This window comes from Macaca nemestrina, chromosome X (assembly GCF_043159975.1).
Source record: "Macaca nemestrina isolate mMacNem1 chromosome X, mMacNem.hap1, whole genome shotgun sequence".
In the NCBI taxonomy this organism is placed as follows: domain Eukaryota; kingdom Metazoa; phylum Chordata; class Mammalia; order Primates; family Cercopithecidae; genus Macaca; species Macaca nemestrina.
In genome coordinates this window covers 115,176,144-115,752,859 of record NC_092145.1, presented here as the reverse complement: position 1 = coordinate 115,752,859, position 576,716 = coordinate 115,176,144, and the positions used below count along the sequence as shown (strand labels likewise).

Sequence of the window (576,716 nt, the reverse complement as noted above, 5' to 3'; positions counted from 1 at the left end):
GGGCATGATGACTCACACCTGTAATCCCAGAACTTTGGGAGGCTGAGGCAGGAGGATCACTTGAGGCCAGGAGTTCAAGATCAGGCTGGGCAATACAGCAAAACCCCATCTCTATTTTTTTCACTTTTTTTTTTTTATCTTTTTTTTTTTTTTTTTTGAGACAGTCTCAGTCTATCCCCCAGGCTGGAGTGCAGTGATGCGGTTCAGCTCACTGCAACCTCCACCTCCCGGGTTCAAGTGATTCTCATGCCTCAGCCTCCCAAGTAGCTGGGATTACAGGTGCCTGCCACCATGCCCAGCTAACTTTTGTATTTTCGTAGACATGGGGTTTCACCATGTTAACCAGGCTGGTCTCAAACTCCTGACCTCAGGTGATCTGCCCGCCTCGGCCTCCCAAAGTGCTCGGATTACAGTCGTGAGCCACAGTGCCCAACTTAATCTTTTTCTTTTTTTTTTTTTTTGAGACAGGGTTTCACTCCTGTTATCCAAGCTGGAGTGCAATGGCACAATCTGGCTTACAGCAACCTCGGCCTCCCGGGCTCAAGCAGTTCTCCTGCCTCATCCTCCAGAGTAGCTGAGACCATAGGTGTATTCCACTGCACCCGGCTAATTTTTTGTTTTTGTTTTTGTTTTTAGAGAGACAGGGTTTTACCATGTTGGGCAGACTGGTCTCGAACTCCTGACCTCAAGTCATCCGCCCGTTTCAGCCTCCCAAAGTGCTGGAATTACAGGCCTGAACCACTGCGCCCAGCCAATTTTTTAAATCTTTTCTTTCTTATGACATACAATGTTGTCATTTTTTAACGTTCTCTATTTTTTAAAATAAAAATAAAATCTACCTACGTTGACGGAGGATTTGCTGTTGCTCTTTTGTTCTTGAACAAATCACTGAGGGACTCAAGAAGGTATGCCTATTCTTTCCAGAAAGTTTGCTACTCTGTAGAAGTCTAAGCCAAGCTCTAGGATTAGAACTCCACAAGTTTATCCCTATCTTCACCTTCAAGCCCCTGATTAACTGATCCATGTTAGAAGAATATCTGGGCTTCTCTGTTGTTTATCTCCAAGACTCCTAACTCCTGTATTCACCTGCTAAACAGGAAGAATCTATCACGTACCATGTTTTGTAGTAGGTGCTATGCATGAATTAGAGAAAGCTGCTGATGTCTGCGTTTGGAAATCCTCAGGTTCATGATAAACTTTGAGTATTTAATCTGTTGGTGTTTTTTTGTTATGTTTTGTTTTTTGTTGTTGCTGTTGTTTGTTTTTTTTTCTGGTCTGTGGTAAGCTGAATAATAACCTCCCAAAGACAGTCCATCCTAACCCCTGGAGCCTATAAATATGTCACGTTCCATGGTAAAAACGGACTTTGCAGGTGTGATTAAGGTTATGGACTTTAAGATAGGGAACTCATCCTGAATTATCTGAATGGGCCCAATCTAATCACATGAGCTCTTAAAAGCAGAGAGCTTTCTCTGGCTGGAAGCAGAAGAAAGACATGGGCAGAAGTCAGAGAGATTTGAAGCATAAGAGGGATTCGACCTACCATTGCTAGAGAGAGCCACATGGAAAGCATGAAAAGGAATGCAGGCAGCCTCTAGCAGCAAAGACCAGCTCCTGACTGACAGCAAGGAAATGGGGATCTTAGCCCTTACATCACAAGAAACTAAATTCAGTCAACAGTCCAAATGAGATTGAAAGTGGATTATGTCCCAGAACCTCCAGAAAGGCTCTGCCAAAACCTTGCTTTGGCATTGTGAGACCCTAAGCTGAAGACCCGGTTGAACCAAGCTATTCCCAGATTTTTGACCTACAGAGCTGTAATAAATGAACGTTGTTTTAAGCCACTAAATTTGTGGTATTCTGTTATGGCTGTCAAAACTAACATGTGGCCTGTAATTAAAATCTACCCTTTTCTCAAAATCTACCTTTGAGAAATAAGGTCCATTTTAAAAATTATTAGGTTAAAAAGAGAGTTCTTGGTCTGCACGGTGGCTCACGCCTGTAATCCCAGCACTTTGGGAGGCCGAGGCGGGTGGATTACCTGAGGTCAGGAGTTCGAGACCAGCCTGACCAACAAGGTGAAACCCCATCTCTACTAAAAATACAAAAGTTAGCTAGGCGTGGTGGCAGGAGCCTGTAGTCCCAGCTATTCGGGAGGCTGAGACAGGAGAATCGCTTGAACCCAGGAGGTGGAGGTTGCAGAAAGCCGAGATTGTGCCACTGCACTCCAGCCTGGGCGACAGAGCAAGACTCTGTCTCACAAAAAAAAAAAAAAAAAAAAAAGTGTGTATATATATATTTATTTATTTATTTTTATATATATTCCAATTCAAGGACTTTATATACTGTCTATTATTATCTTTGTGTGTGAAAGGGGATGAGAATATGTAAGGTTACTTCAAAATGATATTGATACGTCGTTCTGAAACACAGAGAAGCTTTAGATTCCAATCTCATTATGCAAGGTGGCAGTTTTCCTCTTCCTCATTCCAACAAAGTCAGAGCCTATTGAAATGCAATCTAAGCCAGATAGAAATTAAGAGACAGAGTTAAGAAGGATTCCCAGAAACAAGAAGCAGCCAGTTTGCAGGCAGCCAATTTCAGAGGTCAATACATCGACTGTGTGTATCTTTTTAGATCATCATATTCTGCTTCAGGCTTTGATGTGGTCAGAGAAAAGAAGCCACAAAGAAATACATCAGGGGCGCCCTAACGATGTGCAACGTGGGCTGTGGGTGGCCCAAACCCACAGCGATGCTTCCTTGTTATTACTACTAATTGCTTAGCATCATTGGATGGTCGCCTGATGTGTGTGAGATCATTTGGGGAATAAAAATGTTTTGAACACTGACATAGAAGCAAATTTTTCTGATCTGTGTTATTTTTATGATGTTCCTTGTATGCACAATTGTGACCAAACTCATGTTTGCTTTGGTTTTTGAGATTTCTCAGGTAGGCATTAAGGAAGATGCATTCAATTATTTGAAATGTTTATTGAAAAATACAAACGCCCTAATATGCCCTGTCCCAGGAGCCACATTGGAAAAATCCTATAAAATGTAATTAAAATTGATACAGAACTGTATTTATAATAGTCTGCAATTCCAGGTATTCCCAGTGAGGGTACGACTAGACACAAAGTTGGAACATATTAAATAGATTATTTATTTAAAGTGTTAGGATGGATGATCATATAACACAACTCCATGTGAGACAAACACAATCCTATTAAGATTATGCATGCAACAGCCAAATCTGAAATAATCAGATTTCTTAAATATATTTGAAATAGTAAAATTACCATTATTGTCTTTGTATCACATTTATAATTTTGCATTACTTTCAATCTCTACTATTGCCTTTAGCCATTGTAATATTAGTAAGTAGCAGCTTCAAAAAACATATCGCATTAAAAAGGAAAAATGGTAATTTTACTAAGGGGAAATATGGAGGTTAACTCCTTTTTTTTTTTTTTTTTGAGATAGAGTCTGGCTCTGTCGCCCAGGCTGGAGTGCAGTGGTGCAATCTTGGCTCACTGCAAGCTCCGCCTCCTGGGTTCACACCACTCTCCTGCCTCAGCCTCCGGAGTACTGGGGACTACAGGCGCCCGCCACCATGCCTGGCTAATTTTTTGTATTTTTAGTAGAGACAGGGTTTCACCATTTTAGCCAGGATGGTCTTGATCTCCTGACCTCAGGTAATCCACCCGCTTCGGCCTCCCAAAGTGCTGGGATTACAGGTGTGAGCCACCACACCCAGCAGTTACCTCCTTAACCAAGTAATTCAAGGTAGCATCATCAGTAATGGGACAAGCTGCCTCCTGATATGCACTGAGAATAACACAACATTGCTTCTCTGGTGTTCTCTGCCAAGTATACACAATATAAGCATGACTATAGTCCCAGCGACTTAGGAGGCTGAGATGGAAGAACGGCTTAAGTCCAGAAAATCAAGGCTGCAGTAAGCCACTGGACTCCATTCTTGGCAACATAGCAAGACTCCATCTCTAAAAGAAAAGAAATATACAAACCTAAATTGAGGGATATTCTACTAAACAACTATTATTATAGTACCACTTTTAAATGTCAATGTCATGATAGACAAAGAGAAAGTGAAAAAATTGTTCCAGATTTTAAAAGTTTAGAGAAGATCTGACTGCTGAATGTGGGATATGATCCTAGATTGGATTTTAGATCAAAGGAGAAAAAGTTGCTTATATAAGAACATTATTGAGGGCCGAGCACAGTGGCTCATGCCTGTAATCCCAGCACTTTGGGAAGCCGAGGTGGGCAGATCACCTAAGGTCAGGAGTTCGAGACCAGCCTGACCAACATGGAGAAACCCTGTCTCTACTAAAAATACAAAATTAGCTGGGTGTGGTGGCATGCGCCTGTAATTCCAGCTACTTGGGAGACTGAGGCAGGAGAATCACTTGAACCCTGGAGGCAGAGGTTGCCGTAAGCTGAGATAGCACCATTGCACGCCAGCCTAGGAAACAAGAGCGAAACTCCGTCTCAAAACAAAACAAAACAAAACAAGAACATTATCGGGATAACTGGCAAAATTTCAGTATGTACTTTGTAGCACATCACAGTATTATAGCAATATTACATTTTCTGAATTTGATTTTTTGCTATATTTATGAAAGATAATGTCCCTGTTCTTAAAAAAAGTACACTTTTAAGTTTTGAGAAGGAAAAGAGGCATAAACTCTGTAACTACTCTCAGATGGTTTACAAAACTAATAATAACAACAAAACAGTAATATGTATATGCGTATATACATATATAGAGAGAGAAAAAAGTTGTGCTGCAAAATGCTAACAACTGGTAAATCTAGGTGAAAGATATACGCAAGATCTTTGTATTAGTTTTTCTAAATGAAATCCATCCATAAATTTAAATTGTTTCCAAGTAAAAAGTTAAAATGAAATTAAAGATAAACCTAAGAAACATGGCAATTATGACAATTCTGAGACGCCAACTCTACACCTTGCTCAACAATAGGTAAATCTTAATTCAACTCAATTAAACTGTATAAGCTTTTTGGTTAAATTTGTGCGTAAATATTTTATCCCTAGTTAATACTGATTCCTTATCAATGTCCTCTTTGCTTTCTCACCAACAAATATTATTCAAGGGGATGTTGCTGGAAGGAAAGATCACATTGAGCTGAACTATTGATTTTCTGAGAGATTTGCACTTCCTCAAAGCAACACAGCAGGATTGAAACAAGCAGACAGGATTACAAGCGGTTTACACCCCAATTTCAGTGCCACTCTTAAGCGGCACTGACCTAGAAACAAGAGTATTCATGGAGACTTCTACCTACCAACTCCCCAGAAACTACCTCATGCCAAACTTTTCATTAAGAAACGGGTAACTCAGCTCTCTTTTTCCACTACTGTTATTGCTATTGCAGAAATATAACAATGTTAGCACTATAAAATTAAATTCTGCTTATTTAGATAAGGCAAAAGGTAGTGCCATTTCATTTTAAACAATTTTGCTTTTAATAGTACATTTTAAAATAGTTTCTTCCTTAAAAAGGAAAATACAATGTGTACCTTTATACAATTGCAAATAGAATTTTCTATTACAGAATTCATATCTCAATTATTGTCAATGAATGTGCACAGTCTAGATAGCATATTTTAAGTTGGCAAATAGAATGTGCCAGAGAAATATATTACATCTTAAGACTTTAATTTTCCCTGAACCTGTTTATGACACATACAGCTAGTCAATAAAAAGAAAAGGAATGAGAATACAGAAAAGAATCCTATCCCTTCTCACTGCCCAGTCCTCACGCTCATGATTCTCCCGGGGAAGAGTTGTAATTGCCTCCTGGGAGGGAGAAAAAAGAGACATGAAATCCAGCTCTGGTTGTGTAAGAGATTGCTAATCACCAAGACAACAATAATCACAGGACTAAACTACAAAATCCAGGGACCACAAGCAAATGAGTCAGCACCAATTATCTAACAGCTTAAAAATCAGCTTCATGGGGGAAAATGCGTTAGGGTCCCATGAGCCTAAAGGGAATGGGGCTTTCTTTAAAGCATTTTTTCAAATACTTTAAAAAGAAAGGAGGCACTCCTTTGCAAAGTCTTTACTGCTTTAGAAATCATGTTAAAGATCCAGCACCAACGTTATGTTTTGTATCAATTTTTTATTCTTCAGCATATTATTTTGTAGAATTTCCAACTTTCAGAATACCACAATGAATACCCGTATATCCTTTACCAAGATTCGCCAAATGCAGCATATCAACTCTCTCCCCTTTCCCCATATGTATCTCTTTTCATTTCTCTTTTTTTCTTGTTTCTCCTTTTCCCCCTTCTTTCTTTCTTTTTCCGAACCATCTGAGAATTCATTGTAGATATTTTGAGACTTCAATCCTAGTATTTCAATATGTTCCTTTAAGAATAAAGACATTTGGCCGGGCGCGGTGGCTCAAGCCTGTAATCCCAGCACTTTGGGAGGCCGAGACGGGCGGATCATGAGGTCAAGAGATCGAGACCATCCTGGCTAACATGGTGAAACACCGTCTCTACTAAAGAATACAAAAAGCCGGGCGTGGTGGCTCACGCCTGTAATCCCAGCACTTTGGGAGGCTGAGGCGGGCGGATCACAAGGTCAGGAGATCGAGACCTTCCTGGCTAACACGGTGAAACCTCGTCTCTACTAAAAATACAAAAAATTAGCCGGGTGTGGTGGCGGGCACCTGTGGTCCCAGCTACTCGGGAGGCTGAGGCAGGAGAATGGCGTGGGCCCGGGAGGCAGAGCTTGCAGTGAGCCAAGATCGCGCCACTGCACTCCAGCCTGGGCGACAGAGCGAGACTCCGTCTCCAAAAAAAAAAAAAAAAAAAAAGAATACAAAAAAACTAGCCGGGCGAGGTGGCGGGCGCCTGTAGTCCCAGCTACTCGGGAGGCTGAGGCAAGAGAATAGCGTAAACCCGGGAGGCGGAGCTTGCAGTAAGCTGAGATCCGGCCACTGCACTCCAGCCTGGGTGACAGAGCCAGACTCCGTCTCAAAAAACTAAATAAATAAATAAATAAATAAATAAATAAATAAATAAAGACATTTGACCAGGCGCGGTGGCTCACGCCTATAATCCCAGCACTTTGGGAGGCCGAGGCGGGCGGATCACGAGGTCAGGAGATCAAGACCATCCTGGCTAACACAGTGAAACCTCGTCTCTACAAAAATACAAAAACAAAATTAGCCAGGCGTGGTGGCAGGCGCCTGTAGTCCCAGCTACTCGGGAGGCTGAGTCAGGAGAATGGCGTCGAACCTGGGAGGCGGAGCTTGCAGTGAGCCGAGATTGCGCCACTGCACTCCCTCCGGCCTGGGCGACAGAGTGAGACTCCGTCTCAAAATAAATAAATAAATAAATAAATAAATAAATAAATAAGAATAAAGACATTACCCTACATTATCCTCCCATACATATTTCATTACTTCTCCTTTTCTTTCTTTTTCTGAACCATCTGAGAATTCATTGTAGATATTATGACATTTCTATCCTAATATTTCAATATGTACCTTTCTGTTTTGTTTTGTTTTGGTTTTGGTTTTTTTTGTTGTTGTTGTTTTGAGACAGAGTTTCGCTCTTGCTGCCTAGGCTGCAGTGCAGTGGCACAAACGCAACTCACCACAACCTCCTCCTCCCGGGTTCAAGAGATTCTCCTGCCTCAGCCTCCCAAGTAGCTGGGATTATAGGCATGCACCACCACACCCGGCTAATTTTGTACTTTTAGTAGAGACGGGGTTTCTCCATGTTGGTCAGGCTGGTCTTGAACTCCCAACCTCAGGTGATCCGCCTGCCTCAGCCTCCCAAAGTGCTAGGATTACAGGCGTGAGCCAACGCACCCAGCCAATATGTACCTTTTAAGAATGAAGACATTATCCTACGTAACCACAATATTGTTATCACATTTGCAAACTTTATTTTGTTTTGTTTTGTTTTGTTTTGAGACAGTCTTGCTCTGTTGCCCAGGCTGGAGTGCAGTGGTGCAATCTCAGCTCACTGCAACCTCCATCTCCCGGGTTTAAGTGATGCTCCTGCCTCAGCCTCCCGAGTAGCTGGGATTACAGGAGCTGCCACCATGCCAGGTTAATTTTTGTATTTTTAATAGAGATGGGGTTTCACCATGTTGGTCAGGCTGGTCTCGAACTCCTGACCTCGGGTGATTCACCCCCCTCGGCCTCCCAAAGTGCTGGAATTACAGGAGTGAGCCACTGCGCCCAGCCCACATTTGCAAACTTTAACATTAGTACAGTAATGTTTAATATACAGTCTATATTTAAATTTACTGAACTTTCTGCAAAATGCCCTTTGTAATAAGCTGGTTTTTCAAAATTCAGTTTCTAATGGAGGATAATGCACTACATGTCTCTTTAGTGTCCTTTAATCTAGAAAAGTCCCTAGCTGTTTTCCATATTTATTTATTCATATATATATATATATATATATATTTTTTTTTTTTTTTTTTTTTGAGACAGAGTCTCATTCTGTCACCCAGGCTGGACAGCAGTGGTGCAATTTTAGCCCACTGCAACCTCTGCCTCCCAGGTTCAAGCGATTCTCCTGTCTCAGACTCCCAAGCAGCTGGGATTACAGCTGTGTGCCGCCACCATGCCCGGCTAATTTTTGTATTTTTAGTAAAGACAGGGTTTCGTCATGTTGGCCAGGCTCATCTCAAACTCCTGACCTGAGGTAATCAGCCCACCTTGGCCTCCCAGAGTGCTGGGATTACAGGCGTGAGCCACCACGCTGGCCTCTAATTTATTTTTTGGACTTTCATAACATGGATTTTTTTTTTTTTTTTTTTGCATTGAGGACTTTCTTTTTTTTTAATAATCTTTTTATTCATTTACACCGAGGGAATATAGCACCTTTCATCCAAAGAACTGAAGGTGCTTTACAAACACGAGCATTTAAAAAACGATTATGTTTTAAAAACCTGGAGTCTTGCTGTTAAATCTCTTTGATTCCAGATACACAATTTTCTGGAAGTGATTATATTACAGACAACGAAAGAGGCTCGGAAAGAATTCTGATTTCCTTTCACAATACAGGCATTTCCCAAAACCTAGTGCTGGGCTTGCAAAGCAAAAATATACAAATCTTACAAAGCAAAAACACACAAATTTTCCTTGCAATGACCAATATTGCAAGAAAAATTAGTGTTCTGAAATGAATCCAATTATATGTGGAACTTAGTAAAGGCAAGGATGGCATTTTAATTCAATGGGAAGTGGTTTATGTGTTGCTAGTATAATTGACTATTCTTTTGGAAGATCTTATCATAGAGTTTCTCATTGTCTAATCTCCCCTTGGCCATGATGGTACTAGCCATCCAGAATAAGTATTATTATTTTTTTTTCCAGCTAATAGGGTTTGGCTCTGTGTCTCCAGCCAAATCTCATGTTGAACTGTAATCCTCAGTGTTGGGGGAGTAACCTGGTGGGAGGTGATTGGATCATGAGGCAAATTTCCCACTGCTGTTCTCATGATCATGAGTGAGTTCCCATGAAATCTGGTTGTTTAAAAGTGTGCAGCACTTCCCCCTTTGCTCTCTATCTCCTGCCACCATGTGAAGACATGCTCGTTTATCCTCTACCCTTCTGCCATCATCGTAAGCTTCCTGAGGCCTCCCCAACCATGCCTCCTCTACAGCCTGTGGAACTGTGAGTCTATTAAAACTCTTTTCTTTATAAATTGCCTAGTCTGAGGTAGTTCTGTTGTGTGTGTGTGTGTGTGTGTCTTAACTTTTCTTTTTTTTTTAATTATACTTTAAGTTCTAGGGTACATGTGCACAACATGCAGGTTTGTTACATATGTATATATGTGCCACGTTGGTGTGCTGCACCCATTAACTCGTCATTTACATTAGATATTTCTCCTAATGCTATCCCTCCCCCCTCCCCCAACTCCACAACAGGCCCCACTGTGTGATGTTCCCCTTCCTGTGTCCAAGTGTTCTCAAACATCATGCGATGTTTGGTTTTTTGTCCTTATGATAGTTTGCTGAGAATGATGGTTTCCAGCTTCATCCATGTCCCTACAAAGGACATGAACTCATCCTTTTTTATGGCTGCATAGTACATAGTATTCCATGGTGCATATGTGCCACATTTTCTTTTTTTTTTTTTTTTTTTTTTTTTTTTTTTTTTTTTGAGAGGGAGTCTGGCTCTGTCGCCCAGGCTGGAGTGCAGTGGCCAGATCTCAGCTCACTGCAAGCTCCACCTCCCGGGTTTACGCCATTCTCCTGCCTCAGCCTTCCGAGTAGCTGGGACTACAGGCGCCCGCCACCTCGCCCGGCTAGTTTTTTTTTTTTTTTTTTTTTTGTATTTTTTTAGTAGAGATGGGGTTTCACTGTGTTAGCCAGGATGGTCTTGATCTCCTGACCTCGTGATCCGCCCGTCTCGGCCTCCCAAAGTGCTGGGATTACAGGCTTGAGCCACCGCGCCCGGCCGCTATGTGCCACATTTTCTTAATCCAGTCTATCATTGATGGACATTTGGGTTGGTTCCAAGTCTTTGCTATTGTCCACAATAAACATACATGTGTATGTGGCTTTATAGCAGCATAATTTATAATCCTTTGGGTATATACCCAGTAATGGGATGGCTGGGTCATATGGTATTTCTAGTTCTAGATCCTTGAGGAATCGCCACACTGTCTTCCACAATGGTTGAACTAGTTTACAGTCCCACCAACAGTGTAAAAGTGTTCCTATTTCTCCACATCCTCTCCAGCACCTGTTGTTTCCTGACTTTTTAATGATTACCATTCTAACTGGTGTGAGATGGTATCTCATTGTGGTTTTGATTTGCATTTCTCTGATGGCCAGTGATGATGAGCATTTTTTCATGTGTCTGTTGGCTGTATAAATGTCTTCTTTTAAGAAGTGTCTGTTCATATCCTTTGTCCACTTTTTGATGAGGTTGTTTGTTTTTTCTTGTAAATTTATTTGAGTTCTTTGTAGATTCTGGATATTAGCCCTTTGTCAGATGAGTAGATTGCAAAAATTTTCTCCCGTTCTGTAGGTTGCCTGTTCACTCTGATGGTAGTTTGTTTTGCTGTGCAGAAGCTCTTTAGTTTAATCAGATCTCATTTGTCAATTTTGACTTTTGTTGCCATTGCTTTTGGTGTTTTAGACATGAAGTCCTTGCCCATGCCTATGTCCTGAATGGTATTGCCTAGGTTTTCTTCTAAGGTTTTTATGGTTTTAGGTCCAACATTTAAGTCTTTAATCCATCTTGAATTAATTTTTGTATAAGGTGTAAGGAAGGGATCCAGTTTCAGCTTTCTACTTATGGCTAGCCAATTTTCCCAGCACCATTTATTAAATAGGGAATCTTTTCCCCGTTTCTTGTTTTTGTTGTTTTGTCAAGATCAGATGGTTGTAGGTGTTTGGTATTATTTCTGAGGGCTCTGTTCTGTTCCATTGGTCTATATCTCTGTTTTGGTACCAGTATCATGCTGTTTTGGTTACTATAGCCTTGTAGTATAGCTTGAAGTCAGGTAGCATGATGCTTCCAGCTTTGCTCTTTTGGCTTAGGATTGTCTTGAAAATGCAGGCTCTTTTTTGGTTCCATAAGAACTTTAAAGTAGCTTTTTCCAATTCTGTGAAGAAAGTCATTGGTAGGTTGATGGGGATGGCATTGAATCTATAAATTACCTTGGGCAGTATGGCCATTTTCACGATATTGAGTCTTCCTATCTATGAGCATGGAATGTTCTTCTATTTGTTTGTGTCCTCTTTTATTTCGTTGAGCAGTGGTTTGCAGTTCTCCTTGAAGAGGTCCTTCATATTCCTTGTAAGTTGGATTCCTAGGTATTTTATTCTCTTTGAAGCAATTGTGAATGGGAGTTCACTCATGATTTGGCTCTCTGTTAGTCTGTTATTGGTGTATAGGAATGCTTGTGATTCTTGCATACTGATTTTCTATCCTGAGACTTTGCTGAAGTTGCTTATCAGCTTAAGGAGATTTTGGGCTGAGATGATGGGGTTTTCTTTTTCTTTTTTTTTTTTTTTTCTTTTTTGAGACAGAGTCTCACTCTGTCAGCCAGGCTGGAGTGCAGTGGCACGATCTCGGCTCACTGCAACCTCTGCCTCCTGGGCTCAAGCAATTCTTCTGCCTCAGCCTCCCAAGTAGTTGGGATTGCAGGTGTGTGCCACCACGCCCGGCTAATTTTTGTATTTTTAGTAGGGACGGGGTTTCACCATGTTGGCCAGGCTGGTCTTGAACTCCTGACCTCAGGTAATCCACCTGCCTCCGCCTCCCAAAGTGCCGGGATTACAGGTGTGAGCCACTGCGCCCAGCCAACGATGGGGTTTTCTAAATATACAATCACATCATCTGCAAACGGGGACAATTTGACTTCCTCTTTTCCTAATTGAATACCCTTGATTTCTTTCTCCTGCCTGATTGCCCTGGCCAGAACTTCCAACACTATGTTGAATAGGAGTGGTGAGACAGGGCATCCCTGTCTTGTGCCAGTTTTCAAAGGGAATGCTTCCAGTTTTTGCTCATTCAGTGTGATATTGGCTGTGGGTTTGTCATAAATAGCTCTTATTATTTTGAGATACGTCACATCAATACCTAATTTACTGAGAGTTTTTAGCATGAAGGGCTGTTGAATTTTGTCAAAGGTCTTTTCTGCATCTGTTGAGATAATCATGTGTTTTTTGTCGTTGGTTCTGTTTATATGCTGGATTACATTTATTGATGTGCGTATGTTGAACCAGCCTTGCATCCCTGGGATGAAGCCCACTTGATCATGGTGGATAAGCTTTTTGATGTGCTGCTGGATTCGGTTTGCCAGTATTTTATTGAGGATTTTTGCATTGATGTTTATCAGGGATATTGGTCTAAAATTCTTTTTTTTTCTTGTGTCTCTGCCAGCCTTTGGTATCAGGATGATGTTGGCCTCATAAAATGAATTAGGGAGGATTCCCTCTTTTTCTATTGATTGGAATAGTTTCAGAAGGAATGGTACCAGCTCCTCCTTGTACCTCTGGTAGAATTCAGCTGTGAATCCATCTGGTCCTGGACTTTTTTTGGTTGGTAGGCTATTAATTATTGCCTCAATTTCAGAGCCTGCTATTGATCTATTCAGGGATTCAACTTCTTCCTGGTTTAGTCTTGGGAGAGTGTAAGTGTCCAGGAAATTATCCATTTCTTCTAGGTTTTCTAGTTTATTTGCATAGAGGTGTTTATAGTATTCTCTGATGGTAGTTTGTATTTCTGTGGGGTTGGTAGTGATATCCCCTTTATCATTTTTTATTGCGTCTATTTGATTCTTCCCTCTTTTCTTCTTTATTAGTCTTGCTAGTGGTCTATCAATTTTGTTGATCTTTTCAAAAAACCAGCTCCTGTTTTCACTGATTTTTTTGGAGGGTTTTTTTGTGTCTCTATCTCCTTCAGTTCTGCTCTGATCTTAGTTATTTCTTGCCTTCTGCTAGGTTTTGAATGTGTTTGCTCTTGCTTCTCTAGTTCTTTTAATTGTGATGTTAGAGTGTCAATTTTAGATCTTTCCTGCTTTCTCTTGTGGGCATTTAGTGCTATAAATTTTCCTCTACACACTGCTTTAAATGTGTCCCAGAGATTCTGGTATGTTGTATCTTTGTTCTCATTGGTTTCAAAGAACATCTTTATTTCTGCCTTCATTTCATTATGTACCCAGTAGTCATTCAGGAGCAGGTTGTTCAGTTTCCATGTAGTTGAGCGGTTTTGAGTGAGTTTCTTAGTCCTGAGTTCTAGTTTGATTGCACTGTGGTCTGAGAGACAGTTTGTTATCATTTCTGTTCTTTTACATTTGCTGAAGAGTGCTTTACTTCCAATTATGTGGTCAATTTTGGAATAAGTGTGATGTGGTGCTGAGAAGAATGTATATTCTGTTGCTTTGGGGTGGAGAGTTCTGTGGATGTCTATTAGGTCCACTTGGTGCAGAGTTGAGTTCAATTCCTGGATATCCTTGTTAACTTTCTGTCTCATTGATCTGTCTAATGTTGACAGTGGGGTGTTGAAGTCTTCCATTATTATTGTGTGGGAGTCTAAGGCTCTTTGTAGGTCTCTAAGGACTTGCTTTATGAATATGGGTGCTCCTGCATTGGGTGCATATATATTTAGGATAGTTGGCTCTTCTTGTTGAATTGATCCCTTTACCATTATGTAATGGCCTTCTTTGTCTCTTTTGATCTTTGTTGGTTTAAAGTCTGTTTTATCAGAGACTAGGATTGCCAACCCCTGCCTTTTTTTGTTTTCCATTTGCTTGGTAGATCTTCCTCCATCCCTTTATTTTGAGTTTATGTGTGTCTCTGCAAGTGAGATGGGTCTCCTGAATACAGCACACTGATGGGTCTTGACTCTTTATCCAATTTGCCAGTCTGTGTCTTTTAATTGGAGCATTTAGCCCATTTACATTTAAGGTTAATACTGTTATGTGTGAATTTGATCCTGTCGTTATGATGTTAGCTGGTTATTTTGCTCATTAGTTGATGCAGTTTCTTCCTAGCATTGATGGTCTTTACAATTTGGCATGTTTTTGCAGTGGCTGGTACTGGTTGTTCCTTTCCATGTTTAGTGCTTCCTTCAAGAGTTCTTGTAGGGCAGGCCTGGTGGTGACAAAATCTCTAAGCATTTGCTTATCTGTAAAGGATTTTATCTCTCCTTCACTTATGAAGCTTAGTTTGGCTGGATGTGAAATTCTGGGTTGAAAATTCTTTTCTTTAAGAATGTTGAATATTGGCCCCCACTCTCTTCTGGCTTGTAGAGTTTCTGCCGAGAGATCTGCTGTTAGTCTAATGGGCTTCCCTTTGTGGGTAACCCGACCTTTCTCTCTGGCTGCCCTTAACATTTTTTCCTTCATTTCAACTTTGGTGAATCTGACAATTATGTGTCTTGGAGTTGCTCTTCTCGAGGAGTATCTTTGTGGCATTCTCTGTATTTCCTGAATTTGAATGTTGGCCTGCCTTGCTAGGTTGGGGAAGTTCTCCTGGATAATATCCTGTAGAGTGTTTTCCAACTTGGTTCCATTCTTCCCATCACTTTCAGGTACAGCAATCAGACGTAGATTTGGTCTTTTCACATAGTCCCGTATTTCTTGGAGGCTTTGTTCATTTCTTTTTACTCTTTTTTTCTCTAAACTTCTCTTCTTGCTTCATTTCATTCATTTGATTTTCAATCACTGATACCCTTTCTTCCAGTTGATCAAATTGGCTACTGAAGCTTGTGCATTCATCATGTAGTTCTCGTGTCATGGTTTTCAGCTCCATCAGGTCATTTAAGGACTTCTCCACACTGGTTATTCTAGTTAGCCAATCGTCCAATCTTTTTTCAAGGTTTTTAGCTTCTTTGCGATGAGTTCAAACTTCCTCCTTTAGCTCAGAGAAGTTTGATCATCTGAAGCCTTCTTCACTCAACTCGTCAAAGTCATTCTCTGTCCAGCTTTGTTCCATTGCTGGCAAGGGGCTGTGTTCCTTTGAAGGGGGAGGGGTGCTCTGATTTTTAGAATTTTCAGCTTTTCTGCTCTGTTTTTTTCCCCATCTTTGTAGTTTTTTCTACCTTTGGTCTTTGATGATGGTGACGTACAGATGGGGTTTTGGTGTGGATTTCCTTTCTGTTTGTAAGTTTTCCTTCTAACAATCAGGACCCTCACTCAGCTGTAGGTCTGTTGGAGTTTGCTGAAGGTCCACTCCAGACCCTGTTTCCCTGGGTATCAGCAGCAGAGGCTGCAGAATAGCAAATAGTGCTGAACAGCAAATGTTGCTGCCTGATCGTTCCTCTGGAAGCTTTGTCTCAGAGGGGTACCTGGTTGTGTGAGGTGTCAGTCTGCCCCTACTGGAAGGTGCCTCCCAGATAGGCCACTCGAGGGTCAGGGACCGACTTGAGGAGGCAGTCTGTCCGTTCTCAGATCTCAAACTCCGTGCTGGGAGAACCACTACTCTCTTCAAAGCTATCAGACAGGGACATTTAAGCCTGCAGAAGTTTCTGCTGCCTTTTGTTTGGCTATGCCCTGCCCCCAGAGGTGGAGTCTATAGAGGCAGGAGCTGTGGTGGGCTCCAACCAGTTCGAATTTCCTGGCTGCTATGTTTACCTACTCAAGCCTCGGCAATGGCAAGTGCCCCTCCCCCAGCCTCGCTGCCACCTTGCAGTTTGATCTCAGACTGCTGTGCTAGCAATGAACGAGGCTCTGTGGGCCTGGGACCCTCCCAGCCAGGCACGGGATATAATCTCCTGGTGTGCCTGTTGCTAAGACCATTGGAAAAGCGCAGTATTAGGGTGGGAGTGACCCGATTTTCCAGGTGCCGTCTGTCACAGCTTCCCTTGGCTAGGAACAGGAATTCCCTGACCCCATGCACATCCCAGGTGAGGCAATGCCTCACCCTGCTTCGATTCACGCTCGGTGGGCTGCACCCACTGTCCTGCCCCCACTGTCCGATAAGCCCCCATGAGATGAGCCTGGTACCTCAGTTGGAAATGCAGAAATCACCCGTCTTCTGCATCGCTCACACTGGGAGCTGTAGACTGGTGCTGTTCCTATTCCACCATCTTGGAACCGCCTTCCGCACTGAGCCTTTTTTTTTTTTTTTTCTTAGATGCAGTTTTTCTCTCTTGTCACCCTGACTGGAGTGCAATGGAACGATCTCAGCTCACTGCACCTCCACCTCCTGGGTTCAAGCAATTCTCCTGCCTCAGCCACCCATGTAGCTCGGATTACAGGTGTCTGCCTCCATGCCCAGCTAATTTTTGTATTTTTAGTAGAGACGGGGTTTTACCATGTTGGCCAGGCTGGTCTCAAACTCGTGACCTCAAGTGATCCACCTGCCTCAGCCTGCCAAAGTGCTGAGATTACAGTTGTGAGCCACTGTGCCTGTCCACATCGATGTTTTTGAAAGACTCCTGGCCCGTTGTTTGGTAGCTTTGGCATACATATTTTGGGGGAAAAACTAAGCCCCATAGTAAATTTAAAATGGAATGGAATGGTAACTTTTTAGTTGTATTCAATGCCCAGCTTTAGCTGTGACTTGGAACAAATTTCTTAATCTTCTCTGAGACTCAGTTATCTGATTTGTTAAATGGGAATAATGATTCCTATTTTACAAGGCAGATGCAAGGATTATAAATTGATGCAATCTTTCAGAAAGCAATTTGATAGCCTGCATCAAGAATCTTAAACATGCTTTTATTTATGGATCCAGTAATTCGGCTTCTAGCGATGCATCCTTAAGAAATGATCAGAGATACTGGCCAGGCACAATGGCTAACACCTGTAATCCTTGCACTTTGAGAGGCCAAGGCAGGAGGATCACCTGAAGTCAGTAGTTCGAGACCAGCCTGGCCAACATGGTGAAACGCCGTCTCTACCAAAAATACAAGAATTAGCCAGAAATAGCTTGAATCCAGGAGGTGGAGGTTGCAGTGAGTCAAGATCGTACCACTGCACTCCAGCCTGGGCAACAGAGCTAGACTCTGTCTCATAAAAAACAAAGATCAGAGATACAGACAAAACTGTTTAGGCAGTGACGGTCATTATCATGAGTGCCAGGATAGTAGTTGGGTGAACTGTGCTACATCTTCCATCTCCTCCCTTATCAGCCTTGGGCTCCTTGCCCTCAATACTCATTGCTAACACTTAAATGCTACCTTGTGTCCAGCACTGTGGGGAGTTACAGACTATTATGGCAAGCTTGAAAATCATGCCTTGAGCTGGGCGCAGTGGCTTACACTTGTAATCCCACCACTTTAGGAGGCCACGGCGGGTGGATCACCTGAGGTCAGGAGTTCGAGACCAGCCTGGCCAATATGGTAAAAACCCCGTCTCTACTAAAAATACAAAAAATTAGCTGGGCTGAGGCAGGAGAATTGCTTGAACCTGACAAGCTGAGGTTGCAGTGAGCTGAGATCGTGACACTGCACTCCAACCTGGGCAACAGAGCAAGACCCCCATCTCAAAAAAAAAAAAAAAAAGTCATGCCTTGGAGGAGCATTTGATAACAAGAAACAAAAGTAGGGTTTCATAAGGAGGTCTGTGTGTCTCATGAGAACCCTACTTTGCTTTATGTTACAGAATTATGTTTAGAGAAGAATCTAGAAAGAAACAGAATAAAGTTTTACCCTGGGTGGTGCAATATGGGGCAAATTTTGTTTAGAATGACAAAAACAGCAAACTCTGCATCCAAATTTTGTGCCAGTATGTGCCAAATCCTGTGCTTGCAACAAATGATTTGGAGCAAGTCAATTCCTTTTGACTTTCCAACCATATTCCACAGTCCATTCATTAATTGGATTCATGGTCCACTCAGTTCCACTCATGGTTAACTGGCAATGCCTGATAATATGGCCACTCATAGATAAAAGCAGAACTTGGAAACGTAATCCCTGATGGTCCAGTTACTTCCCATTTATAACTCTATAAAAAAAAAAAAAAGATTTAGACCAGGAGCAGTGGCTCACACCTGTAATCCCAGCACTGTGGGAGGCTGAAGGGGGCAGATTGCTTGAGCCCAGGAGTTCAAGACCAGCCTGGGCAACATGGTGAAACCCCATCTCTACTAAAACTACAAAAAAAAAAAAAAAAAAGCTGGGTGCGGGGGCTCACGCCTGTAATCCCAGCACTTTGAGAGCCCAAGGCGGGTGCATCACCTGAGGTCAGGAGTTTGAGACCAGCCTGACCAACATGGAGAAACCCTGTCTCTACCAAAAATTCAAAATTAGCTGGGTGTGGTGGCACATGCTTGTAATCCCAGCTACTCAGGGAAGCTGAGGCAGGAGAATTGCTTGAACCCAGGAGGTGGAGGTTGCAATGAGCCGAGATTGCGCCATTGCACTCCAGCCTGGCAACAGAGCGAGACTCCATCTCAAAAAAAAAAAAAAGAAAAGAAAAGAAAAAAAAATTAGCCAGACACATTGGCACACGCCTGTAGTCCCAACTACTAGGGAGGCTGAGGTGGAAGGATTGCTTGAGCCCAAGAGGTTGAGGCTGCACTGCACTCCAGACTGGGTGACAGAGTGAGAACTGATCTCAAAAAAACAAAATGAAGAGAGATAGAGAGGGATTTAATGGATAGCTAGCTATCTCTGTCACATCACAAAGTCTATTTTTGGGCCAGGCACAGTGACTCACACCTGTAATCCCAGCACGTTGGGATGCCGAGGTGGGCAGTTAGCTTGAGGTCAGGAGTTTGCAACCAGCCTGGCCAACGTGGTGGAATCACGTCCTTACAAAAAGTTAGCTGGGAGTGGTGGCACGCATCTGTTATCCCAGCTTCTCAGGAGGCCGAGGCAGGACAACTGCTTGAGCTTGGGTGACGGAGGTTACAGTGAGCCCAGATTGTGCCACTGCACTCCAGCCTGGGTGACAGAGTAAGGCTGTCTCAAAAAACAAAAAATATCTATTCATGTCTGGTTTTTTTTATTTGTTTGTTTTGTTTTGTTTTGTTTTTTGATATAGAGTTGCTCTCTGTCACCCAGGCTGGAGTGCAGTGGAGCAATCTCGGCTTATTACAACCTTCACCTCCTGGGTTCCAGCAATTCTCCTGCCTCGGACTTCCAAGTAGCTGGATTACAGGTGCCCACCACCATGCCTAGCTAATATTTGTATTTTAGCAGAGACGGCATTTCACCATGTTGTCCAGGTTGGTCTCGAACTCCTGACCTCAGTTGATCTGCTCGCCTCTGCCCCACAAAGTGCTGGAGTTACAAGCATTTGCCACCACGCCCCGCTAATTTTTTTTTTTTTTTTTTTTTTTTTTTGTATTTTTTGTAGAGAAAGGGCTTTGCCATGTTGTCCAGGTTAGTCTCAAACTCCTGACCTCAGGTGATCCATCTGACTCAGCATCCCAAAGTGTTGGGATTACAGGTGTGAGCCACCACACCTGGCCCTTGTCTGATATTTATACAACTACTCACATACATTTCTTTTGGTTATTGTATGGTACTAAAATATCCTGTCTTAGCCTTTTATTTTCAATCATTCTGAGGCATTGTACACACGGGTAAACAGCACAAACCTGGATTTTACTTTGTTTCTATTCTTTTTTTTTTTTTTTTTTTTGGAGACTGAGTCTTCGCTCTATCCCAGGCTGGAGTGCAGTGCAATCTCGGCTCGCTGCAACCTCGGCCTCCTGGGTTCAAGCGATTCTCATGCCTCGGCCTCCTGAGTAGCGGAGTAACCCGCCACCAAGCCCGGCTAATTTTTGTATTTTTTTTTTAATAGAAACAGCGGGTTTCACCATGTTGCCCAAGCTGGTCTCGAACTCCTGGCCTCAGGAGATCCACCCGCCTCAGCCTCCCAAAGTGCTGGGATTACAGGCGTGACCCATTGCACTTGGCCAAATTATCTTTTAAAAGTGAGGGAAAAATAAAGATATTTCCAGATAAGGAAAAATTGAGAATTTTCTATCATATTAGGAAGAATGATTCCATAATGAAGGTCTGAGATATAAGAATAACGGCAAACAAGTAAACTGGGAAAAACGGGGTAGGGGAATTTAAACACATATGAACTCTATCAATAAATAATAATAGTATTCAATTTGAGTCATAAAAATTAAGATAAGGCTAGGCACGGTGGCTCACGCCTGTAATCCCAGCACTTTGGGAGGCCGAGATGGGCAGATCACAAGGTCAGGAGTACGAGACCAGCCTGGCCAATATGGTGAAACCCCGCCTCAACTAAAGATACAAAAATTAGCCAGGCGTGGTGGCAGGCACCTGTAGTCCCAGTTACTCAGGAGGCTGAGGCAGGAGAATCCCTTGAACCCGAGAGGTGGAGGTTGCAGTGAGCAGAGATTGCTCCACTGCACTCCAGCCTGGGAGACACAGCAAGACTCCATCTCAAAAAAAAACAACAAAAAAAGGCCGGGCGCCGTGGCTCATGCCTGTAATCCCAACACTTTGAGAGGCTGACGGGGGTGGATCATGAGATCAGGCGTTCAAGATCAGCCTGGCCAACATAGTGAAACCCTGTCTCTACTAAAAATACAAAAATTAGCTGGGCATGGTGGTGAGCGCCTGTAATCCCAGCTACTCAGGAGGCTGAGGCAGGAGAATCACTTGAACCCGGGAGGCAGAGGTTGCAGTGAACCAAGATCAAACGAGCCACTGCACTCCAGCCTGGCGACAGTGCAAGACTCCATCTCAAAAAAAAAAAAAAAGAAAGAAAAAAAAAGAGAGAGAGAGAGAGCAAGTTCATCTTTCCTGCTCTGTGAGGAAGCATCATTCATCCCCTCCAGAGGATGCAGCAACAAAGCACCATCTTGGAAGCAGAGAGCAGCCCTCACCAGACACCAAACCTGCCAGCACCTTGGTCTTGGACTTCTCAGCCTCCAGAACTGTGAGAAATACGTTTCTATTGTTTATAAATTACACAGTCTTTGGTATTTTGTTATAGCAGCATGAATGAACTAAGACAATGGTAATATAAAATTTTTTGAGATGGAGCCTTGCTCTGTCACCCAGGCTGGAGTGCAGTGGCACGATCTCAGCTTACTGCAATGTTCACTTCCCGGGTTCAAGGGATTCTCGTGCCTCAGCCTTCCGAGTAGCTGGGATTACAGGCGCATGCCACCATGCCCAGCTAATTTTTGTATTTTTAGTAGGGATGGGGTTTCACCATGTTGGCCAGGCTGGTCTCGAACTCCTGACCTCAGGTGATCCACCTGCCTCAGCCTCCCAAGGTGCTGACATTACAGGCGTGAGCCACCGCGCCTGGCCAATAGGCGATATAAATTTAAATTCTAACCGCATATGAAGGCAGGCTAACAGCCAGCTCTAAATTTTCAGGCAAGACTTTTTCACCACTTAAAGGGGGAACTGAGACAAACAAGACTTGTTTTCTCCCCTTGCTGCAAGCAGACTGTTTTTCTGGCCTACTGTTTCACTAGGCCATATTTCTTAGACAGTACTGACTTCATATGAAGCTGCGGTTCCAACATCCCCCGCCCCCTTGTGTGGGCCCAGAGCCCTGTGTGCTGTGCTGGATCCCTGTACAGACACTGAAAAACAGAGTTCTGCATTTCTTACAGCAGCAACTACAAGTGGTTTTGGGGCTTAACTATCACTTTGGTTTCCATTTTATGTTCCTTTTTGTTTCCCCGAGATTTGCTTTCTTGGGATTGTATTTTATCCATGATTTCTAAGTGCCTTGTTATGGAAAGGTTTATTGTACTATTCAATCTTTCATATTATTTGAAGTAGAAAACCCAAGGTCTTTTCATCTTTACAACAACTCTACAAATTAAGTGCTATTATTTCCATTATATTATTGCAGAAATTGAGACTCAGGATAAAGGTCACATGGTTCCGTCAAGTAGTAGAGCCTGAATGTGAACCCAGTACTGTCTGGCACCAAAATTTATGGTTGTTTAAACACTAAGCTATATTGTCTCTTACTATACTCTGATTTTTTGGTGTGTATTTTTTTCTTTTAGAACATGTTAATTCTATCTATTATCAGAAAAAAATAAAACAGCTTTTAAAAGTACTATAAGTTGAAAAATATATCCCTTGGTTATAAAATGTATTTATTAAACCTAATAAGCTCTATTATCAAAGCCCTGTGGCTAGGCCAAAGTCATCCATTGTATCTGTCAGGTACCATATGGGATGAACAAAATATTTTCCTATACATAAATAATAAACAATACCTGAGCCAAGGTATTATATTTTCCCTTTTCCTCTACTTTGTTGTGTTTACCTTTTCCCTATGAGCCTGTCATTTTTCTCCACCACTCTCTCCCCAGGCTGCTACTAGCTCTAAATAGTAGTAATAATTATGATTGGGTTCCTGCTACACTTTTGGCAAGCAGAAAAGTCTTCTTGGATACAGTGGATATAGGCCTTATCTGTCTAGGTTGTTGATTAGAAAAACATGCTGGAGGACATGTAAACCTTAATGAAGTCTAAACAGATTACACCTATTGCTTCTCCAGGATCAGCATGACGTGGCACTCATAATAGAAAACAGAATAAGCCTGGCACACTGGCTCACTATGGGATCATAATGCCAGCCACACACTAATTTTTGCTTTATTAAGTGCTGGAAAATTTATTGGTTCATAATTTGTTCTCGTGCTTTCCCAAGTATCTAGATGTCTACAATTACTTGAATTATTCTTTTTTTCTTTTTTAATATGGGCACACAGACACACATGGGCACGTACAAGCAATTTGCCATTTCCCAGGCTGTAGGGTTCCTCCTGGGCTCTCAAAAATAAGCTCTGAAGTCTCTAATGAAATTCACCAAAGCCGCCGGGCACAGTGGCTCACGCCTGTAATCCCAACACTTTGGGAGGCCGAGGCAGGCGGATCACGAGGTCAGGAGTTCAAGACCAGCCTGGCCAATATGGTGAAACCCTGTCTCTACTAAAAATACAAAAAAAATTAGCCAAGCATGGTAGTGCACACCTGTAGTCCCAGCTACTCGGGAGGCTGAGGCAGAAGAATCGCTTGAACCCGGGAGGCAGAGGTTGCAGTGAGCCAAGATCGCACCACTGCACTCCAGCCTGGGCAACGGAGCAAGACGAGACTCTGTCTCAAAAAAAAAAAAAAAAGAAAAGAAAAAAGAAAAAAAGAAATTCACCAAAACCTTAAGTTCCCTGAGATGTATATAATGAAATCTTGCTAATTTTGTTTTGTGTTGACTCCTCACTATAAGTCAGATTATTTCTGTAAAGAATTTGTAAAAGTGAATTTATCTAAGAATCTGTCCAAGTACCTTTAGTCCAGAAGATACTCATTCTTTTTTTTTTTTTTTTTTTTTTTTTGAGACAGAGTCTCGCTCTGTCGCCCAGGCTGGAGTGCTGTGGCCGGATCTCAGCTCACTGCAAGCTCCGCCTCCTGGGTTCCCGCCATTCTCCTGCCTCAGCCTCCCGAGTAGCTGGGACTACAGGCGCCCGCCACCTCGCCCGGCTAGTTTTTTGTATTTTTTAGTAGAGACGGGGTTTCACCGTGTTAGCCAGGATGGTCTCGATCTCCTGACCTCCTGATCCGCCCGTCTCGGCCTCCCAAAGTGCTGGGATTACAGGCTTGAGCCACCGCGCCCGGCTACTCATTCTTTCATTTGTGTATACATGTTTGCATTCATTCATTTCACACGCATTTATTGAGTGCCTACTGTATGTAAGGCCCTGTTTTAATTGCTGGGGACGTAGCGGTAATTTTTTTAGATGTGGTCTCTGCACTCATGGAGTAAATGATCTAATGTAGCAGTTAAATAAGGAAATAAATGAACCATTTCAGATGGTTATAAATTATATGAAGTATTTAAAAGAGGTGATAAATAGAGTGATTGGGTTGGGGGTGGGGTGCTACCTTAGATAGAGTTTTTCAGGAAAGTTGGCTAAGAAAGATTTCAGAATCTGGGCTATCACTCTTTTTTTTTTTTTTTTTTTTTTTTTTGAGACGGAGTCTCGCTCTGTCCCCAGGCTGGAGTGCAGTGGCCGCATCTCAGCTCACTGCAAGCTCTGCCTCCCGGGTCTACGCCATTCTCCTGCCTCAGCCTCCCGAGTAGCTGGGACTACAGGCGCCCGCCACCTCACCCGGCTAGTTTTTTGTATTTTTTAGTAGAGACGGGGTTTCACCGTATTAGCCAGGCTGGTCTCGATCTCCTGACCTTGTGATCCGCCCGTCTCGGCCTCCCAAAGTGCTGGGATTACAGGCTTGAGCCACCGCGCCCGGCCTGGGCTATCACTCTTTTTGATTCCCTTTATATGTCACTAACTGCTTCTTCTCAATCTTCTATGATGATTTTTCTTTATCTTTTCAACATCCAAATATTGGAGTGCCTCAGGGCTCATCTCTGGACTTCTTTTTGATCTTCACTCACTCCCTAGATGATCTCATTAAGTCCCTTGATTTTAAATAACTTCTGTACTTTATCTTTAAATGGGCAAAGTATGTATAGAACAGTAACATTTGTCTAAGAAATGGATATGGTAGAATACAAATATATATAGTCAAGAACAGTGAAGGGTCTGAGATTTTATCCTACTTGCAGTCTAACAAGTTAGCCTGCCATGGTTTTATGGGATTCTGGCAGAAGACACAAGATTCTTGGGTTAGAGACAAAGGCATTTATTATTCACAGCAACAGCAGTAGTCAGAGTATTTGAGCTAGCTCTCCAAGCCCCAATTCCTAAAGGTTGACATGAAGAGGATCAGGCGAGGCCTGCATATGCAGTGGCTTGCATTACGGGAAAGAGACCCTGAGCTTAGAAACTCTGAATATATCTGTACCCCAATAACCTATGAAAAAAAAAGAAAATCTGAATTTTTTTTTTTTTTTTTTTTGAGATGGAGTCTCGCTCTGTCACCTGGGCTGGAGTGCAGTGGCGTGATCTCAGCTCACTGCAAGCTCCGCCTCCTGGGTTCACGCCATTCTCCTGCCTCAGCCTCCCAAGTAGCTGGGACTACAGGCACCCGCCACCCCGCCAGGCTAATTTTTTGGATTTTTAGGAAAGACGGGGTTTCACTGTGGTCTCGATCTCCTGACCTCGTGATCCACCTGCCTCAGCCTCCCAGAGTGCTGGGATTACAAGCGTGAGCCACCACGCCTGGCCTAAAAATCTGAATTTTTTATAATGAACAGTAAGCATGTCTGCCTTACATTGCAAAGGAAGACACTAACTCTATGTACCAGGGCTGTTAACTTACACAGACATCCCTAAAATGATAGTCCAAAACAAAAGCAGTCAGTGACTCTGTTCAAAATATATGAAGAAATGTGAGAGGACCACAGCAAATTGTCTCTCAACTTGTATTTGCTTATATTTTCTAAACAAGCAAAAACATTTTTAAGTTACCTATTTATAGAGAGAGGGAACAGGGTGGGAGGGACAAGGCTGGAAGTTAGACTTCTCCAAATATACTTTGAATATTTGATTTTGAAACCATCTATTTTACCTAATTAGAAAACAAAATTAAATTTTTTAAAGCAATCCCTAAAAACTGAAAACTGCATGAAACAAATGAAACCAATTATCTATCAAATTAGTAGAATAACTGCACAGAGAATAATTATTTCCATTTATGGTGACTTGGCCAGGCACAGTGGCTCATGCCTGTAATCTCGGCACTTTGGGTGGCTGAGGCAGGAGGACTGCTTGAGCCTAGGAGTTTGAGACCACCCTAGGCAAGATGGTGAAACCTTGTTTCTACCAAAAAAACAAAACAAAACAAAAATTAGCCAGGTGTCAGTCCCAGCTACTCAGGAAGCTGAGGTGGGATGATCGCTTGAGCCTGGGGGGTCCAGGCTGCAGTGAGCCATGATTGTGCCACTGCACTCCAGCCTGGGTGACAGAGTGAGACCTGTATCAAAAAATAAATAAAATACAGTGATCTGTCTATACGTTCTTAGTAGAATATATTCTAAATGCAAAAGGTTGTCCAAAAAGTCTTAAATTCTTTTCAGCAATCATGTTAGTGGTAGTGTTGGTGTGGATATTCTCAGAGAGTTTCATGTAACATGTTGATGAAATTGGAAATCGAAATTTTTGGTATGAGAGAATAAATAGAGATACAGATTTAATATCAAAGAGGTTAAGCAAAACTCTCTAGTCTCAAATTTTAGGAAGTATTATATATGAACTCATTATGCTTTTTATCTTTATAGAAAAAAAAATCTATTTCCAAGCTCTAACACTGAAAAAGCATAAAAGCAATGACTGATCCAGTAGCAAAGAATGCCCAGATTGTGGTATCCAAATACTATTTCACACTAGAAAAGACCAGAGCTCCTTGAAGAAATAGCTGATTCTGGGTCTAGGGTAGGAAATATACAAGACAGGCTTGAAATAACTCGTCATACTAGAAAGTAAGGAAGCTATCAAAGACTGCTGGGAAAGTGTCAAAAGAATTAATGTGCCAATTTACAGGAACTCCCACTGGCCAAAGATTTGAGCATCAATAGGAATTACAGTTGCATAGAATGGAAACATGTTGGTATATTCAAATTCATGAGTTCATGGTAAGATATATTTTTAAGAAACTACTCATTGGTCACCTGAAGATAATGCTAGGGAACTCATTATTTTGCATATTGGTCAATAAACAGAGAGAATCAAGATTGACCACCGTCCCAATGCCATCTATATGCTGAAGATTCCTAAATTTTCATCTGTAAACTTAACCTCTTTCATGAATTCCACACTTACATATCCACCTACCTATTCAAGCTCTCCAATTGAATATCTAATGGCAATGTCTAACTCAATATGTCCCAAACTAAAATCTTGATTCTCTTCCTGTCCCAGATCGGCTCCTTTCAGTATTTTCCTTCTCAATAGAATGAGCAATGTTACTTGTCCACACCAAAAATACTGAAGTCTTCCTTGACTCCTCTCTTCCTCTCATACTCCACATCTAATTTATAGCAAACATTATTGACTCTTCCTTTTAAGTATATCCAGAATCAGTCCTCTTCTCATTATTTCCTCTGTTCCCACACTGGTCCATGTTCCTGTGATTGGCTTAATGCATGTAAGGCCACGTCCCTGTAAGATTACGGCACTTATTTGCTCAAAACTCTCCAATTAGGCCAGACATAGTGACTCATGCCTGAAATCCCAGCACTTTGGGAGGCCAAAACGGGAGGATCACTTGAGGCTCAGAGGTCATGCCACTGCACTCCAGCCTGGGTGAAAAGAGCCCAGGTCACCAGAGCAAAACCCTGGCTCAAAACAAAAACAAAAACAGACCAAAAAAACTCTCCAATTACATCTCATGTCACTTAATATAATTGAGTAACATGCAAAGTCCTCCACATCTGTAAATAAAGAGGTAACCAGAAGGCTGAAAACTTAGAGGAAAAACAAAGGCCCAAGTTGATTTGGCCACATCCAATGACGGATTATTGGAGGCGTACAGAGACCTGGTCATCCCTTCTCAATTCAGGACAACTCCAAAGGGCCACTCTAGCAATAGAGAACCCCAGAGGGTTGCATGAGGTATTTGTTGTGCCCACATGGCAGCTCAGCTTCTCCCTCTGCCTGGCTGCTCCCCAACCTCCCACAGCTATTGATACCAAGGGCACTCCCTAACTAACACCCTGCATGCTAACCTCCATCTGAGAAACTGCCTGGCATGGTAGCCACACTCGCTTCCCCAACCCCTCCAGGGCAATTTTATTTTTTATTTTTTGTTTTTGTTTTTGTTTTTGTTTGAGACACAGTTTCACTCTTTCACCCAGGCTAGAGTGCAGTGGTGTGATCTCGGCTCACTGCAACCTCCACCTCTCGGGTTCAAGCGATTCTCCTGCCTCAGCCTCCCAAGTAGCTGGGATTACAGGCATGTACCACCACGCCCGGCTAATTTTTGTATTTTAGTAGAGACGACGGGGATTCGCCACATTGGCCAGGCTGGTCTCAAACTCCTGAGCTCACGTGGTTCACCTGCTTCAGCCTCCCAAAGTGCTGGGATTACAGGCATGAGCCACCGCACCCGGCCCCTTTATGACAATTTAATTGCAAAAAGCAGGCCATCGCTATCCACTTGTTCCAAGAAAACTTCCACTCCAGAAAACCCCCGACCTTAAGATTGAACAATCCTTCCTCTTTTGAAACGTCCCCAAGCTGTTCCAACCAAGGACTGCCAAATATACCTGAAGATTAATTAGGAAGTCTCCCCACTTCCAAAATTCCCAACCATAAGAGAACACTTGTCAATCAGAGACTATCTCAGTATTTCCTCTTCTTACTCTATAAAACATACTCTTTAAGACCCTTGAATCCCAGCTGAAGCACAAGTGATGGCAGATGGGTTCCCTTGAGGCAAGTTTATGAATAAAGAGCTTTTGTTAATTTTGTCTCAGACTTAGTTTTGTCTTTGACACATCTCAGAGTTGGCTTCCCAGCAAACCCAACAGGCAATAATTTATCTACTTACACGCTTATGGTCCGTGTCCCTCTCACTGTTTCCTGTGAGTAGAGGGTTTGTAGAGTCCCCTTCCGACTCTCCAGTTGCTAGACCAGTGCCTCACACCGGAAGCTGCTCAATAACTATTGGCTGGATGAATGAATGGAATGACACTTAAGCCGAGGCCTGAATGACAAGGAGCTAGCCAGCCAGTCAAAGATCTTGTGGAAGAACATTTTCAGTGTTGGGAACAGCAAACGGAATTCCGCAAAGAGCTCTTTCCTTTCTGTTTCCATTCCACTTCGTCGCCACTGTAATTTAGTCTTTGGGACAGTTAAAAGTTTTGAAGTGTTAGGCCGGGCGCGGTGGCTCAAGCCTGTAATCCCAGCACTTTGGGAGGCCGAGACGGGCGGATCACGAGGTCAGGAGATCGAGACCATCCTGGCTAACACGGTGAAACCCCGTCTCTACTAAAAATACAAGAAAATTCGCCGGGCGAGGTGGCGGGCGCCTGTAGTCCCAGCTACTCGGGAGGCTGAGGCAGGAGAATGGCGTAAACCCGGGAGGCGGAGCTTGCAGTGAGCTGAGATCCGGCCACTGCACTCCAGCCTGGGCGACAGAGCGAGACTCCGTCTCAAAAAAAAAAAAAAAAAAAAAAGGTTTTGAAGTGTTGTGTTTGTTTTCATTTGTTGTTTGTTTGTTTCCTATTTCATCCCACTCCCGTTCTAGGATCACTTAATTTTTACAAATTTAGCCAGGATCACACACCTCCCTCCAGACCAATGTATAATTCATCAATTTTGTGTTTTTACTGATGCGGACTTATCAGACCTAAGATGGCGCCCTTCCAGTATTTACTACTTGTCTTCCTCAAAATACTTATTTGCAGGAGGACATGGTAGTTGATACAGACTTGACCTTAAGGAGGTCACTATCGATCGGGAATTTGTTTCATAATTATCTCAGAGCAAGTCCAACATCTCTCTTGGTCTATAGGGTTGTGGGTGGAGGGAGACTCATCAGAATCACCTGGGGAGCCTCACCGCCCCTGCCGCCACCTCCTCTCCCCCCAACCCCACCACTCAGTCTCTCTCCTCTCCCCTTTACTCCTCATACACATTATAAGTAGAGCCTGGCTATGTGTATTTTGTTTTCTGGTTTTATTTTTAAAAATAATCTGTGTGTCAGCGGGCGCATTGGCTCATGTCTGTAATCCCAGCACTTTGGGAGGCTGAGGTGGCGGGATCACCTGAGGTCGGGAGTTCGAGACCAGCCTGACCAATATGATGAAACCCCGTCTCTACTAAAAATCCAAAAAAATTAGCCGGGCGTGATGGCGGGGGCCTGTAGTCCTAGCCACTTAGGAGGCTGAGGCAGGAGAATGGCATGAACCCAGGAGGTGGAGCTTGCAGTGAGCCGAGATCACGCCACTGCACTCCAGCCTGGGCGACAGAGGGAGACTCCATCTCAAAAAAATAAAAAATAAAAAAATAAAAAAATAAAAAAATTAGCCGGGCATGGTGGCGGGCGCTTGCAATCCCAGACACTCGGGAGGCTGAGACAGGAGAATCTCTTCAACCCAGGAGACAGCAGTTGCGGTGAGCTGAGATCACACCATTGCACTCCAGCCTGGGCAACAACAGCAAAACCCCATCTCAAATGATAATAATAATAATAATAATAATAATAATAATAATAATTAAGGTAAAATAATCTGTGTGTCTTTTATTAAAGTAGAATTTGCACATGGTTAAAATATCAAATACTATAGAATAGCTTCTATCCCCTTTCTCCTGGTGCTCTACTTTTATCGGTTCCTCCTTGGTTTCTTTGATTTTTCTGAGCTTTATCTCTGTATCTCTAAATAATCTGCTTCTCCTGCTATTTATTTATTTATTTATTTATTTATTTTGAGACAGAGTTTCGCTCCTGTTGCCCAGGCTGGAGTGCAATGGCGCGATCTCGGCTCACCGCAAACTCTGCCTCCCAGGTTCAAGTGATTCTCCTGCCTCAGCCTCCTGAGTAGCTAGGATTACAGGCATGTACCACCACGCCTGGTTAATTTTGTACTTTTAGTTGAGACAAAGTTTCTCCATGTTGGTCAGGCTGGTCTCAAACTCCTGACCTCAGGCGATTAGCCCGTCTCGGCCTCCCAAAGTGCTGGGATTACAGGTAGAAGCCACTGCGCCCGGCCTATCTCACTCTTTATTTATCTTTTGTTGTTGTTGTTGTTGCTGTTGTTGTGACGGAATTTCACTCTTGTCACCCAGGCTGGAGTGCAGTGGCGCGATCTCAGCTCCCTGCAACCTCCGCCTCCTTGCAACCTCCGCCTCCTGGGTTCAAGCGATTCCCCTGTCTCAGCCTCCCAAGTAGCTGGGATTACAGACTCCTGACACCATGCTGGGCTAATTTTTATATATTTAGTAGGGAGGGGGGGTTTCACCATGTTGGCCAGGCTGGTCTCGAACTCCTGACCTCAGGCAATCTGCCCGCACCAGCCTCCCAGGGTGCTGGGATTACAGGGGTGAGCAACAGCGCCAGGTCCATTTTTATATGTTATCTATCCCCTTACTGGCATGACAGATGAGAATTTAGCTCAGTTGCACAACCCCTCCCCCATCACTTCTTCTACAAATATGGTTAGAGCGTATTTTTAGTTCTTCCATTGATTTTCTTTGTATTTCTTTACTTTGAAAGTTGTAAGCTTTCTGGCTGGGCACGGTGGCTCACGTCTGTAATCCTAGCACTTTGGGAGGCTGAGGTGGGCAGATCACCTGAGGTCAGGAGTTCAAGACCAGCCTGGTCAACTTAGCAAAACCTCGTCTCTAGTAAAAATACAAAAATGAGTCAACATGGTGGCTTGTGCCTGTAATACCAGCTGCTTGGGAGACCGAGGCGGGAGAATCGCTTGAACCCGGGAGGTGGAGGTTTATTTAGTGAACAATCTGCCAATTTTTAATTTTGTGTTGTATTATTATTGCTAGTGTTGTTCATTTTTCTTTGATGTTAGATGCCTGGCTGCTAGACATCCTGCAGGAAGTGGCCAGGTGCGGTGGCTCATGCCTGTAATCCAAGCACTTTGGGAGGCCACAGCAGGTGGATCACCTGAGCTCAGGAATTCGAAACTACCCTGGGAAAACATGGCGAAACCCTGTCTCTACTAAAATACAAAAAATTAGCCAGGCGTGGTTGTGCACGCCTGTAGTCCCAGCTACTCGGGAGGCTGAAGCGTGAGAATCTCTTGAGTCCTGGAGGTGGAGGTTGCAGTGAGCCTAAATCATGCCACTGTATACTTTAGCTTGGGCTACAGAATGAGACTCTGTCTCAAATATATGTATTTTTTTAAATAAAAAAAAAATTTAAATCCTGCATGAAAGTATAAAAGAGGGATGAGAAAGCAACACTTCCCCCCCACAGCAACCTGGTAATGCCCCTATTTTCACCTCTTCTGACCCTGGTGTCTCCCAGCTGTGTCCCTGGCTATAACCCACACTGCACATATTCTAGGCCAGCAGGGCCTCTTCCCCACCATATTAGTCATCAGCCTTCTATTGGCTTTCCTCTCCCCAGAATTTTTGAAATCCCTCATGCATAGATATTCCCACCACCCCCACCACAGGTTCCTGACTGCCTATGAATGCCTATGATCTCTTCTTAGTTATTGGCTTATACTTTTTTTTCCCTGCTCCTTTATTATTTTAATGGGACCTCAGGAAGGATAGGAAATAAACAGAGGTGCTCAGTCCACTCTTCTGAGTCAAAAATTTGCAACGTATTTTAACTTCAGCATGTTCAGTTTGAAATGCACATTTTGAAAGCTCTCAGGAGGTGGTTCCAATAACCTCCATCCCTCGCACTCCCTTGGAGACTTCCTGTTGACTTGAACACAGTCTGGTCCACCCACTTTCCATCTCCACTGGCTCACTAAAAGGTACCAACATCCCCCTATCTGGCCATAAAGCTGAGCTGATTCCTTCTTTATCCTGAATCCCGACATCTAATCCACCAGCAAGCTCTGTCATTTCTATCATTGAAAGCATCTCGTGGGCAAAAAAGGAAAAATTACAAGCCAAACTGACTAACGCCAAAGATTTTTTTTAAATCCGAATTAAAATTTTAAAAGTGATAAAAAATAGCACACTGTGACCAAAATGGGTTGATTCCAGAAATGCCAGAATGATTCGATATTAGGAAATGTACCAAAGCAATTCATTGTATTAATAGATCAAGCAAGTAAAGCCATATAATTTTATTAATAAATGTTAAGAAGGCATTTAATAAAATTAAACATCCATTTTTGGCTTTAAAATCTCTTTATAAAACAGAAAGTAAATGTAAAACATAGCATAATAAAAACACGTTATAGGCCAGCTTAGGGGCTCATGTCTCTAATCCCAGCATTTTGAGAGGCTGAGGTGGGAAGATTGCTTGAATGCAGGAGTTCGAGACCAGCCTGGGCAACATAGCAAGACCCCCATCTCTACAAAAAAAAAAAAAAGAAAAAGAAAATAAAATTACCGTGGCTCAAGCCTGTAATCCCAGCACTTTGGGAGGCCAAGACGGGCGGATCACAAGGTCAGGAGATCGAGACCATCCTGGCTAACACGGCGAAACCCCGTCTCTACTAAAAACACAAAAAATTAGCCGGGCGAGGTGGCGGCGCCTGTGGTCCCAGCTACTCGGGAGGCTGAGGCAGGAGAATGGCGGGAACCCGGGAGGCGGAGCTTGCAGTGAGCTGAGATCTGGCCACTGCACTCCAGCCTGGGTGACAGAGCGAGACTCTGTCTCAAAAAAAAAAAAAAAAAAAAAAAATAAGAAAAGAAAATTAGCCAGGCATGGTGGTGCACACCTGTACTTCCAGCTACTCACGAGGCTGAGGTGGAAGGATCACTTGAGGCCCGGAGCTGGAGGCTGCAGCAAGCTATAATCATGCCACTGCACTCCAGCCTGGATGATGGAGTAAGACTCTGTCTTAAAAAAAAAAATGGCCTTGGACTAGAACTTAGCATTCACTACTGTCTCCTTCACTGGAGCCATGAGCACTTTGTAGATTTAAAAAAAAAAAAAAAAAAAACCTATTCTAAAATTCATATGGAACTGAAAAAGAGCCCAAATAACCAAAGAAATACTAAGCAAAAAGAACAAAGGCAGAGGCATCACACTACCCAACTTCAAATTATACTATAAAGCCCCAGTAACCAAAACAGCATGGTACTGGTACAAAAGCAGACACACAGACCAATGGAACAGAATAGAAAAGTGAGAAATAAAGCCACACACCTACAACCATCTGATCTTCAACAAAGCTGACAAAACAAGCAATAGAGAAAGGACTCACTATTCAATAAATAGTGCTGGGATAACTGGTTAGCTATATGCAGAAGATTGAAGCTGAACCCCTACCTTTCATCATATACAAAAATCAACTCAAAATGGATTAAAGATTTAAATGTAAGACTTCAAACTATAAAAATCCTGGAAGATGGCCAGGGGTGGTGACTCACACCTGTAATCCCAGCACTTTGGGAGGCCAAGGTGGGCGGATCACCTGAGGTCGGGAGTTTGAAACCAGCCTGATCAACATGGAGAAACCCCATCTCTACTACAACTACAAAATTTGTTGGGTGTGGTGGCCCATGCCTGTAATCTCAGCTATTCGGGAGGCTGAGGCATGAGAATCGCTTGAATCCAGGAGGCGGAGGTTGTGGTGAGCCGAGATCACTCCATTGCACACCATTCTGGGCAACAAGAGCGAAACTCCATCTCGAAAAAAAAAAAAATCCTGGAAGACAACCTCTTCTCGACACTGGCTTTGGCAAAGAATTTTTGGCTAAGTCCCCAAAAACAATTGTAACGAAAACAAAAATAGACAAGTGGGAACTAATTAAACTAAAGAGCTTCTGCACAGCAAAAGAAACCATCAACAGAGCAAACAGACAACCTACGGAGTAGGAGAGGATATTTGCAAACTATGCATCTGACAAAATCCTAATATCCATAATTTATAGGGTCTTAAATAAGCAAGCAAAAAACAAACAACCCCATTTAAAAATGGACAAAAGACATGAACAGACACTTCTCAAAAGAAGACATACGTGCAGCCAACAAACATATGAAAAAATGCTCCACATCACTAATCATCAGAGAAATGCAAATCAAAACCACAATGATATATCATCTTACAACCAGAATAGTTGTTATCAAAAAGTCAAAAAACAGTAGACATTGGTGAGGCTGTGGAGGAAAGGAAACATTTATACACTGTTGGTGGGAATGCAAACTAGTTCAGTCATTGTGGAAAGTAGTTTGGAGATTTCTCAAAGAACTTAAAATAGAACTACCATTCTACCCAGAAATCCTAGTACTGGGTATATAATCAAAGGAAAATCATTTATTCTATCAAAAAGATACATGCACACGTATGTTCATTACAGCACTGTTCACAATCGCAAACACATGGAATCAACCTAAATGCCCATCAAAGGTAGACTGAATTTTTTAAAAAGTGGTACATATATACCATGGAATACTATGCAGCCATGAAAAAGAACAAGATCATGTCATTTGCAGCAACATGGATGGAGCTGGAGGCCATTATCCTAGGCAACCCAATGCAAGAACAGAAAATCGCATAGTTCATATTCTCACCTATAAGTGGGAGTTAAACATTGAGTGCACTAGACATAAATATGCAGACAATAGACACTGTGGACTACTAGAGGGTGGAGGGAAGGAGGTATGGGTTAAAAAAAAAGACCTATGGGCTGGGTACAATGGCTCACGCCTGTAATCTCAGCACTTTGAGAGCCTGAGGTGGGTGGATCATCTGAGGTCAGGAGTTCGAGACCAGCCTGACAAACGTGGCAAAACCCCGACTCTACTAAAAATACCAAAATTAGCCGGGCGGGGTGGTGTGTGCCTATAGCCCCAGCTATTCGGGGGAGCTGAGGCAGGAGAATTGCTTGAATCCGGGAGACGGAGGTTGCAGTGAGCCGAGATCATGCCACTGCACTCCAGCCTGGCCAACAAGAGCAAAACTCTATCTAAAAAAAAAAGACCTATCGAGTACTATGCCCACTACCTGGGTAACAGGATCCATACTCCAAACCTCAACATCATGCAATTGTCTCATGTAACATACCTGCACATATACCTCCTGTATTTAAAATGAAAGTTGACTTTTTTTTTTTTTTTTTGAGACGGAGTCTCGCTCTGTCGCCCAGGCTGGAGTGCAGTGGCCGGATCTCAGCTCACTGCAAGCTCCGCCTCCCGGGTTTACGCCATTCTCCTGCCTCAGCCTCCCAAGTAGCTGGGACTACAGGCGCCCGCCACCTCTCCCGGCTAGTGTTTTGTTTTTTTTTAGTAGAGACGGGGTTTCACTGTGTTAGCCAGGATGGTCTCCATCTCCTGACCTCGTGATCCGCCCATCTCGGCCTCCCAAAGTGCTGGGATTACAGGCTTGAGCCACCGCGCCCGGCCAAGTTGACATTTTTTAATGCCTTGTTCCTCATTAGTGTAGTGATGAGACAAGAATAAAAGAAGGCCAAGGTGGGCAGATCATTTGAGGTCAGGAGTTTGAGACCAGCCTAGCCAACATGGTGAAACCCTGTCTCTAATAAAAATACAAAAATTAGCCGGGTGTGGTGACAGGAGCCTGTAATCTCAGCTACTCAGGAGGCTGAGACAGAAGAATCACTTGAACCCAGGAGGCAGAGGTTGCAGGGAGCCAAGATTACGCCATTGCACTCCAGCCTGGGTGACAAGAGCGAAACTACAGCTCAAAAAAAAAAAAAAAAAAAAAAAATATATATATATATATATATATAAAATAATACATTATGCCCAAGGATGAAAAATTTCTGGGGATACTTCTCTGCAGAATTCACAGATAAAAAAAAAAGTTCTGGAAATGGATGGTGGTGTTACCTGCACAACAATGTGAGTGTACTTTGTGCCACTGAACTATACACTAGGAAATTATTAAAATGGTAAATTTTATGTCATATATATTTGACTACTATATGTGTGTTTGTGTATATGATGCCCAAAGTCCCATAATGCTTATTGGGAAAACACTGGAAGCATTCTCATTGGAGACTGGAATTAAGACAAGGATTTTCACTATCATTGCTATTATTTAACCTTAATCTGGAGATACTGGCTAATGTAATTAGACAAAATAAATAAGTTAAAGGTATAAAATTGGATATTAGAAGGTTAAAATTTCACTACTGACATTTGATGCAATTGTATACCTAGAAAAATCAAAAGAATCAACTGTAAAGCTATTCTACAAAATAAGATAAATAAAATGTATAGATACAAAATTAATTAAAATAAATATATATGCATAATTTATATGTGGCCTTAAGATACACAAAAAGAAGACATATTGGAAGAAAAGACCTCATTTACGCAAGCCATGAAAAAGATAAAATACCAGAAATACACTTAAAAAAAATTTTTTTTTTGAGACCAAGTCTCACTCTGTTGCCCAGGCTAGAGTTCAGTGGTGCGATTTCAGCTCACTGCAACCTCCACTCTCAGGTTCAAGCAATTCTCATGCCTTAGCCTCCTGAATAGCTGGGACTACAGGCATGAGCCACCAAGCCTGGCTAATTTTTGTTTGTATTTTTAGTAGAGAGAGGGTTTCACCATGTTGGCCAGGCTGGTCTTGAACTCCTGACCTCAGGTGATCCACCCACCTCGGCCTCCTAAAGTGGTAGGATTACAAGCGTGAGCCACCACGCCCGGCCAAAATACACTGAAATATTTGCATGCTCTATACGAGGAAAACTTATACATATGCCAAGGACACAACAGACATTTAAAACAGGAATAGCATATTTTTGGATAAGAAAAAAAATTAACATCATAGAAATTGTTCGTTTTTCCCACACTAATCTGTAACTTGAATGTGAGCCCAATTTAAAAATGCCAACAGGATTTCCTCTGAATCTAGACAAACTATTTTCTAGAGTTCATGTGAGCGCAAAAGAACAATCAAGAATAGACAGTAGTTCAGGAGCAGTGACTCATGCCTGTAATCCCAGCACTCTGACTAAAAAAAAAAAAAAAAAAAAAAAAAAGAGTAGACAATAATTTTTTTTCAAAAGAAGATAAAAGGCAAGTAGATTTATAAAATATTAACAATTTGTATTTTAACATAAATATAAATTTAAATTGTTATTTAATAAAAAGCTATGGCAAAGTAACACCATGTGATAATGATGCATGAATAGACAGATCACTTCAGCAGAAAAGAAGGTCCAAAGATGGAGACAACTGCCCACAGAAATTTAGCATATGATAAAAGTGACATGTTAAAGTAGTATGGAAATGTTGGATTATCCAATAAGTTATATTAGAAGTACTGGTGAGGATGTGGTGGTTTCTAACCCCTTGCCTATTACAAATAGATCCAAGATTTTTTTTTTCGAGATAGAGTCTCGCTCTGTCAACCAGGCTGGAGTGCAGTGGCATGATCTTGGCTCACTGCAACCTGCGCCTCCCGGGTTCAAGCGATTCTCCTGCTTCAGCCTCCGGAGTAGCTGGGATTATAGGTGCCCGCCACCATGCCCAGCTAATTTTTGTATTTTTAGTAGAGACGGGGTTTCACCATGTTGGCCAGGATGGTCTCGAACTCCTGACCTCAGGTGATCCACCCGCCTCAGCTCCCAAAGGGCTGGGATTACAAGCATGATCCACCGTGCCCGGCCCACAAATGACTTTTAAATGCATGAAAAGATGTTCAACTGCCTCATAATAAGAGAAATAAATAGTATGACACTGAGAAACTGTTCACTTATCAAATTTGTTAGCTCCAAAAATTTGATAATCCAATAATTGGCAAAGATGTGTGGAAACAGGCTCGCAAGCATTGCTGATTGGGACTGTAAATTGGTATAACAGCTGGGAGGGACAAGTGAAAATGCCTGTCAAAATTATAAATGCACCCAGCAATTCCACTTCTGGAAATGTATTCCACAGATATTCTCATACATGTACAAAATGGCATATGCAGCATTGTTTGTAACAGCAAAAGCTAACAAGCTAAATATCCCTCTGTACAGAACAGGTTAAAAAAATTCATGGGACATGCTTATCATGGAACACTATACAACAACCCAAATGAAGGAGTTGTTTAGATACCAATATGGAGTGATCGCCAAGATCTATTGTCAAGAAAAAAGCGATGTACAGAATACTATATTTAATGTGCTACCATTTGTGGAAATGCGTTTGTTTGCATATGAAAAAAATCTCTACATAAGAAACTGATACAATGTGTTGCCTTTTTTTGTTTGACTTTTGACAGTCTCATTCCATCACCTAGACTGGAGTACAGTGGCACGATCTTGACTCACTGCAAACTCTGCTTCCCAGGTTCAAGTGATTCATGTGCCTTAGCCTTCCTGCTTAGCTGGAATTACAGGCGCCTGCCAACTGCACCTGGAAAAGTTTTCTAAGTTTTGTATTTTTGGTAGAGACAGAGTTTCACCATGTTGGCCAGGCTGGTCTCGAACTCCTGAACTCAGGTGATCCACCTGCCTCGGCCTCCCAAACTGCTGGAATTACAGGCATGAGCCACCTCGCCCGGCCAATTTGCTGCTTCTTGAAAAGAGAACTAGATGGCTGGGTAGAAGGGAGACTTTCACTCTATTTCTTTTGGTACCTTTTGAATTTTGAATCCTGTCAGTGTATTATCTATCCCAACAAGTAGACAGAATTGAATAAAATAAATCCCTAATTTGCCTTTCTCTCCATCACCACTATCACCTCTTCTTCTTTTTTTTTTTTTTTTTTTTTTTTGAGACGGAGTCTCGCGCTGTGTCACCTAGGCTGGAGTGCAGTGGAGCGATCTCGGCTCACTGCAAGCTCCGCCTCCCAGGTTCACGCCATTCTCCTGCCTCAGCCTCCGAGTAGCTGGGACTACAGGCGCCCGCCACCACGCCCGGCTAGTTTTTTGTATTTTTAGTAGAGACGGGGTTTCACCATGTTAGCCAGGATGGTCTCGATCTCCTGACCTCGTGATCCACCCGCCTCGGCCTCCCAAAGTGCTGGGATTACAGGCTTGAGCCACCGCGCCCGGCCTTTTTTTTTTTTTTTTTTGAAATGGAGTCCTGCTCTGTTGCTCAGGCTGGAGTGCAGTGGTGATCTCGGCTCACTGCAAGCTCCCCCTCCCGGGTTCACGTCATTCTCCTGCCTCAGCCTCCCGAGAAGCTGGGACTACAGGTGCCCGCCACCACGCCCAGCTAATTTTTTGTATTTTTAGTAGAGATGGGGTTTCACTGTGTTACCCAAGATGGTCTCAATCTCCTGACCTTGTGATCCACCCACCTCGGCCTCCCAAAGTGCTGGGATTACAGGCATGAGCCACCACGCCTGGCCCTTCTTCTTCTTTTTTGTTAAGAGACAGTGTCTCTCTATGTTGACCAGGATGGAGGGCAGTGGCTATTCACGGGGACAATCTCACTACTGATCAGCATGGGAGTTTTTGACCTGTTCCATTTCAACGTGGGCCAGTTCACCCAACCTTCTTAGGCAACCTGGTGGTCCCTCCTCCCAAGAGGTCACCATTATCAATGTCGAACTTAGTTCGGGCCAGCATAGTGCACTACAGCCTAGAACTCCTGGGCTCAAACCATCCTCCTGCCTCAGCTTCTGCATAGCTGGGACTTCAGGCTCACCCCACCATGCCTTGTGACTGCCACATCTGTTTTCCTAATGACTGAGTTACTTAAAGGGCTCTTTTTACAAGGAACTTCCCCTAACTCTACTTTCCCCTAACTGTTCTTTCCCATTGCTATACTTGATGCTACATCCAATAAGTTCTAGGAAAGTAATGAACTGTTTGTAATTATAGGAAAGTAATGAATTTTTTGTAATTATAGACATCATTTTGTTTCCTTCATTCATTCCTGGTCACCTGTTTCTTTTTCCCAAGAGGGCAGGAAATTCTTCTTGGTTTTGTTTTGGTTTTGAGACGGAGTCTTGCTCTGTCACCCAGGCTGCAGTACAGTGGCACAATCTCGGTTCACTGCAATCTTCGCCTCCTGGGTTCAAGTGATTCTCCTGTCTCAGCCTCTTGAGTAGCTGGGACTACAGGCACGCACCACCACGCCCAGCTAATTTTTGTATTTTTAGTAGAGACAGGGTTTCACCATATTGGCCAGGCTGGTCTGGAACTCCTTACCTCAGGTGATCCACCCACCTCAGCCTCCCAAAGTGCGGGAATTACAGGCGTGTGCCACTGTGCCCAGCCAGGAAATTCTTTTTCTTTTCTTTCTTTCTTTTTTTTTTTTTTTTTTTTTTTTTTTTTTTGAGATGGAGTCTCGCTCTTGTCACCCAGGCTGGAGTACAATGGCACGATCTCAGCTCACTGCAACCTCTGCCTCCCGGGTTCAAGCAATTCTCCTGGCTCAGCCTCCCGAGTAGCTGAGATTGCAGGCACCCGCCACCACGCCCGCCACCACGCTCGGCTAATTTTTTTGTATTTTTAGTAGAGATGGAGTTTCACCATGTTGGCCAAGCTGGTCTCGAACTCCTGACCTCAGGTGATCTGCCCACCTCAGCCTCCCAAAGTGCTGGGATTACAGGCATCAGCCACTGCACCCGGCTGGAAATTCTTTTTTTTTTTTTTTTTTTTTTTGAGACGGAGTCTCGCTCTGTCGCCCAGGTTGGAGTGCAGTGGCCGGATCTCAGCTCACTGAAAGCTCCGCCTCCCGGGTTTACATCATTCTCCTGCCTCAGCCTCCCAAGTAGCTGGGACTACAGGCGCCCGCCACCTGGCCCGGCTAGTTTTTTGTATTTTTTTTAGTAGAGATGGGGTTTCACCGGGTTAGCGAGGTCAGATCACTCCTGACCTCGTGATCTGCCCATCTCGGCCTCCCAAAGTGCTGGGATTACAGGCTTGAGCCACCGCGCCCGGCCTGGAAATTCTTAACGATTGATTAATCACTGTAAAGCCAGCATTTAGGCCAAGATTTGAAAATTTACAAAGAATAAGATTGTCTCACGTTGATATTCTTCAGAGTAAGGTGGATCAGGACAGACATTTTTGCCCTCTCTTTTTTTTTTTTTTTTTTTTTGAATTTCTGGAGTTTTACCATGTTAGGCTGATCTCGGACTCCTGACCTCAGGTGATCCACCCACCTCGGCCTCTCAAAGTGTTGGGATTACAGGTGTGAGCCACTGCACCCGGCCTAGGTCTTAAAAATCTTACAAGGAAGTTGACATGAAGAAGGAAAAGAAGACCGGTGCCACCTGTTGACTCACACTTGTAATCCCAGCATTTTGGGAGGCTGAGGTGGGCAGATCACTTGAGGTCAGGAGTTCGAGACCAGCCTGGCCAACATGGTGAGACCCTGTCTCTACTATCTACTAAAAATACAAAAATTAGCCGGGTGTGGTGGTGCACATCCCTGTAGTCCTGTGTCTGGAGTTGGTTCCTACTTGTGGGTTCATGGTCTCGCTGACTTCAAGAACGGAGCAGCAGACCTTAAGAGTATTACAGCTCTTAAAAATGGCACAGACCCAAAGAGTGAACAGTAGCAAGGTTTATTGTGAAGAGTGAAAGGACAAAGCTTCCACAGTGCCAAAGGGGACTGGAGTGGGTTGCCACTGCTGGCTGGGGTGGCCAGCTTTTACTCCCTTATTTGTCCCCTTCCATGTTGCATTTTGTCCTATCAGAGTGCCCTTTTTCAATCCTCCCTGTGATTGGCCACTTTTAGGATCCTGCTGATTGGTGCATTTTACAGAGCACTGATTGGTGCATTTTACAGAGCACTGGTTGGTGTATTTTGCAATCCTCTTGTAAGACAGAGAAGTTCTCTAAGTCCCTCCCCACTCCACCCAAGAAGTCCAGCTGGCTTGACCTCTCAGCACCAGCTAGCAAGAGACTGAGGCAAGAGAATTGCTTGATCCTGGGAGGTGAAAGTTGCAGTGAGCTGAGATAATGCCACTCCAGCCTGGGTAATAGAGTGAGACTGTCTAAAAAGAAAAAAAAAAAAAAAAAAAAAAAAAAAAGGCAGCGGCAAAGTGTTTTCTAGGTGATGGTTGGATTAGAACAACCCCTGCTCCTGACCGATGAGGCTGTGGAGTGACTGGAACTCTCATATATTGTTGGTAGGAGTATAAAATGGTGCACCCACTTTAGAAAAATATTTGACAGTTCCTTAAAAAGTTAAATATGCAGCTGGGCGCAGTGGCTCATGCCTGTAATCTCAGCACTTTGGGAGGCCAAGGCGGGCGATTGCCTGAGGTCAGGAGTTCGAGACCAGCCTGGCCTACATGGTGAAACTCCGTCTCTACTAAAAATACAAAAATTAGCCGGGCATGGTGGCAGACGCCTGTAATCGCAGCTACTTGGGAGGCTGAGGCAGGAGAATCGCTTGAACCCAGAAGGAGGAGGTTGCAGTGAGCCGAGATCGTGCCATTGCACTGCAGCTTGCAATCTGGGCGACAAGAGCTAAACGTTAAATATGCACCTTTCCTGTGACCTAGCAATTCCACTCCTAGACATATTTATCTGAGAGAAATGAAAGCATTCATACAAAAACTTGTACTGGAATATTCTTTTTTTTTTTTTTTCGAGACGGAGTCTTGCTCTGTCACCCAGGCTGGAGTACAGTGGCGTGATCTCGGCTCACTGCAACCTCTGCCTCCTGGGTTCAAGTGATTCTCCTGCCTCAGGCTCCCGAGTAGCTGGGATTACAGGCACCCGCCACCATGCCCAGCTAATGTTTTGTATTTTTAGTTGAGACGGGATTTCACCATGTTAGCCAGGATGGTCTCGATCTCCTGACCTCGTGATCCGCTCGCCTCAGCCCCCAAAAGTGCAGGGATTACAGGCATGAGCCACTGTGCCTGGCCCCTGTACTGGAATATTCTTAGTGGCTGTATTCATGATAGTCAAAAACTGGAAACAGCCTAGATGTCCATTAGCAGAATGGCTGAATGGACTGTGGTACATTCATACGCTGGAATATGCCCACTGCTGACACATCTAAGACATAGATGAATTATGCTCAAGGCCACCTGTGTGTTGGAGAAGGGTACTTGTGTGAGCTGCTGCCACTGAGGTTGGTAAGACTGTATGGGTCTGGAGTATGGAGGTCCTCGGTGGCCACCAGGACATCACCGTGCCTAAAGCATCAAAGGGAAAAAGTGTATGATGGCAAAATATTATGCTGAATGAAAGAAGCCTTACACAAAACAGTGCATACTATATACTTTTATTTACATGGTCCTAGGTCTGTTTCTTGCTCTTTTTGCAGACACAGTTCCAGGCTGCTCCATAGAAGAGAAGCTGGCCCAGGGCCTGGGCTGGAAATGGCACCTACTTATGGTAATAACACCATCGCTGAATGCTTAAGCGCCTGGCACCATCCTGAAAGTTGGGTATTACTCCTATTTTATGGAAGAGAAAACCGGGCCTCAGACAGAGCATATGACTTGCCCAAAGCTATGTAGAAATTAGTGGTCTAGTGGGGTGTATTTCTATCTTAAGACTATCTTCTTTCCAGAACAGCATATGGTGTTTCACCCTGAGGGTGCTTTTGTCAAGAAGTGGGTGCTGGCAATGCAGGGAGGTAGGAGAGAGAGGGAGAGAGAAGGAGGAAGGGAAATGGGGAGAGGGAGAGAGAAGGAAACAGAGAATGCTAAAGAAGTTAAACTGTTACCTTGTAGAGTTTTGTGCAAGGGTGGAAACTTCTCCACCCCTCTTGTAGCCATAATCTATTGAGCAACTGCTAATTTGTTCCTCACAAAAGACCTAAAGTAGACAAGGAAATTGCCCTAGAGAAGTAAATTCCAAGACTCAAGTTTTGTAACAGGATTTTGAATGCAGGTCTGCAGAGCCTGAGGTGAATTTCCTGGTAGACTAAGTTATTTTGTGGGACAAAGATGCAAAATGTTGGCCGGGCGCGGTGGCTCAAGCCTGTAATCCCAGCACTTTGGGAGGCCGAGACGGGTGGATCACGAGGTCAGGAGATCGAGACCATCCTGGCGAACACGGTGAAACCCCGTCTCTACTAAAAAATACAAAAAACTAGCCGGGCGAGATGGCGGGCGCCTGTAGTCCCAGTTACTTGGGAGGCTGAGGCAGGAGAATGGCGTAAACCCGGGAGGCGGAGCTTTCAGTGAGCTGAGATCCGGCCACTGCACTCCAGCCAGGGCGACAGAGCGAGACTCCGCCTCAAAAAAAAAAAAAAAAAAAAAAAGATGCAAAATGTTTTACAGATTATGTTTATGTTTGTGACTCCAGAGGGTTATAAAGATACATGTTGTCAGGCCGGGCGAGGTGGCTCGCCCCTGTAATGCCAGCACTTTTGGGAGGCCGACGGGGGTGGATCACCTGAGGTTGAGAGTTTGAGACCAGCCTGACCAACATGGAGAAACCCCATCTCTACTAAAAATACAAAATTAGCCGGGCGTGGTGGTGCATGCCTGTAAATCCCAGCTACTCAGGAGAATCGCTTGAACCCGGGAGGCGGAGGTTGCGGTGAACCGAGATTGCGCCATTGCACTCCACTCCAGCCTGGGCAACAGAGCGAGACTCAGTCTCAAAAAAAAAAAAAAAAAAAAAAAAAAAAAAAAAGATGCATGTTGTCTAGTCTAGCTTGGGGACATCTGGGAATAAGAGAGGTATGTTGATGTGATGGGAAAGGCAAAATGTTCAGATTATGTTTGTTTGTTTGTTTGCTTTGCCATCACCAAAGTATTTCTGTTGTTAAATAAAAATTAAGGGGGCCATTATTTTGGACTAAGCTTCTGCATTAGGCCCTAGCAGACCTGACTAAAAGTCAAAATGGAATTACCCATGCTAAGTTCCATGTCACCAAGTCGAAGCTGACATATTTGGGAAATAGGTTGTTATCCCTCTCCTGTCCCCTACTTTTTGTTCATTTCTGCTTTCTTCAGCCCCCTTTCTATCTATAAAGCCAACCTCCTGTGCTCGAGTCATTCTAACACTTATTCTGTTTTATGGAATACAATGTTGCCCGATTCTAGAATCGTGATAAAGCCAATTGAGATCTTTAAACTAAATTTGTTGTGATTTTGTCTTTTGACACCATGATGGCTTATGCTAGTGATTCCAAAACCAGTGCTTTAGATTTCTTGACAATTCTACTGTTTCCCAAGATAAATACCTTCTGAAGCCACAAGGGATGAATTTTTGAGATAGAAACTAATTTGGTGGAGGTCTATAACAGACGCCTTTGAGAATCTGATGAAAACTTGGGAGGCTTCCCCCACAGAAATGTCCCTACATGTAAAATTCTCAATACAATGTAAGTAAGTTGATAGATCTACTAAAGCCCACTAATTTCCTCATCTAGAAAATGAGGGCGCCAGGCGCGGTGGCTCATGCCTGTATTCCCAGCACTTTGGGAGGCTGAGGAGGGCAGATCACTTGAGGTCAGGAGTTCGAGACCAGCTTAGCCAATATGGTGAAACCCCATCTTCACTAAAAATACAAAAATTAATCGGTCGTGGTGGCACACACCTGTTATCCCTGCTACTCAGGAGGCTGAGGCAGGAGAATCGCTTGAACCTGGTGTAAGGTTAGCTGAGACAAAGGATGAGAGAGACAGAGACCCAAGTTTAGGCAAGCCTTTATTAACCTGCCGGCTGCTCCAGCACAGACAGAGGAGGCAGCCCTGAGCTTACAAAATGAAGGGTTTATATGGGGGAGAGAAACCCTGGGGTCGCTAGTTGGTTAACTTTGCCATATATCAGCTTGTGACGTTTATGGTAGCAGCTAGATGAAGGAACTTACTTACAGGAGAGTGTAGGTAAAGCTCGGTTATGCTTCCGGTGACCTCCCACTGTGTGGTCCGGATGGTTTGTAATTGGGGTTTGTTTATCCTAGCAAGGCCTGATAGGTAAAGTCTGCTGGCGGCGCCTAGATAAGGGCTTAGAAATGTTAAAAGGCTTGGGAAAGGGTGGGCAGCACGGAGAGGTGTGGGGGGAGTGTTGGCAGTACCAAGAAGCTTTTTGGGGCAGTTTGTCCCGAACACCCCGGGAGGCGGAGGTTGCAGTGAGCCGAGATCAAGCCACTGTGCTCCATCCTGGGCGACAGAGTAAAAATACTCTGAGTAAATACCCAGAGTAAAAATACCCAGAGTAAAAACACAAAATTGACCAGGTGTGGTGGCGCATGCCTGTAATCCCAGCTACTTGGGAGGCGGAGGCAGGAGGATCACTCAAACATGGGAGGTGGAAGTTGCAGTGAGCTGAGATTGTGCCATTGCACTCCAGCCTGGGCAACAAGAGCGAAACTTTGTCAAAGAAAAAACAAAACAAAAAAAGCCTCAGGCTGCTCTCTGTGAACTCTTTTTCAATTTCTGGTAGGTTTTAAAGACAAATAACCTCCACCCAGAGAGGAATGAACCTGAATTAATTTGGATTTGTTACTAGGTTTAAAATAGACGGATCTTTTCTTTTTCTTTTTTTTTTTTTTTTTTTTTTTTTTTTTTTGAGGCAGGGTCTTGCTTTGTTGCCCAGACTGGTGTATAGTAGCCTGATGATGTCTCACTGCAGCCTCGACCCCCAGGCTCAGGTGATCCTCCCACCTCAGCCTCCTGAGTAGCTGGGACCACAGATGCGTGCCACCATGCCCAGCTAATTTTTTTACGTTTTGGGATTTTTTTATTGTTGTTTGGTTGGTTGGTTGGGTTTTTTATTGTTTGTCTTGTTTTGTTTTGGTTTTTGAGACAGACTCTCACTCTGTTGCCCAGGCTGGAGTGTGCAGTGGCACGATCTCAGCTCACTGTAACCTCTACCTCCTGGGTTCAAGCAATTCTCATGCCTTAGCCTCCCAAGTAGCTGGAATTACAGGTACACACCACCATTCCTGGGGAATTTTTGTATTTTTAGTAGAGATGGAGTTTTGCCATGTTGACCAGGCTGGTCTTGAACTCTGACCTCAAGTGATCCACGTGCCTCAGCCTCCCAAAGTGCTGGGATTACAGACGTGAGCTACCCACCAGGCCTAACTTTTTGTAGAGGCGGGATATCACTACATTACCCAGGCTGGTCTCAAACTCCTGGACTCAAGCAATCCTCTGGCCTTGGCCTTCCAAAGTTTTGGGATTACAGGTGTGAGCCACTGTGCCAAGACCAACTGATCAATTTCATATCTAATGCCCTGAACAGATATTTAAGTGCTATCTGTTCACATAGTCCAAGATTGGCTAGGTCTCTATATACTACACCTCATCTGTTAACTAAATCCCATTTCAAGAAGCCTTTTTCAGGTTTATTAAATCTTTTGCAAGGGAGGAGTAGAAGTTTCTGCTACCAACATGCTTAACTTTGCAAAGACCCTCTATGTCTTGCAGAATTTTGTAGGACAAAGAGGCCCTCAATTTCACCTAGCTCAGTGGATCTCAAACTCTGATGTGGTAAGAAGCAGTTGCAATTGGCAGATTAGTCAGACTCGGAGACTCTGTAGGTCTGGGCCTAGGAATTTTCTTTTTTTTTTTTTTTTTTTTTGAGATGGAGCCTCACTCTGTCGCCCAGACTGGAGTACAGTGGTGAGATCTCAGCTCAATGCAACCTCCACCTCCCTGGTTCAATCAATTCCCCTGCCTCAACCTCGCGAGTAGGTGGGTTTACAGGTGCATGCCACCACGCTTGGCTAAATTTTTTTGTATTTTTAGTAGAGACGGGGTTTCACCATGTTGGCCAGGCTGGTCTCGAACTCCTGGCCTCAGACAGTCTGTCCACCTTGGCCTCCCAAAGTGCTGGGATTGCAGGCGTGAGTCACCACACCCTACGAATTTTCATTTTTAATAAGCCTTCTCATGTCAGTTGTCTGGAGATCTTAGACCACAATTTGGAAACAAACTGATTTATTCTAATCACTGGTCTCCAGTGAAAAACCAATTTATGACAGGACTGTTACAAATCACAACAAGCTGTGCATGGCAGCTCACGCTTGTAATCCCAGTACTCTGAGAGGGTGAGGCAGGGGAGGATTGCTTGAGCCCAGGAGTTCCAGATCAACCTGGGCAACAGGGCAAAACCCCGTGTCTACAAATGTCATTGAAAATTTAGCCAAGCATTGTGCATCCCTTTAGTTCTAGCTACTTGGGAGGCTGAGGCAGGAGAATCACTTGAGTTCAAGGCTGCAGTGAGCTATAATCGTACCACTGAACCCAAGCCTGGGTGAGAGAGCAAGACCCCATATCTAAAAATAATAAATAAAAATAAATAACTACAACAACAACAACAACAAATGTATTTCTTTATTTTACTATTCTTGAAATCTGCTGGACCCAGCTGCCTTGGGGGAAGGGAAAAAAAAAAAAACTTGTGGCACATTTAAAAATTTATTTACAAGGCTTCTCCCATTGTACAGGCTCTTATTCTCAAGTTGGTTAAATTCACTGTTTTCTAAATATTATACAAGGATTAATTTCCTAAAGATAGCTGTGTAGGTGCCAGAAATACACCTGGTGCTGAGGGCACAGTGGAAGAGAAGAGACTGGGGTTGTATAGAAACCTTCTGGAATCTGGTCCTGCCTCGAGACTGATGCCCATGCATGTACCCCAAGACACTGCTCTGTCAAGCTCTCCATCTCAACAATGAATTTTATATATATATACATTTAATAAATTATAAATATAAATATGTTTATATTTATAAAAATAAATTATAAATATACTTATATTTATAAAAATAAATATAAATATATTTGTATTTGTAAAAATAAATTATAAGTAAACAAATGTATATATATAATTTTTTTTTTTTTGAGATGGAGTTTTGCTCTTGCTGCCTAGGCTGGAGTGCAATGGCGTGATCTCAGTTCACTGCAACCTCCGCCTCCCGGGTTCACATGATCCTCCTGCCTCAGCCTCTTGAGTAGCTGGGATTGCAGGGGCCCACCATCACACCCAGCTAATTTTTGTATTTTTAGTAGAGACAGGGTTTCTCCGTGTTAGCCAGGCTGGTCTCAAACTCCTGACCTCAGGTGATCCACCTGCCTCGGCCTCCCAAAATGCTGGGATTATAGGCGTGAGCCACTGGGCCCGGCATGAATTATATCTTTAACTCTCCTCTAGAATTTCTTCTCCAGGAAATACAATGATTTTAAATGTGATATAAGGCAAAGGTAAATCAGATATCTATGGTAAATTTTTCCTAATGTATACTCTAATCCACTGACAGCTCCCCTCTGTAATCAGATGGCAATATGCAGAAAAGCTCTGCATGTGCCATCCTCATTTGCCTAAGGCATGTTCATGGCTCAGAGTTTTAAAAATTATAATTGTCGCCAGGCGTGGTGGCTCACACCTGTAATCTCAGCACTTTAGGAGGCCGAGGCAGGCAGATCACAAGGTCAGGAGATTAAGACCATCCTGGCCAACATGGTGAAACCCCGTCTCTACTAAAAATACAAAAATTAGTTGGGCGTGGTGGTGCATACTTGTAATCCCAGCTACTCAGGAGGCTGAGGCAGGAGAAGAGCTTGAACCCGGGAGTCGGAGGTTGCAGTGAACGGAGATCACGCCATTCCACTCCAGTATGGTGACAGAGCGAGACTCCGTCTCAAAAAAATATATACATATAATTGTTTATAAATTCATGAAATCATTTCTAAATATAAATAGATAAAAATTCCTTTAGTCTTTGAATGGAGTTTCTGTAGAAAGAGTTGAAGCATAATTGCTTTTTAATGGTGTTCAGTCATCACATTCGACTTAAAACATTTACCAGAAAGCAGAAAAAGGCGTGTAGGTAACAGCATGTATATGTGATGTGCTATTGTTTCCTTGTGGAAATTTGGAAGATTCATTCTTTTTTTTTTTTTTTTTTTTTTTTTTTTTGAGATGGAGTGTCTCTCTGTCGCCCAGGCTGGAGTGCAGTAGTGTGATCTCAGTTCACTGCAACCTCTGCCTGTCGGGTTCAAGCGATTCTCCTGCCTCAGCCTCCCGAGTAGCTGAGACTACAGGCGCGCGCCACTACACCCGGCTAATTTTTGTGTTTTTAGTAAAGACGGGGTTTCACCATGTTGACCAGGCTGCTCTCGAACTCCTGACCTCATGATCCACCCACCTCGGCCTCCCAAAGTGCTGGGATTACAGGCATGAGCCACCGCACCCGGCCGGAAGATTCATTTTTGATTGTACCAATGGCTAAGAGTCCCCAGGTGATGTATCCAGAGATCGCTGCAGTCACGATGCAGCTGCTCTATTGTTGTTAACAATGGAGTTGGCTCCATTTGCTTGTATTATTTTGTTGCAGAGCATAACATATATTACATGATTATGCAGGTATCCCTCAAATAAAAGAATGCGTGCATTCTAACCAAGTGTGCTGTAAATTTAGATTAAATGAATCTGACTTTCTCATTGACTTCTATTATAAAATCAGAAATTCATACTGCAGGGGTGGGAAAAATTGGTCCTTGGATGTATTACATTTGTACTTAATAATGTAGCAGCGCCTGTAATGAGACATATTCAAAGGGAAAACAATAACTCTCTGATAAAATATTAACAATAATGCATTTGGACTGAATATAAGTCACATTATTTTAAAACCACTGCAACTAGAACTATAAACCAGTGCCAAATTCTTGAAGCCTGATTGATTGTCTGCTTCACATGTGGTTTCCAAGAGGCAATCAACTATTAAACTTCCACTGTTTACCAGTCTTAAACAGAAAAATACTTCTAACTTTATGTCCAAAGGAATTGTTTTTTAACTTTTTTGCTCCATTCTGGGATGGGGAAAGGATATTAGTGTTCTGCCTTTGAAAATTTTATCTCTTGGCTGGGCGCGGTGGCTCATGCCTGTAATCCCAGCACTTTGGGAGGCTGAGACAGGCTGAAGTCAGGAGACCACCTGAAGTCGGGAGTTTGAGACCAGCCTGACCAACATGAAGAAACCCCATCTCTACTGAAAATACAAAAACTTAGCCGGGCGTGGTGACACGTGCCTGTAGTCCCAGCTACTCGGGAGGTTGAGGCAGGAGAATCACTTGAACCCGGGAGGAGGAGGTTGCGGTGAGCTGAGATCGCACCATTGCACTCCAGCCTGTGCAACAAGAGTGAAACTCCATCTCAAAAGGAAAGAAAGAAAAAGAAAATTTTATCTTGTCGCTGGAAAACAGGGGTGACCTAGATGCATTCACTTATTCATTCATTCGTGTGAACGTCTACTATGTCTCAGGCACTCTGCTAGTTGCTGAGGTTAAGAAAATGACATGCAAAGTTTCTGCTTTCAGGGAGAACAACAGGAAAGCAATTAAGCCATGGTGCTCAGAGTTAAGCACAAAATACTACTGCAGCCCATACATAGGAAGCGCACTTAATACAGACCTCTGAAAAGTGATGTCAGATTTGAACATGTAATAGAAGACCTCAATCTGGTGGCCCTACAGCTGAATCCAGCCACTCATTTTCACTGAGTGTTTTTTTGTTTTCTTTTGTTTTTGTTTTTTGAAATGGAGTCTCTACTCTGTCACCCAGGCTGGAGTGCAGTGGCACGATCTCAGCTCACTGCAACCTCCAGCTCCCGGGTTCAAGCAATTCTCCTGCCTCAGCCTCCCAAGTAGCTGGGATTACAGGCACCCACCAAGATGCCCGGCTAATTTTTGTATTTTTAGTAGGGACAGTTTAGCCACTTTGGCCAGGCTGGTCTTGAACTTCAGACCTCAGGTGATCCGCCTGCCTTGGCCTCCCAAAGTGCTGGGATTACAGGAATGAGCCACCACGCCTGGCCACCTTCAGTGAGTTTTATTTGACCTCCTTAGAGTAAAAGGAAAAAAAAAGACCTAACATTTGTAAATTGAAAGATTTCACAACACACAACACACACACACACACACACACACACACACACACACAAATCTGTGTTCTGGCTTTTCTTGAAAAACCAAATGATCTGACAATATTAGGCATGCATTCCCACATGGCAACATTTGGTAGAATTGAGTAGTGGTTGTCCCTTTTTAGAAGGGCTTCATGTTCACTAGCTCACAACGATCCCCACCACTACATTTGTTGCCCCAACACTGGGAAGGATAATCAGTTGCTATTTATTATCACATTTGAATTGTTGTTTTTCTTATAGTAGAGAACTCTTTCTCTGAACCTATGTCTCTATATGAAATAGGAAAATGAAAAATAGATCCAGATAGTCACCTATTTCAAGAAAATGGGAGTAAGCATATTACTTCTATTTGGCCTTTGCTCATTACATTAGAGTCTGAAACCTGAAACTCTTGTTCTTTTTTTTTTTTTTTTTTTTTTTTTGAAATGGAGTCTTGCTCTGTCGCCCAGGCTGGAGTGCAGTGGCACAGTCTCAGGTCACTGCAACCTCCACCTCCCAGGTTCAAGCGATTTCCTGCCTCAGCCTCCCAAGTAGCTAGGATTACAGGCGCGTACCACCACGCCCAGTTAATTTTTGTATTTTTAGTAGAGATGGGGTGTTGCCACATTGGCCGGGCTGGTCTCAAACTCCTGGCCTCAAGTGATCCTCCTGCCTTGGCCTCCCAAAGTGCTGGGATTACAGGCATCAGCCACTATGCCTGGCCTGAAACTCTTGTTGTAAGAACCAGTAGGAATTAGTCAAATGGAGAATGAGGGAAAGAGGTAGTAGCAGCATAGGGAATAGCATGTGCCAAATGATGACTGTGTGGCCAATGCATAAGACTGCAGATGATTCAGCATGACTAGGGGATGAGGGTGTCTCTGACGGAAAAGCAAGAGATGAGCCAGAAAAAAATGTCTAAGCCAGTCCTCTTCCAGCACAGAACTCTGTGACTAACAGCTTGGAGGGAGTGATTCCACACCAGCCCATGCCTACTTCTTCTTTCCAGACAGTGAACACAAAGGCAAGCCCATATTATCTACTTGATTTGGGTTCTAAACAAGATTGCCAGATAAAATACAGAATGCCTCATATTCTGAACCCGCCCCGCAGGTTCAAGCACTTCTGCCTCAGCCTCCCAAGTAGCTGGGATTACAGGTGCACAACACCTCGCCCGGCTAATTTTTGTATTTTTGGTAGAGACGGGGTTTCACCATGTTGGCCAGGCTTCAAAGCCCTTTTAAATGAGGATGAGCTTGGTATTCTACAATCGAGTGATCCATTCTGCAATGGAGTGAAAAAGCAAAGAGGCATGGGAAGAGAAGATTATTCATATGTAGCAATTGCTTCTATTTTTAAAAAGAAACAATGAGGAATCATCAAAAACTAATTTTAACGTAACTCATAGGGGAGGAAAGGGTAACGATGGCACTAGATCTTTCTAAATAGATCTTGTTTCATAGATTTGACTTTGGAAACATGCAAATGATTTGCATAATTTTTAAAAATTAAATCAAGAAGAAAAAAGGTACTCCCTAAATATAAAAAAAGAAATGAAACAAATGAATCTGATGAACCTGATTACCTCTGCCAGAATCACAGGTAATTATTTCAAGTGTCTTTAAAACAGTGTTTTGGAGGCGGTACTTCTGGAATGGCGGAGTGAGGACCTCCGCAAATCTGCATTTCCATAAAGGCCATGAAGGCAAAAGCAAAAATTGTCAAAATCAACTTTTTTTCAGAACGTTGGAAATCCATCAAAGGCTTACCACAATTTGAAGAGCATGCATTCAGGAAAACTACTAAACTCAGTAAGAATAATGAGTTTGTGAACATTTAACTTGTCATATTCCCATCTATCTCGCCTCAGCAGCTGCAGAACACCTCATCGAGCAACAGCAGAATACACGTTCTTCTCATGTGCACGTGGAACTTTCTATAAGGTAGACTATATGTTACGTAAGGTATATCATAATACAAATCTCAATGCATTCAAATGAAGTGAAATCATACAAAGCATGTTCTCTAACCACAAGGAAATGAAAAATATAAATCAACAGCCGAAGAAAATTGAGAAATTCGCAAGTATATGGAAATTAAACAACACACTCCTAAACAATCAATGAGCCAAAGAAGACATCAGAAGGGAGATTATGAAATACTTTTAGATTAATGAAGACTGGCCAGGCATGGTGGCTCACGCCTGTAATCCCAGCACTTTGGGAGGCTGAGGCAGGCAGATCACCTGAGGTCAGGAGTTCAGAACCAGCCTGATGAACATGGCGAAACCTCATCTCTACTAAAAATACAAAAATTAGCCAGGTGTGCTGGCACATGCCTGTAGTCCGAGCTACTTGGGAGGCTGAGGCAGGAGAATCACTTGAATCTGGGATGTGGAGGCTGCAGTAAGTACTCCAGCCTGGGCGATAAGAGCAAAACTCCATCTCAAAAAAAAAAAAAAAAAGAAAAGAAAAAGAAAAAAGAAAAGGAGAGAGATACAAATATAAAATTAAGAGCAACGTAAATTTTTTTTTTTTTTTTTTGAGACAGAATCTCTCTCTGTCGCTCAGACTGGAGTGCAGTGACACCATCTAGGCTCACTGAAACCTCTTACTGCCAGGTTCAAGCGATTCGCATACCTCAGCCTCTTGAGTAGGTGGGACTACAGGCACACACTACAATGCTCAGCTAATTTTTTGTAATTTTAGTAGAGACAGGGCTTCATCCTGTTGGCCTCAAACTCCTGACCTCAAGTGATCCGCCCACCTCGGCCTCCCAGAGTGCTGGGATTACAGGTGTGAGCCAGCATGCTTGGCTGTAATCTTAAACTTTTAATGGAAATATCAATGTTAATTTCTTTTTTTTTTTTTTTTTTTGAGACAGTCTCACTGTCACCCAGGCTGAAGTGCAGTGGCACGGTTTCCTCTCACTGTAACCTTCACTTCCTGGGCTCAAGCGATCCTCTTGACTCAGCCTCCTGAGTAGCTGGGACTACAGGCGCAAGCGACCATGTTCGGCTAATTTTATTTTTTGTACAGACAAGGTCTCACTATGCTGTTCTCACTATGCTGTCCAGGCTGATCTCTTGAAGTCCTGGCCTCAAGAGATCTTCCAACCTTAGCCTCCCAAAGTGTTGGGATTACAGGTGTGAACCACCATGCCTGGCCTAAATGTTTAATTTCTTTTTCTCTTTCTGAAAAATACACATTTCGCAGTTCTGTCCACTAAGAAAGGAGCAGAAATCTTGAAAACCCAGTACCCAGGCCGGGCGCAGTGTTTCAAGACCAGCCCGGTGAAACCCCGTTCTACTAAAAATACAAAAATTAGCTGCTTGTGGTGGCAGGTGCTTGTAATCCCAGCTACTCAGGAGGCTGAGGCAGATAATTGCTTGAACCCAGGGGGCGGAGGTTGCAGTGAGCCAAGATTGTGCCACTGCACTCCAGCCTGGGCAACAGAGCGAGACTCGTCTCAAAAAAAAAAAAAAAAAAAAAACAACCACCCAGTGCCCAGATTGTGATCTCTAAATCTGCTTTTCATTAAAAGGAGCCAGGGGCCGTGCGCAGTGGCTCACGCCTGTAATCTCAGCACTTTGGGAGGCCAAGGCAGGCAGATCACAAGGTCAAGAGATTAAGACCATCCTGGCCAACATGGTGAAACCCAGTCTCCACTAAAAATACAAAAAATTAGCCAGGCATGGTGGTGGGCGCCTGTAGTCCCAGCTACTCAGGAAGCGGAGGCAGGAGAATCGCGTGAACCTGGGAGGCAGAGGTTGCAGTAAGCCGAGATCACGCCACTGCACTCCAGCCTGGCAACAGAGTGAGACTCCGTCAGAAAACAAAACAAAACAAAAACGGAGCCAGGGCTCCTTGAAGAAAGAGCTGATTTCAGTACTAGGGTAGGAAATTTTCAAGGTCAACCTGAACACTTTGTGTTATAACAAAGGAAGCTATCAAAAACTGCTGAGATCTTGTCAAAATGACACAGGAACCAACTTGAAGGCATTTCTCTTGACCAAACATGGAACAGTTTGAGCATCAAAAGAATAGTGAATATAAAGGGTTAAAACATCAAATGTATAAAAATCCATGTGTCATATTTTATACCTCTAACTCTTTATTTTTGGCAAATTGTTATGGGATAATAACATCAATAAAATGTTAAACAGGTCAGGTGCGGTGGCTCATACTTGTAATCCCAGCACTTTGGGAGGCCTAGGCAGGTGGATCACCTGAGGTCAGGAGTTTGAGACCAGCCTGGCCAATATGGTGAAAACCCATCTCTACTAAAAATACAAAATTTAGCCGGGCGTGGTGGTGGGCGCCTGTAGTCCCAGCTACTCCGGAGGCTGAGGCAGGAGAATTGCTTGAACCCAGGAGGCGGAGGTTGCAGTGAGCTGAGATAGTGCCACTGCACTCCAACCTGGGTGACAGAGCGAGACTTTGTCTCAGAAGAAAAAAAAAATTAAACAATAGATGTATTAGTCAGCATAATTTCCTGTTCCTGACTTTTGTGAAAACGCCTCTAATGTTTCCTCATTAAAGGATGTGGTTGGCTTCAAGTTTTCACCTATAAATGAGAACTAAACATTGAGTACGCATGGGCATAAAGATGGTAACAATAGACACTGGGGACTACTACAACAAGAGGTGGGGAGGGGAGTAAATGTTGAAAAACTAACTATTGGGTACTGTACTCACTACCTGGGTGATGGGATCAATCATATCCCAAAACACAGCATCACGCAATACACCTGTGTAACAAACCTGCACAAGTACCGCCTGAATCTAAAATAAAAGGTGAAATTATATATAAAAAAAAGAAGCATGTGGTTGGCTTTAGGGCCATGTTAAGATGGTATTCATATTTTTCGATTTTACTGAGTGTTATTGTTTCAAGAATGGTTGTTGAATTTTTCTCATTTACATTTTCATAATAAATGTCACTTGATTGTGTTGTAAAAAATATTAAAATAGAGGCCGGGTGCGGTGGCTCACATCTGTAATCCCAGCGCTTTGGGAGGCCGAAGTGGGCAGATCACGAGGTCAGGAGATCGAGACCATCCTGGCTAACACGGTGAAACCCCATCTCTACTAAAAATACCAAAATTAGCTGGATGTGGTGGCGTGCGCCTGTAGTCCCAGCTACTTGGGAGGCTGAGGCAGGAGAATCTCTTGAATCCAGGAGGCAGAGGTTGCAGTGAACTGAGATTAAGCCACTGCACTCCGGCCTGGGAGACAGAGTGAGACTCCATCTCAAAAAAAAACAAAACAAAACAAAACAAAAAACAAAAAAAAAGAAAAGAAAGAAAAGCGTGAGAAGGAGTTGATGCCATTGCTGGTTGAAGATGGAGGGGCCACATGAGAAGGAATGTGCCCGTGGTCTCTAGGACCCACCCCAGCTGCCAACCAGCAAAGGGACCTCAGACCTATAATAGCAAGGAACTGGATTCTGCTGAAACCCCAATGAGCTTGCAAGCTGATTCTTCTCCAGTACCTCCAGATATGATTCAAGCCCAGCCAACACCTTCATCTTAGCTTTGGGAGACCCTAAGCAGAGCCTGACCTCCAGAACCATGAGCTAATAAATAAGCGTTGTTTTAAATTGCTACATTTGTGGTGGTTTGTTATGTAGCAATAGAAAACTAATATAAGCAGGAACAAATCAAGAATGTATGCTGTTTTTCCTGTACAAGCTGTACTTCAAGGTAACCAAATAATTTGTGGGAAAAGATTTTTTTTTGTTGTTGTTGTTGTACACACTCAGGGAAGTGAAAGCATACTCAAGAAAGTGAGTTGCTGAGAACATTTTTCTTTATAAAATAATTCTAGGCTGAGTGTGAGATTTGTGCCAAAATTAAAAAATAAAATAAAGGCCGGGCGCGGTGGCTCAAGCCTGTAATCCCAGCACTTTGGGAGGCCGAGACGGGCGGATCACGAGGTCAGGAGATCGAGACCATCCTGGCTGACACGGTGAAACCCCGTCTCTACTAAAAAATACAAAAAAAAAAAAACTTAGCCGGGCGCGGTGGCGGGCGCCTGTAGTCCCAGCTACTCGGGAGGCTGAGGCAGGAGAATGGCGGGAACCCGGGAGGTGGAGCTTGCAGTGAACTGAGATCCGGCCACTGCACTCCAGCCTGGGCGACATAGCGAGACTCCGTTTCAAAATAAAATAAAATAAAATAAAATAAAATAAAATAAAAATAATAATTCTAGGTAATAGATGTTAAAGGAATGCTAGAATTAGGATGTTATCATTCTGCAACCCCCAGTGAAGTCATGGGTCTAAACATTGATCATCAGTAACTGCTAAAGCCATTAGGTGAAAGGTTGTACCAAACTGACAGTACCTAAACTCTCTGGTCAATCTTAACATGACATAAAGTGAAGTCTCCTTCTATGACACAGTGGGAGGTACACAGGACCACCTATGTAGTATTTGTGCCAAAAGAATCAAGCCTGAATCTAACCAAGCTTCCATAGGAATATGTGAAAATATGGGGATAGGGCTAGAGAAACATGTTAAATGACACCACAGGATGGAATGAGCCAAATGTGGAACATAAGAAATATCTTAATGACCCAGAAAGAGACTTAACAGTTTTATCAACCAAATAAAATTGTGTAGACCGAGGTTGAATTCTGATTCAAACTGACCATAAAGATTTTTTGAGACATTTGGGGAAAGTTGAACACAGATGGGATATTAAGACATTCTAATTACTTTTTTTTTTTTTTTTTTGAGACAGTCTTGCTTTGTCACCCAGGCCAGAGTGCAGTGACTCAATCTCGGCTCACTGCAACCTCTGCCTCCCGGGTTCAAGGGATTCTCCTGCCTCAGCCTCCTGAGTAGCTGGGATTACAGGCACCTGCCACCATGCCTGGCTAACTTTTTTATTATTTATTATTGGCTAACTATTTTATTAAAAATTATGGCTAATTTTTTTTATTAACTTTTTTATTACAGGCGTGAGCCACTGCGCCTGGCCTATAATTACTTTTATTAGATTCGATAATGGTATGGCCGTGTTGATACTGGTAGGCTGGGGGAGGTCCCCAAACACTGGTGGGACCTCAACCCCAGCAGGTGTCCAGGCTCCTGACACTGTCACAAGAATGAATTCAAGGACAAGTCACAAAATAGTGAAAGTTTATTGCAAAGGGAAAACTACACACTGAAGAAAAGGGACTGCATGTGTACTTAAGAAAGAGTCACACCCAAAGGGGTTTGGGGCTGCTACCTTTATGGGTTTCTTTAACCAAGGAGGGCTATATTCATGAAAATTCCTGGAAAAGGGTGGACATTTCTCAGAATTGTGGTGCCACCCGTTTTTTGTTTGTTTGTTTTTTGTTTGTTTGCTTGTTTGTTCTTCGAGAGGGAGTGTTGCTCTTGTTGCCTAGGATGGAGTGCAGTGGCACGATCTTGGCTAACCGCAACCTCCGCCTCCCAGGTTCAAGCGATTCTCCAGTCTCAGCTTCTTGAGTAGCTGGGACTACAGCCATACACCGCCTCATCCGACTAATTTTTGTGCTTTTTTGGGTGTTTTTTCTTTTTATTTTTTGAGATGAAGTCTCGCTCTGTCACCCAGGCTGGAGTGCAGTGGTGCGATCTCGGCTCACTGCAAGCTCCGCCTCCTGGGTTCACGCCATTCTCCTGCCTCAACCTCCTGAATAGCTGGGACTACAGGCACCCGGCACCACACCCAGCTAATTTTTTGTATTTTTAGTAGTGATGAGGTTTCACCGTGTTAGCCAGGATGGTCTCAATCTCCTGACCTCGTGATCTGCCTGCCTCGGCCTCCCAAAGTGCTGGGATTATGGGTGTGAGCCACTGTACCCCGGCCTAATTTTTGTATTTTTAGTAGAGACAGGGTTTCACCATGTTGGCCAGGCTGGTTGCAAACTCCTGACCTCAAGCGATCCAACTGCCTCGGCCTCCCAAAGTGCTAGGATTACAGGCATGAACCACCGTGTCCAGCTGGTGCCACTCATTTTTACACCAAATATGGATGTTCTCAGAACTGTCATGGCCCTGGTGGGTGTGTGATTTAGCATATTAATGAGTGTATAATAAGGTCCTAGGAGGCTGGGTGCAGTGGCTCATGCCTGTAATCCCAGCACTTTGGGAGGCCAAGGTGGGCGGATTACCTGAGGTGGAAAGTTCAAGACCAGCCTGACCAACATGGAGAAACCCAGTCTCCACTAAAAATACAAAATTAGCCAGGCATGGTGGCACATGCCTGTAATCCCAGCTACTCGGGAGGCTGAGGTAGGAGAATCGCTTGAACCTGGGAGGCAGAGCTTGTGGTAAGCTGAGATCGGGCCATTGCATTTGTGAGGAATGGAGAAGTTCTTCTTCAAAGTTTCTTAAAACCATAAAGAGCTTGTCATTTCTTTGCTCTATGCCTATCTATATATGTTCCAGTGCAACTGCTCTGACTTTACCTGGCATGCCTGGACAGGGTTAAGCAAGTCCCGGGCCATAGTGCATGCCATTCCTTATTTGGAAACCCTCCTCACCCTCTCATGACTAGCTTCCTCTTTTCTTTGCCCTCTTTCCCTTTTGCCTATTTAGAAAAGTTTCAAGCTGTTAGCCAATCAGGTCAAGCTTAGAATGTGAGGTCCCGTTCTGGCCAATGGAAACGGGACACAGCCATAGGACGATTGCGTCAGGTTACAAGGATTGTAAATATCCCTGTCTGCTTTGTTTGGGTGTGCTCTCGTGGCAAGACTGCTAGCGAGCGGCACTCTTTCTGCAGAAAGTAAACTAGCCTTGCTAAGAGATCCTTTGTCTCAGTGTTGGTTTTGTGACACTGAGCACCCATTTCCAACAGCACTCCAGCCTGGGCAACAAGAGAGAAACTCTGTCTCAAATAATACTACGACTACTACTACTAATAATAATGAGGTCCTAGGAGAAACCTAGGTCTAATCCAGCGCCATGTTGGTTCCAGTCAGTCTTAGCCAGCTTGGTCCATATCCCTGTTTTTCAGGGTCTTATCAGTCCCTAACTTCTGCAGCTACTTCAGCAGTTTCCTTTCGGTAGTCATGTGAAACTGCAGCCTAGATTTCCTATTCTCCTATGACCATCCTGTATGATTCCTATCTCAGTATAGGAGACAAGATTGGCCCCCTCAAGGTTCACTGAAAATCACTGACATGAGGCAGATCGATTAATAAGAAAAAGACATACAAATTTATTTAATGTGTATACCCAGGAGCCTTCAGAATGAAGACCCAATTTCCCAATGAGGTACAGAAGCTTATATACCATCTCAAGTTTACAGAAGACTTGGATCCTAGTAAAACAGGTTATGAAGAAGGGAGAAGAAGAATTCTATTGAGGGATAAGAAATGATTACTGGGAAGAATGATTGTTTCAGGAACAAAAATTAACTTATAAATAGTTCTTTTTGGAATTTAAATGGTCCTTGGAGACAGTCATCTTGAAAAAGGCTCTGTTCAGATGTGGTTACTTTGTTGATCTTTTCTGCAACAGATAATGAGATAACAGAGAGAGGAATGGGAACAGTTGTCCTCCTTGGTGTGTCAGTTCTATCTTTATATAGATAGGAGTAAGTCTGTTCCAACACTTGTTGATCTCTAAGGGTTTTTATTTTAACTCATTATGCCAGAAAGCCATATTTTGGGGTGAAATACTTATTTCCTTCAGTGGTTATAACTTTTTTTTTTTTGCGACAGAGTTTCACTCTTGTTGCCCAGGCTGGAGTGCAGTGGCACAATCTCTGCTCACTGCACTGCACCTCCTTCAGCCTCCCGAGTAGCTGGGATTACAGGCATGAGCCACCACGCCCAGCTAATTTTGTATTTTTAGTAGAGATGGGGTTTCTCCATGTTGGTCAGGTTGGTCTTGAACTCCCGATCTCAGGTGATCCTCCCACCTCAGCCTCCCAAAATGCTGGGCATGGTGGTTCCCACCTGTAATCCCAGCACTTTGGGAGGCCAAGGCAGATGGATCATTTGAGGTCAGGAGTTTGAGATCAGCCTCATCAACATAGTGAAACCTCTTCTCTACAAACGTACAAAAAAAATTAGCCAGATGTGGTGGTGCACACCTGTAATCCCAGCTACTCAGAAAGCTGAGACAGGAGAATCGCTTGAACCCAGGAGGCAGAGGTTGTAGTGAGCTGAGATCATGCCATTGCACTCCAGCCTGGGAGACAGAGTGAGACTTCATCTCAAAAAAAAAAAAAAAAAGAAAGAAAGAAAGAAAAGGAAATGTCCCTAACTGTTACAAATACTTACTGAAGCTTTTATGGGTAAAATGATACGGTGTCTGGGATACATCTTAAAATGTCCAGAGGAAAAAAAGAAATGGGAGTGGGATAAACAAAAATGGTAAAATGTTGAGGATTGTTGAAACTGAATGATGAGTAGTAGTTTTGTGTATGGCTGAAAATTTTCATAATATAAAGTTTCTAAAACAAAAACAAAAAAAGTCTTTCAGTCATGTGTATTAGTGTAAACCAAAAAGTGTCTGGGACAGGTCTTAATCAGTTAAGAAGTTTATTTTGCCAAGGTTGAGAACACACCCAGGAAAAGCAAACACAAATTGCAGTAGGATCTGTGACTGTAGTTTTTTCCAAAGAGGGTTTTTTGTTTTGGTTTGGTGGTTTTTTGCTTGTTTGTTTGTTTTGAGACGGAGTCTTGCTCTGTGGCCCAGGCTGGAGTGCAGTGGTGTGATCTTAGCTGATTTATTTTTATTTATTTATTTATTTATTTTTTGAGACAGAGTTTTGCTCTTGTTGCCCAGGCTGGAGTGCAATATAGTACAATCTTGGCTCACTGCAACCTCTACCTCCCAGGTTCAAGAGATTCTCCTGCCTCAGCCTCCCAAGTAGCTGGGATAACAGGCATGTGCCAGCTAATTACAGGCATTAGCCCGGCTAATTTTTTCTATTTTTAGTAGATATGGGGTTTCACCATGTTGGCCAGGCTGGCCTGGAACTCCTGACCTCAGATGATCCACCCGCCTCGGCTTCCCAAAGTGCTGGGATTACAGGCATGAGCCACCGCGCCCAGCCTGCATTACACCCTTTCTTGACAAAACCTGATTTTCGCAGAAAGCAAGATGAGATTGGCATGGCTGTATTTGTTTTGTGTTTGTTTTGTTTTTGTTTTTGGCCTGACTCAGGATTTGAAAACTGGAATGGTGGAGGTGACAGCAGTCGGTTGGAGTGACCTTCCCCCAAAGTTCTACAATGTGGCCAAGGTCTTCGTTTGTATATTGCTCTTTTTTTTAATAGTCATTCCAAATATCGTGAGATGCATTACTACAGGAAGTCCCTTACCCTCCTAAAAGCCACCCCACTTCTCTCTCTTTTTTTTTTTTTTTTTTTAGACTAAGTCTCACTCTTGTCCCCCAGGCTGGAGTGCAATGGCACGATTTCGGTTCACTGCAACCTCTGCCCTCTGGGTTCAAGCGATTCTCCTGCCTCAGCTTCCCGAGTACCTGGGATTACAGGCGCTTGCCCCCACACCTGGATAATTTTTGTATTTTTAGTAGAGACAGGGTTTCACCATGTTGACCAGACTGGTCTCGAACTCCTGACCTCAGGTAATCCACCTGCCTCGGCCTCCCAAAGTGCTGGGATTACAGGCATGAGCCACCGCGCCTGGCCCAATCCCACTTCTCTCTAAGGAGAATGGCCCAGTCCTCTCCCAAGTCCACCCAGGGGAGGTGATAGCATTGCTTTCGTGTAAATTATGTAATGCAAACTTTTTTTAATCTTTGCCTTAATACTTTTAAACTTTATTTTATTTTATTTTGAATGATCTGCCTTCATGGCCCCCACGTTTTTATCCCCCAACTTCAGATGCACGAAGGCTTTTGGTCTCCCTGGGAGCGGTGTGGAGACAGCCAGAACTTACCCGTACACTGACTTGAGACCAGTTGAATAAAAGTGCACACCTTAAAAAAAAAAAAAAAAAAAAAAAAAAAGGCCTGGGCATGGTGGCTCACGCCTGTAATCCCAACACTTTGGGAGGCCGAGGCGGGTAGATCACAAGGTCAAAAGATCGAGACAATCCTGGCCAACGTGGTGAAACCCCGTCTCTACTAAAAGTACAAAAATTAGCTGGGCGTGGTGGTGCACGCCTGTAGTCCCAGTTACTCGAGAGGCTAAGGCAGAAGAATCGCTTGAACCCAGGAGGCAGAGGTTGCAGTGAGCCAAGAACGCCTCACTGCACTGCAGCCTGGTGACAGAGTGAGACTCTGCCTCAAAATAAATAAAGAATAAAGTAAATAAAACAAACAAAAAAATAGAATGGTGGTTGCTGGGGATAGGGGAGAATGGAGGGTTGTTGTTTAATGGGTAGAGTTTCAGCATTACAAGATGAAAAATTCTGGAGATCCATTGCACAACCATGTAAACATGTTTAACACTACTGTACACTTAATAGTTAAGATGGTAAGTTTTCTGTTATGTGTTTTTCTTTACCACAATCTTACATTTTAAAAGTAAATCTAAACATAATTTCAGGTAATCGAGATGTTTATAAAGGGAGAAAAGGAATAAGAGAAAACTTTAAAATGAGCATTTCCCAAAAGAAGATAATTCAATCAACCAGTAAACATTTGAAAAGATGCTGGCTGGGCACGGTGGCTCACACCTGTAATCCCAGCACTTTGGGAGGCCAAGGCGGGTGGATCACGAGGTCAAGAGATCAAGACCATCCCGGCTAACACGGTGAAACTCCGTCTCTACTAAAAGATACGAACAATTAGCCCGGCGTGCTGGCGGGCACCTGTAGTCCCAGCTACTCCCTAGGCTGAGGCAGGAGAATGGCGTGAACCTGGGAGGCGGAGCTTGCAATGAGCCAAAATCACGCCACTGCATTCCAGCCTGGGCAACAGAGCAAGACTCCGTCTCAAAAAAAAAAAAAGATGCTAAATCACATTTGTAATTTAAAAAGCAATCAAGTTAAAATGAAAATACGTTGACATTATCAAGTAAAGTTGAGATGTATATGCCCTATAAGTCCGCATTTCCACTCCTAGATACATGAAACTCAACACATGTACACCAGGAGACGCAAGCAAGGACATCAGAGGGGTGTGGTTTGTATTAGCAAAAACCTGAAAGTAATCTAAAAGCTCTTCAACTATGGAGTATGATATACATAAAATGGAATACTACTTATTAGTAAGAATGAATCAACTACAGCTAGACATGTCACATGAATGAATCTCACAAATATAATACTAAATATTAAAAAGTACATACGATATGAGTTAATTTACATAAAGTTAAATAAACAAAGCCAAAAAAAGGAAGAAATCAAGTATCCATTGACAAATGAATGGATAAAGAAAATATGCTATATGCATACAATGGAATGTTATTCAATCTTAAAAAGGAAGGCAATTCTGACACAGACCCAAACATGGACGAACCTTAAAGACATTATGCTAAGTGAAATAAGCCAGTCACATAAATACTGTGTGATTCCCCTTATATGAGATATCTAGAGTAGTCAAATTCTTAGAAACAGAAAATAGAATGGTAGTTAAACAGAAAATAGAATGGTACTTACCAGCTGCTGGGAGAGAAGGAAATTGGGAATTGTTTAATGGGTACACAGTTTCAGTTTTGCAAGATGAAAATGTTCCGGAGCTCTGTTGTGTAACAGTGTCAACATACTTAATACCACTGAACTATACACTTAAAGGATACGAAATTACAACTAGAGAAGAGGAATATATTCTTTCTTCTAGGGTAACTATAGCTAGCAGTAATTTATTATATAGTTTCAGATGGCTAGAAGGAGGATATTGAATGTTCCCAACACAAATAAATGGTGTTTGAGATGATGGATATGCTGATTGCCCTCATCTGATTACTGTACTTCAGATGTATGGAAACATCACTGCATACCCCACAAATATATACAATGATTATGTGTCAATTTAAAAAATAATAAATAAATGATTCTGATGCAGACAATCTATGAAACAAAAAAAGTACAAAATAAAAATTTAAAAATGAGATGAAATGAAATAAGAGTTATAAACGTTTGGAAAAGATAAAGCAAAATTATCATTATGTATCCACCTGGAAAATCCAAGCAAATCAACTAAAAGCAACTACTGACATTAAAAAAAAAAAAAAAAAAAAAAAAAAAAAAAAAAAACAAAAAAAAAAAACTATGGCAGATTGTTTTGTGGGTTTTGTTTTTTCTTTTTATTTTATTTTATTTCATTTATTTATTTTGAGAAGTAATCTTGCTCCGTCACCCAGGCTGGAGTCAAGTGGCATGATCTTGGCTCACTGCAGCCTCTGCCTCCCAGGCTCAAGTGGTTCTCCTGCTTCAGCCTCCCAAGTAGCTGGGATTACAGGTGCGCACCACCATGCCCAGCGAATTTTTGTATTTTTAGTACAGATGGGGTTTCACCCTGTTGGCCAGGCTGGTCTCGAACTCCTGACCTCAAGCAATTCGCCTGCCTCTGCCTCCCAAAGTGCTGGGATTACAGGCATGAGCCACTTCGCCCAGCCTCTTTTCTTTTTTCTTTCTTTCTTTTTTTTTTTCCCAAGGCAGAGTCCCTTTTTGTCACCCAGATTAAAATGCAGTGGCACTGCAGCCTCAACCTCTCAGGCTCAAACGATCCTCCCACCTCAGCTCTACCCTACTCCCCACCACCTCATCCAGTAGCCGGGACTGTAGGTGTGCACCACCATGCCCGGTTCATTTTTGTATTTTTTTGTAGAGATGGAGTTTCGCCATGTTGCCCAGCCTGGTTTTGAACTCCTGGGCTCAAGAGATCTGCCGGTCTCAGCCTCCCAAAGTGCTGGGGACTACAGGCATAAGCCACTGCACCTAGCCGGGTGTATTTTAAAATATTCAAAAATCAATGAATTTTCTATGTAGTATTAAATATAACGAAAAAAAAATCAAGGCCAGGCGTGGTGGCTCAAGCCTGTAACCCCAGCACTTTGGGAGGCCAAGGCAGGCGGGTCCCCTGAGGTCGGAAGTTTGCAATAGCCTGGACAACACTGTGAAACCCCATCTCTAGTAAAAATACAAAAATTAGCCAGGAGGCTGGGCGTGGTGCCTCATGTCTGTAATACCAGTACTTTGAGAGGCTGAGGTGGGCAGATCCTCTGAGGTCAGGAGTTCGAGACCAGCCTGGCCAACATGATGAAACCCCGTCTCTACCAAAAATACAAAAAATAGCTGAGAGTGGTGGCAGGTACCTGTAATCCCAGCTACTCGGGAGGCTGAGCAGGAGAATCATTTGAACCCAGGAAGCGGAGGTTGCAGTGAGCTGAGATTGCGCCACTGCACTCCAGCCTGGGTGACAGGGCAAGACTCTGTCTCAAAAAATATATATAAATAAAAAAAATTTTTTAAATTAGCCAAGCAAGGTGGTACGTGCCTGTAATCCTAGCTACGCTGGAGGTTGAGGCAGGAGATTTGATTGAACCTGGGAGTTGGAGATTGCAGTGAGCCGAGATCACACCACTGCACTCCACCCTGGGCAACAGAGTGAGATTCTGTCTCAAAAAAAAAAAAAATGCTTACGCAGAAGTAAAACTAGTTTTAAAAAAGCCAGGAGGAAGAGAGAGAGATGATTAGAGAGCCAAAAGGGGAATTTTAAAGATAGTTTCTTAACTTGGATTTTAGTTACAGAGGTGTTCCCTTTGTAATTATTCTTTTTTTTTTTTTTTTTTTTTTTTGAGATGGAGTTTTGCTCTTGTTGCCCAGGCTGGAGTGCAATGGCGCAATCTTGGCTTACCACAACCTCCACCTCCTAGGTTCAAGTGATTCTCCTGCCTCAGCCTCCCAAGTAGCTAGGATTATAGGTTTCTGACACCACGCCCAGCTAATTTTTATATTTTTAGTAGAAACGGAGTTTCTCCATGTTGGTCAGGCTGGTCTCAAATTCCCAACCTCAGGTGATCTGCCCACCTCGGCCTCCCAAAGTGTTTGGATTACAGGCATGAGCCACAGTGCCTGGCCTTTTTTTTTCTTTTTCTTTTTTGAGATGGAGTTTCACTGTCACCCAGGCTGGAGTGCAGTGGTGTGATCTCGGCTCACTGCAACCTCTGCCTCCCAAGTTCAAGCAATTCTCCCACCTCAACCTCCCACGTAGCTGGGATTACAGGTGCCCACCACCAGGCCTGGCTAATTTTTTTGTAGTTTTAGTAGAGACCATGTTTCACCATATTGGCCAGGCTGGTCTTGAACTCCCGACCTCAGGTGATCCGCCCACCTCAGTCTCTCGAAGTGCTGGGATTCCAGGCGTGAGCCACCATGCTCAGCCATAATTATTATTTAAAGTAAATATTTGTTTTTGTTGTTTTGAGACACGGTCTCACTCTGTCACCTAGGGTGGAGTGCAGTGATACAAACACAGCTGACTGCAGCCTCAACTTCCTCGGCTCAAGCAATCCTCCTACCTCAGCCTCCCAAGTAGCTGAGACCACAGGTGTGTGCCACCATGCCCTGTTAATTTTTAAATTCTTCATAGACACAGGACTCTCACTATGTTGCCCAGGCTGGTCTTGAACTCCTGGGCTAAAGGGGTCCTCCCACCTCAGCTTCCCAAAGTGCTGGGATTACAGGCATGAGCCACTGTCCCTGGCCAAAAATATAAAAGAATTTATATAAAAATTCACCTAAAGTGCTAGATATAACAGCAAGATGCAAAAATCAGCTGTATTTCTATATGTTAGCAATAGACATTTAGAAAATGAAACGTTTAAGATATATCATTTACAGTATCATCACAATACATGAAGTACTAAGGAATAAATCTAATAAAGTACGTGCAAAAGAGGCCAGTGGCAATTCATGGAAGACCTTGAATGCCAAGAATTGGATTTACAGAGACATTCCCTGTATAATTACACTTTAAATGGTATGTTTGTGTGGTTTAAACACACACCAAGGTGATGAGGGCCTAAATTAGGTCAACAGCAGTGGAGATGGAATTTCATTAACTGAGAGAGAATAAATCAGAAAAGGTCATTAGAGATTTGAGTAGGCAGAAAGCTGGTATGAATGAGTAGAAAAGCAAACTGATTAAATAGATGCAGTGGCACTGCAAGGCACTGCTGCCGAGGGACGCACCACCTAAACTTAGTGGTGACATATTTAAAGTGAGACCACTTGTCACAATTGTGCATTTTTCCCCAACCATGCTCAGCTTTGAAGGCAGGTGTAGGGTAGGCAGGTTTACCAAGAGTTGGGTTTTTGTCCCTCAAGTACCATAGAGGATCATCAGTCAGGGCTTCATGTTTTTATGCACGAGAAAGGGTGACTGTGGTGTAGTAGAGTTTAATTGCTCAGGTTGCAAAGATCTAGGGTTTTGAAGGCACAGGAGAAGTCAAATGCTCTGTAAGCAGCAAGAAAGGGTGAGGAGTCCATATAACCCATCATCAAACCCAGTGGTGAGAGGGGTGGGGAAGAGAAAGCGCTTGCACTCCTTTCTCTAAAGGGTTGCAGATGGCTCATGCCTGTAATCACAGCACTTTGGAAGCCTGAGGCAGGAGGATCTCGAGCCCAGGAGTTTGAGACCAGCATGGGCAACATGCAACATGGCAAAACCCCATCTCTACTGAAATTTTTTTTTTTTTTTTTGAGACGGAGTCTCCCTCTGTCTCAAGCTGGAGTGCAGTGGCATATTCTTGGCTCACTGCAACCTCCACCTCCTGGGTTCAAGCAATTCTCCTGCCTCAGCCTCCAGAGTAGCTGGGATTACAGGCGCATGCCACCTTGCCCGACTAATTTTTGTATTTTTAGTAGAGACAGGGTTTCACCATGTTGGTCAGGCTGGTCTCAAACTCCTGACCTCATGATCAGCTTGCCTCGGCCTCCCAATGTGCTGGGATTACAGGTGTGAGCCACTACACCCGGCCTCTAATGAAAATTTTAAAGTCATCCAGGCATGGTGGCTCACACCTGTAGTCCTAGCTATTCAGAAGGCTGAGGTGGGAGTATCACTTGAGCTCAGGAGTTACAGGCTGCAGTGAGCTATAGCGTCTACAGCAGAATCTCTGCTAGTGGCTGAGGTTCACAGAGATAAGATTCATCCTGACGATCTCTAAGGAGAAGGTAGGTCATCAAAAGGAGTTGCAACCTGCTTTTTGGGACTGGTATGATCTAACGTGATGAGGCCTCGAAGGAGGCCCATGGCAGTGGAGCAGGGATGCAGACATGGATGACAGAGTCATTGAAATGGTACAACCAGCATGATAACAAAACAGAGAAAAGTCAAATGGGGGCCTCCAACTCCTGGGCTCAAGTGATCCTCTTGCGTCGGTCTCCCAAAGTGCTGGGATTACAGGCGTGAGGAGACCGAGGTAGGCGGATCGCTTGAGCTCAGGATTTCGAGACCAGCCTGGCAACATGGTGAAACCCCATCTCTACAAAAAACACAAAAACATTAGCTGGGAGTGGTGGCACGCACCTGTAGTCCCAGCTGCCTGGGGGGCTGAGGTCGGAAGATCTCTTGAACCTGGGAGGTTGAAGCTGCAGTGAGCTGAGATCGTGCCACTGCATTCCAGACTGGGGGACAAAGTGAGAGAAACCCTGTCTCGAAAAAAAGAATGTCTAATTTTTATTCACTAATATTGTGTACATCATCGGGACCTCCTTGAGATAGGTTTCTGTGGACATGCTTGTAAGAATTGAAGTAGAGGTAAAATATTAATTCAGAAAATAAAGTGTCTGCCGGGCACGGTGGCTCACACCTGTAATCACAGCACTTTGGGAGGCCAAGGTGGGTGGATCACAAGGTCAGGAGATCGAGACCATCCTGGCTAACACAGTGAAACCCCGTCTCTACTAAAAATACAAAAAAAATTAGCTGGGCGTGGTGGCGGGCGCCTGTAGTCCCAGCTACTCGGGAGGCTGAGGCAGGAGAATGGCATGAACCCGGGAGGCAAAGCTTGCAGTGAGCTGAGATTGTGCCACTGCACTTCAGCCTGGGCGACAGAGCCGAGACTCTGTCTCAAAAAAAAAAAAAAAAAAGAAAGAAAGAATCAAAATAAAAAGTGTCTGTGTAAATTTTAGACTAAATTGAACTATGAATTTCATCTATGACAGTGAGTTATTGTTTTGATTGGTGGTTCTCAACCAAGAAAGATTTTGCTCCCCACTCCCACCCTCAGGGACATTTAGCAATGTCGGAAGACATTGGCTGTCACAAGTTGGGGTGGAAGGATGCTCCTGGTGTCTAGTGCGTAGAGGCCAGGGATGCTGCCCAACATCTTACAATGCACAGGACAGTCTTTCGCAATAAATAATTATCCAACCCAAAATATCAACAGTACTGAGGTTGCGAAACTCTATTTTGATTAATGCAAAAATATGTATATATTTAGGGCATCTAGAAGAAAAAAGTCTGATATAAAGAAATAATTGTAGGCCGGGCTCGATGGCTCACACCTGTACTAAAAATACAAAACATTAGTACTAAAAATACAAAAAATTAGCCGGGCATGGTGGCACGCACCTGTAATCCCAACTACTCAAGGAGACTGAGGCAGGAGAATTGCTTGAACCCGGGAGGTGGAGGTTGCAGTGAGCTGAGATCACACCACTGCACTCCAGCTAGATGACAGAGTAAGACTCCATCTCAAAAAAAAAAAAAGAAAGAAAGAAATAATTGTAATAATAAAACCAAAGCAGTACAGTCCAATAGCCATTAGCTATATGTGGGTATCAAGTACTTGAAATCTGGCTACTGCAACTTAGATACTGAATATTTCATATTATTTAACTTTAACAAATTTAAAATTTTTTAAATTTAATTAATTAATTTGAGACAAGGTCTTACTCTGTCACTCAGGCTGGAGTGCAGTGGCATGATCACAGCTCACTACAGCCTCAACTTCCTGGGGTTAAGCGATCCTCCCACCTCAGCCTCCCAAGTAGCTGAGACTACAGGTGTGCACCACCACACCCAGCTAATTTTATTTATTCATTTAGGTACAGGATCTCGCTTTGTTGTCCAGGCTGGAGTGCAGTGGCACAATCATAGCTCACTGCAGCCTCAACCTCCTGGGCTCAAGCAGTCCTCCCACCTCAGCCTCCCCAAGTAGCTAGCTGGGACTACAGGCTCCTGCCACCACACCCAGCTAGCATTTTTATTTTTTGTAGAGACAGCAGTCTCACTATGTTGCCCAGACTGGTCTTGAACTCCTGGGCTCAAGTGATCCTCCTGCCTCAACTTCCCAAAGTGCTGGGATTACAGGCATGAGACACCAGACCCAATAATAAATTTAAATAAGGCTAGTGACTACCATATTGGATAGCACAAGACTAGAGCATGGACTTAGAGACAAACTCCTTGTCTGCATCACTGTTTGAAGGTTGTTACCAGTTGTATGATTTTGGCAAGTTATTTAATCTCCCTGTGCCTTCATTTTCTCATCTGTAAAATGAGGCTTAGTGTAGAAGTAGATCAAAAGGTTGTTGTGAAGCTGGGCAGGGTGACTCATGCCTGTAATCCCAGCACTTTGGGAGGCCAAGGCAGGTGGATCACCTGAAGTTAGGAGTTCAAGACCAGCCTGGCCAACATAGTGAAACCCTGTCTCTACTAAAAATACAAAAATACATGGTGGTGTGTGCCTATAATCCCAGCTACTCAGGAGGCTGAGGCAGGAGAATCACCCGAACCCGGGAGGCAGAGGTTGCAATAAGCCGAGACTGTGCCACTGTACTCCAGCCTGGGCAACAGAGCAAGACTCTGTCTCAAAAAAGAAAAAGGTTGTTTTGAGTATTGAGTCAGTATGTGTAAAGTACCTATAACAAAAGCCTGCTACATAAGGTGCTACATAATTATGAAATATATATTGCTGTTTTTGTTTATTATTATTTTTACAATATACTACGTGTAGCTTCTTTTTCTCAATCCTTTGATCGTTCTCAATTTCCCACGGCAGGAAATCTAATTTTATTATCATGCTACAAAAAACCCTTAAAGATCTTCTCCCTTCCTACCTCTCCAGGATTATTTACCCTTGTTTTTTTGTTGTTGTTTTGTTTGTTTGTTTTGCTTGTTTTTGAGACGGTGTTTCGCTCTTGTTGCCCAAGTTGGAGTGCAATGGTGCAATCTCAACTCACCACCACAACCTCCACCTCCCAGGTTCAAGCGATTCTCCTGCCTCAGCCTCCCTAGTAGCTGGGATTACAGGCATGCACCACCACGCTCGGCTAATTTTGTATTTTCAGTAGAGACGAGGTTTGTCCATGTTGGTCAGGCTGGTCTCGAACTCCCAACCTCAGGTAATCCACCCTCCTCGGCCTCCCAAAGTGCTGGGATTACAGGCATGAGCCACCTCACCCAGCCTATTTACCCATTTTCTGACCCCAGACCAAATAATTTATAGACCCAAAGAAATCTTGTTTTGGGCTGGGCACGAAGGCTCACACCTGTAATCCTAGCATTTTGGGAGGTTGAGGTGGACAGACCACTTGAGGTCAGGAATTGGAGACCAGACTGGCCAATATGGTGAAACCTCATCTCTACCAAAAAATACAAAAATTAGCTGGGCATGGTAGTGCATGCCTGTAATCCCAGCTACTCAGGAGGCTGAGGCAGGAGAATCGTTTGAACCCAGGAGGCAGAGGTTGCAGTGAGCTGAGATCCTGCCACTGCACTCTAGCCTGGGCAGGCAGAGTGAGTCCGTGTCTCAAAAAAATAAAAAAGAAATCTTGTTTTGGAAGATTCTGTGACTTTTCTTTCGTGTTAATTGCTTTTAAATTGTGACATATTTCAAATATAAAAAGTACAAAGAATAATATCTCAGACATCCATATACCCACCTACCATTGTGCTTTCATTGCTTTAGATTATGTTTTAACTTCTGAGTATCTTTTTAACTTTTTATTATGGACAATTTTGAACATACACAAAAGTAGATAGAATACTGTAATGAATCTCCACCACCCAGTTTCAATAATTATCAACATTTTACCAGTATTGCTGTTCCAGATCGTTTAAGAAAATTAAACATGACAGATGCAGTTGAAACTAAATGAATTAATTTTGAAATTTTATTTTCTGCATCTACTGGACTGATACGTTTTTGAGGGCTTTTTGTTTGTTTGTTTTGTTTTGTTTTGTTTTCTGTTTGTTTTGGGGATTTTTTTTTTTTTTTTTTTGACAGAGTCTCTGTCACCCAGGCTGGAGTGCAGTGGCACAGTCATAGCTCACTGCAGCTTCAAACTCCTGGGCTCAAGCCATCCTCCCACCTCATCCTCCTGAATAGCTGGGACTACAGGTGCGCACTACCACGCCTGGCTAAATTTTTATATATTTTTTGTTGTAGAGATGGGGTTTCACTATGTTGCCCAGGCTGATTTTTTTTTAATCTGTTATTTTGCATTACATTATGTAATGTAATGCATTACGTTAATAGATTTTCTGATGTTTTCTTTGCATTCCTTTGGTAAACTTACTTGGTCACTAATTATTATTATTATTTCTATACATTGTTAGATTTGAGTTTACTTAGGATTTTTATATCACTGTTCATAAATAAAATTGGTTTATAATTTTATTTTTCCATATCATCCTTGTCTGGCTTTGGTATGTTATACTAGTCTCATACAATGGGCTTGGTATTAAAAATAATGTGTATTCTCCATTTCTTAGGCATAAAGTTTTACATTAAATATTTGCTCAAGTTTGTTGGTTGTGTTTTACAAAACTTCTAAATTCTATATTCAACCCGTATACCTTATGGATTGATTGATTGAGACGGAGTTTTGCTCTTGTTGCCCAGACTGGAGTGCAGTAACACAATCTTGGCTTACCATAACCTCCGCCTCCCGGGTTCAAGCTATTCTCCTGTCTCAGCTTCCCGAGTAGCTGGGATTACAGGCATGCGCCACCATGCCTGGCTAATTATGTATGTTTCTCCATGTTGATCAGGCTGGTCTCAAACTCCTGACCACAGGTGATCCACCCACCTCGGCCTTCCAAAGTGTTGGGATTACAGGAGTGAGCCACCGCGCCCAGCCTCTGTATATTTATTTTTTATATTCTTACTATTTTCTAGTTTGTGTAATCTCTCAATAAAAATAACCAATTTTGTTAAATTCTCACAATATAATTATGGATTATAAGTTTCTTCTTGTAATTCTGTCAGTTTGAACCTATGATGTTAGTTGAATAAGAGTTATTGAAGTAATGTCATCTCCTTATTTTTAAATTTTCTATGTTGCTTTGTTTAACTGTGACTTTTATAAGCTGTGTGTAGCTGGATTTTGTTTTATTTACTTGATCTGATAGTCTTCGCCATTTGTTGGGTTCATCTGTAAACATTTCTGATGATTACCAATTTTATCTTCTTACTATTGCGTTCTGTTCACAATCAATCCTTTTTCTCTTGTTTCTTCTTTCTCTGCTACTTTATATAGATTAAATTTCTATAATTTTTGTGATTATCCTTAATGTTTACATCTTTTTTGCTCTGTCTCCCAGGCTGGAGTGCAATGACGCTATCTCGGCTCACTGCAACCTCCTTCTTCCTCGTTCAAGCAATTCCCCCACCTCAGCCTCCCAAGTAGTTGGGACTACAGGCGCACGCCACAATGCCCGGCTACTTCTTGTATTTTTAGTAGAGACGGGGTTTCACCATATTGGCCAGGCTGGTCTCAAACTCCTGACCTTGTGATCTTCCCGCCTCAGCCTCCCAAAGTGCAGGGATTACAGGTGTGAGCCACCATGCTCATCCTATCCATATTTAACTAAATATTTTTGTAGCAACATTTAAACTTATTAGTATTTTTATAGCCTCCTGAACATAACACAGATCTTAGCTCTCCTTAACAATCTATTGAATAACTTCTTTCTCCCCAATATTTATTTATTTATTTATTTAGTTAGTTAGTTAGTTAGTTAGTTATTTTAGATGGAGTCTCCCTCTGCTGCCTAGGCTGGAGTGCAGTGATGGAATTTCATCTCACTGAAATGACTGCCTCCTGGGTTCAAGCAATTCTCCTGCCACGGTCTCCCGAGTAGCTGGGACTATAGGCATGAGCCACCACACCAGGCTAATTTTTTATGTTTTTACTTTTTAATTGTTTAAATTATTTATTAACCTATTTATTTTTTTGAGACAGAGTCTTGCTCTGTCACGCAGCCTGGAGTGCAGTGGCACCATCTTGGTTCACTGCAACCTCCACCTCCCGGGTTCAAGCGATTCTCCTGCCTCAGCCTCCCAAGTAGCTGGGATTACAGGCATGCACCACCACGTCCGGCTAATTTTTGTATTTTTAGTAGGGATGGGATTTCACTGTGTTCACCAGGTTGGTCTCGAACTCCTTACCTCAGGAGATCTGCCTGCCTCAGCCTCTCAAAGTGCTGGGATTGCAGGTGTGAGCCACCACACCTGGTCTAATTTTTGGTATTTTCAGTAGAGACAGAATTTCACCATGTTGACCAGGGTGGTCTTGAACTCCTGACCTCAAGTGATCCACCTGCCTTCACCTCCCAAAGTGCTGGGATTACAGGCATGAGCCACCACGCCCAGCCCCAATATTTACTTTTTTAAGTAAATATTTTTAGTAAATATTACTCATACTACTATTATTATTTTGCTTTTTAAAAAATATATTCTTTTTCTTTTTTTTCTTTTTTTTTTTTTTTTGAGACGGAGTCTCACGCTGTTGCCCAGGCTGGAGTGCAGTGGCGCGATCTCGGCTCACTGCAAGCTCCGCCTCCCGGGTTCCCGCCATTCTCCTGCCTCAGCCTCCTGAGTAGCTGGGACTACAGGCGCCCGCCACCGCGCCTGGCTAATTTTTTTTTTTTGTATTTTTAGTAGAGACGGGGTTTCACTGTGGTCTCGATCTCCTGACCTTGTGATCCGCCCGCCTCGGCCTCCCAAAGTGCTGGGATTACAGGCTTGAGCCACCGCGCCCGGCCAAAAAATATATTCTTTTTCATATATATATACTTTAAGTTCTAGGGTACATGTGCAAACCAACACTGCACATGTATACTCATACTATTATTTTTTAGTACAAGTTATTTTCTTTACAGGCATGAGCCACTGCGCCTGGCCCCAATATTTACTTTCTTAAGTAAATATTTATTTATTTTTGAGATGAAGTCTCGCTCTTGTTTCGCAGGCTAGAGGAGTGCAATGGCGAGATCTCGGCTCACTGCAACCTCTGCCTCCCAGGTTCAAGCAATTCTCCTCCCTCAGCCTCCCAAGTAGCTGGGATTACAGGCATCGCCGCCACACCTGGCTAATTTTGTATTTTTAGTAGAGACAGAGTTTCACTATGTTGGCCAGACTGGTCTTGAACTCCTGACCTCGTGATCCGCCCACCTTGGCCTCCCAAAGTGCTGAGATTATATGTGTGAGCCACCACGCCCAGCCCAATTTGTTTTCTTTTTAAGGTACTAGTCAACAGGTATTAAATTTTCTGACATATTTTGTCAATTTCTGTTCTCACTGCTGTTATATACCACACCTCGTCTCTGGGCTCACTTTTTTTTTTAATTGCTTTTTCTTTTTGAGCTCCCTTTTGTTCTTGCTGAAGTATATCCTTTAATAATTCTTTTTTGTTTGTTTGTTTTGAGAAGGAGTCTTGCTGTGTTGCCCAGGCTGGAGTGCAGTGGCACAATCTCTGCTCCCTGCAACCTCCACCTCCCAGGTTCAAGCTATTCTCCTGCCTCAACCTCCAGAGTAGCTGGGATTACAGGCGTCAGCCACCATGCACAGCTAATTTTTGTATTTTTAGTAGACACAAGGTTTTACCATATTGGCCAAGTTAATCTTAAACTCCTGACCTCGTGATCCAGCCGCCTCGGCCTCCCAAAGTGCTGGGATTACAGGCATGAGCCACCGCACACAGCCCCTTTAATAATTCTTTTAGGTCAGATGCAGTGGCTCATGCCTATAATCTTAGCACTTTGGGAGGCCGAAGCAGGAAGATCACTTGAGCCCAGGAGTTCGAGACCAGCCTGGGCAACATAATGAAACTCTATCTTTACAAATAATTTTTAAAAAGTAACTGGGCATGGAGGGGCGCACCTATATTCCCAGCCACGTGGGAGGATCACTTCAGCCTCCCACAGGAGGTGGAGGTTGCAGTGAGTCAAGATTGTTCCACTGCACTCCAGCCTAGACAACAAAGCAAGACTCTATCTCATTAAAAAAAAACAAAAAAATCTCTCCATGAAAGTCTATGGCTGACAAAGTCTCCAAGCATGTACATATGAAAAAGTCCTTATTTTGCCACCATTTAAAAAATGATATTTTAGCAGGGCATAAATGTCTAGGTTGCATTTTCCTCCAATATTACTCCATTGTCTATCGAGGTCATGAGGAATCTGCTATTAGATCAATTGTTGTACCTTCGAAAGCAATTTTTTGGCGGCTATGATAAACTTTTAGATTATTTATTCTTGGCAATTTCACTTTAATGTATCTAGCTCTGTGTGTGTGTGTGTGTGTGTGTGTGTGTGTGTGTGTGTGTGTGTGTATGTTTTTGGTGTTTTGTTTTGTTTTGTTTTTTGGTTTTTTTGAGATAGAGTCTCACTCTGTGGCCCAGGCTGGAGTGCCATGGCACAATCTCAGCTCACTTCAACCTCCATCTCCCGGGTTGAAGCAATTCTCCTGCCTCAGCCTCCTGAGTAGCTGGGATTACAGGCATCTGCCACCACACCTGGCTAATTTTTATTTTATTTTATTTTATTTTTTTTTTTTTTGAGATGGAGTCTGGCTCTGTCACCCAGGCTGGAGTGCAGTGGCACAATCTTGGCTCACTGCAAGCTCTGCCTCCCGGGTTCACACCATTCTCCTGACTCAGCCTCCTGAGTAGCTGGGACTACAGGCGCCCACCATCACACCCGGCTAATTTTTCTATTTTTAGTAGAGACAGGGTTTCACCATGTTAGCCAGGATGGTCTCGATCTCCTGACCTTGTGATCCTTCTGCCTCGGCCTCCCAAAGTGCTGGGATTACAGGCGTGAGCCACCACGCCCTGCCAAATTTTTCATATTTTTAGTAGAGACAGGGTTTCACCATGTTGACCAGGCTGGTCTCAAACTCCTGACCTCAGGTGATCTGCCCACCTCAGCCTCCCAATGTGCTGGGATTACAGGTGTGAGCCGCTGCACCTGGCCTGTAGATTCTTTTATGCTGTTTGATATTCATCTAAGGACTCATGTCTTTAATATTGAAAAATTATAAGTTATTACATCTTGAAATAGTGCTTCTCTTCTATTTATTTTATCTTTCTTTCTTTTTTTTTTTTGAGATGGAGTCTCGCTCTGTCACCCAGGCTAGAGTGCAGTGGTGTGATCTCAGCTCACTGCAACCTCTGCCTCCTGGGTTCAAGTGATTCTTCTGCCTCAGCTTCCCAAGTAGCTGTGCCTACAGGCACATGCCACCACACCCAGCTAATGCTTTGTATTTTTAGTAAAGACAGGGTTTCACCATGTTGGCCAGGCTGGTCTCAAACTCCTGACCTCATGATCTGCCCGCCTTGGCCTCCCAAAGTGCTGGAATTACAGGCGTGAGCCACGGCACCAGGCTTATTTATCTTTCATATCTCTTAACTACCCCTTTCATATTTGCTTGGTTATTTATTTATTTTTTATTATTTATCTATTTTTTTGAGTCGGAGTCTCACTCTGTCCCCCAGGCTGGAGTGCAATCTCAGCTCACTGCAACCTCTGCCTCCCAGGTTCAAGCGATTCTCCTGCCTCAGCCTCCCAAATAGCTGGGATTACAGGCGCCTACCACCACATCCAACAAATTTTTATATTTTTAGTAGAGACGGGATTTTACCATGTTGGTCAGGCTGGTCTCAAACTCTGGACCTCAGGTGATCCGCCCACCTCAGCTTCCCAAAGTGCTGGGATTACAGGCGTGTGAGCCACTGTGCCTGGCCAGTTTAAAAAATATATATATATATATATATATATATATATATATATATATATATATATATATATATTTTATAGAAACGGGATTTCGCCATGTTGCCCAGTCTGGTCTCGAACTCCTGAGCTCAGGCAATCCACCCTCCTTGGCCCCCCAAAATGCTGAGATTACAGTCATGAGACGCCATGCCTGGCCTCCTATTTGTTTCTAATCTTTTTTCGCTTTATGCTCTGTTTTAGGGGGATTGATTGGGACTATCTTTTTTTTTTTTTCCATCAGAGTGGTTGGCACTTATGGAGCTACCTTTTAATTCACAAAATTGTCCTTTGTGTGTTTTTCTTTTTTTTGAGATGGATTCTCGCTCTATCGCCCAGGCTGGAGTGCAGTGGCATGATCTCAGCTCACCACAACCTCCACTCCCGGGTTCAAGCAATTCTCCTGCCTCAACCTCCCAAGTAGCTGGGATTACAGGCGCCGGCCACCACACCCAGCTAATTTTTGTATTTTTAGTAGAGATGGGGTTTCACCATGTTGGCCAGGCTGGTCTCGAACTCCTGACCTCGTGATCCGGCCGCCTAGGCTTCCCAAAGGGCTGGAATTACAGGCGTGAGCCACTGCGCCCAGCCACAAAATTGTCCCTTTAACTCTGTCTGGTCTAGAGTTTATCTCATCTATTATTCTTTAAATTTTTCAATTATATTTTTTATTTATAAATGCATAATTTATTATTTTTCTTTTTTCCAATTTAATATTTACAAGTATAATTTTTACTGTTAATAGCAAAGCATATTTAGAATGCAGAACTTTTTACTACACTGTCTCTTCTTGCTTCTTTACCTCTGTTTTGGTAGCGTTATAGTTTCCATACAATTTTCTTTGAAATAGAATTGGCATCTACTTTTTCTTTTCTTTCTTTCTTTTTTTTTTTTTTTTGAGACAGGGTCTCACTTTGTCACCCAAACTGGAATGCAGTGGTGCAATCTTGGCTCACTGCAACCTTGACCTCCTAGGCTCAGGTGATTCTGCCACCTCAGCCCCCCAAGCAGCTGGGACTACAGCCGCGTACCTGTAATTTTTTGTATTTTTAGTATAGATGGCTTTTCGCCATGTTGCCTGGGCTGGTCTTGAACCCCTGGACTCAAGCAATCTGCCCACCTCAGCGTCCCAAAGTGTTAGGATTACAGGCATGAGCCACTGCATCCGGCTGGCATCTACTTTTTTAAAAAAACATGTTATTTTATATTTTATTCATTCATTTTATTATCATAGCCATACATAATCAAATAATTAGAAAGTATTGTCCGAAAGAAAATTTCCCACAATCTCATTAGTCAAAGATAACATCCTTTAAAATTGTGCTGTATATCCTTCCATACATTTTTTCAATGATTAGTATTCTTATTTTCTACAAAATGGAGTCCAGCTATCCAAATAACCACTTTTTCCTGATAACACTATTGCAGATATTTTTCTTTTTAACTTTTAAATATATTTTTTAATTGACGCATAATAATTGTACATATTTATGAAATACATAGTGATGTTTTGATACATATAATGAACAGACCATGGTAGTTAGCATATCCATCATCTCAAACATTTATCACTTCTTTTATTGAGAACATTCAGTATCCTCCTTCTAGCTATTTGAAACTATATATTATTGCTAACTAGAGTCACAGTACAGTGCTATGGAAAACTAGAACTAATTCCTCCTATCTAGCTGTAATTTTGTATCCTTTCACAAATCTCTCCCTATCCCCTCTTCCTTCTACTGTTCCCAACCTTTACTATCCTCTGTTCTACTTTTTACTTCTATGAGATCAACTTTTTTTTTTTTTAGCTTCCACATATGAATGAGACCACGCAGTGTTTAACTTTCTGTTCCTGGTTTATTTCACTTAACATAATGACCTCTAGTTCCATTCATGTTGCTGCAAACAACAGGATTTCATTCTTTTTTATGGCTGAGTAGTACTCCATCGTGTATATATATATAATATTTTAAGAAATTGATGCTTTTTCATATCCACCTATGCTTATTTCTTTTCTGTTAATTTTTTATTTATAATTCCACTCTCTTTTGAATAAAAATTATTCTATAATTCTTCTCTTTGAACATCCTAATATATGTATTTTTAAATCTTTGACATACTATTCCATAAGTTATTGCCAGCAGTGAATTTATTATTAGGTTATTGAATTATAGTTTATCTTTCTTGGCCTTAGATTTTTTTAATGTGTTTTTGGCATTTTGACTTGTAGGCTCTTTTGAATGATGCATGGGTGGGTCTGCATCTTCCTCTATCTTTTTCACATCCTCTCTAGCATTTTGACATTGCCTTCACCCCACCCCCAGGGACTCCAGTTCAAAATCAGGCTTTATGACAGCATATCTAGGGTTTTTCAGATGGTATCCAGCGGATGATTTGATTCACTTCTAAGTGCCAAGGCTGTATCTGTGTCCTCCCACCTTCCTACATGCATAGTTTACTAAAAGCCATAGATTGACAATAGCTTTTCTCCTCCTCAGCCTCTTTAATAGGTGAAGCGGTGCCATTCCAACCACTGACCTTAATCAGAGACCCCGATCACTGTCCTTGCATGGATTCTGTTTAACTCCCTTTATCCTGCCTAATCACCAGCAGCTTCCAGATCCAGGGCATCCCAAACTTGAGGCTTTAGGTCCCCATCCTTTCCTATCTCTGTTCCATTTCTATCTAAGCAGTTGCTTATCTTACTTTTTATTTTTTTATTTTTATTTTTATTTTTATTTTTTATTTTTTTTGAGACGGAGTCTCGCTGTGTCTCCCAGGCTGGAGTGCAGTGGCGTGATCTTGGCTCACTGCAAGCTCCGCCTCCCGGGTTCACGCCATTCTCCCGCCTCAGCCTCCCAAGTAGCTGAGACTACAGGCGCCCGCCACCACGCCCGGCTAGTTTTTTGTATTTTTAGTAGAGACGGGGTTTCACCATGTTAGCCAGGATAGTCTCGATCTCCTGACCTCGTGATCCACCCGCCTCGGCCTCCCAAAGTGCTGGGATTACAGGCTTGAGCCACCGCGCCCGGCCACTTTTTATTTTTATTTTTATTTTTTGAGATGGAGTTTCACTCTTGTCGCCCAGGCTGGAGTGCAATGGCGGGATCTCGGCTCACTGCAACCTCTGCCTCCGGGATTCAAGCGATTCTTCTGCTTCAGCCCCCCGAGTACCTGGAACTACAGGCATGCACCATCACGCCTGGCTAATTTTTGTATTTTTAGTAGAGACTGGGTTTCATCATATTGGTCATGCTGGTCTCGAACTCCTAACCTCATGATCCGCCTGCCTCGGCCTCCCAAAGTGCTGGGATTTTATTACAGGTGTGAGCCACCGCACCCAGCTAATTTTCGTATTTTTAGTAGAAATAGGGTTTCACCATGTTGACCAGGCTGGTCTCAAACTCCTGACCTCAGGTGATCTGCCCGCCTTGGCCTCCCAAAATGCTGGAATTACAGGCATGAGCCACCGCGCCCAGCCTGCTCATCCTACTTTTAAGTTTGTCTATAAGTTTCTCCTGTTTTGCTTTTATATTATATTTATAGATATTCTGAATTTAGACAGGAGAGGGTATATCATGCACTGTCTTACCAGGACGTCAATTCCATAACTTTTCGCAAGTTGTTCTTTTGTCTACAACAAACTTCCAGCACTGGTCTGCTTCCAAATCTTCAAAAATACTCTGAGGCCACCTCCTTGAAAACTCTTTCTCGATAAATTACATTTTCATCATGGACACTGTTCTATCCTGCCTTTCACTATATTGTAATTATTTTCTCAGTATCTGTCTCTTTAAGGGCCTGAACCTTGTTTCATAGTTATCTTGGTACCCTCCAGAACGTAGCAGATTATCTAGCATATAGTAGGTGCTCAGTAAGTTTTGGGGGTTTTTTGGGGTTTTTTTTGTTTTTTGTTTTTTTTGTTTTTTTTTGAGACGGAGTCTCGCTCTGTCGCCCAGGCTGGAGTGCAGTGGCGCGATCTCCGTTCACTGCAAGCTCCGCCTCCCAGGTTCCCGCCGTTCTCCTGCCTCAGCCTCCCGAGAAGCTGGGACTACAGGCGCCCGCCACCACGCCTGGCTAATTTTTTTTGTATTTTTAGTAGAGACGGGGTTTCACCGTGTTTGCCAGGATGGTCTGGATCTCCTGACCTCGTGACCCGCCCGCCTCGGCCTCCCAAAGTGCTGTGATTACAGGAGTGAGCCACCGCGCCCGGCCAGTTTTGTTTTATTAAACCGAATGGAATGGAGCAAAGACCCCACACAAATTCAAGAGCACTGTGTTTTAAGCACTTATATCCAACTTCTTATAACCATCATATTGCTTTACTGCTGCCTGAATATGAACTTATATTAGAATGGAAATGGTGAGGACAGATTCAGGGGCTATCTCACAGAGTCAATGGGACTTGGTGACATATTAGATATATGGTGGAGAATGAGGGTGCAAGGAAGAAGGAGATACTAAAATGAATTACAAAGTTTCTAATTCAGGTGAGTGGGCACCTAATGATAGTGTTATTCAACATGATGATCACTGAGGGGGAAGCAGATTTATAGGAAATATAATGAGTACAGTTTAAGAGACATTGAATTTGACAAACTTTTCATATTTCACATCTATGTCGAAGTTTGGCATAGGGGTTTCATATATACAACACATTTGAGAAAAATTTCTGATCTCAAAATTTCATCTGGAATGTAAATGGTGTAATATTTTGATAAAGTTATTGGAAATTATCCACAACAATTTAGGAAATGTAATAAATAAAAACATCTTGTGTAAAATTGTCATTCTCCCAGAGTTTGCATAATTTCTCTTGATGAGGCATATAACTGTTGAAGCATTTGCTTAATTGATAATTTGTGCATAATTTTCTAAACTTTGGAACATAATTATCATCACTTGTGTCTGAGTTAACACTGAAATGAAACACTTTGGTGGAATGTTTTAGACACTAACAAAGTTTTAAAGACAGGAAATAAGGAATAAGAAAGAGAGAATTTTTGATTAACATAAGAACAGCAGGCTTCTGTCAAGCACCATACAACTTAGCATGTCTCAGGGTGAATAAATTTGGACATAATCAGGGCATTAATCTAAAGCAAAATTGAATGAGATTCTAAAGAGTTAAGCCAAGATCAGAAGACTTTGTTTTTGTTTTTTTGTAGAGATGAAGTCTCATTATGTTGTGCAGGCTGGTCTTGAACTCCTGGGCTCAAGCGATCCTCCTGCCTCAGCCTCCTAAAGTGCTGGGATTGCAGGTGTGAGCCACCACGCCCATCCAAAAGACTTTAGTTTTCATTTCAATTTTTGATTACCTATTGAATGTGGTCAAGATGTTTAAAATCTCCATTTCTCAGTTTCCTTATCTTTCAAAAGGAATTACCATTGAGGATCCTTCCAATTCCCCTAGTCTGTAATTCAAGAATCTGGTCTACATGTAATCTTATTTTTCAATTTCTCATTCATTAATACCTACTCTGCTTACTTCATAGGTCTGTTGGGAAGATTAGATGAAATAATGAATATAAAGGAGTTTTGAAAAGTTAAAAATGCTTTGCAAATGTAAAGTATAATAATGATATAGGATTTTTAAATCATGTTGATAAAATTGTTTTGAAACTGAACAAGACTCAATTGGATGCTAGCAGAATCTTATTGCACAAGTGTTAAACTGAGGCATAAAGAGGATGTAATAAAAGAATGTTCGCTCTGCAGGGGACCTTAGACATCACTCAAATCAAGAAACTTGAGTTCCAGGCTGGGCGCAGTGACTCACACATGTAATCCCAGCACTTTGGGAGGCCAAGATGGGAGGATCATTTGAGCCCAGGAGTTCAAGGCCAGCCTGGACAACATAGTGAGACCCTGTCTCTACTAAAAATAAAAAAGTTAGCCGGGCATGGTGGTGCATGCATGTAATCCCAGCTATTCGGGAGGCTCAGGCAAGAGGATCGCTTGAGCCTACGAGTTCAAGGTTGCAGTGGACTGTGATCATACCACTGCACTACAGCCTGGGCGACAGAGCAGAAACTGAGTTCCAGAGAAGGGGTACCAAAATGTCACAGAGAAGCAAATAACACCTTGTGCTGTGGTTACTATTGTTGCATAACATATCACCCCAAACTTAGAGACTTAGAACAACAACAACCATTTTATTATCTCGCATAGTTTCTGTGGGTCAGGATTCTGGGAAGGGCTCATCTGGGAGTCCAGTTCGAGGTCTTTTATTGGGTTGCAGTCAGATGGTGGCAGGTGCTGGAATGGCAGGGAGCAGGGTGCTGGAGCAGCTGTGCTGCTCAGAGTCAGTCTCTTCCGGTAGGCTCAGCATCTTGCCCTATAGCCTCTCCAAGTGGACTGCTTTGGCTTCCTCACAGCATGGCAGCCTCAGGGCAGTCAGACTGTTTACTAGCTACGAACAGCTTCAAGAGAAGCTATTGCAACAAAACAGCTGGGAGCTGCATCACCTTTCATGACTCAGCCTTGGAAGTCTCACAGTGTCACTATTGCTCTAACTGGTCAAAACTGTCATAAAAGCCCACTTTTATGGTGGAATTGTTACCTCTGGACGATGTCCAGGTTTTTGGCATCTTGAACAAAGAATTGGACAAAACGCACAAACAAAGCAAGGAAAGAATGAAGCAACAAAAGCAGAGATTTTTTTTAAAACGAAAGCACACTTCACAGGGCAGGAGCAGGCCTGAGAAGGGGCTCAAGGGTGCGGTTACAGAATTTTCTGAAGTTTGAATGCCCTCTAGAGATTTCCACTGGTTACTTGGTATACAGCCTCTGTAGGTGAAGAGGCTAAGTGAAGTCACAAAGTTATTTACTTGGTGTACACCCTATGCAAATGAAGAGGATGTTTCCTGCCAAAGCTGAAGAAGAGTTGCAAAGTTGTTTACTTGGGATTAGAAGGTTGGGGCGTTTCCATTTAATTTAGTTCTAGTAAGTCCTTAGGATCCCTGTCTCCCGGCCCTCTTCTCCTGCCTCAGAATGTTTTAGACACTAACAAAGTTTTAAACACAGCAAATAAGGAACTCCAACTCCTACAGTTTCTAGGGGATGGGACATAGGCCACACCTCTTGACAGGAAGAGTGTCAAGATCATGTTCTGAGAAGAGTAGGTGGGACGGTAGATATTGTATGGCCTTCTTTGGAAAATACAATCTGCCATGCTTCGTTCCAAGCCCTTTTGCTTCTGCATACTTACATAGCATTTTGCATAAATTTGGTTATCAAATTAAGCTGAATATTAAAATATTTTCCAATGCTATTTTTTTGTTTGTTTGTTTCCTGAGATGGAGTTTCGCTCCTCTTGCCCAGGCTGGAGTGCAATGGCGCAATCTCAGCTCACTGCAACCTCCACCTGCCAGGTTCAAGTGATTCTCCTGTCTCAGCCTCTTGAGTAGCTGGAATTACAGGCATGTGCCACCACGCCCAACTAATTTTTGTATTTTTAGTAGAAATGGGATTTCGCCATGTTGGCCAGGCTGGTCTCAAACTTCTGATCTCAAGTGATCTGCCTGCCTCGGCCTCCCAAAGTGCTGGGATTACAGGTGTGAGTCATTGCACCCGGCCCCTATTTTCTTATAGAAAAAAAATATATTATTATCAAGTTATTTAAACATAATAATCTGATTATAGCACCAAGAGGGGGATCTAATCCCATGCATTTGATTCTCCCAGCTTCCTCATCTTTTTTTTTTTTTTTTTTTTTTTTTTTGAGACGAGTCTCGCTTTGTAGCCCAGGCTGGAGTGCAGTGGCTTGATCTTGGCTCACTGCAACCTCTGCCTCCCGGGTCCTGGTTCAAGCAATTCTGCCTCAGCCTCCCAAGTAGCTGGGATTACAGGCACGCACCACCATGCTCAACTAATTTTTGTATTTTTAGTACAGACGGGGTTTCACTGTGTTGGCCAGGCTGGTCTTAAACTCCTAACTTCGTGGTCCGAGTGCCTTAGCCTCCCAAAGTGCTGAGATTACAGGCGTGAGCCACCACGCCTGGCCCAGCTTCTTCATCTTACATAGTAGAAAGACAACTGTTAGGCCGAGTGCAGTGGCTCATACCTGTAATCCCAGCACTTTGGGAGGCCGAGGTGGGTGGATCACCTGATGCCAGGAGTTCAAGACCAGCCTGGCCAAAATGGTGAAACCCCTTCTCTACTAAAAATACAAAAATTAGCCGGGCGTGGTGGTGGGAGCCTGTAATCCCAGCTACTCAGGAGACTGAGGCAGAAGAATTGCTTGAACCTGGGAGGCGGAGGTTGCAGTGGGCTGAGATGGCACCACTGCACTCTAGCCTGAGCGACAGAGCAAGACTCCTTCTCAAAAAAACAAAAGAAAGACAATTGTCTATATTTCAATAAAAAGCAAAGAAATAGCGATGCAAACATGTTATCTAGAGCTGGTCTGTCCAACACAGTAGCCACTAACCATCTATGGTTATTGAGCACTTGAAATATGGGATGAAGAACTGAATTTTTTATTTAAATGTAATTTAGCTGAATTTAACTTAGCCTAATTTAAATTTAAAAATTGATATTCAATCCAGTTATTGGAAAAATTTAAGAATATTTGGAACAACTTGGGTATGTGAATCTACTTTTTCAATTGTAAATTTCATGAAATCTAAATATAGATCAAGTATTGCCAATGAAAATTTAACATCTAACTTGAAATGTGCTCTAAGTGTAAAATACACAGCAGATTTTAAAGACTTGGTACCAAAAAATGTAAAATATCTAAATGATTATATTGATTACATGCTAAAATGATAATGTTTTGGTAAATTGAGTTTTATAAAATGTATTGCTAAAATTTAGTTCATATTTTCTTTTACTTTTTAATGTGGCTATTACAAAGTTTTTAATTATATACGTGGCTTGCATTCTATTTGTATTAGACAGCTCTGATCTAGAGACAGAGAGATAAGCACCAAAATAACCATATAAAAGGTGAAGGTAGTTTTTCATAACAAAACTTCTAGTTTTGTAGTTTTATTATGAAGTAATTGACAGTTTAAACTACATGCACATATAACTTTGATAGAAAAATAGGGAAAAATGGAAGGAAAGCAGGCCCTCTGGTCCTAGATCTCACCACTTTGCTTAGGAAGTTACTTTGGTGGCTAACTTCCATCTGAACACGAAAATAGCATGTGCATATTTATTGATGTGTAAACTGTAAATACCTTTTCAACTCTGGAGACCTCATCTTCTCTATCAATATTTGATATCCGATTTTGCCATAAAACATTACTTTGGCTTTACTTGCAGCTGGATGAGACCATAGAAATACTCCCATTTTACAGATGAGGAAGCCAAGGCTAAGATACTTTAAGAGTCTGCTCAGCCAGGTGTGGTGGCACATGTCTGTAATCCTAGCACTTTGGGAGGCTGAGGCGAGTGGATCACAAGGTCAGGAGTTCGAGACCAGCCTGGCCAACATGGTGAAACCCCATCTCTACTAAAAATACAAAAATTAGCTGAGCATGGTGGCACATGCCTGTAATCCCAGCTACTTGGGAGGCTGAGGCAGGAGAATGGCTTGAATCTGGGAGGCAGAGGTTGCAGTGAGCCAAGATCACGCCACTGCACTCCATCCTGGGCAACAGAGCGAGACTCCATCTCAGGGAAAAAAAGAAAAAAAAAAAAGACTTTGCTCAAGGTCACATAGCTACCTAGTGACAGAACGGCGTCTTTCTCATGGTTTAGGTTAGCTAGGAAAATATGCCTATATATAAAAAACAGTGTGTGCATTATATTATTCTAAATCATTATAAATTTAATGATTATATGTTTTGGACAAAGAAGTAAAATGTTTTCCTTCAATGTTGTGAATCTCTAACTTCTATAGTCAAGAAAATACACATTTCAAATTTTTTTTTTTTATTTCCAAAATCTTTTCTTTTCCTCTTTTTTTTTTTTTTTTTTTTTTTTTGAGACTTAGTCTTACTCTGTGACTCAGGCTGGAGAGCAGTGGTGTGATCTTGGCTCATTGCAACCTCCACCTCCCGGATTCAAGCAATTCTCCTGCCTCAGCCTTCCGAGTAGCTGGGATTACAGGCACCTGCCACCACGCCTGGCTAATTTTTGTATTTTTAGTAGAGACGGGGTTTCACCATGTTGGCCAAGCTGGTCTTGAACTCCTGACCTCAGGTGATCCACCCACCTCAGCCTCCCAAAATGCTGGGATTACTGGGATTGCAGGAGTGAGCCACAATGCCCAGCCCCTTTTGCTTTTTTTTTTTAAACCTAAGTCACTTAAGTGGTAAGAAAAAGGATATTAATGACATGTTTATTTCACTCATATTCTATGAAAACTAGTTGGGAAAATAAGATCTCAACCAAACTCTAGATCAAAAAACCCTACAGAAAGCAGTCTACTTTAAAAAGCCATTTTCTTTGTGAAAATTGCCTTTATTTCATAAGCTAAGCACATATTTAAGAATACCTACCAAGTGCAAGGCACTGCATTGGATGTTACAGGAGATAAAGCGAGACTTGGTTCTCAGATCCCATTCGCTCAATGAGTTTGTAATGTAAGTACCACTAGAAGCAGAGCTATATCTTGCTATGCAGCAATTCCTGATTACATTATAAATAGCTTCACATAAAAACTTTGTCTTAGTCCATTGGGGCTGCTGTAACAAAATACCATAGACTGGGTAGCTTACAAATAACATAAATTTATTTCTTACAGTTCCAGATGCTGGGAAGTCCAAGATCAAGGTACCAGCAGATTTGGTGTCTAGTGGGAACATGCATCCTGATTTACAGATGACTGCCTTCCTGCTGTGTCTTCACATGGTGGAATGGGTGAGGGGTATCTCCCAGGTCTCTCTTATAAGTGCACTACCTCCTAATACCATCACCTTGGGGGTTAGGATTTCAACATACGAATTTTGGGGGGGACACAAACATTCAGCTCATAACAAATATTCCTATTAAATTGTATAAATAAATCATTTTGAGGATATAAAATTTAGATAGAAAATATATAAACACATACTGATATGATTTGGCTGTGTCCCCACCTAAATCTCAGCTTGAATTTCACTTCCCATAATCCCCACCTATCATGGGAGGGACCCAGTGGGAGGTAATTGAATCATGTGGGCAGTTACCCCCATGCTGCTATTCTCATGATAGTGAGTGAGTTCTCACAAGATTTGATGGTTTTATAAGGGGCTTTTCCCCCTGTTGCTCATTCTTCTCTCTCCTGCTGCCATGTGAAGAAGGACGTGTTTGCTTTCCCTTCCACCATGATTGTAAGTTTCTGAGGCCTCCCCAGCCCTGCAGTACTGTGAGTCAGTTAAACCTCTTTTCTTTATAAATTACCCAGTCTCAGGTATGTCTTTATTAGCAGTGTGAGAGCGGACTAATGCAGTAAATTGTTACTGGTAGACTGGGGTGCTGCTATAAGGATATCCGAAAATGTGCAAGTGACTTTGGAACTGGATAATGGGCAGAGGTTGGAACAGCTTGGAGGGCTCATAAGAAGAAAGGAAAATGTGGGAAATTTTGGAACTTCCTAAAGACTCGGAGGGCTCAGAAGACAGGAAGATGTGGGAAAGTTTGGAACTTCCTACAGACTTGTTGAATGGCTTTGACCAAAATGCTGATAGTGATAGGGACAATGAAGTCCAGGTTGAGGTGGTCTCAAATGGAGATGAGGAACTTGTTGGGAAAAAAGGTGACTTTTGTTATGCTTTAGCAAAGAGACTGGCAGTATTTTGCCCCTGCCCTAGAGATCTGTGGAACTTTGAACTTGAGAGAAATGGTTTGGAATTGGAACTTAGGTTTGAAAGGGAAGCAGAGCATAAAAGCTTGGAAAATTTGCAGCCTGATGATGTGATAGGAAAGAAAAACACATTTTCTGAGGAGAAATTCAAGCAGGCTGCAGAAATTTGCATAAGTAACGAGGAGCCAAATGTTAATTGCCAAGACAATGGGGAAAATGTCTCCAGGTCCTGTCAGAACTCTTCAAGACAGCCCCTCCCATCATAGGCCCAAGGCTTGGAAGGGAAAAATGGTTTCCTAGCCTGGGCCCAGGGTCGCCTGCTCTATGCAGCCTCAGGACACAGTGCCTTGCATCCCAGCTGCTTCAGCTCCAGCCAGGGCTAAAAGGGGCCAAGGTACAGCTCTGGTCATTGCTTCAGAGAGTGTAAGACCTAAGCCTTGGTAGCTTCCACATGGTGTTGGTCCTACAGGTGCGCAGAAAACAGGAACTGAGGTTTGGGAACCTTTGCCTATATTTCAGAGGATATATGGAAATGTCTGAATGTCCAGGCAGAAGTCTGCTGCAGGAGTGAAGTCCTCATGGAGAACCTATGTTAGGGCAGTACAGAAGGGAAAGGTGGGGTCAGAGCCCCTACACAGAGTCCCCACTGGGACACTGCCTGGTGGAGTTGTGAGATGAGGGCTACCATCCTCCATACCCCAGCATAGTAGGTCCACTGACAGCTTGCACTGTGCAACTCGAAAAGCTGCAGACACTCAATGGCAGCCTGTAAAAGCAGCCAGGAGGGGAGTTGTACCCAGCAAAGCTACAGGGGCAGAGCTGCCCAAGGCTATGGAGCCTGCCTCTTGCATCAGCATGACCTGGATGTGAGACATGGAGTCAAAGGACATCATTTCAGAGCTTTAAAATTTGACCACCCCACTGGATTTTGGACTTGCATGGGGTCTGTAGCCCCTTTGTTTTGGCCAATTTCTCCTATCTGGAATGGGTGTATTTACCCAATGCCTGCACCCCCATTGTATCTAGGAGGTAACTAACTTGCTTTTCATTTTACAGGCTCATAGGTGAAAGGGACTTGCCTTGTCTCAGATGAGACTTTGGACTTGGAGTTAATGCTGGAATGAGTTAAGACTTTGGGGGACTGTTGGAAGGGCATGATTGTGTTTTGGAATGTGAGGACATGAGATTTGGGAGGGGCCAGGGTGGAATGGTATGGTTTGGCTGTGTCCTGACCCAAATCTCATCTTGAATTATAGTTCCCATAATCCCCACATGTTGTGGGAGGGACCTGGTGGGAGGTAATTGAATCATGAGGGTGGTGGTTACCCGCATGCTGCTGTTCTCATGATAGTGAGTGAGGTCTCACAAGATCTGATGGTTTTATAAGGGACTTTTCCCCTTTTTGCTCATTCCTCTCTCTCATGCTGCCATGTGAAAAAGGACGTGTTTGCTTCCCCTTCTGCCATGATTGTAAATTTCCTGAGGCCTCCTGAGCCCTCTAGAACTGTAAGTCAATTAAACCTCTTTTATTTTCTTTTTTTTTTTTTTTAGACAGAGTCTTGCTCTGTCACCCAGTCAGTGGCACAATCTTAGCTCACTGCAACCTCCGCTTCCCGGGTTCAAGTGATTCTTCTGCCTCAGCCTCCCAAGTAGCTGGGACTACAGGTACACACGACCACGCCTGGCTAATTTTTGTATTTTTAGTAGAAACGGGGTTTCACCATATTGGCCAGGCTGGTCTCAAACTCCTGACCTCGTGATCCACCCACCTCAGCCTCCCAAAGTGCTGGGATTACAGGCGTGAGCCACCATGCCTGGCCAGGAGTCATTGTTTAATAGGGACAGAGTTTCAGTTTGGGATGGTGAAAAAGTTCTGGTAATAGATGGTGATAGTTGCATAACAATGTGAATGTACTTAATACCACTGAATTGTACACATGAAAATGATTGCAATGGTAAATTTTGTTATGTACATTTCATCATAGTAATAAATAAATAAATGAATTAGTAAAATTTAAAAAAATAAATAAATAGGCTGGGCACAGTGACTCATGCCTGCAATTTCAGCACTTTGGGAGGCCAAAGTGGGAGGATTCACTTGAAGTCAGAAGTTCGAAACCAGCCTGGCCAACATGGTGAAACCCCATCTCTACCAAAAATACAAAAAATTAGCATGGTGTGGTGGCGGGCACCTGTAATTCCAGCTACTTGGGAGGCTGAGACAGGAGAATCACTTGAACCCAGGAGGCGGAGGCTGCAGTGAGCCGAGCTCACCACTGCACTCCGGCCTGGGTGACAGAGTCAAACTCTGTCTCGAAAAATAAAATAAATAAATAAATAGCGAAAGAATAGGTTGCTTATGTGTGTGTGTAAACTACTAACTTTAAGATGGTGGTTTATGGTCTCTGTTTTACCAAAAACCATCTTAAACATTCCCTCCAATTTTGGCAAAAATATGTGTGTGTGTAAATGTTCAGTATAAAATCTGAAAGGAAACTTACATTATCAGTACTAATTTGCCTCTGAGAAAAGCAATGGATTGGTTAGGGGAGCCCTTCACTTTTTACTCCGTAAACTCATATCAAGGGAGAGGAGGAGCAGAGATGGAGTACTGTAGCTCCAACATTTTCTTTCCTTTTTAATTTTTGAGAAAAGAAACAAAATAGCAAAGAAACAAAATATAAAGTTAAAAAGTAGAATGACATAGATATGTGGATTTTGTATGTGACAAAAAGGCATTTTAGGCATTTTTAGGTACAGTAATGGTATATGGTTTTTATTCAAAGCATCTTTATCTTTTAGAGAAACATACTAAAACATTTACAAATGAAATAATATGCCTGGGATTTGCTTCAAATTAATATAGGAGTCGGGCAGGGAGGTACAGACGAAACGAGATTGGGAATGAGTTCATAGTTGTTGGTTAGGTAATGGATATATATGGCGATTAATTATACTGTTTTCTCTACTTTCGTATGTTTGAAATCTTCCACACAAAAAAAGTTTCTTTTTGAGGGAAAAAATTGTAAACATGGAAAACAAAACTGTAAAATACTGGAAGTAGGCTGGATGCGGTGGCTCACACCTGTAATCTCAGCACTTTGAGAGCCCGAGGGAGGTGGATCACTTGAGGTCAGGAGTTCAAGACCAGCCTGGGCAATATAGTGAAACCTCTTCTCTACTAAAAATACAAAAATTAGCTGGCCGTGATGGCGGGCGCCTGCAATCCTAGCTACTCCTGAGGCTGAGGCAGGCGAATCGCTTAAACCTGGGAGGCAGAGGTTGCAGTGAGCCAAGATTGCGCCACTGCATTTCAGCCTAGGTGACAGAGTAAAACTGTGTCTCAAAAAAAAAAAAAAAATAATAATAATAATAATAATAATGGAAGTAAATAAAAAGAATGCCTTTATTTAAATCTTGGTTTTGGAAATCAAAAATCCAGAAGCTGCAGAGAAAAAAAGATTTACAGATTAAGCAACATAATTTTACATTTATATATGGCAAAAGAGACTAAAAATAAAATTGAAAAACAAGAACAACAGATTAGGAAAAAATATGTTTAAAACATACAATACACAAAAGATTAAGATCTCACTGCTATAACAGTTCCTATAGGTTATTAATTTTAAAAATCTAGAGAAAAAATGAACAAGAGATATTAACCAGCAACTCAGAAGAGAGGATATATAAATGATGAATGCATATACGGTACAGCTGACCCTCTATATCCATGTCCATATCCATGGGTTTCACATCTGAGATTTCATCCATACATGGATTCAATCAACCGAGGTTTTAAAATATTCAGAAAAAAACCTAACACGGTGAAACCCCGTCTCTACTAAAAATACAAAAAAAAACGAACTAGCCAGGAGTGGTGGCGGGCACCTGTAGTCCCTGCTACTCAGGAGGCTGAGGCAGGAGAATGGCGTGAACCCGGGAGGCGGAGATTGCAGTGAGCTGAGATCGCACCACTGTACTCCAGCCTGGGCGACAGAGCGAGACTCCGTCTCTAAATAAATAAATAAATAAATAAAACAATAAAACAATACAATAAGAAAAACAATTTTTAACTAGTATATAAAAGCCATTTACATAGTATTTACATTTTATTATAAGTAATCTAAAGATGATTTGAAGGATTCAGGAGGATGTATGTAGGTTATATGCAACAAATACAGCATTTTATATATAAGGACTTACACATTCATAAATTTTGGTATCTGTGTGGGTCCTGGAACCAATTCTTTATGGATATTGAGGAATGAATTTATAAAAATAAGCTCTAGGCCAGGCGCAGTGGCTCACGCCTCTAATCCCAGCACTTTGGGAGGCTGAGGCGGGCAGATCACTTGAGGTCAGGAGTTTGAGACTATCCTGGCCAACATGATGAAACTCCGTCTCTACTAAAAATACAAAAAATTAGCCAGATGTAGTGGCACATGCCTGTAATCCCAGCTACTTAGGAGGCTGAGGATGAGGTAAGAGAATGGCTTGCACAGGAGGCAGAGGTTGCAGTGAGTCGAAATCGTGCTACTGCACTCCAGCCTGGGCGACAGAGCAAGACTCCATCTCAAAAAATAATAATAATAAAATAAAAATTAAAAAAAGCTCTAATTTAGTAATATATAATCAGCAAAATGAAAATTAAAAGAATGAGGTATCATTTTCGCCCACGAAATTGGTGAAAATGGGCTGGGCACGGTGGCTCACGCCTGTAATCCCAGGACTTGGGGAAGCTGAGGCAGGTGGATTGCCTGAGTTCAGAAGCGCGAGACCACCTTGGGCAACACGGTGTAACCCAGCCTAGGCAACATGGTGAAATCCCGTCTCTACTAAAATACAAAATATGAGCCTGGCGTGGCATCTTGTGGCTGTAATCCCAGCTAGTCAGGAGGCTGAGACAGGAGAATCGTTTGAACCCGTGAGGCGGAGTTGCAGTGAGCCGAAATTGTGCCACTGCACTCCAGCCTGGGCGACAGAGCGAGACTCCGTCTCAAAAAATAAGAAGAATAAAGTAAATTGGTGAAAATGAAAAGGATTGATAGTGTACAAGGTCAAGGAAGGTATGAAGATGTATGCTCTTACATACTTTTGGTAGAAATACCAATTGATACGGGCTTTTTGGTGAGCAATTCTAAATGATAATTAAAATATAAAGTGTACATACCCTTTGACCCAGAAATTTTACATCTAGGAATCTACCACACTGGAACAGTCACACATATGTACAAAAGTACATGTGCAAGGATGTTTATTACATCATTGTTGGTAATAATAAATAACTGAAAATATCTCAAATATCAATCGAAGTGGTAATGGTTAAACAATGTACAGTACATTCATACTATGAAATACCACACAGCCTGTGAAAAAAATGAGTTCAACATGAACAGATCTCCAAGATATATTGTTAAATTCAAATAATTTTAGACTAACCTATATAGTGTGATTTTATAGATATGATACTCCTTAATTTCCTCAGCATTTCCCATCCTTATACAATCCTTAAATGATTACTCATCCTTACACAAATGAATCCCTGCTACTGCTACACATCGTGGAGAATCTTGGCGCATGATCCAAAATGACTCATCCCAAAGCATGCTGCATTGAATTGCCCACACGAGAAGCTCTGTCATTAATCAATGCCTGAAAATTGAAGGGTCTATCTCTGAGACTTCTGACTTTAATATCTTTGTTCTCTCTGAACACACTCTGTTAATACATATGTATGTCTTTCTTGTCTAGCCCATTTCTCACAGGCCCACTGACATATTATTCTGGCTCTTCTGAAAGATGACTGCTTTAATTTTTTGAGGTACCAGTGCTCTCTACCATGAATTTCAAGTATGCTCCATGACCTATGTTGTACCTTAGACCATCTTTTTTTTCTTTTTCCTTCCACAGGACTGCCAAGTCCAAAACTTTAGACCATCTTAAATATTCTTTCCAATTTTAGTAAAAATGTGTGTGTGTGCAAAATGCTCAGTAAAACATCTGAAGGAAAACTCATCATATTATTATCAGCAGTTAATTGCTCCTGAGTAAAAAAATGGAATTAGTGGGAGAATGAAAGTGAGAATTTCACTTTTTACCCTATAAACTTACATATATATATAATTTTTTATTTTTTGAGATGAAGTCTTGCTCTGTTGCCCAGGCTAGAGTGCAGTGGCACGATCTCGGCTCACTTCAAACTCTGCTTCCTGGGTTCAAGTGATTCTCCTGCCTCAGCCTCCCAAGTAGCTGGGATTATAGGCACGCACCACCATGCTCGGCTAATTTTTGTATTTTCAGTAGAGAAGGGGTTTCACCATGTTGGCCAGGCAGGTCTTGAACTCCTGGCCTCCTGTGATCTGCCTGCCTCGGCCTCCCAGTGTGCTGGGATTACAGGCATGAGTCACTTCGACTGGCCTAAACTTCAGTATTATTAGATTAAAAATAAGCATACACTCATATAAATAAAATATACTTATAATAAAATAAGCAACCGGGCTCAGTGGCTCATGCCTGTAATCCCAGCACTTTGGGAGACCAAGGCAGATGGATCACCTGAGGTCAGGAGTTCGAGACCAGCCTGACCAACATGGTGAAACCCCGTCTCTACTAAAAATACAAAAGCAGCTGGACATGATGACGTGCACCTGTAATCCCAGCTACTTGGGAGGCTGAGGCAGGAGAATCACTTGAACCCAGGAGGTGGAGGTTGCAGTGAGCCGAGATCGCACCACTGTACTGCAGCCTGGGCAACAAGAGTGAAACTCTGTCTCAAAAAATAAAATAAAATAGGGCCAGGCGCGGTGGCTCAAGCCTGTAATCCCAGCACTTTGGGAGGCCGAGACGGGCGGATCACAAGGTCAGGAGATCGAGACCATCCTGGCTAACATGGTGAAACCCCGTCTCTACTAAAAAATACAAAAAAAAAATTAGCCAGGCGAGGTGGCGGGCGCCTGTAGTCCCAGCTCCTCGGGAGGCTGAGGCAGGAGAATGGCGTAAACCCGGGAGGTGGAGCTTGCAGTGAGCTGGGATCCGGCCACTGCACTCCAGCCTGGGCGACAGAGCGAGACTCCGTCTCAAAAAATAAATAAATAAATTAATTAATTAAATTAAATAAACATACACTTACACAAATAAAATATAACATATAATATTATAGAATTGCTTTAAATTTCCAATTTTAAGACAATTTAAAAACACCAAACAGGCCAGGGCAGTGGCTCATGCCTGTTACCCCAGCACTTTGGGAGGCTGGGACTGGAAGATCGCTTGAGCCCAGGAGTTCAAGACCAGCCTGGGCAGCACGGCAAAACCCCATCTCTACAAAATATACAAAAATTATCCGGGTGTGGTGGCATGTGCCTGTAGTCCCAGCTGCGAGGGAGGGTGAGGTGGATCGCTTGAGTCTGGGAGGTCGAGGCTGCAATGATCTGTGATTGCACCACTACACTCCAGCTTGGGTGATCCTGTCTCAAAATGAAGTAAAATAAAATCCACCAAACAACTTATCCCAGATTGTCAATAGGATTAAGACTTTGCTACTTTTGACTTCAGGCAAGTCTTCCTCTCAGAAGCCTTTGTTCTACCTCTGGACATCTCCACAGAATTGCCTATATTACTTCAGATAAATGTTGCAAGCAACAGAACATCCTGACTCAAAACGCATAAGCAATAAGGGTTTATTATCTCCCATAACAAGGAGTCTAGAGATAAGCAAGTTCTGGGGTTAGTTAATAAATAATTCCGTCAACACTGTCAAGGACACATGTTCTTCCCATCTCTCCCTTCTGCTGGCTTTGCCCTCAGGTTACCTCGCCACAGGGCTGCAGGATAGCTACCAAGATCTGGGTATCACACCCAGAAATGACATGTTCAGAGGAGGAAAGAGGGGCATCTAGTACTATTGTCTTTTTCTTAGGAACCAGGAAACCTTTCCCAGGAACTTCCAGTAGACTTCCTCTAGCATACCATTTGCCAGATGTTGGTTAGTTGCCCATTTCTAAACCAGTCGTTGGCAAGGGACTCCTGTTAAAAGTTAGACAGGAGGGAGTGAATACAGGATAGGAGCTCCACACTGTTTGCCACAATGTCCTAGGGCCTTTCAATTTCATTCTCTTCCAAATTGTACTCCTCGTTCATCTTTCATGCTGGATCTGATCTCCCTTGTGCATTTCTTATTTCAGGGAATGGTATCATTAGCTGCCCAGGCGCCCAAGTCAGAAACCAGCAAGTGATCATGATATTTCTACTTTCCCCTCCCTTCTTAATCTGTTAGAAATTTTTGTCGATTATACCTTCTTCAACACTCTTGATTTTGTCTCTTTTTTTTCTTCATCCTGCGGTTGCTGCTTTTTTGTCTAATTCCATATTATCTCCCACCAAAACCATCTTATTGGTATCTTTTTAAAGCATAGTTTTCTAATTGTAAACTGTTACATATCTATTACATATATGTGGGGAAAATCCAGAAACTATAAAACTTCTACAATAACACTGCTCAGAGACAATGATTGTGGACATTTTTGTGTATTTCCTTCTTTGCTTTCTTCTATTCATGAATCTACATATATAGATAGATATTACTTTATTTTGTAAATTGAGATTAAACTCTTTTATAGTATTTTTATTAACAAAATATTGTGAATTTTTCTTTGTATCCATAAACATTCTTCTGGGTTATCATTTTAAGATCTGCATTATATTTTACCATATGGAGGTGTTGTAATATAGTTAAACAAGCCCTTATTGCCGGATTAGGTTTTTTCCAATTTTTTATATCATAAATAATACTTACAATAAAGGTGTTGGTAGGTAAATCTCTTGTACACATTTGTAAGGATTTCCCTACAATAAATAAATTACCAGCAGAGAAATTGCTAGCTCAGAGCTTATGTACATTTTTCCCCATTCCTTTTTATTAAGAAATGTTTCAAGCAATCCTAACAGTCTACTGGATATTATAATAAATACCTATATACCCAACATGCAGTTTGTCAGGCCTTAACATTTTGCCATATTGCCATTTTGCTTTAGATCTATTTTCTTAATGAAATAAAGTATTAAGACATATTGAAACATCCTATCTAGCCCTCCCAGAGCCCATCTTTCCCTAGAGGAATCATATCTGCAATTTGGTATTTCTCAGACCTATGCAGGGTTTTTAACTTTTGCTATATATAATACATGTATATGCATATGCATGCATAAACAATATATAGTACTGTTCTTCTTGTCTTTAAACTTCTTACTGCACATATTCTCCTGTGATTTGCTCTTTTTCTACAGCATTACACTTTTGAGGCTTATAGGTTTACACATGTAGCTCTAGTTCATTTATTTTCATAGCTGTTTGTGTGATGTTCATTATATGACTATGCCATCAAATTTTAATTTTCTTCTTGGTGAACGTTTATATTGTTTCCATTTTTTCACTTTTTTTTTTTTTTTTTTTTGAAACGGAGCCTTGCTCTGTCACTCAGGCTGGAGTGCAGTGCACGATCTAGGCTCACTGCAACCTTCGCCTCCTGGTTCAAGCGATTCTCCTGCCTCACCCTCCCAAGTAGGTGAAATTACAGGCGCATGCCATTACAGGTGCGTGCCGCTACTCCCGGCTATTTTTTTTTTTTTTTTTTTTTTGTATTTTTAGTAGACGGGCTTTCACCGTGTTAGCCAGGATGGTCTCCATCTCCTGACCTTGTGATCCACCCTCCTCGGCCTCCCAAAGTGTTGGGATTACAGGTGTGAGCCACTGTGCCCGGCCCATTTTTTCACTATTATAGGCAACATTGCTATAAACATTCCTGTAAATGTCTTCTCGTGTATATGAGCAAGAGTTTCTACCTGGGGTGGAGCTGCTGGGGGATAGAGTATGTGCACTGTCAGTTTACTGGATATTGCAAATTGATAGTACCCTCCTTATTCTCCCACCAAGGCCATAAGAGTTTTTGTTGATTTATATGATCACCACATGGTTTGGCCAGTGTTGCTGTATCCCATCTCCAAATCTGACAGTGCATGAGAGTACCCATTTCTCTGAATTCTTGTCACCACCATGTATTATCAGTTTTTCAACTTTGCTAATTTTATTTTATTTTATTTGAGACAGAGTCTCACTCTGTTGCCCAGGCTGCAGTGCAGTGGTGTGATCTCAGCTCACTGCAACTGCCACCTCCTGAGTTCAAGCGTTTCTCCTGCCTCAGCCTGCAGAGTAGCTGGGATTATAGCACGGCGGGGGGGGGTGCCCATGCCCGACTAATTTTTGTATTTTTAGTAGAGATGGGGTTTTGCCATGTTGCCCAGGCTGGTCTCGAACTCCTGAACTTAGGTGATCAGCTTGCCTCGGCCTCCCAAGGTGATGGGATTACAGATGTGAGCCGCAGCACCCGGCCCAACTTTGTTAATTTTATTGGCAAAAAAGAAAAGGGTATTTGTTGATAACGTTTAAGAACACTTGGATTCTTTCTTTTTTCTCATTACAAAATGCACACATTATTTTAGAAAATTTGAAAATATAAGGGCTGCATGCGGTGGCTCACCCCTGTAATCCCAGCACTTTGGGAGGCCGAGGTGGGCGGATCATTTGAGGTCAGAAGTTTGAGACCAGCCTGACCAACACGGGAGAAACCCCGTCTCTACTAAAAATACAAAACTAGCAGGACGGTGATGGCGCCTGCCTGTAATCCCAGCTAGCCGGGAGGCTAAGGCAGGAGAATCGTTTGAACCTGGGAGGCGGAGGTTGCGGTGAGCCGAGATCGTGCCATTGCACTCCAGCCTGGGTAACAAAAGCGAAACTCCTCAAAAAAAAAAAAAAAAAAAAGAAGAAGAAGAAGAAGAAAGAAAAGAAAATTTGAAAATAGAGACAAGTGACAAAAAAGGAGGATTCCCTGAATCCTACCAGTCAAATATAACACTAAATAGTATCTAGCATTCACAAAAATATGTGAGGTGACAGATATGTTAATTAGCATGCTTTAATCATTCCACAGTGTTTATACATATCGCAACAATGTTATACAGCATAAATATATACAATTTGTCATTTGTTTTTTTTGTGGGTTTTGTTTTTGTTTTTTGGTTTGTTTGTTTGTTTGTTTTGAGATGGACTGTGTTGCCCAGGCTGGAGTGCAGTGGCGCTATCATGGCTCACTGCAACCTCCGCCTCCCGAGTTCAAGCAATTCTCCTGCCTCAGCCTCCCAAATAGCTGGGATTACAGGCGCCCACAACCACGCCCAGCTAATTTTTGTATTTTTAGTAGAGACGGGGTTTCACCATTTTGGCCAGGCTGGTCTGGAACTCCTGACCTCAAGTGATCCGCCCGTGTCTACCTCCCAAATTGCTGGGTGTGGGGTTTTTCTTGAGACAGTCTCGATCTTTCACCCAGGCTGGAGTGTGGTGGCATGATCATGGCTCATGGGAGCCTCGACCTCCTGGGCTCAAGCAATCCTCCCACCTGAGCCTCCCAAAGTAGCTGGGACCACAGGTGCATGCCACCACAGTCAGTTAATTTTTTAAATTATTTATTTATTTATTTATTTATTTATTTATTTATTTACTGAGACGGAGTTTCTCTCTTGTTGCCCAGACTGGAATGCAATGGCGAGATTTCGGCACACCGCAACATCCGCCTTCGGGGTTCAAGTGATTCTCCTGCCTCAGCCTCTCGAGTAGCTGGGATTACAGGCATGCACCACCACGCCCAGCTAATTTTTGTATTTTTAGTAGAGACAGGGTTTCTCCATGTTGGTCAGGCTGGTCTCCAACTCCCGACCTCAGGTGATCCACCTGCCTCGGCCTCCCAAAGTGCTGAAACTACAGGAGTGAGCCACCGCGCGCAGCCTTTTAAAAATGTTTTAAAAAGTCTTTTGTAGAGACGGGTCTCCCTGTGTTACCTACCATGCCCAGCTCAATTTGTCATTTGTCAATATAAATAAATAAAAGTCTCTCTTAATATGAATTATTCATACAGATTACAGTTAAAACCGACAATGAAAAAAACTTTAACAAATTGAATTCTTACTCCATAACTAGAGCTGCTTCAGATACCTAATATTTCCATAAATAGGATTCATAAATAGGTGTTTAATATATATGATATGTACATGTAATGACGAATACACACACATATATATTTTGCCTTTACAAAAATGTATCTAGTTTCTTATAAACTGTTTTTTTTTTTTCACCTAACAAATAAGCAACAATCATTTTCTCATGTTATTTGTATTCAGGACTAGAGGGTGTTATTTAAAGACTTTCATATTCATATCCATCTGTCTCCCCACTCACCGTCCATAAACCAAGGACCAGGCTGAGCCCAGCAACAAGTCCTAGAGGAGCTGGCTTCCTGCCGGCTGTATATTGTGTTGCAACTGACCCAGCCCCACATCTGAAATTCACACATAACTCTCCCTTGCTCATTATTACTAGGGGAGGCCAACTGCCACCTCTGCCTCAGGGCCTTCTGCTGGGAAACTCCCATCTTACTTGTCTGTTGCACAGCATAACATGCAACTCCCTTTAGTTACATGGCTCTCCTGTGCCCTCACCCTATACGCCTTCAGGTGTTCTCCCTACCGGCACCCTCCAATTTAAATATATTACCTGCAACCTCAACCTCTTGCCTTAACTCTCCTCCTTTCAGGACGTCAAACTCTCTAGAGCCTGATCCATAGGAAGTTTGGTATTCCATCCTCTTATGTGGCCTAGCCCATGTGTACATTTGATTAGATGAAATATATTTGGATTTGATCGAGCTTCCATGTCAGGAAAGAGTCTGTAATAGATGTATCTCATTGCTCACCTAGACTACTGCAATAGTTCTCACTCCCTCTAGTATTGCCATTCTTACCACTTCATCCCTTCTCTCTACAAATTCATCCATATAGCTGTCAGTGAGCTTCCTAAAATTCTATTCTGATGATGCTATTTCCCTGCATAAAATACTTGTGTGTCACCAGGTGAGGTGGCTCACACGTGTAATCCCAGCACTTTGGCAGGCCAAGGTGGGTGGATCACGAGGTCAGGAGTTCAAGATCAGCCTGGCCAAGATGGTGAAACCCCGTCTCTACTAAAAATGCAAACATTAGAGCTGGGCGCGGTGGCTCACGCTTGTAATCTCAGCACTTTGGGAGGCCGAGGTGGGCGGATCACAAGGTCAGGAGATCGAGACCATCCTGGCTAACATGGTGAAACCTCATCTCTACTAAAAATACAAAAAAAAAAAATTAGCTGGGTATGGTGGTGTGTGCCTGTAATCCCAGCTATTCAGGAGGCTGATGCAGAGAATTGCTTGAACCCGGGAGGCAGAGGTTGCAGTGAGCCAAGATCGTGTCACTGCACTCCAGGCTGGGTGACAGAGCAAGATTCCGTCTGAAAAACAAACAAGCAAGCAAACAAACAAACAAACAAAAAAACTTGTGTGTCACCTGACCTACAGGATCAAGCCTAAGTACCTGCTTAAAGGCCGTCTGGGATCTCTAGCCATCCTTCCCATGACTTCTACAGCTTCACTCTGTATACACTAGCAATTCTGAGTTGTTCTTTGTCCTTCTGACACTATTTCATACTGATATACCTTTGCATATGCTTCCCTTTCTGTCTAGAATATCCTTTCCTCTTTGTCTGACTGGAAAACTCCTTTTCATTCTTTAACGTTCTATTCCAAAGATAGTCCTACAAACTCAAAGCACCACCTCACATACTCCTTATTAATTATTGATACAAAGAGGTCCAGGTGCGGTGGCTCACGCCTGTAATCCCAGCACTTTGAGAGGCTGAGGTGGGCGCATCACTTGAGGTCAGGAGTTCAAAACCAGCCTGATCAACATGGCAAAATCCTGTCTCTACTAAAAGTTTAAAAATTAGCTGGGTGTGGTGACAGGCACCTGTAATCCCAGCTACTCAGGAGGCTGAGGTGGGGGAATTGCTTGAACCTGGGAGACAGAGTCCGCAGTGAACTGAGATCATGCCACTGCACTCCAGTCTGGGCCACAGAGTGAGACTCTGTCTCAATAAAAAATAATAATAATAATAATAAAATTATTGATACAAAGGGGAAAAATTGCATTCACATTGGAGAAGCTAATGCCACCGTAGCCAAGTGGTCAAAATGATCATCATTCACACAGATAGTTCAACATATGCAAGTCAATAAATGTGATTCATCACATAAACAGAATTAAAAACAAAATCCATATGATCATCTCAATAGATGCAAAAAAGCATTTGATAAAATCCAGCATCCCTTTATGACAAAAACCCTCAATAAACTAGGCATAGAAAGAACATACCTCAAAATAATAAAAGCCATATATGACAGACTGACAGCCAACATCATACTGAATGAGGAAAAGTTGAAAGCATTCCCTCTGAGAAAAGGAACAAGACAAGGATGTCCACTTTCACCACTGTTATTTGGCATAGTACTGGAAGTCCTAGCCAGAGCAATCAGGCAAGAGAAAGAAATAAAGGGCATCCAAATTGGAAAAGAGAGCTGGGCATGGTGGCTCATGCCTGTAATCCCAACAGTTTGGGAGGCCGAGGCAGGTGGATCACCTTAGGTCAGAAGTTTGACACCAGCCTGGCCAACACGGTGAAACCCTGTTTCTACTAAAAATACAAAAGGCGTGGTGGTACATGCCTGTAATCCCAAATACTCAGGAGGCAAGGCTAGAGAATTGCTTGAGCCCAGGAGGTGGAGGTTGCAGTGAGTTGAGATCGTGCCACTGCACTCCAGCCTGGGCAACAAAGTGCGATTCTGTCTAAAAAAACGAAAAGAAATTGGAAAAGAGGAAGTCAAACTCTCTGTTTGCCAATGATGTGGTAGGTAGTATATCTAGAAAATCCTAAAGACTCTTCCAAAACACTTGTAGATTTGATAAATGAATTCAGTAAAGTCTCAGGTTGCAAAATCAATGTATACAAATCAGTAACCACTGCTATACACCAACAATGACCAAGCTGAAAATCAAATCAAGAACTCAATTGCAACTGGGTGCAGTGGCTCACGCCTGTAATCCCAGCATTTGGGGAGGCCGAGGCAGGCGGAACATGAGGTCAGGAGTTGGAGACCAGCCTGGCCAACATAGTGAAACCCTGTCTCTACTAAAAATACAAAAAATTAGCAGGGCGTGGTGACAGGCACCTGTAATCTCAGCTACTCAGGAGGCTGAAGCAGGAGAATCACTTGAACCTGGGAGGCGGAGGTTGCAGTGAGCCGAGATCACGCCATTGCATTCCAGCCCAGGCGACAGAGCAAGACTCTGTCTTAAAAACAAAACAAAACAAAACACAAAAACCTCAATTGCTGTTACACTAGCTACAAAAAACCCAAACAACTTAGGAATATACTTACCCAAGGAGGTGAAATATCTCTACAAGACGAACTGCAAAATACTGCTGAAAGAAATTGTAGATAACACAAACAAATGCAAATATATCCCATGCTCATGAATCAGAAGAATCAATATCATGAAAATGACCATACTGCCCAAAGCAATCTATAAATTCAATGCAATTCCTATGAAAATGTTGACATCATTTTTTCACAGAATTAGAAAAAATGATCCTAAAATTCATATAGAACCAAAAAAAAGCCCAAATAGCCAAAGCAATCAGAAGCAAAAAGAAAAAAATCTAGAGGCATCACATTACCACACTTCAAATTATACTGCAAGGCTATGGTGGTACTGGTATGAAAGTAGATACATAGACCAATGGAACAGAATGGCGAATCCAGAAATAAAGCAAAATACTTACAACCAACTGATCTTTGACAAAGCATACAAAAACATAAACTGAGGAAAGGACACCCAATTCAATAAATGGTGTTGGGAAAACTGGATCCCACATGTAGAAGAATGAAACTGGATTCATTTCTCTCACCATGTACAAAAATCAACTCAAGATCGATTAAAGACTTAAATGTAAGACCTGAAGCCATAAAAATTCTAGAAGAAAACCTAGGAAAACTCTTCTGGACATTGGTGTAGGCAAAGAATTCATGACTAAGACCCCAAAAGCAAATGCAACAAAACAAAAATAAACAAATGGGACATAATTAAATGTAAAAGCTTCTGCACAGCAAAAGAAACAATCAGCAGAGTAAACAGACAACTCACAGAATGGGAGAAAATATTTGCAAACTATGCATTCAACAAAGGACTAATATCCAGAATCTACAAGGAACTCAAGCAAATCAGCAGGAAAAAAACAAATAATCTCATTAAAAAGTGGGCAAATGACATGAATAGATGTTTCTCAAAAGAAGATATACAAATGCTCAACAAACATGAAAAAAGGCTCAACATCACTAATCATCAGGGAAATGTAAATCAAAACCACAATACAATGCCATCTTACCCCAGGCAGAATGGCCAATATTAAAAAGTAAAGGCTGGGCACGGTTGCTCATGCTTGTAAGCCCAGCACTTTGGGAGGCCGAGGTGGGCGGATCACCTGAGGTTGGGAGCTCGAGACCAGCCTGGCCAACATAGTGAAACCCCATCTCTACTAGAAATACAAAAATTAGCCAGGCTTGGTGGTGCGCACCTGTAATCCCAGCTACATAGGAGGCTGAGGCATGAGAATCGCTTGAACCAAGGAGGTTGAGGTTACAGTGAGCTGAGATGGTGCCACTGCACTCCAGCCTGGGTGGCAAGAGCGAAACTCCATCTCAAAAGTAAATAAATAAATTAAATTAAGTAAATAAAATTTAATAGATGTTGGTGTGTATGTGGTAAAAAGGTAACACTGCTGGGGGAATGTAAATTAGTACAACCTTTACGGAAAACAGTATGGAGATTCCTTAAAGAACTAAAAGTAGATCTACCATTTGATCCAGCAATCCCACTTCTGTGTATCTACCCAAAGGAAAAGAAGTAATTATATCAAAAAGACATCTACACGCATATATTTATTACAGCACAATTCGCAAATGCAAAGACATGGAACAAAACTAAGTGCCCATCAACTGATACGTGGATAAAGAAAATGTGATATATATACACCATGGAATATTACTCAGCTATAAAAAAAGAACAAAATAATGTTTTTTGCAGCAACCTGGATGGAACTGGGGAACATTATTCTAAGTGAAGTAACTCAGGAATGGAAAACCAAATATCGCATGTTCTGACTTTTTTTTTTTTTTTTTTTTTGGAGACGGAGTCTCACTCTCTAGCCCAGGCATGATTGCAGTGGCACGATCTCGGCTTACTGCAACCTCTGCCTCCTGGGTTCAAGCGATCCTCCCAAGTTCAAGTGATCCTCCACCTCAGTCTCCCAAATAGCTGGGAGTACAAGCGCGCACCACCATGCCCAGCTAAGTTTTGTATTTTTAGTACAGACGGGGTTTCGCCATGTTGGCCAAGCTGGTCTCGAACTCCTGACCTCTGGTGATCCATCCGCCTTGGCCTCCCAAAATGCTGGGATTACAGGCATGAGCCACCATGCCTGGTCACATGTCCTCATAAGTGGGAGCTAACCTATGGGTACACAAAGGCATATAGACTGGTATAATGGACATTGGAGACTCAGAATGGGGGAGGATGGTGGGGAGATATTTAAAAACTACATATTGGGAAGAATGTACGCTACTCAGGTGATGGATGCACTAAAATTTCAGACTTGGCCATTATACAATTCATCCATGTAACCCGAAACCACTAGAACCCCTAAAGCTATTGAAAGAGAAATGAAAAAATTTCTCATCACCATTAATGGAACAAACAAATAACGTATGCCCCCTGGTACGATGTACTGAGAATCCAACACTCTGGTGGTGTTCTTGCAAAAAATATTTCACCTGAATCTAATCCTGAGGGAACAATCAAACAAATACACTTTGAAAGATGTTCTGCAAAACCGGCCTGAACTCTTAAAAGTGCCAATGTCCAGCAAGACCAAAACAAAAGACTCAGCAACAGCTCCAAATTTAAACATGCTAAAGAAGCGTGATGGCTAAATGCATTGTGTGATCCTTAATTCAATCCTGAATCAAAAGAAAAAAAAACAGCTATAAATAATATTAAGAGACTTGGTGAAATTTGAATATGGGCTACATGTTAGATAATAATATGGGGCCAATGCTAAATTTCCTAAGTATGGTCATTGTACTGTGGTTATGGAAGAGAATGTACTTGTTCTTTGGAGATATGTGCTGAAGGGCTAAATTGTTGCTATATCTACAAGAAACTCTCAATGTTTCAGCAAAAAGAAACAAGCAAATAAACTTGTGTGTTTGTATATCAAAATAGAGAGATAAAACAAAAGTGGTGAAATGTTAACAATAGAAGCACAGGTGAAGGGTAAACAGATGCTCATTGTTCTATTCTTGCAGCTTTTATGTAGGTTTGATATTTTTCAAAACACAAACTTGGACACTATAAATAATAAGTAATAAAAACAAAAAGACTTTTCCTAGTCACGTTTTCTGTTAAACCTTCCATGACATACACCTACTGCCCCTGGCCCCCCAACGCTCACCTAAAACAATGAATCATACCCTCTCTTCTAGACTCTTCCAAGGTTATCTATCTCTCTGACCAAAGTATAAGCTCTTGGGAATCAGGTCCTGTATTGTGATGGATCTACACTGCTAAGATCGTACCTGACACAGATTGGATGCTCAGTTGATCCTCTTGTTAAATTAATCAAGCTGAGTCTTGAAGCTTGGATAGAATTCAGGAAGCAGAGAGGAGTCAGGCTTCTCAAGAGAGAGAAATGGCATGAGCAAAGATAAGGAAACAGGAATGTACATTTTGTATTTGCCAAAAGCATTTGCTTTGTTTGGTCAGAACTGAGGGTTTATATAGGTGAAAATGCCTAACACAGTATATAGATTCTTAATAAAAATCTGATGAATAAATGAATGAGATTTGAAAGGCAGGCTTAGATCAGATTAGAAAGGACTTTGACTACTGAATTGAGAAATCTGAACATTAACTAATTCTTAACATCCAGGGTGTTTTCCCATCGGTGGAAAGAGAGTGTGTTCTTGGGCAAGTCCATTGCACATTTTCTTCACTAAATAACAAGGAAAATTGCCTCCATCAGTGTGCTTAAAAAAAAAGAGGAAAAGTAGAGACAAGTGGGATCTGAAAGTGACCTGCTTCCAAACTCAAGGGGAGAAAATGTTATCTATCCAGGAAAAGCTCCATAGTGGACTTTTAAAACATCCAACATCCCTCAGACTAATAGGTGTCACAGAATATGAAGAATAAATAAATGAATATATTTAATACGGGTCATGCTTGTCTTTGAAAATAGTGTCTGTGGCCGGGTGCGGTGGCTCATGCCTGTAATCCCTGCACTTTGGGAGGCTGAGGCAGGTGGATCACCTGAGGTCGGGAGTTTGAGACCAGCCTGGCCAACATGGTGAAACCCCGTCTCTACTAGAAATACAAAAAATTAGCTGGGCATGGTGGCGCGAGCCTGTAATCTCAGCTACTCATGAGACGGAGGCAGGAGAATGGCTTGAACCTGGGAGGCGGAGGTTGTGGTGAGCCGAGATTGCACCACTGCACTCCAGCCTGGGCAACAAGAGCAAAACCCTGTCTCAAAAAAAAAAAAAAGAAAAGAAAATAGTGTCTGAAATTATTTTGTTAATTTTTCTATAGTTTTAAAGTTTAAGAAGTGTATACTTATGAAATAACTAGACACCAATACTAGTTTAGGGCCTCCACATTACTACATAGATTACAAAGCTTCTCCCTTAGCCAGGTTGAGCTGTCCCCAACAGACAGTTTTCATATTTATTTAGTATTTGTGTTCTATTTTCTTCCAGATAGATTTGTGGGGACTGACAATTTAAGTAATGCAAATTAATTTTATTATGACAACCGAGAAAAAGAAATATGTGTTGTGTTTTGAGGTTATCGTTTCCTTGACCATCATAAGCAGCCTGATATCTACTTCATCTTTGTTCATAATCACAGCACACCTTTGAACACATACCAAAATGATGATGGAATGAGAGCAAAGTATGTGAGTCAATTGGCTGCTCTGCGAAACAGTTTGTTAGTCTTAGGCTATAGTTCTTTTCAATTTTCAGCCAAATTCTATAAAAATCTTAGCTGGAAGGAAATGCAAATGTCAGGTTGCATTTTAGAAATTAATTTTTGGGCTGGGTGCGGTGGCTCTTGCATGTAATCCCAGCACTTTGGGAGGCCGAGGTGAGAGGATCACCTGAGGTCAGGAGTTTGAGACCAGCCTGGCCAACATGGTGAAATCCTGTCTCTACTAAAAATACAAAAATTAGTCGGGTGTGGTGGCGCACTCTTGTAATCCCAGCTGCTTGGTCGGCTGAGGCACAAGAATCACTTGAACTCAGGAGGCAGAGGCCTGGGCCTCTCCAGCCTGGATGACAGAGCAAGCCTGTCTCAATTTTTGGCCCAATTACCATGTAGCATTAACTTGTTCCAGAATGTGTAATATTACTGGGAAGACAGCATCGGTAGTGGTCAAAGTGATTTGTAGTTCACAAAGCATGTGGGCATACTTTTTGAAGAAAGTAAACAAAATAATTTGAACTATTGTTTCAGTCATTTGAGCTGTATGTACAAACGGACTATGACACAGCTAAATTAGTCACAACTGTCCACCACAGGCCAACTTCAAGATAAAGGGTTATATATCAGTTAGCAATGCTCCCTTACAACCAGCCCTGATGTGTTTGTAAGCAGGAAAAAAATTTTATGGTTGCAATCAACAAAGAAATATCAGGCCAGTCCACCAAGCCCAGCCAAATCCCATATCTCGCTCCAGTTTTATAGAGATTAGCGTATCACATGAGCCAAATGCTGTTCCCCAACTTAGAATGTGATGTTGCTATTTTGCAGGGAAAGTGTAAGCCCTGTTCTGCAACACTGATGAAATAGAAGTATTCATAAATACTGTGTTTAATGTGGTCCAATAATTGAAACATAAAATAGATATCTTGTAACAGAACATTTTTAAAAGTCAAGAAAGATAAGAATTAGGCCTTGGAAAATAAATGACTATGAAGAAAGATAAAAATAAAACAGACTGGGGTGTCTCTGAAGACCCTGCTTAGAGGCCTTGTCCTCCTTGCGGCAAGCGGCCATTGCCATGGAAACCACAGCCGCAGGGCTATCTGTCCGAGATTGTGACGCCCAGATGGGAGTGGTGGGAGGAGACAGGAAGAGGGTGGTGACCGATGGCCGGTCCTCTTTCTCCAACACCTAGCCTGAGACTTCGCGGCGCGGCTGCAATCCTGAACTAGCTTGGTAAGGGTTGTGCCCTGAACCAGCATAGAGAGACCTCGGACCAGCAGCTTTGATGACAGCATCCGCGTCTTTTTCATCATCTCAGGGTCTCCAGCAGCCCTCCATCTACAGCTTCTCCCAAATAACCAGCAGCTTGTTTCTCAGCAATGGTGTGGCTGCCAACAACAAAATCCTTCTGTCCAGCAATCGCATCACCGCCATTGTCAATGCCTCGGTGGAAGTGGTCAACGTGTTCTTTGAGGGCATTCAGTACGTAAAGGTGCCTGTTACCGATGCTCGTGACTCTCGTCTCTGCGACTTTTTTGACCCCATTGCTGATCTTATCCACAGCGTGGATATGAGGCAGGGCCGCACGCTGCTGCACTGCGTGGCTGGAGTGAGCCGTTCCGCCTCACTGTGCCTTGCGTACCTCATGAAATACCACTCCATGTCGCTGCTGGACGCCCATGCATGGACCAAGTCGCGCCGCCCCATCATCCGGCCCAACAACGGCTTTTGGGAACAGCTCATCAATTACGAATTCAAGCTGTTTAGTAACAACACCGTGCGCATGATCAACTCGCCGGTAGGTGACATCCCTGACATCTATGAGAAGGACATACTTGCAGTGTTATCAATGTAAGCCATCCCGGCCAGCCCTTGACATCTGCCATCGATCTGGCACCAAGACTGAACTTGAACACTGACATTTTGTTAGTAAAGAAAACCGGTTGGTGCCTTGTTAAGGGGCAAGAAAAAAAGGGAGGGGGTTGGAGTTTTGAATGTAGTAAGCCTTACCTTAATAGAATTAAATTCACGAAATGTAAGATGGTGAAAATGTTTTTTATCTTGTGAGGTCAAGCTATTGGGGCCTGGCTGGAACCAGGGTGCGGCAAGTGATGCTCAGCTCACATAGACCTGCCAGCAGCACCCAATACATGTGGCAGGCCTGGAATTCTGAGCCCTGCCGGAGGCGGACTAACTCAGGAGTGAATCCCCTAGAATCTCACCTGGTTCTTTCCAAACCAAAGTCAAAGCCTTAGACATCTTGGCATCCCTTGCACTTCTCCCGGTAAGTGCCAACCTAGTGGATAAGTGACTTTCATTCAAGCTTTGCTCCAGGAGCTCTGGAGGAGGCTCAGGCTACCCTTGCCCGCCTTCAATCACAGTGGCCCATCTCTGGTTTTCTAGATTGAATTTATACATTAGTTTAAAAAAAAAAAAAACTAGTTTTTTAAAAGACCATTCCACTCCATAAAGTTTAAAAATACTGTACTTTTTGAGTGCTATACTTGATGGCAAGGTCTCAAGGTGTCTTTGGTGATCTCCCACCAGCCTTTGTGAAAAGGGACATTAGTCCTTTTCCCAGGGCATATACTGAGAGAGAACAGGCCTGACACCAGGTCTCAGGGGTTCCTCTCATGAACCTTGGCTTAAGAGGCTGGAGCTGCTGGCCATGACCCAACCCTGTCACCTCTAACATCTCCTTTCATTGTGACCTGGGTCCCCTCAAAGCTTCACTTTCCTCACCTGTCAAAGCAACTCTCTCCCATAGAGTTGTTGTGAGGACAGGGTTCCTTAGCACAGTACCTGGCACATGAATGGTTTCATGCTTGGAGTAAAGGGCAATGATACTCTTTGACCCTGGTTTGAGGTCAGCACACTCATCCTCATAATGGCATTTCCCCCTTCTGTGCACAGTCCTTTGTTGTTTACAAAATGCTCTTCCAAAAAATCATCAAGTGTCTAAAAACAAATGGCTGAAGGTCCTTTTGGACCTTACCTTAGAATGGGCCTAGATTCGGGCATGGTGGCTGGCACCTGTAGTCCCAGCTATTCGGGAGGCTGAGGTAAGAGAAGCACTCGAGCCCGGGAGGTGGAGGTTGCAGGGAGCCAAGATTGAACCATTGCACTCCAGCCTTGGGTGACAGAGTGAGACTCTGTCTCGAAAAAGAAAAAACAAAGGTGGGGGGGCGCCTAGATTTAGAGCTTTAACAGAGGTCCCATTGTGTTTAATCCATGTGCATCCAAGGGGTTGTGTAGAAGCACAAGTCCAGCTTCCCTGAAACACTTGTTTAGAGTCACTAACCGTTAGAGCCAGCACCCTGGTTTTGCTCATTACAAGGATGCATGAGGGCATTCGCTGAAGGGATGAACAAGTGACCCCCACATGTAGGCCCTGGAATCCAGGATCATTCTAATTCCCTGGATACCTGGACTCTGGCTTGTGTTCAGTTATTCTAATCCAGAGGTTTTTAGACCAAAAAAAAAAAAAAAAAAAAGAGAGAGAGAGACAAAAGTACAACTGCTCCATTTGGAGAAGACCTGTGTGTCCAGAGCCCAGTGACATCCCAGTGTTTTTTTCTCTCCAAATCCATCAAGACACCACCACTGCCACAAAGGGAGTGCCTAGGGTGCAGTATGGGGACGAGGGGAATAAAAAGTGGATCTGCTCCAGGCAGATCCACTACTTTTACAGATGGAAAAACAGGCTCACAGAATGCAAGAGTTGGTGTGGCAGAGCCCCCACGAAACAGCCTTTCTGGCAGAGGCCCAAATGGAAAATTTCTTTTAAAGTATTTCTTAGAAGAAAATTATTTGGGGATGTGTGTGTGTGTTCATTTTTTAAAATATCTAAATTAACATACCACGAAATTACTCTTTGTGGATAAACAGTTCCATGAGTTTTAACACATGCATAGATTTAGGTAACCATCACCACAGTCCCAAAATTTCCCTCATGCTTCCCCTTTCGAATTAAACCATCAACCCACCCCAACCTCTGGCAAACACTGATCTGTTTTTCTTCCCTGTAGGTTTGCCTTATTTATTTATTTATTTTTTTGAGACAGAGTCTTGCACTATTGCCTGGGCTGGAGTGCAGTGGCGCAGTCTCGGTTCACTGCAACCTCCGCCTCCCGGGTTCAAGTGATTCTCCTGCCTCAGTCTCCAGAGTAGCTGGAATTACAGGCACCCGCCACCACGCCCAGCTAACTTTTTGTATTTTTAGTAGAGACAGGGTTTCACCATGTTGGCCAGGCTGGTCTCGAACTTCTGACCTCGTGATTCGCCTGCCTCGGCCTCATAAAGTGCTGTGATTACAGGGGTGACCCACCACACCTGGCCAGATATGCCTTTAACTGAATGTCACATAAATGGAATCATACAGGATGTAACCTCTGGAGACTGGCTTCTTTCACTTAACATAGTGTCTTTGAGATTCACCCATGTTATACAGTTCATTGTATGCATGTACCACAGTTTGTTTTCCATTCACCTATTGAAGAATATTAGGGTTCCTAGGAACCTAATATTAGCTTCCTAGGAAATGCTGTAAGACATACCAAAAGCTGAGTGGTTTAAAACGATAGAAATGTATCTTCTCTTATGATACAGTTATGGAGGCCAGAAGTCCTAAATCGAGATGTCAGCAGGGTTGTGCTCCTCTGAAATGTGTAGAGGAGAATCCTCCTTGAGTCTTTTGGTTTTTGTTTGTTTGTTTGTGTGTGTGTGTGCTTTTTTTTTTTTTTTTTTTTTTTTGATACAGAGTCTTGCTCTGTCGCCCAGGCTGGAGTGCAGTGGCGTGATCTTGGTTCACTGCAACCTCTGCCTCCCAGGTTCAAGTGATTCTTCTGCCTCAGCCTCCCCAGTAGCTGGGATTACAGGCACGAACCATCATGCCCGGCTAATTTTTGTATTTTTAGTAGAGACGGGTTTTTACCATGTTGGCCAGGCTGGTCTCAAACTCCTGACCTCAGGTGATTCACCTGCCTCAGCCTCCCAAAATGCTGGGATTACAGGCGTGAGCCACCGCGCCTGGCCCTCCTTGACTCTTTCTAGTGTCTAGTGTTTGCTGACACTCCTTGGCATTCCTTAGTTTGTAGATGCATCACTCTAATCTCTGCCTCTGGAGTTACAGGGCTATCTCCCTTAGTGTGTCTTCATATCTGTCTTCCCTCTGTGCAAATCTATGTCCAAATCTTCTTTTTCTTATAAGGACACCAATCATATTAGATTAGGGACCCACTCTACTCCAGTATGAGTAATTATTAATACATCGAATGACCCTATGTCCAAATAAGGTTATATTCTGAGGTTGTGGGGGTTAGGACTTTCACATATTTTGAGGGGATACAACTCAACCCATAACAAGATTATTTCCAGTTTTGAGCAATTATGCATAAAGTACGATCACACACACACACACACACACACACACACACAGAAGAAAAGGATTATGTCACCTGAAAAAAACTACGGTAGCAGTTTAAAAGTGCGAAATGAGTTAGAGTGAAAAATAATAACCACTATTTATTAAGCTATTAAATGCCTAACACAGTACTGGACACTTTACAGTGTCTCTATTCCTTCAAACAAGCCCTTCAAGGTAGTTATTGTTCCCATTGTACTAATGCATTTAAGGAATTTGCCTAAGGCAGCACATAGGTCAGGAATGAAGAAGTGGCATACAGACTAGGCTCTATTTTCCTGCATTTCTTTTGAAACAAAAGTAAGTAGATTGAAAGAAGGAGTTTTTTTTTTTTTTTTGAGACAGAGTTTCGCTCTTGTTGCCCAGGCTGGAGTGCTGTAGCGTGATCTTGGCTTATTACAACCTCCGCCTTCCAGATTCAAATGATTCTTCTGCCTCAACCTCCAAGTAACTGGGATTACCACGCCCGGGTAATTTTTGTTTTGTTTTGGATGGAGTCTCGCTGTGTCACCCAGACTGGACTGCAGTGGTGCAATCTCGACCCACTGCAATCTCCGCCTCCCGGGTTCAAGCGATTCTCCTGCCTCAGCCTCCCGAGTAGCTGGGACTACAGGCGCGTGCCACCACGCCCGGCTAATTTTTTGTGTTTTTAGTAGAGACGGGGTTTCACCGTGTAAGCAAGGGTGATCTCGATCTCCTGACCTCGTGATCTGCCCGCCTTAGCCTCCCAAAGTGTTGGAATTACAGGCGTGAGCCACTGTGCCCGGGCTAATTTTTGTATTTTTAATAGAGACAGGGTGTTCACCATGTTGCCCAGGCTGGTCTCAAACTCCTGAGCTCAAACGATCTGCCTACCTTGGCCTCCCAAAGTAAGTATAGGGGAGTTTTTATTATACTGACACCTGGGTCTCAATTTAAATATGGTAGGTCCAGGAAGCCACATTTTTATTTTTATTTTATTTTATTATTTTTTTTTTTAGATGCAGATTTGCTCTTGTTGCCCAGACTGGAGTGCAATGGCACGATCTCCACTCACCGCAACGTCCGCCTCCTGGGTTGAAGCGATTCTCCTGCCTCAGACTCCAGAGTAGCTGGGATTACAGGCATGCAGCACCACACCTGGCTACTTTTGTATTTTTAGTAGAGACAGGGTTTCTCCATGTTGGTCAGGCTGGTCTCGAACTCCTGACCTCAGGTGTTCTGCCTGCCTCTGCCTCCCAAAGTGCTAGGATTACAGGCATGAGCCACCGCACCTGGATGAAGCTGCATTTTGCACAAGCATCTCAGATGATTCTGATGAAGGCTGAGAAACTTCGACCAAGCAGTTGTTAATACTAAAAGTATTTCATAACTTCTCACCTTTGCCCTTCTTTTTTGAATTATTTATTCATATCCTTAGACATTTTATTTCCACTGAGCTCATTCTTCTGCAGAACCTAGACATTTTCCTTTCAGAGTGTAAATCTTTTATTTCTTTTCAACTGTAAAAACTGAAATATAGAATAAGGATATTTAGTTTTTCTGGTCAAATATATTTCATTTATTTTTCCCAGTTTATTGTGTGTCATTTGTCCATGGTGTGTGTTTGTGATTCAAAAGTTTAAATTTGTATGTAGTTAAATCTATGAGTCTTAAACTGTGTTTATTTTAATCTAGAATAGTGCCTCTACTCTTACTTCCCGCGACATTGTCTTTTTGATGAGTCCAGAATAATTTTGTGGTATAACATCCAGTACGCTGGATTTGTCCAATTATTTCTTGATGCTATTGTTTATCTTCTTCCTGTATTCCCTGTATTTTCTTTAAACTGGAAGCTAGGTCTAGAGGTTTGATTAGATTTGGGTTAAAAAAATTTTTTTTTTTTGAGACAATCACCCAGCTCGAGTGCAGGGACATGATACCAGCTCACTGCAACCTCCACTTCCCGGGTTTGAGTGATTGTCATGTCTCAGCCTCCTGAGTAGCTGGAATTACAGGCATGCGCCACTACGCCTGGCTAATTTTTGTATTTTTAGTAGAGATGGGGTTTAACCATGCTGCTCAGGCTGGTCTTGAACTCCTGACCTCAGGTGATCCGCCTGACTCGGGCTCCCGAAGTGCTAGGTTTACAGGCGTGAGTCACTGTGCCCAGCCAGATATGGGTTAAGAATTTTTTGCTAGAATATTCCAGAAGTGTTGCCATGTTACATGTGTCAGGAGGCACAGATGTCTCTTTGTCCCATTAGCAGTGATGCTAAGTTTGATCATTTAGTTCAGGTGGTGACCACCTGTGGGGTGATACTTTAGCACAGTGTGAATATCCTGTTTCTTTCAGTCAATGTTATTAGCATCCATTAATGATCCTTGCCTCAATCAATTACTACATTAGGGGACATCTAACTCTTAAATCTATCTCAACTTAATTTGGGCATATTATATAAGTTGGAAGTTATTTAATTTTTTGAAATAATTTTGAGATGTCCAACGCCATCAGAAATATTTGTGTCTGCTTTTGTTCCTTCCAGTTTGCTACATTGTCAATCTTTTCCTGTGCCAGTATCACATTCCTTAAGATTGGTGCAGCTTCATAATAGACTATTATAATTGGTGGAGAAATGATGTTCCCCCGTTATGTTTCTTTTTCAGAGGATGGGGTGCGTCTTTTGTTTGTTTTTTCTTAGATTCTTTTATTTCTCTTCTAAAAGGATCTTCTTAATAGTTGTAGGTTTACAAAAAATTCCCATTAGGATTTTGATTGAAATTACTTTTTTTTGGTGTAGTGGTCAAGGTCAAATAAGGAAAACAGAAAACATGCTAGTCATTTAATCAGGAAATATTTACTATAAAGAACTGTTTACCAGGTATTGGCGAAGTGAAGAGGCAAAAATAGGACATACATTGTATATATTTATACATATATAAACACTTAAATAAAAGACCACCTACCCAGAATGCCTGAAACTTGATCAGTTAAGCATTAACTATATTTCTGGAGTGTGCATATCTTATTTCCAAAGGCTCATAACGTTAGAAAATTGTAAGTTAGTATACTAAAGCACAGACATGCTTATACACACATACACATACTCATTCACTTCCTTGCACTTCAATTTTTTTTTTTTTTTTTTTTCTGAGACAGAGTCTTGCTCTGTCACCCAGGCTGAAATGCAGTGACATGATCTCGGCTCACTGCAGCCTCCGCCACCTGGGTTCAAGTGATTCTCCTGCCCCAGCCTCCCGAGTAGCTGGGATTACAGGTGCCCACGACCATGACTGGCTATTTTTTTTTTTCTTTATTTTTTTTGTATTTTTAGTAGAGACAGGGTTTCACTGTGTTGGCCAGGCTGGTCCCAAACTCATGACCTCAGGTGATCTGCCTGCCTCAGCCTCCCAAAATGCTGGGATTACAGGCGTGAGTCACCGTGCCTGGCCTCACTTCAATTCTTAAAAACATTTTGTCTGCTAAAACGTTTACAACATATCTGTTATGTTACCAACGAGACACCTGCGACATCCATGACTACCCAGTCTTATCCAAGCTGTTAAGGTAAAGAGGTAAAGCTATCCAATATATCCAATAAGAGCGTTGCATTTACCTGTGGATGCTTGAAAGCCCATTTCCAGCTACCTTGGTGTCTCTTTCCCACACACTCACCATTCTCCAAATAATGAGATATAGGGAGGTGGGGAAGTGACCTTTTGATCACCTTTTGGGAACTACCTGATAAGCAGGGAGAAGGCAGTGAGAATGAATCTTGGGGCAATCTTTTGGTACTTGGGTTCCTTGCTGAATTCTCTCCATCTGGAAAGATGGATCAAGGCCTCAGTCACATAGTTGTGTTTGAAAAGTGTATTGCAATAAGATTTTCTGAATCAAGGCTCTTAAAATTATTGGAATCTGAACTTGGAATTAGCCTCTTGCCTCAACAGACTTTATAGTGAGGGAATAAAAAGAGCATGGGACCTGACCAAGTTAAGAAGGCCTCTGTGATCAATTTGGTTGAATTCTGGAGGCTGCAAGTTGAGGCAGGACTGGGGCCTGTGCTAGAGACAGGGAGAGGTTGCATTCATTTGTAGCTTTACTGCACAGTGGTCAAAGAATGTGGCCTGCATAAATTTTGCTTCACAGAATTGAGATTTTCTTGTTAAGTCTCTCGAGCAGTAAAACAGATGTATTACCTATTGGTGGGATTCTAAGTTTATATATAAGTCTTAAAAAATTTCTTTTTTTTTTTTTTTGAAACGGAGTTTTGCTCTTGTTGCCCAGATTGGAATGCAATGGCACCATCTTGGCTCACTGCAACCTCCACCTCCCAGGTTCAAGCGATTCTTCTGCCTCAGCCTCCTGAGTAGCTGGGATTACAGGCATGTACCACCACGCCTAGCTAACTTTTTGTATTTTTAGTAGAGATGGGCTTTCTCCATGTTGGTCAGGCTGGTCTCAAACTCCCGACTCCAGGTGACCCGCCCGCCTTGGCCTCCCAAAGTGCTGGGATTACAGGCTTGAGCCACCGCGCCCGGCCAAGTTTTACAATATTTTATTATCTAAAAAATGTAAACGTTGAATAAGTAACACAATCATGATGCAACATTCAAAGGGCACGTAAGTGTATATAGAGTGAAAGACTCCTCACATCTGTTCTCTACCCAACCAGTTCCCCTCCCCAAAGGCAGCCAATATTGTCAGTTCCTCCTGTATGTTTCCATGATATTATTTTATGCATATATACGAAATTACATTTGTATATATATCTTTTACATTTTCCTTTTTTCTTTTTTTTTTTTTGAGACGGAGTCTCGTTTTGTCACCCAGGCTGCAGTGCAGCCCAGCCCTTTTTCATTTTTCAACAAGTGGTGGCATACTTCACGCTGTTCTCTACCTTGTTTCTTCTTGTTTACTAATACATGTCACAGATCATGCTAAGCCAGTACAAGAGAACATCTTCATTTTTTTTTTTTACAACTGCATAGTATTCCATTGTATGGAAGTATTGTAATTCGTTTAATCTGTTCCTATTGGTGGACATTTAGGTTTGTTGCCAAAATTTTGCTACTACAAATAATACCCCAGTAAATAAACTTGTAGTTAAGTTTAGGTATATAAATTATTTTAGGCTGGATGCGGTGGCTCACGCCTGTAATCGCAGCACTTTGGGAGGCCGAGGCAGGCGGATCACGAGGTCAGGAGTTTGAGACCAGCCTGGCCAACATAGTGAAATCCCGTCTCTGCTAAAAACACAAAAAATTAGCTGGGCGTGGTGGCAGGCGCCTGTAATCCCAGCTACTTGGAGGCTGAGGCAGGAGAATCGCTTAAACCAGGGAGGTGGAGGTTGCAGTGAGCTGAGATTGCATCACTGCACTCTAGCCTGGATGACAGTGTGAGACTCAGTCTCAAAAAAAAAAATTATTTTGTACATGTGCAAATATATATTATTAGAAATAAAATTAGTGGATCTAATTTCATAAATTTAAATTTTCATAAACATTGGCAGATTAATTCCTATGGATGTCATGAAAACCTGTCAGCAATATGTTGAAGTGCCTGTCTCCCCACAGAATCAAAAACACTGTATAATATTGCACTTTTATATCTTTGCCATTCTGACCGGTGAAAAATGGTGTCTCAGTTTACTTTTAATTTGTGTGTCTTTTATTATTAGTAAGTTCTAGCTTCTTTTCATTCCTCTAAGAATAATTTATATTTTTCTCTCTATGAATTGGCTGCTTATATCAATATTTTATTAGGTTGTTAGTCTTTTTTAAAAAATTGATTTGTAGGAAGTCTATTAGGGAAATGAGGCATTCATTTGTGATAAAAATTTCAAATATTTTCACAAATTTTCATTTATCTTTTGACTTTGCTTAGAGTGGCTTTGTCAGGCAGATTATTTATTTTCATCTAGTCAAATTTATTGTTTATTTTTATGGCCTTAGGATTTTGTGTCATTCTCAGAAAGGCTTTCTGCACTCTAAAATTATACTTTAAAAGTATCCCACAGCTGTTCAAGTACTTTTCTTTCTTTTATTATTATTATTATTTTTGTAGAGACTGGGGTTTCACCGTGTTGCTCAGGCTGGTCTTGAACTCCCGGGATCAAGGGATCCGCCTACCTTGGCCTCCCAAAGTGCTGTAATTACAGGCGTGAGCCGCTGCACCCTGCCGCTTCAAGTACTTTTTTTTTTTTTTTTTTTTTTCTGAGAAGGAGTCTCCCTCTGTTGCCCAGACTGGAGTGCGGTGGTGCGATCTCGGCTCACTGCAACCTCTGCCTTCTTGTTTCAATCAATTATCCTGCCTCAGCCTCCAGAGTAGCTGGGATTACAGGCGCCCGCCACCACGCCCAGCTAATTTTTGTATTTTCAGTAGAGGTGGGGGTTTCACTATGTTGACCAGGCTAGTCTCAAACTCCTGACCTTGTGATCTCCCTGCCTCGGCCTCCCAAATTGCTGAGATTACAGGCGTGAGCCACTGCACCTGGTCTCATGTACATTTATATTTCAATTTTAACATTTAAATGTTTGATCCAGGGCTAGGTATGGTGGCTCACACCTGTAATCCCAGCACTTTGGGAGGCCAATGTCGGTGGATCATGAGGTCAGGAGTTCGAGACCAGCCTGGCCAACATGGTGAAACCCCATCTCTACTAAAACTACAAAAATTACCTGGGGGTGGTGGTGTGCGCCCGTAGTCCCAGCTACTCGGGAGGCTGAGGCAGGAGAATGGCTTGAACCCAGGAGGCAGAGGTTGCAGTGAGCTGAGATCACACCACTGCACTCCAGCCTGGGCAACAGAGCAATACTCTGTCTCAAAAGAACTAAATAACTGCATAAATAAATGTTTGATCCATTTGGAATATATTCTGGAGTTTCTCTTTCAGATTGCTACCATCATTCTCATCTATTTATGTAACTTATAATTTAAAATATGTTATGTTAATATGTAGTTTATATATAATCCATAATATATTGTATATAGTCTTAATAGTATTGAAATTCTTGGTATTCATATTTATTTTTTGATTGGCTTGGTATGTCCAAGACTAAAAGTTATGTTGCTCTTTTTTTCTATTCTTTTTTTTTTTATTTTATGAGACAGAGTTTTGCTCACTGCAGGTTTGTCTCGGCTCACTGCAACCTCCACTTCCCAGGTTCAAGCAATTCTCCTGCCTCAGCCTCCCAAGTAGCTGGGATTACAGGCGCCTGCCACCACACCCGGCTACTTTTTTGTATTTTTAGTAGAAACAGAGTTTCACCATGTTGACCAAGCTGATCTTGAACTCCTGACCTCAGGTGATCCGCCTGCCTCGGCCTCCCAAAGTGCTGGGATTACAGGCATGAGCCACCACATCCAGCCAACTTCTCCATCCTTGAGCTTTTATTTTTATTTTCTCTCATAGTTGGAATAGATTGTAAACCATTATTTTTTTTTCAGTAAGGTGATATCTTTTGTGATCCTTTAAATCGCAGTGTTTTCTGACATTTTTACACTTGAAAAAACAACTCAGATATATATTTTGGGGTCATATATTTTTCTCTCTAAAACTCTACATATGAGAAATTGGAAACACTGACTTTTTTTATCTGGGTAATCAGATTTATTTTTTTTTTTCCCTGAACAATCATAGAAACTTTAATATTGTAGCTTAAAACTTTTGCCATGATGTGTCCAGCTGTGTGTCCCTTTGTATTGACTTTGCCTAAAACATGGTGGGCTCTTTCAATCAATACATTATGTTCTTCAATAAAGGAAAACTTTTAGACTGGGTACGGTGGCTCACACCTGTAATCCCAACACTTAGGGAGGCCGAGGATGGCAGATCATGAGGTCAGGAGTTCGAGACCAGCCTGGCCAACATAGTGAAACCCCATCTTTACTAAAAATACAAAAAAAATTAGCCTAGTGTGGTGGCGGGCACCTGTAGTCCCAGCTACTCGGGAGGCTGAGGCAGGAGCATCGCTTGAACCCAGGAGGTGGAGGTTGCAGTGAGCCGAGATTGCGACACTGCACTCCATCCTGCAAAATAGAGTGAGACTCGTCTCATTTAAAAAAAAAAAAAGGAAAACTTTTCTGTTTCAATTTACTTTCATTACTTCTCTTCCATTTGCCTTTGTTCCTCTTTTAGGAACACAAATTATCCATATGTTGGTTCTCCAGATTCTCCATTCTTCTTTCTCCACAGCTATCATCTTCTCTCTCTGTTTCTCTTTGTCCCTCACATTCCATTCAATTTCCTAGCATCAGCTTTGCTCTTGACATCAAATTCAATTTTTTTTTGGCTATATGAATATTGCTGTTTACTATCTCCAATGTGTACTTTAATTTTATTCCTACTGTTGGGAGTACTTGCTAATTTTCCTTGCCCTGTCTATTTCTCATTTCATTCTGTTGAATTTTCATCTCAGTCCCCACTTCTTCCTTCCATTTACAGAAGGAAACCTTAGGACTACTAATGGGTTTCCAAAATTTTTTTCTGGGCCCTAGTGAAGAAGAGTTCTCATTTCCTCTAATGTTTCTGAATGCTATGTTCTTCCCCTAGCTCTGTATTGTTTATTCTGTTAACCCTCAAATAAAACAAGGTTTCTCTTTTCTCTGTCCACAGATAAGTGAGCTGGTTACCCTTGGATCCACCATCTGCCCATGGAACTCGAGGCAGAATCACCATCTCAAGTCTGTAGCTGGAGGGCACATTAATGTACATATAGTTTGATTTCACTTTTTCTACCTCTTATTTACTAATGTGATACACAACAAAATATAGTTATCAGCACAGACTTCTCTAAGACCTTCAAGTAGCTGACCTCTTCCTAAAGTTTTGGGTAGAACCCACTACATAATTTACAGGAAAATTACATGTAAAATGAGAATGTGGGGCCTCTTGTTAAAAAATTAAGAATTTCCAGACAGTGACAGCAAAGCATTAAACCAAGTATGGGGCCTTCTTTCATGGGGCCCTGGGTGACTGCACAGTGCAAACACTCGTGAAACCAGCCATGTATGGGGACTGTACCTCCCTAAATGTATCTCCTTCTTTTTTCTCCCAATTTCTCCCTTATTTCCTGCCCACTTATTTGATCTATCTGCCTAGATAAGCAATAGGAAATAGAGGGATTCAGGGGATGTGGAATGGAGGCAGAGGTGGGGCTCAGTATTCTGGTGAGAAGCTTTGAAGGGTAGAGAAACTGATGTTTCTTGTTGGTTTAGACACCAAGTCTTTGAGATGGGAGACAGATTGTAGGTCATTATGGAATGGAGGTATGAGATTTAAATAAGGGGCTTTCTACCTTTTTCAGTCAGTGTCTGTTTGAGGAAATAAAGCCAAACTAAAGCATGACTGGGGTTTTCTAAATCCAGCCCTTTAGGGCCATCCGCCTCTTAATTAACACCTATTTTACCCAGATCCAAGCCTTGGGTTACCTGTTAGTTTTAGTCCTTAATGTTGTGAAATCTTGTCCTTTTTTGTTGTTATTGTTGTTTCTGTATTTGAGGGAATTTTTGTGAGAAGTTAGGCCAGGATGCATTTGGGGGCAAATAGCAATACATTATTTTGAACTGGAAGCCCCCAGGGAACCAATTAGTCGGGTGAGGGATTGGCAAACTTTTTCTGTATAGGGCCAGATGGTAAATATTTCAAGTTTTGCTGGCAGGCCAAGAGGCAGAATCAAAGATATGATGTAAGTACTTATACAACAATAGAGAAAACAAATTTCCACAAATACTTTATTGATGAAATTCAAAATCTAATAGTAGTTAATTGGTTATGATTTTTGGTAATACAGGTCTACTAGTGAGAAGAATAAAATTCTATGCTTTTGGAATACATTTTACTTAATTGAGGTTCAAAGTTAATGTTTCCTATCATCAGATCACATTGCAAATGTTCATTTGTTAATGCTAATCTGTAATAAGATTTTATATATTTCACTTTTGAAAATGTCTTCTCATGCGGCTGGGCACAGTGGCTCATGCCTGTAATCCCAGCAGTTTGGGAGGCCGAGGTGGATGGATCACCTGAGGTCAGGGGTTTGAGACCAGCCTGGCCAACATGGTGAAACCCCATCTCTACTAAAAATACAAAAATTGAACCTGGGAGGTGGAGATTGCAGTGAGCCGAGATCGTGCCACTGCACTCCAGCCTGGGCGACAGAACAAGACTCCAGTTCAAAAAAAAAAAAAAGAATTAACCTCTGTGAATAGTCTGCATGGAACAACTAAGGGGGTGGATGCCTGTAATCCCAGCTACTCGGGAGGCTGAGGCAGGAGAATCGCTTGAACCCAGGAGGCAGAGATTGCAGTGAACTGAGATTGTACCACTGCACTCCAGCCTGGGAGACAGAGCAGAAAAAAAAAAAAAACCAAACAGAAAATGTCTTTTCACACAGAAAGACACTGCCAAACTTTGAATCGATCTATGTGCATGTGATTTTAACTGAGCATATTCATCACATGAAAGGCATTTATAGAATTCTAGTAGGTTCTTCTCTTGATATTTGCCTTTTAGTATATCATTACACTGCAGATTCATAATTTCCAATTGATGATTAGGCAGAAACTCCTCAACTGCACAGTTAAATGAATTTTGAAATATGGAAATTTCCTTTAGATTTACATTGAGGTCTGAAAAATGCTGCTTGGAACCATAGTTTGAGCTTGGAAAATATATCTGCTGCAAATTTATATAAGAATGAATAATTCACTTAAAAATTTTTTTGACAATTCACTTCTTGTTTTAAATTCTGACAGCATGAAAGTGTATAAAGTGGCTTGACATTACTTGTAATTCAAGCAATGTTAGTTGTCATCAAAATGATTTTACTATGGTATAAATTTCACACGTAAGTGTTATTTTGCCTTATAACTGGTAAAATTCATGAAGACACTTTATCAAGTCTGCAGCAAAAACTAATTTCCTTTTGATAATAGTTGTACAGAGCAGCTCTTATAATTAAAACATTTTCAATCTTGGTCTTAAGCTCAAAAGAATCACAATAGAAATTTGCCACTGCTAAGACATCAAACTGCTACGTGATAGGGCAAATCTGGATATTCATTTCCACTTCTGACAAAAATTCACCAAACTGAGACTAAAATCCATGAGACTCAATGAAGTTATCACTGACACTACTGGTTCAATAACACATGATAGACTCAAATATTACTGCAAAGTAACTACTGATGAATAATACTATGAATAGCCACAGGGTTTAAACACCTTACATTCTCACAACCTTTGTGAATTTGTTCAAGTAAGTGTTTTTCTTCTCCATATATATTTTTACTACTATCAGTTGTAACACATCTTAGAAGATTCCACTTCATGTTGTACTGAACCAGTGCATTCTCAGCTTTTTTGAAAATATTTTCCCCCTTAGTTGTTCCATGCAGACTATTCACAGAGGTTAATTTTCTTTTCTTTTCTTTTTTTTTTTTTGAGCTGGAGTCTTGCTCTGTAACCCAGGCTGGAGTGCAGCGGCACGATCTCGGCTCACTGCAACCTCCGCCTCCCAGGTTCAAGCAATTCTCTGCCTCAGCCTTCCAAGTAGCTGGGATTACAGGTGCCTGCCCCCATACCCAGCTAATTTTTGTATTTTTAGTGGAGATGGGGTTTCACCATCTTGGCCAGGCTGGTCTTGAACTCCTGACCTCGTGATCCACCTGCCTTGCCCTCCCAAACTGCTGGGATTATAGGTGTGGGCCACTGTGCATGGCTAACAGAGGCTAATTCTTGAGTTACTTCAAACACAGCATTGATTCCTCTAATGAACAACAACTGAAATGTATCAGTAATATCTGTTAACTCATAAAGAGCCAAGGAAAACCACTCAAAGTTAATTGTCTTGTTTTTGACTATTAATGTTGCTCCCAATGTCCTCACTCTTCAAGCAGTTGTTTTCCCTGAAAGGCTAATAGCCTTCAGCTATTAGCTAAAAGCCTTCCGTTTATTTTCTCTGGACATATTTCTTTGGCCATTGTAATCAAACACAATTCAATTGAACAGCTTTTCCTGTTTTGTTTTGTTTTTTTTTGAGGTGGAGTCTCGCTCTGTGGCCCAGGCTAGAGTGCAGTGGTGTGATCTCGGCTCACTGCAACCTCCGCCTCCCAGGTTAAAGCAATTCTCCTGCCTCAGTCTCCTGAGTAGCTGGGACTACAGGCACACACCACCATGCCCAGCTAATTTTTGTATTTTTAGTAGAGACGGGGTTTCACCATGTTGGCCAGGCTGGTCTCAATCTCTTGACCTCGTGATCCACCCTCCTTGACCTCCCAAAGTGCTGGTATTACAGGCATGAGCCACCGTGCCCAGCCCTCATTTTCATTTTTTATTTTTATGAAGAAATTCTGCTGTGATGAAATATTATGTTTTAAATTCTCTAATTGTTCTCTCTGTTGCTTTTCTGTCAGTTGGGAATACTGTGATGAGTGCTTAGTTTAATAATGTTGACATATAGGCCGGGCGCGGTGGCTCAAGCCTGTAATCCCAGCACTTTGGGAGGCCGAGACGGGCGGATCACGAGGTCAGGAGTTCGAGACCATCCTGGCTAACACGGTGAAACCCCGTCTCTACTAAAAAATACAAAAAACTAGCCGGGCGAGGTGGCGGGCGCCTGTAGTCCCGGCTACTCGGGAGGCTGAGGCAGGAGAATGGCGTAAAAACCCGGGAGGCGGAGCTTGCAGTGAGCTGAGATCCGGCCACTGCACTCCAGCCTGGGTGACACAGCGAGACTCCGTCTCAAAAATAAATAAATAAATAAATAAAATAATGTTGACATATATTGCATTCTTTTAGCAAAGCTATAGTGTTATGGCATAATAAATGCTTTGCCATGAAATTTAATAACAAAATAATCCTTAAAAGCATGACATCTGAAGTCCATATTTCTCTCTTGTTTTGACATGATAGGTATGCATCGGTTATTTATTTATTTATTTATTTATTTATTTATTGAGATGGAGTTTTGCTCTTGTTGCCCAGGCTGGAGTGCAGTGGCACAATCTTGGCTCACTGCAACATCTGCCTCCCAGGTTCAAGCGATTCTCCTGCCTCAGCCTCCAGAGTAGCTGGGACTACAGGAATGTGCCACCACACCTGGCTAATTTTTGTATTTTTAGTAGAGGCAGGGTTTCACGATGTTGGCCAAGATGTTGTCAATCTCCTGACCTTGTGATCGGCCTGCCTCGGCCTCCCAAAGTGCTGGGATTACAGGCGTGAGCCACTGGGCCCGGCCTGCACTGGTAATTTAAAAAAGTCTCAGCATTGTATGTACCGCACTGGAAACACTGCCAAGTTGGTAACAGTATCGCTGTGATTTGTAGGGAACTGAGCAGCAGGTCAAAATGATGTGAGTGCCATGTACACTTTCTGTTGCAACTATTCCATTCTATATTGTTGCATGAAAGCAGACATAGATAATACTTAAATAAGCATGACTCTGTTTCAATGAAACCTTTTATATGGAGACCAAAAATGGAATTTCATGTAGTTTTCATCTGAGATAAAAACGGCTATATAAAAACAGGTAGTGGGCTGGATTTGATCTATAGGGTATGGTTTTCTGACGCCTGGTCTAGCAAAAGGGTCAGGTTGCCAGCCAGCTAGCCAGTATTCACTAAACTTGGTGCCAAGTGCAGAGCCCAGGTGAAAGCAAATCTGTTTACAGCAACAGCATGAACACCAATAGCAACCCTACAATTATTATTTCTCTCTCTAAAATCTTTTAATAATCCACTGTAAACTTTCGCATGATTCTTCAGCATTCCATTCTAGACTCTTCGTGGTGCTCTCTAATTTTTCAACCTCAACTCCTGATTTTTCCCTTATCCTCTTGGCCACAACCACACTCAACTTCTTGAATTTATCAGAACTCCCATATTTTTAGCCTTCTGTGTGCTTGCAGGTATGTTGCTGCCTCTGCCTGGAATGTAAACCTCCCTATACCCACTTTCCAGCTCCTACCAATCTATCTTTTTTTTTTTTTTTTGAGATAGAGTCTCGCTCTTGTCAACCAGGCTGGAGTGCAATGACGCGATCTTGGCTCACTGCAACCTCTGCCTCCCGGGTTCAAGTGATTCTCCTGCCTCTGCCTCCCGAGTAGCTGGCGCCCACCACCACGCCCGGCTAATTTTTGTATTTTTTTGTATTTTATTATTTCATTATTTTGTAATTTTTTTGGTATTGTTAGTAGAAACGGGGTTTCGCCATGTTGGCCAGGCGGGTCTCAAACTCCTGACCTCAGGTGACCCACCAGCCTCGGCCTTCCAAAGTGTTGGGATTACAGGCGTGAGCCACTGCGCCCGGCCTATCTTCTAATCTCTAGGATACTTCCCTGGTCCCTCTAGGCTGACAAAGATGCCTCTTCTGTGTGCTCCCACAGAAATTTGGGCATAGGTCATGGCACTCATCACTCTAGATTATTGTATAGAATTTATTTATACAACTCTCCAAGTAAGAGTAGCTTAATTACAAGGATGATGTGAATTTTGGACGTTTTCAGCTATTATTTCTTGACGTACTTTTTTTTGGCTATGCCCAATTTCTCCATTTCTCCTCTCCTTCTGTGACTTGATGACGTAAGTGTTGTATGTTTTGTTACAGTGCCACAGATCCTTGAGGCTCTATTTATTTTTTCAGTATATTCTCTCTCTGTTGTTCAGATTGGGTATGTCCTTTTTTTTTTTTTTTTTTTTTTTTGAGACAGGGTCTTACTGTCACCCAGTCTGGAGTGCAATGGCCCAATCTCGGCTCGCTGCAACCTCTGCCTCCCGGGTTCAAGCAATTCTCCTGCCGCAGTCTCCTAAGTAGCTGGGATTACAGGTATGTGCCACCATGCCCGGCTAATTTTTGTATTTTTACAAAATACAAAAAATTGCAGGAGTGTGCTATCATGCGCAGCTAAGTTTTGTATTTTTAGTAGAGACAGGGATTTACCATGTTGGCCAGGCTGGTCTCGATCTCCTGACCTCAGGTGATCCTTTCGCCTGGTCTCCCAAATTCCTGGGATTACAGGCGTGAGCCACCATGCCCAGCCCTTGTTAGGGGGTTTCACGATGTTGGCCAGGCTAGTCTTGAACTCCTGACCTCAGGTGATCTACCCGCCTCCGCCTCCCAAAGTGTTGAGATTACAGGCGTGAGCCACCCTGCTCAGCCAGGTATTTCCTATTGTTCTGTCTTGAGGTTCATGGATTCTTTCCTCTGTTCCCACTGTTCTGCTATTTAACCCATATGTGATGTTTATTTTGATCATTCTATTTTTTCGTTCTAAACTTTTCATTTGATTCCATGGGTGCAGTCTTTTGCCCCCGTCAGCCACATGAGAATAGGCCTTGAGCCTGGAACACTTCCTTACCGAGGGATGGAGAGTTCTCACAGCCTGTAATAGACTTGTTACCTTGTGTGGGAATATCTGCCTTTGTTTTAGACTCAATATGTGCTCCTTTGTTTCGCTTAAATGTGTGTGTCACATGGCATCTGGGCCACACCACTAGCATATCTGTCCCCTGCAGGGAGCAGATGAGATCTTCCTGCTGCAGCACAAGAGGAGTGTGTTGGCTGTTGGAGGGACCTGTTGGCCAGGGGGGACTAATGTCCACTACTGAAGCCGGTCTTGCTGTGTGTCTTCTCTATGTGAGTAAAGTTATTCTACCTGGGGCTTGGCTGAATTATATATATTTTCCTTGGAGATTCTGGTACCAAGATGCAGTGGGCAGAAGTGCTTGCACATCTCCTCCTGACAATAGGCCACAGATGCCACTTGCTCAACAATTCTTCTCTGTATCATTTTTTTTTTTTTTTTTTTTTTTTTTTTTGCTGAAACTTCCTCTTGCTCTGCTGAGGTCTTTTAGTTTTTTTGTTTGTTTTTGTTTTTGAGACAGAGTCTCACTCTGTTGTCCAGGCTGGAGTGCAGTGGCATGATCTTGGCTAACTGCAAGCTCTGCCTCCCAGGTTTAAGCAATTCTCCTGCTTTAGCCTCCCAAGTAGTAGCTGGGATTGCAGGAGTGCGCAGCTAATTTTTGTATTTTTAGTAGAGACAGGGATTTACCATGTTGGCCAGGCTGGTCTTGATATCCTGACCTCAGGTGATCCTTCCGCCTGGACTCCCAAATTGCTGGGATTACAGGCGTGAGCCACCATGCCCAGCCCTTGTTAGATAATTTAAACATGTGATTCACTTTAGTGTTTGCATTTGTTGACCTTTTCTCATTTGAAATTATCCTGGGTCTTGCTATGATGAGTAATTTTTTGATTGAAACCTGGATATTTTGGGCAGTGTTCTGAGACTCTAGTTTTTTTTTTGAGACGGAGTTTCACTCTGTTGCCCAGGCTGGAGTGCAATGGCACAATCTTGGCTCACTGCCTCACTGCAACCTCCGCCTCTGGGGTTCAAGCGATTCTCCTGCCTCAGCCTCCCAAGTAGCTGGGATTATAGGCATGCGCCACCACGCCTAGCTAAGTTTTTTTTGTATTCAGTAGAGACAGGGTTTTACCATGTTGGTCAGGCTGGTCTCCAACTCTGGGCCTCAGTTGATCCACCTGCCTTCACCTCCCAAAGTGCTGGGATTACAGGTATGAGCCACCACGCCCAGCCAGGACTCTAGATCTTTTTAAAATCTTGTATTTTAGCAGGCCTCCTCTGACATTACTCTGGTGGGGGGAAAGGGGGCACTCTCTTGTTACTGCCAGGTGTGGGTGGAAGTCCAGGTTTCCCACTCAATCTTGGTTGACAATGAGTGTAATGTCTCCTTGTTATTGCTTTGTGGGGATGGGAGTTCTGGCTCTCTGCTAGGCCTAGATTGAGGCCTCCATTCACCCTAGCTGGGCGCTGTAGGAGTCCCTCATTATTGCTCCCTACATTGCTTCCCCTCCACTGATACAATGCGGGGTGGTAGTATACCACTGGGCAGTGATGAAAGTTTTGACGACTCTGACATTAATTCAGCAGGGAGGGGTACTGACCCCTCATAACTGCGGAGTGGAAGTCCAGGCTGCCTACTGCAGTTGTGTGTGTGTGTTGTGGGGCGGGGGTGGGATGTGAGGTGCCTCATTACAGCCTGGTGAAGGTAGGAGTCCAGGCATCTCCTAGCAGTCCTAGCTCTATTCTGACAACTGAAGTTTTCATAATAACTGAAAGTCCATTTATACTTGGCTCCCTGTCTCTGCTCAAACGTAACCCTATATTTATTTCTGTCATTTTTGTGTTCTGGCTTCAGTTGGATAGTCTCTACGACAATGGTAAGTAAGTATGGGAAGAACTGGTAAATTTTTTTGAACCTATTTTTGATTGTGACATTTATGTATAGTTCTGTTGATAAGATTAGATAAACTATGACTCTGTTATGTGAGTTTTTATTATGTGTAAAGGTTATATGGCACTGACATAAACACACTAGATATTCCTAAGTGCTTCAGGTTAAATATTACGTTGTTTAAAAGAAAGTCACATTATTTTCCTATAACTTAAATGGGTTCCTCCTCTAATTAGTTGATGGTACTTACATAAATATTAACATAATACTGCTACAAATTATGTACTTAGTCTGTAATCTGACTTAGCTAGATTTTATATAATTTTATAATATTGATTTATCTATACATATATTAGTCGTATTAATTTGCTAAATTCAGATTAAACTTTCCCCAGCTCCTGGTGTATTTACAATTATGAAAAAGAATCAGTACTAAATGATATAAGGATTAATTTTTTTTTTTTTTGAGATGGAGTCTTGCTCTGTTGCCCAGGCTGGAGTACAATGGCGTGATCTTGGCTCACTGCAACCTATGCTTCCCATGTTCAAGCGATTCTCCTGCGTCAGCCTCCCAAGTAGCTGGGATTACAGGCATGTACCACCACGCTTGGCTAATTTTTGTATTTTTAGTAGAGACGGGGTTTCACCATGTTGGCCAGGCTGGTCTGGAGCTAGTGACTTCAGGTGATCTGCTCACCTCGGCCTCCCAAAGTGCTGGGGTTATAGGCGTGAGCCACCGTGCCTGGCTTATAAGGCCGAAGTTTAGAATAAATGAGAGATGTAGCAATACCGGGGTTATATGCCTCAATTATAAAGTACTTAGGACTGCTTATGTGTTGGGCTTATAGTGAGGTTGTGGAGGGATAAGGAGGAAGTGATGGGTTGGGCTTATAGTGAGGTTGTGGAGGGATAAGGAGGAAGTGATGGGTAGAGTAATAATAAATTTAGAACCCAGATTGTGAAGGCAAGAGAAAATTTTGGAAATTCCAGCCTTCCTATTTTATTGAGGTTTTTGAATCTATATTATGTGTCTGGCACTTTACCTACCTTATGGCATCTAAAATAATGTTATAAAGTGGCTGTATTTTCTCTTTTTCAGAGATGAGAGAACTGAAGCTCAAATTAGACTAAGTTGTTCAAGTCTGCCTAGCTATCAAGTGGTAGAGGTAGGATCTGAACCTAGATCTGTATGATTCTATGATTCATGCTCCTTTGGCTGCACTACTCTGCCTTCCAGTGGGGTTTTCAGATTCACTTTTCATGGAAATTTATTATAAAATCATTTATTGTATGTCCCTATTTCTCTCTCCAGTTAAACATCTAAACCTTATAGGCTCCATATCTATTTTACATACATTTGACAGATAACACACTATGTAACATGTGTATGATGCAAGGACTTATGTTACCATATGAAATTTGTCCCATGCTTGATGATGGAGGATAGATCTTTGCAGTTGAAATAGACATAGAGCACTGGCCTAGAGGACAGGTAACTTTCTCAAGGTCACACAGCCTGTGTAGAGCAAGGATTCGAATCCAGGTCTGCCTCACTCCAACTCCCACCCATTGCATCCACTCCTGGCTGTTCTGCTATTACATAGTAATAGCGGAAAGGTGTTGAGGAGTGGAGGGTGGGTAGCCTTTTTTTTTTTTTTTGAGACGGAATCTCGCTCTGTCACCCAGGCTGGAGTGCAGTGGTGTCTCGCTCTGGCACCCACGCTGGAGTGCAGTGGTGCGATCTCGGCTCACTGCAAACGCCACCTCCCGGGTTCGCGCCATTCTCCTGCCTCAGCCTCCCGAGTAGCTGGGACTGCAGGCGACCGCCACCATGTCCGGCTAATTTTTTGTATTTTTAGTAGAGATGGGGTTTCACTGTGTTAGCCAGGATGGTCTCCATCTCCTAACCTCGTGATCCGCCTTGGCCTTCCAAAGTGCTGGGATTACAGGAGTGAGTCACTGCGCCCGGCCCCCTTTTTTTTTTTTTGAGACGGAGTCTCACTGTCGCCCAGGCTGGAGTGCAGTGGCACAATCTCAGCTCACTGCAAGCTCTGCCTCCCGGGTTCACACCATTCTCCTGCCCCAGACTCCCGATTAACTGGGACTAAGGGCGCCCACCACCACGGCCCGCTAATTGTTTGCATTTTTAGTGGAGACGGGGTTTCACTGTGTTAGCCAGGATGGTCTCGATCTCCTGACCTCGTGATCCACCCGCCTCGGCTTCCCAAAGCGCTGCTGGGATTACAGGCGTGAGCCACCACGCCCGGCTGCTTTTTTTTTTTTTTTTTGAGATGGGGTCTCACTCTGTCCCCCAGGCTAGAGTACAGTGGCACAATCACGGCTCATTGTAACCTCCACCTCCCGAGTTCAAGCGATTCTTCTGCCTCAGCCTCCCAAGTAGCTGGGACTACAGGCGTGTGCCACCTCGGCTGATTTTGTTTTTTGTATTTTTAGTAGGGATGGGGTTTCACCATATTGGCCAGGCTGCCCTCGAACTCCTGACCTCATGATCCACCTGCCTCGGCCTCCCAAAGTGCTGGGATTACAGGCGTGAGCCACCGAGCCTGGCAGGGATTGGGTAACTTTATAATCCTTGAAAAGGACCTGAGTCCGGAACCGCCAACTTCAGGGAGATAGTCAAATACCAGCAAAATGTCTATCTGTGTTTGTGCAAGTGTGTGTGTTTGTGTGTGTGTGTGTGAGAGAGAGAGTGTGCGAGCGAATTAGTGGGGTCAAAATTTCCTTGGCTTTGAATGTCACCATTTGCGACCAAGTTAACAATGTATTAATTTAGACGTAGAAAAGATTTGGTCCTTTGTACACACTCATTCAAGCAAAATGGAGCATCATAAAGGGAAAGGTGTTTCAGAGGAAGTAATTAAACATGAACTATAATCTATACAAAACTACAGTTTGTTCGTCTAGTTACTAGTCTCAGGGGAACAATTTAAAACTGTGCAAAATCAGTTGGGATTCCCATAGCTTCCCGCTGAATACTGGCAGGAATTACCGGGTCAGCACTGAATTGTCTTTGTCATATTTTGAAATCCAAGTTTAAATATATCATTTTTATTGGTTACAGGTGGAAAACCTATTGAAAATATACAAGACTCCGTTTATAAAGAGAATCGTCTTTACGTGTCCATTAATTTTTTCCTATCCCTGTTATGACATACAGCTTAGTAAATAAATTTGCCTTTTGAGAAGAGTAGTCGAAAGGCCTGTTTTCTTTTTTTTTCCACTTATACTAAAGATTAAAAGCCAGACTACAGCCTTTCCCCTGCACCTGAGAGACAGAACAAAGTGTTACTGTTGTCTAGGGGTTACAAACCTGCAGGTTTTGGGGGATAGAAAGGCTTTCCTGGGCCACCAGCTGTGATGAGGATTTAATTATGTCTTCTCTCAGGTCTGTCCACAAGCAGTCCCTACTTTTGTAAGAAGGCTCCACTGAAATCACGGCAATAGAACCCAACATTCTGCAGATCCCGCTTAACAATTTCTCATTGCTTTTTCTTGTAAGACTGTAATGAACTACTGATAAGACACAGGGTAAACACAGCACGAAAATCTGGCCCCAAAGTGCCGCCAACAGACAGACCTTTGGCGGTGGGGAGCCACGGTCGGCAAGCCAGGCCCCGCGGGCGACTCTTCATTCCCTCCGGCCTGGGGCGTATGGGCGGGGGTCAGGGGAGCCTTTCCCCCTTCACTTTCGGCGCGGGTGAGGTGGTCGGGGCTGCCAGCGTAGGTCTGGCCTAGGGCGGCACCCGGACCGCGGGGCACCGGGCCGGCAGCCGCTCCCCAAGCGCACTCCTCGCGGAGGCCATTATTTCCAGCAGTGCCAAAGTCTGAGCCTTCTTCGGAGGGCAGAGGTAGAGGGCCGTGTACTGCCTCCCGGCTACGCGACCTGTACCAGGCCCTGTGGGGTCCCGGGACCCCTGGAGCGCGCGCGGGACGGCCGGAGCCGCGGTCTGGGCACATCCCAGAGCTCCCAGGCAGGCAAAGGCCGTCCTTGGCATCTTCGCCCGCCGCTCGCGCCCGCCGCGGGCGCTGCCGGACCTCGCCCTTCCCCACCACTCCCCTCCCCCTCCAAAGCCTGCCGTGGTTCCCGAGGTGACACGGCCCGGACCCTCCATTCTCTGCCCCAGTGTATTTAACCAGCACAACCTAACAGGAAGCTCCCTCTCGGTGACAACCCTTCCCCCGACAGACGCGCCCAGCAGCCAACCACCGGCCAGAATTGGCCTGCGTCCCGCTCCCCTCTCGGTGGCGGCCTCGGTGGGCGGGGCTCGGGCAGCTAGCAAGTTAAGTGGAGCCACGGCTGACGTGAGTCAACAAAGGTCACGTGAGTCGTGCGGGCCGCGCCGATTGGTGGCGCCAGTCGGGCGGGGAGGGGGGGTCACGGCGGCGGCGTGGGGTTCGCTGTGTGACACAATTACAACAACTTTGTGCTGGTGCCGGGGAAGTTTGTGTCTCCAACGAATCCCCCCAGTGCTCCCCAGCCCTGCGCGCTCCGGCCGTTCCCGCCGTCCCCGCCCGTGGCTGCCCCTTGCCCAACCCCGCGATGTGACCCTACAGCCGAAAGCCGCCGCTGCCGACCCGGGGGCTTCGCAGCCCCTGCCGCCGCCGCCTTCACCGCCGCCGCGTTGGGATTTTTCGTCGCCGCCGCCCGCGGCGGAGGAGGAGGCGGCGATAAAGTTGGTGTGCTGGTCCCGCGCGCAGATTGGGGGCGTCATTGCGGGCCCCGGTCCGAGGGGGGGGTGTCGGCGTTGGAGTTGTGAATTCGCTGCGTTTCCATGAAATCCTGCGGAGTGTCGCTCGCTACCGCCGCCGCTGCCGCCGCCGCTTTCGGTGATGAGGAAAAGAAAATGGCGGCGGGAAAAGCGAGCGGCGAGAGCGAGGAGGCGTCCCCCAGCCTGACAGCCGAGGAGAGGGAGGCGCTCGGCGGACTGGACAGGTACGGGCCGCCGTCACTCGCCCGGTCGGCTCCGGACGGGCAGTAGCCGCTCTCCCGGGAGGCCCGAGCGCGGCTTGTCTCTGGCGGCGGCGGGGCGGGCACCTCGGTTTGGCGCTCTTCGCGCCGCCTCCGCCGGGGCCTCGGGCTCGGGCAGGGACGGGTCGGTGGCGTTCCCGGAGCGTTAACGAGTAGCCTGTGTCTCTCCCCACAGCCGCCTCTTCGGGTTCGTGAGATTTCATGAAGATGGCGCCAGGACGAAGGCCCTACTGGGCAAGGTAAGGCAGCTGCGAGTCGGAGCGCGGACACCGTCTCCCCGGCCGGCGCCGCGCTCGCCCCGGGCCCCGCGGCCGGGTCTGCGCTCATTGTGGCCGCGGACGATGGTCGAGGGGCTTCCGGAAAACTATTTCCTGCCTCTGCTCTCCCCCCACCCACGGGTACCCAGCTTGCTCCCTTGCTAAATTGCTCTTTTCCTCTTGTAGCTGGAGGAACAGAGACGGGATCGCTTTGGGGCCGGGCTCAACTGGGTCGACAAAACTGCCTGCTATTTTACAGCTTTTTGGGGATAGGCCGATGATCTTCGAGGTGCATGTTTAGGGTCAAGGGATCGTGAATGTGTTCAGATTTCCCCCAATTCCGGACTTCACTTGCCTCTCACGGGTTTAAAGAAATTCTTTTCCTTCAAGCAGGCTGTTCGTGATGCCTACTGCTAACCAAATGTTTTAGGCTTTCTTGTGTCCCCGCTCCCAGAAGGGGGAAGTTTCACGGAGTTTAGGTCGGTGAAGAGTTTGCATTGGGCTGTTGACATGTATCTCGGTCGCAATGTGTGTTACCTGAAGTTAGGTGACTTGTTTACTTTTTGGGTCTTTTTGGCATAGAAATACCGTAGTTATTTGTAAATGTGTTCTCTTCCTGGAGCCTCATTTCCTGCGTGTCTGACAGGGGAGACTGGGGAGGATTCGGGGTGTAGTCTCTGTTTATTTGTGTGGAAAGTTGTTGGCACTGTCATTTAGTTAAGTAATGGCTGCTCCTATCGGCCCAAGATGGCGGGACAGGGTGGGAGGAGAAAGTGAAGGGGGGGGTTTGGGGGAGGGAGTAGAGGTAAACATGGAAATAAATAGTAGCCGTGAATAAGCCTTTCCTTCGGAGTGTGTAGCTCAGTGGTGTTTAAAAAAAAATTACCCAAGATTATTTGCATATAGAATTCTTGTACCTTTCACAAGCTTGGAAGCAGCATGCATAAGCCTGGTAAATGCTTATCAACCTGTAGCACATTTAGTTACCCATCCTTAAGCTATTGAACAAAGGCTGGAGTCTCAGTCTCTAGGCATCAATTTATATTTCCTGACCAAAATCTGATTGCAATGATATTTGAATACTTTCTTCGTAATTGGGACCGTGAAAGTTGGAGTGTGTGCTATGGGTGTTGCATCCGTTAGACATTTTCTTTTCTAGCTGAAATCATAGCTTTGCATTTGACACCTAGCTTTATTGTTACAGTTGAGACGGAAGTTTGAAGTAAGTCCAACATTTTATTCTTAAGTTGATTTTTTTGTTCTGAATTTTTGTCTGTAGCTTGGTTTAGCAGAGTCATCAATTCTTTTTTATCTGTAATTACAAATTTGTTTTTATTTCCAAGTAATTATAAGGAGTTTTATTGCATATAATGATCAGAAAACTAAATGGAAATAATGCTTTTCAGTAAGCCCGGCCCCTTTGACCGATACAGAAAACTTGAATTAAACTTTGACTACATAGGTATTAATTGGCTTCATTGCAATTATTGTTGTAAAAATGAACAGTGACTAGCTCTGGAAAGATTTAAGCGTCAGTAATTGTTGGTCTCCTGCCTTAAAAGTTTTTTTTCCCAATTTGAGTATTTAAAGTATTTTATTTAAAAATATTTGACTGCTGTCAAAGTTGTCATTACAAAAGATTAAACATGATTTAAATTCAAAGAGCATTATTTTGTTTTGGAGGGATTATTGCTGGTCTAACATGGATTGATAAAATTGCTTGCAAAGATAATTCACTTGGAAAAGTTTGGCCAAATCGATTGCTTTTGCTTATGGTGATGAAAAAATAAATGGAATCCGATGTTTTATGTTGAGAATGTGTAAAATGCTAGTTGATTTTATGTCTTAGAATGCTCATATTCAGATAGATTCACGGTGAATAGTGCTTAACATTGGATTTCAGATTGTAATATTAAACTCTGCAGTTATTATGCACTAACGAGTTTAAATTTTAAAAAATAACCATTTTCAAATATTTTTGGCAAGTTGTGCATTACTTGATGTTTGAATGCATGCTAAAAAAGAAAAACTAGTGAAGCTTCACTATGTTTGGGGGCTTCATGATATATGGGGTGATTTGATGAATGATTAAGTAGTTTGTTAAACTAAAGAAAAAAAAATCTTCATTGCTTCAGACTCAGTGCTTGTGAGGTCCTACCTGCTTAGGACAAGATTCATCAGCCTTAACATTAAAATAAAACATTCTCTGATATGTGCTTGCAACCGCATATAGTTCTTGATTGCATCTTTGTGAGTCTGAATATACCAGTGGGGTGTGTAATGTAAAGCTTGACATTATATAACTTCGCACCCTCTGTTTGAATTGGATTCTGAATGAAGTGAATGAGCTTGAGTCCTGCTATAGGAAGTATTGAATTATTTAGTTTCATCCTTCTTTTAACAGTCCTCGAAGCAGTATTTTTTTGTGGAATGTTGAGCTATGTTGGTTTCACAATTCAGAATTCTTATTCTCTGAAAGTCTTGAGTTGGTTTTTCTTTACTGGGCAGGTTTAGGCTACTTTCCTGAGGGCAGATAATGGAATTGAATAACTCCCAGAATTACCTTTTTAGCTTTGATTTTTGTCCTGCCATGCCCCCCCCCCCCGCCCCCGCCCCAATTTAGTCTGCATTTTGTATAACTTTTTTCCTTTCTGGCAGAAATTTAGCTATTACTACTTGTTTTCAAAAATTCTTGTTCCTATGTATATTATTGGATTTTCTTTCAAGTTTTTAAAATTCACATTTGTATGTTAAAAAAACTGTTGACCTAAAAGCTTTAGAAAGTTGAAAGCATTAAATATGAGTCTCTTACTTGCCCCTTAACATATATACGTATATTTACACAAATTACGTATGTATATGTATATGCGTATACACATATGTATATACATATGTGTATACGCATATACATATATACACATGCACACATACGTATATACATATATACACATACATATGTGTACATACGCATATACGTATATACACACATGCATGCATATGTAATATGCATATACATATACACACATGCATACATATATAATATATACATATGTAATACATGTATGTATAGTATGCATTTGTACATACGTGTATATGTAGATATGTATATGTGTACACATGCACATGTATATACATATACATATCTACATATGCATGTATTTATATTGTATGTATATGTGTATGTGTATATGTATGCGTATGTATTTATACATGTGCTTTGATACATTCATGTATATATGTATATGTATACATACGTATATATACATACATGTATATATGTATACATACGTATATATACATACATGTATATATGTATACACATGTGTATGTATAGATATATATACATATACGTATATGTATGCGTTTGTACATATGTGTACGTACGTATGCGTACGTGTACGTATGTACATATGTATATGTGTATTCCTTTTTCCAGGTGTGCAGATAGTTTATCCAGACCACTGATTTCTCATCGTCTCCCAAATGTGTTTGTCAGATTCAGTTATATTAGAGTCATTGAAATAATTTTTTGTTTGTAGGATGGCCATTTGATATACAATGCCTGGGGTTTTGGATTAAAAAATAAAGTAGTTAATAATATTATTATTTTTTGGTAATGTTTTTAAGGTTGTGAACAGCTAGAGCCTGCGTAATTAGAGTTCTTGTAATATAGCGTGATCTTGAACAGTTTGCTCTTGAATGCTGACCCTTAATCTTCTGGTAATGTAATAATTCAAGATTCTTCTTTTTAAAATTTCAGTGGAGTTATTGAAAAGTAAGCAAAATATTTTAACATAAATTAACTTGTGACTTTTTTAGTACAGTTTTGAAAACCTTTTGGGTTAATTTTTTTTTTCTTAAGTAGGGTAAGGATTTGAGTTAGAGTATATAGGAATATATACCATAAATGTAAGTTTAAATATAGTAGTACTATCAAGTATAGTTATAGTAATAATGCTTGGGGACTGGGGAATCTTATCTGTGTCAGGGAACTATTGCTAAAATACTTACACAGTTTTGACCAAAGTATCTTATTTTTAAGTTTTTCTTAAATACTCTTACTGAACTTTTTTTGGTAATTCTGTTAGTAGAAAGATTATACAAAATACTTAGAAGTTATAGGTTGTATATCACTTAAAAATGTATGTGCTTTTTTTCCCTAGGACATATTAGCATTAAAACAGTTGGTGTTTTAAATTTTTTTGATAATAGAAGTAGTAGTTTGAGATCCATTGAAACATATTTTCTTAAATTTGGTTTGCTGGCATGTTTAGTGGGGGAAATTATTAGGTCAGTTCTAGAGGTGGCTTTTTTAAACTGTAATATTTGGATGTTGGTTAAAAACCTTCTCATTTATGTGTGCTTTTTGTTTGCTGGCGCTTAAAGGGATACAGGTGGAGTATCCTTTATCCAAAATGCTTGGAACCAGATGTGTTTCGGATTTGGGATTTTTTTGGATTTCAGAATATTTGCAGAATACATACCAGTTGAGCATCCCTAATCCGAAAATCTGAATTCCAAAATGCTCCAATGAGCGTTTCCTTTGAGTGTCATGTTGGTACTCAGCAAGTTTAGATTTTGGATTTTCAGATTGGGGATGCTCAACCTGTAAATTCATTTCCAGTGCCAAAGATGGCTAGTGTTTTAGTTAGAAAAGTCATGAGACCCTGTCTCAAAAAAAAAAAAAAAGAAAGAAAACCCAAAAAGAAAGTAACCATAGAAATAATGTCATGCTTTGTATTTGAAAATTATGTCTTCAATTTAATATGTTTTAAAGAGTTTTCTAGTTTGGAAGATTGTCTTCTGAACACTTGTAGTCTTAATTTTTTACGTGGACAAAGTCTTATATACTTGATATTTCCTAAAGTTTTGATATGTCCCTGGTAATAAAGGTATACTAAGATTATAGAACATGTTTGCATATTTGGGCACAAATTAGAACTGTAGCAATACATAAACAAGCACTTTTAAAGTTCTGGTTTTCTTTTTCAGTGAATAATTCTTTCTGTTGAATCAATTACAAATTGAAATAGCTAGAGAGCATTTGACGGCCACCTCTAGATACTTTTTTTGTTTTGTTTTGTTTTGTTTTGTTTTGAGACGGAGTCTGGCTCTGTTGCCCAGGCTGGAGTGCAGTGACCGGATCTCGGCTCACTGCAAGCTCTGCCTCCCGCGTTTACGCCATTCTCCTGCCTCAGCCTCCCGAGTAGCTGGGACTACAGGCGCCTGCCACCTCGCCCGGCTAGTTCTTTTGTATTTTTTAGTAGAGACGGGGTTTCACCGTATTAGCCAGGATGGTCTCGATCTCCTGACCTCGTGATCCACCCGGCTCGGCCTCCCAAAGTTCTGGGATTACAGGCTTGAGCCACCGCGCCCGGCCACTTTTTTTTTTTTTTTTTTTTTTTTTTTAAATTTGAGACACAGTCTTGCACTATCCCCAGGCTGGAGCGCAGTAGAGTGATCTCGGCTCACTGCAACCTCGGCATCCCAGGTTCAAGTGATTCTTAGGCCTCAGCCTCCCGAGTAGCTGGGATTACAGGTGCCTGCCACCACACCCGGCTAATTTTTGTGTTTTTAGTAAAGGTGGGGTTTCACCATGTTGGGCAGGCTGGTCTCAAACTCTTGACCTCATGTGATCCGCCCGCCGTGGCCTCCTAAAGTGCTGGCATTACAGGTGTGAGCCACCACACCTGGCCAGTATCTTAAGTTGTTAAGGAAAACTGCTTGAGAGATGAATTTTTGTGACTTAGGTGAAGTGATGGGTCATGCACTTTAAACCAAAATGAAAGTTCATTGCTTGGCTAGCTGCAGAGTAAGTCTTACTCTGACTTGAATTATGTAACATTTAGTTTTTGTTTACATAGTACGAATGTTCTGCATCTTTGAAAGGATTTCTGTTAAGTTTATTTTTACTTTGAAATTCATTGTGATACTTTGAACTCTTTGAAATTGATGTTAATGACTGATAACACTGCATTATTAATAATATTTTTGAAATGTGTTATCTAGAGAGCTAATTTATGTTAAAACACCACCAGTTTTTCTAAGAACTGAAATGGTGGTTAGGCTGTTTAGGACTCACATGTATTATTTGTAGATTAGTTAATTAATGAAGTTTATTTAATGAGTGCGTAATTGACAGGCTTAAGTACTTATATTGAAACTTCACATATAATTTTATCAGTTTTCCACATTGGTTTGTAAATTATGACAGTAAATTAAAACAGTGTATTAATGTACACTAAGTGCACGTCTTCTACGCAGTTAGTATGAAGATAACAGATATTTCTTGCTCGTGTTGAACTTAAGTTCTTTGAGAGGGGTGAAATAAGTTTAAGGATGACTAACACAGGAACATCTTTGGGAGAAGAAAAATGTGAAATACTCTGAAAGTTTATGAGAAAGGTAAATTTAACAATTCACAAGTTAGAATGTCTTTTAAAGATGGGGATTGTTTGTTGATTGTGTTTCTTGGAGATGATATTTCTTGATTTAGATGTTAGCAAGGCGTCTTATAATTTTGTTTAGGAAAACATGATTTAAAAATCACATTTTAAGGCTGGATGCGGTGGCTCATACCTGTAACCCCAGCACTTTGGGAGGCCAAGGTGGGCGGATCACTTGAGGTCAGGAGTTTGAGACCAGCCTGACCAATATGGTGAAACCATGTCTCTACTAAAAATACAAAAATTAGCTGGGCGTGGTGGTGGGCACCTGTAGCCCCAGCTACTCGGGAGGCTGAGACAGGAGAATTGCTTGAACCCGGGAGGCAGAGGTTGCAGTGAGCCGAGATGGTGCAACTGCACTCCAGCCTGGGTGACAGAGTGAGACTCCGTCTCAAAAAAAAAAAAAAAAAAAAAAAAAAAAAATCACATTTTAGCTTTTAGCAGATGTTCAAAGGATGATCTGCTGTGTGTTCTGTCCTTCTTTGATTTCATTCTGTAGTAATGTTTACCTTGTTATGAGTTCTTGAGATTCTTAAATGAGTGTTCATGGGTCAATTTAAATTCTCTGACAGTTTGGAAGGACACTCAAGAAGTACTTAATGATCATCTTGGAGTACAAGACACTTTTGGGGTGAGAAGGAGGGGAGATTTTAAACTGTTTTATAGATTTCTATACTGCTTTTTTTTTTTTTTTTTTTAAAAACACCGGAGACATATATTACCTTAAAAATAATACAATAAGGCCAGGCGTGGTGGCTCATGCTTATAATCCCAGCACTTTGGGAGGCCGAGGCGGGTGGATTAACTGAGGTCAGGAGTTCAAGACCGGCCTGGCCAACATGGCAAAACCCCATCCCTACTAAAAACACAAAAAATTAGCCAGGCGTGGTGGTAGGCGCCTGTAATCCCAGCTACTCGGGAGGCTGAGGCAGGAGAATTGTTTGAACCCAGGAGGCGGAGGTTGCAGTGAGCCGAGAACGCGCCACTGCACTCCAGCCTGGGCAACAGAGCATGACTCCGTCTCAAAAAAAAAAAAAAAAAAAAAACACTGATAAGTGAGTACACCAGAATGTTATATTTTGGTTGACTAAAAATGGGTTTAAACTACCGTGTCTACAGTTAGAAGAGATACTTGTAAAGGTCTTGTTTCATTTTATTACAGTCTCAAGTTGGGATACTTTTGAACTTGACGGTCCTTCAGTGAGGGTAGGAGTGAATGGAGTAGAGATGTACCCAGTTAGGTCCTATTTCTTTGTGTTTTAGATGGCTTTGTGATAGTCACTGCACTCATTCTTCATTTTGATCTTTAGCATTTCATTGCTGACTTTACTTTTGGGTCTGATTTGGCACAGGCTGATACTTGGGACCTGATTAAGAACTAACTGGGCTGGGCGTGGTGGCACATGCCTGTAATCCAGTACTTTGGGAGGCTGAGGTGGGCAGATCACGAGTTCAGGAGATCGAGACTAGCCTGGCCTACATGGTGAAACCCCGTCTCTACTAAAAATACAAAAATTAGCTGAGTGTGGTGGTGCGTGCCTGTAATCCCAGCTATTCAGGAGGCTGAGGCAGGAGAATATTGCTTGAACCCAGGAAGTGGAGATTGCAGTGAGCCGAGATCGCACCACTGAGCTCCAGCCTGAAGACAGAGCGAGACTCCATCTCAAAAAAAAAAAAGACAAAACACACACACACAAAACTGTCACCTGGAAGGGTGGGAGTAATCCCTTGTTAGACAGTTTTAGGTTTCTGAGCCAATTTGTAGACTGCTTGCAACTTTCTTCTATAAGCTTTTATTGTTTTTTCTCTTACCTATTTCTTCCTTTTATTCCATCATTTGTTTACTTCTGTATATTATTAAAACTGTTGATATCATTCAATTGTGAATTGTATTCTTGTATGCTTTTTGTAATTTTCTCTGTGGTACTATTTTGTCTTTGTTTTGAGATGGAGTTTCACTCTTGTTGCCCAGGCTGCAGTGCAATGTCACAATCTCGACTCACTGCAACCTCTGCCTCCAGGGTTTGAGCGATTCTCTTGCCTCAGCCTCCCAAGTAGCTGAGATTACAGGTGTGCATCACCACTCCCAGCTAATTTTTGTGTTATTAGTAGAGATGAGGTTTCACCGTGTTGGCCAGGCTGGTCTCCAACTCCTGACCTCAGTTGATTGCCCCGCCTCAGCCTCCCAAAGTGCTGGGATTACAAGCATGAGCCACCATGCCTGACTGAGTATTTTGTCTTTGTTAGAATAAATAGAAGATGCTGCTGCTAAGTTTATTCTCAGGAACAAAGTTGGGGTTATAGTTAAGGGTATATATAAGGTCATCTAATTCATTTTAGTTTAGAACAGTGGAAGAAATTGTTTTAGACAAAGGGTTGTTTTCAGGCTATAAATTTATTACATGTTCATTAGATTTTTCTCTTTTTGAAGAAAGTTTATTAGGAAAAATTTTCAGTGTTTTCAAAAGTATTGAAAATCAACCATCACCCAGCTTCAATAGTTTGCAACTCATGACCAGTCCTGTTTCATCTATACATATTGCCCCTCACTCATGTTATTTTGAAGCACATCTCAGCAATCAGTCACGTCATGTAATCCATAGATATTTGTTTCTGAAACATAACCATGATGCCCTTATTACATGTAAAATAATTTCTTAATCTCAAATATCTATGGACCTCGTTTTTTGCTATATGGAAGTTAAGAAATAGTTGCTTGGAAAATGAGTAGAAAACATTTAGCTGAGTATGTGATGTGAATTTTGTTTGTATTTTGATATTGTGATAGGGTTCTGTGATAAAATATTACATAATATGTGACACAAGAGGTAATTTTTCCTAAGAACTTTATGAATCGTAGTTGCATGAGTCTGGATAGTTTTTATTTTTAGGGAAAATTTGTTTTCAGGATACAGTAGTTCAATAAATATTTTAGGTTTTTGAATTTCAAATATCAGAATGAGACTACAAAAGCTTTTGCTTTGCTTGATTGATTGATGAAACATTTGTTGAGCTGCTGTGGGTGAGGGATTGTGTCAGGTTCTGGGGCAACCAATAAGACCTGGCCTCTGCCCTGCTACAGTCAGTCTGTTGGGAGAGGCTGACAGACTGAGTGATCATATGATGTAGTAAGTGTAATAATAAAGATACATGCAAAGTGCTATGAGCTCTGAAATGATGGAGTAATTAAAACATTTAAAACTTTTTATTATGGATCATTTAAAGTATGCACAGGTGTTGAAGATAGTTTAATGAACTCCTGTTTTCAACGGTTCTCCATATTTTGGAGCAGTTTAGTTTAGTTTTTTTTTTTTTTTTTGAGGCAAGGTCTCACTCTGTCAGCTGTCACTCAGGCTGAGTGCAGCGATGCTATCTGGGCTCACTGCAGCCTCTGCCTCCCAGACTCAAGCGATTCTCCTGTCTCAGCCTCTTGAGTAGCTGGGACTATAAGCGTGAACCACCAAGCCTGGCTACTTTTTGTATTTTTTTTTGTAGAGACAGGGTTTCACTATGTTGCCCAGGCTGGTCTCTAACTCCTGGGCTCAAGGTATCTGCCCACCTCAGCCTCCGTAAATCCTGGGATTACAGGCGTGAGCCACTGTGCCTGCTGGAGCGGTTAGTTTTTTGAGACAGAGTCTCACTCTGTCGTCCAGGCTGGAGTGCAGTGGTGCGACCTTGGCTCGCTGCAACCTCCACCTCCCAGGTTCAAGTGATCCTCGTGCCTCAGCTTCCCGAATAGCTAGGATTACAAGCGTGCGCCACCATGCCCAGCTAATTTTTTTGATTTTTAGTAGAGATGGGGTTTCACCATGTTGGCCAGGCTGGTCTCAAACTCTTGGCCTCAGGTGATCCTCCTGTCTTTGCCTCCCAAAGTGCTGGGATTGCAGGCGTGAGCCACCACGTGTGGCCTGGAGCAGCTGGTTTTGACTGGAGAAGTGACTGAGGGAAACTGCACAAAGATTCAGCATTTAGCCTTGGTTATGAAACATGAGTAGAAATTTACCAGGCATCTAGATGTAACGAGGAAAAAGAGGGTAAAGAGTTAGAAGTATAAGCCGAGCGTGGAGGCTCACGCTTGTTGTAATCCCAGCACTTTGGGAGGCCGAGGCTGGTGAATCACCTGAGGTCGGGGGTTCGAGAACAGCCTGACCAACATGGAGAAACCCCCCTCTACTAAAAATACAAAATTAGCTGGGTGTGGTGGCGCATGCCTGTAATTCCAGCTACTTGGGAGGCTGAGGCAGGAGAATCGCTTGAACCCGGGAGGTGGAGGTTGTGGTGAGCCGAGATTGTGCCGTTGCACTCCAGGCTGGGCAACAAGAGTGAAACTCTGTCTCAAAAAAAAAAAAAAAAAAAAAAAAAGATGAGTTAGAGGTATAAAGTTAAATGGTGTTTGAGGAATTGTGAATAGTCGGGTATGGGTAGAGGGTAGCGTGTTTCAGTGGGATTGGGAAAAGATAGCTGGGCATGTGAGGAGCCCCATCACTATAGGCCATAGGATGTTTTGGGGCATTGTTAAACTTAACTCTTTAATTAGGTGAAGTGACATGACCAGAAGTAGGTTTTATGGGAATAGTACTGGCCACTGTGAGAAGGATACTGTGTAAGGGAAAGGAACTTCAGTACCGATGGGTAGATAGCAATGCATGAATTTTAGGATAGAATTCTGTTACTACCACTTACTAGATGTGTGATACTTGGGCAAGCAAGCATCTTTCAGAGCCTCAGGTTTCTCACTGGTAAAGTAGAGTAGTAATACATTTCCTGCCGACTACTGCATTTTGTGTTAGGGGAAAAAATGTAAAATGTGTGGCATTGGGCTTAGTGCATGGAAAGTGCTCAGTCTAAGATAATATCTTGGATAATGATAACATCTTGGAAAAGACGAGTTTAAGGCTGCGGTTTAGGAATAGGGGTGAGATGGAGGCAGACTTAAGAGCTCTTGAAAAAGGCCTTTTCTTGGCTTTCGTAACATCCTTGCTACTTTGACTTTGTATCTGACTACATCTCTGTCTTTGCAAGGATGCTGTGTTTTAGGTCCTCTTTATTCACCCTGTTCCCAATTTACATACATGTTTGACTGCCTACTTGACTACCTTGGTATCTTGAAGGTGTCTCAGACTGAACATATGCAAACTGAATTTATAATTGTCTTTAATATTAATTGTCTTAGTAAATGTCATTTGCCACTACCCATGCCAGAAACCTTGGAATTATTGTTGACATCTCTTTTTCTCAATTCCCAATCACCAGACCTCATCATTTCCACTTTTTTTTTTTTTTTTTTTTTTGACACACAGTCTCACTTTATTACCCAGGCTGAGTGCATTGGCATGATCACTGCTCACTACAGCCTGACCTCCCAGGCTCAGGTGGATCCTCCCACCTTAGCCTCCCACGTAGCTGGGACTATAGGCATGTGTCAGCACATGCGGCTAATTTTTTGGTTTTGTTTTGTTTTTGTTTTTGTTTTTTCTTTGTAGAGATGAGGTCCTGCTATGTTGCCCAGCCTGGTCTTGAATTCTGGAACACAAGTGATCTTCTGGCCTTGGCCTCCAAAATGCTGGGATTACAGGCATGAGCCATTGTGCCTGGCCTACGTTTCAAATCTCAAATCCGTTTCCCTCCATCCCCACTGCCCCCATCCTAATTGCAGCCATCTTATTGTCTTTGACTTTTGAAATGCCTTCATGCAATTTTTTGAATATAGGTATACTTGCACGTAGTACAGAACTGAAAAGTTATAGAAAGGATGGTACAGTGAAAATCACCCTCTGTGCTTGCTTTGGCAGTACACATACTAAAATTGGAACGATACAGAGAAGAGTAGTGTGGCCAAATATTAAAAAACAAATTCCGGCCGGGCGTGGTGGCTCACGCCTGTGATCCCAGCACTTTGGGAGGCCGAGTTTGGGAGGCCGAGGCGGGCAGATCATGAGGTCAGGAGTTTGAGACCAACCTGGCCAACATAGTGAAACCCCGTCTCTCCTAAAAATACAAAAAAAATTAACCAGACATGGTGGCGGGTGCCTGTAGTTCTGGCTACTTGGGAGGCTGAGGCAGGAGAATTGCTTGAACCCGGGAGGCAGAGGTTGCAGTGAGCTGAGATCGCACCATTGCATTCCAGCCTCGGTGACAGAGTGAGACTCTGCCTCAAAAAAAAAAAAAAAAAAAAAAAATTCCTACATCGTCTCTCACTTATTTAGTTCTTTTTTTCAGAGGCAGCCACTGATAAAAGTTTATTGGGTAGCTTTTCACTTTTCAAGCATATTCTGTTAGATATTTTAATCACACAAATTAGATCATAACTGTATATTGTTAAAATGCTTTGTTAATTTTACCTCTTGCTATATGAAAATACTGGTCTTTTTTTTTTTGTTTTTTCTTTTTTTTTTTTTTTTTTTAGATGGAGTCTCGCTCTGTTGCCCAGGCCGGAGTGCAGTGGTGTGATCTCTGCTCACTGCAGCCTTCATCTCCCGGGTTCAAGTGATTCTTCTGCCTCAGCCTCCTGAGTAGCTGAGATTGCAGGCATGTGCCACCATACCCTGCTAATTTTGTGTGTTTTTAGTAGACACAGGGTTTCACCATGTTGGCCAGGCTGATTTTATAGATGAATATCTCTTTTTTTTTTTTTTTTTTGTAGACAGAGTCTCACTGTCCCCCAGGCTGCAGTGCAGTAGTGCAACCATGGCTCACTGCAGCCTCTGCCTCCTGGGTTCAGGAGATTCTTCCACCTCAGCCTCCTGAGTAGCTGGGACTACAGGTGCATGCCACCACTCCCGGTTAGTTTTTGTATTTTTTGGTAGAGATGGGGTTTTATCATGTTGGCCAGGCTAGTCTCAAATTCCTAACCTCAAGTGATCCACTTGCCTCGGCCTCCGAAAGTTTTGGGATTACAGACAAGAGTCACCATGCCCAGCCCAGAATATGTTTATTTTTGTTATAAAGATGAAAAATTTGGTGATAGAGCTAGGAGAGTAGTGCTTTTTTGGAGTCATTTACCCCTTGCGTGTCAATAACCCTTTAGCTACGTACATTTTATGTATGATTTCAGAGAGTATAGGGAATCTTCCTTGAAGTTCAACTGTGGATATTAGTTCAATATTTTCAGTTAGTTTAGTTTACTAATTCTTGGGTAGAGGTGTAAATGATGTATGTCAGGGAGAAAGAAAAGCTTTAGAACCACTGGCTTGGTTAGACTAAAATGGCATGGATTTTGCCACATAGTTTTGTGGTGTTCCGTGGCCACATCACATATTCTCTCAAAATCTCTATTAATAATAAGGATGCTAGGGGAAGACAATGTGGATTGATCCCTAGAGAACCTATGGCTTTAACTGGAAAAAGACCTGTAAGCACAGTTGTCATTAACATAGTTAATAGGCTTTAGTATTGTTTCTTCAGCCTGAGTGCTCAAAATGCTGGTTTGCTTGGGAGGGTAAATGTTATACCTAGGAAGAACAATAGATTGGAAAACTGAAGACCTGAGGCCAAGAGTTCAGGACCAGACTGAGCAATGTGGAGAGACCCCTGGTCTCTAAAAATTTTTTAAAAAGATTAGCTGGGCATGGTGGCATTCTTTTGTAGTTTCAGCTACATGGGAGAATCTCTTGAGCCCAGGAATTTAAGGCTGTGGTGAGCTGTGATTGTGCCAGTGCACTCCATCCTGGGCAACACAGTGAGACTTCGTCTCTTTAAAAAACAAACAAAAAAACTGGCTGGGCACAGTGGCTCACCCCTGTAATCCCAGCACTTTGGGAGGCCGAGGCAGGTGGATCATGAGGTTGGGGGTTCAAGACCAGCCTGGCCAAGATGGTGAAACTTCATCTCTACTAAAAATACAAAAATTAGCTGGGCATGGTGGCGGGTGCCTGTAATCCCAGCTACTCGGGAGGCTGAGGCAGAGAGTTGCTTGAACCCGGGAGGCAGAGGTTGCAGTGAGCTGAGATCGCGCCACTGTACTCCAGCCTGGGCTATAGAGCGAGACTCCATCTCAAAAAAGAAAAGAGAACTGGAGACCTGAGTTTTAGGACCTGCTGCGTACTTCAATCACTTAATTTTTATGGTTCACCAGTTTTACCATTTCTTAAAATGAAGGGCTAGGAATTAGGAATTTCCAAAATGACTATATAGCACCAAAATTGTAGCTAGTTGTTTATTTGTATTTTTAGGGTTGACTCAATTCTTGAAGATTTTGACCTAGAAGGAGGGCACAATTAAACTTTGTTTTAGATTATAATTTTCTTTGATTTTAGCTTCAAGCTTTTAAGATCAGAAACTGAATGAATGCACATAATGAAATTGAGATTTGTATGCTTTTGTTAATCTAGGTTGCATGTTTTTGTTAATATAAGATTAACCATTTCGTTAGTTTTAGACTGGGTTGAAAGTATTTCTTTAGTGTTTTGACTTCCCCAAACCACTTCTTTCTTACAGTTGGGATTGTTATTTCTTAGGTCAGATCTGATATTTAAAATTCTAGGCATAATCACTGTATATTCCTGCTTGCTAGGAACTCATGTGATGGCAAGGTTAAGTGAATTCTCAGGTATGAATTGATAAGAAATATCACATTGAATAAATATATATTAGGTACTGGGCATGTGGATATTACAAAGATGAGTAAGGATCCTTAGTTTCCCTAAGAGTAGCAAGAGTCGCTTGGCATTAGCAGAGGCGCTTTCTGATCTATTGAAAGTAAGCTTTTATTTATTTATTTATTATTTATTTATTTTTTTGGGATGGAGTCTTGCTCTGTTGCCCAGGCTGGAGTGCAGTGGCGCAATCTTGGCTCACTGCAACCTCTACCTCCCGGATTCAAGTGATTCTTTCACCTCAGCCTCCCAAGTAGCTGGAATTCCACGTGCTTGCCACCATGCCCGGCTAAATTTTGTAATTTTAGTAGAGACAGGGTTACGCCATGTTGACCAGGCTGGCCTTGAACTCCTGACCTCAGGTGATCCACTTGCCTTGACCTCCCAAAGTACTGGAATTACAGGCGTGAGCTACCGCAGCCAGCCGAAAGTAAGCTTTTATTGTTGGGTTTTGCTGTATGAGTGTGTCTGTGTATATGATTATACTTTTATTATAAGTCTATCAGTTAAAAAGATAGATTTGGAGTTTGTAAGTTAGATTCAGAGTATAACTCATAACTCCTAAGGAAACACTTTTTAAATTTTTTTTTTTTTTTTAAATCAGCTTTTCAAAGATGACAAATGGATAGGTAAAATTAAGTGAGTCTTCTCTCCTTGAAGTTGCCCAGGTTTGTGCATTGACGCTATTGGCCAGGATGTTGTAAACAGCATTCAGACATTCAGAGGATAACTTTTAATAGGTTATATAAATTATCTAATCCTTAAATAGTCATGATTCTATGAAAAGCGGTAAGGGGGTCCTGACTATCTGAAGGAAAGCTGGAGTCCTTAACAATCTAATATAAGTTTTTTGGCTCTTTGTCTTGTTGGACTTGGTTGTCCTTACTTACAGAAGTGGACATCACATGACAGATTGGATATCATGCATATATTTCTGTAAATGACAACACTTATCTATTATTTTAAAAATCTGACTTTTTATTTTGAGAGAATTGTAGATTTATATGCATTTGTAAGAAATAATAGAGCTAGTGTGTGCTTTACCCAGTTCCCCTAACTGTGGCATCTTGCAAAACTGTGGTAACAATATTACAACCAGGATGCTGATATTGAAATATAGTCAAGGGACAGAGAAGTTCCACACCAAAAATATATGTCTTGTTCCCCTTTTATAGCCGTATCTACTTCCTTCCTTCATCTCTTCCCACCCGCTGGCAACCACTAACCCATTTATCCACAAATTCATTTGTATAATTCTGTCATTTCAGGAATGTTATATAAGTGGGATCATATGTATATATCCTTTTGGAATTCCCTTTGATCATTGAGCAGATATCCTTGGAGAGTTATCTAAGTTGTATTGTGTATCAACAGTTCCTTTTTGATGCATCACGGTTTCTTTAATCATTTACCCTTTGAAAGACATCTGAGTTATTTCCGGTTTTTGGCTGTTGTGAATAAAACTGCTATGAACATTTGTGTACAGGTTTTTGTGTGAACATAAGTTTTCTCTGGGCTACATGCCCAAGAGTACAATTGCTGGTAGTTGCATATTTAGTTTTATAAAAACCATCAAACTGTTTTGCAGAGCTGTTCTACCTACATTTCCACCAGCAATGGATCAGTGTTCCAGTTTCACTGTATCCTTGCCAGCATTTGCTGTTTTTATTTTTGATATTCTTGATAGGTGTGTAGTGATAGGTCATTACGGTTTTAATGTGTATTTCCCTAATGGCTAGTGATGTTGAACATTTTTTGTTTATTTATTTTTATTTTTATTTTTGAGACAGAGTTTTGCTCTTGTTGCCCAGGCCTAGAGTGCAATGGCGCAATCTTGGCTCACTGCAACCTCCGGCTCTCAGGATTAGGTGATTTTCCTGCCTCCGCCTCCTGAGTAGCTGGGATTACAGGCACCCGCCACTGCGCCTACCTAATATTTGTATTTCTAGTAGAGAGGAGGTTTCGCCATGTTGGCCAGGCTGGCTCGAACTCCTGACCTCAGGTGATCGCCTGCCTCGGCCTTCCAAAGTGCTGGGATTACAGGCGTGAGCCACTGTGCCCGGCCTGAACATCTTTCATGTTTTTATTTTCCATCTGTATATCATCTTTGGTAAAATGCCTGTTCATGTCTTTTGCACATTTTTTAGTTGGATTTTTTTTTTTTTTTTACTGTTCAGTTTTGAGATTTCTTTATATTTTCTAGATTTTAGTCCTTGTTAGGTATGTGGTTGGAAGTATTTTCTCCTGCTCTATAACTTTCAATGATTTTAACAGCCTTTTGCAGAGCAAAGGTTTTTAATTTGTTGTGGTCCAGTGTATTAATTTTTATTTTATGGATCTTGATGTGAAGTATAAAAACATGTTGCCTGGCCCTAGATCCCTAAGGTTTATTTATTTTCTTTTTCTAAAAGTTTTGTAGTTTTATATTCAAGTTTTATATCAGGTGTGAGGTTGAAATTGAGCTTTGTTTTTGCCATAGATGTTCAACTGCTCCACCATTATTTGTTGTAAAGGTCATTTTTCCTCCACTGAATTGCTTTTGAATCTGTTAAAAAATAGTTGTGTATATATTTGTAGGGGTTTATTTCTGGGTTCTCTATTCTGTTTGATTTGTCTACATGCTTATTCGTCCACTAGTATCACACTATCTTGATTACTGTCATTATATAGTAGGTGTTGTTTGAAATGCTTGTTTCCCGGTGCCATAAAGAAATAGCACTTGAACATAAATTTAATTTCCTTAGCAAGGCCATTCTTATACTTTCTGCAGAAAGGGTACGCTTGCTAGCAGTTTTGCCACGAGAGTACACCCACCGAACAAAGGAGACAGAGTCATTTATAACCTGACGCGTCGACCCTACTGCTGTGTCCAGTTTCCATTGGCTGGAACAGGACTTCACATTTTGTATTTGTCCCAATTGGCTAGCAGCTTAGAACTTTTTAAAAGAGGCAAAGGCAGAGGAGAACAAAGGAAGGAGGACGTAACTTGTGGAATGTTGAGAAAGGTAAAAACACCTTTAAATAAGGAAGAGGAACAGGCTATGTCCTAATGCTTGCTTGGACCAGTATAAATGTGCCAGGGCAAATAGGCTAACTTGTGGGAGCTAAGAATATAAAGCACATTGATTTATTTATTACGGCTAGCAGATATTTAAGAATGTTAGTGCAGGTCTTTGAATAAATTTTGCTTCTAAGAGAAGTTACTATTTATTCTTAATTAGATGGGGAGGAAAGTCTTTGAAGAGGAACCTCTAGTTTTTACAGCTTTAATACCAGGTGTAGTGATTCTCACCACTTTATTCCTCTTTGTCAAGGTCGATTTAGCTATTCTGAGGTCTTTGCCTTCTCATATAGATTTTAGAGTAAGTTTATCTATGTCTACATAAAAGCTTGCTGGGGTTTTGAGGCCGGGTACAGTGGCTCACGCCTTTAATCCCAGCACTTTGGGAGGCTGAGGCAGGTGGATTACTTAGGGTCAGGAGTTTGAGACCAGCCTGGCTAACATAGTGAAACCCTGTCTCTACTAAAAACATACAAAAATTGGCCGGGCATGGTGGCTCACCCCTGTAATCCCAGCACTTTGGGAGGCCGAGGCGGGTGGATCAACTGAGGTCAGGAGTTTGAGAGCAGCCTGGACAATATGGTGAAACCCCATCTCTACTAAAAATACAAAAATTAGCTGGGCGTGGTGGCATGCACCTGTAGTCCCAGCTACTTGGGAGGCTGAGGCAGGAGAATCGCTTGGATCTGGGAGGCAGAGGTTGGAGTGAGCTGAGATCATGCCACTGCACTCCAGCCTGGGTGACAGAGCGAGACTCTGTCTCAAAAAAAACAAACAAAAACAAAAAACAAAAAGTAGCCAGACGTGGTGGTGCACGCCTGTAGTCCTAGCGACTTGAGAGGCTGAGGCAGGAGAATTGGTTGAACCTGGGAAGCGGAGGTTGCAGTGAGCCGAGATCGCGCCACTGCACTCCTTCAGCCTGGGCGACAGAGCGAGACTCTGTCTCAAAAATCAAAAACAAAAACAAAAAAAACCTTACTGAGCTTTTGATAGGAATTGCATTACATCAACCTGGACATATATAAAACATATATATATATAAAATATATATTTTATATATATATATTTTTGCTGTACTAAGCCTTCCAATTCATGAACATGAGTTGTCTCTCTGTTTACTTAGGTCTTCTTTGATTTGTTCCATGAGCATTTGTTTATACCTGTGTATTTTCATTTTCTTTTGAGCAATTGCAAATGATGATGCATTTTAAATGTAAATTTCCTGGTCTTTATTGTTAGTATGTAAATTTTCGTGTGTTGATTTTGTATCCCGCAACCCGAGTGAATTGATTTGTTGTGGGAGTTTTTTTTTTTTTTTTTTTTTTAGATGGAATCTTGCTCTGTTGTCCAGGCTGGAGTGCAGTGGTGCAACCTTGGCTCACTGCAAGCTCCACCTTCCAGGTTCACGCCATTCTCCTGCCTCAGCCTCCCGAGTAGCTGGGACTACAGGTGCCCGCCATCATGCCCGGCTAGTTTTTGTATTTTTTGTTGAGATGGGGTTTCACCATGTTGACCAGGCTGGTCTCGAACTCCTGACCTCTGGTGATCCGCTCACCTTGGCCTCCCAAAGTGCTGGGATGAGCCACCCAGCCCAGCAATTTTTATTTTTTTAGGAACCAACTTTTTGTTTTATTGATTTCTTTTTTTTTATTCTACTGTTCTCCTGGTTTCAATTTTGTTGATTTCTTCTCTGATCTTTACTATTTCCTTCTTTCTGCTTGCTTTGGGTTTATTTGCTCTTTATGTTTTCTAGTTTCTTGAGCTTGGAACTTGGATTATTAATTTGAATCATTTCGTTTTCTCTGATGTAACAATTTGGTGCTTTAAATTTACGTTTCAGCACTACTTTAGCTGTGTCTCACATACTTTTGTATTTGTATTTTCATTTTGATTCAGTTCTATGCTTTTTAAAATTTCTTCTTTGATCCATGGAGTAGTAGTACGGTGTTAAGTTTCTAAGTATTTGGAGGGTTTTCTGTTGTCTTTCTATTATTACTTGCATTTTTTTTTCTGTGTTTCTCATTCATCTGCTTTTTCTTACCTTCTTACGGGTTATCTTAATATATTTTAGGATTCCATCTTGATTTTTAATGTTTTTGAATATATTTCTTTATAGATTTCTTAGTGGTTGCTCTGGATATTGCAGTATTCATATGTAACTTACCTGTGTCTACTGGTATTGGTGTTCTACCATTTTCAGTTAAGCACAGAAACTTTGTTTCCATTTAGGTCCTTTTGCCCTCTTTACTTTAAAATAAATTTTCTTAAGTGTACTTACATTCTCTACATACATTGAACAACACATCAGATGGTGTGATAAATTTTGCTTCAACCAGCAAATATGATTTAAGAACTCTTCCTTAGTAAGCAGAACTAAAAAAAGATAAAAGGAAAAACTCATGCGTAGTATGATAGTCTGTTACATTTACCCCTATTTTACCTATTCCACAGTTCCTTTTTTCCCTGAAGTTTCAGCATTCTTTATCATTTCTTTTTCTTTTTTTTTTTTTTTCCAGAGAGCTTCTTTAGCCGTTCTTTCAGGGTAGGTTTGCTAGCAAGAAATTCTTAGTTTTTCTGAGACTGTCTTACTTTCCTTCATTCCTGAAGTATATTTTTGCTGTATATAGAATTCGCAGTGGGCAGTTATTTTCTTTCAGTACTTGACAAGTGTCGTGCTGTTTTTTTCTGTTCTTTACGGTTTGAGATGAGAAATTTGCTGTCATTTGAATTGGTGTTCCCCTATAAAATAATGTATCATTTCTCTCTGGCTGCTTTCAAGATTGTTTTGTCTTTAGTTTTCAGAAGTTTAATTGTGATGTATTGATGTGAATGTCTTTTTTATTTGGGATTTGCTCACCTTTTTGTATCTTTGTTTAGCGTGTTTCACCAAATTTGGGAAGTTTTCAGCCATTATGTCTTTGAATACTTTACAGTCCTGTTTTCTCTCATCTTCTGGGACTCTGAGAGGAATCTTAGCTTTTTCGATTTTTGTCCATAGGTCTCAGAGGCTTTGTTCTTTTTTTTTTTTTTTTTCAGTCTGTTTTCTCTCTTGTTTAGATTGACTTAATTCTACTGATCTATTCACTGACTCTGTCATCTATCATTTCCACTCTTTTGTTGAGCTCATTCAAAGAGTTTTTATTTTAGGTTTTTTTGTTTTGTTTTATAATTTCCATTTGGTTCTTTTAAAATAACATTTGCTGAGATTTGCTTATTTGTTTTAAGAGCAGTTGCAATTGCTTGTTGAAGCATTTTGTTGACTGCTTTAAAATCTTTATTTTTGTCGGGTAATTAAAAAATCTGATTTACTTCAGTATCGTGTCTGTTGATTGTTTCTCCTCATTCATATTATGCTTTCCTGGTTTTTGGTATGGCATGTGATTTTCAGTTGTACCCTGGACAATTTGGATATCATACATATTTTGAGAAGTGTGCATCTTATTCTTTTTTTTTTTTTTTTTAAGAGACAAGGTCTTGCTCAGTCATCCAGACTGGAGTGCAGTGATGTGATCATAGCTTGCTGTAACCTCAAACTCCTGGGCTCAAGTGATTCTCCCACCTTGGCCTCCTGAGTAACTAGGACAACAGGTGTGTACCACCATGCCTGGCTAATTTTGTTTTCTTTTTTTGAGATAGGGTCTTGCTCTGTTGCCCAGGTTGGTCTTGAACTCTAGGACTCAAGTAATCCTCCCGCTTCAGCCTCTTGAGTAGCTGGAGTCACAGGTGTGCACCACGGCACCTGGCCTATTCTTTTTTATAGTAGGCAGTCCCCCTGTTGAGGTGTAGTGCAAGGGCTAGGTGGGTGTGTTCATTCAGCTTCTTGCTGGGTCCTGCTGACAATTACTGTGGAAAAAGTGGGGCACTAAGTCATATTGCTTTAATGCAGACTGGTGGGATGAAAGTTCAATTCTTTCCTTACTCTCACATCTTCCTGACAAAAGTTGGGCACCATTTTATGCCACCTTGTTGCCTGTGAGTAGGGGGTATAAGATGAACTTTCTGATGGGCCATGCTGCCTTAGCAAGAGAGAAGTAGGGAGGCTAACTCACACTGCACTGATGCTGCAGGGTGAAGAAAAAGCTCCTTACCTCATACCACTTCCCCTAGTTGATGCCAGGTGGGGAATGGAAGCTCAGTCCCCTCTGGGTACCACTGGCGTTTGAGAATAGCTGAAATGGTTGTCAGCTACTCTGTTTTACACTGCTTCATTTAGCCTTGATACTGGGTGAATGTGGAGGTTCAGCTCTTCACTGGTTACCACTGACACCAGGGGTTGGGGCGGGGAGTAGAAAGCTGACTGACTCTAACTCACATCTCGTTGTTCAGTCTTGTTGATGGATGGGTTCAGGTTCTTGCTGGGTCCTGTGGACACCAGGCCTGTGTCTGCAGGAGGGAGGTGGAAGTGGAGTGATGGGGAAAGGTAGTGGTGACTAACTGCCTCACACACCTTTATTAAGCCTCCTTGCTAATGGGTGGTGGTGGAAGCCTAACTTGCCCACAGAACCCACTGGCACTATCTTAAATGGGTGAGTCTGAACACCACTTGCTTTACTGGGTGGAGTATGGAAGATCAGCTCCTCTTTTAGCCTTGCCACTAACCCAACAGGGGAAATGGAAGATCAATTCCCTGTTTTGTCCTGCCAGCACAACCCTGGTAGGGGCTCCAGTCCCACAGCCTGCTTTTGCTGGGTGGAGGATGTAAGAGCACTTATCCATTCTGCCCTTCCAGTACCACCTGGTGCAAAGCACCACCTGCTTCTTCTGCTTGGTGGTGGGGGGTGTATGTTAGATTAGCTGTATGCTTGGCTCCACTGAAACTGCGGAGGGAGGGGGAGGGAGGGTGTGTGTGTGTGTGTGTGTTTGTTTTCCGTTGGTATTTAGCTTGAGTAAGATGGGTTTTGCCAGAAAGGTTTCTTTGGTAAGCTTACCCTTTTACCTGCTTCTTCTGCTTTGTGGTGGGGGGTGCATGTGTTTAGATTAGTTGTATGCTTGGCTCCACTGAAACTGTGGAGGGAGGGGGAGGAAGGGAGGGTGTGTGTGTGTGTGTGTGTGTGTGTGTTTTCCATTGGTATTTAGCTTGAGTAAGATGGATTTTGCCAGAAAGGTTTCTTTTGGTAAGCTTACTCTTTTACCTGCTTCTGCTTTGTGGTGGGGTGTGTGTGTGTTAGATTAGCTATATGCCCGGCTCCACTGAAACTGTGGAGGGTGTATGTGTGTTTTCTTTTGGTACTTAGCTGGAATAGGATGGGTTTTGCCAGAAGGGTTTCCTTTGTTAAGCTTACCCTTTTCACAGCCCTTTGACTAGGAGGAACAGGCTTTTCTTGGAATTTTTTTTTTCTCTGTGACAGCTGGTGATACTGTATTGGGGTCTTCGGAAGCAGCATCCTGTCTTGGAAATATGGGTGGCAATACAAAAACCCAGGGATCTCATTGCCTTATTACTCCTCAAATTATGAAGTCTTTAGGAAATCTCCTTTCTTTCCACTTTTCAGATACTTTCTGTGCTTGCTTGTTGTATTATGTTCAAGGTTTTTTAGTTGTAAGAGGGAGGACCTGGGAAGAATGAAGCTGTGGTACTCCATTTTGGTGGAACTGGAAGTCTTACAGTAATTCCAGTTTGAATTATGAAAGTTTTATCTAAAGATATTATGTCATGTGAACAAAGTAAGTCTTAAAAATCAAATTTAGGAGAATCTTAACTTGTGACAACATCACAGCATATGATCCTCATTTTAAAGCTGTTTCCATTAGGGCTTGACCCATAACTGTTATTTTGGGGATATGGTTTAAATAACTACAAGGCTTACTTTTGAATATCAAATGCTTCCTGTTATATTCTTTAAAGGAAATACATATTTACATGCAAAGAAAGAAACTGAAAGATAAACTGGATTATAGCAGAATGTCACTGTTATGGTTTGCCATCAAACAGCAGTTACTCTTTAGTTTCCTATGCCAAATGTACCAGTATAACATAACATTCTGCTCCTTTCTACATATTAAGGCCAGCCAAACAAAATTTTTTTCCCCAAAATTCTTAAAACACTTAAAATAGACAAAGTGATTCAGAAGTTTTTAGGAGTCTGAAGGAGAGGTGGTACATACAGATATGTGTCTGTATGAATTTCAGATGAATAAGCAAGGGAAAACTTAATGGGTAGGAGGCATTAGTCTTCCTTAGGCAGGGAATAATAATTATTTCAGCAATGTACATGTAGTAAAGTTCTACAATTTTAATTCATTCTAGCTCTAAAAATTCTATGATTTTATCCTTTTTTCTGTTCTTTTAAACTTGTTACTGTACAATTTATAGAGACTTTTTTTTTCTGAGAAAAATCTTCCTGGAAAAAAGATTGTTAGGCTCTTTAATAATAGGGAGTTTCTCTTAAAATAAGTTTAGTCGGTCTGTTATTTAAGAAATGAGTTGGCCGGGCGTGGTGGCTCACGCTTGTAATCCTAGCACTTTGGGAATTCGAGGCGGTCGGATCACGAGGTCAGGAGTTTGAGACCAGCCTGGCCAACCCAGTGAAACCCCGTCTCTACTAAAAATACAAAAATTAGCTGGGCGTGATGGCAGGCGCCTGTAATCCCAGCTACTCGGGAGGCTGAGGCAGGAAAATCACCTGAACCTGGGAGGTGGAGATCGCTCTACTGCACTCCAGCCTGAGCGACAGAGCTAGACTCCGTCTCAAAAAAAAAAAAAAAGAAATGAGTTATTTATTTTCTGTGTAATATGTTGTATCATGTTGTGGAGTGGTTTAGTATTCTGCATTTTTCTTTGATCCATTAGTTATTTTGGAGTGTTTAAAGTTTTTCATATATTTGTGAATTTCCCCAATTTGTTCCTGTTACTGATTTCTAATTTCACTACATTTTGGTCAGAGAGCATAGCTTTTAAAATTTTAATTCTTTTAAAATTATGGGGACGGCCGGGTGCAGTGGCTCACGCCTGTATTCCCAGCTCTTTAGGAGGCCATGGCGGGCAGATCACTTGAGGGTCAGGAGTTTGAGACCAGCTTGGCCAACATGGTGAAACCCCATTTCTACTAAAATACAAAAATTAGCCAGACATAGTGGCAGGCACCTGTAATCCCGGCTACTCGGGAGGCTGAGGCAGGAAAATTGCTTGAACCTGGGAGGCAGAGGTTGCAGTGAGCTGAGGTGACAGAGTGAGACTCCATCTCAAAAAAAAAAAAAAAGTTATGGGGACTTGTTTTAGTGACCTAACATGGTTTGTCCCGGATTGTGTTCCATGTAGACTTGAGTAGAATGTGTATTCTGCTATTGTTGCAGGGAGTGTTCTATAGGTGGCTATTAAGTCTTGTTTTATAGAGCTCTTGGAGTCTTCTATTTTCTTGTGATCTGCTGTCTGATTATTGAAAGTTAAGTGTTGAAGTCTCCAACTAATGTTGAATTGTCTGTTTTTCATCAATTCAGCTTTTACTTGTATTTTGAGTTCTGTTATGTTTATGTCTTTACCTGTTAACATATTCTTGATAAATTGATCCTTTCATCATTATAGAATATTCTGTTTCCCTAGTAACAATTTTTTTCTCAAAGTGTATTTTAAAAATTAATAATTTCTGTGACTACATAGTATGTGTATATTCAAAGTTCATTTTGTATGGTATTAGTATAGCTACCCAGCTCTATTTTGGTTATTGTTTGCATGGTACATATGTTCTACATCCTTTTTTAGTTTCAACCTATTTTTGTCCTTAAATCTAAAGTATGTCCTTTTTAGAAAGCAAGTAGTTGTGTTATGCCTTTAAAAAAATTCAGGCTGGGTGTGGTGGCTCATGCCTGTAATCCCAGCATTTTGGGAGGCCGAGGCGGGCGGATCACCTGAGGTCAGGAGTTCAAGACCAGCCTGGCCAACGTGGCGAAACCCCCTTCTCTACTAAAAATACAAAAATTAGTCGGGTGTGGTGGTGCACACATGTAGTCCCAGCTACTACTTGGGAGGCTGAGGCAGGAGAATTGCTTGAACCTGGGAGGCGGAGATTGCAGTGGCCGAAATTGCATCACTGCACTCCAGCCTGGGCAACGGAGTGAGACTCCATCTCAAAAAAAACAAAATAAATTTCATTCTGTCAATCTTTTGTCTTTTAATTGTAAGAGTGTTTAATTCATTTGCATTTTATGTGATGACTGATAAAGTAGGGTTTAAATCTACCATTTTACTGTTTGTTTTCATCATATCATCATCTATTGTTTTTGTTCTGTATTCTTCCATTTCTACCTTTTTTATTGAGACAAAGTCTTGCTCTGTTGCGCAGGCTGGAGTGCGGTGGCATGATCTCAGCTCCCTGCAACCTCCGCCTTCCAGGTTCAAGTGATTATCTTGCCTCAGCCTCCAGAGTAGCTGGGATTACAGGTGCACGCCACCACGCCCTGCTAATTTTTGTATTTTTAGTAGAGATGGGGTTTCACCATGTTTGTCAGGCTGGTCTCGAATTCCTGACCTCAGGTGATCCACCCGCCTCGGCTTCCCGAAGTGCTGGGTTTACAGGCGTGAGCCACCAGGCCTGGCCTCCATTTCTACCTTTTTTTGTGTTATTTTTCAGTGTACCATTTTAATTCTGCTTTTGCTTAGTTCATTATATGTTTTTTATTTTTTGAGTGGTTGCTCTGGAAATTACAGTTGGCAACCTAAAACAATCCTGTTGTGATTAATGGCAACTTTCTTTCATTAGTATACAAAAACTTTGCCCCTGTATAGCTCTCTTCACTTTCCCCTGCTTTGCAAGGGTATTGTCATATAAATTACATCTTTATGCATTATGTTCCCATCAACACAGGCACATAATGACTGCCTTATAGAGTTTCTTTTAAATCACATAGTAGATAAGTTCAACAAACAAAAAATGCATTTACACTGTCTTTTTTTTTTTGAGAGGTAGTCTCGCTGTGTCTCCCAGACTGGAGCGTAGTGACGCGATCTCGGCTCACTGCAGCCTTCACCTCCTGGGTTCAAGCAATTCTCCTGCCTCAGTCTCCCAAGTAGCTGGGATTACAGGTGTGTGCCACCACGCCCGGTTAATTTTTGTGTTTAGTGCAGATGGGATTTCACTATGTTGGCCAGGCTGGTCTGAAACTCCTGACCTCAGGTGATCCGCCTGTCAACCTCCCAAAGTACTGGGATTATAGGTGTGAGCCACCATGCCTGGCCCATTTACACTATCTTTTATATTTACCTGGTGTCTCAGTCAATTTGTTCTGCTATGACAGAATACCACAGATTGGATAATTTATAAATAATAGAATTTTATTTCTCACCGTTCTGGAGATTGGGAAGTCCAAGATCAACTGGAGATTGGGAAGTCCAAGATCAAGGCACTCCCAGATTTAGTGTCTAGTGAAGGCTAGCTTTCTGTCTCCAAGATTGCTGCATCTTTATGTGACAAAAAGCAGAAGGGGGAAGGGATGAATAGCTTTCTCAGAACTCTTTTAGGTTATTAATCCCATTCATGAGGGCTTTGCTTTCATAACTTAATCTCCTCATAAAGGCCTTACCTCTTAATACTATCACATTGGCGATTAAGTTTCAATATATGAATCTTGTAGGGACACAGTAAGATCATTGCACCTGAAAATTACTTTTACTGGTACTCTTTGTTTTTTCTTGTGAATTTTAGTTATTGTCTAGTGCTCTTTCAACCTGAATGACTGCCTTTTGTATTTTCCTAGTGATAAATTCAGTTTTTGTTTATATAGTAATGTCTTAATTCCCCCTCCATAATTAAGGATAGTTTTGCTGAATCTAGAATTCTTGGTTGACTGTTTTTTCCTTTTAACACTTTTACCACGTCGTCCCATTGCCTTCTGGCCTCCATGGTGTTTGATGAGGATCCCTTGTATGTGATGAGTCACTTCTTTCTTGTTTTCAAGATTCTGTCTTTGTCTTTTGACAGTTTGACTATAATGTGTCTCAGTGTAGAAGTCTGAGTTTAATCTATTTGGAATTCATTGAGCTTTTTGAACATGAGATTATTATTTTTTTTATTACATTTGGAAAGCTTTCAGCATTATTTCTTTAAATGTTCTTTCCCCTCTCCTTTTTCTGTGACTTCAATTTTGCATGTTTTGGTAAACTTCATGGTGTTGTACAGGTTTCTGAGGCTCTGTTCATTTTTCTTATTTTCCTTTCTGTTCCTAGACTGGATAATCCCACTTATCTCTCTTCAGGTTCCCTGATACTTCCTGCCTGCTTAAATATTCACTAGAATATTTGAGGCTGTCGAGCCTCTTTAGTGAATTCTTTATTTCAGCTATATTTTCTATTTTGTCCTATTAAAATATAATTTCTCTTTGTTGATAGTCTCTATTCTTTGATACATTGACCTTATGCTTTAGTTCTTGAGATGTATTTTACTTTTTGTAAAGATGTTTTTCATATTTTTGTTTACTTGAGGTCATGTTTATAATAGCTGACTTTTAAAGTTTTGTCTAGTAAGCTCATCTGAGCTTTCCCTGGGATGGTTTCTGTTGATTGCTTTTTGTTCTATGACTGGATTGTTGCATGTCTCACAATTTTTGGTTGAAAACTGGACGTTTTATTGTAATGTAGAAACTGAGAGCAGAAGGTTCCCCTTATGCAGCATTGGCTTTTGTTTGTTGTAGTTGTTACTTTGTTTAGTGACTTCTCTGAATTAATTTTGTAAAGTCTGTATTCTTTGTTATGTATTACCACTGAATTCTCTCCTTGTTTATTTTAGTGAGTGACTTCCTCAATTGTCTAGGACCATTAAGTCTCCCAGTCTTTGCTGAAGGGTGTTCTGTGCAGTCAGTTGACAACATTGCCATAGCCATTATTTTGATTGTGCAGATCCTCATGGTAAAGCAGAGGTGAGCACCTGGGACTTCTCAGATCTTTCCAGGCATGCACACAGTCCCTTATCTGTGCTTGGCTTTCTTGATTCTTAGGTTTTACATATTTTTGTTGGAGCTTTTAAAACCCTTACAGACATCTCAGTCTCTTGCTTTTCCTTCTGAAGTTTTTGGTTAGTCTATTGTTTGCGTCTATTGTTATCCACTGCTTCAGCCAGCCTCTAAGCTAAACAATTGCCTGGAATTCTTTTCAACAAATGGCCTTCAAGTAAAGGGATTTCACACTGGTGAACTCTATTTGTGTGAAATACCTAGCTTTGCAAGAGGGATCTTCCAGGGAACCATTATGCAGGTGAATTTTCTGGGAATGAGGGTTTGAAGGAGCTTCAGCCTCATTGTACTCCCTCTGCTGGCTTTTCAGGCTGCTGGATTTTACCAGAAATCTATCATGCTGTTTGTTTTCAAGTCTGCTGCAGAGCTGTATGGAGAAAATGGGACTAGGGCAAATTAAAAAGCCACAAAGCTTTCTGTTTTTACTAAGATTTGGCCATTTTTCTTCACTAAACACTTCCAAGATTGCTGCAAGCCTTTGATTCGTTTCCAGAGTTATTATAAAGTTAATTCTGAAATATTTGCTCATTTTCTCATGGGAGAGGAATTGTTAGAGGTTCTTAAGCCAACATTTTTGCTGATGTCATGTTTCATTTCTTTCTAAAGGTTTTAAAATTATGATTTCACACAGATCTTTCAGTTCAAATTCATGACTACAATGTGTTGTTATCAATTTTAAATATGTCTTTTCTTCTATGTTGAAAATTTTGATTCTCAAAGACAACATAATGACTCAGTGGCTTTATCACATACTACATACATTAACAGTGTTGGAATAACAATACCAACACTAACATGAACTACAGTCATCTGCCATGTAACGGTATTTTGGTCAATGATGGTAAGGTTGGTTCCGTAAGATTATAATACCATATTTTTACTGTACCTTTTCTATGTTTAGATATGTGTAGACACAAATATTTACCACTATGTTACATTGGTCTGTTGTATTCAGTACAGTAACATGCTGTGCCAGATTTGTAGCCTAGGTGTGTAGTAGGATATGCCATCTAGGTTTGTGTAAGTATACTCTATTGTGTTTGCAGAGGGACGAAATTGCCTAACGTTTCATTTATTAGGATATATCCTGGTCTTAAGAGATGCATGACTATACGTGGTTTTGAATTGTAGTTTGAGGATTTTTTGTAGTTCTTTTATTTTTGTCCCTAAGATATTTTCCACTGGGACTATTTGGTTAAATTGCTGTTTTAAAGTTCTTTGAAATAATTGTTCTATGTCTGGTTATGTTATCAGCTGGCTACATAGTAAGGCTTGTTTGTTTCATTTTGCTTTAAATGGCTTTATGAAGATTGCTTTTTTTAAACTGTAATTTTATTTATAGTGTAACATTTAAAATACATACATGGTTGTAAACTATTTACATTGTTCCAGGACCAAATCTACCATCATATTCCCTCCTCAGCCATTTAAAAATAAGTTTATAACTTTTTGTTTTAAAAATTAAAGGCAAATGTATATATGCACACTTGTGCCTGTATATGTGGCTATAATTTTTTTTCCTTTCTCTTTTGCTTTGCTCAGGTAGTACAGTAGCTAACACTTCTTGGGTTTGGTCTCTACAGAGAGTCATTATTTGTACTTACCTCAGTGATAAATTTTTACTCAAAAAGCTTTCTTGCCAAAGAAAAGTAAAATTTGATGTCCCTCAACATTTGGGCCTCCATGTAACTTTTAAACCCCATCCTCAATACTTCTCCATCTTTCTTTTTTTGGACACGGTCTCTCTCTGTAGCCCAGGCTGGAGTGCAGTGGTGCGGTCATGGCTGACTGCAGCCACACTCTCCCCAGATTAAGCTATCTTCCTGCCTCAGCCTCCTGAGTAGCTGAGACTACAGGCACGCACCACGCCTGGCTAATTTTAAAAAAATTTTTAGTAAAAATGAGGTCTCAGTGTGTTGCCCAAGCTGGTCTTGAACTCCTGAGCTCAAGTAATGCTCCCACCTCAGCCTCCCAAATTGCTGAGATTATAGGTATGAGATACTGTGTATGGCCCTCCATCTTTTCTTCTTAGTTTTATTTGAAGACCTTTAAATGGCTTCCTGTTTCTTTATGAAGCTTTCCCTTAATCGTGTAGAAGTGGAACCAATTATTCTTTGTGCTTCCAGAATAATAATAATAATAAATTCATCTTTTGCTTTTTAATTTTAGTTTTAAATATTGTGCATGTGTATATATATGTAGAGAGACTGTGTGTGTGTGTGTATATATATATATATACACACATATATATATGTGTATATATATACACACACATATATATGTGTGTGTGTGTATATATATATATATATACACACACACACACATATATGTGTATACACACACACACACACACACACACACACAGAGAGAGAGAGAGGGAGGGAGAGAGAGAGATGGGGTTTTGCTGTGTTGCTCAGGCTGGTCTTCAACTCCTGTCCTCAAGTGAGCCCACCTCGGCCTCCCAGTATTGGGATTACTGGCGTGAGCTACTGTGGTGCTGGGCCCATCTTTTCTTGTTAGGGGCAGCATTATTGATACATACTTTGCATAAAGTACACAGTTCTAGTTTTACTTTTTAACTTCTCTTTCCACTTCCCATTCTTTAACGCTTTCTTCTCTTACTTATCATCACATTTCACGTTGCCAATGCTGACATTTCTTCATTTTTCTATTTTAGACATTTTTCTATTATGGAAGGTAACTTTTCCCCACCCATTCTCTTCTCCATACGTCCCTGCATTTCCCTCCTTGTCCATAGTGTTATATCTTTGTGTTAAATCAACATTTAGATTATTAAGACTACGTAAATAAGTGCTGTTCACTGTGGTTACTTTTCCTTTCTATGTACTTTTTTTGAGGCATTAATTGGCTTTTTGTTACTGTTTTAATTTTCTGTGTTTTCTCTCATATGTATGTAGCCCCAATATGGTCAGACACATTAGGTAATTTATCAGTTTCTTTTTTTTTTTTTTTTTGAGACAGAGCTTCGCTCTTATTGCCCAGGCTGGAGTGCAGTGGCACCATCTCGGCTCACTGCAACCTCCGCTTCCCAGGTTCAAGCAATTCTCCTGCCTCAGCCTCCCAAGTAGCTGGGATTACAGGTGTGTGCCACCATGCCCGGCTAATTATGTGTGTGTGTGTGTATATATTTTTTTTTTTTGAGACTGGTTCTGTCACCCAGGCTGGAATGCAGTGGCGCAATCCCGGCTCACTGCAGCCTCCTCTTCTTGCGTTCAAATGATTCTCCTGCCTCAGCTTCTTGAGTAGCATGTATTTTTTTAGTAGAGATGAGGTTTTACCATGTTGATCAGGCTGGTCTTGAACTCCTGACCTCAAGTGATCACCCGCCTTGGCCTCCCAAAGTGCTGGGATTACAGGTGTGGGCCACTGATCCCGGCCTCCATTTATTATTATTATTATTATTATTTTTAAAAATTACCTGTATCCTTCAAGGGTTACTGTTGTTGTATAGGTCACTGGGCCTGTTGGACAGCTGGCATTCTGGGACTTTCACTCTCATCCTGGGGCTGCAAGAAGCATAAGCCTGGCAGCTAGTGTTTTGATAGCCAAACTGCGGAAGTAGACTTGGGCCATTTTGCACCCTGCTCAGTGTTTCTGTTTTAATTTAACATCTCTCTCTAGAGTTAAATGTTTAATTTTTTATTGGGGTAGGGGAAAAAGTAATAGAGGAGGGACAGTTCCCTGGTAGTGTTTTCTGGAGGAGCAGGTCTAGAGGTCTAATTAGTTCTTATTCAGTTTTTTTTTCATCAGTCTTCACTTCCTGCCATCATTTCTTTCCAGGATTCTGCTGCTTGAAAGGGCTTTTGACTTGGTGGCTGAAATCTAAGACACTTGGCATTTCATGCACTTTTTGTCTTTCATAATTTATGGACCTGCTTTGTCTGTTGTTGTCTTCACTCCCTTTCTGGTCTGGTTATCTTGTTGCATAACAAACCACCACCAATGCCACCATTTTATTATGTTCACAGGATTTGTGGGTCAGGAATTTGGAAAGGGTACAGCAGGGATGTCTTCTTTTTACTCTACATGTTTGGGGCCTCAGCTATGATGACTCGTGGCAGAGAGAGACTGAAGGATGGTTTCATCACATGTGTGGCACCTTGGCAAGGATGTCTAGAAGGGTGGGCTCAGTCAGCTGTGTTGTCAACCCAAGGGCCTGCATATGGCCTTCCCAGCATGGCTCGTTTAAGGTAGTTATATAGAAGCTCAGGGATCCAAGAGTGAGTGTGTAAGAGGACCAAGTAGAAAGCTGCATTTTCTTTTAAGTGACCCATCTTCAGAAGTCACAGTGTCATTTTTGCCTTAACCTGTTGGTCAAAGGCTACCCAGATTCTAGGAGAGGGGACAGAAACCCCATCTCTTGATGTGGGAGAGGCAAGACCACACTGCAGAAAAGGATGTGACATGGGGGATATTGTGGCCATTTTTGGGAAGTATTGGCTATGCTTTTAGGGTTGCTGTCTTTTAATTCCTTCACTTTCATTTCAAAGATGTTGGAAGGGAACAGAGATAAACTCCATTGTTCAAATTGTCATGTTTAACCAGAAGTCCTTTGTGTGATGATTTTTGTTTTTAAGGAAACTTGAAGTGTAACATGAACACAGTTGAGTTCATATATCACAAGTATGCTGTTCAGTGAATTATCACATAGTAAACACATTTTGTAAATGCTACCTCAAATCAGGAAGTGGAACAGTAGTAGCACTTTGAAGCACCTCTTGCCCCTTCATAGTTATTACCTTTATCTTCCTCCTCAAGGGTAACCATTATATCAACTTCTATCATCATAGATTAATTTTGCTTATTTTTGAATTTTATATAATGGAACAGTATAATAGGTACTCTTGTGTTTGGCTGCATTTGCTCAACAATACATTTGAGATTCATCCTTCTTATTCATCCTTGTGTTTGCAGAAACAGAAACATCATTTATTTTTATTGCTAAATAGTATTCCGTCGTGCAAATACATGAATTTATCCCTTTTGCTGTTGATGTCTCCTCTAGTGGTTAAAGGTCTCTGTAGATCTTCACTCTTATTTGTATTGTTTACTTGCATGGTGGGCACTTCAATAACTTTCATTTAATAGCTTATCTTTGACTTTGCTGCCACCCTTCACCCCCCCCCACCCAAATGATTATATTTTGATTATGTCATCTATACTATATGGAGGATTATAGAGGACCTTTATTTACCTTTCTCTATTTTGAAATGTATAGTCACCTATAGATGACTATACATTTCAAAATACTAATACTGTATAGTATTAGTTATCTATACATTTTTGTAAGGTACTGTGAAATAAGACAAAAAGGAAAGGTCTTTAAGCCAAAATGTATCTCACAGTCCAGTTACTGAGTTTATTTTTATTTCAGATGCTAGTCTAATTAAGGTGGCTGCTTATTTGGTTTCCTTTTCCATAGAAGATTAGAACATGTGGATTAGGAGAGAAGTTGTTGCATGCTAGTATACTGATGTCAGGTAGTATAGTAGTGAAAAAAATTAGGTGACTGTGTGAAAAGAATAAAGGAGATAAAAGCATGGCAATTTGTGGCTGTTAGGATAAATTCTTAATGGTCTTGTTTTTATTAAAATAACACAGTATAATAACCTTTTTTTTCTTTTTTTTTCTTTTTTTTTTTTTTGAGACGGAGTCTCGCTCTGTAGCCCAGGCTGGAGTGCAGTGGCGGGATCTCAGCTCACTGCAAGCTCCGCCTCCCGGGTTCACGCCATTCTCCGGCCTCAGCCTCCCGAGTAGCTGGGACTACAGGCGCCCGCCACCTCGCCCGGCTATTTTTTTGTATTTCTTAGTAGAGACGGGGTTTCACCGTGTTAGCCAGGATGGTCTCGATCTCCTGACCTCGTGATCCGCCCATCTCGGCCTCCCAAAGTGCTGGGATTACAGGCTTGAGCCACCGTGCCCGGCCATAACCGTTTTTTTCTTAATGATTATTTCGTTAAATTACACTTAATTTAACCAAAGAAATGGTTCAGTTGTGTTTTCTATACTCTGTTTAAGAAGATGAGGAAATCGTTAGGAGGTCATATTCGTGATGGTTTAAAGTAGCTATAATGGAAGCTTTCAGTCATCTTTTAAGTCTACCTAATTAGAATGTCTCATTCTCTGATATAGGAATGAAGGTTACTCTTATTTTTTTCATAAGCCTTTTTTTTTTTGAGATGGAGTCTTGCCCAGGCTGGAGTGCATTTACGTGATCTTGGCTCACTGCAACCTCTGCCTCCCGGGTTCAGGCAATTCTCCATGCTTCAGCCTCCGAGTAGCTGGGACTGCAGGCGTGTGCCACCACGCCTGGCTAATTTTTTTGTATTTTTAGTGGAGGCAGGGTTTTGCCACGTTGGCCAGGCTGGTCTGGAACTCCTGACCTCAAATGATCTACCCGACTTGGCCTCATTTTTTTAATAAACTTTTTTTTGTTTTGTTTCGTTTCGTTTTGAGATGGAGCCTCGCTCTTGTTGCCCAGGCTGGAGTGCAATGGCGAGATCTCAGCTCACTGCAACCTTCGCCTCCCGGGTTGAAGTGATTCTGCTGCCTCAGCCTCCCGAGTAGCTGGGACTACAGGCTGTGCCACCACGCCCGGTCAGTTTTTTTTGTATTTTTAGTAGAGACAGGGTTTCTCCATGCTGGTCAGACTGGTCTCGAACTCCCGACCTCAGGTGATCTGCCCACCTCAGCCTCCCAAATTGCTGGGACTACAGGCATGAGCTACTGCTCCCGGCCTTTTCATAAACTTTTAAACAGTGTTTATTAGAATTTTCTTTTCCAATCATGACAGTGGGAAGAAATGCATTTTATATCATGATCCACTACACAATATATGTGTGTTTTATAGTTGGAAATCCTTTTTCCATAAAACACTACTTGGGAAAAACAGTGCTTCAGAGTGCCAAGGTAAATCTCTGTTCACTTGGATTATCTAGAATTGCATATCATTGGAATCTAAATTAATGACCTACTGAACAGAGAGGGTTGAGCCAGACATTTGTGGAAAGGACTGTTAAGAAGAATATTTATATTAGGTCCAAAGGCCCTCAGTGAACCTGAGAGAGAATCAGCTTATTTCCTTTTAAAATAGGTACTAAAATGTCAAGAGCAGTTGCCTTTCCTAATAGCTTCGTCTGCTTCTGATTGCCACACTGTCTCTGCACCCCTGCATATTGATTATTATATTGTAACATTTTTGCCACCTGGAGGTGAATTAATACATGATTGTGGTAAGAATAAATATACCATGTGTTATACCCAAAGCTTGCAACATTATCTGCCGTCATTGCTTTTAAGTAAGCCTTTTAACTCTCTACACCTTACTTTTCTCATCTGTAAAATAAGGATAATAGTACAGTTGATCTTTGGACAACAAGGGTTTGAACTGCGTGGGCCCACTTATATGTAGATTTTTTTCCACATATGCCACCCCTGTAAATAGGAAAAGTAACTTCTCTTTCTGCTCTTCCTCCTCCTCCTCTTCAAAATGAAGATGATGATGATGAAGGCCTTTATGATGATCCACTTATACTTAAGAATAGAAAATGTATTTTATCTTGCTTACGATTTTCTTAATGGTGTTTTATTTTCTCTAGCTTATTGTAAGAATACAGTATATAATACATATACCAAATATGTGTTAACTGTTTTTTTTTTTTTTGAAATAGAGTTTTGCTGTTTGTTGCCCAGGCTGGAGTACAGTGGTGTGATCTTGGCTCACTGCAACCTTCGCCTCCCGGGTTCAAGCGATTCTCCTGTCTCAGCCTCCCGAGTAGCTGGGATTATAGGCACCTGCTACCACGCCTGGCTAATTTTTTGTATTTTTGGTAGAGACAGGGTTTCACCATGTTGGCCAGGCTGGTCTTGGAACTCCTGACCTCAGGTGATCCGCCTGCCTTGGCCTCCAAAAGTTCTTCAAAGATTATAAAAAGTCACAATTTCTTAGTATAAGATTGCTATCTACTATTTGTGTGTGTGTGTGTGTGTGTATATGTGTGTGTATATATATATATTCATTCCATGTCAGCTGTCCTAGCTTGCTCTGGCATGCCTGGACAGAACAAGGCAAGCCCCAGCCCCTAGTGCATGCCATTCCTTATTTGAAGATGCTTCCTTAACTATCCCTGGGTAACTTCCTTTTCTTTCTTTGTTTTGTTCCCCTTACCCAATTAAAAAAGTTTTAAACTAGTAGCCAATCGGGTAAAGTGTAAAATGTGAGGTCCTATTTCAGCCAGTGGAAACTGGACACAGCAGTAGGGTAGATGCGTCAGGTTATAAATAACTCAGTCTCCTTTGTTCGGTGTACTCTCGTGGCTCGTGGCTGGACAGCTATTGAGTAGCCCCCTTTCTGCAGAAAGTAAAGCTCGCCTTTCTGAGAGATCATTTGTTCCCGCATTAATTCTTTTTTTTTGCGACACCAAAAACTTTATTCCTAACAGTAGTTATGTTTTGGGGGAGTCAAAAGTTACATGTGAATTTTCAGCTGTGCTGGGGGGGTCAGCACCCCATCTGTCTTGTTATTTAAGGATCATCTGTACTTACCTCATAGGTTTGTGTGAATTAAATGAGCTAAGGCATGTAAAGTGCACCATACTTAGCAGTCAGTAAATGTTAATAATTAACAATTCTGGTAATCTACTTGGTGAACAAGAATAGGATATGTTAGAATGTTAATGCAGGAGTTTTTTATGTCTCAGGTAAGTTTTTTAGTAGATAAAGGAAATGAAGGATATGATTCCAGGAAGAGCACTGTGTCAGGAGTGAATCATAAGAAAGATGTTACTATTAGGTTGTGGATTCTAGGTGTTCTTTGGGATGTTTCTTTTTCCTATGTTCCCCAACCCTATCCCTAGACTTTGCCACTTACTAACTGTGAGACTGTAGATAGGCTAAACTACTCACCAAAGTACCAGTTTTTGTAAGTTATTTACTTTTAGAAAAGAACCAGATGTAATTCAAAGTTTTCTCTGTAATACCACCCTTCTTAGTTTACATCTAGTATACTTTCTTGAGTGGTTGGACAAAGTGGGTGGCATTAGCAAAGCTACCTTGGAATTGAACATAATACTGGATAGTCTTGTGAGAGTATGTCTGAAGTGAGAGCATTCGTGGCCAAAAAGTCATACAGCCACTGTCTTACACTATTTTCTTGGGTTAATTTTTGACCCATAGTGGTAAACCTAGTTATGATAGTCTGTTCTGCTACATTTACATTCTGTGTTGATAGAAACATTTGGAACTGGCTAGGCTTGTCTAGAATCTAGACAACTGCTTTAGTCAGTTGTATGTTGTGGATGTTTCCTAAGCATTGACCCTAGCTCTAAGGTTTTTTTTCTTGCCATTAGTCATTGCTTAGTAGGAAAATTCTGTGAGTGGTGATAATACGGTGGATATGTAGAAAAATGGCTATTTATTTTAACCTTTTTTAATGTTGCTGGTCATAATTTATGTTGCTACTTCTCTTTAAATGAACAAGAACAGCACAAACTTTAGTTTTGGAAAATGTGGGTATTGTAGCTAAAAATGACATCCCTCTGTTCCAATGCTAGAAAAAGTGGCATTTCTCCAATTCTGAGACCTAGCCCAATTTATTGCTTGTGTTCATCACCCTCTGGTATTGTACACCAGTGACTGGCCTTGGATCTGTATTCTCACTGTTGGAGATAAGAAATATCTGCTGTCATGAAAAAACCTTTTATCGTAGAAGAGCGGTATAGCTAATCTGCTTTGTAATAGAGTAGTACCCTCTTATCCACGGTTTCACTTTGTGTGGTTTCAGTTGACCTGTTGTTAACTGCAGTCAAAAAATATTAAATGGAAAGTTCCAGAAACTCGTAAGTTTTAGATTGCATTCTTTTCCGAGTAGCATGATGAAATCTCGCACCGTCCTGTCTAGGAGGTGAATTATCTCTTTGTTCAGCATATCTACACTGTTTACACTGCCCACCGTTAGTCTACTTAGTAGCCGTCTGAGTTATCAGATTGGCCGTGGTGGTATCAAAGTGCTTGTGTTCAAGTAACCCTTATTTGACTTAATAATGACCCCAAAATACAAGAGAAGTGATGCTGTCAATTTGGATATGACAAAGAGAAGCCATAAAGTGCTTCCTTTAAATGAATAGGAGAAAGTTCTTAATAAGGAAAGAAAAAAATCATATACTGAAGTTCATCACAAGAAGAAGGGTGAGTACAGTGCAATGCAATATTTAGAGAGAAAGACCACATTGATACAACTTTTATCATAGTTTATTATTATAATCATTCTATTTTATTAGTTACTGTTAATCTGTTGTGCCTAGTTTGTAAGTTAAATGTTACAGGCATGTCTGTATAGGAAAAAACATAATATATATAGGGTTCTGTGCTATCTAAGGCTTTAGGCATTCACTGAGGTCTTGGAACATTTCCTCTGTGAATAAGGGGGACTGCTGTATTTTTTGATGCCCTTTTTCCCATAAAGGACTGGGGCATCTTTCATAAACATATACTTAATGTTCATTGTTGACCAGGCAGGCTAGAAATACTAAGTATTCTTCTGTGGGGAGGAATACTTGTGCCCTTATGACTGCACTCTGTCAAAAGGATAGATTTCATAGTAATGTTTGAGGGAAGAAAGGAAGGAAGGAAGGAAGGAAGGAAAGAAGGATCTGTAGCAATTTACTTATCAACACTGAACTAACTTTTTGAATTAAATTTCCCCCAATGCTTTGGCTGCCTTTAGTCTTTATAAGAGGAAAGAACGAGAAAGTTAAAGAAAAATGCAACTTTTTTCTTGCTAATGTGTGTTTCCTTAGACTGCCCATCTCTCACTGCTATATACTTTAGTAGTATACCATATTTTCTCTGTAGTGTCATGCATTTTTCTATTTTTTAAAAAATTATTTATTCTTTTATTTAGAGACAGGGTCTCACTGTCACCCAGGCTGCAGTGCAGTGGCGTGATCATGGCTCACTGCAGGCTCGACCTCCTAGGCTCAAGCAATCTTCCCACCTCAGCCTTCCTAGTAGCAGAGAATACAGGTGCACACCACCACACCTGACTAATTTTTACATTTTTTGTAGGGGCAGGGTTCCACTGTGTTGCCCAGGCTGATCTTGAACTCCTGAGCTCAAGCGATCCTCCTGCTTCAGCCTCCCCAAAGTGTTGGGATTACAGGCTCATGAGCTACAGTGCCCAGCCCATCTTTCCATTTTAAAATTTTATCTTTCCTGTATGATTGCTCTTTCTGTGAGGACACGGTCTGTCTATATACTCACTTTTTTTTTTTAGACGGAGTCATGCTCTGTTGCCAGGCTAGAGTGCAGTGGCCCGATCTTGGCTCACTGCAACCTCCGCCTCCCAGGTTCAAGTGATTCTCCTGCTTCAGCCTCCCGAGTAGCTGGGACTACAGGCGTGTGCCACCATGCCCAGCTAATTTTTGGATTTTTAGTAGAGATGGGGTTTCACCATGTTGGCCTGGATGGTCTCGATCTCTTGACCTCGTGATCCGTGCACCTCGGCCTCCCAAAGTGCTGGGATTACAGGCGTGAGCACTGCACTCGGCCTATACTCACTTTTGAATCTGGCATACCTACCTAGCACAATGTCTTCCACAAAATAGGTACCCAGCAAGGAACTATTGTATTGCTTGTAACTTGTATTTGAATTGTACTTTACATCTTTAAAGGAGTTTGACTCCCTAGTTGGTTAGGTATTTATGGTTTTTATGGTACTATACATTTTCTTGATCTTTTTTTTTTTTTTTTTTTTTGAGAGATGGAGTCTTGCTCTGTTGCGCCCAGGCTGGAGTACAGTGGCACAATCTCAGCTCACTGCAATGGCCGCCTCCCAGGTTCAAGCAGTTCTCCTGCCTCAGCCTCCCTAGTAGCTGGAATTACAGGCGCACGCCACCATGCCCGGCTAATATTTGTATTTTTAGTAGAGAGAGGGTTTCACCATGTTTGCCAGGCTGGTGTCGAACTCCTGACCTCAACTGATCTGCCTGCCTTGGCCTCCCAAAGTGCTGGGACTACAGGCGTGAACCACTGAGCCCAGCCATATTTTCTTGAGCATATTTGTGCTTTAGCACAGTAGAATTGTCTCTCTAAGTGTCACCACCCCGCAACACACACATAGTTGAGAGAGCATGAATCTTTTATCCCTTTCTGTATTTCCTCAGTCTGTCATAATATCAGATGTGTTATATCTGTGTAGTAAATGTTCAAACATAGGTTAAATTCTTTTTCATTTAAAAATGATGACAAGATTGTTATATTTTGGTCTTTTTCTGATGTGAGCTGTTTGTATGAGTTGACCTTTTCTGTCCAGAAGGAATAGAAGACATTCTGGCAATGTGGGTAGGTTTTATTCCTCCTGCGCTTCCTTATGTGAGATAGGCAGAAGAAATAGTATAGTATTCTTGTTTTACATATGAAGAAACTAAGGTTCAGAGAGTGTTAAGTGGCTTTACTAAGATCTCACAGTTATCAGATGGTGGAGCTGGAACTTTAACCGAAGTTTGTTAAGTTTTATTTTTAATCTGAGTTTTAAAGCTGTTATTGGGGTTTTATTTTTAATCTGAGTTTTAAAGCTTTTAGTTTAGTTAATGTCTAGTTAAGTAAAAGTATCGTATTCTTGCAATTCTTAAAATTAAAGTTTGTCTTTAAAATTACATGTAAAGTTACATTTAAAGTTAAAGATCTTAAAGTGTGAAACCTAAAGCACAGCTGGACATATTCTTGAGTGAATGTAATGGCTTTTCTTTGTGACTTTACAGTGTCTTATACCAAAAGAAATGTAATGGTAAAAAGATTTCTTCCAGAAACTATGTTGGCTTGTTCAAACATCTCTGAATAAATTCCTTATGTGTATTTTTTCTACTACTAGAAAACAGATTTATAAATGTAATTTATAAATTAAATATAAACTGAACTAAAGCCAGTACAAAAATTGAAAGTAACATTAATATGATGGATGATATTTCGTCATAATAAATCACTTGATTAATGTTAGAGTTATGAGAGCTACAAGTTTCTTTTGGCATGCCTTTACTACTATGTGCTACTTGACTTCATTCACCTATAGATTTTTTTCCATTATAGCTCGTATGAAACTCTCTTCTATTTTGCATATTATCTCTTTTGGGGAATGAACAATTTGCTACTAAAAGTGGCTTTGCTCAGGATCAGTATGGTTGTGAAGGTAAATATGGGCGTTAAGTGTTGCTTGTCAGTATTTGGATATAGGGTTATCAAAATATGAGGAGAATGAGAATGCTTTATCAGGCATTTCTAAATTATAGAAATTTAAAAATTAAAAAATTTTCCAAAAATTAAAAAATTCTAGAAGAATACATGTGGACTCCAGTTTTAAAGACAGTGCTGTATATAAATCAAATATCATTTTGAGTATATTAGTATAACAATACAGTTTTTGTGTAGTTGAAGAATTATCAGTTTGAACTAATAAACCAGAATAATTTGTAAGGAAATCAGTTGAAAGGTATCTCAGATTCCTGATTTAGCCATTTAAATGTTATTTGCATACTAGGAAACAGGCTGTATATTTAGGTGAAAGTGGGAGAGGAAATGGCAGTTTACATGTTTATATTTTTCATGTTTACAAGTTTTACATGTTTACAAATTTACAGTTTACATGTGTGGTTCATGATCTTTGCCATGTTGTAACTCTTAAAAACATTAAAGAGGTATGTCATGAACAGTACAAATATATGTTCTGACAGATCATAAAAAGGAAGGGAGGATTGAAGTTTTCCTAGGTGTAGTATAATTTTTAAAATAGACTTTACTTTTGCAACAGTTTCAGATTTATAGAAAAATTGAAGACAGAGCGTTCCTGCACCCAGTTTACCTTATTATCAGCATCTTATATTGGTATGATATATTTGTTACTATTAATGAACCAATATAGATACTTTATTATTAGCTTAAAGTCCATAATTTATTTAGGTTTCCTTAGTTTTTACTGTTCCAAGATCTCATCCAGGATACTACATTACATTGAATTGTCATATCTCTAGGCTCTTCTTGGCTGACATTTTCTCAGACTTTTCCTTGTTTTCCTTAGTTTTGAGGAATACTGGTCAGGTGTATTAGATGCTCCTCTATTGGTATAGGTCTGATGTTCTGATGATGATTAGACTGGGGTTGCGTGTTTTTTGAAGGAAGATCATAGAAGTCAGGTAACAGTTTCATGTCATCAAAAATTATACTCACCCTCCTTGAGGGCTAGAATAATATTTACATTATTTGAGAGTCTTCTGAATGGTAGATTTGTCTTTTTTCCATTTATTAAAGCACTCCTTTAGCTTCATTCACAGATTTTGCTATGTTGTGTTTTCATTTACATTCATTTCAATATATATCTTTTTTTTTTTTTTTTTTTGAGATGGGGTCCCGCTCTGTCGCCCAGGCTGGAGTGCAGTGGCACAATCTTGGCTCACTGCAACCTCCACCTCCCAGGTTCAAGCAGTTCTCCTGCGTGCACCACCACACCCAACTAATTTATGTATTTTCGGTAGAGATGGGGTTTCACCATGTTGACCAGGCCGGTCTCGAACTCCTGACCTCAAGTGATCCACCCACCTGGGCCTCCCAAAGTGCTGGGATTACAGGCATGATCCACCATGCCTGGCCTAATTTGCCTTTTGATTTCTGCATTGACTGGTGGGTTTTTTTAGAAGTACGTTAGGGGATTAGTATCCAGATATTTGAGGGGATTTCCAAAATAATGTTATTCAGGGAACATACTTTGTATGATTTGAATCTTTTCAAAAACTTAAAAAAGTTGCTTTATGGTCTAGCATATGGTCTACGTTGGTGAGTATTTTCTGTGCACCTGAAAAGAATGTATATTGTCCTGCAAAAATAGCAGTTAGTTCAACTTTGGTTGATTGTATTTCTCAAGTCTTCTCTAACCTACCGATGATATATCTGCTTCTAGTCTTTAGTGCTGTCAGTTTTTGCTTAATGTATTTTCAAACTCGTTTATTAGGTAGATTGGTGTTTAGGATTATTATATCCTCTTGATGGATTGATTCATTTATAATTATAAAATGAACCTCTTTATCTCTGGTTATATTTTTTGCTCTGAAATTCACTGTAATATTAATACAGCTTCTCTAGTTTTCATTAATGCTAGCATAATGTATCTTTTTACTTTTAACATTTTTGTGTCTTTATATTTAAAGAGAATTTCTTGTAGGGAGCAAGCATATAGTTAGGTCTTGCTTTCATGTCGAAACTGATGAACTGTGCCTTTTGCTTTTTAATTTTTTTTTTCTCTTTTTTCTTTTTTGTTTTGAGACGGAGTCTCACTCTGTCGCCAGGCTGGAGTGCAGTGGTGTGATTCAGCTCACTGTAACCTCCGCCTCCTGGTTCAAGCAATTCTTTTGCCTCAGCCTCCCCAGTAGCTGGGACTACAGGCACCCACCACCATGCTCAGCTAATTTTTGTGTTTTTAGTAGAGACGGGGTTTTGCCATGTTGGCCAGGCTGTTGTCGAACTCCTGACCTCGTGATCCGACCGCCTCGACTTCCCAAAATGCTAGGATTACTTACAGCGTGAGCCACTGCGCCCGGCTGCTTTTTAATTTTTTCAAAAACTCTTTTATTTTGAAATAGTTGTAGCTTCATAGGAAGTTGTGAAGAAATGGACAGGGAGGTCTTGTACGCGCTCTTTTTTTTTTTTTTTTTTTTTTTTTTTTGAGACGGAGTCTCGCTCTGTCGCCCAGGCTGGAGTGCAGTGGCGCGATCTCGGCTCACTGCAAGCTCCGCCTCCCGGGTTCCCGCCATTCTCCTGCCTCAGCCTCCCGAGTAGCTGGGACTATAGGCGCCCACAACCGTGCCCGGCTAATTTTTTGTATTTTTAGTAGAGACGGGGTTTCACCGTGGTCTCGATCTCCTGACCTTGTGATCCGCCCGCCTCGGCCTCCCAAAGCACTGGGATTACAGGCGTGAGCCACCGCGCCCGGCTCTTGTACGCTCTTTACCCAACCTTTCCCAATGTTAGCATCTTGCTTAACTACCGTACAGTATCAAGATAAGGATATTGACATTGGTAAACTTATTTAGATTTCACCCGGTATGTATGTACTTATTTGTGCGTGTTTGTATGGCTCTGTGCAATTTTATCAGGTGTAGTTTTGTGTAACTACAACTACAATCAAGATATTTAGCTGTACCATCACAAGATTCCTTTGTAATGTCCCTTTATAGCTACACCAACCCCCACAATCATCTCCCCCACCCCATACCTAACCTCTGGGAACCACCAATCTGATGGAATCATGTAGCATGTATTTTCTGATAGTGGCATAATCTCCTTGTTGTTCATCCAAATTACCTTGTGTATTAGTAGTCTGCTGTTATTGCTGAGTTATATTCTATGGTTATGGATATACCACATTTTGTTTAACTCCTCATCCATTGAAGGACATTGGATAGCTTCCAATATTTGGCTCTTATAAACAAACTGCTCTGAATGTTCACATGGAAGTTTCTGCTTGAAAATTTTTATTTCTCTGGAATGAAGGTTAACCCAGAATCTAGTTGCTGGGTTGTATGGTGAGTCCATTTTTAGTTTTGGAAGGAACCACCAAACGATCTTCCCCATTTTATATTCCTACCAGCAATGTATGAGTGACCCAGTTTCCTTGTATACTTACTGGCATTTGTTATTATCACTGTTTTTTTAATTTTAGTCATTCTGATAAGTGTATGATGATAATTCATTGTGTGTGTGTGTGTTTTTTTTTTTTTATTTGAGACAGAGCCTGTTGCCCAGGCTGGAGTGCAGTGGCACAATCTTGGCTCACTGTACCTCTGCCTCCCAGGTTTAAGCAATTCTCCTGCCTCAGCCTCCTCCCCTAGTAGCTGGGATTACAAGTGTGCACCACCATGCTCGGCTAATTTTTGTGTTTTTAGTAGAGACGGGGTTTCGCTATGTTGGCCAGGCTGGTCTCGAACTCCTGACCTCAGGTGATCTACCTGCTTCAGCCTCCCAAAGTACTGGGATTATAGATGTGAGCCACCGCACCTGGCCTCATGGTGATTTTAATTTGCGCTTCTCTAATAGTGGATGAAGTTGGACGTCTTTTCTTGTGATTATTTGCCATCTGTATATTTTCTTCAGTAAAATGTCTGTTGATGTCTTTTGTCCATTTTCTAATTTGAATTTTTTTTTTGTTTGAAACAGAGTGTTACTCTCTTTCAAACAGGCTGGAGTGCAGTGGCGTGATCTCGGCTCACTGCAACCTGTGCCTCCTGGGTTCAAGCGATTCTAATGCCTTAGCCTCCCGAGTAGCTGAGATTGCAGGCACCTGCCACCTCCTCGCCTGGCTAATTTTTGTATTTTTAGTGGAGACAGGGATTTGCCATGTTGGACAGGCTGGTCTCAAATTCCTGGCCTCAGGTGATCCACCTGCCTCAGCCTCCCAAAGTGCTGGGATTACAGGTGTGAGCCACCGTGCCCAGCCTAATCTGCTCTTTATTTCATCAGTATGTTTTTTACCTCAAGATATTGTAATTTTTGTTTAGGCTGTTTTATATTTTCCCTGTCTTTAACATGTTTATGTTTTTCTGTATTTTCTTGAGCATATGAAATACAGTTTGACTAATGCTGCTATTTGTATCATTTGTGATTAATTTTCTATTGGTTGATTTTTCTCATTGTGGGTTATAGTTTCTTGATTGTTCTCATGGCTGGTAACTTTTGTCTTTGATTCCTGGTACACACTCCTATTAATCGCACCTATGTTCAGTATTCAGTATTCTGGCCGCATGCAGTGAATTTTACCTCATTGCTTTCTGTATACTATTATTTCGTTTTAAGTATTTTTGAACTCTGTTCTGGGATGCAATTAAGTCACTTGGAAATAGTTTGATGCTTTTGAGGCTTGCTTTTAATTATACAAGCCTCTGGGAATAGAGCAGCCTTTAGTCTTGGGCTAATGTTGCCCAGTATGGAGGCAATAGCCTTGTTAGCATTGTTTGGGATGCTACTTGTATTATAAGATTTTCCACTTTGACTTGTGGGAGCACAACTATCTTTGGTACTGTTTGAGCCATATGGATACTTCCAGTGTTTGTTTCAGGTGGTCCTGGGTGTGTGTGTGTGTGTGTGTGTGTGTGTGTGTATGTATGTATGTATTGTATGTATTTATTTATTTATTTATTGAAACAGGGTCTTTCCCTGTTGTCTGGGCTGGAGTGTAGTGGCACGATCATGGCTCATTATAGCCTTTACCTTCCAAGCTCAAACTATCCTCCCACTTTGGCCTCCCAAATAGCTGGGACCACAGGTGTGTACCACCATGCCTGGCTGAATTTTAAAGTTTTTGTAGCTATGGGGTCTCCCTATGTTGTCCAGGCTGATCTTGAACTCTTGGCCTCAAGCGATCCTCCTGCCTTGGCCTCCCAAAGTGTTAGGATTACAGGCGTGAGCCACTGTGCCCAGCCAATAATTTATTTTAAGAATATTTTAAAATTTTTATGGGTACATAGTAGGTGTATATATGAGATACATGAGATGCTTTGATACAGGCCTACAACGTGTAATCATATCAGGGTTCTAGGGTAATTTGTTTACCTCCGCGTACTCATTGTTATTTATTTGATAATTCAAGAGCGAGCCTGTGTAGAATCTCCAGAGTGCTCTCTCTGAAGCCCCCTTCTCTCTCACTTTCTGCCTAGTGAACTCTAACTGCCTTGGCCTACCCAAATTCCCAGTTCATTTTTGCCTCTGGGAAACAGCACTTCTGCCTGCATTCCCCTACCTTTGCCTTTGTGTCGGAACTCTCTCCAGGGAGTAAGCTGGAATAGTAGTAGGGGTAACCTCATTTGTTTCTCCTCTCTAAGAGATCAGTGCCTTGTATTACTTGTATCTACTGTCTGAAAATGTTGTTTCACATATTTTGCTTGGTTTAATTTTTTTTTTTTTTGAGACGGAGTCTCGCTCTGTCGCCCAGGCTGGAGTGCAGTGGCCGGATCTCAGCTCACTGCAAGCTCCGCCTCCCGGGTTTATGCCATTCTCCTGCCTCAGCCTCCCGAGTAGCTGGGACTACAGGCGCCTGCCACCTCGCCCGGCTAGTTTTTTGTATTTTTTTTAGTAGAGACAGGGTTTCACCGTGTTAGCCAGGATGGTCTTGATCTCCTGACCTCGTGATCCGCCCGTCTCGGCCTCCCAAAGTGCTGGGATTACAGGCTTGAGCCACCGCGCCCGGCCTGCTTGGTTTATTGGTTAATGTAACTGGGTAAATCTAGTTCCCCTTTGGCCAGAAGCAGAAAGCCTGGATACATTTTTAGTTTTGATTTTGTGTTTATTTAAAATCTGCTTATGCAGAGTACTTCTTACAAAATAACAATTCGTAATTTATCTTTACCGTAAGAATGTCCTGTTTGCTTAAATTTGGATAGTATGTGACATAAAGTGTAATATACCATGAAAGGGAGTAAGGGATGGTATAGGAGTGAAAAGATCAAGTGCCACATAGAATAAGTGTCCTAATGCAAACACACATATTTCTAGTTTTGAGGCCACAGATTTAATTGTGGTTAATGCCTGCTTTCATTCTGGCTTTCCACCTACATTCCATGGAACACTGTTGTCCCACTATATTTTAATTGGGTTTTATAATAAACAGGGTTTCGTGGACCATATGTATTTAGGACATTTCAGAGTAAAGAAAATTAACTTTCGATTGCAGCGCTTTTCAAAATTAGTAATGTACTAATAATGAATTCTGTGAATCACCAGTGAAACAATGTAGACTTATCCAATCACTGGACTTCAGTGATCCTTTTCTGAAAATTCTTTAGAGGTAGGTTGTTATTAAGTGTTTAAGGATCTCTCTCTCTCTCTTTCTTTCTTTCTTTCTTTCTTTCTTTCTTTCTTTCTTTCTTTCTTTCTTTCTTTCTTTCTTTCTTTCTTTCGAGGTAGGTTATTAAGTGTTTAAGGATCTTTCTTTCTTTAGAGGTAGGTTGTTATTAAGTGTTTAAGGATTTTCTTTCCTTCCTTCCTTCCTTCCTTCCTTCCTTCCTTCCTTCCTTCCTTCCTTCCTTCCTTCCTTCCCTCTTTCTTTCTTTCTTTCTTTCTTTCTTTCTTTCTTTCTTTCTTTCTTTCTTTCTTTCTTTCTTTCAAGGTAGGTTATTAAGTGTTTAAGGATCTTTCTTTCTTTTCTTTCTTTCTTTAGAGGTAGGTTGTTATTAAGTGTTTAAGGACCTTCCTTCCTTCTTTCCCTTCCCTTTCCTTTCCTTTTCCTTTTCCTTTTCTTCCCTTTTCCTTTCCCTTTCCCTTTCCTTTCTTGCGACAGAGTCTCCCTCTGTTGCCCAGGCTGGAGTGCAGTGGCATGATCCCAGCTCACTGCAGCCTCCACCTCCCGGGTTCAAGCGATTCTTGTGCCTCAGTCTCCCAAGTAGCTAGGACTACAGGCTCGCATGCTACCATGCCTGGCTAATTTTTGTGTTTTTAGTAGAGACAGGGTTTGGTCATGTTGGCCAAGCTGGTCTTGAACTCCTGGCCTCAAGTGATATGTTCTCCTCGACTTCTAGTATTAGTGCTGGGATTGCAGGTGTGAGCCACCACTCCCGGCCAAGGATGTTTTAATACTGTTTAAATAAGATGTATTTAATTATCATGGGTTACTTACCTAAGCAGATTCAAGAGTTCATATATTTAGTAAGCCTGCTGATTCCTCTTGATGGCTGTTTAGGCTCCTTTCAATCTTCTGTTAGTATAATCTTACATGTTTTTTTTTTTTTTTTTTTTTTGAGACGGAGTCTGGCTCTGTTGCCCAGGCTGGAGTGCAGTGGCCGGATCTCAGCTCACTGCAAGCCCCGCCTCCCGGGTTCACGCCATTCTCCTGCCTCAGCCTCCCGAGTAGCTGGGAGTACAGGCGCCCGCCACCTCGCCCGGCTAATGTTTTTTGTATTTTAGTAGAGACGGGGTTTTACCGTGTTAGCCAGGATGGTCTCGATCTCCTGAACTCGTGATCCGCCCGTCTCGGCCTCCCAAAGTGCTGGGATTACAGGCTTGAGCCACCGCGCCCAGCCCAATCTTACATGTTATTTTATAGAATGCATACATTTATATGTAGGATGAATTCTTAGAATTGCTTGATTAAAGGAGGATGATATGTGTATCATATATATGCATGCATTTGTGTTTTTGATATTGACATTTTTTTCTCCATTGAAATGATGTCAGTTTGTAGTTATACCCCTTTGAAAGCCTCTGTTTAGAGACATATTCTCTAGTTGCCTTCTAGTATTATTCATTTGTTCTCCTACCACCTGTGTTTGAGTGTCTGCTTACCGTTCCTACCAAACTGTTTATTTCCATTTCTGCCTAGTACGTTTTGAGGCAGTTTAGAATAGTAATGGAACGTGGACTCTGGAGTTGTCTTTTTCTAATCCTTACTTGGCCAGTAATTGTGTCTCAGTTTCCCAATCTGTAAAATGAGAGAATAAATAGTTATGTTGGGCAAGGGCTGTTGTAATTAAATGAATTAATACCTATGTAGCACTTAGTGTCTAGCTTATAATAGATGCCATGTAAGTATTGTCTATTATCATTGCATTTTAAAATTCATTTACAGGGCTGCCTTCCCCACCGCCCCATATTTACTGGCCAGTAATGTTTCTTTTTCTGTGAGTTGGAGTTAGTCTTTTCTTTAAATGTTAGCAAAGTAGTACATGCCTATAGTTTAGAGTCAAAACAATCCCATAAAGCTTATAAAAAGGGAACCCTTATCTCCCTTCAGTAGAGACGCAACCTTCCTTTTTTATTTCCTGAATATTTTCAATATGTAGTTGGTTGAGTCCTTGGATGCAAAACCCATTGATATGGAGGGACAACTATATGTTAAACAATAGCAATCTGAACATCAAATGACTGAAGAACAATATAGCTGCCTGAAGCTGCAATGTTGGCAGGGGCAATCATAAAACTAGCAGGAGATTTTACTGGGTAATCTGGGGAATGAAACAGCCATAGTAGACCTTGATAAGCTCCCACATATTCATGGGTGTCTGGAGAGCTGCACATGCTCAGGAGAGAGCAGAGAGGCTTCCAGCTGTCTATTCACCTGGCTCAATGTGCGGCCTTGCTCAAGCAGAAAGTAGGAGTCAGAACTGGTTCATAAGCCACCTGAACTTTGAATGGGGTCCCAGCCAACACAGAGGGAGATGCTTTGGTAAAGGCCTTACTGGCACAATATGTTTAAACATAACCTCTTATTTATCATTAACCGGTCACCAAACTATACTGACCTAGGAGTGACTTCTAGAAAGTCAAGCTTAAAAATAAAAATTGAGGAAAAAATAAAAAACAGAAGACAACTAACCAGAGACATAAGTAGTCATACACTATTGAGAAGACTATAGAAATATTCCAGGCAAGTCTGTAAACAAACAGCAACCACTATAGTCTGGGAGGTGTCAGGGGTCAGAATCTCGAGTTGTTATATTATTGAAAATGTACAATTTAAATAAAAGTTTTCGAGCCATGCAAAGAAACAGACTTGAAAAAAAGGCTAGGGGACTATAAAGGAGACTAAAGTGACAAGACAATACAATGCAAAACATAATTCCTAAAATGATTCTGTATTTAAAATACAACAGCTATAAAGAACACTATGGGAGGCTGGGCGTGGTGGCTTATGTCTGTAATCCCAGCACTTTGGGAGGCTGAGGCAGGCGGATCACGAGGTCAGGAGATCGAGACCATCTTGGCAAACACGGTGAAACCTCGTCTCTACTAAAAATACAAAAAATTAGCCAGGCGTGGTGGTGGGTGCCTGTAGTCCCACCTACTTGGGAGGCTGAGGCAGGAGAATGGCATGAACCCAGGAGGCGGAGCTTGCAGTGAGCGGAGATTGAGATCCCGCCACTGCACTCCAGTCTGGGTGACAGAGCCGAGACTGTCTGTCTCAAAAAAAAAAAAAAACAAAAACCAAAAAACCTAAAGAACACTATGGGAGAATGAAGAAATTTTAATATAGGCTACATATTAGATAACAGTATAGTCAATGTTAAATTTCTGAAAAGTGATAACTACATTGTGGTTATTTTAGACAATGCCCTTGTTCTTAGGAAATGCGTGCTGGAGTATGTAGGTAACTTTCAAGTGAATTAGTAAAACGGAGAGAGAGAGGGAGTGTATGTACACCTGTGGCAAAATGTTAACAATTGGTGAATCTAGTGTATTACAGTTCCTTGTACTATCTTTTCAACTTTTCTGATGGCTTGATATTTTTCAGAATACAAAATTTAACTTAACAGAGATTGATAATAATGAGACGGGGGAAAGCTTTTGTTTTTTTGTTTCACATTATAGCTTTCTTCACTATTTGAGTTTTCGACGCATACGCTACCTATTTTTTTTTTTATGTCAGCAGCAGTTATCTGGGTGGTAGTTGGGGGGCATTTTTTGTTTACTAAGAGAAAATTAAGAAAAAGGAAGAGTGGTTAAAGGAAATTCAGCAAACCTCAAATGCACTTCTTAGTGAATACTTTCAAATACTTGTTCTGTGCTTTCAGTACTATAACCTTCAAAGTAATTTTACTATTATTATTATTATTATTATTTGAAACAGGGTGTCACCTTGTCACCCGGATGGAGTACAGTGGCGCGAACTCGGCTCATTACAATGTCCACCTCCCGGGTTCGAGTGATTCTCCTGCCTCAGCCTCCCTAGTGGCTGGGACTACAGGCACGTGCCACCACACCCAGCTAATTTTTTGTATTTTTAGTAGAGACAGGGTTTTACCATGTTAGCCAGGATGGTCTCAATCTCTTGACCTTGTAGATCTACCCGCCTCGGCCTCCTGAAGTGCTGGGATAAGTCATTTTACTATGTTTTAAAAAGAAATGTCTAAGGGACATTTTTTTTTCTTTGAAAGGGGTTTGGGGAGATATTGTCATTGTTTTTAGTTCCTCTGTTTTGGAATTTGCTTCTCTCCGCGATTCTCAAGCAACCCCTGATTGGCTTTCTATCACGTTAGATTAGTTTGCATTTTCTGAAGTGTTATTTAAATGGAATCATACAGTATGTATTCTTTTTGTCTGGCTTATTTCAGCATAATTTATGAGATTCAGGCATGTTGTGTGCATCAATAATTTATTCCCCTTTATTGCTAAGTAGTAATTGAGCGTATGGATATACCACGGATTATTCAGTTATTGATAGGTTGTTTTCAGTTTTTGGCTATTAAAAGAAAGCTGCCTTGAACATTCTTGTATGAGTCTTTGTATGGACACGTATTTGCTTTTCTTTGGGTAAATACCTAGGAGTGGAGTGGTTGGATTGTATGGTGGGTGTATGTTTAACTGAATAAACTCCCAAACTACTTTCTAAAGTGGTTATACCATTTTAAATGCATTTCTACCAGCAGTGTATGAGAGTTCCAATTCTTCTATATTCTTACCAACATTTGGTATGATTACTTTTTTTTAGACACTTTTTTTTTTTTTTTAAACCTTTTAAGCTCAGGGGTACATGTACAGGATGTGTAGGTTTGTTACATGTGTCATTGGGGCTGGTTGTACAGATTATTTCATTACCCAGGTATTAACGCCTAGTATCCATTGGTTATTTTTTCTGCTTCCCTCCCTCCAATTTTAGACATCCTAATGTGTGGCGTAGTAGTATCTCATCTTCATTTTGGTTTTAATTTGCATTTCCCCATGATGATGAGTGGTTTTTCATGTGTTTATCTGTCATTTGTATATCTTCTTTGGTGAGTGCCTATTCAAATATTCTGCTTACTTTATCCCCTATTTTGAGAGTTCTTTATACATTCTGGATACAAGTGCTTGATCAGATAGATGCTTTGCAAATACTTTCTTCAGTTTGTGGCCTCGCTTTCATTCTCTTAACAGTATAACTTTTTAATTTTGATAAAGTCTAATTTATCATTTTTTCTCTGATGTATTGTGCTTTTGTGTTGAAACAGAATATTAGTTTTTGTTTAGAATTCTATTTTTATAAATGTAATACTTTATTCTAAACCTCCGGTAGACGAAATATACCATTTCACAAGTGAGACAGGTAATAGGCTTCTCTAAGTAGCTATATTCAGGATTTCACTATAGGAGCTCTACCTTTTTACATATTCTATAAATTTTGGTTCATTGTCTGAAAAGGGTTGCTCTATTCAAGATATACTCTTATTAAAATGTATTGGTTCTGTATTTGTCACAGTGCAGTTTACTACATGGTATTTTATAATTTACTCTTATTTGGAATTACATAAAATGATTTTCAGGGGTATGAAATAGTGTTAATTAAAGCGATTTTTAAAGTATTTTGGTTAAGTTGAAAGATTCACACTTTTAAAAATACATATGGCTGTAGGTGTTCATCTTTTGAAGTAATCTGAAAAATTATGGATCATTATCTCTTATGTACCTGGAATTAAAACAAATGCCACAGACAAGCATGTTTAATAGATGTAATACTAAACAGAAAAGTTTCTATCCCCATACCCCCAATCTGAATAATATATGCCACCTTTACATTTGAATTTTTAATACTTTATTTTCTTATCTGAGGACTGCCCTCTCACCCCCCAACCCCTTTCATGTTTTAGCCCTTTGCCTTATAAGCAGAAGACATTTAAAAAATTCATCTTATCCAACAACCCCACTTCTGTGTATATGTTCAAAAGAATTCAAAGCAGGATCTCTATTCCACCTTTTTTTTCTTTTTTTTGGAGACAGAGTCTCACTCACTCTGTCACCCAGGCTGTTGAAGTGCAAGGCTTACTGCAACCTCCGTCTCCCGGGTCAAAGAGATTCTCCTGCCTCAGCCTCCTGAGTAGCTGGGACTACAGGCACGCACCACCATGTCTGGCTAATTTTTTGTATCTTTTTTTAGTAGAGACGGGGTTTCACCGTGTTGGCCAGGCTGGTCTCAAACTCCTGACTTCAGGTGATCCGCCTGCCTCGGCCTCCCAAAGTGAGGTGCTGGGATTCCTGGCGTGAACTACGCACCCGGCCTCCAAAGCAGGATCTCAAAGAGGTATTAATGTACCTGTGTTCATTGTGACATTATTCAAAACAACCAAGAGATGGAAACATCCCAAATGAGCATCAACAGATGTGAAGGGATAAAGAAAACGTGGCATATATATACAATGAAATATTATGCAGCCCTTATAAGGAAATCCTGTCACATGCTACAGCATGGATGAACCTTGAGGACAATATCCTAGATGAAATATGCCAGTCATAAAAGGATAAATACTGTATGGTTCTACTCATATGAAGCATCTAAAGTAGTCAAAAATCATAGAAACAGGAAGTAGAAAGGTAGTTGTCAAGGGCTGGTGGGAGTTGTAAGAGGGATTGGTGTTCAATGTGTATAGAATTTTACTTTTTCAAGTTGAAGTTCTAGAGATCTGTTGCATAACAATGAGTATACTTACACTGCTGAATTGCACACTTAAAAATGGTTAAGATTGTAAATTTAATGTTACGGGTTTTTAAAAATCACAATTAAATGATACAATGTGTCTGAGAATCCTATTTTAAAAAAATCATCGTACTTGGTGTTTAGTTGGGGAACCTTGTAACCGAGAAATGGATGCCTGCTTGAACCTGCTGATTTGTCTTGAACTGAAGAACTTGCTTGAATATTCCTGTGATCTTTTAGATCATTATGTTTTAGCTAGATTGCTGGTCCTGGTTGCTCTAGGTAGCTTTTTGTTTTTTTTTTTTAAGATGGAGTCTCGCTCTGTCTTCCAGGCTAGCGTGCAGTGGTGCGATCTTGGCTCACTGTGACCTCCACCTCCCAGGTTCAAGCGATCCTCTTGCCTCAATCTCCCAAGTAGCTAAGACTACAGGAGTGTCCCACCACACCTGGCTAATTTTTGTATTTTTCGTAGAGATAGTCGGGGGGTCTCACCATGTTGGCCGGGCCGGTCTTCAACTCCTGACCTCAGGTGATCTGCCCGCCTGGGGCTCCCAGAGTGCTGGGATTACAGGTTTGAGCCACCACGCCTGGCCATCTGCGTAGCCTTTTGCTATTATTATTTGTGTTCCAATGATATTTAGGCATGTGGCAGGTTGCTTATATTTTTCTTATATCTTACTTGACTTTTAAGCAACATAATTCATGATAGACTATGCTTGCATTCTTTAAAAACTTTTTTCTCTTTTCAGTTTCTTTGACATACCAAGGTCTCTTGATTTTTCACTTATTTAACTGCCCTTTCTTTTTCTACCTACTTATTTCACTTAGTCCCACAGCTCTCCCCCCATTTAATTGTAAATCTTTATTAAGCCCCTTATTCACATGTCTTATCTATGTATTGTTTTCCCTAATTTATTTTAAATTAAGAAAATGCAGGTACAGAATTTAAAAAACAAACCTGGAGTGGCTCTATGAGACTTATCGTGAAAAACAACAGTTTTTCATAGTCTCGGAGGTGCTGCCTTCAATGCATAGCTGTTACTTTTGGTATTTGCCTCCCTTTTTTTTTTTTTTTCTTTTTTTGAGATGGAGTTTTGCTCTTGTTGCCCAGGCCGGAGTGTAATGGTGCGATCTCAGCTCACTGCAACCTCTGCCTCCCAGGTTCAAGTGATTCTCCTGCCTTAGCCTCCTGAGTAGCTGGGATTACAGACATGCACCACCACGCCCGGCTTATTTTTGTATTTTTAGTAGAGATGGGGCTTCACCATGTTGGCCAGGCTGGTCTTGAAATCCTGACCCCATGATCTGCCCACCTCTGCCTCCCAAAGTGCTGGGATTACAGGCGTGAGCCACTGCGCCCTGCCTTGCCTCCATATATCTAGATAATGTGCTTATAATGCTGTTTCTGTGTCCTTCTCTTCCCTCGCAGTTTATGTTGCTTTTTTTGTTTGTTTGTTTTTTTGGAGACGGAGTCCGCTCTGTCGCCCAGGCTGGAGTGCAGTGGCGTGATCTTGGCTCACTGCAACCTCCACCTCCCGGGTTTAAGCGATTCTCCTTCCTCAGCCTCCCAAGTAGCTGGGACTGACTACAGACACCTGCCACCACGCCCGGCTAATTTTTTTTTGTATTTTTAGTGAAGACAGGGTTATGCTATGTTAGGCAGGCTGGTTTTGAACTTCTGACCTCATGATCTGCTCGCCTTAGCCTCCCAAAGTGCTGGATTTACAGGCGTGAGCCACTGTGCCTGGCCGATGTTTTTGGTTGTTTTTGAGACGAAGTATTGCTCTGTTGCCCAGGCTGGAGTCTAGTGATGCAATCTCGGCTCACTGCAACCTCTGCCTTCCGGATTCAAGTGATTCTCGTGCCTCAGCCTCCCAAGTAGTTGGTACTACAGGTGCGCATCACCATGCCTGGCTAATTTTGGTAGTTTTAGTAGAGATGGGGTTTCACCATGTTTGCCAGGCTGGTCTTGAGCTCCTGGCTTCAAGTGATCCGCCCGCCTCTGCCTTCTAAAGTACTGGGATTACAGGGGTGAGCCACCGTGCCTGGCCTTTATTTTCTGTTATAAGGGATTATGTTGATATTTTAAAATCATATTTTCCTATTTCTGTATCTTTTCAGTAAAACAGCTTTAGTTAAATAATGTTTTTACTATGTTATTGATGTTTCTAGTTAGTAAGCCAAGAAATATATTAAGATGCCTGTTTACTTTAAATAATTTTCCTAATGCTAATCACCTTTTATCATTTTATTAAGTTTTCTGTAGGTTCCTATCACAAATTCTTGCCCAACAACTGTAAGAGTGCTTCTGGATATTTTTCCTTACTTTTGAAATATATAATCTATCAGTTCTGGTGAACTTCCTCTTAATCCTTCCAGGTTCCCTCTTTGCTTTATATTTGGCATGCCATCATCTTTGGGGGAATGGGGCTTCACTGTTGACTAGTGTAGAGCTCTGCTTCTTGGATGCTTTGTTTTTCTGTGTTCTTCTACCCTCTTGATTGAGAGTTTGTCTGGTTGGAAATCATTTTCCTTCAAAATTTTCAAATTACTGTTCTTCGTCTTCTGTGTTTGGGGTGGGCCATTTTGTATGTAATAAAGTTTTTTTGTTTTTTTGTTTTTTTGTTTTTAACTTTCTTCCTCCTTCAGCTTTTAGGATTGTATCTATACCTGGTATTCTGAAAAATCGTGGTAATGTGCCTTGGTCTGTCTGGAAACTTTCATTCCTCCGGTCTGGGAAATGCATGTTGGATTAAGCTTTTCATTATTTGGTGTTAACTTCATGGAAAAAAATTAGATTCTACTCTTTATTACCTATATCTTTTTGGTGAAATTACCAGTGGATAGCCTATGCCCATTAGAGGAATTTCTGATGATTTAGAATGGCAACTCTGCGTGTGACTTGGGGATAGATATATGAATGAGAATTAGAGAGAGGGGGAGGTGATAGAGGCACACATGTTAGGGGTGGTGGTGTGATATGAAGCAAGTGATTATGTATATGTTAGAGTTCTAGACAAGAGTAGATCCTATATAGATGAGTCAGGAAAAGAGAATCATTTTGGCATACTAGGCTTTATAAACGTGGAGCTAAGAAAAAATGGTATGTCTAGGGAACTGTTAAAGGGAAAGCAAGGATTTTGTAAGGGTGTTTGGTAGTGTTATATCATGGAGGTCCTTGGCATTTTCTATTATTGTGGTGCAGGCCAGTAGTTTTCCATTGTTTTTTCCCCCCCCTCTATTAGAATATATGCAGTACTTACTTGGCCTTTTCTGGGATTATGCACAATCCTGGAAAGCCAGGTCTTTCATTTAATAAAACATTCAAGAGGGTGATGTTATAGTGAATACATACATACGTACACCTTAGTCAAAGTGATTTGTGGTATAGCATTTAAAATGTGTTCATAAAGAAATCTGAAAATTGGTTTTAGAAAGAGCTAAATACACATACTTCTAGTAAGGCTTAGGGAGCGGGCAAAAGGGGAGCATAAATGTAAAATACCAAGAATGAGAAAGGGATATATACACAGTTAGAATATTATGTACAGCCAAACTGTAATTAATTTCAGAGTCTTGGTGAAACAGGTGGGTTGTGACAACAACACCAATTGTGAATTGTGATTCATAAAATTCACAGTGGCTATGGGTACAAGTTTTCAAAAATTCTGAAAAAATCTTAAATTGTGGTATTTATTCCTTTAATTCTTCCAATAATCCTTTGGGGTAGTTGCTATAAAATCTTCCTGTTTTATAGAGCACAAAGAGATTAAGTGACTTGCTCAAGGCCAAACAACATGAAGCTAAAATTCAAAACCTAGCCAGTCAGGTTTCAGAGTCTATCCACTACACTTAGCTCTCATGGCATTAAAAAAGGCAAAGCATTTGGATACTTTGGCACTATAAATATCATTAGTAACTGCAGTTGTCCACTGGGGAACTCTGGGCTCAATAGTCATTCAGACAGGTAAGACCTGATCAGGTCGTGTTTGGCATCAGATTGACATAGAAGAATATTGCATAGGAAACAGCATGCCAGCAGAGCAATGCCTGGCTCTTGCAGGATTCCTGGGGCTTGTGTTTGGTCCATGAGTGACAGCTCAGGTATGTGAGAATGAGACTCACAAAGGTGGTTGCAGAGCTACTCTGGTGTATTAGTTTCCTGTGGCTTCTGTAACAGATAACTATAAACTGGGTGATTGAAAACACAGAAATTTATTCTTTCACAGTTGTAAAGGCTAGAAGTTCGAAATAAATGTGTTGGCAGGGCCATATTCCTGGAGGCTCAAGTGGAGAATCAGTTCCTTGCCTTTTTCCACCTTCTAGTGGCTGGTCTTAACATCACTGTCTACTTTGTGTGCCTGAAAACTCCTGCTATCTTATAAAAGGACACATACGATTGCATTTGGGGCCCACCCAGATAATGCAGGACAAGAGCCTCCTTTCAGGATCCTTATCTCAATCCCATCTTTTTACCAGATAAGGTAATATTTTTTTTTTCGGCCTATCATACTTGGTTTAGAAACACCCTCCCTTGCCCCATCACCTCCAAATAGGAACCAGTATCTTTTTTAACAGTATTGTGGTCATACTTTCCATGTTTTTTCTGTAGAGATATGCTCAGTTAAATAGTATTCTGAGGAAATCCCAAAGCTGTGGCATCCTAGCAGATATTTATAGTTCATTTGCAGTTCTCTGACTCTAGATTTATTTCATTAATCAGGGATAATTTTCACCATAATCAGTGTTACTACTACAGGTTGAGTATCCCTTATTCGAAATGCTTGGGACCAAAAGTGTTTCGGATTTTGGAATATTTGCATATGCACAAAGAGAGATCTTGGGGATGGAACGTTAAGTCTAAACATGAAATTCATTTATGTTTTACATGCACTTTATATACATAGCCTGCAGGTAATTTTATATAAGATTTTAAATAATTTTGTTAAATGAAATTTTGGCAGTGACCCGTCATGAGGCCAGGCGTGGAATTTTCCACTTGTGGCATCATGTCATTGCTCAAAACATTTTGGACTTAGCAGCATTTTGGATTTAGGATTAGGGATGCTCAGCCTGTAACACAACTGACATACAGCCTTTATCAGGCTTTAGAAGTAAAGGATGTCAAGGACAAATTTGTCCATAGAAGAGAAGGGTTTTGTTAACCCTTCGCAAATTATTTAGGATACACTATGATTACTATAGATTGTGTTAGAACTTTTCATGATTTACTGATCCTATCCTAGGCATTGGGAGTAGTAGTGAGTTTGATGATACACTGACTTTTTTTTTTTTTTAAGTGAGGGTGTGGCATTATAAGATTTATGTTTTAGATTTTGTAGATACTGAAATGATACTATAACCCTGAATAGTAGGGAGGAGATGTTTTCAATGGATTGGAGAAACATAAATTTTAAGATTTTTGGTTTGGAGCAAGTGGATTAACATGAAAGAAGGAACAGGAGAGTTATGGGCATACCTTGCTTTATTGTGCTTTGCATATATGTATATATGTAAACAAATGGAAGGTATGTGGCAGTCCTGTGTATCGCAAATCTGTTGGAACCATTTTTCCAACATCATGTGCTCACTCTGACTCTGAGTCACATTTTGGTAATTCTCACACTATTTCAAGCTTTTTCATTATTGTTATATCTATTATGATGATCTTTTATCAGTGACCTTTGATGTTACTATTGTAATTGTTTTGGGGCACCATGAACCGTGCCCATGTGCAACAGTAAACTTAATTAATAAATATGTATGTGTTCTGACTGCTCTACTGACTGGCCATTCCCTGGTCTCTCTCCCTCTCCTCTCCTATTCCCTGAGACACAGTATTGAAATTAGGCCAGTGAATAACCCTGTGGTGGCCTCTGAGTATTCAAGTGAAAGAAAGAGTTGAACATTTCTCACTTTGAGATCAAAGCTAGAAATGATTAAGCTTAGTGAGGAAGGCCAAGATAGAAGCCAAGATAGGCTGAAAGCTAGGCCTCTTACACCAAACAGCAGAGTTGTGAATGCAGAGGAAACTTTGTTTGTTTTTAAAGAGACAGGGTCTCACTTTGTTGCCCAGGCTGGAGTGCAGTGGCATGATATGGTGTAAGCTGGGCCTCTTATACCAAACAGCCAAGTTGTGAATGCAAAGGAAACTTTGTTTTTGAAGAGACAGGGTCTCACTTTGTTGCCCAGACTGGAGTGTAGTGGCATGATTTTGGCTCACTGCAGCCTCAAGCTCCTGGGCTCAAGCCATCTTCCTACCTCAGTCTCTCAAGTTCCAGGGATGACAGGTACCCAGCTGTTTTCATTTTTGTGGAGATGGGGTCTTGCTATGTTGTCTAGGCTGGTTTCAAACTCCTGACCTCAAGCCATCCCTTTGCCTTGGCCTCACAAAGTGTTGGGATTACAGGCATGAACCACCGCACCTGACTGAAAACATTCTTGAAGGGAATTAAAAGTGCTACTCCAGTGAACACATGAAAGATAAGGAAGCGGAACAGCCTCACTGCTGACATAGTGAAGTTTGAGTGGTTTGGTGGAAAATCGAACCAGCCACAGCATTCCCTTAAGCCAAAGTCAAACCCAGAGCAAGGCTCTTATTTCTCTTTAATTCTGTGAAGTCTGAGAGAGGTGAGGAAGCTGCAGAAGAAAAGATTGAAACTAGCAGAGGTTGGTTCATGAGGTTTAAGGAAAGAAGCTATCTCCATAATATAAAAGTGCAAGGTGAGGTAGCAAGTGCTAATGGAGAAGTGTAGCAGGTTATCCAGAAGATCTAGCTAAGATCATTCATCAATGATCTACACTGCGCTAAACAGATTTTCCATCTATATGAAACAGCCTTCTATTGGAAGAAGATGCCATGTAGGACTTTGATAGCTAGAGGAAAAGTGAAGGCTTAGCTTCAAAACTTCAAGGGACAGCCTGACTCTTTAGTTAGGAGCTAATGCCGCTGGTGATTTTAGGTTGAAGCAATTGCTCATTTACCATTCAGAAAATCCTAGGGACCTTTTTGAATTATCTACTCTACCTATACTTTATAAGTGAAACAGCAAAGCCTAGATTACCGCACATCTGTTTACAGCATAGTTTACTGAATATTAGTCCACTGTTGATACCTACTGCTCAGAAAAATTCTTTTCAAAATATTACTGCTTATTGACAATGCACTTGTTTCCCAAGAGCTCTGGTGGAGTTACATAAGGAGATGAATGTTGTTTTCATGCCTGCTAGCACACCATCCATTATGCAACCCATAGATCAAGGACTAATTTTGACTTTCAAGTCTTATTATGTAAGTGATACATTTTGTCAGGCTATATGACTGCCATAGATAGTGATTCCGCTCATGGATCAGGGCAAAGTAAATAAAAAACCTTCTGGGAAGGATTCACCATTCTCAATGCCATTGAGAACACTTGTGATTCATGGGATGAGATTAAAATACCCACATTAGCAGGAGTTTGGGAGAAGTTGATTTCAACCCTCATGGATGACTTTGAAGAGTTCTAGACTTGAGCAGAAGTAGTAAATGCAGATGTGGTAGAAATAGCAAAAGAATCAAAATTATAAGTGAAGCCTGAAGATGTGATTGAATTGCTGCCATCTCATGATAAAACTTGAATGGAGGAGTTGCTTCTTATGGATGAGCAAAGAAGGTGGTTTCTTGAGGTGGAACTCACTCCTGGTGAAGATGCTGTGAACATTGTGGAAATGACAACAAAGGGTTTAGGATATTATGTAAACTTAGTTAACAGATTAGTGGCAGGGTTTGAGAGAACTGACTCCAGTTTTGAAAGAAGTTCTACCATGAGTAATATGCTTTCAAACAGCATCACATGCTACCAAGAAACCTTTCATAAAAGGAAGAGTCAATCCATGAGGCAAACTTCATTGTTGTCCTAAGAAACTGCTACAGCCCCCCTGACCTTCAGCAACCATGATCAGTTAGCAGCCACCGACATTGAGTCAGGACCCTCCACCAGCAAAAAAGATTACAACTTGCTGAAGGCTCAGATGATTTTTAAATTAGGTATGTGCGTTTTCTTTGACTAAATGCTATTGCATGTGTAATAGACTGTTGAGTATTGTTAACATAACTTTTGTATGCACTGGGAAACCAAAAAATTCATGTGACTCGCTTTGTTGTGATAATTCTATTGGGGTGGTCTCCAGTTGTCCCCAAAGTATGCCTGTACTATCAGTTATTACTGATGTCAACAAAATTTTTTTTTTTGTTTGTTTTGAGATGGAGTCTCACTCTGTTGCCCAGGCTGGAGGGCAGTGGCATGATCTCAGCTCACTGCAAGCTCTGCTTCCTGGGTTCAAGCAATTCTAGTGCCTCAGCCTCCCTGGTAGCTGGGATTACAGGTGTGCACCACCATGCCCGGCCAATTTTTGTATTTTAAGTAGAGACGAGATTTTCACCATGTTGGCCAGGCTGATCTTGAACTCCTGACCTTAAGTGATTCGTCCGCCTCAGCCTCCCAAAGTGCTGAGATTACAGGCATGAGCCACCATGCCTGGCTGATGTCAACACAATTATACATTATCAAAAAATTACATTCATTGATATCACCACCAATCTCATCAGAAAAAAACTTTAAGTTTTGGGAAGCTGTCAAGCTCACAGTAGTGGTTGGTTGAAGTTTTCCAAAATTCTGATTTTTGCTTCATATCTCTAATTTGATCATTGGCAGTAAATATTGTTATTTGCTTTTCTTTAAGTGATAGGCTCATTACACCCATTTTTGAGAATATATCTTCTAACTACCCAAATCTGGATAGACGTATTTTGTCATTCTTACGAGTCAAAATGATGCTCCATGAAAAAAGAGGCCAGCTCACTTAATTAACTAATCATTGCACAAAAATGCTTTTAAGTTCCCATTCTGTTACACAGCTTATTAATACAATATGTACTCGGCAAGGTACGGTGGCTCATGCCTGTAATCCCAGCACTTTGGGAGGCCGAGGTGGGCGGATCACCTGAGGTCAGGAGTTGGAGACCAGCCTGACCAACATGGAGAAACCCCATCTCTACTAAAAATACAAAAATTAACCAGGCGTGGTGGCATATGCCTGTAATCCCAGCTACTCGGGAGGCTGGGGGAGGAGAATCGCTTGAATCTGGGAGGCGGAGAGGTTGCGGTAAACTGAGATTATGCCGCTGCACTCCAGCCTGGGCAATAAGAGCGAAACTCTGTCTCAAATAAAAAAAAAATAAACAACATGTACTCAAGGGTACTCAACATGTACTCAAGACTTCATTTAATAAAATAACTTTTTTACTGTTTTGTTGAGGATATTCTTAGATGAAACTGGCATTTTCTTTAAAAAAAAAAAATGAGTGGTGGTGAAGAATATCATGATTACTGTAGTGTTTAGCTCTGTTTGATTTTTGCTAAGATGCCAGCAGTTTTGCTCACCATTGCTTTTGTATCAGTTCAAATAACATCTTAATATTAATGAAAATAGTTTTGACCTAGCAGACCTCTTGAAAGGGTTTTGGAGACCCCAGTTGTCTGTGAATCATACTTTGAGAACAGCTGCCTTAGGGATTACAGCATGTATTTTTGACTTATCAAAGTCTAGTTGGTACTTCTGCCCTTTTCCTAGGCAATACAAGATTCTTAGAGCCTTTACCCCTCCCCTCTTCCATCCTTGTTGTATATATGAATTCTGTACCAGTTTTTTTTTTTTTTTTTTAAGACAGAGTCTCACTCTGTTGCCCAGGCTCGAGTGCAGTGGCACGATCTCGGCTCACTGCAAGCTCCGCCTCCCGGGTTCACGCCATTCTCCTGCCCCAGCCTCCTGAGTAGCTGGGACTACAGATGCCTGCCACGATGCCCAGCTAATTGTTTTTGTATTTTTAGTAGAGACGGGGTTTCACCGTGTTAGCCAGGGTGATCGCCACCTCCTGACCTTGTGATCCGCCCGCCTCGGCCTCAAGTGCTGGGATTACAGGCGTGAGCCACTGTGCCTGGCAATTCTGTACCAGTTTTAAACACAAGTTATCTTTAATGTTGTTACCCATGTATTTAACACACCCCCCACCCCCGCTTTTTGCTTGCCGTTTCTTCCTGTATCACTGACCTTTTGAGATATGTCTTTTCTGCATGTGAGTCTGCTGTGTTTATATATCTGAAAATATATTCTTTTTGAGAGGGAGTCTCGCTCTGGCCCAGGCTGGAGTGCAGCGGCGTGATCTCGGCTCACTGCAAGCTCCGCCTCCCGGGTTCACGCCATTTTCCTGCCTCAGCCTCCCGAGTAGCTGGGATTTACAGGCGCCCGCCACCATGCCTGGCTGTTTTTTTGTATTTTTAGTAGAGACGGGATTTCACCGTGTTAGCCAGGATGGTCTGGATCTCCTGACCTCGTGATCCGCCCACCTCGGCCTTCCAAAGTGCTGGGATTACAGGCGTGAGCCACTGCTCCCGGCCTGAAAATATTTTTATCACACTTTCATGAGGTATGTGTTGAGAGGTTCTTTTTTGGGGGGGGGGGGGGCGGTGGAATTCGAGCATATGAACTTCCAGTTCTACCACCATTTGTTGAAAGACTGCCTTTTTTTTTTTTTTTTTTTTTTTTTGAGATGGAGTCTCTCTCTGTCGCCCAGGCTGGAGTGCAGTGGCTGTGATCTTGGTTCACTGCAACCTCTGCCTCTTGGGTTCAAGCGATTCTCCTGCCTCAGCCTCCCGAGTAGCTGGGATTACAGGCGTGCGACACCACGCCTGGCTAATTTTTGTATTTTTAGTAGAGACGAGGTTTCACCATGTTGGCCAGGATGGTGTTCATCTCTTGACCTCGTGATGCACCTGCATTGGCCTCCCAAAGTGCTGGGATTTCAGGTGTGAGCCATCGTGCCTGGCCTTTTTTTTTTTTTTTTTTTTTTTTTTTAAAGAAATTGTCTTTGCACATTGTCAAAAACCAGTTGGCTGTATTTCTGAGGGTCAGTTTCTGGGTTCTCTGTCTTCTGTTGATCTGTATCTTCTGTTGATCTGTATGTTTGTCTTTTCACGAATACCATACTGCCTTGATTGTTATAGCTTACTGTATTAAGTCTTGAAATTGGGTAATATATATTCTCTGGCTTTGTTCTTTTTCATAATTGTTTTGGCTATTCTAGTTCCTTTGCCTTTCTGCTTGCTGATATATACAAAAAGGCTCACTGAGATTTTGATTATAATAGCCTTTATATGTCTCTATAAGAACATATACATAAAAATTAGGGGGGATTGATATTAACAATGAGTTTTCCACATGTAGATCCTGCACGTATTTTGCTAGATTTATACCTAAGTACTCCTTTCTTCCGAGGGTCGGGGCAGATGTTACTGTAAATTTTTTTTTTTTTAATTTCAAATTCCAATTGTTCATTACTAGTATATTGGAATATAATTGACTATTGTATATTCACCATGAATATTACACTTATCAGTTCTAGTATTTTCTTTAATTTCAACTTTTAACTTGCCACAGTCTATCTTCAAATAATATTTATACTATGTCATGTGTGGAATGGACCTTACAAGAGTATACTTCATTTCTCTCATTGTGGTCTTTTGTGTTGTCATACGTTTTACATCGGTGTGTGTTGTAAACCTCATAACACATTGTTACTATTTTTTTTACTTTAAACAGTCTCCTTTTAAAAAATAAACTCTTTCTGGTGTATAGTTTACATATACCGGCATATCTTGGAGATATTGGGAGTTTGGTTTGGTTCCAGACCACTGTAAGAAAGCAAATATTGCAGTAAAGTGAGTCATACAATTTTTTTGATCTCCTGGTGCATATAAAAGTTATGTTTACACTATACTGTAGTCTCTTAAGTGTGTAATAACATTATATCTAAAAAATGTGTATACCTTAATTGAAAAATAGTATTTTGTTGCTTAAAAATGCTGACACGTTTTTTAGCAATAAAATATTGTTAAGCACATGCTATTGGAAAACTGGCGCTGATAGACTTGCCACAAACCTTCAATTTGCAAAAATTTGCAGTAAAGTGAAATGCAGTAAAATGAGGGATGCCTGTGTGTAATTTCACTCATTTTATGTATTTGATGTGTTTAGACAAATGCATATACTATGTGATCTTTTGAGACTGGCTTCATTCACTCAGCATAATGTGTTGGAGATTGACCCACGTGTTACGTCAGTAGTTCATTCCTTTTTGTTGTTAAATAGTATTCCATTGTATGGATATACCACAGTTTGTTTATCCATTTATTCATTGAAGGATTATTTGGGTTATTTCCAGTTTTCAGTGATTATGAATAAAACTGCTATAAATATTCATTTATAGGTTTTGGTATGAGCATAACTTTAAACTTCTCTAGGTTATATATTTAGGAGTGGGATTGCTGAGTCATGTAAATGTATGTTTAACTTTCTATTTAACTGCCAATCTGTGTTCTGGAGTGATTGTAATATTTTGCATTCTCACCAGCAGTGTATAAGAGTTCCACTTGTTCTGCATCCTCACTAACACTTGGTATTGTCACTTTTTGAAAATTTTAACTATTCATATAGATAATGTAGTGGTACCTCTTTATGGTTTTAATTGATTTTTGTAGCTTTACAATAGGTCTTAAAGTTAGGACATGTGGACCAGGCACAGTGGCTCACACCTGTAATCCCAGCGCTTTGAGAGGCAGAGACAGGTGCATCACTTGAGGTCAGGAGTTCGAGACCAGCCTGGCCAACATGGTGAAACCCCATTTCTTCTAAAAATACAAAAATTAGCCAGGTGTGGTGGTGGGCGCCTGTAATTCCAGCTACTCGGCTGGAAGGATCGGTTGAAACCCAGAGGCGGAGGTTGCAGTGAGCCGAAGTTGCACCACTACATTCCAGCCTGGGCAACCGAGCGAAACTCTGTTAGGATATGTGAATTCTCTAACCCTATCATTTTTCAAAATTGTTTTGCTTATTCTAGTTTCTTTGCTTTTCCATATACATTTCACAGTCTTCTGTATCTACAAAAAAACCCTGCGGAATTTTGATTGAAATTTCATTAAATCTGTACATCACTTGGGATACTTCTCATCTTAATGCTATTGGGTCTCCCAATTTCATGAACCACAGTATCTCTCTGCACTTATTTAGGACTATTTAGGACTTCTTTGACTCTTTTCACCAGGGCTTTATAGTTCTTCTAGCATATACAGATTCTGCTGTACATATTTTGTTATATATTTCATATTTTTGGAGCTATTGTAAGTGATAAAAAATTTTGCTTCCAGTTGTTCATTGTTAGTTTATAGAAATGTAATTTATCTTTGTATGTTGACTTTGTAGCATATGTCCTTGCTAAACTCAGTTACTAGTTACAGGAGGTTATTTGGGGATAGATTTCTTGGATCAGTTGTGTTTTAAGGAGATTTTAAAAATTGAGAAAAATGTCTTATAATTAATTACCCATGAGCTACTATTTCAGGTACTCTTTATTTTGTTGTATAGATCAAGATTTCCATGTGGTATAATTTTCTTTCTGCCTGAGAATTTCTTTTAACATTTCTTAGACTAGGTTTTCTGGTGATTAATTCTTTAAGCTTTTATATATCTGAAAAAGTATACTTTCATCTTTATTTATGGAAGATATTTTTGCTGGGTATAGAATTGTAGGTTGTATGGTGCCAGTTGACATTTAGAAAAAAAAAAAAGTAGGATTGTAGGTTGATAGAGCCGCCTTCCCCTCCCATTTATTAACTATAAGGGTATTGTTCCATTTTATTTCAGCTTGTATTGATTTCTCCAAGAAGTTTTCCCATACATGTGCTATATAGCCTGAAAAGTTTCTTTAGGCAGTAAGCTTGGGGTAATTTTAGAGCTCACATTCATTATTTTCTGTTTACTGTCATGTGTTCTGACATTCAGTGTCTAAAATTCTTTGTTTAGTTATTTAATTGTTATATTCAGGAGTAAATTTGGTCCCTTTTACTGCATCTTGGCCTGAAGCAGAAGTCCAAAGACTTAAGAATTTTTAATCTCGTAATGCCTTATAGAGTGGAAGATTGAGATGCCAAGAATATCACTTCAGTAATTCAAATGTATGCCTTGTGTGGAGAATGTTGGGTTTAAGGTTTCTTCTGACGCTAGTGGGTTGGTATTTATTTCACTGGTTTAAAATAAAAAATTTGAATACGAGCTTAGAGATTCAAGCTATGTTGAAATGGTATTTTGGATGGTCAAATCATATTTTATATGAAAGTCTTTGAGTATTTAGTGTTATAAATTATGAGTAGTTATGACAGTTTTCCTTTAAATTCGGATTTTTGGCAAAATATGATTTTAGAACTGGTTTTTCAGATGAGCTTTTTCAAGTTAGTGGAGCACATTGTTAAAACAGCCACTAATAATGAGAGATACTTAAATTTGCCCACTACTTTATTACCTTTACCCTTTCACTTCCTAAAGGAAAAACCTTCCTAGTCATATTGGAAAAATTTATAGCTGTGATAGACTGGAGCAGGGCTACCACCTAGTGGTTTAAATAGACACAGGCCCTTATGGAGTATCTGAATGTGTAATGCAACTATTTGTCCTTTGATCTTTTATTAATCAGTGAAGCATTTGTGTTTTGCTTTGTTATTCATTCTTGCTATTTGTGGATCACAGTGGCAGATCAGATTTTCTTTTCTTTCTTTTGAGATGAAGTCTTGCTCTGTTGCCCAGGCTGGAGTGCAGTGGCGCGATCTTGGCTCATTGCAACCTCTGCCTCCCAAGTGATTATCCTGCCTCAGTCTCCCGAGTAGCTGGGATTACAGGTGCACACCACCATGCCTGGCTAATTTTTGTATTTTTAGTAGAGATAGGATTTCACCATGTTGGCCAGGCTGGTCTTGAATTCCTGACCTCAAGTGAACTGCCTGCCTCAGTCTCCCAGAGTGTTGGGATTACAGGTTTGAGCCACTGCACCTGGCCCAGATTTTCCTCATTAGTATTTTTAGAAACAAATTTGATTTTTAGGAGTTCCTTATATATTCTAAATATGAATCCTTTGTCGCTACATGTGTTGAAAGTATATTTTCTCAGTCGCGGCTTGCCTTTATACTTATTTTTTTTTTATAAACATAAGTTCTGAGCATTGACGTAGTTGAATTAATCTATCAGCCTTTTTTAATGACTTGTACTTTTTGTCTAATTTTAAAGAAATCCCATGCTATCCTGATGTCAGAGCCATTTTTCCGTGTTTTCTTCTTAAGGATTTATATAGTTTCACGTTAGGGCCTTTAATAGGTTTTTTTATATGTAGGTACAGGAGTCCACTTTATTTTTTGTGTTTTTTTTTTTCTCCTGTTAGAAATAACTTGCAGGCTTGCCACCACTTTTTTGTTAGGTTATTGTTTGCCAGTTGCGTTACGATTTTCCACACATACAAGTTCTGTTTCTGAGCGCTCTATTGCTAAATATATGTATTCATGCACCAGCTTTCTTGATTTCTGTATCTTTATTGTGACTCATGGTATCTGGTACAATGCTAACTTTCTTTTATGTTTGTAGTATTTTTCTGTCTTTTTTCTTTAAATCTTTCTATGTTATATTTTAGGTGTGTCTAAATTGCATAGATCTGGATTTAAAAATTTTGTTCAAAGTCTTTTTCTTAGCATATTTGTTGTGATTAAAATATTGCATTAAATAATATTCATTTAAATATATCTACATATGGATTACCTTCTTTGCTCTGCCCTTACCCTCCATCTCCCCACCAGGTATAGTGAGCTTTTGAATATAAAGACTTTTTTTGGGGGGCGGGGGGAACTGTAGGATTTCTTTTAGGCCAGGAATGTGATAGTACTGTGTTTGATTTTGGCCTATACTTTGGATTGTTATTAGTTGAAGACTATCTATAGTTAAATTGTAATCTGAAGTTTGTGTTCTACCCAGGTCAGATGAATTCAGGCTTATGGTTGTAAATCCTCAGATTATCTTTCTCTCTCTCTCTCTCTCTCTCTCTCTCTCTCTCTCTCTCTCTTTCTCTCTCTCTTTTTTTTTTTTTTTTGATGAGTTTCGCTCTGTCGCCGGGGCTGGAGTGCAGTGGCACGATGTCGGCAGCTCACTGCAAGCTCCACCTCCGGGGTTCACGCCGTTCTCCTGCCTCAGCCGCCTGAGTAGCTGGGGTTACAGGCGCGGGCCACCATGTCTGGTTAATTTTTTGTATTTTTAGTAGAGACGGGGTTTCACCGTGTTAACCAGGATGGTCTCGATCTCCTGACCTCATGATCTGCCCACCCCGGCCTCCTAAAGTGCTGGGATTACAGGCGTGAGCCACCGCGCCCGGCCAATACTCAGATTTTCTTTTCCACTGATTGCCATCATGGATTGGCAGTTTTCTTTGTCCTTTAAGAACAGTTTTAAAATAACATTTAAAAATTGTTTTATCATTGCATTTTAGTTTTTACTTAGATTGAATGTGTTCGCTCATTGAGGCGCTCAGTGTTCTGAGGGGGTGTCTTATTTGACTCTTAGGTGGCTTTCAGGCCTTGTGTTCTGTCCCCCAAATAAGGCCCCTAAACCCAACACTAAGATTCAACAGGCTTTCAGAATGTCATACAAAAAGTCACATTGATATTCTGTCTCCAGTTCTCTTAGTTCTGGTTCCCCTGACCGCCCCCAAAGTCCATTCTTTGTAGGACTTAAGAACTTTGAACTTAAGAACTTTGTGTTGGTTGCCTGCCATTGTGTTTTATCTGACATCTTTAGTTTTCAGCACAAGGTTTCAGTGGTTGTCCTGAAGTGGAAACCCTTTCCGACTCTTCATTTTATGGCTTACATGGAAAATTGATAGTACCAATTACTGAGAGAATTTCTTGAGGGCTCTTAAGATTGGTACGTATACAAGGGCTCTGTTTGAAAGACTTTGGCTGCCCTGGCATCCTGGCTGTTTTATGCCAGCCAATGCTCTAGTGGTTAAAAGCTCTCCCTGTCTTGCCACTCCTATTACCCATTACCAGTATATTTGTTGAAGAACTTTGGTTGTAGAATATAAATTCCAGAAACAGAGCTGTGTGTGCATGGTTAAGTTTTTTAGTTCATGAGAGAAGGGGGAAATTAAAGATCTTGACTCATACCTGGCCAGTACAACATTGCACAGGGAAGAAAAATGCAATTAGGTGCTTATTTTACAGTAGAAGAAAATATTGGTAAGTGTTTACATCGGGTCAGGTTCTTGGATTTTCTAATTCTGAACTGAACCTATGTACTGTAAAGGAAATGGTGATTTTGAGAAAATAGGGAAACTTTTACATCAAAAACTCTGTAAAGAAGTCAAAGGTAAATGCAATCTGGGAAAAAATATTCTGTAACGTTATATATAGAAATCCTTTATATATAAATAGCACCTGACAGATCATTTAGGAAAAGAACTATGATGTAGTATACCGAGAACTGTGCACGATGTATGGACAAGCTGATAATTCATTAAAGAAGTAATAAACTTAGCTGGTAAATATTAGGGAAAAAGTAATGAAAAAAACTTGAAATAAGCACTGCTAGTGGAAGGTTATATTGGTTCAGCTTTGCTGGTTGGCTTATCAGAAGCTTAAATTGTGCTTTTAATTTGACTGTGAGGAACTTACCCTAATAATAGCAAAAACTTGGTTAACAGATACTCTTCAATAGAAACAAATTATAGTTTAACTGTTCAGTAAAATGCTGTGCAGATGTTAATTTTGAGATCTATGTGTTTTGACATGATAAACAATATATTGAATCAAATACAAATTTTATAAAACTTTATAAAATTGCATGTAAAGATTTGTACTAGGCTGGGTGCGGTGGCTCACTTCTGTAATCCTAGCACTGTGGGAGGCCGAGGCAGCTAGATCACTTGAGTTCGGGAGTTTGGGAGACCAGCTTGTTCAACGTGGCGAAACCTTGTCTCTACAAAAAAATACAAAAATTGGCTGGGCGTGGTGGTGTGTGCCTGTAGTTCCAGCTACTTGGGTGGCTGAGGCAGTAGGATCGCTTGAGCCTGGGAGGTCCAGGCTGCAGTGAACATGATGGCGCACCTCTGCACCCTAGCCTCAGTGACAAAGTGAGACCTTTCAAAAGAGATTTTTACTCTTTGCATACATGCATAGTGAAAAGTCTGAAAGGGTATATTTGGGCCTATTAAAAAGCTTTTTTTAATTTTTTATTTTAAGGCACTTATTTTGGGGGAGGATCCTTTATCATGTTGCAGTTTCTCTAGATTTAAGGTTTTTCATATGTTCAAGAAATAAATCTAAGTGCCTACATATTAGAAGTTGTGGAATTCAAGGCATATTTTCGGTGGAGCTCATGCTCATAAACTCTATCTCTTCCACCTTTTCATGCAATCTGAAGTACTTGCTTCTTCCTTTTTATGTGCATTTATTTAGAAATGTGCGTAAGGCAAAGGAATGCATACTTTGCTACCAAAGATATTAATTTGAACTACATATTTGACCAGGGTACAGCAAGCAGAATAATGTAGTCTTTTACTTTCATAAAGATATGGTCTACATTAATTTTGCTCCAGGCAGGCTTTCTTTATACATGTATCTTTGGAATTCTGAGTTAAATGTGTACAGCTTAAATGACAGGCATAATGATTACTGTAAGACTGTTTCTGTCAATCTCTAGATAAATAATAGACCAAACCTCTAGGTAAATAATAGACCCCGTGGGAGTAGCACAAGCAAATTAAATTTAAAAATAAAGGGTTATAATGCCAACCTTTTTTTTTTTATTTTGAGACGGAGTCTTGCTCTGTCACCTAGGCTGGAGTGCAGTGGCGCATCTCACTGCAAGCTCCGCCTCCCAGGTTCAAGCGATTCTTCTGCCTCTGCATTCGAGTAGCTGGGACTACAGGCACATGCCACCACGCCCTGCTAATTTTTGTATTTTTGGTAGAGACGGGGTTTCACCATATTGGCCAGGCTGGTCTCGAACTCCTGACATCGTGATCCACCTGCCTCGGCCTCCCAAAGTGCTGGGATTACAGGCGTGAGCCACCGTGCCCGGCCTCGCTAACTTTTTTATATGGAAAATCACAGGATCATTCTGAACTGAAATTATCTCTCATACTGTCCTTGGCCCCCAGTTTTAAAATATACAGTTTTTTAAAGATCATTTAAGGCTTAATTTGTATTCTTAATTTGAATAAGGAGACTTTATAATGTACTTGAATATGTTCCGTCTTTACAATGTTACATTTTGGATGCTACAAAAATACTTGGAAAATAACTTAGCTGTTGTGTCAATACAGCTTCTTTTTATTTAATGTATACCCTGGGTGTGAGTGTGTGTTTGTGTGTGTGTGTCTGTGTGTGTGAATATAGAATCCATTAATTCATGTGGTTGCATGCATCTAAGATAAAAGTTTTGGAGCTAGTAGTAAACCAGCAACTTGTTGACTGTTGAGACAGTACAGCTTAGTTTGCTTTGTTGCAGCTGTATTTGTCATTTCTTTGCTGTGGAATATGATGAAGTTTCTCTCCAAATAATCTGATCAGTCTTTTATTCTTTAATTCATAGTACCCTCCCTTCCCCCTTTTTCCTTTTTCTCCTTTTTTTTCCCTTTTTGCCTTTGTTAGATGCCCAGGCACGCCACAGCACCAGGCGTTATCAGTACCAGCTCACATTCCTTTCCTTATTCGGAAAGAGGACTTTCTAGCTCATTACAGACACCCCTTCCCCTTTCCTCTCCACTTTCTTTTACGTGCCCACCTTATCTAAAAAAATTCAAATGTTTAGCTAACTGGGATTAGTTTAGATTGTACGATCTGACCCCGGCCAGTGAGGAAAGGGTACAGGGGCAGGACTTGCATCAGGAATAAAGACTCTCTTGCCCCTTTGTTCAGGTGTGCTCTCATGGCGACTGGCCAGGGAGGCACCCCTCTGTGCAGAAGTAAAATTGCTTTGCTAAGAATCCTTTGTTCGAGTGTTCAATTTCCTTAGGATTTTGAGCGTTATTCCTAACATTTGCCAAAAATATTAAAGAGAGAAAAATCAACAACACAAGGTAAACTAAGGAGTTGTCATTCCGAAGCTGCAAAAAAGTAGGATAAAGCTGTTTATCATTTTCCAGATACATACCACACTTAGTCTGAACTGGTATATTATTTTATACATATACATATGTATATCTGTAGTAGTGTTTTATTTTTCTGTCACAGGTGTCTTTCGAATATGGGAACTTAGTTTTTTTTTGGTTGGGTTACTTTTGGATGTGTTTATGTCTGGTTTTTAAAAATTTTTTGTAATAGTGATTATTGCTTTTTATAATGATTTAAAATAAAGAGGGGTGAGAACTGAGGCTAAGTCTTGGAATGGTTTCTGAGACCTGAGAGTTGAAATTTTATGTGTTGCTTTTCTGCTTGGTGTGGGGTTGGTGGGGAGGAGGAGCTAGTGTGTAGGACAGAAAGCTGATTATGGAGAGGGTCGTTTTTGCACTTGACTTTAGGTCCCTGGGCATGACCTGAGTCAACTACCTTACTGCTCAGAGGCTGTGAAGCCATACTGTTTGAATCCAGCCTTTGCTAATTTGTAGCTTTGTGACCATGAACACAGGATTTACTTACGCCTCAGTTTTCCTGTCAGTGAAGTAGGGATAATTACTGTAATAGGCCCCATTTCATAGTGATTGTGAGGATTAAAGAATAAGTATATGTAAGTTGCTTAGAATAGTGCTCGGTACATATCAAGAGCTCAAATATTAGCTATCAGCACTTTACTAAATTGTCTAGTTTGATTTCAGTAGTGTAATTCTTTGAGAGTATTTTGCGATAGCAAAGTGTTTTAAATAGTTTATTTGAAAAAGAATGATTCTTCAGGTGCCAGTGATGGTTTCTTGAATGTGGAATGATGCTTGTTTACTCATTAGCATTCACCACATCCCATGAATGCAGAGGAAGTAGGTCCAAAGAGACTGAAAAATCTAGGATTGAGACTGGCATCTGTAACTTTTATTCTACCGACTCTTTTTTTTCTGAGACGGAGTTTCACTCTCATTGCCCAGGCTGGAGTGCAGTGGCGTGATCTCTGCTCACTGCAACCTCCGCCTCCCAGGTTCAAGCGAGTCTCCTGCCTCAGCCTCCTGAGTAGCTGGAATTACAGGTGCCCGCCACCACGCCCAGCTAATGTTTTGTATTTTTAGTAGAGGCAGGTTTTCATCACGTTGGCCTGGTTGGTCTCACCTCAGTCTCCCAAAGTGCTGGGATTATAGGCGCGAGCCACCACGCCTGGCCCCTCTACTGACTCTTTTGACAAAAGATGTGTATTAATTGAAAGTAGGAAAGAGAGAGACAGCGTAGAGTGACAAATGTATAAGTTCCTTTATCATCTCTAAAATGTTAGATATGGATGACGATTAACTGGTTTTCTTTTTTTCTTCCCTCCATCCTTTTTGTGTGTGTTAATGATTATTTCATTAGGCAGTTGTTTTGTTGTTGTTGTTGGTTTTGTTTTGAGACAGGGTCTCACTCTGTTACCCAGGCTGCAGTGGCATGATCACAGCTCACCGCAGCCACCACCTCCTGGGCTCAAGTGATCCTACCACTTCAGCCTCCTGAGTAGCTGGGACCACAGATGTGTACCATCATGCCAGCATAATTTTTAAAAATGTTTTTGTAGAGATGGGAGTCTCCCTATGTTGCCCAGGCTGGTCTCCAGTAATCCCCCCACCTCAGCCTCCCAAAGTGCTGGGATTACAGGTGTGAGCTATTGCAGCCAGCTTTGTTTTTTTTTTTGTTTGTTTGTTTTTGTTCTTAAGCGAGGAAAGAGGGTTACACACACATCTGTCTCTTAAAGAATTCTCAACAGTCAGTCAGTTCTGGGCTGCACTGGAACTCTACTGTTCCAGGAACATGGGCTTCCATTTCCTACTCTGCCGTTCTCAGCTATGGCATCTACCTCTTAGTCCAGGAGAGTTACTGAAGTTCTTGCCATCTGGGTGATTCTACCCAAGTAGGCAGAGGAGGGGTTGAAGTGGAGCCTGTCTTTCCCTTATATTCCATTGGTCAGAATTTAATCACCAAGCCACACCTGCAAGAATGACTGGGAATCTCAGCCTTCAGTCTGTGTAAAAATGTGCCTAATTAAATTTAGGGGTTCTATTAACAAAGGGGAGGAGAAAGGATATCTGAGACACCTAGAATCTGAAGCAAGTTACAAAACAGTGTTTATAAAAATATTAGTAAGGTAGGGAAAGTATATGTGCTTACATCTGCACGATATAATATCTTTTTTTTTTTTCTTTACAATATAATCTTGAATATGTTAGAAATTTTAAACATTTGTTGCTCCTGGGAAAGGGAACTGGGTGGCTGGGGTCAGGACTAGGAGAGAGACTTTTTGTTGTATGTGCCTTTTTGAAGTGGCGATAAATAAATTTTCAAAAATAGTAAATGAAATTAAAAAGTCTGCGTTTGATATATAAGTTCAGGAGTAGATATGTCATTAAGAATCAGTAATACTTTATGCCTGTAATCCCAGCACTTTGGGAGGCCAAGGCAGGTGGATCATTTGAGACCAGCCTGGCCAGCATGGTGAAACCCCGTCTCTACAAAAAGTACAAAAATTAGCCAGGCATAGTGGCGTGTGCCTGTAGTCCCAGCCACCTGAGGGGGTTGAAGTGGGAGGATCACCTAAGCCTGGGAGATCAAGGCTGCAGTGAGCTGTGATTGTGCCACTGCACTCCAGCCTGGGTGACAGAGTGAGACCTTGCCTTAAAAAAAAAAAAAAAAAAGAAAAAAAAACCCAACAACTTAAGATTATTTTAATTGTAACTCTTCTCTCACAAAAAAAAAAAAAAAAGTATAATGTGTTGACATTTCAAAAATGGTTTAGGTTCAGGTAGTTTCAATCCTTTTAAATTCCTAAGCATATTTATGGTGTTTTAAAAGCAGCCAGGCAAAGGCATTGCCCAATACCTACAAACAGGAAGAATTTCCTTCTGATTTACGACACATCTTTCTGGAAAGGATATCAAGTTTAATGATGCATACACTTTTAGGGATTTGTTGGGAACAGGTCAGAAGAATAGTAATATTATACATTAGATATTATGTCTCTTTATACATAATGTAGAGTAAGAAAACACTCTAATAACTAAGCGGGTGGTGGTGATGGTACTGGTGCAGTAGAGAAACACCTTTTCTTGATATTGTCTGGATTGCTGCAACAAATTCTTTTACTGATCTGTGTCAGAGGGAGCAGGGGTGATCTGCTGTAGTTACATAGTTTGCCACCTCTTTAGGATGTCTGAATAACAAGCTGTTAAAAATGTAGGAAGTTAGTGGGATGAGAGTTTGATGTGGGGTTGGAGTAGAGTGGGCTTTGTGTTGGGGAACAGGGAAAGAAAAAATATGGATGTGTAGGCTGGGACTGGAGCCAAGTACTCACTGTTATAGGCAGTAGGAAATAATTGGAAGTTTAAAAGCTGGGAAGCATGACAATAAATAGCATTGCTGTAAGAGTGGGTTTTGTTTGTTTAGGGTATGAGTTGGGCTGTAGAAACAGACCAGTAAAGGAGCAACAAGTGGCAGTAATGGTGTAGTACGGGCATTCATTGGAATTTGGGGAAATAATAGGTAAAAAGAAAAAGGGGAATGGTTATGGGAGAAGTGTTAGGGAAGACTTAGCAGTAATCAATTAGATGTGTAGGCATAAAGAAGTGATTTGACTAGGTGCTGTTAATGAAAAGGAAACTTAAAGAGAGAATTTTTGAACAGTGCAAGAAACTTAATTTTTATTTGGCAAATTTAAGATGATGTTGGGATGTCCAAGTGGAAAAAGTCTGGTATGTTGTTTAGAGTTAAAAGATTTCTTCTTCCATGTCTTTCTTCTTATTCCCTTCCCCGCCACCCCCTTCTCTTGTGTAAACAGAAGTTTATAGGGCACAAAGGTGACTCTTGGGAAAGTATCTTTAGTTAAGGACCAAGATAGTAAGGTGGAGCCAAGGAATAAAGAGGAGCGAGGAAGGCAGATGGGTTAGAAAAGAGGATTGAGGAGAAAAAAATGATATAGAGGAAAATAAAGGAGACAGGAACCAGTTTGCCTTCACTTTGGATACCTAGCAGCCAATAAAAGTGACCAGGATGGAGTAGGTTCTCATTGATGAGTGACTGGTATAATACTAAGTGTTTTAAATTATTCACAGGTATTATCTAGTTTAGTACCTTAAAAAAAAAAAAAAACAAAAAAAAACTAGTGCAAAATATACATAACATGCAATTTGCCATTGTAAGTAACCTTTTCAAATGTACTGTTCAGTAGTGTTAGTCTCCGGAACTCTTTTCATCTTGTAAAACTGAAACTATACCCATTAAACAACTGGTAATATTTCAGTGATTTTAATAAAAATGTTTGAAATATTTATTCCCATTAGGTTAATATAGGGGTTTTTCTTTTTCCCTAAAATAGCCTTATTTTAAAGCTGTGTTGTCTTGAGTGGTCTTTTATTGAGAAAGTTGTAAGCTTCTAAAAACCATAATTCTTTTTTAATTTTTAATTTTCTTATTTTTTATTGTATAAATTCTACAGGGTTATACTTAGAATTATAGAGTCCAAGGATTAAAAAAAAATGCAAATCAGAATTGTATCCAAAATATGGTATCTCCTTTCTAACCCCCACTAAAATAGCTTAGTAATATATGCTTTAATTCTTTGCATTGATATGAGCCAGTGATGGCCCATTTAATTTTTGGTGTGTTTAATTTTTCCTACTTTCTGAATGAACTGAATTAAACTTGCTTATAAGTTATACTCATTCATTGGCACTACCCAGAGTTCAATTAATCTTCTCTTCTAAGTGACTGCTTTTTAAATATTTAAGTAAAGCTTCAATCCCGTTTGATTCTCCTCAGTTAAACTTAGTTAAGATAGTTTTCTTATGACAGTTTCTACATCCTTTATCAAACTTGTAGCCCTCTTTACGTTATCACCTGTTGAAATGTGGTATTCAGAACTGATAATGCTGGAGATCCGATCAGACTAGACCTTGGTGAGCTGATTATTCCTGTTGATGTGTATAATCTACTTTATTAATTTGGGCCATGAATACTTTTAAAATTTCCTTCTTTTTCCTTTTCCTTTTCCTCTTCCTTTTCCTTTTCCTTCGACAGGGTCTTGCTCTGTCGTCCAGGCTGGAATGTAGTGGTGCAATCATGGCTCACTGTAGCCTCAACTTCCCAGACCCAAGTCATCTTCCCGCCTGAAGCTTCCCACGTAGCTGGGATCATAGGCATGCACCACATCATGCCTGGCTAATTTTTTTAAATTTTTGTAGAGACGAGGCCTCGCTATGTTGCCCAGGCTGGTCTCAAACTCCTGGGCTCATGGACTCCTCCTGCCTTGTGCTGGGATTATAGGCGTGCTGGGATTATAGGCGTGAGCCATCATGCCTGACCAAATAACCATATTTCACGGATGATACATTGACCTGTTGTCTGCTTAAATCCCTTAATCTGTTTTAAGGAGTCTGCTGGTTGCTGGATGCTCAACCACTGTGTATGTGTATGGTTGGCTTTTAAAAATTATGGGCAGGGTCGGGCGTGGTGGCTCACACCTGTAATCCCACTACTTAAGGAGGCCAAGGTGGGCGGATCACCTGAGGTCAGGAGTTCAAGACCAGCCTGGCCAACATGGTGAAACCCCATCTCTAGTAAAAATACAAAAATTAGCCGGGCATGGTGGTGGGTGCCTATTATTCCAGCTACCTGGGAGGCTGAGGCAGGAGAATTGCTTGAACGCAGGAGGCTGAGGTTGCAGTGAGCTGAGACCACGCCATTGCATTCTAGCCTGGGCAACAAGAGTGAAACTCCATCCCCAAAAATTAAAAATTAAAATTATGGGCAGGACTGCATATTTGTTTTTATTATATTCAGCCTAAAAATTTCACTTCATTTAAAACCATTGGGGTATTAAAATCTATATTTTCTCTACCATTTGTAGTCACTCAGCTACTGTAGTTAATCTTTTACATTGGAAAAAAAAGTTTAAATGTTGCATATATTTAACAATTCTAAAATATTGACAGTGTCCTATTTTAGCAAGGCACTGACCAAGTTCATAAAAGATTAATACTGCACATTAAAAAAATTAAATTAGTTACATGTCTGTGTTCACAAGCTCAAAACTTCATCTGTCAAGGTTTAGAAATAACAGGGTAATGGTAACGTTACTTTTCTGGGATAGCTGGTTTTTAAAATAATAACAGTGCAGCAGATACCACGCACAAGTTATATTGAATGTTGTGGAATATGGCACTATGATGGAAATAAAAAACACACTCAAGCTTTCTATGTAGCTGGGAGGATCTTAGTTTATTTATTTACCTTTTCAGTGTTTTTTTTTTTTTTTTCCTAGTAAGGTGGTAAGGATTATGGATGTGCAATCTACCAGCGATAAACAATTAGAGGATGTAACAGTGATTTTTGTGGAGGGTATTGCTTTTATCCTCCTTGCTGCAATTTTATTATTTTTATAGGCTTTTCATTTATAAACATAAGAAATTTTGCTTTCCTAATATTTAGTATATGGATTGAATATTAAGTTGTTTTTAGGCTTTAAGAATTATCGAGGTCTATACTGTCCAGTATGGTAGCCATTAGCCACATGTTTATTTAAATTTAAATATTAAAATGAAACAATTTAAAAATTGACTTGTCCACTTGCCCTAACCATGTTTTAAAGTGCTCAGTAACCACATGTGTCTAGTGACTACTGTATTGGACAGCACAGATCATAGGGTATTTGTATCATTGCAGAAATTGCTCTGTTGATTGCTGATGCAACCACAAATGATTTTCTTTCAAATTTCTGACTATCCTTACACTAAAAGTATGGGATGAGTCCCAGGGGGAAAGTGTAATCATTCTTTAATGATTTTTTTTTTGTTTGTTTGTTTTGAGACTGAGTCTAGCTCTGTCGCCCATGGTTGGAGTGCAGTGGTGCGATCTCACCTCACTGCAACCTCTGCCTCCCAGGTTCAAGCAATTCTCTTGCCTCAGCCTCCTGAGTAGCTGGGACTACAGGCGCCCACCACCATGCCTGGCTTATTTTTTTGTGTTTTTAGTAGAGACAGGGTTTCACCGTGATAGCCAGGATGGTCTTGATCTCCTGACCTCGTGATCCGCCTGCCTCAGCCTCCCAAAGTGCTGGGATTACAGGCGTGAGCCACCGCGCCTGGTCCTTTTAATGATTTTTATAAGAATAGAAATAATATAGGTTAATTATGAAAAAATCTCAAAAATATAGAAAAGTAAAATGAACAAAATACAAGGAAGATTCTGTGTGGGACAACTATATAGACTTTTTTTTGCTGTGACACAGCCCTCAGGAGATCCTGAGAACATGTGTCCCTAGACTTTCTTTTTTTAGCACCTGTTTTATATTCCAGTCCTCCTTCTCTGCAGTTGTGTATGAAGATACTGTACAGGGATGATTTTACTTGTATACATTTAAAATTTAAAAAGCAAGAAATAAAAATAATCCTATTGACTGGAGATATTTTTGCTTTATGGAAGTTTATCTGAACATTGTTCTGAATCTAAACAGTAATTATATATCTTCTGTTATCGTTAGCCTTTTGGGTAAAAATATAAAAATTTCTGTGTTTTATTCTAGATTATTGTATGAGTTAGGAGTATTGGAAATTATCTCAAGTTGTTTATTTTCCTTTAAATGTTCTTTAAAAAGTGTGTTAGATATTTGGCTATATCTGATATTAGAATTACCTCAGATACTTCGAATAAATTCATAAAGTTTCACTATGAAGTGGTAATACAGAGTTCTTGGCAACTTTCTTCTGCCTTTTTGCTCATTTTCATCTCATTTGATGTTTGGCTCTGTCAGCATCGTTGACCACCAACGTTAGTTTGGTAGGTGCATGGCAGCTTTATGGGGAAATTAAGAATTTGTGATTAGCCTGAGTATATGAGTACCTGAATTTAAAATCAACCATTCTGGGTTTTACCTGATTTTATATTTCATGATGATCAGCATTATGTATAATATTAATTTTGGTGTGTTCCTTAGTTTTATGACAAGTAGAAGATAGGCAATTGATGATCAAGGCAGTGGCATGAAGGGTGATAAGAGGAAGTAAACAGTGTTGGCATCTTTTTTGTTTATATCATTAAAGAAAATTTGTGTTTATATCTTGAATCCTTTTTACCATGAAAATATAGTTGCTTATAAATTTAATGTTAATCAGCCATATGAAGCTCTCAGAGGAGTAGGAAAGGTTTATAAATAACCTAAGAGTTTTAAAAAATCATACGCTCACTATTATCATGAGAACTTTATTTACAATATTCTTATTCATTTAATGTAAAATTAAGAATTCCATTGTATCCCAGTAATGTTATGTATTTCTCTGATATTATAAAGCACTATAATAAATTGTATTTTTATACTCTAACCATCTGCTAGATAAGAATTATATATGACTTAAGTAAAAAGGATTTTGAAATTTCATACCTTCAGATTATAGTAATTTCTGAGACTTCAGTGTAGCGTTCAGACTTTTTTAATTATAGGGAAGCAGAAAGATTAGTTTTCAGTGATTATGATTTGGTACACATAGCTAAGAGTAGAATAGGAATTGAAGACAAGTTCTTTTATAAACCCTTAGGCTTTAAGGATAGTAGACTCAGCCTAGAATTCGCCTTGTTTAGAATGGATTATCCAAACTTGTTGAATATTTATTTATGTGCTTAGGATAGGTAAATGTTAGGATATAAATTTTTAAACTCTATATTAAAGGCTCTGTATTTTACAGGAGAGGAAAAATGAAGGCATTCGAAGTGAGTACTCTGTCCCACATCACATTTTCTTATCTCAACAAAGTTCTTGAAGTGGTAGTGAAAGTTTTTTATTGTGATAGAAGCTAACCAAGTTTCTTTATTTGTGTGCACCAAACTTGAAAGTGTTCCTGGGAGTATATCAGAGATTTGAGAATTGACACACATTCCTTACTTTAATGACTCTGGGACACATTATTAACAGAGCAATGTTATGGAGCACTGAATTGTTAATGGGAGAAATTTTGACAAAAGTATTGGGAACCTTGAGAGAATTAGAGCTTTGTTATTACCTGTGATGGTAAAGAAACAAGTACCTATTGTGTGCCGAACACTGAGATAAAGCCTTACCGAAGTTTTCTACTTTTAATCCTTTTATCAGCTCTTTGAGTGTTACTAAAATAGAGAGGATAAATTCCCCAGAATCTCCTGTAGCAAATGACAACTGGAATTTGTAGTCAGGCTCTACAACTGGGTTCTTTCCGTTGTTCATTTTCTCCTGCAGTTGTCCTGTGTTATAAAAACTAATTGATACTGTTAAAATAATGTTATTTTTTTCTTTGGGGGAGGAAATGTGAGAATGAGAGCATATGCTTGTATTGGAGTTAGGAAGTAAGATCAAAAATAGAGTTGGTGTGTTTGAAGTATATCATGTGGAGAAGACAATTGAAAGGCAGTATATGGTAGTTTAAAACTGGTAGACGTTCTGGCAAAAAGTCAGTAAAAGCAGTTCAGTGTAAATTTTAGGTATTTTTATTACTGTAGAGTTTCTATGAGATCTCACATAATTCAATAAAGTTCTTCCCACCTGTGGGAAAGATGTATATTATTTATATTTGAGAGCATTTTTGTTTATATCAACAGGGACCACAGTAATAATTTAGACTTTCAACTTATGAATAAAATTATCAAAGTGCTCCTACATTATCTTATTTGGCAAGTATTGTTTCCATGTATAAATGGGAAAAGTACTTATGCCATAACTAGTGGCTCTTTTAATAAATACTTAGGGAAGCTGTTCCTTCTATAGAATGCTGTATTGAATATGTCTAAGATAGAAGTGAAATTTTCAATATTGACTTCTTAGGTGATTGAATGGAGGCTATATGCATTATCTTGGGGAGGAAAGGTGTTTAGGGCTTTATTTTTTGCTTACATATTTGTATTTTTTTATTTCTAGGCTGTTCGCTGCTATGAATCTCTAATCTTAAAAGCTGAAGGAAAAGTGGAGTCTGATTTCTTTTGTCAGTTAGGTCACTTCAACCTCTTATTGGAAGATTATCCAAAAGGTAATTTTTTTCTTGTTCATTATTGTTTGATTTATACATGTGTTGGATTGTAATTATTTGTGCTTTATCAAGAGGACTTTCCTAAGAAATTGTAAGTTCATGAGCACACTAAACAATGAGAAAGAAAAGTAGAGTAGATGGAAATGGAAAAATGTCATATAACTCCATCTAAATCATCAATAAGTTGGCTATTCAGTAAAAGTGAAAACCACCTGCATGTGCAGTGCAGTTTTGTTCTGCCTTGTGAAAATCCTTGCCCTTGAAAGGCCTTGCCATAGTAGAAAGTGACCCAGTTTGATATAGACATTTGTACATTGATGGATACTTTGGAAAGGTAAGAAAAACTCAGCATTTTTCTTTATCCTATTTAAAACATTTCCATTTTAGCTAAAAAATACTTGAACGAAAATCTGATCGTTAACTAGCCATGTTATTGTAAACATAAGTAATACAGAGAGATGATCACAGATGAGCCTTGGATAAAACTAGCTTTTAAAATTTACTTGAAATGTTTTTCCTTTAAGAAACAAGTGAGTTAAATAACTGAAAGTAGTCAGCCCCCTAAGATTTGCCCTTTTTATGATACCAAGCTGCCAACTCAGACCATTACTCAGGAAGTTAAAAGCACCCCCAAACCCTGCCCTTCCAATACCAAAGATAAAATCCACATTAAAAGAAAATTATTATTATAGCCAAGAACATTTTAACCTTTTGATGATATTGAACATTTTGATGTGGAGTGGATGAATGTGTTACTCCTGTTTTCAACAAGTGTGTTTAGAGGGCAAAACACCTGGCAGATAGTTTCAGGGCTAAAGTGAAGGATTGTTAGTATTTCATATTGATGTTTTATTATGCGACTTTTATGTTAGGTCAAGTGAATGTTTTCCTAATGAAAATGCAATTTTAGTCTGAGACAGGCATATTCTGTGAGGTTTGAACTTAGGCTTTTTTCTCAGCTCAGCTCTGTTATATACAGCTGCATTACCTTTAAAAGATTATATATAAACATCGCTGAGTATCTGTTGTCTAATCTGTAAAAGGGGGACGAAGTGATGGATGACACCTCATGGATTTTCAGATTATGTGACACTGGTTAGTACTTAGCGAAATGGTTTCAGTCCAACAGGGTAATGGGTGTTAATAATTACTTAATACTCCGTTAGATATTTTATCTTTAATTAAAACTGGAAACTTACTTAAAGGAAACTATTGTACCAAAAAATAGATAGAGGCATACCTGGGAGATATTGCAGGTTTGGCTTCAGACCACTGCAATTTGTTGCGAATATTGTAATAAAACCAGTCAAACAAAATTTTTTTTGTTTCCTATTACATATAAAAGTTATGTTTGCACTGTAAGTGTGCAGTAGCATTATGTCTAAAAAATGTACATACTCTAGTTAAAAAATACTTCCTTGCTAAAAAGTGCTAACAATCAACTGAACTTTCAGCAAGTTGTAATCTTTTTGCTGATGGAGGGTCTTGCATCGTTGTTGATATCTGCTGAATGATCAGGGTGGTGGTTGCTGCAGGTTAGGGTGGCTGTGGCAGTTTGTTAAAATAAGAAAACATTGAACTTTGTTGCATCAGTGGACTCTTCCTTTTATGAAAGGTTTCTCTGTGGCATGTGATGCTGTTTGAAAGCATTTTACTCACAGTAGAGCTTCTTTCAAAACTGGCGTCAGTCCTCTCAAACCCTGCCACTGCTCTGTTAACTAAGTTTACATAGTATTCTAAATTCGTTGTTATCATTTCCACAATGTTCACAGCACCTTTATTAGGAGTAGATTCCATTTCAAGAAACTCCTTTTGGCCAGGCACAGTGGCTCATGCCTGTAATTCCAGCATTTTGGGAGGCCAAGGCAGGAGGATTACTTGAGCCCAGGAGTTCAAGACCAGCCTGGACAACATAGTGAGACCCCGTATCTTAAAAAAAAAAAAAATTAGCTGAGTATGATGGCATGCAACTACCCTGGAGGCTGAAGTGGGAGGAACACTTGAACCTGGGAGGTCGAGGCTATGGTGAGCTGGGATCATATCACTGCACTCCAGCCAGGGTGACAAGGTCCTCTCTCTCTCTCTTTCTCTCTCTCTCTCTCTGTCTTTCTCTTTTTTAAAGAAACTACTTTCTTTGCTCATCTATAAGAAGCAGTTTCTTATCCATTCAGGCTGCACTTCTAATTCTATTTCTTTTGCTGTTTTCCAGCACATCTGCAGTTACTTCCTCCATTGAAAGTCATCTATGGGGAGGGATGGGAATCAGCTTCTTCCAAACTCCTGTTAATGTCGGTATCTTGACCTCAAATGTTCTTTTTTTTTCTTTTCTTTTTTTTGAGACGGAGTTTCACTCTTCTTGCCCAGGCTGGAGTGCAATGGCGTGATCTCAGCTCACTGCAACCTCCGCCTCCTGGGTTCAAGCGATTCTCCTGCCTCAGCCTCCCAAGTAGCTGGGATTACAGGCATGCGCCACCACGCCCGGTTTATTTTTGTATTTTTAGTAGAGATGGGGCTTCACTATGTTGGCCAGGCTGGTCTTGAAATCCTGACCTCGTGATATGCCCACCTCTGCCTCCCAAAGTGCTGGGATTACAGGCGTGAGCCACTGCGCCCAGCCTTTTGACCTCAAATGTTCTTAATGGCATCAAGAATAATGAATCTTTTCCAGAAGGCTTTGAATTTACTCTACCTAGATCCATGAGATTAGTCACTATTTATGGCAGCTATACAGCCTTACAAAATGTATTACTTTAATAAGACTTGAGGCCGAGTGCGGTTGCTCACGCCTGTAATCCCAGCTCTTTGGGAGGCCTAGGTAGGTGGATTACCTGAGGTCAAGAGTCGAGACCCACCTGGCTAACATGGCGAAACCCTGTCTCTAATAAAAATACAAAAATTGGCCAGGTGCGGTGGCGCACGCCTGTAGTCCCAGCTACTCAGGAGGCTGAGGCAGGAGAATCGCTTGAACCCAGGAAGGGGAGGTTGCAGTGAACTGAGATCGCACCATTGCACTCCAGCCTGGGTGACAGAGTGAGACTCCGTTTCAAAAAATAAAGAAATTTAAAAAAAAAGACTTGAAAGTCAAAATTACTCCTTGATGTAGGCTGCAGAATGGATGTTGTGTTAGCAGGCATGAAAACAACATTAATCTGCTTGTACCTCTCCATCAGAGCTCTTGGGTAACTAGGTGCATTGTCAGTGAGCAATAATATTTTGAAAGGAATCCTTTTTTCTGAACAATAGTTCTCAATAATGGGCTGAAAATATTCAATCAACTGTGCTGTGAACAGATGTGCTGTCATTCAGACTTTGTTGTTCTATTTATAGAGCATAGACAGTAGATTTAGCATAATTCTTAAGGTCCCTAGGATTTTTTGAATGGTAAATGAGCAATTGCTTCAACTTAAAGGCGGCACCACCAGCATTAGTTCCTAACAACCACTGTGTTAGACTATGACTATAGCTTTATTTTTCATATATATATATATTTATATTTATTTTATTTTATTTTGAGACAGGGTCTTGCTTTGTCGCCCAGGCTGGAGTGCAGTGGCAGAAACATGGTTCACTGCAGCCCCAAACTCCTGGGCTCAAGTGATTCTCCTGCCTCAGCCTCCTGAGTAGCTGGAACTAGAGGTGTGCGCCACCACGCCTAGCTAATTTTTGTACTTTTTGTAGAGACAGAGATCTTGCTTTGTTGCCCAGGCTAGTCTTGAACTCCTGGGCTCCAGCAATCCTCCTGCCTCAGCCTCCCAAGTGTTGAGATTACAGGTGTGAGCCACCATGCGTGGCTACTTATAAAAATTTTGGTTATGAAGGTAATGAATCCAGGGAGATTCATCTTGGATATGTGTTTTCTTTTTTGGAAGGGAGGGCATGTGGCAACTAGACTGTGTTAGCAAACTAGCTGGTGAGAGTAATCTAGTAAGGTGAGAGAAGGATAATCTAAGGATTTAAGTCCTTGAAAACATGTGCTTCGTTTTGTGTTGTGTAGATGACCTGGACATTGATAGGTAGTCAACAGCTTGATTAATGTGTAGGAGAAAATGGGTGCAGGGGTATGCAAATGTATTCAATATATTTTAACATTTCAAGCTGGTGGTTTTCTGTTTCCTAGATGTGTTTTGGTATTTTTTAAAATCCTTTTTGAGGCTTTTTAAGGCATGTTTCCACTTAAAATGAATTCTTTATCTGTTTTCTTCATCGTCTTTCTGCAAGTCCAAAACTAGAATCGGTCTCTAATAGCCCTCTCCCTTCCTCTCCAACACATACTCATACCCTCAAGATTACCTGTTTATAGAGACATTTGTTACCTTTGGCTGCTTCCTCCTCCTCTCTTTGGAACTAGTACAGGATTAGAGAACTACTAACCCTGGGCAAATAGACATTTCTTTTTAGAGAACACGTTATAAACCATAACTTCCTGGGAGTAAACCATATAGTAAACATGTAATTCTGTGAGTGAACTGCTCAGGTATATGTACATAGGAGACTTTTATATGTACATAGGAGGTCTTGTTTTTCTGAAGACAGCCCTGTAATTCTTTGCCCTGATTCATAGTCATCTTTTCTGTGTAAAGTTTTCTGAGCTTGTCATTTCTCTTGAGTTTAGTTCCTTTAAAAAAAAAAAAAAAAAAAAGGCTTCTATTTCTATAGTAGAAAATGGTAGAACCTCTTTTGTGTGTGTTTTGGGCTGTGGTTTTTCTTACCCTTAGTTGTCATTTTGCTCTCATCTACTTTCTGTCTTACAAGAATTCCAAAAAAAAATTTTGGTCTGAAGATGGTATAATTTGGTAATCATTTATCTTTTCTGTCATTCCAGATGAATTTGATGCAGAAGGAAAAAAGGCTTTGTAAAATGTTTTCTTAGCCTTTCTGGCTGGTGATATGAATGAATAGTTTAAAAAAATATGCTGTCACTTTATTTGGTCACTTTGTTTGTAGGAATTTATTTTAAGTCTTAAAATAGTAATTAGATAGGGGATTGTGGGAAAATGGAGGCTCAGTGCAGTCAGCCTATTGTTGTTATATTCCTCAGTAAGGAGTTTCCTTTATGTTCAACAGCTTGGGAAGGTGGAGGATAGAACCAGTATTGGACAGAAGGAGAAATTAAGCTGTGACAACCTTTACTAACTTCCTGGGAAGCTCTGGAGCCAGAATGGCCCTTGAGAGCTATACCAAGTTGGGCTAAGATAGCCAGGCCTTTATACTCCAATTATTCCATATTGAACATGGGCCAGCCTGAGAAGAATTGTGACCAGGGACAAGTTGGCTCTCTACAACTCAGGCAGCTTCTGTAGAATCTCACAGATAGAGGCTTTCAGCAAGCAGGATTCCCAGCAGTTCTTTCTTGAAATGGGATGTGAGTGCTTCTTTACAGTGTCTACTATACCTCCTTTCTACTCCTAACTCTAAAACTAACCTATGAACCTCCTAAGCCAAATGGCTGATGGGGCTCTCAGACAGTTTATAAGCCTTAAACCATGGAGATGATGCAGTGATTTCACTTCTTCGGGTTGGAGGACAACCTGAGAGATACAGAACCCTGGGCTGAAGCACAAGCGTATATATTTAGATGAATATATGTGATGGATCTTAGGAGCAGTTAATAGAAAATATGTGTAAATGTCTTTAAATATGTGGTAAATTGTAGGCGAAGAGAGTCACTGAGTTAAATGAGTTGATTAGAAAATCAGGTAGCAGCTGGGCACAATGGCTCACGCCTGTAATCCCAGCACTTTGGGAGGCCAAGGCGGGCAGATCACCTGAGGGTCGGGAACTCTAGACCAGCCTGACCAACATGGAGAAATACCGTCTCTACTAAAAATACAAAATTAACAGGGCGTGGTGGTGCATGCCTGTAATCCCTACTACTCGGGAGGCTAAGGCAGGAGAATTGCTTGAACACAGTAGGCAGAGGTTGTGGTGAGCTGAGATCGCGCCATTGCACTCCAGCCTGGATAGTAAGAGCGAAACTCCGTCTCAAAAAATCAGGTAGCAGATTACTTCAAAGTATACAGCAAAATTATAAACAGATAGAAATTATGAGGCGAGAGACTTAAAGGATAGACAGTAAGAACTTCAGAAGTAAAAAATTAGAGGAGTGTAATAATCATTCCTGACATTAATATGAAAACCTTGAAACTCTTAAAAATTGTTTCTTTGTATTTTTTAGCTGGAAGTTTTCCCCATTATAAGTTCCCTGAAATTCTAGCCAGTGGTAGATTTTTCTTCCATTCTTCCTTCCCTCAAGTAATTGGTCATTTGTTGCATTTCTGTCACTTGGGCAAAATATGCTTTGGTTGTTTCAATTCTTAAGCAGTTACAAATGGCCAGGGCAAGTTACATGCCAAGAGCTGCCAATGTGGAGAAGCCTTAAGTTAGAGCTTGGAGAGTTTTCTTTCTCGTTTTGTCTTTTGTGGGTCGAATGACAGTGCTCTATCCTGGAATATTTATAGTATAAGAACATGAAACATGTGTTTTCCAATCATAGATTTTGTTTGGCTTCTCCAGAACTGTCAAATTTTTAATCCATTTTCTGTAAGCATTCTAAAACAGGTTTTAAGCATTATATGAGGATGTCCAAATAAATGGTTTCCCTCATTCTGTATTAAGGACTTTAGAAAATTCTAGTTACAGTAGACTAGGAATTTTTTTTATGGATAACAACGTTAAAGATTTCTAATCTTTAACGTTAGATTAGATTAGAAATCTTTAACGTGGTTGTGCTTTGGTCAAAAGAATTTTGCTAGAGAGTAAAATTTTACTAGAGAGTAGGATTGTGCTTTGGTCAAAAGGATTTTACTAGAGAGACTCTGGTGAGGTGATGGGTACTTGTATACTGCATCTTTAGAGTTTTAATGATTTTTTTTCTGATTAAGAAACAGCGTGTTAAGATTTTTCTTAAAATAAGATGCTAAGCATAATGAGGGTAGAGTATAATTGTTGATAAAATGTGTACATGAGTAGAAAGATCGCTCATGGAAAAAATGGAACAAATGCTTATGGAAGAAATGGCTGAGTTACAAATCTGTTCCTGCCATTTAGAGTATTAACTTTGTGACTTTGAATTTGAGCATTCATATTTATTTCTCAGTTCACCATGTTTTTGTATGGATGCCATGTTTCTCCCAACTGATAATTACATGGACTTCTTTTTAAAATTTTTTTTGTTTTTTCTCTTTAATTTTTTATTTCTTTGGGGTTTTTTTGGTAACATCTTTTCACATCACGTGGACTTCTTATACTTCAGTTTTATTTGCTTCAAAAGACATCATACTATCTTTTTAAAGGTTCCCTAATCCTGAAAGATAATTTTATGAAGCCAGATGATATATATAATTAATCAAATTATTGAAAGTATGCCCTCCAAATTTGTGGAAATTCTATAATATCGTTAAAAGGGCAATCTCCAGGTTTGATATGGTGACTGCACAAAATTGTCAGGGACCAAGTCTTCTGTTCAGAATGTTTTTAGGCACAAGTATTAAATACATGATTCTAGCATAAACAGTAAGGACATTTATTACCTCACATAATAGGAAGTTCATAGGTGAATTTTTCTCCAGGCATGGTTTAAAGTCTAGAAGGATCCAGTTACTTTTCAGTCTGTTCTTCTGTGGGCTTCATCCCAAGATAGTTCCCTTGTGGTGGCAGTTGGTAATATATGCTTCCTTGTTCACATGCATTAGTAGAAAGAGAACCTTTTTCACGTCTGCCATCTATAAATCAGTGGTGATTGGGCTGCCTGAACTCATGTGCCCATTTCTGGACTAAAACAATCACTGAGATTGCCAGGAAACCAATAACCTTTTCAAATCAATAATGGGGATTGAGAGTGTGGTTAGAAATGAATGTGAAAATATCAGCCACACCATTGACTACACAAACTCTTGCTTGACTATTTTTTTTTTTCTACAGCTAGTTTGATAATTTAGTTTGTTTTTCTTTTTAGAAGATCATTAATTAATGACCTCATGCATGAAGAACTAGGAAATGGGGGATGGCTTAAAAACCAGTTCTTCACCATAACTGGCAAAATTTCTCATAGCCTAACGTCCTTCCAATGATAGGTTGGTTGGCATCATCTTTATGCAAAAAAGATGAGCATTATTCATATGTAAAAGTTACTTTTTCAAATACGTGATGATGTTTTTGGGTAATGTTTCTGTAATTTGAACATATTCAGAATGTTCTTTATATGATACATATATTTTGGTGATTTACAATAAAATGAAAACATTTCATATAGAATTTTAGAAAACATTAACTTCCATTTTTGGTATATCTTCTTTTATTCAGCATCTCATATACTGTAAGGTCAGCCGAGAGAAAGGAAGAATAGACCCAAAGTCAGGCGAGTAAGTTTATTGAACCTGCCGGCTGCTCCAGCACAGACAGAGGAGGCAGCCCTGAGCTTACAAAATGAGGGGTTTATATGGGGGAGAGAGACCCTGGGGTCGTTAGTTGGTTAACTTTGCCATATATCAGCTTGTGACGTTTATGGAAACAGCTAGATGAAGGAACTTACAGGAGGGTATAGGTAAAGTTTGTTTATGCTTCTCATGACCTCCCCCTGTGTGGTCCTGGATGGTTTGTAATTGGGGTTTGCTTATCGCAGCAAGGTTTGATAAGGGAAGTCCGCTGGCTCCACTGCGGCACCTGGATAAGGGCTTAGAAATGTAAAGAGGCTTGGGGGAAGGGTGAATGGCACAGAGAAGAGTTGCATTAAGGGGAGGGGTGGGCAGTATGGAGGGGTTTGGGGGGAGTGTCGACAGTACCAAGAAGCTTTTTTGGGGCGGTTTGTCCCCAGCGTATATAATCAGAAGATAATGTTTTATTTACTGCTTTGTTGAAGAAACAACTTGGTCACTAGTGAAGGGTAACATGCAGTATGTTGCAAAATGTTTTTTTGCTAGTTTCCGATCCTTAAATTGAGCAGTGTATTATACTTAAGTAGAATGTCTAAAAACCTATATATGGTTTAAAGACTATTTAAATTGACACCTGTCTTCCTACTCTAGAAATTAAGAAATAGAATGGTACTGCTACCACCAGCCTGTGTTCTCTCCAATTGCATCCTCCTCCCTTCCTTTGTAGGTGTAACCTATGCCTGGCTGTGATGTTCAGTGTTCTCTTGCTTTTCTTTTTTTTCTTTTCTTTTCTTTTTTCTTTTCTCTCTTTCTCTTTCGTCCCTTCCCTTCCTCTCTCTCTCTCTCTCTCTCTTTCTCTCTCTTTCTTTCTTTCTTCACTGATAAAAGTATCCCTGAACAAGATATTGTTTATCTTTGGAAAGCTGAATAACAGGCACGAATATAGCTATGTAAGGAAGGGGCCATATTGTCACTATTAGAGGAGGCTCTTAGGAGAAGTAAAACTAAACAAGAGACTCTAGTGTTAATAGTGTGGCTTCTGGTTCCTCAACAGTTTACAAGAGCCACTTTTGGGGAAGGCAGTGTGCTGGGGCATGTGTGACTCTTGGCAAACATAATACCCATAATTAGGACATGTGACATGACCAATATGAACCAGGAAAATCTAGTCAGAAATATGATCAGAGAGAGTGGGTTATTCAGAAGTAAGTCAAATCAGGCCGGGCCTGGTGGCTCACGCCTGTAATCCCAACACTTTGGGATGCTGAGGCGGGCGGATCACTTGAGGTCAGGAGTTCAAGACCAGCCTGGCTAACATGGGGAAACCTCGCCTCTACTAAAATACAAAAATTAGCCGGGCATGGTGGCAAGCGCCTGTAATCCCAGCTACTCAGGAGGCTGAGGCAGGAGAATTGCTTGAACCTGGGAGGCGGAGGTTGCAGTGAGCCAAGATCACGCCAGCCTGGGCAACAGAGTGAGACCCCATCTCAAAAAAAAAAAAAAAAAAAAAGTAAATCAAAGCAGAACACTTAACACTTCTGGGAGCCTTCACATCATCTATTTTGTAGAACATAGAGGGGAGAATATATAAACTTTATCAGGACATGGTCAAGAAAAAGCCAAACCCAGTTAAGAATCTGGGCCAGGTTTATCTGGATACTTGGTCCTCAGGTTGAGAAGAGGTTACAATAATTTTAATGATAAGCCTCAGTGACTTGGATCTGGGGCATAGCTGCTGTCCTGGGATCACCCTTTTTCTTCATCTTGGGTATTCCCATGGCCTCTTGTATCTGTTGTGTCTCCTGCTTTCAGTAGACCATATCTTCTTCTTTCTTGGTATATACTCTCCTTTAAGGGGAGCATATTTATCAGATTTTTCTTCAGGAAAGGTATTTGGGAGATAATTTTCTTTGGAGACTTTGCGTATCTGAAAATACCTTTATTCTACCCTCTTAATAGATCATTTGACTGGATATATAATTTTAGGTTGGAAATAATTTTCCTTCAGAATTTTGAAAACATTGTTCTATTGCCTTATTTTTAGAATTATACATCTGTTGTAGGACCCTTCAAACTACCAACTCATAGCCTTCTTTTCTGGGAATTTTTTTGGAATTATTTCCTGAATTTTCTTTTTTCCTTTTATTCTTTCTTTTTGGGACTCTATTATTGATATGTTAGACCTCCAGGACACAATTTTTCTAATTTTCCGTTTTTGTCCTTTTTGTTTATTTTTTTGAGAAATTTCTTCAAATTTCATTTTAATCTTTTTATTGAATTATGCATTTCTCCTATCATGCTTTAATTTACCGAATTTAATTTTTTTCTATAGCATCCTGTTTGTTCTCCTGCACACACCCCCTTTCCACCTCTCCACCTCCCTCAATGAAAACAATATTTTCGCTTATCTAAGACTAGTAAGAATTTTTTGAAGTATATTTTCTCCTGCATAGTAGTCACTATTTTTTGTTTTAGGTTGTCTTTTTTTGTGTTTGTGTTAGTTTCTTCTTGGTTAGAGGCTTTCTTTAGATGTCTGATAATTCTTAGCTGTCCATATTTCATGATTGGAATAATTGAGAACTGGAGGCTCTGAGCATGTGATTGCGGATCTCTGAATATGATTTCCATGGCCTTTTGATGGAGAATCTCTGTATTTTTTCGGTCAGATTGCCTAAACAACATCAAATGTTGAGTGAGAGAGTTGAGGGAGCCAGTTGCTTCTCAAATAGTTTTTATCCTGGTCTTCCATATCTTAGATTGTGAATTGTAAACCACAAGTTAAAAAATCCTTTTGTAGCTGATCAGAAAAATATTATTCCCCACGTTTTCATCTGGTAGTTTTATGGGCTTCTTTTTTTATCTAACTCTTTTTTTTTTTTTTTTTGAGACGGAGTCTCGCTCTGCCACCCAGGCTGGAGTGCAGTGGCCGGATCTCGGCTCACTGCAAGTTCCGCCTCCCGGGTTCACGCCATTCTCCTGCCTCAGCCTCCCGAGTAGCTGGGACTACAGGCGCCCGCCACCGCGCCCGGCTAGTTTTTTTTTTTTTTTTTTTTTGTATTTTTTAGTAGAGATGGGGTTTCACCGTGTTAGCCAGGATGGTCTCGATCTCCTGACCTCGTGATCTGCCCGTCTCGGCCTCCCAAAGTGCTGGGATTACAGGCTTGAGCCACCGCGCCCGGCCTTTATCTAACTCTTTAATGTATTATTTGAATTATTTTAGTATATGATTTGAGTTACAAATTTTACTCTTTTGCTTACTTATAAATACTTGGGTGCTGGTTACATTATTAACACCCCACTGATTGGAAATGCCACCTATTTACTGTGCTAATTCCTACATGTATCAAGTTCTCATTTGGGGCTTTCAGTTCTTTTCTATTCCATTTCTTACAACTTTATGGTAATTCCAATATCCGATTGAGCAAGTTCTCTTCATTATGTCTAATTTTTTTCTGAACTCTCTTTGCCTGTTTAATTTTATGAAAGAGTTTCTCGTAATGTTTGCAATTTGCTTCTATTGTACCATGTCTAAAATTTATAAATTGGTTCATCTCTAAACATCCCCAGCATATTAGAATGTATCTGAGCTGCTGTCACTTTTTAAGCCTGCTTCAGTGTCCATTTTACTGCCTTTGTCTTTAGGGTGTCCCTCAGTCATACCTGTACTTGTAGGATCAAATAAGTGCTTAGCCTCCTGCCCTAAGAGATTCTGATTTAATTGGTATGGGATGGGGTTTATTCGTCAGTGTTTTGTTTTTTAAGAAGGGCACTCTCTACCAATTGTAATGTACATATGTAATTTTCACTTTACTTTTTTATGTTCACTTCACTGAATTTTGAGGTTGACAAGAACTACTTTTAAGTTTTTCAGAACCTTTTATGCCTAAAGATGGTTTTGGTGGGTGGGTTGTCCTATTTTGTAATGTCCTATTTTGTAATTGAGGTTGAGAAAGGTAATTAGGGGGTAAGTTTTTTGTTGATTGCAGGAAAGGAAGCATCACAGAAGAAATAGTTCTTTTGCTCTTTGAGGTGGTCGAGTTGTTAGCCATTCTTGGAAGTGAGGTCTCTTGTGAGAACAAATGATCTAGCACATTCTGGAGTCGCCTTGGAAAATCTTAATCCTTTACCATTTGATTTTGATCTTTGAGGAAGGTCAAGTTGATCTAAGGGGTTAGCCTAGATGCTGTTCAACTGCAGATCTGAGATTTGACCATGGTTTTACGTTCTTGAACTCCTGAGGGGGGCCCAGAATTTTAAGTTGTTTGAACTATCACTGTCTACTGGGAGGTGGGTGTGGTGGGAATCTTGTTATAATGCTTGTTAAGTATATTATTGACTTTAAAGTGAGACATAATTATGACTCAAAATTATTTTCCTTCTTTCAGCATTATCTGCATACCAGAGGTACTACAGTTTACAGTCTGACTACTGGAAGGTTAGTGCATATTTGCATGCTGATTTCATGTTTGTGTTTTGGGCAGATTATTGCCAGTTATATTCAAAATGAATTGAACTCTTGCCTTTTTTGGTTAATTACTTAAAATATTGCTTCTAGGGGAAAGGTATTGGAAAAGGGTTGAGAGTATTATTTATGTTTGTGCCGTCTTATGTGAATCTCCTTGTATTTTATTAAGAATTAGAGGCCGGGCGCAGTGGCTCACGCCTGTAATCCCAGCACTTTGGGAGGCTGAGGCGGGTGGATCACGAGGTCAAGAGATCGAGACCATCCTGGCTGACATGGTGAAACCCCGTCTCTACTAAAAATACAAAAAAATTAGCCGGGTGAGGTGGCTGGCGCCTGTAGTCCCAGCTACTCGGGAGGCTGAGGCAGGAGAAGGGCGTGAACCCGGGAGGCGGAGCTTGCAGTGAGCCGAGATCCGGCCACTGCACTCCAGCCTGGGCGACAGAGCAAGACTCCGTCTCAGGAAAAAAAAAAAAAAGAATTAGATACCTCTGACACATTTTACTGGTCAAATATAATGGAATTGTGATAAGTAAAAATCAAGCAAAACTAAACAAATAACAATAACAAAATGATTCCTTGGTTTTCTTTTCTAAAGTTGGTACCTGGGAGTAAAAGAAGGCTGAAGGTGTGTATATCAAGCTAAAATGGGAAGGTGTAATGGGAAAATTATGATAAACTCTTTCTTGGTGTATTCTGTTTATAATTGGAGCTTTGAGGAGAGCTGAACCTAACTATTTTTTAGAAGACCTACCTAAATGAAAGACTGTGCATAGCAGTGAAACAATGAATCATACACTTACTTATCTTAATTTGAGCAGTGATTAAATTAAGCATGATCTTCTACATCATGTTTACTTTTAAGTTTATTGAGCAGTGAGTTTGTTTTTTTTTTTTAATCTGAATTGCCATTTCAGATTTTTTGTGGATTTTATTTTTCTATTGGTTAGTTTATCTTTCTTTTTGAAGTAGGTACTTATTCCAGTCTTATATAGACTGGCTTTGTCTGGGAAAGCCCTTCCATAGTCAGCCTATGCAGAGATTTTGAGAACACTATGTAGAGATTTTAGATATCTATATCTATATCTATAATTTTTTTTTCCTAAGTCTTTTGAAAATATCTTCTCTAATCTCTGGCTTATTTTTTTTTAAAGCTTTATCAAAGTATAATTCACATGCTATAAAATTTGGCTGTTTTAACTATACAAATCAGTGACTTTTGGTAAATTTTCAGAGCTGTGCAGCTGATAGAGGGAGGAGGCAGACAAAGGTCTCAACAGATACGGAAGGGTCCCTGGAGAATCACTGATCCACCCAGCCCACAAGTGTTTACACCAGATGTTTTCTGCAGATAAGGGAACCTGCACAGGGGGCTTTCCTGGGCATGCCTGCAGTGGACTGGAGGTCCCTATGCACTGGGGGAACAGGGTGGAGCCACCAAGAATTTGCACCTTATACAGGGGAGGATCCTGGCCTCTTCAGCTTGCGTGCTGGGGCCCTGGTATTCAGTTTGTGAGGTGGAAACCTACTGGCAGGACCCCCTTTCTTTGCTGATAGCTTTCCTTTTGCTTAATAAATTTTGTCTTCCTCACCCTTCAATGTGTTTGCATGCCTCATTCTTCCTGGTTGTGAGACAAAAACCCAGATTAGCTCAGCTAAGGGGCAAAAAATCCTGCATCACAGCCATAATCACAGTCTTACTTATCTCCCTGGAATGGAATCTCACGTATATCCCCAGCCCTGGCAACCATCAGTCTACTTTCTGTCTTTTATATATTTGTCTTTTCTGGATATTTCATGTAAATGGAATCATATAATATATGGTCTTTTGTGGCTGGCTTCTTTAACTTAGCATATGTTGTCAAGGTTCATATATGTTGTAGCATGAATATTTTATTCTTTATTTCCTGATAATATAGTCACCCCTCAGTATCTGTGGGGGATTGGTTTCAGGACCCCTCATGGATACCAACATCCATGGATGCTCAAGTTCCTTATGTTAAATGATAAAGTATTTGTATATCACCTCTATGCATCATCCCATATACTTTAAATCATTTCTAGTTTACTTAAAATACCTAATAAAATGTGAATGCTGTGTAATTGATTGCTATACTGTATTGCTTTTTAGTTTGTATTATTTTTTATTGTTGTATTGTTATATTTTTCCTGAATACTTTTGATCCGCAGATGCGGAACCCATGGATACAAAGGGCTCACTGTATTCCGTTGAGTCAGTATACCACAGTTTGTTTATCCTTTCATCAATTGATGGGCATTTGGATTGTTTCCACTTTTTGGCTATTGTGAATAATACTGTTGTGAACATTTGTGTACAGGTTTTTGTGTGACATAATATTTTCAGTTTTCTTGGGTAGGTACTCAGAAATGGAATTGTTGGATTATAGGGTAAATCTATGTTAAGCATTTTGAGAAATTGCCAGAACTTTTTTTCCCTATGTCTGTACCATTTTACATCCCTGCCAGTAATGGTGTGAGGGTTCCAGTTTCTCTGTATCCTACTCAACACTTGTAATTATCTACTTTTTGAGTGTACTAGTTTTTTAGTGTGCCTAGTGGGGTAGAAAATAAAGTTTTAAACTTTGATGAAGTCCAATTTATCGACTTTATAACAACTTTTTATTTCTTGTGTTTTTACTGTTGTACGTAAGAAATCTTTGCCTAACTCAAGGTCATGAAGACTTACTCCATAGTTTATTTAATCAGGTGCTTCAGTGCTTTGCTTTTACAGAGTGCTGCAGTAAATAGTCTAGTAAAAGTGTCTCTTTCTCCATATATAGTTTTTTAGAGATAAGGTCTTGCTCTGTTGCACAGGGTGGAGTGCAGTGGTGCAATCAGAGCTCACTGCGGCCTTGAATTCCTGGGCTCAAATGAATCCTCCTGCCTCAGCCTCTCGAGGAGCTGGGACTGCAGGTGCACACCACCATGCTCAGCTAATTTTTAAATTTTTTTTGCAGAGATAGAATCTCAGTATATTACCCAGGCTGGTCTCAAACTCAATTACTGGCCTCAAGTAATTCTCCCACCTCAGCCTCCCAAAGTGTTGGGATTACAGGTGTGAGCCACTGCACTTGGCCTGTCTTTTAATAGTTTTGTTAGTGATTCTTTAGTATAGATTCCTTTAAAAGTGGGATCGTTGTGTTGAAGGGTATTTACTCCTTTGGGATTGAACCATTTGCATTTATTTCAACAATGTATGCAAGTGTTTGTTTCTTCTTGATCTTAGTCAAGAACCTTTTTGTCAGCAGACTTGCCAGTTTGATAGGTGAGAAATGGTATTTTATTATAATTTAAATTTACATTTTCTTAGTTGTTAGTGATATTGAACTTTTTAAAAATTGAAGTGTAAAGACTATTTGAATTTCTTTTTCTTTGAAATATTTGTTCATGTCTGTCGCCCATTTTTTTTTAGGTCATTGTTTTCTTTTACTGTTTTATGTATCTATATTATATATATTAGGCATATTTATCCTTTATCTGTAATATTAGTTGAAGCTACTATTGCCCAGTTTGAGATTTGTTGTTTTGCTTTGCTTTTGTGTGTTTTTGTCTGTGCAGAAGTTTTCTATTTCTATATAGTCAGATTGATCAGTTTTCTACATTGCCCTTATGTTTTGAATCATAGGATGGGTTTTTTTCCTCATTCCCAGGTGTTAGAGAAATTCACCCACATTTTCTTTCAGTACTTGAATGGTTTAATATTTGACATTTAAATTTCTGATCCATTTGGATTTTATCCTTGACTTATAGTGTGAACAACATTTAAGATTATCTTTTATGGCTAGTTATCCCAAAGATAAATTTTTTTAAAATTCATTTTTTCCTCTACTGATTTGAGGTGTTGCCTTAATTGTATACTAAATATTCATATGCAGTTTTGTCTGTGAATTTTGTGGCTTGTTTTGTTCATGAGCTAATACAAAAGTATTTTACTTAGAGAGATTTTATAATATGTTTTAATGTATGGTAGTGCTAGGGCACCCTTTCCCTACTGTTCTTGCTTCTAGGATTTTCCTGGCTGTCCTTGGTGGCTTGTTTTTTCAAATAAACTTTCTAATTAACTTGTCTAGCTTCACAAAAAATACCTGATAATTTATTTTCTGTAGCTTGAGATAAAATTTAACATTGTTTTAAGCATTTTTTGAGATATGATTTACATTATTTGAGATTTGACAACTTAAATAGTTGTATAACCATTACCATAATCAAGATACAAAACATTTCCATTATCCAAAGTGTTTCCTTGTGCCATTTTCCTACTCTTGATCTCTGGTCCCAGGCAACCACTTACCTGCTTTCATCCCTCTAGTTTTGTCTGTTCTGGAATATCATGTAATGGGGTTTAAACAGCATATATTCTTTTTGTTTTTGATAACTTTCATTTGGCATGCTTTTATTGAGATTCATCCATGTTGTATCAGTAGTGTGTTGTTTTTCATTGTTAAGTAGGATTTCATAGAATGGATATGCCACAGTTTTTCTGTTTATCAGTTGATTGGATTGTTTTCAGCTTTTGGTTATTATGAATAAAGTTCTGTGAATATTATTTGTCTTTGTGTGGACATAGGTTTTCATTTGTCTTGGTATATATGATTTAGGAATGCTGAATTGCTTTGCAGTTTTAGGTGTAACTGTCAATCCTTTTCAAAGTGGTTATACCATTTCATATTCTAACCAGCAATGAATGAGATTTCAAATGTTCCAAATCTTCGTTAGCACTTGGTATTGTCAGTCTTTTTAACTTTAGCCCATCTGCCCATTCTTGTTTTTTCTTCTTCTTTCTTATTTTCTTTCTTTCCTCCTCAGTCTTTTTAACTTTACCGTCTACCTATTCTCCTTCCCTCCCTCCCTCCCTTCCTCCTCCCTTCTTTCTTTCTTTTCTTTCTTTCTCTTCTTGCTTTCCTTCCTGTTGTTCTTCCTCATCTTCTTCTTCTTTGAGTTTTATGGGTTCTTTATATACTCTGAATAAATGCCCTTTGTCTGATACTTGTTTTGGAATTGTTAGTCTCTGGTTGTCTTTTCATTTTCTTACTAGTGTCTTTTGAAGAGCAAATGTTTATTGTTTCAATGAGGTCCATTTAATTACTTTTTTTTTTTTTTTTCTTTTACAGCTTGTGCTTTTTGTGCTAGGAAATCTTTGTGTATCCCAAGATCATAAAAGATTTCTCACCTTTTAAATTCTGTTTCGGCCTGATACATTTCAAGCTGTTTATGATGTGAGATAGTATCAGTGGTCCCCTCCTTCCCCCAAATAGCTACCCAGTTTTTCCAGCGTTATTTGTTGAAAAGACTACACTTTCAAAATCTACCATTTCCTCTTTCCTTTCCTCTTTTCTTTCCTTTTTTTTTTTTTCTTTTTTTTTTTTTGAGATGGAGTCTCTCTCTGTCACCCAGGCTGGAGTGCAGTGGCACGATCTTGGCTCACTGCAACCTCAGCCTCCCCAGTAGCTGGAACTACAGGCCTGCGCCACCACGCCCGGCTAATTTTTTGTATTTTAGTAGAGACAGGGTTTCACCATGTTGGCCAGGATGGTCTCGATCTCCTGACCTCGTGATCCGCCTGCCTCGGCCTCCCAGAGTGTTGGGATTATAGGCATGAACCACTGCCCGTGCCCGGCCCCCAATTCCCTGTATTCTTTTTCAAAATTGCTTTGGTTTTTCTAGGTCTTTTGCCTTTCCATATAAAGTGCAGAAACAGTATAATCCGGTATAATTCTGCTAGGATTATATTGGAAATACATGTGCTAAGTTAGGAAGAATTTGTCTTCAGTAATATTGTATTTGCTTGTTCGTGAACATGGCGTATTTCGCCCTCTATTTAGCCTTCTTTAAGACCCTACAGCAATACTTCATAGTGCTTATCACATATGTTTTAAGTTTTTTTTTTTTTTTTTGATGCTATTGTGATTGGGGTGGTTGTAAAATTTTATTTCCAATTGTTTTATTGCGATTATGTAGGAACATTTTTATTATTGCATACTGATCTAGTATCCTACTGTCTTACTAAATTATTGTTTTAGTCGTGTTGCTCTAGATAGGATTTTCTAGATACATTATGCTGTCTGCAAATAAAGAAAATTTTATTTTTTGTTTTCTTATTTGTGGATGCCGGTTAGTCTTTTTCTTGCCTTGTTGTACTGGCAAGGAATGGAAGGGGACATCCTTGTTTTGTTTCTTTGGGGGGAAAACATTAAATTTTTACTGTTGAATGTGATATTAGCTGTAGGGTTTTTGTAGACTAATATCGAAGATGTTCCCTTCTGTTGCTAGTTTACTTTGAGGGCTCTTCCCTCTTCCCCCTACTTCATGTTTTAATGAATGGTCTGAGGATATAGGAAAAAACTGAGTTCCTCCTATACTCTCACAACACAGAACATTTCTGTAACAAAATGTGTGTGGCTTTTCCCCTGCATACCTGGCAAGCAATCAGTTCTGCAGTGGCTGCCAGTGTCCTCTAATTCAGTTCAATTGTGACATTATCTACCTGGAGATAGTTTCAGATCCCACAGATTGAGTGCTAAGTCCCAAGTCCCACAAGACTATCCCCACTTCAGATGCCAGTGTAGGCCTCCGGAACTTTTGACTGACTGGCTATATAAATCAGGGTTCCCATGACCCACTCCTTGTTTCCATTAATTTGCCAGAGTGGCACAGACCTCAGCAAACAGTTGGGTTTACTGTTTTATTGTAACGGGTACAGATGAAGAGATGCATAAGATGAGGTCATGTGGAAAGTGGCATGGAGCCTCCATGCCCTCTCTGGGCATGCCACCCTCTAGGGACTTCTGCTTGTGCAGCTATCCAGAAGCTCTCCAAATCCTGTCCTTTTGGGTTTTTATGGAGGCATTATTACGTAGGCATGACTGATTAAATCATTGGCCACTGGTGATCAGCTTAACCTTCAATCCCTTTCCTCTACCCAGAGATTGGAGAATGGGGCTGAAAAGTTCCCACGCTCTAAACATGCTTTGCTCTTTGCTGTGACCAGCCCTCATCTTGAAGCTAGGTAGGGGGCTGCCTGCCCTGAGTTATCTCATTACATCCCCCATCCTAAAGCTACAAAGGAGGCTGCCTGCCTTGAGTTATCTTGTTAGCATACAAGAGACACTCAGGGCTGGGCGTGGTAGCTCACCCAGTAATAATCCCAGCACTTTGGGAGGTATCCCAGCACTTTGGGAGTGTAATCCCCACACTTTGGGAGGCCGAGGTGGGCAGATCACCTGAGGTCAGGAGTTTGAGACCAGCCTGGCCAACGTGGTGAAACCCCATCTCTACTAAAAATACAAAAATTAGCTCATCATGGTAGTGCTTGCTTGTAATCCCAGCTACTGGGGAGGCTGAGGCAGAGAATCGCTTGAACCCGGGAGGCAGAGGTTGCAGTGAGCTGAGATCATGCCACTGCACTCCAGCCTGGGCAACAGAGTCTAAAGTAAATAAAGAAACAAAACTGACCTTTTTCTTTTTTTTTTTTCTACTTTAAGAAAAGAAAGAAAAAGCTTTGAATTCTGGAAGCAATGCCTATCTGAATAGAACTATTGATTAAACATTATGGTAACATGGAAGGATGGAGAACAGTGTTTCAGTTTGAAAAACTAATTGGTCTGTTTTAAGATATGCAGGATGTGGTTTTTTTTTTTTTTTTTTGTATATCGATTGATTAAAGTATTTGTGGGTACAGTTTTTAAAAATAGTGATCATTATTTTTTCATAACCCTAATTTTATAAAGGGTTTGATAGAGTTGTGCTAAAATTTAGTTTGGGACACCAAAAAAAATTGATTATTAAATTTAACATACATATTATCTATATGAATGTAAGTATCAGAGGGCTTTATAATACTGCTGAAGAACATCACATAGTATTAGGTTGACGCAAAAGTGATTATGGTTTTTGCCATTACTGCAGTTACTTTTGCACCTAATATTTCAGTTTGTTGAAGAGATTAATTCACATTTTTTTGTATGCTAATTATAGATAATTCTTTTCCTTAAAACAGTTTCACTAAAAAGGTCTAAATAATACTATTTTACTGCCTGATTCAGCATATGCTTGAAAATTGTATTGTATTTCTTACCAGCCCTGAATTTGTGCTGGCCTTATTTTCCTAATTGGGCCTGATTGGTAAGGTTTTCTTCTGTATGGTCTTATTTTTTTCATAAGTATTGTACTGGTGTGGGATTATGCGTTAATGTCAGGTAGGAGAGATATGTTGAAGAGAGAATTTTTGTAATGGGAGAACTCAAGGTTCTTCTAATTCCGATTGGTTTTTTGAATTCAGAAATATATTCAGTATTTAAATATATCAGTCTGGAAGTGCTTCATAATATGAAAATATTTAGAACCTGTAGGGAAGACGGAACTCTAATTAATATTTCAACAAGTTTATTGCTTAACCTGAATTTTTTTAAAAAGCCTAAAAAACTTTTTTGCTTAGAGGAGACCAAGAGAGTGAGATCTTTTAAAGAAAAGTTAAAAATCAGTATATTTTGGAATAAGGATTAGATTCTTTGGAAATTTTACAAGTTTAGAAGCAGAACACATCTTAGAAATTATTATCTAATTCATTTACTTTATGGACTATACATCGTGCATTCCGGTGATTAAGGAAGCCCCCAAGTCAGCACAAATAGGTGGTGGATAAACTAGTGGAATCTGTGCTCATTTTCTGACTTTCCAGTGGCTTTTTCTGTTACACAGTTTAGGGTAGTCCGGCTTTTACATTTGTTGACAGGGCCTCTTTTGACAATACAGATATGAGTAAGCTAGCTCCTGCTCTCCCATGTTTCTGTGAAGAGGATACACGTAAACATAATAAGTTTTTGGTAAGTAATATATTGGAGATGTTGAGGGCTGTGCCGGAGGCAGAAGTGCACATGCTTTGTTTAAGGGGTATGGGAAAGTCTGAGTGGGAATTAGGAAAGACTTCACAGAAAAGATGAAACTTCAGGGAAGGATTAATGGGAGTTTCCAAGATACAAGACCCGGTCAAGTTTTCCAAGAAGAGAAATGAGAGAGCAGTACATAGCAGTACGATAGGTGTTTCGGAAACTCCCACGTTCTTGGTCTAGAGCAGAGGTCCACAAACTGTTTTTTACAGGGCAAAATAGTAAATATTTTAGGTTTTGTGGACCAAGAGGCAAAATCAGGTAATATATAGGTACTTAGATAATCTTTTATATAAAAATCATTTTTAGCTCCCAGGCCTTTAAAAAAGTATTCGGCTGGCAATAGTTTATAGACCACTGTCTTAGAGCCTGCCATGATTGTTGGGCGTTATAGGACTCAAACTGGGGAAAAGGAAGGCAAAGGCCAGATCATAAATGCGTTTGCAACAGTTATCACTGTTTTGAAATCTTAGATTTGTCAGTATCTTGTAAAATACTGTAGTGCTGGAGATCAGATAAAGTTAAATAAAACACAGTTATTTTTTAGGGGTTGGATTGGGATTGCATTGACTTTGTATTTTAAAAACAAACTGTTGCCGGGTGCAGTGGCTCATGCCTGTAATCCCAGTGCTTTGGGATGCCGAGGTGGGTGGATCACCTGAGGTCAGGAGTTCAAGACCCGCCTGGTTAACATGGTGAAACCCCGTTTCTACTAAAAATACAAAAAATTACCCCGGCGTGGTGGTGCGCTTGTAATACCAGCTACTCAGGAGACTGAGGGAGGCTGAGGCAGGAGAATTGCTTGAACCCTGGAGGCGGATGTTGCAGTGGGCCGAGATTGTGCCATTGCACTCCAGCTTGGGCAACAAGAGTGAAACTCTGTCTCAAAAAAATATATAAAATAAAAATAACAAACTGTCATCTTTTCTCAGTAAAGTTTTATAACTTCCTCACGAAGTTCTTGTGCATCTTATAAATAATGCATTTTACATCTTACATTTACATTGCTATTATACATGCCATTTTAATTTTATGTTTTATCTCTACTGGTATATAGAACTGCAGTTGACTTTTATGTGTTAAACTTACCAAGCAACTTCACTAACTTTCACTAACTTGGGTAATTTGACTATGTAACTTTGGATTTTCTCTGTAGACTGTCCTCTCTTTGTAATTAATGACAATTTTGTTTCTTCTGTTATCAATATTGTAAACATTTCAATAAAAGTGTTTGGAATGTTCTCATCTTGTATTTTCTGAAATAGCTAGATATAATCTTGTAAAAGTATTTTCCTGCATATTTGATAAAACCAACCTGTTAAACTCTTTGGGATTAGTATATGTCTTTGTGGGAGGATTTTATACTACTGGTTTTATTATTTACCAGTTACTTTTTTAGGTTGCAAATTTCTGCTACATTTGTTTATGGTCACATATACCTATAGTTAGGTCCTTAACTAATTTCTGGAACTTAGTTGTGCCTTCTGTTTTCTTCCTTGCTTCAATCAAAGGTTTGTAAATTTTAATAGTGATTTCAAATAATACAATTTTGACATTGTTGATCATCTCTAGTTTTTTTCCTTCTTTGGGCTTATTCTCTTTTTTCTTTACACACACACGCGCGCGCACACGCACGTGCGGACACACACACACGCTCTCACTCTCTCTGTCTCTCTCACCTAATTTACTCTGTAATGCCTCGTACAGTCTTTTTGTCCAGACCACTGTCTAGTCCAGGACCATAGATTAAAACTGAGTATGTCCCTTAGCTGTCTTTTTTAGCATTGTCTTCCCTCCACTCTCATCCCTTTTGTGTTTTTGTTTTTGTCTCTGGCTTAAAGAGACCAGCTCAGTTGTCTTATAGTGTCCCATTTTCTGGCTTTGTTTTATTGCTTTCTTTTGGTATTGTTTAGCTCATTTCACTATCTTCTGTATTTCTTTTAATTAAGTTGATAGTTAACCATCAACTATTTGCTTTTTTGTTGTTGTTGTTGTTGTTGTTGTTGTTTTGAGACGGAGTTTCGCTCTTGTTGCCCAGGCTGGAGTGCAGTGGCGCAATCACAGCTCACTGCAACCTGCACCTCCTGGGTTCAAGCGATTCTCCTGCCTCAGCCTGGGATTACAGGTGTGCACCACTACACCCAACGAATTTTTTCTATTTTTAGTAGAGATAGGGTTTCACCATGGCCAGGCTGGTCTTGAACTCCTGACCTCAGGTGATCTGCCCACCTCGGCCTCTCAGAGTGTTGGGAATACAGGCGTGAGCTACCGCGCCTGGCCTGGTTAGTGGTTTTTAATGCCCCATCAGGGCTTATAAAAAAATATTTCCCCCATATATATGTATTTTCCTTCCTGGGTATATTTTAGAGTAAATTACAGATAACATGACATTTCAATCCTTAATATTCTAAATGCCTTTCTACAAAATAAGAATGTTTCGTTAAAAAGCTGTCAGATCTTTACCACATAACAAAATTTAGCAATACTGTCTGTTTTTTTTGAGATGGAGTTTCGCTCTTGTTGCCCAGGCTGGAGTGCAATGGTGCGATCTGGGCTTACCACAACCTCTGCCTTCTGGGTTCAAGCAATTCTCCTGCCTCAGCCTCCCAAGTAGCTGGGATTACAGGCATGCGCCACCACGCCTGGCTAATTTTGTATTTTTAGTAGAGATGGGGTTTCTCCATGTTGGTGAGACTGGTCCCGAACTCCCGACCTCAGGTGATCTGCCTGCCTTGGCCTCCCAAAATGCTGAGGTTACAGGCGTGAGCCAACGCTCCTGGCCAGCAATACTGCTTTTTATTCCTTCAAAGATGCACTTTTTCTTTTTTTGAATTTAATTTATGGAATCTTGCTCTGTTTCCCAGGCTGGAGTACAGTGGCTTAATCTTGGCTCACTGCAACCTCTGCCTCCCGGGTTCAAGTGATTCTCCTGCTTCAGCCTCCTGAGTAGCTGGCATTACAGGCACATGGCACCACGCCCGGCTCTTTTTTTTTTTTTTTTTGGTAGAGATGGGGTTTCACCATGTTGGCCAGAATGGTGTCAATCTCTTGACCTTCTGATCCACCCACCTTGGCCTTCCAAAGTGCTGGGATTACAGGCATGAACCACCGTGCCCGGCCCACCCTTTTTGTTTAAATCTTTGGAGCCAGGTATCTAATAATATTTTAAGTCTTCATTGGCTGAGTGGTAGTCATGATACATAGTGGTCAATGCGTATGCATACTCATCTTTGTTGTTTTTCCTCCTGGCATGATTAGATAGCTGTAGCCTATTGTTTCAGTAGAAAAGTCATTTATGGACCATCTGAGGAAAGAATGTGAGTTTTGATTGCTGACTAAAAACTTTTCATTGACAATTTCTGGTAAGGTCAAAAAAGTGATGTCTTAACTTGCAGAAATGGGGTTTGCAGATAACAGTGGAAGAATCTTCTAAGAAATGCTGTATCACCACCATTTTTGATGTCCCGGTAGTTGATATTGTGTGGAAAAATGTGGACGAGAGTATGGTTAACAGAATTATAAAATGATTCAGAATTGGACACTAAGGATATCTTAATGAATTTTTTTCACTTAAATTTTCCTTTATGTGTGAAAAAAAAGAATGTGATAAAAATTTATCTTTACCATTAAAAATAATTGAAAATAATTTTAATTGCTTTTTTTTTTTTTTTTTTTTTTTTTGAGACAAGGTCTTACTATATTGCTCAGGCTGGTCTCGAACTCCTGGGCTCAAGTGGTCTGCCCACTTCTGCCTGCCAAAGTGCTAGGATTACAGGTGTGAGCCACTGCACCCAGCTTCTTACTGATTTTTCACTGACTCCTAGTTTTCCTGGTTAGTTTTAAAAAGTTGTTAGTGTTGTTGTAGCTCTTTTGATGCTGTTTTGAATCTGTTTTATAGCTCTTTTAATGTCTTAAAAGCTCTCCTTGTGGATCACGAGGTCAAGAGATCGAGACCATCTGGACCAACATGGTGAAACCCTGTCTCTACTAGAAATACAAAAATTAGCTGGGCATGATGGTGCTCGCCTGTAGTCCCAGCTATTTAGGAGGCTGAGGCAGGAGAATCACTTGAACCCAGGAGGCAGAGGTTTCAGTGAGCCGAGATCACGCCACTACACTCCAGCCTGGCGACAGAGCGAGACTCCGTCTTGAAAAAAAAAAAAAAGAGCTCTTTTGCACCTTCCCTTTGTGCATAGGATTTTTCTTCCTTTATTCATCTTTCTGCATCTGGGGATTATTGCCTTCAGCACTAGAACATTTTCAGCCACTACATCTTCAAATATTGCCTGTGTCCCATTTTATTTTTTGACTCCTTCTACAACTGATTTTAGAGATATGATAGATTTTCCCACATACCCATAACCTCACTTACTTGTTCTTGGTGAATATTTGAAATATACTCTCATCAATTTGAAATATATGTGATTATTAACTGTAGTTAACCATGCTCTGCAATTGATCACTAGAACTTACTGTCTAGGTGAAACTTTGTACCCTTTGAATAGCATCTCCCCAATTCCCTTTCCCCACCCTTCCCCAGCCTCTGGTAACCACTGTTGTTCTCTTTACTTCTATGAGATAGATATTCTTTGAGTTTGAGTTTTTTAGATTCCACATGTAAGTGAGGTCATGCCGTTTTGTCTTTCTGTGTCTGGCATACTTTGCTTAGCACAAGGTCCTCCAGGTTCATCTATGTTGTCACAAATGGCAGAATTTCCTTCTTTTAAAGACTGAATAGTATTTCAAGGTGTATATATACCATGTTTTATTAATCAATGTATCCTTCGATGGATACTTAGGTTGATTCTGTATCTTATCTATTATGAATAAGGCTGAAATGAATATGGGAGTATAGATGTCATAAAGTTTCAGTGCTGCAAAAAAAATAGCACTCGAATATAAAGTTTTCTTTTTAATTCTCAACAAGACAAGGTACTTCTATAGAAGGGTGCACCCTTACAGATGGAGCAATGATGAGCGCACACTTGGACAAGGGAGGGGAAAGGGTTCTTCCCTGACACACCTGGCCCCTGCTGCTGTGTCGTTCCCCTATTGGCTAGGGTTAGACTGCACAGGCTAAACTAATTCTGATTGGCTAATTTAAAGAGAATGACGGAGTGAGTGGTTTGGCAGGAAAAATGGTTATGACAGAGCAGGCAATTGGAATGAGTCAGGGTGGAACAGATAATCGAGAAATGTTGCTTTACGAGGAAGTGAAGTTTAAAAGTAGAAGGCAAAGAATTGAACATACTGACATACTAATTCTTTGAAAAGAAATTTAGAACTCATATATAGATATCTCTTTGAAATTTTGATTTGTTTCTATGATTTATAGCTATTAGTGGGACTGTTGAATCAAATGGTAGTTCTATTGTTAGTTTTTTGAGAAAATTCCAACATTTTACTAAGAAAGAATCCCCAGGGATTCAGATTTATGTGAGAAATCTTGGCTACAACTCTTTGTGGTACCTAATTTGTTTCCTAAGTCTCGGAGTATTTTATTGGCTTTCAGTGTTTGCTTACCTTTCTGTATTCTCCTTTTTTTTTCAGCCTTTTTCCTTTTGCCCCCAGCTCAGCCATTCATTTATAAAGATGCTTTTAAAATATGTCATCTAATATTTTAAATAATTAATTTTGTATTAAGAGGGTTTTTCAATATGTATACTGCTTGCCGTTGGCCTTATTTTTGGAAATTGTACTATAATTTAAGGAAATGTAAATGAAATTGTTGGGATACTAGTTAGTTATCTATTTATTTATTTGAGACGAAGTCTTGCTCAGTCTCGCTCAGGCTGGAATGCAGTGGTGTGATCTTGGCTTACTGCATCCTTTGCCTCCCATGTTCAAGCGATTTTCCTGTCTCAGCCTCCCGAGTAGCTGGTACTAAGGCCACCACACCCGGCTAATTTTGTATTTATTTTCTAATAGCGACTGAGTTTCACCATGTTGGCCAGGGTGGTCTCGAACTCCTGACCTCAGGTGATCCACCTGCCTCAGTCTCCCAAAGTGTTGGGATTACAGCCGCGAGCCACCAGGCCTGGCCTGGCCTGTTGGGTTACTTTTAAATAATCCTTGGTGCTTTAATTATAATTGCTTCTGTTTTTGAACCAGTCATGTATCATCTCATTTAATTCCTCAAACAACCCTTTGAAATAGGTACTGCTTTCACCATTTTATAAAGATGAAGACATTGAGGTCAGCTAACTTGTCTCATGAGTCTTTCTGAAATTTTGTTTTATTTTTATTTTTTATTTTTGTTTAGAGATAGGGTCTTGCTCTGTAGCCCAGGCTAGTATGCAGTGGTACAATTGTAGCTCACTGCAGCTTTGAACTCCTGGACTCAAGCAGTCCTTTTTAGCCTCTCAAGTAGGTAGGACTACAGGCATGCCCCACCATGCTCAACTAAGTTTTAAGTTTTTTTGTAGAGAATGAGAGTCTCACTATGTTGCCCAGGCTGGTCTCAAACTCCTGGTCTCAAGCAATCCTCTCACATTGGCCTCCCAAAGCAGTGGGATTACAGGTGTGAGCCACTGTGCTCGGCCTTTCATGAATCTCATAACTAGTAAGTGACAAGGCTGTGATTCTGACTTAGGTCTCTACAGTCTTGGATCAGAATCACAGCCTTGTCACTTACTAGTTTTGAAATGACTTCTATAGTCTGATTTCATTATTGCTGTACAATACTACACATACACTTTGGAAGCAGAACTTCTGCTTCAGCGTGTTGACTTTGGGCATGATGCATATAATAAACTTTGACCAACCTCTTCTGCTATATTATCTTAACTGTTAACGTTCTTTTAATTGTCCAGAAGGTAATTCAGATTATTATAAGGAAATGATTCTGCATAAATTGAATCAGCAAAGTATCATTCTTCTATGAAAAATGTGTAACAGGTTATTAAAGACTGTAAGATACTGATTTACTCAGCGGCAAGACTTTCTTAAATAACTTATATATGCTGGTTACTTTGCTATAGGGATCAAAGCACGACTTGGGTTCATTCTCTACCATGTATAGGCTCATATTCTAGTGGAGGAGATAAATGACATAATAGGTGTGAGTATTCATTTGGAAGTGAAATGGGAGAGGTTTCCTTGCCCCCCTCACAGGGCGTGTGATGGAGGTGTGGCTCACTTCTTCAGTGCCCCACTGCTCAGACCTCTAGGGGAGCATACAGACTGGCAGGCTGTGGGGCTCCCACTCCACGGCAATGTCTAGGGGTGAATGTTTACAGCTGAAGCGCCAGTGGGCATGTGTTACAGGGTGCTCTTTTAGTTTGCTGTCTGTAGGCAGCTTGTGTTAACCAGCTCAGTTAGACCCTGTACCTTGTTGCAAGGACAGAGGGCTTCCTGTATCCCAGGTTCTTGCCTCCGTGTACTGGAAGAATTGGATCACATGTGGGCTTGGAGAATGAGTGTAAAGTTTTATTGAGTGGAAGTAGCTTTCAGCCTATGGGGTTGCCAGAGGGAGATGGCCACTTGGCGGTCCTAGCTCTCCTCCAACTGCCCTGGCCAAACTCTGCCTAGTCCCGCTGGTCAATGGCCTGCCGGTGTTCCAGCGTCTGTGTGCTCTTCCGCCTGCAGGCTCCCCTCGATGTCTTCCACCGATGTGTTCATCTCGCCATCTAGCAGTTTCTGTCTCTGCCTTGCTAGGGTCTTGAGTTTTTATAGGCCCAGGATGGGGGCGTGGTGGGAAGGCAGAGTGCCTGTCCTTACCTAGGTCTGAGGGGGTAGAGCCCTAGCCAGGGACCACATCCTCCTCTACCCAGCACTTCCCTTCCCCCATTCTGTATCATTTAAAGGGACCACACTCTTCCCTTCCCAGCACTCCCATATCAGAAGCACGTATTAGAAACTATAACTCACTGTGGGTTTTTGGGAATATGTCAAATAATACTTCTGGAAGGAAGAGGTGAATGTTGCTTTTTAAAGGATAGATAGGAATTTGCCCGATTAAGGAGTGAGTCGAGGGGAAGATGGCAATGGCTTTTTTAGGCAGAGGAAGCAAACATTGTTAAAATCATAGAAATGTTTAAGGTTGTATTTTATTCACAGATCTGCATGTTATTTGTCCTGACTGAAGTGGTGGTTATGAGATTGGGAACATTTCAGCAAGAGTCATAAAATGAAGGCCCTTATAAATCAAGCTAGATTGTGGGGACTTTTCAGAGGAGTTTAAAATAGAAAGTGCATGTTTTGCACTTCCATGTTTGAGTTTTTGAAAGCTCATTGGCAGTGGTATGGAGGTTTGAAAGAGATTGAAAGAGGAGGAAATGGAGAGAGAGCCTACAGTTTGGGGGACAAGTTAGAAAACTGTTGAAATAGGCCAAGTATGTAAAGTTGAGGTCCTAACTAACCTGGAGAAATATAGTAGGAATGGAGAAGGGGTGGATTCAAAGACTTTTAGATTGTAAAATGAACTCTGTGAATAGAAGGAACATGGTTTATTGGTGGGAAAGAGGTAAGAGAGGAAATGTAGGACTACTTTTTGGCTTGGTCAACTTGCGAGATTGTTACCACTATCTAAAATCTGCAGTACCATTAGAATTTCTTGTTCAGTGTTAAGATTCATGTACTTTCAGATATTCATGGTATATGTAACGATGGCGGTAATTATAAAGAAAGTATTTGGAAATTCATGCCTTTATAACCTTCATTTCTATACCCACCTTCCCCCTTTTTTTATTCCCCAGTAGGTTTTGTATTTTATTTTATTTTATCTATTTTATTTTATTTTATTTTATCGTATTGCATTTTTCTTTCCCAGATCCGGTAGACAGAGGTATCCAGAGGGTTAATAGCAGATTTTTTCCCCAACTGTGTATCACTGGGTTTGTGAATTATAGTCATAATACAGTAAGATTAAGACATTTGATGTTTTTGTAATATTTTGGCATGGTTTTATTTGTTAATATCCTAGCATAAAAATATAATAGTCTTCAAAGATGATTACTGGGGTATGGGATGCTTGGTGGTGGCTACAATCAAATTCTTATTCCAGCCCCAAATTGGCAACATTATAACAACATAGAATGTTATTATTTAGAACCTAATTACTGTTGTTCCCCTTACCTATGAGGGATACGTTCCAAGACCCGCAGTGGATGCCTGAAACTGCAGGTAGAACTGAACCTTATTATATACATGTTTTTGTCAACAAAAAGAGTCAAACTCTGTAAAATATTTTAGCTGGGAGTGGTGGCTCATGCCTGTAATTCCAGTACTTTGGGAGGCTGACGCGGGTAGATCACATGAAGCCAGGAGTTCGAGGCCAGTCTGGCCAACATGATGAAACCCCATGTCTATTAAAAATACAAAAATTAGCCGGGCATTGTTATATATAAAGTTTCGGTGCCGCAAAAGAAATAGCACCTGAATATAAAATTTTCTTTTTAATTCTCAGCAAGGCAAAGTACTTCTCTAGAAGGGTGCACCCTTACAGATAGAGCAATGGTGAGCGCACACTTGGAAAAGGGAGGGGAAGGGATTCTTATCCCTGATGCACGTGGCCGCTGCTGCTGCTGTGTCATTCCTCTATTGGCTAGGGTTAGACCACACAGGCTGAATTAATTCCGATTGGCTAAAGACAGTGATGGGGTGAGTGGTTTGGCAGGAAAAATGGTTATGACAGAGCAGGCAATGAGTCAGGGTGGAGTAGGTAATCAGAATGAGTCAGGGTAGAGCAGGTAATCGAAAAAGGTTGCTTTTTGAGGAAGTTTAAAAGTAGAAGGTAAAGAATTGAACAGAAATTTAGAACTCATATCTAAGAACCCTTCCCCATGTATTTCCTTACAGTTTTCTTTTTAAACTTTTTTTTTTTTTTAACATGTCTTGGCTTAGTTGTTTGGCTTGATTTTCCAAAAGAAGATGCTTCTCTGGATAAGGTGGAGGATAGTTAAGGGAGATTTTAATAAGTGCCGTTTTTATGAGCCTCTGCATCAACCTACAGATGCATGGTATGACACAACACCCAACAAGAATAAGTACACCCATTATGGCTGCGAGGGAAGTAAGAATTGAGGCTATTATTCCGTTCCATTTACTGAACTACTTTTCTAGCCATCCTGTAAAGGGGTCATTTACCCCTGAGTTGTTGGCTAACTCATTGGACAGAGCAGTCAGACCTTGCAGTGCCTTTGTTATACTTCCATCAGGGGTGGTGGTGTTTGTGATGAAGGTACAACGTTGAGTTTTAATCATGACACAAACTCCTCCTTTCTGCTAATATGTCTAAGGCTATCCTGTTTTCCCAAGCCAACTGGCTAGTTGCCCCTAATTGTTCAGCTATACCTTTAACAGCATCTCTAATATAGTTAATCACTGTTGGTTGTAGTAGATGTAGTTTATCCAATCTACATTTTTATTAATTGTCACCTACCAAAATATTGACTTAAATCCTGCAGCTATTTGATTTCGGGTTTTAAATTGATCTGGTATTCCCCGTGGGACTCCAATTGCATCTAAATAGACGTGAGAGTCCAAAGACCCATAAGGGGCTTCTCTCACTTTATGATGTCTTATTTTTCCTTCCTCTGGTTGATGAAGTGCCAGGGTGAAAAGGATAGCCAGTTGGACTGAAGCATAAGTGCCACTCCAGTTATTTGGCAGAGTGTCCAGTAAAGGTCCACCACAATACCACCACACATCTGCTCGGGGATGAACAAGGACTGACTGATTGATAAGCTCTTGAAAATTGATAAGCTCTTGAAGGGATTCACTGCATCCCTTCAGGTCTCCAAGGAACGCTAAATTTCTTCCTTGTCGTGAGACACACGAAGTGAGCTTAGTGTTGGGAGACAGAAGCCGGATGACCCTCGGGGGCTGACCCGCAGGGTGCTGGACTTCGGGATATAGCAGAGAGAGCTTGGCACGACTTATTACTCCAGGCTGTAGAATCCTGGAAAAGAGCTACCATGCAGCCCACACCCGGTCGACTGGAGGACCACCTTAGTGGAAAGGGGACAATCTGGGCCTCTGGCCTGTCATGCGTTTGGATTGAATATTTGATCCATTCTAACCAGGTATTTGCATCTTGATATCCTGTCTTAATTGCCAAAGTTCATTTTAAGTCTTTAACTTTTATGATAGCTATCTTGGTCTGTCTAGAGGGAGGAGGAGCAATTGTTCCGTTGTGAGAGGTTTTGCAAGAAGGCTTAGAGGAAGGTGCAGGCAGTGGGGTGCTGAGACCAGCTCGGTTGGGGAGACCCTAACCCAGCGGCGCTAGAGGAATTAAAGACACACACAGAAATATAGAGGTGTGAAGTGGAAAATCAGGGGTCTCACAGCCTTCAGAGCTGAGAGCCCCGAACAGAGATTTATCCACATATTTATTAACAGCAAACCAGTCATTAGCATTGTTTCTATAGATATTAAATTAACTAAAAGTATCCCTTATGGGAGACGAAGGGATGGGCCGAATTAAAGGAATAGGTTGGGCTAGTTAACTGCAGCAGGAGCATGGGAGCATGTCCTTAAGGCACAGATCGCTCATGCAATTGTTTGTGGCTTAAGAATGCCTTTAAGCGGGTTTCTGCCCTGGGCAGGCCAGGTGTTCCTTGCCCTCATTCCGGTAAACCCACAACCTTCCAGCGTGGGCCTTAGAGCCATTATGAACATGTTACAGTGCTGCAGAGATTTTGTTTATGGCCAGTTTTGGGGCTAGTTTATGGGCAGATTTTGGGGGGCTTGCTCCCAACAGTGGGGGATCAAAGAAATGCATTTTAAAGAATCTAATAGGGTTTGTCCCTGAAACTTCAGCCCCCATACCATAAAACCGGCTTAAAGAAGGGAACCGGCTTAGAAAAGGGGAAGAACTTTGAGGGTTTGAGATAATAACCTGTATAGAATTACACTGATTTAGCTGACAGTTTCGGGGGAGGGCTGTCCTTCTAGTAAAATGTACGGTTTTAGGAAGTTACAAAAACCTGTTGGGGCAGTCCATTCTTGTTCTTTAGTGGTCCACAGAAAGTTGGACTAACTACAGCATAAAAGCTCTACATTGGGGAACAAGACTCCTGGTTGACACTGGGGTCTTTATTGAAATCTCCCTGGATTAAATGGTCCCAATTTACTAAGGCCCAGTCTGAGGAAAGTCAGGAAGGACAGAGGTACTTTTCTGAAGTAGAGAGCTGTTTCTGACTTGGCAAGCCCCCACAGGGTATATAACAAGGCAAACATCAAATGCAGTAGTTTGAGGGGAAATTGACTTGGTTATGTTACAACTGGATGGTCAGCAATAGAGCAAGGAAAGAAGAAAGAGTAATAGAATAGATGAAAGAGAGTTAAATTTTTCTTAGCTTTGGTTCGATAGGGTTTTCCCCTGAGACTATGGCCCATGACTCTGGAGGGGGTGGTGCTTTCTTGCCTCGGGTGTGATGAGTCCATCTCCTTTCTGCTGTATGAACAGCAGTCTCGAACAGCAGTCTCGGTGGTTAGCCGCACAAGGTAGGGTCCTTCGCAGGCTGGCTTGAGTTTTCCTTCTTTTCCACCCTTTGATGAGAACGTGATCCTAAGGCTGGTGCTGCTTTACCGGAAATTCTAGGGGTGGTACCTGTGCAAAAAGACTTCTAGTTTTGAGGGAAAGGAAAGTGGAAGATAAACCAAGTATATAATTTCTTTTTTTTTTTTTTTTTTTTTGAGACGGAGTCTCACTCTGTCCCCCAGGCTGGAGTGCAGTGGCGCGATCTCGGCTCACTGCAAGCTCTGTCTCCCGGGTTCACGCCATTCTCCTGCCTCAGCATCCGGACTAGCTGGGACTACAGGTGCCCGCCACAGCGCCTGGTTAATTTTTTGTATGTTTAGTAGAGACGGGGTTTCACCGTGGTCTCGATTTCCTGACCTTGTGATCCGCCCACCTCGGCCTCCCAAAGTGCTGGGATTACAGGCGTGAGCCACCACGCCTGGCATAATTTCTAAGAAATTGATCTTTTGTTTTAAATGGGGACATCAGCAGTGGACTTTATAGTCCTTGGTGCCTTCTTACTGAGAAATTTACCTTAGCATGTATTTTTATTAGTTTTTAGACCAAAGAAAGCCAAACACTGTTTTATATTTGACAGTGCTTCCTGTATGATTTTTATACCAGATAGGCTAAATTTCACCTTTATATTAGTGTGTTATTAGTGTTAAACTCAATTTTAATAAAACCTTGTAGACATATTTATCCAATTTTAACGTCTGACCATAAGGTAAGATTTTTATAGACTCTTTTTAACCTTTTATAATTTTTGTTAAAGAGTAGGTTAGTGCTTTAAGAAAAACCTGTTGTGCTTTTATTTTAATGTCTGGTTCACAGAAAGACTGGATGATACCCCTTTAACTTTAGCCAATATGTTTACACACAGAATTTCCTTTACAATTAACATTTTAAAAATTGCTCAGACCTTTAAAACAAACTATATTTTCTTAACCTTTTAATGTAGGTAAAAATCCACATTCTTATGCCTCCTTTTAATCCTTTTACCAAAGGTATATTTTACTTTCCTTACACACCTTGCACATAAACTGTTTCTTCAGTAGTTTTACATTCAGGAGGCCTAATTACTTTTAAATTATATAACATTTCTTGCATAAATTCCCTTTTATAACCTTTTTTTCCCCACGACTTTCACAGACAATTCTTCGACATGCCTCAACTTTCTGACTTGTTGCAAACATCCCTTTCTTTAAACAACCAGTTAATTTGTTTTAGGACAAGAATTTACCATATAAAATTCTTTTTATGTACATTCTTGCCCTCCCCCATCCCCCCTTTTTTTTCATTCTTCTCCAAAGTGAACTTCCTTTATGTCTGTGGACTAAACTGCCTAAGGCCACAAGATTAGAAGTTAGGATAATACATGTTACACTGTTAACTTTTAGCAAACTTGACTTTTGTTGAAAACCTTGTTAAGTTTGGGATTTCAGTTATCCTTTGCTATTAATAAGACCTTGTTTAGTCCAAATTAACTTAGAATTGGTATAGATGGTTCCTTCCTGGTTCTGTAAGTACTGTAAGGCTTGGCTGAGTGCAAACAGCTCCCACATTTGAGCAGACTAATTATTAGGCAATTTTCCTAATTTTGCTTCTACAAGAGTTGCCCTATCAATTACTGAATACCCATTGTGTCTTTTTCCCATAGTCACCTAGGAGGATGGAGGAGCCATCTGTCATCTGTCCTGAAGGGAGTTCCTCCGAAGTCTGGTCGGACCTTTGTATAGTAATTAAGATTTAGATCCCGTGTTAGGAAACCTGCTGGGTTAAGGGAATTAGTAGTGGTTAATGTTGAATTATCCTTTCTTTCTTTCTTTCTTTTTTTTTTTTAACAGAATAGCCTCATACTTTCTTGTGTTAGCAAAGCAGTTGTCGCTACAGATTGAATGTATTTGGGCCATCCGCCGGTTACTGGGTTAAGGATTTTTGATAGGAAGGCTACAAGTTGTCTGTGGCCCCAGTGCTTTCTGGCTGCACCCTTGTTTACACTGACAGCAAGGTGGTAATGGAGTGTTACAGTGTCACGAAAAAGAAGAAGACGACTTTCAGTGATCAATTATAGGTTTTAAATTTACCCTGGCTTTTAAAGGAATAGGGTACACTGTTTTTTCCTTTACTACTTTTATCTCTCTCTCTCTCTCTCTCTCTTTCTCTCTTTGACTTTCTGTCGCTTTGACTCCCTCTTTGTCTGTCTCTTCCTCTCTCTCTTTGACTCCCTCTTTGTCTCTCTGTCTCTTCCTTTCTCTCCCTGCCTCTCTTTTTTTCTCTCTTTCCCCCCCTCTCTCTCTTTCCTCTCTCTGTCTCCCCCTACCCTGCTCTCTTTCCTCTCTGCTGGTCTTTCCCTGCCTCTGCCAGCTGCTTATGCTGCTGTTCTCCCCTCTCCTTCCCCTTTTACCCTGGAGACTAAAAGTTCCTCTGAGGGGAAGACAACATTAGACTGGGGGAACAAACAGAGGAGCAAGCAGCTTCTGAATAGACTAAAAAGGTGATAAGCTCATGTTTAGGTCCCACCTCCATATTTATCGAGGGCTCCTGGTGAGACTCAAGATAAAAGAGACAGAGCCCCTGACCTCCCTATTCTTCCTCGAAAGTCATGAGCCTCGAAAGTCATGAGCCGGAAGGGCTTCTTTCTCCTTTCTTAGTTCAGGACATCCTGTCTTGAAATGGCCTGTTCTTCCATATCTGTAGCACCTGTCTTGTCCTTCCTCCTTAATCCTGCTCCACCATACTTTTTAGGGGGCCTGGTAGATGAGGACCTTGGTCCTCCAGATGGAGACTGGGGTCCTTTAAAAGAGGGTTCAGACCCTTTATAGTTTCTGGTTCCCTGGAAACTCTGTCTAGAAGTACCTGGGTTTGGAGCCATCCGTTGGAAGGTGGAAAACGTAAGTTTTGTCTTTTGTTTCTGTTTTTCTTTGTCTCTTTTCACTTATAGTTTGAGCTTCTCTGAGAAGCTCACTTAGGGGACTGTCTTCTCAATTGTCTATGTTTTGTAAGTTTTTGAAATGTCTGGCCAACTTGTAGTGACAAATTGGAGTTTCAACATTCCTTGCCCAAGGGGATCATCCAAATTGAGGCCTGCGTAATTCCTCATTTGCTCCCTTAGTCTGTCTAGGAATCTCATAGGCCTTTCATCCTTTTCCTGTTGTATATCAAATGCTTTAGAAAGATTTCGGGTTTGGGGTACTGACTCCCGAATTCCTTTTATTATTATCTCTCTTAGGTCCTGCATATTTTCCCAGCGATCTGCGTTGTTATTGTCCCACGGGGGGTCTCAGGCGGGGAATGGGAACGTTTTCACCGGGAGGGTGCTCACGTTCCCAAACTACCATAGCAGCCCTACGAATCATACTGCTTTCTTCCCCTGAAAAGAGGATGCCCAAGATGGACATTAACTCTACCCAAGTGTATAACTGAGGTCGTAAGAATTGGTCAATTTGATCTGCCACTCCATAAGGGTTAGCTAGTAGTGGTTTAAGCTCCTTTTTAAAATTCTGGACTTCTGAACTGGTTAAGGGAGCATTTACAAAGCCAATGGCTCCCCTCTTTATGATACCTCTTTCAAAGGGAAGAGGGTTGGGGCTGACCTCTTAGGTATGGAGGGAAATGGGAAATTCTGAGCATCTTTTTTACATTGTTCTACCTCATGCTGGAGTCCTTTTAGAGGAGGGTCTTTAGGTTGGGAGGGAACGGGCTGGTGGGACGGTAATTCCCAAGAGTCACGGTTATAAGGAGGAGGGATAACGTGAGTAGAGAGGGAATTTGGAATGGGGGTCTGAGGCGGCAGTGGCTGGCTGAGGGGAAAGATTGGGGACACTGAGTGGGGGAAGATAGTCTAGGGGATCCCGTGTGCTGGAGTCTTTAGGCATGAGAGCTGGCTCCTCTGACTTTTCATTTTGAGGTGGCAGATTGGGTTCTTCCCTATTTGTTTTTAAGGGAAAAAGGAGGGCAGGTCCATGCCTCCAACAAAGGGCATTCCTAGTTCTTCTGAGACACTGGACTTTTATCATTAACATATTGGATTAGAAACTGACACATTACATACTCATTCGACCTAAACTTTGGCCAGAAGATTGAGGGTTTGAGGATGGGTCTTTGAGTCTAAATAAAACAGCAATATTTCATCATTTGTTGCTTTTTCCTATCTTTAGTCCTTTCATTATCCTTCCAATGTTTTAGCATGAGACCTAGGGGGCTATCTGGGGAGGTAACTTTGTTACCATCTTTATCCCCCTTGCTCCCTGTCTTGCTTGGGGTATTTCTTATCTTGATGGTTTTGGGGTAAGGTTCAAGGTTCAATTTCCCTTACTGGAAATTTATCACCTTTTAGGGTGAGGCTCAATTTTCCCCACTGGAAATTTCTTGCCTTTTGGGGTGAGGCTTAATTTCCCCCACTGGAAATTTCTCACCTTTTCTACTACTGGAGGTTCGTGTGAGGTTCAGTCCCCTCCAATGGGGATGTGTCGCCTCTTGTTAACCTCTAAGCCACCCCAACCAAGGAGTACTTCACCACCCCCAAGGAAATACTTTAGCAGCTTTCATGGCTTCTCCTTCCTTGGTCTGTGCACAGAGTCATCACTGTGGTATGTGAGGATCCTTTAAGCTAGGTTACTGGCCAGTCATGTCGTCCCCCCGCCCCCGCCCCCAGCCCGGGTTGCCGAGAGCTTGGATTATTCCTTGCACTGGGTGGGTTCTGATTTCTCACCCCTGAGGCCACCACAAGGGGCAGGGCGTACCTCCTCTTGAGAGAGAACCAGAGACTGTCCGGAGGGGAATGTAAGGGAATGTAATCACAGGCGAGCCCCCCAAATTGTTATACATAAAGTTTCGGTGCCACGAAAGAAATAGCACTGGAATGTAAAATGTTCTTTTTAATTCTCAGCAAGGCAAGGTACTTCTATAGAAGGGTGCGCCCTTACAGATGGAGCAATGGTGAGCGCAGACTTGGACCAGGGAGGGGAAGGGGGTTCTTATCCCTGAGGCAGGTAGCCCCTACTGCTGCGTCGTTCTCCTGTTGGCTAGGATAAACTAATTCTGATTGGCTAATTTGAAGAGCGTGTCAGGGTGAGTGGTTTGGCGGGGGAAAATGGTTATGACAGAGCAGGTAATGAGTCAGGGTGGAGCAGGTGATTGGAATGAGCCGGAGTGGAACAGGTGATTGAAATGAGTCAGGGTGGAGCAGGTAATCGAAAAAGGTTGCTTTATGAGGAAGTTAAGTTTAAAAGTAGAAGGTAAAGAATTGAACATACTGACATTGATTCTTTGAAAAGAAATTTAGAACTCGTATCTAACAGCATGGTGGCACGCACCTGTAGTCCCAGCTACTTGGGAGACTGAGGCAGGAGAATTGCTTGAACCCCAGAGGCGAAGGTTACAGTGAGCCGAGATGCACCACTGCACTCCAGCCTGGGTGACAAAGCAAGACACCCCCCCCCCCACCACAAAAAAAAAAAAAAAAAAAAAAGATCCTGAGCATTTCTTCAAAGGATTGTAACAGGAGGTGAAACTTGGCTTTGCCAGTATGATCTTAATGGCAAAGCACAATCAAAGCAATCGCTACCAAGAGGTAGAAATTGATCCAGTCGTAGTGAAAGTGGACCGATCAAGAGCACAGATCATGACAACAGTTTTTTGGGATTCTCAAGGCATTTTGCTTGTTGACTTTCCGGAGAGTCAAAGAATGATAATAATCTCTGCTTATTATGCCTATGTTCTAAGAACGCCAAAGCTTTAGCGGAAAAATGCCCAGGAATGCCTCACCATGGTAGTGCCTCTACTCAGTCCTCTCATCAAACAAGGGCAATATTTTGAGAGTTTTCATGGGAAATGATTAGGCAGGCACCCACCTTACAGTCCTGATTTGGCTCCTTCTGGCTTCTTTTTGTTTCCTATTTTACAAAATCTTTAAAGGACACCTTTTTTCTTCAGTAAATAATGTAAAAAAGACTGCATTGACATGGCTACATTCCCAGGACCCCTCAGTTGTTTAGGACTGGACTAAATGGTTGGTATCATTGCTTACAAACGTGTCTTGAACTTGATGGAGCTTATGTTGATAAATAATGTTTATATTTTTATTTTTTAATTTGTTTTTTTTTTTTCCGTGAACTTTTTGAAGTACCCTTGTACTGGGTGATTCGATTAGTAAATCTTCGGGCATCTACTCTATGGAAGTGCACCCTGTGCTAGGTGATAACAAGGAATACAGGCAGTGATCACTGCTGCCTTTATGGCATTTTTGTTTGATTGGATGGAGTTTAGTCAACACATAAATAACAAATATATGGTATAATAGTTAAGAGTGAGCTCTGGAGACTGACTTAGCTTCAGTTCCTATGTTTGTTACTTAGTACCTGTTTCCTTGAGTAAATTGCTTATTCTCTGATTCAGTTTCTTCATTCTATAAATGAAGCCCTCTACCACCTCACAGGGTTTTTTAGAACCTTTTGAAAGAGTTGATGTTAGATATTGCATAAAACTAAGTTTTTGCTGTTACATAATAATGTCAGATGATAGAGATGTTGCAGTAAGACCAAATTTAGAGGTTGGAAAAATCACCTCTAGTTTGAGGTGGGACAGGAAGCAAAGCTTTCATGGGGAAGGTGGCATTTAAATGGATCTTGAATGATTGACAGAATTTATAGAGTGGTAGGGATTGAGTAAAATTTCCTAGAGGGAGAAGAATGAAGTTGGAAGAAAGTACGGTGTGTCCTGAAATCAGAAATGCTCCTTAATAAACTCATATTTCCATTCTACCCTCACCCCACCCTCTCCAGGCAGTTGCCTAAATAGATGTTAATATGTTGCTCCCTTTCCTTTCACAACCACCCCCACCCCCACATCCCCATTGTCTTTCAAATACCGACTTTTTAGGTAGAACACTAAAAGACTCTGGATTAACTATTACCACATTTACCACATTCTGAATATCCATGCCTTCTCTCCCCCACCCTCTAGATTGCATACTTCTTGAGAGCAGGGGAAGTATATTTTATTCAGATTTGTTTGTTTAGCCCTTGAGTATTGTCCCTGGCACCTAGTAAATGCTCAGATTATTTCAGGGGGTGGGATAGTAGATGAATGATCCTGATTAAAAACAGTTTCAACTAAATTTAAAATTTAAAATTTAAACAGGAACTTTAAAAATGGATGCTGTCTGAGACCTTTGTGACTCCTGGAATTGGTGAATACTTCTGTAACATAATTTCCTCATTCAGAAAATTGGGGGTAATGAGGACTTAATGAAATTACCATATTTTTATATTTGACAATGTATTTAAGAAACAGTGTTTCTAGAAAGATACTTAGAATTCAAAGGAAATGCATGATATAATTTTAGGACAAACTTTAGCATATTTAAAAAGCAAGAAAAGTCACTCAGCTTGTTACTGGAACAGGGTCCTGATCCAAACCCCAGATTGGATCTCACGCAAGAAAGAATTTGAGGATAATCCAGAGTAAAGTGAAAGCAAGTTTATTAAGAAAGTAAAGGAATACCTGCTCAACTGACAATACTTAGTTATTTCTTGATTGTATGCTAAAGAGGGGGTGAATTATTAATGAGTTTTCCAGGAAAGCAGTGGGCAATTCCGGGAACTGAGGGTTCCTCCCCTTTTTAGACCTTATAGGGTTCTGAGGTTGTCTTGGCGCTGCTAGGAGTGTCTTTTAGCATACTAATGCATTATAATTAGTGTATAATGAGCAGTGAGGATGACCAGAGGTCACTTTTGTTGCCATCTTGGTTTCGGTGGCTTTTGGCTGGCTTCTTTACTGCAACCTGTTTTTATCAGCAAGGTCTTTGTGACCTGTATCTTGTGCCAACCTCCAGTCTCATCCTGTGACTAAGAATGCCTGACTCCTGGGAATGCAGCTCAGTAGGTCACAGCCTTACTTTACCAAGCCCCTATTCAAGATGGAATTCTTCTGGTTCAAATGCCTCTGACAAGCTGTTTACATTTTGGGCTTTAAACATCATTGATTCTTTTTCTCAAATAATGAATTACAGAAGTTGTGGTATAATTACCCTAGTTCCTTCATACTTAGGGCAAGATGACTCTGAGAAATGTTCCATACTCTCTCCCAGAGATCTCCAGCAGGCTTGAGTACCAGTTGCCTAGAGTCATAATTGGCTCCATAATGCATCCTTTATTGGCATACTTTCCTTTCCTGACTCACTTCTTTACTTCATTAAAGGTATTTCCTCGGATACTTCTCAAATAAACTACTTGTACAAAAAGCTTTATCTCACAGTCTTTCTTGGGAGATGCAACGCAAGGCAGCATGACAATCATTGTAATAATAGTTTAAAAATTTTGAAGTTTTAGAATTCAGAGACATTTGTAATTTGATACTGTCATGCGCGTCCGTGTGAAGAGACCACCAAACAGGCTTTGAGTGAGCAACATGGCTGTTTATTTCACCTGGGTGCAGGCGGGCTGAGTCCGAAAAGAGAGTCAGTGGAGATAAGTGTGGGGCCGTTTTATCGGATTTGGGTAGGTAAAGGAAAATTCCAGTCAAAGGGGGGTTCTCTGGCGGGCAGGAGTGGGGGTCACAAGGTGCTCAGTGGGGGAGCTTTTTGAGCTAGGATGAGCCAGGAAAAGGAATTTCACAAAATAATGTCATCGCTTAAGGCAAGGATCAGCCATTTTCACTTCTTTTGTGGTGGAATGTTATCAGTTTGGGCAGGGCAGGGCATTTGCACTTCTTTTGTGATTCTTCAATTACTTCAGGCCATCTGGGCATATACGTGCAAGTCGCAGGAGATGGGGTGGCTTGGCTTGGGCTCAGAGGCATGACATTCCTGCCTTATATTAATAAGAAAAATAAAATAAAATAGTATTGAAGTGTTTGGGGCAGTGAAAAATTTTTTTGGGGGGTGGTATGGAGAGAGAATGGGCGATGTTTCTCAGGGCTGCTTCAAGCGCGATTAGGGACAGTGTGGGAACCTAGAGTGGGAGAGATTAAGCTGAAGGAAGATTTTGTGGTAAGGGGTGATATTGTGGGGTCGTTAGAAGAAACCTTTGTCGTATTGAATGATTGGTGATAGCCTGGATGCGGTTTTGTTTTTGTATGAATTGAAAAACTAAACGGAAGACACAAGGTAAGAGAAGGAGAAAAAACAGGTATTGAAGGACTAAGAACTGGGAGGACCTAGGACATCTAATTAGGGAGTACCCAAGGAGGTTCAGCATAGCCCTGCCAGCAAAGATTATTTACTTTAAGAGGGAATTTAGAGTGGCGGTTTGGGATAGCACTAGGAGATATCAGCTGTGATGGCTTGGAGTAACAGTGTAAACCGGCAGTGTAAACACGAGCAGGGCATTTATGAGTAGTTGAGAACGGTGAATAGGAGTATGACTAGACAGAAGACAGTAGGGATGAAAGTGTTTTGGGGTGCAGTCTAAGTTGGTCTGGTGTCTGGAATGAGACTGGGACCTGATAAAAAGGAGTGTCCACACAGGAGCTCAAATGGGCTGTAACCTGTAGCATTCCGAGGACAGGCCTGAATTCTGAGAAAGGAAAGTGGTAAAAGTATTGTCTAGTCCTTTTTAAGTTGGTGACTGAGCTTGGTGAAGTGTGTTTTTAAAAGACTGTTAGTCTGTTCTACCTTTCCTGAAGATTGAGGATGGTAAAGGATATAAAGGTTTCACTGAATACTAAGAGCCTGAGAAACTGCTTGGGTGATTTGACTAGTAAAGGCCGGTCCGTTATCAGACTGTATAGAGTTAGGAAGGCCAAACCGAGGAATTATGTCTGACAGAAGGGAAGAAATGACCGTGGTGGCCTTGTCAGACCGTGTGGGAAAGGCCTCTACCTATCCAGTGGAAGTGTCTACCCAGACCAAGATGTATTGTAGTTTTCTGACTTGGGGCATGTGAGTAAAGTCAATTTGCCAGTCCTGGCCGGGGCAAATCCCCGAGCTTGATGTGTAGGAAAGGGAGGGGGCCTGAACAATCCCTGAGGGATAGCAGAATAGCAGATGGAACACTGAGAAGTGATCTCCTTGAGGATAGGTTTCCAGGATGGAAAGGAAATGAGAGGTTCTAAGAGATAGGCTAGCGGTTTATAACCTAGATGGAAGAAGTTATGAAATGACGACAGAATAGAATGGGCCTCTGAGGCTGGAAGGAGATATTTTCCTTAGTCTAAGAACCATTTGCCTTGTGTGGGAAGAGATTGATAGGTGGAAGTTTCAGCGGGGGAGTAGGTGGGAGTGGCCGATGTGAAGGAGGAAAACTGCTGTGAGGGATAGAAGTTGGAACGCTAGCTGCTTTTTTAGCTAACTTATCAGCATAAGCATTGTCCTGAGCGATGGTTGGGGGAAGAAAATAGATTTTGGAAGTTACGAGAACTGTAGAGAGTTGAGCGTAGTTTGTGATTTCTAGGGCCTCTAACAGTATTAAAGCAGTGGCAGCTGCTGTGCGCAGACATAGACATGAGGGCTAGCCTAAAACAGTAAGGTCAAGTTGTTTGGACAGAAAGGCTACAGGACGCAGTCCCGGCTCTTGTGTAAGAATTCTGTCCGTACTAACCATGCCTAGCAAGGAAAGGAGTTGTTGTTTTGTAGAAGGGATTGGGGTTTAGGAGATTAGCCGGACACGATCAGCAGGGAGAGCACATGTATTTTTATGAGAATTATGCCAAGATAGGTAACAGATGAGGAAAAAATTTGGGCTTGACTGAAGTAATGGGGGCTGTCTGTGAGGCTTTGCAGCAGTACAGCCCAGGTAATTTGCTGAGTCTGATGTGTGTGAGGGTCAGTCTAAGTGAAAGCAAAGAGAGACTGGGATGAAGGGTGCAGGGGAATCGTGAAAAAAGCATCTTTAAGATCAAGAACGGAATAGTGAGTTGTGGAGGAAGATATTGAGGACAAAAGAGTTGTACGGGTTGGGCACCACAGGATGGATAGGCAAAACAATTTGGTTGATAAGGCGCAGATCTTGAACTAATCTGTAAGACTTGTCTGGTTTTTGGACAGGTAAAATGGGGAAATTGTAAGGAGAGTTTATAGGTTTTAAAAGGCCATGCTGTAGCAGGCGAGTGATAACAGGCTTTAATCCTTTTAAAGCGTGCTGTGGGATGGGATATTGGCATTGAGTGGGGTAAGGGTGATTGAGTTTTAATGGGATAGTAATGGGCATGTGATTGGTTGCCAGGGAAGGAGTAGAGATGTCCCACACTTGTGGGTTAAGGTAGGGGGATACGAGGGGAGGATGTGAAGGAGGCTTTGAACTGGGAGAACAGGCGGCAGTGAGGTGTGGCTGTAGCCTAGGAGTAGTCAGGGAAGCAGATAATTTAGTTAAAATGTCTTGACCTAATAAGGGAGCTGGGCAGGTGAGGATAACTAAAAAAGAATGTTGTCCAAATTGGCACCAGAGTTGGGGAGTTTTAAGAGGTTTAGAAGCCTGGCCATCAATACCCACAACAGTTATGGAGGCAAGGGAAACAGGCCCTTGAAAAGAAGGTAATGTGGAGTGGGTAGCCTCCGTATTGATTAAGAAGGGGACGGACTTACCCCCCACTGGAAGAGTTACCCAAAGCGTCTCTGATGGTCCAGGAGGCTTCCGAGGCGATGGGGCAGCGTCAGTCTTCAGCCGCTAACCCGAGAAGATCTGGGAAGGAGTCAGTCAGAGAGCCTTGGGCCAAAGCTCCAGGGGCTCTGGGAGGGCTGCCAGGCGAGTTGGACTGTCCGATTTCCAGTGGGGTCCCGCACAGATGGGACATGGCTTAGGAGGAATCCCGGGCTGTGGGCATTCCTTGGCCCAGTGGCCAGATTTCCGGCACTTGTAGCAAGCTCTTGGGGGAGGAGGTTCTGGAGGAACCCCTGGCAGCTGCGGTTGAGGCGTTTGGAGTTGTGTGGTGGAGATGTGACTGGGGTTTGTCTCACAGTGGAGGCAAGGAATTGCAACTCAGAAATAAATTGCTACTTGGCTGCCTCTACTCTATTGTTGTACACCTTGAAGGTGAGGTTCATTAAGTCCTGTTGTGGGGTTTGAGGGCCGGAATTTAATTTTTGGAGCTTTATTTAATGTCGGGAGCAGATTAGGTAATAAAATGCATATTAAGAATAAGACAGCCTTCTGACCTTTCAGGGTCTAGGGCTGAAAAGCGTCTCAGGGTTGCTGCCATGAACTGGGCTCGGGTTTTCTTATTTGGTGAAAAAGAGCCTAAACGCTAACTGATTTGGGAGAAGTCGGATAAAGAAAAAGGAACATTAACCTTGACTATGCCTTTAGCCCTAGCCACTTTTTTAAGAGGAAATTGCTGGGCAGGTGGGGGAGAGGTAGTCGCAGAACGAAACTGTAAGCCAGACCGGGTGTGAGGAGGGGAGTGATAAAAGGATTACAGGGTAGGGGAGCGGAGTCTGAGGAAAAATTGGGACCTAGCTCGGCCTGGCGAGGAGGGGAGAAGTCAGATGGGTCTGTAGAAAGGAAGATTAGAAAGACTCAGTGACGCTTGGGGTTGGGACTGAGGGGACAGGCGGGAGGGAAAGAAGGAAGATTTGGGATGAGTTGCATTGGGAACAGAGACGAGGGAGGGACCAATGTGTAAAAGAATGCCTGGACGTCAGGCACCTCAGACCGTTTGCCTATTTTACGACAAGAATTATTTAGATCTTGTAGGACGGAAAAATCGAAAGTGCCGTTTTCTGGCTATTTGGAACTACTGTCGAGTTTGTATTGGGGTTAAGTGGCATTGTAGAAGAAAATAAGGCATTTAGGTTTTAGGTCAGGTGTGAGTTGAAGAGGTTTTCAGTTCTTGAGAACACAGGGTAAGGGAGAAGAAGGAGGAATGGAGGGTGGAAGGTTGCCCATAGTGAAGGAGGCAAGCCCAGAGAAAAGAGAGAGTAGAGACAGAGGAGGAGTTTGGGGGTTCTTGCCCTCCAGAAAAGCGGGAAAGGGTTCGGGGCGCGGAAATAAGGGATTGGGGCGCAAAAATAAGAGGTTGGGGCGCAAAAATAAGAGGTCAGGGTTCTTGCTCCTCCCCTAGAAAAGCAGAGAAGGGGTAGAAACAGGGAGAGAAGGGGTCGGGGTGCTTGCCCCTTCCCCAGAAAAGCAGAGAAGGGGTAGAGACAGGGAGAGAAGGGGGTCGGGGTGCTTGCCCCTCCCCCCAGAAAAGCAGAGAAAGGGTAGAGACAGGGAGAGAAGGGGGTCGGGGTGCTTGCCCCTCCCCCAGAAAAGTGGGGCTTGTCGCTGAGGCTGAAGGACCAAGGCAGGCGTCCTGCAGCGTGGTCAGACACCTCTGAAACGTGGGTGAGTAATCAGAGAGGTGTGCCTGCAATGATTAAACCAAGGGAAGGCTGCCTTCCCCAGTCCGTGACCGGCGCTGGCGTTTTGGGTCCACGGACAAAACGTGTCTCCTTTGTCTCTACCAGAAAATGAAAGGAATTGAAATTAAGAGAAGGGAGAGATTGAAGGGTGGCGCCAAGATTGAAAGGAGAAAGAGGTTGAGGGATAGTGAGAGAGGTTGGAGAAGACAGTAAAAAAGGGGCCACTTACCCGATTTAAAATTGGTGAGATGTTCCTTGGGCTGGTTGGTCTGAGGACTAGAGGTCATAGGTGGATCTTTCTCATGGAGCAAAGAGCAGGAGGACAGGGGATTGATCTCCCAAGGGAGGTGCCCTGATCCGAGTCAAGAATTTAGAAGATGAAATTTGTTCACACAGATCAGTATGAAAGCTTTACCTTCTTTTTTAATAGAGAAGGTTTAGTAAAATAGATTTGCTTGGTTATTGATAAAACATATACTAGGTACTCAAACATTTGCTGTTTTTGAAAATGAGTAGGAGCTGGGCATGGTGTCACATTTCCTTTAGTCCCAACTACTTGGGAGGCTGAGGTGGGAGGATTGCTTGAGCTCAGAAGGTTGAGGCTGCAGTGAGCTGTGATCACGTTGGTGTGACAGAGCGAGACCTTGTCTCTTAAAAAAAAAAAAAAGAGAGAAAGAGAAAAAAAACAGGGAGTTATATAAATATAAATTATATAAATAGCCGGTTCCTATTTGGAGTTCAGAGGTCAAAGTTAGGATAAGTGTTGACGCATGTCTGTTTCATACTGCAAAAGGAGTCAATGATATTTAAAGCACAAGATGTTCATGCCTAGGTGTTGATTGGCATGATACTATTTTTCTTAAATACTAAAATTTGTTTTAGGTTTATCTTGTGCATTTACTTTGAATTATAGCTACCTTCCTGGCAGTACTAAATATAAAATTAAATCCAATTCAAGAAGCAGAAAGAACCAGAGAAAGAACGTAGATACAAGCAAGAGAGAATAGGATAACATAAGCTGAGCATTTTCATATTCCTGAAGAATCGATTTTTAATTTTAGATTTGACCATAGAATTTCTGCTAGTAAATATTCTTATTTCTGGGCTGGAATACCTCTCTAAGTTGATTGGAATTTGTACCATCTGATCACTGTTATTTTGGTATTTTAAAAATATATTGTAAATATATTGTAATTTATGATAGAGTTTTAGGACTTAAAACATCTTGGATACCATATTTTACAGTAATAACGTCATATATGTTAGATACAAGTATTTTTCCTAAAAATCTTTTTCCCTTCCTTTACAGAATGCTGCCTTTTTATATGGTCTTGGTTTGGTCTACTTCCATTATAATGCATTTCAGTGGTAAGTTGACATAAAGCCAGTAATTCAGTTGTTTTCAGTAAATGGCTTGTTTTGTTTGTGCTTGATTTTTGTGTGTGTGTGTGTAATAAATACAAAATTTGCTGTCATTAAACCTACACTTTTCAGTAATCTCTTGAAATGATTAGATTGTTCCTTGAAGGGTATTGACTCACCTTAGATTTTTAGAGTTGTATGTTTTCCTGAAAGAATCTAGTATAAGATTCTGTTGAAGAAGGCTTAGATTAGAAAGCTTTTTGGAATTTCTCAGTCATTCATTATGGACTGGTGTTCCCCAAGTTATTTGAACTGGCAAATCACTATGATCTCAGAAGTCAAGATATGTGGGTAAATGGTCTATGATGGCTAGTTTTCAGACTTCTAGACAAGATTGACCGCTTCTCCCTGCCACATACCAGATAGCACTTTCCAATATCCAGTAACTAGGCACCAACTCATAAACTCTTAGTTCTCTAGAATAGTATCACTTCAGAGTTGGAGATTAAATATAATAGTAACAATATGTAAGATTTTCTAAACTGTAAAGTGTAGTACCCTGTTATGGCCTTTGCCCCATTGTTGTTTTTCTGTTTACCAGACAATAGTATGCGCTAATGGGGGGAAAAATATATATATATATATATAGTTTTAGCTGAAAGATTGGTATTGTGGTCACAGCATTGCCACTTAGTTTGATCTTGAGTTAAATAACTTCTCTAGGTCTGTTTCCTCATTAGTTTATTTATTTATTTTTATTTTATTTTATTTTATTTATTTTTTGAGACAGGGTCTCACTCTGTTGCCCAGGCTGGAGTGCAGTGGTGTGATTGCTGCTCACTGCAGTCTCAATCTACTGTGTTCAAGCAGTCCTTCCACCTTAGCCTCCCAAGTAGCTAGGACCACACAGGCACATGCCACCATGACCAGCGAATTTGTTTTTATTTGTAGAGATAGGGCCTCCGCCTATGTTGCCCAGTCTGATCTTGAACTCCTGGCCTCAGGGCATGCTCCCACCTCCGCCTCCCCAAGTGCTGAGATTTACAGGCATGAGCCACCATGCCCAGCCTCCTCATTTGTTTAAAAAACAAAACTACATAGCAGTCACATGCCTTTCCTATAGAGTTTTGATGATCAAATGAGATACAGCACATTTTATGAAATGTAAACCCAATGTAGTTTCTTTTTTTTTTTTTTTTGGTAGGGGAAGGGTCAGAGTCTTGCTCTGTCACTGGTGTGTAGTGGCACGATCTTGGCTCACTGCAACCTCTACCTCCCGGGTTCAAGCGATTCTCCTGCCTCAGCCTCCCAAGTGGCTGGGATTACAGGTGCCCGCCACCATGCCTGGCTAATGCTTTTGTATTTTTAGTAGAGATGGAGTTTTACCATGTTGGCCAGGCTGGTGTCGAACTCCTGACCTCAAGTGATCTGCCTGCCTCAGCCTCCCAAAATGCTAGGATTTACAGGTGTGAGCCACCACACCTGGCGGCATTTTTTTATTGTTAGCGTATCTGACCTTTTCAGAGTCCCTTCAGTGCTCCAGAATTTTAAGCTCCCGGGTGAATTCTGTGGGAGTCCAAAGGAAGGTGATTGAGTGTTTGGCAAAATGTTACAACTCTGTCATATATCTGTTGGGCACCCTGAATACTTATTACAGAACGTTTACATATGCATTGACAATGATTTTATATGGTTTCCCTAAAGAGGAGGCTTTATACATGGATGGTTTTTCCTAGTATCTTTTTTCTTAGCTTTTGGTCTTGTTGACTTTTGATCATGTGTTGAAGCACTGCTTAGAGAATACCTGTGTGTATATAGTGTATTATAATGATTTAGATCACTGGTTTTCTTTGTAAATCTTACAAAGGTATAATTGATTTTTATGAAGAAACTTTGTAATTTTATTCTCTCTTAAACTATCCTAAATAAAGTCTCCTAACTTAATGTTCAGTGTATTGTATTTAAAACCAAAAATAGATTAAGACTTTTAAAATCTTTCCATTTCTTTAATAGCCTACTTATAGAATTCAGAATTCTAAACTTTTAGAATTAGAAGTGGTCTTAGAGATAATTTAGTTTTTCCCCCTTAATTTTACCTTAATTTTGTAGATGGAGAAAGCAGGGGGGTGTGTGTGTGTGTCAGTCAGTATTACGTAACTGTTGAGTGGCAGAAGCAAGTTTATGCTCATATTCTCCAATCAAATATTTTATTGTACTCTGTCCCCAGGTTTTAAGATTGATAGGTGGTTATTATTTAATCAGTATTTGTCATTGTTCACTTGAGCACAATGATGTAATCTTTATGGCCAACTAGAAATAATTTTAGGTGAAACCTGAGGGGAGGAATTCTTCAGTTCTACCTCATACCAGTCAGTTTTCGCATACCTGTGGCAATTTGTAAGCCTCTCTATGTACTGGGGTTAAGAACATAAAATTAGTAGTGAGGTGAACCTGTCAATAGTTCAAATGTTGATTGCTTTAATAAGCATATGGCCATGTTAAGTTAGCAAGCTTGTAGTTGTGATTCCTTATCTACATATGATTTCTATTTTTTTCAGTTGACCTAAGAAATGAAACCGAATGATACAAGGACAATACAATGTCTGTATTAATAAGTGCCCCCTGCTCTGTTGATCCTGTCCTGGTTACCATCATTTTCTCATGTCTTGAGTTTCAATTCTTATAGCTGCTTCCTAAAATGATACATCTCACACCCTATCTTATGAATTCACTCTGGCTGTGTTTTTCTCTTGTTAATCAAATGTTCTTTCACAAATTGTGCCTCACATTTTTGCTTTAACTTGCTATTTCTTTAACAGCTATAAAATTAGAAAGTATGGAGTAGGTGCTTGGTGATAGTTTTAGAGTACAGCCTTAATTGATTGGAGCTTATTTAGGTTAAAACTATGTTTGTGTTTTATTTGTAGATACTTACTGATTACTGGGATCAGGAATTTTTGTCACATATCAGGTTCTTTGGGATTTATTGAGAAATATTTCTAGGGATGAATATGGGTTTTTGTTTTGTATTGTCAGTATGAAGAATCTGCCTATGATGTTTCAGAGTATTGTATCTCTGGTACATTTATAATTTAAGTAAAATGTGATATTTGCTAATTGTGTCTGTTGGCATTTGATGAGGTTAAGCATTTTATGATAGTATGTGTGACCAACGTGTGTCTCAGTTGGTGACTTAAAATGTTATTGAGAGCAATTTTATTAACTATAGTGTTATTGTTAACCTATTGTCATGTTATGCTACCTATTTTTTCTTTCAGAGTTGATTTTATTGGTTAGCCTCTAGATAGTACAATTATTTGGTCGGTTTTTCCAGTATCAGTTGCAGCCTCTTCTTAGACAGAGGAGACCATGCAACTGTTCCATCCTCACTGGACTTACGGTAACAGCTACTTTTACTCAGTAATCTGGGACCAAACTTAAAAGATGTTGAGAAGGATAAAGGAAGACATAGAAGCAGAGTGTAAAATATATGCAGCAGAGTGCTAGAAACCAGTCTTGCCATTCCTTTACATGTGCATGCATGCAAGCCCCTGCGTTCACTTGTTCTTATTCATTAAGGTGGCTAATTGCTCGGGGATACCTTGAACTGAGCTTCTTGCCTTTGGAAGGAAACCTATATCCTAGGGTGAGAGTAAGTGAAATACAAAGCAAGGAAAAGTTAGACTAAAAAAAGATAGTTGGGGGAAAAAATAAAGTCAGTACAATAGAAGCCATTCTTCCTAATATAGCTTATAGCCATCTCTCTAAATATATCTTCCTAAGAATCTTTATTAACTATCTCTGTCCTGTAACCTTTTTCCTTCTTCCTATTGATCAATATCAGAATGGTATTATGGCAGCAAATGTAAGAGATACTGTGCTAGAGGCATAGGATTTTGGAAATTAAGCCCCCAAATATAATTGACAGGCTTAATAAGGAAATGTGATAATTATTACTTTGACATCAAAAAGGATTAGGAGAATGAGGTAGAAATGAATTCAGAAAGACAGAAATATTAACAAATTACTAAAGTTTTCTTTTTTCCTTTCTCTTCTCTTTTCTTTCTTTTCTTTCCTTTTTTTTCTGAGAGTCTCAGTCTGTCACCCAGGCTGGAGTGTAGTGGCACAATCACGGCCCACTAAAGTCTCAACCTCCCGGGGCTCTAGTGATCCTTCTGCCTCAGCCTCCTGAGTAGCTTGGACTACAGGCTTGAGCCACTATGCCTGGCTAATTTTTTTGTATTTTTTGTAGAGACGAGGTCTCATTGTGTTGCCCAGACTGGTCTCGAACCCCTGGGCTCAAGCAATCCTCCTGCCTTGGCCTCCCAAAGTGCTGGGATTATAGGTGTGAGCCACGGAGCCTGGTGTAAAGTTTCTGTAGGATTTATTTTCATAGCACTGTACTAGTCACAAGTGTTCTTAGGGGTGTAGGAATTTCTGCTCTCCTGTATAGTCACTGCCTTGGGTTCAGTAAAGAAAAAGAATAGTGGTTTTAATGATGTTCTTACAGCTTTTTGATGGAACGAAAGAATAATGCAGCATAGACCTAATGCATGGTGATACCATTGAATCTGAGGCTTGTCTAGCATGGAGCCTGGCAAACATCTAATTGTATTTTTGAGCTGTCATGATACAAACATGCTGTTATATTATTTGGAAAATAAGTAGCAGATTTAAGGCAGTTCTGATAAAATTACACTTAAACAGTGATACTTAGATTGCCAGATAAATTTTGGAAGGGCTTTGATTAATTAGGCTTCTGGGAAATTGTGGATAAAAACATAAATCTTGCAATAGGGTAGGGGAAAGAAAATAATCCCACTCCTGAGGTGATGAAGAGGGGCTAGAGAGGGGAAAAGAACCAGGACAGGTGATATATTAGCAACTGTCAGTGCGAATAATCCAGGGTATGATATTTCTAATTTAGCCTCACATTTAAGGTCATTTCTGATTGAACCTCAAATAATCCTTCTAGCCTACTGCTCCCCTAAATATTAATATATTCTTTGTGCCAGTCACACTGTATTAACGTTTCCCTGAAAACATCTGAAGCATTTTTTTTTACCTGTGTGACTTTTGCCTTCTTCCATCTCCATCTTTTAAAATCTTACCTGTCTCTTGCTTCATCAAATGTTTCTAATTATTTAGAGACAAATTCTAAATTTCCTAATACATATGTATATCTGTGTTGTGTATGTATGTGTTATAACTAAATTAGAGCTAAAATATTCTTTTGTTAGTATGAAAATTTGTGGAATTAGTTGATTTATCCCTTCATACATCTCTGTGAGAAATCTCCGGTTCAGCTTATTAGCCTCAGAGAACTTAAAGTTTTAATTTATTTATTTATTTATTTATTTATTTATTTATTTATTTGAGACTGAGTCTCACTCTATCGCCAGGCTGGAGTTCAGTGGTGCAGTCACAGCTCACTGCAACCTCTGCTTCCTGGGTTCAAGCTATTCTTCCGCCTCAACCTCCCAAGTAGCTGGGACTACAGGCACGCGCCACCACGCCCAGCTAATTTTTGTAGTTTTAGTAGAGATGGGGTTTTACCACGTTGGCCAGGATGGTCTCGATTTCTTGACCTCGCGATCCACCCACCTCTGCTTCCCAAAGTGCTGGGATTACGGGTGTGAGCCACCACGCCCAGCCAACTTAAAGTTTTATTATGTGTCTTTCCAAATGTACAGAAACTGTGCTAAGAATATTAAGACTATTATTTTTACTGTAGTTTTAGAGGAGGCTTTAAAAAGTGACTTTGTAGAAATCTTATTAAAAATGACCATTGTGAAATATATTCAGCACACGTGTATGTTTTTTGTAAGTAGTGTTATTGAGGTTTTAGCTTTGTATCATTTTCTTTTTAAGATGGTTGACAGTGGCAAACATTAAATGATAAAAACCTTGAAACTGAAAATCTATAGAAATTATTTTGATGATATAAAACTGTATTTTTCAGATTTTAAGAAAAATACCAATGATACCATGCAGAACAATGTGCATTTCTTTTGTTTCATTAGAGAATATGCTTTAAGGATTTGAAAACTGTAAACCTTTCCAGGGATTGTATCATAAACATATTTATGGTTTCTGGTAGCTATTTCTCATGTTCTAAAATTCTCTGTCAGAATTCTGAGGTTAGCATAAATTGAATGTGTTGATGATTTAGTCTAGTTTGTGCCATAGAGATCATGTTCTGGCCACCTGCATTTTGGTGAAATATGAATGCGGTAAGCTGATGACCAAAATTAGAATGTAGTCTGAGTGTTACTTATTTTCTCTACTCCCCCACTCCCTCAACTCTAACTCCAAACTCTTAACTCCAAATCCACCTTCCCTTCAACTTCCTTCTCCCCCTCCCCCAGTGTTTTTATTTCTTATTTATTTACTTATTTGTTTTTCTTGGGATGGAGAAACCTGAAGATGCACAGAGGAGAGGAGCATGGGTAAAAGTGTAGAAAAGGAAATGAATTTACATGTTCGAATAATGTGTTTTGTATTAGATGAGAAGAATTGATCAGTAAAGAAGTCCCATCAATTAACTGTAAACGTGATGGTACAAGTAAACATCTATTACATTTGAACCCTCTGCTGTATTATTTTAGGATATTAAACATAGAAGAGAAATACAGGCCTCAAGGAATACACTTGGAAAAACTGGAGACAGCACACTGATAGGTAGTGAATGAAATGATTTGATTGTAAAGTGGACCTAACTGCTGCTTTACCCTAAGCAAAAATCGTTGTTGACCAGTTTGGGTAGTGTGTCTTGACAATAATAGTGGGTTTAGAGGGGAGCAGAAGAATCAAAATATTATAGATCAGGAGAATTAGTAAGGAAAAGCAGTGAAGTCAAGAGAACCAGTATTTAAGAATTCCTGAGATAAGCCAGTTCATATCTTAGGAGGAGCAATAATAGGGCATAAGAGGAAATGGAGTTGAATAGGTACTGCTCACACATCTTGAGTGCAACATGGAGATTTTATTTATAGTATCATAATTGTTAGGCAATCACAGGAGCCACATGTTTGAGGGAATATGTACAAGCCAGAGCAGAGCAAGGAAAGTCCTTAAGGAGACTATTTCAGTAATCTAGTAATGAGATACAGAAGCAGAAGATTGGGTCTATAAGGTTTTCGATTAGAGATAAACTTTGAAAGGTCAACGAGGAGAACTTTGATTTTATATTTATAGGTTGCACCTTGTCCTGGGCACTTAATAGTCCCTAAAGAGTAAACGTAGACCCAGACGACTGTTATTTGGAACATGTGTTTTTGCTTATAGATTAATAGTGTGTGTGTTTTTTTAACCCCAGTTTGTTAACAGACATAGAGAACATGTTAAACTCATATTTCTTTGCACCTGTGTGACATTGTGAACTAAATGGAAAAGATTTCTGTGCTAAAGGCACCCATGGAGTAAGACACATCCACAAATACTATGTTTAGGGAAAAGGCTAGAAATAGAAACTGAGAGTAGGAAATATTGCACCTGAGGGGCTATTTTTGTACTGTGTTCCTTCTCCTTCTCTTGCTCACATACCCTTTGTTACACCTTTTTCCTTTCCTGAATTCTTTATTATTTCTTTCTTCTTTTCCACTTTCATTCTTTTTCTTTCATATCTTTGACTCAGGCCTGCCTGGGTTTTTTATTGGCATGTGTGGACATTGTTTAGTTCTGACCCATTCCTTTAGAGAGTTTTCTGGTCATATCATAAGGTAAGGTTAAGAAGCATTATACATAATTTTATTATTATAAAATATAACATACCTATGGAAAAATGCATAAATCATCAGTGTATATCTTAACATGTTGTTATAAAATAAACATTCATGTAATCACCACCTGGGTCAAGAAATAAAATACTGCTGTCACCCCAGAAGCTTCTAAAAGCCTTTGTATACCCTTTCCCAGTCACACCATATGTTTGAATTGGCACCATTTATTGCTGCAGTTGTTCTCATCCTAACCCTTTTGATGCCTTTTCCAAACATGTGACTTGCCCCAACCCCTAAGTGTACATTGATTGTGATAAGTAAGAAGCTGCCTTTAAATGAGAATGGTGATTTACCAGTTTTTGCCTGTCAGTCCTTTAATTCGCCTCTCCTGCCTCAAAGCCTATATACATCAGATAATAAAACACACACATACCCCACCTACTTAAAAAAAATCCACTTAACAGATGGATACCCAGCTCCCCTTCAGAAGAAAGTTAAGTACTGTCATAATCAGGGTAAAGGTGTCTGATGCCAGACCTGTGTTCCACCCCTCACTGCCATCTGCAATAAACACTACCTTTTAGGACTCTTAATTTTATAGTAAACATGTACATAACCATTCACATTTTTTGGGAAGTAAATAATGTATGAATCCATCAAAGTAAAGTTACTAAAGACATGAAGTATTATTTTGCTCTATTTTGTGGCTATGATGTTTTGATCTATTTTATACAAAAGATTGTTTTTGTTTTGAAAGCATCTAAGATTCTAAATAGCCACTTTAAGGTCTGTAGGGCTAGAGATAATTGATTAAAAGTTTTGCAAAGAATATATTAGCTTGTGCTTGGAAGAAGCTTTAAATCATGTAGAAGAACCTAAAATGATACTGAATATACTGTTATATCTGATATAATGTTCAAAATTCAAAGTAGACATTTTTCTTTGTCATTATTTTAGTATTTATTTTTGAGTCGGTAATACATTCACATGGTCAAATTAAACAATATAAAAATGTATTCAATGAAAAGTGTTTCTTTCCCCAATCCCTGAACTTGTTCTATTAGTAATCAAAACCTTTTATAAAAGATACACTGTGAATTTGGGGCAAAGATGAAACTGATAGATGAAGAAAAGTGGAATGGAATAGAGAAGTAGACCTACACAAATATGGATATTTGATTTAGAACAAAGTAGCAACATAGAGTTTTGGAGTAAGGATGATCATTTCTACAAATGGTGCAGGTACTATTGGATATCAGTTTGGAAAATATGAAGACTGTCTCTTAACCTCACATAGTATAAAAGATAAGGTACAGGTGGTTTATATGCCTAAATATGGAAGACAAAAATGTAAAATTTTAGAAAGAAGACTTATTTTTACAGAGTAGACTAGAAACAAGATTAATCCATATCCTTAAAAACTTTCCTGTCTGCCCCACCCTGTTTTCCCCTAGGAAATTTCAGAAACAATGAAATCAGTTATTTATACTGATAATTTGATTAAACCATGAAGTACTGTCTGTTTGAATAATTTAGAGTAAATTCAACTGATCTTCCTTCCCCTTTATATCAAATTAGATTATATACATTTAATTATATAAAAAGTCCATATGCCCCTTTTCAATTTTACTTTTTTAGTATTTATTAACATCATTTTTATAAAACCGACATGTCCTTTAAAATAATATTGCATAAAACAGAAGTTTCAATGTACTACCAAGCAAGAATTCATGCACGTGTTAAAAAGTTAAGATATCTTATGTCTATATTCTTTCAGGGCAATTAAAGCATTTCAGGAGGTGCTTTATGTTGATCCCAGCTTTTGTCGAGCCAAGGAAATTCATTTACGACTTGGGCTTATGTTCAAAGTGAACACAGACTATGAGTCTAGTTTAAAGGTAGGTTGTTGGGTTTTTTCAAGATACAATGTTTAATTTTGTGGGGTTTTTTTGTTTTTGTTGTTCTTAAATATCAGAGCATTGAGAAATGTTGGAATTTATATTGGCACTTTAAAAGAAAATTTGAAAATTCAGGTGACAGAACTGTTTATCAACTGTGAAGTAAAGTTTCAAGGTACAAAGTAGTTATGCTAAGACTTCCATGGTAACATTATACAATTATACTTTTAAAAAAATAGTTTTAAACTAAGATCTGTCATCAGGAAAGGGTGAAGGTTTCACTCTGTTTGGATATGTAAATAACTCCTCTGGAAATGATTTGCCACTGTAGAGTTCAGAACCAGCTGAATGGTTCTAAATGGATGTTTATCTGTGACCCAATCATTGACTATCTGTTTCCATGGGTCTCAGTACTTCTACCAGCAGAAGCACATCTTGTATTTAAATTAGAAAAAAGAATGTTCTCTGTAAGGCGTTTGGACTGTTGGTTTGTGAGCATAAACATTGTTGGGAAAAGATGATATGTTGTTGATTAACTTCCTATCCATGGAAATTTGATATTTCTCCAGTTTTTCATTTTTCATTGAGTTTTTTGTGCTATCTGAACCATCAATTTAGGTGTTGCTGGGCTTTTTCTGAAAATAGTGCTTTCCTGCCCAACAGAGGAATTATGTTTTGAAAGGAGTAGCAGTTCTAGGAAAAAGTTTAAGTTTTTGTGAATTTATGATTATTGTTTATAATGGTTGTTGTATTCTGAATCTCCATTGCAGACTATCTTGATTCTAATGGAGGGGTGGTTGGGGAGATAAAGAATGACATTCAAGTAGATTGTAATTTGAGCTCACTAATAAGGAACTACTGAAGGTTAAAAATAAAAAAAACTGTACTCAAGAGTGTCTAATTGTTCTAGATTTTTAAAGTAGAAAACTATTCAAGTACTGTTTCTACCTTACATGAGTTAAAAGACAATGCTTGGTGATGTGAAAGAGAGAGGGAGATACAACCAAAAACACTAAGAACAGTAGATTGCGAAGAATTTAGATCACACAGTGGTTGAAGGTAAGTGCAGTCTAGGAATAGGCTCCAGGGTAAGTGCAAGTAGTGTGGACAAAGAGGGATGCCTGGAAGTTAACACTTTTCCTCAAGCTTAGAGTAGTAGCATTTTTGACACCATACTGTCGGACGTCAGTGGATATGAACTGGAAAATAAGTTTGTAAAGCTGTCTCACATTTTTTTGCAGTTTCTATTAGCTATCAAAGACTCTTAAAATGTCTTATAGTACAGAATAAACATTTAAGTATTTCACAATATTGTTACAACATGCTTATTATGTTGCAGAAGTGTTTTTGGTAGCAGTTTGGTAAATGTTGCTTAGGAAATACATTTGAAGGGAAAAGCAATCAGATGTGTCCCAAATTATGGAATGTGACTATCCATGTATCAGTACAGTGATACCTTAAGTAATTCTAAAGATGCAAAATTCCATTTAAATGAAGGTGGCCATATTTAAAATCTCCTTTAATCAAGGGAAACAGTGTTTCATGGCTGATTGAAAGTGTTCTACTTATGCTTGGTGGGAACATTCCTGCATACCATTTTTATTTGTCCAGGTAGAAAGTCTAAAAAGTCAAGTCATGGTGTTTTTAGCAAAATTGCCTTAAGTGAGGGCAGCCTTCTTTTGGGGGGACTTTTACCTTTAACGAGTCCATGATATTTCTCATCCCTAGAGTGTGAAGGTTTCGTTTGATTTTTATCTCATCCTGACGTTGACTTTTTCAGCCCTCTCTCTAGTATTCCTTACCTATTTTAAGAAGAATTTGGGCATGAACATTTTTAGTCAAAGAGGAAGAGGTATTTTAGTTTATTACTAAAGTGCTTAGCGTTCAGAATAAGTGAAGGTAGGAATAGAAGGAATGATATCCCCCTTTAGGTGGTTTTCCATTTTTCTAATACTTCACCTTCATCTGGATAAATGTGGAACCTCTGATGACTTTTTCACAACATTAAGCTGTTTTCTAGCACAGTGTGTTGGTATAGATACTTTTTAGGCTGTAACCTCAGGAACTCCAACTCAAATTTGTTAAAATAATTAAAAATATGCTCGCATGTGAAGTCTAGCCTTCAGGATTGGTTGATTCAACTGATACAAGGTTTCATCAAGGATTCATTTTCTTCTCAGTTTTGTATTGGCTTTTTCTAAAGGCTGGTTGCTCTCTTTGATATAAGATGGTTGCCAGGTGCAATCAAAGTGAAATGCATCCGTTTTCATATCTCATATAAAAAGATGTTATAGGGCAGTGGCTTAGGTGCTTAGTGTAATGCTGGCATGTAAGTGCATAGTAAACGATGATGATCATTTCATGTAGGAGAAAGATCCTGGTTGCCTATTGATCTCTTCAAAAATACTTCACCTTGCATCTTATTGCCCAGAAATAGGTCACATGGCCATTCCTAATTGATTTCTTATCAAAGGAGATGTGGTTGCTCTTAGACCAGTTATGCCTAGTCTTTGAGCAGTGTTCAAATCTGTAAGTAGTTGTTATCCAATGGAGGGATAGGTTGGGTAAAAAGGATATTTTGGTATGGGGAGTGGTGTGAACAATCTGTCCATTACAGATCAGATCTTCTCTACCCCATTTCCTTTCCCTCCGCCCAAGTATGTATAATACTTTTTGAATGGTAAACTAGTTAAATACAGCGTATTTTCATAATAGATTCCTTTTTTTTCACCCACACATGAAATAAATTGTAGGGCCTCCTGTTTTGTTTCTGTCACTGGTGATAACTTTCTCACAAAATGTGTCTCTGAAATTCTGTGTTGGTGCCGTGTAAACAGCTCTTAGAGCAAACAAACTTGGTTTTCAAAACTTTGACCCTGCCACATATCTTTGTGACCTTGGGTAAATTTCTGACTCTTGATTTTCTCTGTGTTTGAAGAACTAGAATAATTATAGCCACCCACATGATTGATATAAAGATGAATATATGTATTTGTTTTTATTTTCATATCACTAGTTTTGGGGGAACAGGTGGTGTTTGGTTGCATGGTAAAGTTCTTTAGTGGTGATTTCTGTGACTTTGGTGCACCCATCACCTGAGCCGTGTGTACTGTACCCAATGTGCAGTCTTTTATCCCTCACCCTCTTGCCCCTCTTCCCCCTGAGTCCCCAAAGTCCATTATCTCATTCCACGCCTTTGCATTGTCATAGTTTAGCTCCCACTTCTAAGTGAGAACATGTGATGTTTGGTTTTCCATTCCTGAGTTACTTCACTTAGAATAATGGTCTCCAACTTCATCCAGATTGCTGCGAATGCCATTATTTCCTTCCTTTTTGGCTGAGTAGTGTTCCATGGTGTATGTACCACATTTTCTTTATCCACTCAGTGGTTTATGGGCATTTGGGCTGGTTCCATATTTTTGCAATTGCAAATTGTGCTGCTATAAACGTGTGTGCAAGTGTCTTCTTTATATAATGACTTCTTTTCCTCTGGATAGATATCCAGTAGTGGGATTTCTGGGTCAAATGGTAGTTCTGCTTTTAGTTCTTTAAGGAACCACCACACTGTTTTTCATAGTGGTTGTACTAGTTTACATTCCCACCAGCAGTGTAAAAGTGTTCCCTTTTCACCACATCCCTGCCAACATCTGTTATTTTTTGATTTTTAAATCATGGCCATTCTTGCAGGAGTAAGGTGGTATCGCATTGTGGTTTTGATTTGCATTTCCCTGCTCATTCGGGCTGTTGAGCATTTTTTCCTGTTTGTTGGCCATTTGTATATCTTCTTTTGAGAATTCTCAATTCATGTCCTTTGCCCACTTTTTGATGGGATTATTTGTTTTTTTTTTTTTTTTTCTTTCTGATTTGTTTGAGTTTGTCGGATGCCTAGTTTGCAAACATTTTCTCCCACTCTATTGGTTATCTGATTACTCTGCTGATTATTTCTTTTTCGTGCAGAAGCTCTTTAGTTTAATTAGGTCCCATCTACTTACCTTTGTTTTTGTTGCATTTGCTTTTGGATTCTTGGTCATGAACTCTTTGCCTAATGTCTGGAAGAGTTTTTCTGATGTTATCTTCTAGAATTTGTATCTTACAAATGAATTGTTTCAGCCCTTCTTTAGTCTCAGTTATCTATCATGTAAAACAACCATAATTTGGGGCCAGCAGAGATACTGTTGGAGAAATAAATTTTCCTGTCTTAGAACTTAATCCTTGTATTTTTGTCCCTCTGCCCATCCTCAGAAATGCGAAGCTAATGCCCAGCAAACTTGATACTCATATGGCGTTATTTTTACGTTAAATTGACCAATAAAGATTTTATGTGTTTAGTGAGCAGTAGAGGTACCAATTCTTAATTTGTGAACTAGTTTAATATTATCTAAACCAGAGTCCATTTCAGGGTGACAGGTATTTTGTTGTTTTTCTTCTCTGCTTCAGCTAATATCCCCCCAAGCTGGGTTTGGTTGCCTAGTTAATGCCATACAGTTAATTCAGGGTTTGTTTTGTTTTTGTTTTTGTTTTTGTTTTGTTTTTGAGACAGAGTCTTACTCTGTTGCCCAGGCTGGAGTACTGTGGTGTGATCTTGGCTCACTGCAACCTCCGCCTCCCAGATTCAAGCAATTCTTCAGTCTCAGCCTCCCGAGTAGCTGGGACTACTGGCATGTACCACCATGCCCAGCTAATTTTTGTATTTTTAATAGAGACGGGATTTCACCATATTGGTCAGGCTGGTCTCGAACCTCTGACCTCAGGTAATCCGCCTGCCTCAGCCTCCCAAAGTGCTGGGATTACAGGTAGAAGCCACCATGCCCAGCCTAATTCAGGATTTTTATTTCATTATCCTTTAATGATATTATTGACAGTTACTTATTTTCAGTATATATTTGAAGCAGTGTGCTACCATAACTTCAACAAAAGGATATTACTGTTGACAAATAGTTATATATAATGCCCCTAATTTTCACATCCTGGCAGACTATTAAAATTATTTCCTTCATGTGAAGAGTAAGATACAATGACACCCTTATTCTTCAGTCATTAAATACATTTCATTAAATACATCTATTTCATGAAGCTTATATAGGAAATTTCCCTAATGTTTACATGTTTAAATATTCCTAAAATATGTTAACTTAGAACTTTTTTGGGATTTTAAAGGTAGGCAACTAAAGAGGGTGCCTTTTTTATGGAAACCTGTAGATCATTGGCTGAGATACCAATATAAGTCCCCTTTTATAATTTGGTATTTGGGTATGGTAAGTGCTGATTGAAGGAGTTAATGTGAAAGGGATGGGAAGATGAGAATTATGAAAACAGTAAATGTTTCAAAGGAAATGGGTTGAACTCAAATGAGACTTGTGTGTTAGCTTGCCGTTTTAGCGGGTGTTGGTGTTTGTTAAATGAGTAGATAAATAAAATGGAAGAAGCTATAAAATGAGAAAATGCCTACTTATAGAACAGGCTGAAAAATTTGAAGAAAAGAAAAAAAGCTGGTTTGATTCATCATCACTTAACGGAATTTTTTTCTATACAGACACTGCAGTTTTTTCCAGATGGCTCAGTTCACCAATTCATTCAGTATGTTTCCCATCTTATTATACTCGACATGAAACTTCTGAGTGAAGTAGCAGTTCCACTGTCTTTGTACCATACTCTTCTTTAGGAACTACTTCATTTCTAGGTGTCTCATTTGATCTTCTACCCTGTATAAACTCAGGAATTTTATTGTAATTTTTTTGATGCCAAGATATTTAGGCAGAAGGAATACATGAAGACATGATCATCTATATGTACCTCCTTTTAGAAACCACTTTTGAAATCTGAAATGCCTCCTGTCTTTTATTATTTTATTCATGTAGAATGCACAGATCATTTGTTTCATATAATTAAAATATTGTGGGCCGGGCACAGTGGCTCACGTCTGTAATCCCAGCACTTTGAGAGGCCGAGGCGGGTGGGTCACCTGAGGTCAGGAGTTGGTGAACAGCCTGGCCAATATGGAGAAACCCTGTCTCTACTGAAAAAAAAAAAAAAAAAAAAAAAAAAAAAAAAATTTAGCCGGGTGTGGTGGTGCGCCTGTAGTCTATGGGCAACATAGTGAGACATACACACACACACACACACACACACACACCCCATAGTGTGAGACACACACACACACACACCTGCACCATCTCTTAAAGAAAAAAGAAAGTTGCTATTATTTCTCCGTACTTGCTCTGCCCTATTTCCTTTATGATGCTCAATAGCTCTCACCTCTTTCAACTGGCATTTTGAAAATTTTAATCTTGAGTGGTTTGATTTGAGAGAAAGAATGGAGGAAGGCATCTCACTCATATGACTCAGTTTTCTTAGGGGATTAGAAAAGTCCTATCCTCTCCCTACCCCCCAACAGCTTGGAATAATTGGTGGTAGTTATAAAACTGTAAGATTTGGTGTTTATCCTGAGATTTGGCTTAGAACATGGGACCAGGAAGGGAAAGAAATTCTTCAAGAAAGGATCTGCATAGTGTTGGCTTATCATGGAAGCTGCATTTGTAGAATCTTCATAGATTTCATAGGAATTGGTTGGGATATAAAAATGGTGAGGCCTAATCATTATTTTTTGGTACTTTTTTGGTACTTTTTTTTTTTTGAGACGGAGTTCACTCTTGTTGCCCAGGCTGGAGTGCAATGGTACGATCTCAGCTCACTGCAACCTCTGCCTCCCGGGTTCAAGCAATTCTCCTCTCTCAGCCTCCTGAGTAGCTGGGATTACAGGAGCATGCCACCACAGCCGGCTGATTTTTGTATTTTTAGTAGAGACGGGGTTTCATCGTATTGGTCAGGCTGGTCTTGAACTCCTGATCTCAGGTGATCCGCCTGCCTTGGCCTCCCAAAGTGCTGATTGGCCCCCCCGCCCAAAGTGCTGGGATTACAGGCGTGAGCCACCACGCCTGGCCTGTACTTTTTATTTAATGGTTTTCTTACTGGAGTAACAGCAACATCACTAAGTTTAGGGCCAAATCCACAAATTAATATCATTTTTCGTTGCTACCATATTTAACATTTAAAATGCTTCACTGAAGCAATTCTTCATACATACTGTTTTTGGATAAACCACCAGGCAGATACCAAAAAATATTAGCATACTATTCTGGTTGTCTTAAGAAAAGAAGAACATTCTTTTTTAGTATTAGTTACACTGTGTATTTCTTCCTTCGGTATAACTGTTGGTTCTTTATACATAAAATTCATATAGTCAGATTTTGCTTGGCTTTTTATGGTTAGCAGTAGATTGGATTATGATTGAGGAAACTGCAAGCCAGTTTATTTTCTTTGATTTAAATCTTCCTTTTCCTTTTAGTCATTGACAGTACAACTCAGTTTCACCTGAGTGTAACATCACTGTTCCTTTTGGCAGAGGATGGTCATTGCTGTTTATTTTGTTTTCTATTTTTTCTCACTTGTAGAAAAAAATCATCCTTTCCCTGTTCTTTTCTCTTTCTACTACTCATCAGCTTGTACTTTACCAATTTCCTAGATAATAGTTTCTGATATGAGGCAACCTCCTAATTTATTTTTCTGGCCACTTAATAATGCTTTCTCTATTTCTCTCTGCCTGCCCAATTTTGTTTTTCTGTTTGATATTATTTCTGCCCTGAGTTCTATAGCATGCCTTCAAGTGTGAATTAGTAAAAGCAGCCAAAATACTTCAATACCTTCAGAATACTTGTTTGAAAAGTACATGACTGCTCATATATGTGCAGTAGCACCATTCTTTCTCTTTGAAACTGAGGAGTTAAGGTGATTCCAGGTTCCCTGTGTTACAATTTTCTCTCTTCTAGTATATTTTTAACTACAGAAGTCATTTCTAATTAAAAAGCGATTTCTGGTGCTATCTTATAACAACTTAAGGCCGTTACAGATATTTGGTCTTCAAAGGCAGCTTTGTGTAGCAGTCACTGTATTGTCACATTTAAAAAAAGGTTGTTTGGCTGGGCGCAGTGGCTCATGCTTGTAATCCCAGCACTTTGGGAGGCCAAGGCGGGTGGATCGCCTGAGTTCAGCAGTTTGAGACTTGCTTGGCCAACATGATGAAACCCCATCTCTACTAAAAATATAAAAAATTAGCCAGCATGGTGGCGGGTGTCTGTAATCCCAGCTACTTGGGAGGCTGAGGCAGGAGAAATCGCTTGACTTGGGAGGCGGAGGTTAAAGTGAGCCAAGATCGAGCCATTGCCCTCAGCCTGGGCAACAAGAGCGAAACTCCATCTAATAAATAAATACATACATACATATAAAATTTAGCCGAGCGTGCTGACATGTGTCGGTAATTCCAGCTACTCTGGAGGCGGAGACACGAGTCACTTGAACTGGGGAGGTCAAGGTTGCGCCACTGCACTGCAGCCAGGGTGAGAGAGTGAGATTGTCTCAAAAAAAAAAAAAAAAAAAAAAAGTTGTGTTTTAAAAGGATATTCTACAGTGCAAATTTTTGCAATATCCCCCTTTATAAACTATGTATCATGTTCACCTTGTATTAGTAATTTGTGTACATATCAGTCTCACTCTAATATGAATACAAATTGCTTACTGGATAGAAATACCTTGGAAATTAAGTTGACTTATATTCTGATCATTTTGTGTACATAGATTAGATGCAAACTAGGACCAGTTTTTAAAAATTTCTAGTCAGTTGCATACCTATACTTTTATAAAGTATGATAGAAATGAAGAGTTGGAAGACTAGGTAGGATACAGCTGCAGGAAGAAAGATGAGCAAGAGCTGTAAGATAAATGGTTGCTCTTAGGATGGATGGGGGCAAGGTAATGAATGTATCCTAGAGATCTTAAAGAGATTTATTAACTGACTTGATGTGGGAAGAGATTCCCCATTTACGGGCTCAGACCACTTTACTGTGTTAAAAAGTAGGGGATAAATAAAGTAGCAGCCGGTTTTGGGTTTAGGAGGTGAAAAGGCGCTGAATGGAGATAAGTCATTTGGGAGTAAATTGATTTGGAGGTACCTGAGGAATATCAGATATTCATGTACACAGATAGAAATCTGGAGCCAAAAAGAAGAGCTGGAACTAAGATTTTGAACGTCTTCAGTATACAGTGTGTTTTGTCTTGCTTTTTTTTGTTGTTGTTGTTGTTGTTAAATTTTTAGAAGAGACCGGCTGGTAAACTTCAAAAAAGAAGCCTCTTTTTTGAGTGAAGATCGTTAGGATTTGTTAGCTATTAGCAAGTTATTGGTATGCAGTAGATTCCCTCCTGGAAACAGTTGTAATAACCTTGTATTACAAAGAAAATCAGAACTGAGTTTTGAGGGCTTTGGGAGAACCTCAGTCAGATCATCTTGACCAGGAACATGGCTCACAAGCCCCACCAAAACTTAACCATTTTCAGTTCTGTATCTTATTTTAGAGACCACATTTTTAAAGTAAGTACCATGACATCCTAAGGCATTTCCCTATTCTTACCCATAGACTATTCATTTTAGGAATCAAGTTTGTTGGTTTCAAATTATACTTTTATTTTATTTTGTAATATTAATTTTATTTTTTTGAGATGAAATCTCACTTTGTTGCCCATGCTGGAGTGTAGTGGCGTGATCTTGGGTCACTGCAACCTTGGCTTCCTGGTTCAAGCGATTCTCATGCCTCAGCCACCTGAGGTGTGTGCCACCACACTCTGCTAATTTTTGTATTTTTAGTAGAGACTGGGTTTTGCCATGTTGGCCTGGCTGGTCTCAAACTTTTGGCCTCAAGTGATCTCCCCGCCTTCCCCTCCCGAAGTGCTGAGATTATAGGTGTGAGCCACCATGCCCCACCCTAAATTCATAATTTTAGAAATGTGGCAATCTGTAACAATGAATAAGAAAAAAATGATTTATCTTTGACATGCAACAGTACCTGGCACACCTTTCCTTTTCTCACTTAAATGGTCATTATAACCCTGTTTTATAATGCTCTATAAAAATAACTTCAGTGGTTTCCTCAGCCTGAAGCAACTCATTTCTTACTTTCCTCCTCTATATCTTTTTGGATTCTCTTATGGAGTTGTCTTTTCTGTGTATTCTCAGAGCAGGTTAAAATTTTAAAAATCCTATTAAGGCATTAATTTCAGTGAACATTGTATTCTGTAGGTGAATAGCCATAGAGGCATGCCTGGCATAAGATAAAAGCTGGTAAAAGCTGGTTGCCAGCGTGTCAGTCCTAAAATGCCATGTGTCTACCTTAATTGGAAATAGACAGCAGTATCAACTATACATACCTTGTTTATGTAGTCTGAAATAAAGGTTTCTGGGGCAAGCACATAATTTAAAAACTTCAAAATAGAGTAGTGTGGTTTAACTCTGTATATTAGAATAACTTGTATAAGCTTTTTTCTGGTTTGCAGGTTGTTGCCAACAACCCACTGAATCAGAACATTCTAGATTGGTACTGGAATCCAAACATTGCTCCAAATTAATTACTTATAACTAAATACATAATTTGTCAATTGCAAAAAGTTATCCCGTTGCTTGTTTTCGGGATTGGGAATACAGTTGAAGGGTTTTACAAGTGAAAAGATTCATGAGATAACCAGACTATATACACCTAGAAATAAAACAATTTAAAGGGAAATAAAGTCTTGAAACTCAAGTTTTATGTGTTAATTACATGAATATAGATTTCTCCCCCCCAATAGAAATAAAGTTCGTTGGCTGTATTAGGCAAAATACTCTAACATTATTTTGAAATATTGAACACGTTGAAGGCTTTTAAAACAAAAGGTGACTTTGGTGATAAAGATGTCAACAGAAATGGTAATGAATCAAACCTTGCGTTAAATTGGACCAGAAGTGCTCCATAAAAAGGAAATCTCTATAACATTAAAAAAAAAAAAAGTCATAAGTAAATCTTCTTGCTTGGAAACTAATTTTCTGTAGACTGCTTTCCGCCTTCAGGTTTGTATATAGTCTTTGAACTGCAGAGGCCTCTTCTGCATAATAATTATTTCACACAGCAGTAGCCAGTTTCAGCACTGCAGTGTTTCAGTGAGAGGCACAGATGTTTCCTAGCTGCCTCTGTTGGTTGCAGGGAAGGATGCTGGATATTTTACCATGATATTTTCAGGTTTGTGGGCTGGTTATCATAATTGATAGTCCTTTATACTGGTGTATATGTTAATAGGTACATCTATTTTGCATCTGGTTTAGGTCCTGGAAATGAGGCTTTGTGGTCATGTTATCCCCACCCCGGTTCTTCATCTCTCTTAAGAGTGCTGAATGGTGTATCAGTGTTTTTCTTCATGTAGAATGGTGTTAGTTTCTTATGAACACTTAGTAATTATTCTGTAAGTTCTTTCATTCTCATAGTGGATGTTTTTGAATGTGTATTCATTTGTGGGTTTTTTTTGTTTTTGTTTTTTGAAACAGATTCTCGTTTTTTCCCCCACAGGCGCCCGCCACCATGCCGGCTAATTTTTGTATTTTTAGTAGAGATGGGGTTTTACCATGTTGGCCAGGCTGGTCTCGAACTCCTAACCTTAGGTGATCTGCCTGCCTCGGCCTCCCAAAGTGCTGGGATTACAAGCGTGAGCTACTGTGCCCAACCAATGTGTATTCTCTTGCTGAGTAATTTTCCTATGTTTGGAAATGTTTGGTATTTCATAGTGTTGTGGGTTTGAAATAGTGCATCAGTAACTTAATTGCTGCTTTTAAGATTGTTTAATAATTACACAAAGCATGGTCAAGAAATACTCCTGCCAGGTTTCATTGCAGAATCTTGAATTACTGATAGATGAAATGTAGGCTAGGCTTTTTGAATTCTACATCTCTATTCTTCCTTGTGGGGTTTCAGCGAAATAGTAAAACTAAAATATTGCCATATTGAAGGCTGTTTCTTCTCATTTCAGTTTGTATCCTTTGATGGCTCAGTTAGGAATCTATCTAAATATTAATTTATGCTTACAGGACAAATTAGACTTAGAGATGTAGTACAGTCTGAAAATGTGTGACTACTCTTCTGCTCTTTTTGTCTAGAGGAAGGCAATTGATTATAAAGCATGCTTTGCTTTCATAGTACTCAAACGTTTTAAAATAGTCTGTTTTCTATTGCTGTGGTAGCACACTAAATGGATGTTTGAAGACGTAGTCTGCTTAGTAGGCCAAGGGAAAATAAAAGCAGTTTTCAAAGTGTTCAAATGTTAGAATTTTTTCATTCAGTCAACCATGGCAAATGATTTTTCACTTTTGTTTTGTTGACCATTGCATCCCTAGTGTCTGCATTGTCCTTAGGGCATTATAGGCTCTTGATAAATACTTGTTAGATAAATTAAACATTTAACATTTAAGGGTCACAGTCATTTGTTAGTAATTTACCCATTCAGAAGATGTAATCAGCTTTAAGTTTTAAGAATACTACAAGTGTTGGCTGGCCTAATTATGCATGCACATCAGAGACTTTTTTTTTTGAGATGGAATCTCTGTCGCCCAGGTTGGAGTAGAGTAGCACGCCCTCGGCTCACTGCAATCTCCGCCTCCCTGGTTCAAGGAATTCTCCTGCCTCAGCCTCCTGAGCAGCTGGGACTACAGGCGCTCACCACCATGAACGGCTAATTTTTTATTTTTAGTAGAGATGGGGTTTCAGCATATTGGTCAGGCTGGTCTTGAACTCCTGACCTCAGGTAATCCACCCACCTCGGCCTCCCAAAGTGCTGGGATTACAGGCGTGAGCCACCGTGCCTGGCCAAGAGACATTCTTGAATGAATACATTAGTAATAGCCAGTGCTCATACCAAATGATGTTTTCTAATTTTTCCTTCCTTGTGACTTTTGGGTAGCCAACATCAGTAACTCTTTAGATTTTTGGATTGTAGATAGGAATGAATTTATTGTGGTTATTTTTTTAATGGTTTCCACTTTGTTAATTACTTTTAATGCTAAAAATTTGTAGAGGCTCAGAAAATTTGAATATACATTTGTAGAAATGTTATTTAGAAGAGTTTAAAGAGATTTACTCATCTTTAACTTAGATTTTATACCAACTCTGTTACTTGTTTGTCTTAATTTATCTACCTTGTTTAATGTTGATACACTAGGTATTAAATGTCACCCAGTGTTCTTGATAATATGCATTCCTAAAAATTAGTGTTATGCATTGATGTTAATGTGCTTATATGATATTATTACAAGTGGATACTATATTAGTGGTTTATTGTTGACTGGAAAATTTTACAAATTCTATACATATATTGTCACATTGTAAAAGGACGGTTATATTTGGTAGATGAACTTGGACACAGGCTATTTTAAAAGGCACTTAAATACAGTGATTATTGAAAGATCAGTAAAGAGGGAAAGTTTTACCCTCTATGACAATTCTCATAGTAATTTTTTTGTTTCAGAAGTCCATGTCTCATTTTGAGATAAGCAGTGGTGTTCTGACAATACCATCAGACTTCTACTTGGATTTTTAAAACTAATGATATGTTCTCTATTTAAACAGTTGTATAACACTTCCTGTTTACTTGATTTAAAACGCTTCACCTTTTTCATATAAATAAAAGTATAGATAGGATAACTTGATAAAATTAATTCTTCTTCAAATTCTCTATTCTCAGCTTTCTCAAGAAAATAACCCCACAGCATGTCAGTTGTCAGCAGTAAATGTTCAAAGTATTTCTAGTTAGTAGGCTAGTGTATTTTATTTGCACAGCATGTATTTATTATTATTTTAGACCTTACATACCTGAAAAGTATCTTAAGATGCTTTTATGTGACTCTAAATTGAGTGCATTAACTTTCTCACTCTCCTCTTGCAGCATTTTCAGTTAGCTTTGGTTGACTGTAATCCCTGCACTTTGTCCAATGCTGAAAGTAAGTATTATTAAGTACTGTAGTTTTCTACATGTATTCAGATCACTTCATGGCAAATAAAAATAATGTTAGTGATAAATTCTGTGCAATTTTTTCTTTTAGAATTGTTTAATGTAACTGTATTGGTTGCCATGGCTACTTACACAAATGGAACCTGCAAGACCAGATATTGTGAACAGCCTGTGTCTAAAATAGATAGGCCAGTGAAGTGAGTTGTTGAATTAAAAGTATCTTCACTAATGAACAAGATTGATTTTTTTTCTGTTGTGTATTATATTGCAGATGACTTGGTAGGATTAAAAACAGATTTTGCTGGTCTTTGGGGAAACATCTGAGTATATAAAGATTCTTATCTGATAGCTTACTGATTCCTACTGTGTAAAATTACTGGTAATTATGAAGACATTTGTGACTTTTATGATAGTTTTATGTATCATTTAGAAAGTTTGAGTTGACATTTTTCAATTAATTAGAAAAGAATGCATTTATGAAGCATGTTCTAACGAAGTATTTTTTTCCAAACAATTATTTTCTACTTCTATGTAAGTGTCTTTTCAAAAGCAGACTGGGTTGATTATATGTTTATTGATATGCATTTAGGTGTATTTACTTAATATACGCTAGAGTATCCAGTAAAAAGGTTTAAAAATATTCACTGATGCTGAATTTCTTAAAAAACCTCTTACTTGAAAAATAAATTATTATTATTATTATTATTACTGTTTTGAGACAGTCTCGCTCTGTCGCCCAGGCTGGAGTGCAGTGGCGTGATTTCAGCTCACTGCAAGCTCCAACTCCCCGGGGTTCACACCATTCTCCTGCCTCACCCTCCCATGTAGCTGGACTACAGGCGCTTGCCACCACACCCAGCGAATTTTTTGTATTTTTAGTAGACACAGGGTTTCACCATGTTAGCCAGGATAGTCTCCGTCTCCTGACCTCGTGATCCACCCACCTCGATAGTCTCCGTCTCCTGACCTCGTGATCCACCCACCTCGACCTCCCAAAGTGCTGGGATTACAGGCGTGAGCCACCGCACCCGGCCGAAAAATAAAATTTTTAATTGGTATAAGAAAAATCGAGCAATTAATGACAGTTTCAGCCCTACAAAGGATTCGTGTTTTAAAAAGTCAGTATTTTGCTTTAAGTTACTTTTTTGTTTTTGTTTTTTGTTTCATTTTGAGACGGGGTCTTTCTCTGCCACTTATGCTGGAATGCAGTGGTGCCAGAGTAGCTCAACTGCAGCCTCGAACTCCTGCACTCAAGTGATCTTCCTGCCTTAGCCTCCTGTAAATCACTTAAAAGAGTATAGAGAGATATTAGTGAAAAGTAGTCTTAGTCTTTAGAAATGCCCTAGGAATTTGTTGAATCAGCGAAAACCCTGTAGAATTTTCAGTATAACATGGATTTAGAAGTAGTATGGATTAAATCATCATTTAAGCCAGATGAATTACGTCATACTTTTACTAAAGGTAATTTCCTGTGAAAATTCAAAGGATTTTTATTTTCTTAAATGAAATTCAGTATCCGATACTGATTAGGGTGTCTGTGGAATAAATGGTAGAAAAATAACATGCAGCAATATTTTATAGTTTCTAAGATAAGGTTCGATATGAACAAATTGAGTCATTGGTTTAGTAATTTATGAAGTTTCAATTTATACGTTTTTCTTAATTATATATCCAGGTTGTATAAACCATCTAGAATATATAGATGCTTAAAATTCTTTTCAAATTAGTTTATAAGAAAACAACTGATTATCCTTTAATTCATTATGGTCTAGTACCTAAAAGGTAACTTTGGTAAATCAGTTGAATGATAATTTTTTAGGGATGTCACATAAATATCAAACTAAATATTTTGGTAAATCCTCGTTTTATTCTACTCTGTTTAAATCTCAGTTGTAGATCATTACTCTTGAGAGAAAAATGTCTGCATAGGTAGGATGAGTGCCACATGGCAGAAAACTGCTGAATTTGAAACAGTTTGAACCATCATGAGTGCTACAAGGTGGTTGATCACTCAAATGGGAGAGCATGTTTTCTATTTAGAGACTTTAGGCTATTACAGTTTAGTTGATTTGGATAGTTTACTTTAGACAGTCTACTTGATTACTTGATAACTATGATAATGCCTGATGTCACAATAAATGTAGAGTACCTACTTTGAGCCAGTGTTACTCTTCAACACCAGGCTCCTTATTGTCTTTGTAAAACTTATTTCTCTTTGAATTTTTTATGTCATCACTGATTTGTACTTTGGTTTTAATATTTTTTAATTAAATATTGATTTTACTTTTGTTTGACTTGGGATTCAGGTTTTAAATACTGTGTTTTGAAATGTATAGATTATAAAGGTTTTCTCTATTTGCTTAATGTTGCCATTTTGAACTTTGTAAAACATATTTACTTGCTATAGATTTAATGCTAATTTTAATAATTACATTGACAGAAATTTCATTTGATAATGACCAACAATGAATACATGTGGTTTCTTATCATGATTATGTTCTTTCGTGTGTTTGTTTGTATGGTCTATTTTAGTAAAAGCAAATAAAAGTTATGTTTTTCTATTACTTAAATCTATATAGTGTAGACTGTGATAATGTTTGATGTTTTGTTATTCTTACTTAATTTGCCCCAAATTCTACTGTACTATTACTGATTTTTTATTTTGCCTCATCCTTTGCAGTTCAATTTCACATTGCCCACTTATATGAAACCCAGGTAAGTATTTTAACTTACTCTATTTAAAACAAAAGCAAACAAAAATCATCACTCCTATCATGCTTTACTGAAATCAGAAATGTACAGATAATTTAATGGAGTTCTGGGCATTACTTCTTAGGTAAATTTTGTATTTTATACTCTTTAAATGTGATCAAGATGCTGCTTAGTAAAACAGTTATTCCAAGGAGTGTTTGCTGTGTACAAATAAATTCCATTTAATATTTTCCTTTAAACTTGATCCATTTGCGGCTGGGCGCGGTAGCTCATGCCTGTAATCTCACTGCTTCAGGAAGCCGAGGCGGGCAGATCACTTGAGGCCAGGAGTTTGAGACCAGCCTGGCCAACATGATGAAACCTCATCTTTACTAAAAATATAAAAAATTAGCGGGGCATGGTGGCAAGTGCCGGTAATCCCAGCTACTTGGGAGGCTGAGACACAAGAATTGCTTCAACCTGGGAGATGGAGGTTGCAGCAAGCTGAGATCTTGCCACTGCACTCCAGCCTGGGCAACAGAGTGAGACTCTGTCTCAAGAAAAAAAGAAACAACTGAACTTGATGTAGATTATTTGCAAGCTCAAATGGCTATATTTAAGATTTATCTTATTCTTGATGCCAAATACCTTGCTTTTCAGAATGTTTATAGATGGTTGTTGTAATGCATTGTTTTTTTAAAAAATTCTTTTGCTTTTTCTTAAGACTGAAGTAACTCTTCTATGTGTCATTATTGGAAAAGCATCAAGAGTCACCTCCGGATGTCCTTGCCATTAATTTCATGGCTCCTTTACTTTAAAAAACTTTTAAATTTTAGAACATCTTGGTTTTGTGTGTGTTGATTAATATACAGTCAAGACTGATACATCTTGATTTTGCTTAGTTGTATGATAAAAGTATAACACATTCGGTGGGGGGTGTTGGAGGCAAGGGGAGGGAGAGCATTAGGACAAACACCTAATGCATGTGGGAAAAACCTAGATGATGGGGTTGATAGGTGTAGCAAACCACCATGGTACATGTGTGTATACCTATGTAACAAAGCTGCACAGTCTGCACATGTATCCCAGAGCTTAAAGTAAAATAAATAAAAATATAACACATTCATTTTAGGCAGTGGTATGGAAAATCAGGAATAAATTTGCATGAGACTCAAAATTAGGTCATCATAGTTTACATAAATTATTTTATTTTATTTTATTTTATTTTATTTTTTGAGACGAAGTCTTGCTCTGTCACCCAGGCTGGAGTGTAGTGGTGTGATCTTGGCTCACTGCAACCTCCACCTCCCAGGTCCAAGCAGTTCTCCTGCCTCAGCCTCCCAAGTATCTGGGATTACAGGCGCCCACCACCACGCCCAGCTAATTTTGTGTATTTTTAGTAGAGACGGGGTTTCACCATGTTGGCCAGGCTGGTCTCGAACTCCCGACCTCAGGTGATCCACCTGCCTCGGCCTCCCAAAGTGCTGGGATTACAGGCGTGAGCCACCGCGCCCAGCCGACATAAATTTTTTACAGCTTTTTAGGAAACAAATACTGTTGTTGTTTTTTTTAATGTCTACATAAATTATAAGGTCTGTTTTGATGTTTTGGCCCAAGTGTTACAATAAGGCTTATATGTGCCATGCAGAGTTCATACCCACCAGATACAAGATCCTGCTACATCCCATTATTTATATTGTTATAGGATGTAATCAGATAGTTTGAGATCATTTATGTTGGTGGTTCCCAGACCCAGCTCTGTGGCAGAATTATCTGGGAAGCTTTATAAATCAGAGCTGTCATGGGGAGCTTTAAAAAATTAGCATCAGATTTCTGGGTACCTCAACCCCCCCAACCCCCCTTTGCCTCCCCATCCCCCCTCTGCCTCCCCATCCCCACTCTGCCCCCCCATCCCCCCTCTGCCCCATACTCTAGTTTTTCTAGTTCTCTCTGAGATCACTGGTCTGTCATTAGCTAAAGAAGCAGAAGTTTTTTTAACCTTTATTTTTAACGAGTATTTTTGCTGGAGATGGAATTCTGTTTATCTGACTGCTTTGAAATTCACAATACATTGTCTTTTGGCTCTCGTTGTTTCTGATGTGAAGTTGTCTGTTGGTCTTACTGTTTAATCCCGTGAAGGTAGTGTGGGCACAGGGCCCTCCTCCCATTGATTCATTTGATAAATTTTAATACTGATTCAGATTAAACAAAACAAAAGAATAAACTCATGGCAAACAGTACATAATTGTTAGGTGACAGGAGGATGACACTGTAAACATATGAAAGGATTAAAAAAACCCTACTCCAGTGATTATAATATGAATTTTCATTTTCAAGTGAAAAATTAAGAGAAGCAAGATGGCCTGCTTACCTACATATTAAAAGTTAGTTTTTATATAGTTCCACCAATTTTTACCAATGGACCCTATTTATGAATATGGATTTAGGAAATTTAAGTGACATGTATTTAATGGCTACTGCTGGGCAAAAAGTAGTTCAAGGGAAGTTTCTCTACTTCTCTACATAGGAAGAAGTCTTCCCCACTAATAAATGAAGAAGTATCATTTCATAATCCCCGAGGGCCCTCTCCCCACATTACCTTCACAGGATTAAATCCTAAGATCATAATTAAGACTAAAGTTATGGAATACCACTTTACCTAGAATTGTGTTAAAGAAATGTTAGCAAGTACAATGGGTTTGTGGTATTGAGCTTATAATGTTTGGAAGCAAAAACGTCTTGGCCGAGTGCGGTGGCTCATGCCTGTAATCCCAGCACTTTGGGAGGCGAAGGTGGTTGGATGACTTGAGCTCAAGAGTTTGAGACCAGTCTGGGCAACATGGTGAAATCCCATCTCTACCAAAAATACAAAACTTAGTGGGATGTGGTGGTGCACGCCTGTAGTCCCAGCTGCTTGGGAGACTGAGGTGGAAGGATCTCTTGAGCCTGGGAGGTGGAGGTTGCAGTGATCTGAGATCTCACCACTGTGCTCCAGCCTGGGTGACAAAGCGATACCCCATCTCAAACAAAAAGGAAAAACAAAAGAGGTCTTTTGTAGGATTAAAAAAATATATTATTAAATTTAGTAATAGGCATTTGGGTTTAATTTTAATGAGATCTCATCCCCTAACCCTGTATTTTTATCTTTTATGGTCTTATAGACAAGCTGTTAATATTTTATTAGATTAAAAAATAGATTGGCCAGGTGTGGTGGCTCACACCTGTAATCCCAGCGTTTTGGGAGGCCGAGGCAGGTGGATCACTTGAAGCCCAGAGTTCAAGACTAGCCTGGGGAACATGACGAAACCCTGTTTCTACTAAAAATAAAAAAATTAGCTGAGTGTGGTAGCATGTGTCTGTAATCCCAGCTACTTGGGTGGCTGAGGCAGGAGAATCGCTTGAACCTGGGGAGGCGGAGGTTGCAGTGAGCCGAGGTGGCACCACTGCACGCCAGCCTGGATGACAGAGTGAGACTGTTTAAAGGAAGAAAAAAAAATGATTCTCATAGGTTTCTATGTATATTGTCATACCATCTATAAATAAAGATAACTTTGCTTCTCTGTACATGTGCCTCACAATGATGTTTTGATTAACAAAGGATCACATATATGATGGTGGTCCCATAGGATTATAATAGCGTATTTTTACTGTACTTTTTCTGTTTTTTTTAACTGTACCTTTTCTATGTTTACATACTTACCATTGTATTGTAATTGTCTTTAGTATTCTGTATTGTAACATGCTGTACAGGTTTGTAGCCAGAAGCAAGAGGCTATACCTTATAGCTTAGATGTGTAGTAGGCAATGCCATCTAGGTTTGTGTAAGTATACTCTGATGTTTGCACAACGATGAAATTGTTAAGTGATGCATGACTGTATAATGTCATATCTCCAAATATATTGTCAATTATTCTTGAACATTTATATTGATGAATTAATTTACCTTCCCTGTTTTATTAGCTGGGACCTCCAGATCATTTTTTTCTACAGTAATAATAGTATCAACTGGGCTTCTTTTCTTTTTCTTGAGTTTAGTGAAATAATTTGAGCAGTTCACCATCTTAATTCTTATAGCCTTTAAAGTTTCAAGATAGAGGATTTCTCCCTTTCCATCCTGTTACTAAAATGTTAGTTATTTTTGAATAGATAATCCAAAATGAGAAGTTTTGAAAGAATACACAGTGAAGTATCCTCTTCCTTCCACTTCCCCAGGCATCTACTCCCCTCCCTAAAGCCATCAGTGTTACCAGTGGTTTTTAAATCCTTCCAGAGAAACTCAGTGTATATATAAGCAAGTCCACATATGTTTGCATGTATATTTCTTGTATTTAATTTTATTCAAATGATAGCCAATAATGTATGTTCTCTTCTGACCTTGCTTTAAATTTTAACTTAATATTGTGTCTTGGAAATCATTCCATATCAGTATGTGTAGAGCTGCATCATATCCCTTTACATATAGATGTACTGTTAACTAATTTACTCCTCTTTGAGGAATAATTACAAATAATGTTGTTTTGAATAACACTGTTTATAATGTTTCATTTTTAACACTTTTCTGTCAAGCATTAATATATTAACAAAACACTATAGACTTATCTTTGTTATTATACTATATAGCAAAATAATATATAGATAAGTGCTATAATACTTATCTATATTAGACGTCTATAATATAGATAAGTATTTTACACGAATCCAAGAACTCTAAATAAAGAAAAAAATTCCAGCTGATACCTAGGTATGTGATAAATATGTAGGGTTTATTTCATGAATACATAGGATTTTACCATTTTAACCAATTTTAAGTGTACAACTCACTGACATTAAGTAAATTTGTATTGTTGTGCAGCTGTCACCACCATTCATCACTAAAACTATTTCATCATCTCAAAGTATCCATTAGGTAATAATTCCCCGTTACCACCTTCACTGGGCTCCTAGCAACCACTATTCTACTTTCTGTCTTTGTGAGTTGACCACTCTAGGTATCTCATAAAAGTGGAGTCTGGGCCGGGTGCGGTGGCTCACGCCTGTAATCCCAGCACTTTGGGAGGCCGAGGCAGGCGAATCACAAGGTCAGGAGATCGAGACCACGGTGAAACCCTGTCTCTACTAAAAATACAAAAAATGAGCCGGGCGAGGTGGCGGGCGCCTGTAGTCCCAGCTACTTGGGAGGCTGGGGCAGGAGAATGGCGTGAACCCAGGAGGCGGAGCTTGCAGTGAGCCAGGATCGCGCCACCGCACTCCAGCTTGGCCGACAGAGCAAGACTCCGTCTCAAAAAAAAAAAAAAAAAAAAAAAAAAAAAAAAAGTGGAGTCTGCCAGGTGTGGTGTCTCATACCTGTAATCCCAACACTTTGTGAGGCCGCGGGGTGGATCATTTGAGGCCACAAGTTCAAGACCAGGCTGGCCAACATGGTGAAACTCCGCTTGTACTAAAAATACAAAAATTAGCCGGGCATGGTGGCAAGCGCCTGTAGTCCCAGCTACTCGGGATACTGAGGCAGGAGAATCGCTTGAACCCAGGAGGTGGAGGTTGCAGTGAGCCAAGATCCCGCCACTGCATTCCAGCCTGGGTGACAGAGCAAGACTGTGTCTCAAGAAAAAAAAAAAAAAAAAGTGGAATCATACAATATTTGTGCTTCTGCATCTGACTTATTTCACTTAGCATAATGTCTGTATCGTTTGTATATGTTGTAGCCTGTGTCAGAATTCCATTCCTTTTTAAGACTGAATAATATTCCATTGTATGGATACACCACATTTTGTTTATCCATTTCATCTGTTGATGGACACTTGGTTTGCTTCCAGTTTTTGTCTGTTGTGAATAGTGCTGCTTGACTATGGGTGTGTATATAAGTTGTTAGAGTTCTTGCTTTCAGTTCTTTTTGCAATATACCCAGAAGTGGAATTGCTGGATCATGTGGTAATTCTATGTTTAATTTTTTGAGAAACAGTCATACTGTTTTTCCTTTGTGTTTTGAAGCAAGTATTATATCCGAACCTAATCAAAGACAGTATAATAAGAGAATCAATATACAGATTGGTATCATGATGAATATTGGTGTAAAAATGCTAATAAAATATTAGCAAACAATACCTTATCTCATTAAAAAAACACAACAATATACTATGACCAAGTGTCATTCATTTCAGGAATGCAAGGTTGACTGAATCTTAGGAAATCTATTGATATTGCAATAATAGAGCTAGAGGTGAAGTCAAATCATTATCACCATAGATTCTGAAAAAATCTTTGATAAATTCAATACCCATTTCTAATAAAAACACTCTTATACATAGGAATTGCAGGTTACTTTCTTATCATGATAAAATACATATGCTTTAGTTTCAAAGTCAGAATTTTACTTAAGGCAAAATTCTAGAGACCTTTTTACTAGAATCAGGAGCAAGGTGAAGATACCTACTATTTCCATTAGTCCTCGGTATTATACTATAGGTATTAGCCAGTGTATTTACATACAGAATTAATAAGCTTCAACAACAGTAGTCAGAACGTAACAGGAAAAAATTATATTTAGCGTGTTCAGCAAAGTATATTAAATACTTAGGAATAAACTTGAGAGGGACTGTGACTCAGCGGTATAAAGATGTTGATTCTCCTTAGTGTAACAGAAACATCAATACAAAAATACCAACAAACTTTTGTTAGGAGTTAGCTAAGTTGATATGGAAAAACATGCAAAAATTGCTAGGATAAAACAGGGGTGGGAGGATTGTATGGGATATACTAACCCAATAAAACCTGTATAATTAAAAATGTGGTACTGGCATGTGAATAGACAGATCAGCGAAATATCCTAGAAAGCCCAGGAGTAGACCCAAGTACATGTAGAAACTGAGTATATGATAAAGGTATTGTTCTTAAATTCTTAGGGCCTGTAATGTCCATCCCATAAATATAATGTTCTTGACTCTTCCTTTTGTAAATCTATTCTGGCAGTCTCTTTTATTGGTGGTGGTGGTGGTGGTGGTTTGGAGTGTCTAGTTCATTTATACTTAATTTGATTATTGATATGGTTGGATAAAGTTAGCTGTCATTCCTATTGTATCCTTTGTATTGTATTGTTTTGCTCTGGTTACTTTTAAAAGGTCTTTCTCTTTATATTTGGTTTTCAAAAATTTGACTTCAATGTGCTCAGATTTTTTTTTTCTTTATAATTATACTAATAGTATTTTAAGTCTGGGGTTTGATATATTTTATCAGTTTTGGAAAATTCTCAGCCATTGATTTGTCAGATATTTTTTCTGCTCCACCGTTTTTCTCTTCTTGGACTCCAATTACATGTATGGTAGACTATATGCTATTGCCTCAAACATCTTAGATGCCTTCTTTTTTTTTTTTTTTTTTAACTTTTAACTTTTGTATGTATGTGTGTGTGTTTTTTTTCCACTTCAGTCTGTATGCTTTCTAGTGACATGTTTTCAAATGCACTGATTTCTTTTTTTTTTTTTTTTTAATATATTTTCCAATCTGCTATTCAGTCCATATAGTGATTTTCTTTTTTAAATTTCAGATTAACATTTTTTAGTTCTGGAATTTCCTTTTGTTTCTCTTTCTGGAGTATGATTTTTTGTACATTAATTCATTAGGATTATGTTTTTCTTTTTGTCAACATTGTTCAAATATCTGCCTTTTTTTTGGGGGGGGGGAACAGTATCTGGCTCTGTTGCCCAGGCTGGAGTGCAGTGGTATAATTTCGACTCAACACAACCTCTGCCTCCCAGGTTCAAGCGATTCTTGTGCCTCAGCCTTCCGAGTAGCTGGGACTACAGGCACGTGCCACCACACCCAGCCTAAATATCTGCTTTAAAATTATCTACAGGGCTAGGCGCGGTGGCTGTTGCCTGTAATTCCAGCACTTTGAGAGGCCAAGGCTGGCGGATCACCTAAGGTCAGGAGTTCGAGACCAGCCTGGACAACATGGCGAGACCCCCATCTCTACTAAAAATACAAAAAATTAGCCGAACATGGTGGCACGCCTGTAATCCTAGCTGCTTGGGAGACTGAGGCAGGAGAATTGCTTGAACCCAGGAGGCAGAGGTTGCGGTGAGCCAAGATTGTGCCACTGCACTCCAGCCTGGGCGACACAGTGAGAGTGTGTCTCAAAAAAATAAAAATAAAAAACTACAAATTTCACCATCTGAGTAATTTCACAGTTGGTTTTCATTTTCTTTTCTTTTGAATATAGGTAAAATTTTCCTGATCTTCATAAATTTAATATTTTTTATCCTGCATATCATGAATAATACATTGTAGAGATTGACTATATTTTTCTGAAGATTGATATATTTTTGCTTCATTAGCCAGTCAATTCACACTCTAAACTTTGTCACCCTTGTAATGGCAGCAACTGAAATCTCTTTCTAGTTCTTTTAGGCTGCTCATTATCTGTTCTGTTTATGCATAATTCAGCAGTTAGAGCTTTGGGCAGAGTTTTATGTGTGGAATTTGGTGTTTCCACTCTGTCTCCTGACTGGGATTTCTCCCCTTGCTTCCAACTCTTATGGTAGCCTCAAAATCTGTCCTATGATTCTTCAGGGTAGTAAGACTGCTATTTCTATTTGAGTTCTAGCCAGCCAAGTACCAGTTGAAGCCTGCCTTCAGGTGAAAATCCAAGAAAAAGGGGGTTACTTATCTAGTGCCATTTCCTTCCTTTAAGTGTGAACTTTTCCTTTGGTTTTGCCTGATTTTGGTTTCTCTCCAGTGCCGTCTGGTAGTTGACTTTTATATTTTATCCAGAATGTGAAGCTGTGTGTGGAATGCCACTCCAAATATTGTCAGAGGCAAAACTTCTACTCAACACTATTAAAGATAAATTCATGTTACTTTTTTACACATCATTTATAATTCCTATTTAATGTTCTATAAGCATCCATCATATTTTGTTTCCACTTGTCTAGTGGCGTAAACTTAGATTGCCCCCCAACTTCTCCATATTGCAAGCAGTACGGTTCAGAACATTACCTGTGGAAAGGCTTCCTTGGCATACATATTCCAAGAGTAAGATTGCTGAATTGTAGGATATTTGTATTCCTAATTTTTTGAGTAAATCCCCTTCCACCAGGACATGAGTGTTCTCCTTTACTCACATCCCTACAATACTTGGAATTACTCAAATTTATGTTTTCCAGTCTTAAAGGTAGAAGATGTTATGTCATTTAAACTTGTATGTTCTGATTTCTAGAGGAGTATAGTTTTTTACATTTTTTTTCACCTTTTATGTGTTGGGTTACTTATGTCCATTGCCTGTTTTTCTGCCTATGCTTTTTGAGTCAGATCTTTGCTCTTCTTTATGATTTGTGTTTTTTTGATCATGTCCAATAAATTCTCTCCCATCTCAAGGAAATGTTCTCCTACATTTTCTTCTCTTTATACTTTTACCTTTCATACTCAGGTCTTTAATGCAGTTGCTGGTTTTGTTTTATATGGTATGAGGTAGAAATCTAACTTCATATTTCCAAATATGATGCTACCATTTTTTCAAGTATGTCATTGTTTTTATTACAGTGCTGGGAGGTATATTTTAACATTTGTTAAGATAATTCAGGAAGGTGGTTTTCCTAAAATTTACGTCAGATCACATTACTTGAAATCATTCAGTGGTTCTCCATTGTTTTAGGATACAATCAGTAGTCTTTAAATAGATTAGGGAGGTCTTTGTGAAGTAATCTTTGCATTTTCTGTCCAGCCTGCTAGTACTCTAAACTTAATATGTGCTCGTTTTTCCTCTGAGAAGTATTATAATGTTACACACAGCACAATATGCTTAATTTGTTTTTTCTGTATATATTTTTCACTACTGTGTAGTCTTAGCAGTTCCTGTTATGTATTAGGTGTTTAACAAATATTTATCAATTGAAGGAATTGAATAACTTGACCCTTATCCTTGGCCTAACTATTTAATTAACTTTTTTAGACCAGATGAGTGTTCGGGGGGAACCAGTTTAGCTGATAAGTAAAAGTTGATTTAATAACTCCGGATTGCTTGGCGCGCTGGCTCACACCTGTAATCCCAACACTTTGGGAAGCCAAGGCGGGCGAATCACCTGAGGTTGGGAAACATGGAGAAACCCCGTCTCTACTAAAAATACAAAAGTAGCCGGGCGTGGTGGCGCATGCCTGTAATCCCAGCTACTCGGGAGGCTGAAGCAGGAGAATTCACTTGAACCCGGGAGGCGGAGGTTGCAATGAGCTCAGATTGTGCCATTGCACTCCAACCTGGGCAGCAAGAGCGACACTCCGTCTCAAAAAAACAAACGGAAAAACCCCTGATCATCTCAATGGACAGTTCTCTCAAATCTTCCTTATGATAGTGGTGTGGGTGTGTGTGTGTGTGTGTGTGTGTGTGTGTGTGTGTAGTTCCTTAATTGTTTCCATCATTAGGATAACCCTGTAGGTAGCAAGATTGGATGTTAGCTCTTGTTTTATTGCTTCAGTTGTTTATTGATGTTGAATCATAGTTTAAGTGACTTGCCTGAGGTTCATACAGCTAGTTTTGTATTTCTACCTACTTTTTTAAAAAAAAAAATTTGTTTGCTCAGGCAGTTATATACTGGTAATGATACGAATAAAAGCCACTTCAATCCATTGTTCTGCCAAGTATGTTTTACAGGTAATATTTATGAGCCTTTCTTTTGTTAGTTTTTTCCTTTTGTTTTGGGGGAGTTGTCTTAAGGTTTATAACTGTAGCAATAAAGAGTTTTAGTTATATCAGTACTCTTGAGAACTGTGGCTAAATGGTTTCATTTAGACATTTGCCTGTGAAATCCTAAGTCTTGCAAACATTGTTAGGCTGTAACTATCAGAGTTTTGATGTCTTTAAAATTATATTCGTTATAAATATTTTTAAAGGATATTTTATATACACCAGAAACTGTATCTTTAAAACTTAGATTTTTAATTACTTTTGTACTTCTTTAGATTTTGTCTACAGCATTTTTTATATGTGCTTTATTTATTTATTTATTTAGACACGGAGTCTCGCTCTGTTGCCCAGGCTGGAGTGCAGTGGTGCAATCTCTGCTCACCGCAACCTCCGCCTCCCGGGTTCAAGCGATTCTCCTGCCTCAGCTTCCCGAGTAGCTGGGACTGCATGTGCCTGCCACCATGCCTGGGTAATTTTTGTATTTTTAGTAGAGACGTGGCTTCACTATGTTGGCCAGGCTGGTCTTGAACTCCTGACCTCGTGGTTCGCCTGCCTGGGCCTCCCAAAGTGTTGGGATTACAGGCGTGAGCCACCACGCCCGGCCTGACATGTGCTCTATTTATTGAGTTGCTTGGGAGCTCAGTGTTTCTAGGCGGACAGATTATGCACTTGGAGGTAGAATACGTCTCTTGATTCATTAATGTTATTAAATAAAATTGAGACTACTTATGTTATTAAATTTGAGATGATGATATTGGCATTTGGAAAATTCTTAAAAGTCGTATTTTAGTGATACTTTGTTATAGTGAATGTCAGTTTTACTGGTGTTAGGTACTCTGGAACAAGGCTTATTACTCAGCTGTCTAATGTTAAACATTCGATAATGAAATCAGCACTTTTTTCTTTTAGTTTTTAAAAATATGCTAAAACATCAGTATTGTATAATTCTTTATATATGAAGTAGTTCTTTAAAGATTATGTTAATTTTTCTCCAAATCTCTTTTTCTGCTCTTTAGAGGAAATATCATTCTGCAAAAGAAGCTTATGAACAACTTTTGCAGACAGAGAATCTTTCTGCACAAGTAAAAGCAACTGTCTTACAACAGTTAGGTATGTAATAGTATACATTTAGTGTATTATACATGCTTCTCTTTATGTTTTTTACATGTTGAGTATGGCAAATATGTGGCTCATATATTCTATTCTTTTGCTCAGAGTTGATAAAATTATTCTGAACCCAGCATATTTCTATTCTCTGCCTAGCATTGTCCTTCCCACAGTCTGTCTCAGTATAATTCTTTAGTATAGCTGGTCCTTTTAAATTATCAAAATTACTCCCTAGTATTTAACCCAAGGAGGATTCAATACTTTCTTTGTGCCAGATATATGCTTAAGCACTTAATGAAGTTGTGATTTATCTAATGTCACTCAATGGTTGGTGAGCTTGCTTTCATAGCTTTATCAGTTACAATGACTATAAAGCAATTTATCTAAAAACTGTAGAGCGTCTAACACTGTGAACATGCAGTTCTATTCTAATGTGTAACATGAGGGAATCTGTTCGTTTGGATGTCATGTGTAGCTATCACCAAAAAGATAGTGAAAGAACTCCCCAGCCTTTAATTTTGTTGCTTAATTATTGAGTCATGTTTCTTGTTTGTATTTGATATTTGGGTTGTTTTTTCAGTTTTGTTTTTGGTCTGGGAAAATCATTTATTCTTAATTTTTAGCCAACATTGTAGCAATATGAATGTTTTCATAATGTAACTATTTTTTATATAGTTTTAAAGTCACTTAAGCTTAGATTTTATCATTTATCTTTAGATAATATATATAAAAATTTAATAATTATAAATCACTGAATAAAAACAAATATTTTGACACTTTTATAACTCTTAAAAGTATAGACAACTCGAGTAAAATCCTAATGGATAAACTTACAGACAAAACTCAGGCTTTATTATGAAGGCAATATTTGTTTTTTCATTTATCAAATACTTTATAGTTTGTTTGCTTATTTATTTTAGACAGAGTCTCGCTCTGTCCCCCAGGCTGGAATATAGTGTCGTGATCATAACTCACTGCAGCCTGAAACTCCTCAGGTCAGGTGATCCTCCCACCTCAGCCTCCCGAGTAGCTAGGGCTACAGGCGCATGCCACCACGCCTGGCTGATTTAAAAATTTCTTTTGTAAAGACAAGGTCTCTCTCTATGTTGCCCAGGGTGGTCTCAAACTCCTGGCATCAAGTGGTCCTTCTGCCTCAGCCTCCCCAAATTCTAGGATTACAGGTGTGAGCCACTGTGCCTGGCTTATAGTTCTTATCTTATATAGGATGTGAATATATGTAGCCAGGGCCAGTGAGGTAGGATTGTGTGTATATTTTTTAATCTGAACTATCATTGATTCTATAGCCTTATATTTATTCCTTGGAAATAAACATTTTGTTAATGGAATGTCTTGAAGATTCTTAATTGGCCCAGTGCTGTGGCTCACGCCTGTAATCCCAGCACTTTGGGAGGCCGTGGTGGGTGAATCACATGGTCAGGAGATCAAGACCATCCTGGCCAACATGGTGAAACCCTGTCTCTACTAAAACTACAAAAATTAGCTTAGCGTGGTGGCACGCGCCTATAGTCCCAGCTACTCAGGAGGCTGAGGCAGGAGAATTGCTTGAATCCGGGAGGCGGAGGTTGCGGTGAGCCAAGATCATGCCACTGTACTCTAGCCTGGCAAAAGAGCGAGACTCTGTCTCAAAAAAAAAAAAAAAAAAAAAAAAAAAAAGCCCATTATTTTATTTTTATATGGAATAGTAAATAAGACTTAACATCTTTATATTCTTTGTTTCATAACTTGAAATTTTTTCAGATATCAAAATTAGAAAAGTCTGATTTATAATCTGTTGTATCAGTACTAAAAATTGTTTTAATTTCTCTTGAATGAAAGCTCTTCATAGCTTTTACTACCTTACTGTGAGAAACTGACTTTCTTAACGGCCGGAATTGGCAGTTCTAAATTTTGGAAATCTGTACTACAAACTAAATTAATAAATTGACAGAAAAGAATACTTTTTTGGTTTATTTTCTACTTGGTATTCTTAAACATAGAAGAACAATTAAGCCATTTACGTAAATATTTTTAAGTCATTTACGTAAATATTTTTAAATCATTTACTGTAGGTTGGATGCATCACACTGTAGATCTCCTGGGAGATAAAGCCACCAAGGAAAGCTATGCTATTCAGTATCTCCAAAAGTCCTTGGAAGCAGATCCTAATTCTGGCCAGTCCTGGTATTTCCTCGGAAGGTGAGACTTACAAGACATTTATGTTTGCTTTTGTCTATTCCAGCTAAGAGATTTTAATTACAATCTAAAATGTTAGTTTACATATCTAACCTAATCAGTGTATTTTCTCTTCTGAGTACATTATTACCAAGATTCCGGGAAGTTAAACAATAAAATAAAGTGTCCAAATGTGGTTTTTTCATAGCATAATTTTTGGTCTGGCAGGACATTTCTTATTTTGGTTATTGGATTTTTATTTGATTTGAGTTATTGCTAGTTTTAAAAAAGTCTTATCTGATAGTAACTTTTAATGAAGTATTTAAATGCCTTTCCTTCAGATTTCCAGTATTTTTTCTATATGTCTGTTTTATAAAACAGGATTAATTTCTCATCTGCCTGTTGACTATTGTTAGTCAGTGGAACCTTAATAATTTATAATTTTGATTAATATTTACCTTAGAATTGACATAATTAATAGTAAATCTCAAATCACAGTTATACTTGAAGTCTTACAGTGAGAAAGTGTATCAGATTTGTTGGAATGGAGAAGTGTCATGTAACGAAAATCGTTTTCTGCAAGTCTATAACCATTTCTCCATACTGTTTATCCATTGAATGTCTGAATTATGCTTAGTGATGATCTGAACTATACCTCATGCATGAGTATCTGATAGATTATAGTTTTAGACTATCATCAGATTGTATTTTGATTCCTAATCACTTTTTGCTTTCATGATATGGTGAAAAGATCATACTAGGAGCCAAGACACTTGGATTCAAGTCCTGATTCAGCTACTGTTTGTGGAATTGTGCATGGTTTAGTTAAACCTCTTAAAGCCTCAATTTTTGTTTAACGTATTAGAGAATTGTATTAGATCGGTGGTCCTCAGGGGCAGGCTGTTTTGCCACCCCTACCCTAGCCAAGGACTTTTCACAATGTTTAGAGACATTTATTTCTTTCATCACAGCTGTGGGGTGTGCTACTTTCGTATAGTGGGTAGAGACTAGGGATGCTGCTCAACATCCTACAATGCACAGGACAGTCCTCTACAGCAAAGAACTGGGTGGCCCCAAATGTCAGTAATGCTGTAGTTGAGAAACCCTGGGTTAGATGATCTGTTAGATACCTTCCTGCTTTAAAGATTCCAATTTTATGACTTCTTTTGAAATTATTGTGTTTTAACTTTAAGTTTTCTGTTACTTTTTACATAGAATACCTAATTGTAAGTAAATTTGCCATATAATCACATTAAATTTTCATTGTATGGCTTCAGTTTTCCTTTAAGGAAAGTATGCTTGTATGAGACAAAGTAATATTAATATGGTTCCTTCTCTAAAAATATTTGATTACTCATACTATGCTTAGAAGAAGGTTAAGGAAAATTTTTTTAAAAAACATTTCATTAATTCATTATTAACATACAATAAGAGTTGACTGGAAAGGTACCTATTTTTTGGTGAGGATTTCCTAATCCCTCCCCAGGCTTGTAAAAGAGCCTAATTTGGGTTGCTTCTAAATAAAGCTGGAGGGTCCAAACTTTTGTGTTTCTCTTCTACAGGAGCAGAAACTGGATTTTATTATTTTTGTATCTTTTTACCTGACAAAGTGGCTATTCGATAAATGGATGAAATGAACTAACTAAACTCCATTTGCTTTTGGAGCTAGCACTATTACTATTAGTGTTGTGGAGTGTGAGGCTTCATGTAGTGATTGTAAAGGAGGTCTGAAACTGGGAAACAGTGGGTGCCTGTCTCTTGTTTTCAGGTTTATGTATGAAAATTTCTTTTAGCGTAGATTAAAAGGAATGTATACTGGAAAGTATTTTCCTTCTGACCTAAGATAGTTTAATATAGTAGTGTAGATGTCTTTTTAGTATAGGTTTTTAAATTTAAATTCTAATTGTATAAAATTATAATGAGCCATGTGTAGAATTAACTATCATAGTCATGCTGTAATTTTTAGCTTCAATGAGCAGTATTTCATCATCAGTATTTCAGTGGGCAGTATTTTATCATTTTTTTTCCAGTTAACTAATTTTACTTTGTAAAACATTACGATGCTTTTAATTTAATCTTTTTGGGTAATTTTTTGGGTAAAATTTTCCAAATATACAATATACTTTTCCTGACTAAATAAATAAAGGATACTTATCACAATTTATCTTGGTTTCGGGTTCAAGATTATCATTTTAGACATATTATTTTCCATCTGTAATAATAAAATTCTAAATCCTTTAGACTTTTCTTATTCTCTTTTACTGCCTTCTGATGTGTTGTTTCTAATCTGTTTCTTATGAGAAAAATATTATGAATGAATTATGTTTTAGATGTTTTTAAAGTTCCAAATGAAGACCTCAGTTGTCAGTAAGAAATTTTGGGGTTTGATGACCCTAATATTTTTGAGGCTTTCTATTACTTAACCTCTGCCTTCAGGTCTGTGTTGAAGATGGACTTTGCTTGTCATTTGGCACTTGTATATCGAAGTAAAATTGTAATGTGATATTCTGTTATGCTAGCACCAATCATTGACTGTGTTATCACAGAACTGTAGAATATTACAACTGGGAAGGACCAGGGAGGTCACCTGGTTAACCTTGTAAATCCTGTCACTTCAAAGATTTAGAAAGTGGGTTCATAATCACAGATAATTAGTATGATAGCAGGGATTAGACCCTAGGTTCACCCTGGGCTTTTTTAATTACACAAGACTGTCTCAGAGGAACCTACTTTTATTAGAGGAAAAGTGGTTGATGGTGGGACATCTGTGTCTGGGCACATTGGTTTCCTACTTCGATTTTGTAGGAATGGAATGTTAAAACATTGGTTTTGGGAAGAACTGCTTATTTCTCCCAGCAGTTAGGCAGATTTGTCTATAAATCTGAGATGGCTTTGATTTCACAACAACTACAAAACAGCATGTTTTCTACTATGTTAAGCATTCCCTTTCACGCTGGTGTCTGTTCCTGTTTGGCATTACTGCTGATCTCTTCTTATGAATTTTTCCTTCATAAAACAGTTTGTAGATGCTCTCTGAAACTGCCTTCTCAATCATGGACATTTCTTATACCTTTCAAACCACAAGATTAGTGATTTGTTAGGCTTTTACATCTCCCTTGTAGGTGTCCTATGTTTTTACAGCCTCTCTTCCATATGGATGAATTCCAAATCTAGATTTCAACACTTAAAGGTATCTTAAACTCCAGGACTACATCTCCTATTCTTTACTTAACATTTCCCATTTTAATGTCCTCACATCATGTCAAAGTCAGCATATTTCAAACTATATTCACCATATTCTTCCCCAAACCAGCTCCTTCTCCTTTAACTTTTGCCAAAAGATCACCATTTTTTAAAATCAAGGTTAACTACTAAGTTACAACCCCCACCCTGTGAACATCTAATCAATCAATCACAAAGTCTTTACCAATCTGTTGGTTTCTTGTTTCTCTCATCTTTTTTTCTTGCCGCTTTCAGTACTTTAACTCCAATTTTGGCCTGTTCCCAACCAGTGAATGTAGCCACCCTCTATTTTTACTGTCTATAACTTATTTTCCTTTCAGGCTGCCCTCCGTATTGTTAGAAAATTAATATTCCTATAAAGTGCTTTCAATGTGCTGCTCTCCTTGTTAGAAAAGCAAACTTTAGGGTAATCTTTGGCTGGATTTAAAATTCTCTACTGTTTTGTGTCTGTGCTTTCTTGTATATACGTTAGGTTTTGCTCATGCTGTTCAAACCCATTTAAAATGCCTTTTCTCATCTTCTCTGCCTGAATCAGTGGTTCCCAGAATTTTAGGTTACATAAATCAGTACAATTTCAAAGAATAATTATGAGAATAGAAATATGGTGTTTGGGCAAGTAAAGACATTGACCTTTTTTTTGCGATTTACTGTCAGCCAATAATATCCAAAATAAGAGCATTACAGCATAAATATTAATTCGTTTATTGGAAAAATTATGTATGTATGTGTGTGTTATCTTTCCAATTTGTTTGCTTGGCAAACGTGCCATATACTGGTTGGCAATTAGGAATCACTAAATAATATGCATCTTTACATATTCAAATCCCTTACTCTTACTCTTCCCTTTTTTTGGGGGGGCCTTTCCTGAAACTTGCAGTATATGATGGTCTTTTCTTATCCTAAATTCTCGGGCCAATTATTGCCTATACTGGCCATTTGATATGGTATCATGACATTTTTAATGTATCTTCAGTCCTCAACTAAATTGTAAGCTTCATGAAAATAGGGACTGGGTTTTTGTTTTTTTCTTTTTCCTTTAGTGCCAAGAATAAGAAGATAATTTCAGTATTTATAATTTCAGCCATTATCCATGTATTCATGTATATTCACATTAAGAAAATGACAGTCCTTGAATCATTAATCTTACCTTGCTTACTTTACTAGTCATAAAATATTATACTTTATATATTATTTTTACTTTTTACTTTATACTATTTTTGATACTTAGTTTGAGATTAACTGTGTCTTACATGTGCATTTTTTTTAATGAATTAAAGAATTATTGCCCTCAGTGTTGTTACTTGGGAAAGGAAAATTGAAATCTGATACAGCAAATCTTACCAACATATAGTGTTTTTGTTTTTAACTCTGTATTTTGACGGTATAGGGAACTAGAGGTCAGCTATATAAGAAGAGTGGCTTGTGTGTGTGTGTGTGCACGCATGCATGCAGCTCTCAGTATTATAATATTGAAGTGATATGTCCCCTAATCATTGTAATAGAGTTCATTAATGCAGCATGCTTTTTAGCACCTATAAGACAGACTATAATATGGTTTGCTGGAGGGCTAATTATAATATTCATTATAGTTACCAAGTATATATACACACACACACATAAATATATTAGCTTATTAGGGTTTTTAAAAAATTTGCTGTGATATATAGTCTATCCTTTCAGCCAATTAATTTGTTTCAGTATTAATGGAATTCTTTTGATTTTTTTTTTTTTTTTCCCCCTCCCTTCTCAGGTGCTATTCAAGTATTGGGAAAGTTCAGGATGCCTTTATATCTTACAGGCAGTCTATTGATAAATCAGAAGCAAGTGCAGATACATGGTGTTCAATAGGGTAAGACTTTGTATAAAAATAGTAGTAATTTAATTGATATACAAAGATGGTTACATCACATATATTATACTTCATAGTTTAAATCATTATAAAACCAAGCAGTTTTCTGAGTTGACTTATTTTTTCTAAATTTCTCTTTCCAGTGTGCTATATCAGCAGCAAAATCAGCCCATGGATGCTTTACAGGCCTATATTTGTGCTGTACAATTGGACCATGGCCATGCTGCAGCCTGGATGGACCTAGGCACTCTGTATGAATCCTGCAACCAGCCTCAGGATGCTATTAAATGCTACTTAAATGCAACTAGAAGCAAAAGTTGTAGTAATACCTCTGCACTTGCAGCACGAATTAAGTATTTACAGGTAAAATTTTTAAATAGCACTTTTTTAAAGCCACATATTTCCCCAGAACACTCAGGCAGAAGGAGGGTGGCTGGAAAGTTTGTCTAGTTGTGTTTTGATGTCTATAATCTGTTTCCATATTTTGTAAACATACCATAGCTTGTAATATTATTTTACTTTTCATTTTAAGTAAGATATGCAGTATTTTAAAAGATGCTCTTTTGCACATTTACTCTGTTGATGCATATTAATTTACATAATTTTTTTCTATGTACTGTCTACATTTTTAAGTTGTCATAGCATTTTAGAGAAAACACAAACAGTCTTTCACTCTTGCTTGGAGTTTCATGAGAAGACAGCTATGAGAACTCTGAAAACAGAGCTCAAGCTTTGTTTTGATTCTCACAAAGGTTTATATTCCGGTTACCCTCTTTATATTTAGTGTCTTCTAAAGCCCCAAATTTAGAATCTATTTTCTTTTAAAAAACAATTAGCTGTAGCATTTAGGAAGATTTAGTGGACTTGCTCTTACTCAAGTAGGCTTGTGTTAAATTTGCTTTTTACATAATTTTTCCTAGGCTCAGTTGTGTAACCTTCCACAAGGTAGTCTACAGAATAAAACTAAATTACTTCCTAGTATTGAGGAGGCGTGGAGCCTACCAATTCCCGCAGAGCTTACCTCCAGGCAGGGTGCCATGAACACAGCACAGCAGGTGAGAAGTTGGGTTATGTTCTGCAGGTGCCCAGCTTTAAGGGTTCTTTTCAATTCTCTAGTGGTCAAGCTTAATTTACTAAGCACAGGAGGCTTTTAGTAATGAAAAGCCTTTTGATTTAATTGCAAAGGGAATCTAGATCAAAATAAAATTCCCTCTAATATGGGAAGAGATTTTGGGGTACCAACTTAGAACCTTTGTGCATTTTCATGATTTTGAAGGAGATTTCTTAAAATAATGCTACAGTGGTTTGTTTAATTTTTAAGGCAAGTTTTTGAAAGGAAGGTACACATTATTCCATTGATGAATCATTTAATTTTGATTTTCAATCATTGCAATCAGCGATGTCCACATAGCTTTGAAAAGTATGCAGCTTGTAAAGTTTTATAATTTGAAGGAATGAATTAAGAATATATAGAACCCTATTTTTGTCTTCCTTCTGTGATTCTTAGGCATGTAAACCTCATCATCCAAATACTGAACCTGTATTAGGCCTCAGTCAAACACCAATTTCACAGCAATCCTTGCCACTACACATGATTCCTTCTAGCCAAGTAGATGACCTGTCCAGTCCTGCCAAGAGGAAAAGAACATCTAGTCCAACAAAGGTATATGTTTTAGAGAAATAGAAAATCCCAGTCAAAAAAGAAGCTTCAGCTGCCCTGAAATTGTGCAGTTTGAACATTTCCTGTCCTTTATTTTAAATTTGTGGACATCAAAGAGTGAAAGGTTTGAGTTTTTCCATCCCAAACCCTTAGTATCATATTAAATATAGAAAGTAGGGATAAATTTGCATTCATCAAATCATTTTATTCATCTCCCTGCCGTTAAGATCTCAGCACACTTTTCATCATCACTTTTTACTGACATTGAAATAAATTTAATGTTGGATCTAGTGGACAGTGTGGTATTTAGGCTAGCTGTTTGGGCCATAGTTTGAGGGTGGGCCTTTTTGGGTGGCTTATTAAATAGTCAGTAATTTTTAAATGTATGATTTCTAAGTGTAATATGCATGTAAAATTATTTTTTAAAGAATTTAATGTTATAACATCTTTTTAACATGTAAATATTCCAATTCATAGTCATTTGGCCTCCTCTAACCATTATTATTAACTGTAGATTTAACCAAATATTCTTTAATTTTTTTTAAATCGATTTTCCTCAGAATACTTCTGACAATTGGAGTGGTGGACATGCTGTGTCACATCCTCCAGTACAGCAACAAGCTCATTCATGGTGTTTGACACCACAGAAATTACAGGTATGTAAGATGATTTTGACAAATTGTTTTTTCTATTAAAAAGGAGTTGAGGTAGCAAGCTTTAAGTTCTTAAAGTATTATTTTTATTTTTATTTTTATTTTTTTTGAGATAGAGTCTTGCTCTGTTACCCAGACTGGAGTACAGTGGCACGATTCGGCTCACTGCAACCTCCGCGTCCTTTGTTAAAGTCATTCTTGTGCCTCAGCCTCCAGAGTAGCTGGGATTGCAGGCACGCGACATCACACCCAGCTAATTTTTGTATTTTTGGTAGAGACTGGGTTTCGCCATGTTGGCCAGACTGGTCTTAAACTCCTGACCTCAAGTGATCCACCTACCTCAGCCTCCCAAAGTGCTGGGATTACAGGTGTGAGCTACTGCACCCAGCCCTAAGTATTAATTCTTATAAGTTAAATGGCAGTACATTCAATTAATATGCACAAAAGTAAAATGAGCCTGCATTTACCAGAATAATGGAGATCATTCATTCTTGTTTTTAATCTCTTTTTTTTTTTAAAAAAACAGGACATGGTTTATACTGCATAAAATATAAATATAGGGTATATAGGGTAAAGTTTTCTTCTAACTTTGGCCCCTACCCACTCAAAATGCAGCTGGTATTACTAATTTCTTATCTGTCATTCCAGAGGTATGTTATTTATGTACAAGCAAATATACATCCCCCTCTTTCTCACATGTATTATTATTTTTCTTCTTTTTTACACAAACGATAGGATTCTTATTTGCTGTTAACAATGTATTTTACAGACTTTTCCATGTCAATATGTGAAGAGCTTCCTTGTTCTTTTATGGTTACATCATATTTCTTTATATAGATGTAACACCTTTATTTAAGCAGATCACTAATTTTGGACATTCAGATTGTCTTCAGACTTTGCTTATTCCAGACAGCGCTGCTTTTAGCATACTTGTCAATATATTTTTAAGCTTCAAGAGCTTTCTGTTTGAATACCTAAGAATACTGTATGGATGAGTAAAATTTCATGCCCATCTAGTACAAAGAACTCATAGTAAATCTTGTTCAGATGAATGCTTAGTTCATTCTTACATTTCTCAAGCTTATTAAAGGACTTCGTCTTGTATGACTGTTGGTCAGAAGACAGTATGTTTGACCAGATAGTGGTTCTGAGTTTAGTCATTTCAGGGAAAGGTTGCTTAGAATAGTGATCTTATTTCCTAAATATATCTTTGACTATATTCTCTTTTTGTTCTTCTTCTAGCACTTGGAACAGCTCCGCGCAAATAGAAATAATTTAAATCCAGCACAGAAACTGATGCTGGAACAGCTGGAAAGTCAGTTTGTCTTAATGCAACAACACCAAGTGTGTATAGCATATTTTTCCCTAAAATTTGTTAGCATTTTGAGTATTTTTATTGACTCTAATGTCATTTTAGAGCATGTTTATGTTCACTTTTACTTTCTACTAGTGTTTGACAGAATTTAGTAATCTCTGTATCTTAAAATACGGGTAATTGACAGAGATTTTTAGACAAAAGCAACTGTAAGTTTAATTTTGAACACAATACTTTGTATTGTATTTATTTACATGATATTTCACATGTATTCTAAGGATTTGTTTACATTATTTAGTACTGAGGCAAGGTTTTTAGGGCTTATTTAGTTTACAGGATCTGGCATGGATGTAACAGAATGAAATTTTGAGATGTCCCCACTTTTGTGATTGAGAGAAGGACCTATAAGTTCTGGGTCGTTTTCTATAATTTTCAGCTGCTTCCTTTTGTCATTACTAATGGGAATTTTTTTTTTTTGAAACAGATTTCTGCTTTTTCAAGGAAGTTTATTTTAAAATGAACAAATATAATTTCTTGTTTTTAAAGTATGTGTTTCTCAACTTAGAGAAATTAAGCGTTTGGGTAAAATCACACGTTCCCTAATTATACATCTTCATATTCTGTTCCCTATAGATTCTCTCCCCTATGGATTACACAACCAGCATTTACTTTTCCTTTGTTTTTTGACAGATGAGACCAACAGGAGTTGCACAGGTACGATCTACTGGAATTCCTAACGGGCCAACAGCTGACTCATCACTGCCTACAAACTCAGTCTCTGGCCAGCAGCCACAGCTTGCTCTGACCAGAGTGCCTAGCGTCTCTCAGCCTGGAGTTCGTCCTGCCTGCCCTGGGCAGCCTTTAGCCAATGGACCCTTTTCTGCAGGCCATGTTCCCTGTAGCACATCAAGAACGCTGGGAAGTACAGACACTATTTTGATAGGCAATAATCATATAACAGGAAGTGGAAGTAATGGAAACGTGCCTTACCTGCAGCGAAACACACTCACTCTACCTCATAACCGCACAAACCTGACCAGCAGCGCAGAGGAGCCGTGGAAAAACCAACTATCTAACTCCACTCAGGTAATAGGAGAACTAGCTTCCTTGTTGGCTTTTCACATAATTGTTTTTACTGGGGTTTGAGAGAAGAAGAAAGAAGTGTTTGGGGAACTGGTTTTATAAGAATTTTGTGGCACTATGATGTTATTACTACATTGTGATTCATTATGTACATACATGAGTATATCTTCGTTCCCTTTGTACCGTCTCTACTGACATAGATAACCTAGCAAATTTACAAAGGAAGAAAATAGATCATATAAATCACCCAAAATGCACCGTTAATTTACAGTGGCATCATAAGCACATTTATGTAATATTACTTAGTTCATTTCTGCATAAATTGCCTACTTAAGATCAGGCATTACACTAGGTGTTAGGTATTTGCTTTAGTGGGAGAAAAAGACCAGTGAAGAAGTATTTACCATAATGACTGTGAAGTGTGACTTTGGTGGGAAAGTTCTATCAGAGTACCTAGGAGAGCACATAACCAAGATGTTAGAGTCTTCCAGAAACTAGAGTTTAGGGGAGGAGAGGGCTGGTGAAGTGTGCCTAGAAGATAGGCTATGAAGAGGGGAGGGTGAAATAAGAGGCTGAAGGAGAGGCCAAATTTATCTTGAAGGCAAAGTTGATCCACTAAAGTTTTTGAAACAGAGTAATGAATTGCATGAACATTATTTTTGTCAAGGAAATGGGTCATACTTTATTCAACTTTAGCACATTCGTTAGACATTTAATTTCTAAGTTTTTACTTCTGAATGTTTATGTGCATAGTATTTCCCATATTTTGGATTGTTTCCATGATACGGGTACTTGCTGAGGTGAAACTGAAGGGCAAAAGAGTAAGCTTTAAGAAAATGCTCTCAATACATACAGCCAAATTGCTTGTACTTTTATTAATCTATGAGAAATATTTGACTTAAAAAGGGAAATATTTGGCTGATTGTTGGTTAGTCTTATATTATTGATAAAACTGAAATAAGTTCTTTCTCTAAGATTTTTAAGTTTATTCTTGAAGTAATATCCTTGGTGGGACCCTGATCTAAAGTGATTAGTACTTTATTCATTCTTAGAGAAATACTGAGTACCTACTAGGTTCATGTCATACTCAAGGCTCTGGGAATACATCAGTAAAGAAAATATACTGAGATGTCTTACTTGGTGTAGGTAAATCGACAATAAACAAATAAGCAATACATATATAATGTTAGATGATGGTTGTGATTAGTGCTATGGAAAAAAGCACTAACAGAAAGGGAACAGCAGAACTAGAGATTGGTGGTAGGAGAGTTGCAGTTAGAAGGACAGGGAAGGCTTCTCTGAAAGATAACATTTGGATGAGAGTTACAGGAGTGAGCCTTGAAGCTATTTGTGATAAGATTGTTCCAGGTTTAGGGAGCAGCATGGATCAACGGACCCTAAGATAGGATTGTGATGTACACATTTGAAGAGAATCAAGGTGGCAAGCATGGCAGAACAGGACAGGCAAGGGGTGAGAAGAGAGAGAAATGTGCTCCAGCTGGAAACAGGATGGCTAAATCATGATCAGCCTTGTAAGGATACTGGATTTTATTCTGAGTATCCAGGAAACTGGGGGGGGATTTTGAGCAGAGGAGTAATGTGATCTAACTTTGTTTTTGACTAGGTCCTCTTTGGTACTCTGTGGATAGACTGAAAGAGGCAAAAATAGAAATGGTGTGACCAATTTAGAGATTATAGCTGTAATCCAGGTTAAAAGTTGATGATGGCTCCCAGAGTGGTAGTAGTAGATTGTGGTCAGCTTCTGGGTATATTTGGAAGGTACAGCAACAGGATTAGCTGATACAGAGTGATGTGTGAGAAAGGAGTCCCAGCTGGCCTGACCAACTAGAAAGATGGGTGAAACTGGATAGTATCACCCATCAGTGAGAATAGATTGAGAAAAGAACTCAAGATTGAGCCTTAAGGCATTCCAGTGTGTTAGGCTAGGGAATGGAAGAACTAGCATAGAAGAATAGAAGAGATTGACCTGTGATGTAGTAGGAGATCAAAGACAATGCAAGTGATACCCTGGAAGCCAAATGAAGAAAGTCTTTCAAGGAAGAGGACATGATCAAATAATGCTCATAGGTCATATAAAGTGAGGACTGAAAATTGACCATCTGAGATATTTACTGACATTATTGGAGTAAGGAAACTACAGGTTACAGGCAAAATTTACCCCACAACCTGTGTTTTTTTACAACCCGTGAGCTAAGAATGATTTTTATATTTTTGAAGGGTTGTAAAAAAAGGATAATGTATGATACTGGATGACCCACAAAGCCTAAAATGTTTGCTATCTGATCCTTTACAGAAAAGATATGCTGACCTTTGGATAAGGGCAATTTCAGTGGATTGTTGGGGTGCAAAAGCCTAATTGTAGTTTGCTTCAAGATAATATAAAATCGGTGGAGAAAAACTGAAGTATAGACAGTTCCAGCACACATGCTTATAGTTGTTTGGGCTACACACTGCACAGTGCCAAGGCTTCTATTTCCATATACTGTGACATAAAAGGGTAGAATAACAACCGGTTATAGCTGACAGGGAAAGTGGGATTAAGAGTTGTTGTCTTGTTATTGTTTTAAATTTAAAATGAGAGAATAACAGTAAAAGTCAATGGGAAAGATTCAGTAGAGAGGGAGAAAATGGCAAAGGAGAAAGGGGAATTGTTAGAATAGGTGAGAGGATGGGATTTTGGGGGTTCATTGTCTTTAAACATTAAACAGTTGTTAAAAGGATAACATGAGATTTTTGTTAAAATGCCTGTCATAGTTCTAAGGTATAACTGGCAGTTAATAAATGAAAGCCTTTGTTAGGATTGTAAAGTATAGTTATATTTTCTTTTCTCTCACATCTACTTCTTTGGCTCACTTAGTTGCTGAAGTTTTCAATAAATACTCTCTTAACCCTATTTTGGAAATGTGATATTCTTTAAAAACGTAATTTGTAATTCTAATAAAAAGAAACTGTAAGTTACCATACTAAGTAGCAGGGAGCCCCAGCCTTTGCTTCACACGCCCTTCAAAGCCATTATCTGTAGGAACTTTACAATTTAAGTAATGAGGTTGAGAAAGTTGTCTAGAAAATGGTGTTGAACTGATTCCAGGTCAAAAGTTTCCCAAATGAAGTTTCTGCATATCACTATAGCTGGGGCGCCTCTGTCTCTGCTATTGATATATGGAATTGATATCATAGACTCTAAATGAAGAGGCCTTTTTGATAACTGTCTTATAAAAACCTATTTGAATAATTTTTGAAATTGTAATGAAAACTAGACAATTGATAGACCTATATGGTATATCTACCTTTTAGCTTTTGATAAGGGAGGAATTTACATTACAGTTTGGAATGGGTTTATTCAGATTGCTTTTGGTAACAAGGGTATAATTTAAGATATGAAAGTAAAATTATATTAAGTGTAGGTGATTATTCAGCAAGTACTCTAAAGAATTTGTAGCTTAAAATACCTTGATTTGCAGATAGAGAAGATGTAATAAAATAGTTACTTTGTCACATGTCTGCATATTGTAATCAGTGTATTTGTTAAATAATTAGCCTCTGAATTAAATATTTTACATTTGATGAAATTTTAACTTACCTACCCAGACTTTGTTGGATAATATTTTAAATATTGATATGATTATAATGTGCAGTATTTTTACTTTATGAGAAATTGTCATGTAACTTACAAATTTCAACCTTCCTTTATTATGATTGAACTTTGTTACTTATTAAATCATTTACAACTAATTGCACTCCTTTACACACTCATTGGTGTGTATCAACTTTTTTTTTTTTTTTTTTGAGATGGAGCCTGGCTCTGTCGCCCAGGCTGGAGTGCAATGGTGCGATCTTGGCTCACTACAACCTCCGCCTCCTAGGTTCAAGTGATTCTCCTGCCTCAGCCTCCTGAGTAGCTGGGATTACAGGAGCCCACCACCATGCCCGGCTGATTTTTGTATTTTGGTAGAGACAGGGCTTCACCATTTTGACCAGGCTGGTCCTGAATTCCTGACTTCAGGTGATCTGCCCGACCTGGCCTCCCGGTGTGCTGGGATTACAGGTGTGAGCCACTGCACCCGGCCAGTGTGTATTAACTTTTAATATATCTAGTTTTTTTAGTTAGATAAGCCTATTGAGTAAAAGCATTAGTTTACAATTTTCAGCTTCAGAAACTGATTTTAGGAGCATGCTAGCTGATTTTAACTGTATGATTAAATGCACCTTTTAGTATATAAATACCTTGTCATCAGCTATAGTTTTATTCCTTTATAGCTTATTACTGACAAAATTCTCTAACCTTGTTGCTGAAGTAATCTCAACTCCAAATGTAAACTCTTGTTTTATGATTCCAATGTTACTTTAATCAGTGTTGCTGAAAAATTGGCTGTCTTATTTAATCATTTTGTCAGTAAAATGAAATGAAAATATTCTTCTTAAAGAGGTTTCTCTGTGACACCAGAGACAAATTTCAGGTAAAAATTATACATCTTAGTTCCATTTGTCATATTTTCATTCTATTGAATGCCCTAAGTGATCTTCCTCTAGTCTTAAAACTTCTGTTAACTGTTAGTATACTGCCCCCTCAGATTGCTTTAACAGTAGCAGTGTATTTTTCTAAGTTTTCAAATTAATGAAAATGAAAATTAATGATGAAAAATGAAGTTTATCTCAAAGTCATTAGTGGAGACTTAAAATATCTTTTTCACCCCTTTTTTAAAAAGAATTAAAGAATGACAAGGTCCTGCTCTGTCACCCAGGCTGGAGTGCAGCTCACTGCTGGCTCAAACTCCTGGGCTTAAGAGATCCTCCCACCTTGGCCTCATGTGTAGCTGGACTACAGGCACACTTGTCAACATACCTAGTTTGTCTGCCTACTTTCCTTCCCCTCTCCCCTCTCTCCCCTCTCTCTCTCCTCTCTCTTCTCTCCTCTCTCCTCTCTCCTCTTTTTCTTTTTCTTTTTCTTTTTGTTTTTCTTTTGTGGAGACGGAGTCTCATTGTGTTGCCCAGCCTGGTCTTGAACTCCTGGCCTCAAGCGATCCTCCTGCCTCGGCCTTCCAAAGTGCTGGGATTACAGACATAAGCCACTGCACCAAGTCTATCTAGTCTTCTAAATATGTGTGGATGGATAGATGGGGAAACTTTAGGTATTTTTTGAAATATTTTCATAGATTTAATAGTTCTCCCTTAATTTTGAGGATAGCTACTTTAACAGTAGAATTTGAATTACAGAAGATTATATTTTTAATGATAATTTTAAAGGCTTCATGAACTCACTTTCTATATTAATCTTTTAACAGATCACAGACCAGCAAGAATTGGTTTATGTTGATCCATGGTCATGGCTTTTCGTTATTAATAATGATATATGTCTATCCATGTCTGATTTAGATGAAAATATGTATATTGGAACTTAAAATTTGTAATGCTTCATCTGAAGTAGTTTATTCTACACTAATAATAGAGTCATTTTGGATAGGAAGGAAAATTTCTCTAAAGATGTTAAATACTGACTAGCTAAGTTACAGATACTTTTTGATAACTTTAGGACTTGGGTCAAATTATCTTATATAGTTAGATATTTATTTTTAGTGGATTTTCTCTTTAATGTTTTAAATTCTGTACATTCTCAATTTGCTTAATATTAGATTTAAACTATTTTTCTTTCTTTTTAGGGGCTTCACAAAGGTCAGAGTTCACATTCGGCAGGTCCTAATGGTGAACGACCTCTCTCTTCCACTGGGCCTTCCCAGCATCTCCAGGCAGCTGGCTCTGGTATTCAGAATCAGAATGGACATCCCACCCTGCCTAGCAATTCAGTAACACAGGGGGCTGCTCTCAATCACCTCTCCTCTCACACTGCTACCTCAGGTGGACAACAAGGCATTACCTTAACCAAAGAGAGCAAGCCTTCAGGAAACATATTGACGGTGCCTGAAACAAGCAGGCACGCTGGAGAGACACCTAACAGCACTGCCAGTGTCGAGGGACTTCCTAATCATGTCCATCAGATGACGGCAGATGCTGTTTGCAGTCCTAGCCATGGAGATTCTAAGTCACCAGGTTTACTAAGTTCAGACAATCCTCAGCTCTCTGCCTTGTTGATGGGAAAAGCCAATAACAATGTGGGTACTGGAACCTGTGACAAAGTCAATAACATCCACCCAGCTGTTCATACAAAGACTGATAACTCTGTTGCCTCTTCACCATCTTCAGCCATTTCCACAGCAACACCTTCTCCAAAATCCACTGAGCAGACAACCACAAATAGTGTTACCAGCCTTAACAGCCCTCACAGTGGGCTACACACAATTAATGGAGAAGGGATGGAAGAATCTCAGAGCCCCATGAAAACAGATCTGCTTCTGGTTAACCACAAACCTAGTCCACAGATCATACCATCAATGTCTGTGTCCATATACCCCAGCTCAGCAGAAGTTCTGAAGGCATGCAGGTTAGTGTGGGAAAGTTCATCAAAGTGAAAATGTTTGACTACTAGCATGATCAGAATGCTGAAATTTGGATCTTTTAAGATATAGGAAGTAAGCAAAAGATGGGGTAGTCATTCATCTGAAATAAGAGTTTGACAGAAGCTTTGTTATGCTTAGATGTTGTGGTCAAATCAGATGGGAGAAGTATTCCTGTAAATTGCTTATTCTGAGTGGGTGTGTCTGGTTGTGCTATTACTGCCCTCTACCGGTTACTAGGGTTGTCAGCTTCAAGGTGATTGACTTCACTTTGGGGATTTAAATAAGAGAATGGGTTAAATCTTATTTGGCCAAATACAGCAAGGCTGGAAAATCCTTTTTTTTTTTTTTTTTTGATCAGAGCCTATTAAATGTTAGGCTAGGAATGGACCCTGTCAGTTATCAAGGCTAGTCTTTGCTTACAATTGAGAAAACTGGACTGTTTTATTTGAATCTAGAAGAGGTTATAAAACAGGCAGAAGAGGAAGGAAGAGGTCAGGGGCAATGGGCAATGGAGAGACACGACAGACCGTCAGCCATTCTGGAAGGAGCCAGACATATTCTGCTAGTCTAGGAAGGGCAGGGCCTCAGAAATTTACGAAGAAATGAACCTCTTCTGTCCCACAAAAGAAGAATCAAAGGATCAGGCAGCACCATCTTTCTCTGATATTTGGAGGACATATAGATTCTTACTGGCTTTTTCATTGTATATAGCACATATATAATTTTTCTTATTTACTTGTAATTGTTGTCCTCTATAAGTGACTAAATCTTGAATGAAACTTAGTTAACATACCTGGAACAAACAAGAAATAATTCTGTAATATTTTCTGATACATTAAATTTTAAGTTTGAGCAGACATATAGTAGATTTTAAAAAGATCTTTTTTTGGTTCTAGATTGTCATGATATATAGAAAATAACCATTCTATAAATAGAAAATATAAACATTAGCTCTAGTTTGGCTGCATTGACCATTTAATATAGCTTTTACATTTTAAAGTTCAAAACAATTCTTATTTATAGCCATATAAACCTCTTCCTGCAGGTGCTAGTGCTTATATGTCTTATTTATTGTTATCTAAAAGTGTGATTATCTTTTCTGTTGTTCAGATTATTTTATTAGAAGGTATCCTGGGTCTACCGTTAAATGTTTGTCACTGACAAGTGATTGAGGTGAAATTAAATTTTATTATTTATATGTAAGTTTGTTGCTTGGGAGGGATATAGGGTAGGAGCAGTGGAGTATGGGGAAAAAATTTCAATTAATTAATTTAAATTTATCACTTTAATTGTGACGCTAGAACTTTACTGTAAATTACACTATAGTTATTTTTCTTTAAAGAGTTCGAGCATTTAAAATACCTTTTGGTCTGTGTTTTCTTTTCTTCCCTTTTTTTTTTTTTTTTTAAGACAGAGTTTCGCTCTTGTTGCCCAGGCTGGAGTGCAGTGGCACGATTTCGACTTACCGCACCCTCTGCCTCCCGGGTTCAAACGATTCTCCGGCCTCAACCTCCTGAGTAGCTGGGTTGGATTATAGGCGTGCACCACGACACCTGGCTAATTCTGTATTTTTTAGTAGAGACGGGGTTTCTTCATGTTGGTCAGGCTGGTCTGGAACTCCTGACCTCAGGTGTTCCACCTGCCTCTGCCTCCCAGAGTGCTGGGATTACAGGTGTGAGCCACCACGTCCGGCTGGTCTGTGTTTTATTTTCCATTAGTTTCTATTTCTGTTAGTTTCTATTTTATTATTTCCTGTCAAACTTTAACTATTTAGCTGTTATTCTGACATAGACTAGAGCAGAAATTACATCCTTTTTTATATATATTTTTTTCTTTATTGGGTACACATTGTTGGCAGCATTTTCCTTAGTGACCTACAACATGGTGATTACTGTAATTAATCTTAACTGTGTTACACGATTTTTTAATGTCAGTAACTTAAAAGTGCATTGGATGATCTCTAAATGAAATTATTCTAAAGCATGTAGTGAGATTCTTGAGTTACTAAAATTTGTTTCTTTAGAAATTTTTATATTGTAGGTTTTTATATTAGTGTTTTTTAGAAGTTACGCTATCATTCACTTCAACTCTGGGCCTACACAAAATAGGGAGTGTTCAGATTAAATGCTAAACTTGGCTCTCCTTAGACACAGTGCCTTGATTCACTGCCAGTTTGACTGTCTTCTACCTGCTCCTCACTCATCTGCTGGGGCCTCTGTCCTGTTTCCTAGGTACTGCTGCTCTCACTACTGGAGCAGGGGCTTTCTCTCTCATCCACTCTCTGTAGACTCAGGACAGTTCCTAGAAAATGGGAAAGATTTAGAGGTCCAAAACTAACATCATGAACTGTATGGGACCTAAGGAGGAATATTGTCAGAAAGAGTTCCACGGAGCTATGTTCTGTTCCCCAAGTTACAAACTGTGTATAGTAGCAGTTTTCATAAGTTGTGTATTAATAAAGCTTTGTGCTATAGGTGCTTAGTTGGTCATGTTTCTTTTTTTTTTTTTTTCTCACTCTGTCACCCAGGCTGGAGTACGGTGGCACGGTCTCAGCTCACTGCAAGCTCCTCCTCCCGGTTTCACGCCATTCTCCTCCCTTAGCCTCCCAAGTATCTGGGACTACAGGCGTGTGCCACCACACCCAGCTAATTTTTTTGAATTTTTTTAGCGGAGACGGGGTTTCACCGTGTTAGCCAGGATGGTCTTCATCTCCTGACCTTGTGATCCACCTGCCTCAAAGTGCAGGGATTACAGGCGTGAGCCACTGCGCCCAGCTGATTGTGTTTCTTAATGTATTAAAGATTATAATCTTCCATCTCATTTTCCAGGCATATACGAACATTTATTTCAGGGTATTTAAGTACTTTTTTTAGTTTTATTTTCAGCTTTTAACTCAAAAAGGCAATTTTGCCTTATTATGGAGACTTAATTATATATATACATATATATATATATATATATATATATATATATATATATATCTTGTAAACAGCTAGATTCATCAAAACACTGTAGATCCCTGAGGTTACTGGGTTATTCCAGTAAATCCAGGACTCGATTACTGAAGAGACAAAAAAGTGCTCTGATAAGTTGGAGATAAAAATCTTTTGAGGCATAGAGAAAAAGGTAAGATGGCAAATGATAGGTGTCATGTTGTTTGCCATTTCTGTGTTCTCTTGATGGTGGCCTGTGCTGGGCAGGAGTCCAGAACTCAAGGGGAAAGTAACACAGATACAAGAGACTTGACGTCTCTGGTCTAGGAGCTTCCTAACAAAGGATAACTGAAGTGTAGATGGGTTTATCACAGAGCACATTTTCACCATTTCTCTACCTACCAAATGATATGGGTAAATTTGATAAGTTTAAGCCAATATTTTAAATAATTGGGCAACAATTAATATCCCCCTACTCTGACTTTTCTCAGAGAGATTTTAAAAACTGAGAGAAAAGGATTTAAGATGGGATAATCTCTAAATCCATTGCAAAACCTGCTTTTTATTATTATTATTATTATTATTATTATTATTATTATTATACTTTAAGTTCTAGGGTACATGTGCACAGCATGCAGGCTCGTTACATAGGTATACATGTGCCATGTTGGTTTGCTGCACCCATCAACCTGTCATTTGCATTAGGTATTTCTCCCAATGCTTTCCCTCCCCCCGCCCCCCACCCCACAACAGGCTCCAGTGTGTAGTGTTCCCCACCCTGTGTCCAAGTGTTCTCATTGTTCAATTCCCACCTATGAGTGAGAGCATGCGGTATTTGGTTTTCTGTAATTGTGATAGTTTGCTCAGAATGATGGTTTCCAGCTTCATCCATGTCCCTGCAAAGGATATGAACTTACCCTTTTTTATGGCTGCATAGTATTCCATGGTGTATATGTGCCACATTTTCTTAATCCAGTCTATCATTGATGGACATTTGGGTTGGTTCCAAGTCTTGCTATGGTGAATAGTGCCGCAATAAGCATACGTGTGCATGTGTCTTTATAATAGCATGATTTATAATCCTTTGGGTATACTCCCAGTAATGGGATCGCTGGGTCAAATGGTACTTCTAGCTCTAGATCCTTGAGGAATTGCCACACTGTCTTCCACAATGGTTGAGCTAGTTTACACTTCCACCAACAGTGTAGAAGTGATCCTATTTCTCCACATCCTCTCCAGCATCTGTTGTTTCCTGACTTTTTAATGATCACCATTCTAACTGGTGTGAAATGGTATCTCATTGTGGTTTTGATTTGCATTTCTCTGATGACCTGTGATGATGAGCATTTTTTCATGTATCTGTTGGCTGCATGTCTTCTTTTGAGAAGTGTCTGTTCATATCCTTTGCCCACTTTTTGATGGGGTTGTTTGTTTTTTTCTTGTAAGTTTGTTTAAGTTCTTTGTAGATTGTTTTTATTTTTTATTTATTTTTATTTATTTTTATTTTTTTATTTTTTATTATTATACTTTAAGTTCTAGGGTACATGTGCATAATGTGCAGGTTTGTTACATATGTATACTTGTGCCATGTTGCTGTGCTGCACCCATCAACTCGTCATTTACATCAGGTATAACTCCCAATGCAATCCCTCCCCCCACCCATGATAGGCCCCGGTGTGTGATGTTCCCCTTCCCGAGTCCAAGTGATCTCATTGTTCAGTTCCCACCTATGAGTGAGAACATGCGGTGTTTGGTTTTCTGTTCTTGTGATAGTTTGCTAAGAATGATGGTTTCCAGCTGCATCCATGTCCCTACAAAGGACACAAACTCATCCTTTTTTATGGCTGCATAGTATTCCATGGTGTATATGTGCCACATTTTCTTAATCCAATCTGTCACTGATGGACATTTGGGTTGATTCCAAGTCTTTGCTATTGTGAATAGTGCCGCAATAAACATACGTGTGCATGTGTCTTTATAGCAGCATGATTTATAATCCTTTGGGTATATACCCAGTAATGGGATGGCTGGGTCATATGGTACATCTAGTCCTAGATCCTTGAGGAATCACCATACCGTTTTCCATAATGGTTGAACTAGTTTACAATCCCACCAACAGTGTAAAAGTGTTCCTATTTCTCCACATCCTCTCCAGCACCTGTTGTTTCCTGACTTTTTAATGATCGCCATTCTAACTGGTGTGAGATGGTATCTCATTGTGGTTTTGATTTGCATTTCTCTGATGGCCAGTGATGATGAGCATTTTTTCATGTGTCTGTTGGCTGTATGAATGTCTTCTTTTGAGAAATGTCTGTTCATATCCTTTGCCCACTTTTTGATGGGGTTGTTTGTTTTTTTCTTGTAAATTTGTTTGAGTTTTTGTAGGTTCTGGATATTAGCCCTTTGTCAGAATGGGTAGATTGCAAAAATTTTCTCCCATTCTGTAGGTTGCGTGTTCACTCTGATGGTAGTTTCTTTTGCTGTGCAGAAGCTCTTTAGTTTAATTAGATCCCATTTGTCTATTTTGGCTTCTGTTGCCATTGTTTTTTGTGTTTTAGTCATGAAGTCCTTGCCCATGCCTAGGACTGAATGGTATTGCCTAGGTTTTCTTCTAGGGTTTTTATGGTTTTAGGTCTAACATTTAAGTCTTTAATCCATCTTGAATTAATTTTTGTATAAGGTGTAAGGAAGGGATCCAGTTTCAGCTTTCTACATATGACTAGCCAGTTTTCCCAGCACCATTTATTAAATAGGGAATCCTTTCCCCATTTCTTGTTTTTGTCAGGTTTGTCAAAGATCAGATGGTTGTAGATGTGTGGTATTATTTCTGAGGACTCTGTTCTGTTCCATTGGTCTGTATCTCTGTTTTGGTACCAGTACCATGCTGTTTTGGTCCAAAATCTGCTTCTTTCTTCAACTCCTTTCTCCACTTTGGATTTTTATATGGAAGTTTTATTACTTGGCTCGAGGTGTTCTAAACAGTGTTGGACATTTAGACATTCAGAAGATAAAGTCTATTCCTGTTATCCACAGCCCTGCCCTTTGCATTGGGATTGGTCAATATATTTTAAGTGGAAATAGCTTATATTTGCTATGCAGAGCACTATATATGTCATCAGTTCCTTCAGGGAAATTCCTATGTGTTTGAAACTTGACCTTAATAGGCAGGTAGTCAGCGTTTCAAACACAGAAATATCTAGGTATGACTTGTATGCACTATTGGGTACCCCTTTATTTCCGTATATGTAGTTAGTTTTTAAAGTGCTGGTTATTTTTTAATCTGATTCTTGTTTAGTTTATCTTAATGTTGCAGTGGTCAGTGGTATACATTAAAAGGCAGTTATAATACTTTTTCTTCTTGCATGTCTAAAATTGTAATTGCAACATTCAATTGATTGAATTATCAGCTCCCTGAAAGTACTAGTCATGCCCCGCTTTTTTCTTTTCTATTTTAAAATATTGGCAACAACATTTTCCATTGTTTTACTTTCTCGTTTCTCTTTTTTGTTACGGAACTATAGAAATGATAGAGACAGAATTCTACTAATCTGTCAAACCTTGTTTCCTAGTCTCATCTCTGAGTGTCCAGTATGTTGTAGAAGCTTACATTTTGGTGCCACATTTAATTAGTTTGAGACGCTCTTTTATAGCACAGTTTTAATACATGGTTCATATATTTCAATTTCTTCAAAATAGTAACCATTTACTATACAGTAGTATATCCATCTCCTTTCCTAAAAGACAGATTTTCTGTATTCTGAGTCATATTTTGCTTATATTCGATAGAGTGGCAGATATACAATTCAGCATGAAAACTATTATTTATGTAGATATTGCAACTGTTTTGTCTTGCATTAGTTTAATGATAATACTTGAATTGTTTCTTTCCCAGTCTCACCAAAAATTCTCTACATGTTAAAAGCAAAAATTTGATGGAGTTTATAAATTGGTACTAATTTTATACCCAAATCTAAAGGCTTAAGTGTATATCTGTCTTTAAATATACAAGGCACATGTGCTTTGTGGAGAGAGATTGAAAACTAGTTTTGGACAGAAAATTTATTCAACCTTTAATTGTTAGCTGAAAGTAAAATTTCAGTTTAATAATATTTTCATATATTTTCATTTAAAAGTCAATTATTTTAAACGTAAATCATTCCTTTGAGGCCTGCCATGAACTTTTTTTTGTTTTTACTTGGAGTTGTAGTTGAAAAAATTAAGAAAGTAACACCTATGGTGCTATTTAGTATAACATCTTAAAAATCTATGGCAGTAAAAGTTTAAGGCCTAGTTTTCATTAGTACCAACCAAAACAGGCTAATTGGTAACACTTTGTTCAGTGTAGCAAGATAAGGAAAATAAATTCAACCTGTTTTATTCTGTAATTTGTGATGAAAGTAGCTAATTCCTTCTTAAGTAAAGTTACTGAGTTTTTTGACTTCCCAGAATAATTGAAAATTTCAAATTATTACCTGAAATTTAATATGTTAAGAGTACTTGATATTTTAATGCATTTATTGCGTTCGAATTTGTAATAATTCGGTGAGGTAAGTTAGTTAACCTGGAGTGGTTTGAAAGCTCAAAATTATTTCTTGTTGATTTTCTAAGTTTGGTAGAAACGTTGGAAATGTCTTTCTTGCTTGCACTAAAAGAATTATTTTTAGGGAATAATTCTACCCTATCTTAAGAATTTATAATTTTAAGGCCGGGCGCGGTGGCTCAAGCCTGTAATCCCAGCACTTTGGGAGGCCGAGACAGGCGGATCACGAGGTCAGGAGATCGAGACCATCCTGGCTAACACAATGAAACCCCATCTCTACTAAAAATACAAAAAAATTAGCCAGGCGCAGTGGCGGTGCCTGTAGTCCCAGCTACTCAGGAGGCTGAGGCAGGAGAATGGCGGGAACCCGGGAGGCGGAGCTTGCAGTGAGCCGAGATCGCACCACTGCACTCCAGCCTGGGCGACAGAGCAAGACTCCGCCTCAAAAAAAAAAAAAAAAAAAAAAAAGAATTTATAATTTTAACAGTGTGATACCTTCATCAACCTAAATACCAGTAAGTAATAATTATATACAATGTCAGAGAGTAGATAGCAATTATATGCCTTGTTTAAAAAGAAATACTATAATTTGCTGTATAAGTTACTAGATTGGCATCTTGCTGAATTTTATTAGTCAAGGAGTTGCACAGGAAATTTTTTTCTGATTTGAGTAAAAGGAAAAAAATCTCAGGTTTGAGAGTTGTTACAAAGATATTCTGATTATAATTGCTAAGATGAGACATAGGAAAAGAGACATTCTGTTTTTTACTATTATCTAGAACTTTTTTGGTCAAGTTAATATTTTAACATTGATGGAAAAGAATGTGATGGTAGAGAGGAAATTGTAGCTCATGTTTGTTGTTTAGGTGAAGAAAATAAATTGGAAAATTACGAACAAAATAAGGAATGTCATCAATAATTTATATGTTGTGATATCTTTTATTTTCCTTCAGTGGAGGATATATAGGCATCAAGTCTTTGCTGAAATTAACAATCGTTCTTAGTGTTTTTCCTGATGGATCTACATCCCACATCTCATGGACTTGTGCAAATGCCTAGTAATTTAATTAGGACTTAATTCAGGATTCTTTTTTTTTTTTTTCTGTTTTCCAAATAAATGTACAACTGATTTATTTATCCCTTCTTCTTCTTCTTCTTTTTTTTTTTAAGGAATCTAGGTAAAAATGGCTTATCTAACAGTAGCATTTTGTTGGATAAATGTCCACCTCCAAGACCACCATCTTCACCATACCCTCCCTTGCCAAAGGACAAGTTGAATCCACCTACACCTAGTATTTACGTGAGTCTGAATTGACTGACTGGAAATAAAACAGTGTTTGCAACTACCTGTCTTTCATAAAATCTTTCTTTAAATTTATATGGATGCCCTTTATGAAACATTACGATTATTGGCAACAGATTAAGTATTTTTTTGGTGGGGAAAGATACATTCAAAAAGATTTTGTAATAGCATTTTTAAAAGACCTTCTCAGCTATTAACTGTGATGATATTAGAATCATGAGAAATATTTTTTATTGCTCTAATTTTGAGCAGTATTAGGAAAAAGCTACCTAAAAGTGTAACGTTTTTTGGGTAAACTGGGTTTTAAATCTGCATTCTACTTAGTTATGTGGACCTTAACATTCATTCTGTTTTATACATCTGCCCCCCAAAAAAGATACTACCTTCAAAATAAGTGAGAACGTAAGTGTGATAGTAGATATATGTCACTAAAAAATTTAATAGGCTATTTAAAACTAGATACTAGTTTTACTTTATAGAAATATAGGAATCTGATATAGGAAGTTGTTAAGAGTTCAGTCAAAGCAATTCCTATTTCTGTTTCTTCCAAATAGATCTTCCTACCCTATTTCCTTTCATTTTCCTGCTTCTATCCCAAATCAAAGTTTTTTGTAAGTATAAAGTTAGGGTTGTATGTGTATAATGATCTTGCATCTGTAAAATGGTACTGGAGTTTGTTTTATAGATTTAACCCCTTTGCCCTCTAGAGGCCAAATATTATCATATTAATTCTTCCTCCAACCAGTCATTGTTTATCCCTTACTATGTAAGGGAAGCACTGGGATAGACATGTAAAAAAAACTTGTAATGTGAGCTCTGAAGAGAAAAAAAAATGCAAAATTAAGTTTTTATCTTTCATGGGTCCTCTTCAGTCTGCTTTCTTTGATAATATGTTTAGGCACAATTTTTTCTTCTTTTCCTCTCTTTTATTGTGATTTTTAAAAAAACACATAAAATTTACCATCTTACCCATTTCTAAGTGTGCAGTTCAGTACTGTTAAGCATATTCACATTGTTGTCCAACCAATCTCCAGAACTTTCTCATCTTGACAAACTGGAACTACACACTGAACAACTCCCCATTTCTCCCTCCTCCAAGCCCCTGGCAACTACTATTCTACTTTCAGTTTCTATAAATTTGACTATTCTAAATACCTCATGTAAGTGGAACCATACAATATTTGTCTTTTTGTGACTGGCTTATTTCACTTAACATAATGTCCTCAAGGTTCATCCATGTTGCAGCATGTGTCAGGATTGTCTTTTCATTTTAAAACTGAATAATGTTTGAAACACTTTGATTTTAAAGTTTAATTTCAGTTTCATTTCTCCTACATATTTTTGTCATGATAAAATGGACAGGAGAAATGTATGTGGTTACTATCTAATTTAAACTAGAATCAAAAGTCATAGTGATAAGATACTGTCAAATAGAAATAGCACCCCATAAAATGCATTATTTAAATTGTGAAAAATAATATTAATTTGGAGCATAATATTTAAATAAAAGCTCTGTTTTCCTGAGATCTAACCACATATTTTAATTTTACAGTTGGAAAATAAACGTGATGCTTTCTTTCCTCCATTACATCAATTTTGTACAAATCCGAACAACCCTGTTACAGTAATACGTGGCCTTGCTGGAGCTCTTAAGTTAGGTAAGCCTTAAATAAAAAAAGGAAAAAGTTTGTCTATTTCTTTCGCTGTCTTTTAACTTTTCAAGCACTGGCAGAAACTTTTTTTTTTTTTTTTTGGTATTTTAATTTTTTTTAGTACTAAGAATGAGAGAGAGTGTGTGTGTATATCACTTCTTTAATCCATGATGTGAATATATTGTTGGTGATACTGGTTACTGGCAATTCTGTGGTGGTTTTTAAATTTAGCTATTATTTGGGTCCATTTACATAATTGTGATTTAGGTTAATAGAAAAAAATTGATTATAAAATGTAGGTGAAATTTGATGCTACTAATAAATACTGTAGTCCCATAAGTATTTCCTGGCATCTGCAGAAATTAAATAAATAAATGAAATTTCAGTCCTTGCACACTTAATTCTTTCTCCGATGGGATGACATAGCAGTTATATTCAAGGCTTCAGCTAATGGTTCTGCAAACTTGGCACATAGCTCAGGTTGTGCAGAGGCCCTAGTTTTTTATGGGAACTGGATACAGTGCCATAAAATGCTTTACCTTCTTCCTTTAAAAAAAATACAAGCACTTAAAATATTATCCCAAATATAATTTTCATTTTTTAACTACATTTATGTATTCATGAAGACCTGGGACTTTTCTCTACTAAAACTTTGGTGGAAGCTAACAATGAACATATGGTAGAAGTGAGGACACAGTTGTTGCAGCCAGCAGATGAAAACTGGGATCCCACTGGAACAAAGAAAATCTGGCATTGTGAAAGTAATAGATCTCATACTACAATTGCTAAATATGCACAGTACCAGGCCTCCTCATTCCAGGAATCATTGAGAGTAAGTATTTGTATCCTAAAGATTATTTTAGGACTTTAAAGATGATTTTACTTTGGAGTTTTGAAAGGACACATTACTTTTATATGCATCTCATCATTTTATGTTACATAAAATACTTTGTAAGTGCTATCCAGTTTTCTTGTAGGTATGTATGTATGTATGTATGTATGTATGTATGTATGTATGTATTTTGAGACGGAGTCTCCCTCTGTCGCCCAGGCTAGAGTGCAATGGCACGATCTTGGCTCACTGCAACCTCTACCTCCCAGGTTCAAGCGATTCTTCTGCCTCAGACTCCCGAGTAGCTGGGATTACAGGCACGTGCCACCACGCCCAGCTAACTTTTTTGCATTTTCAGTAGAAACTGGGTTTCACCATGTTGGCCAGGCTGCTCTCGAACTCCTGACCTCAAGTGATTCGCCTACCTCAGGCTCTCCCAAACTGCTGGGATTACAGGCGTGAGCCACCACACCCACCCTCGGTTTGCTTTTAGTAAAGTCTAAACAAACCCATGGGTTCATGAAGTAAATATCATCATGGGGAAATAGAATTACTGTCTAGTGAAATATGTCCTTCATTTCTGGGATACTTTTTTTAGAGCAGGGTTTCTTAACTTCCGTAGTATTGACATTTTGGACTGGATAATTCTTTATTGTGGGGGGACTGTCTTGCACCTTGCAGGGTATTTATTAGCATCTCTGGCTTCTCAAAAATATCTCCAGACATGTCAAATATCCCCTGAAGGGCACATTCGCTCCTGGTTGAGAACCACTAATTTAGAGGATAAACTAAGTCTTAGGTTTATTTTATGCTTGCAAAATCCCGTCTTGTCTTCCCTTTTTTTTCTTCTGCCAGATTAGTGTTATCTCATAGACAACTCCTGCAGGAAACATTAGTGTTCTTCTTACCAATCTTAGGCTATAAGAGAAAACTGAAGGAGGAAATTAAAAAAACAAAAATATAAAACTCAGAGGGTTATTATTATTAAAAGACCCATATAGCCCTTTCAGCACTGAAGCATTACAAAAATCCTCTAGCACTATAATGAGAACTTTGTGAATTCTCCTACAAAGTGAACATAATACATCCAAATAAATGAGTTTATTAAATGTATTACTCAAATACTTGTCTGCACTAAGTTGTTTGTTCTTCACATATCCTACCACTGATAGTATGTGGCTGAAAGTCTTTAATTTGTGATTCATTAGATTTGCTTGTTGTCTCTGTTTAAAATTCTGCCAACTCATACTTTCAATTAAGATAGCATTTCTACCTGTAAATTATATTTGTCTTCCTTTCCCACTTGCCGCTCCCTATATACTACAAAGAAATTCATCCAGTAAAAACTATTCTGTGACTTTACTGAGTTCCAGTGAATTCGTTGTCCATATAAATCTGTAGTTCAAACTTTCAAAAGGCTTCAAGTACCTGCTAATATTATAGTCAGGATAGAATAAGTAGTAAGAAGGAGTCAAAGATCATCAAAGGAAAATTTGGAGGAAGAGTTGAAAAGCAAAGATAGTAAGAGGCAGTCTATTTAAATGGGGAGAGTTCCATAACCAAAGAAAGCATGGGGGTTTTTTGTTGTTGTTTTGAGACGAAGTTTCGCTCTTGTTGCCCAGGCTGAAGTGCAATGGCGTGATCTCGGTTCACTGCAACCTCTGCCTCCCGGATTCAAGCAATTCTCCTGCCTCAGCCTCCCGAGTAGCTGGGATTACAGGCATTTGCCACCACATGCAGCTAATTTTGTATTTTTAGTAGAGACAGTGTTTCTCCATGTTGATCAGGGTGGTTTCGAACTCCCAACCTCAGGTGATCTGCCCACCTTGGCTTCCCAAAGTGCTGGGATTGCAGGCGTGAGCCACCGCGCCCGGCCAGCATGGGGTTTTTTAGTATGCTTTAAGACATGGACCATTACATGTGAAAAGTTTGACAAATGTTCAGACACTATACATTTAAAGGAATGGAAGCCAAAGGTCAGAAGTACTGCTAACTTAGAAATCATAAAACAGTGTTAACAGATACCATGTCCGTGACTCAGGAGTTGTAAATAAAAGTAATATTTGCATTGAAAAATACCTATATTTATCCAGCACTTGAATTACCAATGTTAGAAACATTTTGTCATTTGTGTATAATTCTTTGTGGAATAAATACTTCCTGGAAGAACTTTTCCTTTGTTCATAATCAAGAATAAAAAGTATCTTACCTTCTACTCTTACACATATATAGTTGTGTACACATGCACACACCTCTGCTAGCTTATATCATTTGTAATCAAGATTGGGATGTCCTAGGCCTTTCAGCTTTACTCAAGTTTTCTCTCCTCTTGAAAATGGGGCAAGTATGAGAATCTGTAATATAACGTTGTGGCTAGTGGAGGAAGTTGGATACCATGCCGGTGAGATTCGACTTTTCTTGGGTATTTATTTATTTAATGTGGTGTTTGAAGAAATTTTCATGTGTAAGAGGCCTATAGAAACTTAGTTTGAAGGCCAGGTGTGATGATTCACGCCTGTAATCCCAGCACTTTGGGAGGCTGAGGCCAGTAGACAGCTTGAGCGCAGGAGTTTGATACTAGCCTGGGCAACATGGCAAAACCCCGTCTCTACCAAAAATACAAAAATCAGCTGGGCATGGTCATGCGCACCTATAGTCCCAGCTACTCAGGAGGCTGAGGCAGGAGAATCGTTTGAGCCCAGGAGGAGGAGGTTGCAGTGAGCCGGGATCACACACTGTACTCCAGCCTGGGCAACAGGAGTCAAACCCTGTCTCAAAATATTAAAAACATGAAACTTAGTTTCAAAACACAAATAATACTATTCAATCTAGATATGAATTTTTTTTTTCAGTTGTATGGTGGAAAGGATTGCCAGTTGTACAACACTAAACTAGAATGCTTTTTGCTTAATCTATAGGAAGAAAATGAAAAAAGAAGTCATCATAAAGACCACTCAGATAGTGAATCTACATCGTCAGATAAGTAAGTCATTTTTAATGTCCACTTAGTATTTCTTTTTAAAAGGCATGTTTCTAATCCTGTGTCTCTTTTTTAAGTTCTGGGAGGAGGAGGAAAGGACCCTTTAAAACCATAAAGTTTGGGACCAATATTGACCTATCTGATGACAAAAAGTAAGTCCTTATAGTAATATTTCTGTGAACTAATGCAAAGAGTTATCCTGTGCTAGACTGGGAATTCTCTACAATTTCCTCTTCTGTTTCATTTATTTTCTTTTGTTTTTAAGTTGACATGAATTTAAGCTAAACTTTTTCTGCTATATTTTACAATTGAAATTTAAAATTTTTTTTTTTTTTTCCCAAAAGTAGAGATGGAGTCTCACTGTGTTGCCCAGGCTTGTGTTGAACTCCTGGGCTCAAGAGATCCTTCCACCTCAGCCTTCCAAAGTGTTGGGGTTACAGTTGTGAGCCACTGCACCTTGCCAGATTTTTTTTTTTACCTAAAACTTTTCTATAGTTTTTCATCAAGACTCTGACTATGTGCTAATTACGTAATCACAAAATTATATTTTTAATTATATGAAATAGTTACATGAAAATGTATTTATAAAATATAATTGTACAACTGTTAGTATTTTTTCTTTTATTTACTTGGTCAATAATTTTTATGCCTATTTTTGTTGGGAAGTATTCTTTGGAAAAATTGAAAAATTTAAGTTTTTTCCTATGGAAAAGTAAAATATTTATAGACCTAATTGTTTTTCTGATTGGAACCCAAGAGTTTTGAAGAAATGGTAAACTTCCACAGATACTTGTAGCAGAGTTTCACTTTTGATGTGTTATTTTATTGCAGGTGGAAGTTGCAGCTACATGAGCTGACTAAACTTCCTGCTTTTGTGCGTGTCGTATCAGCAGGAAATCTTCTAAGCCATGTTGGTCATACCATACTGGGCATGAACACAGTTCAACTATACATGAAAGTTCCAGGGAGCAGAACACCAGGTAATTTGTATGAACTAACATACCTTGTTAAAATTGAAAACAAAATCAAAATATGAAACATGCAAAGACAGCCAGGATCTTGTCATTTATAATGAATAAAACTGAAAGAGTTGTTCCTGTTATAATGTTAGACTTTTTAACTGGGCTCAGATTAAGATTTTTCCCCTTTTCATTATCTTTTTTTAGTGTAATAGCCCAGAAACAGTATAACAATTTAATCTGGAAAGGGGTCATTGGAGCACCACTGGGAAATAAGTTCTTTTGGCCTGAAGACTCTCTTGTTAGTCCCATCTGTTGCAGAGAGTGATGGGGTGCAGTGTTTTTTAATTTTTCTTTTAACCCAAGTAACAATAAAAAGTATGTTTTATATGTAACCAAATGCACATGTATGTATACAGCAGCAGTTTTATCGAACAGTATGTTTTCCAGTCTATTCCATTCTGTTTCATTTAAAAACTAAAGTGTAGGTTGCAGTTTTCTAAGTGGATCACAACTCACAGTTTAAAAATAACTTCATGATGTGGAGACATTACTAGACTCATTCTAATAACTAGTCTAGACTTTGCCACTAATTAGGCTTGTCACTTTTGATAAGTTACATTTCTTCTTTAGGTCTTTTTCTTCATTTGTAAAGTGAATTACATTGTTTTTAGACTTAAATTTTCTATCCAATACTGAAGTACTATCTTCTTTGTGCTCCTTTGCATTAACATGAAATTTCACAGGGTGATATTCAAAATATTTAACAGTTGCTACAATCCCAGCACTGATCAGTTAGAAGAGATACTGTTGATAACCAGTTCAACTGTACCAATGTACTGTGGGCTGCAGGTCTCCCTCAGGTGCTTCTCTTTGCTACTTGATGCAGCCATGGTTTGAAAACCAGACTGCTTCCTTCTTTGTTCACATTCTCACTGAGTCATGCTTAAGAATTGTTTGAAAATAGGGCTATGCTTGCTTCTGGGTAAAATGGGTCAGTGGTTCCCCATCCTGGCTGCTGATTTGATTCTCCTGGTCCTTTGTTTCTTTTTCTTTTCTTTTCTTTTTTTTTTTTTTTTTTTTTTTTTTTTTTTGTTAAGAGACAGGGTCTTGGTATGTCACCCAGGCTGGAGTGCAGTGATGTGATCATAGCTCACTGTAATCTTGTTTAACTCCTGGGCTCAAGCAATTCTCCTGCCTCAGCCTCCCAAGTAGCTAGGACTACAAGTGCATGCCACCATGCCTGGCTAATTGTTTCGAGGTTCACATAATGACTTCAAGTTATCCTTCCCTCTGGACCTCCTAAAGTGCTGGGATTATAGGCTTGAGTCACCACACCTGGTAGCTTTTAAAAAAATATGTAATTAATTAATCTCTAGGATTCAGATCCATGCATGTGGGTGGGTGGGTTGGTTTTTAACTGAGGTCCCCAGAGGATTCTAATATACAGCCAGGATTAGAACTATTGGTTATAATTGTTATCCTCAGACCATTAGAAGCCCAGTTCTGTCCTATTTTATCCATAGTCAGGTAAAGTGCAAAGAGTTCTGGAATACATGATGGAAGAACTATATTCTGTTCTGTACTCTATCATTGGACACTGATATAAATGTTGGGCAAAAAACATTATTTTGAGTACCTTGTTATGGGGTAAACGCTGTTCCTGGAGATTAGTTCATAAGGAAAGAAATGGTAATGATATCTATAATAGCTAATATTTATTGTTTACTGTATACAGATGGTCCCTGAGTTGAAATGGTGTAACTTACCACTTTTGGACTTTATGGTGGGTTTATCAGAGTATTAAATGCATTTTGAACTCAAGGTATTTTTCAGCTTACTGTGGGTTTATCAGGATGTAGTCCCATCTGTAAGTCGAGGAACATCTGTATTAGGCAGTTTTATGCATTCATTAGTTTATCAATCTTCAAAACAGCCCAACAATTTATAGAGATTATTATTATCTGTTCTTACATACAGGGAAACTGAGTCAGAATGGTTTACCAACTTGCCCAGGTTCATGTAATGACTAAGCCAAGGAGCCTGGCTCCAGAGCCTAATCTCTTAACCATGATTATACTGCCTATCATAGAAGCTCTTACTGAGTATGTTAGGAGTTGACATAAAAATGCTACAGTGATGAAGAACTAAATACTACTATAGTGTTCTCTGTTGAGCATTTGTAAGGTTTTGTTTCCAAAGACCCATTTTTCTATAAACTTATAGTGTGAAGATTAATTTTTTTCTGTATAAGTACCATGTGCTAACCAATTGCGCCACTGGAGCTCCAATTTTTTTTCTTTTCACATTTCAGGTCATCAAGAAAATAACAACTTCTGTTCAGTTAACATAAATATTGGCCCAGGTGACTGTGAATGGTTTGTTGTTCCTGAAGGTTACTGGGGTGTTCTGAATGACTTCTGTGAAAAGTAGGTTTCCAAAGTAAATTTTCTTAAAACACGTACTAGAAAGCAGTAATTGTAAAGGACAACTTACCAAGCTGGATATCCTAATGGATACATTGCCAGTATTCACTTACCATTCAGCAAAGAATTCATTTTAAATTATTTGATTCCAAACCTTATATTTTGTGAAATTGGAAATACTTTAAAAAAGATGCCATGAAACAACTTCATGCAATAGTAGTACCCATGAATTTAAGAAGATAGAAAAGTTGAGTTATTAGTTAATTTTTAAAATGCATACTTATTCATTTGAAAGGTGTGTATTCCAAGAAAAATTGTTTTGTTATAAATGGTTTTAGGAAGTAGAAGGAATTCTTTATTGAGCACCTGTACAGGCTGTGAATAACTCAAGCTTGACCATAATACCCTTTGCCATATCATGATATAAATTCTTTTTAAACTGACAACTTTTTCTAGGAAGAAATTTTATAAAATGTATTATTACTTTATTTTTTATTTTTAAATAGAGATGGGGTTTCACCATGTTGCCTAGGCTGCTCTTGAACTCCTGAGCTCAGGCGATCGACCTGCCTGGGCCTCCTACAGTGCTGGATTACAGGCGTGATCCACCACATCAGCCCAGATTTTGTTTTCTCTAGTTGAAAGAATTGGATAGTTCCTTTCCTTAAGATCTCAGAAATAGCTTTTATTTCTGTATCTTGCGTTAGAAAGTACTTTGGAATTTTTTTTTTTTTTAGTTGGTTTCAATTTGATCATTTGTCTAAATAGAACCTTATTCTCTTTCTTCTTTTCTAGAAAGTACTTTATTATATAAGGACCTGATATTTTCATTTAGTAATAACATTAGAAAATTAGTATAGGATGAAAATGTACATTATATACACATTTGGTGTTATGCCCCCACCCCAATTAAAGGGGGGAAAAAAACCCACAGGAAACATTTACATATGAGATGACTTTGAAAACTAATTATACACGTATTCCACATACTAACTTCTTTATGTTTATTTTTCCTTTTTTTGAGTTGGAGTCTTGCCGTGTTGCCCAGGCTGTAGTGCAATGGCACAATCTCAGCTTACTGCAGCATCCACCTCCCAGGTTCAAGCAATTCTCCTGCCTCAGCCTCCTGAGTAGCTGGGATTACAGGGGTGTGCCACCATGCCCTGCTAATTTGTGTATTTTTACTAGAGACAAGGTTTCACCATATTGGCCAGGCTGGTCTTGAACTCCTGACCTCGTGATCCACCCACCTTGGCCTCCCAAAGTGCTGGGATTACAGGCGTGAGCCACCACGCCCAGCCCCATACTAACTTCTGATTTCTTACTTTGGTTTAAGAATCTTTGCTTAAATATTTGGATTTAGTAAGAAGTGCATTGTAGTTAAAAAACAAAAAAAGATACTAATCCACAGTTTACTTACATAAAAGCAAGGGATAATTACCTTATATTGTCTTCACTATTCATATACTGGTTTCTTTCAGTGTAAGAAAGCCAAAGATAGGGAGTTTTAAAGCTTCTAATGTACTGATGAAATAACCTGATCTACTTTAATCTGTACTTTTTTTGTGGACCAGCAGTCCAGTAGCAGCAGAGAAAGAACATTGTTATATAGAAAATCTCCATTGTGCTATAGAAAGATTTTTATTTCTTGAACTTTGAGTTAATACTATATTGTTGCAGCTATAATACAGGAATCCTTATTCATTGTTTCTGAGTAGCGACTGGCTATTTTTAGGGTGTAGTTTTTTTTCCTATCTAAATGGAGAGGTGTCTTGGGAAAAAAAAGATAATTAGGATAAGCAGATGACATCCAAAAAGCTTGAGCTTAGGGATAATAAAAATATCAAGTTAGGAGGAAGGGTTAGGTAAATTTAATAACTCAGTTGTGAAAGTAGTACTTGTTTCTTCAGCGTTTCACTGTAATTTTGTTTCACATAAAGATTGTTGCTTTTGATAGTGACTATATACTGTATCTGTAGTTTATTTTATGGCTTTAAGTAATACCTGTCTTGAAATAACCATTCTTTTGAATATATGATTAAAACGATGCATACTTTTTGGTAAGTTTAATTTTTGGGGGGGGTTCTATTTGGGATTACTTGCTTGCTTTTGGATAAAAAGTTTTCTCTAATTTTGTAATGACAATACATGGGTGAAATAAGGCTAAGATTTGTGTTTATAGCCATTTTTTGCTTTATAGGCAACTTTTTCTGGACTGTATCTACTTGGCCTTGTCACACACAATAAGCCCATCCTTATCTCTTTGCAGTTAGGCTACCATTTTCACTCTAGTCTAAACCTTTGAGAGTAGCCTTGCATTTTTCAAGAGAGAAAAAGAGAGACTAAGGTTCTTTCTAGATCATAGTTTGGCAATTTATTTTCCATAAAGGACCAGATAATATTTTCGGCTTTGCAGATCATACGCTGTCTGTCACAACTGTGTCATTGTAACAGGCACAGTCAGAGATAGTACGTAAGTGAATGGACATAGCTGTATTCTAATAAGTTTTATTTATAGAAACAGGCAGTGGTCTGAATTTGGCTCATGAACCATAGTTTGCCAACCCTTGATCTAGATAAAAAATTAAATTTAAACCAGTAAAAACAATTGTATACTTTCTCATGTGCTATAGCACAAGATAAATAAAGTAAGATTATTTCTTAGATCTTACGGAAAGGAACATTTTTACTGTGTAAGTTTTTCTTTCCCCAAAATATGAAATTTGAAGTAGTTAATTCAATTTTATAAAGTTCTTTTATGGGAAAAGTGACTATGTGGTTTAAAAAGTACTTCATATCATGATGGAGAATAAGAAGCCGGATATTAAAATAAAAGCTTAATAATATGATCTATGGAATGTTTCCAAAGTATATTGGTAGTAGTGGTCATGATTATTTGTGCACGTGCATGATTGTTTGTTTTTGATAGTTGTTTTGAACTGCGTAGTTTTAATCAGCTAATCATCAAAACTATGTGGAGTCTGACATCCAGTCTCCTTTTCCTCAGAAATTAAGGGAAGTTCCTGGTACTTGTATTGCCACAGTGTTCCTGTTTATGGATTTAAATGACTTGATGTCAACTCTACCTTCCATTTACCTTTTAGGGGTTTCTAGGTGCTCCAGGCAGAAGGCTTCAGTCAAAAATAGTCTTTGTTGATATGAAATTAAAAATTAACTTATGTGTTACTTGAAAGTAGCTTTGGATTTCATTTGGATCTTTGAAAAATCAATTTAAGATAGTAATACTGGGCCGGTTCACTTACTACAGGTATTATAATGCCTGTAATCCCAGCACTTTGGGAGGCCAAAGCAGGCGGATCTCCTGAGGTCAGGAGTTCGAGACCAGCTTGGCCAACCTGGTGAAACCCCGTCTCTACTGAAAATACAAAATTAGCCAGGCGTGGTGGCAGGTGCCTGTAATCCCAGTTACTCCGGAGGCTGAGGCAGGAGAATTGCTTGAGCCCGGGAGGCAGAACTTACAGTGAGCCTAGATGGAGCCACTGGACTCCCACCCAAGCAACAGAGCAAGACTTGGTCTCAAAAAAAAAAAAAAATGCTAACACTGATCTTTAGTAATTTAGTACTCAACCATAATTACACACTCTTTATATACATACAGCAGATCTTTTTAGACAAGCAATTACGTTTCAATAAAATGAACAAGTGTTCATTAAAAAAATTTTTGATGTTTTCTTCCAGTCTTACTAGGAGCTTCTTAATATAGTTGATCCATTTACATTATTTTTTTCTTATTTCAGAAATAATTTGAATTTCCTAATGGGTTCTTGGTGGCCCAACCTTGAAGATCTTTATGAAGCAAATGTTCCAGTGTATAGGTTTATTCAGCGACCTGGAGATTTGGTCTGGATAAATGCAGGCACTGTTCATTGGGTTCAGGCTATTGGCTGGTGCAACAACATTGCTTGGAATGTTGGTCCACTTACAGGTATTATAAAGAATATGCTTAAAAAAAGTTAATTTATAAAGGATTATATCCAATAGGTCTGTTCCTTTTTTCTTGAAATATAACTTACTAAAAGTTGTAAGAAGAATGTCTCCTTCCATAGAATTGCAATTTGTAGTACAATAAATTAAATTCAAGTTAACAAATGGAAATCTAAGAGCGTAGATATTAGCAAAAAACAGGTTTATGGCTTTAATATACATGAAGGGTATAATAATAATTTTTAGAGTGCTTGGTTTTATTTTATTTAAAAAAAAACCCTTATGAGAGAAAACAGTAGAAAATTTATTCTTTCACATTAAAAAAAATCTAGTATTTCATATGAATAGATCTGTAATGTCAAAATCTGTTTGAATTACGTCTGCCTTCAGGCAGTACTCACTTAAGGTTAAGAATGTGGAGTTTAGAGCCAAAAAGACCTGGATTAGGACCAGGATCTGGCTCTTGTAACTTTGGGCAAGTTATTTAACCTCTCTGGTCCTCGATTTCTTCATCTGTATAATGGAAGTAATGAAATTAATAAGGTGATGGTGAAGAGTAAATGAGATAATGGGTAAAAATAAAAACACAATGCTTGGCATATAGTCATAGGAAGTGCTCTTTATATGATTGCTAATATTACTACTGTAATTATCATAAAGCATAATTATTTTTATAGTGTTTTGAGGTTTTTCAGAATTGATGTTGAAGATATCACCTGAGCAGGTGATAATGGTTATCTTCATATCTTTTGGTACTTTGGGTTGCTTTATAACTGTTTTTTTTTTCCTAGCCTGCCAGTATAAATTGGCAGTGGAACGGTACGAATGGAACAAATTGCAAAGTGTGAAGTCAATAGTACCCATGGTTCATCTTTCCTGGAATATGGCACGAAATATCAAGGTCTCAGATCCAAAGCTTTTTGAAATGATTAAGTAAGTCTTTCCTAAAACTGCTGTAGTCCCTCTCTTTTTGGGGAGTGTTAACTATTAAGGTTTTTTTCTCCCTTAGAATTATGTTGACATCAAAGCAAAGTGGTCCAGAAGTCTAGCAGAATGTAATATGAGAATCCACATGTTAAAAACATTTTTCCCTTGCAACTAGCCCACTATGGTACAGAAAGGAAAAAAAGACACATATGATTATAAATCAGTAGAGTCACAAACCTGTGCTTCTTTCCCATTTCCCTCTGAACCACCTGATATCCCAGGATAACTTTAGTTTTAATATTGAAAATCTACCATTAGTAACTTGAGGGGAAAATGGCATCACAGAATATTTGTTGTCACAGACAAATTAGCAGTTAATATAGGGATTTGACTAAAATGCTAATTTTTAAATTTTTAATTAAATCATCTATCTTTTAAAGTGTCTCTTTTCTGAGCTACTTAAAAAAATTTAGGGGCCGGGCGTGGTGGCTCAAGCCTGTAATCCCAGCACTTTGGGAGGCTGAGACGGGCGGATCACGAGGTCAGGAGATCGAGACCATCCTGGCTAACATGGTGAAACCCCGTCTCCACTAAAAAATACAAAAAACTAGCCGGGCAAGGTGGCAGGAGAAGGGCGTAAACCCGGGAGGCGGAGCTTGCAGTGAGCTGAGATCTGGCCACTGCACTCCAGCCTGGGCGACAGAGCGAGACTCCGTCTCAAAAAAAAAAAAAAATTTAGTATAAATTATGTAAATTCTTATCTAGGACCCTAGTTTGAATACCAGTAAGCTTCACATTTGTTTTCACAGTTTCTATCTTAGCCATTTTGTAAATCTATTTAGAGGTACTATTTTCAAACAGTGCTATATAGCAGTGTTTCCCTAAACTATGTTTTCCTCTACTAGCTCTGTCCCCAAAAGATGGGAAATTCTGGCTATGGAAATATGGGAAATGATAGAGTAAAGTTCAGCAAGTGGACAAGTCCTTTATTTTTATTTATTTTTTGTAAAATATTTTAGATACTGTACATGTTAATGTAATTTGTGAATGAGGGAGAAGAGTTACAGTGTACAGTATTCCCCAAACTTATTTGACCAGTATCTTTTGAAGAATTAGTTTTCTCAAAAGCTCATTTTGGAATACACTGCTTTATATTCATTGATTAAATAAGTTTGTCTTAGTCTTTGTTAAAACAGTGTTTACATTAAGTATTTCTCCTGCAGATAATTTGGTCAGCATGTGTTGTTTTCAAAATGCTGTCTTTTGAAAGTAATCCTGGTTTGTTAAAATGATTTCAAATCTAGATCCAAACTTTTATTTAAACAAAAGTTGTGTGGCCAAGGCAACATGCTTATGAATTATTTTATGACAGTCTTTTCTCAGTTGCACCATTTTATCTAGTTATAGGTAAAAGGGTAGGGGAGACAAAAAGGACCAAAAACCAAATTACAGCAAGTAATATACAAATTCTTTAGAATATTGGATCTTGCGTACCATACTTTCCATAAATATAATTTATAGTGGGGCGGGGAATTGTCTCTCCATTTATCCTGTTATACGTCAGAATGGTACTTTTCCCTGAATAGCAAGTTCAGTGTTATTTTTTGAAACAAAAGTGACGTAAAGTCACTAAAGGTGTTTAGTAAGTTGGAGGTAGTCATAAACTAGATGCTAAGTCAGATCACTTAAAAGTAGTTCAATATAGAAGCCATTTATCTAACAGCTATATAGACTGAAAGTAACTCATTACATTATGAGTAGATTAGGATTTTATAATTGGAAAGGATTTTAAGGTCACTTAATCAGCTCCTACTTAATATAGTAATCTTATCTATATTCATAATTTGTGATCATCCAGTGACTTAAACATTATTTTCACCTCACTATAATTCTTGCAAGTTGTTTACAGAATAACCTAAAGTCTACCTGTCATTTGGTCCCGATTTCCTGAGTATATTTAGGATTTATGCAGAATAAATCCCATTCAACAAATGTTTGAAAACTAACTCTATGCCAGACACTGTTCTAGGCACTGATAATAGACATACCAATGTTTAAGATGAAATTCCTGTTCTCTGGAGACTTAAATTCTAGTAGGACAAGAAAGAAACCCCCAGTATAATTTATTTATATGAATAAGATAAAATACAGTAATATTTGGGAGGAGGGAAGGTCAGAGTGCTTCTTTTGCTTAACGGGTCTGAGAATGTGAGTTTTCTGCTTAGCCCTGAATAATGAGGTGAAATCAACTACACAGAGATCTATGGGTAGAACCTTTCATATACAGAGAACAGATGAAGGCTAAATTGGGAATAACTTTGGCATGTTTATGGGACAAAAAGGTCAGGGTGACTATAGCTGAATGAGAGGAAGAGTGATGGCGATAAACTTAACCAAGCAAGCAGGAACGAGATCGTACATGGGCTTTCTGGACATGGTAAGAAGTTTGTATATTAATTATAGGTGTTACAGCTTGCCATCGAGGATTTTAAGCAGGAAACGAATAGGTTTCACTTTAAATTTAAAAAAACGGATCTAGTGGCTGGGCGCAGTGGCTCATGCCTATAATCCTAGCACTTTGGGAGGCTGAGGTAAGCCAGATCACTTGAGTTCGGGAGTTTTACCAGCCTGGCCAACTTGGTGAAACCCCGTCTCTACTAAAAATACAAAAATTAGCCAGGCATGGTGACGGGTGCCTGTAATCCCAGCTACTCTGGAGGCTGAGGCAGCGGGGGTGGTGGGGCGCTCCACTTCACTCCAGTCTGGGTGAAAGAGCGAGACTTGTCTCAAGAAAAAAAAAGAAAAAAAGAAAATGGATCTAGTTGCTTTGTGTGGAATGGGTTCCAAGGGGTAAGCTTAGAAGTAGGGAGGACAAATTAGGAGGCAATTGTAACAGTACAGACCAACCTGGACAGAGATTTCCCTGTAAAAATAGAGAGAGGGGTCAAACTAGGGAGTCTTGTGGAGCTAAAGCTCATAGAACTTGCTCATAAATTAGGTGGTTGGGTGAGAGGGAGAAAGGAACCAAGGAAAACTTATCCATAGTCTTCTTGTTGTCTGATTGTCATTAATTTAAACATTAGTCACCTCTGTCATCTTTTCCATTCCCTACCCCATCCTCAATATTCTTGTTATCCTTTGAGACTCCTTCCAGTTTATCATTGTTCCTCTCAATACTTAAAATGTTGAGGTCAGACATACAAAATTTGGGTGTTTTTCCACTTATAATTTATAGTGATACTGTTTATTTCTTTTTTTTTTTTTAACCTAGATGCACTTACATTCTTATCTATACTCCATTTTGCCCTATACTACAAAATGTCTAGGCCGGGCGCGGTGGCTCAAGCGTGTAATCCCAGCACTTTGGGAGGCCGAGGCGGGCGGATCACAAGGTCAGGAGATCGAGACCACGGTGAAACCCCGTCTCTACTAAAAATACAAAAAATTAGCCGGGCGCGGTGGCGGGCGCCTGTAGTCCCAGCTACTCAGGAGGCTGAGGCAGGAGAATGGCGGGAACCCGGGAGGCGGAGCTTGCAGTGAGCCGAGATCGCACCACTGCACTCCAGCCTGGGCAACAGCGTGAGACTCCGTCTCAAAAAAAAAAAAAAAAAGTCTAATCATTTAAATCTTGATTGTATTCCTTGTGATATTAACAGTTCTCCTCCCAGCTTGAGTACCTATTGACGCATCAGTTGAAAATGTTAACCACAAGTCTAGACCCCTAGGCCTTGCTTTATAAGCCTCCCTTTTTGAAATAATTGTCATTGAGCCATTGCCAAAAATGTACTTTTCAGCAGCCAACGTGGCTCCCTTTCTTTGATTTAATGAGTCTTTGCTTATTGTATACAAGGCTCTTGGCTAGGCTCTTAGGGTTTATAAATACATGGTATAGGTCCTTTCTTAGTGCAATTAAGTAAAATAGATTGAAAGAAATTTGGTGATAGATCCACTGATGTTTCCAGCCCAAGGAGTCAGAGAGGTTTTTTTTAAAAAACTGTGTATTCTGGGGAAGAATGTATTTTGTGTGATGGGTGAAAATGAGGAGGCAGGGAGAAGAGAAAGGAATAGCACTTAAGCCAGCTTAAAACCAGACTCTTGCACCATCAGAAAGATGCCCCAGTTCATCCATAAAATAGCCTACATAGCATATCTCCTTAAGTCCAGCACAGTTAAATGTTTTCGTCCAGTGAAGGAGTAAATCCCTTTTCTTCACTTGAGCTCCAGGCAAATAGTTGGCTTATGTAGAGAGGCCATGTTGTATGAATAACTCTAGTCTTCAACCACTAAAGTCATGCTCAACATGGTAATTCTGAAAGGCTCAGAGGAACTCTGGAGAAGAATAGCAAATGTATACTCCAACTCATGTTCTCTTCCTCCTGTTGTCATTCTCTCCCCTATACCGCTCTTTTTTGCCCTCCCTCCTGATTACCCTCCCTGCTGTGCATTTGCGTGAGCTTAAATGTATATACGATACAACTGCTATATGTTTATTGACAATAATTGGTGGTATGTTTTGGCTTGAGCGCAATGTGTGATGAGTAGTAGAGTAAGATATAGTTGTAAAAGTTGGTTAGAAGCCGATTATGCTTTGTGTACTAAACTTAAGACTTTCTTCTGTTGGAGAGCTCTTGGTGGGTTTTTAATTAATATGATCTAATTTAGGTTTCATAAAGGTGTTTCTAGCTATTAAATAGAGCAAACTTTTGGATAGTAAGAGAAAGGAGTGAATCAGAGATTCTTTGGCTTTTAAGTCTGGATACTTAGATGGTTTAGTAATATTGCTAGTTAATAAATCGGGCTTAGCACTTAGCCAAGCACTGAGCAAAGTGCTTCCCAGACTGTACTCACTTATTTCTCACAGCATCCCAAGGTCATTCAATTGACTAGAGGTAGAGCCAAGATTTAAACCCCTATCTGTCTGTGAAAGTGCTTGAGTGAATTTATGGCACATGACTTCATTTGGGGACAAGTTTGGGGAGCCAGTTAAAGAGTTGGATAGAGCTATTTAGAAGAAGCTGACTAGGGAGTCATCTACCTAGGAATTTGTGACTGTCTTGAGAGGAAAAGGAAAGAAAAAGTTGGGGGTAGCACTTTGTGGGGGATATTCCTGTTTAAGAAAAAGGAATAGGTGAGCTAGATAACAGGAGAGCATGGAGACTGAATTGTTGCAGAAATAGAGAAGGAGGTATTTTTCCACAAGCACAGTTTTGCCGTGTAATTGTTATATCCACATCATTGCTCTGGTCTTCAAATCTAGTAGTTCCTGCCAAAAAATGAAGTGGTGTTGGTTTTTTCTGGTTTGTGAGCTGTGCCAGTTCTTAATAAATGGTTCTCCCTTGCCATTCCTTCCCTCTGCTTTGAGTTATTTTCTTCATCTCCTGTTCACTCTGCCACCCACAGCAGTTTGGCTTTCTACCCTTGGTAAGCCCAACACTTCTCTTGTTGAGGTCACCAGTGACCAACTGTTGTATATCTGCAAAGGCACTAATGTACACTTTCTTCAGAAATCTACCTTTTTAAGCCTGGCATGTGAATGCCTCAAATCTGATTCCCACTTGCCTTGTCAGCCATTTCTCCCACTGCTGCCTTTAAATGTGTGCTTGAATTGTTTTCTATTTATTAATATTTTTACCACTCCATTTGCTATTTTAAACCATCTTTAATATGAACTGCAATTTTTACATCTCCCCCTTTTTTTCCTTTGAATCATCTTTTAATAAAGCATTAATTCTGTATATGTTGAGCATACGAATTATAGGCTATATTAAAAGAAAAAATATCAGCTAAATGTAAGAAATGAAATGGAGAAGATATACAAACATAGTCTTCTTCCTTAACTCTCCCCCTGAATTGTTATTTTTAATTCTTAAATACTATGATTCTACAGTGTGTAATTTTTAGGCTTTCATAGTTAAGTGGTAAGCCCGCTCAACCAAAAAGAATGTAAGCAAAATTCTCCTTGTGCCTTCTCATCTGCTCGCTCCCTCAGCTCTACCCAGTTCTTTTTATTCAGTAAATGTTTATTGTGGACTGCATTGTTACCCAGGTTTGTGCTAGGTGAAAGGGATTTGATCACTTCTCAGACTGCTCAAAGTGAATTGAGAAACCGTCAAACCATTAAAACATGTGATCTTTAATGATAGAGATATTGGTAAGAAACCATGGTGGGGCAGCATAGAGGAAGGCTCTTCTGAAAGAGTGGAAGGTTCAGTAAAGGCTTCACTGGAAGTACTACAGCTTCACAGTCTCTTATTGTAAATCCTTTAGGCCAGATGTGTTTTGGAGCTAAGCAAAACCACAATGAGATACCATCTCACACCAGTCAGAATTACTATTCTTAAAAAGTTAAAAAATAACAGGTGCTGGCAAGGATGTGGAGAAAAAGGAACACTTACACTGTTGGTGGGATTGTAAATTAGTTCAACCATTGTGGAAAGCAGTGTGGTGATTCCTCAAAGAGCCAAAAGCAGAACTACCATTCAACTCAGCAATCCCATTACTGAGTATATAACCAAAGGAATATAAATTATTCTGTCATAAAGACACATGCACACATATATTAATTGCAGCACTATTCACAATAGCAAAGACATGGAATCAACCTAAATGCTCATCAGTGGTAGACTGCATAAAGAAAATGTGGTATGTAAATGGGAGCTAACTTATGAGGCCACATGGACGCATAGAGGGGAACAGCAGACACTAGGACCAGTTGGAGTGTGGAGGGTGGGAGGAGAGAAAGGAAAAATAACTAATGGATACTAGACTTAATACCTGTGTGACGAAATAATCTGTACAACAAACCCCCATGACACAAGCTTACCTATAACAGACCACGTGTACCCCTGAACTTAAAAGTTTAAAAGAAAATAATGTTTTTTAGATTTAGAAAAGGTTATTGAGTACATTTATAATATATTGTACCTTCCCAGCGGGTCTGTTGCAGTATCCTGGGATCAAACATATTAATATTTCAGCACTAAAACATAGAAATAGTCACTCTAATGAGCTCAGTGAATACTATAAGTAGCCCCAGGTCAAATTTCAGCGCCACTTGAGTTTATGCAAGATTTATGAAAATTTTGTGGGATTATAATAAGGGATTATGAACCTGTATTTGCACTGGGTTATTTAATAATGGGAAATGGTGTTTTCTTCTGTTGTCACCTCCTGACTCCTCATTATCATTTTGAGAATGAATCGCCTGTAGTTCTTTAAGCAAGTCAATATCACTCTTGCTTTTTCTCTGCACTTTTCCATTCAAGTCTGGTCTTTAAGGACCCTGTGATTCCATGAAGTTCTGTTTATCTGAGTAAGTCATTTAGTAAATCTCTTTGAATTTCTACAACCTAGCCATTTTGCTAAAATACATTAATCATATTCTGCTTCACATTCTTCCAGATGTTTCCTGTGTTGACGTGAGTCCAAAGAATATATATTATCTTGATTACTTCTTTCATTTGATAATGTAGTGAACTCGACTTAAAAGTTCACAGCCTAACTCCGTAGGAAAATTTAAGTGGCAGCTCAGTGCATAACTTTCTCTTTTGACTTCATTTAACTGTTAAATGAATAACTTTTCTCTGCAAATGAACTTAATTTTAATTTCTCCTTTAGACCAAACTTTTAAGTGTCTTTCCCTGGTTTATGCCATACTTGTGTGTTCATGTTAGCTGAAGATAGATTTAAACTTTCGTTGCTAAAAATTTCAGTTAGACTTCACATTGGCAGTGACTGCCAATGAGACGTCTTTATCATTTTTAATATTTTAAATAATGGTCAAATTTGCATGTTGGATCACTTGGTAGCAAGATGAAGCATTAAATGGAAGGCAGAAGATTTAGAGGCATAAATTAGAAGGTAATTGCTCCAGTTCAGACAAAAGGAGAGACAAAGATTAGAGGGTAAAATAGACTACACTTGACGATTGATTGGTGGTAGAGTTAAGGGAGAAATCTGTATTGCTGGACTTTGGCTTGGGCCAGACAGTGGAATATTTGTGCTTGTTGATGAAATTGGGGATAAAGAAGAAATGAGTTGGGTGTAGAGAATGATGGTTATCAACTTGACTAGCTTTAGACATGCAGAACTTGAATTGCTCCTACAAGATTTAAGTTGAAATTTCTATTAAATAGCAACTAGATGGATGTATGGTTCTATTGCTTAGAAAAGGAGTCTGAGATAATACATTTGTAGCCCTCAGCTGGCTGATAGGCAGTCACTGCTAAGGTATTAGCTGTTGAGTTTTCCGAACCATTAGCTATTTTTAAGGTAGAGCAGTGCCCATACAAAGAAATGAATAAAGGAAAACTTTAAGATCAAGGGTACTGATCTCCTTTAATTCAATCAACTATGACAGTTTTTCTAGGTTAATATATCTAGTCTCCTTTAAAATATATAAAATTTACATGTGTAACACATCGCTGTACTCCTCCCCAACTTGTTTATACTTTTTCCTCCAACTTTTACTTTGAAATTTCTTAAACGTACAAAAAAAAGTTGAAATATAGTACAACAAATACCTGTGTAACCTCATTTGGATTCATCAGTTAAGTTTTTGCCACATTTATTCAGCAGTCTCTGTATACGCATACATGCTTGCACGCACTTTTTCATATGAGCTATATGAAAAAGTAATTTGCAGACATCATGACATACCACTTCAAATACTTCATCCTGCGTCTTAAGAATAAGGTTATTCTCCTACATACCTGTAACATGATTTACCATATTTAGGAAACATGAAATTCTGTAGTATGAGTTAATACACAGTCCACATTTAGATTTCCCCAACTATCCAAAAATGTCTTTTTTTTTAAGTGCTTGCCTCTGCTCACTCTACCACCCTTATCTATATTGAATTAAGGTTCACATTTAATTGAGTATGTAGTCATTGTGTCTTCTTTAGTCTCTTTTAAACCTGTGAAAGTCTTTTTTTAATGACATTTTCTTTTTGAAGACAGCATACCTTTGTGTTGTGCGGAGTTCTACCTTCTGGATTTGTTTTCTCATAATTGTATTTGGGGTAAATTTTTGACAAAAACTACTAATGATGTTTACTTTTGTTTAACTCCTGCCTCACTCCAGCATAACTATGTCAGAGATATTTTCCTTAGTGGGTCCTGAGTAAATTAAGTTTTACTAAAAAGGCAATTTGAAAACTTAAAACTAGGGGTGAGGAGATTATTGTTACTTTTTAACCCATCTTTGTCATAGTATATGATTTTTATCCTGTGGTTTTAATTTTACAACTGGTAGATTAAGATTTAAAAGAAACCCTCGCCAGGCTCAGTGGCTCACGCCTGTAATCCCAACACTTTGGGAGGCCAAGTCGGGCAGATCACAAGGTCAAGAGATCAAGACCATCCCGGCTAAAATGGTGAAACCCATCTCTATTAAAACTACAAAAAATTAGCTGGGTGTGGTGGCACACACCTGTAGTCCCAGCTACTTGGAAGGCTGAGGCAGGAGAATCACTTGAACTCGGGAATTGGAGGTTGCAGTGAGCCAAGATTGAGCCACTGCACTCTAGTCTGGGTGATAGAGCGAGACTCTGTCTCAAAAAAAAAAAAAAACACACAAAAACCATCACTCTGCAAATTCACGATTCCCATTTTAAGATATTTGAGATACAATACTTTGGCCTATATTTTATTTTTCTCTTTGTACAATACTAAGACTCTTTACGTCATTTTCGTAAGACTCATACATTCCTTGTTTTGCCTTCTGAAGTATTTTTTTTAATAGGACATTTGAAAGGAATCAAGTGTTAGTGCAGGAGATGAGCTCTGCAGACTGTTGGTACTGATGAGATTTCCCTGTAGATAACAGGCTTTCAGAATAAATAGACTTACAGGTGCAGTTCATAAAGCCGACCCCCAACAAATATGCTATAAGTTGTTATAGTCATGTTGGACCGTTGTCAAGCTAGTGCAATAGTAGTATGTTTGCAATACATTGGAAATGTTGGTTTGTTCACCAGCAACTTTGTGAGTTCCACTTAAATCACCACGATAAGTAGTTTAGTAAATTTTAAAATATGTCAAAAACAGAATGCCAAGGAGTGCATTTTCCTCTGAAAAGTTTAATGTTAGGAAGTCTTAGATTTAGGAGGAGCATATCAAATAGTACGCTGAGGAGTAGAAAGTTAATTTTCAAGATACACATTCACTTGTCTTACCCCCTGTAATCTGCCAGACAATAACACATTCTAAAAATATTAATAACATATAAGCCAATGGTGGAAAATAAGTTCTCTTAAATTTCAACAGTGCCGAGCTCATTGAAAACCACTCCCCACAAACTTAATTTCTTGTCATATTATTTTGTCATTCTTTTGACCATCTTATAAAGCACTGTTTTATATTTTTTCTTTTTCTTTCTTTTTCTGTTTCTTTTTTTTTAATTAAAAAAATAAAGACAGGGTCACCCTATGTTGCCCAGGCTGGTCTCAGACTCCTGGGCTCAAGGGATCCTCCTGCCTCAGCTTCCCAAAGTTCTAGGATTAACAGGCATGAGCCACCATGCCTGGCCAATATTTCAGTTTTTAAATGTGCCATCTTATATGCACAATATTAATGTTTTATGTGCTTTCTCTGTGCCTTTTGTGTATATATGATCACTATGTGTTCATTATTTGCCCATCCTTTTTTATTTTCCTAAGTCTTAGAGTCTACACTATTTAATATCCCAGTAAAATATTACAGGAAGGGCAGCATCGTGTAGTTTTCTGGAATCTAATCTGCCTTCATATCTTAGCTTCTTCATTTACTGGCTGGGGGATTGGGGACAAATTACTAAACCTATTAGTCTTGATTTCCTCTTTGGAAAAATGGGGATAATACTGTCTTTCTAAAATAACTTTTATGACTGTTATGTGAGTCTTAGCATAGGGTAAGCATTCAGCAAATGGTAGTTGTTGTAATTATTACTATTTTGTAGAAATCCCAATTACCTTCTTTTTTTTAGTTAATATTCTTGGACCTAGTGTAGTGGTTCTCAAATGTGGACAGTTTTTCCTCCCCCTGCTTTCCTTTCCCAGGGGACATATGCCAATATTATGGCTTGAGTAGGAGAGATGCTACTAGGTTTTTTGAGTAGAGATTAGGAATGCTGCTGTTAAATATCCTGCAGTGCACAGGACAGCTCCCCATAACAAAGAATTACCCAGCTATAAATACCAATAGTGCTGAGATTGAAAAACCCTTATCTAATGGAATCCAGACTAAACACCTTTTGAATAACCTTGTTTCATTTTCTTTTTGGTGTGTTAACTATTATACTTTGAGTTGGCATTCATCATACAATGTTTTCAAATTAAATAACTTTAATTTAGTAATTATATGATTATTTTAATACAGTTTAGGAATTCGACATGTCATGTTCAAATAATTAACATTTGTTGAGCATTAACTGCCAGGCACAAGTCTAAGTATTTTATATAACATATGTAATCCTTATAACAGCACTGTAAGTTAAATATCCCCTTTTTTCAGCTGAGGAAACTGAGGCACAGAAAGAAGTGTGCAGCTGGAATTTGAACCCAGAGAGTCTAGGTATAGAGTCTGCTCTTGCCCACTCTACAGCTCTTTCTATGGTCTCTTAAAGGCTCTAACCCTAAAAACGCAGTGATTTGTGAGGTTGATATTTTACCAGTGTCTATTGAAAAATACACTACAAATCTGAGACACTGGTTTTAATTTTGACACTTATGGAGTAAGAGATTTGTGCTGGTTCTCTTACTTGCTGATCACAGGAATCACCTGGAACTCTTATTAAAATAGGTTTTCAGAGCTCTATGCCAAGAACTTTGGGAACCTTTTTCATGGTGACCAAGTGAATCTTATCAGACAAGTTAGGTCTTTTTTAGAACTAAGAATTTTTTTGCTCCCTTTTCTTTCACATACATTATAGGTTATTACCTTACCTACCTACATAAAATATACTTTATCACAAACACAGAATTCCAAAATGTAAAAGCAAACTCATAAGTATTAACTCTCCTTTGATTCCCTTATTTAAATGGATAAATATGGTATTATAGTGTTATACAACTTTTTATTCCACACCCATTTGACCTAATAATGGAACAAGATTTTTCCAACAGTGTGCATAGATAATGGTATAGCCATAAAGACCAGTCCATAGTTAGCATTGATCCTACTGCTGTAGTCCTGGCAGTATTCTGATACTCTGTTGGGTTTGATATATAATGCTTTTTGATAACACTGACCAAACAAAATCTAAAAATTCTAAAACTGCATTCTCATAGTTAATATATATCTGCTTTCATGCTTTTTTTTTTTCCATCTAGGAGCTTAAAGTTCTTAAGATACGCATTTTATCATTGACTGAGACCTTGATTTTCAGCCATGTGGTTGGTGTAAATAAAACTGTTAGATGCCTTATTGACATTCATATACCCACTGTTGTCCTAGGACAACACAACCCTGGAGTGACAGGTGGCAAGAGAGTTTTCAGAGCTCATATGTTGGCTTGCTTTTCCTACATGGCTCTTTCAGTAAGGCAGACTGGGCAGAGCAAGGCACCTCTTGGTGTTCGTTAATTTGTTATCTACTTCTCAGTGGCTGAGACTGTTACCATAAAGCATTTAAAAGTGCAATACCAAGTTAACCCATATTTCATCTATCTCCACATTGATATTTGTTTGGTAACTTACTTTGGAAACTGAGTCACATTGCCATTAGAATGTCAGAGTAACCCCCAGTGTTGTCTTAACTTTGATGTAATATAATATTACAGCTTCATTCCTATTATTTCCTGCCCCAGAAACTTCATGCGAAGATTAAAATCTTGTAAGAACAGTTGTTTGTTCCCTAAAGAAGCCCCCATACTACCTTATTGTGGCATTCTTTCTGTTCAGAATGTGCCTTCCCGCACCTCTTTGTCCTGTTCATAAATAAATTGATTCAGAAATTTCAACTTCTGTATGAAAACGTATGTGATTCTCTACTTCCCCTCACCTGAAGATGATCTCTCTCCTTTTAGTATCCATAGCATACTATGTTTATTTTTTGCCTAATGTCCTCATGTATTGATTTATGAATATACTGTGCATTAATTGCCCATAAGTAAGGCTTTTGATAATTTGTCTACATATTATTTTATTCAGTTCTCTTGTTCTAATATTGCAAGTGTATTTTCATTCTATTCCCTGTGTGAAGTTGTTCTCTAAAATTCTATCGCTCTTTAAGTTTCATCTTTGCAGATCACTTTTTGGTTGGATTAGATTCTAGTATATAACCTCAAATATGCCAGGCTCTCAATCAGCCTCTTCCTTATGGTTTTCTTCCGTTCTGGAACTTCCTTTGTCCCCTGCCTTTTTGTGTAGTCTTTCATCCAAACAGCTAAAAACAGAGATTGGGTCCTGAAGCCAATACTGATCCTTAAACGTCAAAGGATTTCCTGCTTTTCTAGCTGCTGAAATCATTTTTGATCTTGTTTCTAAAGTGCATGTATGCAAAATAGCATTTTCCATCTTCTGTGTGTTTACAACTTTTGCAAATGATTTATTCTTTCGTTTTTAGCAAATTGAATTCTTTTTTTTTTTTTTTTTTTTTTTTTTTTTGAGATGGAGTTTCACTCTTGTTGCCCAGGCTGGAGTGCAATGGTGCGATCTCGTCTCACCACAGCCTCCATCTCCCGGATTCAAGCAATTCTTCTGCCTCAGCCTCCCCAGTAGCTGGGATTACAGGCATATGCCACCATGCCTGGCTAATTTTGTATGTTTAGTAGAGACGGGGATTCTCCATGTTGGTCAGCCTGGTCTCAAACTCCCAACCTCAGGTGATCCACCCGCCTCGGCCTCCCAAAGTGCTGGGATTACAGGCACAAGCCACCACGCCCAGCCCGCAAATTGAATTATTAATTACCATAAGGTAAACTTACAGAAATTTAGCAAAACTAAAATTAAGAGGAAATGAGAATCCTGATTGTTTAGCTTTTATTTTTTAGCTCTTTAATGTACTTAAATGTTGTCTTTGTATAAAATCAGTCTGGGGCTAATCAAAGCAGAACAGGTTATTGTTAAGTCTTAAATATTATATCTGTTTCTTTACTAGGATCCTTTCCCTAAATCACTTTACTTTCTATTTTTCCCTATCCTTAAGTTGAATCACATTCTTTCTTTTTAGGACTTGCTCATTACTGTGGACTCCATAAGAGCCTCTCTCTCTCTAAATTCTCCTTCTGTTCCAACTGCTGCCTTTTGAAAATGGGAAGGAACAAAAATTTTCAGTGTTAAAAAAGTAAAGGCAAGGAGAAATCACAATTTTGTTATTCATCCTCAGATAAGATTAATAGAACTGTCAGTTTTCTAAGTTTTTGGTATCACACAAAATATAAAATATAAATTCTGGAGCAGAATTTATTCCAGAAGCAGACTGACTACTTAAGGCTTAGTATTTACTCTTAGCAGCCTTATCTCAGACCCCTTGTTACTTGCAGGAAATCAATATAATGCCTTTTTTAAGATGAAACTGCCAAACTAACAATACATTGTAAACTACAGTCTAAGTGCCAAAGTAGTCAGTGGCATTGAAGATGAAAATTTATCTGCTGAGTAACAAGTAGCCTGATACTCTATAGAACCAAGGCTGTGTGTTTGGAAAAACTGTGCTTCCTGAGCCCAAGAATCTCATCTTCACAAGAAGCGGAGTGGGTGAGAATAAGATGTGAAAAGAGACCAAAAAGAAGGGTACAGTGTGAGATAGTAAGGGGAAGCTTGAAATTTTCTTTTAAAAACTCATAGCTCAACCACTTAAATAGCTTTATGACATTAGACAAACTTAACTTCTCTGCACTCCCTTTTCCCCATTTGCAAGATAGAGATAACCTTTCTCCACATGGTGGTTAGGAGGCTTACTTGGCATAATGTATATGAAATAGCAAATACATGGCTCCTCTCTGGTTCTTATTTTTTATTTACTTTTATTATATTATTTTTGTTTGGCCATGTGGAAGGACAGTTGAGTTTGAAGTCTTCCAATGGTATCTGCATTTTTCTATAAGAGATCTTATTTTGAAGCCCTACTTGGAAAACTTGTTCAGTAAAATCTGTACCTTTAGAAGTGAATTGTATGGGACATGGGGAGGGAAGAAGAGAGGAGCAGGTGCTGTTCAAGAGCTAGAGACAGAGTCTGAATTATATTCTGTCTTTGCCATGATCTAAATTTTTACTTGCTACCTTCCCTGGTGCCCTATACAGGCACGCATGTATACATCGATAGCTGTCCTAACCTTGACACGCAACCACAGGCTAAAGCAGGGGTCTCCAACCCCTGGGCTGCAGACCAGTATCAGTCCATGGCCTGTTAGGAACTGAGCTGCACAGCAGGAGGTGAGCAGCAGGCAAGCTGGCATTACTGCTTGAGCTCCACCTCCTTTCAGATCAGTGGTGTTATTAGATTCTCAAAGGAGCAGGAACACTATTGTGAACTGCACATGCAAGGGATCTGGGTTCCTTGCTCCTTATGAGAAGCTAATGCCTGATGATCTGAGGTGGAACAGTTTCATCCCAAAACCATTCCCCCCGCCCCTCCCCCTAGGTCTGTGGAAAAACTAATCTTCCACGAAACCGATCTCTGGTGCCAAAAAGGTTGGGGACCGCTGGTCTAAAGCAATGTTTAAGTTAAATATGCAAGAATTGTTGAAGCCAAGCTGAGAGTGCAGTCTTTAAATATGATACTTAAGGAATTGGCCTACAACTATGAAATCAATATTGTTTTATACTTATTAAATAAGCTAACAGGTTTTACAGATGTTTTTAGTTATTCCCCGCCTCCCCAACCACTGCTGGGTTAATATACATGGGTTTGGATACATAACAGTATTTTAACATAGTAACTTAACTTATAAAATAACAAAGAAATATAAAATAAGGTAAATTAAATATTTTAGTACTTATAATTTGAATTTTAGTTGTATATTGATTAAGCTACTATATGCTAGGCACTGCCCTAGGTGGTGAGTAGATAAGTAGATAGCAGGAATGCAATAGATAAGACCTTTGCTTTCAAGACAACACTCAGTTGCTAAACCCATTTCCTTTTCTTTAGGATATTTTCATTGTCTCCGAATTTTAGAGCTGAAAAGTGCCTTAGAGATCATCTAGTTCAACCTCTCCGTTCAAATGGAGAACCTGAGCCACTAAGATTCACAGGAGAGTAAGATAATTGAGCAAACAACTCCAAGTAATGACAGAAAACTATAGGAGAATCAGTACAAATTGTGAGAATTTACTATGTTGTTAGCTTCCTGAGTTTAGAAAAGGTATAAGAAAAGTTAAATTGTGTTAATATGAATGGATTCCACTGTTACCTTCAAGATAAAATGAAGACATACTTTTTTCTTTAGTATTTATAGTTAAATGAATATCGTATCCTGTAGTGACTAAATTCATAAATATTTTTTCTGCTTATGGACTTGAGTTTCAAAAGCAGCTGTACAGATGATGCTGTTAATGAGTGTTTAGGTAGTCTTGATTTTAAAAAAATAATGTGCCTTCCTGCCTTATTAGAATCATAGAAGTTCATATCTGGAATTCACACCCCTTATTTCAAGGATGAGGAAATTGACTCCCAGAGAGGTTAACTGACTTGCCCAAATAAGAGCCAAAATTAGCAACTCACATTTAAGCAGGAAGTCAGTTTTTATGTACTAAGACCATTATATTTTGATATCCAGATATCAATTTTCTCAACTTTAAATGTTTTACTATGGTCTTCATCAGGCCTGAGCATTGTCATTTTAAAACCTGAGAGTATTTGATAAATTGAAATAAAAATTATGATGTCATAGACATTAGAATCAAGTCTCTTGGCATTATTTCTAGTTGGTATATCTTTTATGCTAAAAATATTCAATATTCAGTTGCTGGTCACAAATAATTTCTCCCCCACAATAGGTATTGTCTTCTAAGGACTCTGAAGCAATGTCAGACATTGAGGGAAGCTCTTATTGCTGCGGGAAAAGAGATTATATGGCATGGGCGGACAAAAGAAGAACCAGCTCATTACTGTAGCATTTGTGAAGTAAGTAATTGTTCTTATCCACAGTTGTTTTATAAAGCCTCTTCCCTCTCCACTTTTGATTTCTCTTTATTTTTAAAAAACTTTTTTATACTTTTGTGTAATCCAGTTTATAGTAATTAATATTGTATTCAATTTTGTTACTTAGCCATTATATTAAAATTCAGTGTGATAATAACAATATTTCACTGCAAATTAACCTTAAAAGTATCTACTACATAGTCATTTTTGTGGTAGATCTACAACAAATGATAATCAGCAAATTTAGTCTGAGATTTTAAACTGGGAACAATCTAGATGTACACAAATGCCAATAAACTGAATGTTTGGTATAACTCTAGGCAGATCGATTATCAGTCCTCTCTGGTGCAATTCACAATACATTTGTCAATATTGTGTGGCCAAGGCTTGCAAGAGGTGTAGGAACAAAGATGTGGCGCCTGCTATGAAGGAGCTTAAATTCTACTTGGAGCAGAGAGATTATAAACAACTAATTGTAATGTACATGAGACTATGATGAATGTGAAGTTGGACTTAATGATAACACTGAGGGGGAAAATGACCTGATTTTTTTCTTCTAGTATTGGCATAAGAATTCACAAAAGTATTAGCATTTGAGTCCATCCTTGAAAAAAGAGTATGATATCAGTAGGCTAAAAAAGTGATGAGAATCGGAAGTAGACTGTCATGGGCTATAGGAACAAGAAGAGAACGGGGAAATGGAAAGGTTTTAGAAAAGGTTGAATGTGTTCCAATTTGGCTGGAACACAGACTGTGCAAATTCCACTCGTAAGTCTAGGTGGCATGTAATTTGTAGCACATCTTGAATGGTTTTAAGGAATTTGATAATCCAAGGTCACTGAAGCCATTAAAAGGTTTTGAGCAAGCAGCTAAGGGTGAGATATGTGTTTCAGGGAGAAAAGTGGTTGGAAAGGACAGTGATATATAAGCTATTGCAGTGGTCTTAAGAGTTGTTATTTTAAGGCCTAGACTAGAACCTGGCAATGGGAATATTAAAGAAGGGAAAGAATTAAAAAATATTTAGAGGGTAAAATCAGTGAGACACCTCATTAAATGGCAGAAGTAGAAGGACAAGTTGAATGCTCACCAATTTTCTAGCTCAGGTCACTAGGTTTGTATTGCTGCCTGTTGACAGTAATGGATAACATGGTGAACTCTAGGATTGTCGTTTACTGTTAAAAGAAGACATGAGATCGTAAGAGTTTTCTGTCATTGAAGAAATTTAAGGATAAGCCAAAGACAGGTGGTTGATGGTTCATTTCAAACCTTGAAATTCTGTAATTCTAACATCAACCTGTATTTGAAATGATTGAATCCATTGATTTTTTTTTTTTTAATGTATGACCTGACCAAAGTAAGTCATTAGGAGATCAGATAGATTCCGGTTAGATGCGATGTTCCTTATCCTACCTGAACCCTAGCAACTCATCAATCTTTCTGTATAAGACAGAGGTATTATTTCTAAAATCATGCTGTACTCAAGAATACATAAAAATGATCACTTACATCTGATTGTATGCTAATGTTTTAGATTTAAAAATAGGTTGACCTTTATCAAACTTTTGAACTGGGTTCAATGACATGAGTATGTCATTCCCTTTGATTATTCCCCTAAATATGCATTACTACCCATGTCTTTGGATTTCGTGCAAAATAAACCTGGTCTGTTAAAGATTCTCAAACACAGCCATGTTTTTCTTACCACCTACTCTTAACCAGAGATCACTGTCCACAATTTCATTCAAGTAGAATTCCATGATTATACTAAAGCAGTACAGTGAATACCACCATCTCTATTGAATACGTTTTTCTCTTGTATAAAACAGGTGGAGGTTTTTGATTTGCTTTTTGTCACTAATGAGAGTAATTCACGAAAGACCTACATAGTACATTGCCAAGATTGTGCACGAAAAACAAGCGGAAACCTGGAAAACTTTGTGGTGCTAGAACAGTACAAAATGGAGGACCTGATGCAAGTCTATGACCAATTTACATTAGTAAGTCAAATCAACATGTGAGTACATAGTTAGCTGGGTTATGAAGCAGCAGTGTTTGTTCTGCCACCTGATAAGTAGGAGGTAATGAAATATTTTAAATTTCCCTTTGGCTCATTACATATTGCATGAGGGTGTATTCATATCATTCCCCCCTCCATTTCCAAGTATTTATTCCTATAAAATTGGCATATATCATTTTCAGTTTTCTTCCTGGGTAAGACCAGCCTAAATAATTTTACAACAATTACATTTAAAAATCTTCACTTGCTTTAGATGGAACACTATCATATCCTTTATGTCATTTTATCTCAGTTGATAAGTTGATAAAATGTTTGTGTACGTAGGTTATTAGAGCCCACAAAATGAATCAGTAAATGTGCTTTTAAATATACTTCTGCTTTTAGAGCTAATTGTATTTGTTTAAAATTTTGTCCTTGCCAGAAGTATTAACCTCATGGGAATATTTAATGGAGCTTAACTTCCTGGTATGTTATATAACCTTATGAAATTCAAGTATACTTATAAATTGCACACAGTTTTTAATTTCAGACAGCAGATGCTTGGGGGAAGCATTTTACTTTAGCAGATCAATAGCTTTATGAATAGAAACAGAGATAATTTATGAATTGTTGATTTTCTCCAGTACTTGTCTCCCACACATATGTGATCAGAAACTAACTTTTTGAAATTTAGTTTCTGATATTTTCACTTGAATAGTCTTCAAGATTGCTTGAAGAAGAAAATTATCTGGAATATGTTGAAGAAAATATATTACCTAGCTGAGATAGATTCTGAAGACAGTCACTAGTGAAATTGTAACTTGTTAAATTATTTTTCAAGAAGCCCCCCTTTTTTTAAGCAATCTTAAGAAACGGTAAACTTAATAACATTCCAAGAGTTTTTGACTAATTGGTGAAGAAATATAGAAAATTGCAAGTACGCTGAGTAGGATAATGGTCTTAGACTCTTAGGAAAATTGGCTGAATGGGAGATAGTAAGGTAGGTTGTACTTTTATGTTGTGTAGCAGGCTGGTGAACTTTTTGAGAGTTATTTCCCCTAACTTCATAAGCAGACTATATGTTTGTAGCCATGAGCTATTAACAATTTGTATATCAAAATAACCTACCTTACTTTTATTTTCAGGCTCCTCCATTACCATCCGCCTCATCTTGATATTGTTCCATGGACATTAAATGAGACCTTTTCTGCTATTCAGGAAATAACCCACTTCTGCACCACTGGTTTTTGTAGCTGTCTCGTAAGGCTGCTGGCTGAAAACTGTGTCTATGCAACCTTCCAAGTGCGGAGTGTCAACCAGCTGGACGGGAGAGAGTACTGTTCCTACTCCAGGACTCTCACAAAGCTGATCAGCTGTACTTCACAAAAAAATAATAATTTCCATGTTTTGTATATATCTGACAAAACTGGCAACATCTTACAGACTACTGACTTGAAGACAACCTCTTTTATATTTCTCTATTTCTGGGCTGATGAATTTGTTTTCATCTGTCTTTTCCCCCTTCAGAATTTTCCTTGGAAAAAAAATACTAGCCTAGCTGGTCATTTCTTTGTAAGGTAGTTAGCAATTTTAAGTCTTTCTTTGGTCAACTTTTTTTTAATGTGAAAAGTTAGGTAAGACACTTTTTTACTGCTTTTATGTTTTTCTGTCTTGTTTTGAGACCATAATGGTTACACTTTTGGTTCCTAAATAAAACATTAAAAAAATTAACAGCCAAGTCACAAAGGTAATGGATTGCACATAGACTAAGGAATAAACTTCAGATTTGTGATTTTTGTTTCTAATCTTGATGTAAATTTACACTATTTATAAATACATATTTATTGCTTGAAAATATTTGTGAATGGAATGCTGTTATTTTTTCCAGATTTACCTGCCATTGAAATTTTAAGGAGTTCTGTAATTTCAAACACTACTCCTATTACATTTTCTATGTGTAAATAAAACTGCTTAGCATTGTACAGAAACTTTTATTAAAATTGTTTAATGTTTAAAGAGTTTTCTATTGTTTGAGTTTTAAAAAGACTTTATGTACAGTGCCCAGTTTTTGTTCATTTTTGAAATCTGATTATATATATTTTATATATACTTATGTATGTATATATAATATATATAGAAATCTGGATATATATGTATAAATATTTAGAACTTAAATTTTTCTCGTTTTAAGTTTCACATCTATGGTAGATTTTTGAGGTGTCTACTGTAAAGTATTGCTTACAAAAAGTATGATTATTTTTAAAGAAATATATATGGTATGTATCCTCAAGACCTAAAATGTCAGACTGGTTTATTGTTAAGTTGCAATTACTGCAATGACAGACCAATAAACAATTGCTGCCAAAATGTAGTATAATAGTAGAAAACAAATAGTGATTGAACTTAAGATTTTAAAAGGAATGTTATATGGGCTTGACAAATCCTGTACATGACTTAGTAACATTTTATATGGAAAAGGGGATTCAGGATGAAGGGCTCTATTTTAGAATGAAAATAAATTAAGAGACTTATTTTTTAATGTTAGGCAATTTTGAAATCTCATGCTTTTTTGCTTGCATGACATGATTTGGGGGAGGAGTGCTGCAAATTCCCCATCACTAGTAAAATATAGCAATCTATATTAGCGTTCACAAGTCACTGCTAATTAATGATAGTATTTCATTTTGTAATAACAGCACCTTGCATTTGTACCTCCATTTTCTGAAGCATTTGACACATACTCTCATTTAATCATATTGTTCTTTGTATGAATTTTCCAGGAAGCATTAGTGAAGAAGCATAGAGAATAGAGAATGCTGTAAATCAAGATTATATATATATGGCTAAAGAGAGCTTATTCTATTTCTAGTGAAATGCCCTGCTGATTGCATTAATCACATACTCTTTCAGATTTAGAGTATGTTGTCCTCTTAGAAACAGTTTGAAGGTTGAAAGCATGGAGATACTTTTTTCGACTAGTTAATAATTTGGTAAATATTGGCTATCTACTAGAAGTAATCATCTCTTAATTATAATTTCAGAAGGAAAGAATTCCAAATCTATTTTAATTATGGAGCAAGAATGCTTGTCTAAATGCTATTCAGGACATTTAATCACTAATATTTTTAAGTGGTTTTCTTGTAAAATCTCCTATCCAAAGGTTATTGAGAATAACTCAAGATGAACATTTTTGCAAACGAAAATTGCAAGCCAGCCATCAAGAAGCAAAGATTATAAGAATGCTGAACCACTACCTAAATGTTTCTTAACCTGTTCTAGTTTATCTTACTGACACTGTCTTATTTTCTATGATTTTAAGATAGTTTATTGCCAAGATTAATTTATCTGACATTTAAGAGAATAAGTTATCTGACATTTAGATAAATTATCTGACATTTAAGAGAAATTTAGTATAATTCATATTTGGATTCTATGTCAAGAATAATACTTATTCAGGAACCTAGTCTTGGGTAGAGGATTGGGAGTAAAAATCAAACACATCAACATTACTCTGAAATACAATTAGATAATTGAAATCACAAACTGCTTTTTTATCTTCAATTGAACATCCTTTATAATTGCATTTTTAAGATTTTAGAAGAATAATCTTTTTTTCTTTTTACTATTTGTATAGGCAAGTCCCATTAAGGCACACTCTAGGTGCCTTAATAATGAAACAAGTTTACATCCTAATACACACGTTTTTAGAGAAAAAAGCTAATCACACAGTGCATAGAAAAAGTAGATGTGATCCAGAAAGTGGGAGCTAAATCATACTTTTCCCATTGCCACCAGTTAAATAGGAACGCAAGAACTTAACAATCAGTATAGCAATTGAACTTAATAGGTTAAATCAGTTTAAAACATTTGGCTTTTGTATTTTGTCTTTTTTGGGGGGAGGGGGAAGGGGAGGGTTGGGCAGGGTCTCACCCAGGCTGGAGTGCACTGGCACAAACACAACTCACTGCAGCCTCAACCTCCTGGGCTCAAGCCATTCTCCCACCTCAGCCGCCCGAGTAGCTGGGACCACAGATACATGCCACCGCGCCTGGCTAATTTTTGTATTTTTTGTAGTGATTTTCGTTATGTTACCCAATCTGGTCTTGAACTCCTGAGCTCAAGTCTTCCTCTCAGCCTCCCAAAGTGCTGGGATTGCAGAGGCTTTTGTATTTTGAAATAAGGTCTAAGTAACTTTCCCAAAGTAGTAAATTGACAGGTTCTTCAAAATGCTAGTAATTGGTCAATTGAAATTTGAGATCACATAATATTAACAAGTTTAGCTCAAATGAAGTGTCTGCTCAAAGAGAACCTGGTTATGAAATTTTTAAGTTATCGTTGTATGGATTTATATATATATATATATATATGGAGTCTCACTCTGTCACCAGGCTGGTGTGCAGTGGTGCAGTCTCGGCTCACTGCAACCTCCACCTCCCAGGTTCAAGTAATTCTCCTGCCCCAGCCTCCTGAGTAGCTGGGGCTACAGGCGCATGCCACCATGCCCAGCTAATTTTTGTATGTTTAGTAGAGATGGGGTTTCACCATGTTGGCCAGGATGTTCTCAATCTCTTGACCTCCTGATCTGCCTGCCTTGGCCTCCCAAAGTGCTGGGATTACAGGTGTGAACCACCACGCCTGGCCGTATGGATTTTTATTTAGCCAATATTCATTTAGCATTCCCTGAAAACCAAATATGAATAAGATATTATCCCTGCCTTCTCTCCATATACACATCTAAGATGGAAGATTTAAGTATGTTATGCAGAACCTGGAAGAGGTAAAAGATGGGTAGTATTGGGGTTTGCTTTGCAGCAGGGGTTACATCATCACACCTTACAGAGCAAGATCTGGGAACTTCTAGTAGTTTGACCTAAAGGGTGGTGTGTTAAAAGACAACTGGAAAGGTAGGAAGGACGCAAAGTTGGAAAGTTTCCTTGGCTGAGTGATGTTTAGACTTTACCCTGTAGTTAATATGGAACCAGCCACTGGATTTAAGCAAAAGACGACCAATGAATTTGCAGTAGTCTTCCTACCTGTTTCAACAGATTCTATCGACCTACATTGCTGCCAGGATAGTTCTAAAGCATAGAAATTCATGGGAACAGATGATTTGCGCTTGAACTTAGGATATGGTGAAGATTAAGGGCACAAATTTGAAAGAAGTCCACAAACTCATTAGATGTCTTCCACATGGATGAGGGTGCTTCTAACTGGAATAGGAAATAGAGAAGTGGAGTTCTGGAGGCAGAAGATAATGAACTGCCTGTAGGACATCTAATTTGCTTCGATATTAGCAGTTGGATATGCTAGTCTGGAATTGGGATTGGCCTGGACCAGAAGTATGTATCTGGCTGTTCGTTGAGGTGCTGCTTAAAGCCCGTAAGATCATATAGGATCAAGTGAGGAGAAAAGTGGACCAAATACTTGCTAATAAACAGCACATAAAGGGCAGACAGACTGCAAAGAAGGAAGCTTAAACGAGCCACGGTGGTGGTAGACAAGCTAGATCTTTTGAAAAAACCACAGCATGCTGCAATGAGGACTAAAGGGATTCCATTGAATTTCCAACAGTTGGTAACATTTGCCAGAGATCCTTCAGTGGAGCAACAACCTGGTTGTCATGGATGGGAAAAGGTACTGAATTTGAGAGTGACAGGTCAGTTTGGTCTTCTCAGGAGCCCCAGATACGGAATTATGTTGGTCTTTGGTAATCTCACCCATTTTAGACATTGTGTAGCATTATCCTAAAATGCTTTACGGAGTAATAGCTTTGTAAATATTACCTTGAAGCAACCCGTGTGATGTTTTACTTGAACAGGGAAATGAAAATGAGAGTGGCATTTTTCAGTGTCGCCTAAAGATACCTACCATTTACTGAGAATCTGTGCAAAGCACAGTGCTAAGTATTTTATTACATTCTATTTAATCCTTACAATGACTTAAGTACTGTTTTATTCCCATCATTACAGATTAAGTAAATTGAGGCGAAGAGAGATTGTGTAAGTTGCTGAAGGTTTCATGGTTATTAAGTGGTAAAGCCAGGATTCTAACTCTAGCAATCCAACTCCAGAGCAACTACTATTCTACCTCTGTAGAGAAATAGGAATTTCTGAGTGCTTACTCCACAGTGATGTTTGGAAGAAAATTTCATTTTGAGTCTTTCTTTAACAAGATTAAGATATCTTTAAACTTGTATAATTAAGATGACCATATCTTTTAGAGTCCAAACCAGGACCCCTTTGAGATTGAAAGGAGGCATTATTAATAGTTGGCCTGGGCAACACCTATAAAACAGGGCTCTCCTGGGCACATCATATGTGTAGCATAGTGTTTACGTTGTCTTCAGAAGCAGCATTTTGGGAGTCACATTTACCTCCTCCCAACATCATTATCCTAGATTTTTGCACTCTTTGAATGGAAAGGACACATGAGTTTACGTGCATTAGGACCCACAATAGTGGTTGAAACAGGTGGTGAATTATCAGGGTAAAGTTGTATACAATGAATTAGAAAATGGAAATGATAGAGGAAGAGAAAATTTCTGTTTTTAAGTCTTAATGATGTTTGTTGAGCTTTTCCCACCCTAAAGTAATGGCAGGTGAAAAAAAAGGAAGAAAAAAGTGAGCAAGAGTAGGATATTCTCAGTGTAAAGATTATGCATTTTTCTAAACTCTTGGTCCAATGGCAATTTACCAGTCTAAGATGGGAATCTGATTTAACATATGCAAAGTAAGATTTTTAAATGTGTCAATTTGAAAAAAAAAATGTACTCACTATTTTCTCAGGATTTTAAAACCATTCAGTGCCATGTACTTTACTTCCAAGTGATTAAACATGTTTTAATATGAACCAACAGAGATTTCTAATGAACATAAAGACTATACTCATGGCTTTAAATTATAACTGTGTGTGAGAGAAAGATGACTTCAAATAGATTCAAGGTATGATTAACACAAAGCAATACTCTGAACCACACCCTCTTTCAAAAATGCACAGATACAACATCAACTAAAGAGAACGGAGAAAAGAGGAGAAAGTGAATACGCTGATTTTGGAGGCTTGTATAGTTTATTGCAGTTAAGCATTAACTTCAGCTCACTACTTTGTGGTAGAATAATACATTTGGCAGAGTGAAACTAGATAAGAATGTTATCTTTAGAAAACAGATACAAGTGATTTAAATGCCATTATCCTATGAAATGTGGTTGTTGGATGCAACTTTTGAGATGACTGCACATAGAGAGGAATCTGTTTAATAAATGGGAATCAGCACCCAGATCTATGATCAGCAAGATTTTCTGGCCTAAGGTACATAAAACATTTGGGTGGGGGAGGGCAAGTTCAAAACTATATGAGATACTGATGCATCAAACGTTTCAGGAAAAAAAGAAAAACTACCAAAGATTTGAAAATACAACTGCTGTGTACAGAATCTGTATAGTTTAAAAATATTGGTCAACCTGCAAGTTATATAGCATTCTAGATCAGATGGAGTTTGTAGTCCATGCATTAGAATTTCTCTAAAACGGTCTCCATCTCCTTCAGAAAAGATCAGTCTGCTGAAAGTCTCATGAATAAGAGCCCATCGAAGAGCTGTGTGTCACAGTAGGTAATCTAGCTAACTTGGAAAGGCCACAAGATGCTAACATTCTGAAACTTGCCTTTTAGGCTTGCTTCCACTCTGGCTCCCTTCTTCTCACTACTTTCATCTTACCTTTTTATCATCCCCTGCTTCCCTCCCCATTCAACTCTCCAGTTATTCCTATTAAATAATCATGACAGAATATTTAAATTTTTATTTGAGCCTTTTATCTTAACTTTATAAACTTTGTATTGAAATATGACATGCATAAAGTGCACAAATCGTAAGAGTACAACTTTAGTTATTGCAAAGCCAACACCCATGTAACCAGCCATATAAAGAAATAGAACATTACCAGTGTCCCACGGGCCCCCTTATTCATCCTTCCTATTACTATGCCTTCTACAAAGGTAATGTCAGCCTGGCCTCTAACACCATAAATTATTTTCACTGTTTTTGAACTTTACATATGATACATATTCATTTGTTTCTGGCTTCTTTTATATTTGCTTTCTCTTCACATTTTATAGATAAGCACATTTTTATTATTATTTTCACTGAACAATTTAAAAGTTGGTTGCAGACTTCATGTTGCTTGCCCCTAAATATTCAACATGCATTTTGTAAAAACGCAGAAGCTAAAAATGTAATTACATATATAAGAGTAATTCCAGTGTCAAATATTCAGTTCAAATGAAAAATCTCAATTGTCCCCAAAAATGTCTTTCTGTTTTCCTTTTTTTGTTTATTTAGAGCTAAGATTCAATCAAGATAGATGCATTGTATTTTGTTTTTATTTCTGTTTAGTCTCTTTTAATCAACTTACCTTTTTTTTTTTTTTTTTTAAGACATTGACTTAAAAGTCCAGGACGTTGTCTTTTAGAGACTATTCTGCATTCTGTATTTGTCTTATTGTTTCCTCATGGTATCATTTAACTTAGGTGAAGTTTCATATAGATGATGCTGTATACCTGATATTTGTGTCCCATCAGGAGGCACATTATGTCAGATTGTCTTATTCTTTGTGATGCTGTTTGATCATTTGGTTAAGGTACTGACTGCCAGATATTTCCACCATAGAAGTACATTTTCCATTTTCTGAATAGGTAATTATGAGGGTGATACTTTGGCACCATGCAAATATCCTGTCCTCAACAAGATTTCACTTAGTATTTTAACCCATTGATCATTTTTGGCTGAATTGGGGATTGAAAATGCTTATTTTCTAATTACATTGTTCTAGCTATGTTAGCTAGTACTCTTCTCTAAAGAAAAGTATTATTATTATTATTATTTTTGACAGAGTCTCGCTCTGTCACCCAGGCTGGAGTGCAGTGGCGTGATGATCTCGGCTCACTGCAAGCTCCGCCTCCCGGGTTCACGCCATTCTCCTGCCTCAGCCTCCTGAGTAGCTGGGACTACAGGCGCCCGCTACCACGCCCGGCTAATTTTTTGTATTTTTAGTAGAGCCGGGGTTTCACCACGTTAGCCAGAATGGTCTTGATCTCCTGACCTCGTGATTCGCCCACCTCGGCCTCCCAAAGTGCTGGGATTACAGGCGTGAGCCACCACACCTGGCTGGTTTTTAAAAGTTTTACCATCAATTACAGTCATTACACTTTTTTTTATGCTCAAATTGTCTCAAGCTGGTTTCTGTGTCAATTCTGATACACCCCTCATAAGTCTATCAGCTAGTTTTGCTGGAAAGTCCCAGGCTTTCTCACCTTCTATTTTCCATGCCTCAGCCCTGGGATCATTTTTCAAAGAATCTTGATTTGGTTTCTTTTTTCTTTTTTTTTTTCAGTGTAAAAAGGTATTTAGAAACCAAAGTCTGGGTGCTAAGTATGTGTATTGCTACCATGGTATCGTGGTTTTTTGTTTGTTTGTTTGTTTGTTTTTCTAGACAGCTTTTATTTTTAAAAATTGAGGCTGGGCACAGTGGCTCACACCTGTAATCCTAGCACTTTGGGAAGCCTAGGCAGATGGATCGCTTGAGCCCAGGAGTTCAAGACCAGCCTCAGAAACATGGTGAAACCTCATCTTTACAAAAAAATTTTAAAAATAGAAAATTAGCTGGGCGTAGTGGTATGTGCCTGTAGTCCCAGCTACTCAGGAGGCTGAGGCGGAGGATTGTTTGAGCCCAGGAGGCAGAGGTTGCAGTGAGCTGAGATGGTATCACTGCACTCCAGCCTGGGTGACAGAGTGAGACCCTATCTCAAAAAAATAAAAAATAAAATGAATCGAGTTTATATTGGTATTTTAAATTCACATTTAATATTACAGGATTTTTGTTTTGTATTTTTCCCTCTTATGTGCAAAGTTATTCTGTAATATAAATTTTGAAATTACAATGCCTAATATTATTCCCAACCATAAACCTACTGATATTTGATATTTCTCTGCAATTGTTTGGTTGTTAGAATATATACCACTAAGGATGAAACACTGTATTCAGAAGTTACTTATAATTTTCTTTTCTCTATGTGATTATGTTACCAATTTGATATACAATTAGGTTTAAAATTTTTTTCTACCTTATGTTTTGCTTTTTTCTTTTGTTTTTATTTTCAAAATATATAACATTTGCATGGTTCAAAATGCAAATCTGTATTAAAAGTACTTTTAGAGAAGATTTGCCCTTTCACCTTCAAATTGCCTCCACCTCCCATCTGTAGGTAACCATTTCCAACTCATTAGGAAAATTCCTTTCCATTTTCTTTTCCAAAAGTAAATTTGTACATATAGTCTCATTTCTCCTTTTTTTTAACATAAGACGTAGCATACTGTATATGTTGATACCTTGATTTTTTTCATTGCAATCTTTTGCTATTTCAAATAATGTTGCAGTGACCTTATACCTACATTGTTTTGTATTTGTGGAGGTATATCTTCCAGGTACAGTCTTAGAAGTTTGATTGGCAGGCCAGAAGGTAAGTGCAGATACAGTTTAGCTCAATACTGCCCTTTGTAGATGTATGATGTTGCACTCACTCCAGCAATGTGTGAACATGACTATTTTTCCCACAGCCTTGACAGCAGACTGTATTATGAAACATTTGGATTTTTGCAAATGTGATAGGTGAAAATGGAATCTTAGGATAGTTTTAATTTGCATTTCTCTTATTACTAAGGTTGAACATCTTTCAATATATTTAAAGATCTGTTTTTAAAACTTCATCTTTTTTTGATGAGGTATGGTTACATACAGTAAGCTGAACAGATCTTAAGTGTACAGTTTGATGAGTTTTGACAAATGAATACACTTGTGTAATCTATATCCCAATAAAAAACAATGCATTGCCATCACCCTAGAAAGTTCCCTTGTGTCTTTTTTTATTCTATCTCCTTCCTCCCCTGCCCCTGGAGGAAATCGCTTTTTGATTTCTATACCTATGGATTAATTTTGCTATTCTTAAAGCATTAAAATGGCAGCATGGGAAATGTACTTTTTTGTGTTTCACTTCTTTCACCAAGCATAATGTTTTTGAAATTCATCATCTATGATGATGTGTGCCTATTGAGTTAACCTTTTCTTGCACATGCCGCCTGCCACAAATTTGAATATATCTTTTCATCTTCATTTATTTCATAATACTTTGTAATTTCTTCTTTGATTTCTTTTTTTACACATAAATTTTTAAAAAGTGTGTTATTTAGCTTACAAATATTTAAGGACTTTCAATATATTTTTCTTACTGGTTTCTAATTTAATTCCATTGTAGTCAGAGAATATATTTTGTGTCTTGAATCCTGTCTTTGATTTCACTACTCTACTTCCACAATATCTAATTTGCTCTTAATCCCATCCAGTATAATTTTTATATCTCAAGGACCATAAGTTTTATCTCTGTATGTTTGATTTGAATCATTTTAATATCTTGCATGCCTCCTCCTTTCCTCTCCTTTCTTGAACATATGCAATAAAAGTTAATATCACTTTCAAAGTCCTTGTATACTCATTCTATCATTAGAATCGTTTCTAGGCTTTTTTGAATGATTTTTCTTCTCATTATACGTCAGATTTTCTTGTTTCTTTACATGCCTGATAACTTAATGGCAAACAGTGCAAATTTAATCTTGTTGGGTTCTGGATATTGTTTGATTTCCATAAATATCCTTGGGCATGCTTGTAGGATGCTGTTCAGTTTCTTGAAAACAGTTTGAACATTTCAGGTCTTGCTTTTAAGCTTTGTGAGGTGAGACCAGAGCAGTATTTAATCAAGTTCTAATTTTGTCCCACTACTGGAGTAGAATCATTCAGAGTACTCCACCAGATACCATGTGATTTGTGAGGTTTTGCCAATTCAGTTGGAGGAAAGAGCAAATATTATTGGCTAAGTTAGCTCCAGGTATTCATCCCTCTAATTTTGTTGAGTGGCTCCCCTCTCCTTTACCCATCCTGGCCCCAAGTAGTTTCTTCAAACCCCATACTAATCCTTTTAGTTGAAGACTTGAAAGGAATCCTAGGCAAATCTCAAGAGCTATTGTTCTGTGTACCTCCATTTAGTGCCCTGCCCTGTGAATTTGTAGCTGTCTTGTCCCCTTGAGTTCTCAGCTGTCTCTTAAACTCAAGGGAACCACAGGGCTCTATTTGGGTTCTCTCTCCCTGGCTGCAGCCTAGAAACTCTATACGAACAAAACCTGGGGCTTACTTCATTCTTTTCCCATTTCTCAGTGAGCACGATCTTGTAATGCCTGTTTTCCAATGTCTGAAAACCATTGCTTTATATATTTTGTCCAGTTTTTTACTTGTTTAAGGCAAGAAGGTAAGTCCTGCTACTCCATGTTTGCTGGAAGCAGAAGTCTGTTTTTAAATATAGAACTATCTGCCTCGATCTTTTTAAGTTTGTTGGATATTATTTTGTTTGTATTATTTAGTACCTCCATACAATGCTAAATATTCACACTCTTCTGTTTCAAACATACTGTTAACGCTAACCTCAACTTGCATCAGCTAGGTTTATTTTTAAGACTTCAGACTGCTGTTTCCTTAGGGGACAGTCATGGGGAGATGTTGCACAAAGGGTACAAAGTTTCAGTTAGGTAGGATGAATAAGTTCTGCAGGTCTAGTGTACAGCATGGTAACTATATTGTATATTTGAAATTTGCTAATAGTAGATCTTAAATGTTCTCATCTCCCTTTGATTCACATACAATGTGAGGTTATAGATATGTTAATTAGCTTGATTATGATAATCATTTCACGATGTACACATATATCAAAACATCTTCACAATAGCCAAGATTTGGAATCAACCTTCTATTCTCTATCTCCAAGGGTTCAACCGTTTTGATTTTTAGATCCCACAAATGAGTGAGAACATGCAATGTCTGTCTTTCTGTGCCTGGCTTATTTCACTTAACATAATAACCTCCAGTTCCATCTATGTTGTTGCAAATGACAGGATGTCATTCTTTTTATGCCTGAATAGTATTTCAGGGTGTATATGTTCCAAATTTTTTTTATCCGTTCATCTGTTGACAGATACTTACGTTGCTTCCAAATCTTAGCTATTGTAAACAGTGCTGCAACAAACATGGGAATGCAGGTATCTCTTTGATATACTGATTTCCTTTCTTTTGAGTATCTACCAAGCAGTGGAATTGCTGGATCACGTGGTAGCTCTATTTTTAGCTTTTTGAGGAACCTCCAAACTATTCTCCATAGTGATTGTACAAGTTTACATTCCCACCTACGGTGTACAAAGGTTCACCTTTCTCCACATCCTCACCAGCATTTGTTATTGCTTGTCTTTTGGATATAAGCCATTTTAACTGAGGTGAGATGATATCTCCTTCTAGTTTTGATTTGCTTTTCTCTGATGATCAATGATGTTGAGCACCTTTTTATATACCCTATTTTCCATTTGTATGTCTTCTTTTGAGAAATGTCCAGATCTTTTGCCCGCTTTTAATCGGATTATTATACTTTTTTGTATAGAGTTGTTTGAGCTCCTTATGTATTCTGGTTATTAATTCCTTGTCACATGGATAGTTTGCAAATATTTTTTCCCATTCTGTGGGTTGTCTCTTCACTTCGTTGATTATATCCTTTGCTGTGCAGTAGCTTTTTTTTTTTTTAATACAGATAGGGTCTTGCTATGTTGCCCTGGCTTGTCTTGAAATCCTGGCCTCAAGCAATCCTTCCACCTCGGCCTCCCAAAGTGCTGGAATTACAGGCATGAGCCACCATGCCTAGCCCCAATATGCAGAAGCTTTTTAATTTCCTGTGATCCCATTTGTCCATTTTTGCTTTGGTTGTCTGTGCTTGTGGGGTATTATGCAAGAAATCTTTGCTCAGTCCAATGTCCTGGAGAGTTTCTCCAATGTTTTCTTGTAGTAGTTCCAGAGTTTGAGGTCTCAGATTTCAGACTTCAATCCATTTTGATTTGATTTTTGCATATATCAAGAGACAGAGGTCTAGTTTCATTCTTCTGCATATGGATATCCTGTTTTCCCAGCACCGTTTATTAAATCCTTTTCTCAATATATGTTCTTGGAATCTTTGTCAAAAAATGAGTTCACTGTAGATGTATGAATTGGTTTCTGGGTTCTGTATTCTGTTTCATTAGTCTATGTGACTGTTTTTATGCCAATATCATGCTGTTTTGGTTGCTGTAGCTCTGTAGTATAATTTGAAGTCAGATAATGTGATTCCTTCAGTTTTGTTCTTTTTCCTTAGAATAGCTTTGGCTATTCTGGTTCTTTTTTGGTTCCATATAAATTTAAGGATTTTTTTTTCTACTTCTGTGAAGAATACTATTGGTATTTTGATAGGGATTACACTGAATCTGTAGATTGCTTTGGGTAGTATGAACATTTTAACAATATTGATTCTTCTAATCCATGAACATGGAATATCTTTTCATGTTTTGGTGTCCTCTTCAATTTCTTTCATCCGTGTTTTATAGTTTTTATTTTAGAGATCTTTCACTTCTTTGATTAATTTCTGGGTATTTTGTTTTATTTGTAGCTATTGTGAATGGGATTACTTTTTCAGATTGTCTGCTGTTAGCATATAAAAATGCTACAGATTTTTCATTCTACTATAAAGACACATGCACATGTAGGTTTATTGCATCACTGCTCACAATAGTGAAGTCTTGGAGCCAACCCAAATGTCCATCAATGATAGACTGGATAAAGAAAATGTGGCACATATACACCATGGAATACTATGCAGCCATGAAAAATGATGAGTTCATGTCCTTTGCAGAGACATGGATGGAACTGGAAACCATCATTCTCAGCAAAGCAACACAAGAGGAGAAAACCAAACACCGCATTTTCTCACTCATAAGTGGGAACTGAACAATGAGAACACATGGACACAGGGAGGGGAACATCACACACCAGGGCCTGTCAGGGGGTGGGGGACCGGGGGAGGGATAGCAGTAGGAGAAATACCTAATGTAAATGACAAGTTGATGGGTGCAGCAAACCAACATGGCACATGTATACCTATGTAACAAAACCTGCACGTTGTGCACATGTACCCCAGAACTTAAAGTATAATAATAATAAAAAAAAAGCTACTGATTTTTGTATGTTGATTTTTGTATTCTGCAACTTCACTGAATTTATCAGTTCTAATAGTTTTTTCGGTGGAGTCTTTAGGTTTTCATAAATATAATATCATATCATCTGTAAACAAGAATAATTCGAATTCTTCCTTTCCAATTTGGATGCCCTTTACTTCTTTCTCTTGTCTGATTGTTCTAGTTAGGACTTCCAGTAATGTGTTCAATTACGGTGGTGAAAGTGGGCAACCTTGTTGTGTTTCAGATCTTAGAGGAAAAGCTTTCAGTTTTTCTCCATTCAATATGATACTAGCTGTGGGTCTGTCATACGTGGCTTTTATTATGTTAAGGTATGTTCCTTCTATACCCAGTTTTTGAGAGTTTTTATCATGAACAGATGTTGAATTTTATCAAATGCTTTTTCAGCCTCAATTGAAATGATCATGTGGTTTTTGACTTTCATTCTGTGGATATGATGTATCACATTGACGGATTTGCTTATCTTGAACCATCTTTGCATCACTGGGCTAAATCCCACTTGGTCATGATGAATGATCTTTCTAATGTGTTGTTGAATTTGGTTTGCTAGTATTTTCTTGAGGATTTTTGTTTGTATTAATATTCATCAGTGATATTGGCCTGTAGTTTTCTTTTGTTTGATGTGTCTTGTCTGGTTTTGGTATCAGGCTGACACTGGCCTTGTACAAGGAATTTGGAAGTATTCCCTCCTCCTCTATTTGTCAGAACAGTTTGAGTAGGATTGGTATTAGTTCTTTTTTAAATATTTGGTAGAATTCAGCAGTTAAGCCATTGGGTCTGAGATTTTCCTTGCTGGAAGGCTTTTTATTATGACTTCAGTCTTATTACTTGCTATTGGTCTCTTCGAGTTTTGGATTTCTTCATGGTTCAATTTTGGTAGGTTGTATGGTCTACGAAATTTATCCGATTGTTCTAGATTTTTCAATTTATTGTCATATGGTTGCTCATAGTATCCACTAATGATCCTTTAAATTTCGATGGTGTCAGTTGTAATGTCTCCTTTTTCATCTTTAATTTTATTTATTTGGGTCTTCTCTTTTTGTTGTCTTAGTTAACCTGGCTCAATTTTGTCACTTTTATTTTTTCAAAAAAACAATTTGTTGTTTCATTGATCTTTTGTATTGTCTTCTTCTTTAATTTATTTCTGCTCTGATCTTTATTATTTCTTACCTTCTACTCATTTGGGGTTTGCTTTGCTCTTGCCTTTCTAGTTCTTTAAGATTCATTATTAGGTTTGCTTATTTGAAGTTTTTTTTCTTTTTGATGTAGGTACTTATAGCTATACCTAGTATTGCTTTTGCTGTATCCCTTAGGCTTTAGTATGTTGTGTTTGTATTATTATTTGTCTCAAAAATTTTTGCAATTTCTTTTTTAATTTCTTCATTGACTCACTGGTCATTCAGTAGCATATTGTTTAATTTCTATGTGTTTGTATAATTTCCAAATTTCCACTCATTATTGTTTTCTAGTTTTATTCCATTGTGATCAGAGAAGATGCTTAATATTATTTCAATTTTTTTTGAAAAAATACCTGGGAAATTCATCGCAAAAAGATCATCACCTGGGCACATTGTTATCAGGTTATCCAAAGTTAAGATGAAGGAAAGAATCTTAAGAGCTGTGAGACAGAAGCACCAGGTAACCTATAAAGGAAAACCTATCATATTAACAGCAGATTTCTCAGCAGAAACCCTACAAGGCAGAAGGGATTGGGGCCCTATCTTCAGCCTCCATAAACAAAACAATTATCAGCCAGGAATTTTGTATCCAGTGAAACTAAACATCATGTGTGGTGCTTAGCTATTTATTTTGTTATCTATTGTTGTTGCTCAAACTATTCAAGTTTTGGCCATTCGGAACTCTTTCACATTGGCACTTGTGTACTTTTGGCATACCTTCATCCACTTTGTTTGGAGCACTTCTTCTTTCTGGCACCACAGGATGCTCCAGGCTCATCTTGTGTTTTCTTCTCTACATTGGCCCTAGACTTAGTCATTTCTCCTAGGACCCTTGGTTCTTTTTTTTTTTCCTTTGATGAATGGCTTTAGAAACCAAGATCTTGGTGACGGGTATGCTCATTGCTACTGTGATGACACTGCTTCTACACATTCTAAATGAACAGAACTAGGAAATATATGTATGTGTACTGTCACATGTATATACATATCCATAATTATGTTCCTATATGCATATATATTAAACTAAACATTAGTTCACTGACATTAAAAATGTATGAGGATATGGATATAAAAAATTAAAATCATGCCTTATCTTCCCAATCTTCCATAATTGTTTTATTTATAATGAAAACAAATGTAATATCATTATTAAAAAATGAATAAAATAAATACAAGTTCATACTAATATTTCTAACTTGAATCCAGAACTGCAGAATTTATTCTAGCCTTCTGCCTCACCACTTTGTTTATTTGTAACTACTTACTCTGGTACTATGACTCTTATTATCTATAATTTATTTACTTATTTCTTCAATCCTAGAATACATGTAAAATAGTTTCAGAATTGCTATCCTGCAGCTCCGTAAGAAAGGAAAACTTTACAAATTATAGTATTAATTCATAGTTCTTTTTGTCTTTAGTCTTGGAATAGCTAATTAAAGCACGGTTTTTCCAAAGTTACTTTGGTCATCTCCTTTTTTCCTCACCCTCTTGAATGAAGTTATATCATATATTTGTAATACAGTTAGATTCATTTGTTACAGTCTGCATTCCATTCTGGGATCTCCTGACACCTTTATTGATTTTTTAAAATGTCCACAAAATGTACTCTGTATGAGCAGAGTCATGTATCCACCATCCTAGTACCATATAGGACAGTTCAATCACCCTAAAAATTTCCCTTTGTCCCACCCCAAGGGCCATTTTTTTTTTTTTTTTAAGATGGAGTTTCACTCTTGTCACCCAGGCTGGAGCGTAGTGGTGCGATCTTGGCTCACTGCAACCTCTGCCTCCCTGGTTCAAGCGATTCTCCTGCCTCAGCCTCCCAAGTATCTGGGATTACAGACATGTGCCACCAAGCCTGGCTAGTTTTTTTTTTTTTGTATTTTTAGTTGAGATGGGGTTTCACCACTGGAAATACTGGACTTGAACTCCTGACCTCAGGTGATCTGCCTGCCTCGGCCTCCCAAAGTACTGGGATTACAGGCATGAGCCACCATACCTGGCCCCAGGGGTCATTTTGAAAGGCTGATTTACAAGTATGTAGAAACCATAACCCTGACCTACTGAAACTGCTGAGATCAGAGACAGCTGGGAAACAACACAATAGAAAAATGTAATTTATTCTTTCTGGATGCTTTCTAGAGGCTGAATGAGAAACCTGCAATGATTCCCTGAAGAAGCAGAAGAGATGGTGAATATAGGAGACCTGGGGAGTCTCTCAAATCTTCAGCTGGATGCTTATCTTTGTCATACACTGTATTTCACTTGTTTAAGTGGCAAATGGTTGGGATTGTACATCTTTCCTTCTGGGAAACCATAAAGATGAAAAGGCTATTCATATAGTCTGGTGGGGAAGAAATCTCTCAATATTAAGAACATGACCTCATGACCTAATCTTGAAGCAGCCCTATGGGAGACCAGTGAGGAGACCTATGTCTATGAATAGAGATCTTGCAATTGGCAATTAATGAAGTAGGTGAAGCATTTTTTCTCATATGACACTAAATTCAATTGAAAATATTTCATTTGGTATTTTTGCATCTCTAAGCTATTAGTGAGATTGGTTTATAGGTTTCTTTCTTTTTTTGCTATTATTGGCAGCCTTTGGTATAAAGATGTTGCTCCTTTTGAAAAATGCATTAGCCAGGCGTGGTGGCTCACGTCTGTAATTTCAGAACTTTGGGAGGCCGAGGCAGGTGGATCACCTGAGGTCAGGAGTTTGAGACCTGCCTGGCCAACATGGCGAAACCCTGTCTTATTAAAAATACAAAAATTAGCCGGGCGTGGTGGCACGTGCCTGAAATTCCAGCTGCTCAGGAGGCTGAGGTAGGAGAATCGCTTGAACCTGGGAGGCAGAGGTTGCAGTGAGCCGAGATTGTGCCACTGCACTACAGCCTGGGCAACAACAATGAAACTCCGTATCAGAAGAAGAAGAAAAAAAGAAAAAACAAAAACACAGAAAAATGCATTAGTTAGAATTCTGTAAAGATAACAAACTGGATATGAGTAGCAATCAAAATCTGATCCTCTTCTGGGACTGACAGTTGGGGGCAAATTAGGCTTTGACTCTCATGGGAATCCTAGCAGGGAGAACTTGGGTGGAGCTTTCTCATAGATAGACTGGTCAAACCTTGGAAACTGGAGTTAGAAAACCCCAGGGAGAGAATTAGAATGAGATAGATACTGAAAAAAGCTAAGGCTAACAAGACACGAATCTCAAGCGAGAGAGAGGTGAATTACGTTAGATCCCCTCAGGTAGGTTTGATTGTCTGGGCTTCCAAGAGGCATAAGGGAGCTGAAAGGGTGAACTGTGTCCTCTCCATATATATCTTATATCTCTGGATATAAGGAAGTATGAGGAGAGCTGGTGGCAGGACGTTTTCTCCTGAGGCCTTAGTGGGGTACTGGTATCCTGCCTGCTGCTATGGGGAGCTCATGATGGGTGAGGTCACCATGTCTTCCACCACTTTGGGGCCCACTTCCCCCATTCTTTAATAATTGGACCTCAGTAGTCTCAAGTAGAACTGACTCATCTGATGGGTCCCAGAAGCTAGAGAAAAAGGTCAATCAAAACAAGTATAACACATATCCAATAAAACTTGTTCAAGATAAGCACTTGAGTAAAAATATATGAACACTTAGGAATATGTAATAGGGTACAAAATATTTTCTGAGTCAGCATAACCTTCCAACTATTCAATGCAGTAGCTGGTTAGAAGAAAAATGTGGTCATTACTAGGACACATCTTGGTGGCCTGCAAACTCATATGAAAAGAGCAAAAAGACAAAGATGAAAACCATGAGGAGCATGTACATAGTATTGGGGTAAATGTACGTATGAGGTTCTGTAGTGTATACCCAAGAGTAGAACTACTGGGTCTTGAGTGTGTCTTCAACTTTGCCTAATATCCTAAACCATTCTCCAAAGACATGGTGCCAGTTTGCACACTCATCAGCAGTGTACAAGAGTTACCTTTGCTATACAACATCTCCAACACTGGGCATTATCAGTCTTTTAAGTATTTGCCAATATGATACGTGTCTAGTGGTATACCATGGTATTAATTTGTATTCCTTCTTTAACAATGAGGTTGAACAGTTTTTCATATGTTTATCATCTACTTAGATTTCCTTGTTTTTTGAAATGCATATTTTAGTGTTTTGCCTGCTTTTCTATTGAGTTATATTTTACCCTCACATTGATATGTAGGTATTCTTTATATATTCTGGATATGAGTACTTGGTCAGTAAGTATGTGGCAAATATATTCTCTCTGTGACATGTATCTCTTTTTCTTAATTTTTATTTTATTTTTAAATTTTTAAATTAAACAAATTTTTTGAGATGGGGTCTTGCTCTGCTGCTCAGGCTGGAGTGTAGTAGTGTGATCATGGCTCACTACAGTGTGGTGTGTCTCTTGGTGAATGAGTCTTTTGATGAATAAAATTTCTTAATTTTAACGTAGTGAAATGTATCAATATTTTGCTTTATAGTTACTATTTTTTGTGTCATAAGAAAACTCTTCCTGGTCCCACATCATGAAGATAATTTTCTTTATTGTATTCTAAAAAGCTTTAAAGTGTTGCCCACATTTAGTTTTATGACCCACCAGAGTGTTTATGTAAGGTGTGAGGTAGGGATCAGGTTGTTAGCCTCTTTCAGGCAGACAAATCTCATATAAGCAGTGATCTTTCATTATTTCCCCTTACATCTAATGAAGGGCCTCAACTGAGCACTCTCTTGCACTTCTCCCCACTTCTATATTCTTATTAAATCAACATAGTTCAGATCTTATCTTTTTCTCACTTGGGATGGAGATTTACCTGCCTCACCCAAACACCCATCATACATAATACCTACACATAATATAATACTCATCACTTTCTAAAATTCAGAATTCATTGTATTATTCCTCTTGCCAACCTTACCTATGTTTCCCATGACCTTAAGGATAGAATTTAACACACTAGTTTGTCATCAAGTTTTAGGAAGGCTGTGGTCTTTACACATTTCTTGCCTTATATTCTCCTCTGTCCCTTTACAAACACAGTGCTCTGGCCTTTCTATTTTATCCAATGGCTTTGACCTTTCTTTTCTCATATTCATTTTTGAATTCTTGGTGCTTAGCATTGAGTAGGTATTCAACATATTTCTGTTAAAATAGCAATTGAGTCCAACCTACACAAAGCATATGTTCTGGTTAGTGGCACATCATAAATGCTTAATAAATGTTTGCTTGTTGAATGACCATCTCTGCACTTAGTATCTATATCACTTATTTTGCTTACTAACATACCAAAATAAGGTGTCCTTTACTATAATTTACATATATATTTGTGAGATCCAGTCCTTGGGGCAATGAAACAATAAGTTACCGACAATCATAGATAACACAGCAAAATGTTTTGTAGAGATGGCAAACAAGATAGCAAACATGGGGCTGATTGTATAATATGAATAGTAAATATAAGAAGTGCTTAAAAAGAGAGAGTACTGAGAGGCAGTGTCTATAGGAAAGGCCTCCAAAAGGAGGTAGGTTTCAGCTGAATTTTGAAGGATGGTGAGGCCTAAGGAATCCTGAACAGGGAAAAGAACAAATGTAGGAGTGGGCTTTAGCATGGGATCTGGTGGGACTTTCAGGTTAGTAGCCTTGGCCCCTGCAATCTGATCTTGTGGCTTGGCACATGAAGATTTTCTGTGCTGTTCTGGGATGGAGCCCATCCTGGGAGTTGATTGTGTGACATCAGCATGAACAAAGGTCCTGATAGCATTAAAGCAGTATAGCATGGACTCTAGAGTCAGACCTAGGCTCAAATCCCAGGGCTACTGCTGCCAGGGTATGTGTCCACAGGCAAGTTACTTACTGCTATGGACTAAATTGTGTCACCCCAAAATTCATATGTTGAATCCCTATCCCCTAATGTGATGATATTTGGCGATGGGGCCTTTGGGAGGCAATTAGGCTTGGGTGAGGTCATGAGAGTGGGGCCCTCATAATTGAGATTAGTGCCCATATATGAAGAGACACCAGAGATCTTGCTTCCTTTCTCTCTGTCTTCCATGTTGGTATCCTGATCTTGGACTTCCAGCCTCCAGGCCTGTGAGAAAATAAATTTCTGTTGTGTAAGTCAGCCTGTCTATGATATTTTGTTATGGCAACCTGAGCAGACTAAGATATATGCATTCTCTAAGCCTCAGTTTCCTCACCCATGAAAAGAATATATTTACCTTCAAGGGCTTATGTGGGGAGTAAACACAGGCAAAAAACAAACAAGCAAATAAACAAAAGTCAGAATGGTTCCTGGCACACAGTAAACACTCAACAAATCTGCTATGAGAGGTGAGGTGGAATTACTGTTAGGGACTAGAAATAGGGGGCAGGGTGAATATCCAGGAATTATAGTGAATGCAGGGTACCCTCTTTAGCATCATAAATTCTGCAAAGGAGACTAAATCAGTCTCCTCAGTCTCCATGGCATGGGGAGTAATTGGTAGTTTTTATTCCATGGCCATGATTAATGATCCCTTCTTGAGTGCCATAGGACAGCTAAGAGACAAATGGATAAGACAGGGTCATCCATGAAGAGGTTCTGTCTTAGTCCCTTTGTATTGTTATAAAGGAATGCCTGAGGCTGGGTAATTTATAAAGGAAAGAGGTTTATTTGGCTCACAGTTCCATAGGCTGTACAAGAAGCATGGCACTAGCATCTGTATCTGATGAGGGCCTCAGCAAGCTTCCATTAACAGTGGAAGGTGAAGGGGAATGAGAATCACATGACAAAAGACAGGAAGGAAGAAGTGAGAGAAGAGGGGAAGAGGTGCCAGGCTCTTTTTAACAACCAGAGTGAGAATTCATTCATTACCACAAGGATGGCACCAAGGCTTTCCTGAGGGATCCACCCCTGTGGATCAAACACTTCCCACTGGTCCCTACCTCTTAACACTAGCCATCAAATTTCGAGATTTGGAGGGGACAAATATCCAAATTATATTAGGTTGGTTGAAACTCCACCCATGGTGTCCACGTAATTGACACTAGACTTGTCAGGCTACAGGCTGAAGAAACTCAGCCAAGCACAAAATTTTAATTAAAAATAAAAAATTTGAGCCCAATCACAGCTCCCATTGCCATTGCATTTTACTGCTACCAGGCCCAGATGCCTTTCGACTGTTAGAAGAACTGGACAGCTTACTTGATTGGGACAAATCAGGGCAGCTTCTTTGACACTCTGAATTTATCTATGAGCTGGGCCTCTGGACATGAGGCCATGCCCCCAATGTTCTGTTGCTTTTGATGCAGACCTTGGACTCAGACTTAACTGCCATGGTTTTCCCCCAGGAGAAGTGGATTCTTCAGTAAAACAGGGGTGTGCATAAGTCACACAAAGACCTTTACAAGAACATTTGTAACAGCTTATTTTTAAAATTCTTTAAACAATTTTTTATTTTTTATTTTTGTGGGTAGATGTATATATTTATGGAGTTCATGAGATATTTTGATACATGCATACAATTCATAATAATCACATCAGGGTAAATGGGGTATCCATCACCTCAAGCATTTATCCTTTCTTTGTGTTACAAACAATCCAATTACACTCTTTTAGTTATTTTAAAATGTACAATAAATTATTGTCAACTATAGCTATCCTGTTGTGTTATCAAATAGTAGGTCTTATTCATTCTAACTATATTTTGTACCCATTAAACATCTTCAGTTCCCCTCCCCAAACCACTACCCTTCTCCACCTCTGGTAACATCCTTCTACTCTCTATCTTCACGAGTTCAATTGTTTTAATTTTTAGATCCCACAACTAAGTGAGAACATGTGATGTTTGTTTCTGTGCCTGGCTTATTTGACCTAGCATAATGACCTCCAGTTCCACCCATGTTGTTGCAGATGACAGGATTTCATCCTTTTTAATGGCTGCATAGTACTCTGTTGTGTATCTATGTGCCACATTTTCTTTATCCATTTGTCTGTTGATTTGTCAATAATAGGTCTAAACTGGGAACAACCCAAATGTTCTGCAATGGCTGAATAGATAAGCAATATCTGATATCTCCATAGGACAGAATTCTCAGCAAGAAAAAGGAACAAAGTACAGATACTTTGTTTTGAGGATAAACCTCAAAAACATGCTAAGTGAAAGAAGCTAGATCCAAACAAGTACATACTGTATGATTCCATTTAAGTGAAGTTCAAGAACAGGCAAAACTAATCTATAGCATGAGAATCCAGAATTACTGTTACCTTTGTTGGAGATGGGAGGGGACACAGTATTGATTGGGAAGTTGCATGGAAGACATTTCTTGAGGAATGGAAATGTTCTATATCTTAATTGTGTGTGTGTGTGTGTGTATGTACGTATGTGTGTGTATGAAAAATTCATCAGACTAAATACTGAAGAAGTACACCTGTTATGGTGTCTAATTTATACCTCAATTAAAAGAAGGAGAAGAAAAGAAAGAACAGGAGTAGGAAGTGGGAAATTAAGCCATCAATAAACCCAACAAAGCACAAAACAAGGCTAGCAGGATCTGCCATGCAGGCTTATCCCCTGCAGTGGGGAGACAGGCAGCTGTAGTGTGGTGCTCCTGTGAATGGAGCCAGTGTTCTGGGCTCAGAGGCCTTGCTTGGCCGCTTCCTGCTGGGGCCTGTTGCAGAGTTCGCCCAAGGTTGTGGGGAGAACGGCTTGACTTGATCTTGCGGGAGGATTGGCTCTAACAGGCCAGGGCTCCTCAGCCACCAGAAACGGTTATCAGACAGTCTTTCTGGGAAGACAGATAATTTTGTAAAAATTACAGGAGCTTTTGCCAACCACATTTCGGCCTCTTAACTTTTTGGCAGCTGCTTCAGGAGCATCACAGAGCTGGCTGAAACAGTTTCCAGAGCACAACAGAGTGGGCATTAATCCCACAGATTTGCTGCCAAACAGGGAGGAAAAATGGCAACTTAAAAAAAGACAAAGAAATAGTAGTTGGAGGCTGAGATTGCTTTAATGAAGGGCCAGAATATCTCCCAAAACCACAGCTGAGTTCTGTATTGGGTGCAGTGTCCTATTCTCAGAGGACTTGGCTCTTCTGATTTTTTAAACCATAGATGAGGAAGAAATTATTGTGAACACAGCTCTCGATTTTTCTCCCCTCCCCTTTCCTCCATCCTGCCACATTCCTAGCTCCCACCAACAATGCTGTATTGCTTGGTTGCTCTGTCTACACTGAGCTACATGTTCAATAAGCAGACATCATTTGTTCCCTTTCATTCAGCCTAGAGTTGTCCCTGCTTCTGTTTGATTCCTCCTGTTGGTCCCAATGGTGTGATGGCAAGTTGGATTTCTCTCTCCTTCTGTTTTTTCCTCCTTCTCTCCCATTTCATGCATTCAACATGTATTCTTCATGCATCTATCCATGAAAAGCTCTATTGTGGACATCTGCGTGGACAATTACTCTTAATAGAACAGTAAGCAAAAATTGTCCAGATGCAACCTAAACAAAAATTACTTATGATATCAGTCTTGCCCCCTCCTCCTTTTCTATGAATATGCGAAGGTGATATAAACTCTAGTTCACCATACAAGTTGATATGGTTAGGCTGTGTCCCCACTCAAATCTCATCTTGAATTGTAGCTCCCATAATTTCCACGTGTTGTGGGAGGGACCTGGTGGGAGATAATTGAATCATGGGGGCGATTGCCCCCATACTGTTCTCATGGTAGTGAATAAGTCTCATGAGAGCTGATGATTTTATAAGAGGTTTCCCCTTTCATTTGGCTCTCATTCTCTTGTCTGCCACCATGTAAGACATGCCTTTTGCCTTCAGCCATGATTGGGAGGCCTCTCCAGCCACGTGGAACTGTGAGTCCATTAAACCTCTTTTTCTTTATAAATTACCCAGTCTCAGGTATGTCTTTATCAGCAGAGTGAAAATGGGCTAATAATACATAAGTCATGACTCTAAGAAGCAGCACACTGTCAAATGGAAATCCAGGAAAAGCAAGCTGCAGATTTAAGACTGAAGCAAATAAAACAAAAGGAATGATCAATGTGAAAATCATTTTTTCCAGCTTTCATTGTAGTTACCCAGTTTCTGAAATTTTTCCAAAACTTTGTATTGTTGGGTGTTTTTTTTTAGTTCCCGGGACTTGAAAATTAATGTCAAAACTGGTTCAAATTTTTTTTCATATCTAGCCATTATGAAGGCATGCACAACAATTTTATCAGGTTTTATCTCAGTTTGAAAAAACAGTAATATTGCTGCCTCAGATGAAGTCTGTCTCAACGTCAAGGCTAAGGCCTTGGTCAAGTCTTCATTGGCCAAACTGTCACGGGTATGGCTGCTTTTTTCTCGCAAGGGAGAAATTCCCATGCTTCATAAATGTCTTTTTTGTTTTTTCCATAATAAAGGCAATACACCTGGATGATTTTCATTGTTTTCTTAGACCATGTTGATATATTTATATAATAAACACATATTAATATTATTAAAAATATTTTTTGGCTGGGTGCTGTGGCTCGTGTCTGTAATCCCAGAACTTTGGGAGGGTGAGGCGGAGGATCATGTGAGCCCAGGAAAACGAGACCAGCCCAGTCAACAAAGCAAAACCTTGTCTCTTCTCTTTCTCTCTCTCTCTCTCTCTATATATATATATATAAATATATATATTTACATACATGCACACACACACAGACACACATACGTATATATCATATGCTCCGAAAGAATACTTGTTAAAGACAGATGAGTAAAAATAATTTTTAAAGAATCAAAAGCCACATGATCTAAATCCAACCACTGTTAATATTTTGATATCTTTACTTCCAGTCTTATCTCTGTGCAAAACTATTTATTGAAAAAAAAGAAGCCAAACAGAAGAAACAAAAACAAAAAGAGCTTGACATCTGTAGAACATTTTGTGACCTGTTGGTTTCACTTAGCATTTGGTCACAAGCATTTTCTTATTGCATTATAACTTCTCTATAAGAAGTATTTTAATTTTGTTGTATATATAATTGTGTGGATACCACTATAATTACTTAGCCATTTCTCCACTCTTGGGTATGTAAATTATATACAACTCTTTGTTATCTAAAATAATGATGTAATTATAATTTCAATGCATAAATCTCCTGTTTATTTTATTTGAAAAATTTTTAGTGTTGCATTTACAAATTTTTTTAGCAAAGTTATAGATAATATATAGTCTGGAGAGGCATACGGATCTGCAGTGTTTGTTACAAAACCCAGCAATCTCTCATCTCTCCTTCACCATTTGCCTTGCCACACGGCATCTTTTAGCTAATTACATTGCATACTTACTGCCACTTTTCTAAATAACGGGTTTGAGTGGAAACTTCTCAATTTTTTTCCGTTGTAGGCATTGTCTATTGAATCTCTCCATGGAAGATGATTTGTTTGGCTTTATTTTTCTTCTTCCTGGCCCCCTCTTCCCATGCATATCCTTCCTATACTCCCAATATCAATATATCATTATTTGGTTAAATCAGTATTTTGTGTTTAAATAACTATGGTTATGTTAACACCATTCAAAGCTGGGCCGTGAGGTCTACAAGGCCCACTTTTTCTTTCCTGCATATATTTTCGTTTCTCAGAAGTTCTTAATTGTGTTGTTAGTGCCTTACTTGGTTTTCTATGTATTTATCATGAATTCAAGTCCAAATTCTTCACCAGTTGTCTAAATCTTCTTTCAGAAAAGTCAGACATAGGTCAGGCATAGTTCGCGCCTATAATCACAGCACTTTGGAAGGCTGATGTGGGAAGATTGCTTGAGGCCAGCCTGGGCAACAGAGGAAGACCGCATCTCTACAAAAAATTAAAAAATTAGTTGGGCCTGTGCCCAGCTAATGGTGTGCGCCTGTGGTCCCAGCTACTCAGGAGGCTGAGGCGGGAGGATCCTTTGAGCCTAAGAGTTTGAGGTTACAGTGAGTTATGATCACATCATTGTACTCTAGCATGGGAGATAGAGCTAAACTGGACCCTGTCTCTATCACAAACAAACAAACAAATATTCAGATATATTGGGTTTTTAACGGTTTCATCTTTCTGAAGGAATGGCTCTTGAAGCCTTCTGACCTGCTCCCCTGTGGACTGGGTGGGTCCATGCCTGGTACACAGCTGTCTCCTAGGATCCCATTCTCCTGTCTCCTGTGTTGGAGCCCTTGTTTCCTACAACTCAGGTCTCCTTTATCTTGGTCTTTGCACACGTTTTTTTTTTTTTTTTTTGAGACAGAGTTTCACTCCTGTTGCCTACGCTGGAGTGTAATGGCATGATCTTGGCTCACCGCAACCTCCCCCTCCCGAGTTCAAGAGATTCTCCTGCCTCAGCCTCCTGAGTAGGTGGCATCATGGGCATGCACCACCACGCCCAGCTAATTTTGTATTTTTCGTAGAGACGGGGTTTCTCCATGTTGGTCAGATTGATCTTGAACTCCCGACCTCAGGTGATCTGCCTGCCTCGGCCTCCCAAAGTGCTGGGATTACAGGCGTGAGCCACAGCACCTGGCCTACTGCACCCTTTGATAGAGCATATCTTCCAATATCCTTAGCAATCCTTAGCAATCCTTCCTAAGACAGGATGCTTGAAAACAAAAATATTTGAGAACTTAGATGTCTGAAATTGATAGTTAGCACAGATATAAAATTGATTGATAGTTTGCTTGGAAAAGTAAATTCAAGGTTGAAAATAATTTTCCTTCAGAATTTTGAAGTCATTGTCTTCTGGCTTCTAGTGTTTTTGACACCCCCCCAAGTCCCCGCCACATCTATTGTGATGGGCATTCCAAAAGTCCTTCCAATGGAAACACTAATGGCCTTTAATTATGGGAAAACAAATTTTCTTGTTGATTATTTCCTTCTGTGTATGTATCTGTACGTTTGTATCTCTGTGTTTGAGTATGTGTGTCTGTGAGTGTCTTTGATGTTTATGTGTCTTTGTGTGTGTGCCTATGTCACTTTGTGGTGTCTGTGTTTATGTACACATCTGTGCCTGTGTGTGTCACTGTGTTTGTGTTTGTCACTGTGTGTGTGTGTGTTTGGAGCTCCTATTATTTGGACTAATTCTGTAATTATGTTTTTCCTCTTGCTTTTAGACTGACTTTTTGCTCTACTTTCTGGGAGTTTTCCCATTGGTCGAACCTGGGAAAATTTGGAGCATCAAAATAAATGGTAAGAATATATTATAATTCATCAAATAAAATAAGAATCTGCTACTCCATACTTATATAAATGTATTAATAAATAACTGAGTAGGGGAAAGGAAAAGTTCTTTTTTTTTTAAACAAAAGAATGTCGACTAATAAATGTAGAAGAAGTAATAGAATTAGAAAAGCACCATTTTGCAACATCATAGTAATAATTGATTCAGGCAAGAATCATCAATGATGTTAAAATGAACGGATGAAAGTTTGATGAATACAGGATATTTACGGAGTCCCAAAGTATTTTCTCTCAGTTATGTAATAACTTTAAGTGGAGAAACCTAGTAGACCTCAGCTTAACCAAGTGAACATCACCAAAAATAGGACACACTGATCTCAAATATCTTCTGTTAGGACTGAGAAACTATTCCAGATTAAAGGTGACTAGAAAGACCCAATAACTAAATGCCATGTGTGATCCTGGATTGGATCCTGGGCCAGGAAAAAAGAATTTCTATGAAGGACATTATTGGTGAAATTGGCAACATTTAAATAAGGGCTTGTTAAATTAAGTTTAGTCTAAAGTTGCCTCCTTACCTAATTTATGTTTACTCTGTCACCCAGGCTGGCGTGCAGTGGCACAATCTCGACTCACTGCAACTTCCACCTCCAGGGCTGAAGCCATCCTCCTGCCTCAGCCTCCCGAGAAACTGGGACTACAGGCATGTGCCACCACACCCGGCTGATTTTTGTATTTTTAGTAGAGATGGAGTTTTGCCCTGCTGGCCAAGCTGGTCTCGAACTCCTGGCCTCAAGCAATCTACCCTCAGCCTCCCAAAGTGCTGGGATTACAGGCATGAGCCACCACACCCAGCAGTTTAGGTTTTGTCTAAAGGTTTCTCTGTACACAGTGAACTGTAACTTAACTGGATGTGTAAACAGACTGTAAAGTACTCTTGAAACAAGTAGCCCGAGTCTCAACCAATCACAGCAGCTGAGTTTCAGCCAATCACAGGTCACCAACTGTTCAAGCCTATGCAAATAAGGCAAACCCTGAGCTGTAACCAATCCAGTTGTTTCTGTATCTCACTTCCGTTTTCTCTACCACACTTTCCTTTTTCTGTCCATAAAAGTTATCCAACCATATGGCAACCCTGGAGTTGCTCTGAGCCTATTCTGGTTCTGGTGCTGCCTGATTCTCACATTGTTGTTTGCTCCGTTAAACTCTATGAAATTTAATTTGTCTAAAATCTTTCTTTTAACAGGCTGTAGTTAGATAATAGCATTGTATCAGTATTCATCTCCTGATTCCGATAATCATACTGTGGTTAGGTAAGATTATATTTGGTTTTTAGGATATATACTCTGAAGTATTTAGGGGCATGTCTGTCGCTTCTGTAAAATGGCTCAGAAAAAAATGGGTGGGAGTTGGGCAGAGTGGTTGGGGGAGAGTATGAGGAGGAACATACAGGGAGGGAGAGAGAGAGAGATGGAGGAGGGGAGGGAATGATAAAGCAAACACAAGAAAGAAGCAAACAATTGGGAATATGGATTTGTATTTGTCATTCAACTTTTCTAAAGGCCTGAAATTATTTCAAAATAATGTTTGGGGGAAAAAATCCAGGAAATAAAAGGAGTGGGAAATTAAAAAGATGACTGGGTGCTCTGGACAGGCAGTGGGGTTTGCTAGCTGTGGCCTTCCCTGTGAGGACCTGGCTAGGTAGGAGGGGTGGTTGAGGGGTTTCTGATGACAGGTCTTTTGCTCTTTACCCTGGGGGCTCCCTCTTCCATTCTCCTGTCTGGACGTGAAGGCCCTGCTGCCAGTGCAGGTGAGGATGGGGAGCCCACAGCCAATGTGCGCACAAGTCCTTGATCCCCTGGTTTTCAGTGTGACTTGCTGCCCCGATATCTCCTTATTGTCCCTGAAGACCTTTGATTGCCTCTGTCTAGGGAAGGAGCCTCCAATCTTTTGTTGGTCTTGGAGGACCATTACCTGACTGTGAGGAGTTGGGAGATCGAACTGGATCCAACTGTTTAAAACAGCCTTTTAAATTTCATCCATATTTCAGCTATCTCTTCCCCCTCATTTCCTGAGGGATCTAGTGCCATCAATTCCTTAACCTTTTCAGGGATTTTGTGGTGTAAATCAGGTTGGTTCTCAGCATTCTTTGCTGCCAGTATAGGATTTAGTTTTTTTGGTCCTGCTAAGTTATTTGCTTTCCAGCTTTCAAAATTGTGTTTCTATTTTTCTCCTCTCTCATTTTCTCCTGTCTTGTACTTTATGCCTATTAAAAATTCCACTTACTTTCATTTTAGTAGGGGTTACAAGTGTTCAATCCATGATTTTTAACAGCCAGTCTGTGCATAAATCTCTCTGCATTCTTGATGACTTCCTTTGGATAGCATCCCAGAAGTGGAATTACTGGGTAGAGTGTGCCATCCTTTTTGAGGCTCTTGATGAACTTTGCCAAATTGCTTTTCAATAGGATTATATTCTCACCAAGTTTCCATGACTTGCCTCTTTTCTTGAATTTTTGCCTGCCTTGCATAGGATCCCTTACACAAATGAAATATTAAAATATTTGTTATTTTGACAAGAGGAATATGAACTCACCTTGGCACAATTCTCTTTAAAGGGTGATTTTTTTAGAGACAAGCTCCAGGTATGGGCAGGAGGCAGCAAGGTGGATTCAGCTAAATTGGCCGAGGTGGGGTGTGGGGTGAGTCTCAACTCATTCTCAGTGTCCTCTCTACAAGAGGCACTGTGGTCTGTGTGTAGAAGGGAAGGAATTGGAAGTGAGCGTGTGGAAGGCCCAGGTCTCTGCTGCTTTCCAGGGTGGTAGGGGCAGTCCTGGTTCTAGCATGGGCATAGTCACTTGGGCAAATTAAATAAAAGAAAGGGAGAGAAAGAGCAATAACAGTGAAAACGAGGCAGTGATGAATCTACCAAGGAGATTACCCTAGAGTAAGACCTAAATGGGAGCCCGGAATCTTCCTTTTAATCCTACTCAATTTCTATGTGTTGTTGGGACCATCTTGTCACACAGGTAATGCTTTAGTGTTTTGAGATATGCATTTGGTTTTATACAGCGTGGCCCGGATATACAAGTCAACCTCTTCCACTTCATACACTGAGTTTTTTTTTTTTTTAATTTTTTTATTTTGGAATAATTTTAGACTTAAAAAAAGTTCCAGAATAGTATACAGAGTTCCTTTATACCCTTCACCCAACTTCTCCTCTGTTTTTTTTTTTGATACAAATGGAGATGGGGTTTTGTTATGCTGTCCAGGCTGGTCTTGAATTTCTGGGCTCAAGGAATCCTCCTGCCTCGGCCTCTCAAAATGTTAGGATTACAGGCATGAGCCACCGCTCCCGGCCAACTTCCCTTTATCTTAACACCTTACATAATCATAGTACAATGACTGAAACTAAGAAATGAACACTGATAAAATGCTATTTACTAATCTATAGACTTTATTCAAATTTCACCAGTTGTCCCACTGAGAAAGAGAAAAGCAGCTCATGCCAGCTGGGAACTGGCTTGGCATTATCAGTTAGGCCTTACCCTTGGTGTCACTCAGAGCTGGCTTGGCCCTTGTAGCTTGGTCTTTGTGGTCTCTTTGAACATAAACAATTTCTCAGAATGTCATCAAACAAAGCTGCTCTGTGACCAAGATAGATCAAGACAAAACAAGGCCACTCTGTACTCATGTCTGAACACAAACAACAATGTGAACATTGTTCAAACAGAAATGACCGAAACATCCCCTTATCCTGGTTAGTATGAGAATAGGAGTGACTGCTGTGACTTTACTAATTAGAGCTTTAGCCATGCTTCATTTCTCCTGTCCTATAGATAAGATTTATTGATATATTCAAGCATAGAATTACCCCCACTCGCGGACAGCATCCAATCCAGAGCATTACAAATGAGCAGATATATAAATGATTTATTTATTTATTTATTTATTGAGACAGGGTCTCACTGTCTCCCAGGCTGGAGTGCAGCGGCACGATCTTGGCTCATTGCAACCTCTGCCTCCTGGGTTCAAGTGATTCTCCTGCCTCAGCCTCCCAAGGAGCTGGGATTACAGGCTCCCACCACCATGTCCTGATACTTTTTATATTTTTAGTAGAGATGGGGTTTTGTCTTATTGGGGCAGCCTGGTCTCAAACTCCTGACCTCAAGTGATCCACCTGCCTCGACCTCCCAAAGTGCTGGGATTACAGGCGTGAGACACTGTGCCTGGCCTAAATGATTTCTTATATCCCCTTCTTTTTTTACATGAAAGGTAACATCCCGTAAATACGCTTTCGCACCCTGCTTTTCTCCTCCTCACTTAGCACTGCATCCTGCAATACATTCCCTATCAGGTCATAGAGCTTTTCCTCATTCATTTGTACAGCTGCACAGCACTCCATTGTGTAGATGAACTGTAGTTTTTTCAAACACTCTCCTATGTACAGGCATATAGGTTGGTCCAAATATTTTGCAGTTATAATGAGTAACTTTGCTTATTCATTGCAAATATTTGCTTATTCATTACTCAATTGCAATGAACACCATGGTAGTAAACAACTTTGAAGCACTGACTTTTGAAGAGGGACTGGTGTGGGATCTGAAGGCACACGTGTCTGTTTCCAGAGCCAATGCTCCCTCTGCAATGGCGCACTGCCTCTAGAGTCATTGTCCAGGACTGACACTATTCTCTAGTCACTTGATTGGAACAGGAGTGTTACTGTCTCCTTATTAGATTCTAAAAGAGCTATAATGGGTGGGCCACTTGCACAGCTGCCTAGCCTACCTTTGCTGGTCGATTACTTTGTTACCTTTTTTTTTCATTTTTTATTTTTAGAGACAAGGTCTTGTTCTGTCACCCAGGCTCCAGGCTGGAGTGCAGTGGTGCAATCACAGCTCGTTGCAGCGTCAACCTCCCAGGCTCAAGTGATCCTCCTGCTTCATCCTCCCGAGGAGCTGGGATTTCAGGCACATGCGCCACCACGCCTTGCTATTTTTTTTTTTTTTTTTTTTGGTAGAGATAGAGTCTCGCTATAGTACCCAGGCTTGTCTCGAACTCTGGGCTCAAGTGATTCTCCTGCCATGGACTCCCAAAGTGCTAGGATTATGGGTGTGAGCCACCATGCCTGGCCTAAGTTGCCTTTTTTTTTTTTTGAATTATACTTTAAGTTCTGGGATACATGTGCAGAATGTGCAGGTTTGTTCCATAGGTATACACGTGCCATGATGGTTTGCTGCACCGAAGCTGCCTTTTTGAAGGGTCATTGTATCTGCAAATGCCGTAGCCCCTTCCTGTGTGTTGACCCTCCCACACAGCCCACGACCATCTTTCAACAATGTCATCAAGAGAGGCAGACATGGCCGGGTGCTACGGCTCACATCTGTAATTCCAACACTTAGGGAGGCCAAGGCAAGACGATTGCTTCAACCCAAGAATTTGAGACCAGCCTGGGCAATAGAGTGAGACCCCGTTGCCTCTATAAAAAAAATTTTAAAGAATTTTTTAAAATTCATGGTGCCACCACTGCACTCCAGACTGGACAAAGCCCTGTCTCAAAAAAAAGAGTGTGGACAGAGCGGAGAGTATGCTTATGTGCATGTGAGTACGTGAGCTCAGCTCTGCCAATATATGTGAGCAACAGGCCCCAAGGTGGGCAGAAAAGTCACGTCATCATGAACCGGCAGTGAGGCTGGAGTTTTCAACGGGCCAAACTGCATTCCTCGTTTCTCTTCACGTACTGAGCATGGACGAACTTCTTCAGGACCCCAACGTTACCTGCTTAAAGTGGATCCCCTTCTGAGCCTGGCGGAGGGCCGGGCTGGGGAGCCAAGGTTAGTGGCTGCTCTGCTGCCATTCATGATCCACCCAGAATTTGGCTGAGGGAGGGAAGAAAAATAGCCCCAGTCAGACTGTGTAGCAGCCTGAGGCATCCTGGCTCCTCTGAGCAGAAGTAGAGGCTTGGGGTAGGGACCAGAGTCCCTCCCAAGACGCTGCTGTGCTTGTCTTGGCTATGCCAGGAAGCCTTTCTGCTGGGGCAGACCCTCTGCTCTTTCCCTACATTTGCCTTCAAATATCGACCTCCCGTGTGTGCCGGGCTCTTGAGGGATGTTATGTTATTTACACAGGATAATGACTCGGAAAGGATAAATCTTTTTCTCCAGGTTTTATGGATGGGTAAAGGGAGGCTCAGAAAGGCTAAGTAACCTGCCCAAGATTACACAGTAACCAGCAAAGTCATGATTTGATACTAGGTCTGTCTGATTCCAGAGCTCTAGATCTTTCCAAAAAAGAACATACATCCAACAAAGTATTTATTTTAACTCCAGAAGAAATGTTCAGGCTCATGGAATCACTTACAGGCAGAAGTCAGATGCTACAGGGGAGGACTGGGAAAGCAGGAGACCTAAAAATTGTCATTTCGTGCAAATCACTGAAATCACTTTCCTTGTTTGAAAAGGAGCTCTTGCCTGCAGGGCTGTGGTTTGGCTCTCCTGATGGCTGCAGCTGGTGGAGCCTGTCTTCATAGGTCAGTTCCTTTGCCCCATGGTGGTTGTTATTTTTATTTAATTTTAATTTTTTTTTTTTTTTTAGATGAAGTCTCACTCTGTCACCCAGGTTGAAGTGCAGTGGTGCGATCTCACTGTAGCCTCTGCCTCCCGGGTTCCAGCAATTCTCATGTCTCAGCCTCCTGAGTAGCTGGGATTCCAGGCAGGTGCCACCACGCCTGGCTAATTTTTGTATTTTTAGTAGAGACAGGGCTTCGCCATGTTGGCCAGGCTGGTCATGAACTCTGGACCTCAGGTGATCCTCCTGTCTCAGCCTCCCAAAATGCCGGGATTACAGGCGTGAGCCACCATGCCCAGCCTAAATATTTTAAGTATTGCTGCTAGTCCCACACCTACTCACCTGGGATGTGGAGGTCAAATGAGACCCCAGCAAATGCTGAGAACACTCTACGCCAAAAGTAGGGAGAATTAGTATTTACAGGCACCCGGGGTCAGCTTTGTGGACCTGCAACCAATGCAATCACAGGCGGCTTGAGTTTGGTTTAATATTCTGCTGTCTTGTCTTGAGATTCTTAATCATTGTTGGACAAGGGACCTCATGCTTTCATTTTGCACCAGGCGCCACAAATTGTGTAGCGTGTCCTGCGGGCTTAAAGACAATGGCTGACATAATTCATAAAAATACCCTAACGCCTCGAATCAAATTCCGGGGGACTGAGAATACACAACACGTAATTTCTTTCCGCCTGAAGTCACTGGAGTGTTGACTCTCCTGTCTCCTGGCTATTGAAGGGAAGGCATAGTTCCTGAGGAAGTGACTCTATCCCATGTAAGGCCAGTATGGTGTATGAAGTACTCCAAGTGAAAAGGGCTAAAGAACGCAGTCATTACCCTCAGCAAGAACATTTTCCCAGCATCTGCTCTGGTTGCTATGGGGAACACTTGAGGCCAGGAGTTTGAGACCAGCCTGGCCAACATGTTGAAACCCCATCTCTACTTAAAAATAAACAAACAAACAAACAAACAAAAAACAAAAATTAGCTGGGAGTAACACACCTGTAACCCCAGCTACTCAGGAGGCTGAGGCATGAGAATCGCTTGAACCCGGGAGGCAGAGGCTACCGTGAGCCGAGGTTGTGCCGCTGCACTCCAGCCTTAGCAACAGAGTGAGACCCTGTCTCACAAAAAAAAAAAAAAAAAAAAAAAAAAGAAAGAAAGAAAGAATGCAGAGGAAGCAGGATGGGCAGAGGGACGTTAAACTGTGAGGCAAGTCTTGATCAGCTTGGTGGGGAGTTCTGGAAGGAGAATTGCCTGTTAGAGTTGTTGCTCAATGGGCCAAAATTGCTGGGCCTTCGCACCTCTCCATGCCTAGTTACTCGGTCTAGATATGCCTTAGGAAGGGTGTGACCTCTAGTGAAGCCACTCTGTGTGGCTGAGGCAGAGCCCGAAGGGCCTGATGGCTTAATGCTGCGTGTCAACCATGCTCCCGCACTGCGAAGAGCATTGTTTCTTGAAGGGAGAGCTGGGTGGCCCAGCTCCGTGTCCACCACAGGGTGAGTGGGGGAGGGTTAGCAGGTGGCTGTGGGGAGGGGGGAAATGTTCCGTGAAGGCAGCTGAGTGGGACCTGTGGTCTTCAGGCATGTTGACAAGAACATCTGCTCTGTTGTGAAGGTGTATGAGAAAAGGACTCTGTGATCTCCTGAACCCAGGAAAAGTCACTAGCTGCGGAACTATTTCTAAGTCACCCCTAAGCATGTGTAGGACCTGCCTGACATCTGCCCTGCTCTCCTTAGCAGCCAGCTTGTATTAGGCCATTTTTGTATTACTGTAAAGAAATACCTGAGGCTGGGTAATTGATAAAGAAAAGAGCTTTATTTTGGTTTATGGTTCTGCAGGGAGTACAGGAAGTGTGGGGCTGGCATCTGCTTCCGGTAAGGGCCTCAGGAAGCTTCCAATCATGGTGGAAGGCGAAGGGGGAGCAGGCGTGTCACACGGTGAGAGCGGAAGTGAGAGAGTGGGAGAGGTGGGGGAGGGAGGTGCCACACTCTTTTAAACAACCAGATCTTGAGTGAGCTCAGAGAGAACTCACTCATCACCTCCGGGAGGTCACCAAGTCATTCCTGAGGCAACTTCTCTCATCACCCAATCACCTCCCAGCAGGCCCCACCTCCAACGCTGGGGATCACATTTCAACATGAGATTTGGAGGGAACAAACATCCAAACCATATCACAGCTTACACAGAATTTTATTGTAATTTATACTAAAAACCAATCTCCCAACAGCTCCTCAGGGGACAGCTCGCCAGTTTTCTCCTTTACTCCATCCTGGGACTCAGACAAGTGGGGCACAAGGTCTCTTTCTGCTGATACAGGTGGGTCCCAAGTCTGCATTTCCTGTCTGGACTCAGCATCACCAAGGGTTACATGATGGTTTCGAAGGAATGTTGCTCAGAATTTCAGGCGACTGGTCTGGAGGAGAGAAGGGGGCAAGTGCTCACCTTGAATCCGTGCAGGTGGACAGATGTGTGGTGGAGGGATTCGAGGGTTACCTCAGACCACGCACTGGCCCACACAGGGCCAAAGTCACGCATCGTGTGGAGGCATTTTGCGGTGGAAACACACCTGGATGCAGGGAGAAGGGCTGGGGCCTGGCTCGTGCGTCAGAGGGTCTCTCTGGTAAGCCTTCGTCCTCCATGGGACTCTGGAGGATCTGGAGGCTGTGGCCTCTCTCCTGGTCTCTGGTCAGGTGGCCAGCTGGGAGGACAGCTGCAGTCAGGCCAGCAGGAGAGGGACTGCGGCTGTGCAGGTGAGAAGGGTGTTCATCCTCCAGACCAAGCCAGAAGGCAGCCATTTCAAAGCGTCTCAGGCAGCCTAAGCTTGCTGGCCAGTCCACAAGCTTGGCCAGTCATCTTCACTGTCATGGTTGCCCTGGGGCAGTGCCTGTAGCAGTCAAGAGACAAACCCAAAAGGGAACCAGGTACTCCACAAAATAAGGCTTTTCTGGAGTCCATTTTTGAATGGGAGTGAAGGGACCAGAATTGGGTAGCACAGGTGAAAGTCGGAGGCGGAAGGGGAGGGCAACAGGAGCCTCCTAATAGCAACAGGGCTCCTCTGATGGCTGCCTTTGCCTTGAGGACACCCTGACAGCCTTGCTGAACCTTTCTTCGATTTTGAGCTTAGCAAGCTCCTGCCGGACCTTCTCTCCTTCCCTGGGGCTCAGCTTGCAGGGGTTCTGGAAATATCTCCGCAGATCACTCTTCCTCCCTGGGCCTCAGTTTCCTTATCTGCACAGTGAGGTCTGTTAAGCCAGGTCTTCTGACTTTATTTTTGTGTATTTATTTTGAGACGGAGTCTCGCTCTGTCATCCAGGCTGGAGTACAGTGGTGTGATCTTGGCTGACAGCAACCTCTGCCTCCTGGGTTCAAGCGATTATCCTGCCTCAGCCTCCCGAGTAGCTGAAATTACAGGCACACACCACCACACCTGGCTAATTTTTGTACTTTTTAGTAGAGATGGGGTTTCACCATGTTGGCCAGGCTGGTCTTGAACTCCTGACCTCAAGTAATCCACCTGCCTCAGCCTCCCAAAATGCTGGGATTACAGGTGTGAGCCACCATGCCCAGCCTGTTTTGACTTTAAAGGAGGGGATTCAGATACCTGAATCTGAGGTAAAAGAGGAGGTAGACTGAGAGGTTCCTGGGGTTAAAGGCTGGCAGGGAGGCTGGGCAAAGGTAGAGAAGAGCCCCCTGCTTATGTTTCAGGGGCCAGGGCAAGAGAGCACGTGGAAGCCTACATACCATGTGGCTAAATATTTCAAAAGCAAACAAACAAACTGTTGAATCAAGTATGTTCTATTGATTGACCTTGAAAAAAATATTTTTCGGATGAGTGACCTGTAAGGCCAAGTTTAAAGGAAAATTCCTAGACTCCTTAGAGTCCCAACTTGGAGCATGTGGTGTGGAGAGAGCTGGTCCAGGGCCTCAGCTGTGGCTACAAAAAGAATGTTCTCCCACTCCAGATCTCCTGCTCTAGGGAGCGGGGCTGACCAGGGGCCCCTGCTGCTGTGCTCTGAAATCTATCTTTGCTGTTTCCGCCAACCACTGAGTGCAGCAGGGATGCTAACGGGGTCTATTTGTGGGAGACACAGGGCTCCTCTGATGGTTGCCTTTGCCTTGAGGACACCCTGACAGTCTTAGTGAACTTTCTTCGATTTTGAGCTTAGCAAACTCCTGCTGGGCCCTCCTTCACTGGGGCTCAACTTAATGGTCCTCCCAGTCTTCTCCGGCTCCCTCCTACTTTCCTTTCACACAAGCATTGCCCCTAACAAATCTTTGTCCCGTTCACTCTATCTTGACACCTATTCTTGGAGGACTTGGGCTAACACATTGGTCCCCCACTGGCCCCCCCTTATCTTCTTACCTCTGGCTTCTTCCCACACCATGAGAAGCTCCATGCACAGGTGTATGGAGCCTCAGGTACCAGGCTGTAGGCGGTGGCAGGCATGTCCCCATGGCCTGCAGTCTCCTCATCCTGTGATGGTGTGGGGAGTGAGGCAGGGCCATAGGGAGCAGGAAGGGGACCCCTCTTGTCTGAGTCTAAAGTGGTAGCGGCAGGGAGCCTGTCTTTCCCCTGCCTTCCCTCCACTCCAGCCTCCTGACCTGCACGGCTCTTTCTCATGCTCCCCGCCTCTGTGCTTTTCCAGAACGCACTTTGTAACCACCTGGGATGGAGGTGGTGAGCGTGTGTCCCAAGACCCATGCTTGGGATATACGCTCAATGGTGGTTCCATCTCTGTCTTCTTTCACACTCAGGAGAGTCTGGTGGAGAATAGAGGAAACTGAGGCTCAAAGACATTGAGTGAGCGTCCATCCCCAGTTCTTCTGATGCCCACCCCGGGCTTTGCCAGGATGTCCCAGCCAGCAGAGACAGCCACATGGTATCGCACAACTCCCCTCTCAGTCCCTGAGAAATGTGCCTTTCTTCTCATCTTTAAAGAAGTGCTGCTTCTTTCAACCTTGCAGCAACCCGACAGGGGGAATGGAGAGCCAAGCGTGTTGTCCCCAAGGCCAGCTAGACACCAGCCCTTCAGAATTTATCGTTATATTTGCAATCTGGGTAACGATAGGCAAATCTAGAGTCACAGGTTCTCAGGGGCCTCAAGATGTGTTTCAGCCAGCTGGCGGCTCCAAGGACTTCTGGGTCTGGGCGGGTGCTGTCCCCACACTGAGCAAGAGCGGAGTCTATGTCGTCTTGCACTGGTGAGGGGAACCTCCCCTGGAGAAGTCGAGGCAGCAACTTCTGACACACCAGCACCAGGCTCTGCTTCTCAGAGACACTTTCGCAGGAGGGCAGCTGGGTCTGGCAGCCGGAAACCAAGCAGCTAAAAATGTCTTTATTCTCTCCTGCTCTGGTGGCTTCTTGGCTGCCTAGAAAAGAAATGAGAAATATTATACACCCTGCCACCTGGGCTCCTTGAGGGAGGGCACCACTAATTAGAACTACTGGTTGATGCTGGGCGCGGTGGCTCACGCCTGTAATCCCAGCACTTTGGGAGGCCGAGGTGGGCAGATCACTTGAGGTCAGGAGTTCTAAACCAGCCTGGCCAATATGGTGAAACCTTGTCTCTACTAAAAATACAAAAATTAGTCGGATGTGGTGGCGCACATCTGTAATCCCAGCTACTCAGGAGGCTGAGGCTGGAGAAACATTGAACCCGGCAGGCGGAGGTCACAGGGAGCCGAGATTGCACCACCGCACTCCAGCCTGGGCAACAGAGCGAGACGCCATCTAAAAAAAAAAAAAAAAAAAAAAAATTACTGGGTGAACTAGTACAGTCTCCTGGCATTCCCCTGTCACCAGGAGATTTAGGACTCAGGGACACAGAGGCTCCTTTTGAGAAGCACGTGGAAGGAATCCACTCTGCTACAATAGAGTGAGGCCTGGGCACGGAAAACCCACTTACCCCTACCAGAAGTTAGGCTGGTAATTGTAGGGATCACATCCATATTGTTAGACTCTCATTATTACTAAATTAGGGAACTCAGGAAATTATTGGGACTGGTTTCATTTGCGCCTTTAAAATGCAAAGTGAGGGCCAAACGCGGTGGCTCACACCTGTAATCCCAGAACTTTGGGAGGCTGAGATGGGCAGATCACCTGAGGTCAGGAGTTCGAGAACAGCCTGGCCAACATGGCGAAACCCCGTCTCTACTAAAAATACAAAAATTAACTGGGTGTGGTGACAGGCGCCTGTAATTCCAGCTACTCAGGAGGCTGAGGCAGGAGAATCACTTGAACCCAGGAAGTGGAGGTTGCAGGGAGCCAAGATTGCACGACTGCACTCCAGCCTGGGTGACAGAGTGAGACTCTTTCTCAAAAACAAAAACAGAAACGAAAAACAAAATTAAATGCAAAGTTAGGAGAAAAAACAAGTAATCCCAAATATGTATTCAATGAGTTGTAGTGTGAATGACATTTCATGATTTACATATCCGGAATATTCTGGAATCAGCCTCATTTCTTCTGATTTGATTCTTCTTAATAAAGGCAAATCAGGAAATAAATAAGTGTGGTTTAATTTGTCTATTTTTGTAAGCTTTTGCATACAAACAAAATCAGAAATTAGAAAAAAAATCCTTTGTCCTCTTATTGGGCTCAGAAAATTTGGTGAGCATTAGAGATTAGGGTGTTCGAAGGGTTCTAGAACCCTGAATGAAACTTTACACATAGTGAGCAACACAATTCAGTCATCTGCCTCATTCGGTTCCGTGCTTTTTTGCTTTGAAAACTTTATACAGAGCAATTGTGCCAAAATGGATTGCAAAATATACCAGTAAATCAACCTGATAATTTAAGTTTTAGATAAAGGGTAAAAGCATCTGATGAGAAAGACTCTGAGAGGGAGATGGACCCAAAAGGTGTGTGTTTGTGTGTGTGTGTGTGTGTGTGTGTGTGAGAGAGAGAGAGAGAGAGGAGAGAGAGAGTGAAAGAGAGAGTGAAAGAAAGAGAGAGAGAGAGAGAGAGAAAGAGAAAGAGAGAGAGAGAGAGAGAGAGAGAGAGGAGAGTCAAAGCAGGTCCTGGGCCACATAGACCCAACTGCACAACAGCACTGCCCTGGGAGGGTGCAGCTGGGGGCTGTGCCACTCTGCACAATGCTTCTCATGGACAAGGTCAAATCCACTTCCCCTTTGGAGATGGAGTTAGAGTAGAAATTCAAATAGGAGTGAGGGACATTTTACATGAAATCCAACATTCTCTGAACTTGAGTGGCTCTCACTGTGACACGCGGAGATGGGAAAGGCCCAATAGTGTGACCCCTGACCCACCCTTCCCTAGCTCCTGTCACCCTGACTTCCCCTCTGACAGCTGTTCAGCCAGGCCCATGCTGAGTACCTTCCTGCTTGTCGATGACACCCACTGCACTGGCATCCCGGATGAACAGATGCCCGTTGTTAAAGACGCCAAACATGCCTGCATCAATATGGGTGAAGTAGAAGAAATAGTTCAAATCGTTGCTCCTCAGAGACTCCAGGACACCCAGGAGCTGGTAGGCAAGGTCGGCTGCCTGATCTGGGGGTGCGCCATAGAATTCCTGCAGCGGTCTGGTGCTGGTGCTGACGAGGAATCTGCCACAGGAGCCCAGGTACTGGGGCAGCGGCCATCCCTCAGCCCCAGGGAAGATCTGCCAAGCCAGAAGGAGGAGGATTAGAGAGAAAAATCTGGTGACAGCTCTCTATCTATTTATTATCTATCCATCTATCTCTATCATCTATTATCTATCTATCTATCTATCTATCTATCTATCTATCTATCTATCATCTATCATCTATCTATCATCTATTATACCTCTAACTCTATCTACCTATCTCTATTTATTATCTATCTATCTATCTATCTATCTATCTATCTATCATCTATCTATCAATCTATCTATCTATTATCTATCTATCTATCTATCTATCTATCTATCTAATCTATCTATCTATCTATCATCTCTCTATCTCTGTCCCTCACTGCAAGTACAGAAAGATCAGCATCTCAAAACACGTCAGCGAAGAGTCTCTCAACCTTTTTTATACCTCTGGGAACATGGCAGTGCCCCGTCCCTCCTCTTCCCCATGTTTTAATTCTATTACAGATGGGAAGATTCAGAAAAGGAGGCTGCTGTCATTTCTTTGTAGTAGACTGAATTTCTTTCTTTCTTTTTTTTTTTTTGATACGGAGTCTCGCTCTGTCGCCCAGGCTGGAGTGCAGTGGCCGGATCTCAGCTCACTGCAAGCTCCGCCTCCTGGGTTTACACCATTCTCCTGCCTCAACCTCCCGAGTAGCTGGGACTACAGGCGCCCGCCACCTCGCCCGGCTAGTTTTTTGTATTTTTTAGTAGAGACGGGGTTTCACCGTGTTAGCCAGGATGGTCTCGATCTCCTGACCTCGTGATCCGCCCGTCTCGGCCTCCCAAAGTGCTGGGATTACAGGCTTGAGCCACTGCACCCGGCCGTAGACTGCATTTCAACAGAGTTCCTCCAAGTAGGGTATGAGAATGTTAATGGACTTGCCACAATTTTAGATAGTATCGGGGATTCAGGGAAATATGTTTAAGAGTTGTACAGTTGAAAAAAATAGGATTATTTGAGATTTCACAGATATCACTGCTTAGGAAGAGGCTATGGGAAAAATAATAGAGGATCAACTTAAGTCTGATTTAAAGCAAAACTTTTTTTTTTTAAAGCGACAAGGTTTTGCTCTACCGCCCAAGCTGGAGTGCAGTGGCACGATCATAGTTCACTGCAGCCTCAAACTCCTGGGCTCAAGCAATTCTCTCACCTCAGTCTCCTGAGTAGCTAGGACTTCAGGCACGTGCCTCCGTGCCTGGCTACTAAAGAAAAATATTTTTAAAAATAACAGCAACTGGGTACAGTGGCTCACGCCTATAATCCCAGCACTTTGGGAGGCCGACGTGGGTGGATCACTTGAGGACAGGAGTTTGAAGCCAGCTTGGCCAACATGGCGTAACCTTGTCTCTACTAAAAATACAAAAATCAGCCAGGAGTGGTGGCGCATGCCTGTAATCCCAGCTACTCTGGAGGTTGAGGCAGGAAAATCACTTGAACCCAGGAGGCAGAGGCTGCAGTGAGCTGAGATCATGCCACTGCATTCCAGCCTGGGTGACAGAGTGAGACTATGTCTCCAAAATAAATAAATAAATAAATAAATAAATAAATAAATAAATAAATAAAAATAAACAGTACAGGTACCTCGTTCTGGGACAGGGCAAAAATCATAAGGGTGGTCTGTGGGTGACTGAAGTTTTGGGAACTACTATACTGGCCTTAAGCCTCTCTCCTGCCAGCCATGCATGAATCTGTCTGGCTGGGGTAGCTACATTCATCGTACAGATGTTCCCCAACTAACTGGAACCTTTCAGACAGCCTAAAACTGGCCTAGGGAAGCATGAAGCCCTGACCTGTCTCCTCTGCCTCCTTGAAAGAGGTCCGAACCTGTGGATTTGTGAGATGAAAAGTGGGGAGGAATCCTGGCTAACCTTTTCTTGACTATTTATTGAAGCAGCTATATCTAGAATGGCTACATCAGCACTTTATTCCTTGTTTTCCTTCTTTAAAAAATAAAGGCATCCCCTTTTCTGATGGTTTTCTGCAGTCCTCTGCCCATTTTAACCCACATAACTGCACTGTGAAGAACCCGTGCCCATTTGAGTTTCCCCTGCCTAGAGGGGACCTGTTTTTTTTTTTTTTTTTTTTTTTTTTTTTGACAGAGTCTCTTGCCCAGGCTGGAGTGCAGTGGTGTCATCTTGGCTCACTGCAACCTCCACCTCCCGGGTTCAAGCGATTCTCCTGCCTCAGCCTCTTGAGCAGCTGGGATTACAGGCGCACCCCACTGTGCCTGGCTAATTTTTTTTTGGTAATTTTTAGTAGAAACTGGGTTTCATCTTGTTGGCCAGGCTGGTCTCGAACTCCTGACCTCAGGTGACCCACCCGCCTTGGCCTCCCAAAGTGTTGGGATTACAGGTGTGAGCCTCAGCACCTGGCCCGGAGGGGACCTTTCTTACTATGTACCGCAGAGGGAAGTCCTGGGCCTACTGTTGTCTACAGGTGCGGCCACATCGCCATTCCTGGGTTCCATGCCTTGCCCTTCCTGGGCAGAGCCCAGGGCTGAGTCCCAGCCCCATGCTCTCATCCCACGCCTCTCAGGAGCCAGGCCTAGAAGTAGCCAAAGTCTGGGAGAAAAGATCTGTGAGAGTGCAGGACAACTGGCAATTCCTTTTCCTTCTCTAGTATTTCAAAGGCCAATGTCGCCAGGCAGGTTTTAGCGGGAAGAGTGTGGCCTCTGAGGGCCACACTCTGAGGGCAGATGGCTCTGCATTTGGGTTCTATTGCTGATGTTGGCTAAAAGTGACTTGGGCCGAGTCACTTCACATCTCAGGACTCCACTGAATCTCATCTGGAAAAGGGGACAATAATAATATTCTCAGGGCGTGGCTGTGAGCGCTAAATGAGATGATGTCAAACCTTCAGCACAATGCAGGTGACTGAGTAAATGAGAACTGTTATTATGTGTTCAGTCATCATCCCTTTGGCCAGTGTTTATTAACTGTCTTTGCTGTGGCTTCTTCCTCCTCTACCTGCGCCTTTTCCCCCTCCTCTTCCTTCTCTTTCCTCCTTCCTTTCCCTCTCCTCCTCTCCCGCCTTCCTTCCTCTTCCTTTTCTTAGTCCTCTTCTTCCTCCTTCTCCTCCTCTCCTTCCTCTTCTTCCCTCTTTCTCTCTCTACTCCCCTTCCTTTTCCACCTCCTTTCCCCCACTTTCTAGTTCCCTTTGTGTCCATGATGTGACCCCTGTGTCCTTACCCTTGAGGTCAGGGGTCAGTTGGAGTGATTGGGCTCCACATATTTTATGGGTGTTTGTTTCCATGTTAAGTGTCTGTCTCTACCACTGGACTGGAAGCTGCATGAAGGCAGGAGACACCATACTTGTCTGGTTGACCAGTGTATCTCCAGGCCCTTAATGCATCTTCATTTATTTGACCATTCCCCTGTGTATGGACATGTAGGAGTTACTTCCTTTTTTTCCCCCCCTCCTTTCCAAGCATAGCTGCAAGGTACATCTCTGGGTGGGTCATTCCTTGGCTATTTCTCCACTTCCTGAGCTTGATCCCATCTGATTGATCTTTGAGGCACAGGTCAAAGTTGGCCTCCTTCACAAAAGCCCTTCAGGGCTGCTCAGGCAGTGAAGGTGGCTACTGTTCCCTCCTATCCCCATCCGCCTCCCAGCTCTGGGCTCCCACACCTGTTTCCTCTACAGCAGCCACAGCACTTTCACACTGCAGAAGCCAACACATGCCAGAAAGGACCTAACACGGGCTAGTGGCCCCAAGACAGGCAGTAAAAGGAGGGAGAGAGCTCAATCCAGGGCGGTTTCTGCAAGTCCAAGATTGACCCCCAACCTAGAGGGCTTGCCAGGTCCTTGCGTACCTGTAGGAGGATGGGGTGTGAGTTGACAGCCAGCGTGTAGAGCAGGCGCAGCTTGTCGCGGTCTGTGAAATGGTCCATGAAGATGCTGCCAGCGTCGGCCACCTCTGCATAGCGCCTGACCACGCGATCCAGGAGTCGCTGCGAAGGGCAGCGCAGGAGCGGACTGGCCAGGCCCTACGCGCAAGTGGGAGAGAGGTGGGAGAAGACAGAGGGATGCTAAGCTCTTGTGGGGGATTAGCAGGAGGGGGAATGGGCAGACCCTGTGTTGGGGATGAGGGAGACCTTGAGGTTGGGGGGCCAGGTGAGGCGTGGGGGAACGACCTACAGGGGTGGGAGTTGCGGGGTGGGAGGTGTTGGGTAGCTCCGCCCAGGGGGAAGAGGGGGCAGATCCCTGTGGCTGGGGAGAGGAGCCAGAGCACTTCTGCGGGGGCGGGATGGGAGGCCTCCTCCCCTACCACAGGCTACACTGGGGTGGGGCACAGAGACCCAGGGAACAGAGAAGGGAATGCGCTCTCTTGGGCAGCACGGCAGGAGGGCACTCGGCAGGCCGAGGACAGGGTGGGGAAGAGGAAGAATGGGAGAGCCGGTGGACCCCACCTTTCCCCAGCCCTCAGCTGGCCATCTGAGTTTTGCATTGCCTGTGTCTCTACCCACCATTGCCCCCCCACCCTGCCCTTGGAAAGAAGGCTGATCCCAGGTTGAATTCATTCCCTGCCATGGGCTCTTTCGATTCCTTCTGCCATTTGACTTCGATATCACAACTATGAGGCTGCACTTGAGCGTTTTTATATGCACCACTGTGTTCTTGGGATAAGACTTGGAGATACGAACCTAGGCTTTTTTTTTCATGAATGTTTCCAGTAGTTCTTTACAGACTAATACAGATGCCACTAACACCATGCGGGTGTGGTAGTTTGGATCTGTGTCCCTGCCCAAATCTCATGTGGAATTGTAATCCCCAGTGTTGGAGGAGGGGCCTGGTGGAAGGTGATTGGATCATGGGAGCAGATTTCCCCCTTATTGTTATTATGATAAGGAGTGAGTTTTCATCCTTCCTCTTCGCCTTCTGCCATGATTGTAAGTTTCCTGAGGCCTCCCCAGCCATGCTTCCTGTACAGACTGAAGAACTGTGAGCCAATTAAACCTCTTTTCTTTATAAATTACCCAGTCTCAGGTAGTTCTTTTTGTTCTTTTTTTTTTTTTTTTTGAGACAAAGTTTCACTCTTGTCACCCAGGCTAGAGTATAATGGTGCAATCTCAGCTCACTGCAACCTCCAGCTCCCAGGTTCAAGCCATTCTCTTGCCTCAGCCTCCCAAGTAGCTGGGATTACAGGCATGCACCACCACACCTGGCTAATTTTTTTGTATTTGTAGTAGAGATTGGGTTTCACCATGTTGGCCAGGCTGGTTTCAAACTCCTGATCTCAGGTGAACCACCCACCTTGGCCTCCCAAAGTACTGGGACTACAGGCATGAGCCATGGTGCCTGGCCTCAGGTAGTTCTTTACAGCAGTGTGAGAATAGACTAATACAGATGCTAGAAGACTTCTTGAAAGATAGTGAGTTTAAGCTGAAGCCTGAACCTGCAAAGAGGGTGGAAGAGTATTTCATGCAGAGGGAACAGTATATGCAAAAATGTTGAGAGGAGAGAGAATGTGCTAGAAGCTACAGGTGGTTAGGGCTTTTTGAAGCTAGAGTATCACTAGTGAGAGTGAACAGAGAGGAATCCCAAAATGGAAGACAGATGAAGTCATTTTAAGGAATTTTGATTTTATCTAGAAGGGATAGGGGACCACTGAAGCCTTTAAGCAGATACACATTTTATGCTCAGCTATACGTTTTAGGAAAGCGATTCTGGGTTGTTTTGTGGACAATAGATTCAGAGGAGTGTGGCCAATACTGCTAGTTATTGGCCCCTGCATTTTAGCTAGGCATATGGCCACCCCAAATAAAGATTTCATTCCCAGCTTCCTTTGCAGCTAGGTGTGATAATGTGACTAGGTACCAGTCAATGAGATATAAGTAAAAATTTCTGAGAAGAGTCCTTAAAGGGAGAGGATGTAGCTTTCTTCACTTTTTTCTTCCTGGCTGGAATGTGGAAGTGATGGGTGGTGCTCAGGCAGCCATCTTGGATCAGGGCACACTAAGGGCTGTGAAGCAGCAGAATAAAAGTAGCCTGGATCCCTGACAATCATGGAGCCACTATATTGGCCTTGGACAGCTATGTATCAGTTTCTTTTATGTTTTTTTTAAAAGTGTATTTTGGCCAGGCATGGTTGCTCATGCCTGTAATCCCAGCACTTTAGGAGGTCGAGGTAGGCAGACCCCTTGACTCCAGGCATTTGAGACCAGCCTAGGTGACATGGTGAAAGCCTGCCTCTACAAAAAAATACAAAAACTAGCCAGATGTGGTGGTGCATGCCTGTAGACGCAGCTACTTAGGAGGCTGAGGTAGGAGGATCACTTGAGAACAGAAGGTGGAGGTTGCAGTGAGCCATGATTGTGCCACTGCACAGCCTGGGCAACAGAGTGAGACCCTGTTGCAATGAATAAAAGTGTATTTTGATCTTGTTTAAGCCACTGTTACTTGGATTTGTTGTTACATGCAACTGAACTTAATCCTAACTATCACAGGAGGAAATAATGGAGGCAGGAAGGTCAGTTAGGAAGATGCAATGATTGAGGTGTGAGATGAGAGAATGCAAAGACTTGAAGATATCTGTTGGTAGCAGAATATACTAGTCTTAGTGATAAGCTGAATGGTTGGGGGCTGTTGGTGAGAAGAAAGGAGGTGTCAGAGAGAGTACTCAACGTGAGGATGGATAACAAGAATATTGTTTGCTGAGGTGATTTTAAAACATGTTTGCAAACTCTTTGTCACTTCTCCCATCAAGGGATAGAGTCTCATTTCCCTCCCCTGGAATATGGACTGCCTTTGGTGACTCACTTTTGGTGGATAGCACGGTGCAAGAGTGAAGATACAAAACACTGAGCCTAGGTCTTAAAAGGTGATACAGCTTCTACTTGGTTCTCTCTTTGGATGCTTGCTTTTGTACCTAGCCACCATGCTGTAAGGAAGCCCAGGTCACATGGAGAGCCATACGTGGAGATGAAAACCAAGGTCTCCCACTCACTGCAGCAGGGCTGCTAACTGCCAGCCAGCCCCAACTTGCCAGCCATGTGATTGAGCCATCTTGGAAGTGGAACCTCTATGCCCTATAGAACCACCCCAGCTGATGCCACATGGAGCTTGGTGAGCCTTTCCCACCAAGCCCTGCTCAAGTTGCATATTCATGAGCAAAATAAATGATTGCTGTTTTAAGCCACTATGTGTTGAAATGGTTTAATACACAACAATAGATAACTGATATATTTGCTGAGAAGGTTCTGAACCACCTCTTTAACTACAGCAGGAACAGGCTTAAGAGACCATTTGTACTACCCCTTCCCTTTATGATGCAGGCAGCTCCTCCCCAAGGTCCCACTTACAGAGTGAGACCTTTGTCTACTTCTGTTTGGCATGTGCTGGCCATGTGCAAACCCACAATTATATTGGCCAATGGCAAGCAGAATTGGGAAACCAGCCATTTCCGATAAAATAAGGTTTCATTTCAAACCAGATACACCCATTTTGGGGATTACCAATTGCTTTGGAGTTTCTAAATCACTTCTCGCATCTGCATACATGGGCAACAGGGCTAACTTACCACCTCCCAGTGAAAAATAAAAAGATAACCAAACCTTGGACCTCTGTTGCCCCTCTCCCTCCCGTGCCTGGTTTCCTCATCCTTGCATTTCCTGTCTGGTGCTATCCCTTGGGAAGCCAGCCGACCAGTCAATGTCTCCATCGACTGGAATTTTGCTTGGCTATGTTGTTACTTGATAGGGGCCTTTGGTTCAGGGTGATACTGAGAGTGGCTGTCACAGTTCTCTACCACAATCCTTAACAGTCTGTAAGACGGTCGATAAAATTTAGCAGACATGTTGCTGTGATGGTTAATTTTGTGTCAACTTGGCTAGGCTGTATTCCCCAGTTATTCAATCGAATGCTAGTCTAGGTGTTACTGTGAAGGCATTTCATAGATGCGATTAACACCTACAATCAGTTTACTTTAAGTAAAAGAGATTATCTAGATAATCTGGGCGGGCCTGATCCAATCATTCAAAGCCCTTAAGAGCAAAACGGATTTTTTTAAGGAACAAGGAATTCCATCTGCAAACTACAGCATCAGCTTCTGCCCAAAGGTTTACAGATTGCTAGTATACCATATGGATTTTGGACTTGCCAGTCCCTACAATCATGTAAATCAATTCTTTGAAATAAATCTGGACATGTATATGTATCTCCTACTGGTTCTGTTTCTCTGGTAGGACCCTGCCTGATAACACTAGCTAAAGGAAAAACACTTGTTAATTACAAAAACGGACAGCAACTAAGACTGAAATCTAAGTTTGCTTTCATCTTGGAAGCTTTTAGTGAAATCTGAATAGAGGAGAAGTAACTTCCCTGAGGAGTCATTTGACCTGCGATTGGCTTTCATCCATACCCCGGAGTGTTTGCTCAAAACACATCACCAGCAATCAGCAGTGTCCTCATTTAAAGGGTTCTTACCAGAATGGAAACGTAAAAGATAAATAGTCTTGACAGATGATTTCATGACTGTGATGGAGGTACTTAAAAAGTAAAAGAGATATGCTTTTGTTTCCCTCTAGAAGCTACAGATAAGACAGTTCATCCATCACTAGCGCAAGAACAGGTTTTCCTTCAGACCAGACCAAAATTTAGAAGTTATGTGGACCTTCGGTAATGTCAGAATTGCCCTAGCTCCTTATCAGGTTCTGTCTCATGGGAAGACCTGTCCAGACGGAGAATCTCGCCAGAAATAGATGACAGTGGGATCACATCTGGATTGGGGTGGGCTGAGCAATGGCCCCATCTAGGGGACCACAGTGTGGTGGAAAGAGCTGGGGCTCTGGAGTAGCCATCAGAGAATATTGTGCAAAGGTAGCCTGTTGCTGGTGGGCCTGTGTGTAGGTGAATTCTGGAGGGTGGCATGGGAGCTGCATGTGAAGGCTTGATGCAGAAGCCTCTTTAGTGACTACTATTTGAAAATGTGGTTGGTATAACACAGTTGGGAGAAGGCTAACACTTTCTGTAAGTTCTAAGTGCTGGGCCCTATGCCAGGCTTTTTCACTGGTGTTATCTCAGCACACACAGGAACTTTAGTTCTCTCTGGCCCTGGTGACAGTCCTGAAAATTTAAAATGATTGATTAAAAAAAGGCTTCAAAAGATTTGTGGAAAACGTGACATTAATTTTCGCAGCCCTGGCAGGTAAATGCAAATGGTAGACAGCGTTATCCAGTGATCTAGTAAAATACTCCCATGTTCCAGATGGCAATAAGGACCGGGAAGGAAGTGGCTTGTTAAAGATCATGCTCCTGGCTGGGTGTGGTGGCTCACATGGATGCAGCTGGAAACCATCATTCTCAGCAAACTAACACAAGAACAGAAAACCAAACACCACATGTTCTCACTCATAAGTGGGAGTTGAACAATGAGAACACATGGACACAGGGAGGGGAACATCACACACAGGGGCCTGTCGGGGGTTGGGGGGCTAGGGGAGAGATAACGTTAGGAGAAATACCAAATGTAGATGACGGGTTGATGGGTGCAGCAAACCAACATGGCACATGTATACCTATGTAACAAACCTGCATGTTCTGCACATGTATCCCAGAACTTAAAGTATAATAATAATAGAAAAAATTAAAAGTTAGCTGGGTGTAGTCCCAGCTACTCGGGAGACTGGGGCAAGAGGGTCACTGGAGCCCAGGAGTTCAAGACTGCAGTGAGCCATGGTCGCTCCAATGCTCCTTATTGGTGTCCAAGTTTGCTTTCATACCCAGATTCCAATAGGGTATTACATGGATTTAATGGGGAGAAAGATGGGGGGGAAAAGCCAGTGATTTCAGAATAGGGCAGTGTGTCCCAAACTTGGCTGACAATCCCAGCCTTCAGAATGCTATAAACCTACAGATTCCTAGGTCCCCACCTAGAAATTCTGGAAAGGTAGGTCTGTTGGAGGCTTAGAACTCTGGATTTAGACAGATATCATGAGCTGTTCTTGTTACCAGCCAAGCCTAGGGAACAGAAGGGGAGTAAGGGAGATAAGAAACTGAGATGCAATTCAGCATTTCCATCTCAGGAGCTTTGGAAGAAGTCCCTGGGCAGACTTCTTTCTTTAGCTTAGACACAAATAAAAATGACTGTGCATTCTTGATGGTAAAGACAGCTGGTAATGGCTTCCCCATCACTCCTCAGATGGCTATCATCTGTCCCCAGAAAGGTCTGGCTGGTAAAAGCCCAAAGTTACCCTTTAAAAAGGGATGTGCGCACTGTAATAGGGGTGCTCTAGAAAACCACACAATCTTTAAAACCACCCGAATGAATCTCTCGGGAGGAAATCATAGCTGCTTGAAGGAGAGATGGGGTTGCCGACCCCTCACATCACACGGCAGAGCCTACTTCAAGGAAGGATTGAGTGGAAAGAAGAATCAGCAGTGCCAGGTGGCGGCTGGAAAGGCATTGACTGTCTAAGGGCCGTGTACTGACTCCAACTGGCCACTAGCCCCATGCTGCAACTTGGGGTGACAAGAACCAAAGGAGAGCTGGCATCCTAGACACCTCCATTTTTAGACGTCCTATATCGGGTCAGTGAAGATACTGTCACACTACCCATCGTGTGACAATACATAGCTATTTACCATGCTAAAATAGTCCATTTTAGCATGGTAAAAAGAACCAGAGACACTGTTGGAATTCTCTGCTGCTGCTTGTCCAGCTCTCTCTTTGGAATTTCAGCACAAACTTGGTTTACAAACCTCACAGAACATGCATGCAAAAGGCTTGGCCTGGTGAGAGGCACATCCTCTGCATTCAGTACATTGGTACCTATCATTGTCACCATCATGGTTATCAGCATCGACATTGTCACTGCCACGTGCTAGATGTGCCTTCCATACAGAGCCATGGTACTCTCCATGCCCTACGTACCCTTAGAGCTGAAGCTTCCCCTTCTATGGCCGCTGCTCAGGGCAGCAGGGCAAGGCCATCTTTGGTGGATAAGGGGTACCTGGTGTGAAAGGCTCTGCTTAATGAGCTGTTGCTAAAGAGTTAAGCCGATTATTCTGATTCCCTTTTGGGATTTTGATTTGGGATCTATCTGAGAAAGAGAGGATAGGGCAGTGCTATGGAAAGAAGCAGAGATGCCATGAGTGAGGGTGATTGGGGGTCCCCATGAAACAGTGACCGAAGCACCAGATGCATGGTCGCTGGATGCCAGGGCTGCCTCGGGTCTTAAAAGCTTCTGTGGGCTCATGGAGTCTTTTTGTCTCCAGGAGAGCCAGGCAGCCCGTCAACCCAGAGAAATGGGCTTTTATTGAGGCATGAGGGAAGGGCAGGGGGTTAGGATTGGAAGTCCTGGGCCTACTGAGACTCAATTCCTGCCTCTGTAAGAGGAGGGATGACAGTGTCTTTTCTCAAACCTCATGGGAATGGCATGGAAGATAATGTGCGTGAACCTCGTTAAAGCATTCACCATCCTGTGCCCCTGTATAGCCGTATTATCCTGAAGCCCATCTTCCATCCTAATTGTGCAACTTGCTTCTGCCTGATTTTTGGCAGTTTCCAAAAGCAAATGTTTCTCAAAAGACAAAGATTCACCACTACTGAACATATTTGAATATTTGCTCAGATAGAAATAAGTGTGTGAAAAAAAGAACATGAACTCCTCTTAGAAAGAAAATCTAAGACCAGAAATGTGGCTTTTCCCAGATTAAAAGTCAGCTTGTCTCAGTAAGAAGGTTTTCCTTGCCAGCTAGATTTGGAAGGCTGAGGGAAATCTTGAACAAATGAATTTTTACTTTGAGTGGACTTACTGTTCTCAAGCTCACCCAGGGAGAAGAAGAGAACGTGCTAACGCTAATAAACCTATGAGTTTCCTTTCTGGTTACACACCCGAACACCATTCACATGATTTAGTTGTTAAATATGCATGTGAAATGGGACTTAGGTTAATCATGCATCATAAGTTAATCAATGCTCTATAATTAAAACAATGTTGATTCAATAACTGTCTCAGCTGTGGATAATTAAACCAAAAGTTACTGAACATTTCTCCAAGCTGTATTGTATTCAAAATAATGAAAACTCTTTTTTGGTTTGTGTCATTAAGAGAAACATCTTGGCTGAGTGCAGTGGCTCATGCCTATATTCCCAGCACTTTGGGAGGCTGAGGTGGGAGGATTGCCTGAGCCCGAGAGTTCCAAACCAGTCTGGGCAACATAGGGAGACCCTGTCTCCACAAAAAAATGAAAAATTAGCTGGGCATGGTGGTGCCACACCTGTAGTCCCAGCTACTTGGGAGGCTGAGGTGAGAGGATCGCTTGAGCCTGGGAGGTTGAGGCTGCGCTGAGCTGTGATTATACCATGCATGGCACTCCAGCCTGGGCAGCAAAACAAGACTGTCTCAAAAAAAAAAAAAAAAAAAAAAAAAAAAGAAGGCAAACATTTCACGATTCTTTTCCTACTACAGTAGATGAATTTTTTTTTTCTTTTATTAAAGGTCTTTCTGATTATTTTCCACTGAAACCCAGACATAGCACAAAGCTTTTTGGTGTGTTAACTTTGGATTCTATAAGTGTCTGGCCACCAGAGTGATTCTTTTTTTTCTTTTTTTTTTTAGATGGAGTCTTTTTGTTTCACACCCAGGCTGGAGTGCAGTGGCGTGATCTTGGTTCACTGCAACCGCAACCTCTGCCTCCTGGGTTCAAGCGATTTTCCTGCCTCAGTCGCCCGACTAGCTAGGATTACAGGCGTGCGCCACCACGCCTGGCTAATTTTTGTGTTTTTAGTAGAGTCAGAGTTTTGCCACTTTGGCCAGGCTGGTCTTGAACTCCTGACCTCAGGTGATCCGCCTGCCTTGGCCTCCCAAACTGCTGGGATTACAGGCGTGAGCCACTGCGCCCGTCCCAGAGTGATTATTTTTGAGAAACCACTTGGGTGATTTAAAAAGTAGACACCTCATAACTCTCAGTCATGTTTATAGGCAAAGCTTACCCTCTTAGCTCACTGTCCCAGGTACTGAAGGAGGGAGGAAAATCTGTTAAGTAGATAGCTCCCAAATCGTTTCAATTTTGCTTTGAAATCCCTAAGATATGGCAGGTTTACGATAGGCCCCTTTCTCCTTTTAGAAGTTTCTGTCTGTTACCGTTGGCCTAGGCTGATCAGTTCAGATTCCCTGACTCTCAGTCACTAAAGGAAGAAAGTTAGATGCAAAGGGTAGAAGCAGAGACAGCAAGGAGCCAAGAGTGGGCATAGAATTTGGAGTTTTCTTTGGATCATCTCAGAATGAATAACATATCCAGGAGGGTTGAATAGATGTTAAAATCACATAAAACAGAGTTGGTGGAGTGGGGTCCGGGATATGAAATGTTTCCCTTGCAGCAGAAAGCCTGTCTTATAGGCCTACAGTTTCTATGGAAGACAGGGTCTCCTAACTCCGGGTGACATCCTTTCCTTGGGCAGAGCTTCTTTTTGTTTAGATTCTTGGTATTCTGCAGAGGTTCTGGGTTGAGCCCTGATGGAATGTTCTCGCAGGAGCAGAAGGCTTGAGAGAAGTTCTGTTTCATTCCCTGGGGAGAGTCTCCAGGAGAGGAGTCCCAAATGTGGCTTTATCCACTCTCCTGTCTCCCAGCGCCTCCTGGCATGTCTTCTCCCTGTCTCCCCTCTTCAGGCCAACAGTCTGCGTCCCTTCATTCCATCTTGTATTCCCATCGGCCTGTGGAGGGGTCTCTGCTGGATGGATGGACAGCCTTCACCCCAAACTTCAAAGGTGAAAAATTAGATTCAACATCCCCTTTGGGAGGCAGTACAATCCAGTAGTTACAACTATGTCATTGAAAGTCAAGCTGCCTGGGTTCAAATCCCAGCTCTGTCACTTAACAATTGCATGACCTGAGGCAAGTTCTTTAATTTAGCTGTGCCTCAGTTTCCTCACCTATAACTGACAGATAATAATTAAGGGGACCCATAGGACTCATGTTCTGAGCCAGGATATTTTTGAGAGTGAATGGGGGTGGTTTTAAGAATTAAATCAGGACAGCAGGCATCCTGTGGGACTGTCTCAGGCAAACCTAAATTGATGGTTATCCTCATAATTACGGTACCCATCTCATGAGGGCGTTGAGAGGGTCAAGGTTGTGAGAACAGTGTCTGGTACATGGGAAGGGCTCTAGAAGCATTTTCTGTTATCATCTGTCCCAAACGCAACACCCTTTTCTAATTTTTCCATTTCTGTAAGTGACTCCACCATTCTCCCAGTCTTCTGGGTCAGAATATCTGAAGCTATTTTTGACTTCCTTATCTTATTGGCTGATCTCTTGGATCTTTGGCTCCCCATATCAGTTTGCAGTGTCATCATTGTGACCTGTAACATATGCATTGTGTCATGTCCACTTGTGACCTTAGTCACCTCTTCTCCAGCTGGCCCAGGCTGGTTCCTTCCCTTCCTGAGCCCCTGTTCCCTCATCTCTCAGGTGGGGACGATGGTATTTGCCACCAAGGACACCCGCATTGCCAGGCTCTTGCATGGCCTCCGGACATCACAGACACTGTTACTTCCTTCTTGAATTCGCGATAAATATGTCACTGTGCTTTACAGACTGTGGAGTGCTTTGTAAACACAAAAGGTACTGTGGAGGGCCAAACAAACAACATCCACATTGTGACAATAACTGACACAGGACAGTCTTGAAATGTGGGGAAAATATTTGGGAAACACTAGTCAGGAAATCATTTCAGGCAGAAGGATTGGGGGGCGAGTGTTATCAACTTCTCAGCCATTTGAAGAGGCCAAATGGACACAAAGCGTTAATCAGACTGGACATTAAGACAGGATAACCCAAGGGTCAGAAGTTGGCCTTGGGAGGCCGGGCGTGGTGGCTCACGTCTGTGATCCCAGCACTTTGGGAGGCTGAGGCAGGCAGATCACTTGAGGTCAGGAGTTCGAAACCAACCTGGCCAACATGGTGAAACCCTGTCTCTACTAAAAATGCAAAAATCAGCCGGGCGTGGTGGTGAGCGCCTGTAATCCTAGCTACTCAGGAGGCTGAGGCAGGAGAATCACTTGAACCTGGGAGACAGAGGTCACAGTGAGCTAAGATTGCGCCACTGCACTCCAGCCTGGGTGACAGAGCAAGACTTCGTCTCAAAAAAAAAAAAAAAAAAAAAAAAACCAAAGTGTTGACCTTGGCATCCAGAAAGAGGATGCCCCAGCCCATGACCTCCAGCACTGTGGCCCAGGGACAGGTGGCCAGGCCGTCCCTGGCTGACTCCCGTCTTAGATCAGCACCCACCCACCAGCCTTCTGACTACTCGGAAGCTTGCCTTCGTGCAGAGAGAAGTGCATTCCACTGTATGGGAGAGTGACACTTTGTAAATACCATTTCAATTGCTGGTTCTGTGACTTGGCCAGTGTGAATTGGCTTCTTTTAGGGTGTGCTGGGAAGACCACCAAATGTGAGCTCTAAGAGAGCAGGGACTTTGTCTGTCTTGCTCACCTCTGTGTCCCTAGCACCTTGTAGAAAGTTCATACTCAATACAGTGTTGTTCAATCAGAGGAGGAATGATTGAAACCCCAACTCTGGACTGTGGTGAATTTACCAGGGTAAATGCCAGCCTGAGACACCCTTTGGGAGCCAACAGACAGGGTGGCTTTTCTGGAGACACACCCATGTGTTACTGCAGAGTACAGCCTTTGAAATGATGACAATGAAAACCAGTTGCTAACACTATTGCATGCTTGCCTGCTCTGTTTTCAGGCCCGGTGCTCTGTGCCTTGCATGTGGTGCTTTGGTTAGTTCTCACACTTCCACGAGGGCAGGCACTGTGCTCGCCTGCAATGAGAATTCTGTGTGCCTGGAAACTAAGCAACACATCCAGGGCTTTGTACATGGGGGTGGAGCCAGGATTTGAACCCACGCCTGCCTGAGTCCCAGCCCAGGTCATACTGTCTTCTGGGGCATTGAACCTGCAGCCTCCTTGTTGGGTCTTCTCTCTCTGGCACTGTCAGGTGGTCTGTGCCTCCAGCGCAGGCAGCGGATCTCATGTGCTCTCATCTTTCCAGGAACCCTGGGCATCATCCGGCCTATGGCAGGTGTCACGAGTCTTGGATGTGCCCTCCCTTTCCCTCTTTCTCCAGTAGCCTGTGTGAGCGTGGCCTTGCCCTACTTTTGCCATAAAGGTTCAGCACCATTTTCCTGACCCCGCTCTGAACCCTTGCCAGTCCCTGCGTACCATGTTTAGACCCATTTCTGAAAAGATCCACTGTCTTCGAGTCATTTTTCTTTAGAAATGGAAATTCTCAGACCCTGCCCCAGACCTGCTGAATTAGAATCTCTAGGGCGAGTGTGCCAACAACCCTTTCTGGGGATTCTGGTGCCTGCCCAAGTTTGAGAACCACTGTCCTATAGAATGAAGTTTAGCTCCCCACCCCCAGCCCTTGCCCGACCCACCGCTCTCTGACACTCTAATGGAGGGCCGTGACACTTGCTCTTCCCACAGTCACGCCTTATTCTCACTTCCACGTCTTTGCCTGTGGAAGATCCGTCATGGACATTTTCCCTGTCCCATCCTTCCTCTCCCAGTTTAGGCCACACCTCCTCCAGGCAGATTTCCTGGCCCTTCCAGCTCTCATTTTCTTCCTTCTTTTGCATTCTGTGCTACACAGGCCTCGTGCTATGCACGTCGGGTCTCTCCTTAGCTGTTCAGTGCACAGGAACTTTGAATAATCATACCTTGGTAATCATACCTCTGCCTCAGCAAATAGTAGTGGGTGGGTACCTAAGAGGTCCTTAGTAAGCAAATCTTGTCCACACACTGATTGGTGCACTGCAGTGCACTTACTCGGGGTGTGTGCCCCAACCCACAATTCCTGAGAGGCTGACTTAGGCAGCTGGTGGTTTGTCCAGGAACAGTACAAGAGGTAATGCTGGAGGAGCAGGGAGCATGACTAACAGAGAGATCCAGTCTGCTGAGAGATAATGGAGCAGACACCCAGAAGGCAGCAGAGATGAGAAGCAATGCAGGTCTGGAGCCAGATAGGAACTTATAATTTCTTTCTTACCAGGAGGGCTGGATGGATGTACTTCCGACAGAATAAACCCCTTTTTCACTTTAATTTCTGAGGAGGTTTCTGATCCTTGCAACTACTGATCCCTGATTAAGATACAAGCAAATGGTTGCTTTGAGGGACATGTGTTGTCTTGGTTAAGTAGGCGACCATCTTAGCTGAATACCACACAGTGTCATGCATGGTATCTATGTAGCAGTAGCCCTGGTCAAGGTTACTTCCCTTGCCCACCTGTGCCCCTTGCTGTCAAACCTTTGGCAGCCAGAGGCTCACTTAGTAGTGAGCGTGGCCTCCTCTTCCATTGGGTAGCCCACACCTTGGATGACTCCTCTGGTGGAGGTGGTAGCTAACTTTCCCTTCCTATTAAAGACTCTTTCTTTCCTCTCACCTCCCACTTTGTCCACCATCTTCTTCCATTCCAGGGCCTCTGGAAACTTGTCACTGAAGCGTTTGTGGGTTGCTCAAAGATTTTCACTGTGGCAGATGAAATAATCATCCTGGCAGGCAATTGAGCTAATAGCCGGGGCGAGCAGGGCAGCTGAGGCAGAGTAAAACACATTATTTCATGGTCTGTCATTTCGATTCAGGTGTGCTAAAGCTCATCATAATTCTCCACTGGGCCATTTCTTTTTATACGGGCTGTTGGTTTTCTTTTCTCTTCTTCTTTCTTAAATCAAAATACAGGAAACCAAGTGCTTCTGACAACTCATTCGTGCATCCAAAGCTTGCAGAAATATCCATAGGAGCCCAGTGGCTTCTGCTGTGCAAAGGTCCTGTTGGCCCAGGAGGCTCAGGCAGAATTCTGATTGTCAGGAAAACCCTCACGCTTGCCTGAGAGCAGGCGCTGCCAGGCTTCTAGTTCCCCCCAGCCCTTCTGTTGAGATTGCATCACCTGTATGAGTCAGGGTTCAATCAGAGACAGGAGCACCAGGAGATTGTTTCAGTTTTATAGGGTTTTGACTTTATACAGTCATGGGAGCTGGCTAAGCAGTCTCTGTAGGGCTGCTGTCCTCCCATCTGATGTTGGAGCTTGAAGTCCACTGGGCAGACAGTTGGGAAGGGAAGATAGATGCAAAGTGGGGGAAGACCAAGGACAAGATTGAACCCATAGCGCAAGCTGGAGCCCACGAGGACTGACTGAAACCATGTCAGTTCTTGTTGCCTTGACCTTGGTGGTGTGGTGGCCTGCAGAGGCTGGAGTCCTGTAGTATGGAGCTAAACCTGGCTCAGGAGTCGTTGAGACTAAAGAAGTGGACGGGGAAAGGTAGAGCAGCTGCAGGCCTGACCATGCTTTACACCAGCAAGGTGAGCCAGCAGGTAAGTGGCAATGTGTGTGAGTTATCAAAGAACCCCTGTTTCACTTCCACCCTCCAAGACTCCTGACAGAATCTCTCTGTGGTCCACTCTAATTCGAAGCATAGAGGGAAAGGAATTCTGGGAAATGTAGTTCAACCTAGCCAAGTTGACACATTACAAAGCTGTCACATCACCTTTGGCTTCCTTTGCATATCCCATGGCGACTTTCTTCAGCTAGACTTAGCTAGCTCACTGGAGCCTAACTGCCCTGAGTCTGTATTTGGGGTATGGAGGTTTACTGTCCTGAGAAAAGGCTGGAAAGAGGAGCAGGCTTGGGTAGGCAGCTTCTGGGCCAGGTTTCGGGTGAGGAGCTCTCCAGTAGATGGACATAGTGCAGACAGAGCTCATGGAGGAGCCGGTGATGCATTCTCTGGGTACCTGAGAGAAGCTCCTGGTGCACTGAACTAACTTTCTTTCTTTCTTTCTTTCTTTCTTTCTTTCTTTCTTTCTTTCTTTCTTTCTTTCTTTCTTTCTTTCTTTCTTTCTTTCTTTCTTTCTTTCTTTCTTTCTTTCTTTCTTTCTTTCTTTCTTTCTTTCTTTCTTTCTTTCTTTCTTTCTTTCTTTCTTTCTTTCTTTCTTTCTTTCTTTCTTTCTCTCTTTCTTTCCTTCTTTCTTTCTTTCTTTCTTTCCTTCCTTCTTCTTTCTTTCTTTCTTTCCTTCTTTCTTTCTTTCTTTCCTTCTTCTTTCTTTCTTTCTTCTTTCTTTCTTTCCTTCTTCTTTCTTTCTTTCTTTCTTTCTTTCTTTCTTTCTTTCTTTCTTTCTTTCTTTCTTTCTTTCGCGGGATGCGGGTAGAGACAGGGTCTCATCATCTTGTCACATGGGCTGGAATGCAGTGGTGTGGGCTCAAGTGATCCTCTCCCTCAGCCTTCTCTAAGTAGCTGGGACTAAAGGCACACACTACCACACCCAGCTAAATTTTTGAATTTTTATAGAGACAGAGTCTTGCTATGCTGCCCAGGCTGGTCTCAAACTCTTGAGCTCAAGTGATCCTCCCACCTTGGCCTCCCAAAGTGCTGGAATAACAGGTGTGAGCCACTGTGCCCAGCCTGAACCTCCTTTCTATCTCCCATCCCAACCCCTATTTCCCCCTCTTCACTGGCCTCATTCCTCTGCACCCTGGGTACCTTCACAAGGTACTGTCTACCAGGTCCTTTCTGTGGTAGAAGGAAGGGTCTGGGGAGAAAGAAAAGCAGGCACCTTCCTAGAGGCTGGGTGTGAGAAATTAGCCACAGAAGCACTAGAGAGAGAGGCCACAAAGCCCAGAAGGGCCTGAGCTGAGAACGAAGTGCTGTCAGTTCCAACCCAGGTCTGTCACTAGGCTCAGTGGTCCTTTGGAACTGCATTGCAGGGAGACACAAAAAGAATTTGGGGACTCTTCCCTCAACCCAAATATACTGCTGCAACCATGCCTGTGTGTTAGGAAACTTGTAACAGCTCCCATCTGAGGTTGTTGTAAGTCATTTATTCAACAAAAGCTTATCAGTGCTCTGTTTTGTATAAGCTGTTGAGCCTTATACAAAGTAGGACCTACTGAGGTCACAAAGATAAATAAGAGAAGGCCCCTACACCCAAGGTACCCTCGTGGGGCAGAGTGACATATACACCACAAAGTTCAATACGGGGCAGAATATGACAAATGCTGTAAGAGATGTAAACAAGGTGCTATGGGAATACAGAAAAGAAAGCAGTAGGGAAATCCAGGTAGGCTTCACAGAAGAGGTGGTATGAGCACGGCCTTGAAGAATGAGTAGGATTTTGGCAGGTGGAGATCTAATGTCAATGTATTTTAACTGAAGAATCAGAATTGAGCAAAGGCAAGGAGCAGAGTTAAAGGCCATGTCTGGTCTATGGGACACAGACTTGGGTTTATCAGGGGAGAAGATTGGAAATGTATGTTGGGAGAAAACAGTGGGACTCTTGAATACCACATGTAGGAATTTAGATTTTATTTTATAATGTGCGTAATGTTGTAGGCAAAGATGATTGTTCATGAAGATGCCATGGGCACCCCCCAAAAAACTCTTTAGAGGGAGTTATATTCAGTTTGGCAATATGTATTCACTCCCTCAAAACTCTTTAGAGGAGGCCGGGCGCGGTGGCTCAAGCCTGTAATCCCAGCACTTTGGGAGGCCGAGGCGGGCGGATCACAAGGTCAGGAGATCGAGACCACAGTGAAACCCCGTCTCTACTAAAAATACAAAAAATTAGCCGGGCGCGGTGGTGGGCGCCTGTAGTCCCAGCTACTCAGGAGGCTGAGGCAGGAGAATGGCGGGAACCCAGGAGGCGGAGCTTGCAGTGAGCCGAGATCGCGCCACTGCACTCCAGCCTGGGCAACAGCGTGAGACTCCGTCTCAAAAAAAAAAAAAAAAAAAAAACTCTTTAGAGGGAGTTATATTCAGTTTGGCAATATGTATTCTTTATACCCCTTGACCCAGTGGTTCCACTACGGGGAAGTAGGGAAGCCACAAAGCATAGTATTTAAGGGTGTGACTTCTGCAGTCAGGAGACAGGCCTGTGTTCAAATCTCAATTCCAAAATTTACTAGCTGGGTGACCTTCGACAATGTATGTAAATCTCTCTAAGCCTCAGATTCCCCATCTGTAAAATGGGAACAAGAATATCTTAGAGGGTTTGAAGATTAACTGTGACAAATGTATGTGAAGCATGCCTGGTCCATAGAAAGCAGCAGGTATGTGGTAGTTTTTAAAAGGAAATTTGTTTCAAAGACCTAACATGAAATTCAGACAAAGACTTTGCAAAAGGATGTTCATCAAAGCATTATTTATGATAATAAAAATAAAAAATGTAAATAGTCAACAATAGTGAATAAAACTGTGGTCCATACATTTGAGGAAATGATGCTTGTGAAGAGTTTTAATGATATGGAGGTTATTATGCGATGTAATATTTAGTCATAGAAGAATATTCAGTATTACATATACAACTTACTTTTAACCATGTTAAATATGACTAGAAAAAAGACTAGAAGAAAAAACACCACTGTGTGAACAGTGGTTGCCTCTGTGGCAACCCAGTGGTGAGTTATATGTGATTTTTCCCCCTATTTTTTGTGTTCATATATATATATATATATATATATATATATATATATATATATATATATATATATACACACACACACGCACATACATGTATATACATACACACACATATATATGTATATATACTTTATACATTTTTACAATGAGTCTATATCACTTTAATAATAACAAATAAAAGTAAAAAATTGAAGAAAAGAAAGTTTTTGAACTGGAAAGGGAAAGATCCATTTTTTTGGGAGGGTAGCAGGTGGCCAGGTTAAGCATGTATTTGAGAAAGGGAAGGTGAGAAGCAAGGAGATGGGTCACATTGCTCTTTGAAGCAGGCCTGAAGTGGTGCTTTTCCACCTCACAATGAATGGGGTGATTCTGAGGCTGCTGTAGGGGAGGAGCACTTTGTTGGAAGAATTCTCTGTGCACAGCCGGGAGGTCTATGCAGAAGGAAGGGGGTCTGTAATGGGGACCTCTTGCAGGAAAATATGCTTAGACAATCTGATGGCCCCCTGAGCTGTGAGAGATTGAAGTATTAAGGTAAAACAGACAATGAAAAGGTGGGGGGCATACATTTTTCACCACTGGGCCATGGACAGGACCTCAGGGTGGCCAGAGGGATCAGATGCATCCAAGAACAATGAACGTCAAGAATGAAGTGAGCCTCATGAGTTTCCACATGTTACTGCAGCCCTCCTGGTCCTATAGAGAATTCTTTAGATCCAGAACACTGAGGGAAGGACTATAGTTTTAGGATGACAAGAAAGCATCAATCTCAAGAAGCTATAAGGTAGTTATATTTGTTTGTTAATTAGAGAGCCATTTATATTCTGGAGTCCCTTCCCCAACCCTAGCATACATAGTGTCCACTGTCTTGTCCCTAGAATTGGCAAGTGCCACAGGTAAATGACTACCTGCTGAGTCTCAAAACATGATGGTGTGCAGAAAGTCTCCACCATAGTTAGCACATGTTGGGGCTCTAGATGCAGGGGAAGCCTTCTGAGAAGATTATTGGTGGGGAGACAGTTTTGATCCTAGAGAAACAATGTTGGAAGGGAAATCAGTATTTGCCCCTTGCCTTTCCTTTTGGTGTCTTACCTTGCCTTTGAAGCACAATCCTCAGAAGCACTTGGGTCAGCTTACTAGGCAACCCCCTGGAGAAATCACCCTTTGTCCTCCTGAGCAAGAGGCTCCCCATCAACTTCTTCTCCTGCCCTTTGTCAAAATACCTCAGTTGTCTCTTCTCCAAGTTAACTATGGAGAGATCAGTCTCTGAAGAATGCTAATGAATCATTGTGCCACCATCCCTTCTTGCCCAAATTGGGGAGACATTTCTGTATCAAGAGTCATATTCCATGGAGTATGAACTGTGGGACTGATATGGTTTGGATATCTGTCCCTCCAAATCTCATGTTGAAATGTGATCCCTACCAGGTGCAGTAATCCCAATATTTTGGGAAGCCTAGGTGGGAGGATTGCTTGATCTCAGGAGTTCGAGAAGAGCCTGGGCAACATGGTGAGATCCTGTCTCTACAAAAAAATACAAAAATTAGCCAGGCATGGTGGTGCACACCTGTAGTCCCAGCTACTTGAGAGGCTGAGGTGGGAGTATCTCTTGAGTCTAGGAGGTCGAAGGTGCAGTGAGTTGTGATTGTGCCACTGCACTTCATCCTGGGTGACAGAGCAAGACTCTGTCTCAAAAAAAAAAAAAAAAGAAAAGAAATATGATTCCTCCTGTTGGAGGTGGGGCCTCATGGGAGGTGTTTGGGTCATGGAGGTGGATCCCTCATGAAGAGATAAATTCACTCCCTCAGTGGTGAGTGAATTCTCACTCTATTAGTTCCCATGAGAGCTGGTTATTAAAAAGAGCCTGGCACCTCCTCCCTCCCTCTCTCTTGCTCCTTCTCTCACCATGTGATCCCTGCTACTGCTTCCCCTTCCACTATGAGTGGAAGTTTCCTGAGGCCCCACCAGAAGCAGATGCTGGCACCATGCTTCTTGTACAGCTTGCAGAACTGTGAACCAAAATAAACCTCTTTTCTTTATAAAGTACCCAGCCTCAGGTATTCCTTGGTAGCAATGCAAGGTGGACTAATACAGGGGTTTTCTGCTTGTTAATGCCTAAGATAAGCCAGTAAAAATTCTCACTTGGGGAAAGACAAAAATTTCAGGGACTCTAAAATCAGAAGGTCTCCAGTGAAACTGTGTAGAGTTGGCTGTATCAGGAGTTAGCACAGGCATGGATCAAGGGTCACCTTTAAGTTGTGAATAGTGAATAGTAAATGATGTCATATCCATTCATTTATTCTTTTCTTTATTTCCCAAACATTTATGAAGTGTTTACTTTATGTCAGACATGTGTGAGAAAAGACACTGATAAAAGATCCAATCGCTGCCCTCAAGAAGCTGCCTATATGATTGGAGAGAAAACAGAAAGAAAGCCATCATGTACTCTATATAAAGCGCTTTTCTCATCTGCTGTAAGTATGTTATTTAAGTCAGATTCTCCTCTGGATCCCATGCCCAGCTGGGTCCTGGCCAAAGCAAGGAAGGCCTCAGTTCTCTTAGTATATGCTGGGCTGAAAACCACAGGAGTTCCTCACACATTCTTCAGCCTTGAAATAGTATCCAAAATGCCAAAGTGTTTTAGAATAAAGCCGGATTCTCAAAATTAAGAAAGATGGCTTTAATAGCTATATTTAGGATTTTGATATATGCATGCAGTAGCATTTTTTTTTTCTTTCCTGGAGAGTAGATAATTCTGGGATTTTTGGTTCTGGCCATGACAAAATATACCTGGTATCAGACTTACCCTTCTGCTGTAAATAGCTCTAAAATCTCGGCAAAATATATAAAACAACTCTTTGCAGGTATTGAACCACAACCAACACAGCACAATGATCCTTGTGAGAAAGGATACACACGAGGTGAGCCCCATATTCACACTATCTTTTTCCCTGAGAGCATTTTCCAAGCTGCAGTGTAGGTTTGTGCTAGGTAAAGGAAACAGAGATCAGCATTTGGGGCTGCCAAAATGGCTGGGATTTGAAAGACACAGTCCTGTAAAGGAGAAATTCACAGAGAAGGAGCTGCCGTAACTTTGTAAAAATTTCCCTCAGGTCCTTGGCCAGCTCCTAAGCAGCATGTGAGTAGGGTAGGCCTCTAGAGACCTATCAGAGAACCACATTAGAAGAATGTATTGCTAAGCAGAGATTTCAGAGGCTGCATGGTGCTGGAGAGGTGAAGGTTGAAGTTTGGCTAGACATCTTAGTGAATATCCTGGGCTTTCAACTGGACCTCAGAAAGTCCACATTCTAGTAGTAAGGATCACGCCTTATCAGCAGGGACCATGTCCTAGGAGTAAGGGCGAGACCAGGAAAGCTACACGAACAAAGTCTAAAATCCATTCTCAACAGAATTAAGGCAGTGGCTCTCAAATGGAAGAAATTTTTCTCCCCAGGGGATATTTTTGACCACACCTGGAAACATTTTTGGTTGTCACAACGGGGGGTTGTAACGCTACTGACATCTAGTGGGTAGAGGCCAGGGATGCTGCTAAACATTCTATAAGGTATAAGCCAGCCTCTTTCCCCCAACAAAGAATGATCCAGCTCAAAGTGTCAATAGTCTTGAGATTGCAAAATCCTGGCTTTAAGTGATTTGAGAGCAATTTAATTGGCTACTAGAACAAAACTCAACAATTTTTAAAGGAAGATGACATAATTCAGAAACTTTATAAGGCATTACACTTAAAATTTGGCATACAATAAAAAATTACCCTGTTAAAAATTACCCCCAAAATGTGAAGAAGGAATAACTAATAATCAAGAAAAAGGAAAACTATCAACACAGACAGAAGTGGAACCAGAGATAATTGAGATAATCCAGATATTAGAGTAGAAATGAGGAATTAAAAGTAAGTCTGGTTAAGATTTTAAGAAAATAGAGGAAAAGAGACCAAATGAATGAAAAAGGGAGAATTTCAAGATAGTTGGAATCTATAAAAAATTAAATAGACATTCTAGAAATGCAAAATGCAATATCTGAAATTAAGAACTTCTTTACTGGCTTTAACAGAACAATGGGCACAGTAGAACATATTAGTGAGCTAAAACAAAGCAAAACAAAATAAATAAAAAAACAGAGAATGTCCAAACGAAGAACATAAAGAGAAAAATAACTGAAAAAATACTAGAATTCAAGGTTGGTTTAATATTTGAAAATAAATCAATGTAATTTACCACATTGATAGAATAAAGGAGAGAAAATATATGGTCATCTTAATATATGCAGAAAAAGCATTTTATAAAATTTACGAAAAATTCTCAATAAACTAGAGTAGAAGTAGAAGGAAACATCTTTAGTCATACTGAGGGTATATTAAAAATCTTATAGCTAACATTCCTGTGATACCTATGAATTTAATCACAGTGCTTGTTCACTGCCCAGAAAGAGTGTGTGAGCAAGCCCCCACACAGCTCATCTTTTTCCTTCAAATGATGGAATAACTCGGTGTTGGAGCCACTGGAACATCACCTCATCAGCATTTGTGTTAAGTGGTTGTTTTGAATGGGACAAAGAATAACCTATCAATTTCCAGGTCTTCGTCATATTATAGGATTATTTAAAAAGGGGGGGACCAATAAATCATTTGGTTTGTCTGCTAAAATAGATATCTAATTATAATTCATAGATCTCATTAATGAAAAAGATTCCGGAAAAGGCTCACCCAGCCTTGAAGCAGATAAGTTGAGAATAAAAGATGAAGGCAAAAGAGGACTAGGGGAATACTAGACATGAGATAGGTCACCAGTGGATTCTTTCTTGATGAGTCTCAAATACAGAGTTCTTTTGCTCTAAAATTTGGAACAAAATGGTTATGCTACTAGGACCACTGCTATTTTCAATGTATTGGAAGCTCTAACCAGTACAATAAGGCAAGAAATAGAACATATTTTAATGTGAGAAAAAAATAAATAAAACTACAATTATTTGAAGATGGAATGACATAATGGTATACATGGAAAAATAAAAAAAAATCTATAGGCAAGCTATTAGAAATAATAGGTAAATTTAACAAGATTGTTGGATATAGGGTAAATACACAAAAATCATTTGTACAGTAGTTTCCTCTTATCCATGGGGCATACATTGCAAGACCTCCAGTGGATGCCTGAAGCCACAGAAAGTACCAGGCCCTATATACACTGTTTTTTTTCCTATTCTTACATATCTATGATAAAGCTTAATTTAAAAATTAAGCACAGTAGGAGCTTAACAATAGTAACTAATAATAAAACAAAGCAATTATAACAATATACTGTAATAAAAGTTATGTGATTGTGGTGTCTGTCTCTCAAAATGTCTTATTGTATTGTACTCACCTATTTTCAGACCACAGTTGACCATGGGTGACTGAAACTGTGGAAAGCAAAACCAGGGATAAAGGAGGGACTACTGTATTTCTATGTATTAGCAACAGAGGCTAGGAGAATAAAATTTGAAACCATACAAATTCTAGTGACAGCAAAAATATCAAATATCCAGTGTATCTAACAATATCATTTACAGTAACACCAAAAAACATCAAATGTCCAAGATAGCTAGCAAAACGTGTGCAACATAGCTGTGCTGAAAACCATGAAACAATGAGATAAATTAAAGAAGACCTAAGGAAATAGAGACCTACTCCATGTTCATGGATTGGGAGTCTCAATGATGTTAAGGTGTCACTTTTCTTCTAATTGCTCTATATATTTAATGAATCAAAATTACAGCAGGTTTTGTGGAAACTGACAAAATGGTACTGAAATTTATTTGGAAATGCTAGAATTCCAATGAAGAAGGATAAATCTGAGGGCCTTATGCTACAGGATATCAAGGCTTACTATACATCTACAGTAATTAATACAGTTTCATATTGACACAAAGCTAGATAATACACCAGTGGAATACAACAGAGATTCCAGAAACAGATTCACTCATACATAGTCATCTGATTTCTCACATTCTATTGAAATTCAGTGAGGAAATAGTGGTTTTTTAAAAATATAATGCTTGGTCAATTGGATATTCATGCGGGGAAAAAAACCCTTAACCCCTACTGTACCTCACTCATAAAAAGTAATTTGGGATGTATTATAGACCTCTGTATGAGAGATAAAATATCAAAGCTTCTAGAAGTAAATGAGAGAACATCTTCATGAACACAGGATAAACAGGACATTAAAAGCGCTAACCATAAAATAAAATATTAAAAAACTGGACTTCATTAAAATTAAGAATTCCAATTCATCAAACGAAGCAATTATGGCAGCCTGGACAATACAGTGAGACCCTGTCTCTACAAAAAAATAAAAGTAGCTGAGCATGGTGTACAACTGTACTCCCAGCTACTTGGGAGGCTGAAGGCAGGAGGATTGCTTGACCCCAGAAGTTTGAGGTTATAGTGAGCTATGATCATGCCACTGCACTCCAGCCTGGTGACAGAGACACCCTGTCTCAAAAAAAACAAAAAACAAAACAAAACAAAAAAACAAAAAAAAAAAAACCATTAAGAGAGGGAAACGTCAAGCCTTAGCCTGGATGAAGATATTTGTAATACATACCTGACAAAGAGCTTGTATCTAGAAAAAAATACAACTTGTATAACTTGTACTAATTAATAAGAAAGACAATCCTATAAAAATGGACAAACTAAACCCAGTACTTTACCAAAGATGAGATCAAAGCAGCCAGTAAATATATGAAAAAGGATTCTATATAATCAGTTATTAGAAAAATGCAAATTCAAACCATACAATGATATACTGCCAGACTCCCACCAAAATAACAAAAATTAAAAACTAACAGTAGTTAAGTGTTGATGAAGATATGAAACAATGGAATTCTTTCTCCCATTGCTAATAGGAGGAAATCAGCATAGCAACTTTGGAAAACTACTTAGCAGAGTCAACTAAATCTGTCCATATGTACATATGTACTCAACAATTCCACTTCTGCATGCTTATGTTCACCAATAGATATGTACAATAATGTTCGTAGCAACTTTAATTCACAATAGTGCAAACTAAATACAGCCCAAATGTTCATCAACAGCAGAATACATCGGTGTGAAACCATCACAGAGTGGAATATTACACTGTGGTGAAAGAAAACCAACCACTGATTCATGCAACGACATAGATAAATAGCATGATGTGTTGTGTACATATTGTATGATTCCATTTAAACGAACTTCAAAAACAGGTAAAACTAATCCATGGTGAGTTAGGTCAGAATAGTGGCTACCTCTGGGAAGGGGCAGGGTAACCAACTGTTCAGATTGTCCTGCAACCGAGAGGTTTCAGTGTGAAAACTGGGATAGTCCCAAGCAAACTGGGATGCTTGGTCACCCTAGGATGTGGTCTTTTTTGGAAAGGCACATGAAGGAGCCTTTTGAGGGGCCAGAAATGTTCGGTATCTTGATATGGATGGTGGCCATGAGTGAATACACGAGTGAAAATTTATCCGGCTGTGTACTTAAGATTTATGTGTTTATGTATGCAGTTTATACTTTAATTGAAAATCTTGAAAAATAGCTATATGTTACAAAGCTCAGAGTATGAAGAAAGCAAAGACAACAGGACCATTAGGAGAATTTTGGTGGATAACAAAATGAAGGCCTGATTTTCATTTCTAAGGTTTGCTTGTTTTCTCTTTCAGGTGTTGGGACTTTGAGGTGAAAAAGGTGAGGCAAAATGTGGTAAACAGGAATGAAAAGCCAGAATGAACAAAGGAAGGCTTCATTGTTCTGAGTGAGTTTCCCAGCCTGGGAGATTCACAAAGACCTGGCAAATGATATTGTTGAACCATGGGCGGTGAATGTAGAGAACAGAAAAGGCATGAAAATCCATTTCTGATATTTAAAAGGAGCAAGAGGGTAGATTTCACAAATTAGCGATTAGTGGGCTGATCCTGGATCACAGGAAATATTCTAAAACAGGTTATTCATAGGATAATTTGGGAGCCTCCAGAAGGGGAAATGATGATCTTAAGGAGTCACTGAGGATTCTTTTAATCAAATCATTCCAGACTAACAACTTTTTTTTTTCTTTGACCTGGTTATTTGATTTTTAATCAGAGAAATGCAATAGACTTAGAATATATGAACTTTAGTGAGGCATTCAACAGTGATTCTCATGAGACCCCTATAAAAGAAAAGGGGAAACAAGATTTGGGCTGCATAGAAAAATTAAGATGATTCGTAATTGGTTAACTGAGTTTACCTAACAACTAATGGATTAACCCCTCTAGAGAAAGAAAGCTTTTTATTTGGCCCTGTTCTTTTTAACATTTTTATTGAGGACTAAGACATAGATAAAAATAGTGTTCATCAAAACTGAGAATAATATGTACTTGGGGCGACAGTGGGTATGATAAGTATCAGAATCAAGTTGACAGGCTAGAATAATGGATTTAATATAAGAAGATCATATATAACAGGATAAACAACAGGTTCTGTCCTTGTAAACTAAAATCTAGCTACAGAAGGGGTTTCAGTTGACATAACATTTAAGAAACTTCAATATGAGGGGAATGCTGAGATGAAAAAGAGAATTGGGGATGTTTACAATGGGGAAGCCAGGATTTAGGAGCTGCGTGTATGGGAGGGCATATGTCATGTATAATCTGTATGACTCCAAGGCGTAGAAATAATTTACACAAGTGAGAGCTACAAGAAGACAGATTTGAGATGAACTTTCCAAGTATCTGTTCTGTCCAAAGAAGGCATAAGCTGAAGGTAGTGAGTTTCCCGTCACTGTATGATAAGATAGATGACCCTTTGCCTTACAGAAAGGATGCAAATATGTTAGAGTTCAAATTGCTGAGCTTTCAAATTTATTTCAACCCCAGGAATCTATGACATACGTGTAATTCAGTAAGTAGAGATAGATTTTGATCTTTAACATATTGATATATTTCTCTGTGGTTTGCTCTCATATATAAACTAGGAATAAATATACTCATTTCCTGCTTAACCCACACAAAAGGTTTCCAAATTATGCCTTCCATAGACCTCTTGATAATCCTAAGAGAGAAGAGCTAACGCAATTGTAAAAACTATTACTGCCATAAGTGGCCTTGAGTTAGGAACAAATTAATATGCATTTTTAATATCTTTTTGTATTATTTCTCCACATTAATGACCAAACTTGTGTCGACAGCAGCCTAACAGAACCCTGGATTGATTTTCAATTTTCCTCTGAGCAGAAATTTGGCAAAGACTAAATCATAGATTGGGGAAATACAGAGTTTTTCATCATTGTTATTATCCTGATATTATTACAATTTCAATTATTTGCTCTGTGGCTCAAAAGATAATGTTTTTACATTTCTAGTTTGGTAGGTTTTTTCCCCCCTTTTTATTATTGTTAATGTCTGATGTGATTCCTTTTTGATTAGATAAAATGATCTTTACTATTTCTACTTTAAAAAATGTATTGAGGGGTTTTGTGGCTTAATAAACAGAACACAATCACCATATCACAATCAATTGATATAGTGATTATGTTCTGTTTATTAGGCCACAAATATTGTGTTAGAACACAATCACTGTATTAATTGATGTCTTCCAAGTGACTTTCTTTATAGGCATATACTATATATTATATAGTTTAACCTTTGCTTACTTCATAGTATGTGGACATGCATAGAGGGACAGCCAATCCAGAGACCTCTGGGCCAAGTCACACTTAACGGCAAAAGCATTTTTTTCTGAGTACATCAGAATAGGGATAATGAGATATCAAAGGAAGAATTGTATAGAACAAAGGATGCCTTGATTTTTTAAAAAAGGGGCTTGATTGGTAACATCTAAGTTTAGGGAAAGCTTAAAGCCCTGTAAAGGCAAAGCTTGCTTTGTGTCGTCTGTTCTGATGATTATTCAGGCTTTGGTTACGTTTTGGCTGGGGGCTGCCTGTATTCTGTATTTGAGCATCATCTGGAAGGAGCCACTGGTGACTTGTCTCATGTCTATCTTTCCCCTAGTCTTCTCTTGCCTCCTTTTTCTTTCTCAACTTGTCTGTGTCAGGACTGGGGAAGCCTTTCACTGTCTCATTTTCTTTTCTTTTCTTTTTTTTTCTTTTTTTTCTTTTGAGGTGGAGTCTCACTCTGTTGCCCAGGCTGGAGTGCAGTGGCGTGATCTTGGCTCACTGTAAGCTCCACCTATCAGTTCACACCATTCTCCTGCCTCAGCCTCCCGAGTAGCTGGGACTCCAGGCGCTCGCCACCATGCCTGGCTAATTTTTCGTATTTTTAGTAGAGACGGGGTTTCACCGTGTTAGCCAGGATGGTCTCGATCTCCTGACCTCGTGATCCGCCCACCTCAGCCTCCCAAAGTGCTGGGATTACAGGTGTGAGCCACCACGCCCAGCCAACTGTCTCATTTTCATTCATGAGCTCCATCAAGAATAATGTAGGGATCATTTGAGTGGGCACACTGGGTGATTATTAGGCCCTTTTCTATGAGTCTATGACACAATGGAAGTTTGGAAATGAGTAGGTTAGTCTCTGACCCATTCCAAATAACCTCTTTGCCACAAATGTTGAGATGGCAAAGTCTTCATGGTTGTAATCTTAAATAAATTAGATGATTCAAAATCTTAGTTGTTTTAACTCTGAACACTTCCAGTTCCATGACTGGATGGAGAAAATGGGTTGAGAGGGGACTTGTATCTATTCCGTAATATCTCTCCAGTTGGTTCCCCAAACTCCCATGGGCGAGAAACACAGCCCTCTGAATACCTCCCAAGGGTCACAGGAACAGGGTCTCCTGATTTCATAGTGAGGATGTACCTCTGAAGGGGCTCTGTTCCTCCAAGACCATTCCCCAGAAGATGTGCACTGACATCCAGGGAATATTGCCCTGTGTGGTACTGTGGAGGCATTCTTAGTTGCTTAAATTTCCTTTTCCACTAATAGTCATTTCATCTTTGACTCCAGTGTTAGATGTGTGTGAAAATAATACAGCCACCAGTCAGCCTATTTTTTCTTTTTCAGCACCAATATAGTCATGTTCTCTTTTAAAACAAACAAACAAACAAACGAAACTTTTTTGAAGCATCCTTGACCTAGTAGCCTGTGAGGCATTAAAATATTTACAGTCTGAAAACCAACTGTGAATCCAATATAAAATTTTCATCTTCGTTAAAGCACTTTATCACAGGGTGTCTTGTATCAGAACGAATCGAATATGGTCTGTCTCCCTCACTGGGGTGTCATCTCCCAGAGTGCAAGGACCTTCTCTTGATACCCGTATGCCCTCCTAGCGCCTAGCACAGGTCCTATAACCATCTCTTACATATTTTTGAGTTACATTTAAACAAAAGTGAATTTCACTTGTTTATTAGTTACATCTGAACCCACATTTAGATTATATAATGAACACGCATTTTGGTTAATTTGCTGATTTCCCTTATTCTATGCATTTAAAAAAATAATGGAGACGTAGGAAGTAAAATAGTCAACCATCCTTGTTTGAACAAAGCTGACTGAACACTCTGTACTGCCATCTAGTGGGAGAAAAGGCTCTGCGGCCATCTGGTGTATTCCCGTTTGGAGGGAGTAACACTGTTTAGAACAATGTCAGATCGGATCGTAGTTGAGGGGATGGGAGCCGGACACAGTGGAGGATATGTGTTTTCCCCTGATTAGCCACGTGCTGCCTAGGGTGGTTGCCTCTTGGCATAAAAGCAGAGGAAGCCTTCTTTGTGGTTTTGTGAACAAGCACCTCATGATAAACTCTGAGCGGTGTTCTTGGCTGTGGTTCTGTTTGTGGGGTAGTAATTTAGGCTGTGGGATATTCCCATCAGAACAATGCAGCTTTTAGAGGAGAAAAGTCACGATGTTATTAGCATAAGTGCTAAACATGCTCGAGCGCGTGCGTGCGCGCGCGCGCACACACACACACACACACACACACTGCATCGTTTCACTTTCTTCCTAATTCTTGGTCCTGTCATCTTCCTTAGCAGCCCTGCCGTAGCTGTACTGCACTGTGGCTCAAGATGCAGTGTCCTTAAATACAAAACTGCATTTGGCCCTGCAGGAGGGGAGCCCGGGACTTCCTGGCTCAGCCTCTGATGATGACTACTGGGGCTTTTCATCCAACTTGACTTTATTTATTCATAAGCAGGGCTGACAGTCAAAGTTCTGAGATCCCTGAACCGGCCAGATCCCTCCTCCCTTTCGTTTACTTTTATTTCTTTGATTTTATTTTTTCTCCTCTCATCTCTGCCTTGTCAGTTCTCTGAGCAGAGCCTGTGAGCTCCTTGTGGCATCTTTTTCTTCCCCTAAACACACAGCAACACACACACACAAGCAGATAGGCACAATTGAAGGCTCTGACTTAGATCCCAGTTGGAAAATGGCGCTTGAGGAAATCAGAGAAAATCCACTTAAGTCACACACAGAGAGAGTCCCAGGTGGCTGGCCTGACAGGTAGGCTGAGCTGACACTGGGCCATTTGGTGTGAGTTGAAGGATGAGGCAAATCTCCCAACCACGTATCCTATAATAGCTCCCCAGTTGGCTCTTGAAACTCCCATATAAATACAGAAAGATCATGATTTCCAAACAAGAAATTAGGACTTATGTCTGATGGGTTATCAGAAAAACAGGGCAGAGCTGTTTGGCCAAATCTGGGATGAATGATCACTCAGAGGGCTCGTCTCTTATTCCAGCTGAGATCAAACACAGAGGCTGCTAACTTAGAACACTGTTGAGAAGAATTCTGGGCCACATCTGGGTTTAGTAGGGGAAGAATGTAGGAATATATTAGGAAGGCCTGAGATAGTCATGCATGAACTAGTGAAAGCATCACGATATTGGCTTTTCATGCAAATGGCTTCTTAGAGGGCTAACAGTGAAATGCCATTAGCTGTTAACTTCCCGGCACAAATTAAATTATGACATTAGCTGCCCATCACAAGAGAATGGGTCACAGAATAGGGGAAGTTGTTTCTATGGCTTATTCTTCCTTTTAAAAATTGAGGTAAAATTCACATAACAATAAAATTCACCATTTAAACCATTTTAAATTATACAATTAAGTGGCTTTTAATACATTCAGAAGACTGTGCGACCATCACCACTACCTAATTCCAGAATCATTTCATCACTCCAGAAAGAAATCCTGAACCCATTAAACAGTCACTCCTAATTCTCGCCTCCCCTCAGCCCTTGGCAACCACTGATTTCCTCTCTGTCTCTATGGATTTGCCTATTCTGGACATTGCCTATAAATTAAATCATAGAATATGTGGCTTTTTGTGTTTTACTTCTTTTTATTCACTGAGCACAATGTTTTCAAGGTTTACCCATGTTGTAGCATATATCAGCACTTAATTCTTTTTTATGGCTGAATAATATTCCACTGTATGGATAGAATATATTTTTTATCCATTCATTGGTTGATGAACAACATTTGGGTTGTTTCTACCTTTTGGCTATTATGAATAGTGCTGCTATAAGCATTCACATACAAGTTTTGTTTTTTGTTTTTTGTTTTAAATAGGTTTGGTCTCACCATCGTCCCCAGGCTGGTCTTGAACCCCTGGCCTCAAGCAATCCTCCTGCCTCAACCTCCCAAAGTGCTTGGATTACGGGCGTGAGCCATTATGTCCAGCCCACATACAAGTTTTTGTTTGAACACTTGTTTTCAATTCTCTTGGGTGAATAGGTGAAGGTATTTTTTGGCCACCTTTGGTGAAGACAGAACCATTTGAAACTGATAGGTGAGTTTTGCTACAAAGAAAAGAGCAGATGTGGCTGGGCACAGTGGCTCACGCATGTAATCCCAGCACTTTGGGAGGCAGAGGTGGGTGGATCACCTGAGGTCAGGGGTTGGAGACCAGCCTGGCCAACATGGCAAAACCCTGTCTCTACTAAAAACACAAAAATTAGCCGGGCATGGTGGCGGCGCCTGTAATCCCAGCTACTCGGGAGGCTGAGACAGAAGAGTCACTTGAACCTGGGAGGCAGAGGTTGCAGTGAGCCGAGATGGGGCCACTGCACTCCAGCCTGGGTGACAAGAGTGAAACTCCGTCTCAAAGAAAACCAAACCAAAACAAACAAGCAAAAAAACAGAGCAGGTGTTTGAGTGCAGCCTGGATGAGGCATGAAAGTGGGAAAGAGTGTAACAGAACACCTTGGGCCCGCCGTGGAATCCTAAGGGCAAAGGGTCTCTGGAAAGGAGGTGAGGAGAGATCGAGAAGATGGTGTCAAAATAAGACAGTAATGACCTTGAGCTTAATGGATAGGAGAAGAATGGGTTTGTGCAGAATTTATAAAATGGCTGCTAATATTTCCTTTTTTATAAGGAAGGGAAAAATCTATGGTGGAGATGAAAAGGTGGGTTAGGGGAGGGCCAAAGTAAAGCAAAAATTGTTCTGCTTTTGGCCATGTATTGCCAGCATGTTGTTAATAGATGCTGTTTTGGCAGAAAGAAGAAAAGCTTGTTTAGCTGCATGTAATGCAAGATGACAAAATTGGTGGAGCAAATTTTAGCATAACAAATTGGAGAAAGGGACTCACTTATTACAAGAATACTGCTGTGCATTTCTATAGTGATGGACTTCTGAAGCATATTCTTGTCTATAAGCTCATTAGGATAAATGAATCAGACAGAGCAGGTACTATTTTCTGTCATTTGAGAAATAAGAAAATCAAGGCACCCAGCACAGTTCTTGGTGATTAGTAGATTATTCAGTCAGTATTTGCTAAATAAATGAAGCAGAGTCATATCAAGTTAAAAAATATCAGAGCTTGGAGGGTCTTTGAGATCATCCAGAAGCCCTCTTCCCACCTCAATTTTGGAGAAGGAATGTCAGAGCAGATTGGGGAAATTTTGGGCTTAAATCCAAGGTCAATTGGTCAGGGAGTGAAGGACCCAAGTCAGCAATGTGTCCTTTGTTTCAGTACAGAGCGTCAGCATATTAACTACAATGCTGGGTGGCGATTTGTGCTCTTGCCTGTCTCTACCACTGAGCCATATGCTTCTGGGGGTGGAGCTTGGGTCTGATTCATCTTTGAATGCCCAGGATGCTGTAGTACAGTTGATGAAACTTGTTGGATGGATGAACAGGAATGGAAGCTCTGTGTTATTACTGCGTCTCTGCTCCTTCTTCTCATTTTGCCACAGCTTTTAGTGGCAGATACAAAACTTAACCATAGTTTCCAGGCTCCAGGAATCTTTTCCCTAGACCCTAGTGTCTACATTCATCAAGGTGTACTCATAGAGTACAGACTGCAAAAGATGTACCTGGCGGGTTGCTTTGGACTTGTTAGGCCCCCTGGGATAATCTCTACTGTACTGTTATTATGGAAGTATCTAGAAGGTGAGAGAAAGAGGACATTTTCCTTAGTTCAAAGCCCAATGCCAGTCTAGCTACCTTAGGTAGAATCTCAAGTGTATCTTGCACACCAGAAAGTTCCTTCCTGGCTGGGCACGGTGGCTCATGCCTGTAATCCCAGCACTTTATGAGGCTGAGGCAGGTGGATCACTTGAGGTCAGGAGTTCGAGACCAGCCTGGCTGACATGGTGAAAGTCCATCTTTACAAAAAATACAAAAACTGGTCAGGTGTGGTGGCACGCACCTGTAATCCCAGCGACTCGGGAGGCTGAGGCAGGAGAATCGCTTGAACCCGGGAGGCAGAGGTTGCAGTGAGCAGAGATCATGCCACTGCACTCCAGCCTGGGTGATAGAGCAAGATTCTGTTTCAAAAAAAAAAAAAAAAAAAAAAGAAAAGGAAAGTTCCTTCCTTTGGTATGTTGTCCAGGTCCCAGGTAGAGGTAGGCTTGCCTTTTAGAAATTATGCTTTTCAGAATGGGACTCAACAATGATGGGGGCAGTAAGAGGTCATAGGATCTTCAAGGGGTTCTGAAACAATTCTTTGTCTACCCCGTTTTGCTCTTCTTGGGGACTTCTGTTTGTTCCTGAGCACATATTTCAGGCAAAATGGAGGAGGTCTCATAGTGGTTTTTCCCATGCCTCATACTAGACAGTCACGCTGTCCCCAGCCTGTGAATGGCATATGGTGGGTACCAAAGCTAGTGCATGAAGGGTCTGTCTGCAGGACAGAAAGAGAGGCACAGGGGGTTGCACGTTGACCATGGTGTTAGATTTGTTATATGACCTCTGTTCTGCTTCTGCCCTGTGTTGAGCATCCACCATGGGGTTCTTCTACCTAAGCCTCCACTTCCTGTCTCCTGCACAAACTCCAAGACCCTCATATTAGATCTTGCCAACACCTCCCCAGCCTGGGGACAGCGTGACTTCTTCCGGTTTTTTCTGTTCCCACTCAGTGTCAATAAATTCATAGAGTGCAGACTGCAAAAGCACCATATTGGAAAGATCAGTTTTATTCAATGTTCCATGATGGCCATATTACCAGCAACCTGACTCCTCCTGATTTCAAAATAGTTTCCACATGTATTAGTCAGGGTTCTCCAGATAAACAGAACTAATAGGATGTATAGATAGATAGATGGAGAGAGATTTATTATAAGAAATTGGCTTATGTGACCATAGAGACTGACAGTTCCTAAGATCTGCAGTTGGCAAGTTGAAGACTCAGGAGGGCCAATGGTATAGCTCTACTTCAAGGGCTGGCAGCCTTGGCACCCAAGAAGAGCTGATGTTTCAGTGTGAGTCTGAAGGTAGGAAAAAAGCCAATGTCCCAGCTCAAATGCAGCCAGTCAGGCAGGAGGAGTTCCCTCTTATTAGGAAGTGGGTCAGTGTTTATTCTATTGAGGCCTTCAGCCGACTGGATGAGTCCCACACACATAATCTGCTTGACTCAGTCTACTGATCTCAATGTTAATCTCATCCAAAGTCATCTTCACAGAAACACTCAGAATAATGTCTGACTAAATAGCTGGGCATCCCATGGCCCAATCAAGTTGACACATAAAATTAACCATCACACCACACAACCTAAGCACAAAGCCAGAAGGTCTTATTACATGGATGAGATAGCCAGGAACCAGTGATTCTTCTTTGTTCCATGTCTCTTATCTTGCAGAAGCCAACAGCGCGTTTGTTAGCGCTCAGAATTCACTTAGACAGCCTGAGGTACCCATGTAAAGGACCTAGTGGCCCAGGGAGTGTGAGAAGCAGCCTCAGCATCCCCATGAGAAGGTCGGTTCAAGCCCTCCCTCTTTGTCATGGCAGGGAGGTTGGGGTGAGCCTCTCTTTCCTCATCTTTGCTGAAGGTGAGCCACTCAGTCCTCTGAGGTGGCATCTTCTGCACAAAGGGGCTCAGCTAGATGTGTGTGGAGGGTCATGGCTGTGCTGGTTCGAATGAAGAAGGCTGATACTTGAGATGATAGTACAGGAGGGAACCAATGCAGAATATGATGATGGCACCAGCAAGGTGCTGAAGTTCCCAGGGCAGCATGTCCATGGGAGTGGGTGGGAGGCTGTCAGGTGGGAAGAGGATGCTGTATTATCAAAGTTGGCTTCTGTAATGGCTGAGGTTTGGTTATTCTTTACAGTGGGAGATAGAAGAGGAACCTGACTTTCAAAGTGATCTCTCTGTATTGTGAAACAGGATATATATGGGAGCTTCTAAGAGAGAATACTTAGCCAGCCGGGAGCTGGCAAAGAGCTGTCAGAGAAGGATGCAGGTGAGTTGAGCCCTGGCAGGGGGGTGGACTGGCAAGGGTCATCCTGTCAGATCTTTAGGCCAGAGGTCGCAGCTAGGAACTTTCCCGAATTGTCGCTGAGGATCACATCAGAGAGAATGGGAAATGACAATGGGATGGAACCTTACAAGTAAACCTTGTTTAGTTCCTGTCTTACTGTAAGCCACTGTGTTTTATGACAGTGTTTTGTCACACTTTAGACAGACCACAGCTTCTCCTTTTTCTCAAACTGAGATATGAGATGGGAATGAATTTCTCTCTCTCTGTCTCTGTCTCTTTCTCATCATCCCCTTCACATCCCCTTCCCATGGCCTTCACACTCACCTGCACCAGGTCTGGCGTGAGGCGCTTGGCCTGCAGCCATTTCTGGAACCTCTCTGTTTTCCGCAGGACACGCTCAATGCTGCAGGTCCTTGGGGCTGATGCAGAGGCACAGATTCTCCTGTCTGAGATCTCGTTTTGATAGTTGCTGACCAGTCTAAAGATCTCCACAGGGCGCCAGATTTTGGAATCATCTGAGTAATTTGCAGGATAAGAAAGCAAGAAGTCGGGAGGCAGTCCGAGGTGGGAAGCCAGCCAGTTGTCAGACCTGTTGGAAGAATAGCCCTTTGAGGATTGGCCTGTGAGCTGGAGGCTCGCAGAGCCCAGGGACAGGGAGACAGGGGACAATAGCCCAAGTGATCCATTTCTCCTACTTAGACTGAGGTGTTCGAAATTATTTTTGTGAGAGGACTATTTTTGCTTCTTCAAACTTATGGTACTGTATATGTCATATCAGAAAAGGTGAAGGAGGTGTGAGTCACGCACAAACCTCTTCATACAACTGGCACAGAAAGTCTAGCCATAGCTCTCTGAACTTTTACTCCCTGTAAAGATAGCAGCTTTACATACACTGACATTTTTGATTCCCCTAATTCCCAATTCCACTTTACAAGGGTGGAAACTCAGGCTTGTAGAGCTTAAGTACCTTAGCCAAGATCAGACAATATGTTGCCAATCAGAGGTGTGGACCCCAGGCTGTCAGTCAGCAAACCCCAGTATCTCTCCCTTCCCCTACATTGGTTCCCCAAACTGCTTACCCTCTGACCAATGGCTGGGTCTTGGAACCACAGAGGTTCTTGAAGAGGCTCTTGGGTCTGCACTAGGGAGACCACTCTACCTCCATACCCAACCCCAAGCAGTCCAATTCATTTTGTTTTCAGTCTGAAAATTTAAGTCTTCAGTACCAATAAAGTCCCAGGCAAGAGTGACTACTAAATGGTCATCAAATTAGAAGCTACCTGGGCTCCAGGAGGTGGGTGATTCTACATGATGGCCTGGCCAGTCCTTAATCCTCCTGGAAGAGAGGCATTGGCTAATTTATTTATTTATTTTGAGATGGAGACTCACTCTGTTGCCCAGGCTGGAGTGCTATAGCTCCATCTCAACTCATTGCAACCTCTGTCTCCTGGATTCAAGCGATTCTCCTGCCTCAGCCTCCCCAGTAGCTGGGATTAGAGGTGTGTGCCACCACGCCTGGCTAATTTTCGTATTTTTAGTAGAGACAGAGTTTTACCATGTTGGCCAGGCTGGTCTTGAATTCCTGGACTCATGTGATCCGCCTGCCTCGGCCTCCCAAAGTGTTGGGATTACAGGCATGAGCCACTGTGCCTGGCAGGCATTGGCCTATTATCACCTGCCAGTTTCCTAGGCCCCACAGTTATATTTTCTCCATAGTCATTTCTCCAGCTGTGTGCTGATATTTCCGTTAGGGAAGAATGTTAAATCTCTTTTTGATTTATGTATGAAAAATTACTCAGAAAAAGTTTACCTTCATTATTATTAACAATTGAAGGTCATACTGCAAATGAAAATCAGGCAGCATACAACATGCTATGTATTTAATTTAATTAAGAATATTTAAATTCTTATTATTGGGCATTATTGGGTTACCCCATGATAATGAGTTTTGGATAATGCATTTTGGAAGAATTAGCATTTCCATTAGACCCAAACCCTAGATTGTGTTGTTTTTTTTCTCTTACCTGACACGACTTTACCCTAAGAGATTGCAAGCTTTTCCTACTGTTTTGATGGCAAAGAAAGTTACACAAAAAAATTACAAGGGCAAAGAGGTCAAGGGACTTGTTCAGGAAGCTGGACAGCCCAGGCCTCTGAATCCCTGAGTTATGCACTAGAGCTCCAGTCTCACATCTGGGAAGGTGCGCTCCAGTGGAAACTGTCGGTGAGCAACTTCTGCAATGCAGGACAATGCAAATTGCATTGGAAGTAGGCACGAAGGATTCTGTACAAGAACATTGGCATCAATGTATTTAAAAAGATGAAACAGTGTAACCTTGTAATGAGTCCATTTTACTGGAAGTTTCAGGACAACTATGGGAAAAGATCCTCCCCTCTAGGTGGATAAGGAAGGCCCAGGACCCAGACACAGGCCTGTCTGCCTTTATCCTGCAGCTGCTCTTGCTCATGGAGTTTCAAACCCACCCCCACTCCCCACCCCCACCCCCCAGCCACCAAAGGGACTGGAGCTGGAAAGTTATCACTCGGTGGCTCTTTTAGATAATGATAATAGTAAGACGCATTTGTGAAACACTTAAGTGTGCCAGTCACTTTACTAAACACTTTATATGTACTGATTCATTTAATCCTTTCAATAAACCTACAAGGCTGATACTATTATTAACATATAGATGAGGAAACTGAGGCACAGAGTGATTACATCATTTGGCCAAGGTCACATGACCAAGAACTGCAGGAAGTGGCATTCAAGGCTCCAGAGTTTGCAGTGGGGACACCACTAGACTTCCATAGCCAACCCCAAGGAATCCCATTAATTTTTTTTTTTTTTTTTTTGAGACAGAGTCTTGCTCTGTCGTCCAGGCTAGAGTGCAATGGTATGATCTCAGCTCACTGCAACCTCCACCTCCTGGGTTTAAGTGATTCTCCTACCTCAGTCTCCTGAGTAGCTGGGATTACAGGCACACACCACCACGCTCGGCTAATTTTTGTATTTTTAGTAGAGATGGGGTTTCACCATGTTGACCAGGCTGGACTCAAACTCCTGTCCTCAAGAGATCCGCCCACCTCAGCCTCCCAAAGTGCTGGGATTACAGGCGTGAGCCACTGCGCCTGGTCCCATTAATTTTAATCTTGTTTCTTTCACCACTTTGTGCTTGCTTATTCCTCTATCACCCATTTTATGAATTAGCTCATAGAAACAGATTAGTCACATTATTAGGGTTTATAGGCGGCAGGATCCTTGAAGATTATTTTGTCCCTTCCCCATCTTGTTTTGAGGATGAGAAAATTGAAAAGAGAATTGAAAGGGATGAGAAAATTGAAAAGAGAAAATTGAAAGCAGAATACATATGTGACTTTTCTGAAGACTCACAGACAGTTAGTGGTAGAGGAGGGCAGGTCTCAGGGCTCCTGTTCTCCCAGTTGGTGGGGGTGGTGTGGGAAGAGATTCTTTGCCCTGTGAGACAAGTTCATTGTCCTTTTTTCCTGTCCCCACCTCCTAAGGAGGCTCCGCTGAGACAACAGCACTGCCTTGGCAGATGACCTGTAATGAGTGCCTGGCAGGCTCAGTGATGGCTTGAGGCATTCCACAAGGACCAATTGAGACAAATAAACAGGATCGCAGGCTGCACTTCTACCCTCATTCAAAAATGGTAACAAATTTATTGCATTGAATGGGAAAAATGTGCATTCTGACAGTGTTGACTACCTACTTTATTGAATAGAAGAATGTCAGTGAGAAAATGTCAGTGCTTTTTATTCACTAAAATGTTACTATCCTGGAATTTGGACAACCACAAAGCAGAGACAGCATTCTCATCTTCCTTCTAAATTGAGATCATGGGCCTGATTGAAGTGAGGCTGGCCAAGTTCCTGATTGTGTTGAAAGAGGGACAAGCAGAATTATAGTTTCTCAGAGCTGGAAAAAAGCATCAAGGCCATGTGGTCCAATCCCCCCAAGTCCCTCAACATGGGGTGGGGGAGTTGGGGAGAGCGACAGTTTTGGAATTAGAATAAAATGCCCTCTTCCCGTGCATTCTTCTCATGCTTGAATCTGGTCAAACATGAAGTCTATAGATATGCCTTTCTAAATTGTTTTTCTTCCCTTCCCTCTTCTCATCCTATAGCTCTGCACTGAACCCTTAACCCATTTAGTGTCTTTCCAAAGCTCTTAGGCTACAGTTCATGCTCCTTAGTGCTTAGAGCTTAATTCACAATGCTCTGCCTGCTGCATTGCCTGCTGCTTTTCTTACAAGTTTGCTTTGGTCTCACCAAACCACTGACTATCCTTGGATAAGCCACATTCTTTCAGGCCTGTGAGGTTCCAGTCACCTGTCATATGCTGACACCTTTGTCTGAGACAGTTTCTTCCTCTTTCTTGTCTCGAAAATCCCATTGTAGCCCTTTAAAATCCAGATGGATACCACCTCTTTGGAACTCACTCCCTCATCCCCAAGTTGGGACCTATCACTAGGTGGCTCTTTTAGATAATGATAATAGTAAGACGCATTTGTGAAACACTTAAGTGTGCCAGTCACTTTACTAAACACTTTATATGTACTGATTCATTTAATCCTTTCAATAAACCTACAAGGCTGATACTATTATTAACATATAGATGAGGAAACTGAGGCACAGAGTGATTACATCATTTGGCCAAGGTCACATGACCAAGAACTGCAGGGAGTGGCATTCAAGGCTCCAGAGTTTGCAGTGGGGACACCACTAGACTTCCATAGCCAACCCCAAGGAACCCCATTAATTTTTTTCTTTTTCTTTTTTTTTTTTTTTTTGAGACAGAGTTTTGCTCTGTTGTCCAGGCTAGAGTGCAACGGCATGATCTCAGCTCACTGCAACCTCCACCTCCTGGGTTTAAGTGATTCTCCTACCTCAGTCTCCTGAGTAGCTGGGATTACAGGCACACACCTCCACGCTCCGCTAATTTTTGTATTTTTAGTAGAGACGGGGTTTCACCATGTTGACCAGGCTGGACTCAAACTCCTGTCCTCAAGAGATCCGCCCACCTCAGCCTCCCAAAGTGCTGGGATTACAGGCATGAGCCACTGCGCCTGGTCCCATTAATTTTAATCTTGTTTCTTTCACCACTTTGTGCTTGCTTATTCCTCTATCACCATTTTATGAATTAGCTCATAGAAACTCCCATGATACCCTGTGTAAGACCTTTAAAAATATTTCCTATACTCTGTTTTAACCATTGATTTACTTCTTTGTCTTCCTGATAGAAAGTAAACTCCTTCAGAGCAAAGATTTGACCTCTTTTAACTTTGCAACTCAGTGTTCAGCGGAGTACCAAGTTAGTGCTCAATACTCTACAGGTGGATGGATGGATAGGTATTTAGATGTATAGATAGATAAGTGAGTAGAGAGATGCATGGAGGGCCGGATGGTGTGATGCACAGTGTGATGGCTGGGTGGAAGAATGCATGGAGGGCCACCTGGATGAATGGGTATATGGATGGTGGATGAATAGGTGCATGGATTCACATAAGACTGACTGAACGTGCAGATGGATGCTTTTGCCATAAGCTTTTGAGCCCTGTATTTCCCAAGGCCCCTGAGTTGATGTGAAGGAGTGAGTTAAGACAATAATTTATTATCAACTTCTGAGGGCAAGGAGACAGACGAGAGACAAGGGAGAAGGGAAGGCAAAATCAGGCCTGATGATTTAGTTATTTTACTGTGGGCCCTCCACTGCTCAGTTGGAAGTATTTAAACATTTTTTTTTAGACTTTGATAGTGGAGGTGGTATATAAGACCAAGTGTGCATAGTAAGGAAGGTGAGATTAAAGCATTAGCCCTGATAAGAGCCTGGGAACTACTAGGAATTATTGTGATTAGAGGTACTGCCACTGTTTACTCCTCACCCCACACCCTGCATGCACAATACTGACCAACCAGATCATGGGAGAATCTTACCAATTGGTGTGACTTCTCAGGGTTTCATATATAGGTATATTGTCAGTAGGAAGAGTATGGCAATCAGACTTACTCATTTTCCTAGCTTCCCTTAACTTTTTCATTCAGGATTTAAAAGTCAACATGGAATGCATGGGAAAATTGATACTGAAAACATTCATACTTTTAAAGGTCAGTGGTTGAGTATGGGAAGTATGTGATTCATCCTTAGCATACTTGCCAAAGGAAAGATAAAGGAAAAAAGGAGAGGTGATGTTCATCTCCTTATCATGTGTATTCAGCATATCCAGCCAGCCTGGGAAACCCATCTATGATTTGTTGCTGAACAGATGCAAGCATTGTCCAATCCTTAGTGAGGACTAGGACCTGGCTATAGCATTTCAACCAAACAGCTGAGAGTTTTGGATGGGCTTTTTCCTAAGGTGTCATGGTGATCACTTTTTTTTTTTTTTTTGAGACAGAGTCTTGGTCTGTCACCCAAGCTGGAGTGCAGTGGCGTGATCTTGGCTCACTGCAGCCTCCCGCTCCTGGGTTCAAGCAATTCTCCTGCCTCAGCCTCCCTGAGTAGCTGGGACTACAGGCGTACGCCGCCACGCCTGGCTAATTTTTGTATTTTTAGTAGAGACGGGGTTTCACCATGTTGGCCAGGATGGTCTTGATCTCCTGACCTCGTGATTTGCCTGCCTCGGACTCCCAAAGTGCTGGGATTACAAGTGTGAGCCACTGCGCCCAGCCGGTAATCACTTTTTTGAAGTAGGAAAGTGTTTGGAGAGCAACAAGAACACAATAAACAAATATACCCTTAGAAAGAGAGGCAAAGGATGTAAACCTGTAGACAATTTAGCAAAGAAGAAATACAAATGGTCAATAAATCTGAAAAAAGGTTCAACTCAGAAGAAATTCAAACTAAAAAAAGTATTAAATATTTGTAAGTGTGCAAGAAGTGAGCTTTATAAGTAGAAGTCTCCATTTAGATATATATATCTCCTTCAATTTTGTCTTTTTGATCCAGAAATTTCACTTTTAGGAGTTTGTCATAAGGAATTCATCACTCATGTGCACAATATATAGCTACAGGGATGTTTAACATAGAACAGTTTATAATACCAAAAAATGAAATAAAAAACTCTAGTTTCACAATGGTGGTTTTAATAAATTATAGTTAAATAATTAAATAAGTTATGCTTAAATAGTTAAATAGATTATGGTTGATTGATGCGATTGAATACCATGAAGCTGTTAAAAATCAAAGTGTGCAGAAGATCATTTAATAATGTGGAAAGATGTTTCTGATATATTGTTAAATAATACTTTCCGAAAAGTATACATTGCATGTTCACATTTTTGTCAAAACATTTCTTAATTCACACTTCGAAAAAGGGTGGCAAGGATATGCAACAAAATGTTGACTAAGGGGTGATCTCTTGGTGGAAGAATTATGTGTGATTTTAGTTTGTGCTTTCTTTAATCAATCTTTCCTGAAAATACTAAAATAAACAGGCACGACTTTTATAATAAGAAAAAGGGTATTTATATTGTAGAGGAAAGGACTCGAAACAGGACCACGTCCCCAGACCCACTGACGGCCTCTCTCTGCCTCTTTGTGCTGAGGATGACCATTCTCAACGTGCAGAGCTCGAAACCTCAATCTGCCCTGCCTGGTGTTTTCCTGCTTGTATCTGCACACTTCCCTTTCACGGGCACATGGAAAATGAATTCTAAGGGAGATGAAGTAATATCCTGGACTCTAACGGGACACAAACCTATTTAGGGAAATGCTTTCTGATTTTGGCTAGCATCTGCCAAATGCTAGTAAGAAAACCTTCATTTATTGCCCTTTGGTGAATATGCAGTCACCCTAGAGCTCTTCCTCAGTTGAATCCTTAAATTTCTCTCCCTCCTTTTTAAAAACATGCCTGTCTCCTCATTGCCTTTCTCCAAGGAATCAGCGCCCCTCCACCTGTGTTCTTGGTCCTTTTTATCTCATTTCCTAGGCGGAGAACCTTGAATTCACATTCAACATCTGCATATTTATTTCCTCTCGCATGGTGTTGGTCAACAGAATGACTCTATAGCTGAATCGACTTGTATCCTTCCTGTTCTACTTTGTTCCCAATGACTTGTGTCCTGGACTATGGGAACTGGTCTCACAGCCCCTGCCAACACCACCAGTCCGTCCTGTCCACTTTGCACGAGCTCTTCCTAAATCATAGGTCTCACGTTGCCACTCCCCAGCCTAACACTCTCACCATGGCCTGCAATAGAGATTCCTTAATGGATGGTCTTTCAAAAATGCCTTTAAAACGGTTTAATATGCCTTTAAAAAGGCTTAATATGCCTTTAAAAAGGCTTAATATGCTTTTAAAAAGGCGTAATAGGAAAAGTCCACACCAACTCCATAAAATACCTCACAAAAGTAGTTTAACATTTTTGATTGGTATTTTCTATCTATTATTTCTATTTAGTAATTTGGTTGAGTAAGCAAAGATGTCTTTGATTAATACAGATTGCAAATAAAATCATTGTTAATTAATGCCTTTTGTTTGGTCACCAAATCTTACAAACATAAGTTAGGTCCTTTGAGGAAGATGGAGGAGAAAGGACATATATATGACAAAGGGTCTTTGGTGCTGAAAAGACTGGAAACCATTGGTCCACAGGATTAAGGCCCCAATTCCTTGGCATGACAATTAAAGACACCCTGCCCCACATATCCCTTCAACCTCCTCCTCTGTCATGCCTCCACATACATCCCATGCTCTAGCTAAGCACCTCTCACCTCTTCCCACACCTTTGCTTAAGATGTTACTTCCACCTTCACCTCCCGTTACATTTCAGCTCATCCTTTAAAAGGCCTTGCTTAGAATACCTTCTCTTGCCTTCTCCTGGCGAAGCCCTTCCCCAGTTCCCATTTGGAATTAATGGAGCTCCTGGAGGTCCTTTACACTGCCCTGCATCAGACCAAGCTTTATTATTATTATTTATAACATGACCCCTCATCCTGACCGCCTAGAAGGCAATGACCGGAGTTATAGTTGCTGTCACCACAGTACCTGCTAGAGTTTGGCTGTGGTAAAGGCTCATCGACTGTGTGTTGATAGGTGTAAATTCCAAGTGTGACGCCATTCTTTGCTGAGAGCCATGTGCATTGCAATTTACTAAACTCCAGTTTTCCTCTGATCGTGGCAATCTCTCACAACAGAAAGCTCGTTCAGAAACTTTGGAGCAAACTGTCCTGGTTTGAATTCCACATCTGCCACTTAGGTGACCTTGTGCAAGTTACTTGATCTTTTTTAAAAAATAAATTTTATTGTGTATATTTAAAGTATACAACACGATGTTATAAGATGCATATATATGGTGAAATGGGTACCATCATCTCACAGAGTTACCCATTTCTCCCCACTGAAGTCGCTTTATCTGGCTATGTCTCAGTTTACCACCTCAATAATGGGTGCACATCATTATCTCTCACAATGGTTTAAAATAGGTGTCACATTGTAGGCTTTCTATAAATTTTATTTCCCGCCCACTGTGAGAAATGAACTTGATAAACTCAACAGTCCCAGGCTACTCCATTCATAGGAAAGAAAACTTCAAGCTTTCACTCCAAAAGGAAATGTTGGATTTAGCATTTAGGGCGGGAATTTGGCTTCACATCTTGCCCTCCTACCCACCCCAACCTCAGACCATTACCACTCTGATTAAATGGATTTGTTTCAGCTCCCACCCATATTACATTCTGATTCCTTTTCAGCAAATTCCTGGACATCTTCACAAGAAGGGAACAGAATTTTGTGATTCAGAGTTATTTGATTGATATTCTGACCTTATTTCTTCTTTAAAGAACTTCTTGCAAATAGATGTCCCGATGCAGGCATTGCATTTATCAAGACCGAGGAAAGTCCTTCCAAAATTGTAGCTGGTTCTGACTTGGGACACCAGAGAAGAAGGGGAAGAAGCTGGCAAGGAGAAGGAACAGCTCAGGGCTGAGACCCACAGCAGCAGGGCCAGCCAGCCGGGGCGGAGGGCGGCAGCCTCAGGCCCCAGCTGGGGCTCCATCTTGGGCTCCGGACTCCAGCTGCAGCCTCTGGCTGCCTACTCGGGGCTGCACAGAGGCAGGGCTTGGCCAAAGAGGAAGCTGTCAGAGGGGGCTGGCTTCTGGGTGCTGACCCCATCCCAGCCTCGCAGGTTTCTCTTTGAGGATGCTGAGGTGCTTGGGGCTAATGAGGCTGGGGAGGAGGTGAGGAAGTCAGTGGAGGATGCTGATAACGCTGTTTCCAGAGTTACTCTTCCTCTGCCGGGGGTGGCTGCTTCAGGCTGGGGAGGGGCTCACTGGCAGATTTCGGGAAGGACAATTGTCAGGGCTTCCCTGTGTGGTCCTTTTGACAAATACAGGATATCCCGGCGGGGCAGGAAAGGTTCATGCAGGATGTGTGTCCAACCTGCGTTCCACCTGGGAGTTTCAAAGGATCCTGAAAGCCTCCGCCCTCCACTGTTTTAATCCCGGGTTTATCTGTCCCTATGGATTACACGTGCACCCCAATTTTTGACCCCTCTGTGCTAGGTCATTTGTCCTGCCCCTTAATCAGCCCTACTTGCCTCACTTTTACCATATTTGCCTGTGAAATAACTAGAGGTTAGTTTGCTTGCCATTAACCGGCACATTTAGCACTGATTTGAAAGGCAAAGGCTTTTCGCTGCTTAGGGAAGAGAAAACCTCAGGTTAGTCCATCTTCTCTTGCTGGTCTGAGAACAAGAGACCGGAAAGAAACCGGTGGCCTCTGTGGCATGATGAGGGGAGCATCAGAAAGAGCCTTCTGACTGCACCCAGCTGTGTTTATCCCTCTCCCACAGACCTGAAAGCTTCTCTTCCTTTACCAACTTGCTTCGCTTCTCAGTGGCTTGGCCGGATTTGGTAGGATTTAACTGCCCCAGGATTGCCTTCCTCCGGATACCAAGATAAGGTCCACAGCATGGAGTAGATGGGAGTGCTAATTTGGGAACAGAGAGAACCTCTGAGAACCAAATCAGGGAAGTCAGGTTGCCTCATATTCTGTGAGAGGGTGGAGGTGGGGAGCAGGGCACAGTTTGAAAATATGAGAAAGTGCATAAGAAGATGGGGCTGGGGGTGAGGAAAAGGGAGGTAAGAAGGAGTGGGGATTGCCTCTAGACACTTGACAAGTTTTGCTAGACATTGGTGGGAAGAGCAGGTAAAGGCAGTTTTCTGAAGATAAAGCACGTGCTTATTAGCATCTGTATAGCCTCCTTAGTAAAATGTCTGGTCATGTTTGCTGTTTATTGGTGAGTTTTGACACTTGTTTATATATTCTAGATCCGAGTCCCCTGTTGGATATGTGGCTTGCAAATATTTTCTCCCCGGGGCTAACTTGTCTTTTATTCTTTTAACAGAGTCTTTTGCAGAGTGAAAGTTTTGATTTTGAAGTCCAATTTGTTAATTTTTTCTTTTTGAATCATGCTTTTGGTGTCAGGTGTGATAAAAGACAAACTTAAGTACATTTAAATTTTAAAGGGTTTATTTGAATATTCAGCGATTCATGAATCAGGGCAGTATCAGGCTGCAAACATTCTGCTGGGAGGGGCAAGAAAGGAAACTTTCATCGTGTTTGCAGAAGTAGGACAAAGAAAACAATTTTTATTGGTTAGAGTGGAAAGTCCCTAGTTACGGATTAATTGATGATTTTTTTGATTGATATATTTTCTAGTTTAAATTTACTATTTACATTGGGCTTTGGTTTGTTCACACAGGTGCCAGAGCCACCGCAGTCTAATGGCCTCCCAATTAGAATTTAAAAAAAGAATTCATCCTTTTTGATCAGCCTCTTCACTAAAACTTGGGCGGAAGCTCCACTCTCTGTGACCATCAAGGCTAAGTTGTCCTTGTCTCGGTGTGAAACTCATAAGTCACAACATCAAGCTCATTGAGGAGAGATTCCTTTTGTTGTTCATCTCATTTTTGTTGCTCTTATTACAGTGAGACCATCTGGCATACCGTTGATGACTGTGAACACACATTTAAGACCCTCAAGTGAATATAGTTCACCAGGGAGATTATGATGACTACCAGGAGGATAATACCGAGAGACTGCAGTATGTTCCTTAGCCAAGGTCCTCACAAACCAACCCAACTAACATTTCTAGAGAAACAAAAGAAAACCACAGGTCAATGACCAGAGCAAACTGTAAATTCAGTCTGAGTCCAGAGGAAATTTAGTTAGCAAGATTTCTAGATTTGAGCTTGAAACATATTTTTCTGGTTTGCAGTTTGAATGTCTCTGGTTATGGCACTGAGGGTTTCAATGATCTCCCTGAGTGGTCCACATATCAGGCATAAGGGTTGTCCTCAGAAGTCACATCAAGTTGTCTATAACTGTCTGGCGGGGTTTCAGGAACAGAGCACGTCTTGTTCTGAGTGATTTCAAGTCTGAAAAATGGGAAAAAATTGGATTGGAGGAATAAAGATGAATTCAAAATTCAGTCCAGTCTACAAATAGACAATAACACTCAAAAAGCAACAAATATGGCTACAGTCTACTACCAAAAATCATGCACAGATCTTTTCAGACATTACAGGGGTCCTCTGGCATGTGCTAAAGTTAGTTCTAGGTCAAAAAGACTTAATTTAGAAGTTTCGTTTGGGAAGTTTGTAAAAAATATCAAAAGGTCTAAAACATTTGATTAAATAGGATTGTTGGTCATTATGAAACAATGAGAGGCAAATACAGAAAGGTTATATAGCTGTAAAAAAAACTTAGCTCTTTTAATATTGAGAAGACTCATATATATATGTGTGTGTGTGTGTGTGTGTGTGTGTGTGTGTGTAAAAACAAAGACCTAGTAAAAGACAACACGAAGCACAAGAAATTATCTTGATAAAACACAAATCCTTGTAAGGTAGATCACTTAAAAGATAAGAGAAACCTTTCACCAGGAAAACTTTGTTCTTTCAACAGAAAAAAAAGCCAGTGTCTAGCTTTGTATCAACGTACTTTTGATATTAAAGCTAATTTTTAAAAACCTGTCTAATAAATTCATTCAATTTTAGTGAGCTTGACAACACATGAAATTCCTTTTTCAAATTTTAAACTGTCTATACCTTTCTTATATCAATTTAGTTTGTCCTATACTCTTCCTCTCTCCCGCTGTGAAACAATTAATCACTCTAATTTAGGACAAAAATTATTCTTTTTTCCCCTTAATGAAAATACACCCTTATACTTACAACTTCCTTGATAAAACATGCCTTACTTCCTTCACATATACAGTTGTTGCCCTTATTATTTCTAGAAGTTTTAATTGCACACGTTAATTAGAATTTTAAATTCTTAGTAACCTTAATTTCTAGTGAAAACTAGTAAGCATTATAAACAGTTTCGTATCAGCGTTTTGTAAATAAACACCATGTCATATATAATATTTCATGTTTATTAGCAGACCCAAATATATTTAGCTTCTCTATAGTGTATAAAAACAAGATGCCAAAGTATACATACTTTAATCTTATGTTCAGCAATTAATGTTTTAATGTTTTAACTTACTCAGAAATGGCTTCAATATTTAATGAATATTTATTACTTAATGGAACATAATATAACTTTAAGATTTCAAGTTACCGGCCAGGCGTGGTATCTCATGCCTGTAATCTCAGTACTTTGGGAAGCCGAGGCAGGTGGATCACTTGAGGTCAGGAGTTTGAGACCAGCCCAAAATGGTGAAACCGCGTCTCTAGTAAAAATACAAAAATTAGTCAGGCGTGGTGGCATGCGCCTGTAGTCCCATCTACTCAGGAGGCTGAGACAGGAGAATTGCTTGAACCCCGGAGGTGGCAGAGGTTGCAGCGAACTGAGGTTGTGCCACTGCACTCCAGCCTGGGAGACAGAGCAAGACTCTGTCTCAAAAAAAAAAAAAAGATTTCAAGTTACAAAAAAAGATTTTTGAAACAATTTTTAGTAGACATGTTTTATAAAACATAATTATTTTTGAAGTTTATAGACTTTTATTTCATTTACATTTACCCAATTCACTTGTTTTTTTTTAATTTTTAAGTTTTGTGGGCACATAGTAGGTATATATATTTATGGGGTATATGGGATATTTTGACACAGGCATACAATGTGTAATAATCATATAAGGGTAAATGGGGTATCCATCCCTTCAAGCATGTATCCTTTGTGTTACAATCTAATTATACTTTTTCAGTTATTTAAAAATGTACAATTACATTATTATTGACGGTAGTCACCCTGTTGTGTTACCAAATGCTAGATCTTGTTCATTCTTTGTAACTGTTTCTTGTACCCATTAACCATCCCCACTTCCCCTCCCCCGACACCCTCACTACCCTTCCCATCCTCTGGTAACCATCCTTCTACTCTCTATCTCCATGAATTCAATTGATTTGATTTTTAGATTCCCACAAATAAGTGAGAACAAGTGAATTTTGTCTTTCTATGCCTGGCTTATTTCATTTAACATAATGATCTTCAGTTCTATCTGTGTTGATACAAATGACAGGATCTCATTATTTTTAATGGCTAAATAGTACTCCACTGTGTGCATGTACTACATTTTCTTTATCCATTTGTCTGTTGATGGACACTTAGGTTGCTTCCAAATCTTGGCTATTGTGAATAGTGCTACAGTAAACCTGAGAGTACAGATACCTCTCTGATATACTGATTTCCTTTCTTTTGAGTATATACCCTGTTAGGATATATAGTGCAATTGCTGAACCACATGGTAGCTCAATTTTTAGTTTTTTGAGGAACCTTCAAACTGTTCTCCACAGTGGTTGTACTAATTTACATTCCCACCAACAGTGTGTGTGGGTTGCCTTTTCTCCACATTTTCTCTAGCATTTATTATTGTCTGACTTTTGGATAAAAGCCATTTTAACTGGAGTGAGATAATATCTCACAGTAGTTTTGATTTGCATTTCTCTGATGATCAGTGGTGTTGAGCACCTTTTCATAAACCTGTTTTCCATCTCTACATCTTTTTTTTCTTTGAGAAATGTCTGCTCAAATCTTTTGCCCATTTAAACAATCGTATTATTAGAATTTTTTCCTATAGAGTTGTTTGAACTCCTTATATATTCTGGTTATTAATTCTTTGTCAGATAGTTTGCAAATATTTTCTCCCATTCTGTGGGTTGTCTCTTCACTTAGTTAATAGTTTCCTTTGCTGTGCAAAAGCTTTTTAACTTGATGTGATCCCATTTGCCCATTTTTTGCTTTGGTTGCCTGTGCTTGTGGGGTATTATACAAGAAATCTTTGCCCAGTCCAATGTCCTGGAGATTTTCCCAATGTTTTCTTGTAGTAGTTTCATGGTTTGAGGTCTTAGATTTAAGTCTTTAATCCATTTTGATTTGATTTTGGCATACAGTGAGAGATAGGGGTCTAGTTTCAGTCTTCTGCATATGGATATCCAATTTTCACAGCACCATGAGACTGTCCTTTCCCCAATGTATGCTTTTGGCACCTTTGTCTAAAGTGAGTTTACTGTAGATGTATGGATTTGTTTCTGCATTCTCTATTGTGTTCCATTGTTCTATGTGTCTGTTTTTATGCCGGTACCATGCTGTTTTGGTTACTATAGCTCTGTAGTATAATTTGAAGTCAGGTAATATGATTCCTCTGGTTTTATTCTTTTTGCCCAGGATAGCTTTGGCTATTACTTGCTTTCTATATCTGGGTGCTCTAGTGTTGGGTGCACATATATTTAAAATTGCTAAATTGACCCCTTTATCATTATATAATGACCTTCTTTGTATTTTCTCATTGATTTTTGTCTTGAAATCTATTTTGTCTGATATAAGTATAGGTACTCTTGCTCTTGTTTATTTTCCATTTGCATGGAATATCTGTTTCCATCCCTTTATTTTCAGTCTATGTGTGTCTTTCTAGGTGAAGTGTGTTTCTTGTGGGCAACAGATCATTGGGTCTTGTTTTTCTATTCATTCAGCTGCTCTATAACTTTTGATTGGAGAGTTAATGCTATTTACATTCAATGTTGTTATTGATAAGTAAGGACTTACTCCTGTCATTTTATTAATTTTTTTCCTGATTGTTTTGTGGTCTTCTCTTCCTTCTTTCTTTCCTCCCTGTCTCCCTTTTTTCTTTCCTCCCTGTCTTCCTTTTAGTGAAGGTAATTTTCTCTGGTGGTATGTTTTAATTTCTTGCTTTTTATTTTTTGTGTATTTGTTGTATGTTTTTTGGTTTGGGGTTACCACGAGGGTTGCAAATAGTATCTTATAACCCATTATGTTAAACTGATGACAACTTAACACTGATAGCATAAACAAGCAAACAAAAACAACTAATAAAAACTCTATACAACTTTGTCTCCTTGCTTTTTAACTTTTTGTTGTTTCAATTTATATCTTATTGTACTACATCTTGAAAAATTGTTGTAGTTACTATTTTTGATCAGTTTATGTTATTGCCTTTCTACTTAAAATGTGAGTAGTTTACACACCACAATTACAGTGTTATAATATTTTGCATTTTTCTATGTACTTATTATTACCAGCAAGTTTCATAACTCCATATGATTTCTTATTGCTCATTAATGTTCTTTTCTTTTGCTTGAAGAGCTCCCTTTAGCATTTCTTGTAGGACAGACCTGGTGTTGATGAAATCTTTTAGCTTTTGTTTGTCTGGGAAAATCTTTATTTCTCCTTTATGTTTGAAGGATATTTTCACTGGATATTACTATTCTAAGGTAAAAGTTTTTTTCCTTCAGCACTTTAAATATGTCATGCCACTCTCTCCTGGTCTGCAAGGTTTCCACTGAAAAGTCTGCTTCCAGATGTATTGGAGTTCCATTGTATGTCATTTGTTGCTTTTCCCTTGCTGCTTTTAGGAGCCTTTCTTTATCCTTGACCTTTGAGAGTTTAATTATTGAATGCCTTGAGGTAGTCTTCTTTGTATTAAGATTTCTTGGTGTTCTATAAGCTTCTTGTATTTGAATATTGATGTATTTCTCTAGGTTTGGGAAGTTCTGTGTTGTTACCTGTTTGAATAAACTTTCTATTTCCATCTTTCTCTCTACTTGCCCTTTAAGGGCAATATCTCTTAGATGTGCTCTTTTGAGGCTAATTTCTATATTTGTAGTCATGCTTTTTTTAAATTCTTTTTTTCTGTTGTCTCCTCTGACTGTGTATCTTCAAATAGCCTGACTTCAGGCTCACTAATTCTTTGTTCTGCTTGATCAATTCTGCTGTTGAGAGACTCTGATGCATTCTTCAGCATGCCAATTTCACTTTTCAACTCTAGAATATCTGCATGATTCTTTTTAATTATTTCAGTTTGTTTGTTGAATTTATCTGACAAGATTCTGATTTCCTTCCCTGAAAAGAAATGTTCCCTCCCCCAAGCACACAGATTCTCTCTCCACACCATGTGGCTGCTGCCTCAGGGATGGGGGTGGTGGTGTCAGCAATTCAAGACTGGTTTTCCCACCCCCTTCAGTGCCTCTTTCAGCAATATGAAGTTAAAACCAGGTATTTTGAAAAGAAATATTCAAGAATGTTATCTTGAATTTCTTTGAGTTTTCTCAACACAGCTATTTTGAATTCTTTGTCTATAAGGTCACATATCTCTGTCTCTCCCAAATTGGCCCCTGGCACTTAATTTAGTTCACTCGATGAGGTCATGTTTTCCTGAATGGTACTGGTGCTTATAGATGTTCTTTGGTATCTGGGCATTGAATAGTTAGGTAATTACTGTAGTCTTCACAATCTAGGCTTATTTTTACCTGAAGTTCTTGGGAAGGTTTTCCAGGTTTTTGAAGGGACTTGGGTGTTGTGATCTAAGTTTTTGGTCACTGCAGCCATATCTGCATTGGGGGCACCCCAAGCCCAGTAATGCTGTAGTTCTTGTGGACTCATAGAGTTACCGCCTTGGTGGTCTTGGGTAAGATCTAGATGAATTCTCTAGATTACCAGAGACTCTTGTCCTTTTTCCTTACTTTCTCCCAAACAAACAGAGTTTCTCTCTCCGTGCTGAGCTGCCTGGAGCTGAGGGATGTGTAACACAAGCACTTCTGTGACTACACAACTGGGACAGTGCCGGGTCAGACCTGAAACCAGCTCAGCACTGGGTCTTACCCAAGGCCTGCCATAACCACTACCTGGCTACCATCTATATTTACTCAAGGTCCTAGGGCTCTACAATCAGCAGCTCGTGAAGCCATTCAGTCTTGTGTCCTTTCCTTCACAGTGGCAAGTTTCCCAGGGCCCTAGGAAGATCCAGAGATGCTGTACATGAACAAGGGCCTGGAGTTAGAAACCTTAAAAATCTACCTGGTGCTCTACTATACTGTGGCTAAACTGGCACCAAAAACCACAAGATGAAGTCCTCCCTGTCATGCGCGTCCGTGTGAAGAGACCACCAAACAGGCTTTGTGTGAGCAATAAAGCTTTTTAATCACCTGGGTGCAAGTGGGCTGAGTCGAAAAGAGAGTCAGCAAAGCGAGATAAGGGTGAGGCCATTTTATAGGATTGGGGTAGGTAAAGGAAAATTCCAGTCAAAGGGGGGTTGTTCTCTGGCGGGCAGGAGTGGCGGTCACAAGGTGCTCAGTGGGGAAGTTTTTGAGCCAGAATGAGCCAGGAAAAGGAATTTCACAAGGTAATGTCATCGCTTAAGGCAAGGACCGGCCATTTTCCCTTCTTTTGTGGTGGAATGTCATCAGTTAAGGCATCGCAGGGCATTTTTACTTCTTTTGTGGTGGAATGTCATCAGTTAAGGCGTCGCAGGGCATTTTTACTTCTTTTGTGGTGGAATGTCATCAGTTAAGGCGGGGAAGGGCATTTTCACTTTTTTGTGATTCTTCAGTTACTTCAGGCCATCTGGGTGTATATGTGCACGTCACAGGGGATGCGGATGTGCAAGTCACAGGGGATGTGATGGCTTGGCTTGGGCTCAGAGACCTGACACTCCCCACTCTTTCTTCCCCTTTCCTAAGGCAGAGGAGTCTATCCCTATGTCTACCACTATCACAGGCCCACAGAAAGCACTGCCAGGGTACCACTGATGCTCAGTTAATGCCAAGGGCTCTTCAGTCAGCTTGTGCTGAATGCTGCCTGGCCTGGGACTCACCCTTCAGGACTTCTCTGTCATCCAGAGTCAGTCCAGACATACCATCTAAGAGCCAAGACCTGGATTAGGGACCCTAAGAAGCCTGCTTGGTGCTTTACTTCTCTGTAGCTGAGCTGGTTCCTAAGATGCAAGACAAAGTCTCCTTACTCTTCTCTCCACTTTTCTCAAACAGAAGGAGTTTTGCCCCTTACTCACCTCAGCTGGGAATGTGCTAAGTTTCACCTGAAGCCGGCACATCTCAGAGTCTCACCCAAGAGCCACGGCATATACTACCTGGTTACTACTGATTATTCCGAGCCTAAGGGCTCTTTAGTCATATGGTGATAAATCTTGCCTGGACTGAATTCTTCCTTTCAAGGCAGTGGGTTCCCTTCTGCCCCAGGGTGTGTATAGAAATATCTGGGAGCTAGGGTCTGGAATGAGTCTCACAACTCTGGTTGGTGCTCCATTCTACTGTGGCTGAGGTGGTATCCAAGTTGCAAAGCAAAGTCTCATTTACTCTTCCCTATCCTCTCCTCTAGTGGAAGGAAGGGGTCTCTTTTGGAGCAACAAGCTGCATTGCCTTGAGGTGGAGGAGGGGTGATGCAAGCACTCCCTTAGCCACCTCAACCTGTGTCTCATTAGGTTGCATGTCCCCTACATTCACTGGCTTCGAGCCCAGCACAGCACTAGAATTTGCCTAGGAGTCGCAGTTCTGGTGGCCTAGATAGCATTTCAAGTTTATTTAGGATCCCATAGCACTTTAGCCCGTAGTGGTGAGGCTTGCCAAACTCATATTTTGAACACTAGGATGGGTGGTTCCCTCTGCATACAGCTGGTCTAAATATTTCCTCTGTGGGCATTGGCTGAGTCCTATCTGATGTTGGCAGGACTGAGTTCCAATGCAAAGTCCCACAGTCACTGACTTTTCCCTCCCCTAAGCACACAGGTTCTCTCTCCACACCATGTGGCTGCTGCCACGGGGATGGGGGTGGTGGTGTCAGCAATTCAAGACAGGTTTTCCTACCCCCTTCAGTGCCTCTTTCAGCAATGTGAAGTGAAAACCAGATACTTTGATCATAAACCTGATTTTTGGCTCTTATGCAGGTACTTTTTTTGTGTACATAGTTGTCAGATTTGGTGTTACTGTGGAGAGGATGATTGATGGAGGCTTCTATTTGGCCACCTTGCTCCACCTCCTCCCTATCACTTGTTCTTAACAATTATGCTTGAATTGCTCATGAAAAATTTCATGAGACATTAAACAAAGCTAGCCACTGAAGGACTTCAAAGAAGGCCACTGTGAAATATGCCACTTTGGTATATAATCACTTCAGGCTCAAGGTACTTAAAAAAGAGCAAATGCAGGGAGATCTTTTCTCTGGATTCCCCTTATCTGCCTAAATAGAGATCCACCAACCACAGAAGACCAACTCCTATCACAGGAGAGAAAGCTAGAAGTTGACACTATAGCCAGACAAACTATCGCAAATCATCATCTATTCCTCTTGCGGCCTACTTGTCTTTCCCTGAAATCATTTATCTCCCCTAAATTGTCTGCATTCTCCCTCCTCTCTTCCCTATGAAGAGGACATACAAGCTCCTAAATCTCACTGCTTTTTGGTGCGGGGTGGGTGGATTTGTTTTCTTTCCTTTGATAACTGCCTCCCCCATCCCAATAAATCTGTATACCTTTTTTTCTGTTAGTTTGCCTGCTGTCAGTTAGTTATCAAAGCCTCAGAGGGAAAAGTCTTCTGTTCTCTACACTATCATCTTATTTATTATATTTTTGTTGACAAATCAGGCAAGTATGAAAAATATCACAGAAGCAAAGAAACTTAAAATGTTAAACATCACTCTTCCCTCTTGTTTTTAAAACTTTTTATGTCTGCGATTGACGTGCATTCATTTTTACTGCATGTTTTGCTCTTAGTTTGGATTTATGGTTTTGTGGTCTTAAACATCTAGCAGACACAAACCTGTCTGACCAGCAACCCAGGAAAAACAAACAATTTTGAAAACATTCCTATTTTTATTTTATCAACAATTTTAAAACAAGCTTTATTTACCAATGATCTACCTAAATCATGTGAACTTAGAAAGAAATACATTTGAGTTAGTTTTATATTTCTGAGATTTTTGAACTAGTTAATTTACATGAGCTCTCATTTATCCCCCAGCCAATTTGAATGAAACTCCCTTAAAAGATTTTACAAAATGGTTTAGTAATACCATAAAATAGCACATATATATAATGTTCAAACATACATACATTCATACAAAGACATATATAAACATATGAACAGAAGCAGATAAGTAACCAATTTAAAAGTCGCTTATTAGGAGAAGTCCAAAGGTCATTCTAGGCTGCTGGTTGACCTGGAGTTGTTATTGTTATTGCAAGGCAATTATTTGAAAGCCTTTTGTTTCATATCTTTTCTTTTGAAATGTTAAGCTAATTTAGCTAAACCTGTAGCTTCCTTCCCTATTATTTGTCGTTGTTGTTTTTTTAGGCAAAGCATTTTCTATGTTGAACAGGGATACGTTTCACTATTGTTCTGAGCTTAAGATTCTGTCCAAGGCATAAGAGTGGTTAAAAAGCGTATCTGGTTGTTCTAACTTTTGTAAATGCTTATCTAGCTTTTGTTTCTTTTTATGAAGGGTGTGTAGGTAACCAAGTAAAAAAGTCAGAGGATTCAGAGTACACAGAGGAGAACAGAGAGGAAGACACCTTAGAAGCCTCTATGTGCCGATTAAAAATACATCCAGTTGTTTCTGAGGTATTCAGGATCTCTCCCCCTTTTTTTGTGCCCAGCAGATAAGCAGTTTTGTTTAGGTTAAAACTTCCACACTGCAGCCATCAAAATTCTGAATTATTTTTGGTAATATTCACCCATTTCTCTAGAAAGGCACAGGTGCTGAGATGAAGTCTCAGGCTCTCTGTATTTAAATAAATTCCTTATTTTCTATCTTCTTGGAACCTTTCCTACTGGGGTCCTTTACTAAACCCAATTCAGTTTCTGTTTGACCCAATCAGACACCTGAAGCCTCTCTACAGGACACAGTCTAGTTTCTATCATGACTTCTGAAACCAATCTGGATTAAAAAATGCTCAGATAAACTCTGTGAACTTGACACAAGTTGTAGAGCTAGTGCATCTGAGAGATCTTACTGGTGATGACCTCCAAGTACAAAGCAAGAGGCAATGAGCACAAGGAGTTCAGCGGGGTACCTATATCTGTTCACTTGTTCCTCCTAGAGGTCATCATCAGGCAGTCTCCCTGGGATCCAACTTCTGACACTAGATCTAATAAAAGAAAAACTTTGGTACATTTCCATTTTAAAAGTTTATTTCAGCATTCAGTGATTCATGAATTGGAGCAGCATCAGACTGCAAACAGCTAGCACTCTGCCAGGAGGAGCAAGAGGGGAAACTTCCACAAAGCTTGAGAATAGAGAGGAAGATAGGACTTTTAGAAGCCTCTATTGGCACATAGGTTATACAGTTTGAGAACAGAAAGATAGATCTTTCTATTCCCCTCTGTGTACTCTGAATATTTGACTTTTTCACCTGCTTGTTTGCAGAAGCAAGACAAATAAATAATTTTGATTGGTTAGAGTGAAAATCCCTAGTTAGAGGTTACTTGGTGATTTCTGATTGGTAAAATTTCTAGTTTTAATTTACTGTGTACCTTGGGCCTTGGTTTGTTCATGTGAAAATTTAAAGTGCCAAAGCCACAGTCTAATAGTCTCCTAATTAGACCCAGTCTAATGGTGTCCCAATTAGAAATATTTAACAAGCGTAAGAACTCTTCACCTGACCCTAGGTCCCAAAGATTTTCTCCTATGATTTCTTATGAAATTTTTATAGCTTAAAGTTTTACATTTAAATCTATGATCCTTTTTGAGTCAATTTTTGTATCACATATAAGGTTAAGTCAAGGTTTATATATTTGCTGATAGATATCTAATTGTTCCAGCACCATTTGTTGAAAAGGATATTCATCCATGGAAATACTTTTGCATCTTTGCCAAAAATTACTTATCTGTACTTGTATGCTTCTATGTCTGGGTTCTCTAGGTTCTCTACTCTATTCCACTGATCTATGTGTCTACTCCTCTGTCAATGCCACACAATCTTGATTACAGTGGCTATATGAAATCTTAAATTTGCATAGTGATTTCTTTCACTTTATTCTTCTTGTTCAAGATTATATTAGCTCTTCTAGTTTATTTGACTTTCCATGTATACATTTTAAAATAATCTTGTATACATCTGTAGAAAATCTTCTGGAATTTTTATTGGAATTTAGATAATTCTGTGTATCAGTTTGGGGAGAATTGACATCTTTATTATGTTGAGTCTTCAAATCCATGAACACTTTTTGTCTCTCACCTTAGATCTTATTTTATTTTTTCCATCAGTTATTTGTAGCTTTCAGCATCCAAATCCTATAAATAATTGTACTGAAAAAATTATTTGGTGGGACTGGCCAAGATGGCTGACTAGAAACAGCTAGGGTGCCTGGCTGTCATGGAGAGGAATGAAAGGAGTGAGTAAATACAACACCTTTGACTAAAACATCCAGGTACTCACATTGGGACTAATAAAGGAAACAATTTAACCCATGGAGAATGGAGAAAACTAAGTCAATACAACAGCCCACCCATCCCATCCTTGGCAACATGGAGCCAAGGGAACCTCTCCCACCCAGGGAAGCAGTGAGTGAATGTGCAACCTTGGGAAACCACACTTTTCCCATGGATCTTTGTAATCCTTAGGTCAGGAGATCCCCTTGTGAACCCACTCCACCAGGGCCATCAGTCTAACACACAGAGCTACATAAAGTCTTGGCAGAGCAGCTGCTCAGGCACACACAGAGATCCAGGAGCTTTACATACTCCAGTTCTGGGCTTCCCAGCAAAAGTAACTGCAACTCCAATGGAGCAGAAGGTTAGACCTCCACACATACCCCTAGGAAATAAGCTGAATCTAAAGGGCTGAGCAGCGATGGTCTATGGGCCTCACTTCCATAGCACCTCGTGGGATGAGACCCATTGGCTTGCAATTCCAGCCAGCAACCAGCAGCAGTGTTGTGCCTACCTGGGATGGAGTTCCTAGAGGGGAGGGGCAGGCCACCATCTTTGCTGCCTTGATGGCTCAGCCATTCCAGTCTGTGGGCTTTGGAGAGTCCAAACAGACTGAAGGCAGAAGGGGTCTCCCAGCACAGCACAGTTGCTCTACCAAAATATGGCCAGACTGCTTTGTTAAGTGGGTGCCCAATCTCTTCCTCCCAACTGGGGCCTCCAGTCACCCCCACTGGTGTTTTTTGGCTGACAGAGATTTGAAAACTTCCTGGGACAGAGCTCCCAGATGGAGGCGCAGCCCACTATCATTGCTATTTGAGTGACTTAGCTGTTTCAACCTGCAGGCTTTGGAAAGCCCAAGCCAACTTGGGGTGGAAGTGGTGCCCCAGCACAGCACAGCTGCTCAACAAAAGTGTGGCCAGATTACTTATTTATTGATTGATTTTGGAGGTGGAATTTCACTCTTGTTGCCCAGGCTGGAGTGCAATGGTGTGATCTTGGTTCACTGTGACTTCTACCTCCCGGATTCAAGTGATTCTCCTGCCTCAGCCTCCTGAGTAGCTGGGATTAGAGGCATGCACCACCACACCTGGCTAATTTTTGTGTTAGTAGAGATGGGGTTTCACCATGTTGTCCAGGCTGGTCTCAAATTCCTGACCTCAGGTGATCCACCTGTCTTGGCCTCCCAAAGTGTGGGTATTACAGACATGAGCCACTGCACCCAGCACAGATTGGTTCTTTAAGTAGATACCTGATCCTGTTCCTCCTGCCTGGGTGAGAACTCTCAACTGGGGTCTCTAGCCACCTTGTACAGGTGCATTCATGCCGGCAACAGGTCCTTACCTTCCTGGGACAGAGCTCCCAGAGGAAGGAGCAGGCTGCCATCTTTGCTGTCTTGAAGTCTTTACTGATGGTACCTGCAGGTACTGGAAAATCTGAGGTGACTAGGGACTGGAGTGGACCCCCAGCAAACTACAGCACCCTGTGGAAAAGTGATGAGACTTTAAAAAAAAAATCCAAAGCACCCTCAAAGATTGAAGGTAGATAAGCCCACAAAGATGAGAAAGAATCAGCATAAGAACACTGAAAACTCTCTTTCCTCCAGATGACCACATCACCTCTCCAGCAAGGATGTGGACCTGGGCTGAAGCTGAGATGGCTGAAATGACAGAAGTAGAATTTAGCATATGGATAAAAACAAACTTTACTGAGCTAAAAGAGTACATTATAACCCAATGCAAGGAAGCTAACAACGATAATAAAACATTACAAGAGCTGACAGACAAAATAGCCAGTACAGAGAAGTATGTAACCAACCTGATAGAGCTGAAAAACACACTACAAGTATTGCATAATGCAATCACAAGTATTAAAAGTGGAATAGACCAAGTGGAGGAAAGAATCTGAGATCTTGAAGACAAGCAGACAAGAATAGAGAAGAAATACTGAAAAGGAATGAACAAAACCTCTGAGAAATGTGGAATTATGTAAAGAGACTGACTATGACTGACTGGTGTACCAGAAAGAGATGGGGAGAATGGAACCAATTTAAAAACATATTTCAGGATATCATCCATGAGAACTTCCCCAACATAGCCAGACAGGCCAACATTCAAATTCAGGAAATGCAGAGAACCTCAGTAAGATATTCCATGAGAAGATCATTCCCAAGACACATAATCATCAGTTTCACCAAGGCTGAAATGAAAGAAAAAATGTTAAGGGTAGCTAGGGAGAAAGGCCAGGTCACCTACAAAGGGAAATCCATCAGACTAACAGTAGACCTCTCAGTGGAAATCCTAAAAGCCAGAAGAGATTGAGGGCCAATATTCAACATTCTTAAAGGGAAGAAATTCCAATCCAGAATTTCATATCTGGCCAAACTAAGCTTCATAAGTGAAGGAGAAATAAGATCCTTTTTAGATAAGCAAATGCTAAGGGAATTCATTACCATCAGACCTGCCTGGCAAGAGCTCCTGAAAGAAGCACTAAATATGGAAAGGAAAGACTGTTACCAGCCACTCCAAAAACACCCTGAAGTACACAGATAAGTGGCACTGTAAAGTAACCACATATAGAAGTCTGCAAAATAGCCAGCTAACATCATGATGACAGGATCAAATCCACACATATCAATGCTAACCTTAAATGTAAATGGGCTAAATGCCCCAATTAAAAGACACAAAGTGGAAAGCTGGATAAAGAACCAAGACCCGTTGGTATGCTGTCTCAAGAGACCCATCTCACGTGCAATGACACACATAAACTAAAAATAAAGGGGTGGAGGAAAATCTACCAAGCACTAGAAAACAGAAACAAAACAAAACAAAAACAAACAAACAAAAAAACAGAGGTTGCAATTGTAGGCTCTGAAGAAATAGACTTTAAACTAACAAAGGTCAAAAAAGACAAGGGCATTTTTACATAATGGTAAAGGGGTTCAATTCAACAAGAAGATCTAACTATCTTAAATATATATGCATGCAACACAGGAGCACCCAGATTCATAAAGCAAGTTCTTAGAGATCTTCAAAAAGACTTAGACCCCACACAATAGTAGCTGGAGACTTTAAAACCCCACTGACAATATTAGACAGATCATCAAGACAGAAAATTAACAAAGATATTCAGAATCTGAACTCAGCACTGTATCAAATGGACCTGATTGATAGCTACAAAACTCTCCACTCCAAAACAACAGAATATACATTCTTCTCATCACCACATGGCACTTATTCTGAAATTGATCACATAATTGGAAGTAAAACACTCCTCAGAAAATGCAAAATAACTGAAATAATAACAAACAGTCTCTTGGACCACAGCACAATCAAATTAGAAATCAAGACTAATAAATTCATCCAAAACCATACAATTACATGAAAATTGAATAACCTGCTCCTGAATGACTTTTGGGTAAATAATGAAATTAAGGCAAAAATCAAGAATTTTTTTTGAAACTAATGAACTAATGAGAACAAACATATACCAGAATCTCTGGAACACAGCTAAGGTATTGTTAAGAGGGAAATTTATAACCAAATGCCCACATCAAAAAGTGAGAAAGACCTCAAGTTAACAACTTAATGTCACAACTAAAAGAACTAGAGATCCAATAACAAACAAATCCCAAGTTAACAGAAGACAAAAAATAACCAAAATCAGAGCTGAAATGAAGGAGATAGAGACACAAAAAAAACCATTCAAAAGATCAACAAATCTAGGAGCTGTTTCTTTTGTTTTTGGAAAACAAAACAAAACAAAACAAAAAACAGTAAAATAGACCACAAGCTAGACTAATAAAGAAGAAAAAAGAGAAAATTCAAGTAAACACAACCAGAAACAATAGGGGAGAGTTTACCACTGACTCCACAGAAGTACAAACAACCATCAGAGAATACTATAAACATCTCTATGCACATAAACTAGAAAATCTAGAAGAAATAGATAGATTCCTGGACACATACACCCTCCCAAGACTAAACCAGGAAGAAATTAAATCCCTGAACAGACCAATAATGAGTCCTGAAATTGAGGCAGTAACAAATAGCCTACAAAGCAAAAAAAAGCTCAGGACCAGACAGATTCACAGCTGAATTCTACCAGATGGAGAAAGAAAAGTTGGTACCATTCCTAACAAAACCACTCCAAAAAAAAAAAAAAAAAAAAAAAAAATTGAAAATTGAAAAGGAAAGATTCCTCCCTAACTAATTCTATGAGGCCAGCATCATCCTGATACCAAAACCTGGCAGAGATACAACAAATAAAGAAAACTTCGGACCAACATTCTTGATGAGCATCAATACAAAAATCCTTAAGAAAATACTGGCAAACTGAATCCAGCAGCACATCCAAAAGCTTATCCACTACAGTCAGGTAGGCTTCATCCCCAGGATGCAAGTTTGCAGTTTGCTTCAACATATGCAAATCAATAAATGTGATTCATCACATAAACAGAACTAAAGACAAAAACCACATGATTATCTCAATAGATGCAGAAAAGGTTTTCAATAAAATTCAACACCCTTTATGTGAAAAACTTTCAATAAACTAGGTATTAAAGGAACATACCCCAAAATAACAGGAGCCATATATGACAAACCCACAATCAACATCATACTGAATGGGCAAAAGCTGGAAGCATTTTCCTTGAAATACTGGCACAAGAGAAGTGTGTTCTGTCTCACCACTGCTTTTCAACATAGTATTGGAAGTTCTGGCCAGGACAATCAGGCAAGAGAAAGAAACAAAGTGCATTCAAATAGGAAGAGAGGAAGTCAAACTACCCACATGACATACTCCTATATCTAGGAGAACCCATAGTCTCAGCCCAAAGGCTTTTTAACCTGATAAGCAACTTCAGCAAAGTCCCAGGATACAAAATCAATGTGCAAAAATCACTGACATTCCTATACTTCAACAACAGGCAAGCCAAGAGCCAAATCATGAATGAATTACCATTCACAATTGTCACAAAAAGAATAAAATACCTAGAAATACAACTAACTAGGGAGGTGAAAGATCTCTACAAGGAGAACTGCAAAACACTGTTTAAAGAAATCAGAGAGGACACAAGTAAATGGAAAAACATTCCATGCTCACGGACACGAGGAATCAACATTATTAAAATGGCCATATTGCCCAAAGCAATTTATAGATTCAATGCTATTCTCACTAAACTACCATTGACATTCTTCACAGAATTAGAAAAAAATATTTTAACATTCATATGGAAGCAAAAAGAGCCTGAATAGCCAAGGCAATCCTAAGCAAAAAGAACAAAGTTGGAGGCATTGCCCTATTCGACTTCAAGCTGTACTACAAAGCTGCAGTAACCAAAGCATGGTACTGGTGCAAGAGCAGACATACAGACTAATGGAATAGAATGGAGAACCCAGAAATAAGACTGCACACCTACAACGATCTGCTCTTCAACAAATCCGACAAAAACAAGTAATGGGGAAAGGATCCCCTATTCAATAAATGGTGCTGGGATAACTGGCTAGCCATATGATTGAAACTGGACCTCTTCCCTATACCATATACAAAAATTAACTTACGATGGATTAAAGACTTAAATGTGAAACCCAAAAGTATAAAAACCCTGGAAGACAACCTAGGCAACACCATTCAGGAGTCTGGCACAGGCAAAGATTTCATGATGAAGATGCTGAAAGCAATTGCAAAAAAAAGCAAAAATTGACAAATGGGATTTAATTAAACTTAAGAGCTTCTGCACAACAAAAGAAACTATCAACAGAATAAACAGACAACCTACAGAATGTGAGAACATTTTTGAAAACTATGCATCCAACAAAGGTCTGATATTCAGCATCTATAAGGAATTTAAATAAAAATACAAGAGAAAAACATCCCCATTAAAAAGTGGGCAAAAGACATGAACACTTTTCAAAAGCAGACACATGTGGCCAACAAGCATATGAAAAAAAAGCTTAACATCATTGATTATTAGAGAAATGCAAATTAAAACCACAATGAGATACTATCTAACACCAGTCAGGAATGGCTACTATTAAGAAGTAAAAAAATAACAGATGCTGGCAAGATTGTGGAAAAAAAGAAATGTTTATACACTGTTGGTGGGAGTGTAAATTAGTTCAGCCATTGTGGGAAGACAGTGTGGTGATTCCTCAAACACCTAAAGACAGAAATATGAGTTGACCCAGCAATTCCATTACTGGGCGGAATAGAAATCATTCTGTTATAAAGACACATGCATGTGTATGTTCATTGCAGCACTATTCACAATAGCAAAGACAGAATTAACCTAAATGTCCATCAATGATAGATCGGATAAAGAACATGTGATAAAATATTTTAACATTTTTTCATTGTGTGCCGTGATGATTTTAAGTTTATGTCAGAAATACATGAGAGATCATGTTCTTCCACATCCTCATTGCCATTTGGCATTATGAGAATTGTGGATTTTAACCATTCTGATAGATGAGTAGTGGTATCTCATTGTTGTTTAAATGCACATGTCCCTGATTGAAATTTTATATTTAATTATTTTTAAATAATTTGGATGAAGTGTCTGTTCTGATATTTGGCTCATTTTGTTACATTGTTTTCTTCTGATCAGTTGTAAGTTTCCTTACACACTCATAATAAAAGTCATTTACCAAGGTAAAAACAAAACAAAACAAACAAACAAACAAAAAAAAGAACATGTGATATATATGTATACCACAGAATACTATGCAGCCATAAGAAAGAATGAGATCATGGCCTTTGCAGGAACGTGGATGGAGTTGGAGGCCATTTTCCTTAGCAAACTAACAGAAGAACAGAAAACCAAATATCACATGTTTTCACTTGTAAGTGGGAGCTAAATGATGAGAACACATGAACACAAAGAGGGGAACAAGACACACTGGTGCCTTTCAGAGGGTGGAGTGCGGGAGGAGGGAGAGGATCAGGAAAAACATCTAATGAGTACTAGGCTTAATACCTGAGTGATGAAATGATCTGTACAACAAAGCTCCATGACACAAGTTTACCTGTGTAACAAACCTGCACGTGTGCCCCTAAACTTAAAATAAAAGTTAAAAAACTATTTACCTGTTTAAATTGACAAATAAAATTACACATATTTATCATATAAAACATGTTTTGAAATATGCATACCTTGTGAAATGGCTAAATAAAGCTAATTGTTATATGCATTATCTCATATACTTATCATTTTTGCAGTGAGAACACTTAAAATCTCTCTTAGCAATTTTCAAGAATATGTTTTTATTAACAATAGTTACCGTGTTGTGCAATAGATTCCTGGAACTTATTCCTTTTATTTAACTGAAATTTTTTATTCTTTATCTCTCCAATACCCTCACCACCACCCGTAACCCCTGGTAACTACCATTTTACTCTGCTTTTATGAGTTCAACTTTTTTAGATTCCACATGTAAGTGAGGTAATGTAGTATTTGTCTTTCTGTGCCTTGTTTATTTAGGTTAGCAGTGACATCAAGGTTCATCCATGTTGATGCAAATGACAGAATTTCCTTCTTTTTAAAGGCTATATAGTATTTCATTGTGTATATATACTAACTTTTCTTCATCCATTCGTCCATTGATGGACAATTAGATTGCCACAAGGGAGTGCAGATATCTTTTTGACATACTGATTTCACTTCCTTTGCACATATACCCAGAAGTGGGATAACTGCCTCAAACAGTAATTCTCCTTTTAGATTTTTGAAGAACCACTATATGGTTTTTGAAATGGCCATGCCAATCTACATTCCCACCAGCAGTATACCAGGGTTCCATTTTCTCCACAATCTCACCAATACTTGGTATCTTTAGTTTTTTGATAATAGCCATTCTAACAGGTGTAAGCTCTTATCTCATCATAGGTTTTTTTTTTTTTTAATTTTAATTTTTACTTTTTCTGGATACATAGTAGGTGTATTTTTTATGGTTTACATAAGATGTATTGGAGTTGCACTATATGTTATTTGTTTTTTTTTTTCTTACTGCTTTTAGGATCCTTTCTTTATCCATGACTTTTGGGAGATTGATTATTGAATGCTTGAGGTAGTGTTTTTAGTGGTTTTTTTTTTTTTTTGAGACGGAGTCTCGCTCTGTCGACCAGGCTGGAGTACAGTGGCCGGATCTCAGCTCACTGCAAGCTCCCCCTCCCGGGTTCCTGCCATTCTCCTGCCTCAGCCTCCTGAGTAGCTGGGACTACAGGCGCCTGCCACTTCGCCCGCTAGTTTTTTGTATTTTTAGTAGAGACGGGGTTTCACCGTGTTAGCCAGGATGGTCTCGATCTCCTGACCTCGTGATCCGCCGGTCTCAGCCTCCGAAAGTGCTGGGATTACAGGCTTGAGCCACCGCGCCCGGCCTATGTTTTTAGTGTTAAATCTGCTTGGTATTCTGTAATTTTTTGGTATTTTAATATTGATATATTTCTCTAGGCTTGGGAAGTTCTCTGTTATTATCCCTTTGAATAATTTTTCTATCCCCATGTCTCTCTGTACTTTCTCTTTAAGGACAATATCTCTTAGATTTGCCCTTTGGAGGCTATTTTCTAGATTTGTAGGCTTAAAAAATTTGTTTTTTCTGTTGTCTCCTCTGACTGTGTATTTTCAAATAGCCTGTCTTCAAGATCACTAGTTCTTCATTCTGCTAAATCAGTTCTGCTGTTGAGAGACTCTGATGCATTCTTCAATATGCCAATTGCATTTTTCAGCTCCAGAATTTCTGCTTGATTTTTAAAAATTATTTCAATCTTTTTGTTGAATTTTTCTGATAGAATTCTGACTTCCTTTTCTGTGTTCTCTTGAACTTCTTTGAGTTTCTTCAACACAGCTATTTCGAAATCTCTGTCTGAAAGGTCACATATCTCTCTTTCTCCAGGATGGGTCTCTGGTGCTTTATTTATTTAGTTTGTTGAAGTCATGTTTTCCTGGATGGCAGTGGTGCTTGTAGATGTTCTTCAGTGTCTGGGCAGTGAAAATGTAAGTATTTATTGTAGTCTGCTCAGTCTGGGCTTGTTTGTACCTGTTCTTCTTGTGAAGGCTTTCCAGATATCCAAAAGGGCTTGGATGTTGTGATCTATGGTGTATCTGCTTGAAGTTACCACCATGTACCGTGAGTGTTCATCTGAGTTTTGGTTCTTATAAAGGTGCTTTTTTGTGTAGACAGTTGTTAAACTGGAGTCCTTTTGAGGGGGATGATCGCAGGAGTCTTCTATTGCTCCATCTTGTTCTGCCCCAAATCTTCATCGTAGTTTTAATTTACATTTCCCCCAACGATTAGAGATGTTGAACATTTTAACATGTACCTGTTGGCTACTCAATGCCTTCTTTTAAGAAATGTTTTTTTCAGGTCCTTTGCCCATTTGTTAATTGAGTTATTTGATTTCTTGCTCTTGTTGTTTGAGTTCCTTATATATTTTGGATATTACCCCTTATCGGATGTATGGTTGCCAATATATTCTCCCATACCATAGGTTGTCTCTTTACTTTGCTATGCAGAGGCTTTTCAGTTTGATGAAATCCCATTTGTCTATTTTTGCATTTGTTGCCTGTGCTTTTGGGGTCATATTAACAAAATATTGACCAGACCAATGTCATAGAGTTTTTCCCCATGTTTTCCTCTAGTAGTTTTATAGTTTCTGGTCTTACATTTAAGTCTCATTCTTCTGCATGTGGCTGTCCAGTTGCCTCAACACCATTTATTGAAGAGACTGTCCTTTCTTGATTGTGTGCTCTTAGCACCTTTGTCAAAAATCAATTGACCATAAATGTGTTAATTTATTTCAGGACTCTCTATTGTGTTCCACTGATCTATGTGTCTGTTTTTATGCCAGGAGGGCTGAAGTCTGTATAACAAGGGCCAATTTGGAGGCTGAGTCCATGAGTGGTGGCCTGATGACTAGAGCTGTGGGGACCAGCCTCGCTCTGGGGTTGGCCTGAAGCTTCAGGGCCATTGGTGTTAGCTTGGTGGTGGGGTGAGCTGGTGGCTCAGCCTGTGGGTACTGGCACAGAGTGTGGGACCACTGGGGCCTGCCCAACACTGGGCTTTATTGAGGCAGATCCAGTATTGGGGTCCAAGGCAAAGTCCAGTGCTCACTTCCCTCTCCTTTTTTCCCAAGTGAAGGGGATCCTTTTCCACCATTCCCCTGCAGTATCAGTGGAGGTCACTGATACTGCAGGGGGATGGTGATCTTGTTACCACTGGGCAGTAATGAAAGTTCTGACTCTTCACTAAGCCTAGCAGGGAGATAGAGTGAGCACTCCATTACCACTGGGTGGAGGCTGAAATCCAGGCTCCCTACATGGACTCCACTGATGATGCAGTTAGAGTGGTATTCCTTGCTACTGCCTTTGGGGCAAAGAAGATCTTAGCTCCCCAGTAACCTTCTCTGACACCACCCCAGCGGATGAGGGGTTGGGGGGAGGGTGGGGTGCTTCATTATGGCCAGGCAAAAATGGAAATCTGGGCTCTCCTCTTGGCCTTGCTGGTTTGAGTAAGGCCACAGTTTTTTCTGTCCTTCTAGGCTATCCCCTTTCCTAGTCCTTTGGCAAGACAGATATGGCCTTTGTTGTGGTTTGAAAAAAACTCCATCCATTGGCATTTCCAAGTTGCCAGCTTCTCCAGCACTTATCCAAGACTCTCCAGGTCTTGGATATATGAGGCAAAAAGAAAACAAGGAACTCACAATTATGTCATTCCTTGGATCCCAAGGTCCCTAGCCCATCTGTCCTATTTTCACTTTTCAGTGTCTTCCCTTAAAAAAAAAACTATTGATGCATAATATTTGTACATATTTATGGGGAACATGTGATATTTTGTTACATGCATAGACTGTGTAATGACCAAGTGAGAGTATTCGGGGTGTCCATTGTGTTGAGTAATTATCATTTTGATGTGCTGGGACCATTTTAAGTCTCCCCCTCCCTTTTTAAAATTTGAGACAGAGTGTCACTCTATTGCCCAGGCTAAAGTGCAATGGCATGATTATAGCTCACTGCAGCCTCGAATTCCTGGGCTCATGTGATCCTCTCACGTCAGCCTCCTGAGTAACTAGGACTATAGGCATGCTCCACCACTTCTGGCTAATGTTTTAATTTTTGTAGAGATGGGGTCTCACTATGTTGCCCAGGCTGGTCTTGAACTCCTAGACTCAAGCAATCTGCCTGCCTGAGTCTCCTAAAGGGATGGGATTACAGGCATGAGCCACCATGCCTAGCCTTCAAGTCCTTTCTACTATTTTGACATATGCGATATATTGTTAACTGTAGTCATCCCACTCTACTATTGAACATTAGAACTCATTCCTTCTATTTAACTGTATGTTTGTACACACTAATCAACCTCCAGTATCTTCTTATGTTTGGTTTACATATACAGTCATCCCTCCATACCCATGAGTTCTGTATCCTTGGATTCAACCAATCTCAGATCAAAAACATTTGGAAAAAAAAATTAAGAATGAGTAAAAGGAATTAAAAAAATTGAAAAATTAAACAAAGGAAAAAACCTAAAAACAATACAAAATAAAAAATAATACAAATACAGTATAATAACCACTTATGTAGCATTTACCTTATATTAGGTATTATAAATAATCTAGAGATAATTTAAGGCATACTGCAGGATGTCTATAGGTTTCATGCAAATACCATGACATTTTATATAGGGAACTTGAGCATCTGCATATTTTGGTACCTGTGGGAGTCTTAGAACCAGCCTCCTGTAGATACTGAGGGTTGACTGTAATGTCCAGGATTTTTAGTTGTACTTAGCAGAAAGAATAGGGAACAGTACTTCTACTTCACCTTTAAAGTACTTCTACTTCATCTTTCTGCAAGCAGAAGTCCCTCACAGTCTTTTACAGCCCAATCTTAGTAGCAACATCCCATCACTTTTGTTGCATTTTATTTGCTAGAAGCAAGTCAATAGGTCCAACTCACACACAAGAGAACAGGGTTATATAAGGGCATGAATACCAGGAGATGAGAATCACTGGGAGCCATTTTATAAATATGCCTACCACACCAGAGCTACTCAAACTGTGACCCCTGGATCAGCAGCATCAGCATCACTTGAAACTTGTTAGAAATGCAGATCCTTGGGTCTCACTTCAGACCCACTGAATCAGAAACTCTGGGGCTAGGACCAGCACTGTGTGTTTTAAACAAGCCCTCCAGGGAATTCAAATGCACACTAAAGTTTGAGAACCACTTCTCTAAGCAATTTACTAAGCCTTTTTTCTAGCTTGTGTTTGATTACTTCAGGTGACAGGAAAAGCCCACCTATCCTACAAGGCAGCCTATTTCATTTTTTTACTCTCAGTATTTTATTGTATAAATAATCTATATTTATTTTAGGAAAATCAGATAGTACAGAAAAAATCTGCCTTACCATCACCACCAAAAGATAACCACCACTGAACTTCTGGTATATATTATGATTCTAGATTTTTAAAAAATGTAGCCTTTTCTTTCTCTCTTTCCTCCCTCCCTCCCTCCCTCCCTCCCTCCCTCCCTCCCTCCCTCCCTCCCTCCCTTCTTTCTTTCTTTCTTTCTTTCTTTCTTTCTTTCTTTCTTTCTTTCTTTCTTTCTTTCTTTCTTTCTTTCTTTCTTTCTTTCTTTTTTCTTCTTTCTTCTTTCTTCTTTCTTCTTTCTTCTTTCTTCTTTCTTCTTTCTTCTTTCTTCTTTCTTCTCTTTCTTTCTTTCTTTCTTTCTTTCTTTCTTTCTTTCTTTCTTTCTTTCTTTCTTTCTTTCTTTCTTTCTTTCTTTCTTTCTTTCTTTCTTTCTTTCTTTCTTTCTTTCTTTCTTTCTTTCTTTCTTTCTTTCTTTCTTGTTGAGTCTCTCTCGGTCACCCAGGCTGGAGTGTAGTGGTGTCATCATGCCTCACTGCAGCCTCGAACTCCTAGGCTCAAGTGATCCTTCTACTTGAGCCTCATGACTATCTACGACTACAGGTACACACCATCACACCTGGTTAATTAAAAAAAATTTTTTTTGTAAGACTAGGATCTTATTATGTTGCTCAGGCTGGTTTCAGACTCCTGGCTTCAAGCAATCCTCCTGCCTCAGCCTCCCGGAGGGCTGAGATTACAGGCGTGAACCACCATACCCGGCCAACATATCCTTTTTAAAAAGGGATTACACCATAAATACAAGTTTATAATTCATTTTTTACATAACCTATTCTGTTTTTGAGTGGTTTAACAGAAAGCGTGTCCTTACGCTGAGTTCAATTTTGCCTCTTTGTAATTTCCAATCATTGGCTTTAATTTTGCCTCTAGCACTACAAAACCCATTTGTTTTGCCATAAAAGTCTTCAAATATGAGTGTGAAGTTACCATGTAACTCTTACTCAAGATAAATATATACAGATCTTTCAAAATTTCCTCCTGTCACGGCTTCTAGAACATTCACCATTGTATGGTGTTTTTTCTGACAACATTCTTAGTGGTTCTCAAAGTGTGGTCCCTGGGCCATTTTCATCTGAGAACTTGTTAGAAATACATACTCCTGGGCCTCACCTTGATCTACTGAATCAGAAACTCTGTGGTTGGGCCCAGCAATCTGTGATTTAACAAGCCTTCTGGGTGATTATGATGCCTAATGAGAACCAAGGACATAACTCATTGATTCCTAACTTAGGGAGTAAATGTGGTCTGGATTTTACTCCTAATTCAGGCGTCATATTTCTATTGATATATTGAAAGATTGTATTTCCTTTTCTTGGCAGCTGCATATCATCTTGTTTCATATGAGCTTTCAGCAATTAAAATCCCAGGTTATTTTCCGTATGAACGGCTTCATCAAGTGTCCTTAGCCTATACATGTATTATTGATTTTTTAAAGAAAGCCTTAACTTGTGATCTTGATATTTTCCCCTGTTTAATTATATCTTGTGTCTGGCTTTAGTTTCAACTATTGGAGATATTTTGGACTTTTGAGTCTGTTAATTCTAATTTCTGTCATCTGTGACTCTTACAGGCATGTCTATTTTTTTGTTTGTTTGTTTTTGAGGCATTGATAAAAAGTACAAAAGTATTGAAGAGGTACAAGGCCAAGTACAGAGCCCCAAGCAAAGTCCTGGAAATGGTGCTCCAGGTTCAATGTGGTGTAATAAAATATGTATTGGTACTTACTGTGACTTTAAGGCTTTGTTTGAGGCCCTGAAGGTCGACTCCGCAGCACAGGAGCCAAGGACTCATGGAAAGCAGCGAGGACTGACTCAGCGTCTGAGACATTGGACAGGCCACCGACTAGGAGGAATAACTGTCCCAATTTGCCCAGGACTATTCATGTTTTAGCCTTGAAGATCTTGCATCCCAGGAAAACCTGAATGGTTGATCACTCTAGCATTGGTGGACCTTCTGTATGAAGTGTATGAGATGGGACCTCAGGTGTGCCATTTTGCAATTGGATGAAAGAACAATCTTTGAGGGTAGATGGCTTGGGAGACACCTTGGAGGCAGAGCTGCAGATTATACACATGCACGTTTACACACACACACACACACGCACACACACACACACACACACACCCCACACACATTTTCTTTTAAATTTAGTTAACTTTAGCATTTTCTTATGTCATTAAACATTCTTCTATAGGACCATTTATAAGTACTGTACTCCATTATATAGATGTAGCACAATTTATTAAATAAATCCCTTATTGTTGAACATTTTGGTTGCTGATGGGTAAGATGTTGACAGCTGAAAATCCTGAAAATGATGAAAACCAGCATTTTTACTCAGTTCTAAAATGCTACCAATTGTAAGACGCACCATTAATTTAAATAAAAGCTTTTAAGAAGAAAGTATAAGGAACTCTGTATCAAATATACATTTAAAAGTGACAGCATAAATTTATTCAGAAGATTTTAAATAGACTGCTTTCCCTTTTAGAATCAAAACCAAATTTTGAATTTTTTTTTCATAGACTCTTAATATTTTCCTGAATTGCTTTTCTCCTCAAACATTCCAAGTGACTTGCTGCTTTTCATAATGTTCTCATTGTTACAGGATCGTTGGGGTGTGACTTTTCTGGCTGGAAACCTGTGGCAGTGGCACCTTTGCCCAAGTTTTGCTTGGACCCACTGGACTTGTTCTGCCCACTCAACCTGGCAGCTTACTTGCACTCAGCTCATGTTACTGGCATAGATCCCACGCCTCCACAAGAGACTGTGATTCAGGCGTGGAGTGGCAAGGAGTGTGTGAGTGAGCATGGGGTCTGGTCACTGTGCAGTCAGACATACCAGCTGTTGCAGCAGGGTGGGCAGCTCCACATGCCGGCATGGGTGCCAGCTCTCTGCGAGGCTGTGGGTGGACCAGGCACACTGCAAGCAGCTTCCCCGGCTGGCGCCAAGGATTGCAGTGGTGCCTGGAAGCTTGGAGACACTGGAAACTGCAGGGCCCTGAAGAGGGAGTCACAGCCCTGGCTCAGGGAGCTCCCAGGTCTGGGCTCCCTGAAGGGCCACAGCTCTTCTCTCCTTCTCTTCACCTGCAACATGTCAAGCAAGGGGCATGTTTCAGCCCTGTTTGTGTTACAGCTCTTCTAGCCTCATCATTTGGCAGGTCCTGAGTTCTTGTCCTGTGACCATGAAGAATGAGGTATGCAGACAAGTGAAGGGTGAGCAAAATGAAGTGGAGCTTTATTGAGTGATAGAACAGCTCAGTCTCCCACAAGGGGCAGCTTATTTCTGCAGCCAGGGTGTCCCATTGAGTGTTCAGCTCCTAGCAGAGAGGGTAGCTCCTCTCTGCAGTTGGTCATCCCATCATCTGTTCCAGCTCTCAGGAAGAGGGTAGCTCCTCTCTGCAGCTGGTTGCCCCATCATCTGTTCAGCTCTGGCTGAGCCCAGGGCTTTTAAGGCCTTAGAGGTGAAGAAGCGTGCGTGCCAGTTGGTTCAGAGGCAGCCATTGGGAGACCTAGAAAAGGCTCCACAAGTTACCACTTTGTCCATGGGACTGGCAGCTCCAGCCCCCAGCCTTCAGGCCCTCCCAGGCTTGAAGGTGTGGCCTCACCGGGGACCCACCCACTTCCACCCAGGAGCCTGTCTGCCTTCCACTGCCGTTCATGGCACCCAGGATGTTTGTGCCAAGGGGCACCTTCAGGTCAGCACCAAGCTGCCCTCAACACTCTCTTGGCTTCCCTCCCATGCTTATCAGTGCCCAAAGTCCAGAAGGGGCCAAGGTGGCAGGGACCTGGCATGTCAGCACTGCCTTGAGCCTACACACACCTGGCCAGGCTGTGACTGCACCTGGGCTCACTCCAACTGAGATTAGAGTGGGTGCCAGGAGCGGGAAGGGGCCAGGCAGCGGGAGTGGACACTTCGGAGCTTCTGGGGTCACAGAGAGCCTTCCTGGGTCCCCAAGAGTGTAGAGATGCCTGGCTCTGCAGCTGCGGTGTGGGTAGCTGTAGCTGCACCCAGGAAGGCTGGGCTCCTGCCTGCTCCATGGAGCATGAGCCCCACGTCTGCAGCTGCGACTTGGGTGGTTGCAGCTGCACTCAAGAGTGCGGGGATCCTGCCTACTCCCAGTACCCCAGGCTCCTGCCTGCCCCGTGGAGTCGGAGGCACAGATCTGCAGCCATGACTTGGGTGGCTGCAGCCCTGTGCAGGAAGGCAAAGCTCCTTAGTGGAGCAGGGGCCCAGGTTCTCAGCTGTGACTTGGGTGGCTGCAGCTGTGCCTGGGAGGGCCAGGCTCCCGCCCGCTCCCAGCCCATGAGCATAGGGATGCCCAGGTCCGCAGCTGTGGTTTGGGGGACTGCAGTGGCACTCTGGGAGCTCCCACCCCAACTTGGAAGGGGCAGGTTGCCCCCAGCTCCCACCAGCTCCGTGGAGCATGCAGCCTTGGAAGGGTCTTCCTGCTGCAGTTGGTGTGATGGCAGAAGCCACTCCAGATGGCCTGCTGCTGCCCTAATCATGATTCTTGACCTCTTTGACACCTTTCATTTCATGACATGGCAAATATAGCAGATTTTCAGTGTATAAATTCAGATGTGTAAGACATACAACTTTACAGTTTATAACTTAATTTCCATTTTAAGCCTTCTATTTTGGGTTGGTCTGCAATACTAGCATGGCTTTTTCTTGAGTTCCTTCTCTGAAGGAATTTTATTGAGGTTCTGGGGGATTTACTCAACGTGCAGTCACTGGGTAGGGCTGTTTGATATCTGAGTCCTTGCTGCATAAAGGTGATCAGGGAGGAAACCCTACTGTGCCCCTTCCAAGTGCCCTGTCATGTCCAGTTTCAAGTTTCTCCTAAATCCTTTGGAGCTCCACTTGGGGCTTTGGCTTTCCATGTCTTTAGATGTACCTAAGTATCTTTTCCTTTCTGGGGTGTCCTGTCACTTCCTTCCCCCTGTGTTCCTCTTATGGCCAAGACACAGGGTCTAGATCCCCTCTCTCTAAGGTTATAGCTATTTTCTGACTTGCCACATTCTTCCCCAGAGGAAGTGAGAAAGGGAACAACTATTTGCTTGAATTGGTGGTGGGGTATGAGGTGGACGAAAGAAGAAATACAGGAGTAACTAATGCATGGGTTATTGTCTCCAAATGTTTTTCTACCACACAAAGTATAACAGGTTTTATCTGCATGTCTATATGGTTGGAACCACAGTTTCATTTTTTTTCCCCCACTTATTGAATTACTTGTCACTAGAAGTTAAAGAGTTTCTCTTAACAGTCAACCAGATCCTGTGACAGATAGATTTTTCAGAACCTGGCAACAGTTCTTCATGATATACACTCCACCAGGGTAGGGATTTATGTCTGCTTTGCTTCAAGCATCCAGAGCAGTTTCTAGCATATGCTGCCTCATTTTAAGTAAAAATTAAGGATCCAAAGTTAATATACAGCTTTAACGACAATTAGATGAACTGATTCCTTCCAAACTTTACAAAATTTTTATAGTCACAGACAGCAGGGAGCCTTTTATAACTTCTTCTTCAGTCCTGAGACTAACGGTTTTCTTCTGACCTTGATTATAAAGTACTTCCTAATTTCAGAAACATTGGAAGACTCTAAAAATATGTGGCTCAGCATGGAGGAAATCTGCAGTGCAGCCAAGAGCCAGGAAGAGGCACAGTGAGGGCAGCATTTAGATTTGTCTGATCCCAGGGGTGGAGCATCTGAGCAAGTGGTGGTCAGGGTGCATAAATGGAGGGCCCCATTGTGGGGCCCTTGGCTAGCAGGCCGATTATTTGGAGAGGCAGAGAAGGCCAATGTGAACAGAGTGTGGGATGGACTAATGTATTAAGAGTACTTGACAGACCATGGCTTGGGATCAGTTTGAAAGAATGGTGCCTAGTGCCAGAGACATGGCAGTGGGAATAAAAGTGAAGGAATGAACACGAGAGGTTAATAAGAAGCCTACTATGCCTGACTCGAGTCAACAAAGGGAATAAAGGAGAAACAAGAATCCATAAACCTTAGAGCTTTCAAATCTAGCTGTCTAGGAAAATATATAGTATCATTGCCTGAAGCTAAGAATGAGGAAGAGGAGCTTGTAGTGGGAGAAGACTTTAGCTACTAATAATATAGATTTTATTAATTAATCTCCATAAATATGATTGCCCAAGAATATAAAAATTTGCCCAATTGTTACCCAGGTCCAATGTTTTCATCTTGATGATAATGATTTTAATAAATATCTTAGTGAAATCCAATTACACTATATCATCTGCATTCTCTTGGTGTGTCAATTGGTAATGCTAAAAACAGGAATGGCATTTTCTTGGTGAACACTTCCTGGTCCCTGGTGATCTTCAGTGCCTATTGTAAGAGCTCACAAACACTCCATTCAATAATCCACTCTAGATTTTCTAGAGGCCACCTTAAAAAAATCCACAGTATGTCTGAACATCTTCAGACTCCTGGCACCTTTCTTATTCCACATTATGACAGTCATGGAGGTGCACTCTATGTAGGTCAAGAAAGAACTGCAGGTCAACCATGAGAAGTGCAGTTAGCTGATGGTCTCCAACTGTTAGCACTTCAGAATCCATCATGGCTTTTGAGCTGAGAATACACTCTTTCTGCGCATCCCCCAACAAATGACTGAGCATGATGGAGGTGTTAAGGTTTGGCCATGTCTCCCCAGCATGGGATTCCTTTAATGGGTAATCTTTGCTTCAGAGCTGCCTGGGTTGGCTGAGGCTTTGTCAGATCTGCATGTGGTTTGACGCTGTCCCTGCCCCAGACTGCTTCCTTCCCTTTTATCTTTCACAAGCATTTCCTACCAATAAACCTCTTGCACTTTTAACTGCATCACAGTGTCTGCTTCCTGGAAGACCCAACAAACACAAGCATTATTCTTTTATGCTCTCCTGACATTGGTCTCAGGATCAAACGTCTAAGTGTTTTCAGGGACTCAAAGATAATTTGTTAAGCATGGAATCCCAAGGAAGAGGTCTCATATAGCTCTCTCAGATTGCTTAGGCTTTAATTCTTTCCCAACAATATTGGCCCTACTCTTTAATATTTGAAAATTATTCTCCTTAATGTAAAAGACGGCAATCCAATAGGATTCAACTTTCTCTCTGCCAGTGCCATCTACTCCAAGGGGTTCTGGTGGAATTTGAATTCCCAGATGCGTAGAAGTGACATTGGGTTCTCAGAAGGCTTTCCACATATTCTGGCAACACATCCAAGAAGATGGCATGCTTCTGAATTGGCCACATGAGGTTGACCTGTGCCTTCTCTACTCTACCCAGCAGAGATCACTGTATGAGCTACTGGTGCCTACAAAGGCTTCTATATTGCCATGTGTCAGAAACTTCAAGTGTCCAGCCTCACCCTTCAGAGGGAGCCAGAGATCTGGCTTCTTGGTACTATTTCTCCTCTTTCTTTTTAACTGTGGATTTTTTTTTTCCATTCAACCCTCATGATCTTGGTTTTAATTTCTCTCTACTCTCTGATTCTGGCTTTACTTTTGGATATTTTTCTTCCATCCTGCAAAATCTCTACTTTCTTTCCAGTAAGTTAGCTCACATAAGATTCCTCAACCCTACCACCTCTCCTGAAACCAGGAGACCAGCTTGTATCTACAGCATTCCCAATGGTGAGTGCCTTGGGCAGGAAGACAAACATAGATATGCACGTTAGGTTGTTGGAAGCCTTCTCACATTGTCCATAACTCTTTTTTTTTTTTTTTTTTTTTGAGACGGAGTCTCGCTCTGTCGCCCAGGCTGGAGTGCAGTGGCCGGATCTCAGCTCACTGCAAGCTCCGCCTCCCGGGCCATAACTCTTGAGTAGCAAGATAAATGGCTATCTTGACAATTCTGCCCTGAGTATTTGTCCCTCTCAAATCTCATGTTGAATTGTAATCCCCAGTGTTAGAGTGGGACCTGCTGGGAGGTGATTGGATCATGGGAGTGGATCCCTCATCCCTTGGTGCTATCCTCCTGATAGTGAGTGCATTCTCACAAGATCTGGTCATTTAAAAGTGGTGTGATACCCCTACCCGCTGACCACCTCTTGTTCCTGTTTCTACCATGTCAGACACTTGCTCCTCCTTTGCCTTCCACCATGATTGTAAGCTTCCCGAGGCCTCCCCAGAAGCAGATGCAGGTGTTATGCTTCCTGTACAGCCCTCAGAACCATGAGCCATTTAAACCACCCTTCTTATAAACTACCCACTCTCAGTTATTTCTTTATGGCAATGCAAGAATGGCCTAACCCAATGAGTCACTTTTTCCTCTAAGATGGCTCCCCTAGGCACAAGTTAGTAGCTGCAGTTCTGAGCATTATATTGAGACATGTCAACTTCCAGTGGAAGAATAGGGGGTGTCTCTGTCTTTGTGTTTCTTATTTTGGAGGAAGGAACTATTTCCGAGAATTCTCCCTTCAGGTTTCATCGGCTAGAATTGGATTAAATCCTACCCCATCACTGGGAAGAGGAGTAAGATTACTGTGGTTGGCTTGGCTCCGTCCTTAGAGTTAGGGATATAATTATATTTTTTTTGCCGGGTGGGTAGCTAAACCAGAACAAGGTGTGGATACAGAGGAAGAAAGTGGAGAGGGTCAGGTGGAGGAATGAATTCTGGCTAGTATGTTGGTTTGGGTTCCCTAGAAACAAAATCTGAAACAAGAATTTGAGTGCAAGTAGATTATTTGGGCGATGATCCCAGAAATACTGGTAGGAGAGAGGACAGCTGAGATAGGGTAGTAAAAGAAACCAATAAAGATGCATTATCAGGTCAACTACCACTGCAGACAACTGGGGTTCTATCTTTCTGGGGAATTTTGGGAGACAGTGTGGAGCACACACCTCAGAGTTACCCTGACTGAGAGGTAGAGAGCTGGGGTATGTAAAGACCAACTCTCACCAGTCATTGGTTGAGGGTTGTATTGAAGAATATGAACTCTGGGGCAGTCCCAGGCTGCTCCACCTAGGCTGAGTGAGCTCTGATGGTCAGAAGAAGATTTTAGACAAAGCGTTGTAGTGTCTGAAGTTGGAAGCCATCAGTTAGGTGGAAAGTATGGGAATAAAGGAAGTGCCAAAGGTATGTGGGTGGGCATCCACAGTGCCTACTTAGGTGAGAAGCCGACAGTGTGTACTACAGTCAGCACCTGGGAAATGCTCCAATGTCATGTTGAAGACCAAGGACTAGTTAATACAACAGGAGGAATCACAAAACTTTAGAGCTGGAAGTAATATCAATAACTATCTAGCCTAGTTTAATCTATGCCATTTTAACTGAGGCCAAAAAAAAAGTGAATTGATAAGTTTAGGGTCAATGAATAGCAGATGCTGGGATAGAAATTCTGCCAATATTAGTAACCTAACACAGACTAAACATGTGCTTAGGGCACCAGCAAAGCAGGTGTATTAATTTTTTGGAAAAAATTCAATATTTAAATGTTGAAGCTGTCATTATGGAACCACTCAGAATTCTGTTAAGCTTGCTTATATTTATTTTACAAATTAGAGTTGAATTTATTTGGAATTATTATATATACATAGTGGAACATTTAATGTTTTTAGGGTTTTGGGCTTCTTGCGAAATTCCTAATCTGGACCTAGTGAGCACTGCATGACATCAGGCTGACTCTCCCCAGGGAAGAACTTTCATTGCTCTCCTCATGGCCAGTGTCAACACCAGGTTCATATGAGTGGGCCTGGAGCCACCTTGCTCTTTTGGGAGTATTGCCCTCCAGATTGACTCAGCATCTGGATCTATGCTATTTAGTGGGAAGATACATGTAGAGGAGTTTTAGTGTTTCTTAAAGTGTGTTCTATGGAAAAACACATCTGCAAGAATGTGCATAGGTTTTATAATAAAGCCTTTCATGGTTGCATAAGTATGGTTTTTGTTGTTGTGTGTAACTGATGAGCTTTTTAGAATCCTTGGAATGTCAAAATGTTCTACAAAATTCCAAGAAGAGGAATAGTATTCAGTGTTTTCCACAATTTTTTGAACAAGGAACACTTTCTAGCAGAAACTCTCACAGGCTAGTATTCCTCATACCACCTCACCCTTTACAAATGTTAATGTGGTCTTTACCTGACCAGTTCTCATGGTCTGAATATGTCCTCCAAAATTCGTATGCCTAACCTTAATGCCCAGTATGACAGTATTAAGAGGCAGGGCCTTTAGGAGGTGATTATGTTATCAGGAGGGCTTTGCCCTCATGGATGGGATTAGGCCCCTATAAAAAGGGCTCAAGGGATTGGATTTTCTCTCTTCTGTACTTCGGCCATGTGAGGACACAGCATTCATCCCCTCCATAGGATGCAGCAATAGGGTACCATCTTGAAGCAGAGAGCAGCCCTCACCAGACACTGTACCTGCCAGCCCCTTCACAGTGGACTTCTCAGCCTCAAGGACTATAAGAAATAAATTTCTGTTGTTTATAAATTACCCAGCCTTGAGTATTTTGTCATAGCAGCACAACGGACCAAGACAACAGACTTCCTGTGAACATTTTAGGTTGCCTGATTTCGTCTTGTAATAGAAAAGGCCCTGAATAAGGAATTGAGGCTTGGGTTATGTCATCTTTCCCATAGGAGCATAATATTATTGATGCTATCATAGAGAACATTTTTGCTTAGTTTTCCAGGAATGGTTTCCAGTTATAGTCACTTATTATGCTTACCTTGTGATCAGAACCAGTTGACTTGAACCAGGCAAAATGTGGAATCAGATGAGCTACAGAGGCTGTGTTTGAACCAGTAAAATACATGTCAGTAGTCTCTGAGATCTGAATACTGGGGATGACTCTTCTGGCTTCTTTTAGTTATGTTTCCTAAGTGTCTTCCCTTAGAAAAGCTTCTGTGGTCTACGTGAGATCGATCAATTAATCCCTTCTATTTGCAAGGCTCTTTGCTGGCCATAGATGAGAGCCAACAGGCACACTCCCTGCAGAGTTGCCAAGGATGGCTGAAATGTAGTCCTTAGTGGCAGGTTGTCAGACTCAGATGAACACCCTCAGTGCTTGCTTTAGAAGCCGTCTCATTCTCAAAGCATTTTTTAAACTGCAGCTTCCTTTCCTTGCTTGTGAAGTAGTCAAGGGAGGCACCTTTTTGTTGTGGAAGAGTAAAGCTGGCTTCTGTGCCTTGACCCTTTGTTGGAAGAGGAAGAGTTGAGTGAATTAGGCCACCTCAACCAGTTCCTCATAGGCCCAAACCATCAGATACACAAACAACATGAGTGTCTCCTGGCTAATGGTCACAAGTACACGTTCCCAATATGGCCTATTATCACCTGTAAATTTGACCAATATTTTAATTGGAAAAACTTTTCCACCTTATAGCATTTCCATTAGTCATGGTCCATGAACTTGGCAAGATTCTACTATGTGAGAGAGGGAAATGCAGCATTTCACAAGGCAGCCATCAGTTCTTGATGTAAAACATCAGATCCCATTGGTAACAAGCCCAAGTTCAGACCTCCTTGGCTCACATTAAATCAATGTAGGATGAAGAAGGAGATCCAAATGGTTTTTTGAAAAGGAAGTACTTTGGGGGCCAGGAATGAATAGGCGCTTAAAGTTTTCCCCAAAGCAGCTGTGGTCAATGAGAGGGGAATATGTGTCTTTAGGAAGAAATAAGATACACTTCACACTTCTCCAAACTCTTTACCTGCAGGATTAAAATGCAGGTAGGTTTCATCAAGGAGTAGTAATTTTTCAGATTTACAATTGCCTTGAGACTCATTGACTTGACCAATGAAGCTTTGGAGGATAAACAGCAGTGATTTCAATGGCACCTGGAGATGGTCGGTGTTTTTTGTCTCTCTGACTCCTCTACCTACCTTTTAAAGGTGTTTATAAAACAGGGCGTCTCAGACAACCTCCAATAGTCCTTTGAAAATGTGTTTTTTTTCTAATAAGTGCATTAAATGCAAATGTTTTATGCTGGTGAGAACCTAATGAAAAGCATACCAACTAAAGCAGAGTGTAGGTTTGGCAGCAAATGAGAAAAGCAAGTAAAAATCCCTTCTGTCTAGTCCCTCTCAAATTACTGGAACTTTTAACCCAAATTCTCCAAACTCAGCTGGCGAGTTTTAAGCAGACTCCTGGGTGCAGTGGGGTGGGGAAATAGAGGTCTTCAGAGGCCCTATGAGGACATTTAATAAGCGGGGAATACATTTTCTTAAGTTCTGATATTCCCCTCAACTCTCAATCCAGTCAGCTCAGATTCTCCCTGAGGAGGTTTTCCCTCTCCCAGGGATCCTCTTGGGCAGGATTTAAATGATTCCAGGTCAGTCGTATCTCCAACACCATCCTCTGTTCCCACAAACTTGGAGTGTTAACTACCTCAACACAGCAAGCTCTTCCAGCTAGCAAATGTCTCTCCTCTGAAAATTCTTTGGAATGAATTGGACACTGGGCCATTGTTTTCTCCCCCAGGTTCCAGGGAACATACTCCAAGTGGACTTATTAAAAGCCTTTCATAGGCTTGAGGTGAGAAACAGGAAACCTTACCATCTCTTTTGGGGACATGGTTCGGGGAGGGGCTATGCAGAACACAGTTATCTCTAGAATAATTCTGTATAAATTCCTTCTTCTCTTAGTCTCCAACAAGCCAACTGTTTTATGCACTCACTCAATGAAGGTGAGTCATCTAATTGGTTTTCAGAACCTATCTTGAAATCTCACAATTCACTTTGAGTGTGATATCTATCACCTTATGGTCTTGGAAGACATTTCCATGTAACATCCTGCTCTGGTAGATTATTTTGAACTTGGGGGAAATATTTTCTTCTCTAAAACTGTTGCAATTTGCTTTCTCCAGGAAGCAGATGCTGAGACAGAGGTAGGAGTGAAGAGGTTCCACTGAGGAGTAGCAACTGTGCCAGGAAAAGAGAGGAAACAGAACGAGGCAGGGGGAGCCATTAGACTGTGACGAGACCTCTACCAGTTCAAGCGGGAACTCTGGGGCAGAGATTGCACACTCAAGGCGTCCTGCATTGTGTGGAGATGGCCAGGCCCTTTTAGCACTGCTTTGCTCAGTTAGTTTCTGGAAGCTGCTCCAAGAAGAGTGTGTCTTCAGCTATCACCTCCTTACTCAGTCATTGGCCAGGCACAATGACTGTCATACCCTGAGAAAGATATGACCTCAGCTTGAAAGCTGAGTGAACCCTGACAAAGCTAACAGGTGGAAGCTCCCACTTAACCATACTGCTCATAGTTGGATAGCAAGTTCTTTCTAGAAGGAGGATCTGAGAGTCACATTCCTGTATCTGACACATAACCCAATCTATTTACTCTAAGAATGAATAGAGATCTTCTGGCTTTCTCTCTCTCTCTCTCTCTCTCTCCCTCTCTCTCTCTCCCTCCCCCCCGCTCTGTCTCTCTCCATGTGCTAGGATGCTTTCCTACAACCCTTACATGGCTCCCTCCCTCACTTCAGTCAGATTTCTCTCAAAGTCACCTCCTCAGAGAAGCTTCCTCTCACCATTCTGTTTTAAATATTACCCCTTCTCTACTCTATTTTCCCTTTATTGTTTTTTTTCTACATTGGTATTTGATGACCTACAATTATACTATGTGTTAATTTCATCATTGTCTCTCCCTTCTACTGCAGTGTAAGGCAGGGACCCTGTCTGTTTTGTTTCTTAAATGTCCCCTTAACTGAATACACTGTCTTACTCATGACGGGTGTTCAATATATATTTTTGACAAAACAAATACATGAATCTGGATCACTTGAACCCCTTCCTTTCTCATTTCCTTGCCGTGGCACATAGTGGGGAGGGAGCTTGGGTTACATGGCTGAGTGTGCGGCTTTGGCAGTCCTGCCTCTGCCTACTATGGCTGTCAGATCTTCCAAGGGAGGATCTCTACATCCAACTGCACTGTCCAAGCACTGGCTCTTCAACATGGTCTCCTTTATAATCTGCTACATTTCTGCTACTCAGAGTCAGCAAAAGGGTGAATGTGGTAAAAATCACACTTCTTTTTCTTTTCTCTTCTTTTCTTCTTCTTTTTTTTTTTTTTTGAGACAGACTCTCACTTTGTCACTGAGGCTGAAGTGTAGTGACACGATCTTGGCTCGCTGCAACCTCTGCCTCCTGAGTTCAAGGGATTCTCCTGCCTCAGCCTCCTGCATAGCTGGGATTACAGGCATGTGTCACTATGCCTGGCTAATTTATTGTATTTTTTAGTAGAGATGAGGTTTCACCATGTTGGCCAGGCTGGTCTCGAACTCCTGACCTAAGGTGATCTGCCCACCTAGGCCTCCCAAGGTGCTGGGATTATAGGCGTGAACCACCACGGCCAGCCCACAGTTCTTTTTCAACAATGTTAATTAGACTTTTTTGAAGTCTTGGGGGTAAAGAAGTAAAATAAGAACAGAAATATTTCAAATATCTGTCCCTGTGCTTCAAAGAAGAATACATTAACTCTTTCGTTATGGGCTGAATTTTGTCCCTTCAAAATTCATATGTTGAAGCCGTAACCCTCAGTATCTGAGAATGTGACTGTATTTGGAGATAGGGCCTTTACAGAGGCTTATTAAGATAAAATGAGGTCATTATTGAGGGGTCCTAATTCAGTATGACTAGTGTCCATATAAGAAGAAGAGGTGAGGACGTGGACAGGCACAGAGGGAAGAACACATGAGCACACAGGGAGAATATGGCCATTTACAAACCAAGGAGAGAGGCCTCAGACAAAGCCCTGTTAACACCTGGATCTCAAATTTCTGGCCTTCAGAACTGTGAGAAAACACATTTCTGTTGTTGAAGCCACTCTGTGGTATTCTGTTATGGCAGCTTTAGGAGATTAATATACTTTTCAAGTAGGGAGATACCCTGATTCCTGGCCTTGTACCCTCAGGGGCATATTCCACTTCCTGACCATGCTTCCCTATTCTCAGATCTGCCTTCTGAAAGGAAAGCTTTTTTTCAGAAGTACACTGTACGAATCTTCATCTCCTTCACAGAGGCCCTGCCAGAGGTTGATCTTGGCTTTAGATTCATCCTCTGGCCCCATCATGTGCTCTCTAGGACATGGTGGTATGCAATGGTACGTTTCTTTAAGTCAAGAAGTATTCTCCATACAACAGTTTGCAACATTGCAGGGTGCTCCAAATCCTATTTCCATTGGAACCTCCCAGTTTGTATGAGACACACAGTGAGGATTCTTCCAGGTCATGCAGAAGGATACTATGGAGTCAGTCACATTTACCCATACCCATGGCAAAAGGAGTATCAAATGCAAAGACCCTGAGGTAGTAATAATCTTGATGCATTCAAGAAACAGCAAGAAAGCCAGTGTGGTTGGAGGATAGTGACCCTGGGTGGGGAGTTATAGAGAAGATGAACTCTGAGAGTTATCAGTGGTCAGAGGAGTTTGGGTTTTGTAAGAAATGTAGGAAGTCATAGGTCTACTCTGGCCTCAGAGTATATACGTGTTTCTGAGATCAATCTGTTTGCTGGAGGAGGGCAGACTGTAGGAGGGTTAGAGTAGAGATTGGGAGATAGAAAGGAGGCAATCATAGCAGTCCAGATAAGAAGTGATCATGGCCTGAAACAGGATGCAATGGAGAATTCAAAGGAAAGAAATATTGCAAGAATGCGTGCAAAAGAGAGGACTCAGGTTTTCCTGAGCAGCTGGGTGAATGGCGATGCCATGTACTAAGATGGGAAAGCCTCGGGGAGGACTGGGCTTTGGAGGGAAATTAAGGCTTTGGCTGTGGACATGTTAACACATTGCACTACCAATTTGATATCCAATTAGTTATGTCAAATAAGCAGTTGGATATCCTAGTCAAGGTCAGGAAGGGAGTCCAGACTGGTGACTGGTGACGGTATTTAAAGCCAAGATTATTTATGAGATCAACTAGGGAACAGATGTAGAATGACTGCTAGGACACTCCAAAATGTAAAGACCAGGAAGAGGAGGAGAATCCAACAGTCAAGAGGAGCAGCTAGTGAGGTAAGAGGAAGAACAGGAGGTGGGCTATCTAGAAGTCAAATGGGGAAAATGTTTCCAGAAAGAGGAAGTGATTGGTTGTGTCAAATGCTGCAACAGATAGTTTTCATTTTTCTCTATTTCAAACCTTGGTGCAGTGAACATTCTCATTTCTCTGTTTTCATGTACATGTGTGGCAGTTTCTGTAGTGCAGCTATCTGCAAGAGAAATTATTGGGTGATGGGGTAGGAGCATCTTCAGTTTTAATAGACAATGCCAGACTGTTTTCCAAAGTGATTGGTCCAATTTACCCTACCACCAGTACTGCGTTCTCCCTTCCCCGAGATCCTCACAACCCTTGGTGTTAACAGTCACTGATTTTTTCCAATCTGATGAGTGCAAAACGCTGTCTCCTTATTCTTTTTAACTTTCATTGTCTTCAAGACCATTGTCTTGGGAATCTTTTAAAATGTTTTTTGGCCATTTGACCTTCTTCCTCTTAGAATTCTCTATTTATAGCCTACGCCCATTTTTCTATTTGACTGGTTGGTTGGTTTAGGAGTTCTTTATATATATTCTGGGTACCAATCCTTTGCTAGATATGTGAGCTGCAAATATCTTCTACCAAACTGGGGCTTATATTTTCACTGTGTTTATGGTGACTTTTATAATTTTTTTCTTTCTGGTTTCTCCTTTTTACACTATTATCAAGAATGCCTTCCTTGCTCCAAAGTTATAAACACATTCTCTTTCTTCTAAAAGTTAAAAGATTCATTTTTCATATTTAGGTATTTAATCTATTAGGAATTAATGCTTGTATTGGCATCTACTTCTGTCTTTTATAAGAATAACAGATTATCCCAGTATCATTTATTGGATCCTTGCTCCATATACCTATATAACCATAACCCTTATCAAAATACAGAATATTACAACCCCAGAAAGCTTTCTCATGCCCCTTCCCAGTTAATCTCCATTCTCCAAAACCTCTTCTGATTGTTTTCTTCATGAATTAGTTTTTTTCTATTTTAGACTTAATTTACATGGAATCAAGCAATATATATTCTTTTGTATAAAATTAATTTTATTTAGCATGATGTTTTTAATACAATTACTTTAACTGTTTATCATCTTTTGTAAATTAAAAAAGCATAAGAAGATAGCAAGAGGAGAGATAAAAAATTATTAGCAGGCCGGGTGCGTTGGCTCACGCCTGTAATCCCAGCACTTTGGGAGGCCGAGGCGGGCAGATCACGAGGTCAGGAGAGCAAGACCATCCTGGCTAACATGGTGAAACCCCATCTCTACTAAAAATACAAAAAAAATTAGCCGGGCGTGGTGGCAGGTGCCTGTAGTCCCAGCTGCTCGGTAGGCTGAGGCAGGAGAATGGCGTGAACCCGGGAGACGGAGCTTGCAGTGAGCTGAGATCAGGTCACTGCACTCCAGCCTGGGCGGCAGAGCAAGACTCCGTCTCAAAAAAAAAAAAAAAAAAAAAAAAAATATATATATATATATATATATATATATATATATATATATATATAAAATTATTAACAAAAATTTCTGGGCCAAGATTAATGAAATTAAGATATACACTTTGGGTTTTGCATATTGTCATTTATTTAGTTTAATTGTTAATACATATTCTTTATTAAATTTAACTTTTAAGTTCAGGGGTACATGTGCAGGTTTGTTTTATAGGTGAACTCATGTCACAGGGGCTTGTTGTACAGATTGCTTCATCACCCATATATTAAGCCTAGTATCCATTAGTTATTTTTTCTGATCCTCTCCCTCCTCCCACCCTCCACCCTCCCAGGCCCCAGTGCGTGTTGTTCCCCTCTATGTGTCCATGAATTCTCATTATTTAGCTGCTACATGTGTGAAGAGGCAGTATTTGGTTTTCTGTTCCTGTATTATCTTGCTAAGGATAATAGCTTCCAGTTTCATTTATGTTCCTGTAAAGGACACGAGCTATTTTTTTATGGCTAGCATGATGTTTTTGAGATTCATCCATATCATTGTGTGCATCAGTTCATTCTGTTTTATTACTGAGTAGTATTCCATTATATGGATATACCACAATTTTTTAAATTGATTTCCAAGTGTTTTTTAGAGTCTTTTAATTTTTTAATTTAATTTAATTTTACTTTAAGTTCTGGGATACATGTACAGAACGTGCAGGTTTGTTACATAGGTATACATGTGCCATGGTGGTTTGCTGCGCCTATCAACCCATCATGTAGAGTTGAAGCCCCATATCCATTAGGTATTTGTCCTAATGCTTTTCCACCCCTTGCCCCCCACCACCCCCAACAGGCCCTGGTGTGTGTTGTTCCCCTCCCTGTGTCCATGTGACAACCTTTTTATTAAAAAAATGTTGTGAGTACACAGTAGGTGTATATATTTATGGGGTACATGTAATGTTTTGATACAGGCATGCAATGAATAATAATCACATCATGAAGAATGGAGTATCCATTCCATCAAGCATTTATCCATTGAGTTGTGAACAACCCAATTACCTTCCTTAAGTTATTTTAAAATGTACAGCTAAATCACTATTGACTATAGTCTCCCTATTGTGATATCAAATAGTAGGTCTTATTCATTCTTTCTATTATTTTTGTACCCATTAACCATCTCCACTTCCTCCTAGCCCCCCACCACCCTTCCCAGCCTCTGATAAACATCATTCTACTTTCTATCTCCATGAGTTCAATTGTTTTAATTTTTAGATCCCACAAATGAGTGAGAAAAAGCAATGTTTGTCTTTCTGTGCCTGGCTTATTTCACTTAACATAATGATCTCCAGTTCCATCCATGTTGCTGCAAATGGCTAGACCTCTTTCTTTTTAATAGTACATCCATTTTTTGAATGTACCACATTTTCTTTATCCATTCCAGTGTTGTTAGACATGTAGGTGGCTTCCAAATTTTAGCTATTGTAAACAGTGCTGCAACAAACATAGGAGTGCAGATATCTATTTGATATACTGATTTCCTTTCTATTGGATATATACCCTGTAATGGGATTGCTAGATAATATGGTAGCTCTATTTTTAATTTTTGAGGGATCTTCAAACTGTTCTCCACAGTGGTTGTACTAATTTACTTTCCAACCAACAGTGTACAAGTGTTCCCTTTTCTCCACATCCTCACCAGCATTTATTGTCTGTCTTTTGGATATGAGCCATTTTAACTGGGGTCAGATGATTTCCCATTGTAGTTTTTGCATTTCTGCATTTCTCTGATGATCAATGATGTTAAGTACCTTTTTATATGTCTGTTTGCCATTTGTTTGTCTTCTTTTGAGAAATGCCTATTCAAATCTTTTGCCCATCTTTTTATTGGATTATTAGACTTTTTTCTATAGAGTTGTTTGAGCTCCTTATATATTCTGGTTATTAATCCCCTGTCAGATAAGTAGTTTGCAAATATTTATCCCATTCTGTGGGTTGTCATTTTACTTTGTTGATTGTATTATTTGCTGTGCAGAAGTTTTTTAACCTGATGTGATCCCATTTATCCATTTCTGCCTTGCCTGTGCTTGTGGGGTATTGCTCAAGAAATTTTTGCTCAGACCAACGTCCTGGAGATTTTCTCCAATGTTTTCTTGTCGTAGTTTCATGGTTTGAGGTCTTAGATTTAAGTATTTAATCCATTTTGATTTGGTTTTTGTATATGGTGAGAGATAGAGGTCTAGTTCCATTCTTCTGCATATGGATATCCAGTTTTCCCGGCATCTACTGAAGAGATTGTCTTTTCCCCAATGTATGTTCTTGGCACCTCTGTCTAAAATGAGTTCACTGTAGATGTGTGGATTTGTTTCTGGATTCTCTGTTTTGTTCCATTGGACCATGTGTCTGTTTTTATGCCAGTACCATGCTGTTTTGGTTACGATAGCTGTGTGGCATAATTTTTAGTCAGGTAATGTGGTTCCTCTAGTTTTGTTCCTCTTGCTTAGGATAGCTTTGACTATTCTGGTTTTTTTCTGGTTCCATATAAATTTTATGATTTTTTTTTATTTCTGTGAAGAATGTCACTGGTATTTTCATAGGGATTACAATGAATCTGAAGATTGCTTTGAGCAGTGTGGACATTTTCACAATATTGATTCTTCCAATGCACAAACATAGAATATTCTTCCATTTTCTGGTGTCCTCTTCAATTTTGTTCATCAGTGTTTTATAGTTTTCATTACAGAGCTCTTTCACTTCTTTGGTTAATTCCTAGGTATTTAATTTTATGTTGTAAATGGGCTTACTTTTTTATTACTTTTTCACGTTATTCACTACTGGCATATAGAAATGCTACTGATTTTGTATGTTGATTTTGTCCTATGACGTTACTGAATTTGTTTATCAGTTCTGATAGTTTTCTTGTGGAGTCTTTAGGTTTTTCCAAATATAAGATCATATAATCTACAAACAAGGATAATTTGACTTATTTCTTTTCATTTGGATGCCCTTTATATCTTTTCTTATCTGATTGCTTTAGCTAGAACTTCCAGTACTATGTGGAATAACAGTAGTGACAGTGGGCATCCTTGTCATCGTCCAGATCTTAGAGGAAAGTCTTTCAGGTTTTCCCCATTCAGTATGATACTAGTTGCGGGTCTGTCATATATGGCTTTTATTATGTTGAGGTATGTTCCTTCAATACCCAGTTTTTTGAGGGATTTTATCATGAAGGGATGTTGAATTTTATCAAATGCTTTTTCAGCACCAGTTGAAATGACCATATGGTTTCTGGCCTTCTTTCTATTGATATGATGAATCACACTGATTGATTTGCATATCTTGAACCATCCTTGCATCCCAGGGATAAATCTCACTTGGTCATGATGAATGGTCTTTCTAATGTATTATTGAATTCGGTTTGCTAGTATTTTGTTAAGGGTTTTTGCACCAGTATTCATTAGAGACGCTGATCTGTAGTTTTCTTTTTTTGATGCACCTTTTTCTGGATTTGGTATCAGGGTAATACTGGCCTTGTAGAAATAATTTGGAAGTATTTCCTTTTCCTCTATTTCTTGGAATAGTTTGAGTAAAATTGGTATTAGTTCTTTTTAACCATTTGGTAGAATTCAGCAGTGAAGCCATCAAGTCCTGGGCTTTTCTTTACTGGGAGACTTTTTATTACAGCTTTGATCTCGTTACTTATTTTTGGTCTGCTCAGGTTTTGGATCTCTTCTTGGTTCAACCTTGGTAGGTTGGATGTGTCTAGGAATTTGTCCATTTCTTCTAGATTTTCCAATTTATTGGCATATTGTTGCTCATAGTAGCCACCACTGATCCTTTTAATTTCTGCAGTATCAGTTATAATGTCTCCTTCTTTATTTCTGATTTTTAAAATTTGGATCTTCTTTCCTTTTGTCTTAGTCTGGATAAAGGTTTGTTTATTTCTTTTAACTTTTCAAAAAAACAACTTTTTGTTATTTCATTGATCTTTTGTATTTTTGTATTTAAGTTTCATTTATTTCTGCTCTGATCTTTATTATTTATTTTATTTTACTAATATTTGATTTGATTTGCTCTTGCTTTCCTAGTTCTTTAAGATGCATCATTAGATTGTTCATTTGAAATTGTTCTTCTTTTTTGAGGTAGGCACTTACAGCTATAAACTTCCCTCTTAGTACTACCTTTGCTGCCTTATTTAGATCATTTGGTGAATTCATGCTTTCCCGGATGGTGCTGATATTAGTAGATGTTCTTCAGTGTCTGGGCATTGAAGAATCAGGTATTTATTGTAGTCTTCACTGTCCGGGCTTATTTGTAGCCATCCTTCTTGGGAAGACCTTTCAGATTTAAAGCATTTGGATGTTGTATTCTAAGCTATTTCTGCTTTAGAGGGCACTCCAAGCCCAGTAATGCTGTGGCTTTTGTAGACTCTTAGAGGTACCACCTTGATAGTCTTGGAGAAGATACAGGAGAATTCTTTGGATTTCCAAGTGGAGACTCTTGTTCTCTTCCCTTGCTTTCTTTCAAACATACAGAGACTCTCTGTTCTGAGTCACCTAAAGCTGGGGATGGAGTGACAAAAGCACTCCTGTGGCCATCACCATTATGACTGCACTGTGTCCAACCTGGAGCCAGCACAGTAGTGAGTCTCGCCTAAGGTTTGATGTAACCACTCCCTGGCTACCGCTGTGTTCGCTCAACGTTCTGGGGCTCTGCAATCAGAAGGTGGCAAAGTTAGCCAGGCCTATATCCTTCCTGTCAGGGCAGTGAGGTTCTCTAGGCCCTGAGTGATTCCAGAAGTGCCATCTGGGCATCAGGGACTAGAGTCAAAAACCTTAGAAAGTCTACCTTGTATTCTATTGTATTGTGACTGAGCTGGCACTCAAACCACAAGATGCATTCCTTCCCACTCTTCCTTCCCCTTTCCAAAGGCAAGGAAGCCTCATCTCATAGCCACCACCACCCCTGGCCATGAATAGTACTGCCGGAGTACCACTGATGTTCCCTTAAGGCACAAGGTCTCTTAAGTCAGTTTATGGTGAATGCTTTCTGGCCTGGGACTAACCCTTCAGGGCAGTGGGCTCCCCTTCGGCCTAGGGCAGGTCCAGAAATGCCATTCAAGAATCAAGTCCTGGGATCAGGACCCTAAGAGCCCACTGGGTGCTCTACCCCCTTGTGGCAGTATTGGTACCTAAGGTGCAAGACAGTGTCCCCTTTACTTTGCCCTCTGCTTTTCTCAATTATTATAGAAGGGATGTTGCCCCATAGTCACCTCAGCTGGTAATGTGCTAAGTCTCACCTGAAGCCAGCAAGTCTCAGAGGCTCACCAAGGCCCTCAACATAGTACCTGGGTATTGCTGCTGGTAGGACTCTTCAGTTAACAGGTGATGAATGCTGGCAGGACTGGGTCCTTTCCTTCAAGGCAGCAGGTTCCCTCCTGGCCCAGGTTGTGTCTAGAAATGTCATCTAGGAGCTAGGGCCTGGAATGACAGCTTCACTATTCTGACTGGTGCCCTATCCTGCTGTGGCTGAGCTGGTATCCAAGATCCAAGACAATGTCCTCCCCACTCTTCCCTCTCCTTTCCTCAAGCAGAAGAAAGGAGTCTCTTTTGGAACCATGAGCTGTGCAGCCTGGGGTTAGGGGAGGGGTGATGCCAGCAATCCCCTTGTTTCCCCAGCTGGTATTTCAGTATGTCGTGTGGCACCCGCCCCCCCGACCCAGTCCACTATCTCTGGGCCTAGTTCAGCCCTAAGACTCTCCTAAGAGTTGCAGTCCTTGTGGCCTAGACTGCCTTTCAAGCTTACTTAAAGACCTAGGGCACTTTGGCCCTCAGTGATGAGTGTTTTAGACACTCGAGTTTGGACCACTGGGATTGGAGATTCCCCTCTGGCTAGGGCTGCTTTAAACGCTCCCTCTGTGGATGGGCATCAGTTGAATTTGGTCTGTTTTTCCTTTCTGCTCTAACAGGACAGCACTGAGTTCAGTGCCTCACAATCGCTATGTTTTCCCTCCCCTAGCACCCAGAGATACTCTCTCCACCACGCCACCACTGCCAGGGATGGGAAAGGGATGGCATCAATGATTCATGACTGCTTTTTTCTATCTCTTCAGTGTCTCTTTCAGCAATATGAAGTTAAAATCAGATACTATGAGGGCTCACTCGATTTTTGGTCCTTATGGAAGTGTTTGTGTGTGTGTGTTTATAGAAAGTTGTTAACTTGGTGTCTTTATTGGGGTGAGGGAATGATTGGTGGAGCTTTTTTTCTTCCCCCACTATCTTGCTCTACTTTCTTTATTTAGAACCTTTTTACACACTTTAAATTAATTATAGGCTCACAAGAAGTTACAAAGGGGGTATAGAGAGGCCTGTGTACCCTTCACCCAGTTTCCCATAATAATTACATTTTCTATAACTGTAGTACAATATCAAAACCAGGAAATTGGCATGGCGCAAGCTATGTGTATAAATCTATGTGATTTCATTATATGTGTAGATTTGTCTTATTACCATCATAATCAAGATACAGAACTGTCCCATCACCAAAAATATCTCCTTCTTCCTACCCTTTTGTAGTTACGCCACCATTCTTAAACCCTGGTAACTACTTATTTGTTTCTCCAGAAGTCTTTCATTTTGAGAATGTAATATAAATGAAATCATACAGTATTGGGCTTTTTGAGACTGACTTTTTTCACACTCAGCACAAAGCTCTGATGTTTATCCAAGTTGTTGTGTGTATCAGTGGTTTGTTCCTTTTTATTGCTGAGGAGTGTTCCATGGTGTAGATGTACTACAGTTTGTTTAACAACTCCCTGTTAAAGGATATTTGGGTTATTTCCAGTTTTTGGCTTTGTGAACAAAATGGCTATAAACCTTTGTGTATAGGTTTTTGTGTGAATACAATTTTCATTTCATTCATCTCTAGGATAAATGCCCTGGAGTGCAATTCCTGAGTTATACTGTAATTGCATATTCAGGATTTTTGTTTGTTTTAAGAAATTGCCAAACTGTTTTTCAGAGTGGCTGTACAATTTTGCATTCCCATTAGCAATGTGTGAGAGATTCAGTTTCTCTATATTCTTGCCATCATTTGGTATTTTCATTATTTTTTATTTTAGATGTTCTAATTGGTGTGTAGTAACATCTCATTTTGGTATAAATTTGCATTTAGCAAATGGATAGTAATGTTGAACATCTTTTCACATGCCTATTTGTCATCTGTATATGCTCTTCAGTGAACTTTCCCTTCATGCCTTCTGCCCATTTTAAATAAGATTTGTTTTTCTCTTTGAGAGCTTTGAGAATTCCTTATATATTCTAGATGTGAGTTCTTTGTCAGATATGTGGTTTGCAAATATTTCCTTAGAGGCTGTATCTTGTCTTTTAATCTTCTTAACAAGGTTTTTCAAAGAGCAAACATTTTTAATTTTAATGAAATCTAAGTTCAATTTTTTTTTCTTTTATGAATCATACTCTTGGTGTTATGTCTAAAAATTCTTCATTAAGTTTCAGGTTCTGAAGATTTTCTCATGTTGTCTTTAAAAAATTTTATAGTTTATGGTTTACATTTAATGAGTTTACTTTTGTAGGAAATGTGGGGTTTAGGAAACATATGTGTTTTTGCTTGTGAATATCCAATTGCTCCAGCAGTATTTGTTGACAGGACTATCCTTCCTTCATTGAATTGCTTTTGCATCTCTGTCAAAAATCAGTTGTCTGTACTTGTATTTGGCTGAGTTCTCCCTTTTGCTCCATTGATCTATATGTCTATCCCTCTGCCAATACCACACAAGCCTTTATTGTAACTCTATAATATGTATGGCAATTAGGTAGAGTAATTCCTTCCATTTTATTCTTCTTTTTCAAAGTTGTCTTAAGCTATTCTATATCCTTTGTATTTCCATATAAATTTTAGACTATTATCTATAGCTATAAAACCTTGTTGGGATTTTGACAGAAATTACATTAAATCTGCATTTTAATTTGGGGAAGAATTGACCTTTTTATTGTGTAATGTCTTCCAATCCATAAACACAGTATGTCTTTCCATGTATTTTATCTTTGATTTATTTCAAAAGCATTTTGTAGTTTTCAGCAACCAAGTCCTGTACATGTTTTGTTAGATTTATACTGTCTTAGTGTGTTTAATGCTGTTATAAAGGAATACCTGAAGTTGAGTAGTTTATAAAAAAAAAAAAAGAGGTTTATTTGGCTCATGGTTCTGCAGGCTGTACAAGAAGCATGCTGCCAGCATCTGCTTCTGATGAGGGCTTCAAGCTGCTTCCACTCGTGGTGGAAGGTGAAAGGGAGCTTGTCTGCAGAGATAACATGGTGATAGAGGAAGCAAGAGAGAGAGAGGAAGCAAAAGAAAGAGAGAGAAAGAGAGAAATCCAGAGAGAGGGGAAAGGTGCCAGGCTGTTTTTAACAACCAGGTTTCATGGGAATTAATAAAGTGATAATTCACTCACTCCCTCCCCACCCAAGCATTAATCTATTTATGAGGGATCTGCCCCCGATGTCCCAAACACCTCCCATGAGGCTCCACCTCCAACATTGGGGATAAAATTACAACATGAAATTTGGAGTGGACAAGCATCCAAGCTATAGCATTCTGCCCATGACCCCTGAATCTTGTGTTTTTCCCACATTGCAAAATACAATCATCCCTTCTCAATAGTCTCCAAAAGTCTTAAACTTGTTCTAGTATCAATTCAAATGTCCAAAGTCCAAAGTCTCATCTGAGACTCAAAGCAAGTTCCTTGCAGCAATGAGCCTGTAAAATAAAAAACAAGTTATTTACTTTCAAGACACAATGGTTGTACAGGCATTTGGTAAACATTTCCATTCCAAAAGGGATAAATTGGCCCAGAGAAAGGGGTAAGAGGCCCCATGCAAGCCTAAAACACAGCAGGAGTGACATTAAATCTTAAAGCTCCAAAGTAATCTCCCTTGACTCCATGTCTAACATCCTGGGCACAGTGGTGCAAGGGATGGGCTCTTGAGGTCTCAGGTGTTGCTGGGTGAAGCCCATGTGACTGCTCTCATGAGTTGGAATCTGATGCCCTGCAGCTTTTCCAGGCTGAGTTGCGTGCTGCCAGTGGCTCTATGATTCTGGAATCTGGAGGGAAGTGGTCCTGCTCCCACAGCTTCACTGGGTACTTCCCTAGTAGAGGTTGTCTGTGGTGACTCAACTCTTGTGGCAAGCTTCTGCCTGGGCACACAAACTTTCCCATATTCTCTGAAATTTAAATGGAAGCCGCCAAACCTCCATTATTTTTGAGTTCTCAATGCTTACAGACTTAACACCACATGGAAGTCATCAAGGCTGATGTCTTGAGGTCTCTGGAGTGGGGGCCTGAGCAGTACCTGAGGCTGTTTGAGCCATGAATGGAGCCTGAACAACCAGAATGTGAGGAGCAGCATCTCCAGGAGTCTCAAGACAGTGGTGCCCTCGGCCAGTCCCTCAAGTCATTCTGTACTCCTAGGCCTCTGAGTCTGTGATGGGAGGGGTGCCCTCAAAGATATCTAAAATGCCTTTGGGGACATTTTCCCATTGGCTTGGCTATTAGCACCTGGCTTCCTTTTAGTCTTGCTAATCTCTTTAGCAAGTGGTTTCTCTATAGCACCCCTAGATTCCTCTTCTGAAAATGCCCTTTCCTCCTCTGCCACATGGTCAGGCTGCAAATTTTCTGAATTTTTATGCTCTGCTTCCCTTTTGATTATAAATTCCAGCTTTGTGTAATTCCTTTGCCGCTGTATCTGATTGTAAGCTGTTAAAAACAGCCACACCTCTTCTCAAATGCTTCGTTGTCTAGAAATTTCTTCTGCCCGATACCCTAGGTTATAACAAGGGGAAGGGCAGTGCCAGTGGGTGGAGAGTACATGCGCTACTTACACCTCTGCCCCAGAGGTGGTATCCTGTGCCTTTCTCAGGCCTCAGATCCATAAGCAGCAGCAAGTGCTTCTCTGTGCTTCGGCCTCAGTGCTGCTGGGCCCCAGGACAATGCATTTTCTTTTGGGAGTGGGTCTCTAAAATGGTACCTTTCTGAACCTGTTTAGTTCTCAGGGACCAAGCATGAGCTCCCTTCTTGTATGATGGAGCAGTGCCAGTACACAGTCTCTTGTGGCACCTCCCCATGTTAGTCTCTGGTCCTGCAAGGGTTGAGAAGCTCTCCTGTTGTTAGGATTACAAGAGGCCACAGTGGAAATGTGGACCACTGGGGGTCTCTCACTTCCCTTTTCTCCACATTGGGAAGTCTTTCTTGGATCTCAGCCAATCCTGGCTGAGCAGGCTGCTTCATTTCCCTCTCCTTTGCTTTAGGTATTTCCTGTCACCTTTCTGTTGCATTCTCGTGTTCTTTCTTGGGTGATCTATTCAAAGTGTGATGATCTATTCACTATTTTGGTTCTTCTTAGTGGAGGAGGGGAGTATGAAATACATCTATTCAGCCATCTTGAACTTCTTTTTAAAATGTATATCATGTCCAGGGGTTTTCAGTTTACATAGTAGGAAAATAGGCAAAAGGGTGTCTACTTCATTGTCCTGAAAATGGAAGTGCCTCTGGTTTTAAAGGTAATAATAAAAGTCTTGAATGCATATAAAATTTATTTGGACTTGCATTGGAGTTAGACCAACATGGATTTGAAACTTCACTTGACCATTGACTAGAGGTGTAACTTAGTCTAATATCTTAACCTTTATGTGCCTCAATTTCATCAACAATAAAATGAGAATAACAGTATTTACTTGATAAGAATTTTGTAAGGATTAAGTCATAAATGTATGTAAAATACTGATCACAGGGCCTAGCATAGTGTAAGCATTCCATAAGTGGTAACAAAATTGTTACTATTTCAAAATAACTGGATAATGTGTTGTGTTCTTCAATAAATAGTCCCTTCCTCACTGATATGTGATCCTACCCTCATCATGGCTTTTTTTTTGAGACAGAACCTGGCCCTGTCATTTAGGCTGGAGTGCAGTGGTGCAATCTCAGCTCATGCAACCTATGCTTCCAGGGTTCAAGCGATTCTCCTGCCCGAGCCTCCTGAGTAGCTGAGATTACAGGCACTCACTATCATGCCTGGCTAAGTTTTGTATTTTTAGTAGAGATGGGATTTCACCATATTGCACAGGCAGGTCTCAAACTCCTGGTCTCAAGTGATCCACCTGCCTTGGTCCCCCTCAAAGTGCTAGGATTACAGGCGTGAACCACCACACCCAGCCGCATCATGGATTTTATACTAGGAAGTTTTTGGATCAGCTATACATTTTTGGTGATAAGTGTGTCTGTACTTGCATCATTATAACACTGTTCTAATTATTAGAGTTTTATAATATGTTTTAATATCTGGAAGTGTAAGTAACCCATCATTACTTCTCTCTATGTTTTTTATTAGCTTTTTAAAGTCTTTTTTACATTTTCCCCAGTGGTTTTTATATTTTTTTCTTGGTGTTTATTCTCTTAGGTGTTCTTTAATAATCTTTTAGAAAAATTTGAAAGTGAATCCCATTGGGACTTTAATTGGAATTTTTTTTGACCTTTGAAATAATTGGGATAAAATTGTTATCTATATTCTATAAAAGCATTGTTATATAAGAAAACAGTATGTTTTCAAACACCACATGTTCTCACTCATAAGTGGGAGTTGAACAATGAGAACACATCAACACAGGGAGGGGAACGTCAAACACCGGGGCCTGTTGGGGGGTGAGGGACAAGGGGAGGGAGAGCATTAGGACAAATACCTAATGCATGCGGGGCTTAAAACCTAGATGACGGGTTAATAGGTGCAGCAAACCACCATGGCACATGTATACCTATGTAACAAACCTGCACATTCTGCACATGTATCCTAGAACTGAAAGTAAAATAAAAGAGAAAAGAAATTCTAGAGATAGGAACACATTGAAGGATTAAAATGGAGTAATAACTTTGCATTATGTTTCAAACTATCCAATCAAATTTTTTTTCTTAAAAAAAAGAGAAGAAAATAGTATGTTTTTCTGGCCATACAAATACTATTTCAGCAATGTTTTGAAAATTTTCAGAGAATTTTATGGATTTATGTTGTTTATTCCTAATTATTTTAAGTTTTAATGATTATTTTCGAATTTTCCCATTGTACTATGAAATTTATAATTATATATTTTTTTGTATTGGGCTACCCTGCATAATTTATTGGTTAGTTTGAACAGTACATTTTATTGATTTCTTATGGTTTCCAGCTATACCACCATATTGTGATGAACTGATCTGCTTTCTAGTAGTTATAGCTCTTTTTTTTTTTTTTTTTTTAATTGAGACAGGGTCTCACTCTGTTGCCCAGGCTAGAGTGCAGTGGTGCAATCATAGCTCACCCTAACCTTGAACCCCTGGGCTCAAGTGATCCTCCTGCCTTAGTCTCTCAAGTAGCTGGGACTACAAAAGATTTTCTTTTTAAAAATTATTTATTTATTTATTTTTTGTAGGGACAAGGTCTTGCTATGTTGCCCAGGCTGGTCTTGAACTCCTGGCCTCAATGCATCTTCCTGCCTCAGCCTTCAAGTTGCTGGGATTATAGGCATGAGCCACCACACGTGGCTATAGCTCTTATTTCTGTTTTACATATTATTGCCTTGGTCAGAACTTCTAGAGTCATGTTAAAGTTAACAATAGACAGGGACCATCGTTGTCTTATTTCTCCTATTTATAGGAATGCTTCCTATTTTTTCAGTTGAGTATAAAGTTAATTAGGTTAAGGTAAAAAGATTTATCCTATAGAGTAAAGGCTATTAGATTTTTTGGATCATAGACTCCTTTGAGAATCTGATGATAGTTTTATTCATTTTATTCCTAGAAAACACTTGCTGACACACATACTCAATTTTTCATACAATTTCATGGGATCACAGCCCCCCTAACTATTATCCATGGACTCCTAAAACCCTTAGTTAATAACTTTTAATATCAAGGAAATATCCTTTTCTTCTTAATTTAAAAGAGTTTTGATATTTTAAATCATGAGTTAGGTTTGAATTTAATTAAAATGCTTTTAAAGCATTCTTAGTGGTGATGAGTTTTTTATTTAATCTATTGATGTGACATATGCTATTTATAGATTTCCTACTATAAATTAAATCTTGCAAGACTTGGAATCAACTCTGATTAGGTGTGGATGTGGTAGGTCATTATTGTACTATTCTGTTGCATTTGGTTTTATGTGTTTTTAATGCATTCTAGCTATTTTATTTTATAAGCTCTAATGGTCTATGTCTACAGAATTTTAGCTGTACTTGTCAGGTTTAGTGTCAAACTTATTTTAGTTAAATATGACAAACTTAGTAGGTTTCTGGTTTTTTTTTTTTTCTGGAGCAATTTATGGAACATTAGAAATTAGCTTACTGAAAGTTTGACAGGACTCACTCATAAGACTATTTGGTCCTCCAGCCTTCCTTTGAAGGTACTTCCTTGCAAATGCTTTTTTTTTATTGTTATTGATCTGCTTGAGTTTTCTCCTTCTTCATTATGTTTTCCAGAAAATTCTTTAGGCTATCAAGATGGTCAAACCCACACATCTGTTTGCTCTCTTTTACCCATTATGTCTATTTATCTGTATTTTTTCTCTCTTTAAAATTGTGTTTGACAAAATTCTGTCTATTTTTAAAGAAAGGTTCTATTTTCCTTTTTAAAATTTATGATTTTCCATTATTTTTATCATCCTCATCTTCCTTGAGTTGTTTTATTATCTTCTGATACACATCTTGAATAGACTCTTTAATTAATATTTTAAATTTATGTTTTAAAACAATAAAATTTATTAAAGCTATCGTTTTTATCTGAGAGTAATTTTGACCCCATTTTGTAAAATCAAAGATACAATGTTGTTGTTTTTACTCATTTAAAATATCCACATATCGGGGATGTATTTTCTCTTGACCCAATAAATACCTAGGAAGCATTATATGCTAACGCTTGATGAAGATTGGATAATCTATTTCTTTCCACTATAGGATTTCTCAGAGATAGTAATATGGTAATGTGCACTGTGAGTATCTATGAAGGTAATGCATATGCAGCATTTTCCACATTTATTCCCTGTGGAACCCTTTCTCTGTGGAACACTTAATCACATTTTGCATGACATTAGGGGCTGAGGTGGGGGAGCATTACTCCAGAAGACTGTATTTCAAATAATAGAAAGTGACCCATTAATCGGGTGTTGTGAAATCAGTTTAGGCTGTGATCAGCTTAAAAACAGGCTCAACAGTGTTCCAGCCATACATGTATCCTTGCTCTTTTATGATCTAGACTGTTGAGCTTCATCAAAAAACATTTTCTCCCAAGTTTTGCTTTTTATATTATTTATTGAGAAGTTTTTAATATTGTATTTAAGTTTTCATAAAATCACATGTGCTATTAACTTTATGTTTTTACTTTATCATATGTTACAATGGTATTATTTAGTGAAACAGTTGTTTAATTTATATGTAGGAGCCATGACGTAAAATATATTTGTTACTCCAAGTCATGGTTGAAAAAGCTGAAAAACGTAATTCAAAGATATCAGTCCAAAAGCATGGGAAATAGTTGTGAGGATGAAATGAGATGATGCAGAGAACATGCCAAGAGCTCAACATATTCAGCTGTTGTCAGGGCTGGCTACAGAATTTTTGAGGCTCAAACAGAACATGTGGGAGCCCCTTGTTCAAAAAGCAGGAAAAAGTGCCATTAAAGGTACCAAAATATAAAGCTTGTCCTTGTCTTTCACAGAGAGTCTCTTTGTCCACCAGTCTGTCATGTTATTTTTACTTACTGTTTAATACTGTGCTTCGTTGGGCATGTATCCTGTGTGTTAAATGCAGACCCTCACAGGCACCTGGGGGCTCTGTCCTGACACTGGGCTCCCACCAGCTGCCAGACTGATATGCAACGTGACAGGGACAGGGAAGCCGTCAGGCATCTCTCCTTCCAGTGGGCCCACTGCCTCAAACCACAGCAGATGAAAAACGGCCCCCACCTGCTCAAGGCACTGCAACCTCTGTACCTGGATCTGCTGAGTACATGGATGGAGGTAGACAAGAGGCTTGGCCTCTGCCAAGTCACCCCAGTGTCTAATCTTTCTAATCTACACAATATGTTATTGACTCACTGGACCCCCATTATAAGAAATAAAAATCAATAGCAACTGGTATAACTTTTAAATTGGATTCTAGTCCATTGTAGGGTTGGGTGTTCACTTATTCCTTTATGGAAATGTTAGTCTTTTTTTTGAGATGGAGTCTCGTTCTGTCGCCCAGGCTGGAGTGCAGTGGCATGATCTTGGCTCACTGCAACCTCCGCCTCCCGGGTTCAAGCAATTCTCCTGCCACAGCTTCCTGAGTAGCTGGGATTACAGATGCATGCCGCCACAGCCAGCTAATTGTTTGTATTTTAGTAGAGATGGAGTTTCACCGTGTTGCCCAGGCTGGTCGCGAACTCCTGAGCTCAGGCAATCAGCCTGCCACGGACTCCCAAAATGCTGGGATTACAGGCGTGAGCCAGTGTGCCCGACCCAATTTAGTCATTTTAAGGAAGACTGAATTGAATGTAAGATTGCACAATGGAGCTGCTAGCCTTGGCAAGGGCCGTGGCCACCATGCCCCACCCAGAGACCCTCAGGGCAAATGTGCTCAACCCCATTTTTTTGCCTAGGGACATGCTGGTGGCAGAGTGCAGCAGCGATCCTGGGGGCGGTGAGGTGGTGTGGGGGCGGGAATCATTCCTGGGAGATGGGGAGAGGTGAGGGTGAAAGACTTAAAGTCTCTGGAGCAAGCTCTGTTGTTCATAATACTAATATCCCATTGGCCAAAGGAAGTTACATGGCCAGCCCAGATTCAACAGATGACTTCACTTAGGAAGCACAAATTCAAAGATAAAAATGAAGAATGTCAAAATGGTGACTGCAGAGCATTAAACTCCAAATGTGGGTCTGGGTCTGGGTCTGGGATCCCCAAGACCATCCCTGGGTTTGGTGATTCACTACGAGGGCTCACAGGACTCAGCATATAGTCATACCCATGACTATTACAACGAAAGGATACAAAGCAAAGTCAGAGGAGGCAAAAGGCTCACGGGAAAAGTCCAGGGGAGGCCAGGTGCAGTTTTCTAAGAGTCCTCTCCCAGTGAAGTCACAATCAAGTTGTGACAACACATGTGAAATGTTGCCAACTGTGGAATACTCATTACAGATTCAGTGCCTGGGGTTTTGATTGGGGGCTGGTCACATAGGCACCCCTTGCTTGGCATGTACCCAAATTCCAGATTCCCAGGAGGAAAGCTGCTGTTCAGCATAAACCTCATTATTTGTATAAACAATATAGGGGCAATGAACCATCTTATCAGTTAGGGAAGGGTGGAAACCCTCCTACAATCCAACTTCCCAGACATCAGCCAACGGCCAACCTTGTAAGCAGAGCTCTTCAAGGCTAAGCAGTCAGGCCTGCTGTGTTAACTCTTTCCACCACAGGGGCGTTTCTGTCTAAATGTGAGGCCCTGTACAACTGCACTGATCGCACGGCAATTGGCTGTTGTCCTTCTGTTCCTGTAATAAACCCTTAATATGGAAAAAGGCCCATGGGGGCAGGGAATGCAAGTTGCACCCTGAGGACTGAGGACACAGAAAGGAGCCTTGAAGTCTTCAGGGCCAATGGCTGAGGGCAGGGAGCTTCGGCCACTTGGCTGCTGTGCCCTCCAGTGCTGGGTCAAAAACAGAGGCTGAAAGTACCCAGCTTCACGTTCCGCCCTTCAACTGTCGGCCACACTCTTAATTTAACCTAAACCCTACCAACTCACACTGTTGCCATGGGGAGAGGCAAGAGGAAATATGTTTTAAAAATCAAAAATCCTCTTTCCAGAGGGAGGAAAATAAAGAAAAAAATTAAAAATGATAGCAATTCCAAATATCATGAGATTAAATGGACAATGATATTTGATACATGTGCCCTTTGTTACCCCTTTTATTAAGAAATTCATCAGGGAAATAAACACCTGTGAGTCCACGTGTGTTAGTTAACCACGGCTGCATAACAAACCACTCTAAAATATAATGGCTTAACATATCGACCATTTACTTAGTTCACCAGCCTGTGGGCTGGGAATTTTGGCTGGGCTCAGTTGAGTAGCTCTTCTGTTGGTCTCAGCTTGGGTCACTCATTCATCTGCAGTTGGCTTCCCATCAGTTAGTGGCTCTGCTTCTAAGGGTTGCCTGGTGCTGGTGGTGGCTGTGATGACAGGCGTGATTGAGTCACATGTCTCTCAGGCCTGGGATTGTTCAATACAGTTGCAAGTAAGTTTTCAAGAGAAGCTCCAGTGTGCAAATATTTTGGAAATCTCTCCTTGTGTTGTAATACTAATGTCTCATTGGCCAAAAGAAGTTACATGGTTAACTCAGATTCAACAGATGAAAAAATAAACCCCACCTCTGGATACAAAATCTGCAATGCACCTTTCAGCGGCATAGATACTGAGAGGGGAAAAATGTGTAGTCCTCTTTCTCATCTACACATATGTTATTGACTCGCCAGACCCCGTTATAGGAAACAAAAATCAATAGCAACTGGTATAACCTTTAAATTGGATTCTAATCCATTGTAGGGTTGGGTGTTCATTTATTTCTTTATGAAAACTTAGTCCATTTTAAGGAAGTCTGAATCAAATATAAGAAGAGCAAACAGCTCATTATTAGGAGGCCTAAACAGGTAGCCTGATGACAACAACAATAACAAAATGCATGCACACCACCATTGATTTAGTTTTGAATGCAGGAAAAAACATGAAAATAAAAATTTTGCTTGAAAATGGACTGGCAGATGCACCCGCAAACCACACTGGAACTCTTTTAACTTTTTCTGACTTGCCTACTTTGTGGAAACCATTAATAAGGCCTATTTGTCAGTGTCGTATCTTTCTCTTTTAGTTGCTATTCTTATACCATATTGTGGGTTGTTCTCTCAGCTCACTACTCAGGCTTGAAATATAGAGCAAAAAGGTGGCTTTCTTCTTTTTTTTTCCCACAGCTTTAACAAAAGAATCAAAGTCACACAGGTGTGTGCTGTCCCCTGAGTATTTAAGTTTTAAAAGAGATAGAGCTTCATATCTCTAAATTTCCCTCAGGGATCTTAATTTGGCCTCGAAAACCCCCACACAATGGGATTTTGATGCTTTTACTGTCACTGAACTTTAAAAATATATCTTCCAATTTTGTATTTAAAGCCTCTGATTGCTTTTCCTTCTTGCAAATTATGTTTGTATAATGGCATGTGGGCTAGCTTTCACACACATTTAGAAGTCAGGTGCATTTAGGGCCTTGACAGAGAAAGAGCTGTTGGCCTTTGCCCCTTCCAAGACAAAAGCACCCTAGGAAGGAATGCTTCAGCAGGGATCTGGGGAAACAAGCCTGAAGTTTCTGTGGCCAGTAACTGGAGGCTCTGGAGTCCTTCCCAGGGATTGGTGGCCACCTTAGATAGTGATCAGAGGGAAGGCACCCCTCCCAGTGCACACACTACTATGGGCACTAGGTGAGGGGATTCACAAAGACTTTTACTTCTTTCCTTTGGGCATGATCTCCATGGGAGAAGTTGTCTTAGTCTGTTCAGGCTGCCATAACAAAATACTACACAGACTGGATGGCTTTAAATATCAGACACTTATTTTCTCATAGTTCTGGAGGCTGGAAATTCCAGATCAAAGTGCCAGTGTAGTTGGATTCTGGTGAGGGTGCTCTTCCTGGCTTGTAGATGGCCACCTTCTCACTGTGTCTTCACATGGTGAGAGGAGGGCAAACCTCTTCCTTTTCTTAAAAGGACGCTATTCCCATCATGAGGGCTCCACCCTCATGACCTCATCTAAATCTAATCACCTCCCAAAGGCCCCGCCTCTAAATACCATCCCACTGGGGTTAGGGCTTCAATATGTAAATTTTTGGAGGACATAAACATTTAGTCTATAACAGAAGTGTTGATCAGGGGAAGGGGGTAGGGAGGAATCAGAGCTCCTGGGGGATGAAAATCCTCACGTCATAGAACAACAACTTGTTTCTGGTCCCCACTGTCCAGTTGTTGTTCAGGTGCCCAAGATCATCCCAAGGGCCCTCAGGACTTTGGGTCCCTCTTCCTGCCTAGAACTTCTATCCCCGTGCCTTTTCACAGCATCACAGGGCAAGCACCTAGGAATCTTGAGGGGGCTGGAGATCATGCTGAGGCATGGGAGGTTCTCCAAATTTCTTCTCTCCTCCTCTGGAGACATCCTGTTGCTTGTGTGACTGTGGCAGACCACATTTTCCAAAGATGCCTGAAACAAGATCTTCATTCCACATGCTCTTCTACACCTGCGTCAGTCACCATTAAGAGGTGGAATCTCATTCCCTTTGCCTTGAACCTGGTGGACCTTTTTGACTGCCTCCGCCAACAGACTATGGACAAGCACACACTTGCTTGTATTAGTCTGTTTGCATTGCTGTCATGGAATACCTGAGGCTGGACAATTTTTAAAGAAAAGAGATTTATTTGGCTCACAGTTCTGCAGGCTGTACAAGTGTGGCACCAGCATCTGCTTGGCTTTTGATGAGGCCTCAGGAAGCTTACAATCGCAGTGGAAGGCAAAGTGGGAGCCAGCAGGTCACATGGCAAGAGGGAGCAAGAGAGAGAAGAGAGCAAGAGAGAGGGGAGGAGGTACCAAGATCTTTTAAACCATCAGCTCTCATGTGGACTCATAGAGTGAGAACTCATTCATTACCTTGAGGACAGCATCAAGCTATTCATGAGGGATCTGCCCGTGAGGCCCAAACACCTCCCACTAGACTCCATCTCCAACACTAGAGGTCACATTTCAACATGAGATTTGAAGGGGACAAAGCATCCAAACCACATCAGTGACTTCTGAGGCTAGATCATAGACGCTCTACACTTCCATCTTAGTCTCTTGAGATGCTCACTTTTGGAACCAGCTGCCATGCTCTTAGGAAACCCTAACTAGCTCATGCAGACAGATCACATGAGAAGACCATGGAGCGGTATTCTGGCTGACAGCCCAGCTGAGGTTCCAACCAAGAGCCAAATCGCCCTAGCCTTTGAGACTTCCCAGCTGAGATTCCAGATATCTTCTGCATAAATTCCTGACCCATCGATTCCAAAGACATATTATATGGTGGTTGTTTTACATCACCATTTTGGAGAGGTTTGCTATGCAGCCATAGTGACTGGAATAGGGATACTGCCCTGGGGTCCACAATCCAAAGAAATGGCACAGTCCTCTTCTAGAGAAGCAGCATTACAAGGAGGCTGACCAACCATCCTGGTTGGCTGGAACTGAGAGGTTTCCAGGGATATGTGGGCTTTCAGTGCTAAAGTCAGGAAAGTTCAAGGCAAGCAGAGATGATTTGGTCACTTTTAATTTAAGGCATGATCAATGTAGCAGATGGGTCTTCCTGGGAGCTGGAAGATTTTAAGATGCACAAAAATGTATTTATTTGGTTAATGGAAAACAACTTTTAAAAAACATCTTGACTGGGCATGGTGGCTCATGCCTGTAATCCCAGCACGTTGGGAGGCTGAGGCGGGCAGATCACCTGAGGTCAGGAGTTCAACACCAGCCTGGACAACATGGTGAAGTCCTGTCTCTACTCAAAAAATACAAAAATTAGCCGGACATGGTGGCATGTGCCTGTAATCCCAGCTACTCAGGAGGCTGAGGCAGGAGAATTGCTTGAACCCAGGAAGCGGAGGTTGCAGTGAGCCAGGGTCTTGCCACTGCACTGCAGCCTGGGCGACAGAGCAAGACTCCATCTCAAAAAAAAAAAAAAAAAAAAAAAATCTTAATGTCTAGTGATTGAGAATTGGGGTTGGAGATTGGGAAAGAAAAGGGATTTAAGGATGTATTTGTGTGTATGCTGAAGGGGTAGTTGTTACAGGAAAGAAATCCTTGCATGCTGCCCACTTCTCAGGAAGTTGTTACTCCCCTGAGCAGGGCTGGGACTAAGGTGAAGTGAGTGAGGAACCCACCTCTGGTGAAAAATTTATGGGACCAACCACCAAAATTCTTAGCAATTAAGACACATAGTATTTTAAAGCACTATTAAAAAAATCGAAGTGGCAAACTACAGCCCACAGGCCAGCTTCCTGTTTTTGTCACTAAAGGACCAGGCTGAGCCAGGATTAGGGTGAGTTGAATGGGGCAGAGGAGGGCCCTTTCTTTATTTAAAATATTGATATTTTTTCAACATGAATTTTTTCTGTAATTTTATTTTAAAAAGTAATTAATTAAAATATTATTTATCTGAATTCCTGAGATTTTGGGCACTCCCTTAAATTTTGTGCAAGAGGCAAGCGTCTTCCTTGCCTCACTCTGGTCCTGGCCCTGCTACCTGAGAAGGACCTTAAGGAAATTGATGTCTTTGAGAAGGTAGATGGTCAAATGGTTGTTTTCATGTTGTTTAGCAAGTAGCTTGGCCGTATTTAAAAAGGACACTGTGATACCCCCTTGAAGTTCCTCGGACCTCCTTTATTAGTGCGTTATGTCTCTCCCCACCTTTTGTGGGCTTTGTTGCTAATAGCCTGCACCTGTAGTTCCTCTGCAGAGGTTCCCCCTGGGGCTACTGGTGCCAGAAGTGCCTGAAGGTTTGCATTCCCGGGGTGATGCTGAGCCAATAGGTACAGAATTATAAAATTCGAGCTCGCTTGCCTTCAGACCTACCAAACTCTGAAGAGTAATTCTTTCCTTTGAGCTCCCTGCAGGATCAGCTGATGCTGGGATATCACCTAAACCCACACCCCTGCTTGGCTTTTTCCCCACTCCCTTACCACTTACTCTGGGAGCACTTCCTTCATAAATCACTTGTGCCCAAATCTTCATTCTAGAGGCTCCTTCTGGAAGAAACCCACTACTCAGCAGAACTTAAGGCCCCAAACTCAAGAGGCCCGCAGAACTTTTTTTTTTTTTTTTTTTTTTTCAGTCTCTGTCTATAAAATCAGATTTCCTATGCAACCGTACTCATCACTATGGCAACTATGAGTTATGGTTACCAAGGCAAACTCGACTTTCTGAAAAGAGAGATTGGCACTGGTCGCTTCTTTTGGTGTCTTATTTTCCCCTCAGTTCTGCTTTTTCTCTCTATGGCAGTTGTGTGTGGGTTCTTCGCTTCTCTTAAAATGGTTGCTTTCCATGAAGCTTGCACAAAGCAAATCAGGCATGTTATCAGAGCTACTCTGCTTCTCGGCTTCCCCGTGGCTTGCTCGAGAGGCTGAGCTCCATGTTCACAGGCTAGATGCCAAGGGGCAGAGCGCCCTCAGATGCTTTTGATTTCCGGAGTGAGGCCAAGATGTAAAACAGAACCCAGTGCTCCAAGGATCAGTGTCCTCTGACCATCTCTCCCAAAGTGCCCAGGATAGGGGGTGATGGAGGGCTAGTACATTTGCAGCACTTCAACCTGTGAAGCTTTACCATAGTTTCAAAATGATGCTTCATTGAAGGATGTAGTTTTTTCTCTAAGGCACATACATACCTTTTTTTTCTTTTTTTTTTTTTTTTAAGTCGAAAAGACATGTAAAAAGCAGCTAGCTCTTTGCATAAGGCTTTGTTCTCCTTGGACGTAACTGTTCTTGTTTTCTTCCAAAGTCTCCCCCTCTTCAGGGCGGCTGCCATTGTGTGGTGCCCTGCTAGGTCAGGCTGCTTTGGCTGGTGGGGAGGCTTAGTGGGTGGGCAGGTACCCTCTTGCCATTCTGTTCTACTGGCTACTGGTTGCTCTGGAGAGCAATGTAGGGGTCAGGGCTGAGAAAATGGAGGCACCCTGCTGGCTTTATTTTATAAAAAGCAACTCAAAACACAAAAAATAATTCTAAAAGGCCTTTCTTTTTCCTGTTCTGCTTTCTGTTTCCATGGAAATGGAGCTAGTCACCAGCCAGTAGGTCAATGGCAGTAATGGCTGGATATTGTTCTTTGTTCTCTTCTCCATGGAAGAAACACCTTGATTCCTATTTGTCCTCTTTGTTAATAGCAAGGTGCTGTCATTGTGAAGACTCCCTGGTCAGACATTGAGTTATGAATGGAGCCAAGCAGGGAAGAATGCATTGGCTTTCAGAAGAAGGACCTTCTTCTTCCTCATTGCCACCCAGCCTGCGAGTAAATGCATCTGGGGGCACAGACCTGAGTGGCAGGTATAGTTTATCCAGTTCTCCTATCTTCCAAGTGAGTGATGGAGGTACTCCCCAGGTTCACATCAAGTCTTGCATATTCAGCTGTATTTTTCCTCAAAGATGAAAGAACTCATCTTTGAGTTATTTACGGTGGGTCCATATTTAAGCAGAGTGGATTTGTGCTGGTATAGTAGACACTACTGGCACCCCACCCAGACTCCCTCTATTCCTTTTACTAATGCTGTGTGTCCATCCTTCAGCTTCTGCCGGCTTTGCAGCTAATGGCTGGCACCTGTGACCTTCAAAGGCTTGTCCCTAGGCACAAATATCACCTCAGCTGTACAGAGTTGGTAGCAGTGGTGTACTGGTAAATGTTTAACAACTATTACTCTCTCTCTAAAAAAATCCCTGACATCCTGGTTTGTAGTGTTGATCATTTTCCATGGCATAAATATGCCTACTATGATTGATTTCAACCTACCAATGAGACTTTATTGAATTCAGAGTTGGCAATAATTACCTCTGGAAAGCCAGTACAGACTGGCTCTAGCACACTACTGTTTGGAAATGCCTGGAATTTACATCCCCACTCCTGCCCCTTGCTGAGTAGCCAATGACAGCCTGGGGTGGGAATACAAGACCCAGCTTCCTTGTCTCCAGGCAAAACAAATTCTGACATGTAATTTACCCACCAGACCTCAGGTTGAGTCTGGAATATCACATGAAATTATACCCTTGACTGATTTCCTCCCTTTTCTCACCCTGTTTCCTCTATTCCCTTAATGGCGTCTTCGGGGAGCACTTCCTTGGTAAGTCACTTGCACACAAATTCTCATCTCAGTGTCTGCTTTTAGGAGAAACTGGTCTAAGACAGCTGGCTACATGTTGTGCTGCCAGGGGCAGAGAAAGACTTTTAAAAGTTTTGCTTAAAAGATGGACAGTGATGGAGATGAATATTATGGTTACTTTTGGGGTTTATATTTGTTAAATTTGGGGTTCTGTGCATTAGGAATGGGAGGATATAAAGTACAAGAAAATAATCATAATCCTTCCTTGATAATTCTCTGAATGAATCCTGCTGTCTTTTATAAAATTTTAATTATTTTCCAGCTATATTGAGATATAATTGACAGATAAAAATTATATATATTTAAGGTGTCCAATGTAATGTCCTTTTTTCTTTTTTAAAAAAGTTTTAATTCAATTTTTGTGGGTACATAGTAGGTGTATATATTTATGGAGTATTTGAGATATTTTGACACAGACATACAATATATAATCATCACATGAGAGTAATTGGAGTATCCATTACCTCATGCATTTATCCTTTGTGTTACAAACAATCCAATTATACTCTTTTAGTTTTTTTTAAATCTACAATTAAATTATTATTAATGATAGTCACCCTGCTATGCTATCAAATACTAGGTCTTATTCATTCTTTCTATATTTCACACTCATTAACCATAACCACGTCTCTCCACCACCCCACTACTTTCTCTAGCCTCTGGTAACCATCATTCTACTCTCTGTCTCCATGAGTTCAATTGCTTTGATTTATAGCTCCCACAAATAAGTGAAAACATGTGATGTTTGTCTTTCTGTGCCTGGCTCATTTCACTTAGCATAGTGACCTCCAGTCCCATTCATGTTGCAACTGACAGGATCTCATTCTTTTTATGGCTGAATAGTACTCCACATTGTGTATAAATACTACATTTTCTTCATTCATACGTCTGTTGATGGACACTTAATGTTGCTTCTAAATCTTGGCTATTGTGAGCAGTGTTGCAACAAACATGTGAGTGCAGATATCTCTTCGATATCCTGAGTTCCTTTCTTTTGGTTATATACTGAGCAGTGGGATTGCTGGATCGTATGTTACTTGTATTTTTAGTTTCTTTCAGGAACCTCCAGATTGTTTTCTATAGTGGTTGTACAAATTTATATTTCCACTGACAGTGAACAAAGGATCCCTTTCACCACATCCTCACCAGTATTTGCAATTGCCTGTCTTTTGGATATAAGCCAATAAGCCATTCTAACTGAGCTGAGATGACATCTCATTGTAATTTTGATCTGCATTTCTCTGATGATCAATGATGTTGAGTGCCTTTTCATATGCCTGTTTGCCATTTGTATGTCTCCTTTTGAAAAATGTCTATTCATATCTCTTGCCTAGGTTTTGATTGTATTATTAGATTTTTTTTTCTATAGAGTTGTTTGAGCTCCTTATATATTCTGTTTATTAACCCTTTGTCAGAGGGGTAGTTTGCAAACATTTTCTCTCCCATTCTGTGGGTTGGCTCTTCACTTTGCTGATTGTTTCCCTTGCTGTGCTTCAGAAGCTTTTTAACTTGATGTGATCCCATGTGTCCACTTCTGTTTTGGTTGCCTGTGCTGTGCTGGAGAGTTTCCCAAGAGTTTTCTTGTAGTAACTTTATAATGTGGGGTCTTAGATTTAAGTCTTTAGTCCATTTTGATTTGATTTTTTGTATATGGTGAGAGATGGGGGTCTAGTTTCATTCTTCTGCATTTGGATATCCAGGTTTCCCAGCATTTATCAGAGACTGTCTTTTCCCCAGTGTATGTTCTTGGCACCTTTGTAGAAAATGGATTTTCTGTAGGTGTGTGGATTTGCTTCTGGATTTTCTTTTCCGTGTTATCGGTCTGTGTGCGTATTTTTATGTAAGTACCATGCTGTTTTGGTTACAATAGCTGTGTAGTATAATTTGAAGTTAGGTAATGTGATTCCTTCAGTGTTGTTCTTTTATCTTCGGATAGCTTTGGGTATACTGGGTCTCTTGTTGCTCCATATAAATTTTAGGATTGTTTTTAATGTAATGTTTTGACATACATGGACATTGTGAAATGATTACCCCTCTTAAGCTAATTAACATATCCATCACCTCACATAGTTACCATTTTTTTTTTGTGTGGTGAGGACATTTAAGATCTACTGTCTTAGCAAATTTCAGGTATACAATACAGTGTTATCAACTATAGTCCCCAGGCTACATTAGATCTCCAGAACTTATTTCTCCTCTAGAACTAAAAATTATACCCTTTGACCAACATCCCTTTTCCCCGACTCCCCAGCCCTTGGCAACCACCATTTTACTTTCTGCTTTCACAAGTTTGACATTTTTAGATTCTACATGTAAATGAGATCATGCAGTAATTTGACATTCCGTGCCTGGTTTGTTTCACTTAGCATAATGTCTTCTAAGTTCATTCATGTTGTTGTTAATGGCAGAATTTTCTTCTTTTTGAAAAGCTGAATAATTTTTCATTGTCTATGTGTGTGTATACTCCCTCAGCAATTTTTAAGAATGCAATACATTGTCAATTATATTCCCCATGTTGTACAGAAGATCTCTTGAACTTATTCCTCCTATGTAACCCAGAATTTTGTAGCTTTTGACCATCATCTTCCCAAGTACCTAACTCCCACTCTGGTAACCATCATTTTACTCTCTGCTTCTATGAGTTTAACTTTTTTGCAGTCCACATATAAGTGAGATCATACAGTAATTTGTTTCGGTGCCTGGCTTATTTAACTTAGCATAATGTCCTCTGGTTTCATTCATGTTGATGCAAATTAGAGAATCTCTTTCTTTTTAAAAGCTGTATAGTATTCCACTGTGTATGCCACATTTTCTCTATTCGTTGATCCATTGATCGACACCTAGATTGATTCCATATCATGGTTATTGTGAATAATGTTGCAATAAATGTGGGAGTGCAGAGTGCAGATATCTCTTTGACATACTATTTTTTTTCCTTTTAATATATACCTAGAAGTGGGATTGCTGGATCATATGGTAATTGTCTTTTTTGGCTTTTAAGAAACCTCTATAGAGTTTTCCAAATGGCTGTACTAATCTATATTCCAACCCACAGTGTAGCAGTGTTTCATTTTCTTCACATCCTCACAAACATTTATGTTTCATCTTTTTGATAATAGCCATTCACACAGGTGTGAAGTGATATCTCATTGTGATTTCAATTTGTATTTCCCTGATGACTAGTGATGTTGAGGGGTTTTTTTTGTTTGTTTGTTTTTGTTTTTGTTTTTTTTTTTGCATTTGTTGGCCATTCCTATGTCTTCTTTTGGGAAATGTCTGTTCAGGTCTTTTGCCCATTTGTTAATGGGTTATTTGTTTCTTGCCAGTGAGTTTTCTGAGTTCCCTATAATTTTGGATATTACCCCTTATCAGATGTATGGTTTGCAAATATATTCTGCCATACCATAGGTTGCCTCTTTACTCTGTTGATGGTTTCATTGGCTGTGTAGAAGCTTTTCAGTTTGATGCAATCCCATTTGTCTATTTTTGCTTTTGTTGCCTGTGCTTTCCGGGTCATATCCAAAAAATTATTGCCCATCAGGCTAACAGCAGACCTGTTAGGAGAAGCCCTACAAAGCAGAAAAGACTGGGGTCCTATATTCAGCATTCTCAAAGAAAAGAAATTCCAAGATGTTCTCAGCAGTCAGGTTTGATTAGCTTGCTGCCACTTATGAGGGAGTGAGGTCTGTGTAAGACTGTGCAATGGGGTAGTGTGGTAGTTAGAAAATATGTTTACAAATTCTTTAACCCTCCTCCCGTCAACAGGTAAAGTCTAACTGCCTTCCCCTAGAATTTAGGCTGGTGATAATGACTTGCTTCTAAGGAAGAGGATGCAGTATTACTTTCCAGTCTAAGTCACAACATTTTATACAATTTCTGTTTGTGTATTTTTGTGGGGACTGGGGCAGTGGAAAAGGAAGGAAAATGAATGGACTATGTTCGGGTAGTGGAGGTGTGGTGGGATATAGTGCGATGAGGGATTTTGCAGCTGGAGAGCTCTGAATGGCTAGCAAAATAAGCCATGTTTGGTATTCATTCATTCATTCGTTCATTCTTCATTCATTTGTATTTATTGAGGCCCTACTTTGTAAGGCACTGGGAATATAGAAATAGATAAGACACAGCACCTCCTGTTAAGAAGCTTACAAACTATTAAGGTAAACCAGGGTAACAAACACAACATTACAAATGTACATGTATAGAAGTAATACAGGAGTGAATAATCATTTTTATCTGGGAGCAGGAAAGGGACATCGGGGAGTCAGGAAAGCTTCTTTGAAGGTCAGAGTTTGAAAGACGAATAGAAGTAGAGGTAGATTTACTATGAAGCTAATGAATCTTAAGCTCCAGGGACCCTCATATGCATGGACACTTTCTAAGGTCCTAGTAATGTACTCATATGGCTTTATATTTTTGTAAAATTTGAAAAAGTAAGATATTTTGACTGCAATGGATTAAGACCTTACATTAGTCAGGGTTCTCCAGAGAAGCAGAACCAATAAGATATATAAAGAAAGTGACAGACGGAGAGGGAAAGGGAAAAGGAGATAGGGAGATAAAAATATTTTATATATATATAATTTATATATATGTATATATAAAAAAATAAGGAATTGGTTCATGTGATTATCGAGGACCCCAAAGAGGTTGTCTGCTGTTGTTTTCCTGAGTGTCGTAACCATTGATACTTACCATGTTGGAAATTGAAAGTTCGAAATTGTTTAAATGTGAACTTACAGATTCATTTGAAGACAACATTGATGAACATGTTGCTTGTTAACAACATCTTAGTATTTTTTTTTTTGAGGTGGAATCTTTCTCTGTCTCCCAGGCTGGAGCCCAGTGGCGCGATCTCTGCTCACTGCAACCTCTGCCTCCCAGGTTCAAGCCATTCTCCTGCCTCAGCCTCCTGAGTAGCTGGGACTACAGGTGCGTGCAACCACGCCCAGCTAATTTTTTGTGTTTTTAGTAGAGATTGGGTTTCTCCGTGTTAGCCAGGATGGTCTCGATCTCCTGACCTCGTGATTCGCCCACCTTGACCTCCCAAAGTGCTGGGATTATAGGTGTGAGCCACTGCGCCCAGTCAGTATTGTTTTTAAATTAGTTCTAACCTTGCAAGATATCTGCCCTAAAGTGTCAGCTTATTCCAGAATTAAAGCAATCCTAACAAAGGACAAAACTTGGAAAGTGAATTTTAATTACTTTGGTTTAATTTATAGTACTTGAGTCTGAAAAGCTATGACATTTGTTAAAATCTTAGCAAAGTTTGCTCAGTTATGATGGGCTTATGTCTTTAGTTTACTGTTTGCTTATAGTGTGAACTGTTCCTTTTCTCTGTAATTTGCCTAAATGAGAGTTTTCTATGCTGGATGTTGACATTTTGTGCTTTTGAGCACATAAGAAAATGAACAAAATCTTCCTCACTTATTAAAGAGCCAAAATTTTTTACAGCCTTGCTAAAATCTATATATTTAGAAAATGTTTTATTCTCACTTTGGTTAAATGGGTAATGAGGTATGGTTTCTCAGTCACCCGTTATCTCATCCGAATCGTGTCCAAATCTTCTCTAAAAAAACGTTTTTGATTTTTGCTTTCTCTAAACCAAATCTAATAAAATAAAATAAAACTTTCAGAATATCCTTTTACACATAAAATGATCTTTGAGATTTCCTAGAGAGTGCTTGGAAAATTACAAAGATTTGCTCTTTCACCCTACAAAAAAGATATGTTCAAAATAATTAGGTTTATTTGATGAGTTACGACTGATGAGTTGGATTGGAAGAGCTGTCAAATCAGAAAAGATGCTTAGCTTTCCCTAGATTAAATTTTCATAGGTAAAATGTTTCCAATAAAAATATTTGAGAAATTGGTTGCTATTTGGGAAGTTCCTAGAAATTTGTCAATGCCCTTGCTCTGTAGAATATGATTCTATTTACCAGAGCCCTGATGTTGCTTTGTGTAATGATATTAGGCAACAATAACAACAAAAACAGCATAGTGTTATCAGACACAATTTAGGTTGTAATTTAAAAATGCTTACTTTGCCACAGCCCTTTTTAAAACATTTGTATCTAGTCCAGTGATTTTCAATTGATTTACTTAAAGAATTTAATAAAAATATGGATGTCTAGGACCTACTCCATGAAGTCTCTTTACTTGTTATTCTTGGGATATTCTTAATATATACTTGGTATATTAATGATATAATGTGTTTTATTATATTTCATTATATTATCATTGTATTATATTAATATTGCATTATTTTATTCTATGGATAGAAAGGTGTGGTGCCTTTCCTTACCCAGCATTAGAGTCATGGCCAACACCCCTATAACAAATGACAGGTTAGCAAGAGAAAAAGCATGACAAATTTATTTAATCAAAGTTTTATGTGACACAGGAGACTTCAGAAATGAAGACTCAAAGACCCAGGTCAAACGATTATTTTTGTGCTTAGATTTGATGAAGAATGGGCAGGTGTATAGAAATGTGATTGGACAAAAGGGTGTGATCTAATGGTAACAAACTGAGGGGGAAACCCAACAAGTCATGTCCAGATTCTCCTTGGCATCTCTGTGTAGCATTCCTTCCTCCTAGGTATGGGGCAGGATCTTTCTGGAATGAGGGTCTTCAAGGGAGAAGGGGAGAAGACTAGAGAGTGATCTTTCCAAGTTTTATGGCTTGCTTTGCAGAAGAGGAGTCGTAATTTCTATGACTCGCCATGAGGAAGAAGAATTCTGGGAGAGAAAGAAAGATGAGACAGGAGGGCAGGAGGAGGTCAGAGAGAGACTTTACTTCTGAGGACTTCTAATCTCTGTCAGTTCAAAGTACTCAGCATACTAAGGTGCCATATTTTGGGGTGTTGTGTTCTAAACCCCAGTGTTATACTATGGCTGAAGATTTTTTCTCTGCAAAAATATTTTTTTCTATTTTTGTAAATCAGATGTGATGTTTCTTCTTTTCTTTGAAAGTAGTTTTAATTATTATGCTTACAGACATTTTATCTAAAACTTTTTGGATTGGCTTTATTATCTTGTTTTTCATGCCACAGAAATAAACAAATTTATTTGTCATTTGTGTCATTCTTGTTATGAATTCTTGTCAGAGCCTTTGCTTTTAAAAGTTATTAGCAGCCAATTAAACACAGCTATTCTAAGTCTCTGTCACCTACAGATAGTTTTGTTGTTGCTGTTGTTATTTTATTCTGATGCTCCACTGAAGGCTGTGCAATTAGCACAAGGCCAAAGCTCTTGTCCTCAACAAAGAAGGAATGTCTCACAGCCCCGTGGACAAGGGCTGCGCCAGGTATTTCAAAGAATAGGATTGGGTTGACACAGAATTTCTCTTTGACTAAATTTTAGTCAGCCTCTTCTGAACTCTCTTTGCAACCAGGTCTTGACCTTTGGACTTCCTTTTTCATCTTTGTGTAGCACAATTTTAGCAGGGATCCATTAAGTCAGTTTAGTGAGAATCTTCTGCCTTCAGTATCAGATCCCCCTTGATTTCTGATCAAATTCTTCACTCCTTACTATCTTCCGGGTGATATTTTACCACCATGGCCTGGCTTCAGCAAGAATTCTGTCAAGTGGTTTAGCCAGAATACCCCTTACCTCTGATGTTTTCTCTCAGTAATTTCTCATTCATTGACTCACTACACTGCTCCATGGCTGTAAATTCCCACTTGCTCATGCTGTATTTGGAATAGAGCCCACTTCTACACTGATGTCTCTTTTCCTCTATTGCAATATTCGTCTGCTGTTAGTCTGATGGGTTTTCCTTTGTAGATGACCTGGCTTTTCTCTCTGGCTGCCCTTAATATTTTTTTCTTTCATTTCAACCTTGGAGAATCTGATGATTATGTGTTTTGGGGTTGGTCTTCTAATGGAGTACCTTACTGGTGTTCCCTGCATTTCCTGAATTTGAATGTTGGCCTGTCTTGCTAGGTTGGGGAAGTTCTCCTGGATAATATCCTGAAGTGTGTTTTCCAACTTGGTTCCATTCTCCATGTCTCTTTCAGGTACCCCAATCAGTCATGAGTTTGGTCTTTTTACATAGACCCATATTTCTCGGGGGTTTTGTTCATTCCTTTTTGTTCTTTTTTCCTCTATTCTTGTCTGCCTGTCTTATTTCAGGAAGACAGTCTTCAAACTCTGAGTTTCTTTGCTCTGCTTGTTTTATTCTGCTATTGATACTTGTGATTGCATTGTGAATTTCTTGTGTTGTGTTTTTCAGCTCCATCAGGTCAGTTATGCTCCTCTCTAACCTGGCTATTCTGGTTATCAGCTTCTGTATTGTTTTATCATGATTCTTAGCTTCTTTGAATTGGGTTACAACATGCTCCTTTAGCTCAGTGAAGTTCATTATTACCCACCTTCTGAAGCCTACTTCTCTCAATTCAGCCATGTCAGTCTCTGCCCAGTTCTGTGTCCTTGCTGGAGAGGTATTGTGATCATTCGGAGGAGAAGAGGCACTCTGGCTTTTTGAGTTTTCAGTGTTTTTGTGTTGATTCTTTCTAATCTCTGTGGGCTTATCTACCTTTGATCTTTGAGGTTGCTGACCTTTGAATGGGGTTTTTGTGGTGCCTTTTTTGTTGATGCTGTTGTTGCTGTTTTCTGTTTTTTTTTTTTTTGTTGTTGTTTTTAAACAGTCAGGCCACTCTACCATAGAGCTGCTGCGGTTTGCTGGGGTCCCACTTCACACCTCAGTTGCCTCAGTTTTTCCTGTACCTGGAGGTATCACCAGTGAAGGGCATGAAACAGCAGAGATGGCAGCCAGCTCTTTCCTCTGGAAGCTCCATCCCAGGGGAGTGCTGACCTGTTGCTGACCCGCATGCACCTTTGGGATATCTCATCCAGTCAGGAGGAATGGGATCAGGGACCCACCCAAATAAGCAGTCTGGCTGCTTTTCAGTAGGTCAGGTGTGCTGCATTGAGGCTGGGGAGACCCTTCCTCCTCTGAATTGCCTGTGTTTTCCACAGCCAGTAGGCTGGAGCGGCTGAGTCAACTGAACTGCAGAGATGGCAGCCATGCCTCCTATCCAGAGCTCCATCCCAGGGAGAGATCAGAGCTCTATCTCTAGAACCCTCACTGGATTGGCTGAAGCCCCTGCAGGGAGCTCCCACCCAGTGAGAAGGAATGGATCGGGGTCCTGCTTAAAGAAGCAGTCTGGCCATGATTTGGTAAGACAGCTATGCTGTGTTGTGGGGGACTCTTCCTCCTCCGAACTGTCTGTATTCTCCACAGTTGGCAGCCTGGAGTGGCTGAGTGGACCAAACTGAAGAGATAGCAGCTGCTTCTCCCACTGGAAACTTGGACTCATCTCAGGTAGATTCCAACCTGCTGCTGTTGGCTGGCTGGGATTCCAAGCCAGTGGGTCTTAACTTGTGAAGTGCCATGGAAGTGGGGCCCACAGAATAACACTGCTTGGCTCCCTGGATTCAAATCCCCTCCTAGTGATATGTACAGATGGATTTCCTGCCTTGCCAGGGATCCTGGGGCCAGAGTATGTAAAACTTCTGAGTATGTGTGCCTGAGTGGTTGCTCTGCCTAGACTCCACACAGCTGTGTATATCAGACCCAAGACCGTGGTGGCATGGGCTCATGAGGAGATCTCCTGATCCATGGGAGAAGCATGGTTTCCTGGGCAGGGTTGCAAAATCACTCATCACTTCCCTTGGCTGAGGGTGGGAGTTCCTTTGGCTTGGTGCCACTCCTGGGTGGGCAGTCACTCCCCACTGCTTCATTCTCAGTGGGTCAGGTTGTTTGCCTAGTCAGTCCCAATGTGAGAACATGAATATTTCAGTTGAAGGTGCTGAATTCACTTGCCCCTTTTCATTCCTCTCTTTCAGTGCTGTGGACTGCAGTTGCTTCTAATCAGCCATCTTGGATTGATCAATAGTTTCTTTTGCTGTGCAGAAGCTCTTAAGTTTAATCAGATCCCACTTGTGAATTTTTGTTTTTGTTGTAATTGCTTTTGGTGTCTTTATCATCAAACCTTTGCCAAGGCCTATGTCCAGAATGTCAAAGATCATTTTATGTGTAAACTCTAGATTTTCTTCTACAGTTTTTATACTTTTAGATTTTACATTTAAGTCTTCAATCCATGTCAAGTTGATTTTTGTATAAAGGTAGGGATCCAGTTTCTATCTTCTGCATATGGCTAGTCAGTTATCCCAGCATGATTTATTGAATAGGGAGTCCTTTCACCATTGCTTGTTGTTTTCAACTTTTTCAAAGATTAGTTGGTGATAGGTGTGCACCTTTCTTTCTGGGTTTTCTAACTTGTTCTATTGGTCTATGCATCAGCTTTTGTACCAGTACCATGCTGTTTTGGTTATTGTAGCCTTGTAGTATAGTTTGAAATCAGGTAGTATGATGCCTCTGGCTTTGCTCTTTTTACTTAGGATTGCTTTGGTTATTCAGGTTCTTTTTTGGTTCCATATGAATTTTAGAATAGTTCTTTCTATTTCTGTGGAAAATTTCATTGATAATTTGATAGGAATAACATTGATTCTGTAAATTGCTTTAGGTAGTATGGCCAATTTAACACCATTGAGTCTTCCTATCCATGAATATGGAATGTTTTTCTATTTGTTTGTGTCATCGTTGATGTCTCTGAGTAGTGTTTTAGTAGTAGAGATCTCACTGTAGAGATCTCTTACGTCCCTGGTTAGTTGTATTTCTAGGTATTTTATTCTTTGGGGGCTATTGTGAATGGGATTGCTTTCTTGATTTGACCCACAGCTTGGACATTGTTAGTGAATATAATTGTTACTAATTTTTGTACATTGATTTTGTATCCTGAAACTTTGCTGAGTTGTTTATCAGATATAGGAGCCTGTGGGCAGAGACTCTGGGTGTGTTCTAGGTACAGAATCATATCATCTGCAAAGAGGGATACTTTGGCTTTCTCTCTTTCTATTTAGATGCCTTTTATTTCTTTCTTTCACCTGATTGCTCTGGCAGAGACTTCCAGTGCTGTTGAATAGGAGTGGTGAGAGTGAGCATCCTTGTCTTGTTTTGTTTCTCAAGGGGAATGCTTTCAGCTTTTGCCTGTTCAGTATGATGTTGGCTGTGGGTTTGTCATAGATGGTTCTTATTATTATGAAGTATGTTCCTCTGACGCATAGTTTCTTGAGGGTTTTTAACATAAAGGGATGTTGAATTTTATCAGAAGCCTTTTCTATGTCTATTGAGATGATCATATTGTTTTTGGTTTTAGTTCTGTTAATGTGATGAATGACATTTATTGATTTGCATATGTTAAACCAAACTTGCATCCCAGGAATAAAGCCTACTTGATTGTGGTGGATTAGCTTCTTGATATACTGCTGGATTCAGTTTGCTGGTATGTTTTTGAGGACTTTGCATCTATATTCATCAGGAAGTTTTCTGTTTTCATTATATCTCTGCCAGGTTTTGGTATCAGAATGATGTTGGCCTCATAAAATGAGTTAGGAAGAATTCCCTCCTCTTTAATTTTCTGGAACAATTTTGATAGGATTAGTTCCAGGTATTCTTTATGTCTGGTAAAATCTGGCTGTGAACCTGGTCTAGGACTTTTACTGGTTTTAGGCTATTTATTACTGATTCAATTTTGGAGCTCATTATTGGTCTATTCAGAGATTCAATTTCTTCCTGGATCAGCCTTTGGAGATTGTACATTTATAGGAATTTATCCATTTCCTCTAAAATTTCTAGTTTTGTGCATAGAAGTATTTGTAATAATCTCTCAGGTTTTTTTTTTTTTAAATTTCTGTGGGGTCAGTGGTAATGTTCCCTTTGTCATTTCTGATTGTGTTTATTTCAATTTTCTGTTTTTTATTTATTAATCTAGGTAATGGTCTAGCAATCTTACTTATTCTTTGAAAGAAACAACCTTTGGGTTTGTTGAACTTTTGTATAGTTTTATGTGTCTCAATTTTGTTTAGTTCAGATTTCAATTATTTCTTTCATTCTACTAGCTTTGAGATTGGTTTGTTCTTGCTCTTCTAGTTCTTCTAGGTGTGATGTTAGGTCGTTCATTTGAGATCTTTCTTTCTTTCTTTCTTTCTTTTTTTTGAGATGGAGTCTTGCTCTGTCACCAGGCTGGAGTGCAGTGGCGTGATCTCGGCTCACTGCAACTTCTGACCCCCTGGTTCAAGTGATTCTCCTGCCTCAGACTCTAGTAGCTGGGATTACAGGCACGCACCACCACGCCCAGATAACTTTTGTATTTTTAGTAGAGATGGGGTTTCACCATGTTGCCCAGGATGGTCTCAATCTCCTGACCTCGTGATCCACCCGCCTCAGCCTCCCAAAGTGCTGGGATTACAGACATGAGCCACCATGCTGGGCTGTTAATTTGAGATCTTTCTAACTTTTTGGTGTGGGCCTTTAGTGCTATAAACTTTCCTCTTAACACTGCTTTAGCTGTTTCCCAGAAATTCTGTTTTGTTTTTTTTTTTAAATTTTCAATAGAGTCGATTTCTCGATTTGTGTCTTAATTTCATTGTTTACCCAAAAGTCATTTAGGAAAAGATTGTTTAACTTCCATGCAATTGTATGGTTTTGAGCAATTTTCTTGGTATTGGTATCTATTTTTATTGTGCTGTGGTCTGATAGTGTGGTTGTTATGATTTCTGTTTTTTAAAAATTTGTTGAGAATTGCTTTATGGCCAAGTATTTGGTCACTTTTAGAATATGTGCCATGTGCAGATGAGAAGAATGTATATTCTGTTTTTATTGGATGGAATGTTCTGTAGATGTCCTTTAGGTCAGTTTGGTCAAGTGTTGAGTGTAGGTCCCAAATATCTTTGTTAGTTTTCTGCATTGATGCAAGTGTGTGTTGAAGTCTCCCACTATCATTTTGTGGTTATCTTAGTCTCTTCACACATCTCTAAGAACTTGTTTTATAAATCTGGGTGCTCCAGTGTTGGGTGCAAATACATTTAGGATATTTAAGTCTTTTTATTGAATTTAACTCTTTATCATTATGTAATGCCCTTCTTTGTCCTTTTGATCATTGTTGGTTTAAAGTCTGTTTTGTCTGAAATAAGAATAGCAACCCATGCTCTTTTTTGTTTGTTTGTTTTCTGCTTACTGGCTACATCTTTCTCCATCCCTCTACTTCGAACCAATAGGTGTCATTCCATGTGAGATGGGTCTCTTGAAAAAAACAGCATACCATCGAGTCTTGTTTCTTTTTCTAACTTGCCATTCTGTCTTTTAATTGGGGCATTTAGCCCATTTACATTTAAGGTTAATATTAATATGTGTGGATTTCATCTTGTCGTTGTGTTGTTAGCTGGTTGTTAGGTAGACTTCATTGTGTAGTTGCTTTATAGTGTTAGTGGTCTATGTGCTTAAGTGTGTTTTTGTGGTGGCCAGTAATGACTTTTCATTTCCTTATTTAGCACTCCCTTAAATACCTTCTGTAAGGCTGATCTGGTGGTAATAATTTCCCTTAGCATTTTCTTGTTTGAAAAGGATCTCATTTTTTTTTCTTTGCTTATGAAGCTTATTTTGGCTGGATATGAAATTCTCTGTTGGAATTTCTTTTATTTGAGAATTCTGAATATAGGCCCCTAGTCTCTTCTGGTTTGTAGGGTTTCTCCTAACAGGTCTGCTGTTAGCCTGATGGGGTTCTCTTTGTAGTTAACCTGCCTCTTCTCTTTAGCTGCTTTTAATATTTTTTCTTTCACATTGACATTGAAGAATCTGATGGCTATGTGTCTTGGGGATGGTTGTCTTGTATAGTACCTTGCAGGAATCCTGTGTATTTTCCGAATTTGAATGTTGGCTTCTCTAGTGAAATTGGGAAAATTTACCCTACAAACCAGAAGGGATGATATCCTGAAATATGTTTTTAAAGTTGACTGCTTCCCCTCCCTCTTTTTCAGGGATGCCAATGAGATGTAGATTTGGTCTCCTTACATAATCACACGTTTCTTGGAAGTTTTATTCATTCTTCTTAAAAAAATTTATTTTAGGTTCAAGGTTACATGTGCAGGTTTGGCATGTAGGTAGATTGCACATCATGGGGGTTTGCTGTACAGATTATTTCATTACTCGGGTAATAAGCATAGTACCTGATAGATAGTTTTTTCATCCTCTTTTTCCTCCCATCCTCCACCCTCAAGGACTCATGTGTCCATGTGTACTTAATGTTTAGCTCCCTTTTATAAGTGAGAACATATGGTATTTGGTTTTCTGTTCTTGCATTGGTTTGCTTAGGGTAATGGCCTCCAGCTGCATCCATGTTGTGTAAAGGACATGATGTCATTCTTTTTATGGTTGTGTAGTACTCTGTGGTGTATATATACCACATTTTCTTTATCCAGTCTACCGTTGATGAGCATTTAAGTTGATTCCGTGTCTTTGCTATTGCGAATAGTGTTGTGATGAACATATAAGTGCATATGTCTTCATGGTAGTAGAAGGATTTATATTCCTTTGGGTATATACCTAATAATGGGATTGCTGAGTCTAATGGTAATTATGTTTTGCATTCTTTGAAAAATTGTCACACTGCTTTTCACAGTGGCTGAACTAATTTGCATTTCCACCAGCAGTGTATAAACATTCCCTTTTCTCCACAACCTTGTAAACATCAGTTGTTACTATTTTTTTGACTTTTTAATAGTAACCATTCTGACTGGTGTGAGATGGTATTTCATTCTGGTTTTGATTTGCACTTCTCCAATGATTGGTGATATTGAGCATTTTTTTTCATGTGCTTCTTCGCCTATATATGTTTTCTCTTGAAAATTGACTGTTGATGTTTCTCTTGAAAATTTACTGTGGATGTCTTTTGCCCACTTAAAAATAATTTACTTTAAGTTCCAGGATACATTTGCAAAACATGCAGGTTTGTTATATAGGTATACATGTGCCATGGTGGTTTGCTGCACCTATTGACCCTTTCTCTAAGTTCCCTCCCCTAACCCCTCATCCCCCAACAGGCCCTGGTGTGTGTTGTTCCCTTCCTTGTGTCCATGTGTTCTCATTGTTCAACTCCCACTTATGAGTGAGAACATGTGGTGTTTGGTTTTCTGTTCCTGTGTTAGTTTGCTAAGGATGATGGCTTCCAGCTTCATCCATGTCTCTGCAGAGGAAACGATCTCATTCCCTTTTATGACTGCATAGTATTCCATTGTGTACCACATTCTCTTTATCTAGTCTATCATTGATGGGCATTTGGGTTGATTCCATGACTTTTCTATTGTAAATAGTGCTGCAATAAGCATACATGTGCATGTGTCTTTACAATAGAATGATTTATATTCCTTTGGGCATATACCCAGTAATGGGATTGCTGGGTCAAATGGTATTTCTGGTTCCAGATCCTTGAGGAATTGCCTACTGTCTTCCACAATGGTTGAACTAATTTACGTTCCCACCAACAGTGCAAAAGCATTTCTATTTCTCCACAGCCTTACCAGCATCTATTGTTTCTCGACTTTTTAATAGTTGCCATTCTGACTGGCCTGATATGGTATCTCATTGTGGTTTTTATTTGCATTTCTCTAATGATCAGTGATGTTGAGCTTTTTTTCATGTTTCTTGGCCACGTAAGTGTCTTCTTTTGAGAAGTGTCTGTTCATATGCTTTGCCCACTTTTTGATGGGGTTGTTTGTTTTTCTTTTCTTGTAAATTTGTTTAAGTTCCTTGTAAATTCTGGATATTAGACCATAACCTCCCTTCCCTTCTAGCCCACTTTTCCCCGTTAAGTATTGAAGCCTTCAAAATCATCTTTGGAGAAAGGCGCAGACTTCCTTCTCTGGCATGTTCTCAACTTTGGCAAAATAAACTTCTAAATTCATTGAGGCCTGTCGTAGATACTTTTTAGTTTATATTTCTTTCCTGGCAATAAATCTATTGATTGCTATTTGGTTTCTAAAAGCTCATGAAGTGAAAAGTAGAATAGTGGTTACCAGAGGCCAGGAATGGTATGGGGGAGCAGAGAATAGGGAGAGGTTGGTTAATGGGTACAAAACTATAGTTAGATAGGAAAAATAAGTTCTGTTTCACAGTAAGGAGACTATAGTTAACAATAATGTATTATTAGTGAAACCAAAAGTATCTGAGACAAGTCTCAATCAATTTAGAAAATTTACTTTGCCAAGGTTAAGGATGTGCCCATGACAAAGCCTCAGGAGGTTTTGATGATATGTGCCCAAGTTGGTAGGGGCACAGCTTGGTTTTACACATTTTAGGGATACATGAGACATCAATCAATATGTGTAAAATGTACGTTGGTTCAGTCCAGAAAGGCAGGACAACTCAAAGTGGGGTCTTCCAGGTTCATCGGTAGATAAGAGACCAAAGGTTGAATTCTTTTGGGTCTCTGATCAGCCTTTCACTGGACACACAATTTACATGTGAGGCAGGGTAGGGGGTAGAAGAATAATTACTTATGCCTTAGTCTGACTCAGTGAATCTGTATTTTTACGTAAACAATAGGGCAGAGGAAGTAATCAGACAGCATTTTCTCAGGTGAGCACAGAAGGACGACTTTGAGTTTTGTCTGTCCTTTGTCCCACATCTGTGAATAAAGCTATCAATTTACATTGCCAGGTTGAAATTCAACAGAACTGTTTTAGGGTAAAGGTCTTGAAACCCACAAGGAATTTCCTTGTGCGCAAATTGTAAGGGAAGTATGTAACTTCAAAAGAAAAATCTTTGCAGCTATCTTATTTAGGAATAAAATGGAGGCAGGTTTCCCTGATGCAGCTCCCAGCTTGACTTTTCCCTTTGACTTAGTGATTTTGGAGTTCCGAGATTTATTTTCCTTTCACAGTATATTTTAAAATAGCTAGAAGAGAGGATTTTGAATGTTCTAACTACAAAGAAATAATAAATGTTTGAGGTGATGGATATGCTAATTACCCTGATTGATCATTATATAATGTATTCATGTATTAAAATATTACAGTGTAGCCCATAGATATGTATAATTATTGTGTGTCAATTAAAAACAAAATAAAACTTTAAAAACTGTATGAAGAGGGAAGGAGAAAGAGAGACATAGACACATAAAGAAAGAGATAATTCTAAAAATAAAGTTGTTAGAATTCATGTACTGAAAAATCTAAATTGTGTTTTGGTCACAACCTCAGCTTCCTAAATTTTTACCATTTTTGTTTATTTTCAGGTATTTGTAGTAGGTCTTAAGTCTTCATCTGGGATCAATGAAGTATAAAAGCCTTGGACTAATTGTGCATGCAAATATTAGAGAAGGAAAACTTTGATCCACTAATAATTGTGAATCTCTTTTTTTGGCCTTAAATTCTTTTTGGAACAAGTTAGATTTTTTAAAAATCTTAATTTCATTGAGTTATACTTTACATATCTTAAATGTTATCCTTTTAAAGTGTCCAATTTCTCTGTAGCATATTTAGAGTTGTGCAACCATCACCAGTATCTAAATCCAGAACATTGTCAACACCCCAAAAAGAAACCTATATCTATTGTCATTTCCTATTGCCTCTTCTCCCTAGGCCCTGGAAATCTCTAATTTACTTTCTGTCTGCATGAATTTGTCTATTCTGATATATATATTTCATATAACTGGAATCATACAATATGTGTTTTTTATGACTGACATATTTCATTTAGCATAATGTTTTCAAGGTTCATTCATTTTGTACCATGTATCCGTACCTCATTTCTTTTTATGGTTGAATAAAAGGCATATCAAAATATACATTTTTGCAAGAATAGACCACATTTTGTTTATCCAGTCAACAGTTGATAGACATTTGAGTTCTTTCTACTTGTTGGCTATTATGAATAATGCTGCTATGAACATTTGTATACAAGTTTTGGCAGGGATGTATGTTTTCATTTCTCTTGGGTATATACCCAAGTGGAATTGCTGGGTCATATGGTAACTGTATGCCTAATAATTTGAGGAAGTACCACACTGTTTTCCAAAGTGGTTGCACTGCTTCACAATCCTACTAACAATAAATGAGGATTACAATTTCTCTGTATCTTGACTGACACTTGCTATAGTCGGTCTTTTTTATTTTAGCCATCTTAGTTGTTGTGAAGTGGTATCTCATTGAAGTTTTGATTTCCCTAATGTGAGCATCTTTTCATGTGATCTTTAGTGATTTGTGTATTTTCTTTGGTGAAATGTCTATTCACCTCAAATCCTTTGCCTATTTTATTAATTGGGTTATTTGTTCCTGAAGTGTTTCATTGTAAGAGCTCTTTATATATTCTGAATACCAGTCTCTTAACAGATAAATGATTTATAAATATTCTCCAATTCTGTGGATTTTCTTTCATCTTTTTGATGATGTTCTTTGGAGTGCAAAAGTTTTTAATTTTGATGAAGTCCAATTTATCTATTTTTCTTTTTTCACTTATGCTTTAGTTGTTATATCTAAGAAAACATTACCTAACCCAAGGTAATGAAGATTTATCCCTGTTTTCTTATAAGAGTTTTATAATTTTAGCTATTACATTTAGGTCTATGATTTGAGTTAATTTTTGTATATGGTGTGAGGTAAGGATTCAACTTCATTCTTTTGCATGTGGATATTCATTTGTCCCAGTGTCATTTGTAGAAAAGATATTTTTTGCCCAATTGAATTGTCATGGCACCCTTGTTGGCAAATTAAGTTTTAAATAAACACAGCAAATATGAGAAAGTACAGTGTTAAAATATAATAGAAAAACATTTATAGAAATGACTGCTCAGATCAATGGCCAGATATCGTTTTAAAGCGTTCATTCACTTGCTTTTGATTTTGTCTATACAGTTTTCCACATGTATGCATCACATTCTTGGAACTGCACAAAACAAGATGTTTCTAGTTCTTTCCTAATAGTTGAGCCTGAGCCTGTTCCATTCTGGCAGGATCTCAATTCTCTTTTCTGCAAGTTGGGATACAATGATACTTTATACTATTTTGTAGATATGGAATTAAGTGATTAGGTGACATGCTTAGGAGACTGTTTGGTATTTCTTAAATGCTCCATAAATATTAGTTCCATTCTCATGCCCTGAGCCCCTATCCTGGTGGCTTTACTCACACAGGATGTTACAATACCTTTCCCTGTAATCTCCTTACTCCCAGCATCTGGGAAGCTCTTTCAGGGGCATTTGTGTGGGTTTGTCATGTAGTGGTTCTATGACCCAAGAGACTAAAATATAGTCAAAGGTAACATCATGTATACACCTGTGTGACACCCCTCAGAAATTCTGGACTTATAGGATAATAATGGTGGACCTCCTTTGTAGCCCTGCAAGTAAGTCCAAACCAAATCCTGTTTTCAGGGTTTCAGTTAGTTTCTGTAACTCCTTGGTCCTATCCTAACCTCCTTGGCTATTTCCCCATCTCTCTTCATTTAATCCCTTTATTCTGGAGCAGGTAGGCAGTTCAACAAGTCTCCCTGACATTCCTGACATGTGCATTCTTCAATTTACCACTGTGTTCCTGCTCTCTGCATCTCCCAGTTCTTTGCCCCAGGTGCCGAACAAATTGTGCAGTCAGCTGGATAATGCTCTGAATCTGTCAAGGGACTTGCTTCAGCAGCTCAGGGTCCTGGTGGATTATTAGCATGAGAAAGGGCTGCTGAGATCTAAGATGAGGTCTGAGGAGGAATTAATGGCCAGTATGGGTAGCAATATGCCAAAGAACATCCTGAACATCCAGGATTTGGAAAATTCAATAGACATCAGTTGTGACTTCCATTTCAATATATGTATCTTTCAAAAAAGCTATTTTTTGCAGTCAACCACACCATCTCTTTTTGTTAAGGTAATCCAGAGGGGCTGATATGCCTCTGTGTGTGTGTGTGTGTGTTTGTGTGTGTGCATGTTAGCAAATACTTTCTTCATCAGTCTGTGATTGTGTATGACTGTGTGTTTGGGAAGGAGGGAAGGTCTGATGAACATTTTTAATTTAGCTTCAATTAATGCATCAACCAGCAGTTTGCTCTAAAGCAGGATTTTTAGGTTATGTATCTGAAAAGCCGTCTCTCTTCATAAGTGCACCAGCTGGGATGCTCTAGCATGATTCTGCACAGCCCGTTCTAGAAGAAAGGAAACTGGAAGCTTTGATGAAACTAGACATTTTTCTTTGTCGTTTTAATTTTTTCTCTTAGCAAATAATGTGTATGCTTTTACTCACCAATCGAGTTACATATGGTGGCAACCACTGTCATGTGAAATTGTCAATTGAATAAATAGTTAGGAATTTTGGGGAAAAGATATTCAATCATATTTAGGCTGGTTTGAATGAACATTTGAATAGCAATGGAAATCTCAAAAAGGCAGCCATAACTTTATAAATATATGGAAAAATGAAGCAGTCAGAAAAACCCTAACATTTTTCTAGCCCTTCTAAGAGAACCTGCAAATATGGATCTGTGGTCTTTGTTACTTGCTCAACCTAAATTAGGAGTCTTCATGGATATGTGAGTAAGAAATCCTTTGCAAGGCTGGATGGCACATGCTGCAGATTGAATGTTCTGAGAAGTAGAACTTCTGAGTATGTGTCTTTGAATGATTCTTGATGCCTGTGGATTAAGGAATTAGTGTTTTCTGAGCCTCTAGATGATGACAAAGTCATGGTGGACTTTCTAGTTAAGGACTTTGCTAGAAGAAAGTACTAATCCATTGGAGTCATACATGAAGTCCCCTAACATATGGCAGGCCCTGTTAATGGCATTAGACGTTCAGGATTGAATAAAGCTGACAATGTCCCTTCTCTCAATAGTGATAGATAACATTTGCATGGTGTTTATAATGTGCTAGTTTTATAAATGCTTTACACATATTAAGGCACTTAATCCTCATCAAAACCCTACGGGGGAGGTGCTATTATAATCCCCACTTTATAGGTGAGAAAACTGAGGCACAGAGAGATTAGAGAATCTTATTCCAAAGTCACAGAGCTAGTGTTGGGCTGGTACTAAACCCAGTATGGCTCCCAAGTTTGGGCTTCCAATTGCCAGACCGCACCACTTCTCAGGGAGCTTATCCTTGAGATGTGTTCTTCAAAAGAATAATCAGTGTGTTTTGACTAGTGGTAATCACTTAAGCAAATGTCTTCGGGGTCAGTTTTGGAATAAAAGGAACTAGACCAGTTTGTTAGTGCTGCCATAGCAAAGTATCACAAACATGTTTATTGCCTCAGCGTTCTGGAGACGAGAAGTCTGAGATCAAGATATTGCTAGGGTTGGTTCCTTTTGAGATACTGTTCCATGCCTCTCCTCTAGCTTCTGGTGGTTTGCTGGAATCTTTGGCATTCCTTGACTTGTAGAAGCATCACTCCCATCTATGCCTTCATCTTCACATGTTCTCCCTGTGTGTGTCTGTCGCAAAATTCTCCCATTTTACAAGGACACCAGTCATACTGGTATAAGGGCCACCCTTCTCCAGTATAACCTCAGCTAATTACATCTGCAACAAATTTATTTCCAAATAAAGTCACATTCTGGGGGGTTAGGACTTCAAGATATGAATTTTTGAGGCACGTAATTCAGTCTATAGTAGGAACCCACAGAAAGTGGTACTGATGGTGCCTTAGAGATAGTTATTTTAAAAATCTTTCCTAAGGGAAATAAGCTGAAAGGCAGAGTTATCTCTGAACAGAAAGGCCACTGCTGAATGAAGGAATAAGCAAGTTACCTTTGTGTTAGAAGTTGACATGATGGACTTACCAGGGGCCTGCACTTGGGATGTTGTTTCAGTTGGCCTTTAAATGCGCAGCTTCAATCACATTTCCTTCCTTAGTTCTCTTTGTAAGCAACAGTCAGCACTCATGAGAGTAGTGACCAGGGCTTAAGGGGAAGGCTGAGGGGTGACTGACCCCCAGGGATCAAACATTTAGCTTGGTGCTCATGAGCCTCTGGCTCCATCAGCTTAGGCAGATGGAATGGAAGAAAGCAGTCCAAACCTAGAAGTTTGTGGGTAAGGCTATGGTTGGAACACTGAAATTTTCCACAAAAAACAGTGTCTTATATGATTGTGAGACCACTGTCAGCCCTTTGTCTTAGTCCATTGGTGCTGCTATAACAAAATAACCAAGACTAGGTAATTTGTAAACAATAGAAATTTATTTCTCCACCTCTTAATACTGCTGCATTGGGGATTAAGTTTCAACATAAGGTTTGGAGTGGACATAAATATTCAAATCATAACATCCCATTTGCACTGTTAGTTCACCTGTTCTCACTGTTCTGGAGGCTGGGAAGTCCAAGATCAAGGTGCCAGCAGGATGGGTGTCTGGTGAGAGCTGCTCTCTACTTTCAAGATGGTGTTTTGTTGCAGCATCTTCTGGAGGAAATGAATGCTGTGTTCTCACAGGACAGAAGGGACAGAAGGGGCAACGTGGAACTGTAAGTCCAATTTCAGCCTGTTTATGAGAACACTAATCCCATCCATGAGGGTTGATCCCTCATGGCCTAATCACCTCCTAAAGACTCCACTCTTAATACTGCTGCATTGGGGATTAAGTTTCAACATAAGTTTTGGAGTGGACATAAATATTCCAATCATAACATCCCATTTGCACTGTTAGTTCACCTGTTAACCAAATAATGGCACCAAAGTAAATACAGTAAATCTGAGCCTGAGAAGTAAGCTATGAGGAATAGGAGCTAAAGGCAGAGTACAAGGTTTCTGTTATTTGACTGGGTATGGAGATGTCCCAGACATTAAAAATAGTGGCCTTTTAATTAAAAACAATATTAAAAATAATATCTTTAACACCTTCTCTGCACCCCCTACCATCTCCTAGTCCCCCTCCCTTTTTCTTCAGCTTAGCATGTGTTCCCACTGGTCTTGCCCTTCTTCTAAGATTGTTCCTTAAATGGAAATTGCCAACCTCCCCAATTAAATTTTCCAATCCCTCAGTAAAAAGCAACACTTCAGAGGGGGATTTGGATCAATAAAGTTGGGCAAATCCACTTGAATGTAGTATTCTCAACCTTGGCTGTACATTTGAAAAATACTGATGCTTGGGTTTCACTTAAAGAGATTTTAATTTAATTGATGTGAAGTGTGGCTTGGGCTTCATGATTTTTACAGCTCCTCAAGTGATTATAAGGAGCGGCCAGAGTTGCAGTCATGGCTCTAATATGAGAGCCTCGAATGAAAGTTATTGTATTAGTCCGTTTTCACACTGTTGATAAAGACAAACCTGAGACTGGGCAATTTACAAAAGAAAGAGGTGTAATTGGACTGAGAGTTCCACGCTGCTGGGGAAGCCTCACAATCATGGCAGAAGGCAAGGAGGAGCAAGTCCCATCTTACATGAATGGCAGCAGGCAAAGAGAGAATGAGGAAGACGTAAAAGTGGAAACTCCTGGTAAAAGAATCAGGGGTGAGACTCATTCACTACCACTAAAACAGTATGGGGGAAACCGCCCCTGTGATTCAATTATCTCCCACTGGGTCCATCCTACAACACGTGGGAATTATGGGAGTAAAATTTAAGATGAAATTTGAGTGGGGACACAGAGACAAACCGTATCAGTTATCATTAACCCTGAGGGATCTGAACAGGCTGAAAAGTTAAACTGTGTGACAAAGTGAACATGATATTGGTAGTCTTGCAATGGAAAGTGGCTTGGGGAGGGGGTAGACAGGGTACTTTTTGTCAATGAGAATTCTACATGGGTGAGTTAATGGGCCTTTGGGGCCACTTATCCTTGGAGCAGTGCTCTTACTATATCCCTACATTGCATGGCTTTCCCTCCACTTCTATTTCTGAATCCACTAATTCCCTAGATCAGCTTTTAGGAGATTCTGGGGCTCTGGGGTTTTGATGGATAGCATGAGTATGTGTGGGTGTATGGAGGTGGGAGGCAGGTTGTAGTGGCAGGCAGAGCCACAGATGTTTCTGTGGCTGACTTGTTTGTCAGATGTTTACATCAGGGGCTTCTTGTGTAGCCTAAGTAAATAGTGGAGAATAATCAGCTTGCATACCTTGGGAGCAAACCAGGGTGGAACCTCCCATTTCAAATCAGAGTCTCTCAAATCACGGATGTCCAGCTGATATAAAGAATGAAAAATTGTATCCTCTACAAATGAAATTGAATTTGGTTTGGAGCTGAGAGTCAACTAAGAACTGCTAGGATCCTAATAGCAGGTAGGAGCAGGAGGGATAGGAAGATTAGGTTTGCCTCTGCCTTTAATTAGCATCTTCTTTAGTGCTGTGAAGAAGGGTTATGGGACATTAATTAAGTTTGCAGCTGATGCTAAATTGGAATACATTTCAAGGGCTAATGAGACCTAGGAGTAACACACAAGAGCTGAGGGAGGAAGAAAACAAGATCCTTTGAAGAAAGCATCCTTTCCCAGCTGGAAGCATTATACCCAGTGAATACACATCCTCACTAAGAGGACAGTGCCAGAAAGGAACCAGGAAGCATGATATTCGACAAAGTCTAGAATAAAAGCCTGCTTCTAGGGATCTTTCATCTTGAATATCTCTTTTAGTTTTTGTAAAAATAATTATTTATTTTTCCTTAAAAATTATCTTTTAGTGGCCCACAATATAATAAGGCAGTGGTTCTCCAAGAATGATCCCTGGACCAGCAGCATCAGCATCACCGGGGGAATTGTTTGAAATGTATATTCTCGAGTCCACCCCAGACCTAGCAAATTAGAAACTGCATTTTAACTGTTTTAACATGCCCAACAGGTGATCTCAAGTCGCAGAATCTCTGTAATAAGAACTCATGCCAGGCACTAAAGAAGTAGGTCTTTTCTGGGGGCAGCTGTTTTCCCCCGACTGAACATTTATATTAGAACAGTTTCAAAGAATTTCAGGCCCCTTGAAATAGTGCTTTAGTTATTCCAGCCCGGTCCATGGGGTCGTGGCCCAGAAAGCTGAAAACAGGAATAGATGCTGATGTGATCTGTATTCGTTTAAACTCGTGTCTGGATCAGCCCTGAATGTGAGAGCTGGAAGGGGCCTGGAGATGACCTTATTCAGCCTCCCCACCTTCTGATGAAAATTCAGAGAGGCAAAGTGTTTTTTCCTGTGGTCGCCTATGAGTGTAAAAGGATGTATCCTGGTACCAGTGCAGGAAAGTCTTATTAGGGCTGCGTTGCAATGGGAATCCTTGTCTCTCGACTCCTGGTCCAAGGCCTCCCTTCCCCATTAGAGGGAACCCATCTTCCAATTGATAAATGTAGGTGTTTTAGAAATTTCAAGTGTCTTCATTCCACATTGTTTGTGGCACATCCATGGGCTGATGGGGTGGTGGGGGGGATGGGGAAAGGGTGATTTTGCCTTGCTTATGTTCTGAGCTTTCCCTTGCTTTTATAACAAGTTCCCCCTCCTCAGCAAAGAGAAATCATACACACTAAAGTACTTATTTCTATGACTTGTCATTACACATTTATTGATCACCTGCTAAAGGTGCCTGGCACTGTGCTAGGTGCTTTGGGAGTTACATGGATGAATGAGGCTCAGATTGTACCCTAAAAATGTTTATTATTAGGGTGACCATTTCATTTATCGTCCAAGCCAGGACACCTTTTGAAAGTAAAAGGGAGCATTGATAATATATACCCTTGGACAATAGATGTAAACTAGGATTGTACTCAGCAAACCAGGATGCATGATTACTTGCTTACAGATGAATAGGAAATGCTGAAAAATACATCATTCCTAGTTGAATGAAGAGAGTGTCTGTACAAAGCATTTGTATATAACAGACATACACAATGTTACGAAAACATGAAGGAGGCAAGGGTCAGGACAGGCTTTTCAGAAGAGGGGGCATTTGAGTTGGGCTTTTAAGTTTGGATAAAATTTCAATTGGTATAGTGTTTGAGTAAGCACATGTGCATGTATGTGTTTTTTGTACACAATGGCAATGAAGTTAAAAATTCAGAGTGTGGGAGGAGAGTGGTGATTGCCTGGTGTAGCTGGAGGGTATGCAGGTCATCAGTGTGTGGGATGGGGCAACAGAGGAAGGTGAAGAGTAGGAGAGTGGTGGGTGAGGCCATTGGAATCTGAAATGCTGGATGATCATCAATTGGATATAGCAATTTCTTCCAATATATGTAGCTCAATGACTGAGAGTGAGTAGCAGAGAATGCTAATTATAGGTTTTATTTATTTCATGGGTTAGTTGAGGCTGATTCCATGGTTGGCCGGTGTTTATGGCTGTAGATTGGAAGGAACTGGGTCTACTTTACAGAGTTTAGTTCTTTACAGCATACGTTTAAGTACTTCATTGACATCTCCCCACTCTGCCAGCACTGAAAGATATCCTTGGAATGGAAGTGTCTGAAAAATGAGCTGAATGGAACGCTAATTTATCATTAGCTCCTAAAGGATAAGGAAGTAAATGCTATTATTTCTATAGTGAATTTTTTTTGCTTAAGTTGTGTTGTCATCTTGGTTTGAAAAAGTTTTCCGTGGGAGTAAGTTTTCAAGAAAGGATCATCATTTTGATAGATGTATATATATATATATTTTGGTCTGATAGATGTATTTTTGATGAAGAGATAGGAAGCAAAAAATGAAATTTTAATATTTCTTCTCTTTTATTTCAATGATTTTCATTCTCCTCTCCAACTGCTCCTGTCAATGCCACCCAAGTGCTCTACATGGCTGTTTCCATTGCTGGTCTCAGTCTTAATCTTCCTTGACCTACCATCTGTATAGTTGATTACATGTTTTTCACTTGGTTTCCAATACATCTCATTCTCTTCACTTTCGTCCATCCTTAATAGTTGCTCCTTCTCAGTGTTCTTTGATAGGTTTTCCCCTTCTGTGAGAAGTCTCAGCATTGGAATGGGCTGGTCCTTGGTCATCTTCTCTTACGTGTCTGTACTCACTCCATTGGTGATTTCGTTCAGTCTGAAAGGTTTAAACACCATGTTGTCTCTTGATTTCTTTCCTAAATGCTAGGTTCTATATCAACCATATATTAGATATCTCCACTTAAACAAATAGAGACATCCCAGTTTGAACATGCTCAAACACAAATCTGCTTTTTTCCATAGATTCTTCATCTAATCCACCAGAAAATCCTAGAAAGCTTGCTTTACCCTTGGAATGTCCCTAAACTCTGATCATTTCTCTCTAACTCCATTGCTACCTCCCTGGACCAAGCCACCATCATCACTCGCCCTGGGATTACTTTAATAGTCTCTTACCTAAACTCTTGCTTCCATATTGCCCTCTCTACACTGTTTTCTCCACACAGCTGTGGTGATTTTTCAGAAGTGTGACAGATCATGTCATACTTCTGGTCAAAACTCTCCCGTGATTTTTCATCTCATGTTGAGTAAAAGCCAAATACCTTATTTCACACTAATTCTTTTGAACTCACTCCACGCCAGCCTCACTGGCCTTCTTCCTATTCTTTCACCACCCAGGCATACTTGGCATTTGCATTGGCTGTGCCTGTCTGGGATACTTTTCCTTCAGATAGATGTGTGGCTCACTGCATTCCCTCATTTGTTTCAAGCATTGCTCAAATGTCACTGTTGTGGGTTGAGTTCTATGGAAATCAGACTCTAAGATGATGTTTGGCATGCAAGATATTATTAAGAAAGCTCTTGGAATCCACATGTGTGGAAGGGAAGAGAAGGAAGCAGGAGTGGACAGAAGGAGAAGTCAAGCTGTGACCAAGGCTTAATAACAGATTGCCCAATCCTACACTGAGCTCTAGAGCTAAAATGGCCTGTCAGAGTTGTCCCCCATTGGGTTGAAAAGTGCCACCCCTTTATGTACCCTTCTATCAGGACTGACCCTAGATGAGGTGGTTTTCTGCTGCTGTGGCAAGCCCTGAAGGGTAGTCAGCAATTCCAGAAGCTGGGCCACAGCTCCTTCCTTAAAAGAGAATCTGGACATAATGTGTCCATCATTGTCACCTTCTCAATAAGTCTTATCTTGACCACTCTATGTCTGCTTGCAAACTGCATCCTACTTCCTGCACCACTAGATCTCTCTTACCTCATTCTATTTTTCTGTAGTACTAATCATGATTTAACAAACCATGTCATTTATTTACTCTGTTTTGTGTTTATAGTCCGTCTCTCTTGATGATAATGTAGGGTCCATGAGGGCAGATATTTGTATCATTTGTTCACGAGTATATAACGAGTGCCCAGAACTGTGCCTGGCACTAGTGGACAGTTAATTGATATTTGTGAATGAATGACGTCTGGTGAATTCTAGCTAATGATCAATGCAGTATGAAACATGGTCAGAAGTCGGTGCTGAAAATAGGGGATGAACTTTGTCTTTAGTTTCTGGTGTTCACTGCTATCCCAAAGAAGAGAGATACCAAGAGGTGTTTATTATTTCTAATAATTATTTCTATTTTCTACAGCTATTCACAAGCCTCTGGTATTTGGTGACCTGCTTCTGACCTGTACTTGATTAACTCAGCTTTGGGACCCCAAGGGAAAGATGAGTAATGACATGTAGAAGTCTGCTGACCTGTACCAAGTGTGCTTCTAATATTGATGAAGACTGGCATTTCGTTTACATCAAGTTATTATGTACAATATATATATGTTTTTTCGTAGTATGCTAATGCTAACAGGCATGGCATGTTAAGATCAATAGATATCTTAACAGTTGGCCCATTAACCCCTGATGGTCAACATAATTTGGTAGTGTAGACAGCAGTTCAACAATTGCAAGGATTGTCATAGGAAGGAAAGAAAGCGTTCAGCAGAGCAAAGATATAAATTCCTTTTGTTACCACTGACTGCACTTGCAGGTCATGTCAGGTCAGGTTTTATTGCTCTTGGCTAAAGGCCAGTGCAAGATTTACAGAGCAAGAAAGAGGCTCCAGGGGAGACCAGTGTGAATTATAGGGTCAGCTGGAGAGAGGCATGAAAGTGGTTAGCATGTCCGAGGTAATTTTTATAAACGGAATCATCAGACCACTGCATCACTGTCAGTTTTATTATGAAGTTTTTTATTTTATTACGAAGTGTTTTAAACATTTAGAAATACGTGTTTAAATATTGCTGATGGGTTCATTGAAGAAAATCTAGAGATATAGAAAATCATAAACAGGAAAATAAAAATCACCCAATGAAAACTCCTGTTAATATTCTACTATATTTTCTTCTAGATTTTTTTCTACATACCCATTCACTTGCACTTTTATACTTAAACAAATATGTCTTTTCATTTTTCCCTAAAGCTGCAATCACATTGCGGATACTACTGCATGTCCTGCTTTATTTACTTTTAACTTTGTCTCTTTAGCATATTCCCATATTATTAAATGTCTTTGAACATGATTTCTAATTCAAATAGCATGAGAAGGGGTAGCATGTGTGCACCTGAGTATTCCTTTTTACCAGTCCTCTATTTATACATTTATGCTGTTCTCAAATATTTGGTATTACATAATATTGCTATGACCATTCTTGTATATACGCCATTTTGTACATCCTTGAATATTTTTTAAGGATGATTCTCTAGAAGTGGAATTACTGGGTTAAAGAATGTAGATACTTAAAAGGCTCTTTATGCCCAATGTCATACGACCCCCTGAATGGCTGCTTCCGTTTGTACTTCCACTAAAAAGTGTATCAAATTGTTTTAATACCATAGATAACACTGGAAATTCTCAGTATTTGTATCTTGGCCTGTCTGGGTTAAAAAATGACATTTTTATTCTAATTTAAATTTGCACTTACAGAGTGGATTTTTTTTTCACATTTTGATGGGTTGTTTGAATTTATTTTTCTGTACAATGTCTGTTTTTGTCCTTTCCCCCATTTTCTTTGGGAGAAGATTTTTTTTTTCTTATACATTCCTGTAAGTTTTTCTGAACTTAAATATATATGTATTTATTATAAAATATTCAGTAACTACAGGACAAACACAAAGAAAAATACTGTAGGGAATAAGGGAAAACTCCTTCATTCTCTGAAAGCTTACTGAAAATCAACTGACAAAAGGCAATTGAATAGGAGAAAAGGCACACCAATTTATTGACTTGAACACGGGAGTATCACAGAGTGATTACTCCACCACACAATGGGGTACAGATGCTTATATATCCTTCTTAGAGGAAAGGGAGATGGGAAAGTATGGATGATTTTAGCGGGATAGTAAATGATTTTTAGGGGAATTCAATGGGCTTGAAAAACATACAGTGGCCTAGGACAAAGTTTGTTTGGCTTGCAGAGCAGATAATGATTTGTGACAAAAGTCTGTCCAGGTGCATTGACAGACATCAGTCTTTCTTCCTGTGATACGAGCTTAGTAAATGAAAACTCCGGGAAGGGACCAGAGGTAATTGGTTTTTTTCCTTTGGTGAGTTTGTTCTTTAAGCAGATAAGGAAACTTCAGAGAACAACTTCATCCTATGTTTTGGGAAAGACAAAAGATTGAAAGACAGGAGGGGAAGGAACATCAGAGAGCCCTTGAGGCTTGTTTAGTTCAGCATATCAAAACACCATATTTTGGGGGATCAGTTTCTGAGCCCCCAAAAGACCATCCACAATCCGATAACCCAGAGATAAAAAAGTTAATATTTTGATTTGTTTTCCTTTTAGATGTATATGCACTTTTAAATATTATATATATAAATAATTTTACAACTTTAGAATATAATATACATTTTGCTTTTATCTTTGTTTTCATACTTCCATCAAAATTTACTATTAATTACTCATGGATACATGAATAATATACTTTTAAAATTAAAAACATTATAGATAAGATCAAAATCCCCTTTGACCACCCCCTCTCCGAATCCTGGCCCCTGTCCTCTGCCTTCCCTCCCCAGGGGCCACCAAAGTCACCACTGTTGTCAATTTGACTGGCATCCTTTCAAACAGATGTCATACATTTATGTCACAATTGGAATTTTGTGTGTAAGTCTATATGTGTGTATCCTTTTACAATTTTTATTGTTATATAAGCTCAAAGAAAAGTTGTGGAATGTAAATGTTTGATATGATGAATTATTATGAAGTGAGAACTTACATTACCGCACCCAGGTCAAAAAACAGAATATTTCCGGCACCCCAACCTCGTTTGTGTCCCTCACCAATCATACCATTCTTCTAATTCTTCCTGAATGTTATGATACTCACTTTCTGGCCTTTTTTTAAAAATAATTTTATTATTTAGGTTTACATCCCTAAACATTATAGGGTTTTTTTTTTTTCTGTTTTTAAACCTTATGCAGGTAGAATTATGCTGTGTAATATATTTTTTTGTGCCATGATTCTTTCACTTTCTTCTTTGTGAGATTAATCTATATTTTTGCCTGTAGGCATTCTTTGCTCATTTTCCTCACAGTGTAGTATTCCATTATGTTAATACAGCACCATTTGTTTATCCCTTCTACCGTTGATGGATATTTGGATTGTTTCCAGCTTTGGACAATTACAAATGATGGTGGTATAAACTTTTTCTTTATTTTTACTTTTTTACATGTTGCTTGATACATATGTGAATGAGTTTCTGTAGGTTATAAATATAGGAGTAGAATTACTGGATCATTGGGTATGCATATGTCCAGCTCTATTAGAAAATGCTGAAGTGTTTTTCAAAAGGTTTGTGCCAATCTACACTCCCATCACTAACGTGTGAGAGGTTCCATTGTTCCACATCCTCTCCAACATTTGGCGTTGTCATATTTTTTTGAGTTTTGCCAATATGGTGGGTGTGTAGCAGTAGTTTTTGTAATTTTAATTTACATTTTTCTGATTACTAATGAGGCTGAGCATTTTTTAATACTTCTATTGGCCATTTGGACTTACTACTTTATAGAGGTACCTGTTTACATCATTTTTTTCTATTAGATTGCCCATCTTTTTCCTATTGATTTGTAGGAGTTCCTTACATATTTTGAATCCAGTCCCTTATCAGTTTATATGAGTTGCAAATATATTCTTTATCTTAAAATTTTCACTCTATGGTGTCTTTTGAGAAACATAACTTCTTAATTTTAATATAATCAAATTTATGAATGTTTTTCTTTATGATTAGTGTTTTTTGTTACTTGGGCATGTGCTTTTACTTACACATCATATCATATATTTCTATCATTTTGCAATTTGATTTTTTAACTCATCAATATGTTATCCATTCTTGTTAATACATATGCAATTATTTATTATTCTGAACTAGTGTATAGTGTTCTAAATTGTAACTATTCCACAGTTCATTTAATCATTTCTTCATTGAAGGTCATGTAGATTGTTTTTAGTTTTATTTACTTTTTGCTGTTCTTAAAAAATGTAATACTTAACAACTTTTAATATAAATCCTTTTTTGTCACCCTCACTACTTCCTTGTGATGAATTCTTGGCTGTTGAATTATTTGATTGAATATATGAACTTTAAAAAATTTGTTGTTTGCCAAATTAACCTTCAGAAATTCCTAATAGTTTATATGAGCGCTAGCATTATATACGTCCATTAGTCTAGGCAGTTGCCAACACTGGATTATATTTAAAAAATCTTCGTCAATAATAAGACCATAAAACTTTTAGAGAAAAACATTGGCAAATATATTTATTACCTTGTATTGTTTAAACAAGGCTAATAAAGGGCTGACCATAAAATAAATACTTTAAAAGTGATGTATATTAAAATTAAAGACTTCTGTTCATTAGCAAAAAGGAAAAAGCAATCCAAAGAGTAGGAGACAATATTCATAATACACATATCTGACAATAGACCCATATCCAGAATATATAAAGAACTCTGACTAATCCGTAAGAAAAAGGCATACAACCTAAGAGGAAAATGGACAAAAGACTTGGATGGATGATGTATAAATAAGTATAACCATGGCCAATAAACATAAGAAAAAGTGCTTATTTTCATTATATTCAAGGAAATGCAAATAAAATCCAAACTGAAACAGCACTACAAACCCACTAGAATGGCTATAATACAAAATAATGGAAAACACTAAGTGTTGATGAGGATGTAGAGCACTTGAAACTCTCATACATTGTTGGTGGTGGTATAAGTTGAAACAAACATTTTGGTCAACTATTTGACAGTATCTACAACCCCGAAAAAGTACACACCTATGACCGACCAATATTATTTCTAGGTATATATCCAACAGAAACGTGTACTCTGGAGCACCAAAAGACATTGTGAAAAGAAAATAAAAAGTCAGGGCCCCAAATCACTATGCCAAAAGGAAAAAGTTGAGCTGAGAACTGAGTCATGCAAGAAAGTGCCTCTCCTTTTGTTTCTAAGCAGATAGCTGCAGGTAAAGGCTAACTGTCTCCACAGGTTGGTTCACTTTATCCTAGGTAAAGTGCGGATTTACGGAGTGCCAGATGAATACATAATTGACTATTCCCCTACCGGCTTCTTTTCTCTTCCAACATGTGAATTCAGTAATGTGACCATACTGTCCCTCTTTCCCCTCCAGTCTGCTCTTCCCCTTTAAATATTGAAGCCCTCAAAATCATCTTTGGAGAAATGGACAGATCTCCCTTCCAAGCACGTTCTTAAACTTGGCAAAATAAAATTCTAAATTGATTGAGACCTGTCTCAGATATTTTTGGTGACCAACAGAAGAGATTCTGAGTGGAGGTGGCCCTGATATCTGATGAATCTTTTATCAGTGCTTGATACCAGTGAAGTGGTGTCATTGTCTGGGGGTAAATACCCAAGGTTTGTTGTCTCACGGCAAGGGAATTGAGGACATGGACACACACAATGAGTGAGTTTGGGAGCGGTGGTTTAATAGGCAAAAGAAAGAGAAAGGAGAACACCTCTCCTGCCAGAGAGAGGGGCACCCAAATGGGACTTCTGGCCCATGGTGGAGTGCACAGGGTTTTATAGACAGGCTTGAGGAAGTGGCGTCTGACTTACATAGGGCCCAAAGATTGGTTGGACCATGTGTGACATTTACATAGCATGCAGGGAAGCTGGCTGCCCCACCCTAATCTTATTATGCAAAGGAGTCTTTGCCTGGCTGGCACCATGTGGTCTGCTCCCGACTGCGCACGTGGTTGAAAAGGAAAAGGGAAGATGGAGCCACCATTTTGAATATGCCTCCTTCCAGGTAGCCTTTTCCTATTGGCACAGCTGCTGGCATTCACCAGTACAAGCTTCCAGCTTGCTTATCTATGTCTGCAGCTTGATTTTACAGGCTGCTCTTTGTTAGAAAAGTATGATTTGGGGGCTTCTTTTCATTAAAAAGAAAGCATTACTGAGGACTTCCTTACCCTCACTATTTGCCAAGGTAATTTCTTCTTAACTCCTATATCACCAGCTTGAGCTATCTCTATCGTTCAAACCAACAAGACAATTTGCTGAGGCCTGGGAGTGCCCCTCTCCAGAGAATCCTTAATCTCCCCAAATTTGGTTGATATCTAAGGCTTATTTTGCTGTGTAACTCCCTTTCTGGAGTTTTATTCACTCCCAACAAGGAAGGTGAGTTTTCCTGCTTCCCTGACGATTGAGAGCTGCTCCATCTGGAGCTTCAGCTCACTTTCAGCTTGCTTCCAACGTGGAAGGCAAGTTTGAGTTTTTTCAGCTTCTGAGATGATAGAGAGCGGTTTTCTGCCTGGGCCCCATTTCTAGGTAAGTAGCTGAATTGGAGTTTTGTCTGGGAAATTCTCCTTAATAACTAAAAGTTAAGATAAACAACCAGCTGATCTTAATTTCTCCTTACCATTAGGACACTAAGTAATCATATAAATTGTGTGATCATTTGTTTGTTTTGCTTCCCTGTTTTTTCTTTAGTTTTCTTTTCTTCTGTTTTTGTTGTTTTGTGGTTTCAGTCTTTTTTCCCAGCTCCACCTGACTTGGTCAAATTCGAAGGAAAGTTCCAAATTATGGGGAACAAGGCCTCTGAATTGGCTAAATTCCCTGCAGCTAAAAAGTAAAAGGGGGAAAAAATTTGGCGATCAAAAGAAAAAAAAAGATCCTGATTACCTGAGGGACTTTATTTACACAACAAGACCCCCATTTGCTAGCCAAGCACAAACTGAAAGAGCAATGGCTGCCTCCCTATGGTGTAGTTCAGTAGCTAAGATTCTGCCATTTTTTTCACCATGACAGCCTGGGTTTTGTTCCTAAATTTGTGTTACTTTTGAAATATCAGCAGGTTGTCCCAGCTAAAATATGGTAATAAGAGATTTAAAAGGATTTTTTTTTGAAGAGCTCAATGGTATGTGTGTACAAATATATATATATAGAGAGAGAGAGAGAGAGAGAGAGAGTCTTTATGCTTTTTTTTTTCTTTCCTAGGATCTTGTGCTTTGATTAAAAAGTTTCTTTTTCTTCTCAGTTGACTGAATTCTGTTTTCTCAATGTACTTCTGCCTGTCTTTCCTTCCTCTTACCACCCTCTGCTGCATGAGGGAATCTAAGACAATTTCTAACAGCCTGGGATTGCTTAAAGAAAACAGAGAAGGTGCCAAAGTCCTTTTTGGGAGAAACCTCTGTTTTTCATTATGGACCCTCAAGAGTGTAAACAGACAAGGTCCTCTCATATCTGAAACTGCTTGCTTTTTGTATTGTATTACCTGATTTTTTTTTTTACTAAAAGAGTTACTACAGGGTTCATTCTGTGTTTAAGATAAGAATGGGCACAGTTCAAAGGTAGAGAAATGTTTCTGTAGCAAAGTGCACTGTAAAAGCATTACATGGCCTAGTCCCATGATATCTCTTTTTGGATTTACTGGTCAAGCAGTTTTATATTTACCTCTGCTAGAGATTATAAGGTGTCAAAATTTGGCATGAGGGTTATAAAGCTATAAATGCAGTCCAAAAGATAATTATTTTTGTTTGTGTAATTTTTCATAAATAAGGCATTTAATATTGTTGGTTTAATAAAAACAGCTAAATCCTGAATTATCAGCCAACAAAAAGAACCATTTATTTAACCTTATGTTCTCACTTAGTTGAACACTTGAAATTCACAGGCTATAAAAATGGTTAACAGGAAAGTAACTTTAAATGATGACTATCAGTTTTCATAAGTAATCTAGGTAAACTCTTAAAAAATAATTAAGTAAATGCAATGAAATAAATGCTTATAAATAAATTCATCATATAATTTAGACTCTAAGGCTATATTAAATTAAAAATAGATATTCATTAAATGTCTTGATCACTTCCAATTTTTTAAAAAGCATTATATTACAGGAAAACTTTTTCTAAAAAATGTGTTCTTATTAAAAGGAAATAATTTTTGTCTAATTCAAAGGTTATTCATGAAACAAGGTAACAAGTACCAGTAAATAAGAGAGATGTAGGGGCCAGGCGCGGTGGCTCAAGCCTGTAATTCCAGCACTTTGGGAGGCCGAGATGGGTGGATCACGAGGTCAGGAGATCGAGACCATCCTGTCTAACACGGTGAAACCCCGTCTCTACTAAAAAAAAAAAACAAAAAACTAGCCGGGCGTGGTGGCGGGCGCCTGTAGTCCCAGCTGCTCGGGAGGCTGAGGCAGGAGAATGGCATAAACCCGGGAGGCGGAGCTTGCAGTGAGCTGAGATTTGGCCACTGCACTCCAGCCTGGGCGACAGAGCGAGACTACGTCTCAAAAAAAAAAAAAAAAAAGAAAAAAAAAAAGAGAGATGTAAAGGAAGTTATCGAAATAAAGATGTATTTTTGGTAAGAAAGGTTTAAAAGAAAGTAATTTTATATGCAATAGAATCTTATATGGTAAGTTTTCTATCCTAAGATAAAATGACTAGTTATTTAAGAAACAAGAATGTTTAGGATAAAGCAGGAAATCCAAGCATATCATAAGTGGTTTGTGTAAATCATAATAAGCTTTGTAAAAAGAAAACTTATGAAAAAAACTTTATGTGATCAAGTTGGCCATAATTAAAAGGAAATTATATAAATGGTTTGTATAAATCATATTAAGCTTTGCAAAAAGAGAATTTATTAAAAAACCTTTATGTGATAAAGTTGGCTATAATTAAAAGGAAATTATTTATAATAGTCTTCGAAGACATTGAGCTTTGATATTAAAAATACACTAATACACTAAAGAATTGGTTAGAACAACAAAATGTTCTTATGGTATTTATTTACTCTTAATAAAATTACAAGAGATTTTGATTTTTCTTAACCCAGAAGTTTAACTTTTATTGCATCTTACTGTTTTCAGCTTTCTCTCCCTTTTGAGAAAGCCTGAGATAATAACTCACTCCAACTTTTTCATCAGCTCCTCTAAGGTTTTTTTTCCTCAGGTTCTAACTACTGTTGTGGTCTGATGCTAAAAATGTTTTATCTTAAAGGTCTAAAGGAAATGTTTTTCTTCCAATATGACATTCTGTTCTCTTGGCTTTTCTTAATATGTCTAGATTGTTTTATGAAATGGAAAACCTTCTCTTATGACCCAGGATACACCCTTCCTATGTCTAATTAATTCAAATACCCTTTTCATTAATTTTGACTTGCAGTTTATCTAAATGGACTCCCCATAGGGAAAAACAGTCACACTGCAGAAGGTCTTTTTTTGTTGCCTTTTGGTAACTGGCCTAACAAACAGATTTTATGTTTTATCAAAATAATTCCTATGTCATTGTTATTAAGTTTTGATTTACTTAGGAAAACAGATTAAATTTTTTAAAGACTGAGGTTATTACATTTATGTAACTTTCTGTATTGCCTTGAAGGTTTTTGTACTGTTAAGTTATAGGGCTTTGAGTCCTGGGTCTAAAAAGGACACCAAGTCCCGCCAAATCTTCAACACTAACAGCAGTTAAAACCTCATTTTCAGACACAGGAGAGGATAACAATCAAAAGAAACTGTGTTCCTGGAACAGAGGCCAGAAATTAAATCATTCAACCCCTCTAGGCCCAGGGACTATTGCAGAACAGATGGGTACATGAGATTGTGAGGGCTGATTTTGAGACAGAAAATTAGTTCAGAGTTTCTATAAATTAGACATTAATATCAAAGGCACACTGATGCAAGACCAGCATGTGGGCCCCTGTGTCAGAATAACAAAATTTTCTTGGAGCATTAAACTATTCTTTAATAAAAAAGTTTTAAAAAGTTTTATGAAATTATATCTTATGGTAAAGATGATTAAAATTTAATAGATTTGTTTATAAAATTTGAGAGACAAATTTAATTGGCCTCATGCTGTCTTTATTATGGTTTATTATTTGAGAAATTAAGTCTCCCCTCTCAAAGAATAAAGGTTTTGCCTTTAAAAAATATTTGAGTGATCACTTTGGCTAAATGAATGACTTAGTTTATAATGATCTGTGATTCTATTTTGTGATATCAAATATTTGAAACTTTCGATATTTGACAAACTTTCCAAAATGGAATTCCCAGTCCTTTTGACCTCATTAATTATGTTTTGGTATTAGGTCCTCTGAAGTTCAAAAGAGATATATTTAACTTATTTGGTATAATGAAATCATACAGTAAACATTGTCAAATGTGAAATGATATTTAACCTTCTTTGGATTTTATTTATATAAATGTGTTGTTAGTATGTATTCCAAAATTATAAGAGTTCTATGATTCTGATATGTCTTAGTATATGTTATTAGTAGCTGTTGTCATTATTATATAGAATTGTTGTGTGCTACAGAAATAACCAAATTTCCTTGTCAATTGCGTCTTTAACTATGGCTCTTTTAAGAACTTTGTCATCCACAATTGTTGCTTTACTTTGATCTTTTTATAGGGTGATATATAATCAGCTATAGAACTCTGAGGAGTACTCTTAAATATAGGTTTCTGATAACTTTAGAGATTGTGCCATTGGAATAGAGATAATAACTTCCAGGACTCTCATGAAGAGGTGATGTATTAATGAGGATTGTTGATCCAATATCAAGCAGAACAGGAGTTAGTTGCAAGGACTAAACTGGCAGAAGACTGAAATAATCTTTTTTGACCTTTTGTTTAAAACATTTGCTGATTCGTTTTGTTTTGCTTTTTAGGGTCAAGAAAACTTTCTGTTCTTTTTCTTTTTTTCTTTTTTTTTTTTGAGACAGAGTCTCACTCTGTCACCCAGGCTGGAGTGCAGTGGCATGATCTTGGCTCACTGCAACCTCTACCTCCTGGGTTCAAGCGATTCTCATACCTCGGCCTCCCAAGTAGCTGGGACTACAGGTGCCCACCACCATGCCCGGCTAATTCTTTGTACTTTTAGTAGAGACGGATTTCATCATGTTGACCAGGCTGGTCTTGAACTCCTGACCTCAGGTGATCTGCCTGCCTTGGCCTCTCAAAGTGCTGAGATAACAGGCATGAGCCACCACGCCTGGTCAACTTTCTGTTCTTTTAAGCTATTTATAGCTTTTAATAATTGAGTAAAGTATTCTCTAGTGAGAAAAATTTAAGACATAATTCCTTTCTCTCTACCTAATTTCTCCAAAATTTGGAAACTATTTGTGAATATTCTTAATTTATGGCAATATGGTTATTTGCATAAGTTCAATAAGAACCTGTTTTCTTTTATAACAGGGCATAATTGGAGACACTAGTTATTTTACTAAGGCTTTGACTGGAATAACATTTTCAGATTTCCTTGAAAAAAATGAGTCTGACCTAAAGAGCTGATAAAAGCCCCTTGGAAAAACTGGCCTCATACTTTGTCCTTTACAAGGTCCTGACCTGTGGTAAGTATAGAATGCTACTTTCTGACAGGTCCAGGGACCCCACGTTTTCTTGGTACCTTGAAAGAGAGGAATTCACCCAATTCATAAAGGTATCTGCAGACACAGATAAATCCTTGGCTAGGTTTGAGGCTTTTAAAAGGTCTAATCTTGGATTCCTTATGGAAAAGGGTCTAGCAAAGCCAATTTTCTTTTAAAGAGAGCCTATAATAGCAAGTGATTATTCTCACTTATTATTTGATTATGGAAATAATCAAGCCAAGAATAATAGGACTAAACCTTATTTTACAAATAAATTGGTCCTGCTATTTTGTCTTTAGTACAATTGAGGAACTGAAGAGAGAAAAATTATGTTTCAAAATAAACTATAGTACATCTGTTATTAGATTCTAGACTTGCCTAATTTTTTTCAATTTTTATTATTTTTTACAATTTGGGCTGAATTCTAAATTTTTCTTGGCTACAAGTCTCCAAAATAATGTTTTCAAATTTTTCCCTTCTTTTCCTTTTTTAATTCATTTTTCCTAATTTGAAATCACTAAAAATTATGCTGTGCTTTGCTTAAAGCCCTGCAGACTAAAGCTAGACAACTTAAACTTTGGAAGAAAATAACAGCAACCTATTTATATATATAAACCAACTTTCATACCTGCCTACCCATGTATGAACTTCAGAGTAATATGGCCTATGTGGTTTTCCAGGAATGTTTTCACTTTTTTTGTGTGTGTTGTTTTCGTTCTCTCTTCCTCCCCTTATTTTTTCTTTGTGGGACGTGAGACTTCACAACCTGTTAAAAATGATTACTCCTAACAATGTGGGCTATATCTGTCTAGGATAAACCATCCTAGCCAAGTGAGATCAAACAAAACTCAAGACCGGAGACTAATTTCCTTCTAAAATGTTTTCTCAAAAGATTTTTTAAAAGATAAGGGGAGAGAAACATGAAAGGAAAATAAAATCTCCAATTCGTTATGCCAAAAGGAAAAAGTTAAGCTAAAAGCTGAGTCGTGCAAGAAATGGCCTTTCCTTTTGTTCCTAAGCCAATAGCTACAAATAAAAGGTTAAATACCTCCACAGGTAGCTACTCTATGTTCACCTTATCTTATGGAAAGTGCTGATTTACTGAGTGCAAGATTAATACATAATTGACTATTCCTCTATTTGCTCCTTTTCTCTTGCAACCTGTGGATTCAGTAATGCGACCATACCCTCCCTCTTTCCCCTCCAGCCTGCTCTTCCACTTTAAATACTGAAGTCCTCAAAATTATCTTTGGAGAAAGACACAGACCTCCCTCCCAGGCATGCCCTTAACCTTGGCAAAATAAACTTCCAAATTGTTTGAGACCCATCTCAGGTATTTTTCGGTTTGCAACACGTACTAAATATTCAAAGGCAGATTCTTCGTAATAGTCTCAAAGTGGAAACTATCCAATAATCATAAACAGTAAAATGAATAAATTTTATTATATCCACAACTAATTATTTAACACAGCAATGAGAATAAATGATCCTTGACTACACTCTATAACATAGGTGAGTCTCACAAAAGTAATCTGGGTGAAAGAAACTAGGAAAAAGAGTACGTAGTATATTATTCCATTTTTATATAGGATTGAAAGGGGCAAAACATGCTGTTAGAAGTTAGAGTAGTGGTTACCCTTGGCCAGGAGTGGAAAGCTGTGACTGGCAGGGAAAATGAGGGGACTTCTGGGATGCAGGGTTTTTGTTGTTGTTGTTGTTGTTGTTTTGAGACAGAGTCTCGCTCTGTCGCCCAGGCTGGAGTGCAGTGGCCGATCTCAGCTCACTGCAAGCTCCGCCTCCTGGGTTTACGCCATTCTCCTGCCTCAGCCTCCCGAGTAGCTGGGACTGCAGGCGCCCGCCACCCCGCCCAGCTAGTTTTTTGTATTTTTTTAGTAGAGACGAGGTTTCACCGCGTTAGCCAGGATGGTCTCGATCTCCTGACCTCATGATCCGCCCGTCTCGGCCTCCCAAAGTGCTGATTACAGGCTTGAGCCACCGCGCCCGGCCTTTTTTGTTGTTGTTGTTGTTTAAAGAAAACAGTTTATTGAGTAGCAGAAACCAGATTACAGTAGGTTGTAGAATTTAGAGGGTGGTAGAGAATTATATATGTGCAAATATTATGTTGTCATCTAAGGCAAATCTGATATTTATTGGTTAAATTTATAGACTTTTCTTTCTCCCTGCACTACTGAAATACAGTTATTTACTCCTCTTCAGTGCTCAGTTCTATGCTCTTTTCTAGACACTCACTGAGTGAGCTCATACATTCTCATGGTTTTAACTGCTTATATGCTAATGATTTCCAAATTGACATTGTCAGTCTTTTTTCCTCAAACTTCAAACTCTTACAGTCCATCGCATAGCACACAGATGCAGGTAATGTTTTGTTTCTTGATCTGAGTACTATTAAATAGTTAAAGGGATAGCTTCAGCTTGTGAAAATCCAGCTAGCTATATACTTTTGATATGTACTCTTTTCTGTATGTATAGTATACTTCAATAAAAGGCTATTTTTAAATGTATGTGATAGACCACAAGTCATATGCTATCATTGCTTCAGTTTGCATTTCTTTGATTTTTACAGAGATTGAACATTTTTTTCATATGTTTATTGGCACTTTGCACTGTTTCCTTTTTTACATTATTTATTTATGTTTTTACTAATTTTTATATGAGGATATTTGCCTTTTTATCTTTGACATAAAAGCTAAGAATATTAACTTTTTGTCATTTATGTTGCAAATATTTTTTCATCTGTCATTTTCCTGGCATAGGAAAGTGCTTAATTTAATTTTTATGTAATCAATTCTATCAGTCATTTCCTTCATAATTTCTTAGTTTTCGCGTATGCTTAACTAACTCAAATGTCCTCAGACCTCTTTAGTTTGTGAGTACAAACACAATCACAGTAACACTTCTTTTTTTTGATTTGTAGCTCCCACCTGCTGAATTGTAGGACCTCGGTCTCTACCTTGTTTTTGCACACTCCCATGTCCCCCAAGTTCTTGTTGGGACTCCCTATGCTCCGCAGCCTCCTCGTTGAGAAGAGTATTTGTATCTCTCAAACTTCTGAGGGTGCCACATCATCAGGCATGACCTCCGCTGTGTACCTTACTCTGTCTGGTACTGCCTCCTGGTGTTCTTAGGGACTCACCCTGGAGTGAAGGAAGATGCTCTTCAGTCCTAACCGTGCTGCAGCCCTATGTGGTCCAGAAATGGGGAGAATGTCACTTGTTCCCTAAACAGCAACAGGTGCTGTATGATCATTAAGTAGACATATAAAAATAGAAAATTACCTCTGTCATTGTGGTTTTCAAACTCATTAGCATCAAAACGTGTATCATGTTATAACTCTTTTGTATAAAGTGTTTTACCCAACAAACAGCTGGCTGTGGTGTTTCCATGATGGCTTTAGTGACTCATCCATCAGGCTTGCTAGTTTATAAACATAACTTGTAAGTGGCAGGAAGGTAGAAGCTGCTTAGACTCTTCTAAGAAGAGGCCTGTATTCCTGAACATTTATTTACTTCATCTCTGAAATTAAGCTTACAGTGTCTACAATGAGTAACTAATATATCCATTTGTGCAGAGAAGTATAATAAGAATAAGAATAAGAATAATATGCATTTCTGAGTATTTATTTAATAAAATAACTATGCTTTAAAAAAAGTCTATATTGCAATCAAAGCTTTAAAAAGTATTAAGGGGGCTAAAAATGGCAGATCTGAGTACAAGAATCTTAAGAAACTGTAGATGAAATGCTGTATGTAGGTGTAAAATATTAGTAAAAATGCATTAATATTTTTATCAACTACTCTAAGATCTGCCATTTTATGTTATGCCAGTTTTTATATTTTCATCCATATTTCATTGTATGTTTTTGTGTTCTCAAGCCTTTTCCCTGATAAAACCGGTCAGAAGTTTGTCTACCTTATTATTATTTTTTAAATTGACTTAGCAGTTCTTCGATTGACTTAGTAATTATGTTTTCTTCATTCAATGTACTGATTTCTGTTTTTGTTTAATCTTAATTCCCTTCCCTTTCATAGCTTATTTATTTGTGATTTTCATGACTACTTGTGTTAAATCTTAGCTTAATTCATTTTTATACTGTTTTTGCTTAGTAAGGTACTTAAAGCTATAAATTTGTCTCTGAACATTGGAATCAGGCATTAATTTTTAAAGTAGTGTACTTATTGTAATTATTTTTCCCTTAAGTGAAAACATGTTCACTATAAAAATGCAAACGTACACACATATATGGAGGATAAAAGTGATATTCCAATCTCTTTTTGCATTCCTTCTCTGTAATACTTCTTTTCTTATCCAGAGATACAG

At 40.2% G+C, this 576,716-nt stretch overlaps 3 protein-coding genes across 25 annotated transcripts; 2 read left to right on the top strand and 1 right to left on the bottom strand.

The window, feature by feature from the left end:
* Positions 1-113,414: 113,414 nt before the first annotated feature.
* LOC105463506 (dual specificity phosphatase 21) lies at positions 113,415-118,903 on the top strand. 3 transcript variants are annotated; one of them, XR_011618136.1, is made up of 3 exons: positions 113,418-114,160; positions 114,431-114,646; positions 118,765-118,903. XR_011618136.1 is itself a non-coding variant. In XM_071088453.1 (2 exons), exons 1-2 carry the CDS (start codon positions 113,648-113,650, stop codon positions 118,873-118,875), a joined length of 624 nt encoding a protein of 207 aa, XP_070944554.1. In that variant the 5' UTR covers positions 113,415-113,647; the 3' UTR covers positions 118,876-118,903. The 3 variants fall into 3 exon arrangements, 2 of the variants coding, with proteins under 2 accessions (XP_070944554.1, XP_070944555.1); XM_071088453.1 differs by lacking the exon at positions 114,431-114,646 and having other exon boundaries at positions 113,415-114,160; XM_071088454.1 differs by lacking the exons at positions 114,431-114,646; positions 118,765-118,903 and having other exon boundaries at positions 113,453-114,401.
* A 20,521-nt stretch (positions 118,904-139,424) lies between these two features.
* Positions 139,425-375,121, top strand: LOC105463462 (lysine demethylase 6A). Of its 20 annotated transcripts, XM_071088322.1 has the most exons (31): positions 139,427-139,953; positions 140,165-140,228; positions 225,672-225,780; positions 238,538-238,587; positions 274,572-274,630; positions 284,123-284,243; positions 298,032-298,086; positions 300,778-300,812; positions 312,477-312,570; positions 314,637-314,763; positions 319,733-319,831; positions 319,975-320,194; positions 320,752-320,886; positions 321,339-321,494; positions 322,052-322,147; positions 323,387-323,488; positions 324,150-324,545; positions 330,221-330,999; positions 339,659-339,788; positions 341,344-341,449; positions 342,070-342,275; positions 345,194-345,258; positions 345,333-345,407; positions 346,087-346,235; positions 348,529-348,643; positions 352,399-352,586; positions 353,377-353,518; positions 369,589-369,696; positions 370,437-370,563; positions 372,408-372,578; positions 373,723-375,121. In XM_071088322.1, the coding sequence occupies exons 1-31, from the start codon at positions 139,793-139,795 to the stop codon at positions 373,750-373,752; spliced, it is 4,470 nt and encodes a 1,489-aa protein (XP_070944423.1). In that variant the 5' UTR covers positions 139,427-139,792; the 3' UTR covers positions 373,753-375,121. The 20 variants fall into 20 exon arrangements, 19 of the variants coding, with proteins under 19 accessions (XP_070944429.1, XP_070944430.1, XP_070944431.1 ...); XM_071088324.1 differs by lacking the exon at positions 320,752-320,886; XM_071088325.1 differs by lacking the exon at positions 321,339-321,494.
* Positions 375,122-411,907: 36,786 nt separating this feature from the next.
* On the bottom strand, positions 411,908-465,502 carry DIPK2B (divergent protein kinase domain 2B). Of its 2 annotated transcripts, none has more exons than XM_071089314.1 (5): positions 465,142-465,502; positions 455,682-455,946; positions 420,073-420,246; positions 416,054-416,268; positions 411,908-414,009 (listed from the first exon to the last, which is right to left on the bottom strand). In XM_071089314.1, the coding sequence occupies exons 1-5, from the start codon at positions 465,372-465,374 to the stop codon at positions 413,673-413,675; spliced, it is 1,224 nt and encodes a 407-aa protein (XP_070945415.1). In that variant the 5' UTR covers positions 465,375-465,502; the 3' UTR covers positions 411,908-413,672. The 2 variants fall into 2 exon arrangements, with proteins under 2 accessions (XP_070945415.1, XP_011708969.2); XM_011710667.3 differs by having other exon boundaries at positions 411,908-414,013; positions 415,980-416,268; positions 465,142-465,499.
* Positions 465,503-576,716: the final 111,214 nt, after the last annotated feature.

Coding starts and splice junctions, on each gene's coding strand:
- LOC105463506 (XM_071088453.1), top strand. CDS start 113,648: ATGACAGCATCCGCGTCTTTTTCATCATCTCAGGGTCTCCAGCAGCCC. Junction 114,161..118,764: donor TGCGCATGATCAACTCGCCG/GTAGGTGACATC, acceptor TTTTTTTTTTAG/ATGCAGATTTGCTCTTGTTG.
- LOC105463462 (XM_071088322.1), top strand. CDS start 139,793: ATGAAATCCTGCGGAGTGTCGCTCGCTACCGCCGCCGCTGCCGCCGCC. Junction 140,229..225,671: donor CGAAGGCCCTACTGGGCAAG/GTAAGGCAGCTG, acceptor TTTTATTTCTAG/GCTGTTCGCTGCTATGAATC. Junction 372,579..373,722: donor TCTATGACCAATTTACATTA/GTAAGTCAAATC, acceptor TTTTATTTTCAG/GCTCCTCCATTACCATCCGC.
- DIPK2B (XM_011710667.3), bottom strand. CDS start 465,374: ATGGAGCCCCAGCTGGGGCCTGAGGCTGCCGCCCTCCGCCCCGGCTGG. Junction 455,947..465,141: donor TTCTTTAAAGAAGAAATAAG/GTCAGAATATCA, acceptor TTCTTCCAACAG/GTCTGACAACTGGCTGGCTT. Junction 414,014..415,979: donor TGTCATCGACAAGCAGGAAG/GTACTCAGCATG, acceptor TTTCTTTTCTAG/GCAGCCAAGAAGCCACCAGA.